At 46.2% G+C, this 576,716-nt stretch overlaps 2 protein-coding genes and 1 non-coding gene across 5 annotated transcripts; all 3 read left to right on the forward strand.

The window, feature by feature from the left end:
* The first annotated feature begins 65,959 nt into the window (after positions 1 to 65,959).
* Positions 65,960 to 427,022, forward strand: LOC129549462 (ubiquitin-conjugating enzyme E2 E2). 3 transcript variants are annotated; one of them, XM_055416768.2, is made up of 6 exons: positions 65,960 to 66,115; positions 71,518 to 71,701; positions 83,146 to 83,196; positions 341,178 to 341,310; positions 369,663 to 369,810; positions 426,664 to 427,022. In XM_055416768.2, the coding sequence occupies exons 2-6, from the start codon at positions 71,526 to 71,528 to the stop codon at positions 426,759 to 426,761; spliced, it is 606 nt and encodes a 201-aa protein (XP_055272743.1). In that variant the 5' UTR covers positions 65,960 to 66,115; positions 71,518 to 71,525; the 3' UTR covers positions 426,762 to 427,022. The 3 variants fall into 3 exon arrangements, with proteins under 3 accessions (XP_055272743.1, XP_055272737.1, XP_055272742.1); XM_055416762.2 differs by lacking the exon at positions 65,960 to 66,115 and adding an exon at positions 66,973 to 67,239; XM_055416767.2 differs by lacking the exons at positions 65,960 to 66,115; positions 71,518 to 71,701; positions 83,146 to 83,196 and adding exons at positions 158,212 to 159,770; positions 232,435 to 232,469.
* Positions 133,906 to 134,012, forward strand: LOC129549472 (U6 spliceosomal RNA). The gene has a single exon (XR_008684573.2). It is a non-coding gene; the product is annotated as a U6 spliceosomal RNA (small nuclear RNA).
* LOC148773723 (cytochrome c oxidase subunit 6C) lies at positions 362,659 to 363,028 on the forward strand. Its single transcript, XM_088832684.1, has one exon. The coding sequence runs from the start codon at positions 362,674 to 362,676 to the stop codon at positions 362,896 to 362,898; it is 225 nt and encodes a 74-aa protein (XP_088688810.1). The 5' UTR covers positions 362,659 to 362,673; the 3' UTR covers positions 362,899 to 363,028.
* Positions 427,023 to 576,716: the final 149,694 nt, after the last annotated feature.

A 576,716-nucleotide genomic window follows, 5' to 3' on the forward strand; every position in this document is an offset into this window, starting at 1 on the left:
ATTACAAATAAAAGTGGTGCTGTGTCCATTGAACCAGAAGTGAGAAGAAAGAAAGAGACTAGGGAATTTTCTGCATCAGCCTTCCAGACCTCACAGGACACCATTTGCAAATCATTTCCATCACCAGATTTGAAACGTTACTATTATGTTATAGGGAAAGGAAATGGCAACCCACTTGCCTGGTGGGCTGCAGTCCACGGGGTCGCAAAGAGTCGGGCACGACTGAGCGACTAACAGTTCAGTTCAGTTCAGTTCAGTCGCTCAGTCGTGTCCGACTCTCCGCGACCCCATGAATCACAGCACGCCAGGCCTCCCTGTCCATCACCAACTCCCGGAGCTCACTCAAACTCATGTCCACAGAGTCGGTGATGCCATCCAGCCATCTCATTCTCTGTCGTCCCCTTCTCCTTCCGCCCCCAACCTTTCCCAGCATCAGAGTCTTTTCCAGTGAGTCAACTCATCGCATGAGGTGGCCAAAGTTTTGCAGTTTCAGCTTTAGCATCAGTCTTTCCAATGAACACCCAGGATTGATCTCCTTTAGAATGGACTGGTTGGATCTCCTTGCAGTCCAAGGGACTCTCAAGAGTCTTCTCCAACACCACAGTTCAAAAGCATCGATTCTTCGGCAGTCAGCTTTCTTCACAGTCCAACTCTCACATCCATACATGACCACGGGAAAAACCATTGCTTTGACTAGACGGACCTTGGTTGGCAAAGTAATGTCTCTGCTTTTTAATATACTATCAAGGTTGGTCATAACTTTCCTTCCAAGGAATAAGCGTCTTTTAATTTCCTGGCTGCAATCAGCATCTGCAGTGATTTTGGAGCCCCCAAAAATAAAGTCTGACACTGTTTCCACTGTTTTTCCATCTATTTCCCATGAAGTGATGGGACCAGATGCCATGATCTTTGTTTGCTGAATGTTGAGCTTCAAGCCAACCTTTTCACTCTCCTCTTTCACTGTCATCAAGAGGCTTTTGAGTTCCTCTTCACTTTCTGCCATAAGGGTAGTGTCATCTGCATATCTGAGGTTATTGATATTTCTCCCGGCAATCTTGATTCCAGCTTGTGCTTCTTCCAGCCCGGCGTTCCTCATGATGTACTCTGCATATAAGTTAAATAAGCAAGGTGACAATATACAACCTTGACGTACTCCTTTTCCTATTTGGAACCAGTCTGTTGTTCCATGTACAGTTCTGACTGTTGCTTCCTGACCTGCATACAGGTTTCTCAAGAGGCAGGTCAGGTGGTCTGGTATTCCCATGTCTTTCAGAATGTTCCACAGTTTATTGTGATCGACACAGTCAAAGGCTTTGGCATAGTCAATGAAGCAGAAATAGATGTTTTTCTGAAACTCTCTTGCTTTCTCCATGATCCAGCAGATGTTGGCAATTTGATCTCTGGTGCCTCTGCCTTTTCTAAAACCTGCTTGAACATCTGGGAGTTCACGGTTCACATATTGCTAAAGCCTAGCTTGGAGAATTTTGAGCATGACTTTACTAGCGTGTGAGATGAGTGCAATTGTGAGGTAGTTTGAGCATTCTTTGGCATTGCCTTTCTTTGGGATTGGAATGAAGACTGACCTCGTCCAGTCCTGTGGCCACTGCTGAGTTTTCCAAATCTGCTGGCATATTGAGTGCAGCACTTTCACAGCATCACCTTTCAAGACTTGAAATGGCTCAACTGGAATTCCATCACCTCCACTAGCTTTGTTCGTAGTGATGCTTTCTAAGGCCCACTTGACTTCACATTCCAAGATGTCTGGCTCTAGGTCAGTGATCACGTTATCTTGGTCGTGAAGATCTTTTTTGTACAGTTCTTCTGTGTATTCTTGCCACCTCTTCTTAATATCTTCTGCTTCTGTTAGGTCCATACCATTTCTGTCCTTTATTAAGCCCATCTTTGCATGAAATGTTCCCTTGGAATCTCTAATTTTCTTGAAGAGATCTCTTGTTTTTCCTGTTCTGTTGTTTTCCTCTATTTCTTTGCATTGATCGCTGAGGAAGGCTTTCTTATCTCTCCTTGCTATTCTTTGGAACTCTGCATTCAGATGCTTATATCTTTCCTTTTCTCCTTTGCTTTTCGCCTCTCTTCTTTTCACAGCTATTTGTAAGGCCTCCTGAGACAGCCATTTCACTCTTTTGCATTTCTTTTCCATGGGGATGGTCTTGGTCCCTGTCTCCTGTACAATGGCACGAACCTCCGTCCAGAGTTCATCAGGCACTCTATCAATCAGATCTAGTCCCTTAAATCTATTTCTCACTTCCACTGTATAATCATAAGGGATTTGATTGAGGTCATATCTGAATGGTCTAGTGGTTTTCCCTACTTTCTTCAATTTCAGTCTGAATTTGGCAATAAGGAGTTCATGATCTGAGCCACAGTCAGCTCCTGGTCTTGTTTTCACTAACTGTATACAGCTTCTCCATCTTTGGTTGCAAACACACTAACACTATTACATTATATGATCTACCTGAGTGGGGACGTTCGAAACCGTCCATTTTATTCTAGTCATCTGTTCCTATATGCTTCATCAGTTCAGTTCAGTCACTCAGTCATGTCTGACTCTTTGTGACCCCATGGACTGCAGCACACCAAACCTCCCAGTCCATCAACAACTCCCAGAATTTACTCAAACTCATGTCCATTGAGTTTTTGATGCCATCCAACCATCTCATCCTCTGTCGTCCCTTTCTCCTCCTGCATTCAATCTTTCCCAGCATCAGGGTCTTTTCCAGTAAGTCAGCTCTTCGCATCAGGTGGCCAAAGTATTGGAGCTTCAGCTTCAGCATCAGTCCTTCCAATGAATCTTCAGGACTGATTTCCTTTAGGATGGACTGATTGGCTCTCCTTGCAGTCCAAGGGACTCTCAAGAGTCTTCTCCAACACCACAGTTCAAAAGCATCAATTCTTAGGTGCTCAGCTTTCTTCACCGTCCAACTCTCACATCCATACATGACCACGGGAAAAACCATAGCTTTGACTAGATGGACCTTTGTTGGCAAAGTAATGTCTCTGCTTTTTAATATGCTGTCTAGCTTGGTCATAGTTTTTCTTCCAAGGAGCAGGCATCTTTTCATTTCATGGTTGCAGTCACCGTCTGTAGTGATTTTGAAGCCCCAAAATATAAAGTCTGTCATTGTTTCCACCATTTCCCCACCTATTTCCCATGAAGTGATGGGACCGGATGCCATGATCTTAGATTTCTGAATGTTGAGCTTCAAGCCAACTTTTTCACTCTCTTTCACTTTCATCAAAAGACTCTTTAGTTCCTCTTCACTTTCTTCCATAAGGGTGGTGTCATCTGCATATCTGAGGTTATTGATATTTCTCCAGGCAATCTTGACTGCAGCTTGGGCTTCATCCAGCCCAGCGTTCCTCATGATGTACTCTGCATAGAAGTTAAATAAGCAGGGTGACAATATACAGCCTTGACGTACTCCTTTCCCGATTTGGAACCAGTCTGTTGTTCCATGTTCAGTTCCAATTGTTGCTTCTTTACCTGCATACAGGTTTCTCAAGAGGCGGGTCAGGTGGTCTGGTAGTCCCATCTCTTTAAGAATGTTCCACAGGTTGTTGTGATCCACACAGTCAAAGGCTTTGGCACAGTCAATAAAACAGAAGGAGATGTTTTTTCTGGAACTCCTTTCTTTTTTAATGATCCAGAAGTTGTTGACAATTTGATCTCTGGTTCCTCTGCCTTTTCTAAATCCAGTTTGAACATCTGGAAGTTCATGGTTCACATTCTGTTGAAGCCTGGCTTGGAGAATTTTGAGCATTACTTTCCTAGCATGAGAGATGAGTGCAACTGTGCAGTAGTTTGAGCATTCTTTGGCTCATTCATCAGTGCTCTGTTATTTTAAGTATTATAAGTCTGAAGTATGCTTTTATATCCACACAACTACTCTCTCTCTCTCTCTCTCTCTCTCTCTCACACACACACACACACACACCTTCCATCTCAATACTTTCTTGGATACTTGTATCCATTTACTTTTTCCATGTAAAGTTTTTATGAATTCATTTTCCCCCAAAGCTACCAATAATATTTCAGGAGGAATACATCAAAATTGTAAATTAATATGGGGATAATTGACATTCTAATATTGAGTCTTTCAATCAAAACTCATAATATATTTTCCATATTTCAACTCAGTTGTTCATATAACAAAGTTTACATGAGTTTTTTGGGCAGCCATGTCTTTGGGGAGGGGGTTGGCTCTGCTGAGCCTTCACTGGGGGGCACAGGCCTCTCTAGTGTCAGCACACAGCCTTAGTTTCCCCACGGCATGTGGTATGTTAGTTCCCTCACCAGAGATAGAACCCATGTTCCCTGACCAGGGATGAAACCCATGTCCCCTGCCTTAGAAAGCAGATTCTTTACCACTGCATAAATTTTATACTCCATATTATGTTTTCAACTAAGCATTTTATATCTATTTTATTACTATGATTGGAATCATTACATTTTCCATCTAGTTATTATCTAGTGAAAGGAAAAATACTGATTTTTTTTATCATTCTTTTAATGATTTTTGAAATTTTTCTGTTGATTCTTTGGGGTCAGTAATCAAATTACCATCAAAGAACAATCTGACCTACACTTCTTGTTTCTTTTTCAAATCTTTTGGCATTGACTAACTAGTCCAGACAAATGTTGAATGAAAGAGGTGCCAAGTGAGGGTCCTGCTTCTGACCCTGACTTTGATAGAAATGCCTCAGGTGGTAACTATCATATGTCATATGCACTGTGTGAAATAAGCATTCCAACATGTTGACACGAATGTCACTTTTATCCCAAGTTAGTAAGAGTCTTCAGAAACATAGATATTGACTTTTATCAAACCCTTTGCAGCATCAGTTTTTTTCTCCTTTCAACTATTAATGTGATTAATTGTTTTGATATATTTCTCATGTCAAGTCATCTCTGAATTTCTGGAAGTTATTGGTTAATTATATTAACATATGGTTATTTTAATATAATGCTATATTTTATTTGTTAGAATTATATTTAAGAATTCTGCATCTGTGTCTATAAAAGGAGTTGATGGTGTTTCAGATTTGATTCTTTGTTAGGTTTTGGTATTACTGTTAAATTAGCTTCATAAAATGATTTAGGAAGCTAAATCTAACATGATGATTTTGATAGGGTAAATTGCAAACACACTGTTCATGATCAGTAAATGATGAAAGAGTCCATTTATATCAATGAAACAAAATTTCCCTGGCAAGGTTAGACGATCAATGGCCTTACAGTTGGTGGTAAAGACTCTGAATGCAGCTTACGGTGGAGTCCACCGTAAAGATGAGTCGTGTGTGAGGCAAGTCAGAGAAGGAGAAACAGCCTATGACACCCCTCACCTGTGGAACCTAAAAAGGAATGATGAAAATGAACTTACTAAACAGAAAGAGACTCTCAGACTTAGAGAATGAACTTATAGTTGCCGGGGGGAAGGGATAGTTAGAAAATTTTGGATGGTCATGTCACACTGCTATATATAAAATGGATAACCAGCAAGGACCTACTGTCCAGCACAGGGAACTCTGCTTAGTGTTACATGGCAGCCTGGATGGGACGGGAGTTTGGGGGAGAGTGGATACACATGTGTGCATGGGTGAGCCCCTTGCCTGTTCAGCTGAAACTATCACAACATTGTTAATAAGCTATACCCCAATACAAAATAAAGAAGTTCAAGAAAGAAATGAGTACTGAATTCCAATGCTCATCTTGATACAATTTGCAGGACTAGCATGCTTGAAAGGGTCATAGTAGTATGAGGTTCAGTGAAAATATGAAAGCACAGTCATTTGTTAAGCAAAGTTAGCATGATGGAGATAAGCAAATTAAATTCCTTTCAGCAAAGATTTACTGAGTACAATTGCTTTGCCAGACACTGTCCTAAATGCTATAGGATAGCCTCAAAATTCCATTTGGGATACTTGTTAGAGGCAAGATTCCTGAGCCCCACCCCCAGACTGCCTGAACAGGAGGCGCATCAAGCTTGTTTGCTTTTTAATGGGCATCCAGATTGTTCTTACCATCCGGAAACTTTAGGGCATTCTTGCTGTAGGAGACTCACAATCAGCGGAAAGTTTCCAGCAGCCTCATCAGTCATGTGCAGAGCCCTGGTCCCTGCAGCTTGCACCTGAGCTCCAGAGACGAACGTTTCCTCCCTCCCAATGTGGGCCCGAGGGCGCAGGTCAGGAACAGCTCCCTGGAAGGACGTAGGGATCCAAGCCAGTTATAAGTAACGCAGTGGAATTTGTCTCACGATTTTACTGCAAAGCAAACTCACTCTTTGTACTTAATTGGACGTGTAAGTGGAGCGGCTTTGGGAGGCTGAGGGAGATTACAGAGGCGCAGGCCGTCCGAAGCCATCATTTGGCACCCTGACTGCTAGAGGAGTTAGGCCTGTCTCCCGAAATAGATGTGAACAAAAACAGACAGATTCTTTGCCCTGCTGAAAGAAAAGAAAAAAAAAAACAGCGCGAAAAGGGAAGGCTTCCCGGTGGGACGGTTCTGAACGGAAACAGGCAGGAGCGGGCGAGAGCGGCCGCTGGAGAGCCTCACAGGCCCGCGAGTGTTCGGAGCGGAGCAGCGGCGCCGCGGCGCAGGGCAGCGGGCGCGGGAGCCCGCGGGCGCGGCTGCGACAGCGAGGGAGGCGCCGACGGCGGAGCAGAGGGGCCGGGGCGGAGCCTGCGGCCGCGGAGTCACTGCAGAGGGCCCGCAGAGGGGCCTGAGCCTCCTCGGCAGGGACGCAGGCTGCCGGCTTTCTCTGCACGTGTGTCAGTCGCTCAGCCTGTTGGACCCTTTGCTTCCCCGCGGATTCTACCCGCCGCCGCGTGGTGCAGGGCGGCCAGCGCGCCAAGGTGCTCTGCACGTGCGGACCGCGAGCTTGACTCGCGGGAGGAGACCGGCAGCCACCTCTGGAGGCTCAGCTGCTTAACCCTAGGGGCGACCCTGAGAGCACCCAGGGGCTGAGCCATGCCGCCCAGAGGGTTCTTCTGGGACCGGAAGCGTTCCTGTCACGCGTCGAGCTGTCGGAACGCACATTCCTGACCTAGCCAGGTCCTCCTGACTGGGGAATGCTGCAGCCAGGGCCTTATGAGCATGCTCAGTCATGACTCCTGGGACCCCATGGAATGTAGCCCATCAGGCTCCTGTGTCCATGGGTTTTTTTTCCAGACAAGAATACTGGAGTGGTTTGCCATTTTCTCCTCCAGGGGATCTTCCCAAATCAGAGGTTGAATCCGCGTCTCCTCACCTCCTGCATTGGTGGAGGGATTCAGCTCCTAGCAACACGGTATTAAGGGCCCGGGGGATTCTGAGGCCACCAGAGGCTGAGAATCATGGTCCGATAGAAAGGCCAGACTGATGCTGGGTCTTCCTTTCTCTGGCTTTTCTGGGTAAGATGTGACAGAAAACCTGAATGGACTTTTCGGCAAACCCAACAGTTGCACCCTGGACTCAACCCGTGGCTGGTCCACAGATTGACCCTTCAGTTCAGTTCAGTTCAGTTCAGTCGCTCAGTCGTGTCCGACTCTTTGCGACCCCATCAGTTACAGCTCGCCAGGCCTCCCTGTCCATCACCAACTCCGGCCACATCAAATTCAGGCTGCCCTCACAGCTCAGTGGTAAATCATCGGCCTGGGTCAGGAAGATCCCCTGGAGATGGAAATGGCAACCCACTCCAGTATTCTTGCCTGGAGAATCTGATGGACAGAGGAGCCTGGCAGGCTACAGTCCATGGGATCACAAGAGTCGGACACAACTTAGCAACTAAACCACTGCCACCACGCATCAAATTCAAATGCCTCGTTGGGGTGGGTCTCGGCTTCCCCCAGCTACTGTGTCCCTTGATTATTCGACTGCAGGCCACGTGCCTTGGTCGATTCTGCATCCAGGACGGGTTAGTCCTCCCCTGGTTGTCTACGAGCCTGAGGTACTGAGGTCCCAGAATGCCTGGGGGCTGCTTCACCCACCACATGACAAGATGAGAGAAGGCACAGCTTAGAAGTCTAAAGTGAGGGTGTCAGCTAACTGTCAAAAGGCCCAGGAAGAGGAGAAAGGGCCACTGACTGGCTTTTGTAACTGATAGAGACAAGTTGGCATGGTTTTGGCCACTCCCACGCCTACAGGCGAGCCAAAGCCGCCCTCAGACAGTACGCCTCGTTCTGTCTATCGGGGTCCCCAGGGCGAGGCTCTGACAGAGCCACTTTCTCCTCTGCTGCACATCCAGTCTCAGACCCTAGAAGAGTTTTCCGCTGTCTGCTGACCCCACCACATGCGCTGACCGCTCCCCTCTCTGGGACACCAGCTCTGGTCCAGACCCTGCGATTGGTGTCCCTGCTCCCCATCCCGTAGAAATGACCTGACCGTTTCCGTCTCCCAGCCCTGGGTCCTGAATAACACGGTCAGAATGTGTGTGGCACATGCTCTTGAAGAAAAGCACTGCACAAGGGAGACAGGACGTGCTTAAGAAGGTGAACAAACAGAGAACTCACCTGAAGGCCAAGGATTTCAGAAGAATTTTCAAGCTGAGCTCGGTGGTGCTTGTCTAAAGCTGGAAGGCAACCAACAAGGACCCACTATGGCGCACAGGAAACTCTACTCAATATTCTGGAATGACCTACATGGGAAAAGAATTGAGAAAGAATGGATATATGCATAACTGATTCACTTTGCTGTTCACCGGAAACACGACATTGTACATCAACTATACTAAAAATAAAAATTTAATTTAAAAAATAAACCTGGAAGAGAAGGAGAGAGAGAAAATGAAGATGCTTAAAGGGGACATAAATATGACACTCAAATCTCCTAAGAGGCGGAGAGTGAAAGACTGTCTCCCTCGGAAGCTTTAAGGGAGAATAAAGTAGCTGACAATAATTCGGTGTTTTCTCTGAGCCATACACAGTCCCGAGTGCTTCACACATTGACTCAATGTTTCCTCATACAAACCATATGGAGTGGTTCCTATTAAAACTCCTCTTAACAGATGAGGAAACTGGGGCACAGAGAGATATAGAAACTCACCCCAAACCAGACAGCTAGCAAGAGACAGAGCCCGGATTTGAGGCCGGGCAACCTGGTTCCACACTGTGCTTCAGCCGCTCCGCAGCACTGTCCGTGAAGGGGCAGTGACGGCAGGTGCAGAGGGAGCCACGGGAAGCCCCCGGGAAACCCACTCTGATACCCCCGCTCTTCCGTGAAGAAAGAGGCGACAATTCCTAAGGGAGTGCTCTTCAGTCAAAAGTATACTGTGAGGCACAAATGTAAACCACATAGACTTTAAACTTTCTAGTCATCACATTTAAAAAATAAAAAGGACAAACAGCAAGGTCCTATTGGATAGCATAGGGATCTATATTCAATATCCTGTGATAAATCCTAATGGAAAAGAATATGAAAAAGGTGTATAATAACTGAGTCATAGCAGAAATTAACGAAACAGTGAAAATTGACTGTAATACCATAAAGTTTTTTTAAAAATAAGAAGAAACAGGTAAAAGTGTCTGAATTAAACTCAGTGTATCCAAAATATTATAATTTCAATATTATAGTCAATGTTGTAATATGTTTTCAACAAGTTGCTGAGATAGTTTACATTCCTTTTTGCATACTAACTCTTTGAAATTGACTGTGTGTTTTAAACTCAGTTTTAAAGTGGTTAATTTGGACCAGCCATATTTTAAGTACTCAAGAGCAGCATATGGCAAGTGGCTACCAACCTGGACAGGGCAGGACTAAAGAGCCGCTGGTAGGAGGAGCGACAGGAAATGAAGGATGCGGATGAAAGGTTGCTGCTGAACCACACAAGACACTGGGGATCTTGGCCTCTGGAGAAGAAGAATTCAACAGGGGCCAGAGATGAGGCTTGATGGCTCAGAGCTTTTGTGTAATAAAGTTTTATTAAGGTATAAAAGAGAGAGAGAAGGATTCTGGCACAGACATCAGAAGAGGGCAGAAAGAGGGTCTCCCCTGCTAGTCTTTAGCCGGATGTTATACAGCTACTGCTAAGTCACTTCAGTCGTGTCCGACTCTGTGTGACCCCATAGACGGAAGCCCACCAGGCTCCCCCTTCCCTGGGATTCTCCAGGCAAGAACACTGCAGTGGGTTGCCATTTCCTTCTCCAATGTGTGAAAGTGAAAAGTGAAAGTGAAGCCGCTCTGTCGTGTCCGACCCTTAGTGACCCCACGGACTGCAGCCCACCAGGCTCCTCCACCCATGGGATTTTCTAGGCAAGAGTACTGGAGTGGCTTGCCATTGCCTTCTCCGATACAGCTACTAGCAGTCTGCTAATTAAAGAAAGGAAATGTCTCAAAACTCAGAGAAAGGCACCAGGCCCCTCACCCACAAGATGCATTGTGAGATAACATTGGCAGCGGGTGAGTCATCCACGGCCATAAAAGCATTGACGAGAATCTTGAAGAGAGGCAGGTTCCCACACAAATATATAGTTTCATTAACATAGATCAGGAGAACAATGTATGAGTATACCTTACTGGTTGGTCAAGTCGGTTCTGAGCCTTTAGGCAGAACGGACTTGAAGACAGTCTGGGGTAAAGGTATAGCACATTAACATAGCTTAAGAGAAACATTTCCATAAGAAAAATGCGCTTGTTAGCTCAAGGGTTGAGAAGAGTTAAGGTGGAACCAGGTGTCATTATGAGAACACAATTTTAAGAGAAACCTCTTTTTAGATTTGTATAGAGAAGGGGAAAAAATTCACACATTGGAGAAGGAAATGGCAACCCACTCCAGTGTTCTTGCCTGGAGAATCCCAGGGACGGGGGAGCCTGGTGGGCTTCTGTCTATGGGGTCACACAGAGTCGGACACGACTGCAGTGACTTAGCAGCAGCAGCAGTTTGTTCCCTCCTGCCACTTGAGAGGTAAAAAATGTCTGACACTTGCAGCCTATTTCCTCCGTTTGGAAACCCCTGGCCTTCCTGCCTGTTACCCTCTCATGGATGCAGGTTAAGCCTTTAAGAAGAGGGCAAACTCTAGAAGACCTCTGGTTTGGATCTATCTTTGGTGGCTCAGACAGTAAAGAATCCTCCTGCAATGTAGGAGACCTGGGTTCAATCCCTGGGTTGGGAAGATCCCCTGGAGAAGGGAATGGCTACCCACTCCAGTGTTCTGGCCTGGAGAATCCCATGGACTGTAGTGCATGGGGTGGCAAAGTGTCGGACACAACTGAGAGATGTTTGCTTTCAGTTTTTCACTTTGAGTAGCTGAAAAGAAACAAATAATAGGGCTGGCCAGGAAAAGCCAGATCTCTATGGAAATATACTGACATGAATCTTCAGGAGTATTGTAACCTCTGTGTGTGTGTGTGTGTGTGAGCACACACTGGGTACAGAGTTGGCATTCATGACCCGTTGACCAGCAACCCACAAAATCTAACATCAACAAGGGCTTCACATCCCCTCTACAAAAAGGCTTAGTCTGCCTATGGTAGAACACTTTATTTTAATAATAAAATGAAATTCAATTTTTAAATTAATGTGAACTTCAGGTTGTATCTTTTCCATCCACCTCCTCTCCAGTCTGCTACCCATGACCCCTGCTCCTCATTTTGGACGCCGTGGCAAACTCACTGACTGTGGACTCGGGGGCACTGTCTTTGCTCTTTGCACACCTATACCTCTCCCTCTGCTAGGTTTATTAATAACATGAAACCGTATCCTGTGGAATGACACCAGAAGTCATTCTACTCGGGGACTTCCCTGGTGGCTCAGTGATAAAGAATCCACCTGCTAATAATGCACGAGACACGGGTTCGATCCCTGGTCCGGGAAGATCCCACGTGCCACGGAGCAACTAACCCCGGGCAACACAACTACCAATCCGGCGGGCTCCGGAGCCCGGGAGCCTCAAGCACGCACGCACCCTGAAGCCCGTGCTCTGCAACGAGAGAAACGCTGCAGGAGAAGCCAGAGCACCGCAACGAAACGGCAGCCTGCACGGCCACGTAGACGCAGCACAGAGTAAACAAGTAATTTAAAGTCATTCCGCCGAATACCTACTTCAACGTGGCATCCTTTTCTCTAGCTAATGCCCTGCCTTTATTTAAAGTCTGCCGTCTCTTTAGTAGAGAATGTTCATCAAGGACCAAAGATCCAGAGAAGTGTTTAAATGTCATTTAGATTTAGAATCACAGGGCAGTTTGCCTAGAGGCCAGATTGGAAGATAGGCGTTAGGAAAAGAAAGCAAAACGACTGAGGAGCTGTATCTCTATGAATATAGTTTAAAACTATGGAGCAATATAATAGCTGTGCTCCTGAATATTCTTCCCTAGGGTAGGTAGGGAACACAGTATCGGAGGCCTAGGCAGAATCGTCCCTTTTTCCAAGTTGGAAAATATCATCCTTTGATCAAAGAATGTAAGATCCTTTCATTTTCCCACTACAGTCAGGGTTTCCATTTCAAAGGCCACTTGCTGGTTCTGATCTGTTATCAGTCAGGCAGCCGCCTTAGTATAAGCTGCTGTCTGCTTTATCACCCGAACAGACTCGAGGATCCTGTGCGGCTCACACAGCACAGTCCACGACCGAAAGCTGGAGGTGGCGGCCGCGACAGGCAGCCTCACAACCGGAAGCTCCGAAGCCACTGGGGGAGGCGCTGCCGCCAGACGCAGGCGGACGCGGAGGGCGCCCACGTGGCTGGAGCAGCCTCTGGTCTGAGTTACTTTCACTCCTGAGAGCAGAACTGCCAAAAGGAAAATGCCGGGATGTTGTTGGCCATGAATAAATATGACGTCATGACTAGAAAGGAAGATACATTAACGAGCTCGAGTACCTAATACAGGGCAGGCACTGGGCTGTTCAGGGAAGCAGAGCTCGCCGTCATGGCTGATGAGGAAGAGAGGCTGAGGGGGGCGACACGTGCACCTCGGGTTCGCTCTGGAGAGGAGGGGCCGTCATGCAGAACCCTCCCTCACCAGCCCTAAAGCCGCAGCTTTTTCTTCTCTTTCTCTTTCCAGTTCTCTTTCTCCTGAACACGCTGCTTCCAGAGAAACAGAGAGAGGACTGGGTGTGATGGTCTGAGGACTGGTTTAGCCAGACGGCCGAGCCTGACCACACACAATCTGTTTGTTTGTTGTCGTTTTGTCCATTCTATGTACATCATAATTGCGCCTCCCTCAAAAGAAAGAAAAAGTTTCAAATACAGACGCGTGAAAACGTCTGTGACTCGTTTCCATAACGGACGTCATATTTGCCGGAAGCTGTTGCATTTGCTAAATGGCTGGCTCGCCCGACTCGGGCTACTGAGTCACTCAGCTTTGCTTCAGTGGGACCGTGACGTCATGCTCTCCCGGATTTTTTCAGGAGCCCTTGGTATTGCTTATTCATATTCATCCAGCAGTGTTAGTCAACAAAAGACAATGAGACAAAGGACAAAAAAGGCAAAAGACAGCTGGGATGGAATGACCACTGGAACTGAACCAAACGGGAACTAAGCCTTCAGGCCAGTAACAATTGTAATTTCCCAACTAGTTCTGGTTCAGATTTATTTACTCCTGCTTCCTTGTGTGATTGTTTGTGATGAATCATTTTAGTGTGGTTTCAATTATAAAAGTAATACAAGCTGTAGAACTGTGTGCTCAGTAGCTTCTCTGTGTTTAGATTCATGGGGATCCTTTCATACCTCACTCCATATGCTATACAAACATTTAGAAGAAAAACTTTCTTACTTTTTATAACAATAACATTCTACACACCCTACTCAACATTTTGTATTTTGTCACTTATCACTGTACTTTTAGGTTGTACTTTATTCTTTTAAGTGCTTACCTCATCTTCTATGATACCTCTAGCAAAATATCTTTAATTCTCTAGAGATAACCATTTAAGGTGTTTTTAAGTTGGAAGGGTTTTTTGTTTGTTTTACTATGCGTGCATCTGTGTTCAGTCTCTTGAGTTGTGTCCAATTCTTTGCAGCCTTATGGACTGTAGCCCACCAGGCTCCTGTCCATGGGGTTCTCCAGGCAAGAATACTGGAGTGGGTTGCCACGCCCTTCCCCAGGGGATCTTCCCAACCGTGGGGTCAAACCCAGGTCTCCTGCTTTGCAAGAAGATTCTTTACCTCTGATCCACCAGGTAGGCCCTGTTCTACAATAATAAATACTATTAAAACAAACTTCCTTGTACTTTTTTTACAATAAGATACAGCCCCCAAAACAGAGCAATTAGCTCTGGGCCTTTGCATATTCTCTTTGTATTATTAATATTATTAGACACAGGACTTAAGTGTACAGTGCAATTAGTTTTGACAAGAGCGTATACCACCGATGGAACCCACCTCCTAATCAAAACACAGAATGTTTCCACCCTGTCTGAAAGTTTCTCTGTGTCCCTTCCTAGTCAAACATGTCCTAATCAATCCCACCCATTCCGATCAACCATTGGTCTGATTTTGCCTGTTTCGTAATTTGCTACCAACAGATCAGAAAGTTAGATCTTTTTCTTGTTTGGCTCCTTTGGTTCAGCATAACAGTTCTGCCTGCCCTCATTCCATTTTATTATACAGATATGGCACAATATTTATTTCTTTTTTATATAATCATTTATTTTTAGTTGATGGCTACTCCATTTCTTCTAAGGGATTCCTGCCCACAGTAGTAGATATAATGGTCATCTGAGTTAAATTCACCCATTCTAGTCCATTTTAGTTCACTGATTCCTAGAATGTCGACGTTCACTCTTGCCATCTCCTGTTTGACCACTTCCAATTTGCCTTGATTCATGGACCTAACATTCCAGGTTCCTATGCAATATTGCTCTTTACAGCATTGGACCTTGCTTCTATCACCAGTCACATCCACAACTGGGTATTTGTTTCACTTCGGCTCCAACACTTCATTCTTTCTGGAGTTATTTCTCCACTGATCTCCAGTAGCATACTGGGCACCTACCGACCTGGGGAGTTCCTCATTCAATATCCTATCATTTTGCCTTTTGATACTGTTCATGGGGTTCTCAAGGCAAGCACACTGAAGTGGTTTGCCATTCCCTTCTCCAGTGGACCACATTCTATCAGACCTCTCCACCATGACCTGCCTCTTGGGTGGCCCCACACAGCATGGCTTAGTTTCATTGAGTTAGACAGGGCTGTGGTCCGTGTGATCAGATCGACCAGTTTTCTGTGATTATGATTTCAGTGTGTCTGCCCTCTGATGCCCCCTCACAATACCTACCGTCTTACTTGGGTTTCTCTTACCTTGGTTGTGGGGTGTCTCTTCACGGCTGCTCCAGCAAAGCGAAGCTGCTGCTCCCTACCTTGGACGAGCTCCTTACCTGCTCACGGCCACCCCTCCTGACCTTGAACGTGGAGTAGCTCCTCTCAGCCCTCCTGCACCCATGCAGCCACCGCCTATTGGACATGGGGCAGCTCCTCTCCGCCACGCTTCTGAGCAGTCGGTTGCGCAGCCGGCACACCCTGCTTATTTAACTTCAATGCAGAGTGCGTCATGAGGAACGCTGGGCTGGAAGAAGCACAAGCTGGAATCAAGATTGCCGGGAGAAATATCAGTAACCTCAGATATGCAGATGACACCACCTTATGGCAGAAAGTGAAGAGGAACTCAAAAGCCTCTTGATGAAAGTGAAAGAGGAGAGTGAAAAAGTTGGCTTGAAGCTCAACATTCAGAAAACAAAGATCATGGCATCTGGTCCCATCACTTCATGGAAAATAGATGAGGAAACAGTGTCAGACTTTAATTTTTTTTGGCTCCAAAATCACTGCGGATGCTGATTGCAGCCATGAAATTAAAAGACGCTTACTCCTTGGAAGGAAAGTTATGTCCAACCTAGACAGCAGAGACATTACTTTGCCAACAAAGGTCCGTCTAGTCAAGGCTATGGTTTTTCCCGTGGTCATGTATGGATGTGAGAGTTGGACGGTGAAGAAAGCTGATCGCTAAAGAATTGATGCTTTTGAACTGTGGTGTTGGAGAAGACTCTTGAGAGTCCCTTCTACTGCAAGGAGATCCAACCAGTCCATCCTAAAGGAGATCACTCCTGAGTATTCATTGGAAGAACTGATGCTAAAGCTGAAACTCCAATACTTTGGCCACCTGATGCGAAGAGCTGACTCATTTGAAAAGACCCTGATGCTGGTAAAGATTGAAGGCAGGAGGAGAAGGGGACAATGGAGGATGAGATGGTTGGATGGCATCACTGACCCAATGGACATGAGTTTGAGTGAACTCCGGGAGTTGGTGATGGACAGGGAGGCCTGGCGTGCTGCAGTCCATGGGCTCACAAAGAGTAGGATACAACTGAGCGGCTGAACTGACTGAGGTGATTGGATGAACATTTGGGGGGAAGATAAAATTATATTAATTCCTCAAACCAAATACAAGCTCCAAATGAATCTGACTCTTTGTGACCCCATAGACTGTAGCTGGCAGGCTCCTCTGTCCATGTAATTTTCCAGGCAAGAATACTGGTGTGTGTTGCCATTTCCTTTTCCAGGGCATCTTCCCCACCCAGTGATCGAACCCACGTGTCCTGCATTCCAGATGGATTCTTTACCACTGAGCCACCTGGGAATCCCCATCTATTAGACTGACAAACATTAAAAAGCTTGACAACATGATCTACTGGTTGGTGAGGCTCTGGGAATCATGAGGCGAGATCCTCCATTGCTGGTATGAATGCACAATGAAGGCAAATTCCCCGACAGAGGCAATTTTGACAATATTTAATGAAAGTATATAAGCAATTCAACTTGTAGGGATTTATCATACAATAATATGAAAAGACCACCTACACAACATTAATCAGTGCAACATTATTTGTAATTGCAAAACATCAGAAACTATATGAAAGCCCAAGCATAGAAGATTGGTTTATTATCACAACCAAGTCCTATGAAGCTGTAAAAAGAAGAATGATCTCTGTGAACTGATGCAAATTTATCTCCAGGAGATAGTAATAAGATAGAAAAAAAACTTTGAAAAGTAAAATGCAATAAAGTATAAAGGTAGGAAGAGAATTCTCCCTTTAAGAAAAGAAGAAGGGGAATTAAAATAACATACTTTTATCTGTTATCTTTAAACCTCCTTGCAAAAAATCATAGGAAGAATAAGAATGCAAAACAAGGGTAGGAGGGGGCAAGCTGAAAGGACTACAGGACAGAAAGATGCTTCTATCTTTCTATATAATTTTGAGTTTTGGAACCATGTTACTCCTCTAGATAGTCAAAAATTAAATCACCAACAATGGGAAGGGAAAAAATGTTTTAACCTAAAATTGAAAGCAGAACACAGTAATGAATCCAATTATATAATTTCAAGTGAATACCATGTTCATAGTTACTAGAGAAAGAAAAAGGAGAAAACCAATTTGAGAAACATTTGAGCAGAGCATTTTACTTCAAATAAATATGTACAAGACTTGACTCTTGTGCAAGATTGTGGAGTGGGGGAAACTGCACACAAAAGCTGAACTGTGTTTTTGCACATTTGTCATTGTCGTGGTGTGAGTGCAGTCATTCTGAAACCACCTTGGATGAACTGGAGCACTAAAGGGACAAGTGTCACCATTCCTAGGAGGCGTGGTTCTCAGTGTGGAGGGAGCAGCATCCGCGTTAGGGAATGGGGAGGGTGAGAAAGAGCCCTTTGGCGATGGATTGGATTTGGAGGCGCTGGTGAGCGTGATTTTAAAAGTATGTGTGTGTCTTTTCACGAATATGCACATATGTATCCAGGCCGAGGACGGGTATCTACTGTCAGATCAGCAGCAACATTAGATTACAAATGAAGTGCACAGTAAAAGTAGTGCACTTGAATCACCCCAAAACCAACCCCACCCCGTTCCCTGTCCGTGGAAGAGCTGTCTTCCATGGAATAGGTCCCTGGCGCCAAAAATGTCGGGGACCACTGCATGTAGGTGCACATGTGCAAGTATGTGTTTGCATATATGTACATACGTGCGTACATTTTACTAGCTTTGTCTGCAGAAAGGCCCTAGGAGCAAAGATACCTCGGTAGCAATGAACACATGGATCTGTGTTTTTTTAATACTGCTAAGTCACTTCAGTCGTGTCCGACTCTGTGACCCCATAGATGGAAGCCCACCAGGCTCCCCCGTCCCTGGGATTCTCCAGGCAAGAACACTGGAGTGGGTTGCCATTTCCTTCTCCAATGTGTGAAAGTGAAAGTGAAGTCGCTCAGTCGTGTCCGACCCTTAGCGACCCCATGGACTACAGCCTACCAGGCTCCTCCATCCATGGGATTTTCTAGGCAAGAGTACTGGAGTGACTTGCCATTGCCTTCTCCGATTTTTTTTCTTTTTTTAATACTATTCCCCACTAAAAGGAAACAGGGCTCCTGAAAAATGGTCAGTTCTGGGGCCAAGGAAGAAGAGATTCAAGATGAGCTTGGAATATCTCATAAGGACGTGCTCACAAAAATCGTGAGGCCGCGTCACAAAGCATGAGAGTCAGCTTGAAGGGGTCCCCCGGCCAAATCCGGGGTGAGTGCCAGACGTTTAAGGACAGCAATGAACTATAAACTATTGGGAGAAAAAAGGAATCTATAAGCTCTTACTATGAATAAGCACGTAAAGAAACGAGGGCGAAAGGAGAGATCTATTTACAGAATGTCAAGTGCCAACTGGTAAAGGCAGAATATTGGAGTTTTGTACATTTTGCAACCATGACAGAGAAAGTGAGTTCAAGCAAGAATCAGCAACAGATGCTCAATCTAGGAGAAAGTTCAAGGAGGGGCAGAATACTTGCATGATCTCAATGTGTTTCCCACAGATTGCTTACTAGTTGTAAGGGAAAAAAAAGAGTCACTCTACAGTGAAGACATAGGACAACATGTGACAGGGTGATGGAAATTAACATAATTAATGTGAGCAAATCAGCATCACTTATGTGATATTCCAGCCAGGAATGCATCACCTAAATCTAACTAGCAGGAAACATTAGGCGAACCCCAAAGAGAGGCTATGAAAACGTTCCAGATGAAAGGAGATTAAAGAAACATGAGCGCACAGTGCAACACCCTACCCTAGACCCGGGCCCGGAACCAGGCTGAGGAGCGAGAAGGGGGCTAAGAAGAGCCTAACTGGGTCCATAGACAAGACAAGAATCCAGAGGAAGTGCACCGTGTATTCGAGCTTTACCTGCTAAGGGGGCCATGGCGTATGCTGCTGCTGCTAAGTCGCTTCAGCCACGTCCGAGTCTGTGCAGGGCCATAGACGGCAGCCACCAGGCTCCCCTGTCCCTGGGATTCTCCAGGCAAAAGTACTGGAGTGGGGTGCTGCTGACTTCTAAATAAGCCACAAAATACATGGACTCATGTCCACATACACACGTATCCAGGGCTTCCCTGGTGGCTCCGTTGGTAGAGAATCCGCCGGCAATGCAGGAGACCCGGCTTCAGTCCCAGGGTGGGGAAGGGCCCCTGGAGAAGGAAATGGGAACCCTCTCCAGTATTCTTATCTGGAGAATCCCTTGGACGGGGAGCCTGGCGGGCTACAGTCCTTGGAGTCGCAAAGCGTCAGACACGACTCAGCAACTAAACCACCAGACGTATATACACTTGCACACACAGTCTACACACACAGAGAGGGTGCACGAGGAGCAAAGCAAACAGGGTGACGTGTGGGTAACAGGTGGCACTGGGGGAGGAAAGCTGTCATCTGACTGTCCTTACCCTTCTCTTCTTGGCTGCACTGCGTCTGCCGTGCTGAGGGCAGGCTCTCTCCAGTGCAGTGAGTGGGGCTGCTCTTGTGGTCCTTGGCTTCCCATCCCACTGGTTTCTCCTGTTGCAAAGCCCGGACTTCAGAGCACACGGGCTTCAGTACTTGTGGCGCAAGGGCTGAGCTGCTCTGCGGCACGTGGGATCCTCGTTTCGTGACCAGGGATAGAACCTATGTCCCCTGCACTGGCAAGTGGATTCTCAACCACTGGACCACCAGGGAAGTCCTACTATTCTTATTCTTTAAACTTTTCAGTACACTTAAAATTATTTCCAAATGAAAATCTTTTTTTTTTTTTAAAGAGCATGCTATCACCATAATTTGAGAAAGACAAGAACTAAACGGTTTAGGTTAGCCTCCAAGAGTGTAGGGTAGTATCTAAATAAGCCAGAAATTCATTTTAATCTAGATCTAAAAAATATCGCAGGCCAATCTTAATTAAATGACTTCACTATTTAATATTTATAAGGCCATTTGCTGATGTGGTTTTCATACAATGGCTTACAAATTATAGTATAATCAGTAGAGTAGAGGATATTTAATAAATAGTGATGACTGAGCAACATGCCATGGATTAGCTGGGCACCTTCCTGAGACCCTTGAGAGGAAAACCTGCTGAATGATCAGAAAACACAGGGATTCCTGACCAACAGCCTTTATAAATTTGAAATAGATGTTTCAGTTATATTAGTCTTAAAATTAGATCACATTTCTCTTTTGTATTTCAGAATAATGTCTTGGGACTTCCCTGGTGGTCCAGTAGGTAGGAATCTGCCTTCCCAAGCAGGGGACGGGGTTTGATCCCCGGTCAGGGGACTAGGAGCCCACGTGCCACGGAGCAGCTGGGCCTGGACGCTGTGGAGCTGGTGCAGGGCCACAGAAGGCTGCAGACTGAACCCAGAGAAACCCATGTGCCTCAGTGAAGACCTAGCACAGACAAAGTCTAAATAAAATAATATCTTAAGACCCAAAGGTAGTATCTTTCAAATTTCTCATTTTTAGTGCTTGCCGTTATCTAGATATTCATGTTGAGATTCCTAGGGAAAAGGACAGAAGTAAATATTTTGGGCCCTAGAGAAACTCAGCATTCTTTAGTTCACAGAGAGATACGGAGGCTGGCATCAGAACTTCTTTATTTCCAATATTTGCTTCCTAAGGACTAATGTAAACAGAATATAGCCTTTTGCTTTCTCTGTATTCAGACAGTTTGCATCCGCTAGCCAGCTCTGTCTTTCTCAAGGAGCTGAGGTTGGATCCCAGGGGTCGGTTCACATAAAATGACTCCAGGCTTTGTTTTTTTGCATTTGTTTTGTTTCAGTGGAACCTAATTTGTTCTAGATCTGAGATAGTGTTACTTCAAAAGTTTCCTGTTAATATACTGGAACAAGCAAGTATAATTTATGAATTATCTTCCACTTATAGCTGAATGAAATGAGCTAATTCTTTGCTTGTTTACTTAACAGGCTAAGTCTATATAGCTGTTAGTGGCTATTAGTGAATGAGATAGTACTTGTTTTTTAAAAAAATGTTTTTAATTCCACCCTGCATTTCACATGTACTGGTTTTATATAACACATTTCTGATTAGGATGGGACTTTGAAAAGCCAGCAGTTCACTTCTCATAATTGCCTGCAGAAACACAAGGAAAATTCGACATCAGTATTCTATGGTAGACATCGAATCACGTCTCACAAACGCAATGTACTTGGCTCTATTAGCCTGTGGTGATTTCAACACTGGAAGGCAGACAAGAAGCAGAGTTGGAAGCGCAGATGGAAGAAGTAAATGCAAGGAGAGAGGAAAAGAACAGGGAGGAAAAAAGAGAAGAGGAAATAGCAGAGGAAGGAGAAACAGAAGGTCAGGGGGAAAGAAGGTAGAACAGCGCGAGGATAAGAAAACAGAAGGGCTCGGAGGTAAGGAACCCGCCTGCCAACGCGGGAGACCTGGGCCTGATCCCTGGCCAGGGGAAATCCCACCCGCCAAGGAGCAGCTAGCCCGAGAGCCCCAACTGTGAGGCTGCGCTCTAGAACCCAGGCGCCCCAACTACTGAATCTGCTGCGAACTAGAGCCTGCGCTCTGCAACTGGAGACGCCCCCTACAATGAGAAGCCCCTGCAGCCCAACCAGAGAGCCGCTCCTGTGCACCCCAGCGGGAGAAAAGCCTGCCCAGCAACCCAGACCCAGCACAGCCAAAATTAACCACATAAAAATAACACATAAGTGCATAAAAATACCAAATAAATATTATATCTTCAAAAAAGAAAACAGAAGAAGATAAAACCCTAATTCAAAACGATACACGCACCCCTGTGTACACAGCAGCACAGTTCACAATGGTTAAGACTTGGAAGCGGGCCAAATGTCCATCCACCAACAGAAGGATAAAAAGGATGTGAGGGGAATGTGAACTGTGCGGCCACTGTGGAAACAGAGCAGAGGGTCCTCAGAAAACTACAGCTAGAGCTGCCATAGGATCCAGGGACCCCACTCCTGGACACACATCCAGACAAAACTATAACTTGAGAAGACACACGCACCCCTATGCTCACAGCAGCACTCTGCACAGTGGCCAAGGCACGCTGATAGATGTCCATCAACAGAGGCGTGAATAGAGAAGATGCAGTGTGTGTGTGTGTGTGTGTCCACATGCGTGTGTGTGTCCACGTGCGTGTGTGTGCACACAATGGAGTGCTACTTGGCCATAAAAAAGAATGAAATCATGCCATTCGCAGCAACATGGACAGACCCGGAGATGATCATGCTAAGTGAAGTAAGTTAAAAAGAGATACACAAATACCACACAACATCACTTACATGTGAAATCTAAAATAGAACACAAATGAACATATCTACAAAAGGAAAAGAGACTCACAGACATAGACAACAAAGTGGTGGTTCCCAAGCGGGCAGCACGGTATGGGAGGGATGGATTGCGAGTCTGGGACTCGCTGATGCAAACGGTTATATACAGAATGGACCAAGAACAACTGTGTAGCTCAGGGACCTATATTCAATAACCTGTGATAAGCCATAAAAGAACACCCCAAAAAAGAATGTGTGTATATATATAATGTACACACACACATTTGTATAACTGAATCAGTTCACTGTACGATGATTTACAACATCGTAAATCAACTACATTTCGATAAGCTTTCTTTAAAGGAAGAAAGGGAAAAGGAAAATGAGGCAGAGAAGGAAAAGTGGGAGATGAGAATTTCTCTCTTAGCTGGGTTTATTGAAAAGACCCTGAACTGGAACCTCTTTATTTACATTTTGGTCAAAGGGAATACAGGATGAGATCTGCAGGGAGAGAGAGTGGTTTCCTATTTGGCCATGGCTTCTGTTTGTCTAACACATATTTATTTTGTATAAGCTAGAACTTAGCTTGCATGAAGGTATTCCCTTATACTTGTACAAAATGTAAACTGTTTTTTTAGAGCTAGATGGTAACAGCAGTAGATGACTAGGCTGAACAGAGGCGACGCAACCTGCCTGGAATGGGTAAGAACTGGCAGCTATTAATGAAGCAGCTTTCTTCCAGTTGTCACTCGGTGCCATGCTTTGAAGCATCCTCTATGGAATGGTTTTAAACAAGCTCAGACAGAACTTGTCACCGTATCCTATAACTGTTATTGAACAGTTCTGAGCTTTGAATCAGCCGTGTATCCTCCGTATTAAAGAAAGAAAACCAATCTGTCATAGAAGTGCATGAGAGTTGACAAGACTTTTTCTAATAGCTCTATCCTGGGAATGCATATTTATGAACACTTTTTTAAACACTAGCTTGGAAAACACACACTACCATGCTCAGATTGTTTAAAATGGGAACCCCTGACCTTAACAATCATAACAGCTTACTTCGCAGCTAAACCTGTGGTTTATTCTGACCCTCAAGCAGCCTGTAATGTCCTCCATTAAAGAAAGAGGCTGTGTTTGTATTTCCTTTCAGGGTTTTAAGTTATGATTAAGTATAGACATTATTCAAAATAACTGTCTCAACTTGTCTTAATGTTTATATAATTTCTTTTCAGTATTTTAATTTATGAGTAGATACAGACATTAGTCAAAATAACTGTCTCAATGTGTCTTCTTGTTTGTAAAAACTTCCAAACTATATCAATTATTCTCTAATATTCTATCATTATGGGGTTCCTGGTGGCTCAGATGGTGAAGAATCTGCCTGCAATGCAGGAGACCCAGGTTCGATCCCTGGGTCAGGAAGATCTCCAGGAGAAGGGAATGGCTTTCCACTCAAGTATTCTTGCCTGGAGAATTCCATGGACAGAGGAGCCTGTTGGGCTACAGTTTACGGGGTCACAAAGAGTCGGACACAACTAAATGACTAACACTTTCACTTTCTAGAATAAATCCTATCTTTGTTTTTCATTTATGACAGGGTTTATTTCAGGATTCCCAATATGAGAATACACAGACATCTAGAAAAACGCTCCACTATGTTATACCCTTAACAAACGGTTATACAATTCCAAGAGTGGCTTTCACACAAAAGACAACCATCAATGTTACCACTGTCCTTGTTTATTTGCATCGCATTCACAATTACATCTACAGTCTTCTTTGTTTGCCCTCCAAATAATATTATTGCCTTTTAAACAGGGGTCATCTGGGGCTTCCCAGGTGGGTCAGTGGTAAAGAATCCACCTGCCAATGTAGGAGACGCAAGTTTGATCCCTACGTTGGGAAGATCTCTTGGAGAAGGAAATGGCAACCCACTCCAGTATTCTTCCCTGGAGAATCCCATGGACAGAGGAGCCTGGCGGGTCGCACGGGGTCACAAAGAATCAGATATGACTTTGTAACTAAACAATAACAACATCTGAGGCAAAATGATCTGAAGATAACTTTGCCATCAGTTAATTTAAGTTTCACTTCCCTGGTAGCTCAGCTGGTAAAGAATCTGCCCGCAATGCGGGAGACCCTGGTTCAGTTCCTGGCTTGGGAAGATCCTCCGGAGAAGGGATAGACTATCCACTTCAGTATTCTTGGGCTTTCCTGGTGGCTCAGATGGTAAAGCATCCACCCGCAATGCGGGAGACCTGGGTTTGATCCCTGGGTTGGGAACATCCCCTGGAGGAGGGCATGGCAACCCACTCCAGTATTCTTGCCTGGAGAATCCCGTGGACAGAGGAGCCTGGCAGGCTATGGTGCATGGGGTCACAAAGGGTCAGACATGACTGAGCAACTAAGCATACAATCTAAGGTTCACTGTAATTCATGAGTTTCTAATTATAGTACTTAAGACACTATTTCCTCCCATCTCTGCTTGTGACATTTATTTCAAATGAGACCTAAATACCAAGATTAGCTTACAAATTAAGACCAGAGTCAAATGCATTAGAACATAAAAAATAGATAAGAAACTAGAGAATTTTTAAGCTGATGAAAATGTTCAAGATAATGTACCCAACATTTTAAAAGACACCGAAGTCCAAGGATGTGAAAAGACTTTCCAAATCTTTCCAACTAGCATAGCCAGTCGGGGCCATGAAGTTAGTTGCAAGAATAAGTAGAAAGCAGGTGAGGTATACTTGATAAGAAAATTAACAAAGTCTTGGCTGAAGCTGAAGCTCCAATACTTGGGCCACCTGATGCGAAGAGTAGACTCCCTGGAAAAGACCCTGATACTGGGAAAGATTGAAGGTGGGAGGAGAATGGGACAACAGAGGATGAGATGGCTGGATGGCATCACTGATACAATGGACATGGGTTTAAACAAACTCCGGGAGATGGTGAAGGACAGGGAGGCCCGGCACGCTGCCGTCTATGGGGTCACAAAGAGCTGGACACGACTGAGTGACTGAGCGACAACAACAGCATTTCACAGTATCCCAGGGGGTAGCCTTATCCAGGGAGCACTACCCGTGAGACCTTCTGGCACCCCTGTGAGCTGTAACGCCCACTCAACTGCCAAGGCTGCTCCTTCGCCACAAGCCAGCGCCCACAGGTTTTTTTTTTTAAATTTCAGCATCACTTTGAATATATGATCTGTCCCTAAACTCCACAAGCAGCATCTACACAGAACTCCTAGAGTTAGAACTGCTAGACTCCTAAATGTTTTGTCAACAGAAAATACCAGGCTTCCATCAAACGCAAGAAGAAACTGTTTTAAGTCAGAAGTCCACTCCCTGGTGTTTTTTTAACGAGTCAGGAAGCAGAAGGGGGAGGAAGGACGTGTTGGCAAGAGCACCGCCTCTGTGACCAAGAAAAGGGAAAAACCTGCCGGTCCGCAAAGTGAAAATCCCCTCTATTTTAAGGAACACTCTCTCACTTCAGCCAATCTCTCCAAAGAGTAATTCGGGTTGGGTCATATCCTCTTGGGACAGCTAACTTTCCAAAGAATAAGCCTTTAATGCGTCGATTAAAAGGGGAAAATGTACTCTGACAGCTGAGGAGATAATCCGTTTCCAAACGGCCTGTGCGTTCTGTCCGTGCGGTGCCGGGTACAGACGGCCCGGCGCTCAGCCAGCTCCCAGCTCAGCGCGGGCAGAAGGCCTGCAGCACGGCTCTCAGCCCGGGGCCTTCCGCGGGGACTGTTCCCCCCAGCGGCCTCGCGAGGCCTCGTCGTGGTGTGTCCTGGGGCAGAGGAGTAGATCTGACGGTGCTCTGAAGACTTTGTCAGCTTTCAGGGTGAAACCATGACGGTGTGCTGAAGTCAGACTGGACCGAGACGTTCATGAGTAGTTGCTGTTTGACAGCTCACCCATCTCAAGTGCAAACGATCAAAGGCAACACTGCAAACGTCCTTATGATCCACTCTGCTGCTATTTTTTGCTACGCTTATCCTCTCCTCCATGTCTCTGAATTTATTCTACCACCTAAGACCATGGCATCTGGTCCCATCACTTCATGGAAGATAGATGGAAAAACAGTGGAAACCGTGTCAGACTTAATCTTTTTGGTCTCCAAAGTCACTGTGGATGCTGATTGCAGCCATGAAATTAAAAGACGCTTACTCCTTGGAAGGAAAGTTATGACCAACCTAGATAGTATATTAAAAAGCAGAGACATTACTGTGCCAACCAAGGTCCGTCTAGTCAAAGCTATGGTTTTTCCCGTGGTCATGTATGGATGTGAGAGTTGGACTGTGAAGAAAGCTGATCACCGAAGAATTGATGCTTTTGGACTGTGGTGTTGGAGAAGACTCTTGAGAGTCCCTTGGACTGCAAGGAGATCCAACCAGTCCATTCTAAAGGAGATCAGTCCGGGGTGTTCATTGGAGGGACTGATGCTAAAGCTGAAATTCCAATACTTTGGCCACCTCATGCAAAGAGTTGACTCACTGGAAAAGACTCTGATGCTGGGAAGGATTGGGGGCGGGAAGAGAAGGGGACGACAGAGAATGAGATGGCTGGATGGCATCACCGACTCAGTGGACATGAGTTTGAGTGAGCTCCGGGAGTTGGTGATGGACAGGGAGGCCTGGCGTGCTGTGATTCATGGGGTCACGGAGAATCGGACACGACTGAGCGACTGAACTAACTAACTAACCCTCCTTATGAAAACTCCTACTTGTTTCTTACATAATTGTGTTGTATATATTTAAAGAGTTGAACTAAAAAAAATAAACCCTCCTTTTCCCAAGAAATGAGGAAAGCAGACCTTCATTTCCATATTCCCCAAAGACAATTATAGAGAAACAAACTAACCATAACATCAAGTGGCAGACAACCCGTTTATGAAGCTCCATTGATGGCTCCATGGAGATAGAGACCCAGCTTTCCTCAAGAGCAAGGGCGATACCACTTACACACGGAATCCAAAAATAATAATACAAACGTACTTATTTATAAAACAGACTCCCAGAGATAGAAAACAAATTTATGGTTACCAAAGGGGAAAGGTTGGGGAAGGGCTGAATGAGGAGTCTGGGATTAACAAATACACACTGCTGTATATTAAACAGACAATAAGGACCTACTGCACAGCACAGGGAGCTCTACTCAGTATCCTGTAATAAGCCACCAAGCGGAAATAACCTGAAAAAGTGTGGATATATGTGTATGCATAACTGACTCACTTTGCTGTACACCTGAAACTAACTCAACATTGTACATCAGCTATACTTCAATGAAATAAATTTTAAAATAGAGCAAATGAGGAGAGGTTGAGAGTAGAACTCTACAGAGAGGAATTAAAGTTCCTTGATTAGGGCCTAACTCCCTACCAGGAGATGACTTGATTTAATTTTCTTGCACCTGGAGGAACACACACACACACACACAGAGTCCCTCTCTGCATAAAGGGGAAGCCCTTTTCCTGGCCAGAAGCCTTGGGGTCTGTCTCCCAGCAGAGCGCGACAGAGCGGGTCCCTTCTCCCCCTCTAGCAGCGGACTCCCTCTGTGCCCCTGGCCAGCACAAACCGTATCCCCTTGAGTTGGCCGTTTAATTTCCTTAATCCTCAGCTCCCGGTCTGCTCAGTGGGCTCTCGCATTCGTCCTGCCTCCTGGACTTACAGGGAGGAGCAAGGAGCAACAAGACTGGCCATGAGCACGGAGAGTGAACGCTCGGCAAACAACTTTCTCTATGATTAAAGTGGGGAGCCTGGGAGGAGAGAGGGATTGTGTTCTTCTCACAGATGGTTTTTATTTTTGAAGGGGATAGGAGTGGGGAAGAGGGGTGGTTGTAACCGTGTTGAGTTTGAGCATCTTCTAGACCAGTTGCATTTCACATGGAGAGAACTGGAAGTGTTAAGTCTGGACTCCACTGGGGGGTCAGGTCGAAAGGATAAATAAAATGAACCTGGAGCAAAATCATTATTTGGGGAATAGAACTTTTTCTGACAACTGCCACCTATGAACAGAGAAAGACAGGTGTGCTCAGGGGTCAGGTGGGAGTGCATAAGTAAAAGCTTGTGAAGATTACGAACTAAAGCTGAGGTTCTCCAAGTCTAGCATTTACCAGAATCGCCTGCAGGCCTTGCTTAAACAGACTGTGGGGTCCAACCTTGAGATTTCTGAACTGGGTCCCAGATGGAGGGCTTGAGAATTTGCATTTCGAACCAGCTCCCAGGTGACGCTGATGCTGGGCCAGAGAATCAAGGATGGAGCTGCTGGTTTTCCACAGTAGCTTTTATCATTATTCATTTATTTGGCCATGCCTTACGGCATGTGGGATCTTAGTTCCTCAACCAGGGATCAAACCTGAGCCTCCAGGGTTGAAAGCACAGAGTCTTAACTACTGGACCACCAGGAGGTCCCAGAGTAACTTTAAAGGGGGGGAAATTTAATTGTTAAGTACCTACTATGTGCCAGGAGGTTCACAGGCATCATTTAATCTCATGAGCTCAACACCCATAAGAATTGAGAGTTATCACCAAGTTTTCAGATAGAGAAATTGCAACTCTGGGAGCCAAGGGCCTTGCCCAAAGCCACCTGATGAGAGGAACAGGACACAGTCCTGATTCAGAGCTGTCAGCTTCAAAGCCTGTATCCTTTCCAAATGCGCCATGCTCTTAGCTTCTCTTTGCAAGGAAAGTCAAGAGGGTTAGAGCAAGTTTATTTGATAAGAAAAACCTTATCAAACAAAAGGAAGTTTCCAGTGAGGTTGCAATTACCACCTAGATGGTAACAACTCCAGAATCTGTCTTTCCAGGCCAGACCTAGTTCCTGAAACCTAGAGCTCAGCTGTCCACCCATCATCTGCGACTTCCTCCTCAGCTTGTCCTGAACTGAGCTGTCACTGTTCTCCTCATAGGGCCGCCCTCCCCAGTTTTCGCTTCTCAAGCCCACAGCCACTCTATCCTTGCAAACGCTCACCCACGCATCCTTTAATGCATCATTTTTGTTGGAGTGTAAGTTGCTCTACAATGCTGTGTCAGTTTCTCCTGTATAGCAGAATGGATCAGTTATATGTGCGCATATCCCGACTTTGGGGGATTTCCTTCCCGTTTAGGTCACTACAGAGCAAGTAGAGTTCCCTGTGCTGTAGAGCAGGTTCTCACTAATGTTTTACACATAGTGGTGTACATATATCAGTCCCCACCTCCCAACTCACCCAGCATCTTTCCCCTCCTTGGTGTCCACAGATTTGTTCTCTATGACTCTATTTCTGCTTTGCAAATAGGTTCATCTGTACCATTTTTCTAGATCCCACATACATGATATTTGTTAACACATGATATTTGTTTTTCTTTTTTTGACTTATTTCACCCTATATGACAGTCTCTAGGTCCATCCACGTCTCTACAAATGACCCAGTTTTGTTCCTTTTTATGGCTCAGTAATATTCCATTGCATCTATGTACCACATCTTTATCCATTCATCTGTTGATGGACAGCTAGGTTGCTTCCATGTCCTGGCTACTGTAAATAGTAATGCAACCAACATTGACGTGTATGTGTATATGTATCTTTTCATATTATGGTTTTCTCAGGGTATACTCCCAGTAGTGGAATTGCTAGGTCATATGGTGGTTCTGGGCTTCCCTAGTGACTCAGTGGTAAAGAAACCACCTGTTTGCAGGCTCGATCCCTGGGTGGGGAAGATCCCCTGGAGGAGGGCATGGCAACCCACTCCGGTAATCTTGCCTGGAGAATTCCATGGACAGAGGAGCCTGGTAGTCAGAACCACTGAGCATGCTCGCATGGTAGTTCTATTTTTAGTTTTGTTCCACACTGTTCTCCATAGTGGATGTACCAGTTTACGTTCCCACCAACAGTGTAGGCAGGTTCCCTTTTCTCCACACCCTCTCTAGCATTTATTCTTTGTAGATTTTTTGATGATGGTTCTTCTGACTAGTGTGAGGTGATACCTCAGTTCTCTAACAACCAGTCATTCAACCATACATCTTCTTGGGCTCTTTCTCACCTTTTCCACATCTAATCTGTCAGCAAATCTGATGGTGCTGTCTTTGTTTTTTTAATTCTATTTGTTTTATTGTACTTCACAGGTATTGTGTTTTTTACACATTGAAGGCTTCTGGCAACACTGCATCAAGCAAGTCTCTTTATACCATGTTCCAACGACATTTGCTCACTTTGGGTCTCTGCATCACATTTTGGTAATTCTGGCAGTATTTTTTAAATTCAATTTTTATTTTCTATTAGACAATGGTTGATTTATAGTGTTGTGTTAGTTTCAAGTGTATAACAAAGTGATTCCATTATGCATACACATATATCCATTCTTTTTCAGTTTCTTTTCCCTATAGGTTATTACAGAGTGCTGAGTGGAGTTCCCTGTGACGTACAGAAGGTCCTAGTTGGTTATCTATTTTATAGTGTTTGTATGTCAATCCCAAACCTCTACCGCCCCCACCCTGGTGGGGGCCACCAGCATCTCTGTCTCCATCCGTGCTTCTCTGGACCTCATTTTCAACTGCACAGCCGGACTAATCCTTTTCAGATATGGGTCAGATCACATCCCTTTCTGAGTGTGGCTCTTGCATAACTCCTCACTTGGCCCACAGGGGAACGCTGCTCTGACATGACGCTCGCCCGCTACCTCTCCCCTCTGTGCAGCCTCATCCCTTCCCCACTTCCCTCTCTTCCTGCCGCCCCACAACCTCCTTGCCAGGTCTGTGTTGCCCTGGGGAACTTGCACTGGCTCCTCACCCTCCCGGGAATCCCTTCCCCACATCTCCTGGGTGACTCCTTTGAGTCTGTTCAAATCTTATTTTCTCAGTTTACCTGTTTCATTGCAACCGCTCTTATTCCCAGGAATTCTGATCCTTCTTACTCTATTTTTTTCTGTTCTTTTTTCCCTACTTTCCCCCTCATCACTAAAATACTATCTAATTTACCTATTTGTTATATTTATTATTTATTCTGTGTATCCCCAGACAGACTTCAATGTAAGTTCTAGGAGAAAAAGAATCTTGGAGATTTGTCCACTGATGAATTAGAAGGGCCTGGCACTGGGCTGGTCACATAGTAGATGCTCAGCAAATATTTGTGGAATGAATGCAGTCAGAACTGAGTTCAAAGGAAATAAGAAAGTGGAAAAGAAGCAAAGTTACAACAACCATGTCAGCAAGAACAGTCTCAGAATCAGAGCTCTCAATGATGGTACGGATCCTGGTGATGTGGTCATGGCAGGCAGGGCTGCGGGTGAGGTCTGTGAAGGGCAAGGGCGGATGGGTCAGGAGAAAGGACGGATAGTGAGAAAGCTCAAGAATTAAAGCAGAAGAGCTTTTCTTACCACTGTCCTCAGAAAAGAAATAGAAAGGGAAAATTGGAAAATAATGTTTTTGAAAGTGTTCAAAGTTTCATAGTAATCTTCAAAATATGTATCGCTTCTCAAGTCAATGTTTCTTTACCTTAAAGAAGGGTGAGTAGGACCAACTTCTGTCCCAGGAACCCCTGTCATTTGCCATGAAGGGCTCTTGAACTGTTTCTATTTGGCAGACGAGCATCAGGGAGAACTTCCCAGGCAGCAACAGAAGAGGATCCATCCACTCTAAGCACAGCCCCGGGGCCTGGGAATACAGAACTCCGTGTGTGGGCAGTAACAGAAGAACAAACCAAGGGGAGAAAAGGAAATGTATTGGCTTTTGGAACATAAAAGTCCAGAGTTCTGTTAGTTTCAGATCTGGCTTGATCTAGGCCCACAGGCGATGTTATTAAGAATCTGATATTTCTAGCAGAAGGGTCTGTTTTCCTCTGGCTTGGAGTCATTTCTAGACAGGCTTTACTAAGCTAGGACCTGCAGTATTTATGTGTTACACTTTGTCAGTTTAGCCACCCCATCAGAAAGAGCCTCTTTGGCATCATTCCAAGATTCCTTCCAAGCTTGTCTCTCTTTGACCTCACTCGTGCTCCTCTCTAAACAAAGTGCCGCGGCCAGGAGATGTAGTCCTCCTTTTGTCTGGTCCCGGGTCTTGCACATGTCCACTCATGAAGCCAAAAGATGGATCACACCTTCCATGAATTGATTAAAGGGAGGAATGAGCCTCCCCCTACCAAAAAAAAAAAAAAAGGCTCTTTTAACAGAAAATGAGAAAAGGATGTTGAGTAAGCACCAAAAATCTATTAATGGCTTTTTAGGCTTTTACAGGAGAGAACCTTACTGCTTATATAACAGTGATCTCAGGAATGTGAAAGGAGCAAAGGGCAAAAACCATTTCTCTTAATTTAGAAAGTCCATATTTTTGCAAGAGAAGTTATTTTCAGTAACTGCCATGGTTGAGGACAAGTTTCTTCCTTTTTTTTTTAATAAAACAATCCTGGACTCTGCTGAGACCTGATCACCTTTTCCTTAGCAGATGCCTGATATTTCCTAGATTAAATGCTGTGGCGTGCTGTTCTCTGCTTAGTCATTTCAGTCGTGTCCATCTCTTTGCGACCCCATGGACTGTAGCCCGCCAGGCTCCTCTGTCCATGGGGATTCTCCAGGCAGGAACACTGGAGTCGATTGCCATGCCCTCCTCCAGGGTATCTTTCCAACCCAGGGATCAAGCCTCAGTCTCCTGCATTGCAGGCGGGTTCTTTACCAGCTGAGCTACCAGGGAAGCCCAGGTTCAATGCTAGGCACCAGGTACGTACAGACAGAGCCAAAACGTACCATCAGGGCCACCATGCTCCTGTCTTTCTCCACCTCCCCAGCCTTCTCTTTTGACCCCATCAAATGGCAGCATCTTGAGCCACCTGTTCTGGTCCCAGGCTCTCATAGCTGCCTGTCATCTTGTCCAATGCCACTTTCCAGAAATCTCATCCTTTCTGGGACTTCCCAAGTGGCGCTGGTGGTAAAGAATCTGCCAGTGATGCAAGAGACACAAGACATGCAGCTTCAGTCCCTGGATTGGGAAGATCCCCTTGAGGAGGTAATGGCAACCCACTCCAGTATTCTTGCCTGGGAAATTCCATGGGCAGAGAAGCCTGGTGGGCTACAGTCCAGGGGGCGGCAAAGAGTTGGACATGACTGAGCAGCTAACAATTCACTTTTATTTTTTCAAGGACCAACATTAATGAAAACGTATGCATGTCTGCGTCATGTAGTCATTTTGAGGATGACAATTGACTTTGGCTGACCTTGTCAGATGGTGGTAGATCATCATTGTTTGTCTGTACCTCCCGAGTTTGTCTGGGAGCAGGAGAAATGGATTTAGTTCTGTTCCTTTATGGGTTTTTTGGTGGTGTTTGCACAGAGTTTAGTCTTCAGTTTCTTGGTAGGAATCTACCTGATCCAGTTGTTTATCTTATAAGGGTTCAAGTAGATTTATAATGTACGTATGCAATTAACAGGGCAACTACCACACACCAATCACATCCTTATTTGAATCACATTCAAATAAGCAAAGATGCCAAAGTCAATCCTTCCTTCTAAACATAGACGGTTCCTGCTCTTGCCCTGAGACCGCCTCCAAAGACTGCGGGTAGCACGTGACCGCACGCACTGAAGGCCTCAGGCCACTGTGGTCATCACCGTGCCTTTGTGCTCAGTCGCTCAGTCGTGTCTGATCATTGTGATCCCAAGGACTGTAGCCCGCCAGGCTCCTCTGTCTGTGCGATTCTTAAGGAAAGAATACTGGAGCAGGTTGCCACTTCCTTCTCCGGGGGATCTTCCTGACCCCAGGATCGAGCCCACATCTCTTGCATCTCTTGTGTGGGCACGGGACTTCTTTACCACTGCACCACCTGGGAAGGTGGGCGAGAAGAAGTCCCCATGTTTTCTGCCCGCATCCCGGGAAGCCTCCGCTCACTTGCTCTGGGAGCGTGCCCACAGCTGAAGACCCTGCAGCCGCCCGCCCTCCGCCCTGCAGACCTGCCCCGGCGGTGGCCGGGCCTCCAGCCCGCTCCCTTCTCTGCACTCTGGCCTCACGGTCCTGCCGCCTCTCCTTTGGCTTCAGACCCCCGGCGGTTCTCAAGGGGCGCACACTGAGGGGCGGCTCTCCATTTCTAACCTCAAAACACACAATTCTGGTGACTTTTCTGGGGCAGTGGTGGAGTGGGGGTAGAGGAAAGTCTCTGTGACTCGACTGGGAGTCAGCTTTTCAAAGAGTCACTAGACAAAGTCTCAGTCAGAGAGCAAGAATCTGCTTGGAGGGGGGCGTCCCTGACGGCAGAGCCCGAGCCCTACAGGACCTAGGCCGGTGAGAGGAGCCAAGTCCTGCTCTGGTTCTAGGAAAGGATGGTTATCCTTGCGACCCCATGGACTACAGCCTGTCAGGCTCTTCTGTCCATGGGATTCTCTGGGCAGGAACACTGGAGTGGGATGCCATGCCTTCCTCCAGGGGATCTTCCCGACCCAGGGATGGAATCCGTGTCTCCTATGTCTCCTGCAGTGGCAGGTCACTAGCACCACCAGGGAAGCCCTCAGCTGTCTCCTTACTGTTTTTTACTAGGCACGGAGCCATGATTTGGCTTAGATTGTAAACTAGAGACGGTTCTGCAGTGGCAGCAGGACCCTGTGTCAACCCGACTTCAGTTCTGTTCCCGTCAAAGCGTTTGGACTCTTTTCTACCTACTGTGTCTCCGTGACGCCCTCAGCACCCTCTTCATTACTGATGCTCCCTTCTGGTCCTGGCACTGTGCAAATTCCCTCAGTTATCTCACATGATCCTCTGGGGGAAAACCTTCATCTTTCTAATCTTTCCTAAGCTCCAGTTAGATAGCATCACCGACTCAAAGAACTTGAGTCTGAGCATACTCTGGGAGACAGCGGAGGACAGGGAAGTCAGGCGTGCTGCAGTCCACGGGGTCCCAAAGAGTCGTACACCACTGAGTAACTGAACCAAAATCTTCCTTTATTCGGAGGTTCTTGATCATTCTTTGTGTGCTCCAGCTTGCTCTAAGACCCCTCCAAAGGCCAACTCTCCTCTCCCCATTTTTGAGGATATTTTTGTAGTTCTCATCGGGAAATGTATCTTAATTCTGAGTCCAGATATATGCCTTTTCCCACATCTTTTTCTGTGGATATCCAGTATTTTGGATTGTATGACACATACTTAAGATTTTTTGTTTGTTGTTTCGTATTGTACCTTCATACCTTTTTGTGTACACATGTAAAAACAAGAACTGTGGAATAATAAATAAGCAGGGGAAGAATAAAAAATGAAAATATAAGAAATAACACTTTCAGACATGAAATAAAATATTGAGTGATTTTTACAAGTTAAAAAGGGGTAAGAAGAAAAATGATAATGAGTGTAATTTTAGCAAATTTTATCACATGCAAAATGTTGTATGAATCCTACTCTATTTTTCCCTTAACCAAATTTAGGTAATAAATGCTATTTCCAAACACTAGCACCAAAATGGATATGAAATGACACTGTATGCAGATATATATATCCCCATAGAATATACATATGTATATATTCTCTATTTAGCTGTGCATTTAATATATGTATTCTCTATTTAGCTATACATATACTATATATATAGAGAGAATTTGTATAGAGGACTTATACAGAAAGAATAGGTAGTCTATATTTAACCGTGCAGAAAATATACATACTTTCTATTTAGTCTAGAAAAATCTCCCAATCTACTCCATCATTCTCACAGTCCTATCCCATGTTTGCCAATGTGCCCCCGACACACACATACTGACATAATTGTCATGGACTGTATTCAGCTAAGAAGTTTCATGCAACATTCAGTCCACCCAGGCCGCTAGAATTTCCCAGTTAGACACTTAGAATATCTGTCCTATTGATGTTCATAAAATTTTTCTTATATGCATCTGGTGAGCTACTATTTAACTGTCATCTTTTACGTACCAACTACATCATGAATTATTTTTAAACTTTAAAGTTTGTTTTTTCATATAAACTAACAAGTTGAATATGCAAACCCAAGTTGCCAGGTGTATCTATGCATCACAGTTTCTTCTGAGAAAAGTAGTTTAAGCCACATTGTTTAGTGTAGTCAATTCTCCCACATCCGTCAATTTCTTTCTTAAAACATTCTAAAGAATGAGAGGTTAAAATATTATTTCTGTGCAAATCAAAACCATGCAAAACAATGAGGTATCACATCACACCAGTCAGAACGGCCCTCATGAAAAAGTCTACAAATCACAAATGCTGGACAGGAGGTGGATAAAAGGGAGCCCTCCTACACTATTGGTGGGAAGGTAAATTGGTGCTGCCACTATGGAGAACAGTTTTAGTTTTCAAAAAACTAAAAGCGGAGACTTTCCCTGGTGATCCAGTGGTTAAAAGTCCATGCTCCCAATGCAGGGGGCCTGGGTTCTATCCCTGGCCAGGAAACTAGATCCCACATGCTGCAATTAGGACCCAGCACAGGCCAGAAAAAATTGAAGTTGCCATATGGTCCTAGAATCCCACTCCTGAGTACATATCCAGACAAAACTGTAATTCAGAAAGACACATGCACCCCTATGTTCATAGCAGCACTATTTACAATAGCCAATATGTGAAAACAACATAAATGTTCATTGATAGGTGAACACATAATAAGATGTGGCATTTATACACAACGGAATATTACTCCACCAGGAAAAAATGAAATAATGTCATTTGCAGCAACGTGGATGGATGTAGAGATTACCATACTAAGTGAAGGAAGTCAGACCGAGAAAGATAAATACCATGCAATGTCACTTATATGTAGAATCTAAAATATGACACAAATGAACTTAGCTACAAAACAGAGAGAGACTCACAGCTACAGAGAATGAACCTGTGGTTGCCAGGGGGGCGGGGGCTGGGGAGAGACGAAGCGAGAATGCGGGGCTGGCAGAGGCAAACTGGTGTCTACAGAATGGGTGAGCTTGGACCAACCGCACAGCACAAGGAGCTGTATTTGATGCCCTGTGATAAACCACGATGGAGAAGAAAAATACACCATTTCTAGATTATTTTAACCAAATGAAACACGAAGAACAAAACCTCTCTCAGAGACAGGAAACACTATTTCATCTGAGCTTCCGGAACTCTTTGCTTCTTTACACGATTTTTCATTAGTCAAGTAAGATGACCGCAAAACTCAGCTTTCAAACTCCTTGTACCATTTCAAAGGACCCATGCGGTGCGTGTTGTCTGCACCCCACAGGATCGGCCTGGAGCCCCTCCCAAGCTGAGGCCACATCCTTGTTACCTCCTGTCATTACCCCATCCTGCTTCCGTGAGCCCATCCTTCTGGGGACGCTTCCTCTAGGAATCATCCAAACCAGAATCCCATCACAGGCTCTCTGGATCTGTGCAAGTCCTGAGCACGAAATTTCTCAAAAGGAACCATTACTATCTGAATGACCTGCGTTAAACCTCAGAAACCGATGCTATCCTGCTCAGTGCTTTTTTTTTTTTTTGTATATTCAATTTACAGCCCTGTCAAATTATTTTTTAATTGAGATATAATTAACATATAACATTATATGAGCTTCAGGTGTGCACATGGTGGTTTGATATTTGTGTGGTTTGTGAAATGATCCACATGGTAAGTCTAGTCATCGCCTTACAGTTACAAGACCCTTGAGTGTGTGTTGAAAACCTTCGAGGTCTACTCTTTCAGCAGTTTTCAAATCTGCTATACAGTGTTATTATTTCTAATCATCATGTTGGACATTACATGCCCTCAACGTGCTCAGTATTTCATATATAACGGGCGATATTTATTTACTATGTAATCTGTGATGCCAATAGTATTATTAAATATCTAAGATATCAGAGAATCTTAATGTAGCAGTGACCTTCTGGAGAAAGCTCTTACTGGCATTTGCAGGAAAATGTGGATGGACCTAGAGAATATTTTGTTTAGGAAATGAAAGTGAGACAGAGAAAGACAAATATTGTATGACGTCACATATATATGAAATATATACATATATGTAACAAAACAGAATCAGACTCACAGACGCAGAGAACAAATTAGCGGGGGGAGGAGGAACGGGGGAAGGGCAAGTTAGGGGCATGGGGTTAAGAGACACAAACGACTGTGTGTAAAGTAGATAAGCAACAAGGACATATTGTACAGTACAGGAAAATACTGAATCGCCATTCTGTATACCTGAAACTAATATCATATTGTAAATCAACTAAAGTTCAATGAAAAATAAAGTAGCGAAGCTTTCACGCATACATTTCGGAGTGGGCAACTGTGGTTTGGAGAAGACTCTTGAGAGTCCTTGGACAGCAAGGAGATCCAACCAGTCCATCCTCAAGGAAATCAGTCCTGAATATTCATTGGAAGGACTAATGCTGAAGCTCCAATACTTTGGCCACCTGATGCTAAGAACTGAGTCATTGGAAAAGACCCTGATGCTGGGAAAGATTGAAGGCAAGAGGAGAAGGGGACGACAGAGGATGAGCTGGTTGGATGGCATCACCGACTCAACGGACATGAGTTTGCATAAACTCTGGGAGTTGGTGATGGACAGGGAAGCCTGGTGTGCTGCAGTCCATGGGGTTGCAAAAAGTCGGACACGACTAAAGGACTGAACTGAAGATAGAAAGGATGCGCCAATTAAGAATATTCTGCTTTGAGTGGCAATTAGACTGTATACAAGAGCAAGAATTCAGCTGCCGACAGAGGATCAAAAATAAATCTCCACAAATTTGCAGACAACAGTAATGGTTTCCTAGGCTGTTCTTCCAGTCTGTAGTAGCTTCTAGCTGTATGCTGGCTGTACAGAAATGTAGTGATGGTGTCTGGCCAAGCCAGAAAAAACAGGATGATAATTAATCACCTCAACCTGGACTGAATTTTCAATGTTGTTTTAATGGCCCAGCCTTCCTCTGAGCTATCAAATCCTTCTCCAGAAGGAAAGAAATATATGTAGCCAACTCTCAATTTTCAGCTGTAATGGAAGGACTATTCATGTCACAAATGCGTCTTGAGTTCTGGCTTTGCTGTGTGCACAGCGCTCTGCTAGGGGCCCTGCAGAGCCAGAGGAGGGAATGAGAGGGAGCGCCGAGCTGCGGCGCTTGGCTGCAGCGCGCCAGGCCGGGACCGACCCACACCCGCCTGCCGACAGTCGACCTTCTCTGAGCCCCCGCCCCCTCCAGTTCCATTCTGTCTCACACATTACCTTTCTGTTCATTTGTTTTACCCTTTCTGCCAAATTAGAGAAACGCTGCTTGGAAAGGCAGCCTGAACTCCTGCTTCTGCTTTCATTCTACGCTTCCTCTCCCCGAGACCCCAGCCTGTTCTCTTCCTCCTGTGCTCCCTGGGGACGAGGGAATAAATAGAAAGCTGTCTGGTCGAAAACGCCACCGCGGATTGTCTCACCAGGGTGAAATGTGCTACAGCCTCCATTCAGTGAAAAATCACCCACCTGCAAAAAAGGCAAACATTTCTTTTTAAAAATTATTTTATTCAAGTCTAGTTGATTTAAAATGTTGTGTTAACTTCCGTTACACAGCAAAGTGATGCTGATATATACACACACACACACACATATATTTATATTCTTTTCCATTATGATTTATCCTGAAAGTGAAGTGAAAGTGAAAGTTGTTCAGTGGTGTCTGACTCTTTGCTACCCCAGGGACTGTAGCCCTCCTGGCTCCTCTGTCCATGGAATTCTCCAGGCCAGAATACTGGAGTGGGTTGTCTTTCCCTTCTCCAGGGGATCTTCCCAACCCAAGGATTGAACTCAGGTCTCCCGCATTGCATGTAGATTCTTTACCGTCTGAGCCACCAGGGAAGCCCAAGAATACTAGAGTGGGTAGCCTATTCCTTCTCCAGGGCCTATTCTGAGCTCAGGAATTGACTATGGTCTCCTGCATTGCAGGCGGATTCTTTCCCCAGCTGAGCTTCCAGGGAAGCCTATGGTTTATCCTAGGACACTGAATATAGTACCCTGTGCTGTACAATATGTCTTGTTGTTTAACCATTTTCTGTATAGTAGTTTGCATCTACTAATCCCAAACTCCCAATACACCCCTCCTTTTCCCCTCCCCTTTCAAATACTTCTTTTTCCATCCCTGAACTTGGCAACTGTCAGAGAAGGTTCCAGCTCATTGGCAGAATGAATGAGCCTAGTAATGACCCCTTCTATTTACCTAGCATTACAGAGTTTACAAAATCCTTCCACATACATTGCTCTAATTTCCACAACAACCTTATGAAACCAGCCTGTTCCATCCGAGGAAACTAAGGCTCAGACAGGTTAAGTGTGTCCAAAGTCACCTTGAATCAAGTCTTTCAGCTCCAAGCCTTTCAATTCTTCCAGTATTGTCTCCCTTAAGCTCGTGAGAACCCTAGATTCCTGTAGGAGTTTTCCCTACCACTCCCCCGCTCAACTGCAACCACTGCCTAAACCAGCAATCCCTCAGAAAGCTGGTCTCTGGGATATTACGACACATTCCACCTCTGAACCACCATTTCTTTAAAAAATCAGACAGATAACATACGAACCATCATTATATAACCAGTACTTACATTAACTGCATACCTTTTCTTCTCCACTCGGTGGGTAATAGTCCTGAAAGACACAATATTTTACTGACCAAAATGGCCTATAGACCACTTCAGAATTGAGAAAACTGATGTAAGGCATACCTTGCTGCTGCTGCTGCTGCTAAGTCGCTTCAGTCGTGTCCGACTCTGTGTGACCCCATAGACGGAAGCCCACCAGGCTCCCCCATCCCTGGGATTCTCCAGGCAAGAATACTGGAGTGGGTTGCCATTTCCTTCTCCATTGTGTGAAAGTGAAAAGTGAAAGTGAAGTTTACTCAGTCGTGTCCGACCCTTAGCGACCCCACCGACTGCAGCCTACTAGGCTCCTCCATCCATGGGATTTTCTAGGCAACAGTACTGGAGTGGCTTGCCATTGCCTAGGATTCATAAAAGGTTTGTTTTTTTTAAAAAAAAACTCTCCAGTTAAGAGGGAGGAGAGAATTTCTTGCATAATGAGATATGTTTGGCTCTCTGAGTTTTTTGATATCTATTATTTTGGTATGTCTTCCAAGACTTAACTCTTTCATTTCTCTTATGAAAAATGAAGGGGAAGGAGATTAAAGTTTTCAGCTTGGACCTGACATTGCAATGATGTGGGCATGTGTTTTTAGGACAGAGGTTTAAAGTATTCATCCATAACGAGTTTTGTATATTGCATCAATATTCTTATACATTACTCACTGATGAACAGTGCCAAAACCTACTATTACTGATAACTATTGCGTATATCTGTTAACTCATTAGTTAGAGGATGATGATATTCTAATTCTAAGCTTCCCTTTTACAGTATACAAAAAAGGAAAAAAATCTGAAAACACACACATAAAAATGGTATGTATGAAAAATACGTGCATGTGTGCTTGCTCAGTTGGTTAGTCATGTGTGACTCTGTGACCCCTTGGACTGCAGCCCACCATGCTCCTCTGTCCATCGAATTCTCCAGGCAAGAATACTGGAGTGGGTTGCCCGTTCCTCCTCTAGGTGATCCTCCCGGCCCAGGGATCGAACCCTTGTCTCCTGCATCCCCTGCATTGTAGTTTGATTCTTTACCCAGACACAAAGACAGTAGGACATAATTCTCGTCTCAGTTTTCAACTTCACGTAGGCCAGGGGTGGCCAGCGTTTTCTGTAAACGGTCAGATGGCATGTTTTAAGCTTTACAGGACGCACAGTCACTGTTGGAACTACTCAGCTCTTTCACTGTAGCAGGAAAGCAGCCATAGACAAAATGTGAGTGAGCAGTGTCGTCCATTGTGCTCTAATGAAACCGTATTCACATACAGCGGCAACAGGCTGGATTTCACCTGTGCGTCACAGTTGGCTGGCCCCCGGGATAAGCCAAAACCTTTGCATTTTTGGACACAATTTAAAATTTTTTGACTTTTTCTAGTGGGCAATTTCAATCATATAAAAAAGTTGGAAAATCAGTGTAATGATTTGGTATCCATCACTTAGCTTCAGCAGTTATCAACTTAGGGTGAGTCTTGTTTAATCTAACTCCTTAGCCACTTCCTTTTATCTGAATTATTTTGGGCTTTGTTTGTTTGTTTGTTTTGGCCCTGCGGCACAGCTTGCAGGATTTTGGCTGTGGGCAAAACAAAGAAGCAGCAAAGCCCTCCCAAGGTCAAGAGCAGAGTAGGGTGTGACTCTGCTTTTCACGCTATGTGTATTCATACGAATGCTGTCAGCTGCGTGAAGGACGGTGTCCAGCAGTCTGGGTAAAAATTGTTTCAAGCCAGCAGCACTCCGCTAACTTCACAGTTTATGGGTATTCAAGCCCCCTTTTGGCCCCAACAATGCTTTTTTCAACTTTACATGACCATCTCAGACTCCAGCCTCTTGCGTTTGAAATACAGTAAGTGCCCCAACATACAAACACGAGAGTGTGCTCAAGTCCATTGCGTTCATAAGTCCAACAAAGTTAGCCTAGCCAACTAACACCAAATGGTTATTTTAATTAATACATAAAAAGCAAACACAAAAATAAAGACAACATTTTTAATCTTACAGTACAGTACCTTGAAAAGTACAGTAGTACCAACTACATCCAGGGCTTCCCCAGTGGCTCAGAAGTAAAGAATCCGTTTGCAATGCAGGAGACCTGGGTTCAATCCCTGGGTGGGGAAGACCTCCTGGAGAAGGAAATGACAGTCCACTCCAATATTCTTGCCTGGAGAAGTCCACGGATGGAGGAGCCTGGCAGGCTACAATCCATGGGGTTGCAAAGAGCTGGACACAACTAAGCAACCAAAGAATGATAACAAACCAGCTGCATCACCGCTGCTTTACACTTGCTTCTGGACATCCTGGTCTTGAAATAAAGATACAGCACCACTGCAGTGTTTACGATACCGTACAGTAAAGTACACAAAAGCACAGCCACCTATAGTGTATGCACACATGTGACCACATACGCCAGATCAGGGAACTTATGGGACTGGGCATGAGAGCACATGTTCGCGTCTTTGAAAGTTCACAGCTTGGCGGTTATAAGTAGGAGGCTTACTGTATATCTCGTTTCCATGCCATCTTGGTCTGGAAGAGAGGTCCTTTCCTACTTTACAGTTACTCCTACAGAGTGTTCATGAAATCAATGATCGTTTCTGGTAACTCGGGGAAAGATGAAAGAGATGTTCGCCTTACATCAGAGTTTTCACCACCTCTGTGGTCGGGAGATACAGCCATCCTGAATGATCCTTTGACTCCGTTCTGTCCCACAGAACTTCCCATGGTGATGGACATGTCCTGCTTCCTCTCTAATACAGTCATTATTACCACAGCGGGCTTTTGAGCACTTGCGCTGTGGCCAGTGTGAGTGAGAGATTGAATTTTGGAATGACTTAACTTTAATAGAAGCATTTATACTTAAAGAGCCATACGTGTCTAGTGGCCACCATATTTATATTAATTATGATTAATTCTGTAAAGCACAGCCCTCGTCCCTTCCCTGTGGAACCGTGGCGTCTGCCCGCATCCCAGACTCTCGGTCTCCCTCACTCTTCTTACGTCTTGCAGACCTTCTGTTCATTCACGCTGAGCAGTCTCTCTCTACCATGATGCCTTAGCGCCTGAACAGCCATGATCGTGCATCTCTGCTCACTGTGAGTCAACAAAATTCTCATTCTCTTTGTACCGCAGACTTGCTGCGTCCAACCTAGGGTTAATAATAATAACTATCTCATTGATTTATACTGGGAATTAAATAAGCTAATATATATAAAGCGGAAAGCATATCCCAAATAGGCCTAGCATGTGTGTGTCAGTCCCTTCAATCGTGTCCAACTCCTTGCAACCCCATGGACTGTAGCCCGCCAGGCTCCTCTACCCATGGGTTTCCCAAGCAAGAATACTGGAGTGGGTTGCTATTTCCTCCTCCAGGGGATCTTCCCAACCCACATCTTATAACTCCTGCACTGGCAGGCAGATTCTTTACCACTAGCACCACCTGGAAAGCCCAGGCCTGGCATAGGATATACCAAAGAAAGTCATTTTCGTATCTGAAACGAATCCTGACAATAAATGCTTAGAAGTAAAGTTTTCACTGGTCACATAATTGTAGGCTGCAGTAGCCAACTGGCCGTATGTAGCTATTTAAGTTAATTAAAATGAACGTTTAGTTCGTCAGTTGAACTAATCACATTTCAACTGCTCAGTGGCCACGTGCGCCTTGAGATTATCACCCGTAGCAAAGTTTCATTGGACAGTGACAAAACTTTGGCACTCCACATCCAGGAACTCAGGAGAGAACTGCCACAGTAGGTCAGAAAATCAATTCAGTTAGGGAAGACCAATCAGTAGCAGAGTGATCAATCTCTATCACTCTTGCTCCCAAATCTGTATTCCCACGTTTCATTCTTCCCTTCCACCACTTGCTCGCCCATCTCGACAGTACTAATGAAATACATTTAGTAAATATCAATAAAATACTGTTGACCTAATTTTCAATGTTATCAAGAACACGTTCTTCAGAATTTATTTGCTTCTAAGGCTTCACAGCAGAGGAGATTATGTCTTTCTTTTTATTGATACTCTGTCATATCTGGCAAAACACGGGGCATAATCCTATTCATTTTCTGCAGTCATAACATGGCTAGTCACAACAGATAACTTAATGAACATTTCTTACTCTGTCCCATTTGCTCATAGGTTGACAGAACCCAATAAGGGAGGAAAGGACCCATTGTGTGTGAGTGTGTGTGTGTGTGTTTACCCAGTGTTCAGCTCCGTGTATATCTTCTGTCATTAATTGCCGTGGACTGGAGCTTGTCTGGGCAGCTAATGAACATTCCTCCCTTAAGCTGTTATTCTATTGGGCATTTATTCCCAAGGGAAGGGAAATGTTATCATTAGTACATGATGGAAACTTTTCCAACTTACAGAAGCTTATCCTAAGAACACTCCGTATTGCTCTGAAAGCGGTTCTGAGTTTTGACTGCCAGAATACAGCTGTCTTGATCTTGGTGGGAGCACAAAGAGATGTGCTTTGTAGAGAAAAGCTCACCTGGTCCACCATCCTGAAGAGTATTTAGTTAGTGCTTGTTTTCGTTAGGAAAATAAAAGTAAGTAAATAAATATTGTTATACACTATTGCTGCTGCTGCTGCTGCTGCTGCTAAGTCACTTCAGTCGTGTCCGACTCTGTGTGACCCCATAGACGGAAGCCCACCAGGCTCCCCCGTCCCTGGGATTCTCCAGGCAAGAACACTGGAGTGGGTTGCCATTTCCTTCTCCAATGTGTGAAAGTGAAAAGTGAAAGTAAAGTCGCTCAGTCTTGTCCGACCCTTAGCGACCCCACGGACTGCAGCCTACCAGGCTGCTCCATCCACGGGATTTTCTAGGCAAGAGTACTGGAGTGGCTTGCCATTGCCTTCTCCGGTTATACACTATTAGATAATGAAAATAAAAGGAATTCACTACTGATCTTCAGAGCGAAAACTTAACCAAACATTGTGGGTGTTTTATGCACAAATGGAAAACAATCCAGATTCAAACGTAGGTGGCAGGAGTCAGACTTTGCTCTTTAGCAGGTCTGTGACCCTGGGCAAGCCACTTCTCAGAGCCATTGTTTGCAGACATCTCTAAACCCTGGAGTCCAGGCATTTCTTCTCTCTTTGGGGTTAAGAATGGCTTAGGTCCGTTTCCCCAGCAAACAGGCTTTGAGATAGATTTCCAACCACGTGTTCTACGGAAGAGTGCCCTTGAGACCACCTGTGGGGACTAAGAAGAGCAGCGAGGGGCAGAGGGAGAGACTGGGTCACGAAGAGTTGCAGCAGAGCCGTCAGCTGACAGGCCAGGAGCCAAACCCGGCTAGCTCGGAGAAGTGGTCGCGCAGGGAGGCTGGGAGTCAGGCCTGCGAACAGGCCTGCCGTGAGGGCGGGCCTTTGTTTAATGGCGGTTCCCAGAGAAGGACGGGAGCTGCCAGACCTCCCAGCCGCTGGGGACGTGGGCGTGGGGGTGACGTGGGCGTGTGGTTCCTGGAGGAGACATCTGGGCAACCTTCACTCTAGAAAGGCAAGCCCATCTCCTTTCGTAAGCCAGGGGTGGTCGTCAGTTTGTTCAGGTGTGCAGGCTGCCCTGCAGTGACCCAGGCAAGGCCATCGCGAGGATCTACAATGAACTGCTTGTGTGAGGATAGGTTCTCTAGAGAAAGACGTGACATGAAGACGTGTTTAAGTGATTTATTAGGAGGTGTTCCCAGAGATCAGGAAAGTGAGGCCAGCAGGGCTAGCAAGCAATGTCCTGCCCTGCTCACTTTGGCTCAGTTCTGCAGTAGAGCTTGGCTGAGAGTGTTAGGAGCCCTAACATCTGAGTAGCCAGGATAGGCCTGAGACCTTGCTTAGGCCTAAGTTTCAATTTCCTGGAGACAGGGTGGAGGCTAAGTTCACAGAAACTCCTCCCTAAGAAGATCCCCCTGGCGCCAAAATTAAGAAACTTCTCCCTAGAAAAATCCCACCTGCGCCAAAATTGGGCCAATCAGAAGAAAAAGGGAAATCCCCCAGAGAAAACCCTGCACGCTATAAACTGGCCAATGAGCTTCCGCGCATGCATGAACTGGCCAATGAGCTTCTGCCAGCTTGATCTTTTGAACAGAAATAGGTGCTTATGTAACCGGAGACTATAAAAACCGCTGTGACCTAGGCTCGGGGCTCTTGTCCCACTCCATTGCGTTGGAGGAGGCATGAGCCCTAGCTCGAGCTAGAAATAAACCCCATTCTTGCTTTTGCATTGCTGCAAGTGTCTTATTCTACCAGTATGGGGGGACCGGACTCAGGGCATAACAATAGTAGAGGTACTTTGTCAAAGCTGACCCCTCAGTGGGCAAGACGCTGTCATAGCTATACCCTCATACCTATCAGGGAAAACTTAAATTCTTAGGCATCCCAAATCCCGAAGTGCAGGCAAGTTGAATTTCCATAACTGGGGCTTCCCTTGTAGTTCAGTTGGTAAAGAATCTGCCTGCAATGCAGGAGACCCCGGTTCGATTCCTAGGCCAGGAAGATCCCCTGAAGAAGGGAAAGACAACCCACTCCAGTATTCTGGCCTGGAGAATTCCATGGACTATATGATGCAAGGGGTCACAAAAAGTCAGACGGGTCTGGGCGACTTTCACTGGGACAACATTTCAGCAAAGACAGTGCTGCTGGTTTTACTGGGAACGAAAGCACGCAGGTAGCTCGTGTGCATTAGCGTGGTTAGTGGATGGACGAGGCTGTGAATGGAGAACTCAGAGCCGGAAGTCTGGGTCCGGCAGCCTTTAATAAGCTCACGGGGGACTCACTCAGGCTGCAGCCGAACCTGACCGCTTCACTTCCTCATCACCGTCTATCTTTCCGTGTGGGACGGGGAAGTAATCAAACTGGCTAATCACTCCTTTCTCAGCGTGATGAAGCATTCTCTTATAAGCAAATGCTTACAAAAGAACACAGACATTCACCCTTTTCCCAAGGACAAGCAATGATTTTTTTTTGGATCATGACAATCCTAAAGTATCGATACATGAACAAAACGCAGCATCGTTGTCGTGACGAGAACCAATCCTAGTTTTATCCAACAGTTTTACAGAATACATCATCTGAAACACAGCACTTTTATTTTTTTTTTTAATTTTTAACATTTTAATATTTTTATTGGAAACACTTTAGTTATGTTGCAGGTGAAAGGGTACAGAGAAATAGAGATCTCAAGGTGAGGCTAGAGAGGGCTCTGTTCAGGGCACCGAGGAGCCTCGGGACAGCAGGGGAATGGTAATAACTTCTTGATGTAGCGGCAGTCAGGATGGGATCCAGACCCTAGGGATGAAACACAGCACTTTTAAAACCCATGGATGGTGCTATTGGAGAATGTCTCCTAAATCCACATGCTTACTGGCCCAACATTGGCAAAGTTTCTTTTTAGTCCAGCTTGTAAGTGGATGCACTGTAACTGCGTCTCCTCAACGTGATGACTTTATGAATTGCTTTCCAGAGTAATTTTAAAGAGCTTTTACCATGATACCCAATACGAGTATTTGTGGAGTCAGACTCCCAGTAATATTAATAGTAACTATTGCAGTGTTAAAAGCATTTGTCTCCTTTTAAAATTTTAGCTCGTTTCGTCAGGTGGCTCCTATCTGCATGTGAGGCTCATGTGAAAGAGAATCGTTTCAGGCTGACAGCTGACTCCCAAATAGTATTTCTTTGTTCGAAATTTTGAAATTGAGAGCGACCCTCATATTAGGAGAAACCCCATTAAGGACTTGGGCTTTAGGCAATCCCCTCTTTTATGGGCAACAATTTGAGGGTGCAACCCTCCTCTTACAATGGTAAACGAAACAAAAGGAAGCCAAGTTTGATCACACTCAAGTGTTGGCTCCCACACGCAGATATGAAGAGGGCGCAGTTAGGCAGACAAGCAGCTTTATTAGACCTGCTATAAAAAGGCATTCTTCACCTTTTTCTAGGGTCTCCTATAACTTTATTGATCCTGTCTACAAGGATGATACTGAACACATTTCTTTACAAAGGCTAAGGAAAGGGTTTATTCTCTTCCACCATTTGACCATTTTGAAGAAAGGACTTAGGTATGATACCAAGTAGCAACGTTGATGTCCCACTGAAAATGAAATGCTCTGATTATTCTCTTCATCCTCATAATTTACTTGAAAAAAAAAAAGTATCTATGTATTAAGTGTGCAATGTTCTAAGTGTCTAGATAGGAAATCTACATACTTTTCAAAACATGATTTACTAAAAAATCATAGACCACTTAAAGTAAACGCAATTTATGAAGTATTTTGCAAAGACTTTTATGAGGCCATTGGGTTAGAAATTACTGATGAACAAACTGTGGGAAGCGTAAGTATATTGACATTTGGTCAGGGACCTAGAGTTTAATAGTATTTAGGGATTTTAAAAGAAAGTCACACTCTAAATTGGAAAGTACATAGGATTACCTGTAATCTGTGACGAATTAACTTTTTGCCTTATTTTGCTAACATTCTGTTATTGGAATATTTGCTTTGTTTTGAGATAGCTTATGACTGTTTATAAATTACTATGATGCACAAAAGCCTTTAATCACTGAGATACTGCACTGGGCTCAGCAATTTGACCCTGATATAATTCAAATTTCTTATCTGCGGAAAGAAGAGACACAATGTCTTATCACCTGTGTTTTATCTGATTTTGATTGGGAATTTGAGCTATGTTTCTTATTCTGTTGAAGGCATCCTGAAACCAGACAAAGGATCTCAAGGTAAAGAACAGGAAACGGGTATTGATTTCCTTTATCCACCCAGACTTTTGTATCTTTTTGTTTTGTACTATGATGGATTAGGGGAACAGGCCAGCAAATGCTGCAGATTGGATGGACTTTGGGAAAAAAGGATTTGGGGCACACGCTAGTGAAGAAAAGAAACGCTAAAGCAGGTCTGGGTCAGTGTGATAAGTAGCGAGGTATATGTTCCTGTATCATGAGACTCCCAGCCTCCTAACCTCTCTCCCAGCGCCCTCAGCGTTCTCTCACTATGCACAAGTACACAAGGGCAAACACGTACCCTACTGAAATAGACACTGATGCTTTCCTGAATCGAAGCTTCCTTTTGGCCATTTTTGTCTTTCCTTCCACTGGAGGGACTACAGTTATCAAAATGACGCTTTCTCACAAACACAGTTACCAAAGGGGAAAGGGCTGGGGAATAGATTAGGAGTTTGGAATTAACATATACGTACACTGTGTGTGTGTGTGTACTCAGTTGTGTCCAATTCCTTGTGACCCCATGGTTCACCAGGCTCCTCTGACCATTTTTCCAGGCAAGAATACTGGAGTGGGTTGCCATTTCTTTCTCCAGGGGATCTTCCTGACCAAGGGTTCAAACCTGAGTCTCTTGTACCTCCTGCATTGGTAGGTGGATTCTTTACCACTGCACCCCCTGGAAAGCCCTATATACACACTTGTTCAGTCGTCCAGTCGTGTCTGACTCTTTGTGACCCCATGGACTGTAGCACACCAGGCCTCCCTGTCCCTCACCACCTCCTGGAGTTTGTCCAAGTTCATGTCCATTGCATCGGTGATGCTGTCCAGCCATCTCATCCTCTGTCGCCCTCTTCTCCTTCTGCCCTCAATCTTCCCCAGCATCAGGAACTTTTCCAATGAGTCGTCTGTTTGCATCAGATGACCAAACTGCTGGAGCTTCCGCTTCAGCATCAGTAACACTGCACTGTATATAAAATAACCAACAGGGACCTATTGTATAGCACAGGAAACTCTACTCAATATTCTGTAATAACCTAAATAGGAAAAGAGTTTGAAAAAGAATAGGTACATGTATATGCATAGCTGACACTTTGCTGTACACCTGAAACTAACACGGCATTGTAAATCAACTTTCGTCTAATATAAAATAAAGACTTTTTTAAAAGCTTGCAGATCACTAAAAAAAAAAAAAAAAAAAATGATGCTTCCTCATTCTCACCTGTAACCTGCCAGGTCAGTGTTTTTCAAAGTATCATCCTCAGAGAAGGTGTATCCAACCTCAAAAGGCAGATCCTACATGGGTTGAAGCACAGTCGGAAGGAGGGGCCCAGGAATCTGCATTTCATCCCAGGAGTCTTGTGCTCATTTACATTTGAAAGCCACTGCTATGGTTTGCTACACAGGATATAAATGCTAAATTAACGAAACTGAGGTACAGCCTTTCCCAGAGCTACTGGACACACTTGCAAAAAGAAAATAATTAAGTTGAGGTGGCAGGCCTGCTCCGGGACCTCTAAGCACCCCAGCCCCCACCTCCGTACCCCTGTAAGGACTTTGCATTCTTCTTTCTCAGCAGTAAATTCTTTACAACATAATTAAGCAATCAATCATGTCTGAATGTTTCCGGGCCCCTCACCCTATCCCACGCACCTTTCTGTTTCTCCCTGACCTTCTCCTTCTCATTCCCTTAAAGAGAGTAAGTTCAACAAACGGAAAAAGGAAAGACAAAATAATGCACATAGAAATGCAGCCGTAGAATGAATGACTCTCCAACAGATACCGGCGGGGCAGCTGTACAGCAGGCAGTCTCTTTTATTTATTTATTTTTATTTATTTTGAAACTGAGCGACTTGTGTGTGGGCTAGGTCACTTCAGTTATGTCCGACTTTAGACAACCCCATGGAATACAGCCCACCAGGTTCCTCTGTCCATGGGATTCTCCAGGCAAGAATACTGGAGTAGGTTGCCATTTCCTCCTCCAGGGGATCCTCCCAACCCAGAGATGGAACCCGTGTCTCCTGCGGCTCCTGCATTGCAGACAGATTCTTTACTGCTGAGCCACCGGGAAAGCCCTTTTGGCAATACACACCTGTGCAAATTTCTCCACACTCAAGATACATATGATGACCCCTCGCCCCCAAAATGTCCCTCCTGTCCCCTTTCAGTTGATTTTACCCCACTCCTGATCTTCCAGTCCCAGACAACCACTGACCTGCTTTTGACCACTACAGATAAATTTTGCCTGCTCTAGAGCTTCATAGAAGTGGACTCATACCACGAATGTTTTGTGTCTGGCTTTTTTTTTTCTCTAAATAGAATGTTTTTGATATTTATTCATGTTATTGCATGTAAAGATATTACCCTATTGAGGGACATTTCTGCTGTTTCCACTTTGGGACTATGATGAACAAAGTTGTTTTTACTGTGTATAATTCTTTCTTGGGCATATATTTGGGGAGGGGGCAGGTAAATACCTTGCTTGCTACTTGGGAGGAAAGCTGTAACAAACCTAGACAACATATTAAAAAGCAGAGACATCACTTTGCTGACAAAGGTCCATCTAGTCAAAGAAAGCTATGGTTTTTCCAGTAGTCATGTGTGGATGTGAGAGTCCCTTAAACAGCAAGGAGATCCAACCAGTCCATCCTAAAGGAGATCAGTCCTGAATATTCATTGGAAGGACTGATGCTGAAGCTGAAATTTCATTACTTTGGCCACCTGATGCAAAGGACTCATTGGAAAAGACCCTGATGAGGAAAGGGCAGCAGAAGATGAGATGGTTAGATAGCATCACCAGTCCAATGGACATGAATCTGAGCAAGCTCAGGGAGGCAGTGAGAGACAGCAAAGCCTGGCGTACTGCAGTCCGTGGGGTTGCAGAGCGTCAGACACGACTTAGTGACTGAACAACAGCAAATACTTTGGAATGGAATTACTGTGTCCTACGGTATATATGTATTTAATTTTATAAGGAGCTGCTGAACGGTTATCCTAAGTGGTTGTTTCACTGACATTCCCACCAGCAATGAATGAGCATTCTGTTTGTTCCACATCCTCATAAACTCTCTTGCAAACGTGTTCAGTTTTAGTCATTTGGATAGGTGTGTAGTGATGTCTCATGGTGATTTGATTTTGTCTTTCTCTCATGACTAATGATGATGAGCATTTTTTGTGTGCTTTTTAATTCCCATTAATGTAGTTTCTTTTCTGAAGTATCTGCTAAAGTCTTTTGCACATTTTAAATAGGTTATTTGTCTTCTTGGGCTTCCCTGGTAGCTCTTCTGGTAAATAATTCACCTGCAATGTAGGAGATCCCGGCTGACTCCTGGGTTGGGAAGATCCCCTGGAGAAGGGATAGGCTACCCACTCCAGTGTTCTCGGGATTCCCTCATGGCTCAGTTGGTAAAGAATCCACCTGCAATGCGGGAGACCTGGGTTTGATCCTTGGGTTGGGAAGGGCATGGCAACCTACTCCACTATTACTGCCTGAAGAATCTCCAAGGACAGAGGAGCCTGATGGGCTACAGTCCATGGGGTCGCAAAGAGCTTAAGGGATCAATTTTGCTGGTATGGATCAGACTGAGTGGGAAAGGCTGGAGTCTTTCTGTGTATGGGACATGGACTTTTGTCCCATTGAAGCTGCAAAGTACTGGAACCTAGGATTAACCTTTCCCTTGCTTTGTTTTGGAACAGCACAGAGATTTCGGTGGATAGGCCAGAGTCAAGCACATGTGGGCTCCAGCACTTCCTAAATGTACGGCTTTGGACAAGGTGCCAAATTAAGCTGTGACTCAGTGTTCTCTGCTGTTAAATGGGGCAATGCTCACCTCATAGTGTGCTGTGATATTTAAATGAGGTTTAGAGCACTTTGAACTGTCCCAATACAAAGTGAACCCTCAGTAAATATTGGCTGTTGTCAATCAGGGTGAAGAATCTGAGTAGCATTATTAACGTACTCACCCAACCACATTCTTTCCAGAATCCTTGTCTATACAGTGTCAGCTCTGTCCTCCAGACCTCACCTCTGTTTCTGCAACTGTTTCCTAGATAAGCAATTTCTGGAGACATTTTCCTTTTGCCTGCAGGTGATTTTCGTAAGTATCTGTAGAGAAGGAGGCAGATTGAAGGTAGGTTTTACCCGATAAGGTTTTAAATTTTATATCAATTTGTACCCATTTGCTCCTCAGAAGTCTAATTCTTTTTAGAATATTTCAACAAAGACCTGAGGTAACTGAAAGTTCAAGAGAGGGAAGAGAAACTAGACTTACCCCAGCAGGAGGCTGGCAGGAACATTTGACAATTAGATGCATTTATTTCAGGGCAGAAAATTAGTTGCCTCCAAGACAAAGAGAGGAAGTGAAACTTTAACAGCTTTTGGCTTTGAACTTCAGGAAGCCCTAAACATTCCTGATGACACATAGTAAATGGGGCAAAAAAAGAAAGAATTCTGATGTATTAGATCAATAGAATAAAAGACAAAAACCACATAATCATCTCAATAGGCACGGGAAAAGCATTTGAAAAAATCCAACATTCATTCATAACAGAAACTCTGAAACTATGAATAGGACTTCCTCAACCTGATAAAGGACGTTATAAAAACCCCACAGCTAACATCACACTTAATGCTAAAATACTGAAGGCTTTCCTTCTCAGATCACAAACAAGACAAGAATGTCTGCTTTTGCCAATGTTATTTAACCTTACTCTGGTTTCTACAGTGCAATAAAAAATTTCTTTTTAAATTAGGGACATCCAGCTTGGGGGGAAAGAGAAGAAGTAAAATTACCTTCATTCGCAGATGGCATGATCCTGTATGAAAATCCAGAACAATCCCCTCAAATTTTACCGGAACTCCTAAAGAACTTTAATAAGATTACAAGAGCAATGAGCAAAAATTAATAATATCTCTATATGCCAGCAATGAAAAATCAGAAATTGAAATTAAGAAAATGACTCCTTCACAATAAAAGCAAAGACAGCAAAATATTTAGGAACAAATTAACACAAAAATTGCAAGACTTGAACACTGAAAGCTATAAAACATCATTGAAAGAAATTAAAGAAGATTTAAGTAAATGAAGGACTCCCTGGTGGGGGTAAGCTCAGACAGTGAAGAATATGCCTGCAATGCAGGAGACTTGAGTTCAATCCCTGGAGAAGGAAATGGCAACCCACTCCAGTGTTCTTGCCTGGAGAATCCCATGGACAGAGAAGCCTGGAGGGCTCTAGTCCATGGGGTCGCAAAGAGTCAGACATGACTCTTTGACCAATAGGTTCACAAGTAAATGAAAGATGGAAGTCTGCCACCTACTCTTCTCTCTTTCCATGAACGGGGTAGTGAGGAGCTCCGTGTGTGTGTGTGTGTGTGTGTGTGTGTCTGTGTGTATCTGAGTGTGTCTGACTGTGTGTGTGTGTCTGTGTGTGTGTGAGTCCCAGCCCATGGCTATAACTTCCAACCTTTTCTCTCCTCGCCCCATCACAGACAGCTTCCCTTTGGCCAGCCCTTCAACCACTAATAACAAAATCCTCTTTTAGCCGCACAGAGCAGGCAGGTCAGAGAATGAACAGTTGCTGAGGGAGACCCTCTCCGAGCCATTTCGGTGGGAAACAGCTCTGTTCACGGGAGGCAGAAGCGTGGGCCCCCAGCACGGGAGGGAGCCGGAGGTGCCCCTGAGACCGCCCCCCGGACTTTAACGCGCGCGCCACCGCGGCCCTGCTGAGAACGCGGGTTTAGCGGTCGCGGTCAGGCGCCAGGCGCGGCCTCCCCGCAGCATGCAGGCGGCGGGGCTGCGGGCCCTCGGGGAGCAGCAGGGCCAGCAGCAGAGGCCGGGCACGGGCCCCCCGAGCCGGGGCCACGTCAGAGCCCGCGGCGGGCTGCACGGGGGAGGCCGCCGCGCGAGTGGGGCCGGCCAGATCCGTGCCGCCCGCACGCTGGGGCCGGCCACGCGGAGCCGAGCAGCGGGGTCTGCGGCGCTAGTTCTCGGGGCGTCGTGGTGGATGCAGATGAAGGGCTGCAGGGCGCCGCGCGACGCAGGGCAGCAGGCGAATCGACGCCAGCGCGAGGCGACCGCGTCTGGGCAGAGCTTGAGCGGTGCACTGGGCTCCGCGGAGAACAAAGCGGGAAAGGGGGTTCACAGCAAAGCGGCGGTGGCTCTGTCGTAGGCTGCGTCTTCCAAAGAAGGCTGCAGCAATGTCTCTAGCCCCATAAAACCTTCTGGAAATTTCCATTGTCCTATCACGATGATGGGAGGGATTGGGGGTGGGAGGAGAAGGGGACGATGGAGAGTGAGATGGCTGGATGGCATCACCGACTCTGTGGACATGAGTTTGAGTGTACTCCGGGAGTTGGTGATGGACAGGGAGGCCTGGCGTGCTGTGATTCATGGGTTCGCGGAGAGCCGGACACGACTGAGCGACTGAACTGAACTGTCACAATGTGACATTTAATCCCCTTCCCCTTGAACTTGGGTGGATTTATGAATGCATTCCATGAATACAATATGGAGAAATGACACTTTGTGACTCGAGGTTAGATTAAAAACCAACATTTAGTTTTTGTCTGGTTTTCTTTGGCTGCTTGCTTTTAGAACCAAGCCACCACGCCCCGAGGAAGCTAAGAAGCCCACGGAGACTCTCAGCGGGGAGGAACTGAGGGCCCACGCATGAGCCCTGTTGAGCTCAGAGCCAACAACCGACGCCGACTTGCCAGCCATGGGAATGACGCATCAGGAAAGCAGGTGCGCCGGCCTTTACTCAACCTGCAAGGGGCAGAGAGGATCCAACGCACCAGCCCTGCCTAAATTTCAGATTCGTGAGCAAAAGAAACGAGTTTTGTTGCTTACCAACTTTCAGAATGGTTTATTTCACAGCAGTACATTTCAGGAATAACATGAAAAGGTAAAGAAGTGAGAATCAGCCTGGTGTTTCAAAACATGACACAAATAGAGGCATGTTTATATATACAACTCAGCTATTAGAAATGAAAACAGAAAAGTATGGGAAATGTTTGGCATATTGAATTTGTGATGTGGAGGGGGAAAAGTTTCATCAACAAAGTGTTAATAGTGTTAGTGTAATACAGTTGTCTTTGCAGTCAGCCACGCTTGGATTAATTATTCATGGCTTTGCCAGAAGACGTTCTGGATGTAAGTGTATTTATCCAACAAATTTTCTTGCTGGTAAAAGCAAATTCTTGTTGAAAAGAAAATAATAATGATCTGCTATTGTGTGTACTCTGGAGATGAAGCCCAGGGTGACAATTTCAAAAGAAATCAATTTATAGTTTTTACTACTAAAGTGAAAACATGATATTAATATAATCTCAAAAAATTACAATCCTACCTGAAATCTTCTAAGGAGGCTACACCCCCACATTCTTGGGATAAAAGTACACAACTTGGACCTGTCATTTCTTTTCGTCCTTGCATTTCTAAGATAACCAACCAAGAGTCTCTGAAAGAGGTGGAATGTATCACTATTCTTTAATGCTGAGAATCTTATTTTCTATAGCCCGATGGTGGGTGGATGCTAATTGGAGAGAAAAAGATTTAGAACGTACTGAATTGATACACCAAGGTTGTTTCCTGGGCTGTGGGTGTCCCGAAGGAAAAAAAAAGTTTTTAATTCTTTTGACCCTAATCTAGTGTTTAGTCAAAAAATCAACATCCTTAAGCATCAGAAGAATTTATAGTGAGTGTAGGAGTTTGGATCAGGGATTCCTGGGATGCAAATAGCAGATGACGTGTACCTTCCTTCTGCTCTCGGCTAAGCGGCCCCTCCTGGGATACTGGGGTCAGTTCCTGAGGGCGTGTTTCCATAGGAACATAGACAAGTCAGGGTGTGTTTGGAGGGAGGGACTAAATGGTGGTGGAACATGAACCTGTGTCACACGATGAGGACTGGAGAGAAGAGGACGTTTCCTAGGGGAGGAGACAACTCACCAGGCGTGTCGTGTGCTCGCTTGCACAGTCATGTTCTACTCTTTGCGCCCCGTGGACTGTAGCCCACCAGGCTCCTGTGTCCAGGAGATTTCCCAGGCAAGAATACTGGAGCGGGTTGCCATTTCCTTCTCCAGGGGATCTTCCCGACCCAGGAACTGAACCCACGTCTCTTGCAGCTCCTGCATTGGCAGGTAAATTCTTTCCCACTGCATCACCTGGGAAGCCCACGGGCATGTTGTTGTTCAGTCCCTAAGTCGTGTCCGACTCTTTGTGACCGCGTCAACTGCAGCACACCAGGCTTCCCTGACCTTCACTGTCTCCTGGAGTTTGCTCAAACTTATGTCCATTGAGCTGGTGATGCCCTCCAACTATCTCATCCTCCATCACCTCCTTCTCCTCCTGCCCTTTATCTTTCCAAGCATCAGGGTCTTTTCCAATGAGTTCTTTACATCAGGTGGCCAAAGTAATGGGGCTTCAGCTTCAGCATCAGTCCTTCCAATGAATATTCAGGACTGATTTCCTTTAGGATGGACTGGTTGGATCTCCTTGCAGTCCAAGGGATTCTCAAGAGTCTTCTCCAGCACCACAGTTCAAAAGCACCAATTAGACCCTCAGCCTTCTTTATGGTCTAACTCTCATATTCATAATGACTACTTGGAAAAACCATAGGTTTGACTACAGGGACCTTTGTCAGCAAGGTGATACCTCTGCTTTTTAATACTGTCTAGGTTTGTCATAGCTCTTCTTCCAAGCCTCTTTTAATTTTATGGTGGCATGTTAGCCATTTTTAAATAATGAAAGGGCTTTCTTACAGGAGAGCTGGTAGCATAACTCTATAGTCTCAAAAGCATAAGAGAAAAGAATTGGGAAGCAATTTAGGGGTGAAGAGAGTAAAAACTGTCCAAAGATGAAGTTCGCTGTGGGGGAGGTAGGAAGTCCCATCTCTAGAGACATTCAAGTAATTATTTTGAAAGAATTCTAAATGAGGTAGTAATTGGATTGGACATCCTACAAAATCCTTCTGAGCAGGACCCTGTGAGGCTCCTGGGCACCGGAGCCTTTCTGTGTCCACTGTTTCTTGTTTGTAAGGAGTAGACTTCATGACCTTCCCTGAGTTCCTAAGGGCAGGTTCCAACTATAGCTAATTAGGGAAGGAAGATGAGGTGGAGATAAGGGAGGAACAGTTAAGAAACAATAGTGCAGCCTTGGACAGGGTCCTGGTTACCCTCAAGGGATACACACAACAATATCTTTGAGCTCTTTGGAAGAAAAGCTATGACCAACCTAGACAGCATATTAAAAAGCAGAGACATTACTTTGCCAACAAAGGTCCATCTAGTCCAAGCTATGGTTTTTCCAGTAGTCATGTATGAATGTGAGAGTTGGACTATAAGGAAAGCTGAATGCCAAAAAATTGATGCTTTTGAGCTGTGGTGTTGGAGAAGATGCTTGAGAGTCCCTTGGACTGCAAGGAGATCAAACCAGTCAATCCTAAAGGAGATCAGTCCAACATTCATTGGAAGGACTAATGCTGTAGCTGAAACCAATACTTCGGTCACCTGATACAAAGAGCTGATTCACTGGAAAAGACCATGATACTAGGAAAGACTGAAGGCTGGAGGAGAAGGGGTTGACAGGGGATGAGGTGGTTGGATGGCATCACCAACTCGATGGACATGAGTTTGAGCAAGCTCTGGAGGTGGTGATGGACAGGGAAGCCTGGAGTGCTGCAGTCCATGGGGTTGCAGAGTCAGGCATGACTGAACGACTGAACTGAACTGAACTTGAGCTCTTTACTAACTAAAACTAAAACCCCCAACAAAAACAAAAACAAGAGACCACCTGAGGCCAGATTAAAGGAACCAGAGAAGTTTAAAGAAGACCACTGAATGCAGGCCCTGCACACACCGTGATCCTTATCAGTAAACCCACCCTTGAACCCTTGCTGTAAAACTCCTCACCAAATCCACCTAGGTCAGGACACACAGTTTTTCAAGGGAGTAGCCCAACGTGTCCTCCTTTGCCCGGCAAAGCAATAGAACTATTCTTTTCTACTTCACTCAAAACTTTGTCTCTGAGATTCTGGTCGGTACTGTTGCAGAGAGGCTGAGTTTTCAGCATCACTATTGCCAAGAACTTTGAACTTCTTCAGAAGCCCATCCCATCCCCCCAGGGCATTACTGGGTGTATTCTCACAGGTACTCATAACAGAACCCATTCTTTCTACTTCTGGGTCCTGTCAGTGGTGACACTTCCTGACGCCTCCAAGCCTTTGAAATCCTGGTGGTAATTGACGGTTTATCCCTGACAGCTCCATGGAGGCCTCCCTGGGCCACAGCTGCCCACTTGTGCCAAGCCATCATCCCGCTGGTCCCACGTCCACTGTTCTGACAGCCCTCAACATGGCAACACCTCCCTTTCTCGTGTTCCACTGTGCAACGGTTGTCAAGCCAGGGTCCCATGATGTTGAACAGAGTTTATGGGCAAATAGCTGTTCCTGTTTTCTTCCTCTTGGACTTCACTAATAGTTTGCAGGGACTGAGTTGGGATAACCAGATGGCAACAGATTTTTGTCTGGCTTAAAACTGCCTTTCCCCAGAGGGACGTTCTCGTCATCTTTGAGCAGTATTCGAAGTCTCCAAACTCTTTTTCCTTACGGTCAAGTCTTCTCGGGTCACTGCTTGGTCCTTCATAGTCATATCTTCCCTAAGGGCTTGCTTTACCAGCAGGCACACACTGGACATTCTGAATCCTGGGTCGGGCAGATGAGACTCAAGCTGTGGCGTTGTCTTCTTCCCTTTCCCCTATCTTCCTCTATCCTCTGTGATTCCATGAGGCGTGAGAACAGAGGAAGATAAGGTAACGGGAACACACGCTTCATTCTAGGGGAAAGGAGAACTATGCGGTGTGAATGGCTTACTTAGAATTTTTTTGTTTATTTATTTATATTTTATATTGGAGTGTAATTGATTTACAATGTATTAGTTTCAGGTGTACAACAAAGTGAATCTGTTATATACACACACACAAATATCCACTCTTATTCCAGATTCTTTTCCCAAATAGGTTATTACAGAGTGTTGAGTAGAGTTCCCTGTGCTCTACAGTATGCCCTTGTTGGTTATCTAGTTTACATATAGTCGTGTATATCTATTAATCACAATCTCCCAATTTATCCCTCTACCCCATCTTTTTAAGTGAATTAAAAAAATTTCAGTGTGATGTTTATTCTACTAAATAGTGGGACTAAAAGAAGTTCTCATATAATTTAGCAGTTTCAAAGTGATTTGTCAGCCTGCATAAGATTTCACTGCAGAAAATATAGTCTATATATCAGGGGGAAAAAATACCCAGAAACTTGCAGATAGCATTTGCAAAACAATTTTTATTACTCATCCAATACTAATTATAAATTTTGAGAGATCAACTAAGACAAATTTGCATATGCTCTTTATAAAGATATTTACACACACATTTGTCTTAACTGATACCCTCTAACTTGTGGGTTAAGATATAGGGTTTTGTGAGTTTCCTTGAAAAGCTATGGATGGTGGAGAAAGAGAATGTCTGCCATTTACTTTGAACGGGCAGAGGAAGAACTCTGTTTGGCTCTTCCAACTGAACCTTCCTTACAGGTGAATACCTCAGTTTTGGTACATGTCAGAAGGAAAAACAAGCCAGTTCTTTGAATTCTTGCATATTTCTTCAGAGCATCCTTCAGTAGGTCCTTCTTTCTTATCTTTAAAAACAGGGATGCATGTACGAATCTATGTTTTTAACACTGGACTCATGCTTAAGTGTCCTGACATTCATTAACTCTGGAGCCAAAGTGCTGGCTGCAGGTCCAGCGCTGCTGTGTGGCTGAGCCGAGTGGTGTCATCCCCTGTCCTTCGGTGTTCTCATCTGCACTGTGGGGTGAGGGGGTGAAACCACCCTTACATGCTGTTTGTGAGTTAGTGTATGTAGAAAGTGCTGGAATTTTGCCTGGTACCAGTTAAGAACATGCTACATGTTAACGTTATTATTGAAGAAATTAGAGTAATGCCTATTACACCAGCAACAGAAAGAGGTCAGTTTCATTCTCTCAACCGGTATTATTGAATATATATAGCAATGATCCCCAGCCAATGAAATCCTTCTTCCCAAAGTGCTTATATGAAGAGGGGAGAGGGACAGAGGAGCAGAGGAGAAGGGGAGGACTAAAATAAGTAAAAAATATATTATTTCATATATTATTTCAGATTTATTATGATGATCTTAAAAATAAAGCAGACATATTTAAAATGGATAACCAACAATAACCTACTGTAGAGCACATGGAACTCTGCTCAGTGTTATGTGGCAGCTTTGACGGGAGGGGAGTTTGGGGGAGAATGGATACATGGATATGTATGGTTGAGTCCCTTTGCTGTTCACCTGAAACTATCACAACGTTGTTGGTTAATTGGCTATGCTCCAATACAAAATTAAAAAAATTTAAGAAGAAAAATAAAGCAGAGATAAGATAATAGATGCTGGAGGAGGAAAGAATATGATAGAGCAAACTGTAAGTCAGATGTCCTGAGGTCGGGTGATGTTTAGTGTGGTCCATATGAGCAAGGAGTCCAGAGTGGCTGGAGGGGTAAAAGAGAGGAGGAAGCCACACTTGTGAGGTTGGAGGGGTTCTGGCTGGGGTGGCAGGGGGATCCGGGGGTGGCTTATAGCCACTGTCGCCATCCTTTGGTTGGTTTAGGATAAGAAGCCACTGGAGGTTTTGAGAAGTGGAGAGAAATAACCCAACTTATAAGGTAAAGGATCACTTGGACTGTTGGGTGGGGGCTGGGGTGTTTCGGGGAGTGGATGGGGAGTAGAAAGATCAAGTCGGGGGCCGTTATTGAGAGATGCTGGTGGCTTGGACCAGGGAATTAGCTGTGGGGAGGGAGATGGCAAAGAGTGAATACTTCCAGGTGTATTTTTGAAGGCAGATGTAGACGGACGGAATCTGCCAAGGAATTGAATGTTGTGTGTAAAGGATACACAAGCTCTGAGAGGACGGGGATATTTTTCTATTTTATTCAACATCATGTCCCGATCACCTAGATAGTGCCTGGTACTCAGTATTCCTTGAACCAATGCAAAGGGTAACTGATCTGTATTACGATGCCCTACTTAATCTCAGTGAATACTATAAAGCAGCTGAAACATCCACAGCCATTTCTCCAAAGAAGACACGCAGCTGGCTACGAGGCACGTGAAATGATGGTCTACATCGAGAATTATTAGCGACATGTGGACCAAAAACCACAATGAGGGGTCATCGCACACTGGTCCTCTGGAGAAGGGAACGGCTACCCACTCCAGTATTCTTGCCTGGAGAATTCCAAGGACAGAGGAGCCTGGCAGACTATAGCCCATGGGGTTGCAAAGAGCTGGACACGACTGAGCACCTGACACACACACATACACAGCTGTGTGTAAACAGCTAGTGGGAAGCTGCTGCTTAGCATAGGAGCTCAGCTTGGTGCTCTGTGATGACCAAGAAGGATGGAACAGGAATGTCTGAACAGGGGTGGGGGGTGACCAAGAGGGATATTCAAGTGGGAGGTGTGTATACATAGAGCTGATTCACTTTGTCCTACAGCAGAAACCAATAGGACGTTGTGAAGCAACTATACCCAATTAAAAAAACCCAAACTACAGATAAATGAAGTTCTGTAGTAACTACAGTTTCAGCATTTAAGCAATGAAGCCTCTTCCTTTCTTCAAGTTAGAAGTTGTCACTGCTGCATGCCTGGCCCTCAGCTGCCAATGACCAGGACTGAAAAAGGCTTGGATAACTTTCCGTTATAGAAGAGTACTTTATTACCAAATATTCTTTATAAACAAACAGAAACCAACAGGAAATACACCTTAGAGTATAGCAAAGAGTAGCTTATTTGTAGAAAACATAGAGACCTAGGAAATGGGGATTCTGTCGTGTATCCTCACTGCTGCTGCTGCTGCTGCGGCTAAGTCGCTTCAGTCGTGTCCAACTCTGTGCGACCCCGTAGACGGCAGCCCACCAGGCTCCCTGTCCCTGGGATTCTCCAGGCAAGAACACTGGAGTGGGGTGTCATCACCTTCTCCGGTACCCTCACTAGACAACTGCAAAGCATACTGAAACACAGTCATTAAAATGAGGACACTAATAGATAGAGGTAAAATAAGTTATGTACCGCATTTCAGACAGTCTATGAAATGCCTTATATAGGTCGTATTCTAAATATTAAAAATACAATGCATTTTATGTCATCTCTTCCATTAATATACTGCAGCATGTGAGAGAGAGATGGCTGGATAATTGATGATAAGCCCAGGATACGGTGATTTCTAACCCTAAGACACATTTTAGAGTTTGAGGGTGATCAGGTTTGCTGATATCCTTGAGTGACACATAGAGTTGATATACACGAGCACACCCACATTTTGCGCCATGGTGATTCATGGAGACTAGAAGCGATCTTCAGGGATATTACAAAGTACTGGTCAATTTTTAAAGATGACGTTTGATAAAAGGATGTTCTGTTCTCTACCTATGTTCGGGGAACCTCGAGTTTCTTCTGTCCTTTGCGTCAGCCCCGCGGGGCTGTCTTCAGATCTGCTGGGCAGGACACTTGGTCCACATACACTGTTGCTTCAGGGTCTCTATTCAGATGTTTAGGGTCAGGAACAGCCATCAACCCGGAAGAGGGTCTGTGGCTAAGGTGGAGGTGGGGGAGTTGTGTGCAAGCAGAGTTTGCACAGCGGACATAGGTTTGTGCTTTTCTAAGGATTATTCGGGGGACCTAATGACTTTTGATGAAAGTGAAAGAGGAGAGTGAAAAGGTTGGCTTGAAGCTCAACATTCAGAAAACGAAGATCATGGCATCTGGTCCCATCACTTCATGGGAAATAGATGGGGAAACAGTGGAAACAGTGTCAGACTTTATTTTTTTGGGCTCCAAAATCACTTCAGATGCTGATTGCAGCCATGAAATTAAAAGACGCTTGCTCCTTGGAAGGAAAGTTATGACCAGCCTAGATAGCATATTAAAAAGCAGAGACATTATTTTGCCAACAAAGGTCCATCTAGTCAAGGCTATGGTTTTTCCCGTGGTCATGTATGGATGTGAGAGTTGGACTGTGAAGAAAGCTGATCGCCGAAGAATTGATGCTTTTGAACTGTGGTGTTGGAGAAGACTCTTGAGAGTCCCTTGGACTGCAAGGAGATCCAACCAGTCCATTCTAAGGGAGATAGATCCTGGGTATTCATTGGAAGGACTGATGCTAAAGCTGAAACTCCAATACTTTGGCCACCTCATGCGACGAGTTGACTCAGTGGAAAAGAGTCTGATGCTAGGAGGGATTGGGGGCCGACAGAGAATGAGATGGCTGGATGGCATCACCGACTCGATGGACATGAGTTTGAGTGAACTCCGGGAGTTGGTGATGGACAGGGAGGCCTGGCGTGCTGTGATTCATGGGGTCGCAAAGAGTCAGACACGACTGAGCGACTGAACTGAATGACTTCTCTGGTGGCTCAGATGGTAAAGAATCCGCCTGCAGTGCAGGGGAGCTGGGTTCGAAAATCCCCTGGAGGAGGAAATGGCAACCCGGTCCAGCACTGTTGCCTGGAGAATCCCATGGACGGAGGGGTCTGGGGGGCTACAGTCTGTGGGGTCGCAGAGTGGGACAGGGCTGAGTGACTCGCGCGCGCGCGCGCCCCGTGTCGCGGGGTCCCCCGCAGCCCGCGCCTGCCCGCCCCCCGCACGGCCCCGCAGCCGGGCCCGGGGGCGGAGGGGCCCCGCGCCGCGGAGCCGGCCGGCGGGGAGCTTGGCGCCCCGGGCGCGCCGCAGCCGCCGGGGGGGAGCTCCGAGCCGGGGCGTCGCCGGGGCGGCCGCGCAGGCGGTGAAGCGCCGCTCCTGCCTCGCCTCGGGGCGGGCCGCACCCGGCAGCGCGTCCCTCTAAGGCGCGCGCCCGTCAAGGTGCCCGCGGCCCTCCCGGCAGCGTCCCCGCCGCGTCCCGCCCGCCCCGCCGCCGTCCGCGCGCCGGGCTGGGCCGTCCCTTCGCTTTCCCTGGGCGCCCGCGGGCGCGCGCGGCGGGGGCGGGGCGGCGCGGGGCACGCGCTCTCGCGGGCTGTGCCGGGCGCGCGCGGCGGGGGCGGGGCGGCGGCGGCCCGGCGCGGCGCGCGCGCTCTCGCGGGCTCTCCCGGGCGCGCGCGCGGGCTCGCTCCCCCGCGGGCGCGCGCGCGGACGGCCGGGCGGCGGCGGCGGCTCACGGAGGCGGGGGCGCCACTTTCCAGGACTCAGGGGCGGCGACAGCGCCAGCCGCGGGCAGCGGGCTCGGCAGCCGGAGCTGGAACGGCCGGGCGCGGCGGCGGCGGCGGCGCCGGGGGTGAGTCCGGCGGGCACAGGCGTGGCCGGGCGGCCCGCGGTGCGGGGCGGGGGTGCAGGTTCGGAGGGCGGCGGGCCCGCGGGGACGCCGACGCGCGGGCCTCGCCGGCGCCCTGCCCCGCGTCCCCTCTGCGCCCCGCGCCCGGGCTGGGGCTCGATCCCGCGGCCGCGCGGACCGGCTCGCCCGGCGCCGGAGCCCGGCCCCTCCCCCCGCGGACCCCGCGCCCCGGGCTCTCGCCGCCGCCGCCCGTGCAGCGCCCCGGAGCCGCGTCTGCGGAGGGCGCGGGACGCTGTCGCGGGGAAGTGCCGGCCGGCCGCCCTCCGTCGCCGCCCGCGGGGCCGGCGGGTGTCCTCCCCGGGCCGGGGGCCGCGCGGCGTCCGCCCTGCGGCGGGCCGTGTGCTGTGCCCGCTTTGTGACGCCCGCGGCCGAGCCCGTCCGCTCGGCTCGGGCCCCCGCAGCCCCGCAGCCCGCCGCGGAGCCGCTTCCACCCCCAGCGCCCCCCGCCCTGCCTCCTCGCGCTCCGTGTTTTCACGCCCTTGCCCTTCACTATTTCTAATGAAGATAAAGCGGAGCTTCTCGGGGCTTCTCCCCCCGCCCCCCCACGACCGACCAGAAATGTCCGATCCATCTTCCCTTAAGGAAATTAAGGCCGCCTTGCAGGGATCTCGTCCTGTGCTCGGTGGCTGTTAGACCCGTTCGCATGTTGCCCAGATTCACCGTTTTGCATTGTGTATTCTTGAGCGTCTACGCAAATATTTTTTTATTTAAAAGTGCAAAAGGAAATGCTAGGGTTTACCTTAAGAGTATCTTGCCATCTCGCCTTTCAGAAAGATTTTAAATAATTCTTAGTTTTTTTTTTTTTTTTAATCTCCTATTCTTAAAAAAAGTACGTTTCTGAATAGGTGAGAATTTGTTCTGGACCTTGGGAATCTAAAAATTTGTGTTGACTCAGTGTGGATGCCCCTTGGCTCGTGAGAGTTCTGTCTGTGCGCTGATGCCAGTGATGAAGGGTTTTCATATAGTGTCATACCCCATTATAGAAAGGTGCTCACCACCACGCCATAGCACCTTTTCCTCAAATCTTGGGTGTTCCCCTATTATTTCCTGCATAAATATCCTTGCAGGTAAGTTAAAGGTAATATAAATAATTTAATTTTACATTTTAGAAAAGTTTAGAAACGCGACTGGGAAGGCAAATGGCAAGAAACAGGACAGAATTAAGCGTTTTCCTGTTGTGAAAGTTCAAAGGAACACTTGCTTCTGCAGTTTTATACTGTGAGATAATCCGGATTCACGGAGTGACTGTAGTTGTTTCTATGTTATCAATAATATTTATCACCAAATCATCTCATTTATATGGAACATGTGAGTTTATTTTCATATGTTGCTAATTTCCTGGACTGTAATTTACAATATAGAATACACAGCTAATACCCTTTTAGATAATTTTTGAGTTGAAGAAAGAACAATATTCAGACTTTTAATATAACACTTCTTTGAGGAATGTTCGATTTTACTATTTTATGTTTAGAAATTGAGTATTTGAGTGCAAAGTAAAAATCTTAATATCTTTGAAACTGTCATGGAAGAGTAGCTCCATGTTTATAACCCTGGGAGTCCAGTTTATCTTCACCCTAGATTAGATAATTGGATCCAGTTAGCTGTTTAAGAATTCATCTTAAAAGATAATTTTAAAGTGCTGATTTAGAAGATAACATTCATTTCATGTATTTATTTTTTATTTTTTTTATGTGTTCTACGGCTTGCGGGATCTTAGTTCTTTAACCAGGGATTGAACCCATACCCTCTGTGCTGGGGACACAGGAGTCCCTTGAAGATAACATTGAGAGAGTTTTAATTCAGGAAATTTTTTTAAAAAGTTGTTTCCTTTTGGCTGTGCTCAGTCTGTTTCTACAGGGGCTTCTCCCCAGTTGCCTCGAGCAGGGGTGCTCTGTGCTGGGCTTCTCTTGCGGAGGAACCCCGGCTCTAGGGTGCTCAGGCTTCAGTAGTTGGGGCGCCTGGGCCTAGTCGCTCTGCAGTATGTGGGATCTTCTGGACCAGGGACTGAACCCATGTCTCCTGCATTGGCAGGTGGGCCCTTTACCACTGAGCCACCAGGGAAGCCCAGAAAGTTTTTTCGACTCATTTGTACTTTAGAGAGACAAAACACCAGTCTTGCAGCTAATTAAAATGTGTATAGACTGTTTTTTCTTTATAAAATTAGTTGCCACCTAAGTAGTGCAGTAATTTTTCCCCACACTGTTCCTGTAATTAGACACTCAAAAACTATTAATAAAACCCACAGAACTTCCCCTTACTCTTAGTATTTGAACAGGATATGAAAACTTTGTTTCTGAAAGCTTCTTTTATAGTGGTTATTTGTGGCCTTAGGTGAATTTACCATCCGTAGGTTGATTTGGATGAAATAACGCTTCTTAGGTCAAAACTGGAAATCTTTTTTCCTTACTGTGAAACTGTAGAAATGATACATCTATTTGGGTATTTTAATAGTTCCCCAGTGAGACTGATTTTAGCCTTCTGATACTGAGGGGCAGTTTATGAAATTTGGATTTCAGACTGTGGCTCAGATTATATCATTGAGTAGTCTTTTAAGTAATTAGATATGCTCATGGCATTATTAGATATTATGTAATGACACATAAATAAGAATATTAAGATGAATATGTAGCTTTATAACTAATGTAATATACAACTGAAATTCTAGGCATCGTTTATCAAACTGAAGCTGGAGCTTCAGTAAAAAAGAATTTTCATTTAGGTTTCCATGTATTTGTCATCTAATGGATTGCGTCTAGTTTAAGACATATAAAAGGATTCCTCACTCATTTCACATATCTCAGAATATTGCCACCAGCGTCTTGCTGCATGTGAGGGCCTTTCCCTAAGAATTACTCTCTTTCTTACTGCCGTGCACAGGTGTTCTCACAGGCTCTTATGTACATACTTACAAGGGTTTCAACTCCTATTATTTTTTTACTGAAAGAAGTAAGCTGAAAAAAAAATCAGCGTTAAATCCAAAGATGAGAATTTTAAGTGAAATAAAAATGAAAAAAAAAAAGCAAGCAAGAAATACGTTAGGATTGTTCGAGCTGGATGGGGAACATACTGATATAAAACCTCAGGGTTCTGTTAAGTGACTTTAGCGCTTGTAGAAGATGTTCCAGTGGAGGAGACTGTTGTGTTCCATTTAAAGCGGAGGAAAGCCGTCGGGTTTCCCCGGCTTCAGAGCCGCCTGGGCAGACCTGTGTTTGTTTGGCGTGAAGAAAGGGAGCAGCTGCGGGTGATGGGGACTGCATCTTGTGGTGTCTTATTGACGGCACTCAGGATCTTCTGCTGGCTCCTCGCCCCCTCTGCTTCCCGCTCCCTCAGTTCTCTTTCGGGTTTGTCTTCCGTTCCGTTCATCCCCTCAGTCGTGTCCGACTCTTTGCGACCCCGTGGACTGTAGCCTACCAGGCTTCTCCATCCATGGGACTCTCCAGGCAAGAATACTGGAGTGGGTTACCGTTTCCTTCTCCAGGGGATCTTCCCGACCCAGGGATCAAACCCGGGTCTCCTGCATTGGGGGCAGGAGTTTTAACCTCTGAGCCACGGGTTTGTCTTAACCTTTCTCATTTCAACCACTTTAAGTTCTGTGTTACGAAATCACTTTGATTTAGAGCAAGCTACAAGTGAAATAGAGCGAGCTATAAGTTAAATCTTCGGTGAAGAAGAATTTTGTCAGCTCGCTCTACATTTGGACCAGTTGTAGTAATCAAACAGTGCTTTATTTGAGGAATCTTTCTTTTACATATTAAGTCTTATTTTTGATCTATCAAATACAATTTTAAGTCTTAATTTGACTAAGAGTTACCTAGCATCTTTTTCAAAAGGAATTTGTCCCCATTTATCTGTGATTCTTAAAGGTGTACTTTGCGTTGTCGATGTCACTCCTTAAAGGTAGTTCTGAGGTGCCCCGGAAGGTAGGTGTGCCAGCTCCGGTAGTTCTGAGGGGAGAGTCACATGGTGAGAGTCTGGGTGTGGGTTTTTTCTTTTTGGTTTTGGATTTGTCAGTAAACTCTAAGCTAGTTGGGTCACAGGGGATGTCCTCATGGTAATAAGACTCAGAAATCGATTATGATAGAATAAGTGTTGCCAAGAGAGAACTGGAATTTTTTTGTGCATTATCTAGATTGTAACAGCTTACCCATGTACCAAGACGCTGAGAAGATTGAGTTGGTAATCAGAGGTGCCTGTGGAGCAAAGGGACTTTGAAAGCCTTGAGGTGTGTTCCATCCAAGCCGTGGGGGGAAGACAGGCTCCTTCAGTGTCTCCGTGCAGTCTTCATTGCCTGTGAAACCTGGTTGCTTGGTGTATTGTGGGATCAGGGCTGGCACAGTCCTACGGTTCAGTTTCTATTTAGAATCAACGGAGGCCTCTGTGTTCTTCTGTTATCACAAAGGTTACTTAAAACAGTTGACTGACTTAGAGGATTTTAACCTTAGCCCAGCCGGAGGATGTATTCACGTAGTATTGGTGCCAGCGTTTGCCCTATTCCTCTGCTCCTGTGGCCATTTTTACTGACCTCTGTTACAGCACCTAGCAAGTCGTCTTACCCACCGAATCAACTTGCTTATCCTAGGACGCAAGAGCCCAGCACAGTGCTTGGTGGGGAGCGCAATTTTTTTTTTCCCCGATAACGCTTTATTGACATATAATTCACGTATTGTAAACTTGACTCTTTTAAAATGTATAGCTCAGTGGTTTTTAGAATATTTAGAGTTGTACATCACCATTATCTAATTTAAGAACGTTTTCATCACCCCAAAAGGAAACTTTGCACCTGTTAGCTTTGTACCGTTCGCATTCTTCCCTCACTCCCAGCCTCTGGCAGTCACTTACTGGCTTTTCTGTCTCTGAGCACTTGCTGATTCTGGACGGTTCGAATAAACGGAGTCGTGCAGTTTGCGGCCCTTTGTGCCCGGTGTCTCACTGAATGTCCTGTTTTCAAAGTTCATCCATGATGTGGCTTGCACGTACTGTACTCCATTCCTGTGTGTGGCTGGATGGCATTCCATTGCTTGGATATCCCACATTTGGTTTATCTGTTTGTTGTCAGCTGGTGGGTATTTGAGTTGTTTTCCTCTTTTTGGTTCTGTGAATAATGTTGCTGTGAACATATTGTGTATATATATTTGTTTTCATTTCTTTTCTCAATACATTTTGAATGGATGAAGGAAAAGTTTTGGCAACTCCCAAAGCTGTTACGTAAAGTGACCAAGTCATTCATTTTATAGTGAGTTTTCTTTGGTTCCTGTAAGATTCACTTTCTCTCTGTTCTTGAGCGACTTTTCTGCAGTTCTCCCCCAACTGAATAAATTATTTTTTTTGACTTTGTAATCCAGGATCTAAAATGTCCACTGAGGCACAAAGAGTTGACGACAGTCCAGGCACTAGTGGAGGAAGCTCCGATGGAGACCAGCGTGAAAGTGTCCAACAGGAACCAGAGAGAGAACAAGTTCAGCCCAAGAAAAAGGAAGGGAAGATATCCAGCAAAACAGCTGCTAAATTGTCTACTAGTGCTAAAAGGTACCTCAGTTATGGTAACCTCTTTGCTTTTAGTATCAATTTATGACCTGAAGTTCTGTCTTTCTCTTGCATTTAATCATTTTTCTGGGATATGGACCATGAGTTCATGGACTTTTTCTTCTTCAGGATTATTTCTTTTTCATGATTTTAATTGTATGCAGTATGAACTTTTTGGTTTTTAAAGTAAGTTAAACAGCATGGTGAAATTATAAACTGGGCATCCTTAGTGTGTGTGTACGTATTATTAGATGAATAGGAAAGTACATGTAAAGGTGTGATAGTTTGTTTTATGGTTCCTTGACCATTACTGTTTTATTGAGCAGCAGGGAATAAAAGTGGGAGTCTATTGAAATAGTTACTGGATGGTTATTTCCACTCACTGTTAGTAAAGTGAGAAATGTGGGAGTTAATCACAATAGAATGGGAAAGACCAGCGATCTCTTCAAGACAATTGGTATCTCTTCAAGATACCAAGGGAACATTTCCTGCAAAGGTGGGCACAATAAAGGACAGAAACAGTACGGACTTAACAGAAGCAGAAGATATTAAGAAGAGGTGACAAGAATACACAGAAGAACTATACAAAAAAGACCTTCAGGACCCAGATAACCACAATAGTGTGATCACTCACCTAGAGCCAGACATCCTGGAGTCCAAAGTCAAGTGGGCCTTAGGAAGCATTACTACGACAAAGCTAGTGGAGGTGATGGAATTCCAGCTGAGCTATTTCAAATCTTGAAAGGTGATGCTGTAAAAGTGCTGCACTCAATATGCCAGCAAATTTGGAAGACTCAGCAGTGGCCACAGGACTGGAAAAGGTCAGTTTTCATTCCAATCCCAAAGAAAGGCAATGCCAAAGAATGCTAAAACTACTGCACAGTTGCACTCATCTCACACTCTAGCAAAGTAATGCTCGAGATTCTCCAAGCCAGGCTTCAACAGTACGTGAACCCTGAACTTCCAGATGCTTAAGCTGGATTTAGAAAAGGCAGAGTAACCAGAGATCAAATTGCCAACATCTGCTGGATTATAGAAAAAGCAAGAGAATTCCAGAAAAACATCTGCTTCATTGACTGTGCTAAAGCCTTTGACTGTGGATCACAACAAACTGTGGAAAATTCTTAAAGAGATGGGAATACAGATCTCCTTACCTGATTCTTGAGAAATCTGTATGCAGGTCAAGAAGCAACAGTTAGAACCAGACATGGAACAACAGACTGGTTCGAAATTGGGAAAGGAGTACGTCAAGGTTGTATATTGTCACCCTGCCTATTTAACTTACATGCAGGGTACATGATGAGGAACGCTGGGCTGGAAGAAGCACAAGGTGGACTCAAGATAGCCAGGAGAAATATCAGTAACCTCAGATATGCAGATGACACCACCCTTATGGCAGAAAGTGAAAAAGAACTAAAGAGCCTCTTGATGAAAGTGAAAGAGGAGAGTGAAAACGCTGGCTTAAAACTTAACATTGAAAAAACTAAGATCATGGCTTCCGTTCCCATTACTTCATGGCAAATAGATGGGGAAACAATGGAAACAGTGACAGACTTTATTTTTGGGGGCTCCAAAATCACAGCAGATGGTGATTGCAGCCATGAAATTAAAAGATGCTTGCTCCTTGGAAGAAAAGCTATGTCCCACCTAGATAGCATATTAAAAAGCAGAGACATTACTTTGCCAGCAAAGGTCCAAGTCAAAGCTATGGTTTTTCCAGTAGTCATGTATGGATGTGAGAGTTGGACCATAAAGAAGACTGAGCACTGAAGAATTGATGATTTTGAACTCTATGGTGTTGGAGAAGACTCTTGAGGGTCCCTTGGACTGCAAGGAGATCCAGCCAGTCAAACCTAAAGTAAATCCGCCCTGAATATTCATTGGAAGGACTGATGCTGAAGCTCCAATATCTTGGCCACCTGATGGGAAGATAGAATGTCTCTTGGTAAATAATTTAAAGGTGAATTGAATCTAGTAGAGTCTTTCCTGTTCCTGTGATACATTGTCTGAGAATTTTGAGCCTTGTGGAATGTCTGATCGTTGAATGACAGCTTCATCCTTTGCTGGTGGTGTGGATGAGGGAACCCACCCCAGAGGTTGTACCCCGTGTGGGCTGGAGGACCTTGCTTCTCTCTGGGCCAGTCGGTCCACAGGTTGGGAAGACCTTTTTCAGGTCCCCTGGGGCCGTGCCTTCCTGGGGAGAGTTGTTAGAGCGACAGTGCGCCGTCCACTCTAAGGGCCTCGGGTAGCCAGGTTCCCTTTCCCGGAAGCGTGTGGCCCTGGCCTCCCTCTGCTGAAGGAGCCATGAGGCAGTCAGACAGCCTGGGACTTGCAGCCCTCGGACCTCTGTACTGGGCGGAGGAAGGGCTGCGTGTGCTCCTGCCGGCCCCGCGCAGGCCCAGGGCCTCAGCTCGCGGCCCCGCGCCTCTGCTGCCCAGTCACAGCGGAGAATGCCGGCTGCGGGGACTGCGGGGGGACTGGGGTGGCACGGAGCGGGGCTGGAGAGAGAGGACGCTTAGAGGAAGGAAGGGAGGTGGGCGTGCGTGGGCAGCAGACACTCAGCTACAGACTGTGGCCCCTTAACTGCGGGCGCCCCAGGGGCTCAGACGGTAAAGAACCCGCCTGCAGCGCGCGCGACCCGCGCCTGTGTTCCTGCCTGGAGAGCCCGTGGAGAGGGGCCCGTGGGAGAGGGGCCCGTGGGGGCGCACGGAATGGGCCCCCGCTGAGACTGAGAGGGAGGGTGCCGGCGGGGAGCGGGGAGCGCGGCCGCCGGTGGCCTGTGCTGGTCCGCCCTGCCCCGTGTCTGCCCCCGGGGGTCCTCCCGGAGGCCCGGGACCGGCGGGTGTGTGAGCGCGAGCAGTGGGTGAGGCTTTTTCAGTAAGGGTCATTCTTTCTCCTCCTACAGTGTGTACAAGGTTGAGATTACATATTCAAACCTAGTTTTCCTTTTTCCTGCTCTTTAAATTGGGGATAAAATTTATTTTTGAGTGTGTGTGTGAATAACCCGGGACAGTGTCTGATGGGCACATAACGGGAATTAGCAGTATGGCATTGGTGAAAATAAGAAGTGTCTTTTGAGTTGCTTCCTGGCTGAAAAAAATCCCTCCGTTGGCAAATTTATTCTTGCGAATCTTTCATTTTCAAACTGTGACTGATGACTTTGTTCTAGACAGTTTCTGGGTGGCTTATGGTTGAGTATCTGAGAGGGTTTAGGCATTTACTATTTTTTTGAATATAAAATGCTGCTTCACGGCAAATTTTTAGGTAAAAAACAAAAACCCAATACTAAAAAGCTGAATTCTGTTCCTTTCCTTCTCCCCAATTGAGCTGATAGTGGAAGTTAATTTTGTCCCCCATCTCTGCTTAAGCTCCTTTTCTTTCGTTAAGTAGGTGTCTGTTTTGGCTGCCCCAGGCCTTAGCTGTGTATGCGGGATCTTTGTAGTTACAGCACGCTGGTCTAGTTCCCTGACCGGGCTCTCTGCATCGGGAGCGCGGAGTCTTAGCTACCCGACCACCGGGGAAGTCCCTCTGCCTAACTTCTAACAACTCAGGGAAAATGTTGGGAATCTTGATGACAGGAACTCAACATATTTTTAATTCACCACGTGCCTAGCGTAGTATTTATTTACTGGCTGCCTTAGAACCTAGAGTTTGTTGTGAGGCTTGGATCTTCCACAGAGATTAGAATCCTGGTACTAATGTGTTCAGAAGATCAAAGTTGGAGGCAGTTTCACAATAAAATTCTAATTATTGATAATTCATTTATATGCAGATGAGACATCTTTTCCAAATAGTGTCATTTTGTGGGAGAGTTAACTCAGCAGTACAGAGCTTGCACTCTCCAGACAGAATACGGGTTAGAGTCTAGGTCCTGGCATTTAGTTGCTCTGTGATATTAGATACATAGTTTAACATTTCCACGCCTCATCTTTCTCATCGGTAAAATGGAGACAGTAATAGTCCCATCTTCACAGGGCCAGCATGAGGATGGAAAGTGATAAAGCTTTTGTTTGGCACACAGAAAGGTTTCATACATTGATGCTGTTGTTCTTAGACTTGGTGCCAGTTAAAGCCTACAATAGTATTTCACTAAGTCCAGGTGATAAATTTTAGAAAATGAAGTTTGTGTTAATGCTATGAGGACTTAGTGCTCTTTGTTAAAATAGTAAAGCTCAGATGCTGTAATTATATATACATTTTATAGTAACTCAAGAAAAGTACTTTGCACATAGGTGTTCAGTTGCATAAAATATGCTGTAATTGTAGAATGAATCATTAAGTGTAGAAATGTGTTTTCTTGGGAAAAAAAATCAGTTTTCAGGTATTATAGAAAAGTAATATTGGATACAGAAAATATTAAATTGGAATTTTATTTAAACTGGTATAAATTAGTCTGTTTCAGAATTAAGAGGGAGATTACAGTTACTTCTTGATGCATTTTTGCTCTTCTTTGGCATGACATTATTTCTTAAAAAATTGGAATTTGTTTTTAGTCTGTTCTCTTCATAATTTTATGTGATTTTATTGGATACAATGTAATAGTGTCCTAGAAATGATATTTGGTTTTAGACTCTAAATTGTTGTTAGGTTGGAAGGTTGATTTCAGTATATTTCACTGTGAAATTTTATTGTAATATATGGGCTAATGTGTTTCTTTTCCACGTGAGAATGAAGTACTCTTTATAGGTAATCTTTTGTAATTATTGTATTTTATTGATTCTGAATGTTCATTTAAAATTTTTTAATGTTCCTGAAATCAGGATGCAGCTTACAGTTGATGTGCAGAATCATTAGTTTAGGTTGTCTTAGAAATTGAGCAGTTTTTTGGAATCATAGGTGCATAGTATGTGTCACCACTCAGAATTAAACTCTGGATTTATTACTTGCAGTGGCTCTGTGTTTTCTAAGTTAATTCAGAGATTGCTTTGAGATTTAAGAAGTTTTAGTGACTAGTTGCCTGATGTTTTCTTTTGAGAATGAGTTCATTTTGGAAGGTTCTGAGGAATGCAGACCATACAGAAAGTCATCTTAAGTGGATGAAGTTTTTTTTTTTTAATAACTGTTAAGAAAATACCTTTGTGAATCCCCAAGTCCATATATTCATGTTCTACTTGGCGCTGAGTGAGGTACTGGATTTTCTTTAAGCTCGAATATGTGTTTGTGTTTGAAACATGTCGGTATATATATGGCTTCATTTTTCTGAACCATTAATCTTGTATGTTGGTATTAAAATGAGTGCCTCATGTCTTCTCCACTTCGGTTCAATTTTGGCGCCCTGGTCTTATCTCCCTTCCCCGCCCCCCACTCCTCTTTAGCAGATGACAGTCACATGTAACACTCCTACTGTTCCTGGAGCATTTAAGGTTTTAGGTGAAGTCATAGAAACTGAAATGTAGTCTGCATTTTGCTTCTGACTTGTTTCAGTAACCGTGTGCAGTTGCTGACTTATGTATCATGATAACCAAGGAAGTGGCACTGCTGGACAGAAATTGGAGATACAGACAGTTGTCTAGTGGATCTGTAAAGAAATAATTTTGTCTTAAAAGTTCTCCTAAGAGAGAGGAGAGGTTGTTCTGTTTGTTTGACTTAGAAAGATAATTGCTTGTCTTTTCACCTTAACAGCATGCAGTTACTAGCCTGTTTCCTAAATGGGAACTGATAAAATGGTCATCTTAAAGAATTCTGTGAGATTTATTAAATTCACTTTTAATAGCCTAAGATCATCATGTAAAAGGTACACTGTACGTGTGAATTACTGATCCTTTCTCATTTTTCCCCACCCTAAGCGACAGTGCCTGAAATAGCTGCCTTCCTTATTACCCCACATGTCAAGACTGAGAAACTTAATACATACCATGATCACAACTTTTGAGATAGAATTGAATTGCTGTCATTGAAAACAGCAGGACATCTTGCAGCCGTTTAAATAGCAATTCTTAGTATAATCTTTTCTGTCAAGAGAAATGCAGCCATTCTTTGTTAGCAGTGGCTCAAAATATATTGTAATGCGCTGACTCACTGCTCAAAATTGTCAAGTTTATCAGTAAATTGCTTTTTGTATTGAATAATTAGATTTAGAATGATAGAAATCTGAAGGGATTTCAAGTTCCATTATAGAATTCTGTGACAAAATTATGACATCAATTTTTTAAACCAAAAGGGACAGTCTAAGCATAAAGCAAGATGAATTATTTGAAAATCCCTAGGAAGTTCTTTTACATTAAAATTGTTTTCTTTGACACTTTAAGCACACTCTTTTGAATCCCAGTTTTTGGTTCTCTGAGTTTAAAAACAAAAGTATATGTTTGTATACACACACACACATATATACACACATATTTGGATATATGTATATCTGAATCACTTTTCTGTATACTTGAAACTAGCACAATACTGTAAATCAACTATGCTTAAATAAAAAATTTTTATAAAAGTTTTCCTGTTTCTGGTAACAAATTAAACAGTGCAGAGACATTACAAAGCAAAGTTTTCTGTTGAAATACTTTCCATCACAATTCCTTTTAGCTGACTATGGCTTGACCTTAAGTACTATACTTCTGCCTACTTTTTGAATTGTTAAATAATACCTTTTGTCTCCTTGCTGTGAATTTTGAGGATGTTCACCAGCTTGTTCACCTGCTTTCTTTTCCCTTCTCCCAGTTAATGATATTCATATTTTTAAAAAAGTATTGGAGAGATGGGATGGGGAGGGAGGTGGGAGGGGGGTTCAGGGTTGGGTACACATGTCCACCCATGGCTGATTCATGTCAGTGTATGGCAAAAACCACTACAATATTGTAAAGTAACTCGCCTCCAATTAAAATAAATTAATTAAGGAAAAGAGTATTGGTTGTCTTTCTAAATGAAATAGTATATTTAAGCCATTGTTGCTCGTTCCTTCACATTTCAGCAGTACTTGGTGGTTCCTTACTTTATAAAATTGGGATATTGTTCTTCCTTCCATCTACTCACATCCCCCCGTCACCATTCACTTTTAGTTGGTTTCTATTAGCTACACTTGGTTTTACGTCTTCATGGTTAGTAGTATTTCCGTTTTATAGTGTGTAACTACAACCTCTTACCTGTGCTTTATCGGTAATAAAAGGCCAATAAACTCTGTAGGTTTACCTGTTTAGTGCCAGACCAGACAGGGTGTTAGGATTAGATTTCCTGTAGGTCGTGTTAGGATCTCTCAGTGATCAATGCAAAGAAATAGAGGAAGACAATAGAATGGGAAAGACTAGAGATCTCTTCAAGAAAATTAGAGATACCAAGGGAATATTTCATGCAAAGATGGGCACAATAAAGGACAGAAACGGTATGGACCTAACAGAAGCAGAAGATATTAAGAAGAGGTAGCAAGAATACACAGAAGAACTATACAAAAAAGATCTTCATGACCTAGAATCATGATGGTGTGATCACTCACCTAGAGTCAAACATCCTGGAATATGAAGTCAAGTGGGCCTTAGGAAGCATCACTATGAACAAAGCTAGTGGAGGTGATGGAATTCCAGTTGAGCTATTTCAAATCCTGAAAGATGATGCTGTGAAAGTGCTGCACCCAATATGCCAGCAAATTTGGAAGACTCAGCAGTGGCCTCAGAACTGGAAAAGGTCAGTTTTCATTCCAATCCCAAAGAAAGGCAATGCCAAAGAATGCTCAAACTACCTCACAATTGGACTTATCTCACATGCTAGCAAAGTAATGCTTGAAATTCTCCAAGCCTGGCTTCAACAGTACGTGAACCATGAACTTCCAGATGTTCAAGCTGGATTTAGAAAAGACAGAGGAACCAGAGATCAAATTGCCAACATCTGCTGGACTATCGAAAAAGCAAGAGAGTTCCAGAAGAACATCTATTTCTGCTTTATTGACTATGCCAAAGCCTTTGACTTTGTGGATCACAGTAGACTACGGAAAATTCTTCAAGAGTTGGGAATACCAGACCACCTGACCTGCCTCCTGAGAAATCTGTATACAGGTCAAGAAGCAACAGTTAGAACTGGAGATGGAACAACAGACTGGTTCCACTTTGGGAAAGGAGTACATCAAGACTGTATATTGTCACCCTGCTTGTTTAACTTCTATGCAGAGTATATCACGAGAAATGCCAGGCTGGATGAAGCACAAGCTAGAATCAAGATTTCCAGCAGAAATATTAATAACCTCAGATACGCAGATGAATTCATCCTTATGGCAGAAAGCAAAGAGGAACTAAAGAATCTCTTGATGAAAGTGAAAGAGGAGAGTGAAAAAGTTGGCTTAAAACTCAACATACAGGGAGCTAAGATCATGGCATCTGGTTCCATCACTTCATGGCAAATAGATGGGGAAACAGTGGCTGACTTTATTTTTTTGGCCTCCAAAATCACTGCAGATGGTGACTACAGCCATAAAATTAAAAGATGCTTGCTCCTTGGAAGAAAAGCTATGACCAACCTAGACAGCATGTTGAAAAACAGACGTTACTTTGCCGACAAAGGTCTGTCTAGTCAAAGCTATGGTTTTTCCAGTAGTCAGGTATGGATGTGTGAGAGTTGGACTATAAAAAAACTTAGTGCTGAAGAATTGATGCTTTTGAACTGTGGTGCTGGAGAAGACTCTTGAGAGTCCCTTGGACAGTAAGGAGATCAAACCAGTCCATCCTAAAGGAAATCAGTCCTGAATATTCACTGGAAGGACTGATGCGGAAGCTGAAACTCCAGTACTTTGGCCACCTGATGCGAAGAACTGACTCATTGGAAAAGACCCTGATGATGTGAAAGATTGAAGGCAGAAGAAGGGGACGACAGAGGATGAGATGGCTGGATGGCATCACCGACTCGATGGACATGAGTTTGAGCAAGCTCTGGGAGTTGGTGATGGACAGGGAAGCCTGGCGTGCTGCCGTCCATGGGGTCCAAAGAATCGGACATGACTGAGCAACTGAACTAGGATCTTAATGCTACCCAATGAATCATAGCATTTACGGAAAATACCTCCTTTTTATCCCAATCAAGTATCTGTTACTTGATTAAAAGTATTTTATGTTTTAGTTTCATTCCTGTTCGATCTGTGATTTTTTTAAAAATTTATTTAATTGGAGGCTAATTACATTATTGTATTGGTTTTGTCACACATTGACATGAATCTGCCCTGGGTGTATATGTGTTCCCCATCTTGAACCCCCCTCCCTCCTCCCTCCCCATCCCATCCCTCTGGTTCATCCCCATACACCAGCCCCGAGCATCCTGTATCATGCATCGAACCTGGACTGGCGATTTGTTTCACATATGATAATATACATGTTTCAATGCCATTCTCCTGAATCATTCCACCCTCGCCCTCTCCCACAGAGTCCAAAAGACTGTTCTGTACATCTGTGTCTCTTTTGCTGTCTCGTATACAGGGTTATCATTATCATCTTTCTAAATTCCATATATATGCATTAGTATACTGTATTGGTGTTTTTCTTTCTGGCTCACTTCACTCTGTATAATAGGCTCCAGTTTCATCCACCTCATTAGAACTGATTCAAATGCATTCTTTTTAATGGCTGAGTAATACTCCATTGTGTATATGTACCAAAGCTTTCTTATCCATTCGTCTGCAGATGGACATCTAGGTTGCTTCCATGTCCTGGCTATTATAAACAGTGCTGTGATGGACGTTGGAGTCCATGTGTCTCTTTCAATTCTGGTTTCCTCGGTGTGTGATCTGTGGTTTTCTTACGGAGTTGTTCTCTTGTGGGATTTCTGACTGTTTTTCTCCCTTGAGTATTGTATCTTTCTTATACCCTTATGTGCACTGTGCCCTCTGGACCGCCTCTGCCTGTTGATTTACACCGTGTGCTTTGTCTTCCAATTCCTCCACCAGTGGGGACGCCCCTCCGTTCTCTCTGTCTTTGCTCCTTTTTGCACTTTCTGTACCTGTGCCCCCGCCGTCACCCTGGGGTGCGGAAGGAGTGGAAGGTGACTGTGTGTGTTCTCAGTTTACTGCCTTTAACCTGGGCTTAACCTGTTTGCTTTAAAGTGCCTGTTTTCTTTATACTTCTGTGTAAAATCCACACGGGGTGTTCTGTGTCAGATATTTGAGACTTCTCTTATTTAGTTCTGTGCCATGTGTATTTTAAGTGCACATGAACACACTATACAATCTAAGAAGTCTCAGTGGGACAGTGGAATTAATAGGTTTTTTATTTTTGGCGTTAGATTTGTTGGTCTTGGTTTATGTATCGATGTGAGAATTGGACGGTAAGAAGGCTGGATGGTAAAGAAGGCTGAACGCCGAAGAGTTGATGCTCTTTGAACTGTGGTGCTGGAGAAGACTCTTGAGAGTCCCTTGGACTGCAAGGAGATCAAACCAGTCAATCATAAAGGAAATCAATCCTGAATATTCATTGGAAGGACTGATGCTGAAGCTCCAATACTTTGGCCACCTGATGCAAAGAGCCCACTCATTGGAAAAGACCCTGATGCTGGGAAAGATTGAAGGCAGGAGGAGAAGGGGACAACAGAGGATGAGATAGTTGGATGGCATCACCGACTCAATGGACATGAGTTTGAGCAAGCTCCAGGAGATTGAGAAGGACAGGGAAGCCTGGTGTGCTGCCATCCTGGTGTCCTTTAACCAGTGAACAACAAACAACAAATATTTCATAACGTCTTCCCCACCTTGAGTCACACGACTTAGAAAAGTGATAGTTCTAGCTGTACCAGAAATTTCACTCGGGGAAGGATACTGGAGTGTGTTGCCGTTTCCTTCTCCTGGGGATTTTCCTAGCCCAGAATCAAATCCATGTCTCCTGCATCGGCAGGTGGATTCTTTATCACTGAACCACCAGGGAAGCCCATATAGGTGGTTAGGTGAAGTAAAAAATAAAAGATGAAAATAACACATGAGGGTAAAAACAGGTTTTTAAAATAAAAATTCTTTTTGTTCCCCTTTGCAGAACGCGTATGCTTAGTGTTAGCAGTGATTTGATTTTCCCTGGTAGCTCAGCTGGTATAGAATCTGCCTGCGATGCAGACGACCCTGGTTCCATTCCTGGGTTGAGAAGATCCCCTGGAGAAGGGAATGGCCACCCACTCCAGTATTCTTGTCTGGGGAATCCCATGGACAGAGGAACCTGTTGGGCTACAGTCTGTGGGGTTGCAGAGAGTTGGACACAACTGAGAAACTAAGCACAGCACAGCACAACAGTGGCTTCAGGTTTTAAGTCCTGCTGCTGGTAAGACATGGAGGCACAGATCATGGCGGGTCTCCTGACTCTTTGTAGATACACTGTGGAAGCTGTGGCAGAAATTGCTACTTTGTTGGTGCTGTGTAAGATGATTTACACAACGATAGTATTTCAAATTAAAAGCGCGCAAATAGGAAAGATTAGTGTAAAAGTGTAAAATTTAATGGAATATTAAAAGAGTAAAGACATTTTAATGTAACTTTCTTTGTCTTTATTTTTAAGAATTCAGAAGGAACTTGCGGAAATTACGTTGGACCCACCTCCCAACTGTAGGTAAGTACTTAATGGATTTTTATTTGTATCGTTTGCATAAGGTGTAATTGAACTGTTGGTCTGATGTCTCAACTGTTGTTGTTGGAGCCTGATTAATTAGCGAAAACATGGTTGTGTTTTGGACTTAGGTGACTGTGAAGACAGTGGTTGTGCTGCTCTCCATGCAGAAATGGAATCTTCACGAGTCTGTTTGTAGTGGTAGATGGAGTTGCCAAAAAAAGAGCAATGCAATAACAGTAAGATAATGGAATTATAGGGCAACACACATAGTGATCTTTTAGTGGAAGAGGTGCTGGAGTTTTAAGTGATTTCTTTCTTGATAGAGTAATACTGTGGCTAAAATATTTGCTGTTTGATAATTTATTCAGTTGTTATCTCGCTGAAAATTGATTTTTAGAAGTGCTGGAACATTAAACAGTGTTTCTTCATGGTTTACATTATTTCTTATAGTCCTGGGTTGTGGTGATTGGAGGTGGTGAGGTTAAGTTTAAAAAACTCTCTCCATTATGACCACATACCCTCAATTTTCTGGTTGGAGTTTACTGATGGGAAGTTAAAGTGCTTGCTTGGAGTTGATTAATGATGCACACAGAGGAGAAGGAGGGAAGTTAGCTTCTGCTGTATCTCGGATCTGGTACAGTAGTCGGAAGATGGCTGTTTGACTACTTGAAGACATTTGTTTGTGTTTTGATGTCAGTTCAGTGTTGGAACCAGGCCAGCGCGGAGTTTTTGTAGTTTAAATTGGTAGGGCTGTGTGTCAGAGGTGAGGGGACGCGCTTCAACATTGAGTACATTGTTGGTATGGTTTCTGATTTTACTGGACTTATTTTAAAATGAAAACAAAGATAACAGCTCTGGGTATTAATGGAGGTGAAAAATTTGTAGGTGGTTATATGGCTAATTGACAGCCATTTTTGTGTAGGAAAAATTCTAATAAGACTTAATGTTTGTAGTGAATTTATTATAGTTCTTTACACGAGAGTCACATATAGTATGTAAACTTGTAGTAATAGTGTTCAAAGAATATTTCACTCAACTAGAACAAATAATTCTTGGTTAGGAAAAGCTGTTGAGTAGTCAGGTGTTTCTGTCACATTTAGGCTGTGTTACATCAGAGCTGTTTCAGATGTCACATCTTTGTTTATGCTTTGGTGGCCAATTCGTGTAAATGGATTGATTTGTGGAAAAACTTAAGTTTGAATTAAACTTAAAGTCTCTTGTTTCATAGGGTAGTATTTGTTTTAATGTTTGAATCTTTTTTTAAAAAAACAAACAAACTGTGTTTTACCACATATTTCTGTTACCTTTTTACAAACAACTGAAATGGTAAATATGTGAACTTAGTTTATACACTTGCTTAAACTTTGAAAACAGATTATTGGCAAAATAAACTAATTGCTTTGTTTTAATGAGCTTATTTAGGGCTCATTTTTGATGACTGTAATCCATGTATAATATGCAATGATTAGAGTTTGCAGTTTTGCTATCAGATATATTATTTCCTGGTGCATTACTCTAATTTAGCTTTGACTTATTACAGGTAATAATTTAACTTAGATTAAACCAATATATTATAAATGTGCATGGAAACTGAAAATTCTGAGGAAAAAATTACATAATGGTTGTTCCTTAACTAAAATGGTTAAATCATAGTTCTGTTTAATGTAAAAAAGAAACGTTTAACTATGGAAATTTGGGGGTTTACTTTTTCATTGAGCCTTAGTTAAAGTGTACTGGTTGTGCAAGCAAAATATTTGTAATAGTTTTTCATTAAAAAAATGTAGATGTCACATATAATTAGCCCCTCAGTTTCAAGAAAGAAACCTACTCAGTTGTATTCCCCCCCAGTTTTACTGAGGTACTGACTATTATAACATAGATACCTCGTTCGGTGGATTTGCTGGCTTATGGAAACTTTGAGTGAAATCCTTTTATTCGTGTGAAGACTGGATAGCCAGATTGCTTCAGAACAAGGACTACCAGTGCAGCTTCTTTGATTGATCCCTATAGCTGATGGGCTCATCAGGCAGAGACGAAGGTCGTGCCCCCTTCATGTCTGCGGCTTCCCTGTGGCAGAGGGTCCTCTCTGCTGGGCTGCCTGGAACGTGCGGGCCCTGCCCCTCACGTCCATGGCCATGCGGTCCCCGCCCTCAAGTCAGCGCTCCCTGCGAGCCCTGCCCCCCGCGTCGACTGTGGGCCCCGCCCCTCACGTCGACGCTCCCTGCGGGCCCCGCCCCTCACGTCCAGGCCTTGCGAGCCCTTCCTCTCGTGCAGAGCCCTTTGTCTCATGCCTGTGCTGCCTGCGGGCCCCGCCCCTCACGTCGGCGGCCATGAGGTCCCCGCCCCTCACGTCGACCCTCCCTGCGGGCCCCGCCCCTCACGTCGACCCTCCCTGCGGGCCCCGCCCCTCACGTCCAGGCCTTGCGAGCCCCTCGTCTCACGCGGGTGCTCCCTGCGGCCCTGTCCCTGACGTCGGCGGCCATGAGGTCCCCGCCCCTCACATCGACGCTCCCTGCGGGCCCCGCCCCTCACGTCGGCGGCCATGCGCTTGCTAAGGGGATTACCATGGTCTTTGGATTTTTTGGTGTCAAATACTTGATTGTGGTTTACAGTAAATCTGCCCACCTATATTTCAGTGACATTGCAGTTACTATCTTCAGAAAGAGAAGTTAGAACATAATTTGTTGGTTTATTTTTGGCACAAAGTTAACGTCAGTAGTACTTCAGTTCAGTTCAGTCGCTCAGTTGTGTCCGACTCTCCGCGACCCCGTGAATCACAGCACTCCAGGCCTCCCTGTCCATCACCAACTCCCGGAGTTCATTCAAACTCATGTCCACAGAGTCGGTGATGCCATCCAGCCATCTCATTCTCCGTCGTCCCCTTCTCCTCCCGCCCCCAACCTTTCCCAGCATCAGAGTCTTTTCCAGTGAGTCAACTCGTCGCATGAGGTGGCCAAAGTGTTGGAGTTTCAGCTTTAGCATCAGTCCTTCCAATGAACACCCAGGATTGATCTCCTTTAGGATGGACTGGTTGGATCTCCTTCCAGTCCAAGGGACTCTCAAGAGTCTTCTCCAGCACCACAGTTCAAAAGCATCAATTCTTCGGCGATCAGCTTTCTTCACAGTCCTACCCTCACATCCATCCATGACCACGGGAAAGTCCTCTAGTTGATTTTTAAAAGCTCTGTGCTGCCTTCGTGTGCGTCTGAATGACTGTAATGATCTGACAGGAGTGTGGTAAACGGCACCCATCGGCCGGCGAGTCAGCCCCGCCTGGCTCGTCCCGCCCGGCTTGTCCCGCTCTGCGTGGCCTTTGCCGGGACGCCCGCCTCTCGCAGCGCTGCCCTGGGCGGGCCAGCTCCTGGCCGCCGAGGGAGAGTGCGCGGGCGCCTGGGTGAGCTCGGGCGGAGAAGGCTGTGCCCTCGGCGGGTCCCGGGACGCTGCGTGTCCGCGTCCGCGGGACGGCGCTTCAGCCTTCTTCCGAGCACTGAGGCGGCGGTGCGGCGGGTGTGTCGGGTCGGAGGTGGGCCCTGGAACTCGAGTGCGTCTCTTCTGCGATGTCCGCTAATCGACTCGGCTTCATACAGGGTCCAGCACGTGGTTGTCTTCTACTGTAGTCTTGTCGAAGGTCTTTTTTTTTCCCCCCGGGTTTGCACAAAATATTTTGATGATCAGTTATTTCTTTGTATAGGAAATATCAGCCTATACACTTTCTGGGTTTCTTTTCACTTTTTTTGTCATTGTTGTCTTTGAGGTAAAAGTGCAGTTGTTTTTTTCTTTTAGACTGGATTAAGTTAATTATTTTATAACAATTAATGTTTAAAACCAAAATCTTATGATTTCTCTAAGGAAAAAGTTTCTGTTCACCAAACTGAAGGGTCTGTAGGATCATCGGCATGGGAAAGTGTACATAATCTGGGTGAAATTTGGTTATACGTTTAGGGTGTTCTCTGTAAATGTAGAGGTGCTTGCTCAGTCTCGGTTCTGCGATGAGAACATAATTGGCCCACGACGTTTGAGGGCTCCTCCGAGGCCTCCGCAGGTGCCCCCGTGTTGGCCCCACTCTGAGTTGGAGGCCTGGCTGGCGGCTGCAGTTGCTCACCGCCTCAGTGACCTGCACACCAGCTTAGCTTGCAGACGACGTGCGGTGACTTTGAGGATTCCGCACAGTCGTCAGAAATGCAGACTCAAAATCTGTAAATGTGCTGCTGTATTCATTTCTATTCCCTCAATGCTAGTGGGAAACTGGCAGCTAGCTAGAAAATTTTCTGAATTAAAATAAAAGTTTATGTCATCCTCAGGATAACCTGTATCTCTGTATTGCACCGAAGCTAGATTGAAATTCTGTTATGATCTGATACTGCCCAAATTTATATTAGCTTTATAAGCATGGAAATGACAGAGATCCTTGCTACTTTTTAAAAGTAGAGACTGTGGTAAAATGATTCGCTTGGATTTTGATTTTTGATTTATTATTTGAGCAAATAAAAGAAAATACTTAGGATGTAGTTCAGTTATATTAGCAGTTTTTACTTTTATTGCTCTGTTTCAGTTATCTACTCGTTGAACACAGGCTCTGCTTTATTTTTAATTGTAACAGCTTTATTGAGATGTAATTTGAAGTGTAAATTTCAGTGACTTTTAATGTATTCACTGCTTTATATGTCACAATCAATTTTGCATTCAGATCACCCCAAAAGATACACCATACCTTTCAGCAATCACTTCTTCCCCATTTCCTCCCAATTTCACCACCACCCAGCCCTCGGCAACCATCGGTCTACTTCTGTCTCTATAGATTTGCCTTTGGGACATTTTGTACAAATGGAATCGTACAGTATGTAGTCTTTTGTGACTGGCTTCTTTCATGAAGCATAATGTTTGCAAGATTCATCCATGTTGTAGCATTTATCAGTACTTTATTTTTGACTCTGAATAATATTCCATCGTGTGGCTATATTACATCCTATTTATCTGTTCACTGGTTGATGGAAGTTTGGATTGTTTCCACTTTGTGGTTATTGTGAAGAAGGCTGCCATGAACATTTGTGTACAAGGTTTTGTGTGGACATTTGTTTTGATTTCTCTTGGGTATAGATAAACGTAGGAGTAGAATTGCTGGGTCAAACACTAACTGTGTTTAACCTTTTGGGGAACTGCCAGACTATATTCCAGCGTGGCTGCACCACTGTACCTACCTAGCAGCAGTGTATCAGAGTTCCGGTTTCTCCATAGCCTTAGCAACTGTCACTGTCTGTCTTTTAATGATGGCCCTCCTTGTCGGTGTGAAGTCACTGTGGTCTGGATGTTTGTCACCCTGTTGAATAACGATCTTGACGACTATCTTTTCATATGCTTATTGGACATTTTTGTATCTTGTTTAGAGAAGTGTCTGTTCATATTCTTTGACAATTTTTAAGTTGTTTTGTCTTTTGTTCTTGAGTTGTGAGTGCTGTCTGTTTGTTTTGACTGCAAGCCCCACATCAGACACATGGCTTCCAAATACTTTCTTTCATTCTGTGGATAGTGTTCTCACTTTCTCGATAGTTACTTTTAAAGCATAAAAGTTTTAACTTTTGATGAAGTCCAGTTTATTTTTTTGTTACTTTGCATACTTGCGGTTATTTCTGTAAAACCATTGCCTATTCCAAGATTAAGAAGATTTTTGCCTGCATTTTTCTAATAAGAGTTTTTTAGTTTTAGCTTTTATATTTTGCTGTCTGATCCATTTAGTATATGGTGTGAGCTACAGGTCCAACTTCATGCTTTCCTTGTAGATACCCAGTTATCTCAGCACCACCGCTACAAAGACCCATTTCCCCATTGAATTATCTTCATATCCTGTTGAAAAATCAATGGATGGTAAACGTGAAGGTTTATTTCTGAACTCTCAATATTATTCCATTGACCTATGTCTGTTGTTAGGCCCGTACCACAGTCTCGATTTTTGTTGTTTAGTTGCTAAGTCATGTATGACTCTTTGCAACCCTGTAGCCCGCCAGGCTCCTCTGTCCATGGGATTTCCCAGGCAGGATACTGGAATGGGTTGCCATTTCCTTGTCCAGGGGATCTTCCCGATTTAGACATGGAACTCGTGTCTTCTTCACTGGCAGGTGGATTCTTTACCACTGAGCCACCTGGAGCTTTGTAATAAGTTTTGAATCAGAAACTATAAGTGCTGCAATTGATTTACTTTTCATTGTTTTAACTCTTGAGTTAAGGTTCTGCCAGAATAGAGGAGACCGACTGGACACACGCCTCACCACTGGCTTCATCTTCCTGTTGACGCGAGTCACTTACTAGAGGAAGGTCTGTTTTCCAGACCCTAGTTACTGAAACAGTATGTGGGAAAAAGTGTGTGAGTTACTGTCTTTCTAAACTGTGTCACAGAACAGGAAGGCACTGAGATAGAAACTAGGGGCTGTGCCTTTATAGGTGTGATTTCTACAGAGAGCCAACAGTGAAAATCTGTTGTCACTAAGTCTTTTCCTTTTATTGGTCATTATAATAATATTTATGGAGCAGTTTGTAGCTTTTAAAGGATTTTTATGTATGATGCAGTTTAGTCTTTTTTTCTCTGTGAGGCTCCTGGAGTTAAGTAACTTTTGTTGAGGATTGCACGACTAGAAATGTTTGATTTGCATTTAAACCCAGGTTTTCTGATCATTCATCATTTAGTTTTCCAAATGTGTGAGTAGATAGAGAAATACATTAAACATTACATTTGTGGTACATGTGGTTTAGTTAAGAAAAAAAAATCAACATGCAAGGCAATTCAGTATATTGTAGGTATTATGCTTGATTTAAATTTCTGAATCCCATGAAACAATAGTTAGTTGGGACTCTGAAAAGTAATTAATTTGAGTGGTGTGATCTCTGTGACACTTTTCTGTCATGTGTGTCTGTATGGGTGTATCTGTCCGTGTCATGTTGTTATTGCCACTGAGCCAGGTAACGGATCTCTCACATTTGGATAGTTTGAAGTTCTGTGTCTGCACTTTCAATGCCAAATTGTTTTTCCCCATTCCTCAGCCTGATTCTTTGTCATGTTCCCCCACACCTCAGTATTCACTGAGGGCTTCCTGTTAGATCTGTGGTAGAAAAGCCTTCTACAACCTTCTACAACTTTCTTGTAGGTTGCAAGAAGGCAATCAGATGTAGTTCCTAATCCCGTAGAACGGTTAAAACTAACAGAGAAAACATAAAATGCTTAAAGGGCCGAGACCAGGGGACTGATGGTGCAGCTGGCGGAGACTGCCAGTATCTGTAGACTGTGGATCTTAAAAGGGATCTGCTTCCCTCTTCACTCCGTGACCCTAAAGCTGATGGCCTTGTGTATTGTTCAGTGTTAGTAGTTAGCTGCATTTTGTAGAAAGCTGAGCTCTGGTTCTGTTTTATTTTCTTACTCTTTTTTTCCACCTTGTATCTCTCATCATTTTGTACTTTTATACTGCGTAAGTTTTTTTTAAAGCCACCTCCGTCTTTTTGGAGCAAGGCAGATTATTAGTAAACAGTCTGGATAACTGAGAGGTGATGCCTTTTTGTTAGCAGAATGCTGGAATGCCTCTTCTGAGGACTCATGGTGTGCTCAGTCGTGTCCGACTCTTTGTGACCCTGTGGACTGTAGCCCGCCAGGCTCCTCTGTCCGTGGGATTCTCCAGGAAGAATACTGGAGTGGGTTGCCATGCCCTCTTCCAGGGGATCTTCCCAACCCAGGGATCGAACCCAGGTCTCCCACATAGCCGGCGGATTCTTTACCATCTGAGCCACCACGGAAGCCCAGGGAAGCAGAATGCTGGAGTGCCTCTTATGACGGAGGAGTCATTAACATGATAAAATTTAAGTATCTGCAGAGGCCCTGTGTTACCTAGGATGCTGAATTTTTACATCCATATCTCCTTTCTTTCGTGAGATGATTGAGGAATATACTCACTCCTTTGAGTTCTTGACTCCACGGCTGCAGTGTTGAGGGGTTTTGCATAGACTCTCCGAGGACAAAGGTCTTTTCGGCCGTCTGGGTTGCCGGAAGTACCCAGGACCCTGAGCGCGTGCGGGGCCGCGGGGCAGACGGCGCTGCAGCCCTGCGGAGCGCGGTCTTCCGGGACCTGCCTTTGGCAGAGCTGAGTTTCGGGAACTTCCTGCCTGTCTGTATTCTTGTTTCTGTACCTTCTTTGATACTCGCGGTGTGCTCTTTCATTACCCCCGAGAATGTATGCGTGGTTTTCTTTCCGGTTCATCTCAAAGCTGACTTCACCCGGGACACAACCAACCCGGCCGCGAGGGGCGCTTACTGCAGACGCGCGGTCCAGCTACCGTCGTTCGCTCAGTACCTTTACTATGAAGCTGGGCTTGGGGAAGACGCCACTGTCGCAATAAAACCACCGGAAAAATTCCTCCCTTTCTCACTCCAAGGTGTTGTTTTTTAGCATCTGCCTTTAACCATAGATTTTTAAAATATTTATTTCGTAGTAAGAGAAAATGTTGAGTGATAAAGTGAGTTTTGTGCCCATTATTTCTGGTTTCTGATTTTTTTCCCCCTAATCTTTGCTGCTTTAAGAACGGTATAAAAATGTCTGAGAAAACATACATTAACTGATCACAAAGGGATTACACTTTATAACAGCAGTAGAACATTTTATCACTTATTTTAGTTTGCCCGGTTTTATAACTGGTTATTATTTCAGATTTATTGCTTAAGCACTTTTGATAGAAAGTGTCATGTTACTGTCTAGCAGGTAATATTTTAGTTCCCATAGCTGTTCTGTCCTGAAAGCTATTCTTTAGTGTGCCCAAAGCGTTTTCTTTACAGTGATTATTACTGTTCATTGGCTTCAATATCTTTTATCAACTAAGCTTTATTGCAAATAGCAAGTCAGACAATATTTATTAGTATTTTTTACTTTAAGAGCAATGTAAGTTTAGATTTTAATGTTACCACTGTTAGCTTTCTGACTATGCTTTTTGTAAATGTTCATTTAGAATTGTTTACTTAGAATGTCTGTATATTTTAAGTTAGGGACTTAATAGGATCCTTTAAAGGTATAATGAATTCCATACTTGGTTGAAGTGAAGTGAAAGTCGCTCAGTTGTATCCAACTCTTTGCAACCCCATGGACTATACAGTTCATGGGATTCTCCAGGCAAGAATACTGGATTGGATAGCCTTTCCCTTCTCCAGGGGACTTTCCCAACCCAGGGATCGAACCGGGGTCTCCTGCATTGCAGGCGGATTCTTTACCAACTGAGCTGTCAGGGGAGCCCTTATTTGGGTAGAAGCATCATATTATTCTGGGCTTCCCTGGTGGCTCAGCTGTCAGAGCATCTGCCTGCAATGCAGGAGACATGGGTTTGATCCCTGGGTCAGAAAGATCCCCTGGAGGAGGGCATGGCAGCCCGCTCCAGTGTTCTTGCCTGGAGAATCCCTTGGACAGAGGAGCCTGGCGGGCTGCAGTCCATGGGTCGCAGAGAGTCAGACATGACCGAAGCGACGGAGCACACGTGCACGCTGACTCCCTTCTTCCACTCTCTGCACGTGGAGGAGGAGGCCTGGTAATGATTGCGAACCATCCGGAGGAGAAGTGGGCCCTGGAGCCCGAGCCAGGTCTCTGCCTTGCTTCCCCTCCCGTACCCCACTGCTCTCAGGTCTCCTGATGCTATAATTCCTTTGTCTGACTTATCCAGTTGGGTGAGAGTTCTTTCCCTAATGTCTGTACTTCAAATCTTTGCACTCATTTGACGTTTGGTGGACCTGTGAGGGAAGGGATACACTTGCTGTACTAGGAAGCTGGCATCTCTGGATGCTTCCAGTGTTTGTGGCGGTGTCCAGAGGTCTGTAATTTACCAGCGTTGTCTCATTTAATCTTCATGACTCTCCGGGAGGGAGGCACTAGTTTTAGGTAGTATTTTATAGGTGGGAAGACAGGCTCAGACAGGTTAAATCACTTGTTCAAGGTTACAGAGCACTACGGTGCAGAACTGAGATTTCAGGCTTTAGAGCCCAGGTGATCTGCGCTTTTGCTGTGCTGACTTCCTTTTGCAGAATAGACACAGGAGAGCTGTCTAGAACAGCACTGACCCACAGAACTTTCTGTTAGGGTGCAAGTGGTCTGTTTCTGGCATCCAGTGCAGTAGCTATTTAGCACTTGAAAGATAGCTAATCTGAGTTAATTAATTTATAATTTTACTAAAATCTAAATTTAGGTGACCATATATGACTAGGAACTACTGTGTCACATAGTACAGACTTAGAAAACTGAACACTTCTCAAGCTTAAATTTATGCTTCACTTTAATGTTCAGTTCAGTTCAGTCATTCAGTCTGACTCTCTGCGACCCCATGTATCACAGCACGCCAGGCCTCCCTGTCCATCACCAACTCCCGGAGTTCACTCAAACTCAACCTCCATCGAGTTGGTGATGCCATCCAGCCATCTCATTCTCTGTCGTCTGCTTCTCCTCCTGCCCCCAATCCCACCCAGCATCAGAGTCTTTGCCAGTGAGTCAACTCTTTGCATGAGGTGGCCAAAGTACTGGAGATTCAGCTTTAGCATCAGTCCTGTTCAGTTCAGTTCAGTTCAGTCGCTCAGTTGTGTCCGACTCTTTGCGACCCCATGAATCACAGTTAGGTGAGACTAAACTAGCAGGTCATTTTGAGTTTTTTAAAGGGTACTTACAGTTACACATTTGTCTTTCCCCACCCTTCCTACCAACCACCATTATTTTCTAAGAGCCAGTGACCCCTAACGTATTTTTTAGAGCATCACACAAAATGTCTTTAATTAAGTAAAAGACCCATATAAATATTAACATTATATAGCATGGTTAACATTTTTTATTTTATTTCTTTAACAAAGTGAAAGTGACATTGAAAGCCTTGTTTTCAGGTGAACTCATAGGATTTTGAAACAGGAAAGCGTATGGTCTGGCCTCCCTCCAGCCAGAGAAAAGTCCACACTTTGACAAGAACACACAGCTTCATGACAAAGCCCAGTCCAGCATTCGGTTCCGATAGTCGGGTGTGTTGCTGACCTCACTGACAGAATGGATATATTTTATACACTTAGAAAATGTAGATACCATTAACATAAACAAGGACAATTGGAAATCTTATCTGCAGTCAGAAAGGACATTGGAAGGGAACTGGAGTTCCTTGTCTGGTGGAGTGAGTGGCACCGTAGCTGTGTTTAACTGTTTTCAAAGCCAGAAAACGGGAGAGAGATTCACCTTACTCGTGGGGTTTCAGGGTGCAGAACTAGCACTGCTGCTTTAAATTGGAAGAAAACCGTTTCCTTCTTGATACGAAGTCTTCATCTTCGTCCAGAGCTGTCCAGAGAAATAATGGACAACTCGGGAGGCAGGTAGTGTGTGCCCCTTCTCTGGAGGAATTAAAAATGACTCCGTTTGCTTATTTCAGAGGAGTTTTCAGGCCTCACGCAAGGTAGTGCTGGGCGGTGTTTCCCAGCCACCGGACTCCGCTTCATCCTCCGCATCCGTGGGTTGTGAGTCAGTTTCTCTCTCTCCTTTGCCTTCTTGGAGCCTGTGCTTCATAATTTGTATAGTTTATTGGCCTGGCTGTTTTATTTAAAACAGCTAGTTTATTTGTTATAAGTTCTACATATGAATTGGTGAGGCTTTTATTTCTTTGTCTACTTATAACTTTCCAATATATAAGAAAAGGGATGATACCTGAGAATATTTGTGTAGCAGAACTATTTCATTGTTAATTACATGCATTAATGGGAAATTAATAATTTCCTATGTCATCTAAGGTGAAAATACAGCATTTAAGAACCATGGAATATGGATTATAGGTAGTATTTGGAATAATGTATAAAATGTTTCAGGTGATAAATTCAGGGTGAAAGTGAAGTCGCTCAGTCGTATCCGACTCTTTGTGACCCCATGGACTGTAGCCCACCAGGCTCCTCCCTCCATGGGATTCTCCAAGCAAGAGTACTGGAGTGGATTGCCATTTCCTTCTCCAGGGGATCTTGCCAACCCAGGGATCGAACCCGGTCTCCTGCATTCCAGGCAGATGCTTTACCCTCTGAGCCAATTCAGGGTAGCCTCCCCAAATATGTAAATGTGGGTGTGGTGACTGTCTAGACAAGTGGTAGCTGTCTCATTGAGTCTTTCTCCTTTTTCAATCACACACAAGCCAGATATGTCTAACTTTAAGGCAAGGGAAAATCGCTGAACAGTTCTCCCGTTTCTGAGCTCGCCAGAGGCGTGGGTCCGTGGGCTGGGCACTGATGGAGAAGGAGACCTGTGTGTGGTTTCTGACGTCCTCATTCTCCATACTGGGAGTATTCTGTTACTCCCCTATCTGCCACCCTTAGGAAGTAGGGCTTTGCCTGGAGACATGACCAAAGTCCATATAGCTTTGTAAACAGTCAACTGGGGATTCCTGACAGTGGATTCCGGAGATGGTAAACTTAGGTTGAGCAGAGTTTTACTCTTCTGTGTGGAAGGTTGTCAGATGGATGTTCAGTTGGACATATAGATGTAAATGCACCTGTTCGTCCGTGCTCAGCCCCCATGAGCTGGGAGTTCCAGCTGGGGAGTTCTGACTAGTCTGCAGAGACTGAATTTGAGTCAGCGCGCTTGTCTAGGTAGGAGGTTAGGCTTTCGTGGAAGTTTGTGTGCTTGCAGTATTGACTTCGTAAGGGGAGCAGGGTCGAGGACTGGCGTGTTGATGCCCTGTGGTCTGCTGGAGGCTTGGGAAAGGGGGTCTCCCCACACCCTGATCCCTGCAGCTTCGGATAAGTGCTTATGGAGATTAGGGAGGAGAGAGCAGACATGCACATTGCCCTGTTGTTACAGAGTAAGAATTTGTCACAGGGATAAGAATAACCTTCATGTTTGATAAAGCACCCGGCCAGAGATTAATAGGCAAGCCTTTGAATAGGCTCAGAATGGTATCGGTGCCTGAGAAACAGCAAAGTAAAATTATGTTCTTGAATGAGAGTGTGAAAGGTGCTGTTATATTCCAAAAATAGCTATTATTAGGGTAAGTGAGTAATAAGCTGAGTAGGGTGTATTTTGAAATTAATAGTCGTTTGAGTGCCTGGTCGCTCAGTCGTCTCTGACTCTCTGCGACTTGGTGGACTGGAGCCCACCAGGCTCCTCTGTCCGTGAGATTGTCCAGGCAAGAATCCGGGAGTGGGTTGCCATGTCTTCCTCCAGGAATAGTAGTTTAACACCAGACAAATGTTTTCTAAGAGCCGATTGTGTGGTTGGCACCGAGCTGGGGCTGCAGTTCATCCCAACAAGAGAAGGGGTGTTCAGCCCAGGCAGTGCTTATGCGTTGCTGGGAAGGCAGACTGGGAGGTCACTGCAGAAATCCAGGGCTGCTCGGGGAGGGAGGGGGCAGTGAGCAGATGAGACAGCAGGCAGGGGACGGAGTTTAGTGTGGGACCCGCCTGTCCTCTGGGTTTGGAAGGCTCTTCTAAGGAGGTGACATCTAACCCGAGAGCGGAAGGGGACGTGGTGTGAGTTCCCAAGGTGGGGAGGCCCCTGGCCGCGGATGGGTGCCGCTCTGGTGTCAGGGAGTGGGCAGGTCCGGCTGGCGGGGTCCCCGGTCGCTGGGGAGCCTGCCTGGGATGTGGGGGCCAAGGTGCCAGTGCAAAGTGAGGCTGGCTGGAGTCGAGCTGGTTTGGTTCTCATGAGGCTTCTGGGCTGGAGGTCAGCTGCTCGTCCCTGGGGAGGCAGGACGGGGTTCTGGACGGGCTCGACTGGGAGGCGTCTTGCAGAAGTGGTGGGGTTTGGGGTGATGGCAGAGGTGGGGATGTGGGAGGAATCTGGTCGGGATTGAGGCTGTTAGGGAGAGGGAGGCGCCTGTTCCTGGGAGGACTGCGGAGGGAGCGGGCTCGGAGGCCTCTTCTGGCCGTCTTAACTGGGAGCGGCTTAGCACTTCCAGGTGGAGACGTCAGACAGGCGGCCGGACGGAGGTGGAGTCCACGGAGAGCTGGAAATACCAGTTCAGAGTTGTCATCGTAAAGATACTTAAGTCCACAGAAGTGGAGGCATCAGTGTATGGACAGGGTGTGGGGAAAGGAGGGGACCCAAGGCGAGGCCGCCTGGAACCGGGGTTTGGAGTTGGGAGGAGGGGCCTGAAGGTGGCAGAGGAGCCAGCCCACGGGGAGTGGTGTATGGGGGCGGGGGAAGCAGGGAGCCTCGGTTCCTGGTGGTCCTGGGGGCTTCCCAGTGGTCAGGACGCCATGCGTCCATTGCCAGAGGCACGGGTTTGGTCCCGGGTCGGGGAACTAGGATCCTACATATGACTCAGCCAGAAGGAAAAAATTAAATTGATTATGAATGAAATTTTTAAGTGAATGAAAAGTGGAGGAACACTGTAATTGGGCTTCCCTGATGGCTGAGAGGTAAAGAACCCTCCTGCCGGTGCAGGAGACGCAGGAGACATGGGTTCGACTGCTGGGCCGACAAGATCCCCTGCAGAAGAAAATGGCAACCCACTCCAGTATTTTTGCCTGGAAAATTCCATGGACAGAGGCGCCTGGTGGGCTGCAGTCCGTGGGATCACAGAAGAGTCTGGCACGACTTGGTGACTAAACCGCAACAATGAAGACGGTAATTCCTTTTCCTGCCAGGAAAGTAGTAAGTGAATTAAGACCAAGTTGCATTGGGATTTCCAGAGGAATTCTTTTGTAATTTTCCAAGGCGATTCACATTACCTTTCCACGCAGACCCCATGATTGGGCTCAGGAAGGCATGCCTTTTCCCTCTGGGGTGCGAGGTCCTGTCCGTCTGAACGCAGGCCGGTCAGGCTCAGGGACCACCTAATTAGGGAGACTCTGGAGAGCTCGCGGCCCGCTTGACTGCGGACTGCCGGCAGCGGGGCCCGCCCCTGTCGTTCGTTCCTAACCGAGTGCCTTCCTCCCTGGAGAACCATTGCTGGCGGCCTGTGAGTTTGCATGGGGCTGGCTCCCACCCCTGCAGAGTGAGTGCGGTCAGCACGCCCTGGTCTTCGCTTCCGTCGCCGAGAAAGAGCCGTCAGGGCTGCTGTGCGAGGGGAGCAGCACAGGCCGCTCTTGGAGCGGGTGGCGCCGCGGTCCTCACGGGCGCTTCCTGCGGGTGTGCGGCTGGCCTGGCCCGTGGCCGCTCCTGCCCGCATCCAGGTGTGCAGGGGTCAGACGCATCCAGGTGTGCAGGGGTCAGACGCACCCAGGTGTGCAGGCGTCAGACGCGTCGGGGTGTGCAGGGGTCAGACGCGTCCAGGTGTGCAGGGGTCAGACGCGTCCAGGTGTGCAGGGGTCAGACGCACCCAGGTGTGCAGGGGTCAGACGCGTCCAGGTGTGCAGGGGTCAGACGCGTCCAGGTGTGCAGGGGTCAGACGCGTCCAGGTGTGCAGGGGTCAGACGCACCCAGGTGTGCAGGGGTCAGACGCGTCCGGGTGTGCAGGGGTCAGACGCGTCCGGGTGTGCAGGCGTCAGACGCGTCCGGGTGTGCAGGGGTCAGACGCGTCCGGGTGTGCAGGGGTCAGACGCGTCCGGGTGTGCAGGGGTCAGACGCGTCCGGGTGTGCAGGGGTCAGACGCGGCAGCAGAGCCGGCCCCGCCCCCTTTTCCTCGTCCTCTTCGCTGACTCTCTGCCCCCCGCGTGCCCGCAGCTCGCGCGGCTTTGGTCGGAGAGGCAGCGCTGCACAGCCCTTTCTGCGGCAGGGACTGCCTCGGTTTTATACAGTCATCCTCCTGGTCTCGCTCCGTGGCTTCTCTCAGTTCGCTAACCTGTCAAATGCCACGAGTCTGTGGGCACTGTGTGAGCTGTGTGTGAAGGACTCAAGGAGGCCCCGGCTCACAGGGCTCAGGAGTTGTTAGCCCTTGTGCAGTTGCCATCATTTTCAGGGTTATATGCAGTTACTGCCCTCATTTGTTTTGAGGATGGTGAAGGCATATGACATGTAATTCACTATCTTCTCAATGTGGTACACTGCATGGAAGAGGCTCTCAATATTTTTTTGCATTAGTAAATGATTAAGGCAGAGAACTGAATGTTTTGTTTTTCTCTGAAATGCTGGGCATACACATGAATGTCTTATGTGTGACCCTAGATGCTTGGTGGTCAGCATCTCTTCTATACAATGCAGTTAATAAACAGAATTGTAATGCATTTCTTAAATATTAAATATATATATATATATATTTATAATATGAACCTAATGCTTTTGAACTGTGGTGCTGGAGAAGACTCTTGAGAGTCCCTTATACTGCAAGGAGAGCCAACCACTCCATTCTAAAGGAGATCAGTCCTGGGTGTTCATTGGAAGGACTGATGCTAAAGCTGAAACTCCAATACTTTGGCCACCTCATGCGACGAGTTGACTCACTGGAAAAGACTCTGATGCTGGGAAGGACTGGGGGCGGGAGGAGAAGGGGACGACCGAGAATGAGATGGCTGGATGGCATCACTGACTCTGTGGACATGAGTTTGAGTGAACTCCGGGAGTTGGTGATGGACAGGGAGGCCTGGCGTGCTGTGATTCATGGGGTCGCAGAGAGTCGGACATGACTGAGCGACTGAACTGAACTGGACTGATGAGCGCTTCTAGGACACTAAAACGTCGTGCAAATATGAAGAGTTGTTTAATGTTAAATTGTCAGAGGCAGACCATATGTACGGTGACAGTTAAATACCAGTGACGGCTGGGATAGTCAGGGTGAACCTTAGGGGTGGGTCTGATTGTCCCCCAGAAAGCGTCAGGGGAAAGATTGTTTTTAAAAGCCAGTACCCAGGTGGGAGGGGAAATGGGTAAACCTATGGCTGATTCGTGTTGATATTTGGTAGAAACCAGCATAATACTGTAAAGCAATTATCCATCAATTGCAAAGAAATAAATTAAAAAAAAAAGCCAATACCCAGGATTGGTGACACAGTTGGGAAAAGAAGAAGTCCATTGGAAAATTGTCCAGTGTGTTTCATTGAACATGAAGTGTACTGCTTGACTGAATTTGTTGAGCAACTGGAATAACCTTTCAAATTTTCAAATTTTTTTTGTATTTCTAAAATGGGTTTTGCATTTTCCTCCCCTCTGAAACAGGATATAACGAGTTTAATATTTTCTTACTAGTTTAGGGCCTTCCTCTGCAATGCAGGGATTGGTAAAGAACTGCTGAGTTAGTGAGGTGTGTTGGGCTTTTACCTAATGCCTTTAAAGGATCTTTGGATACTATCTTTTGTTAAATTGACATATGCACCCTTTTGGAGAGCATCGTAATCCAGTAGTTCAGTGTATTCACAGAGTTGGGCAGCCTCAGCCCTTAGACTACTCCCAAAGCGTTTTCATCACCGACAGGAAACCCGAATCCCGAGAACCATCATTCCCCATCCTCCGCGCCGCCAGGCCCTGGCAACCACTGACTGACTTGGTCTGTGGCTTGTCTGCTTCGGACATTTCACCCAAATGGGATCCTGCAAGGTGTAGCCTTTTGTGTCTAGCTTCTTTCACTGACAACATTTAGTTTTAGAATTAGAAAATGCATGTCAAGTTAATTGAGTGGGGTTGCAAGGAGATTTAAGAGAGCCCGTGAGAGGAGGAAGATGAACCAGGAGGGAGAAGGATGCCGTCAGAGGACCTTCAGGTTGGCGAAGCGTCTGAGCGTGGCCCTGGGCTGAGTTGCTGGGCGATAAAGCGGAGGCGGTTCTGAAAGCCAAGCTGATACTTCCTTCCTGCTGGATGATAATTGGATTTTGAAGAAAGAAGTAAGATCCTCTTAATGTGTAGAAGTGCTAAACGAGCCCTTTGGAAAGGAGTTGGAAAACAGATTATTACTACAATCAACCTTTGATTAGTATGATTTCAGCTTTTATTCCTCTTTTAAAGTATAATTCCCACTTTTTCCCAGTTTCCATTTCTTGAGGTATATGGGGTTCTTGCTCCCTGATGCCAGTCTTATCCTTGGTTTATATGTGTGTGTGTGTGTGTGTGTGTGTGTGTATGTATATATATATATATAAATTAATGGTAGAGCAACCAGTTGAATTTTGCAAATACTGACTGGGAGAGTAGGCATCTCAGTAATTTCCCTTTATACCTTATTGCTTAATATTTAAGGTTAGCATAATTGGCTAAACATTCATGTTTTATTAATTGGTGAAAGTGAAAGTCACTCAGTTGCGTCTGACTCTTTGCTACCCCATGGACTGTAGCCCACCAGGCTCCTCTGTTCATGGAATTCTCCAGGCCAGAATACTGGAGTGGGTAGCTGTTCCTTTCTCCAGGGGATCTTCCCAACCCAGGGGTCAAACCCAGGTCTCCTGCATTTCGGGCAGATTCTTTACCAGCTGAGCCAACAGGGAAGCCCAAGAATACTGGAGTGCCCACTCCAGCCTATCCTGTCTCTCGGGGATCTTCCTGACCCAGAAATTGAACTGGGGCCCCCTGCATTGCAAGCAGATCTTTACTGGCTGAGCCATTTTTCATTTGACCTCTCCCCGTGTCAGCTAACTTAGTGATTCTTAAGGGCTTAATTTTTTGTTTTGTTTTCAAGTTGTGCAAATGCATTAGCCTTTATAACAAAAAAAAATCTCATTAGGTAAACGGCTCACTTGGGTAATGCTTGAACTATGGCAGTGTGTGTAGCTGCATAGCAATATTCTTACTTAACATCAGTACTCAGTTCTGATTGTACCATGTTACCCTTAATAAACAGGCATGGCCCAGTTGTTTTGTTTAGGGAGGAAAGCTGTTATTAAATAGTTTTGTTTCTTTGGTGCACAGTAGCGCTGTTTACGACGCCGTTACAAATCTGTGAGGCTTACTGTGTCTGTGAGAGATAGGGACAAAGCCTGAGAGGGTCTTCGGGCATTTTCACCTCTAAGCATCATACACCTGCTCAAGGGCCGAATGAAGCCTTCTGTATTGTTGAGCTGTCATTGTTTAAGCTGACTGGATAGCCTAAATATTTTCTCTGTTTGCCCACATTCACTTTTCATGTAACCTTTATTGATGGAGCATTACTTGGATATCCTAAATGAAGATTAGTACTATATGCAGAGTACATCATGAGGAACGCTGGGCTGGAAGAAGCACAAGCTGGAATCAAGATTGCTGGGAGAAATATCAATAACCTCAGATATGCAGATGACACTATCCTTATGGCAGAAAGTGAAGAGGAACTCAAAAGCCTCTTGATGAAAGTGAAAGAGGAGAGTGAAAAGGTTGGCTTGAAGCTCAACATTCAGAAAACAAAGATCATGGCATCTGGTCCCATCACTTCATGGGAAATAGATGGAAAAACAGTGGAAACAGTATCAGACTTTGTTTTTTTGGGCTCCAAAATCACTGCAGATGCTGATTGCAGCCATGAAATTAAAAGACGCTTGCTCCTTGGAAGGAAAGTTATGACCAACCTTGATAGTATATTAAAAAGCAGAGACATTACTTTGTCAACCAAGGTCCGTCTCAAGGCAATGGTTTTTCCCGTGGTCATGTATGGATGTGAGAGTTGGACTGTGAAGAGAGCTGATCGCCGAAGAATTGATGCTTTTGAGCTGTGGTGTTGGAGAAGACTCTTGAGAGTCCCTTATACTGCAAGGAGATCCAACCAGTCCATTCTAAAGGAGATCAATCCTGGATGTTCATTGGAGGGACTGATGCTGAAGCTGAAACTGCAATACTTTGGCCACCTCATGCGACGAGTTGACTCACTGGAAAAGACTCTGATGCTGGGAAAGGTTGGGGGCGGGAGGAGAAGGGGACGACAGAGAATGAGATGGCTGGATGGCATCGCCGACTCTGTGGACATGAGTTTGAGTGTACTCCGGGAGTTGGTGATGGACAGGGAGGCCTGGCGTGCTGTGATTCATGGGGTCGCTGAGAGTCGGACACGACTGAGCGACTGAACTGAACTGAACTGAACTGAATAGTGAAAGTTTATTATATTGATTAGTCAAGTTGATGTTAACAGTTAAGATTTAATCTTGTTTGAAATTTATTTTTGTTTGGCTGCTTCTAAAATAAACTCTGTCACTTAAATTTTAACCTCTGTGTCTAGCTACCTGTTCAGCGTTCCATTTGAATATTTCTTAGTTACCTTAAAAGAGGAACAGGTCCAAAACTGAACCCCTGTTTTTCCAGTCCAAGTCCAGTTCATCCACAGTCTTCATCTCAGTTAACAGCAGCTCACCATTCCAGTTAGCAGGAAGCCCTCGAGGCATCCTAGATTTCTTTCTCTCCCCGTCCACGTTCATCCTGTCCACACACTCTTTTGGGCCGCCCTGCAGGACGAATATGGTAGAGTTTGACCCCTGCCACCTCCCTCGTCATCTGGGCCGTCTTCATTTCCTGCCTGAATCCATGGCCGGGCTTCCCTCTGTCCTCCTGTTCAGTCTGTCCTTCGTACGAGAGAAAGACCCTTTTAAGGTGCGAGTCACAGCGCTTTCCTGCTGGGACTGCCACCACGGTGGCCCGCGAAGTGGAAAGTGGTCAGGTCCTGCTCCTCCCCCGACCTCCCTGCCTCTTGCCTCTTGTGCTGCTGTTGCAGGGGCTCTTCCCTGTTCTCAGACGCGCCAGGCGCCCACCCCCCCACCCCGGGTCTCTGTGAGCCTCTGTCCTTTGCCTGGATGGCTCTTCTTTCAAAAGCTGCCTGCCTGGCTCCCTGATCTTTGTTCTTTCCTCAGCTGCCACCGCACTGAGCTGCTCTGACCACTCTGCCTCAGCTCGCCCAATCTCCTTTCCTCTGTCCGACATTGACTTCTGTGATTTGCCTGTGATCCCTGCTTTCCCGTCAGTGTGTTGGTGTCCTGAAGGCCCTGATGCTTTACGCGTTCAGGAAAGTGTATGTTGCCGGCAGCAGGACATTACTGGCACCCTAGGAGCCGCCCCTGTTGACCCTTCTGTCACTCTGTTCCCCCAGTCTGATGGCCTTTAAGACTGTTTTTAGTTTATTGGATGTCGGTTCCCACGAGCAAAGTGCAGTTGCAGATGAGTAGTCCGTGCACAGAGATTTGTCCCTCAGGTGAGGTCAGAGTGACAGCTTGCTCTTACCTTGCCTTTTCTGGTATCTCAGGAGCAGTCCACAGAGCTGAGATGTCCTTTGCAACCCCAAGATTATTTTTTTGAGTTTATGGAAATGCGTTTTAAACTGTTTCTCACAGTCCTCTTTGCTTATGAATGTAAATGTCACGGGAACAACAGCCTTCACCACTTTACTAGATCTCTGTGATTTAGATGATGATAATTTTATTCTGTTGACAGTATGGAGCACTTTGCAGGTGAATATCAAGGTTAATTATCATACTGAAAAGTGAAGCAGTACATTCTACATCTTTCTGCTGAGAAAAATGGAATTGTTACCATTAAAGTGATATTAGGTTAATAAGTTGGTTAATAAAAGCAATTAAAACCTGATTTTCTTAAAACTTGCCATAAGTGTTTTACTTGAAAATAGTTATTACTGAATGGATCTATAAAAAAGATCAAATGACTGGTGAAATTTGAAAAAAAAAGAGAACTACAAGGAAAACCTTTAATGGACACTATTTTGATTTGGGTTTTTGGTGAACAAAATTATTCTTCATGTGCTGCACAAGATCCAGTAATATGAACAAACAATTTAATATTATCATTTGTTGAGCACTTACTATGAATTGGTTCTCATGCTTTATTTTTTATGCTTCCAACAGTTCTATAATGGCAGATACTACAATTTCACTTTTCTAAATATGTTTTATTCAATTTCCAAGCCTCAGTTTTCTTATCAGACCTCAAATACTGGGCTCCTTACCCTCCATCCTGTTTCCCCTCCCCCAGCTTCTACCAGATCCTTTATTTGTATTTGATACACTGAATTTCCTCTGAAGAGCAGCATATACTCATTTTGAAGTTAATGGCTTTTTTAAAGGAAATTATTTATTTAATGTTAATTTTAACATCGTTCTCTGGCTCAGCAAAAACATTAGTCTACTGTTCAGGCATAATTATTTTGGCAAGTTTATAGCATCGTTTCAAGCATTGGTTAGGCTAATTGAACATCTGAACACCTTTATGGTATTCACTTTTTTTTTGGTTCTCTATAACTGACATTTCTTTTTTTGGCCCTTAAGGCTTTTTGGAGCTTCCCAGGTGGCACTAGCAGCAAAAGAACCCGCCTGCCAATGCAGGAGACGTAAGAGAGTCGGGTTTGATCCTGGGTTGGGAGGATCCCCTGCAGTGGGAGATGGCCACCCACTCCAGTGTTCTTGCCTGGAGAATCCCATGGACAGATGGGCCTGGTGGGCCACAGTCCCTGGGGTCACAAAGAGTCGGACACAACTGAAGCGACTTAGCACAGCACGGCAAGGCTTTCTTACCAAATAGTTGTCTTCAGAATACTTAAATATAATACGATGCAGCAGATTTTCTTCCACCTAATGCCAGTGTAGAGAATATTTACGTTTTACGAAAACGATGCTGCTTCAGGATTTTTCCTCCGACTGCGTTGATGCGTTTCCATTTGCGGTTTTCAGACGCCGCTGTGTGTCTGTGGTGAGGCCTTGGCAGTGTTCCCCTCCTCCATCCAGGCTTTTTCTTGTGAACTTGTGCTGCTTTCAATCTCATTATGCTTATTAAGGGTGATTTCATAAAAAACACATACTCTCAGTTTTATATGGGAAAAAAAGTATATTGTTACAGGGAAAAATTTTAAATATGCCTAAGTTTGTTTTTTGATGTTTTGGAGACATACTTAGGAGAAACTTAAGATGAGTATGCCTTATGCAGAAACTTTAACTAAGAAAGACTAAATGATCTTTAGTAATGGATTCTCACCATATGTTGACAAGTTCATATTTGCATAATCTATCCTGATTTCAGATTCTCCTCCTTATTTTCTCTTTATTAAAGACATTTATAAATGAAAATACCCTTTGGTACTACTTATGGTCTAGTAATGCGCTTAGCCAATATTTAAGGCACTGTGGGGATACTCACAAAAAAAGATAGTGAAAGATATTGAGATCACAGTTCTATTGACATGAGAATGGAGGGTCCTAAATGAAAAAAAAAGAAACCTACAGAGTATTTGCTGTCTGGTGAAAGAGGAAATGTAACTGATAATGATAAATAGTTTGTCCATTGTTCTGTCAGCGTTTAGCTTTGTGAATACTTTATTTTCTAATACAGGTTCTCCCTTTTAACAGTCACCTGACTGTGTAGTCTGCTTCTCAGAATTAGTGTTCATTAGCCTCCTTAGGCTAATGAACACTAATTCTGAGAAGCAGCCTGGGGTCACTCAGTCGCACACAACTGAGCGACTTCACTTTCACTTTTCACTTTCATGCATTGGAGAAGGAAGTGGCAGCCCACTCCAGTGTTCTTGCCTGGAGAATCCCAGGGACGGGGGAGCCTGGTGGGCTGCCGTCTATGGGATCATGCAGAGTCGGACACGACTGAAGTGACTTAGCGGCAGCAGCAGCCTCCTTAGGGGAGAAGGCAATGGCACCCCACTCCAGTACTCTTGCTTGGAAAATCCCACGGACGGAGGAGGCTGGTGGGCTGCAGTCCATGGGGTCGCTACGAGTCAGACACGACTGAGCGACTTCACTTTCACTTTTCACTTTCATGCATTGGAGAAGGAAATGGCAACCCACTCCAGTGTTCTTGCCTGGAGAATCCCAGGGACAGGGGAGCCTGGTGGGCTGCCGTCTATGGGGTCACGCAGAGTCGGACACGACTGAAGTGACTTAGCAGCAGCAGCAGCCTCCTGAGTGAAGGTTTTTACAGTCAGGTGGAGGAGGGCCAGCTCTTTATTGCTAGTGCGCCGTCACAGTCACCATCCCAGGGTTGTTTGTCGTCGCTGAGTGCTGGGGCCGCGCCTCGCAGAGGATGCGTGAGGGTCAGCGCTTGGGCGGCTGGCCAGCGGCAATAGTGCCTTCAGTGCGTAGTTCCTCAATGTGTAAGCACATGCTTACATGTTTTGGATAAGAGGAACTAAAATGTCTGAGTTTAATTGCCGTTTCTGTTATACTGTTGCAAGGAAATAATGGAAATTTTGCTTGGAGAAATGATTGTATTGGAAAAGTGTTATGTATACTTTGATTCTGGATGTCTGAGCTCTTTTTACAAATGGGTAATGTTAGAAAGGTAATGAAATTCACTCTAAGGCACAGGTTTTTTTTTTGGGGGGGGCGATTTCTGATTTTATTGAATTAACCTAAAGAAAAATGATATATTCCAGTAACTAAATAATAATACATTTGTGACAGATAGTGTGCAGAGAATTTAGGGTTTTGTTCAGCCTATGTTTTCTGGGGAAGTCCTGATTTCAGATACTCCGCCTTATTTTCTCTTTATTAAATACATTTGTAAATGAAAATACTCTTTGGGCCTACTTATTATGGTCTAGTAATGTGCTTAGCCAGTATCCCCACAAGGCACTGTGGGGATACATGCAAAGAAAGTTAAGATAGTGAAAGATACTGAGATCACAGTTCTATTTACATGAGAATGGAGAGTCCTAAATGAAAAAATAACAACAAACCCTACAGAGTATTTGCTGTCTGGTAACAGAGGAAATATGACTGATAGTGCTAAGCAGGTTGTACATTGTTCTAAAATAGGTACAAGGGAAATACTGAGTTCTCACGTGTGAATACGCTGAATACTGTGTTCTTTCTCAGTTAATCCGCATAGCGTCTGTCTCAGGAGGGTGTCCGCACCCTGTTTGTGCTGTTGTGGAGACTGAGTCCCAGGGAGCTTACATTGTTGAAACTCACATGAAGTCAGAATTCAAATCCTAACTTTAAATCCCGTTTTCTTTCCACTAAACCATAATAAATGGCTAAAAACCCTCAGAGGACATAATTTCTTCAAACTTGAGTAGATTGGCACGGTGTTGGATGTCTTCAGTGAAATGCTCACAACTGAACTTATCAAAGAAGGAATTGGATAGGCTTTACTTGGTTCCTGAAAGTGCCAATCCAGGTTAGTAAGGGACTCTTGATATTCATAGTAATAGCCTGAGGAATTAAAGTCGTCAGAGTTAGCAAGTAGTTTTGTTCAGTAATAATATATTGCATTAGAAAGGCACTTTATAGTTCTAAAGGACACTTCCATATCTGTTAGCTGAGCACCTTGAACTTTTCATTAGATCTGCCAAATGATTGGTTTTGTTCCCTCTTGACCCTTTCTCAGGAAAGGAAGAACCATGCCTCTTTAAGTCCAGAAGCTGTCTTTGCGAATTTGCATACATAGATCGTTGGGCAGTTATGGATAAATAGATGGCTGAATGAATAAACAAAAGGACAGGACTCAAAAAGAGTAACGATGCTTCCAGTTGTTGAAAACAGACAATCAAATATATTTGGAGCATCGACTACCTGGTTATATAATCAGTTAAAAATGAGGCACCTCATTAAATCTTCTAAAACTATAGTGGCATATATTTTCCCCAAGAATTACATGAGAGGGTGTGACCACGCGCCTGGGTCATTGCCTGGCACTTAGTAGGTGTTCAGTCACTGCTGTTAAGTGAGGAGGTAACCACAGTGGAGACTTGCTAGTCTTACTCTTTTTTCCATTTTTCAAAAAGCCACTTCCCAAAGAATACCCCCACAAAAGAAAATTTTTTATATGCTGAAATATTATAAAACTAGACTAGTTTTGTTGTTGGAGAAGGAAATGGCAACCCACTCCAGTGTTCCTGCCTGGAGAATCCCAGGGACAGGGGAGCCTGGTGGGCTTCCGTCTATGGGGTCACACAGAGTCGGACACGACTGAAGTGACTTAGCAGCAGCAGTTTTGTTGTAGGGAAGGGGACCCCTTCCAGGACCTAAAACTGGGCTCTTGTCTAAACACTCGGAAATGAATTGTCTGAGGAGACACGTGTGCTGACAAAGCAAGAGATTTTATTGGGAAAGGGCACCCGGGCGGGAAGCAGGAGAGTAAGGGAACCCGGGAGAACTGCTCTGTCTCATGGCTTGCAGTCTCGCGTTTCATGGTGACGGGATTCGTTTCCGGGTTGTCTTTAGCCAGTCACTCTGACTGAGAGTCCTTCCTGCTGGCCCACGCATTGCTCAGCCAAGATGGACGCCAGAGAGAAGGCTTCTGGGAGGTGTCTCCTTTTGACCTTTCCCGAACTCTTCCGGTGGGCGGAGGCTCATGAGTTCCGTGTCCCTTCCCAGGACCTCCTGTCGTGAAGCAGCTCATGCAGATGGTGACTGTGGCGTCTGGCCAGGGCGGGCAGTGTCAGTCAGGGCGCTCCACAGTTTTACATGCTATTGTTCTGGTGGTGTATTATCTTGTTCTTTATTGTCTGATGTGTAAATCAGAACATAACCTGGTTATGTATCACTTATATCTATGGGTCTGTCATCTTTTAGGCAGAGATGTTGGGCCTGAGAGGAAGAATTCTTCCAGGGTGTTGGACAGGCATCTTCACGACAGTGAGTTGAACATAGAGGCTCCTTTGCAAAGGCACTTCCATCTCAGCTCTCTCCCAGAAATTAGCTTAGAAAACAATTCTGCTGACGTTTACTCCTCCTCCCTCCTCTCCCCCCTTTACGAAGAGAAACAGTAACTTGTGAAAAGTCACTAGTAAATTCAGTTTGGTTTTCCATTGTGCCCAAATAGCAACCCTAAAACTGTACGTTGTGAAAGTGTTAGTGTTGCGTTTTAAAAGAATAGTACTGCCGTGCACAGCGTTTGATTAACGGAAAGCTTCAGAAGAGCCCACTGCCTGTGCCAGGCAAGTGTGTTTTGTCTCCGGTTCCCAGTTCTTACAGACTTTTTCTTATTCCTCTCTATTGCAGAAGCGCAGATCATGATGCCGTGTGTGTGTGGTTAAATACGTTTTCTTCCATCAGCAGGGCAATCATTGACTGACCTGATGTGGCCTGCCCTCACACATTTCTGTAGATGATTCCATCAGGTGACGGCTTTAATGACAGGCATCTGATTCCGTTTTTAGACGTGGGAATACTCACCAGGCAGTGTGATCCGAATTAGCCCACATCCTCACTGGCGTTCCTCTCACTTTTATAGAAAGGAAAGGAATTTCCGTGGAATTTCCTTAAGACTTCAGCTTAATTTTATACTGTAATCCCTGACTTAAGGAAGGGTTAAGGGGACCAGGTGAAATTTGAAATTGTTCCTCAGAATCTGAATTCTGTCAGCTAAGTGGAATATTGAAAGTTTAGAACATTCAACACAAAAACATCTCCTGACCAGTTTGTATATGGAAACCATAAATAAATAAAAAGGTGCCACATTATATGGCTAAGTTAGAAACATTGAAGTTGTATGGCATCAGAGTTGTTGATCCTTTTAGAATTTTTAGTGCAAGCGTCATCTCCTATCATTGTGTCATATTTAACTTTTGCACATTTAAGTGTTGGTACTTAATCTCCCTTGAGGAAAAGAGCGTGCTTGCAGGACACGCGGTTCACGGAGGGGAGGCGGCGTTCTGGCCTCTGCCGCCCTGGTCACTGCGCGGGCGTCCCTCAGGGAGCGGTGAGAGCTGCCCTCTCCTTCGTCCGTCTCGGCAGGGTGAGCAGTGGCCCCAGCCGCACTCGACAACAGCGGGCTGTGCTGGCCCCCCGGAGGGCACCGCTCTGCCAGCTGGCTTACAGAGGAGGTGCTGGTGGCTCAGTCGCTGAGCCCTGTCTGACTCTCTGCTACGACTCTCTGTAGCCCACCAGGCTCCTCTGTCCAGCGGGTTCTCCAGGCAAGAATACTGGAGCGGGTTGCCATTTCCTTCTGGTTTAAGGAGGTACTCAGAGGTAATTTTTTGACTGTGTGCAATTTTTTCCGTTTAGGATGACTTTAGAATATAATTCTGGAGTAAGATGTGATTTTGCGGTAATTTTACGTGAATTAAAGATTAACTCTACCAACAGAGCTGAAGCCAAATGGAGGCATTTGAGAGCAAATGGCTTTGAAAAATCCTGGACAGTCAGTGAGATACTCATAGAGAAAAAAGTCTTTAATGTTTTCATTAAAGACTGTTTAGTATATTTTCCCTGATGCTGGGAAAGATTGAAGACAAGAGGAGAAGGGGACTACAGAGGATGAGATGGTTGGATGGCATCACAGACTCAATGGACATGAGTTTGAGCAAGGTCCGGGAATTGTTCATGGACAGGGAAGCCTGGCGTGCTACAGTCCATGGGGTCGCAAAAAGTTGGACATGACTGAGTGACTGAATTGAACTGAGTATATTTTCCAACTCCTTAAAACTTTGACCAGAGAGAAAAAGTGGGAAGCAAGAGATTGATTCAGGATAAACATAGATAAATTAGCTAAGATTAGGGATTGTAGTGACCTTAACAGTAAATGTCTACATTAAGTAAAAATCAGATCATTTAAATTAAATCTGGCTTAAGTTAAAAAGGCTTCTATAGTAACCTAAAGTTTTAAATATATGTATTCTTTTTTTAATATAAAGTATTAATTTGTTTTCAGTTTTATATTGTTTTTTCATCAACATAACATTTCTAAACCATTTCATACTTATGGCCTATATTTATAATTACATCTACAGCCTGTCATGTTAAATAAATTATAAATATATATATTCCTGAAGGATTATATAATAGCTGATAAGACACTAGTGTCAGACCCTGCCAACCCTGTCTAATCTTCACAGTTCTGAGTGGGTCAAGAGACCCCGTTGGGGAGCTTGTGTGTATTAACTTACTTACTTCTCAGCAGCTCTGTTGAGAGTGAAGATAGTTGTTATTACAAGCTTGCAGGTGAGAGCCTGCAGTGTAATCGCAGGTAGAAAGTCACACAGCTGTAAGCACATGAGCGAGGGTCCACATTCAGACTGGCCCCATTTCCTGCACTCTTAACGCATCTTCTGTGCTGATTCTTGATTGCTGCATTTCTGTATCGCTTGTAAAGGTCTCAAGTGTCCACTTCAGTGTGTGGAAAGTGCCTACTTTAGGTCTCAGTTCAGTTCAGTCCAGTCGCTCAGTCGTGTCCGACTCTCCGCGACCCCATGAATCACCGCACACATCCCTGTCCATCCCCAACTCCCGGAGTTCACTCACACTCGTGTCCGCAGAGCCGGTGATGCCGTCCAGCCGTCTCACTCTCTGTCTAGACCAGGTCTTATTGTCGTTGCTCAGTGTGTCCGACTCTCTGTGACCCCATGGGCTGCAGCACACCAGGCCTCCCTGTCCTTCACCATCTCCTGGAGCTTGCTCAAACTCATGACCATTGAATCAGAGATGCCACCAACCATCTCCTCCTCTGTCGTCCCCTTCTCCTCTCGCCTTCAATCTTTCCCAGCATCAGGGTCTTTTCCAATTAGTCGACTCTTCGTATCAGGTGGAGTTTCAGCTTCACCATTAGTCCTTCTGAAGGGTATTCAGGGTTGATCTCCCTTAAAATTGACTGGTTTGGTCTCCTTGCTCTCCAAGGGACTCTTACGAGTCTCCTCCAGCACCACGGTTTGAAGACATCAGTTCTTTGGTGCTCTGCCTTTTTTACTGTCCAGCTCTTACATCCGAGCATGACCACTGGGAAGACCACAGCCTTGACTACACCGATCTTTGTCGGCAGAGTAATGTGTTTGCTTTTCAACACACTGTCTAGGTTTGTCATCGCTTTCCTGCCAAGAAGCAGTCATCTTCTGATTCCATGTCTGCAGTCACCGTCTGCAGTGATTCTGAGCCCAGGAAGAGGAGCTCTGTCGTTGCTTCCGCCTTTTCCCCCTTTATCTGCCATGAGGTGATGGGGCCGACGCCATGGTCTTGGTTTTTTTTTAATATTTAGTTTTAAGCCGGCTCTTTCACTCTCCTCCTTCACCCTCATCAAGAGGCTCTTTAGTTCCTCTTCGCTTTCCGCCATTGGAGTGGTGTCACCCGCACATCTGAGGTTGTTGATGTTTCTTCTCCTGCCTGTCTTGATTCCAGCTTGTAACTCATCCAGCCCGGCATTTCTCATGAGGTGCTCAGTGTATAGATTAAACAGACAGGGTGACAGCAGACAGCCCTGTCATACTGCCTCTACTATTCCCTTAAACAGGGAATAGTAAATTATTTGTAAAATGAGGAATTAATTTATATTTTAAACTAACATTTTAAGCCATTACATGTATAGACAAAATCTATACATGTAAATAATATTCCTTCATATTCAGATTCCTTTGTTTTGTGGGTAAACAGAAAAGATTCTAGCCATTCTAATAATTTTTCTGGACTGTTTCTATTTTAGGAGAAACAACTCCCAAAATACATAGGGTAGGGTTACCAGCCATTTTTAGCTAGACCCGTACATTTATAGGTAAAAGTTATATCCATTGGAGGAAAATAAAGCCTGTGCTGCCAACCTCACTACTCAGATTAATTTCCACAGCTGTCATTTTAAGTGTTTTTTATAGTTTTTCAAATGCAAATTATACTGACAGGTACTCTACAGAAATGTGCTATAATCCAAGGGGGCACATGTATTATGTTTTTGATTATAGAGGCTTTTTGGTCTAATTGAGTGTTCTTTTGCAGCAAAATAAAATTAACAGTTACTCAAGTTGGAAAAAGGGAGTAAAGCCATCTGCTTTTCACTAGGCAATGTCTTGGTTGTTTAAATCTGTAAGTTGTATGTAAATACATATTTTTCTCCTGAAGAGTTGATGACTGACAAAAAAAATACCACTACCAAAGTGTCATTATAATAAAAGCGATTGTGTCTGTGAATTATACAGCAGTGTGAGTTATGGTGTGGATTATAATAAATTACTCAATAGTTCTTCACTCCCTGGTTATAGAACCCTGTGAGTAACAGAGATCCAAGATTGAAGACCGAGGAAAATGAATCCCACGCTACCATCCAGCTTGCTACTCTGCGGGCTTGGTATGTGGAAAAAGAATTTGTATGACTTAACCACACACATTAAAATTTGGTGTGCCAACAAAAACAGATTTTCTTAAACGATATGATTTATATTCCCAAGCAAGAACAGATTTGCAGCACTGTCTTGTCCTTCATTATAAAGTGTGTTCTACTTTTGTATTCATATTGATTGGATAGCCTGTAAAGACACTGGTAAGACTGTAATTATGGGTGCTAGTTTCCACATTTTGTCTCTTCGTGAGGAGTATTTGAACACTTATTGAATGTGGATGGCATGTGAATGGCTCTGAAGTAGGTTTGTGGGAGCTGGCAGAGACGACACATACTTCTTAGCCATTGGCTCAAGGGTTGACTATAAAAGAAAATGAAACGGAGAGGAAGACGTGGCTCTGACTGAAAGCATGTTGGTTGTGCTTCAGCAGCAAGAGAAATGTCATAACCTTTGATTCAGTAACTTAACATCAGGGCCCCTTGCTTACGGAAAATAATTAAAGATGAGGCCTGTGACGTGCAGCGCTGAGATGTGACAGTACACAGTGTCATGTGAAGAGGAACGGCTGCAGCCAGCCCTTCGGGTGGCTGTGCAGCCAGCAAACACAAGTGGGCAGACTGTGTCCCAGCATCAAGGATGCGTGGGAACAGGAGTAGACGGCACTGCATGTCAGCAGTGATAGGCTTATGAAACATACGTAGTGTACGTATTTGAAGGGAATAGAAGATTTCATTTCTAATTAATTAATCTGGGTTCAAGTAATGAGGTTACAGATGCTCTCCTTTCCTCCCTTCTGGCCTCTCTGAAATACTGTTATGCTAATTTAAAAAATTAAATGTAGATGTATATTTTTAAGACGGTCTAGTTCTTATTCTCGAGGAACTGCTAGTCTAGTGGGCTAGAACTACAGTAAAAGGAAACATGTTATTGGCATGAGGGAAACTCAAGTGCTCTGGGAAGACTCTTGAAATTCAGTTTTCTACATACTAGATTCTTGTAAAGTCAGATGAACCTTAAAAGTTAATATTTCTTAATGAAACAAACTGAATTTTTAAAGGCACTGAAAATGTCTAAGAATCTAAAACTGTCAATGAGATGCTGTTTCTTTTATTCACATCTTGAGGGTAGAACCATTAGTTTGCATCCTGTACTGCTGTGCTGGGAATAGCCAGCTAGGTATTTATTTAAATACATTTGTGGGACACTCATAAACTCTCCTGGGCATGTATCTGGGGGCGAGGATGAGTGAAGAACGTGGTCCCGGCCCCGTGGGAGCTTTGTGTCTGATTAGACCCCGTTCTCAGTCACATTTTATTAAAGGCTTCCACCAGTGCTTACGTCAAGAAGGACTTGAAACCACGGGAAAGAGGGAATTTTGACTGAGGGATGCAAGACTTCCCAAAGGTCATGACAGGCTGTGAGCCTTGGAGGATGATGAAAGGTCATGAAATAAGCAGTATTTTTTTCATGGATCCTTGGAAGGTGGCAGAGGATCCATGAAATAAATAAAAGGAAGGAACATGGAATAACATGAGTAAAGGCACAGAAATATCCTGGGTTTAAGGGACATCCAGGTTGCCATGTGTTTCTGGAGTTGTAAATAAGTAGGCGCGTGGGGCCAAGGAAAGGAGAGTTGGTAGCCAGTAGTTGAGAATCTGGCCCCTGCTGGTCTGTGCAGGTGACTTACTGTACAGAGGTGAAGGTGTTTCTGGTCTCAGGGAACATGTAGTCCAGTGTGGGGAACGAGAATTAACTAAGATCCAGTATATTGGTTTAAATTTGTTTGTCCAGATTTTTGGGGGCTTTATTAAAATTCCTTTCACGAAATCCTGACTCCAGACGGTGTGGTGTTTCTTGTTCTAAAGGAAACCATCAGATGTTGTAGGACTACTGGGAGAAGGGGACTCTGATTCTGCCTGGGAAGGTGGCCGGAAGACTGACCCGGGAGGACTTGCTGTAGGAGGCTGTAAGTGGGCCTGGCTTGAGGGGTGAGTGGGAGTTAGGGGGCGGGTAGGAGCGAGGGGAAGAGCAGTCTGAAAAGGCAGGTGTAGCCAGGTTGAAAAGGGATTCGGGTGACCCTGTTGGTGTCTTTAAGGCATTTTTGCACGTGCATCTTATGTCAGTAAACGTATGACCACCTTTAAAAGAAGTTTGGTGATGAGAGGGTTAAGCCAGTGCTGCCTAGGTGGTCTGTGGTCTCACATGACTTGGCCAGCTTGGACACATCTAGAGCAGTTCGTCAGGAGACAGTAAGGACAATTTAAGCGGTGGCTTTTATTTAATTTTAAAACAGCACAGTTTAAAAGGTACGAGTTTGCTGTTTATTAATGATACACTGTATGAGCAGAAAGCAAAAATTCAGGGCGGCAACTAAGGAGGGTTGAGAAATACATGTATACAAAGAGCCACAATAGGGAGAAATGGCGCTCCCGAATGATGGATGCGGTCTTGGTGGGAAGTGGTGGGTGGGTCTCGGAGCTCTCCGTCTTCTGCCCCACAGACGTGTGAGCTTCTGAGTCCTCTGCTTTCTGTTTTATCGCAGATAGGCTCTTTGTCTTCATTTTCAGCAGATTTAGCTTCTTTTAATCTGAACGGTTTTAGTGTCGCGTAAATTTCCCAGGAGCTGTGGATGGGATACTAAAGCACAGCAGCTTTTGAGAGCACTTGTTACTAAACTTACTTTGCCAGGCCAGGCTTTGAAGTTAATTCAGGAAAAGCCAGAGACACTGCCCATCCTTACCCTGTGAGGCAGCCGTGGCAGCCTTCTGTTTGTCTGCTGTGAGGAACAAAACTGGCACGGGAATCATGCCACCTGATTTTTCTTTCGTTCTTATAATTTTAGATTACTGAGTTCTGTTCGTATATGCATACTTTGAGTGTGTATGGTAAGTGAAGTGAAAGGCGCTCGAGAGTCGTGTCCGACTCTGCAACCCCATGGACTGTACAGTCCACGGAATTCTCCAGACCAGCATACTGGAGTAGGTAGGCTTTCCCTTCTCCAGGGGATCTTCCCAACCCAGGGATTGAACCCAGGTCTCCTGCATTGCAGGAGGATTTTTTACCAGCTGAGCCACAAGGGAAACCCAAGTATGGTAAATACTTAGCTAAAATGAGTAGGATTGCATTTATAATCATTTCTCATTAATATCATAATTGTTTATTTTAGCTATTTAAATATCTCATGTTGAATGCTTGGAGACTTATATTACTGTTTTTATTAGTCTTTTATTTTAAAAGATGTTCCATAACTGGATGTATGTGCCTCTGTACATTTTTATTAGTAATATACACTAAAATAACTTCTTGGACAAGAAACAAGTTATTTTAAACTGTATTCCTGAAGGATATGTTATTTTATCCAAGAGCATTTTAGTTCTTAGTTACAAACTCTGAAAAGTGAGAAAAGTATGATTCATTGAGGTTAACGTCAATTTCTTTTAAAGCAGTTAATAAACTCCTTTTGGAATTAGTGGTGTATGTAAATTCTTCATAATAATGTTATTACTGAATTAGGCCAGTGCCTGGCTGCCTGTTTTGATCTGATTTCTACTTTTAATGCACTGTATTAGATATTGCTTTAATATTTGTTTACTTAGAATCTTTATATACTTGTTCTAAGGCTTGTACATGTAAACACACATACACACACACTCAGACCCTGACACCACCCCAGAATCACTTTCTCCTTATTATGGTCCACGGCCACTTTATTCCTCCAGAGGTTGCTAGCATGGCATCTGGTCTGCTGCTGCTGCTAAGTCACTTCAGTCGTGTCCGACTCTGTGTGACCCCATAGACGGAAGCCCACCAGGCTCCCCCGTCCCTGGGATTCTCCAGGCAAGAACACTGGAGTGGGTTGCCATTTCCTTCTCCAATGTGTGAAAGTGGAAAGGGAAAGTGAAGTCGCTCAGTGGTGTCCGACCCTTAGCGACCCCACGGACTGCAGCCCACCAGGCTCCTCCATCCGTGGGATTTTCTAGGCAGGAGCACTGGAGTGACCTGCCGTTGCCTTCTCCGGGCATCTGGTCTAGCCTGAGTAATATGCAGTTTATTTCAGTTCTGCTAACACATCTGCATGTTTTGATAGAACATCAGGCACTTAAAGAAGAGTAGAAATCTATCTATCTGGCAGCTGTGAATCAAGTAGAAAGTGGCAGCAAGTTAGTTATTTCTCCGTTTCCCTCGGGTGTTAGAGCGATGGGTGTTTTTGGATGGGCCTTTCTTTCAGGTGGACGCGGCTGTGGGAGAGCTGTGGGTGAGTCCTGAGCCACGGCTCCTCTGTGTGTCTCCATCTTTCAGGAGAGGCCGGGCCAGAGCTCTCCTGGTCTCACTGTTATCTCAGTGGGATGGACGCAGTGACAGCACTGCACCCAGCTCCGGCCAAGACCCATCTTGGCGACTGTGCCCACCCAGCTCTTCTCGGTTGGCACCAAAGGCCCTGCCCCTTGCCCCGGCGGTGAGCCGGCCTGAGCCCAGCTCCGGTGCTCCCGCTCCTGTCTGCACGCCCGGCTCCTGAGGGGAGTTCTGGACGGCACAGCGCTGCTGCTGAGCTGCAAGCCTTACCCTGCTAAAGGGAAGGACAGTTTCATGTGTCAGGACTCTCTTCTGGCTTCTTGCTTTTTGTTTTTAGCTTCAAGGTACATTTGAAACCAAAATACTCAGTATCGAGTACTAAACATGTCACTGTCACTTTCATCTCTCTCTTTAATGTGGAGAAAGTATCAGTATTTTGTGAACAATGTGCAGTGTACAGACTGGCATCCACCTCATCTTTCTTCATCCTCCAGGACTGTAAGTGACAATCAGGACACCACCCCTGATAAAACGCCTTATCCTGTGTTTTTGCTTTTCTCTATTCAGCTCTGCTTCTCACATGTGTTCGGCCACTGCCATTAAAAACAAAAATCCCTTCCTAGGAGAAATGAGTGTTAGAAATGGATTTAGAAAGAAAAGCTTAATGAGAAGAGCTGACAGTACATATATAACCATGTGATTGCTCTGTAAATTATGCGTTAATTACGCTGATAAAGGAGGATGAGCCCAGCACGGTCTGGGATGGGGTGTCGGCGGGACAGGGTGGCAACTGCACCTGAGCGATTAGAGCCTGTAATGGAACGGCCTGAAGATAGGGCGGGGCTGAGGCCTGAACAGGAGGCCGGGGCGGGTGGTCGACGCCGCAGCGGGGAGCAGAGAGGACTAGGAGGAGGAAAGGGGGAGATGTCACCACAGGGCAGACTGGAACAGGGGAGGGGATGAGTCACGGCACTGGAAACGATCTTGCTGTGAGTGGGGTGCGTCGTGATAGTGAAAAGGAGAAAACCAACTTACTGATTCATGGCCTATCGGAAAAAGTCACCTATTAATGTCCTGCTTTTGAATGGCCACTTTTAAAGAACTGCCTTTCTACAGTATTTTTTTTTAAATTAATAATGACAGTAAAGCTACCAAAACCCAGATCCTTAGGTTGATTTTAACAATCACATTTCTTTTGGTGGTGGTCTTTTAAAAATGGATCTAACCTCCCGTAAGGACAAGGTATTTGCCATGATGTTTTGACTTATACGCAGTAAAAGACTTAACCTGAAATACGGAAAATCTTTGGCAACTTTAAGGTACCATTTAAATACAAGTGAAGTCTGGGGTGTTGTTTGGTACCTGCAGATTATTTTTTGACTGCGCCTCGTTTTTAGAGCAGTTTAAGCGGAGGTCTCCCTGTCCTGCCACACCGGCAGGCCGCGGCCGGGGTCCCGGGGCACAGCTGGCGAGTGGCGCCGACACGCGCTCCGAGCCCGGGGTCCGCTCCAGGGGCCTCGCCCCGGTGCTCGGGCAGGCGGGCGTGGCGCCGGGCAGGCGGGCGTGGCGCCGGACAGGCTCGTTCCGAGGCGGGCGCGGGGAGGCGGAGGCGGGCGTGCCCCGTCGCCCCCGCTGCGGAGTCCGGGCCGGCCCGCCGGCCTCCCTGCGGCGTCCCTCCCGGGGAGCTGCCCCACCGTGCGCTCGGCAGGGCCCGCCTGGGCCGGCCGCCGCCGCCCCGCTGCAGGGCCCGGCCCGCCCGCTGCAGGGCCCGGCCCGGCCTCCGCCTGCCCGCTGCAGGGCCCGGCCTCCGCCTGCCCGCTGCAGGGCCCGGCCCGGCCTCCGCCTGCCCGCTGCAGGGTCCGCCTGCCCGCTGCAGGGCCCGGCCCGGCCTCCGCCTGCCCGCTGCAGGGCCCGGCCTCCGCCTGCCCGCTGCAGGGCCCGGCCCGGCCTCCGCCTGCCCGCTGCAGGGTCCGCCCGCCCGCTGCAGGGCCCGGCCCGGCCTCCGCCTGCCCGCTGCAGGGCCCGGCCCGGCCTCCGCCTGCCCGCTGCAGGGCCCGTCCCGGCCGCCGCCTGCCCGCTGCAGGGTCCGCCTGCCCGCTGCAGGGCCTGGCCTGGCACCTGGCCCGCGGCCTCGCGTGAGAGCAGGTGTGCACTTGTGTCACGGGTCGCTCAGGTACAGACACGCTTACTGTGAGCAGAAGCTCGCTTCACTGAGCCTCCGCTCAGTAATGAATGGATTTATTTTAATTGGAGGACGACCCCCTGACACTACAGTGGTGGCCTCTGACTTAGTCCGCGTGAACTGGGCGGAGGCCAGCACGTGACCCCTGGCTCCTGGGCACTCTGCACCTACCCCCCGGCCCTGCAGCTTGTCCCGGAGCACCGGCTTTGCGGTCCTCGTCATCCGTCAAACTCCCGTCGGCTGTTACTGCACATGTGGTCATATGTATGTTTCAGGGCTCTTCTCCGGCCGTCCCGTCTCCTCCTGCTGTGTCCTAAAGTCTGGTCTTCCCATCTGTGTCTCCTTTGGTGCCCTGTTTGGACACAGGATCGTTGTACCATCTTTCTAGATCCCATATATGTGTGTTAACATGCGATATTTGTCTTTCTCTTCCTGACTTACTTCACTCCGTATAATAGGCGCTGGTTCATCCACCTCATTAGAACTGGCTCAGATGCGTTCCTTTTCATGGCTGAGTAATACTCCACGGTGTATGTGTACCACAGCTTCCTTACCCATTCATCTGCTGACGGACCTCAAGGTTGCTTCCATGTCCTGGCTATTGTTCTTAATGATGGCCATTCTGTGCAGTGTGAGATGATACCTCGTTGTAATTTTGGTTTCCATTTGACATCTGTTTTTAAAATGAGCATTGCAGTGGGCAGAGAGTTGTGAAAAGGCACTTTAGATTACGGGAAATATTTACAGCATGAATGTTATCAACCAGTACCTCCGTGGGGCTCTAGGAGTAACGGCTGGCCCACTGAAGGGCCGTCTCCTGTCTCCTGGAAGCACAAGGTTCTAGATCACTAGACCACTGTCTGCGGGGATGTGTGTGTGTGTGTGTGTATCTGTGTGTCTGTGGGGATCTGTGTGGGGGGGGAGCATCTGTGTGTCTATGGGGATCTGTGTGTGTGTGGATCTGTGTGTGTGTCTGTGTGGATCTGTGTGTGTATGTGGATCTGTGTGTGTGTGGGGATCTGTGTGTGTGGGGATCTGTGTGTGTGTCTGTGTGGATCTGTGTGTGTATGTGGATCTGTGTGTCTGGGGATCTGTGTGTGTGTGGGGGGATCTGTGTGTGTGGGGATCTGTGTGTGTGGTGTGGATCTGTGTGTGTGTGGATCTGTGTGTGTGTGTGGATCTGTGTGGGGGGGGGATCTGTGTGTGTGGGGATCTGTGTGTGTGGTGTGGATCTGTGTGTCTGGGGATCTGTGTGTGTGTGTGGGGATCTGTGTGTGGTGGGGTGGGATGGGGGGGCATGCACGCATGCATGTGCACACACTGTCTCCTTGTTGACACTTGTAAGTACGTGTGTGTGTTCACATATGATCCCAAGATCTGCTCATTTTTGTAAAGTAATATTTAAGTTATTTTGGAGACATGGTTTTCTAAGATATTAGTTTTTTCCCTTTTCTCTATATAGTGAAAATGTTGCATTGTTACTGCATTATTTCTTCTCATGAAAGGAGAGTATTATTAAAAAAAAAAAAATCACTCAAATGCCGAAATGTTTTTTTAGAGTAGAATTTGATGACCGAAGCTTATTGCATGTGTATGGTTGCATGTAGAAAAATTACCTTACATCATAGCTACCCTGTGGAAATTGCCTGTTGAATGATTTAGCATATTTGAAGAGATTCATGGTGATCCAGTTTCTTAAAGAGAAGATTTCTGTGAAAGATTTCAGAATAAAGTGGTCTAGAGAACTTTTCCAATGCAGAAATAAAATTCACTGATTTTGTTTACCTTTTTCTGCTTTATAGTATCAACAAAGTTACAGGTAGGAAATATATGGAATTAGATGGGTAGATTGCAAAATCCAACTTACGTTCATTAAAGATAATACTTGCTTTGAATTCTCTTTTCTTTCCAAAAGTACTCCCTAGATTCCTTTTGTAGAAAGAAGTTGTCAAAAGGAGAAGAGAACTGGGGCCCAGAGGGCACAGAGATTGGAGGAGAATTTAAATTTCTTTGTCGAAAGAAATTCACTGTTGCACAAAAGTAAAAAAAAAAAGGTTTTTTTAATTAAAATGTTATTCTTTCCTTGATGTTATTTGAAATAGAATTTATGTCCTTGAAAGCATCTGACTTATGAAGGTGATTTCTGCTCTATTAGTCCTGTTTTGTTGGAAACAAAACAGTTTCCGTTGCTTTGTTTAATGAATCATACATGTGGTAATCTCAGTGGGTATATTATAAAATTTGAAGACACTATTATTTAATCCACGTATTATGTATGTTTATAATGCTCTTTTTATTTTAAGAATTAGAAAACCAGCAAAAAAGATTTAGAAAGCAGTTGTAAATTATAAACCTGTACCAAACTGTTGTCTGTGCCAACAATTTCATAGTGTAGTTTTAATTTAAAAAACAATATCCCCAACTTGGTGGTTTGCCTTAACTTCTACATAGTCAGAAGCCTTTTCTAATATCATACTTTAAAAGGGACTTTCAACGATAATTTCTAAAGTTTCTGAAGTATTCTACAGCACCCTTACATTGCTTACTAGAAACCAAATACTGAGTTCCAGTAAATTGTAGCAATTAATCACATATGAAATATGATCTTTTTTTAAAAAGTCCATTCTTATATGTAATGATGAAAGAACTCACACATTTTCACGTCTTTAGAAAACCACCGGGATGGTCGTACTGTTTAAACCCTAGCGTAGTCTTAAATTCTAGTTTGTGAAGTCTTTAGTCTCAGAAAGACATAAAGCATGAAAGAGTTGTGCCGGCTTGCTTTCTGAGTGTACAGAGGACAGGATCTCCCTTCTGGTGAGTAAAGCGGGTGTGACGCAGGTGTCGCGAAACGGAGCTGTGCCTCCCGGGTCAGTGTCTCCCCTTCCGTGATGAGGATCGGGGCAGAGACAGTTGGCGTGGAGGGGCGAGGACCGTGTGGAGGGATGCAGCAGTCTGTCGGCGCCGCGCGTCCTGAGCCATCGGGGCAGCTGGGGTGTTCTGACATCTAACTGAGTCAGGTGAGCGAACCACGGCTTCCAGCTTTCCACCCGTTACTCATGTTCGTCAGGCGTTGGTTCGTGAAGTCTGATGTTTCCGAGAGCCTGACAGAAAGACACCATTTACACAGAGATCTTTCGTGTGTTTACGTTCAGCTTCTTAAGTAAACGAGTTGACATGTGGAATAGAATTTCTGAGGAGCATCTGCCAGTTACAGGGGTGGTATTGGCTTTGGGATAACTGATATTTGGCTGTTCTAACAGAAATAGGCTAACAGATCAGCTGCTTCTTGAGTCTCTCTTTGGAACATGCTAATAGGGTCATCTCAACATAATGGAGGATGCTTAGCTTTTAAAAAGTTTACAGTTGGGAAGAGGTCTTTTGTTTAAGAACTGTAATGATATGTGATATGTTGAAAAGGGTGCTTGGAACACAGCTTTGTTCAATTTTAAGTCACATAATTGCCTTAGCAAAAGACCATTTCAGTCATTTTGATTTTTATAGTATTTTGATAAAGACTTAAAAGGAACACTAGAAGACTTGACTTTATACTAATAAAGTTTCATCTAGAGATTTAGGACTCAGAATAAGTTTTTAATTATATATATATTTTTTTTTGTAAAATATATATATATAAACTACCAAAGTAGTGGTGAATTTAATCCTTTTTTATTAAAGTTTCGGTGAAACAGCATAGATCAATAATAACTTAGATAGGCTTAAACCTCCCACCTCCCTGCTTTGTTTGTTTTCTTCTTCAGTAACAAGCCTCTAGATTGGGCAAGCCAGACTACAGTTTATTTGTACATCTGTACTCCCGTCTCTGCACAGAGGATTTGCGGTGAATAATAGCAACAGCAGTAATAGCATAGTTGGCATTTACCGGTGCTTACAGATGCATGTTTCTTATGCCAGCCGTATGATGTGGGGACTACTGTCATCTGTGGTTTGTCCTTGAGAAAGTGACGCTTACAGGGATTGAGTAACTTGCCGACATTTAACATTCGGGGAGATGGAGGTAGAATGCTAACCTCGGAGACCTGACCTTTGCCTCCAGTCTCTGCAGAGTCAGTAGGGCTAGAGGAAGAAGAAGGAGACATCGAATGTTCACGAAGTCTTCAAGTCCCGCAGTTCTTGGGACTCAACCATGAATTTGACTCTAAATTTCCTACAGCAAAAGAAAAAAAAGTGGGAAGGGTGAATGGGGAATGAGAGAATACCATCTAAAATCTTTTTCTTAGGACTTAATCCTCAAATAGAGCCCCTTTGTGGGAGCCTCCAAAGGAGACTCACTGGGATCAGATGGTAGAAATGATTTCTTCATAACACCGCCTACAGTATATTGGTAATAGGTTTAATAGGATTGTGTTTTTTTTTTCTTTTAATCCCACAACAAACCATGAGGCCAGAATGCCCAAGCGTGATCGGGGCACTGAGATGCCATGTTGATATGACCGCTTCCCTGGTAGCTCACTGGTAAAGAATCTGCCTGAAATGCAGGAGACCCCGGTTCAATTCAGTTCCTAGGTTGGGAAGATCCCCTGGAGAAGGGAAAGGCTACCCACTCCCGTATTCTGGCCTGGAGAATTCCATGGACTGTATAGTCCATGGGGTCACAAAGAGTCGGACATGCCTGAGCGACTTTCACTTTCACGCATGCATGGAGGGGCTTGATCCGTTTGTAAAGTCCAGCCTCCTCCCTCAGGATGGAAGAAGAGACTTGCACACAAAGCAGCAGGTGAGGGGTTAATCTCCAGAACATACAAACAGCTCGTGCAGCGCAGCATCAAAGAAACAAACAGCCCAGTTAAAAATGGGTGGAAGATCTGAATAGACATTTCTCCAAAGAAGACACGCGTATGGCCAAAAAAGCATGAAAAGATGTTCAGCATCATTAATTATTGTGTATGTGCGTGCTCAGTCATGTCCGACTCTTTGCCACCCCATGGATTGTACCTGCCAGGCTCCTCTGTCCATAGAATTTTCCAGGCAAGAATACTGGAGTGGGTTGCCATTTCCTACTCTAGGCGATCTTCCCAATCCAGGGATCGAACCCGCGTTTCCTGCATTGGCAGATGGATTCTTTACCACTGTGCCAGGTGGGAAGCCCTAATTATTAGAGTAATACAAATCAAATTACAGTGAGGTATTGCCAGTTAGAATGACCATCATCAAAAAATCTACAAACCATAAATGCTAGAGAGGGTGTGGAGAAAAGAGAACCTTCCTTCACTATTGGTGGGAATGTAAATTGGTATAGACACTATTGTGAACAGTATGGAGACTCCTTAAAAAGCTAAAATAGAGCTATTTTGTGATTCCACTCCTGGGCATTTATCCTGAAAACAGTACAGCTTGGAAGGATGTATGCTAGCCGCATCATTTACAGTAGCTTGGACATGGAAGCAACCTAAGTATTCAGTGGCTGAGGAAAGGATCGAGGGGTGGCATGCATACACAGTGGAGTATTACTTAGCCGTAGAAAGGACGGACGGGTGCCATTTGCGGTGCCGTGGGTGGACCTGCAGGTTGTGATCCAGAGTGAGCTACGTCAGAGAGAGAGACGCCATGTAACGTTGCTTATCCGTGGAGCCCAGAGAAATGGGACAGGTGAACTTATCTGCAAGTCAGAAGTAGTCACGGACACAGAAAACAAACATCCGGCCACCAAGCGGGGGAGTGGAGGCGGCACGAATCGGGAGGGAGGAATTGACGCACACGCACTGCTGGTACTCTGGGTGAAATAGGTGGCTACTGCGGACCCGCTGCAGAGCCAGGGGACCCTGCTCAGTGCTCCGTGGTGACCTAAGTGGGAAGGAAATCTGAGACGGAAGGGACGTGTATGTGTATTACTGACTCACTTTGCTGTGCAGTAGAAAATAACACAACATTGTAAAGCACCTGGAGTTCAGTAAATTTTTTTTTTAATCTGGAATACTGAGAGGAATGAAATAGACGGCTGCATATTTGCCTCTTAATCCTGGTCTTTGTATCTACTTCAGAAATACCAAAGTATACTTTGTGTGTACTTCAAATGAGCGGATCCTGGTTAACATCTCTGTTTTGAAAATCGAGAAGTATAAACAAGAAGCATGGTGACAATTGTTCATTTTATTAAGCTTATAATTGAGTGGGTCATTATCTCAGGCCAGGGGACTGTCCTGGAAGCCAAGAAGTTGAATTTCCAGTAAGAAAGCGTTTTTCAGGTCTGTGGAGTGAGCAGAGAAGTGCCCCGTCAGAGAGGACTGAAGTGTCCACTGCGTTGCAGGGACAGGCCCTCGGTGCCGTAGCAGGGCAGCGTCAGGGGAGTAGTCAACCTCAGTGCTCTGGGCTGGGAAGGACCGCAGGGCGGGGAGCCGGCAGCTTCTTGTGTCGCCTGCACGTTAGGCGCACGCGGTCCTGGGGAGAAGGAGACCTGGGGTTGAAGGAAGAACTGTGTTTCAGGACTTGAGGAGGCCCGGGGCCGTTTACGTGCTTCGGGGAGGGGACCAGCAGGAAGGGGAGGTGAAGCTGAAACGCAGACGACGGGCTTGCACCTGTGCGTCTGGGGTGCAGCTGCCGCGGCCTGGAGGGGCTGGGGCTCAGTGCGCCCTGCATCCCGGGTGTAGGTCACGGGCCACGGTGCCTTTGGGACACATTGAAATAGAGAAATACTGACGATGCTCAGAGATGGTACTGGAGAGGGCCCGCCTGCCCAGATCAGAGCTCACCCTCCAAAGGGAGAGGATTTCGGGGCTGGGTGAGGGGCAAAGGACAGAGGGAAATGCTCGCTACCCTGCAGGAGCCTTCATTAGCGGGTCACTCTTCTGGGTGCCAAGCAGCAGTATTCCAGCAGTGGCTGAGGTGGATTGTACGCGATGCTAGAGCACTCTGTGGGCAGAAAGCCGAAAGCCTCTGTCAGTGGACGTGGTTGGAGACAAAAATCGTAGACGAAGGAACACGGCCTGTAGCTAACGTGGCCGGGGCCCAGCAGGAGGGTGGGGGTGCGTTCTTTACCCTGCTTTATACATGGACAGCATGTTTTGTCGGGCCCTGGTAGAGTCAGGAGTCATGACACAGGGCCATGGGAACCCCAGGAGCCAGGTGGGTCTCTCTGCTTCTGTATGGCTGGGGCTCCGGAAGGGCCCTCTCCAGGTGCCAGCCTGGTGGCTGCTGCTTGGCCGGCCTGGTAGCTCCCAGAAGCAGAGACTAGAGAGGCCCTTCCTGCTGGGCTCCATCTCTGCGGTCAGTACCCCTCGCTTTTTCTGCCACTTCCCCTGTGGGCAACAGGCTAGGGTACCCTTGTATCTAGTGGGCTCCCCTGCCACCGCTCTTGCACATCCAGGCGGAGGGGCGGTGGACGGGGTTGGTGCCACGAGAGGGAGCTTTCTGACCCTCACCCTGGCTGAGGCTTCCTGCGGCCCCGACTGGTTCCAGTCCCGCTCCAGCCCCAAGGTAAACACCAGGCGTAGCCTTGACAGGCGCACAGGGGAGCCCCAGGCTGGGCGTGCCCCTCGTCTGCACAGGCCTGCGGCCCGGAGTGATGTCTGCCTGGAGGAGCCGTCCTGACCCTGCCAGCCATGTGTCAGTGGACTGTCCCTGACCGGGCCGTGCGTCCTCCAACGGGGAGCGCCCTGAAGGAGCAGACGGCACCATCTCCACGCCTCTGTCACCAGCGCCTCATCGCACACGGCGGCATTCCAGAGGAGACGGGGCAGTCAGGACGGGAAACGTGCGCCTTGAGTCTCTGGAACTTGCCTTCTGATGGGCCTGCGGGGGATACGAGGGTGGGTGTCGGGGCCAGTGTGTTGCGGGGGGGCTGTGAAGTGGGGGGCGTTGTGGATCCAGGGAAGCAAAGCCAGCAGGATGCGTACATGTCTGCGTGCATACACACACAGACACAGACACACAGACACACACACACGCACAGACACACACATAGACACACATTCTCACACAGACACACACACCCTCACAGACACACACAGATACAGACATACAAACATAGACACACACACAGACACACACACACACAGACACAGACACACACATAGACACACATTCTCACATGGACACACACACCCTCACAGACACACACAGATACAGACATACAAACATAGACACACACGCAGAGACACACACACACACAGACACACACACACACACATTCTCACATGGACACACACACCCTCACAGACACACACAGATACAGACATACAAACATAGACACACACACACACACAGACACACACAGACACAGACACACATTCTCACATGGACACACACACCCTCACAGACACACACAGATACAGACATACAAACATAGACAACACACACACACAGACACACACAGACACAGACACACATTCTCACACGGACACACACCCCGTCACAGACACACACAGATACACACAGACACACACACACTTACATACACTCACACACACAGAGACACACATTCTCACACGGACACACACACCCTCACAGACACACACAGATACAGACATACAAACATAGACACACACACACAGACACAGACACACGTTCTCACATGGACACACACCCCCTCACAGATACACACAGGCACACACACTCACAAACACTCACAGACAGACACACACTCACACAGACACACACACACACACAGACACACACAGACACTCACACTCTCACGGACACACACACAGACACAGATACAGACACACACAGATACACACACACACTCACACAGACACATACACCCACACACAGACACACGCACTCACACACACAGACACAGACACACACACACACACACATACTAGTTTGTCATCAGGAATCAGCTCGCTTGCCTGATGACAGAGGCTAAGTCTCAGATTCGCGGTCCCAGCAGAGCCAAGCGATGCAGGCCTAGCCTGAGTCTGAAGGCCTGAGAACCAGGAGAGCTGAGGGTCTGAGTTTCAGTCCAAAAGCTGGTGGGCTCTGGAGCCAGAAAGAGCTGATGTTTCAGTGGAGTTGAAGGCAGAAGACTCGTGTCCTTGGTGACGCCATCAGGCAGGAGGGGTTCCCTCTTACCCCAGGAGGGCTCAGCCTTTTTATTCTGTTCAGGTTTGAATGAGAGCCACCCACGTTGGGTAAGGCAGTCTGCTTTACCAGCCAGGGCTGCAAATGTTAATATGATTCAAAAACCCCCTTGTGGGCGCACTCATAACAACATTTGAGCAAACGCCTGCCCCTCCCACCCAAGGCAAGGTGATACATAAAATTAGCTGTCACTGATGGTTTGCGTGACTAGAACAGTTTTATAGTATAAAATGCAGTGTAGTAATTCTGCAGCATCATGACAGAAGTGAATGAACTTCTGAAATTGCTAAATTAGGAATACCTTTCCCTCTTTCTGGAATTATTTACATTTGAAGTTGACATAGTACATGCTATTAAGAGTGATTGAGATATTGATAAACTTGACTATTCTTAGTGTTTAAATCATTCTTGTATAGAAATCCTGTGATGTAATGGGGAAAGTACTTTGATGAAAGAAGGGAGGTCAAATATTACATGTAGGACAGGGGTTGACCTTTTGCAGGTGTGGCAGCAGTGAGTTGCTAGGTTGCTGTGTTTTTTCTTCCTACATGTAGCGCTTATTTCTGGTCTTGGCTCGTGTTTAACATCAACTGCAGTTTGTGAATGTAAAAAACTAGTCTATTGTGTTAGCCTTTTAAGTTATAAAAGACTCATGTTGTTGAGGAAATGCCTGGATTCATTAAGAAAATGTTTTTCAATGTCCACATGTTCTTTGTATGTTTCACAATTTGTCTTTTATGACTGCAATTCTTTACTTAAAAACGATGCATTGGATATTCTTGTTGATAAGTATTCTGCATAGCTCTCATTTTTTTAATGATGCATATTGGAGAGTTAGTAAAGAAATTGAGTGGAGCTGTCTTGGCGTCCACTTTTTGAACAGTTGTAATAAGTGTTCCTAACTGCCCTCACTTATTCACTCTTACACAAATAGATGTTGATGATAACAGCTGGCTCGCATTGCGTGCTAGTCTGAACCTGGGCTTCCAGTGGGTTGTTTGATTTCATCCTCAGAATAACCTTGTGAGGCAGGTGTTGATGTTGCTGTCAGAAAGTTGGCGATGCGCGCCTCCTGTGTGCAGAGCTCTGTGCTAGGCAGGGGCTGCAGGGACTCAAGACTGACTTCCTTGGTACCCACAGGGAGGGGCTGCAGGGACTCAAGACTGACTTTCTTGGTACCCACGTTCCAGAGGAAAAGACTTGGGGGGCAGGCGGCAACAATTGCTCTCCATTTTTGAATGATCACAGTGAGAAAGGCTCTGAAAGAGACCTTGGTCTACTTTGAAAGTGTATCACATGGGGTGTGGGAAGAGGTGGTAGGGAAGAAATTTTCTTTGAAAAAACACTTCTGCAGCTAACTTGAACTGCAGAGTGGGGCAGGAGGGTTTTAGGCTGAGGAGCAGCATGCAGATGGAAGGTGCCAGAATAGATCCGCGTGACTAGGGTTCTGAGGCGTCTGGTGGAGGGGCTCAGACTGAGCCTGGCCTAGATCACACGGGGTCTTCCTGGGTTTGTGAAAGAGTTTGTTATTTTTCCTGAAAGCAGCGGGCAGCCGTTGAGTGTTTTGTTTGGAGGGGTCCCAAGAGGATTTGCTCTTTAAAAGGACACTTTGGCTGCTGTGTGGATGATGGGTTTGTAAAGTATGACATCTTCTGTTGCCTTATAAATTATCAGCAACCTTATTATCAACATCCCTATTATCAATCAGTTTGATAGATAGAGGCGCTTAAATTTCTTAAACAGAAACCAGACACTTAAAAAAGAAATCCCCAGTCACAGGACTGGGGGCGGGCGCTGAAAGGATGGCTTTCCAGAGAGGGAAGGGATGGTTCAAGGTCTAGACGTCGGAGAACTCCCATTTCCCTTTGTCATGGTGTCCAGAAGACTGAGTTTGCATTTGAAACAGAATATGTTGTCCGCGAGACCCAGATTCATTAAAAATCTGAACTGAGCTTTCAGTTCATAGTAACGCTTTCTTCTGTCCCCTCAGACCCCCACAGACCGCATGAGACAGGAAGGCACGTGAGGGGCTCACTGAAGGATCCAGAAGGCTTGGGAGGTGGGCGAGACACCACGTGGGGACTGCAAGCAGGGATGAGCCTAGTTTTGCTTTATTTTAGTTTTCCCGTTTCTTTGTTACTTACTTCACGATGCCAGTGGAAGGAAGGCGGCTGCCTGGCCTGTACGCGGGTTGGTAGTCGCAGCAGCTCCGTGACTTCAGGCGCTGGTCTCCTTGAGAAGCTCCTTCAGTACTTGCCTGCCTCCTCCCTGTTTGCCTAAGATACAGAGCGCAAGTTACAACCCAGTTCTTAGAATTGTAGTTCTGCAAAAAGCACACACTTTCTAATTTTTTTCTTTTCAATTTGTTTCAAGAAATGAACTTTTAAAATCTGAATATGAGAAAACTGTTCTGCTCTGAAGTAAGTTAAAAATAATTAACTGAAAATTTTTAGTATAAAATAATGAGAGGTTGGGCTTCCCTGGTGGTAAAGAATCTGCCTGCCAATGCAAGAGAAATGGGTTCAATCCCTGAGTCAGGAAGATTCCCCGGAGAAGGAAATGGCAATCCACTCCGGTGTCCTTGCCGGGGAAATCCTATGGACAGAGGAGCCTGGTGGGCTACAGTCCATGGGGGTCACAAGAGTTGGACAGACTTAGCGGCTGAACAGCAGCAAACAGCAGCAGCAACAAAGAGGTTACTTCCATTAGTGCCAGACTTCATTTTCCTTCTTTGAATCTTTTCATGACTCCGAAGGAAAAACAAAGTAGGAAGTTTATAAAAACACTGATGTATTTCGCGCTGCTTTCTGCCGTCTGCACGTATGAGTCTTGTGTCACAGGTGTCATAACATATGACACATATATGTGGGCCGTAACAGACTGGTCAGATGACCATGCTCCTTTTCCTTTGTGAGGTTAAACCTGAGTGTATTAAAGCTGTAAAATCGCAAGTAGGGAAAGTGGGCTGTGTTTTGAAGTAGTCTTTAATCATTGTGAAAAAAAGTAGAAAAATCTCTCAGGATATTATCGTGGGATACTATTTTACGTTGTGAGCATTTATATTTTTGTTGGTCTTTATTTCTAATCGTGACTGTGATTCGGGGATTATTTCATCATATAAACATTGATAAAAAGTTAATCATGGTATTAATACTGTAACAGAATAATTTTTTTGTATTGACCTAAAGAAGAAATAGAGAAGTTTTGTTCTTTTAAAATTCTTTTCAAAACAAAGCAAAATAAGGCTAAGCAGTTGCAGTGTCCTGGGAAAACAAAAGCTTTGGTGCACATGCTTCTGATAGTAGACACTGTGAACGTATTGTGTATGCTTCCTTAATAATGTCTGATGTTATCAAATTGATTAACTCAACATGGGGCCTAATCAGATTTAACTGTGGTTGGCAGCTGTACCCTAGAAGAATAGTAATACAGAAGGAGAATGAAATTAGCTTTTTAATCAGCTGTGTTAAATACAGAACTAAAAAATGTATCAAATGTGTTCATTATTTCACAGCAACGTGTGCAACTATTGTATTCACAACAGTAGCCTTCCCAATATCCTTCCCAATAAAATCCTGACTGATATTTTCAAAGATTGGCTACTGCCAAAAGCTGGATGTGCTAATTAGATTTTCATCTGATAATTGATAGTGTGGGTTTCAAGCATTTATGATTTCCTGTGGGCTTCAAAAGTCAACATTTGTATCCATATATTATATTTACTGTGTAAACCTCAGACTAGTCAACCCATCTAAGAACTAGAACCCAAACCACTGATGACTCTTCCTCGGAGAAACATAAATATTTCTCTGAGAAATTAGTCATTGTGAAAATAATTATTTTCCTTTTTGCTTTTAAAAATATAATCATAAAAAGTTAATAAATGATACGTAAGAAGGAGCCCTAAATTAAGGGGTTCTGGTTAATTCTGATTCTGCTGGTAACTGTAGCTTGAGCCGTGGAGTGTTTTGGACAGTGATTGAATGCTTTGTCAGGCCATTCAGGGCTCTACCATTTTGACCAGAACAGCAAAGATACCAGCTTCCTTGAAAACACTGTTTTGATGTGCTGAGATTCTCTCTTGAGAATAACAGTCATTAATTAAGCTTTAAGGACTAATTTTCAACTGTTGAGAAATAAGCATGACAAAAATAGTCTGAATTTCTAAATTGTGTAGCATGAAGTATATGCACAGAATCTTCTATTCTGCTAGGTGTGACATCCAGCTTTTAGTCAGTGTTCTAAAGCTATTGAGATAGTAAAACTGAGTCTTCAAATATTCCGCTGTCAAATGTTATCATCTGGAATTAAGGTAACAAAATAGCTGATAAGTGAGTGAAAAGATACACAGATCATGTAGGGCAATTTTCACCTCTGGGTTAGAGATCACTTTTCCAAATAAATGTGCATTAGTGCTCACTTCGGCAGCACATATACTACAGTTGGAACGACACAGAGAAGGTTAGCATGGCCCCTGCACCAGGATGACACGCAAATGCGTGAAGCGTTCCATATTTTTAGATCTAAATGTAAGACCAGAAACTATAAAAATCCTAGAGGAGAACATAGGCAAAACACTGTCCATATAAATGTACATTAAAGTGTTCTTAGATGCCTTGTATGTTAACACATGATCGTGTTAAATGCTTGTATGAGAAATACTGTATATTAAATTTCTCATGTTGCTTAAAATTTCTAACTTAATGAGTACAGTGTCACGACTAATTTTAATTCAGAGTTAAATATATTTAATTTAGGAAAAAGAAGCAATATTTGTCATTTAAAGAAGATTCAGTATCCCCAACAGGTCCCCATTGTGAGAGAACGTAAATTTTACGGGTTTGATAAGTCCCTGAATATGTTCAGTTGGATAACTTACTCAAATGTGATCGTGACTGTCATCTTGCAGGGGAGAGCGAGAGGAACAATATTTCGGGGTCAAGAGGGATTCTTTGAGGAGTTTTAATCCCCAGTCAGCAGGGGTTTATACTAAACATGTTTCACTGTCACCGTAGCTTGACTTTAATGTGTGTCTGGGACCTGTAGGCACACGGAAGCACTTGCTGAATTATATGTCTGTTTTCTAGGTGTAACTTCCGAAAGATACCAAGCGGTTGTTTAGCTGCACTAAATTATAAATAGTAATGAGATGATCAATAATAATTTATGAAATCTGAAACTAATTTAGAATAAAAGGAATGGATTTGTGGTAGAATTCAGCAATAAATTTTGCATAAATATACCATTAAAACCGTAATTGCCAAAATTCTAGCAGTATAGAACCAGACATAGCAATATTAAACATGATTTATGACTTATTGATAGTTTAAGCAGATATTCACACGTTCATTTTGTGACTTCTTTGGATCATGGAGTGATACATCATTCATTAGACTAAATTGTTACTTTTCAATGTTATTAGAATTTACATACACTTCGCCAGTCGGATCTTGGGTAAGTTTTTAAAGGTTGGAGGTAGGATAGAAACAAATTCATCATTTAATTTATTCTCTATTAAAAGCATGGTTTTAAGACAACTGCCATTTTAAAAAAAGAGTATTGTTCTTTACAGGCGATAAAGTGACGGATATGTTCTGTTCAGTCATTGAATTGTGATTTCAGGAAATGCTAACCCTCTCTCCTCAGGACCTCTTTCACCACTTGCTCACTGACGCTTAAAATCAGTTAGCAGTCAGCAGTGCGTTTCATTCACCTATTAGGAAGCCAGAAATGCAGATAAGTCTGGGAGAGAACACATATTTGAATTGTTGCTGTATTCAGACTGAAGTCATTAATACCAAATTCCTTTTCTGAGGTGGCAGTGGGATCGGATGGAGCTCCTATGGGATGGAACAGAGTGGGATAGGATGGGATCGGATGGCTCTCCTATTGGATGGAACGCAGTGGGATAGGATGGGATCGGATGGAGCTCCTATTGGATGGAATGCAGTGGGATAGGATGGAGCTCCTACAGGATGGAACGCGGTAGGATAGGATGGGATCGGATGGAGCTCCTATCAGATGGAACACAGTGGGATAGGGTGGGATCGGATGGAGCTCCTATCGGATGGAACGCAGTGGGATGGGATGGGTTAGGATGGAGCTCCTACAGGATGGAACACAGTGGGATAGGATGGGATTGGATGGAGCTCCTACAGGATGGAACGCAGTGAGATGGGATGGGTTAGGGTGGAGCTCCTACAGGATGGAACACACTGAATAGGATGGGATCGGATGGCTCTCCTATTGGATGGAACGCAGTGGGATAGGATGGGATCGGATGGAGCTCCTGTCGGATGGAACGCAGTGGGATAGGATGGGATCGGATGGAGCTCCTATCGGATGGAACGCAGTGGGATAGGGTGGGATCGGATGGAGCTCCTACAGGATGTACACAGTGGATCGGATGGGATAAGATAGAGCTCTTATCAGATGGAACGCAGTAGGATAGGGTGGGATCGGATGGAGCTCCTATCGGATGGAACGCAGTGGGATGGGATGGGTTAGGATGGAGCTCCTACAGGATGGAACACAGTGGATAGGATGGGATTGGATGGAGCTCCTGTAGGATGGAACGCAGTGGGATGGGATGGGTTAGGATGGAGCTCCTATCAGATGGGACGCAGTGGGATAGGATGGGTTAGAGTGGAGCTCCTACATGATGGAACACAATGGGATAGGATGGGATCGGATGGAACGCAGTGGGATGGGATGGGTTAGGATGGAGCTCTTAGCCGAGGGAGGCCCCGGGACCAAAGGCGTCTCCGTAACCTGTTCCACCTCGCCAGGGGCAGTCCCTGTGATTAAGTCCGTTTGTAACACGGCGCGCGGAGGTGTTTTGTTTTTTCCTTTTTTGACTCTCTTGTGCTGCACCGCGAGGGGAGTCTGTTCCAGGGAGAGTTTTGCAGTTTGCTCCAGGAATGCCGCGCCGCGCACACCCTGGCCCCCTCTCCCGTGGAGGGGCTGGGCGGGCCGGGACCCTCGGCGCGCTGCCGCTCGGGGCTCTGAGCCGCGCGGAGGGGCCAGCCGTGGGCGCGCGGCGTCTCAGGCCCTGCCTCGCTGCATCGCCTGCCCTTTCCCGTCTCGTTAGCTCCCGTCCAGTGTGGGGGTGCCGTTTCCTCGGGAAGCCGCCTGACCCACGGCAGCCCTGATGACCGGACCGTCTCCTTGGCTCGGAAGCGCAGCCCGCCCGGCGGAGCCCTCACGCACACTGCCTGGCTTGGCACCCTCGGCTTGGGCGCAGTAAATACTTGTTGAACCAAGGAGATGCAGCTTCTCTGCGTCTGCTTCTTATGCTCCTTTTCTGGTTTGACTGATTCTGTTACCTTCTCTCATTTTGCATTCAGAATTCCCGTAGAGAGCCTGGTGGATCAGTTACCATCTAGCCCGCAGTGAGCAGATTCCCACACCGGCTGTCTGCTCAGCTTCGGGTTTCTCTGCCGCTCACCCTCTGCTGGCTTGCTTTTGACTCGGGTTTGGAGTCCTGTTCTGATTGACTGTGGCTTGCGTGAATGGCTGGCCTGATCCCGCGTTTAAGCCATCAATCCCTCATGGGCAGGCAAGGATTACTGTGGTTGGCCACTGGTAGAGTGTGAATCGGGAAATGTATTTTATCTTCTAAACATGCTATTTATTTATACATTAACAAGAAACATTAGTTTTTATGGGGGATATATTATATGGAAAACATGTATTATGATGGTTGGATTTAAAACTTCTAATGAAAAATGTATTTTTGTCTAGAGGAAGAACTGAATATTTCATTTTTAAGTATATTTGCTTATATCCACTTACAGCTACTTACATCCATATTATATTGTAGGTATACCTGTATATCCACACTTAGGTAAATCTACTTATAACCATCATGTCTTCCTAATATTAAAAATTACAATTGTGGTCCATCATTTATAGAACTAAACACTTCATGAAAATAGCATCAGTTTTTCTTAAATTTTCTATAATTTATTTTTAATCATAAGAATAAATAACCAGAAAATCTTGTGAGTAGAAAACTGTTCTTTCAACTATACTTCAAAAAAATAAAATAAATTTAAGAGAAGCTGTTTCTGAAAATTCGGTTAACAGTAACATGTTTATTAAATCCCTTAGAAATCTATGAAATACAGAGTAGTTTGAATTATTTTTACTACGCCAGACTTTCAGAAGTAGGTTTACTGTTTACTAATAAAGTACTCCACTTACTGAGTACTTCCTTTATTTTAGATGTAGTGTTAATTTGGTCTTCAAAATGATCCTGGAAGCATAGAGGAATTACCTGATTTTGCAGATAAAGCTCAGGATGTGGTCACTTGTTCTCATAGCTTTGTAACCAGCAAAGAAGAAACAGCAGAGACTCAAACCCATCTCCATCTTATTCCTTTCTTCTGTGCTGCGTGAAGTATCTCCTGTCCTGTACAGATTGCTCCACTGCCGTGAATGAAATTTTTTAAAAAATATATCACTGTAGAAGCCTCTGAAAAATTACTTATTACATTGCCCCTTACAATATTTCACCCAGGGTCTTCCGTCATCCCAGTATAGCTGGCCATGGATGAATGTTCATTGTAATGAATTAAGTATGACCATTACTCACAGGCATACCTTCTAATGTAATTATGTATCAGCATCTATCCTATTGTGAGCAATTTTCTTTGCTTTTCTCCCACCATGCTTTGATATAAGCAAAAGCACACACATAAATTCATAAAATTCTCCTGTTGATAGGTGATAAATTATGGGGCTTTTTATAGGAGATAATACCCCACAGAGTTTGAAATCACTTTATCTAAGTTGTAAATAAAATTTGCTTTGTATACTTAGCAGTAATTCTGTATTTGATCATCCCAAGCCTTGTATTCTGCAGCGTGAAATTTAGAGTTTTATTCCTCCTTCAGGATTAAAATTCTATTTTTATATGCCAACACGTGATTTAAAAACTAGAGTGAAGTTAAAAAGTGGAGTCAGTGTATTGTTAAAGTAGTGAATATGAAAATAACTAGGTTCAGCTTTTATTCTTCATATTCCATAATCATTTATAGAAGCCTCAGTTTTTAAAAAATGAAATAGTGAATTAATTTGCTAATGAGCTAGGTTAGTTTGCAGGGGTGAGATTTAGATCTGTAAGGTAGTGACGTTAGTGTATTAGAATAGGCAGAACTTGGGGCTAAAATTCATGCTTTCTCATATTAAATGGTAGCCACATGATTCCAGAAGGGAGTCTAAACTGTCACGATAGTTTAAAAAAAAAGGCTGTTTTTTTGGTCATTAAAACTCTTATGTCAAGAGAATCCAATAAATGCCACCCTCCTCTGTCCACTCTTGAGAATGCGGATAATAGGGGATGGGTCCACACTGCCCCGAGGCAACCAGTATATGTTTATAATGCGGATAATAGGGGATGGGTCCACACTGCCCCGAGGCAACCAGTATGTGTTTATTTGTCTTTCTTTCTAGAAAGTTGAAGCTGTTTTTGTAGATAAAACTCAGGCTTTGGAAAGGGTCACTTGCTCTCAAAATTTGTAACTAGCAAGGGGGGAGAGCTGAGATGTGAACACACCTTCATCTTCTGCCAAAGCACCTGCTCTTTCCCCGTATCGTCTGACAAATCTTACAGATCTGCACGATTTCACGGCCTTAGACCAGTGGTTCTCCAGGTGTGGTCTCCGGACCGGCAGCATCAGTGTCCCCTGGGGCCCTGTTAGGAGGGCAGGTTATCAGGCCCCCCCCATAGCCCCTGAAACAGAAACTCGGGGTGCGGCCAGCACCCTGTTTCAGCAGGCCCTCCTGGTAAGTAGGCCAGAAGTTCAAGAATCACAGCCCAAGGTATCTTTGCAATTGGAACCCTTAAGAACACAGATAAGAGGGGCTGGGTACAGTGTAGGGTAATTTGTCCTTGGAGCAGTGTTAGGAATAAACCTGTTCTGTGACTGATTGATTGTAATTCAGGTACAGTCTGAATTAATAATACTGTATTTCAGCTCCAATTCCCAGTAAGGGAAATTTTTAAAAAGCAATCCAAATAGTAAGTTTGATCAAAATTTGGTTTACTTGGTTTGCTATTTTTTAAAAGTAGCCATTAGTCATAATGTTTCTATTTTAGACTTAACCATATTGATTGAATTAGAATTTGGGTAAGAACTACATAATATTTATGTATTATGAAGCATAAATATAAACAATTTTTTACATTAAAGAGAAGTTACAGTATTTAATTTTAATAAAATATATGTAATTTAAAAATTATGTCTTATTGGCTTTACATGTGCTAATAAAATATTTGGACATTTTATCAAGAAATTTTGTTAAAATAGCGTAAGGTGATTTCATTATTTCCCAACAAGTGCTTCAGTAAAGAATCTTTGAACTGATTGGATATTTGATGATATGAAGACATTATTATTTGTGTTTGTATGTGTAAGAGAGGAGATGATACTTTGGGTCTGTTCAGTAGGGGGCATGTTTGGTTTTAAAGATAAGGTGTAATTTCACCTGTAACTACTTCAGTATGTATCTGGGATTTGCTGTAAAATAACCGGAGTGGGGGTGATGAGGATTAATCCATGGGGGCAGGACAGAAACATGGTCAGTCGTGAACTGATCATCGTTGAAGCTGAAGACGGGGGTTATGGTCTGAATGTTCGTGTGTGTCCCCCACCTGCCTGCCAGTTCACGTGTTGAAATCCTAACGCCTGACATGAAGAATCAGGAGGAAGGGCTTCTGGGAGGGGCTTCAGTCGTGAGGGTGGAGGTGTCACGAACGGGGTTAGTGATCATGAAAGTCGGCCAGGGTCGGAACGGGGTTAGTGATCATGAATGTCCCACAGGGCCCCCACGGCCCTTCCACCCACCCCGCAGGGCATAGTCGCTGCCCAGTGACTCTGGTTCTCACCAGAATGCTGACACCCGGGTGCCTTGCTCTTGGACTTCCCAGCATCCAGAACTGTGATGAGTTAGCTTCTGTTGTTTGTAAGCCACCCAGTCTTCCTGAAGGGACTAAGGGAAGCCTGAAAGTCTGCTAGTGACCTCCTGTAATGTAAAATTGGAAAGAAAAAAGCCCAACTTTGACACTGGCTCAGCAGCCTTCCCACACAGTGAGAGTTTGTTGCTTTGATTGACTTTCTCAGAACACAGATGCTATTATAATGTTAATAGAAATTTTTTTCTGAGCAAAAAGCAGTTTTACACTTTGCCACTTCCAGGTATAATTTTTCAAATGTGATGTGTGAATAGAAATTAACCAAAGCAAATCAGGTTGAAAAATTAATAAATGCTAATAAATATGTCACTTTAAAATACCATTTGATGCTGCCATAAGTGATAAAACACAGGATCCATTTCCAGACCCGATGTTTAAAATGGCCTTTTGTGATTATGTGTACATTTCTCCCTTTATTATATATTTAAATACATACATTAGCTGAAGATGGTGTTATTTTCAGTGTTTCCTATTTAGTTTTATTAGTATTTCTTTCTAATAGAAGTACTTCCTATTAGTATTTCTTACTGTTTAGTTAAACTTACATTATTGCAGTTAAGACTTCCAGGAGATAAAACTAATACATTCTACAGGAAATCAGTCCTGAATATTCATTGGAAGGACTGATGCTGAAGCTGAAGCTCCAGTACTTTGGCCACCTGATGTGAAGAACTGTCTCATTGGAAAAGACCCTGATGCTGGGAATGATTGAAGGCAGGAGGAGAAGGGGACGACAGAGGATGAGATGGTTGGGTAGCATCAGCGTCTCAATGGACATAAGTTTGAACAAACTCCGGGAGATAGTGAAGGACAGGGAAGCCTGGCATTCCGCTGTTCATGGGGTTGCAAAGAGTCAAACACGACCTAACTGAACAACAAAGTTATGAAACTGTAAAGAAATGGCAGGTGCCACTGACATTACAATTAAAGCCTTTTATTATCGAATTGCAGTAAATTGTTTTAGTTAAAATTTCTACTTTAGGGACATAATAGTTCTCTAAAAGTGATTTTTCTTAATGTGATAAGAAGTTTTTCCTTAAGATACAATTATACTTTTTGCATAAAGATGATTGATAGACTTTAATTTCTCTTGTGTGTGTATTCAAAATTGACTAAAGAGAATTCAGTTGAAATATTTCTAAAGGAAAATTTGAGTTCACAAAAGGGTGAATGTAAAAGACATTTCAAGTCAGTTAAATTACTCGTGAAAGGTGGGTTTTAGAAAACATGCATGAGAGTTATTTGTCACAGCAAAATTCAAATATGGGTTTCCTCCGCTGAGCAGATTGGGACCTACCGGGCAGTAGCTGATGTGTCTGGTTAGGTCAGGACGTAAGTGAGAGAGTATTTAATTTAGATTGTGGGCCTGTTCTTGACTCTGTTCAGGACACGTGGGGTCCATGGCCTGGAACTGTTTCTCACATTGAAGAGCTTGTTAAAAATGCAGATTTTGTTTCCAGTAGGTCTGAAATGGGACTAAGACACTGCATTCCTGGTGATTTCAGGGCAGGTCTGAAGACTGCTCTACAGGAAAGGACAGGGTGATCATTGTTGTGATTTAGTACTGGAATCTCTGTGAAATATGGGCTTTAAAATAATTTTCTCAGGCTTGCAGAATACTGTTGGCTTACAATTGCTGCTTGCCTCTGAAGGATTTTTGCTGGTTGGATACAAATGCCCCTTGAGGTGGATACATAGTTGATCAAGCTGGGAGGCCTTTGTGAGTTAGGGAAAGATGCCTGGACTCTGCACGGCAGCCTGGAACCTGAGCCCTCACTGGCTCCCTGGACTGACTGACATGCTTTGTAGAACACAGACTTGCAGGTTAGTCTGGTGATTCTGCCTTGTTTGACCTGAGTACAAAGTTACAGAACAGTATGCAAAGCCGTGTAAAAATGATTATTACATTCTATGATAATATATGTAATTACATATTACACACCAGTGATAATAAAGTCAACTGTTCAGAAAGTATAATAAGCAAAGCAAGAAGTCTTATCTTTTCATGTGTTGTAATAGTAGGCTTTTCCTTTACCATTTTGGTATACTTGCTTTAAAAGTTAGTATTGTGGTATGCACCGCAGGTAAACCAGAATGTGGAGTACATAGTCGTATATAAGCAACATACTGCTGACCATGTTCACTCAGACAGCAGCTGCCTCCGCAGATCTGCAGTGTCGGGAGGTGATTCTCAAATAAATGGTCAGGCAAAATGAGAAAAACAAGGTAGTGTAGTGAGGCTCTAGTACTTGTGGTTATTTATGGGGCTGTTCCTCTTTGCTGTCTCTGCTGCTGGAGTCGGCCTCTTGGTGACACGGTGCTGGAAATGCAGCGGAAAGCTGCCTCAGTTCCTGGCGGTTCCTCGGTTCCTCAGTTTTTTTGGAAAAGGGAGAAACAGCTTCTCTTCCTGGAGGAGTACCGAGGCTGAGACTGGTCGCGTTTGGAATGAGAAGAAAGGGTCGCGTTGTTCACTTCGCTCGCCTCTCAGAGGCCCTCTTGCCCGTCTCCTGAGTGTCCCGAGCCCCACCAGCGCTTCGTGGCGGGCGGTCACGCAGACTCCCCTGTCCTGGGAGCAGCCCAGCCTTCCGAGCTCCTCGGAGGAGCCTGGTGGCCCAGCCCTCGCTCTGCTCTCGCTGCCTGCATAGCTCTGACGAAGCCTCAACAAAGCTCTGCAACCTGTTTGTACCTCTTCGGAGTCATATTTAAAACCGGGATAATAGTTCCCCCCTGGTGTGGTGCTTGCGTGAGCGGTGAACACCTGGCACGGTGCCAGGCACCTAATAAGCACTCAGCTGCTTTATTGTCCTCACTGTTGGGTGATTTCAGTTGTGTGGGAAGGAGCAGAACAGATGAAATAAAACAGGATTAAATACAAGTTCACATTCCTACCCCAATCCTGCTTCAGTCCCTCTATGTTTGACCTGCTTTCCAGGTAATTCCTTCATTTAAGACATTGCCCTGTGTCACGTTGAATACATTATTCTAAAGATCCTCTCGCAGTGAACTTCATCTTGAACCTGATCCAGCCCTCAGATTGATTCTGGGTTCTCACACGCATGGAAGGGCAGAGATATGAAATCGTTCCTTTTGTCTAACGCTGTATCTCTCGAGCCTAACATAGCACCTTCAGTGTGGGGTCAGACCTCAGAGTTTCATGAGATAACATAGTCTTTTTAAAAAGATTGAGAGCAAACATTTGTTCTAGGTCTGTTAGAGAGATCTTAGTGGTGAATTCACAAAAATACAAGAAATAAATCATCTGTGAGTATTCTTCCCACAGCTTGTTAAAAAAAAAAAGTCAAATGACTTTAGAAGTCATACAATAATGATTCTTTTGAATAAGAAACATAGTTTTTAGGCAGGGAGGATGCTCATAAGCGTAATCTATAAAGTAGAAGCATTTTTTTTACCTTGAATAATTTACTAGGTCACTGAATAAAAATGCTAAGAAACTAATAGTTCCACAATAATTGTGCCATGATCTTAATTCTGAGTGAGGCGTTTTCAACTGCATGTTAGTAGAAGAAAAAACTTAAATGTCCTTGGTAAGACATTATTCACAGCATAAAGAGAGGTATAAAGCAGGTCTTACTGAGTCATAATGAGTAAATCAGTGTCTGGTAAAACTAGGAAAAATACTAGTATTTAGTATATGCTTTTTCCTGATGTAATTTGTATGTGTGGTCAGCTGATTTTAAAATAGTAGACTATTTGACATAGGTTTATTGATGAGAAACTGATTTTTCAATTGGGATGATGAAATCATCCTTGATGATGAAATCAATTCCTTGATTATAATCTTACTCTACCAGATAAGAAAAGATAATCAAGAAAGACTTTTCTGATTTCCTTTGCTCTTTATCATCTGTCTGTTCAGTTCATAATATAGGGGTTTTGTTGTATCTTTTTATTTCATCATTATTTCTTCTAAAGATATTCTATTCAAGTATGTTATAGCTTAACTATAGCAAGGCAGGTAACTATTGCCTCAGTCTAAAAGGCTCTTGCTCCTTGGCAGAAAAGCTATGACCAACCTAGACAGCATATTAAAAAGCAGAGACATAGTTTGCCAACAAAGGTCTGACTAGTCAAAGCTAGGGTTTTTCTAGTAGTTACGTATGGATATGAGAGTTGGACTGTAAAGAAAATTGAGCACTAAAGAATTGATGCTTTTGAACTGTGGTGCTGGAGAAGACTCTTGAGAGTCCCTTGGACTGCAAGGAGATCCAACCAGTCCATCCTAAAAGAAATCAGTCCTGAATATTCACTGGAAGGACTGATGCTAAAGCTGAAACTCCAATACTTTGGCCACCTGATGGCAAGAACTGACTCATTGGAAAAGACCCTGATGCTGGGAAAGATTGAAGGCAGGAGGAGAAGGGGACGACAGAGGATGAGATGGTTGGATGGCATCACCGACTCAATGCACTTGGGTTTGAGCAAGCTCTGGGAGTTGGTAATGGACAGGGAGGTCTGGCGTCCATGGGGTCTCAGAGAGTCAGACAGGACTGAACAACTGAACTGAATGGACTGACAAAGCTACTCTGTGAAGTCAGCTACTCTACTGAATACAGAAACTTCCTTGTTTGCTTCTGCCTGAGACTGAGTCTAGAGCCACTTCTCACAGCTTCCTGTTCTTACTCTTTTGTACTCAGATGTATATGAATATCTGCAGTTAAAAATCATTGCATAAACCTTTTACACGTGATGTCCGTCTCTCTGTTGTTAGTGTCATCTCCCCTTTCTCTGGTCCTTTTAAAATTCACTCGCTGTGGGATGAATCCTGCAGAGCAGCTGAATCTCTTCTCACAGGCTCAGTGCCTCCTCCTTGCTGAATTCCAGTGTCTGCTTCGGCTCAGTGAGGTCATCTCCTCCCTTGATTTCTGCAGTTCTGTGCTTATCTCTGAAACATCTTTCTTGGTCCCTTTGCTGGTTTCCTTTCATGCCCCAAAGTCTTTTTCTGAAGCTGAGGTTCTAATCCTCCACTTGTATCTCTTTGAAGGCTGCAGATTCCCTCACAGAGGTCTCTGTTAGTGTTGTGAAGGAGTGAATGGTCCGCGTTAGGGCCAAGTGATGAGAAAGCAGATCCCGTCCAGCGGGAACACTGCTGTTGGCTTCCTTTCATGTGGGGAAAAAAGGAGTTTGCAGTAATCAGACCTTCCAGTTCAGGAAAGTGTGAGGACTCTAAACCTTTATATGAAATATTACAGATTTTGAATGTTGGCAGTTAGTTGAAGTTCAGGAATACCCAAGGGAGAGGGAGTTGACGTGCTATGCTGGTTGGAAAGGCTTCCATGTTGTGCTAGTGGTAAAGAACCTGCCTGCAATGCAGGAGACGTATAGAGACGTGTGTTCGATCCCTGGGTCAGGAAGATGCCTGGAGGAGGAAATGGCAACCCACTCCAGTATTCTGGCCTGGAGAACCCCGTGGACAGCAGAGCCTGGTGAGCTGCAGTCCACGGGGTCGCAGAGAGGCCGACATGACTGAGTGACTTAGGCACATGCGTGCTGGTTGGAAAGGGTGTTTGTAGCTGGCACGCTGCACAGCCCTTGGGTGTGTAGCCTACGGTATAATATGCGCCACTGGACTACTGTGAGCAGTGGTTTTAGAGAGTGCCTTCCAGCTGTATTTCACAGCAAGTGCATACCTTGTAATTTATTACATGAATATGGTTTGGGGGTGACAGAAAAGGTTGCTGGAGATGGGAAATAAATGTCCCCTGCCACAACTATTTCTTTCTACTTCTACTATTTCTTCTACTGCCCATTCTACCTCTTTTTTTTTTTTAATCCAGTAGTTCTGATTAGGTAGGAACCTACTAAATGTGTTTCTCTTTCAGATTCTCAGAGACCCTATAATCTTATCCTTACCTTACCAAACTATATTTCCCACTAGGATAGAGGGAAAGAAATATGTCACTCTTCTGCCACAAGTATTTCTTTCCTCTCTCTGTTTTTTTTTTTTTTAACCGCAGTCCAAGCAAACATGACTGTGGACCTCCAACCTGTGACCCCTGCTCTGAATCTTGGGGAGCTCATGTATTCTCATAGCTTCAAACATTTCTAAATAGAAGGTGGAAAACTTAAACTTGGGTTCCTTTTCAGGTTTTAGCTGGTGGCCTGGGAGTTGCAGTTCTTTGTCCATCTGTTGGCTGAACTTTGAAAAGGAGGCAAGCACTTGTCTAGCCCAAAATGATGGAGTCACTCAGCTCAAGAGCCTTTCTACTCTGAAAATATCCGACTCTCTGATTCTCAGTCTTTGCTGCCTGACCTCTCTCACACTCCGTCTCATGTGAAGTTTCTTTGGGACTTCTGGGCCATTTTGATACTTCAGTGTTTCTATTCTTAACCAGTTTAAAATTATCATGTCTCGAATTGAACTCGCTTTTCTTCCCAATCTAGTTCTTTTTTATTTCCTTGACCTAATCGTTTTCCTGATAATTCATACTTCTGAGAAGTTGCTGATTCATGTCCATCCATACAGCAGGCCTCTGGCCCAGGAATGCCTGAGACCCTGCAGCCTGCATTTGCTCTGTAGTATCTCCGTGACTGGCTCCTCATATCCACAACGAGCCCTCCAGCCATTCCGAGTCAACTGTCAACTGTCAACAAAACTTTGCCCATTCTACTTCTTTTTTCAAAAAATCCAGAGTGTCTGATTAGGTGGGAACCTACCAAATATGTTTCTCTTTCAGATTCTCAGAGACTATAATCTTATCCTTACCTTGGAGAAGGAAATGGCAACCCACTCCAGTACCAAACTGTATTTCCCACTAGGATAGTTACTACTACAAATTAGTGTTGTTGTTGTTCAGTTGCTAAGTCATGTCTAACTCAACGCGGTACCAAGGACTGCAGCACACCAGGCTTCCTTGTCCTTCATTATCTCCCTGCACTTGGTCAGACTCATGTCCTTCAAGTTGGTGATGCCATCCAACCATCTCATCCTCTGTCGTCCCCTTCTCCTCCCACCTTCAGTCTTTCCCAGCATCAGGGTCACTGCCATTGAGTCGGCTCTTCATATCAGGTGGCCAAAGTATTGGAGCTTCAGCATCAACATCAGTCCTTCCAATGAATATTCAGGACTCATCTCCTTTAGGATTGACTGGTTGGATCTCCTTGCAGTCCAAGGGACGCTTGAGTCTTCTCTAGCAGCACAGTTCGAAAACATAGATTCTTCGGCGCTCAGCCTTCTTTTTAGTCCAACTCTCACATCCATACAAGACCACTGGAAAAACCGTAGCTTCGAGTAGATGGACCTTTGTTGGCAGAGTGATGTCTCTGCTTTTTAATATGTCTAGGTTGGTCGTAACTTTCCTTCCAAGGAGCAAGCGTCTTTTAATTTCATGGCTGCAATCAGCATCCGCAGTGATTTTGGAGCCCAAGAAAACGAAGTCTGTCACTGTTGCCATTGTTTCCCCATCTATTTGCCATGAAGTGATGGGACTGGGTGCCATGATCTTTGTTTTTTGAATGTTGAGCTTTAAGCCAGCTTTTTCACTCTCCTCTTTCACTTTCATCAAGAGGCTCTTTAGTTCCTCTTGGCTTTCTTCTATTAGGGTGATATCATCTGCATATCTGAGGTTGTTGATATTTCTCCCAGCATTGTTGATTCCAGCTTGTGATTAAACCAGCCCTACATTCTGCTTGCATATGGGCTTCCCAGGTGGCACTAGTGGTAAAGACCCCATTTGCTAGTGCAGGAGATTTAAGAGACCTTGGTTCAATCCCTGGGTGGGCAGGGATTGAAGGGCACTGGAGATTGAATCTCCTGGATTGAATCTCCTGGAGAAGGGCAGGGCATCCCACTCAAGTATTCTTGCCTGGAGAATTCTACAGACAGAGGAGCCTGGCAGGCTATAGTCCTTAGGGTCATGAAAGAGTCAGACATTACAGAAGTGACTTAGCACACACACATGCACTCTGCACATAAGTTAAATAAGCAGGGTGACAGTATACAGCCTTGACATATTCCTTTCCCTATTTTCAACCAATCCATTTTTCCATATCTGGTTCTAACTCTTGTTTCTTGACCTGAATATAGTTTTCTGAGGAGGCAGGTAAGGTGGTCTGGTATTCCCATCTCTAAGAATCTTCCACAGTTTGTTGTGATCTATAGTCAAAGGCTTTAGCATAGTCAATGAAGCAGAAGTAGATGTTTTTGCAGAATTCCTTTTCTTTCTCTACAATCCAACAGATGTTGGCAACTTGATCTCTGGTTCTTCTGCCTTTTCTAAGTCCAGCTTGTACATCTGGAAGATCTCAGTTCATGTACTGTTAAAGCTTGAGATTTTGAGCATGACCTTGCTAGCATATGAAATGAGTGCAATTCCACAGTAGTTTGAACATTCTTTGACCGTATCCTTCTATGAGATTGCAATGAAAATTGACCTTTTCCAGTCCTGTGACCATTGCTGAGATTTCCAAATTTGCTGGCATATTGAGTGCAGCACTTTCACAGCATCATCTTTTAGGATTTTAAATAGCTCAGCTGGAATTCCATCACCTCCACTAACTTTGTTTGTAGTGATGCTTCCTAAGGTCCACTTGACTTCACACCCCAGAGTGTCTGACTCTAGGTGAGTGAACACCCCATTGTCGTTACCTGGGTCATTAAGACGTTTTTTGTATAGTTCCTCCCTTGTGTGTATTTTTGCCGCCTCTTCTTAATTTCTTGTTTATGTTAGGTCCTTGCCATTTCTGCCCTTCATTGTGTCCTTCTTTGGATGAAATGGCCCCTTGATGTCTCCCTTTTTGGGAGGTGCTTTATTACTGGTTGTGTCTTCTGTCCATGTTATTTTCTTTTCCTCTTCTAGCAACCCCCTCCCCCGCCCCAGTCTTAATAGCCCAATTTCATGCTTTCCAGAAATTTTCTCTGGGGAAGGTTTTTTTCCCTTTTATGTTGGTTTCAGAACCAGCACATTAAACACACACAGAGAGACACATTTTTAAACTCTTAACTTTTATTTGTATTGCCATCCGATAAAGAAGGAAGTGCAATTTATTTCTTATTATTAGGTACACATTTCCATATTTAATTCAGCCTCAGAAGTCATGCAGTGTGTTTCTTTCTAACTGAGAAACATTGCCCTTAGGTGACGAGGAAGGTTTGAAGTATAATCTGTATGGTAGATCCATCATCTGCATAAATGTGGGGTGATGCCTTTCCAGTGACTAGTGTAGCATTTTAAATCTACAGAATTACTGTTCTTCTCAGACTCCAGACACTGGGAATAAAATAGAAGTAAGTTAGTCAACCAGGGTCACAACAGCTTATTCCCAGAGCTGGAAGCAGAACTGAGTACCCTAGTCTGCCGCCGCCTGTGGAGGGACAGTGGCCCCTGTTGGCCCTCGAGAGCCCCGTGATGCCCCTCACGGGCATTTCCAGCCCTGCTGTTCTTGCCACATTCCGGCCAGTATGGTGGGTATGCTCTTAGTCTTACCTGATCTCCCGCCGTTGAATACAATCCTGTGAGCTGGTCTAGCCAGGGCACTGGGTTTATTGCCACCTCTACTCCGAAAGGGTCTCCTTATCTTTGTCCCTTGGCTGTGGAGCAGTATCGTTTCTACTGCTCAGCAGTTAATACTGCCCTCTCTGGAAGATTTGGCATTTTATATTGAGTGTAGGGCGTATTTGACTTCACCGTTTACTTAAGGACAAAACTGACCTTGGACACGTCAGAGATAGAACCACTTTGACATTGAGGCGAAAGGGTTGAATCTTTTCAGACACAGATACTTGGGGTCGACCTTAGAGACACAGAGGCCTGTAAAGTTTTGACACTCAAAGCCCACTGTTTGAGGCCACCTTACAAATCAGCAGTTCTAAAGTATACTTTTGTCTCAGGACGTTACAGTCATAAAAATTTTTGGATTATATCTGTCGATATTTGCTGAATTAGGAATTTAAACACATTTAAAATGCACTTAATTTTTTAAAAGAGCAATAGTAAACTCATTCTATGTTAACATAGATTTTATGAGAAATATGTTAATTTAAACATATTCTAAAGAAAAAAAAAATCCCTTGAAGAACAGCATTATTTCACATCTTTGCAAATGTCTTTAACATCTGACTTACTAGACCACAGCTGAATTCTGGTTTTGTAGTCTGTTGTGTTCTTGCCTGGAGAATCCCAGACACGGGTGAGCCTGGTGGGCTGCCGTCTATGGGGTCACACAGAGTCGGACACGACTGAAGTGACTTAGCAGCAGCAGCAGCAGCAGCAGTCTGTTGTTATATGTTGTTTCATTTGAAGGATATGAAGAAAATCCTCACACACATACATAGTTGGAAAAAGGAAGAAGGCTTTAACAGAGTGGGTATTCTTCTTTGATCATATACCAAAAGTTGAAAAACAGTGACTTTTATACATTAATTGCTGTGTAGACTCTAGCCCACAGCAGTGAACTCTTCATGCGATGCTGCTGCAGTAAAAGCCACTGATTGTCTGACACTGTGCGTGCATTTGTTCCCTTACTCACTGGTTGTATGTTGTGTGCACACACATTTAATCTCCGCTATTTTCTTGTATTTTCAACAATCCTTTTACCCATGAGTGATTTTTTGACATGAATTTTGGTCCTTTGGGCATTACTGAGACTCTTGCAGACTTTCCAAATGTTGATAATTTGATTATGTAGTATCAACAACTATCCGTTCTCTAACATCACTGCTGACCACATCACCAGTGACCACAGCAGGAGAATTGTTTAAGTATTGGCAGCAGATGTGGTTTCCAAAATTCTGATTTTTTTGCTGGGAAGGTCAAATTTTATTATTGGCGACCAGGACTTTAAGCTGATTTTCTTGATATGACAGGCTCATTCAGTTTCTTTCAGATAATACCTGCTGTATTCCCAAGTCTGAATTAACATGATTTATCAGTCAGCCATTCTTTCAAGGAAGAATGGTGCTCCATGGAAAAAGGAGCTAATCCAGGTTGCAGCTCTACTGATACACAAGTGCTTTGCTTCAATACAGCCGTCATATTAGGTATGCAGTAGAAAGTTATGCATGTTCAAGGGCAATATTTAATACTTCTGATGGTTTTTATTGCTTTAACAAGAACGAACGGAGCTGATTTGTTTTTCTTTTTTTACCTGCAGGTAGTACAGTTTGGTGCCATTGTTTAGATTTTGAGATTAGGCACCAACAGTTTACCTGCTGTTGTGTTTGCATCCTTGTTATTAACGTCAATGCAGCGAAAAAAGGCAAATGCAGTCTCAGTATCATTATGAGCTAGTTTTGACTTCATTGGCCCGCTAAAAGTGTCTCCGAGATGTTCAGAAGTCTGTGGACCACACTTTGAGAACTGCCTTTACATCTCTTGTAGGAGACAGTATTTAATGTTTTCTTTTCTTTTGACATATAAAATATAACCATTCTTTTATCTTGCTCATTTCCTTTACTTCGCTATTCTCTAAGAACACTACTGTGAAAACCTTTGTCATGTTCTAACCCTAGGGCTTTGTTACTAGTTTGTTCAAAAGCTAATACTATCATATTAGTAATTGTGCTTGGATGAGCCTTCAGAAATTAATGGTAGATGAAAACCAGAAGAGACTGAAAACAGCATTTAGAAGAACTTATACTGGAAACCCGCCTAGCCACTGAGGGAGTTAAAGTTTTAAGTATTTTTCATTTTACTGAAATAATAACGATTGAGGATCAGCTGCTTTGTGTGCCCAAGTCTAATTCCATAGCTGTCTGTTCTGTTATCCTCAGCGTGTCATTTGAGCTTTCTATGCCTCCACTCCCTTAACAGCTATTAATTCTGGGATGTATGTTGGAGAATGGAAGTGGACTTCCATGGACGGAGGCACAGTCCTTTCCTTAAACCCCCAACAATGTAAGAGTTTTTCCTTAAACCCCTTTCCACACCCCCACCCCTGGCCCAGGACATGTATTCATGTATTTTCAGAAATGAATGATGTCTGTCTGAATGTTAAATGTCTATCAGAGAAGGTAAAAATGTCCTGGTTCAGATTATAGGTATCAATAAGACTCCAATCAAAACACATCAAAGAGGTGAATAAGTCTTCTAGGTACAGTCCTTCCTTCTTTGCTGCAAATGTCCCTGTTGCTCAGCGTCTCTGATTTCTGATTTGTGGCCAGACAGGTCCGTATATACTCTCTCCACTTTGCCACTCCTGGTTGAGTTTCTTACGGCACCGCCATTCCATCTGGAAGGACAAGCAGTGAGCCAGGGGACACTGCAGAGCAAGGGCCGCCAGCCAGCCATGGACGCTGGGTTCTCAGCCCTGCTCCACTGCGCGTGCTCGTGTGTGGGAGTTCTGACTGTTTTCCATGAATCCAGATACTCTACAGATACAGGTTATTAAATTTTAAATGTTAGCTTTTAGATAGTCTTTAAACTAGATTCTATTATTAAACATTAATTCATCAAGAAAATTAAGCACGTCTTAATTATTTGACTTAACTAAGGAAAACCGACACTTTTTCAGTGCATTTGTGGGAATTCTTTTGTTTAATAAAGACGTGATAAGCATTGAAATGCCGGAAAAGCAGCTGAGAAGCAGAGAAGGTAGCAGTGGTGCTCATATTTGATTACATTTGTCCTGTAAGACATGTAACATTCTGTCCCTCTTTCCATTTTGTGAATTAAAAAAATAGTGTGCTTACAGTTCTATGTTGTGAATATCTTTTCTGAGTATATTAATAATAGTTTTTCCTCTGTATATGTAGTCTTTCTTCAAGTTGCTCCATCTTTTTTTAATGTCCAGTAGTTCTTGTCACTTGTCTGTATTATGGGCCAGGTTTCTGAAATCTGCTAAATTATTGTTAATAGTTTATGTGCTTTCCAGCTTCCCAAATGTAATGCTTTTACCTCTTTTCCCCTTACCTCCAGACTGATGTATTTATGCGTTTTTACAGGTTTTTCTCTGTCATTTTAATAGGGCTTTGTAAGGGAACAACATTGATGCGTTTGTTCTCTTTCCATCTTTACTTTGATGGAAATTTGTTTATTTAAATGAAGGAATTTATGCTGTTTTCATTTCAAACCAGAAGTTGAATTCAGCAAGCAAGTACTAAACCATCACAGTGATTTTAAAAAGTTATAACAATCATATTTTTATACTTTACAGGTTCTATAAAATCATCTTATGGCTTCTGTAATGTTGCTTATGGATTAAAATGGGTTTTTCTTAAAAGGTTACAGGAGTTTTTTAAAGATTAAAAAAAAACGGTTACAGGATTTTTTCATTGTTAGAATTATTTTTAAAACCACATTTTTATTTACAAAGTGAATTAGGGCATTCTCAGTGAATTAAATACAAATGGATATCTTAACACTCTGTACCTTAAGCCGTAAATCACAATTAGGAAAAGACTTGTAGGAGCGCAGTAGTCGTTTGGTTTTGAATCTGTTTAATTTTGCATATGTGTACACTTCTTCTGACCTACGAATCAAGTGGCTCCTTCTGGGAAGGTGAGTTTCAAGAATAAAACTCACTTGAGATTTTTTTACAGATTCCCCCAAGTACTAGTAGCCTTGGGGTGAACAGTGGCAGGTCTGTAGTGCTGGAATCAGAACTTGGTTTTGACCCTAACTCCAGGACCTATAAGCTGTATCTACTGGACAGAGCAGAACGTGGTGACGACACCTTGCCTTTAGATTACCATCAGGATTGTGTGCGTGTTTAGTCGCTCAGTCATTTGCCTTTAGATTACCGTCAGGATTGTGTGGGTGTTTAGTCGCTCAGTCGTGTCCGACTCTGCGACCTCGTGGACTGTGTAGCCCACCAGCCTCTGTCCATGGGGTTCTCCTGGCAGGAACACTAGACTGTCAGTCCCTTCTCCGGCCATCAGTACTAACGGAGGTGAGACGTGCACAGAGCCTGGAGTAAGCTGGGCGCTTCGACACTTTTTCTTCCCTTGTAAACCTGCAGACCAGCTTTTCTCTTTCAGGATGGCAGATACCAACTCTCCCATCATTTTCTCGTTGTGCATGGTCTGTTCATATTGGTGTGATCATCCCTCAGTGGAAAGAATCCATCCCATGCTATATTGTATTCAGTTAAATTAACAATAAAATTGGAAGATGATTTTATACAAGGGGGGTATTGTTTTTGCACTAATAAATATAAGGTAATGGCAATAGTTCTGCTATCATCGACAGTCATTATAAAAATTTTACCGTGCCTTGTAAAAAAAAAAATATTGAGTCTTTTTCATTTGAAGACAGAACTGTTCCTGTTGGACACATGACATCTGTTGGTCTCTCACCAACAGACTTTACCGTGGTTTGGACAGGCCATGGGAGCACTCACAGGAGGGCACACGGGGGCTCGAGGGTCTACTTCCAGGGCGGCTTGGTCACGCACGTGGGTGCCTCCACAGGTTCCTGAGTTGTCCCCAGGACTCAGTGCTGGAATTCCCTTGGACAAGCTTTCAGGAGGGCGGTGCGGGCAGGGAGAGAGGCAGCTGGGCAGAGGGAAGGGGCCGTCTGAGCGGACTGCCTCCCCTTCACGTCCTTTTCCCTGAAGCCAGTCGCTAAGCCTGGTTCGCCTGCAACAGGAGGGCCATCGTTGGACTCTAGCTTTGAAGTCGTGGACATATATTAAAATCACCACAGTCAAATATAACTTGAGACTGTAGTCGCATCTGTAACCATAATTTAGTGTTCCCTGCCTCTCGGTGGGCTGCCGTCTATGGGGTCGCACAGAGTCGGACACGACTGAAGCGACTTAGCAGCCGCAGCAGCCTCTTGGTCGCAGTTACTGCTGTCAATACCAAAACGAAACAGGAACAGTGCTGTCCCGGGCGACATGAACTGAGGCGTGGCCTCTTGTGAACACTGTTAATTTAGTGTTTTTGACTTGGGTGTCCTGTCCTTTTCTCGGATTTGAGAGCTCTATAATCTGACCCACCGAACACACGCTCAGAGCAGCCCTCTCTGCTTCCTGTCGTCTCTGCTGAGGGTTTCTCTCCCCGTCCCCTTGGTATGCGGCGGAGCCCCCTCGTAAGCGGGCCTCTCTAACGACTCACGCCGCCGTCCCGGGCTGCATTTCTCGTGTCCTGATCTCCCACCTGTCACTGCCCTGTGACTCACGGACAGACTCTTAGTGCCGGGATATTGTAGGGTTCTGAGATCTGCTCCCAGCTTCTCCACTTGTTTTTTCTTTCTTTTTTCTAAACCTACTTCATTACTCCTTTCTGCCAAATTAGAGAGATTCTACCACAGAAAGATAGTAGTAAATGTTCCCAGTATGTTTCTCATCTAGTTTTATGGGATAAAAGTCAAGTCCTACAGCTAAAGAATTCTCTGAGACCTAAATGTCGGGAGGGAGAGGGTAATGCCACGTTGACCCCTCTGTGGAGAGGCTGATGGAGGGAGAGGCCCCTTCAGGGGACGGAGGAGGGAGACAGGCCCCTTCAGCTGATGCAGAGGGGCCCTCGCTGACAGGAGGCCTGGGAGCACCACCGCAGAGTGGGGACCCGGCTGGTGATGTCAGCGCTCCCTCGGCTGGGTGGCGCGCTTCTCGGGAGGAGAGCATCGGGCTGTCCCCTGGGCGCGGACAGGACGGGGACGTGGGGACCACCAGTGACTGAGAAGGTGCGGGCCGTCCGCGGCTGCTTCTGCAGCTGTAGTCAGCTGGCTCACATCTTCTGGACTTCAGTTTGATAATCTGGGGAAGTCTGGGGAAATAAATGGATTGATTGGACTAGATTATTTCCAGCGCCTTCGGAAATATGCCTTCAGAAAGGAACTTACATGTAATTGAAACAATTGAATTTCTCTGTTTTCTTAAACAAGTTTCCCCTGTTTATTTTTTTAACTCCATAAAAACAACCTCAGAGACGTGTTTGCAACATTTACTAATATTTCCCTGTGGTTGATTCTCTATGATGTCCCCTTATTAAATGGAAGCCAATATGAAATCAGATTATGCTATTAAAACTGAAGTTGCTGTTTAGTTAACATATATTTTAAGACATATATTTATTTATTTTTATTAAAAAATAAAACCAACACCTGGAGAAGGGGCACGGTTACCCACCCCAGTCTTCTTGCCTGGAGAATCCCATGGTCAGAAAAGCCTGGCGGGCCTCAGTCATGCGGCCACAAAGACTCAGACGTGACTTAGCAACGAAGCGTGCATGCTGTGTTATAAAAAATACACTCTCATCAGGTTATAACTTGAAAATGCTTATTAAAGAGACACTTTCCAAATTCTGTGTTAATAATCTGCGTATACATTGTCTGGATAAATTAATATTTCCTTCTGTAGTTTTGAGTATTATTTTAAGATTGCATTCCATTGTCCCAGTGGTTACAAAGTATCTTCATGACAGAAAAGAACATAGGTTAATTCTGAGAAGTCACTGAACGTTAAATGGAGAGAAATTGATAGTCTGTTACTTTGTAGAAAATAAAGGAACTTCAAACCATGATTTCTTGTTTTATAACTGTAAACCAAATTGATATTACGATTAATCTAAATTGACCGTGTTAACCAAAATTGATCGCAGCCTGATTTTATGATCTTCTTGATCTTCCAGAATAAACAGGAAGGCATTGGCTGTGTCCTTTTTGGTTTTTTCCCAGCCTTAGCCCTGATGACTTTGCTGGTCTGAACTGGGCCTGGCCGTGGGGCCAGAGCTTGAGCTCTTGATGAGAAGACTTATAGGTGAGCACACCCTCCTTACGGGCTGTGCTCCTGACCCTCCTCGAGACGTGTGTGCTGACCTCGGTACTGAGCTGTGATTCCTTCCATTACAGCTGACACCTGCAGAGTGCTGACCGCAGGACAGACGCCTGCTGGGCCCTTTCCTGTGTTCGGACACAGTGGGTTCTCAGAACAGCCCTGTGACCAGAGGCGGCCCTTCCCTTCTTTGCAGAGCATCCTCCGCTGCCGAGACAGCTGGTCGGGACCCAGCTGAGGTCCCAAGCCTGGCCCGCAGACATGGCTTGCTCGGTGATGGGCTCAGAGAAAGCAGCGTCCCCGGGTTTTAGCTGCACTGCCGCGTGCCTGGTGTGGAGAATCCCTGGGCTGAGGCCTGCGGCGCGTCTGCCCCATCTGACCCGCTCCGGCCCTCACACCTCCCGGGAACCTTTTGCTCTGCCGGCACACGGCTCCCCTCTCCTCTGAGCTATTGTCTCCCCGGGGCCTGTGTTTAGTGACAGCCCCACACGGCTCTTCATGCCTTTTCAGGTGCGACTTCGCTCTAATTCTTGGCAAGTTGCAGGCTGTAATAGCTACGGTTTGGTTACAGTTTCATTAAGCTGCTCACGGTTCAGTGTAGAGATGAGCAGTAGTGCAGTCACAGAGCCGAGCCGGCAGGAAGGAGGGACCCCGCTCGCTCTCTCACCCCCGCTTCCGCGTCCCCCCAGCCGAGGCAGCCCCTCAGCCGCCTTCGGCCCTGGGGATTGGTCTGCTCCGGACGTTTCATCCAATGGGATCGCACGTGCTTTTTGCTACTGACATCTTCATGTAACAGTCCTCAAGGCTCACTGTTCAAGGAGGTCGTGTATTTGCCCTGCGTTAGGCCAGAGACTGGCAGCCTGGACTGTCCTTCCCGAGTCTGCTCAGGAGACACGGCTCCGGTCGTGTGTACGCTGTTCGGAACCAGCAGGAACTACGGTGGTTTTGGTGGGTTCTCTTCCTGCCCTAGTGTCCTGCCAGCGCTGTGTCTGCCTTCTCAGCGGGTAGCGTCTCATTCCTGGCTCTTTTAGCTTCTAGGGCTGCGGTAACCAGGCAGCATAGACGGGATGCCTGAAGAGACCGGGGGCTGTCTCACAGTTCTGAAGTCTGGAGTCCAGAACCGCGGTGTCTGCGGGGCCAGCCCACCTGAGACCACAGGCAGGGACGCTCCCCGGCCTCTCTGAGCGGGGAGTGCTGGCCGGCGCCCTCGGGATGCCTCTGCGTGCACACGCCAGTCTCCACGCCTGCCATCACTGCTGTGCATCCACCTTCTCTCTGCTTATGAGGACACCAGGCATGGTGGATTAGGGTCCACGCTGATGACCTTCTGTTTAACTTGGTTACATCTGCAAAGGCCCTGCTTCCAGATGAGGTCCCATTGCAGGTGGTTAGGACCTAAGCCCTTTGGAGGAAGAGGCCATTCTTTATATCCCAGGAGCTGGCCGCTCTCTGTGGTCAGCGTGTTTGGGGGCAGACAGGGCTGCATGTCCTGCATCTGGCTCCATGGCCAACATCAGGGCGCTGCCCATCTCTGCCGCTGGCCCAGATGCCCTCCTGGGCTCGTGGGGAGGGCCTGTGCTTCACCAACTTCCCACCCGCGGCTTCCCTGTAGGGCAGGAGGTGTGTGTGCTGGAGTATGAAGAGGTAGATGCTGACCCTGCCGTCCACTGTGAATCGCCCACAGCCTGGATCTAGTCGTGGGAACCAGGAGTGGCAGGACAGGTGCTGCCTGGTGCTACCTGCTCCTCGTGGGTCTTCTGTAGCCCAGAACCGAGGCCATGGGAGCTGCCAGTGTTTGCCAACTGTCACCTCCACTTGGCAGGGCTCTGCCACACCAGGGACCTGCATGGTCCACTTACTGGAACAGGTCTTCACAGCACAGGGTTGGGGTGGGGTCTGGCTGGAAAGCCATGGCCTTCCTCTGTTATTACCGAGCATTCATGGATTTTATTAAATAAATGCATTGCAGTTTGTGGCAAGCCTATTGATTGATCTCAAGGGACTGTGAATCCTTGACTTTGCTAGTTTTTGCTAGGTTGATAAATAGTGTGGAGGAAACGGGAGAAGGTTCTGCCAGCTCTTCACATAGCCGTACTAGAAAATCTCGCCCCTTCACTACTTTGAAAGCGGCATCTTTGACGGTGGGGTAGTGGGACACGCAGGGCTGGAGGGCAGGTGGCTGCTCTGGGAGCTGAGGCTGCAGAGGAATCATTTTAGTTAGTGCTGGTGTAAGTTTTAAACAACATCAACCTGTGAAAACTTTTACAGTCCTTTGTTAAAGAACTGAAATCATTTCTTACTTGATTTAATAGCCTCCTTTTTCTACCTGCAGAGAAAACATTTAGAAATAAATGGTTAGAACCCTCAGTAAAGTTTTGTTTCAGCGGGTGCAGCTTCGCCGGGTTGTTTGATGGGCCAAGCGTGTAGGCTGAGCCTTCGTTGCACTGGAAGCTGGAGTGTTTCCTGATGAACTCGTCATTTAGAAATAAATGGTTAGAACCCTCAGTAAAGTTTCGTTTCAGCGGGTGCAGCTTCGCTGGGTTGTCTGATGGGCCAAGCGTGTAGGCTGAGCCTTCGTCTCACTGGAAGCTGGAGTGTTTCCTGATGAACTCGTCGCACTTCTCTCTCGTGGGTATTTATTTGGTGTAAACGTCCCTCTCTGGGCTGCAGGTTTTCTTTGTCTTATTCAGTTAGTTGAGAGGACCAGCAAGATATCCTGAAAGCTTTTTAAAATCTCTGAATGTGTTTGTTGGGTTAGCATTCTTGTAGTGATTAGTTTTAACTAAGCTGAGCCCTGGTGACTCAGGGGTAAAGAATCTGCCTGCCAAGCAGGAGGCACGAGTTTGATTCCTGGGTTGGAAAGATCCCCTGGAGAAGGAAGTGGCAACCCACTCCAGTATTCTTACCTGGGAAATCCCGATGAACAAAGGAGCCTGGCAGGTTACAGTTCACAGGGTCGCAAAGATTCGACATGAGTTAGTTACTAAACAACAGTAGCAACAAAGCTAAGCTCGACACTTAAGAGATTTCTAAAATTGGAAGCTGTTGTAAATCTGGTTTTTTTTCTCTCCCAGACTGAAGTACTGGGAGATCACTCTGACACTTCATGAGTAACGAGGAGTAATCCCAAGGTACTTTTTAATGTTTTCTGTAAAGCTTTGTAGGCTTTGTGTCTTACTGTACATTTATAGGACTCTAACAGCCTCTCTGATGCTGGGAAGGATTGGGGGTGAGGAGACGGGGACGACAGAGAATGAGATGGCTGGATGGCATCACCGACTCGATGGACATGGGTTTCAGTGAACTCCGGGAGCTGGTGATAGACAGGGAGGCCTGGTGTGGTACAGTCCGTGGAGTCACAAAGAGTCAGACATGACTGAGTGACTGAACTGAACTGAACTACCATGTACTCTTCCGTAGAACAAAGTAGAATAGAACAGAGCAGAATAGAGTAGAATATGTAATACTCATTATTTTGTCGCACATTAATTTGATTCTTAGGCTTAACTAAGCCAAAGTCCTGATTTTTTTTTCCCCAGTGGAAAGCATTTCCTTGTCTTTCTCAACATTGTTGTTTCAGTAAATCATAAATAGCTGTCAATAGTTAATATAAACATAAAATCTTATCTATGTGCCTCATTTAAAATATTTTGGGATTTGCAAATCGGAAATTAAGTGAAGATTTACTAGGTCTTAAAAATTACAATTTGCTGTGTTTATTGCTGTAAAGAGACTTTCTATGTATTTTTATATTTGATCCTCATAGCCACTTGATGAAGGTTGACTGGACAACCTTTATTATTTCCATTTTATAGATGGAGAAACTGAGCTTTGAAGTTTAATTTGCCTCAATTTTATGACCTTAATAATTGACTCCATGTCACTGATCATTCATGGTAGCATTATTTCTTCCAATGACTGCAAAAGTCACTGATTTTTATTTTAGTGAATTTAAGAAGAGTAATCTGTGTTATTTGGCTTGACCCCAGAGCTCACCCAGGAGGGAGGGGTTAGCAGGTAAACCCCCTTGAAGGCCAGGACTCCTTGCCTCTTCCTTTCAGCAGACTTCTGCCCTTCTCTCAGTTTCGGCTCGGATGTCGCCTTCTCTGTGCAGCCTGCCTTTATTCAGAGGGGACAGAGTCTCGGGCTCCTCTGCACTCTGTAGCGCTGTGTGCCTGCCCCGTTCGATACAGTGGCATTTGTTGATACCATGACTGAGCCTCCTTGAAGGCAAAAACTGTGATGAACTCGTGCACTTCTCCAGGACCTCACGTGAACCATGGTGTGAAGCTCAGTCAGTGTTTTCATGTGGGTGGGACTTCCTGGCGGCCCAGTAGATAGGAGTCCGCCTGCCCGTGCTGCGGACACAGGCTCCATCCCTGGTCCGGGAGACCCCACACGCCTTGGGGCAACTAAGCCCACGCACCACAGCTGCTGAGCCCAGGCTCCAGAGCAAGAGAAGCCACCTCGATGAAGAGCCCTCCTGTCATAACCAGAGAGCAGCCCCTGCTTGCCGCACTCGAGGGAGCCTGTGTGCGACAAGGAAGACCCAGCGTAGCAAGGAACGAATAAACGTGTGCGATAAGTGGACGGGTGAGTGTGCCCGTGAAGTGTGCGTGCCCGGGGAGGGGACGGACGAGTGTGCCCGTGAAGTGTGCGTGCCCGGGGAGGGGACGGACGAGTGTGCCCGTGAAGTGTGCGTGCCCGGGGAGGGGACGGACGAGTGTGCCCGTGAAGTGTGCGTGCCCGGGGAGGGGACGGACGAGTGTGCCCGTGAAGTGTGCGTGCCCGGGGAGGGGACGGACGAGTGTGCCCGTGAAGTGTGCGTGCCCGGGGAGGGGACGGACGAGTGTGCCCGTGAAGTGTGCGTGCCCGGGGAGGGGACGGACGAGTGTGCCCGTGAAATGTGCGTGCCCGGGGAGTGGACGGACGAGTGTGCCCGTGAAGTGTGCGTGCCCGGGGAGTGGACGGATGAGTGTGCCCGTGAAGTGTGCGTGCCCGGGGAGTGGATGGACGAGTGCGCCCGTGAAGTGTGCGTGCCCGGGGAGGGGACGGACGAGTGTGCCCGTGAAGTGTGCATGCCCGGGGAGTGGACGGATGAGTGTGCCCGTGAAGTGTGCGTGCCCGGGGAGTGGACGGATGAGTGTGCCCGTGAAGTGTGCGCGCCCGGGGAGTGTGCGTGCCCGGGGAGTGGACGGATGAGTGTGCCCGTGAAGTGTGCGTGCCCGGGGAGTGGACGGATGAGTGTGCCCGTGAAGTGTGTGCGCCCGGGGAGTGTGCGTGCCCGGGGAGTGGACGGATGAGTGTGCCCGTGAAGTGTGCGCGCCCGGGGAGTGGACAGATGAGTGTGCCCGTGAAGTGTGCGCGCCCGGGGAGTGGACAGATGAGTGTGCCCGTGAAGTGTGCGCGCCCGGCGTGGCCCCCGCACCTTGACTAACCTGCAGCATTAGGTGTTTGAGTGCTCACTGCCTGGTGTTGCCTTGTGTTCTGAGGCATCAAAACCCTGAAGTCCTCAGTTTTTGCTGGTTCAGTTTATTCCTGCTGAACCGAACTCTTAGGATTAATTGGGACATAAATCAGACAGTTTCATTGTAATGTTGCCTTAGTTGAACCTGTGATTTTACTAAAAACAATAAGTATTGTTCAGGACATTTAATTTCTTACACATGAAGTTTTGTTGTTTGAAGTCTGTCATATTTGTCTAAATGTGTTTAAAAAGAAGTATCTTAGCTAAAGCCCGACTACCACACAAGTGAGTTCAAGAAAGAGCAGAGTTCCTTGTGAAACATGACGAGAATTAAAGGTGGATACATCCAGCAAGGTCTGGTTTGGGCCTGATGAAGCAGTTCGTGTTGTTTTCTGTGCTTCCCGCCTCTGCCTTCTGGCAGCAAACCAGTCCTGCTGTTGATGAGTTTCAGTACCAGCCCGTGGCAGAGGAGACGAGAATCCCGTCCTGCAGTCTTGTCACTTATTAGCAGATTCTTTACATTTCACGTGTGAAAAAGAATGAAAGTAATTAGGTTATTTGTGCCTCATCCCTATTATTTCTGCCTCCCATTATCATAGGTAACAATGAGTTATCTGTAATTGAGTAAAATTTCAAGAAAGAGAACTAGTTAAGAAATGCTTCCTCTAGATTTTTTTTTCACACTTTTCTCTTGGGAAAAGAAAAAGAAAAAAAAAGACTGAAGTGGATTCTGATGATTTTCTTGATCTATGGTGTTTTGTTAAATTGTGTTTTCTGTAATGAATAGTAAAATTGGCTCAGTTTTGAATTATAGGAAGTGGCGCATATGATAAAGGCTGTGGTTTTGTGTCTGTTCAACATTTCAAGGTGGAACTGAAATGAAACTGTAAATATTTTAACAACACCAATTGCTTCTGCCACTAACCAGGACAAGTCATAATGAAAGCTAGATCTGCTGATACAAAGTTAATGTGAAGCAGGGTCCTTATTTAATAACAGGCAAACTTTAGCAATTTTGAGCCTGCTGAGCACACATTCATTTTGTTCCCTAAGAGTACAAATATTAAAATATGTAAATATTTACATTTAATAATAAAATGTGTTTTATGTTTAGTAAATATGCATGAGACAGTAATATGTTGAAAAGCAAATTAAAACATTGAATTTGTATAATCTTTCCACAGTTTGCATACCAGTCTGATATTGGCTGAAGGAGGGAGACCAGTTCTTCAGATTATTAAACTGCCTGGACTGTACCATGCTTTGTAGAAGCTTCTTCTTGAATCTATTAAGATTTTACTGTTAGAATTTGAACATAGTTAGATCCTTTAGTAGTCTGTAGAGAACATTAAAATATATTTTATAGGATAGCCTAAATGATTTCCATTTTCATTCTTTTCTTGGATTTTTAAATCCAAAGCAATAGATTTACAAATTTAGCCTTTGTCCAAACAAGTCAGAGTATTCCACTTACTTGAGCTTTCCTGAGCAGCTGTGAAGGTCTTCTTGAGTTTATGTGTTCATTTTCCAGCGTGAAACTCAAATGCTTAGTCATGAAAGATCATGTGACTACTGTGGGAAATAATGCATTTCTGCCTCCCCCATATCAGTGCGCGAAAGTCTGACAGAGGAAGGAAGGGGATGGGGTGGCCAGGGAACCGAGTGCCCTGTTTCACGCCTCCCCTCCCGTCCTGGAGTGATTATTAATAGTGCCCGCCTCTCACTTTCAGATGTCCTGGTTTGAAGGACAAGTTGTATGGTCACACTCTGAATAACTGTATAAACATCAGGCTGAGTTCAAGCCCACTCCAAATAAAGCATTGTGAAAATTTGGGGGGGCAGTTGGAGTTGACCTCAGTGAGGGGAGGGAAAGACCAGGTATCTTAAATTGGACACTTTGTTAACCGATCAGCATCAGGTGGCAAAGGGTGGCCATCTGGCTCTCGGAAACTCCCCAGTGTCAATAAAGGTTTACAGAGATTCCTCTCTGGGTTTCACTCCTCGGTCGTTTCATAAACTGCAGCCCGAGGGGAGGGGAGGAGGCACCCTGTCCAGCCTTGCTACTGTGCTCATCTTTGGTTACAGCTCTTTTAAGCAGCTGCTAGGATGTTTATGTTTTTAAGTCAGAGAAAAGAAACATTTGAGCTGTTTCCATCGCTGGAAATCGCTTAATCTTACTAAAAATACTGATTATGAAGAGAAAGGTTATAATTGATGTCAGATAGCTTGAAAAAAGGTTGAAGTTGTGTAGTTTTGCGTTCCGAAATGTGCCGGCAGGCTTTAGTGATGTAATAGTCGACCTGCAGTGCCGAGTAATCTGCTGCCCCTCTGTTCCTCCCCCCATCGTTCATATCATTTCACTGACGAGAAACCCTTGAACCTTATAATCGAGAAATGCTTGTGTGAGCCAGGACAGATGAGACTGTTATTCTGGAATTGCTGTATCTATTCTTTAAGACAATGAAGGTATATGACTTCACCTTCTGTCTTTTCTTCCTGTTGGCACGGCAGTCATATATGCTTAGTAAAGCACTGATTCTCTCTCCTTGGCCACATGTACCAGAAAAATATACTGAGTACTTGGGCACGCCACATGCTGTAGAATTGTTAGGCAGGCATCATGTTGTGGACGGTGCTGCAGGTGGAATCAGCCCTGCCGGAATGAAAAACGAATGATCACCCAAAATAGCAGGCTGTGCTCTGGTGAAGTAAGCTGGAATTCTTGCTTTATTTCATCTCATCAACCCTGGGGTGGCTGGACAAAATTTTACAAATGAGTGAAATCGTACACAGGTCTGAAAAAAGCATGATAAGTTTCAGATAACACGTCTCTGTGCAGGTTAGGAGTTAGTATGGTCTAGGAGCTTGCGAAAAGGACATTTTCCAGGCTTCGATGTCATGAAATGTCATTTCATATTTGTTTCATCTTAGTTGTGGGGTGATAGGAATATGCTGATTTCTTATTTAACAGTGATTATTGTATATAATAATTAAGTCATCTTGTTTATTATTGTAAGCATTGAACAGTGGTCATAGTATAAATATTGAGTATATCAAGTATTTTTTTTGTGACCTAATGTGAAAAGTAATGAAGCATTTCAGAATAATTTGGTACAGTGAAAAAGAAAAAAGGCATGAAGCATGCTAGTAATCTTGACAGGCAGGTTCCTGTTGTGAGGAACGGAAGGTCAGATGACAGAATCTGTACAAGTGCCTCCTCCCTCTCTGCGTGTCTTTAAGTCTGCGTGTAGTGGACTCCTGTTTGTTACGGCTGGAGCCTCCTGGGCTCCATGGCCTTTCTGCACATGTGCTGTTGAAACCAAGACGCTCATTCTTGGTCCTTCCCTCTTGCCCAGGATCTTGTTTGCTATGTTAGGTGTTGGTTTCTCTTGAGAATGTAACAAAAGGATAATTTTTGATATATACTTTAGTGTTTAATGGTATGAAAATTAAGGTAGGAATATATAGATGGAGGTGGAGAAGGAAATGGCAACCCACTCCAGTGTTCTTGTCTGGGAAATCCCATGGACAACGGAGTCTGGCCAAGCTACAGTCCATGGGGTCGTGAGGGTCTTGGCATCTAAACCACCACATATAGATGTAAGAATTTTTTTTCTACTAGATAATAGAGCATTCTGGTTATAGCTGGAAGTCAAAATCAAGTGGACAAATATTTATGAAGCTTCTAAATATGAACGTGGCTCCCCTCTGAGAATGGGCATCAGAAATTTTGCTTTGAGTGAACAGTGGATGCATTTTTACCAGGTGTTTTGGGAGATGAAATTGCATGTTTATTTTCTCTCTGTGTTTGCCTTGAATTTGACAGTTAAAGGCAAATTCTGTGCTTATATTTTTGCCAAAGTACAAGGCACAATAGAAGGCTGAAAATTGTTATGTTGGCGGGCAAGAGGGCAGATTCTCTGCCAAATGGCTCTAAATGAGTTGATACAAGGAATTCAAATACTAGGTTTTGATGAAAGATTGTTGAGTTTACTCAATGTTGGTGTTTCCTTTGGTATGCGAGCTAATTAGACAACAACAGCTAATTGGACCAGCGGCTTAGACAGCTTGCCTCTGTTGGCACAGATGCCGGAGGGCGGTGCAGTTGGCGTTCCTGCCGGCCGGGAAGACATCCCTCAAGGCTTCACTGGTAATGTCTTCAGACCTCTCCTGGCCGCTCTCGGAGAACCTTGCCTTCAATGACCGTTGGTAACAAGGGCTGTTCCCGGAGGCCTCTGCTGCTGTCACTGTCTGTAATGTTGGTGTTATTTATACTCACCTGTCTTAATGTATTTCAGCAATCGCAAGCTCTCCCACTCCAGAAAAACAGAGAAATCCCCGATTTGGGAAGAATAAAATCGAGTACAGAGTGTTGAGTGGTAACTTGCCACAGAACAGATGATCACAGTCTTAACTGTGCATGGAAACACCCAGGACTTCTGTTAAAGGTTTGGAGTCCTGGGGCACAACCCTGTCGACTCTTGGGAGGAAGCCGTGGAAGCCAGCCTTTCCCCAGCTTACCCAGACTGGAGCCTGCCTCCTTACGTAGTCGGCAGTCAGAAAGGACTGTAAAACCAAAGCGCTTATAAACAGTTTAAAACAGATTTGGTCTGTAAGTAAGTACTTCAGAGTCAAACTTGATACCCCTCCGTCACAGTGACTTAGCCATGTTTGCTTACGTAGTTACTTCCAAGATGGAACCAGATTAGTGTCCTGGCCACAGAAAGCATATTTGCGGCCACGCCTTTTGTCTAAAGAGTTCATTTACTGTTCCTCACGAAGAATGCACAAGATTTACTGTTCACTGAACAAGGTTAGGACCACGTTGTTATACCGCTTAATTATTTTTATCCTTTTGTAATGCTGTAACACTTAGGTACTTTATTCACATAATTGATAGGTTGGTTGGCCATCATGTAATAAAGGTATGATTTTCAAAGCAGAACATGTTACCTTAAGGAAATGTTTGGCAGGTTATGTTTAGACAGTTAGTGATTTCTTTGATATCATTCACAAGCTTAAATATCTTAATGATTTTTTTAAAAAATCAATGTAATTAAGAAATTCTTTCAAAACCTGTTTAAATGATGCTTGTTTAAAGGAAAGGGTTATCTTCTGGTTTCTCTTCAAACGATAATGATAGGACTCAATAACGGTGATTACTTGGTGCCGGTTGCTCTCTTAAACTCTCATTTAATCCTTAACATTGATTTATTATGAAAAAAGTTAATGATCCCTTAAGTACATACCTTTCCATTTCATTATATTGGTTTTTTAAATTAAACTTCTTAGGTCCAGGTAACTGTAGATTCAACAACAGCCGTAAGACAAGATACTCGGAGTCCTTGGACTCTTTCCAGGTCTTTCTGTCCTCGTAACAAGGTCTTTCACAGAACAGAAGTTTTCACTTTTGACGAGGATTAGCTTATCAAGTTGTACTTTAGTGGATGATGCTTTTGGTGTCAAGTCTAAGAATTCTTTGTCTAGTCTTAGGTCACCAAGATTTGGGGGTGTAGACCCTGTGAGTTAAATTTTAAATTTAATTTCTTATTTGGGCATGATCATTTATCACAGCCAGTGAACGAATGCTGATCCATCGTTGTTGAGTCGGGCTCATGTTTTGTTCCCAGGACCTCCTCTGGATGTCCTGTCACACCCTTCCATGCTGTGTCCGCAGGCTCCTCTGCTCAGCGACGGCTCTGAGACGTCCTTTGGACGGCCTGGACAGCTTTCAGGGACGCTCTTCAGACGCTCTGCTGACTGTCTCTGAGCCGGGTCTGTCTGATGCTTCTCTCATGATTAGGCTGGGTTGTGTGGGTTTGGGTGGGACGGGCGCCGGGCTCCAGTGCCGTTTCTCGCCGTGTCCTGTCCAGGGCGCGCACGCAGCACCCCGTGGCCGCTGCTGTTCCGTCTGATCGCGGGGCTCGGGCCGAGCTCGCCAGGCGTCCCCTGCCACCCACCAGGTAATCGCGGGCAGTCTGTGCGGCTCGCCCGGAGGGCAGGGAGCTGTGGCCCACTCGCGCGTCTTCATTTGCGTTCAGTTCTGCACGCTTTCTTTTCTTCGAGACCCAGCTCGGCACATGGCTTATTTTATACCGATGTGTCATCCAAAGTTTTGGGGTTTTCCTGCTGTGCGCTGTCGATTTCTAGTTTAAGTCCATTACCGTGAAAATATACTCTGATTGCAGTTCTTTTAAATTTTCTGATTGCAGTTCTTTTAAATGTTTTGAAATTTGTTTTATGACCTAGGATGTGGCTTGTCTTGTGGCTTAGGCTCATGTAATCTGCTCTTGTTGGGTGGAGTGTTCTATGTATGTTAATTATGTGTTGCTGGTTGATGATTTGTTATGTTTTTCTATACCCTTCTTGATTTTCTTTTATTTTTAAATAAGCCAGGTTTAGGTTTTAAATGTTTGCATGAATTTTTAAAAATTCTTTAAACTAAGGTTGGGACCTATGTGGATACCCCAACGACAGAGAAATTAGAAAATGGAATATTGGTACAAAACAGCCCAGAGAGAGCCTCATTCACTGAGTCAGCCTTTTGGTCGTGAAGCAAATATTTGTTGACGACCTCACATGTGCCAGGAATCATTTAGGTGCTGGAGACATTGGTTCAGTTCAGTTGCTCAGTCATGTCCAACTCCTTGCAACCCCATACACGCCAGGCCTCCCTGTCCATCACCAACTCCTGGAGCTCACCCAATCGCGTTGGTGATGCCATCCAATTGCCTCATCCTCTGTCGTCCCCTTCTCCTCCCACCTTCAATCTTTCCCAGCATCAGGGTCTTTTCCAATGAGTCAGTTCTTCGCATCAGGTGGCCAAAGTATTGGAGTTTCAGCTTCAGCATCAGTCCTTCCAATGAAAGGACTGGTTGGATCTCCTTGCAGTCCAAGGGACTTTCAAGAATCTTCTCCAACACCACAGTTCAAAAGCATCAATTCTTCGGCACTCAGCTTTCTTTATACTCCAACTCTCACATCCGTACATGACCACTGGAAAAACCATAGCCTTGACTAGACGGACCTTTGCTGGCAAAGTAATGTCTCTGCTTTTTAATATACTGTCTAGGTTGCTAATGGACAAAACAGAAGGAAAACAAAACAAAACATGACTGGCCTGGGGTTTGCATTCTGGTGGAGGAAGAAGCAAGTGGAACATTAAATGAATTATATTGGATTCAGAAGGGAATAAATGCTGTGGAGTAAAGTCAGTCTGGGAAGGGGACAGACAGGAAGGTGCCGGTGAAGGGTGACGGGTGGTGGGGTGTGGTTTTGTTCTGACAGGGTGATGGGAGACGAGCTCTCTGATAAGTTGTCGTTTGAGCAGAGACTTTAAGACGGTAAGAGATCAGGCTGTGTTGGTTTAGTTTCCCTGGGAGAGAAGGTCTCAGGCAGAGGGTACGCTGGCAGGCTGGACGAGGAGGCCGTGTGGACAGAGCGGGGGTGGGGGTGGGGGAGCAGGTCAGAGCGGAGCAGGGGCGCCCTGAACCCCGAGAGCGTCATGAAGACGTGAGCTTTGTGTGGTGGGAAGTCACTGGAGAGTTCTGAGTGGCAGGTAACACGGTTTAGCTTTCATGTCAAGAGAAACGTTGGGTCATTTGTGTGTGTTTACTGGATCTGTTTAATAAAAGACAGTGGAGAGGTAGGAATGAAATGAATGGATTAATTTTTTCTTTTTTAAAAAGAAGAAGGCAGGCTAGATAATTTCAAAGTGTTTCTTCACTTCCCAAACCCCTTTACTTCTTTACCTTTCATAAATCTAAAGCAATCGATTTTTAATTGAAGAAGTGTGAGGGGTGCTGTGGAGTAGTTCTAAATGTGAGCCTGGTCGTGACTTTAGGGGAAGCACCCCCGGCTCCTGTTGCGCAGCGTGACGCGCCGTGGCCCAGGTCTGCGGGGCTCACTGGAGGCACAGGAGGCGTCTCAGTAAGCGCGACAGACGGGCCCGCTGCCACCACGGTGCTCAGCCCGCCCGTCTTCAGCGGCCTGCCGGGCGCGTCATGCCCCCTTGAGCTGAGTGCTGCAAACAGGGTGGTCACAGCAAGAGCAGACGCAGTCGTCAGGGCTGGTGCAGAAGAGGGGACGTGAGGCGCCGATGGCAGACTCTGACGTGACAGCACTTTCAGACGGCCAGGGCCTTGTCACAGTTCTTTCTCTGACAGGTCATTTCATTTAAGTTTCCGTGAAATAAGGACAAGAAAAGACAAGCGTGAGAAAATCGTGTCTTGTGGGTAAAGAAGGAAATCATGATTACAGTGAGTAAAGGCTACAGGAAATGTACACAGGTCGTTTTTCACGGATTCCATGAAAAGTAGACTTTGCAGAGGTTGAACGCAGAGGGTTTGTATGAGGTATGATAAAAAGCCAGTCCAGTTTGCCTCTCTAAAGAATTAAAGAATAAACACCAAGAATGGAAGAGTGCATACCTTGGGCCTTATGTGATGGTGGTCCCACAGCCTCTGTTAGAGTTTCTGAACTGTACCCTGCGGGGTCATCTGTGACCACAGGCTCCTCACGCCTTCATGAATTCTGCCTGTACATCTCTCCAGAGTTAAACACCCTTCTAGGGACCTCTGCATGTGCGTGCCTTACACTGGGTTTCAGTTTGAACCCTGCCTCTGCTGCTAAACCAAGAAGTCTTTGTGGGTATTAGCATGGAACAGATGACCTTCTCATAATCCTCCATAGACGCTCTCCATACAGCAGGGACTCTGGATGCTTTCTGATTCAACAGCTTAGGTAAGCTGTAAGTTACCTAAGTTATAGAAAGTCAGACAGCAGGACCATTAATAATAAGAATTATAATTATATTTTCTGATCCAAATGTCAAAGTAATGGGGTCTGACAGCACATCAGAATCTTTGAAAATTGAGTGACCAGAGAATTCAAGGTATAAGCTCTTTGTATCTACAGAAGAAAATACTTTTTCTCAGGTTTGAAATCCTATTCCCTAATCTGGGGGCTTCCCAGGAGGCACAGGGGTAAAAAATCTGTGTGCAGTGCCAAGAGACAGAAGAGACGCGAGTTTGATCCTGGGTTGGGAAGGTCCCCTGGAGAAGAAAATGGCAGCCTACTCCAGGATTCTTGCCTTGAGAATCCCATGGACAGAGGAGCCTAGCAGGCTACAGTCCATGGGGCCTCAAGAGTAGGATACAACTGAGCACACGCTTGCACACACGTCCTAACTCACTGTGTAAAATACTTGACCAATATGCACTGATTAGCCTATTTCGAGAAGTTATGTCTATATCGAAACTATGTGACAATGGCTCTTTTAAATGTGAAAACTCATGGATGCCTGTCTCATATTAAAAATTTTATGATACATTTAAATAAGTCTGAAAATAAGTGCAGTGGCCGAACAGATCTGGTCTAATAATATCAATTAGACAAATACATTTTATTATTTATCTACACAATAGACTCATGCTTTTAAAGAATCAGCCTTTGTGTAATCATTTTTATTTCTTTCTGTCTTCCCTATAGTTATGATTAAAGACAGTGTCAAGTAGTTTCAGAGTGGGGAGTAGCCCAAACATTCAGCCCTGACCCAGAGAGATAAATGTGTTAGTAATTCTGTGTGATTTCAGTGAACTAACTTTGTGCCAACAAGTGAGGAAAAAAATCAGTTTATTTTAAAAAGTCATATTCCATCACACTAACTTCCTTCCTAGTTTCTCCAATTCTGACAGTAATCCTAATAAAAAAAATGATGATGCTGGTGATGCTGCCACTCTGGGGCCCGGTTAAGCTATTGCTCGGACACCCTCTCTTCTGGCGGACCACTCCGCCTCACCTGCACACCGGGTTCGTGCGCTCCAGCGCCCCGTCTGCAGGAAGCCCTCTGACAGTGGAGGGCCGTGCGCATGATTTCTGTGGGTTACTGTGGTCACTTTGTCTCCACCACACGTTCTAGCGTCTCATCGTGAGGGACTGGCGACGTCCTCTGGCTGGTCTTCTGAATGCAATTCTGTTTGCCCCTGAAAATATAATGAGCTGGGTCCATTCCTTCTTCTCTTTCCCATGCCTGCATTCATAGATCCTAGTGCTGGAAATGCATACATTTGAATAGAGCCCCCATTTTGCTTTTAATGTGAATTGGGAGTCTTATTACTTTCATTTACAAAAAAAATTACCAAATGATTATCCTCCTTGTTCTTGACCTCAATGCTTTATCAGTAAGTCCCTCTAAAAAGGCCTCATTTAGAGACACAATGTTGAGGCTGTCCTTGAGGAAAGAGCAGAATCTCTCTTAATGCACTGTTACATTTTAATGTAATAAAATTCCTGATAGGGTTCGACCAGGTGTTTTCAGTATAATTGTAACAGATTTATGTGACTTTTAAAGTAGTGAGCTCTCCTATAGCTCTATAATTTTGAAAATCATGGTGACCAGAATAACACTTATTTAAATCTAACAAGAGCTGCCAAGATACTTTAAGAAATCATTCTTGTTTACAACCAGGAAAGGTCTGGAGGAGGGGGTCAGTTAATCCACTTCACAAATATGGGACCTAAAATACAGAAAGGTTAAAAGACACATAATAGACTCTCAGTTCGTGTTTGATCTTGTTCACCAAAGTGAAAGTGCTAGGTAAACTGATAGAGTCAAGATTAACGCTGGATCATTCTGACCCTTTGTTTAAAATAAGCTCCCTCAGTGAAGGAAAGCTCACATCAGGCCACAAGGCGGACACCTGCACAGCAAGTCAGGGCAGAGAGGTGCTCTCTTGCGCGCTGTGGCTTGAAAGGTAACCATCGTTTCCCTTAAGCCGTCTCTTCTGCTGCAGAATTTAGCAGTTTTGTGACTTCAGTAATAATCATGAAAATACATGCTAAACCTCATTAATATAAAGCCTAAACTGTTTGGGAAAGTTGGTTTAAATTATCTGCTGTTTATTAGAGAATTTAATCCCAAGGAGTGGGGAGGGAGCCTCCTGAGGGAGGGGGGTGTGTGTGTGTGTATGTATATATATATATAAAATTTTGACTGATTTGTGTTGACGTATGGCAGAAACTATTGTAAAGCAAAAAAAAAAAAAGAATTTAATCTCTGAAAAGACAAAATTTGTTTTTCTTTTTTTTTACTTTAATTTTCTAAAAGAAAATCAAAACACAATGCCAAAAAGATTAACAGTTAAAATTTCACCAAATGAAAAAAATACTATAGAATACACAGTTGTAAAAAGCTACATTAAGTTATTTTACAACTGCCTCAAGCAGCAAAAAGAAAAAAAAAAACCCAATGCCATAGCTAAATTATCCCTCTCTCAAAATAATGCCATTTATGTTGTAAACCATGAGCATCCCATGAAAAGACAGGAACTGCTTTTGTTAATTCATATATATATGCGTGTATCACTTTGCTATACAGCTGAAACAAACACAACACTGTAATACAGTACAATATAAAACAAAAATAAGTAACAGACCTTTGGGGCTTTACACCGAGTTAGAGTTCCTATCAGAGGGGTAACAGCACCACAGCCGCACTGGATCCTCATGAAGGAGGCACACGAATGCCTGGATTACAAGAGTTACAGGAATGAGAGCCGCTCACTTCCCAGAAACTACAGCTCACAGAAAACCAACAAAGGCACGAGATACAGACCATTCACTTATGCGTGTGTGAAACTCAAGAAAGTTCACATCACTCCTACAACATGTCGAAAGTGCCTCAGAATTCACACAGTACTAATCTTCTTGTGGTTCTGGTTAAATTATATATGCCAATTTATAACAAATGGTAAAGTAGCAATCTTAGTCTGTGATTCTTAACCCAAATTCTATGAGTGATTAATGAAAGGGCTTCTGCAGCATCCTTTAGGAAGTTACTGATGGGCAACACTTAGAAACTGAACAAATCAATTCGCAGCAATGTTGATATTGACCTAGAAGTGGGAATCATTTAAAGACAGAGGCTCCAATACTCAGGGCGAGCAGCCACAGTAGATAGATGTTCATGCCCTTGGTTTTCTTCTCTGCTGATGGCTTGTGCTGGAAAATAATGCATTCTGTCTCAAGAAGGTTACAGATAAGATGTGATGAAATGAAAATTGGCTCGTTTTGCTGTAGGTGAGGACACTCCCAAAAAGGATTGCAGATTCCACTAAATAGAAGGCAAGACTTTCTCATTCCGTTGTTTGGAATGAAAGGAGTGAGGGGGTCAGTCTTGTCGACCCTTTGCGACCCCGTGGACTGTACAGGTCATGGGGTCTGCAGGCCAGGGTGCTGGAGTGGATAGCCGTTCCCCCCCATCAGTGGTGTGTACTGCTGTCCCTGCCGGACGCGTGTTGGCTTAGTAGTAACCAGAATCAAGCCGCACTTCTGCAGCCCCGCCAACTACGATGGTGGTGTCTTAGCTGGGTTGTAGTGTATAGATTGAAGTTATATATTGATTGACCCAATTTCTTTCTTTTTAGTAGTTTATGGTGTTTGTGCTGGGTTTCCTGTAAGCAGGTTTTAATTAGCAAAGATTTCTAAGTCCCTGTTCCTGTCAAGACAGGCAGAAACCAGTCTTGGCATATAAAGTTGGCAGGCTGGCCGATAAAAAAAAGGACTATTATTGGGAATAATTTTTTTGAAGAAACTTTTACGAGGTCAGATCTTTATATTTGATGTGTAATAACAACATATGCTGATGAAAGTTTGTGGATCACAAACCAGTTAAATTCTGTTTGGAGGGTACACATATCACCCCAAATAACAGATCAGTAAATGTATCTCAGGAAACAAAAATATGAGAGAATGGATTGCTGAATGGAAAAGCTGTTAGACATTAAGGAATGATGCAGTTTTCTGAAATAGTGTTAGTATTTGCCCTGAAGTTGATCAAAACAAAATTTAACCCTGCCTGTGGAAGTGCAGTTTGGCTCTGCTAAAGATCGCGTCTGATTTCTGAAGCAGTTTCTTCCGTGTCAGCTGTGAGGTACCCATTGCATTAAGTAGCAGGGCAGGATTACAGAGCAAGCCCCGGAGTCCAGCCAGGTTATCATCCTTGTGGCTCTGTGGAATGCTGTTAGCGCGATTGGAAATAGATGGCAGAAGGCTGTCCAAACAGTCGCTGCACGGGGATCTAAACTAGGGGATCACAGCCCAGGCTGACAGAAGTGCTCTGAGGGCACGCCGAGCCCAGCCTCAGAGGGTGAGATGGCTCAGGGCGACCAGGGAATGGTTGTCTCTGGGAATGCAGTGATCAGAAATGAAGGGACTTCTTTACACCAAAGCCACTGACCACAGTGTGAACCTGAAGCACCTGCTCGCAGACAGGGATGCAACGCATGGGTAATAGTTGCAGTTCAACTCAAGGACGATTTACACAGGCATCATGGAAAGGATTAATTCAATGCTTCCTTTAAAGCAGCTCAGAAGCCATTGAAATTATCTTTCATTATCAAGGGAGCAGCAACCTTAGCTACTTATCAAAGACAGAATTTTAAATTATGTTGGTTTGGGTAAAAAAATAATAACAAATGCCCAAATGTAGTTTTTTAGTGTAGAAAATGCCCCTCCCTCCTGCAGTATAAGACACCATTCTGCACATGTTCAGTGCTTTTTCTGTGACATGAAGCCAAAATCTTTTTCATTAGAAATATTGTATTTTATTGATACGGACATGGGCTGTTTGCCTGTCCATGTGCCTTTGAGTAAATCATATTGGTATAATAATATGGAGTAATTTAGTTTAAAAGTTCTGTAGCATAAGAGTGTCACATCATGCTTGAAGAAATGAGAAAAAAAAACTGAACCAGATAAGGATCCAGAGGAAAGTATATTTTCAGATATGGCCAGCCCCCTAACTTAAAGCAAGTTATATCGCCAAATTTCTTCAAAGTAAATAACAGGAACTTGGAATGCACTTTTCCAAAGGATAATAAAAAGCAGATAGGTTCACAGACTGGCTCACAGGTGCCAATTTAACACATAAAGTACCTAAAATATACATTTACATTTAAAAACTAAGATAACCAGTATGAAAGTGTACATGCTTGCTCAGCCACTCAGGCGTGTCCAGCTCTTTTCTACCCGATGGATTGCAGCCCGCCAGGCTTCTCTGTCCATGGGATACTCCAGGCGAGAATATTGGGGTGGGTTGCCATTTCCTCTTCCAGGAGATCTCAGGGATCAAACCTGTGTCCCACTTGCTGTTGTTCAGTCGCTCAGTCGTGTCCGACTCTCTGCGACCCCAGGGATGGCAGCGTTGTCAGGCTTCTGTGTCCTTCACTGTCTCCCGGAGCTTGCTCAAACTCATGTCCATCGAGTCGGTGATGCCATCCAACCATCTCATCCTCTGTCCCCCCTTCTCCTCCTGCCTTCAGTCTTTCCCAGCATCACGGTCTTTTCCAGTGAATCAGCCCTTCCCATCAGGTGGCCAAAGTATTGGAGTTTCAGCTTCAGCATTAGTCCTTCCAGTGAATATTCAGGCTTGATTTCCTCCCTGCCCACCAGAGCAAAAACCCAGTTTTACCCACAGCCAGTCCATCCCTTTAGGAAGCTTGCAGAAACTTCTTAGCCTCATCCATCAGAGAGTGACAGAATAAAAACCATAGTCACAGAAAACTAACCAAAATGATGACATGGATCACAGCCTTGTTTAACCTAATGAGACTATGAGCCATGCCACGTGGGGCCACCCAAGATGGACAGGTCAAAATGCAGTCCACTGGAGAAGGGAATGGCAAACCACTTCAGCATTCTTGCCTTGAGAACCCCATGAGCAGCATGAAAAGGCATGTCTCCAGAGTCTCCTGCATTGGCGGGAGATTCTTTACCACTGAGCCACCAGGGCACTCCAACCACTGTGTATACATACCTTTAATTAAGCGAAGTGGAAAAAATTGAAGAAATAAGTCAATAAAATAGTCAGATATTAAATGGTCCTTTTGCAGAAAAGCTGTTTAAAAGAAGGTGGTTCTGAATCGGTAGGTTGTAAGAACAGACAGAGGGTACAGGGAGTGTCTGCCACTGAGATCACAGGCTGACATGACCCAGCAGTGAGGAAAGGCTGGTTCCTGCTAGAGCAGATACGGAGCTGTTTGAACATTTTGGACTCTATTTTGAAATTTGTATTGGAGCAGGGCAGGTGTTTTAAAAGTTATGATGAAGGGGAAATGAGAAGCCTTGATTTCTTCCTCTGCTTATCTCTTAAAAGCCAGTTGACCTCTTTGCCATTCTATATATTGATGCTCGTTGGTGATTTCAGCTACTTCTAATGTTTAATCATCATCTGTTTGCAGGACTTCCAAATCTATACTCCTAATCTATAGCTTTTCTCGTATATTTGCTAGTGTGTGTGTGTTCAACTATCTACTGAATATTTCCATATAGATGTTCCTCTGACACTTTAAATTCACTGTGTCCAAACCCCAAAATGTTACTGTACGTAAAACTCTTCAACTGCTCTTTTTTGCCTTCAGGTAAAGCATATAAAGTCTTTAACTTGAATTGCAGTACCTTTATGGTTTTCACAAGTTACCTCTTACCTCAGTTACCTCTTACCTCCTGGCACAATGAAGGGCTGACCTTCTAGCAATTTACTGGAAAAAAAAAAAACACATACCACTTCTTCTCTTGTCTGGTCCTTCGCACATGCTTTTAAAAGTGTAAACAAACTGTAGAAAAACACAATAAACTTAAAACAGCTGTTTGTTTTGAAGTGTATAGTTTCCTTGTGTTTGTAATCCTAAATGCTACTCAAGCCATGGATTTTAATTACCTATGTTCAAGGAAACCCATGTTGACCTGAAACACACTGCCTCCCAGATATTTCCCCAGCAAAGAAGAGCTCATATGATTAGCAGAGAATTGCAGATCACAGTCCACAACCATAGTGAGCCACAAGCCACCGGCAAAGTCCCCGACCAGGGAAATAAAATGCTCTTATAGAGCGAAAGACATTTAGGAGGGCTGTAATAAACAGAGCCCATGGCTTTTATTGGCTGAGCCCTTGCCTGGAAAGAACAGCAGCTTTCTCTTTCCTGCTGGGCTCTGCTGCCTTCACAGGCTGTGATTCACTATGCTCACAGTAAAGTCAGGCACTTAGGTTTTTAAAGTAGGAGTACTTGTAACACAATTTAAATTATGTTATTGTGTTACATTTTATAAGCTGTAGATAATAAAGTTGTTAATCCTGGAGAATTATCAATAAGTGTAAAATCTCTGAAGACATAGCCACTGTTTTAAAAACATGGGTTATTGTACCTCCTACAGTGTGGGGATGTAAACTGATGCAGTCACCATGGAAAACAGTCTGGAGGTCCCCCCAAAACTAAAAGTAGAGGTGCCTTCTGGTCTGACAGTACTCTTAATTCAAAAAGATTCATGTACCCTGTGTTCACAGCAGCACTGTTTACAACAGCCTGGCCGTGGAGACAACCGAAATGTCCACTGACAGAGGAGTGGATAAAGAAGATGTGTGTGTGTGTGTGTGTACATATACATACGTGTGTGCATACACGTGTTCATATACATGTGTGTACATGCGTATACATACATGCACGCGCACACATGTTTGTGTACACGGTCATATGTGTGTATGCACACAGTGTGTGTGTACATATACGTGTGTGCATATACACACGTATGTGTGCACACATGGGTGCACATGTACACACATGTACGTATAGATGCGTCTGTACACACGTGTGTACATATACGTGTGCATATGTATACGTGTGCATGCGTGTACATATGCATATGTGCACGTGCATATACACATGTGTATATGCATGTGTGTATGTGCATGTGTGTATGTGCACGTGTGTCTGCCATACACGTGTGTATACACACACGTGTGTATATGCATTTGTGTATATACGTGTGTGCGTGTGTATATACACACATGTGTTTACATATACACATCTGTGTGCATATATGGTCACACATACACACAGTGAAATATACTAAGCCATAAAAAGAATGCAGTCACACTCTTTGCAGCAACATGTGTGGACCTAGAGATGATCGTAGTGAGTGAAGTCAGTCAGACAGAGTCACGTGACGTGATACCATTGGCGTGTGGAATCTAAAGTGACACAGATGGAGCCGTCTGTAAACAGAGACAGACTCAGAGACGCAGAGAGCAGCCTTCGCTGCCAGAGGGCCGTGGGGGTGGGGGTGGGGGTGGGGGTGGAGCGGAAGTTCTGGGTTAGCAGGTGCCGACTGTCACACAGAGAAAGGAGGGAAGCGAGGCCCTGCTGAGTGACGCCTGGGGTGGCAGTGAGCGGGAGGATTATGGGGACCGGCCCACTGGCCGCGCGGGACCCTGTGGCCGGCAGCGCCCGCCGCCCTCCCACTGCCTCTTCCCTCCGCCTCCAGGTCACAGTGGCCTGAGACACTGGGAGACTGGTGTATAACAGTGTTAGCATAACCAACGAGGTACCCAAGAAAGCGCTTTTATTTCCATCTAAAAGTCAGTCACTTACTTGAAAAAGGACTTGATGAATCAGGCTCCCAAAAAGAATAAATTGGCTGTGAACTGAATTCTCATTGGAATAAAAAAGTACCAGCAGGCATTTCTAAGTGATCCTTGTAAGGTGTTGTGTTTTATAAGTAACCTGTCCCTTCCTGAACTGATCCTCCATAATTCAGAAGGGCAAGAGTTGCTCTGCTCCCAACCTTTCAGCCGGCAGGATCCTGGCAGGACAGTCCTGAGGGGCCGTGCAGAGCGTGGAAGGAGTGACTAACACAGACACACGCCCACATCCACCACCACCGTCACCACCTTTGAGATTTTTAAAATAAATAAACTCAATCCTGTGCTTGCAAAAGACCCTTTAACCTATTTTCTCTGAGACACTGTGTGTAAACTAATGGCTTATGATCATTTGCTATTTTCTGTTCGTGGACAGGAGGGTTTATCGATTCACTGAGATACTGGATAGCTTTTCTCATTTTGCTAATGGGGTATGTTTCTGCACATTTCGTTGCACGTTTACCTGGAAGGAAACGAAATCTGATCATCTGGTTTGAGTCTGCATTGTAACCTAAGCGTGAATCTATAGAGCTAGCACTGCCAATACAGTCCAGCTGTTTTAAATGCGGGAAAACAAAAGAGATCAACAGGGAGATTATCTAAGTCTTCCTTAGAAAAGAAGGATGAAATAAAGTGCGCTTGCGGTGAAGAGGGCTGGGAGCACAGGCGCCTTGCCTTCAGAGCAGCAGAAATGCTGTGTGGGCCTTCAGACGGGTCACAGGGCTGGCTTACTGAGAATGGAGACGCAGCTGAGTTCAAGCAGGTCCCAGCTTCTGCACTAGTTATGTATCACAGCTTGCTCTATCCAGCTAAGTATTGAGAGCCTGGAATTCACTTTCCCAGTTTAATTATTTTGTGTACTGTTGTTAAAGTCCCATGATTTTTCATTAAAAAAAAAAAAGCCGCAGTGTACCTGAAATACGGAACATCGTCAGCAAATCCAATTCTGAATCAAGAGAAAGAGTGCTCACAGGTGTAACTAAAAACAAAGCAAACACCCGTATGTCCGCTGTCGGCGTGCCAAGGTCCCCTTAGATCCCTGTCGCTGGCGGCGGGCGTCTGAGCACTTCCGCGCAAGTGTGCACACGCGCCTGGAGGCCGAGGCCCGGGCCGGTGCTCAGGAGGACTTCACGACGTGAAGGCGGCGCCGGCTGGGGGTCCTCACCGAGCCCGGCCTTTCCGCCGTCAGCAGGGTCCCGGCTCCGGGTCTCCCTCCGGGGTTCACAGCCGGCACACAGGGTGGAAGGGGGCTCAGGAGCCCCGATGGGCCCCGAAGGGAGGCCCGCGGCCCTCTGCCTGAAGCGACCGCGGTGACTCGGCCAGCAGAGCCTGGTCACGGAAATCTTAACAAGAGGACGTTTCGGTGGGATTTTTTTATTCCCGGTAGAGAAGTTTCGTAGTGTTATGGTTTCCTTTTCTTCATGGTACACACATTCTCTTAATATTTCTCCCTTGCATTCAAGGTGGAGTAGCAGCTTTAGCCCCGCCCTGGTTTCGCTGTCTCCTCACCCTGCAGGCCCCCGCCACACAGGCTGGCTTGGAGCTCGTCTGGCAGGACCATAGCCCCTTCTGCCCCTGGGCTCTGCACGCTTTCCTGTGGTCCCAAGTCTCCCTCACCCCTTTCAGATTTCCAGCTGAGATGCCGCCTCCTCAGCAGGCATATTTAACTGTCTGCTGGCTGTCTCTCCCCTTAGCTGAGTCGCTCAGGAGGGTAGGAACCGGGCCATTGTGTTTCGTCTCTGTACCCAGAGTTTAGCGCTGTGCCTGGGATGATGAGAACTCTATGAGTACACAGTCCTGGAGAAACAAGCGGGAATCTCTGTGCGACATTTCTTCAGGGGTGACCAGCTGCTTCATAACTATTTTAAACTCACCATGCTTTACTAACTTCCCAGGCAGATGCCCAGTCTCATGACGAAACAGTATCAAAATACTTTGGAAAGGAGCCTCTCTCCCAAAGATACAAATCCTTCCGTTCAGTTCAGTTCAGTTCAGTCGCTCAGTCGTGTCCAACTCTCCGCGACCCCATGAATCACAGCACGCCAGGCCTCCCTGTCCATCACCAACTCCCGGAGTTCACTCAAACTCATGTCCACAGAGTCGGTGATGCCATCCAGCCATCTCATTCTCGGTCGTCCCCTTCTCCTCCCGCCCCCAACCTTTCCCAGCATCAGAGTCTTTTCCAGTGAGTCAACTCGTCGCATGAGGTGGCCAAAGTATTGGAGTTTCAGCTTCAGCATCAGTCCCTCCAATGAACACCCAGGATTGATCTCCTTTAGAATGGACTGGTTGGATCTCCTTGCTGTACAAGGGACTCTCAAGAGTCTTCTTCAGCACCACAGTTCAAAAGCATCAATTCTTCGGCGATCAGCTTTCTTCACAGTCCAACTCTCACATCCATACATGACCACGGGAAAAACCATAGCCTTGACTAGACGGACCTTTGTTGGTAAAGTAATGTCTCTGCTTTTTAATATATTATCAAGGTTGGTCATAACTTTCCTTCCAAGGAGCAAGTGTCTTTTAATTTCATGGCTGCAGTCACCATCAGACAGTGATTTTGGAGCCCAGAAAAATAAAGTCTGCCATTGTTTCCACTGTTTCCCCATCTATTTCCCATGAAGTGATGGGACCAGATGCCATGATCTTTGTTTTCTGAATATTGAGCTTCAAGCCAACCTTTTCACTCTCCTCTTTCACTTTCATCAAGAGGCTTTTGAGTTCCTCTTCACTTTCTGCCATAAGGGTAGTGTCATCTGCATATCTGAGGTTATTGATATTTCTCCCAGCAATCTTGATTCCAGCTTGTGCTTCTTCCAGCCCAGAGTTCCTCATGATGTACTCTGCATATAAGTTAAATAAGCAAGGTGACAATATACAGCCTTGACGCACTCCTTTTCCTATTTGGAACCAGTCTGTTGTAGCAGCACAATTATTGCAGAAACCCTTCTGTGTGTGACAGGCAGACAGCACACGACAGAGAGTGTGCACAGACGCTAAACTGCTGCTGCTGAAGATGCAGGAAGGGGCGTCAGAGATTCGCCAAACAAGACTGGTACTGATACTCTTCTTCTGTTAAGTAAATGTTAGGTCCGTCAAACAAATAATCTTTTAAGTTAAAATATCAGTTATCCACTTTTGTTTATTAGTTCAGGTTCCAGAGCTTCAACCAAGTTGTGTCACTTCTGACTTTTTCTCCTGTCCCTATACTAATTCTCTTGCAGGGTTTTAAAATCAACACACTTTTTAAATTTAAGTGAATACATTTATTACCCATTAATAAAAAATTTGACAGCTACCTGCCAGCATCTTGCTGCCGACAGCTGACATAGTCTGACAGACGTGAGCTCGACCTGCTGCTCACTGCAGAGGAGGGTCTGGTTACATAACACTTGTGCTATTAAGGTTGCAAAGGACGAACACCTCATACTCAGCTCCAGTGCCCACATTTATATTGCGGGAGTGATCAGTACCACAGCGGGATTTTTCTGGCGCAGCACACATAGCTTTGAAACTTCAAAAATAATTTAAAAGCATTTTCAGTGAACCTTCTCTATGCAGTAGTGAAAGTAAAATGTGTATGATTTTAACGTAGACTGTGGTATCTTTTACTCCTCATTTGCGGTTAGCTTTGAGTATATTCTGCTTACTGGCTGAGTTTCCTTTTTAGACAGGTGAGTAAACGTCATGGGTTTGAGCTCACTTTGTGTTCTTATTTTAAGAAACTCGTGTGGTTTCCTGTTCTGCTTTTAAATACCTCTCAGCTGTAGCCATAAATCTCACATTATAGGAGATTAAGAAAATATCATGGGAGGAATAGCTAACTTTAAGATACCAGAAATGGATGTTGGACGTTGGTAATGACCGTGTGTGTCCTCAATAGCATGAATGTAGTTATCTGTCCAGTTGTTTCTAGGGATAAAAATGGGATTAATTACAGGTTTTCATTTGCTACAGGCATACATATAAGAGATGTGTAAAAGCTGTTGAAAACTTGATATTTCAAATATTTTTAAGATTTAAAAAATAACATGTATTAAGCTAGTGGCTAAGTGGGTGAAGAATCCACCTGCAATGCAGAAGATGTGGGTTCGATCCCGGGGTCAGGAAGTTCCCCGAGAAGGAAATGGCAACCCACTCCGGTATTCTTGCCTGGAAAATCCCGCGGACGGAGGAGTCTGGCGGGCTACAGTCCCTGGGGTCGCAAAGAGTCAGACATGACTTAGCTCCTAAACAGCAGCAAATCTACCAGGTGCTATACTAAGCACTTTATCTGTTATTTCATTTAATTGTCTCAAAACCCGAAGGGAGATAAGGAATTGAGGCTTAAAAAGTGTAAAGTAACTTGCTAGAGGTTACCCAGCTAGTGAGGTGCGCAGGTGAAATTTCACACACAACTGTTGGATCCCAGAGCCTGAGCTCTGTACACTTTCCATTTCAGATTCTAAAGACCGCCTTTCACTAGGTCCTCCCAGTATTCTGTGCCGTATCATAGAAGAGGATCCCGTAGATAAACAGGCCACGGACTGATCTAGTAGATGTGGAAACCATCCTCCTGGTTTCTTTCACATCCAGGCTTTTGCACATCTTCAAACTCTGGTCTCCTAAAGGTGGAAATAATATTGACCTCACTGTGAAAATAATCAGGCAGCAGTACCGTAAACTATCATTAATGATTGCCTAGATTTATTATAGCAAGCGAAATCATAGGGTAGCATTCTTTAGACGCAGACTGAAGCGTGCATACACAGCTACTCCTGCTTCAGCGCTCTTGCCAAAGGAAGCGATTTCATCATTCCAGGTGTGTGGGTCCCCAGGCCTCGCTGATGGAGAACAGTGCAGATCCCATCATGGTCAGGCGTTTGCTTGTCAGCTGTCCACCCTCAGAGCAGAAGGTGGGCTCAGTGCCAGCCAGCTGCATGGAATGTTTGGGTGAATCTAGTGATCGGAGAGAAGCATGGCTAACACCCAGGTCTGGAAGAGATGCTTGAGGCTGAAGCTAGTAAGAATACACGTCAAACGTCTAAAGTAAATTACGTACAGGAAAGGTCTGCAAAAGCAGCACATCTGGCTTGTGATTTGAAAGACAAGTATCTCAACACACATTGTTCGGTAGTGGCCGACCCGGAATTCATTCAGTGGAAGAAATCTACAAATTTGTGCGTTACAACAGAGGACATGCACCATGCATGCATTTATTAATAATTATACACATTCCTTTATATACTTTAATTAAAGTACCTTGGATTATGTATTCCTTATTATATCATGTTTTACTAAACAGTATATTACTGAATATTGTTTTATAAAACCCACATACACTCTATAGGCTGTTGATGGAATCTTTAGTAACAGTACTTTGACTGTATACAATTTCAGCCTACAAGTCAGCTTTGACTCTAGAGTACAGAAATAAGGAGATTGACATTGTAGTAACAGGCATAGTAAGAAGGGACGTTTCAGGATCTGGACATGTTACAGTTTAAAAAAAATTGCAGTGTGTTTGCAAATATCCAAGAGCAAAGATGTCCTAGTTACAGGTAGCTGGCCATGGTTCTTCATACAGAAGCATGCAGAGGAAAGGGAAAGACCCTTCATATTAAGGAATAGTGGCGCGAGGAGCGGTCACTAAACGCCCACTGCAGTGTAGCGGGCCTGCCTGTTAGAGTCTCTGTAGCGGAGAGGGGGCGGCCTGCTGGCGCGTGTGCAGGCCCTGCCGGCTTCTCCTGCGCCGCCGTTGTCTGGCTGGCGTGTCTTGCTGTCCACACCCTGGCACCCGGTTACGAACACGGTAAAGATCAAGTGTTCTTCACCCTTGTGCTCACTGTAGTGCCCGAACTGAGGGGACCAGCATCTCAAAACCATCAGGTGACTTTCTCTGTTTCTTGCATTAGGTAGCATTCTTACGGCAAATTAAAAAGTGATTTACTGGTTTGTAAATCAGTCTCTTGTGAGTTTGGAAAGCTCAGAGTAATTTCTCAGAGCTGATTCCCTTCGGTGAAGTGATGTAATCAGATTTCAGTGGAATGTACATGTGCCAGAAACGGACAGGGGACAGAGCCCCCATGCATTCCTGTACGTGAAACGCCTGTTTGCTTCTCCAGTGCGTATCCGTGGGGTTTCATGATCAGCCAGCCTCTTCTCTGATGCTGCGTCACATCTTGTGATGTCCAAATAGGAATGAGTGTAGATTTCTTTTTATTTTTGTCTTTTATTATTATAGAAAAACATAACTCTCCACTTCTTGAATGGATTATAATGTATATAAATATAGTAAAGGAAGAAAATCTCTTTATATAATCTAGAGATTTAAAGCAATTAGACTGACAAATGAACAAAAGTAGTAATTTTATTAGCAACCCTTAGGGGCAAGAGGCAGCAGTTTCTGTCTTGAAAGTCCCAGCAAATCTGATCTGTGTACTGTGAGTGCAGTTCACAGGATGGTTTTTTAAGTTGCAAGGCAATGGGTTTTACTCTGAAGCTACATCCTGAAAGGAGAAAAATGAACTTAGAGCCAATATTAGCAGGTGATACTTAAATTACGGGTTATGCATGCTTAATGTCGTAGACCGAGGCAAGATGGGACACCTGGAGGCCTTTAACTTTAATAATTGGAGTCAGTGAAGTAGGATTTTATAGGGGCTTCCCAGGAGGTGCTAGTGGTAAAGAACCCACTTGCCAATGCAGGAGACATAAGATACATAGGTTCAATCCCTGGGTCGAGAAGATCCCCTGGAGGAGGGTATGACAACCTGTTCCAGTGTTCTTGCCTGAGAAGTTGCATGAACAGAGGAGCCTGGTGGGTCCATGGGGTCGCAAAGACTCAGACACAACTGAAGCGACTTAGAACGTCCGCACCATAGCATGTTAACAATGGTTGGTTAGTAGTAACTCAGAAAGCAAACTATTTTCTTACTAAAGCACGTTTTACTAATTCAGATTCATACCTGTACATTTAAATGTATAGAATAATTTATAGGTGGTAATCTATCTTTTTAAAAAGATAAATAAAAAAGAATATAAAACATTTGTCAGATTTTAAACTCAATAAGTTTGAAAGACCCATGATTGCTTACCTTCGTAGTCTAAAGAACTGGGTACAAGAAAAATTAAACCATTTAATTTTATTATTAAAGATGAAAAATCCCCAGTTGAAATGTTTATGCTATTACAAAGATTTTACGCCCGCCATCTGAGTTTGACTTAACGTTTGAAGTATCAGGTGGTTATTCCACACTAATGTAGCAGCGCTGTTGGCAGCATGTCGGGATTGTGTCACAGTGATGGAAGTCCTCTTTGCAAAAAGTTTTCTGTTTTGTTTTATAGAACACTTAGTGACTATTTGCATTTACAGTGCTTTAAAACAACAGTTATCACGTTAACTTTGAAATAGTTAATGTTATTTACTTGTATTTTGGGCTTTCATTAAATAATCCCAACCTCTCCTAAGAGGTTCATACTGTTAGGACTAGAGTGAGCATATTATTTATCAGCCAAACTTTTGGGGAGTGAGAGGGAACACTGTTATTCAAACTAAATCTGCCGGGACAACCTGTAAAGCAGGTCACCCAGTGTAATAGTAGACTGTTACAATGTTATAGTACAGTACCTGCACTATTGTACACCCTGATCATCAAAGCAGTGCATCTGTGGTGAAAGGCCTTCAGAATCCCTGTTTGGGAAAACTGGACCACGCTGCTGTGAGGTCTGGGTCTCCCTCACCTCCAGGTCTCTCCAGGACTTGTTCTGGTCATTTGCACGAGGACGCGCCCAGCGTCTGGTGCCCAGCACGGGAGGGTGAAATGGGTGAACCTTGGGCCCCAGACTAGGAGAGCCGTGTGCTGGGGTTGTGTAGAGCTGTGGCGGGAACGAAGGGGCTTGGGGACCAAACAGGGAGGCCGGGCTCTCCTTCCTGGTTAAACTCCGCGGGAGCGTCTCTTATGGGATGGCCAGAATTTGAAATGCCGGTTTGGTGTTTTACTCAGTACCCACTCAGAGAAACACGGTGACCATTCATAAGATACGACTGATAAGGAATACATATCCAACACATATGAACAGCTTATACAACTCAATATCGGAAAAACAAACCACCCGATTAAAAAATGGACAGAAGAACTCAGCAGACATCTTTCTGAAGAAGAAATGCAGATGGTCAGCAGCACAGCAGCCTTAATCATGTGGGAAATGCAAATCAGAACCACAGTGAGATACCCCTTCACAGCTGCCAGAACGACCGTTATCGGAAAGAACACAAATGTCGATAAGATTGTGTCAAAACAGAAATTCTTGTGCACTGTTGCTGGGGATATAAATTGGTGCAGCCGCTGTGAGAAACAGGATTGCAGATTTCTCAACACACTAAATTCTTGTGCACTGTTGCTGGGGATATAAATTGGTGCAGCCGCTGTGAGAAACAGGATTGCAGATTTCTCAACACACTAAATTCTTGTGCACTGTTGCTGGGGATATAAATTGGTGCAGCCGCTGTGAGAAACAGGACTGCAGATTTCTCAAAACACTAAATTCTTGTGCACTGTTGCTGGGGATATAAATTGGTGCAGCCGCTATGAGAAACAGGACTGCAGATTTCTCAAAACACTAAACACAGGTGCGCCGTGTCAGTGCCAAGGTGCTGCAGCCACCTCTGACTCCGTGACCCCGTGGATATAGCCAGCCAGGCTCCTCTCTCATGGGACTCTCCCGGCAAGGATACTGGAATGGGTTTCCACTCCTCTCCAGGGGATCTTCCCGACCCAGAGATCAAACTCGGGTCTCTTACGGCTCCTGTGTTGGCATGCAAGTTCTTTACTACCAGCGCCACCTGGGAAGCCCAAGTACCAAGTAGCTCCACTGCGTACTTGGTATCCTGGACCCAGTAATTCCACTCCTGCCTATATATCCCCCCAAACAAAAACACTTAATTTAGAAAGATACATGCATTCCCAGTGTTCATAGCAGCACTGTTTATAGTAACCACATATGGAAGGAAACTGTGTCCACCAATAGGTGAATGGACATGAATGTGGTACCTGTGTATAATGGAATATTACTCAGCCACGAGAAGAGAATGAAACAATATCATTTGCAGCAGCAAGGATGAACTTGAAGGGCACTGTGTTAAGTGAAACCAGTCAGAGAGACAAACACTATATGATGTCAGTTACACGTGAAGTCTAAAATTACCACAAACCAGTGACTGCAACAACAGAAGCAGACTCAGCAGATGGAACAAACTCGTGGTTGCCCACGGGGAGAAGGGCGTGGGGAGGGGCAGTACAGGGCTGGGGACTCAGAGGGGGAGACTCAGGGATCAGAGCAGCTGTGAGCCCACACACCACACAGGGAATAGGGCCAGTGTTTTGTTGTTTTTGTTGTTCAGTGGCTCAGTCATGTCCAACTCTGCGACCCCATGGACTGCAGCACAGCAGGGCTCCCTGGCCTTCCCCAGCTCCCAGAGTTCACTCAGACTCATATGTCCATCGAGTCGGTGATGCCATCCACCATCTCATCCTCTGTCGTCCCCTTCTCCCGCCTTCAATCTTTCCCAGCATCAGGGCCTTTTCCCATGAGTCTTCTTCGTATCAGCTGGCTAAAGTATTGGAGTTTCAGCTTCAGCAACAGTCCTTTCAATGAATATTGAGGATTGATCTCCTTTAGAATGGACTGGTTTGATACCTTTGCAGTCCAAGGGACTCTCAAGAGTCTTCTTCAGCACCACAGTTCAAAAGCATCAATATTTTGGCTCTCAGGTTTCTTTATAGTGCAACTCTCACATCCATACATGACTACTGGAAAAACCATAGCCTTGACTAGACGGACCTTGGTTGGCAAAGTAATGTCTCTGCTTTTTAATATGTTGTCTAGATTAGTCTTAACTTTTCTTCCAAGGAGCAAGTGTCTTTTAATTTCATGGCTGCAGTCACCATCAGACAGTGATTTTGGAGCCCAGAAAAATAAAGTCTGCCATTGTTTCCACTGTTTCCCCATCTATTTCCCATGAAGTGATGGGACCGGATGCCATGATCTTGGTTTTTTGAATGTTGAGCTTTAAGCCAACTTTTTCACTCTCCTCTCTCACTTTCATCAAGAGGCTCTTTAGTTCCTCTTCACTTTCTGCCATAAGGGTGGTGTCATCTGCATATCTGAGGTTACTGATATTTCTCCCAGCAATCTTGATTCCAGCTTGTGCTTCCTCCAGCCCACCGTTCCTCATGATGTACTCTGCATATAAGTTAAATAAGCAGAGTGACAATATACAACCTTGACGTACTCCTTTTCCTATTTGGAACCAGTCTGTTGTTCAGTGTCCACTTCTAACTGTTGCTTCCTGACCTGCATACAGATTTCTCAAGAGGCAGGTCAGGTGGTCTGGTGGTCTGGTGTTCTCATCTCTTTAAGAATTTTCCAGAGTTTGTTGTGGTCTACACAGTCAAAGGCTTTGGCATAGTCAAGAAAGCAGAAATAGATGTTTTTTCTGAAACTATTGCTTTTTCAATGATCCAGCAGATGTTGGCAATTTGATCTCTGGTTCCTCTGCCTTTTCTAAATCCAGCTTGAATTTCTAGAAGTTCACGGTTCACATACTGTTGAAGCCTGGCTTGGAGAATTTTGAGCATTACTTTACCAGTGTGTGAGATGAGTGCAATTATGCGGTAGTTTGAGCATTCTTTGGCATTGCCTTTCTTTGGGATTGGAATGAAAACCGACCTCTTCCAGTCCTGTGGCCACTGCTGAGTTTTCTAGATTTGCTGACATATTGAGTGTAGCACTTCCACAGCATGATCTTTTAGGATTTGAAATAGCTCAACTGGAATTCCATCACCTCCACTAGCTTTGTTTGTAATGATGCTTCCTAAGGCCCACTTGACTTCGCACTCCAGGAGGTCTGGCTCTGGGTGAGTGATCACACCATTGTGATTATCTGGGTTGTGAAGATCTCTTTTGTACAGTTCTTCTGTGTATTGTTGCCACCTCTTCTTAATATCTTCTGCTTCTGTTAGGTCCATACCATTTCTGTCCTTTATTGAGCCCATATTTGCATGAAATGTTCCCTTGGTATCTCTGATTTTCTCAAAGAGATCTGTAGTCTTTCCCATTCTGTTGATTTCCTGTTTCTTAGGAAGGCTTTCTTATCCCTCTGTGCTATTCTTTGGAACTCTTCATTCAGATGGGTATATCTTTCCTTTTCTCCTTTGCCTTTCACTTTTCTTCTTTTCTCAGCTACTTGTAAGGCCTCCTCAGACTACCATTTTGCTTTTCTGCATTTCTTTTTCTTGGGGATGGTTTTGATCACCACCAGGATCCTGTACAGTGTTATGAACCTCCATCCATATTTCTTCAGGCACTCTTTCAGATATAATCTCGTGAATCTATTTGTCACTCCCACTGTATAATAGCAAGGGATTTGATTTAGGTCATATCTGAGTGGCCTAGTGGTTTTCCCTGCTTCCTTCAGTTTAAGTCTGAATTTTGCAATACGGGAAAAAAAGATTTAAAAAAATCCCAGTATTTTATAATAACTATCAGTGGAGTAAAACCTTTAAAAATTGTGACTCATTATTGTACACTTGTAACTCATGTAGTATTATACAATAACTACACTTCAATAACAAGTAAATAAAGTCAAAAAAGAAGAAAAAGAAAAGACCATTAGAGTGGTGATCACATTCTCCAGGATTCTGGAGGCAGGAGAACGGGATGTGTCTAGCATCCCTCTTCAGTTGATGCAGTTTTCCTGCTGCTGGAGATGATGTTTGAACAGGGAGGGCTGAACATTTACATGAATAAGGGGCCACAGAAGGGGCAGGTCAGGCAAGAGGGGAGGGGCCTGGGGAACACATGGTGGGGTGGCCTCGGCCAGGATGGGTGCGGGGGAGAGAGGGCGTGCTTCCGGGGGGCCGTGGGCGTGGGCAGCTGCTGGCGGACAGTGAGAGAAGCACCTCTGTGTGGACACACGGCCTGCCTTTAATCCATGCCTGTCCAATCCTCTCACATTTTAGACAGGTCTCTCATCTCAGAAAAACAGCAGCGTGAGTAGACTTGCTCTGTTTTCCCCTCCCTCGTTCCAGTGATTTTCACAGCAATGCCTCTGTGCTCCCAGGAAAAGAAAGGTCTGTAGCTTCACATTATCTTTAAATGTGCTTTTGTTGTGTGCTTATCTGCACTGCGGACGTTCAGTGTACAGACCCCATGGTGCATGCTCCATTTTTAAAATGGGGAAACCACGTAAGGAAGTTAAATGAGGAAAGAGGGAGAAACATCAAAACAGAGGGCAAATAGCAAGGTTAAATTGAGTGCCGTTAACCCCCTGCTGACACCAACTAATAGTGTAGGAGCAGCAGCAGGAGTCTGAAACACAGGTTACTGTTGGAAAATTTCAGCTCATGACAGTTATAAATGAAATATATTGGCCAGTTTTTCTTCCTAGGGTGTCCCTTTAAAGAACATTTAAAAGGTAACATCAAAGATGCTGCTTGGCATATATGCAGTAGAAATAACAAAAGCTAAAATAATATCTTAGTCTGAAGTTAGAAGTCAAGGGTGTTTTCTGCATGCCTGTAAAAAAAGTAAGGTATAATTTATGTACCACAAAATATATAAACATGAAGTTTTATTTACCCATCATATAACTTAGTGACTTTTCAGATCGGAACAAACCCATGTACACAGCAATCCGATCAATGCTCTGAACCTTATCACCACCCCCAGAAAGTTCCGTCATGCCTCTCAAAACCATGTCAATAATTATTCAGAGGTTTGGTTCTCTAGTTATTCTCAATTTACCTCCAGTTCTATATAAACGACCGTATCGGTTTCAAAATTACAGGATTGTAGTATGCGGCCTTCTCCTCTCCCCAGTGTGTTTCCAGAGCAGTTCTCTTCCATTTTTGGCCTTATTGTCTCATATTCAGCTAAGTGGAAACCAGCTCTTATTTTATGGATAAGTAGATAATTAAATAACAATGACATAGTCACCTTCCTCGAAAACTTGCTCTTTGAAGAATGTACATGATTGAGAATATCTGAGAACCAATCAATGACATTGAATGAAAAGTATAAAATATTCATAACACTGTACATAGGGTATACATATTTAACAACTTAAAACCCATCCCTTGAAAATACGTTCACAGCTGGTTGTAGGAAAAGTTCTAGTCGCACACCTCTAGTTTAATCACTAGTCCGTCTTCTTAAAACCTCTCAAGTCTCACGAGCGGCGGCGTTGAGCCCTCTTTTCTGTCCTCAGCTCTCCCTGTCCCTTTCCCTGCGGAGTCCCGCTCGGGAAGCTCGTTTGCCTGTTCGTCCTCCTCCTGGCCTTCTGCCGGAGTGCTCTCTGCCCTCTCTCCGCGTGCTCGGAGCCCCGCCGTCCCCTCTGCTTTCCTGGGGGTCCCGTCGAGCCGCGGCCGCTGCAGCGCGGGCCCCTCACCGCGCCGGCCCGGAACTGCGCGCTCTCGGCGCCGGCCTCTCGGCGCGTCCCGGGGCGCCTGTGCGTTCTCCGTTCGCCCCGTTCCTGGAAGGGCAGTGACACCCCCTGAGAAGGCTTTCTAGCCGTCATGACTTTTCTTCTGTGCCCTCTCTCTGAGCATACTTGTCTATCGAAAGGCTGCATGGAAAACACCAGGGCGCTCTTTCCTGCGTGAGGTCTGCCTCATGTCAAGCTCCGCCGGGTTTCTCTTGTCCGCGTCAGGGCCTCTCCAGGGGCCGTGGAGGCGGGGACGGGCCGGCCGTCGGTGGCTCGCTGCGGGCGGGCTCGGGACAGGCTGGGCCGCGGCGTGGGCCGGGCGGACTTAGCATGGAGTCGGGAGGGTCTGCTGGAGCACGGCGGGGGCCGAGAAAAGCCAGAAAGGGTTCCGAGGAGCTCCACGGGGTCAGAGAGAGCTCTAAAGACGCGGCATCATCAGGGTTGCTGGAGCAAAGCCACGCCAGACAGAGAAAACCCTGGCTGCTGAAAACGAAGCAGAGACTGGCCCTGTGATCCCGCCGTCCCTGGGCGTGCATCCAGACGGAACTCGAATTCAGAGGGATTCATGCTCCCCTGTGTTCACAGCAGCACTGTTTACAATCACCAAGACGTGGAGGCGGCCTCCACATCCGCTGACAGAGGAACGGATGAAGGAGATGTGGGCTGTGCGTGTGTGCACGTGTGTGGGTGCGTGTGTGTGGATGTATATTATAGAATACTACTCAGCCATCAGAAAGAATGAAGTCCTGCCATTTGCAGCAACGTGGATGAAGCTAGAGATTATCATCCTAAATGAAGTAAGTCAAAGAGAGTAAACAAATACAATACAATATCATGTATATGTGGAACCTGAAATGTGACATAAATGAACCTATTCATGAAGCAGAAACAGAATCATGGGCCTCAAGAACATACTGGTGCTTGCCAAGGGGGCTGGGAGTGGAGGAGGGAAAGATTGGGACTTTGGAATAAACAGATGCAAACTAGTGTGTACAGAATGCCTGAAAATAAACAGGGTCGTGCCATACAGCACAGGGAACTATGTTCAATATCCTGTGATAAGCCATTTGTTGTTGTTGTTGTTGAGTCAGCAACTCTTTGCCACCCCATGGACTGTAACCCGCAAGGCTTCTCTGTCCCTAGGATTCTCCAGGCAAGAATATTCGTTGGGATTGACATTTCTTTCTCCAGAGGATCTTCCTGACCTAGGAGTTAAACCGGCATCTCCTGTATTGCAAGTAGATTCTTTACCACTGAGTCACCAGGGAAGCCCATGATAAGTCAGAATGGAAAAGAACGTATGTGTGTGTGTGTATATATGGATAAATGGATGACTAAGTCACTGTGTTGTGTGGCAGAAACTAGCACAACATTGGAAATCAACTGTACTTCATTTTTAAAAAAATAAAATTCAGCAAGTATCCTTCTTTTGGTTAAAAGAAAAAGGGGGGAACAAAACATGGAATAGAGCAGCAGTGTGTTCTGATGACTGAGTTGATAGAACTTTTGAGAAAATTTCACAGCTGTAAAATAGTAATTAACATAGAGCTTATATTTTACACTTCCTACATAGGGCTGTTGGAGCTTCCCTGGTGGCTCAGATGGTAAAGCGTCTGCCTGCAATGTGGGAGACCCGGGTTCGATCCCTGGGTTGGGAAGATCTCCTGGAGAAGGAAACAGCAACCCACTCCAGTACTTTTGCCTGGAGAATCCCACGGACGGAGGAGCCTGGTAGGCTGCAGTCCATGGGGTCGCAAAGAGTCGTGTCTAAAAAGGCAACAGATATAAAATATCTGAGAGATTTGAGAGGGTTTTCTTTCCCTCATTAAACTTTGTTTTAATGGGTCTCAGAATTCTCTGACAGGTTTTTGGTCAGGTTGTTTTCATTAGAAAGTACTGATTTAAAAAACTAATAAAGCCGCCCCATACATGAACAAATGATCCACAAAACACCCTGCATTCCTCTGAAGGCTTAGTGACACACTGTAATCATGAACTACTCTTTCACTATTAAACTTAAATGGCCAGTCGGGAGAAACAGCTCTGAGACACTTCTTCTCTCACTGGTTAAGACTGGGGCACAAGTATTAGGGGTAATATTCATTTAGCCTTCCAAGCTTTGGGGGCAGACTTGGTGACCTTGACAGCTCCTGCTGCCTTCTTGTCCAGTGCCTTGATGAGACCCGTAGCAACTGTTTGTCACATGTCACGAACAGCAAAGTGGCCCAGAGGAAGATATTTAGAGAAGCTGTCAGCACATGTAGGCTTGCCAGAGACCATATCAACCAGAGCAGCGTCACCAGATTTCCAGAGTTTGGGGCCACCCTCCAGCTTCTTCCCCGAATGGCGGTCAAGCTTCTCTTTGAGCTCAGCAAACGTACAAGCAGAGTGAGCTGTGTGACAATCCAGCACAGATGCCTGGCCATGGCTGATTGTCCCTGGGTGGCTCAGGATAACTCCTGAGCCATGCAGCCAGCTGCTTCCATCGGTGGCTTCCTTTGCTGTAAACAGCCATGTTGCCTTTGCTCTGATGAACATCTCTGGCAGACAAGTTCTTGGCACTGAAGCCCATGTTGTCCCCAGAAAAGAGCTTCACTCCAAGCTTCGCGGTGCATTTTAACAGACTTTATTTCACTTACAAGGTTGATGGCAACACCATGCTGGATTTGAAAACACCGATCTCCATGGGGATAGCACCAGCCTGGCCACTAGTTTTGTGGCTGTCCTGGAGGGGCAGATGCAAGGGCTTGTCAGTGGGACATGTTGGTGGTGGGATGCAGACCAGAGCTTTAAGCAGTGTAGCCCCACCAGCGTTCCTGTCTTCACTGGTGAGTTTCCATCTCCTGAACCACAGTTTGTCCTTGACTCCAGCCTGTTGTCACCGTTCCAACCAGAAGTTGACATACATGCTGTATCAGGGTTGAAGCAGTTTTCTTCCTGTGGGTGCTGACTTCCTTTTGATTTCCTTGTTTTTCTTCTGGCTGCAGGGTGGCTGCTGGGATCCATTTTGGTAACAGTAACAGTGAGTTGTTTTATAGCCAGTGTATGAGTGTGAAGAGCATGCTCCTGGGGTCCGCGCGTTCACCTGCTTTGCATTCTGCAGTACCAGCAGCAGCAGTAAGAACAGCTCAGTCAGCCTGCCGTCCTGTGTCTGCCTTTCTGTGTCTGGAGGCATCGTGACGGTCACAGTGTCCTTGCTGGTCTTGAATTGTTGCAGGGAGACACCAGTGGTGATGCTACACTTGTTCTCAGCCCTCAGTGTGTCTGAGGCCGAAATGGACTTGAAGGAGCCCTTTCCTGTCTCCAGCAGCCTGGTTCTCTTCTCAGTGGCTCTCTCGTCGATCCCATCACATTTATAGATCCGATGGCCCGTAGTGGGAGATTTGCCCAAATCTATGTGCTCAGGGATCCCCTGGTGGCTGAGACGAAAAAGAGTCCACCTGCAATGTGAGAGACCGGTGTTCACTTCCTGGGTGGGGAAGATCCTCTGGAGAAGGAAACGGCACCCCACTCAAGTATTCTCGCCTGGAGAATCGCATGGATGGAGCCTGGCGGGCTGCAGTCCATGGGATCGCAGTCACACATGACAGAGTGACGTCACTTTCACGTGTGTCCAGTGAAGATGTTAATAGTTTTTCTTTCCCGCTTTGGCTTAGATTCAGTAGTGGTTTTTTATGACATCTGTTGTGGCACTAAACCTGTTGCAAAAAAGTAAGAGGACTTTTCACTTTTTCTTTTTTGAGAGAATTTTTTAAAGGTGATATAAAACAAATCTAAAATTGGTCTGAAATTCTCAGTGTAGATGCTTGGTTTAGGGAGTAGACGTAGATAAATATGACCACTGCTGCAATTACACTAACTAGGCTCGAATGGGGAAGGATTAGTCCTCAGGCTTCATAAAACGATCCCTGGATGCATTGAAGTGAAATGTCTCTCTTCTGTGCCTTACTTCCCAAGTAGGCAACTCGGGGGACCTTGATTGATGCCTGCCTCTAACACAAGACAGAACTTTGTTCAGAGCAGAAAACCAGACATGGTGCCTGGCTGACTTCAGTGTGGCAACTGTCATATTTCTAAGGACCTATCCCCAAAGCATGCTTAATGCCTCAGCAGGCTTGGTGGTTCATGCAGAGGGGGAAACAGCCACAGAGCCAGCCTCATGGGATGTATTATACCAACAATATGATGGTGTGTATGTGAACCAATAACTTGTGAGATTCGGACGGCTTTGAAGAGAGTAATCGCGTGGTTTCTGTTAGGAGAGAATGGAAGAAGCCAGTTCTGCGACGCACGGTGGCTGTATGTACGCAGCACATCCTTGTTTGGCTATTCATGCTGGAGAACAACAGCTTTTTAAAAAATAAAACCAACCAAGGCAATAAAGCAATACCTTCTGAAGTTTTACTCATCTGAAGAGGCATTTTTCTAGGAAGGCCATTATTCCTGGGACTACACAGTTCTGTGGACGTGGCCTACCAGGCTAATTTTTTACTCCTTCCTTATACACTGTTTGATGTTGAAGAGATTATTTTTTTAACAATAAAAACAGAATCTTTGACCAAAGGCCATGATCAAAGCTGCTCTTTGAATAAGAAATAAAATGTTCAAACAACTGAAAATTCACCGTATAAAATCCCAGATTCTGCTGTTATAAAAGACTATTAAATATCTGTATCTCCTCCTGCAGCTCATGATTATATCAAAACCAAATCCTGGTATTGTAGAGTAATGGGTTATAGAGAAATATACATTGTAAAATAATGGCAGTTCAATGGCAATCACAGGTTCCACTAAATAGACACTTTGAAAATAATAATAAGCTATTAGTAGTATTAGATTTACTTCATGAGGTCAGATAGTCTTTTTTCTTTTTGAAAAGTAGAAGTGAAGTCGCTCAGTCATGTCCGACTCTTTGCAACCCCATGGACTGTAGCCTATCAGGCTCCTCCGTCCATGGGCTTCTCCAGGCAAGAGTACCGGAGTGGGCTGTCGTTTCCTTCTCCAGGGGATCTTCCTGACCCAGGAATCGAACCCGGGTCTCCCACATTGCAGGCGGTCGCTTTACCCTCTGAGCCATGAGGTCTGTATCAGGAATCTAATTTCGCTAACTCCATAGCATTCCCTTTATCTCGACTCATGAGTCTGCCAAGATGAGTATGTGTTTGTGGACTCTGTCTCCATAACCAACGCTGAGAGAGTGCGCGAGCAGGAAACACAGCCAACGTACAGGAAAATATGGAAATGTATTTTTACAGCCTGGCCTGATCAGGTTTTTATGAATTTCATTTTATATGCACCGAGACCATATTTAAACTGTGAAGTGAATGCTTCTTGATACCAAGGGAAAACACTCGTGCAGAGCACAGACTTGAGAGCTGGGATCGCCTCGCTGCCTGCCTGAGTTTTCTGTCTCCTTCTCTGAGAAGGCAGGGTGACTGGCAGTGACCCCGGGGAGCACTGCTTCGCACAGTCCAGTGGAGCACGAGCCCCAGTAACGGCAGCCATCACCACCACTCATCTTTTTTCATAATCTCGGTGGTTTCTATGTTAGGGTTATAATTTTTACAGAGTTCTATATATAGGAATAAAGATAAAAGAGATTAAATGAAATGTTCTATTAAGTGTTAAGAAATACACTATACAGTTCCTACAGTTAAAAAAATATCTCCCCCCTCCAAAAAACACTGCATAGGCAAACAAAAGCCATCACGGAATGAAGTGACCACTTACAAAATCCAGTTCATTTCAGTCGCTTGGTCATGTCCAGCTCTTTGCAACCCCATGGACTGCAGCATCAGTCCTGTCCATCACCAAGTCCTGGAGCTTACTCAAACTCATGTTCATTGAGTCTGTGATGCCATCCAACCATCTCATCCTCTGCCGTCCCCTTCTCCTCCCGCCTTCAATCTTTCCCAGCATCAGGGGCTTTCCCAGTGAGTCAGTTCTTCGCATCAGGTGGCCAAAGTATTGGAGTTTCAGCTTCAGCATCACTCCTTCCAATGAATATTCAAGACTGATTTCCTTTGGGATTGACTGATTTGGTCTCCTTGTAGTCCATGGGACTCTCAAGAAATACCACGGTTCAAAAAAAAGAAAAAACTGCTTAGGTAAACAAGCCATCACAAAATGAAGTGACCATTCGGAAAATTAGTCCTAAAACAAACATTATTTAATACCAATGCCTGTCTATATAGACACTCATCCTATCAAAGGCTCTAGTTTCTCAGCAAATACATGGCAAGTTTAATTCGACTATAAGGTGAAACTGGAAGTTTTTCAGAAGATTTCATGAAATGAATTAAAGCCATGAAGAACTGCTGAGACCATGTTCCAAGCCACCAGGAAGCAGGAAAGCCAACAAGCACGACAACAGAATAGTTCTGCAGAGCGACCTGACTGTCAGAGGATTGAGAGAGGCCCTTAAAAAATGGTGAAACATTTTCATATTTCTTGTAAAAAATCGTGTTTATCATACTGTAAAAACCAAATATGCAGTAAAACTAATAATGTGTTATCAAACATATAAAAAAATCATGACAATAAAACAGTTTTCACTATTCTCCTAATTTAGAACACTGTTTCAGTTTGGTAGAAGTTTTCTTAACTGAGTTAAAATCAACTTATTTTTCTATTTTTTAGTTTCTAATTTTCACAATTTACTGTTTCATCCTAGTTTTCAGTGATTTCACTTTAAGAAGCCTTTTCATGGAATTATCCTCAGAAAATAAATTCCTACTCTATATGAAATAAAAGTTTGTATAAGAACTGTTAAAAATTTTAGATTACATAAAGTGATACAGATGGTTCTCTGTATTACCTTTGCTTCACACTCAAATAGGGAATTTTATGCAAAGTGGCCATGGTTATATAAAGAACATCCAGCAATATCTTCAACTTATAAAAAGAAATTTCTTCTGAGGAGTTGCTATTACTTTCTACAAAATGTATAAATCGGTCCATCTTCAGCCTGAAATAGCTTTTACGTTTTTCTCTGGCGAAGAACAGGCGAGCATGCCGTGGGAATGGCCGTGGTAAACCCCAAGCTCGCGATGTCCCCGGGTCCAGTCACACCCTCCTCGGAGCTCCCGGAGTGGAAGCATCAGCGGGAAGGCCGCTGTGAGGGCCGCGCAGGTCTTCCCCACTGTCAGGGCCGCCGAGGTCTTCCCCACTGTCAGGGCGACTGCATTCTGGTTCTGGGCTCCTCAGTGGCGCCTGGAGGGACCAGTCACGGCCTCGGGGGTGTCTGCGCGCTGCCCGCGTGTCTCTGAAGCACGCTACAGCGGACTCGGGGGACAGAGGCCACAGGGGACTCTGGGGGGACAGAGGCCACAGCGGACTCGGGGGACAGAGGCCACAGCGGACTCGGGGGACAGAGGCCACAGCGGACTCGGGGGGGACAGAGGCCACAGCGGACTCGGGGGGACAGAGGCCACAGCGGACTCGGGCGGACAGAGGCCACAGCAGACTCGGGGGGACAGAGGCCACAGCGGACTCGGGGGGGACAGAGGCCACAGCGGACTCGGGGGGGACAGAGGCCACAGCGGACTCGGGGGGACAGAGGCCACAGCGGACTCTGGGGGGACAGAGGCCACAGCGGACTCTGGGGGGACAGAGGCCACAGCGGACTCTGGGGGGACAGAGGCCACAGCGGACTCTGGGGGGATAGAGGCCACAGCGGACTCTGGGGGGATAGGCCACAGCGGACTCGGGGGACAGAGGCCACAGTGGACTCGGGGGGGATAGAGGCCACAGCGGACTCCTTTCTGTGTCCACGGCATCCCGTCCGGGCCTGGCTCAGCAGAAACGTGGTTCATCTGTCCCGGAAGGGAGGAAGGCGGCAGGGACGGGGAAGCCCTCAGACTGTCTTTCTTTAACAGAAGTCTTTCGCGTTTACAGCACTGTCTCCTTTTTCTTACCATACAAAGTGAGTTAAACATGCTTGTGAAACCTTTTTGGATGGCTGAGGGCCACAGTTTGGAACCCTGTGCTATATATATAATAAGGATGCTTTTCAGTACGATTTGGATTCCTAGGTTGATCTTTCCAGGAATTCATTACTGTGGGGCCTTTCCAGTGGGGGATGCGTCTTGTAATTTGCATGAGGGGCTGAAGACTGACAAGGAGAACCGGTTACAGGAGCCGGTAAGCGGCAGCCTTCTGCTGGAGGCCTGGATCCAGGTGGCAGGGCTGGCTCCGGGGCCGCGGACGCTGTCCTCTGTGCGCCTGAGGACTCGGGGGTTTGCTCCCACCTTCCGAGTTTAGAGAGTTCATATTTAGTTCCAGTATCTCTGTTTTACAAAAATTTCGCCTTCTAAATACATTAGAATTCCGAATTTTCAAAGTGCCTTCAGGATGCCAGTATAATATTTATAAGTAATTAAAATGCTTAATTTTGTAAAACCCCAAAACCTCTTACTGCTAAGAATTCCACAAAGATAAACGTGTCATTTTGCAATGTCCAGAGAAAAACAAAACCGAAAAGTTCCGTGTTTAAGTCTTGGTTTTTAACAGCTACAAGCGTTTATTTGTAGATCAGGGTCCATTTCAAATAGTGCTGCCATCAGGGCAGTTTCCAGAGCCCGCACGTCCCAGTTCGAGAAGTCACGAGAAGTTGTTCAGAAACTGCTCTTAAGTGACTGCAGCGGGCCGAAGGGCTGGATGGCTCTTTGTTTCCTTAGCGGCGGGGCTGGCGCCGAACGCCCGGATTCGTCCCTGAGCGGCCTGCGGGGCGAGGCGGCCCCCGCGCGCGGCCAGGTCCACGCCCGCCGGCGCCTGAGCGTCCGCGCGAGCCGGGCTGCCCGCGAGCAGGGCCGGCGCGCCCCGGAGCTGCCCCGCGTCCGCACGGCTGCGGGGATCGCGGGCAGAGGCGCGCCGGAGCCGCCTGTCCAGGGGCCGAGACGCGGCAGAGCGCGAGCTCCGGGCCGAGTGCGGGGCCGGCGGTGCACATGCTGGCGCGCGCGGGCAGGCCGGGGCGGGTCTGGCCCCTTCACCCCGGTCGCCGCGGCCCCGGCCGGCCCCCAGCGCGCGAGCGCCGCGTGGGGAGGGCGCACACCGGGGCGCATCTGCCGCCGAGCTGCGCGTCCCTGCCCAGGCCGCGGAGTGCGCGGGGCCGAGATGCCCTGTACAGTCAGCAGTGACCGACGCAGGCGAGCACTCAGGCCAGGATGGTTTGCGACACGTTCGTTTAAAGCTCAGAATGTGTTTTCCTGCTTTCCTTAGAGGCAGATATTTAGGTTATTAAAGACCTCTTTTCAGTTCCCTCGTGATATTCTGACAGGTACTTTGAAATAAAAGGGATAGATACGAGCAGAACAAAAGCGATAGTTATCAGCACGACGTGATTGTCTTTAACCATATAATTTAATAAATTACCTTGTAATTTATAGTTATAGAACAAGTCTATCAGTTTGGTTCTGACACACTCAAATTCTTAAAAGAAATCCTAAAATGCAGCTCTCATCTATTCAGCTTTTTTACAAAGGTAGTTATTGATACCTTTGATTGGACTATTCAAAACTCATTTCAACATTTCACTTAAACATGTTTGTTATACAGAATATTTTATTGCAAGAAACAGATGTTTCTACACTAATTTTATTGACAGAGCTTAATGAGTTTTATGAACTATTGTAGCCAAAATTTTTTTAAAAACTGTGTTTATTTGGCCCTGATATTTTGATTCAACAGGGAGAATAACTACAACGTTGTATATCGTATGGGCATTTTAACAGACCTTTCTGTAAAAGCAATTAGTAGCTAATTCAGAAATCTGACAAAACAACAAAAGCCTACGTGGAGCATATAGATATTTTTCCAAGTGGTTCTGCCATCAGTTTTCTCCTTCTTCTTAAAGTAGATTTCCTTTGTTTTTGAAATGTAGCAGTTTCAGAGGAGGAATTTCTACCTAAATACAGGTGATACATGTTTAGGAATCAAGAACATTAGGCAGTGTCTAGAGTCAGATCTCGGAGAAGGCAATGGCAAGCTACTCCAGTACTCTTGCCTAGAAAATCCCATGGATGGAGGAGCCTGGTAGGCTGCAGTCCGTGGGGTCGCTAGGGGTCGGACGTGACTGAGCGACTTCACTTTCTCTTTTCACTTTCACACATTGGAGAAGGAAATGGCAACCCACTCCAGTGTTCTTGCCTGGAGAATCCCAGGGACGGGGGAGCCTGGTGGGCTTCCGTCTGTGGGGTCACACAGAGTTGGACACGACTGAAGTGACTTAGCAGCAGCAGCAGCAGCAGAGTCAGATCTGAAGAGAAGGAAATGGCAACCCACTCCAGTATTCTTAGCTAGAGAATCCCATAGTCAGAGGAGCGTGGTGGGCTGCCGTCTGTGGGGTCACACAGAGTCGGACACAACTGAAGCGACTTAGCAGCAGCAGCAGCACCAGAGTCAGAACATCCCCAGAGATATAATCCCTTGGTTCCTCCAGTTCTTTTTAGTTATCTCCCCATTAAGTATATTTATTTTCTGAAAATCGTCTGTAGTGATTGAGAGAGCTCTCATGTAGTATTAATGGCTTTAATGGAAAGGCTCTGCTCTCAGCGTCCTGAAATCCTGTTTGGAATGAAACTCCACATATACAATTAAAACAGATTTAAAAAAAAAAAATCCTAAAGCCGCCTGATATAATGGCTACTGTTGGAAATTGAAAAGGAATCAGATACTTAAATATTTTCAGTGGATATGCTTATAGTCGTATCTCTGTATGTGTGTGTGTGTGTATACATAAACACACTTCTCCAGGCACTGGCATTTTCAGGACTTGGTAGATGAAAGCTGGCCCTTTAGAAGGAATAAAGTAAGTAATCAGACAGCAGGTAAGGAAAAAAGCACTTAGGCTGACAAACACCGTTACCGCATCTTGCTTCTCAGACGTCAGTATCCACACATCCAGTCTCCACTGCCCAAGCAAGGTGTACTGCTGACTGAATATTTCTCTGTTCTTGTTCCTGTCCCTTCTGGTCCGTGGAAGCATTATACCGCCCCACTCCTTGCAGTTGAGCAAGACCGAGAGACAGTTCTGGGCCAGGTGAAAGCGTTTAATGGCCATGTGAGACTGTCCACTCTCTCCGTTTCTGCTGCTGGTGGGAAGCTCCGAGCAGCCTGGTTGACTAAGCTGCTGACTTTGGAGTCAGAGCCCAGGACAGTCACTCAGGTGCAGCGTCGCTGTGTGGAGGAAGAGGTAAACCTTTGCTGTTTAAACACTGAAGTTTGGATATCGTTTGTTACACAGCATAACTTAGCCTGTCCTGAGTGATGACAGAGAGTTAATGTTTGTTTTTCTTCCAAGGGCTAGTTTCCAGAGCTGCTTGGAGTTTGTGTGCGGTTTACTGAAAGGGGAGAATCGTGTCTGGCACACATTTCAGAGTAAAGCGTCCTGATGCTGAGCAGAGGAAATCTTCGGGGGGAGTATTCCAGTGGTGAGGAGGTGAAGTCAAGGAGTACACTTGGGGTCTAGGAAGAGATGCAGTCCTCAACAAAAGGGAATTCTGAAAAAGAGTGTTCAGAGGACGTATAAAAGTGAAGGATTTGTCTGCAGTGTCAGTCTGGTGAGGATGAGGCCTCAGTCTTAACCTCACCTCTGTTGCTTGCCAAGCGGCACTGAACTGCAGGCTGGATGCGTGCAGTCCTGGGACTCGCTTCTGAATGAGCAGGAATTGTTTATCCCCGTCACAACCAGTGCCTCTTCGTTATCAGTGACACTTGTTCTGTAGCTGCCTGTCTGGCTCGAGCCCTTTTGATCACCTGACCACACTGGATATGTTCCGTCCTGCTTCCTGAACGTCCTCCTAGGTTCTGACTCACTTTTCCCTTGGTTCCAAGGACAGTCCAGAGAGTGTCTGAAAAAACTTTAAGAGATGGCAGAGTATCTAACAATAAAATTCAGAAAACCTTAGGTCATTCACATGAGAGCTAAAATTTTAAAAATACAGTTGTAGAGGGTATGTACTTATTGCATATATACTTCTTTACATGATCAGTGAGTGATAGCATGCGATTTTTAATCCTTTAAGAATAGTGCGGGGCTTCCTAGGCGGCTCAGTGGGTGAAGAATCCGCCTGCAATGCAGGGATGAAGGCAGACGTGGGTTGGATCCCCGGGAAGGGGGCATGGCAACGCACTCAAGTATTCTCGCCTGGAGAGTCCCGTGGACAGAGGAGCCTGGTGGGCCGCAGTCCATGGGGTCACATAGAGTCGGGCACGAGTGAAACAACTGAGCACACATGCCCGCACTCAAGGGTGGTGCTGTAAGAGGAATCACATTAATGATTCAGTGCAGGTCTTATACATCAGGGGTTTTAGTTTCTATGGGGGTCATGACAGTACTATTATAGTTTGACTTTTTCTAGTGTAAGTGTTACACTTTGGCCAATCCCAATCTACGGTGTGTAAGAAAAGCAGCTTTTTTTCCTAAAGTGATCTCTGTCTAGTTCTTAGCTGCCTTTCCAAATCATGGTATAAACTATTCAGCCTTGCCTTTGAAAAAGGTATCTCAGTGTTTCCTCACTTGAAATACTTTGTCTTGACTGATTAATCAGTCCATCAAAATCGCAGCTCCTCTCAGGCGTCCCCCTCCCTCCTAATCAAGAGGGCCTTTCAGGACAGGGTATCACGGCTCCTCCGGCTGCGCTTCCGGTGAGAGCGCCAACGGGGTCACGGCACCTTTGGCTGTGCTTCCGGTGAGAGCGCCGTTGGGGTCAACGGGCACCCCCGGCTGCGCTTCCGGTGAGAGCGCCGACGGGCCGGTCCTCACCGCCTCCGCCCGGGCTGTGGGAGCCGAGCAGGAAGAACAGAGGCGTGCAGTTCTGGCCACGCACAGGCGGTCTACCCTGCTGCCTTCCCCTGGCTCTGGACTCCAAGTCAGCTTTAGTCCTGTGATCCCCGCCGCACTTCAGATTCCTTATTGGAACCTGGAAACTCCCGGCTGCCTTCTCTGCACTCGCTGGGAATGTGTGGAACCCTGTGAAACCTTCCCTTTGTCCACCAGCTGGGGAAACTCCTGGGACTTCAGTCCTCTGTCCATTACCCCTGTGTCACGGCGCACACAGCACTCTCTCCCCAGCAGGGCTGCTTGAAAGGCTTGCAGTTTTCGCAAGCTCTTGCCTCAGAGAAGCAAGCATCAGCCTACAACTTCGGGGAGTAGCCTGTAGCTTTCCTGCGCGTCCTGTCTTGTCCCAGCTCTTAGTGTGGAAGCCGGGAGGATGAAGGAACTTGGTCCCTCCTCAGGTCCCTTCTCAGCACCGCAGCCCTAGGCTCATCCACTCAGAATCTCTGTATATCTACCAACATTTCCACACATCCTAGAAAAGAATGGCATTTTCTCTGCAAGGTATTTGGAATTATTACTCTATGATTATAATATAGTTAATTCTCCAAATGCTTTTTTTCTTATGTAAATAAGAAATTTGGAAGTTCTTTAAAAACCTTCTTACCACACGAAAGTCTGGCTTACAAGCTTTGGACTTAAAAAAAAAAAATCTATGTTCAAAGTTAAGCTTCCCAGTTGTAGCCGGCAATCCTGAGCAGTTAAGTTTCAGCCTCATAGGTGAATTGAGGGTAGGCCTGATGGCAGGGGTGGGGGGGTGGAGTAAAGAGAGGGGAGTGGCATGACTGAAAAAAGAAAGGGCACTGGATAACATTTAAGATGCAGCTGTATTATCCTCAGTACTAATTAGCCATCAGAGGATGGTGTCACTTCGCGGGAGTGGGGTCGCTGATTGCAGTCCTTTAGTACCTATGGTACCCACTGTGGGCTCATGTGTAACTTCGTTTCTCCTTCAGAAACCAGGTTGAGCCAGAAGTTTTCAGGAATGAACCAAGTTTTCCAGAATATAATAAGGAAATAATTGTGTTTTCTCCAAAACTGTACATAAGCCAGGTGGCACTAGTGCTAAAGAACCCGCCTGACAATGCTGGAGATGTGAGAGACTCTGGGTTCGACCCCTGGGTCGGGAAGATCCCCTGGAGGAAGACATGGAAACCCACTCCAGTGTTCTTGCCTGGAGAATTCCATGGACAGAGGAGCCTGGTGGGCTACCGTCCATAGGGTCGCAGAGAGTCGGACACGACCTGAAACGGCTTAGCACACATGCACATCCGTGACCCAGCGATAAATAAAAAGTAAAAGAAACTTGCAGAAAACAGGGGTAAATTTTTTACTTGTCTAGTGTTGAGAATAAAATTTTACTGATGCCAAAAAAAAAAAAACAAAACACCACTATACACAGGAATCCCTTAGAAGAAGTGGAGTAGTCATCATGGTCAAGAAAGAGTCTGAAATGCAGTACTTGGACGCATTCTCAAAAACAACCGAATGATCTCTGTTCGTTTCCAAGGCAAACCATTCAGTATTACAGTAATCCAAGCCTATGCCCCAACCAGTAACACGAAGAAGCCGAAGTTGAACAGTTCTATGAAGACTTACAAGACCTTTTAGAACTAACACCCCAAAAAGATGTCCTTTTCATTATAGGGGACTGGAATGCAAAAGTAGGAAGTCAAGAAACACCTAGAGTAACAGGCAAATTTGGCCTTGGAGCACGGAATGAAGCAGGGCAAAGGCTAATAGAGTTTTGCCAAGAGAACGCACTGGTCATAGCAAACACCCTCTTCCAACAACACAAGAGAAGACTCTACACATGGACATCACCAGATGGTCAACACCGAAATCAGATTGATTATATTCTTTGCAGCCAAAGATGGAGAAACTCTATACAACAGCAAGAACAAGACCAGGAGCTGGCTGTGGCTCAGATCATGAACTCTTTATTGCCAAATTCAGACTTAAATTGAAGAAAGTAGGGACCATTTCTGAATGGACCACTAGACCATTCAGATATGACCTAAATCAAATCCCTTATGATTATACAGTGGAAGTGAGAAATAGATTTAAGGGACTAGATCTGATAGATAGAGTGCCTGATGAACTCTGGACGGAGGTTCGTGACATTGTACAGGAGACAGGGACCAAGACCATCCCCATGGAAAAGAAATGCAAAAAATCCAAATGGCTGTCTGAGGAGGCCTTGCGAATAGCTGTGAAAAGAAGAGAAGTGAAAAGCAAAGAAGAAAAAGAAAGATATAAGCATCTGAATGCAGAGTTCCAAAGAATAGCAAGGAGAGATAAGAAAGCCTTCCTCAGTGATCAATGCAAAGAAATAGAGGAAAAGAACAGAATAGGAAAGACAAGAGATCTCTTCAAGAAAATTAGAGATACCAAGGGAACATTTCATGCAAAGATGGGCTCGATAAAGGACAGAAATGGTATGGGCCTAACAGAAGCAGAAGATATTAAGAAGAGGTGGCAGGAATACACAAGAAGAACTGTACAAAAAAGATCTTCACGACCAAGATAATCACGATAATGTGATCACTGACCTAGAGCCAGAGATCTTGGAATGTGAAGTCAAGTGGGCCTTAGAAAGCATCACTACAAACAAAGCTAGTGGAGGTAATGGAATTCCAGTTGAGCTACTTCAAATCCTGAAAGATGATGCTGTGAAAGTGCTGCACTCAATATGCCAGCAAATTTGGAAAACTCAGCAGTGGCCACAGGACTGGAAAAGGTCAGTTTTCATTCCAATCCCAAAGAAAGGCAATGCCAAAGAATGCTCAAACTACCACATAATTGCACTCATCTCACACGCTAGTAAAGTCATGCTCAAAATTCTCCAAGCCAGGCTTCAGCAATATGTGAACCGTGAACATCCAGATGTCCAAGCTGATTTTAGAAAAGGCAGAGGAACCAGAGATCAAAAGGCCAACATCTGCTGGATCATTGAAAAGGCATGAGAGTTCCAGCAAAACATCTGTTTCTGCTTTATTGACTACGCCAAAGCCTTTGACTGTGTGGATCACAATCAACTGTGGAAAATTCTGAAAGAAATGGGAATACCAGACCATCTGACCTGCCTCTTGAGAAACCTGTATGCAGGTCAGGAAGCAACAGTTAGAACTGGACATGGAACACAGACTGGTTCCAAATAGGAAAAGGAGTGCGTCAAGGCTGTATATTGTCACCTTGCTTATTAAACTTATATGCAGAGTACATCATGAGGAACGCTGGGCTGGAAGAAGCACAAGGTGGAATCAAGATTGCCAGGAGAAATAGCAATAACTTCAGATATGCAGATAACACCACCCTTATGGCAGAAAGTGAAGAGGAACTCAAAAGCCTCTTGATGACAGTGAAAGAGGAGAGTGAAAAGGTTGGCTTGAAGCTCAACATTCAGGAAACAAAGATCATGGCATCTGGTCCCATCACTTCATGGGAAATAGATGGAAAAACAGTGGAAACAGTGTCAGACTTTATTTTTTTGGGCTCCAAAATCACTGCGGATGCTGATTGCAGCCATGAAATTAAAAGATGCTTACTCCTTGGAAGGAAAGTTATGACCAACCTAGATAGCATATTAAAAAGCAGAGACATTACTTTGCCAACAAAGGTCCATCTAGTCAAGGCTATGGTTTTTCCCGTGGTCATGTATGGATGTGAGAGTTGGACTGTGAAGAAAGCTGATCGCCGAAGAATCGATGCTTTTGAACTGTGGTGTTGGAGAAGACTCTTGAGAGTCCCTTGGACTGCAAGGAGATCCAACCAGTCCATTCTAGAGGAGATCAATCCTGGATGTTCATTGGAGGGACTGATGCTAAAGCTGAAACTGCAATACTTTGGCCACCTCATGCGACGAGTTGACTCACTGGAAAAGACTCTGATGCTGGGAAAGGTTGGGGGCGGGAGGAGAAGGGGACGACGGAGAATGAGATGGCTGGATGGCATCACCGACTCTGTGGACATGAGTCTGAGTGAACTCCGGGAGTTGGTGATGGACAGGGAGGCCTGGCGTGCTGTGATTCATGGGGTCGCGGAGAGTCGGACACAACTGAGCGACTGAACTGAACTGATACACAGTTTAGGGGTATTATTTATGCGAGAGAAAACATTATATTAATATGAAATACAGTGTAGTCTTTAGTGAAACAGTGAATGCCTTTATGAATGTATATACTTCTGTAGTTAGAACTTCACTTGCAGTCAGTAAAAATAGTGTCTTGTCTCTGCCAGTGGGCTGCTTGCAGATCTTTAATAGCTCAATACATCTCACTGAAAGTTATGCCTTGAGAGTTGGGAAAATGTCACTTTCAACCTACGTTTGTAATGAAAGTATCTGAAAGCAAAATCTGGACTCAGTAGATTAATTATAAGGGAGAGGTACTAATCTTCTATTATTCTAGGATTTTAGCAACTCAACTGAAGGCATTTGGCAAATGTGGGACAAATTTTCACATAGCAGAGTGTTTTATTTTGGTCAAATAATTTTTGTCTAACAAAAGACAACTTTTCTTGAAATTCAACAGGCTGCCAGTTTTATTTCACTATTAATTATTAGCTTTACGATAAACATATAGTTAGAAAGTACCTTTTATGGAAAGGGAAAAACATCTATTTCTGGAAATACCTTTTATGGAAAGGGAAACCCGGAGTTAGCTAGGCGAAAAAATTATCGGGGAGTAGTAGAATGCATTCCCACAGAACGATATATGAAATCACATAGAACCGCCTTCTGTCACAGCACCTTGATCAATGCAGTCAGCAAGAGCTGAAAACCTTTAGTTGCTGCTAGCTGCTCTGGGTGGAGAGGGCAATGGCAAACCACTCCAGTACTCTTGCCTAGAAAATCCCATGGATGGAGGAGCCTGGTAGGCTGCAGTCCCTGAGGTCACTAAGGGTCGGACACGACTGAGCAACTTCATTTTCACTTTTCACTTTCACACATTGGAGAAGGAAATGGCAACCCACTCCAGTGTTCTTGCCTGGAGAATCCCAGGGACGGGGGAGCCTGGTGGGCTTCCGTCTATGGGGTCACACAGAGTCGGACACGACTGAAGTGACTTAGCAGCAGCAGCAGCAATATTGCATTACATATATGTACCATATCTTAATTCCTTTATCTGTGGTTGGATGCTTAGGTTGCTTCCATGTCTTGGCTCAATATTCTGTAATAACTTAAATGGGAAAATAAGTTGAAAAAGAATACCTCTTTATGTATAACTGAACCACTCTGCTGTACGCCTGAAAGTACCACACTGTTAAGCAACATACTCCAAAAATATTAAATAAATGTTTTAAAAATTGAAAAATAAAAATTATTGCTTTTGTAATAGTTATTGTGATCGAAATTCTGAAGTATATTTTACCTTACTATTTCTTAAGCCACATAAAGTAAATGACACATAACAAAATGATGAAGACAAAGAAATTGTTTTGGATCTACTGTTTTGAGTGCCGCTAAACTCAACACATTGTCTTCATAAACTTTTCTTATATTTTAATAACCAGTAGGAGTTTAACACAGGGCAGAGTATCCAGAAAATGAACAGCTCACAGTTAATCAAGAACACCGACGTAACCCTTCCCAGTGTGTAGCTAAGAGAGTCATTCAATTTTCTATCTGCTGCAGCCACAGTTCTACTCAGTTTGCAAAGGTCAGTTGAAATGTAGTGCACAGTTTGGGAGGGGATCTGCAAATGCAAATTAATGGCAGTTGGTAGCTCTAGTCAGAGACAGAACTAGACCAGTGCAGACAAGTGCGGCAGTGCGGCCAAACACCTGTTAAAACTTCTGTGCTTCCAGGATCTCATGAGATTGTTGTCTGCGCCCTCCAGGACTGCAGAGTGGGGGACGGTCTGCAGTTGAAATCAGAGGAAGAAAACCTCACATACGCAATGTTTTTTCCTCCCCGAACAAACTTTTCATTTTCAAAAAATTATTTCCTCATTTAATTAATTCATCGTCTCATTCATTAAACACTTATTACTGAGGTGCTAAATTCTCTTCTATATGAAATTTAACTATCCACATTCACAGGAGTGCAAGTCTGGAGAAAGACCCAGGCGTGTTAACAGCCAGTTGTAAAACAGTGTGATAAGACTACATGGTTTGGGGAGAAAGATCAAAGAGAACAACTTTTTATCTTTAAAGAGATGTCTCTGAGAAATATTTTTTAACATGCCTAAATATTTTAATATTTTATGTAAGTAACATTTAGTTAATTTGCTCAGGATCCTCTGTGAGGACTGCCTCCATACAGGACGCACAGGCTGACCTTACTCTACATTTCTTTGCACTTGATCGCTTGACTCGCCCCTCGCCCTCTCATTAACATCCGTGCTTTCTTTCACTCTCCAGTTTTCGTCCATTCGCTTATTTCTTGCAGTGGGATCCTGCAGGAAAGCCACTCAGAGAGACAGTGGGAAGTGATGGCAGGAACGGAGGTGATTATGCTCACTCGTGTTAAGACAAAATATGTTCTGAGACATTAGCTTGCTTCTCAGAGTATGCCCAGGTTTACCTTAAAGACTTAAGCACAAAGAGTTTTGTGGCTCTGAGGCTTTTTATGGGCCTTCCCTGGGGGCTCAGAAGGTAAAGAACCTGCCTCTAATGTGGGAGACTGGCGTTCCATCCCTGAGTCCAGAAGATCCGGTTTCTTAATTACAGAGAGCAGGAATTGCCCAATAGGTGACCTCAGGAAGATTTTTCTGGAATGTTCTGTGACAAGTTCTTTAAGTGTCTCTGAAGTTGAAAAGGGAGAGTAAGCTGGTGCCTCTATTGTGAAATGTCAAGGACCATTAAGAGGGAATAAAAAATCTCTGAACCAAATAAATCAAAGCCCTTCTGTTTGAAGAAAAACAGATTGAGCGTAACCTTGGTTAGACACCCCCAAATCTGCAGATTCCTGATAAATCAGAGCTGGAAACAAAGCATAAGAAAGAAAACTTGTGGAGTATTTAGCACAGTAATTATTTGCCGGTTTTGAAAGCCAGTTTTGGTTGGTATTTCTGGTTTTTAGAGCCACTGTTAAGTGTAAAAGTAAAACGATGCCATAAGCCCTATTCAAGCACCAGCGAGACAGAATGGATGACTTATGATAGCCTCGCACAGTGGCTTACTACAGCAGTGGGTTAAGGATGAATAAACCACAGCTACGCAAGCATGGAACCTCACAAACAGTAGTCAGCAACAGAATTTGGACCCAGGAGCACACACGCTGTATGATTCCAGCCACATACGGTCCCAGGCAGCCCAGATTTCCTCAGTGGCATTGGAAGTTCAGATGGTGACCGTTTGGAAGAGGCAGGGCTCGGTAACTGAAAGGGAGCCTAAGATGTTGGCAGTGTTCTGTTCATGATCTGGGGACATTCATGACCTGGGGACAGCTTATGCAGGTGTGTTCCCTTTAGGAGAGTTCTTCACATGGTATGCTTACAGTCAGGCACTTTTCTGTGTGCAAGCTGTACTTGACAAAACTACACCTACAAAGTAATGTACTTGTTCACTTCAGAAGACTTCTGGAAAAACGGAATATATGGCCTATTTAATCGTGCATCTTGCTTTTATCTTCATTTGATACTGGTCATAAGCTACTCCCATGTCATGCAATATGTTTCATTGAAGGAATTTTAATACCTTGATTACCTTAAAATATTTTTGAAAATAAGGAAATATTCATTATGTAAGTATTCATTCACACATATACAGTAGAAAGTAATGATGGGAGAAAAGTTCTCCAAAGGAGATGCTTCTCTTTATAATTTGTCCAGAAGCACCAGTTCTTTTAACTGTAAGGCTAGAGTTACTTTAGTTGTCCACAATTATGAAGTAGGGGAAGTAACATAAAATATGTTCTTGGCCTTAAAGTTTATTAAAGGAAGTTTCCCTTTCCTTTTCTGTCAAATTCACCTCATCAACTCAGGCTGATGCTAAATATTAATTTATTTTCCATAGTATTTACAATGGAAAAATATAAACATGTATTTTTTGCATCAGGAACAAGTCAGAAATCTAAAAATAAACATGAATAAATAATAAAGTTTAATATAAATAAATATATCGGTACACTACAGAATTCTCTGCGTTCTGCATCCAGAGGCATGATTTACATAATGTTAAAATTCAGTTTATGACCATGGGCTAGTTCACAAAATCTCACAGAGATTAAAATAAATGTTTATAAAGCAACAGAGAATATTATATGTAATCTAATCAGCAAAGACAAATACTCCGTAATACCTTGATTCCCCTTTCAGTCTAGAGAAATGTAAATAGTGTTACATCAACGCTTTTTCTCCCTTACAGATCTAGCCATATTTGGCATTTCAAAGTCTCTCTTGTGAACAATAAATTCTTTTTTAAAAAAACATCTAGGCAGGAAGTCAACAAATGTTTTTCCCTTTTCACTTCCCTTACTATCAGTCATTACATCTGTTTTATGGCACTGTACACACATAATTTTTTAGTCTTTAATCTTTGGTGTTTTTTTATTTTTTCTCATACTTTTACATCATCTCATTGCTTCTTTTTGAGAATTAGGATAAAGTGATATATAGCGGAATGTTGTTTACTTTTTGTAAGGAGGAAATGTGGCCAGATGTGTTTCCAAATAAATAGTTTGATCAATGATTATACTACTAAAATTATTGAGACATTTTTAGGAAAGAAGAAAGGGAAGGAAGGAAAGGGGAAACGTCATGATTGATTTGTTTGTTTTTTATCATCACGTCTCACTTGTCCACTCACGTTTCATTTCCTGCTTTTGGCCATGCCGGGTCTGTTGCCGACCTGGGCTTCCTCTGCGCTGCGCGGGGCTGCCCTCCGTTGCACAGCGCAGGCTTCCCATCGCAGAGACTCCTCTTGAGGAGCACGGGCTCCGGGTGCACGCACTTCAGTAGTTGAGGTGCACAGGCCTAGTTGTTCCATGGCTTGTGGGATCCTCCTAGACCAGGGACCGAACATGGGTCCCCTGCGTTCGCAAGTGGATTTTTATCCAGTGGACCACCAGGGACGTCCCAAAGGTCATGGTGTAGAATGTAGCGTGTGCAAGTAAGTGTGGTTGTGGGGAATATAGTTTTATAATGCTGCCTTTCATTTCTGCTTGCAGCTGTCAGCTGATTTAGGTGCTAATAAAACGTAGGATTACACCTAAACTTTTGTTGTTGTTTTCTTGCTAAGTCGTGTCCAACTTTTTTGTGACCCCATGGACTATAGCCCACCAGGCTCCTATATCCATTGTAGATCCCAGGCAAGAATACTGGAGTGGGTTGCCATTTCCTCCTCTAGGGAATCTTCCCAACACAGGGATCGAACCTGCACTTCCTGCATCTGCAGGCGGATTCTTTACGACTGAGCCACCAGGGAAACCCCATGCCTAAACTTAAGTGTGCGTAAATATTTAGCTTGTGGTTTTTTACATTGAACTTAAAGGGCACAAGTAGAAAAATGTGTGTATTACAAGTAAACTGTCAGGGTTCCTAAGTTAAATAAGACCTACACTGCTGTGCATTAGAATCTCAACAGTATAGCTCCGAATAATTACACCTCAGTTTCCTTATCCATAAAATAGGTATAGGGTTTTTACCTAAAATTATAAAGATTAAATGAGTTTATACATATCAATCACTTAAAATGGTGTAGGTCACCCAGGAAGTACTTTATAGACATTCACCATTATTTCTACAATTAATACCACGACCAATAAGATACTCTGTGGCTTCCTAGTATGCATGTGGTTCGACCACCAATATTCAATGTTACCGTATAGTGGAGAAGTGGAACCTTGAGTTGTTGGCAAGACTTAGATCCACGTATGCCACGTGAGGCCTCTGATGCTGTGAGCGTATTATTCTTGGGATCATGGTCTGTATTTCAGAGGAAGCACTCATCATTTCGTGATAAAGATACACTGACCTCTTCATTTGACCAGTCAGAAGGGTTTCGAGAGAAGCTAAGTGGGGTCTCCCTGGGTGTTCCTGGGGGTGCAGGCCGCAGCGAGAGGCGGTGTGGGGAGCAGGGGGAGGAGCACGGGGCTGCTTAGGTGCGGACGTGGGCTCCGGGCCGTGCGAAGGGTCGCGGGCCTGGGTGTGCTCTCCCCAGCCCGGCTCCCGGGTGCTCACAGGGAAACACGCGTGTCCAGGGCCCCCAGCGTGTGTTCCTCCCTGCTTTGACTCATTTGCAGGCTAAGGGAGAGCAGTAATTTCTAATGCAGGCCACAAGGGTTTTCAGGCCTCAAGATTTTGTTTCTTCTTGAAAATTCTCACCACGCGCCCATCTAGGATCATTCCTCAGAAAAGCAGTGTTTCCATGTATTGTTTTTCCTGACGTTTTGAAACATGTATTTTTAGTTTATTGTAAGGAGGATTAGTACGTCAAGGCTGTATATTGTCACCCTGCTTATTTAACTTATATGCAGAGTACATCATGAGGAACTCTGGGCTGGAAGAAGCACAAGCTGGAATCAAGATTGCCGGGAGAAATATCAATAACCTCAGATATGCAGATGACACCACCCTTACGGCAGAAAGTGAAGAGGAACTCAAAAGCCTCTTGATGAAAGTGAAAGAGGAGAGTGAAAAGGTTGGCTTGAAGCTCAACATTCAGAAAACAAAGATCATGGCATCTGGTCCCATCACTTCATGGGAAATAGATGGGGAAACAGTGGAAACAGTGTCAGACTTTATTTTTGGGGGCTCCAAAATCACTGCAGATGCTGATTGCAGCCATGAAATTAAAAGACGCTTGCTCCTTGGAAGGAAAGTTATGACCAACCTTGATAGTATATTAAAAAGCAGAGACATTACTTTCCCAACCAAGGTCCGTCTAGTCAAGGCAATGGTTTTTCCCGTGGTCATGTATGGATGTGAGAGTTGGACTGTGAAGAAAGCTGAGCGCCGAAGAATTGATGCTTTTGAACTGTGGTGTTGGAGAAGACTCTTGAGAGTCCCTTGGACTGCAAGGAGATCCAACCAGTCCATCCTAAAGGAGATCGATCCTGGGTGTTCATTGGAAGGACTGATGCTAAAGCTGAGACTCCAATACTTTGGCTACCTCATGCGAAGAGTTGACTCACTGGAAAAGACTCTGATGCTGGGAAGGATTGGGGGCGGGAGGAGAAGGGGACGACAGAGAATGAGATGGCTGGATGGCATCACCGACTCGATGGACATGAGTCTGAGTGAACTCCGGGAGTTGGTGATGGACAGGGAGGCCTGGCGTGCTGCGATTCATGGGGTCGCGGAGAGTCGGTCACTACTGAGCGACTGAACTGAACTGAAGGAGGATTAGGTGTGATTATGTACTTAATGATGACAACCTGTAATTATTTTTATGATCATCAGCTATTAAGATTTCCTATTTGTTTTTGAAGAGCATGACAGGCGTCTGCAGTTACCTTCCAAGAAGAAAAGATTACAGTTACATAGCAGATGCACATTATTTTTGTTCACTCGTCGAAAACCGGCTTATACTCGATATTTTAGCTAACAACTCAATGTAAGTAAATGTTGACAGTTTTGAACTCTGAAAACCTGATTACTAATAATAGACACAAAAAAAATCTTTTTAAGAGTAATGGCTTTTGAGAAATTCATCACAGTTCATTATTCATTGCAGTACTGTAGAAAGACTGGGGGCCCAGCAGAGCTAGGCTCACATGTAGTCTTCTATATGTTGGTTGTACAGCCCTTTGCAAGACGGTTAAGCTTGTGGGCCTCAGCTTATCCACATGTGAAATGGTAAATGACTGAAACTCACAGTATTATCCAAATAGTGAAAGATTTTGAATGTTTCCCTTCTTTTTGTTCTAACCCCTTTTCTGTAAATATTGCAGTATACCTAATTATCCTGAATAATTAAAAATGACTAAAACAGACACAAAATCACGCTGACCTCTTTGATTATTTTAACTCAAGTTGAAAATAATTTCAGAAAGCACAATTACGATATTTTCTTAACGTCGTTTAAAGATACGTGGTGATCACATAATAAAGGTATACCTGTTTCCAAGATAATACTGAAGAAGAGCTTGGGAAGACTGAAACAATCCTCCGATCCTGTAAACAGTTAGGGGCAGAGCCAAGAGAAGGCAAGTCTGTGTCAAAAGCAACGAGAACTTGTCGCCAGCAGTGTTTTATGATTAAGTCTGAAATGTGTATGTGTGCGTGTGAGCTCAGTCGTATCCGATTCGTTGTGACACCACGGATTGTAGCCCATCAGGCTTCTGTGTCCTGGCATTTTCCAGGCAATAGAATGAGCTAAATTTAACAAAACCAGCCTCAACTGTATCATCTTTTCTTCCCTATTAAATGGAAGAAAACATTTAAATTGGGGGCTCTGCGTGTCCTTTAAATTTTTTGTTTAATTTTAAAATTTTGAAGTAGGTTTTTTAAAAGTTAAGAAAAAGGTATAACGTTTCTTCACAAAGAATTCTTTTGTGCCCTTATCTCAGCTTCATCAAATGTTAATGTCTTATATAACCACAATGCAAGTATCAAAATCAGAGAAAAGTTAGCATTGATATTACTGTTACCAGTCTACAGACCTTTATTCTCATCTTGTTAATCTTCCTACTAATGCCCTTCCAGTCTTGCTTCTAATCCAGGACCCCCATTGCACCGACTCATCAGGTCGCCTTAGCCCCCTTTAATCTGCCTGGTTCCTCTGTTCTTTGGTAACCTTGACACTTTTGAAGAGTGCTGTCAGTAAATGTGTACCATGGCCCCTCGAAAGCGGTGATGTGTCCTTCTCAGCACAGCAGACCCGGGAGCACACGATCCCACGAGCCTCGTTACCGGTGAGTCTGCTTTGGCCACGTGGCAGAGGAGCGTCCGCTCCCTCTGCTGTAGACTTGCTGTGTTTCCCTCTGTCATTGGAATCTTGCTTTGTGACTGTAAATATCGTGTTTACACTCCCCGTCTTCACTAACGGCCAGTTCTTACCTGACTGTTTTGTTTCTCGGTGGTGATTTCCCATTTCCACCCTTTCTTCTACATGTTTCATTGGAGTTCTGTGGCAAGGAGGAGTTTTCTTTTCTCCATTACGTGTTTAGTTGTAGCTGGGCATCTATTTTTACTCCGTGGATTAAAAGTCATTACTATCCTTGCTTACATTGTTCCCGGTTTGGCCACTGAGAGCTCACTAAAGTCAGCTCCTCTGTCCTTTGATACACTTGCATCCTTTTGAGCAGTTTCTTACTTGGTGGCACTCAAGTCCTTCCTGGCTTATCCCATACTCCCTCCGCCTCCCCTGCCAGCCCTGAAGTCTGCCGTTTCTCCGAGGGGCCCTGCTCCCTTTGCTCATTGTCTTAGCGCTCAGAAACCAGGGCCTGTGCACTAGGCAGTGCTCACTGGTGACATGATATCACGCCTCCAGGCCCTCTCACGAGCAGGGCTAGGGGAGGTATAATGTGTATACATACATATCCCGTTTTTATATCAGTGTCCAGTTAAGCTATTGGCTTCCTCAGTTTCAGTTCAACATTACAAGGTTGATCATAGCTTCCCCTTAAATAAAGAATTATTTGGAGCTTCTTTCTCTGACAAAAGAGACTTGCTTCTTAATATCCACAATATATTTATTTGCCCACGCTTCAATGTACATAGTTGTTTCAGAATTACTAACTCACACTTTGCTGAGTTTTAATAAGAGCATAGTTGTTCAATCGCGTGGTCGTGTCAGACTCTTTGTGACCCCATGGACTGCAGCACACCAGGCTTCCCTGTCCATCACCAACTCCCGGAGCTTGCTCAAACTCATGTGCATCAAGTTGGTGATGCCATCCAACCATCTCATCCTCTGTCATCCACTTCTCCTCCTGCCCTCAATCTTTCCCAGCATCAGGTCTTTTCCAGTGAGTCAGCACTTTTCATCAGGTCGTCAAAGTATTAGAGCTTCAGCTCCAGCATCAGTCCTTCCAATGAACACCCAGGATTGATCTCCTTTAGGATGGACTGATTGGATCTCCTTGCAGTCCAAGGGACTCTCAAGAGTCTTCTCCAACACCACAGTTCAAAAGTATCAATTCTTTGGTGCTCAGCTTTCTTCTTTCTTTATGGTCTAACTTTCACATCCATACTTGACTTCATAGCTTTCACTGTATGGACTTTGGTTGGCAGAGTTATGTCTCTGCTTTTTAATATGATGTCTAGGTTTGTTTTTTAATACGATGTCTAGGTTTTGAGCATAGTTAGGAATTTTAAATGAGCATAGTTAGACTGGCACACTTTGATTCTGACATGCACAGAAGGCACGTCCAGTTATGTAGTGAACTCGTGGAAGTGCATCAAAAAGCATTGCTTCCAGTCTTTTTTTTTCTTTTCCTTCAGCTTCATTGAAACATAATTGACATTCAGCACTCAATAAGTTTAAGGTTGACTTACATATGGAAATGAAAATTATCAATAAGCAGTTTATAATAGGAATAGAAAAGAGTTTCATTTGCGCCAAATTGAGGACTCTAGCCTGGAACAGAGCCTCCTAAATGACCGTGGAGAAGAAGAGTTTTCAGCAGTTTTCTGTCTTGTCAGAACAAAGAACATCAGCACGACAGGGAGACATTCCTTCAGGATTTCCAAACTCAGTCAGTATGTACTCGGTGAGTCAGCATGGCTCAGCAGCTGGGAAGGGAGTCTTATCATCCAAGGAGGACCAATGTTGGCATCCCAGGTAAAGAGTCATTTATTCTTTATTTTTGACATAGCCGTTCTTTTCTTCTGGTGAACGTTGCCTTTTCCTTTAATAATTAAAGCAGATGTATGGTGTTGATAGGCCACCAACAGGCTGTTTCATTTAGCATAAAATTCAAGTTAACTCCTGCATAAAAGACAGAATGATTCCACGTAACTCAGTATGTGAAAGTTTCTCTTATCCCATATATCTGGAAATGATTAGCACAATAATTTTGGTGAACACCATCATCTCATATAGATATGAAATTTACTACGAATTAAAGAAATAGAAAAACAAGTTTTTCCCTTGCGGTGAGAACTCGCTTAAGATTTCCTCTCAGCAGCTTTCGTGTGCAGCGCTCAGCTATGTTAATCATGGTCATTGTGTTGTACGGTACACCCCTAGTACTTGTCTGTCTTACAGCTGAGAGTCTGTGGTGCCTTTTGACCACCCTCCACTCCCACGTGTGGAAGTCCCAAATCTGATCTCTTTTTCTATGAATTTGTCTGTTTTTAAAGTATAATTGACCTAGAGTACTGAGTTGATTCCTGGTTCACAACATAGTAATGCAGTGTTTCTGTGCATTTCAAAAGGATCACTTTGATAATTCTAGTTACAGTAAGTCACCAAACACAGATGCTCCAGTTCCTGCTGCACTGCCCACACTGTACACTTCACACCCGTGAGGCGTTCATTAGGTAACTGAAGGTTTCCGCCTCCTAATTTCCCGCATCTCTTTCTCCCCTCCCCCTCTGCAGGCCCCTCTGGTGACCACCTGTGTGTTCTATCTGTAACTCCCTTTCTGTTCTGCTGTGTTTATTTGCTTTTTAGATTCTACGTAGAAGTGAAACCATGCAATATTTGTCTTTCTCAGTCTGATTTAGCTTTAGCGTAATATCCACTAGGCCCATCTGTGTTGCTATAAATGGCAAGATTTCATTCCTTCTTGTGACTGAGTAAAAAAAAGAAATGTACTATTCCACTGTGTGTATCAACTACATCTTCTTTATCTGTTATTCTGTTGATAGGCATTTAGGCTGCGTCCATATCTTGGCTTTTGTAAACATTGCTGTGGTGTACATAGGGGTATATATATATATATATTTTTGAATCAGTGTTCTTGTTTTCTTCTGATAAATACCCAGGCGTGGAATTTCTGGATCTTACAGTAGTTCTGTTTTTAATTTTCTGAGGTACCCCATGTTGTTTTTCATAGAGACTGCACCAGTTTAGATTCCCACCAACTGTGCATGTGGGTTTACATCTCTCCACATCCTTGACAATATTTATTATTTGTTGTCTTTTTGATAACAGTCATTCTGATAGATGTTACCTGACATCCAGTTGTGGTTTTGAATTTTATTTCCCTGATAGTTCGTAACACTGAGTACCTTTTCATGTGGCTACTGGCCATCTGCACCTGTTCTTAGGGGAAAATGTCTATTTTTAATCCTGCCCAGTTAAAGAAATATTTATGTACTTGTGGCTGCTCCGGGCCTCTGTTGCTGCACAGACCGCTCTCCAGGTACGCGTGGGCTGCTCCTCGCGGCGGCTTCTCTGGCGGAACCCCGCCCCCAGGGCGCTTGGGCTCAATAGTTGTGGGGAACAGGCTTAGTTGCTCCACCTCCTGCGGGATCTTTCTGAACCAGGGGTCAAACCCGTGTCCCTGCCCTGGCAGGCAGCTTCTCAACCACGGGACACCAGGGACGGCCGTACTCTCCTGTTTTTCTCTGTTTGCCTTTTTGGTGTTGAGTTCAGTTTGGGATATATGGATACACCCTTACGTGCTGTATCATTTGCAAACATAGTATTCCATTAAGTCGATGACCTTTTCGCTTTGTTAATAATTTTGTTCACTGTGCACATTCGCTTTTACTTTTGTTTTGCTTGCCTGAAGGGATGTATTCAAAAAATATTACTAATAAGACGGATGTCAAATATCATGTTTCCTATGTTTCCTTCTAGGACTTCATGGTTTCAGGCCATACGTTTAAGTCTTGAATCTTTTTTACATTTACTTTTGGGCATGGGGTGAAAGAGTAGTTCAGCCATTTATTGAAGAGGCTGTTTTCCCCTGTTGTATACTCTTGCCTCCTTTTTCATAGATTAGTTGCCCTTGTAAGTGTGGGTTTATTTCTGAGCTCTATTCTGTCCCTTTGATCTGTGTATCTGTTTTTGTGTCAGTGCCATACTGTGTGTATTGCTGTAGCTTTGAAGTACAGTTTGAAGTCAGGGAGTGTGATTCCTTTAGCTTTGTTATTCTTTCTTAAGACTGTTTTGTCTATTCAGGGTCTTTTGTGTTTCCATGCAAATTTTAGAATTGTCTGTTGTAGTTTTGTGAAAAATGCCATTGGTATTTTGATAAGGATTGCATTGAATCTGTAGATTGCCTTGGGAAGTATGGCAATGTTACAAATAAAAATTCCTTCAGTCCATGAACATGCTATGAAAAAAATGGAAAGAGTCTGTTGTTTGTATTATTTTTGATTTCTTTCATCAGTGTTGTACAGTTTTCCAAGTCCAGGTCTTTTTATCTCCCTAGATAATTTTATTTCTGGGTATTTTATTCTTTTTGACATGATTATAAATGGGACTGTTTTCTTAATTTTTCTTGCTGATTCTTTGTTGTTAGTGTGTAGATATGCAACGGATTTCTGTGTATTAGCTTTGTATCCTGGAACTTTACAGAATTCATTGATTAGTAGGTTTTTGGAGATGTCTGGAGGATTTTCTGTGCATAGTATCATGGCATCTACAAACATTAACAGTTTTACTTCTTCCTTTCTAATTTGGATCCCTTTTGTTTCTTTCTCTTGCCTGATTGCTGGGGTCAGGACTTCCAATACTGTGTTGAATGAAAGTGGCCAGAATGGACACTCTTGTCTTGTTCCTAACTCAGGGAAATGCTTCAGCTTTTCACACTTGAGTTGTGAGTATGATACTAGCTGTGCGCTAATGGTCTGTGTTATGTTTAAGCATTTCCCTATATACCCATTTTGTGGAGAGTTTTTATCATGAGTGAATTTTGAATTTTGTACAAAGATTTTTCCTTCATCTATTGAGATGATTATATGACTTTTATTCTTCAAGTCAGTCGATTGATGTGCAGATACTGAACCACTCTGGCATCCCTGGAATAAATCCTGCTGATCACCCTTTAAATGTATTTTCATAACAAAATAATTTAATCCGTCTTTAGGAATTGGTGAAAGTTTGTGCCTTTTATTCCTATAGATCCTTAAAAAGTCAGAATCTAGTTTTGTTTCTCAGGAAGTGAGGTATGAGAAGGACTGCTTCATTGCAACTGCTGTTCATTTCTCCCTTTCTTCTCCTTTCTTTTTCTTCTGGTACAATTATTTCTCTGCAACTTGCGTTGCTTAAACATATTAGCAAACTAGTGATTTCAAAACCATAATATAAAAGCTAAACAATCTCAGTTCTTATAGAAGTAAAAAACCATATTTCTCTCCCATTTCAGAAAACGAGATGGTCTTGCTCAAGAACAGACCATGTATCATAAAAGGATGAACCAGCCTCTTGCATTAGTGACTGATGGCTGAGGATGGTGAAGTGTTTGATGTATTGAGGCATCAGGGAGGTTCACACTACCTCCTGTGTCACCAGACTTTTGAGCAGAAAGTAGCTGACTGTGCTCTCGTCCAGAAAAAAAACATTAGAAGGTCTGCTCCTGGAGACTTAAAAAACAGCACAGCGAGAAAAAAAGTATCTAGCTTTTAATCAGCACAAAATATGCTGCTGCTGCTGCTGCTAAGTCACTTCAGTCGTGTCCGACTCTGTGTGACCCCATAGACGGAAGCCCACCAGGCTCCCCCGTCCCTGGGATTCTCCAGGCAAGAACACTGGAGTGGGTTGCCATTTCCTTCTCCAATGTGTGAAAGTGGAAAGTGAAAAGTGAAAGTGAAGTCGCTCAGTCGTGTCCGACCCCTAGCGACCCCACGGACTGCAGCCCACCAGGCTCCTCCATCCATGGGATTTTCTAGGCAATAGTACTGGAGTGGCTTGCCATTGCCTTCTCCGACAAAATATGCTAGCATAGTTTATTGAATGTTTGTCATTAATTTCTTGTCTTCTTGTTTGAGACATATCCCTGTTGTTCAAAATCCACTCTAGATAATCTGAAAGAAACTCAAGCTATACTTTCTCCAGTTAATATTTTGTTTTGAAATTTTCAGTCATTAAAAAAGGATGAAATGAATATGTTGTGTGTTTTTGTGCATCCTGTGAGTACCACTGACACTCAGCTGTAGGATGTTTATATCACAGTGACTGTTGCCCCCATCGTTCGTGACGGAGAAAGGGGTCTTGAGGGCTCAGATCACATAGCAGGATAAAGAGGCTTCTCAGAAGCCTTTCTATAACCACAGAAACCAAAAACAATTTTTTAAAAATCACTACAAAAATATTAGTAAGTTTTACTGGAGTCGAGAAGATGAAGAAACTGTTCAAGGGTATTTTTTAAAAGGAAAATCATATATTGTTTTTTTACTGAAGTGGCTTGTTAGTAATGTTAGTGTATATTGTAAGCCTTGGGTAAGGCTAATAGTTGTTTCTTTTCTAAATAATAAGAAAAATCAAGTTAATGTTGCTCTTTCTGAGCGGACAAAATGCACCAGCAGCTGAAATGTTTAATTTGACAAATGACGCTGTTGGAAGAACGTGAGCTTTGCAAAGTTATAGGAAGTGAACTTGAGTCTTATAGTACATATGTTATCAGAGGCTGCTTAACCTCAGTAAGCTTTGATTTATTAATCTGTTAAACTGAGTGGTAGAACTATATCTGTATTTCTCAGAATTATTATGAGTATTAAGGGACACACTCGAGGGGTCAAGTGTAAACTCTTGTAAACTCGTGAACTCCCTCCTTACCAGACGCTGCTTGCTTCTACCATTGCTGGCTACTGTTGCTACTAATAATAAGACAGAGTTATAAATACTTACAAGTAATTTGAATACTGTTAGTCACCACTCTGACTGCTCTTATCAAGACAAATAAATTTGAGGGAAGCTTTGTGGAGAGTCTTCTTATTGTTTTCTCTCGCAGGTGAAAAAAAGAAAAGTGAATTAGGCAGGTGCTTTTATTTTGTGCCAGAAAACTTATCCTAAAACTTATCTTCTGCCTTCCCGTCGCCGATCTGTATCATCATTGTCTCTTTTTAGCCCTGAAAACTGGCAGTTCTCCAAGAAAGGTGTTTAATAAGTATGCAAGACTGGTCACTCACGCGTCAGTACCTTATTCCCTCAAGGCAGCCTTCCAAAGGGACTGGCATAAACGTCATTTCAGATGAGCTTGTTAGTAACTGAAAGAGGTTTCGGCGTGGGAGTTTAAACACATTTAAACTGAAAAAGAACTTTTTCTTTAAAAGCTCTGGAAGCTCAGGACCCTCTGCATTTGGTAGCGTTACAAGACCCCCGGGACCAGTGTGAGAGCCACTGATCTCAGAGAGCCTTCCAGGCTGTTACTGCTTAAGATTAAGGCTGAAGCTGGGATCTGTTTGGTGTTCAAGAGCAGCTCCAGCACCGAGGTAAGGGTGGGCCTTGCAGGTGGGGCAGGGAAGCAACAGGCAGGAGTCCCCGATCACACTCTGGCCTGCGTTTGTCACAAGTCTGCGCTGCGCTGAACGCTTTTATCAGCTGCGTGGGGAAGCACGCAGCTGCATTTTCCAGCGCTGGTGGCACGCACCCCTGCCGCCACTCCTCTCTGGGTTTTAGGAGCGTGGTCGCTTTGCAGTGTCCTGTTAGTCTCTGCGGCCCGGCGGAGTGAATCGGCTGTGGTGTGCACGCACCCCCGCATTTCTGGCCCCTTCCCACCGAGGCCCCGCGGAGCGCTGGGCGGAGTCCCCTTGGACTCCAGTGTGTATTCGTCACTCCTTGTCATCCCTGTTTAAAAGCGCCAGAGGAGTCTTTGGAAAGTGTGGGTTTTCTCTAAACTTTTCAAAAGTGACCTCAAGCGTTAGTGAAAAACATTTGCTTGGCGCCTAGAAGTGGCTTCCTGGGTCCCTAAGCACCACGCTTTCTGCAGTGCAAACGCCGCCTGATAAAGCTCCCGGACAGAAATACGCATATCTGCAAAGGCGCTGGCCGCCGAGAAGCGCACGGCTGAGGCTGTTCAGTGTTCGTCTGAGGCTGATGTTCCTCCTTTGCTACGTAGGTCCCATTCCCTTTCCTTTCTTTACGTGGTCTTGTTACATACAGCTTTTAGGTGGTAATGACCACGTGATTTTTATGGGGATTTCAGTGATTTACCTTTAATGACTGTCACGTATGCATTTCCTTTTCAGAAGTAACAAGATACAAATAAATAACAAGATTAATAAATAACACAAAACAGGCATTTGGACAAAAACTACCGTTAATTTCCTTTACAATGACTGCTGCTGGGAAGAATAGTTAATAGGACAAAGAATGAAAACTTGAAACTGAGCTGCAAATGGATGGAATGTGACCTTGTACACAGGTATTCCGAACTGCCTGATAATCTTCAGCTACCTCAGAAAAACTGCCAGGGGTTTTTCAAAGAAATTAAGGCTGTAGAACCTGCATTTCGTTGCCATTCTTTGCAGTCTTGATTCTTGATCATTTGTGGAGTACTATAAAACTATTGGTAAATAAGGACCAGGTCCACTGTTTAAACAGTATTTCTCAGCATTTGCCTGCTTCTGTAATTACACTGTAATTATTTTTTATTGTCGACAGTAAAATATGTAGCATGTTTCACAAGCGGAATTCTCACTGCCAGCCTCTTAAAATACTGTTGTCTGGGGGATATTCTATATGCTAATTAACGTTGTTGTCTTATACTTTTGGTCATAGAAAACCGTTATCTTTAGGACATTAAGGGAGACTAGATTTCACTAAAAGCTTTAAGGAATTATGATGGTCTATTTACTGACGTGTTCTTACTGAAATGTAAGTTACTCTTAAAACATCTGAGGAATCTTAAAGCTTTTAATGATAGTGCTTTAAAATACATGTAATATTTCATCACTTAGTGAAAAGCTACATATTAATACTCTGATATTAATAAAATATTTTATATATTAGAAAATGCAATACTTTGACTTTGTCAGCTCCTATTCTACTTAAATACTGAGCTAGTATTTTTGAAAGAACATGGAAACACACTAAGAAGGCAAACATCAGAGGTGGTATGTTATTTTCATAATTGGTTTTGATGTCTGTTGTTATTTTATTGTCCCGTATTAAACTGACTCATTACAAAACTTAGAAGAGTTTTTTGTAAAGAATTGTGTCATCTCCTTGTACAGTCATTTTGCTGGTTTCTTTATGCCATTTTGTAACACTAAACAAAGCTATCTTTATTAATCCCCTCAAATAAATCACTTCTTTCAGGAAAGCTCTTCAAGGGATACTTGCTGAATTTCTCTCCGTGTTTGTTGATGGTATTCTTTGCATTCAGCTTACTTTGAAAGCTCTTTGTATTTTAAACTCTGCTCCAGGATAAACAAAAGCAAACTTTGCTCCTTTGGAAAACCTAAGTAGTTCCTATCTGAACTTTGATTTTTTTTTTAAGTAATTGAAAACAATACACAAATTTTTATAGTTTACAGAAGTGAGACTTTCATATATATAAAGTACTGTTTTTGATTGAATTGGATGCCCAATTCATGCTTTTCAGTTTCAAGTCTTCCCAAAACATATAAGATTATTTTTCCTTTGCAAATTTAAACCAAAACTTGGAATTTTGGGGTGTGTTCCTCTGCCAGAGTGTGAGCTGGAAACTAGAGAACAAGTGAAAGAAAGAAAAGGAGCTTTTGGAGGCGTTTCTGTCAGAAGCTGTGTCTGCTGTCCCCACAGTCCGTCAGCGCTTCCCTTGATCCGTCGCAGACCTGTCAAGATTCAGCTATCCCTGCACAGAGGACTGGATCAGCATAGAACAGAATGTAAAATATTAGCGTATACCAAGAACGTGGAAATTTGCTATGTGAAAAAGTGAGAGATCTTCAGTGAGTTACATTTTAAGGACATGAAACGGCACAGAAATCTTGAACTTTCTTCAGGAGTTTTGTTGTTACTAATAATAGTAGTACTGCAATTTTAAAATTTTTTAATGTTTATGTATAAAACCAGATAAGCATGTTATTAGAACTCAAGATATTCAGCGTAACAGAAAGTTACAAATGAAATAAAAGTTATAAAATGAAAGAAGTTAGGGAAAAATCCTACAGTGTCCAGTTTGAATGGTGACAATCAATATGAGCTCATGATATTTCAGAAAGGTGTTCCTGTTCCATCCACAGAAAAGGGCAGTTCCCAGAGCAATGAGTGTGCCTGTGCCCAGATCTTGCTGTCACCTTTCCTCACTAAAAGACAGCAGAGTTCCCTGGAGAAGCTGATTCCAGGTGTAGGGAGGGAAAGTGTAAAATGAGCCTGAGATCATATGAAAAGATGCTCAGCATCACAGTTCATAATGGAAATGCAAATCAAAACCACAATCACCTTACACCTGTCAAAATGGCTATCATCGAAAAGGACACAAATAACCAATGTTGGCGAGGATGTGGAGAAAAGGGAGCCCTCTTACACTGTTGGTGGGAATGTAAATGGGTGCAGCCACTGTGGAGAACAGTATGGAGGCTCCTCAGAAAACTAATAATAGAGCTACCGTGTGACACAGCGATGCCACTCCTATGTATATATATATAAAAAAAAACCCTGCCCCACTAATTTGAAGAGATCCATGCGCCCCGATATTCATCGCGGTGGTATTTCCAATAGGCAAGGTGTGCAAGCAGCCTAAACGTCCATCCACAGGTGAACGGAGAAAGGAGACGCGGTGTGTGCATCACACGAGTGAATACTGCTCAGCCACAGAAAAGAGCAGTCTGCCGTTTGCAGCAGCACGCATGGGTTGGGGGATTAAGCCAAGTGAGAGAAGTCAGGAAGACGTGCATTATATGATACCACTGATGTGTGGGATCTGAAAAATACCGCCAACGAGTGCATGAGACAAAGAAACAAACACAGATACAGAGAACAAGCCAGAGGCTGCCGGTGGGAAGTGGGGAGGGCAGTCCGGGCGTGGGGAGCGGCAGGCACAACCCACTGGCTGTGAGGTATTCTCCAGGACATCCTGTACAAACGGGGAGCATAGCCTATGGTTTGAAACAGCTGTAAACGGAAAGTAGCCTTTAAAAACCGTATTAAAATTTTTTTTACAGAAAAGGTAGTCTGTGAGTCAGATCTGCCAAAGTTTTACAATTTTTATAAACCAAATTCCTGGCACAGGATCTGAAATACACTGAGACCTTGATAAGTACCGAAAGAATTCATTTTATTTTATTGTATTTTTCACTTCTTTACAAACTTTATAAAAAGATTAATTCTGATGTTAACTGCCCTTCCTAGCTTTGTGGCATGTGTAAATTTCTCATTTTAGTTCTTTCATGAAAATTACCCGATAAGTGTTAAAAGGGACTGGACAAGGTTCACAGCATGTCACACTTTACAAGTTGCAACTTGATCTCAAACTGTTAGTTCAGTTCAGTCGCTCAGTCGTGTCCGACTCTTTGCGACCCCATGAATCACAGCACACCAGGCCTCCCTGTCCATCACCAACTCCCGGAGTTCACTCAAACTCACGTCCATCCAGTCGGTGATGCCATCCGGCCATCTCATTCTCTGTCGGTCGTCCCCGTCTCCTCCCACCCCCAATTCTTCCTAGCATCAGACTCTTTTCCAGTGAGTCAACTCGACGCATGAGGTGGCCAAAGTATTGGAGTTCCAGCTTTAGCATCAGTCCTTCCAATGAACACCCAGGATTGATCTCCTTTAGAATGGACTGGTTGGATCTCCTTTGTTAATTAGTACTGTTTAAGTTTGGTCCTTCAATTAACTGAAGATCCACCTACTTCTCTATATCATAGGATAGCTTAGCAAATGTCTTGCAAATCTTGGTATACCACATTCTTAGAATTCTTTCAGTCCTGTTAGACTATTAAGAGAAGAAAATAAAGATCTTTTAGTAAGATTATTTAATCATTGTTCCTTTTCTCACAGGTGGGCAAAAATACATACTTTTGAAAGCTGAAGCATTTTGCTTTATTTGCTATCTACTGGCACCCTGATTTTTTCTGTAATTCTTTACATAGTACATTGGTTCCTATATAAATGTTTTCAGTCTTATGGGGATCATTTTAATTAAAATGCGTTTTTATACTGCCATGCCAGAGTCAACTAGCTGAGAACTAAAAGCCTTTTATCATAAAAGAGTCGTCGTCAGGCTGGTGGGGGTGACTTGCTTAGGCACCGAGAGGTTTTGCAGACTCTGAGCTGTGGAGGTGTCGGGGGGTCACCATACGACGAGAGGGAGCTGAGTAATAAGACAGGCGGCACAGAGGTCACCTATTCCTGATTCTGATGGGCCAGCGTGGCGTATGTGGAGGTGTCTTGCTGGTTTCAATGTTAGGCATACAGACAGCCTGCCATTCCTTCAGGGAGAGTCAGCTTGGGCTGAAAGGAGGGGAAGACACAGGCTGGCAAAGGTGAGCAATTCATCAGAAGCATCGTGGAGTATGTGTCATGTCTCAGAAAGTATCCTGTCTTGAGTCATACCAAATACTGTGTATCTGTCATAACAGTTTATTGACGCCTGCTAGGTTTTTGGCTGTGGCTGAATGGGTGTCACGGTTGAAATAATCTAATAATCATCTATTTGTGAAAGTAGTGAAAGTGTTAGCTGCTCAGTCATGTCCGACTCTGCGACCCCATGGGCTGTAGCCCACCAGTCTCCTCTGTCCATGGAGTTCTCCCAGGCCAGAATACTGGAGTGGGTTGCCATTTCCTTCTCCAGGGGATCTTCCCAACCCAGGGATCGAACCCGGGTCTCCTGCACTGCAGGCGGATGATTTCCCAACTGAGGTCCACAGGTATGGACCCTTACACATTTGCAGTGTTAGTTGACCCATTAAACTATATTTTTCTGAAGCTTAAATTTATTTCAGGACCACTCTAAGCATAGAGTTTTTCTTCTGTGAAGTTGGTGAAGCCATTTAAATTGTTTTCCTCCTACTTTTCAACTTTTCGTTTAGTACCGCTGGTCGTCATCAGCTCCAGACACTCTGGAGGGGTCTGTAAAATATTCCTTGTGGGAATGGTTTCCTCACACTCTTTGAATTCATTTTTGGAGAAATTGTTCACGTAAAAAAGATTGAGTATTACTTACTTTGTACAGGATAATATTTACTAAGAATATGGAGATTGTATTCACATGGATATGTTTTTCTTTAGTTTGTTGGTTTTTTTTTTTTTTTGGAGTATATGATTTAGCAGACTCCCAGCAAGATTATTTATTTTAATCCTATCTTTTAAAAATCTCTTTCTGGTTTATCTTTGTAGATGCTTTCTACTTTGAACATCCTTGCATTGAAAGGGTATGTAAAACTCAGATTTACTGTTACTGTGGCTTTTCATATGTTCTATATTAATAAAAATGAATGCTTTTGGCATTCATGCTTATCTATATCAATTACAAGTCATTATCACATTTTAATAAGTTAATAAGTAGTGTAAATAATACACATTTGTATTTGTATATACGAAAAAGTGAGAAGTGTGAAAATGTTAGTTGCTTAGTCGTGTCTGACTCTTTGCAACCCCACTGACTGTAGTAGTCGTGAAGGACAAGGGAGCCTGGCATGCGGCAGTCCATGGGGTCGTAAAGAGTTGGACCTGACTTAGTGACTGAACACAAACAATGGGAATATTGTATATTGTAATAACCTGGAATGGAATATAATCCGAAAAATATCTGAATCACTGTGCTATACACCTGAAAATAACACAGTATTATAAATCAACTATAATTCTTTTAAAAAATTTGGGTTATATGGGTTCCTGGGGTTACTTGTAGGACACTGGTCATTTTATTTAATTTTTATTTTTCCCTTTTTTGCCTTTTTATTTTGAAATAATTTCAGGGTTATGGGAAGTTGCAAGAGTAGGAAAAATAATTTTTAGGTACCCTTTGGTCACATTCCCCAAATGTTGAAGCTTTACCACATTTACTTAATTATTCTCTCTCTTTCTACAAACACACAGACAGGCTTGTTTTGCTTTGTTTTCTTGGCTGATCTGTTTGAAATCTAGTTGTAGATGTGGTGCCTTTTTACCTCTAAATAAGTTGACACATGTTTCCTAAAAGCCACGGTATGCGTTTCTATAATGAGAGCACGTTTGTCATCATCAGGGTGTTGCACTGACAGGCCTGCCACTGTCTGGTCTGCAGACCTTGTGCAGATGTCGTCAGGTGTCCCCGTAGGAGGCACGGTGACGCCTCCTCTGACTCACTGCTGCCCAGACACATAACACAGCTCTGACCACAAAGAAACGGCACACACAGCCCTGTGGAGGAGGTTCTGCAAGGCAACCGGTCTGCCTGTTGTATAAGTGCCACTGTTTCAGGAAGACTGAAAAACCGGCCAGATTAAGGGGACTAAAATGACAGAAAAGGAAAATAATGGCTTGTTGTCTTAGACTGGGCGGAGAAAGGGCTGTGTGTGTGTGTGTTCTATAAACTATAAATGTCATTATTGGGACAGCTATATTTTTAAATACTAGTTTCATAATAGTCTAAAATAGATTTATGATGTACATGTAAATGAAACTTTAGGAATGAGAACTTTATCTTGGCTATATTAACACATTAAGAGCTCATCAAAATTTTTATGGGATATCTACGAGGTGCTATGTCCAGGGATGATGAAAAGATTTAGAAGTATGATCACTGTCCCAAGGAGACATAAAATCTCAGCTTTTTTTTTTTTTCCAGCATATGTTTCTTTTGTACAAACAACCAAAGCACATGCCATCTTTAATTTAAAATCTCAAAATAAATTAAACTCAGGTATTCTCTACCATGTGAGCCTGTTTGCCTCCTGAGTTTGTGTAATGAAGGATGCCTCATTATTTATGAAATACGTTTGGTGCCTAGATTGTGGATAGAGTAGTAATAAGAGTTTGAGTGGCGAAGGGAAACAGCTCCACCTTAAAGAGTTTGTTATGTTTCCTGAGTTTGGATACTGTGGCTTTACTTAGAATTTAGACTGTAAGGGATGTGTGTATCACATCTTAAAATAATAAAACTGTAATAGATGGAATGAAGTGGTGATTTGTTATTTTACCTCTCCATCACTGCTGTACCCTGTACCCTTTGAATATAAGGATACTCCACAAGAATATGTGTTCCTCTCTAAAAATAATGGTCACAGAAATTTAATAACTAGGTTGTGGGAATTTCTTAGTGTCCGTTTATGCTGACTTATACGGTTCTTACTATACATATGCACATAGGTGGGATGGTTCAGCAGGTGGATTAGAGTGTGGGGTGTGGGAGGGATTAAATGCCTGATCCACACAATGACAGCACTGCAGTTGTTACAGACACGGTCTGTAACTGATGACGCGGAGACCGACGGCAGGTAGAAAGCCCTTTTTTGAACTAAGCCTTAATAATGCAGACTAGTGAATAATAGATAATATTCTGCTAACACGTAATCAGTTCCTCCAACAACTCATTTACCTAATCAATGCCTGACTCCGTGCGGACTGTGTCTGCGTGGGGCCTGGCCATGTGAACACTGGACTCTCGTGGAGTTCTCTGTGCTCAAGAAGCAGTGTTTGTGGTCTGGAGACAGGGCCTGAATGTGCCTCTGGCTCTTGCACTTACTCGCTGCTTGAACTTGGGTGAACTGTTAAACTCTTTGTGCCCCGCTCCTCCATGTGGTTAATAAAGGAGAGAAGGCGGAGAATTCTAAGAGCATCTACCTTGTGGGGTTTGTGAGGATTAAACAAACAGATGCATGAAGGGCTTGGGAAAATGCCTAGTATAATAAACGTCAGGTGTTTCTTTAATGGAAGACAGAGAGTTAGAAACAAGAACACGTGAAAGGCACCTTGGCCTGGTCTGGAGGGTCAGAAGAGGCTTTCGCGGGGATGTCCTTTGCGGCCTGAGAAGTGCAGGCTGATGGACGAGCGAAAGAGCCCCAGGCTGGGAACAGCAGGCGTTGTGGCCTGGAGGAAGCCCGTCCCGCTGCGTCCCCTGTGGCCTCGGAGAGCCTTCAGAAGGGTGGATGTAAGCAAGGAAGATCCTCATCTTAGAAGGATCATCGTGCCCACATGCTGAAAGACACACTGTTGACAATCAGTGAGACGGCAGCTGGGAGTAAGGTGGGAGAGGGGGAAAGCGGGCACATCAGAATACGTGCGGGTCATCAAATAACGTGACTCCATCTTTTCCTGGGTGTGAGGGCAAGGGAGAAGAAATGCCCGCGCAGACTCCCAAGACAGCGGAGAGGAGGGAAACGCGCGCAGGGGAGCAGAGAGCAGAGCGGAGTTCAGAGAGCAGAGGACGTTCTGCGGTAGAGACTGAGCATGTCGTATAGGGCTTGCCAATAATACTGTGAAGCTGGGAGCAGTCATTCTCATGGTGTGGTCCCTGGGCCAGCAGCATCACCTGGGCACTTGTTCAGTCGCTCAGTCACGTCCAACTCTTTGCGACCCCATGAATCACAGCACGCCAGGCCTCCCTGTCCATCACCAACTCCCGGAGTTCACTCAAACTCATGTCCATCGAGTCGGTGATGCCATCCAGCCATCTCATTCTCTGTCGTCCCCTTCTCCTCCCTCTCCCAATCCCTCGCAGCATCAGAGTCTTTTCCAGTGAGTCAACTCGTTCCATGAGGTGGCCAAAGTATTGGAGTTTCAGCTTTAGCATCAGTCCTTCCAGTGAACACCAGGATCGATCAGGCCCTACCCTGGACTGCCTGAGTCAGAAACTCTGGGTGTGAGATCCTCCAGTCTGTGTTTTAACAAGCCCTCAGATGATTCACGTGGCCCTGCTGCCTGGGAAAGTGGAGAACACCGTTCTCAGAGGCACGGTGGAGAGGTTTAGGAAAAGGGACAGTGTGTGTCAGAGCCAAGGGCTTGATTGCTTTTGTGGAATCACAGTACTCGGGGGCAGGGAGTCAGCAAACTACAGCCCGCACAGCAGAGCTAGTCCACTGCCTGTTTTGGAAGCGTCCACCACTTAAGAATGGCATCACTGGTTTCTGTGGTTGAAATGGGCTTCCCAGGTGGGGCTCGTGGTAAAGAGCCCACTTCCCAATGCCTGAGACATGGATTTGATCCCTGGCTCGGGAAGATCCCCTGGAGAAGGAGACGGCAACCCGCTCCAGTATTCTTGCCTGGAGAACCCCATGGACGGAGGAGCCTCGTGGGCTGCAGTCCGCGGGAATAAATGTGGGAAGTCGGGCTCCTCAGCACCGCCTGTTTTTTGCCGGCATAGTCGTTGTGTTTGGGAATGTCCGACCTTGCGATCTTGGTCTTTCTGCTCTGTCCAGCTCTGGGGAATGGATGGCGCATCAGTCACCAAGAACCCAAGAATACAGTCTTGGGAGAGACATGGTAGTGACAGCATCAGATTTGGAAAGTTCAGGAGACTTTTCCCCTTTACACTCATGGTGAACTTGGTATAAAATGTCTGTTTAAAGGGATGTGTGCTAAGTGAACATTTTTAGCTCACCTCTATATTTTGTCAAAATGGCATTTCCCTAGTGTTTTTTTTTTTCTTTACCAGAAGAATAAATCTTCTGAAAATTATTAGAAATGCCATTGTTTCTGCCAGGAGAATTCAAGAAATTCGGAAGGAAAAATAACGCCTTAACATTGACAATGCATCTTATTTCTGGATTTAAACCTTGAAATCAGGTCTCAGAAACACAAACTTCATAGTAAATGCTTCATTGTTAGTAGAATTATGAGAAAACTAGTAGAACATTTCTTCTTAGAAGTTATAGCTATATATGATGAACTCAGAAATAAAATGCAAACTAAAAATGTAGCAATGTAAAAGCCAATTCAAATTATTTACAAAATTATGTGCACAATTCACGGGCTTCCCAAGTATCTCAGTGGTAAAGAATCTGCCTACAGTGCAGGAGACCCGGGTTCGATCCCTGGGTCGGGAAGATCCCCTGGAGGAGGAAATGGCAAGCCACTCCAGTGTTCTTCCCTGGAGAATCCCATGGACAGAGGAGCCTGGCGGGCTACAGCCCATGGGGTCGCACAGAGTCAGACATGACTTAGTGACTAACCATCACCATTTCCATTATGAAATATATTTATTTATGTTAACATTTGCTAGTGGAAAAGTGGAAAAAGCAACCCTGTATAGACCATATGTGGGCTGTTCCTCACTTTGCTGACGTAGTTGCGTCCTCCCCTGCACCTGAGTTGAGAATTATACTCCTTCCTCCACCGCACAGCACGTTGCTTTGATTACTCCCTTCCCTTGAACCTTCTAATATATCAGAGCATGAAAACGGCAACACATTCCAGTCTGAACTATTTTCATTCCCTTGATCAAACAAAATGCTGCTGATGCGATTTTATGAAGCCCTGTTAATGTAGTTTTGCAGAGTTTCTGAGCTTTTATTTTGCAAAATAGATTTGCCAGAATACCAAAGTCAGGAAACCCTATTTCTGTTATAAAGACACGTAAACATTCCTACCGATTAGAATTCTTGGCTAATCTCTTCGCCTAATAAACCACACGTAGTCGTAAAAGAAAACAGAAAGCAGTGAAGTGAGCCTTATAACGTATAGATGAGGAAAACCAACAGGACAGTTGATGTGCCCTGTGGGTGGAGCCTGTGGCCGGCAGGCAGCTCGCTCTCGGAGTTCTTCCTGAAATCCGCAAGTGGACGCACATGTCCGTGTGAGCGTGTGTGTGTGTGTGTGTGTACTTCTGAAACCCTTCTTCCATGACCCCGTGCCTTTCAGCACCACAGTTAGGTACAAAAATTGACTTACTGTCTACTCACATAGAAAAACCAAGTCTCTATCAAATTGTATCAAGTTGGCCAAGAAGCCTGTTCTGGTTTTCCTAAATGTTCTGGAAAAACCCAAAGGAACTTTTTGGCCAATCCAGTGTTGACCTTTAAAGCCTCAGATGCCTTTTTCCGCCCTGAGGTTTCCTTCCCTCCCTGCCTGCCTTCCTCCTTCTCCCTCCTCCTGCTTCTGCTGGTACTTGGGACTCGTTCTGGGTGCAAGAGATGCAGCTGTGAACCACCGCTGCAGACTTCAGCCTGTGGTCTAATGTGGCAGGACAGGTGGCCCTCAAAGGACAGCTGAGAAAGACAAGCAGACGCGCCTTGTGCTCCGTCGGCAAGTAAAACCTGGGCTTCCTCTGGAGAAGGACTCTGTGCCCACAGAGTGCGTGGTTCGGGAGGCCCCTTGCGAGGTGATGGTGAAGCTGTGGCCTGGCGGTCTTAGAAGGAATATCACGTTAGTGTCTTTGGAGAGGACGTTCTGTTTAGAGAGGCTCGTGCAGAGCCTAAGGCAGGAACCAGGTCCTGGAAAGAAGGCCGGGTGGCTGGAAAGTGTGGTGAAAAGATGGTGCAAGGTGAGCCCATGCTGTGTAGGCTGGGGAAGGAGTATGGCTGAAGTCCTCAAAGCAAGAAGAATGATGGTAGAGACCTCTGCACAGCGACTCGTTTTACTCTGTGCCAAGGACTCTGCTTGGCGTATTTTCATGTATTATCCAATTCAATTCTCGAAATTCTATGAGATAAATACTGTTATCCTCATTTTTCAGATGAGAATGTGGAGGCTCAGAGAGAATTCACTCAAGTGTCTATGAAGTGGAAACAGAGGAGCGTTTTCTTTGCACCCTGGTCCAATGGGTTGCAAAGCCTGTGCTCTCAACTGCCCTGCCCTGGGGAATCTGTGTGTTCTTAGCTTTCCCCTCTTGTCCCCTTTATCCCTCAAAATGGTTCTCCCTCGGCCGTGCCGGTGCTGGGACGTGGCCGAGAAGCCCTTGACACTCCCCTGAAACTGGCTTCCCGCCTTCCTGTATTTTATTTCTCCCACTGTCACCCTTGGCCCCTTCCTTGGTAACATACCCTGTCTTTACTGGCAGAGAACATAAACTTAGAATAAGGTTAGGGCGTTCTGCAACAGCTCCCAAACAGTGTCAGCCCCAGGACGGCGGTCCTGCTTGGTGACCACTAGTTCTTCCAAATGAAGTGCAGCGGCGATGGGCCAAGAAACCCATTCCAGCCAGAGCGATTTTCAGGTTTTTCTAGTTTCACTCAGTGTACTCCTTAAACACGAGTAGTAGTTAAGGATCAGAATTGAGAATTGAGAAACTTTAATCCGGGAGCTGATATTTTATATTTCAAGAATACAATTAGGGACGTCCCTGGTGGTCCTGTGGATAGGAATCCACCAGCCCGTGCAGGGGACACAGGTTCAGTCCCTGACCCGGAGAGAACCCAGGTGCCGCGGAGCAGCTAAACCTGTGCGCCGCAACTTCCGAGCCTGTGCCCTGGAGCCCTGGGACCGCCAGACCAGACCCGCGCGCTGCAGCTGCTGCAGCCCACATGCCCAGAGCCCGGGCTCCACCCCACGGGAAGCCACTGCGGCCCGCATCCCGCAATGGAAAGGAGCCCCGCGCCCCGCAATGGAGGGGAGCCCAGCACCCTGCAATGGAGGGGAGCCCCCGCACCCTGCAATGGAGGGGAGCCCAGCACCCTGCAACGGAGGGGAGCCCAGCACCCCGCAGCAGAGAAGAGCCCCCTCACCCTGCAACGGAGGGGAGCCCAGCACCCTGCAACGGAGGGGAGCCCAGCACCCTGCAACGGAGGGGAGCCCCAGCACCCCACAGCAGAGAAGAGCCCCCTCACCCTGCAACAGAGGGGAGCCCCAGCACCCCGCAGCAGAGAGGAGCCCCGTGCCCCGCAACGGAGGGGAGCCCCAGCAGCGCTGAAGACACAGTGCAGCCGAAAATGAGTGGATGAATAAATAAAAACACGTCAGTTGTTTCAGCCGCAGTCATGAAGATTTGCAACCATATTATACAAACGTGTGTGTGTGTGGCTTCCTTTTATTAGATACAAAATAGAAAAAACAACTTCATCTGACTTGTGTTTAGTGTATAGCTGCAGTGTCATTCAGTTCAGTTCAGTTCAGTCGCTCAGTCGTGTCCGACTCTCCGCGACCCCATGAATCACAGCACGCCAGGCCTCCCTGTCCATCACCAACTCCCGGAGTTCACTCAAACTCATGTCCACAGAGTCGGTGATGCCACAGCCATCTCATTCTCTGTCGTCCCCTTCTCCTCCTGCCCCCAATCCTTCCCAGCATCAGAGTCTTTTCTAGTGAGTCAACTCTTCGCCAAAGGTGAAGGTGGCCAAAGTATTGGAGTTTCAGCTTTAGCATCAGCCCCTCCATTGAACACCCAGGATTGATCTCCTTTAGAATGAACTGGTTGGATCTCCTTGCAGTGTCATTAGAATTACAGTATGTGAAATAAAGTTCCTGTTCTAGTTGCTGCTGCTGCTGCTAAGTCGCTTCAGTCGTGTCCGGCTCTGTGCAGCCCCATAGACGGCAGCCCACCAGGCTCCCCCGTCCCTGGGATTCTCCAGGCAAGAACACTGGAGTGGGTTGCCATTTCCTTCTCCATCCTATTCTAGTTATGTGCTTTTAAATGGGCATCTATTAGCAGTAACACAAAGGCGTGTTTTTATTTCAGTAATTTTCCAAGATAACTCCCCTCAGATCCAGCACTAGACGCCTGGCGGCTGTGACTCCGCCGAAGGCCCAGAGGGGGCCTGCGGCCTCAAAGCGCTGCTGTTCACACCCCAGCCCGTGCCCTGGTTGAACCCGGCATCCCCGCCCTGCCTTGGGCTGGAAGGGCTGCAGGCTGCCTGGGGACTGGGGCACGGGGGCCACGGGTGCAAGTCGGAGGCTGCTTTTAGAAAGGGAGGGGCAGTGGCCGGCTGATTGGCGGGGAGGGGGTGGCTTATACTTAGAATTAATAAACAAAAACTCTTTCATAAAATGAGGCAAAGATTACAAAGCAGAACTTAATGAAAGTAAAATGAATTTAACCTCTTGAATCAATGTGATTATTTTTGTACAGTTATCACTTAACGCAGTACTTGATCTGAGCATTCAGGGAAATACCCGTAGGCAGGATTCCACAGTCATTGCAGCCATGGTCAGAAGCAGATAAAAACTGCACCTCTCAAACGTTTTCAGTTTCACTTTCCTGGAATCTAATAACATGAGTCTTGCGCTGTTCATTGCCAAGGCCTGGTTTGAAAATCCAGCCTTGTGCTTTGTTCCGTTGTTTGTCGATTGTGGACGTCAAGTGACACGACGCTGTATGGAGAAGTTTGTTGTTGTCTCTGCACACAGGTTATAGGAGTAACGCTGCAGCCATGCCGCAGGGCTCTGTCGTCAGCATGTTAAACCCTCCCAGTGACTCCGTGTGATGAGTGCCCTGGTAGAGTAGCAGTGACTAAAAATAGAACAAGCAAAAGCGCTCTTCTTGCATCAAGAAGAGACTCAACCCTCTCAATAACCAGAGAGTGGGCCGTCGGCACATCTCTCATGATCGTCTGTGGATCTTTATTTAGCCTCTCTCACCGCCATCTCCTTTTCTCTGTGGTTCTGTGCAGGGACTGGAAGCAAAGTACTACTGACCGTATCTGAGAAACCACTTCTGCCTGTAAACTCTGGATTCCCCTTCTGTGACGTTACTCAGAGAATGATGTTGGATTACACACACCGAGGCATAATACACTTGTTTCTTTATGAACTCAGTAATAGTGAGATTCTGCATGTTGAATAACATATGATGAATATCTGTGTCCGTCTATCGAACATTGCCTTTTGATGTGACTGCAGTAAGATTTGAACTGTGTGAACTATTAAACTGTTCTTCCCGCCCCTCCCTCTCCACGTAACTCTGCATTCCTCAGAAGTAAATGCCCAGATCAATGGAGTGTTTCTGTAACAGGTGAGAATTACCTTCTACCTACTCCCCATTGGATTCCCAGTTGGCACTAGTGGTAAAGAACCTGCCTGCCAAATGCAGGCGATGAAGAGACACAGATTTGAGCCCTGGGTTGGGAAGATCCCCTGGAGAAGGGAATGGCAACCCCCTCCAGTGTTCTTGCCTGGAGAATCCCGCAGACAGAGGAGCCTGGTGGGGTCGGAACGAGTCGGACGTGACTGAACGTGCACACTTACTCCCCATAACCCACAGGCTTATCGTCATCATCACATAAACTCATTGTTCCTGCATTATGCTCTGAGTCAGTTTTTCTTGTTATTTGATGAATAGATCACTTGAATGACTGTTAGAAATACAGCATTTGGAATTGAACAGGTCATGAGTGAAAACTGGCTACTGTTTCTCTCTCTTTTTATTCTGTTTTATCGGTGTGTTCGTAGCAGTCCCAGGTACCTTGTTTTGCAACAATCTTTTTGAGGTCAGCATTCTTGGCCATTTAGGAAGCAGAGTTTAACGCTCTCTGCTGAAGATAATGGCCAGCTTGAGCACTCAGGTCAGTTCAGTGAGTCGCTCAGTCGTGTCCGACTTTTTGCAGCCCCAAGGACAGCGGCATTAGCATTCCAGTATTTGTCGAACCTGTTTTGTCTGTGGTCAGGACTCCTTTGGCAATGGGCAGGGGCACTTTGCCTGTAAATTCCCATCAATTTTCTGTGCTGTCTAATCATATTAAATTGTGGATATTTTGAGTGTAAGAGAATCTGAGATACAAGTAGTTTACCACAGTCTGTTGCCCATTGTTCTATTTAGTTCAGCTACTTTGTTAGTATTAGGAAATCTGGCTTTGTATACTTTGACTCAGGTATTTAGGTATTTCTCTGATGTGAAATAAAGTGTTGATGCTGCTTATAACCTGGGTATTTTTGAGAAATATAGCAGTAGATTTCTCTATAATATCCTTAGGTTTATTTTCATTAATTTTATATATGGTAAGTCACATGGTATAGTATAACATGTTAGACAGATTTCAGTTTGAATTCCAAATCGTTTTGCTTTATAAACTTGGTCAGGTCTGCTAACTCTGAGCGTTTGCGTCTGTGTTTCAAAGCATGAGTGATGTACCTAACTCACTGAGCTGTGAGAATGAAATAGGGTTATGTGAAACGTCCGACACAGTGGCTGGTGCCTTTCTTAAAGCTCTGAAGTTCCCGCACTTGTAAGCGGCGCCTATCAGTCAGAAGTCAGGCCCTCTGACAGACAGAACTGGGTTTTCAGTCGCAGCATGTGTTACCAGCTGGTAGAAAGTCTGGGTCCTGGCAGATGGTCATGCAGAGCTCTAACATTTTCCGCTAGTTTTTCCCTGTAAAATTCTGTTAAGGACTTTTCTCAAGAATTCTAAACGTCAGTAAGAATTGGCTGAAAAGAAAGGAGAGGTGCTGAGAGACGTCCAGGCCCTCGATTCGGGGGTGTTGAGAACGGGCCGTCCAGTGAGACACAGAACGGCTGAGGAAGACGAGGGAGGTCTGCGAGGGACTGAGCTGAGCAGATGCATTGGCTCGTCCGCGTTTAGTTCGGTTTTGGCTTCGCTTAGAACATCTGTGGTTCCCAAGATGACTCGTTTTGTTGTTCTTTAGTCACTAAGTCATGTCTGACTCTTCTGCGACCACGTGGATGGGAGCCCACCAGGCTCCTCTACCCATGCGATTCTCCAGTAGGAACACTGGAGTGAGCCTCCATGCCCTCCTCCAGGGGGTCTTCCCGACCCAGGGATCAAACCCCCGTCTACAGTGGCCGGCAGATTCTTCACTGCTGAGTCATAAAAAAGAATGAATTAATACCATTTGCAGCAACATGAATGGAGCTGGGGATTATCATACTAAGTGAAGTAAGTCAGACAGAGAACGACAGTATCATATGATATTGCTTATATATGGAATCTTAAAAAAAAAGACACGAACTTATCTACAAAACAGACTCACAGACTTGGAGAATGAACTTATGGTTACCAGGGGAAAAGGGTGGGGCGGGTGGGATAAACAGATACACACTTCTCTATTTAAAATAGGTAACCAATGTGGACCTCCTGCATAGCACAGGGAATTCTGCTCAATATTCTGTAATAATGTAAATGGAAAAAGACTGAAAAAGAACAGATACATGTAGACATGTCATGCAGTCACTTTGCTGTGCACCTAAAAATAAGCAGCGTTGTTAATAGCTGTGGTCCAGCAAAAATAGAGGGTTTGATTAGCTTCCAGTTTGCTCCTCCTGCCTTCCTTCTGCTGCCTCCCTTTCCTGATCTCCAGCCGTGTTCTTCCTTCTTTGTCGCTGCGAGGCGGCGTCCTGGGAAGAACAGGTCCCACCCCAGGTGCATGTCCCGGCTCAGTCACTCACTCTTTGTCTGATCTCAGACTGATCTAGTTCATTCTCTGAGCACGTGTCCATTTCCATATCTGAAAACTGGAGAGAATCATGCCTAATTTATGAGGTTACTGGAAAAAAACGAGGAAACAGGTTTCAGGAATTCGTTTAGGAAGTAGGAGTTTTTAATATTGTTATTAGGCATCCGGTTGAAACTACCGATTAACAAGGCCTAAGAAAGCACAAATAAATGTGATGAGTTATGGGTTGCTCAGAGTGTGCCAGGTAAAGAACCCGCCTGCCAAGGCAGGAGATACAACAGATGAGGGTTCGATCCCTGGGTCAGGAAGATCCCCTGGAGGAGGAAATGGCAGTCCACTCCAGTGTTCTTGCCTGGAGAATCTCGTGGACAGAGAAGCCTGGTGGGCTACAGTCCATGGGGTCACAAAGAGCAGGACACAACTGAAGCAAGTTAGCACGCATGTGTGGGTTGCTAAATAAAGGTTTTTGGTTAAAGAGGAGGTCGAAACTAACCATTAAAATGAGTTTTCTAAAAATTATCTGTGGAGTTATCCACTAACCCTGTCTTCCGACACCGTGATAATTGAGTTGACTGTTAGAAAGACGGAATAAGGAAGCAGTTCTCCTGCCAACTTAGAGAAAATGTGCATGCCCAGAGGCAGGCTTGTCCAGCCTTATTGGAGGCAATACTTTAAAACCCAGCCAGCAGTGCTTGAGACTTCCCTGGTGATGAATTGCCTGCCAAACTCTGCCACCAAGCATTCCATTTAATTCACTTATCTCTCTTGGCATAGCTTCCTTGCAAAGCCGGCGCCCTCACAGGGGGAGAGAGGTCAGCAGGAAAGCCCATTCTAAATCTTAAAGCAATGCTACTCGTGATATTTTGAATTCACAGGCTATTTTCTCCCCAAACTCCTCAGTCATTTTGGAGACATAGTTTTCTTCAGTTTCACAAGCTAAAGATATTCTCCGCAGGATGTCATCAAGATGGCAAATTCTTTCTACTTCTTGGGAGAGCCCTGGCTGTCAGAATGGCCCCAGAAAGAGGACTTGAGCTTCGAGTATGGCTCGCCCACTCCCTCCCAGCCTCCGGGAGCCTGCAGAGCGGCCTGGCAGGCGTCCTTGGGGAGAGAAGTTAACGCCCCGGTGAGACCGAGAAGGCCTGGCCTCACACTGCGGCCCGCCTTCCCTGCGTGTCTTCTCTGTGTCTGCGACCACGACTTGGGTCTCAGTGTCCACGGATGTCCAGTTATGTCCTAACGTCTTGATGTCTTGATTAGGTGGAGGGATCTTTTTTGAAACATTTTTGTGAAAATGTTCAAACACACACCAAAGTGGGGAATTAAGACCCTAGGCACCTGAGTGACTTCCGCTCCCATCAATAGCGGCTGGACTGTTTGGCCTCTGTCTCCTACACTTCTCCCACCTTTTGTGGTTGGGGGGTGGGGTGGGGTATGTGTGTGTGTGTGTGTCTCCTACACTTCTCCCACCTTGTGTGGTTGAGGGGTGTGTGTGTGTGTCTCCTACACTTCTCCCACCTTGTGTGGTTGAGGGGTTGTGTGTGGGGGTGTGTGTGGGTGTGTCTCCTACACTTCTCCCACCTTGTGTGGTTGAGGGGTGTGTGTGTGTCTCCTACACTTCTCCCACCTTGTGTGGTTGAGGGGTTGTGTGTGTGGGTGTGTGTGTGTGTGTCTCCTACACTTCTCCCACCTTGTGTGGTTGAGGGGGGTGTGTGTGTGTGTGTGTGTGTGTGTGTCTCCTACACTTCTCCCACCTTGTGTGGTTGAGGGGTTGTGTGTGTGGGTGTGTGTGTGTGTGTCTCCTACACTTCTCCCACCTTGTGTGGTTGAGGGGTGTATGTGTGTGTCTCCTACACTTCTCCCACCTTGTGTGGTTGAGGGGTGTGTGTGTGGGTGTGTGTGTTTGTGTCTCCTACACTTCTCCCACCTTGTGTGTGTCTCCTACACTTCTCCCACCTTGTGTGGTTGAGGGGTGTGTGGGTGTGGGTGTGTGTGTGTGTGTCTCCTACACGTCTCCCACCTTATGTGGTTGAGGGGTGTGTGTGTGTGGGTGAGTGTGTGTGTGTGTCTCCTATACTTCTCCCACCTTGTGTGGTTGAGGGGTGTGTGTGTGTGTGTGTGTGTGTGTGTGTGTGTGTATGTATGTATAGTGTTTTTGAAGAAAATACCAGTCCTCGTATGATTAGACTCTGTTTTCATTTTCCCACAGAAAACCTGAAACTTTCAAGTCTTTGACCTATGCCTCCCTTCACCCCCCCTCCCCACCTTGGAAGGAATTGCCAGTAGTACAGAAACGGAAAAACTTGTTTTCCAGAGGCTTCTGATTTTATAATAATCTTGCTTCAGCTGTGCTTTATTAGAAGTTTTTAAAACCCCAGGTGGGTATGGGCAGCTTCTGAAATTAATGCAGGCATTTGTATGTGTGGGTCTTGGAGTGTTTTGTTTTTTGTTTTTCATGGTGGGGGAAATCGAGCAACACATTTCATTCAAGTTTCGAAGCAGGCTCTGGCCGGGAGATTTGAGCCTGCGTAGAAAGTGTACATGGCAAGCCACTCCAGTACTCTTGCCTAGAGAGTTGCATGGACAGGGGAGCCTGGTGGGCTGCAGTCCACGGGGTCGCTACTAGTCGGACACGACTGAGCAACTTCACTTTCACACATTGGAGAAGGAAATGGCAACCCACTCCAGTGTTCTTGCCTGGAGAATCCCAGGGACGGCGGAGCCTGGTGGGCGGCCATCTATGGGGTCGCACAGAGTCGGACACGACTGAAGTGACTTAGCAGCAGCAGCAGAAAGTGTACAGGTAAGGCCGTCACCTGATCCTGGGGCCCTGCATGAGTGGAAGGGCTCTGCAGTCTGAGCTTGATAGAGGATCTGTTAAATACACCAGCACAGCACGATGCTGTCTTCCTAAGGTCACACTGAAATAATTCTGCTTACCATTCTGTATTTAGTGAGACAGAGCCGTTAACGGAAAGACTTACAAAGAAATGCTTTCCACACATTTTTTTGGGAAAAGGATTATTTAAAGCTAAATAGGTTATATGTATGTGGCCCCAAGATCAAGTTGTCAGTCTCCTGTTGTCTGTAAGGAGATTCAGCTTGTTTCTTTTTATGCTCATGAAGTGTTTTCGAAGGAAAGCCATTTAGTATTGATTTGGGTTGGACATGTCGTTTGTCAGGAAACGGGTGCAGTTCTTTATGAGAAGCCCCGTGGCGTCGGAACCTCGCTGCCGCCGTCTGCCCTTCGCCCGCGGACGCTCAGCTCTGAGGCCTCAGCTGAGGCCGCCTCCCGGGAGCCGTATCCTCAGGGTGCGACGCGCAGAACCTCGATCAGAAGTGCACTTCTCTCCGTTGAACCCCAGAACTGGAAATCAGAAGGCGTGTGTTGATGACAGTGAAAGCTGCCCACCAAAGCAGGACTAGCAGTGTCTCCAGGCCACGGTTCACAGAGACGCCCTGAGTTTTGACAATACTGCAGTTTCGTTTTCTTTTCCTTTGAGGGTACACTAGCTGCTTGGAATACGCTTCTCAGGTTTGTGGTTTCGCTTTACCTGGATGGAGTATCAAGCATGAGCAAAGGCATAGAGTTGTGTTGGTTCATGATGATTCCCTTCAGTTCACTTCAGTTGCTCAGTCCTGTCAGACTCTTTGTGACCCCATGAACCGCAGCACACCAGGCCTCCCTGTCCATCACCAACTCCCGGAGCTCACTCATACTCATGTCCATTGAGTCAGTGATGTCATCCAGCCATCTCATCCTCTGTCGTCCCCGTCTCCTCCTGCCCTCAATCTTTCCCAGCATCAGGGTCTTTTCAAATATGTCAGCTCTTTGCATCAAGTGGCCAAAGTATTGCAGTGTCAGCTTCAACATCAGTCTTTCCAACGAACACCCAGGATTGATGTCCTTTAGGATGGACTGATTGGATCTCCTTGCAGTCCAAGGGACTCTCAAGAGTCTTCTCCAGCACCACAGTTCAAAAGCATCAATTCTTTGGCGCTCAGCTTTATAGTCCAACTCTCACATCCTTACATGACCACTGGAATAACCATAGCCTTGACTAGAGGAACCTTTGTTGGCAAAGTAATATCTCTGCTTTTTAATATGCTGTCTAGGTTGGTCATAACTTTACTTCCAAGGAGTAAGTGTGTTTTAATTTCATGGCTGCAGTCACCATCTGCAGTGATTTTGGAGCCCAGAAAAGTAAAGTCAACCAGTTTCCACTGTTTTCCCATCTATTTGCATGAAGTGAAGGGACCGGATGCCATGATCTTAGTTTTCTGAATGTTGAGCTTCAAGCCAACTTTTTCACTCCTCTCTTTGACTTTCATCAAGAGGCTTTTTAGTTCCTCTTCACTTTCTTCCATAAGGGTGGTGCCATCTGCGTATCTGAGGTTATTGATATTTCTCCCAGCAATCTTGATTCCAGCGTGTGCTTCCTCCAGCCCAGCGTTCCTTATGATGTACTCTGCATATAAGTTAAATAAGCAGGGTGACAATATACAACCTTGACATACTCCTTTTCCTATTTGGAACCAGTCTGTTGTTCCATGTCCAGTTCTCACTGTTGCTTCCTGATCTGCCTATAGGTTTCTCAAGAGGAGGTCAGGTGGTTTGGTATTCCCATTTCCTTCAGAATTTTCCATAGTTTATTGTGATCCACACAGTCAAAGGCTTTGGCATAGTAAATAAAAAGCAGAAATAGATGCTTTCCTGGAACTCTTGCTTTTTCGATGATCCAGTGGATATTGGCAATTTGATCTCTGGTGCCTCTGCCTTTTCTAAAACCTGCTTGAACATCTGGAAGTTCACGGTTCACGTATTGCTGAAACCTGGCTTGGAGAGTTTTGAGCATTACTCGCGTGTGAGATGAGTGCAGTTGTGCGGTAGTTTGAACATTCTTCATCATTGCCTTTCTTTGACAGAACGTGGTCCACTGGAGAAGGGACCACCACTTCAGTATTCTTGCCTTAAAAACCCCATGAACAGTATTAATAACACATGTGATTGTTATATATGGTTGTGCATATAACTAAAAGGTATTTACGTGTATCTAAGGCCTAGCCTCAGAGAATGCTAGGACTCCTTGTATGCTTTAGGAATGACACAATGCATGTTTTCTGCCAAACATAGAAACTCAGTTATGGTGTTTAGATTCTTTTGAATAAAGACTTCTGTTATCTGAAAACAAAAAGGGGAGATGTTGAAAACAACAGAACAATAAACAAAGATAAAGTAGACTATATACTGTTTAATTCCATGAGAAGGTAAAAGCGATATTCAAAGTTACATCTCATTTTACATCCACATTCTAATGCGATAAAGGATGCACCTGTTTCATGTTATAAAACAAATACTAAACTCTAACTGGCCAAATTGGAAGCTATTTAAGACTGGAATTTATTACATTTCCCACTGAGATTAGGTTTTTTCCCCTTGATAACATGAAGCGTTTTCTGACTCTTAATTGGCTGTTTTCTTCTATCCTCCTTTTTTCTCTCTGCCAAATGTTAGTTTAAGACAGCATCTGAGCTCTGTGGTTTGAAAAACCAAATTTGTGTAAAACTATATTAGAATATAGTAAAATCACGTTTTACTACCTTAAGAATTATTTGATACAGATCTTCTATAAATTAAAATGTCGCAAAGAAGTTAAGTGTTTGATGAAATAATATGATGTGTGTATTATATGAGAATTATATTGGCAACAGGTCACGTTGAGGGACGTTTCTGTGTTACACATTATCCAAGTCAGTTGGATCATTCATATTTTTTTCAGGTTCTTTTGATGATTGTCACAGCCTTGCTTCAGGTGAACTGAGAAATCAGACCAAATTTTGCCCTATGTGCAAACCCCTGCTATCAAGCAGACACAGAAATAATCATAGAACCTTTTTCAAGTAAAGTTCCTGCTTTGTCGTTTTAAACATGCACCGACAGCCCGAAAGCAGGAAAATATCATTCTCATGATGGGATTAGCTAACTTTCTGGTCTGATCAGGCATCAGAATCCTGTACTGAGTTGAGAAGGGTGTTTGGTGCAGGAGCAAGGTGATCATGACCATGCTTGCAGCTCAGAAGGAGTTAGACTATGGGAGTCGCCCGAGGACCCACTCCATTCAGGCAGAGATGGAGAAGCCTGGCTGCTCCTTCTGCCAGTCACATATTTTGGACACTGTTATCTCCCTGGTGGAATTTATTGCCAGCGCCCTTGGTGCACAGCGAGGAGCTCTAGTGGGAGGCGCAGGGGACACAGCGGATGGAGGAAAGACACTGGCCCAGCTGCCTCTGGGGTCAGAGTCTTGAGTAGAGCCCCTGGGCAGGCTGACCAAATACTCGCAGGGCGGTAGCTCCTGATTAGGTCCTTCACAGGTTAACTTGCATACACAGTTAATGCATGCATAGCATATGATCGTATTGATATTTTTCAGGTTTTAAATATGGTCAGTGAGTGGTCTGTGAAAAATCAGTGGGCTCAACAACTTTGCTTCACTGTCGTTTGGGATGGGATGGCACAGAAGTGCACTGCCTGTAGTCAGTGTTATTTTGTGAGCCTTTTCTTTCAGTTATAGATGCAAATTCCACTGGGTTATGATGCAGAATGTATATGTATATCCTGCTGTGAGTCACGGACAGAAATGTTTGAAATCAGCAGTTAACGTTTTAAATTACAGGTGAGATGCAACCATAGCTTCTGTCAATCCTAGATTTGTAGCAGAAGAGAACTTACTGGCTTCTTGAGGGTTATTTTAGAAACTAAAAATCTAAGCCTTTCCCTATTTTCAAAGTTAACATTACTCTTACACAGAACTGGCAGCAAAGATAGTAACTGAAAAAGAAAATAGTGTTCTTTGTTGAAAAGCACATCTTCTGCTAGGCATTCTGTCAACAACAAACTCTTTTCTGGAGGCGTTAAAATCACTGTTATGATGGATCTTTCATGTTCGCGTGTAGACAGACTCCCTGAATCTTCAGAGCAGCCACAGAAGAAGATGAGATGCGAAGGGTTCTCTCAGCAGCGGTGAGTCCCGTGCCTCACTTAGCAGGACTCACGGCCGGCCGTCACTCTGCGATGACGCTTCAATACGTTGAAATTCCCCGGCGGGAAGGACGTCAGATTAAAGGCCTGTGCCCGTCTCCCTCGTTTCCTCTTCCACAAATGGAACTTTTCGGCTGCGCCTGTCGTGACTTGGGGCTCTCCCGTCTCCGGCTGCATGGAGGTTTCCAGTGTAAAAATAGAGCTGCCCGCCCGTCACCCTCACAGTGAGCTGCTTTCCTTGTTCTGTGTGACCAGATGGTTCTCCCGCCAGATCTTCCTCCGGAAGCCGCTCGGGCCTTGCGGGGCTCAGGGAGGTGCCCCATCGGACTCGCCAGGGCAGGAGGATTCGTGTTCCGTTCTGCAGGGCGGATCCCCGCTCACCTTACGCGCAGGGTCTTGAGAGAGACCCGCGCTGGACGGCGAGGCCTTTCCTTCGCCTCGTGGTCTCTGCGCCTGCCGTAGCGTCTCACAGACAGAAGGAGCCGCATACGTAGTGGTCCGCGGACCGCAGGGGGCACTGGTTTCTCTGCCCCGTCTTCTCCGGAGGCCCACTCAGCCGGTCTGAATTGCACGGCACCCACCCCGTGGACTGGGGATGCTCTCCGTCTCCCTAGTCTTGCTCGGGGCTGCCGAGCCCTGAAGACGCAGCCTCACTCCTCAGTGAAGAGGTTTCAAAACTGGCTGTCAGACTTGCACGGATGCTGACAAAACGCTGGCTGGTAGTCTGCTGAGCCTCAACATGCCGGCACAAGGACACATGAACAGAGCACTTACGAGGCATTTAGGAGGCGACAGATGCTTGGAGGGAGAAGTCCATCATCAGTCATGAGAACAGGTAGCCCTTGTCTGCTGTAGAACTTAGGATTTTCTAACAGAAATTATGGTTTAAGTTAGGTTCAATTGCCCACTGACCGTGAGCTCATTGAGGACATGTCTGTCCATATGTATTTTTTATCCATTAATTTGATGCCTATGAATAAGATATAACTTTGCAATTAGAATGCCAGTGATATTCTAAGTACAATTTTCCTTTCATTATAAAAGAAAATGGGCCCCCTTACAGAGCCTTTGGCGATAAGAAAATCTGCACAAAGATGATGAAAGCCATTTGTGATCTCACTATCCTGAGATGGTCAATATCAACTTGTTGATATCTTTTCAAGTTTTTATTCTATTTGTGCCTGTGTATAATTTTTATAAAACTTAGATAAAATTAATTCTGTACTTTGCTTTTTTTTTCTCACTGAGCAGTTTCCCTATATCATTAAAGAAGTCTCCAAACATATGATTTGTAAAGACTTCATATTCTCCTCTCTGACAGTATTATAATTTATTTAACCACTTTTCCATTTTTAGATAAATTGTTTCCATTGAAAGTACTAAGTGTCAGTACTCACCCTGTAACCTCTGCAGCCTCCCAGTTAGTGCGTTTACTAGCAGGAGCCCAGGAAACACGTGAGGAAGTATGCGTGAGATGGATTTCCCAGAAGGAATTCCGTATCTGCTTACTGAGCCCCAGTCTTGAATACAATGAAAGAGTCTTGACCAGAAAGCTTACATATGAGTTCTTTCGGTCCTTCAAGTTCTACGATTATGAGATTTGGAGAAATCATTCTGATCGACTTCTCCACAATCAGAGCTGCATCTTGTTCTTGAGACGTGTGTGTAAAGGCCGGACAAGGCCCTTCCTGTGGGTGGTGAAGTGGAGGTGCTGGAGAAGCGTGCGGGAGACAGGCAGCTCTGAGAAGCAGGGCTGTGCCGTCCGTGGCGACCGCTCCTGCGTCTGCAGCCTGGGGACAAACCGTGCTCCTCGTTCTAACTTCCCGGACAGTGCTTTACAGTTCTCTTCACTGTCTACGCCAGAACCGCTTGCAAAGAGGCGAGAATCGTCACCAAGTGTTGAGTCGTGACATATCCGTTGATATGTATGTAGGCAACTGAGTTTAAAGCCTGCTCCTTCTATGACGTCTTCTCCCCAGACTCCCCTTCTTTCCAGGAAAGGAATGGTCTTTACATCTGCATTTGTCAGCCTTTGTTATTAGGACTACAAATGTTCCAGATGAGGTGTTGGCCAGTCGGGAACAGAGGAGAAGGATCAGAGCTGTTTTCAGACGTGGAAAAAGAAGGTCACGTGGAACCGTTACAAGCAGTAGCATCCTTGTTCCTTTCGCTTTCTTCCAAATGAGGAAGCAAGATTTTAGTTTATTAGGGAGAGATTTTCTGAAAGGTAAAACTTTTCCAAAGGGCTTGGTCTGCTTTATCATGTGTAAACTAGTAGTGTTTGAGCATCTTATAGGATTGTTCCATGGGATGTTTCTGTATTAGCTTGAAGAATAATTCTCAGATCATTTAGACAGCAATGCAACAGATGATACTTTATATATGTTTGTGGTGACATAAATTCTTATGTAATTAGGTAACCAGTTTGCTATTATAGTCTATTAAAACCTGGCCTAGGAGATGGTCTTGCTGCTGCTGCTGCTAAGTCACTTCAGTCGTGTCCGACTCTGTGTGACCCCACTGACGGCAGCCCACCAGGCTCCCCTGTCCCTGGGATTCTCCAGGCAAGAACACTGGAGTGGGTTGCCATTTCCTTCTCCAATGTGTGAAAGTGAAGTCGCTCAGTCGTGTCCGACCCTTAGCGACCCCACGGACTGCAGCCTACCAGGCTCCTCCATCCATGGGATTTTCTAGGCAAGAGTACTGGAGTGGCTTGCCATTGCCTTCTCCGGAGATGGTCTTATGCTTATCCAAAAGAGGGAAGGTAACAGGAATATATGCAGTCACAAAATTTGGCTTTGTTGGTAGGTTTGTTTACCAGTGTTGACTAAAAGACCAGGAGATTTGTTGGTCTGTGAGTCAAAACGTTAATGGCATAGTATTTGGGTATAATCTATGCATAGCCTCCTTTATCCTTTAAATCATCTCTAAATTACATATCAGTTCAGTTCAGTCGCTCAGTCGTGTCCGACTCTCCGCGACCCCATGAATCACAGCACGCCAGGCCTCCCTGTCCATCACCAACTCCCGGAGTTCACTCAAACTCATGTCCACAGAATCGGTGATGCCATCCAGCCATCTCATTCTCCGTCGTCCCCTTCTCCTCCCGCCCCCAACCTTTCCCAGCATCAGAGTCTTTTCCAGTGAGTCAGCTCGTCTCATGAGGTGGCCAAAGTACTGGAGTTTCAGCTTTAGCATCAGTCCCTCCAATGAACATCCAGGATTGATCTCCTTTAGAATGGACTGGTTGGATCTCCTTGCAGTATAAGGGACTCTCAAGAGTCTTCTCCAACACCACAGTTCAAAAGCATCGATTCTTCGGCGATCAGCTTTCTTCACAGTCCAACTCTCACATCCATACATGACCACGGGAAAAACCATTGCCTTGACTAGACGGACCTTGGTCGGCAAAGTAATGTCTCTGCTTTTTAATATACTATCAAGGTTGGTCATAACTTTCCTTCCAAGGAGCAAGCGTCTTTTAATTTCATGGCTGCAATCAGCATCTGCAGTGATTTTGGAGCCCAAAAAAACAAAGTCTGACACTGTTTCCACTGTTTTTCCATCTATTTCCCATGAAGTGATGGGACCAGATGCCATGATCTTTGTTTTCTGAATGTTGAGCTTCAAGCCAACCTTTTCACTCTCCTCTTTCACTTTCATCAAGAGGCTTTTGAGTTCCTCTTCCCTTTCTGCCATAAGGGTAGTGTCATCTGCATATCTGAGGTTATTGATATTTCTCCCGGCAATCTTGATTCCAGCTTGTGCTTCTTCCAGCCCAGCGTTCCTCATGATGTACTCTGCATATAAGTTAAATAAGCAAGGTGACAATATACAACCTTGACGTACACCTTTTCCTATTTGGAACCAGTCTGTTGTTCCATGACTGGTTCTAACTGTTGCTTCCTGACCTGCATACAGGTTTCTCAAGAGGCAGGTCAGGTGGTCTGGGATTCCCATCTCTTTCAGAATGTTCCACAGTTTATTGTGATCCACACAGTCAAAGGCTTTGGCATAGTCAATGAAGCAGAAATAGATATTTTTCTGAAACTCTCTTGCTTTCTCCATGATCCAGCGGATGTTGGCAATTTGATCTCTGGTGCCTCTGCCTTTTCTAAAACCTGCTTGAACATCTGGGAGTTCACGGTTTACATACTGCTGAAGCCTGGCTTGGAGAATTTTGAGCATGACTTTACTAGCGTGTGAGATGAGTGCAATTGTGCGGTAGTTTGAGCATTCTTTGGCATTCCCTTTCTTTGGGACTGGAATGAAGACTGACCTCTTCCAGTCCTGTGGCCACTGCTGAGTTTTCCAAATCTGCTGGCATATTGAGTGCAGCACTTTCACAGCATCATCTTTCAAGACTTGAAATAGCTCAACTGGAATTCCATCACCTCCACTAGCTTTGTTCCTAGTGATGCTTTCTAAGGCCCACTTGTACTAAATTACATATAATACCTAATATATTGCAGATTCTATGTAATCAGTGGTAAATACAATGTAAATACTATGTAAATAGTTGCTGGGCCCAACAAATTCAAGTTTTGCTCCTTGGAACTTCCTGGAATTTTTAATTCCAAATATTTTTTATCTATGGTAGGTTAACCCATGGATGCAGAACCCATGGATATGGAGGGTTACATACAGCAAACTGTATCAGCTGTTTGCTTGGAAAATACTGTTTCTAGAAGCTGGAGTTCTACCCAATGGTGGATGATTTGTCAGGAAAATACAATTTAGATTTTAGACTAGATGACATTTCAAGGTTTTTCCTATCCTGAAATTCTTGAATCGCCAAGTTCTAGGTCCCTGTTTATTAGCTATTCTGCAAATTCTCACCTGTATGTTTCACAGAGTGAATACCCGCCCCGCCCCGGCCCCCATACAGGGCAAGTGAGTTCATTCCTGTTTAAGAAAAGCCGTGTAGGAGATTCCAGGATGTGAGAGCTGGTAGGTGACTGGTAACCAACCAAGCCTGTCCAGGTGCAGCCACTGAAAGGGGCGAGAGACGCCCGGCTCCCGGCGGCGCAGACGCGAGAGACGCCCGGCTCCCGGCGGCGCAGACGCGAGAGACGCCCGGCTCCCGGCGGCGCAGACGCGAGAGACGCCCGGCTCCCGGCGGCGCAGACGCGAGAGACGCCCGGCTCCCGGCGGCGCAGACGCGAGAGACGCCCGGCTCCCGGCGGCGCAGACGCGAGAGACGCCCGGCTCCCGGCGGCGCAGACGCGAGAGACGCCCGGCTCCCGGCGGCGCAGACGCGAGAGACGCCCGGCTCCCGGCGCAACCGACCACGTGCAGAATCGTGGCTGAGAGGAGCTGCCCCGCGCCCAGGGTTAGGGCGGTGGCCGAGAGGAGCTGTACCACGTCCAGGAGGCGGTGGCTGCTTGGGCACCGGAGGGCCGAGAGGAGCTGATCCACATTCAAAGCAGGAGGGGCGGCCTTGAGGAGATACCCCTCGTCCAAGGTAAGGTACAGCGGCTGCACCTTGCTGGAGCAGCTGGGAAGAGGTACTCCACGACCAAGTGGAATATAAGAATCCAGTGTTCTGGGGAGGAAGGAACAAGATGGCGGAGGGATAAGACGGCGAGACCACTTTCTTCCCCACAAATTCATCAAAAGAACATTTGAATGCGGAGTAAAGTCCACAAAACAACTTCTGAATACTGGCAGAGGACATCAGGCTCCCAGAAAAGCAGCCATTGTCTTCTAAAGGAAAGAGAAGAAATCAAGCTCCACCCACCAGAACACTGACACATGCCTCCCTAACCAGGGAACCCGGACAAGTCACCCGTCCAACCCCACACACAGCGAAGAAACTACATAATAAAGAGAACTCCACAAACTGCAAGAAGAGGGAAAGGCCACCCCAAGCAAAGCAATATAAGCAAGATGAAGAGGCAGAGAAATACCCAGCAAGTAAAGGAACAAGATAATTGCCCACCAACACAAACAAAAGAAGAAGATATAGGGAATCTACCTGATAAAGATTTTCAAATTTTGATGGTGAAAATGATTCAAAATCTTGAAAGCAAAATGGAGTTACAGATAAATAACCTGGAGAAAAGGATTGAGAAGTTGCAAGAAAGATGTAATAAGGACTTAGAAGAAATAAAAAAGAGTCAATATACAATGAATAATGCAATAGATGAGATCAGAAACACTCTGGAGGGAACAAACAATAGAATAACAGAGGCAGAAGACAGGATTAGCGAACTAGAAGATAAAATTGTAGAAATAAATGAAACAGAGAGGAAAAAAGAAAAACGAATTAAAAGAAATGAGGACAATATTAGAGCCCTCTGGGACAATGTTAAACGCTCCAACATTCGAATCATAGGAGTCCCAGAAGAAGAAGACAAAAAGAAAGACCATGAGAGAATACTTGAGGAGATAATAGTTGAAAACTTCCCTAAAATAGGGAAAGAAATAATCACCCAAGTCCAAGAAACCCAGAGAGTCCCCAACAGGATAAACCCAAGGCGAAATACTCCAAGACACATATTAATCAAATTAACAAAGATCAAACACAAAGAACAAATATTAAAAGCAGCAAGGGAAAAGCAGCAAATAACACATAAGGGGATTCCCATAAGGATAACAGCTGATCTTTCAACAGAAACTCTTCAGGCCAGAAGGGAGTGGCAAGACATACTTAAAGTGATGAAAGAAAATACCCTACAGCCCAGATTACTATACCCAGCAAGGATCTCATTCAAATATGAAGGAGAAATCAAAAGCTTTACAGACAAGCAAAAGCTGAGGGAATTCAGCATCACCAAACCAGCTCTCCAACAAATGCTAAAGGATCTTCTCTAGACAGGAAACACAGAAAGAGTGTATAAACTTGAACCCAAAGTAATAAAGAAAATGGCTACGGGATCGTACTTATCAATAATTACCTTAAACGTAAATGGGTTGAAATTTTCAAAAAGGCTAGGAAACAATTCTCATAGCCATCAATAGTTCAGTGTTGAGTTCATGAATAGTTTTTAAAGTTTGGGACAAACTGTAGTATTTGCTATTTGAAGTGCTATTTGTAATTGGCATATTACGATGTAACATTGGTCTTCATTTCCAACTTAAAACGCCTAAAAATGCCTAACAGGTTTTTAGATTTGTGAATTTTAGTTGAAATGTATTTTACGATGTTACTAAACCTGCAGAAATATTGAAATATTTCAGAGAACTTATTCACTGTACATTTAATTTATTTTATTTATAAAAGTTATGAACTGTAGAAAGTTTTACTTGTTGGGTCAAATGCTTGTTGCTTCAAATGCTTGTTGCATTTGAAGTGCTAGTTACAAGAAAATCAAATACCTTCAATGTATGAATGCTATTAAGTTTTTAAAGGACTCTGGAGTATAAGTAAGTTTGTTTAAAGAAATTTAGTCTATTCAACCTGAATCAGCTCTGTCAAACATTAATTAAAAGCCTCATTTTAAATAAATAAATAAATAATGGTGGTGGGAGGGAGGGTTGGGAAGCTGGCTGGAGGTGGAGGTGGTGAAGTTTATAAATCTAATTAAAAATGAAGTTGCATTTCCATTTTCCAAATCCACCCATCCACCAGCGTACTGTGTCACTAGACATTATGTACGATTTTACTTTGCGACAGAAACCATTACTTTTAAAAATTCATTACAGCAAGGTGAGTTAGACTCATGATGGATGCAGCTTTAATTCTGCCATATATTATTACAGTTAAAATGTAAATGATGAAAAATATTTTGTGCTTATCAGCATTTATGTGGAAATGTGTTTTACAGTGATATATGATGTTATATTTCTATTATTGTGATGAAAAAAAAAGCAATACAAAAAGACGAAGTGTTTATTAAAACATAAAAAAAAAAAAAGAAATAAATGGTTTTGCAGCACTGAAGAGATTATAGAAAGTAAATAAGCTAGATCAGACCTGTTTTATGTAGTAATTTTATAGTTTATTTTAATTATTTCAGTTGTAAAATATTGTTATACTGTTAATTAGTTCTGATTGTTCATATTAAACTATTGTAATGCAAATAAATAAATAAATTAAATTAAAACAAGAAAAAAAAAAAAAAGAAAAGCCGTGTACACACACACACACTGATTCTGCTGCATCGGGCCTTAGTCGCAGCACTGGCATCTTCCACTGCGGTGCAGGAACTCTGGTTTTGTCACACAGGCACGCAGTTGTGGGCGGGGCTTAATCGCCTTGTGACCCCTGGGATCTTCTCTTGCCAACCTGGGATCGAACCCACATCCCCTACGTTGCAAGGTGGATTCTTAACAACCAGATCACCCAAGAAGTTGCGAGTCCGTTTCTCTTAAAGACTTGGTTTTCTCTTCTTGTCTACTTAGAGTAGATGATGAAGAGTTTGCAGTTCTTGTTTCAAAGGTCCCTTCTGTGTTAAGGAACCACAGCATTCAGTGAACACTTTAAAATCTCTGAAGCTGTCATTGTTTTGTTCTCCTGAGCACATCTAGAACAGATGAGCACACCCAGTGCTCTAACTGAAGTTTCCTGCAGTTCTCACGGCCCAGATGGGCACACTTCCTTAGCAATGCGATGTGCAGTGAACTAAAGATGACTCTAAAAATGCACAACTGGGATTGTCTCACATTTCCATTATCTTAATAGTGAGGACATGAGAATAAAGCCCTGCACTGTCATCTTTCTTTCCTCCATGTACGTAATCTGTTCTGAAGATTTAATATGGGAGTGAATGTCTATTTCTGGTCATAGCTCTTATTTTAATGTTTAGCAGTTATTTTTCTCTTATCAGGATGGCAGTTAAAATATTGCCAGCCTAGATAAGGGTTCTTGGTCTTCTTTCGCTTAACTGCTTTTTATTACTTTATAAAGACTAACACTGTAACCTGTAATAATGTTTGCGTGGCCAGTGTATTTATTTGTTTCTAAGTCACTTATTGTTAGAGGCACCAGGTGCTTTAAGCGCATATCTGAAACTGAAATAAGGGCCATTGCACTTTTGCAGAACGTGTGAAGCCTTTATAAGGTCGCTCATGACTGTTGTCAGTGAGAATGAGTGTAAACCCCACACCGCTTCTGACCTTAAGATGGGAGTGCAGCGGCCCTGGTGCTGCCCGTCTGAACGAGCAAGGACCCTCGGCCGTGTGGTTTTGCAGGGACGGCCCGCACCCTCCTTCGGCTCATGGTGCTCAGGGAGACTCCTTTTGCCCAGCTTAGTTCCTGAGTCTGGGGGTTGGCCTCTTTGAAGACTGGTGGGGAGCACTCCTGAGAACTTCGAGAATGAGTGGATATGTTAAGAGTTTCTCTTCAAGCTTTTCCTCCCTGACTCATTTGGAAAGATAAGTACTGTTTGATAATTCTGTTTAATTCAGTAGTTATTTACTGTGCCAAGCTCTACGGGAAATACCAAATTAAATAAGATGGAAATCTTCTATAGTCAACCAGAGAGGTCTAAGAAATAAATAATTTGTAATACAGTATTAATGAAAAGAGAGCAAAGACCTGCAGTTATCACATTAAGGTACAAACGACTTCCTAACTGAATCCATTTATCTACAATCAGGCAGGAAAGAAGCAGTCAGCGGACAGATCCCCTCTAATGGAGGATCGGGCAGCCTTTCTCTGTGGAGAGCAGATATTAATGGGCGTGAATACCTTTGTTCTTCCTGTGTTTGCCTTAATTAACACTGAATTTGACGGCTGCTGCTTCTCGTTTCTATGAATAAACTATGGAACATTTAATCCTATTGTTTGGATTAACGAGCATTCTTTTCACAATCTTGTGCACATTGTACCGTTAATGAAAGTTCTGCTGCTGCAGGCAGCATATTTTATTTGAGGATGAAAAAGTAAATTGAGATACTGTGTTGTGTAAGAGGTTCTTAGTGAATGAAGTATTGTGTCAGCTTGATCTCAGCTGAGGCTAAGATACTCTGATAGGTGTGAGATGGTAAAATAATGGAGAAGTTTAGGGAAGTGGTACTGATTTTTATGTAACTCAATCTGATTTATAGTTGGTGAAGTTTATTTTACCTCTATGATTTGGTAGATGTACTCAGCCAAGTAAGTAAGTATCAGCTTTCAAGGCATGTTTACTCACAAGCCTTCTAATAATAGCATCAATTCTGCTAGTATGAATGATGAACTCAAAATCAACACTTATTTCAATCTTTTTCTACTTTACTGTGTTTTTACCATTTGACTGTGGGACATTTCGGGCTTCCCTGGTGGCGCTAGTGTTAAATAACGTGCCTGCCAATGCAGGAGGCATAAGAGACGCTGGTTTGATCGCCTGGAGGAGGGCGTGGCAACCCACTCCAGTGTTCTTGCCTGGAGAAGTCCATGGACAGAGGAGCCTGGCAGGCGGTCACAAAGAGCCAGACACAACTGAAGCAACTTAGCACACACACATGCACACGGGACATTTCAGTCATATACAAAGTACAAGATTAGCACAATGAAGTCTGTCTTCCCATCACATTTGTTGACATGTGGCCACAGTGTACCCCCACCTACCCCCATCTCACTTCTCATTTAAAGCAAATCCCAGGCATCACATGATTTCCTTATACATATTCCAATATGTGACTCTGTAAGTAAGGACCTTTTTATCTTGAAACATAACTATAATACTACTGAAAAAACAGCTGTTTTCACACTCCAGTATTCTTTTCTGGAGAATTCCATGGACAGAGGACCCTGGCAGGCTATAGCCCATGGGGTTGCGAAGAGTCAGACAGGACTGGGTGACTAACACTTTCGCTTTCAGGAAGTAAGAAACGTTGGAGTCCAGCCAGGTTCCCATGACTTTAAGTAGCTCTAGGTACTTGGACAGGCCATTAAACCTTCCCCTCTCCATGCTTTCTTGTCTTTAAAAAGAGAAAGTTCAACAAGATAGTCTCTAAACGTCCATCTGTCCCTAGCATTTGTAATTGGAGAAATGAGGACGCCTCCCGTTTCTGGTCCAGCATGGACGGGGCCTGCAGGTCATCCCTGTGTGCTAACAGGTAAAAAAGAAACTGAGAAGTCAGCAGCTGTCCTTAGACCCATCAGAGGCGTGGGTCACAGGGCGGACTGCTGCCCTGAAGTTGAAGAGATGAGACGGGCAAACACAGAGAATCCCAACCGACTAGAGGAGAAACGTCTGTGGAAAGCAGCACTGGGCTAAGAAGCCCTGAACCGTGAGTGACGGATGGCCGGAGGCGCCCAGGGACGCGTCTGAGGGTTCTGAACCCCAGGGGGCCCCGTTGGAGTGGCTCCACAGTCTTGGAGCTTTCCTCCAGGAACTTGACGAGATTCTGACAGTGAACCTCTCCTGCAGGGGGAGAGGAAAGAACCATGTTGAACTAGTCCTGAGCATTCTGTTTTTTTATCACAAAGGATGTCCTCAGAGAAACTATCAGAGCCCAAACTGTTGGGGATTGATCAGAGCCTAAGAGACCCGGGGGAGGGAAGTACTCAGCCCCAGCCCACTGTGGTCATCCTGTGCTCCCTAAGTGGGGGAAACCGAGAAGCACAGAAGTGCACATTTCAGAGACAAAGGCTCACCAAAAGAATGGTTTAATTTTGAGCAGACTCTGCAAGATAATGAAGGACAAGGAGATAATGAAGGGCAGGGAAGCCTGGCATGCTGCAGTCCACGGGGTCACGAAGAGTTGGGCACAGCTGAGCAACTGAACAACCAAAATTAATCATAGGACTCGAAAACGCTTCCTCTGTTGCTGTGCCTTACCACCTCATCACACTCAGTACCTGCTTCAAGCAGCTCCCTTCACCCAGCACATCACAGCCATCTGTCAAGAAAGAGTCACCAGGCATTCCAGAAGACAAAACCATGGGCTGAAGAGACAGCAAGTAACAGAAGCGACTCCAATAGGGCAGGGTTGCTGGGATGACCAGCCTGGGAGTTTAAAGCAAAGTGTGATGAAAAGATGCACGAGCAGATGGGCATGTGAGCAGAGGATGGGAATTCTATGACGGAATCAAAAAGGAATCCCAGAGAGCAGAAACACCAGCAGACATGAAGACTGCCTTCAGTGGGCTTAGCAGGAGACTGGACATGCTGAGGGAGAGTCTCCGAGCAGGAGGATATGTCAACGAACCTTCCAAAATGAAAAAGCAAAGAGAACAAAGAGTGCAAAAACAGAACATCCAAGAAGTGTGGGGCCACTACAGAAATAGCCACAGCGCTCACAGAACGCAAATACCACTAAGGAGAGCAGAAGGGAAGAAATATGTGGAGCAGTAAAGACTGAGATTCCCCCAAGTTCATGTCAAACATGAAACTACAGACCCAGGAGCTCAGAGAACACTGGGCGGGATCAGTGCCCGAAACTGCATCTCAGCAAGTCACATTCACACCGCACACCACGGCTGTCCTGGCGTGACTTCTTATGCGGATGGTCTCAGATATGTCTGTGTGAGCAGGATGTGTGTGTATCCAACCCATCCTCTCCCCAGAGCTCCTGGCCCACCTGTACCCCCACCGACGTGACATTTTCATTTGGATGCTTTCAAACACCTCAAACTTTACCTGTGAAAGGGGTGCGATTGATGTATTCTCCGTACTTACCTGTAACTCTGTTCCTGCCCATCTTTTTCCAACTCTTAAAGGTACAGCGTTCACCCAGTACCTGAGGCCAGAGATCAGTGTTCACCTGTCACTCCCCCCCGACGCTGCGCTCCGTGGGGTCCTGTCCGTGGTGCCGCAGAATGCATCCTCTCCATAGCATCGTGGTCTCACTTGCATTCTTGCGCCCTGCCCCCGTCCAGTCTCTATGGAGTGGCATGAGCAATTCTCATAAAATAGAGGTGGGGACTTCATCTCTCTAGGGACATCCCATAAGGCTTGGATAAAATCCGACTCTGAGCTCCTCGAGGTGCCCCGAAGCCCTTATGTGGCCTGGCCTTGCGGCCCTCGCCCTCCACCTCCTCCCTGTTATCTGAGGACCTCTCCCAGTCTTTCTCAGCTGAAGGACCCGGTCCATTCTGCCTCCCTCCCACCTCCTGCTTGCTGCCTTCTCACGCTGTAGGTCTCAGCCTCAGCGGCCTGACCTGGGGGGCTTTTCTTACCACCGCGTAACTGCAGCAGCTCCCTCTCTCCGTCTGTTGCCTTCTTAGTAAGTCTCGCCTGGTCTGCTGTGTGCTTTCAGTCCGCTGCCGCGCTGGGACGCGAGCTCCCCAGGGAAGGGCTGTGTCTGCCGACCTCGCCCTTAGAGCTCCAGGTCTCCAGGAGACTTCCCTGGTGGCTCAGACGGTAAAGCGTCTGCCCGTCCGCCCGCAATGCGGGAGACCCGGGTTCAATCCCTGGGTCGGGAAGATCTCCTGGAGAAGGAAATGGGAACCCACTCCAGTATTCTTGCCTAGAAAATCCCATGGGCGGAGGAGCCTGGTGGGCTATAGTCCATGGGGTCGCAAAGAGTCAGACACGACTGAGCGACTTCTGCAGAGAGGCCGCCGCCTACCTGACAGTCCAGACGTACTTGGTGGGTGGGGGGAGGGAGGGAGGGAAGGAGTGGACCCGTGAGGGCAGCAGAGAGGTGTGGAAAGCGTGGCTAAGTCAGGAGGAAGGGAGACCAGGAAGAAAGCAGAATGGGCGGTGGGGGATCTTCTAGATGGGAGCGCGGTACAGAAAGAAGCAGAGGAATGTGTGTGGCAGGTATAACGGTGGACCCTGACATCCTCTGCACCCCAGGGACTAGTCCAAGCGACTCAGAGTTCCCCTTGTGTGGATGGGCCTGAGGGGCAGTGGGCCGAGCGAGGTCTGGGGATGTTTTCCTCACGTCCGTGAAGGAGCGGGCAGAAAGGAATGTGCCCTCTCCCTCCTTGGAGGTGGTCCTGTCCAGATCAGAGGGCCCGAGCTCCCGCAGCTGTTTTGCCCCCAGACAGGAGAGGAGGCCGTCACAGAGAAGGAAGGGACCAGAGCTAGGGCTCTGCTCTACTCACGCGTTTCTCTCCCGGATCTGCAGTAAGGTATGCAATGGATGCCCACTTTGCTCAGCTCAGCTTCGTTTAGAGGTTCTGACGGCCTCACTGAAACAGTGAAAATCTCCTTAGAGAAGGAAGCACATTCAACTGGGTACTTTGGCACCTGATGCGGAGAGCTGACTCTGGAGGAGACCCTGATGCTGGGAGAGATTGAAGGAGGAAGAGAAGGGGATGACAGAGGATGAGGTGGTTGGATGGTATCACCGACTTGATGGATGTGAGTTTGAGCAAACCCAGGGAGATGCTGAAGGATAGGGAAGCCTGGCGTGCTGCAGTCCATGGGGTCACAAAGTGTCAGACACAATCTAGCAACTGAACAACAGCAAGGAATTCATTGTGGAAAGGTTAGGTTTTGAGACTCAAGGCCTTTGAATGATAGATGGAAGTGATCTATACGGTGCTGAAGAACAAAAAGTCAGAGTGCAGACTGCCTGAACTTAATCTGTCTCCACCATTTTCTGGCCGTGTGACCTAGGGCAAGTTCTTTAACCTTTCTCTGCCTGAGCTTCTGCGTCAGTAATGCCTGCCGCATAGGGTTGTTCTGAGGATTGAACGAGTTCATCCACAGAAAGCTTGTTAGCTGTGATTCCAAGTGGTGCTGGAATTTATTTTAAAGTTAGCAGTTCACAAGCATATGTCCATAAGAACCCATTAGGAACTTTGTGAAATGCTGGGTGCCGTTGCCAGAGCGTTTTCCCCGGTGGTGTGGATTGGGCCAGCGCCTCTGACCCCTGTCCGGGCGAGTCTGCCGCAGCGCGTCACAGAGCTCTGCAGAGAAACAGTAGAAACCCGCAGACAATGGCGCTTCCAGCCGTGAAGCGAGGTCTGCTGGGAGGTTCACCTTTGGGGTATAGTTACGGGCACTGGAGGTTGCAGAAGCGAAATGAGAGCTTGCATGAGATATGGCAAAGGTGGTCTTGTCAGACTTTGGTATAAAACAGCACTTGGCGGGGTTGAGCCTGTGTCCCTCAAAGAACAAAGGTCCCACAGAAAGGACGAGAGACTGTCAGAAGGGTGAGGACATGTGCCAGGAATCCATCCTGTTCAGTACGCTGGGGGCCCCTGGGCCGTGCTCGCGGGCTCGGAGGAGATGCGGGCTGAAGGGGAGCGCCAGTCCCACCTGCCGGCCGTCGGGGGTGTGGCTGGATGCACGTTGGTTCACAGTTTCTTAGACGCTAGCATCGGCATTCCGTTGCTTCAGATTCTGTATTGCTGTAATTACTTTTTTATATTTACTGTGGTTTTGATAACTTTTCCATAGTTTATAGTTCTCTTGTTTTTATCCGTTGTTTTTTTTTTTTTTTTTAAGATTCAGTTGACTAAAGACTTTGAATTTTGTCACCTATCCTACAACATGCCTCTACACTGGATATTTTACACCTATTATTTATACCCTCACAAGAGCTTTGCAAGGTAAACACACTTCCTTTGTAGGGGAGAAAAGTGAGGCTCAAAGAGGTTACATCACCCACCTCAAGTCATGCTAAGTTAGAACTCAAACCGAGGTCTGTCCAGGAGGTCCTTGCTCCAGGAGGTTTCCCTGCTGCATTCCGTCTTGCGCCTAACACTGAAGGCCTAACTGTGCTTAATCATTTGTTTGAAATCTCTGAAGGGACTTTTCACTGAGATGCTGTCAGTCTGCTTCTTAATGACGCATAGAGCAGGTCGTGTTACTGATGAATAGTGAGGGACAAATAGGTCCTGAGGTGCCTAGTTTATCTTTTAAGGAAGAAAACTATCGTTATTTGGATATTTTAACCTTCACATCCATATATCATGTTTTCACATGAGACATTAAATCTATTTACCCCATTTTAGTGAATGATATACTTTTCGCCTCTGGATTATTGCTTCAATTTCTCCTTCCTCTCTCTGTCCTCGCAAATAAATTACTATGAGGATAAACCTATTCTTTGTGGAAGAACAGGAAAGCAAACTTCGGTTATTAAAACTGAAAAAATGCGTTTATGTCTGGGGGGGTGTGGATATCTAGTTTCTTTGGGGATGGGAAGAAAAGTAGCTGAATACTCTACAGTTTGAGAATCATCCAGAAAATGTCTAGCTGAATTCCAAATATTCAACAGATGTTTTAACATAGTAGCCAGCTTTTTTGTATCATTATAGGAATTAAATATATTGTCTAAACAGTGTGGGAAAGATGTTCAGTAGAGCCTTGTGACTTAATTGGAGAGTTTGCCTACTAGCAGAGCATGGATATATTTTTGGAACTTGTGAAGCACTGAAAAAGCAAGTTGAGAGCACCGTCCACTCTTTTGTGGCCCCACGAACTGTATGTACCCAGACTCCTCTCTAGGAGATTTTCCTGGCAGGAATACCGGCGTGGGCTGCTGTCTCCTTCACCAGAGAATCTTCCCGGCTCAGGGATCGAACCCGCATCTCTTATGTCTCCTGCACTGGACGGAGTCTTTACCACTGCACCACTGGGAAGCCCGTTAATACAACTGGGTTTTCTTTAACATTTTCAAAAGGAGACCCACTGTAATGATGCAGCTTTCCTGTCACTCTGAGCAGTTGATGGTGGCTCTGGCGCGCGACCCTGGTAAGGACAGCAGCCCGCCTAGCTTTCTGGAACCACCAGAACCCTGCGCCTGCTGGTGCTCCTGTCAAGCCGAGCAAAGAGCACACGTGTTGCTGGAGCCCGGGGGCTCACAGGACGCTGATGGCTCGGCGGCTCCTGGAAGCCGGGCGGCGGCAGGGCTGAGGCTGAGCCCGCTCGGGCTCGCCCGCGGCGGTGCTCTCAGCATCTGCAGAGTGCTCCGTCTCCCGTGAACTGCACCCAGCGCCACCGCTGCCTTTTGTTTGCTTCACGCCCCTGCCCTCCTGCGCTCAGGAGTTCACTTCCCCCAGTGTCTGAAGGGGAGGAAACCCGAGTGTGCAAGGAACGGTGGGTCAGAGAGCAAACTGGAGGAAGGAGAAGGAAATCTTGGTTTGGGTGGGGTCTTGTTTTTAAGGTACAGTGGAATATTACTCGGCCATAAGGAACTCTTTGTTCAAACAGAATTCGACCCCAGACTCTAGAACACGTCACAGCTGGACGGCTGCTGTAGGGGTGGACATGCAAAGCTGAATCCTTCCTCAGGGCCCCTCCTCCTCTGAGAAGGGCACGGGACAAAGGGCAGTCTTTAAAATAACTTACAATTTGAAAACTACTGCTCTGCAACAGTGATCCTTGCCTTTTGGCGTATATTGAGTCCAAAGAGGGGGAAGATGGATTTTACTGTCTAAGGAAGTCAGCAAGCTTTGTCTGTGAGCTCAATATGTGAAAGGTATTGAATTGCATACCTTAATAGATTTTATAATGTGAATAATCAGACTGCTGATTTATCTTTTTGCAATTTTCCTGTAAAGACTGTCCCTTTTCTTAATAAGAGATGTAGTCTCCAATTTTTGTTACTCTTCGGAAATGGTTCAAGTACAGTATAGTGTGATTACTACAGATGGATTGCAACCATTAAAAACTCTGATTTTTCTTGAGCTGTTAATTGTTTTGTCCTTTTCTTAGGTAACACATTACAGAGCTATCTTATGAGCTGCATCGTGAGGTTTAGAGATTTATCACCATTCAGATGTATCTGAGGATCGCCTCTTAAATACAAAACAGAGCTTTGAAGTGACAATAAAATAGTATAAACAGAATTTTAGTCTCTGAAAGCCACTTTATTTGCAGTAACCACTGTATAAAGAAAAACCTTCCTGTTCTCAAGTAATTTCCATTGTTTGAAGTACTAAGCCCTGCAAACAGGAGGTGAAGGGCCTGAGTTTGGTTCTAAATGATGGCATAACAGAAATACATTTATGTGATGCTTAAGCCTCAATATCTGGGAATTAAAATTAATTCAGAATATTTTCAATAAGAATGTGGCCAAATTGGCTCACATACTATAGTGCAAGCTGATAAATAATCAGAAACTTCTGATGTACAATTGATTGTTTACAGTTCTTCAAGCTGTTCATGTAAAATGATCTTTAAATCTAATACCTTAACTGAAAAGAATGTACGTAAATCCTACTAATCATGATCACTTGGAAATGTACAACTTTTCCTCCAGAAGATATAGATGAATGTTCTGCAGCTATACCCAGAAAGCAGCATTTCGGTCATCTCTGTAAAATATTCTGTTTTATCAAATGCAGTAATCATATCACAAGCACTTTCAAATTCCAAACTGTTGCATCAGGAAAACAAGCAAGAGTCTGCCTTTCTTAGTTCTGATTACCCTAATTTAGGATAAATAAGATAAATAATACCTCCTTAATTAATGCTTTAAGATGGTGGACTGAAAGGTGCCATAAACTGCCAATTGCTGTTTGTTTGAACACTCTGCGTGTTTAGTATTAAAAGGTGGAATAAATGGAAAAGCCACAATTTGTGGGAAATAGTATCAGCATTTAAACCCAAATTTCCAGAAATGATTCTCACAGTAGACTGGAGAAAGGCTTTTTTTACGTTGGGTGAGATGAGTTTAATTGTTTGAGGCTTTGTATCATATGACCGCCCATCACCAGGTGCCTGCTCTACGTTTGTGGGTGAATTACCGCCGTAAACATCTATACAACTCTAGTATGTTCCCATTTCCTGTCTGCTTCCTTTTCCCAACAAGTGTCAGAGAATAGTGCTTCCTACTATTCTGTCCCAGTTTAGTAGTAGTTTTCTCGTTTTTTAGTATTTCATATTCAATTAAAGATAACTTCAGTACTTTAAAAAGTTCCCCCACTCCTCCCTAGAGCAATGTGTTTACATGTGGATTCATTTGAGATAACAGTAACATACAGACTTATTTTCTACTTTTTTTTTTTCAGTTCCTAATGTAATTGATAAGCTCTGCATGTGGTCCTGTGAGAATAGAGATTGTTTGATTTTGTGATAAAAAGATTCTTGATTATGCTGCAGCTGGAAATTCTAAACACTCTTATTTTCAGTTTTCAATGCCTTGAGCAAGTCCTCTGTTCATGTGTGTGATGCAATGTTAATGGAAGCAAAAGTAAAAATTTATAGCAGAATACTTGTACCCGCGTGTTTTATTCCTTCAGCAAACAACTGCTGGATGTCACTTTCTCTGTGCCTGGCACCTGGATTACTGCAGCATAACAAACAAAATCTTGTTCTCAACGACTGTATCTTTTCCACCAACTGAATTGCTGTATTACTGTTTTATTTGCCCGTGAAAAACTAGTCTAGCTTCACAACAGCAGACAAGAACATCATGAGTTTATACCTGTGAAAGTCAGCTGGTTAAATCCTGTGAAGTTGGAGTCCTGTGATGCGATAAAGTTTTAGATAAATGGTGATAGAGTTCTTGATATGTTCTGGATTAATGTCAACAGTAAATGCAGATGGTTTTTGAGCATTTTTTGGCGCTATAAATTGGTTTCAATTTTTTTAAAACAAAGTGATACAGATTTGCATAGGCTGATGACATCTTATTGGCTGTAATTAACCAGAATATGTGATACCTGAATGTTGAAAACACCATGCAATATTAAGGAATCAAGAAAATGCCTTGTCTTTATGGCTTTAAAAAATTATTTGAAATACCGAGCTAAGTTGTACCCACAAACTCCTCAGCCCAAGGGGAAGGTAGACTTAACAGAGTGAGTGTAAATGAAAAATCTGACCCGTGAGTGGTTCTGTTTTATCAGTTTATAACCCTTGAGAAAAGTTAGTTGTGAGGAGTCCCCTGGAAATCCAGTGGTTAGGGCTGAGCACTTTCACTGTGGTCACCTGACTTCAATCCTTAGTTGGGAAACTAAGATCCTGCAGGTCAGCGCATTGCAGCCTAAATAAATAAATAAAAGTTAATAATGGAAACACATCATCTCTTGTATTTTTCCCAGATGTAAAATATGGGAATACATATAGACCAGCAATGGTAAAAAATTTTAAGCTACCTTGTTTTAAGTACTTCCCTTGTAGCTCAGTCGGTAAAGAATCTGCCTGCAGTGCAGGAGACCTGGGTTCAATCCCTGGGTTGGGAAGATCCCCTGGAGAAGGAAATGGCAACTCACTCCAGTATCCTTGCCTGGAAAATCTCATGGACAGAAGAGCCTGTTGGGCTGCAGTCCATGGGGTCGCAAAGAGTCGGGCACGACTGAGCAACTAACACTTACTTACCTTGTTTTGTAGGGATAAATGAGAGATTTCCTCTTTTTTTTCTCATTTGCATTTAAGATGAATCTTCACTGTTATATTTAATTATTTATAATATAGTGAAAAGCACTTCCTTTGAACATATAAAGATTCCCAGTAACCTGTAGCTAATATGCATTGTCTGAAGCTAATAGATTAGATGGAAAATACTGCTCCTGTTTGAGGAAAAGTTAATTTTTTGAGATCAGCTACTATACTTAACTACCGTGTGTGAGCGGTGGGTGTCCTGCTTATTTTTATTACAAACGCTGTCACTGTGCAGTTTACTTGTAACATGTTAACAGTAATCCATTTTAAGCCATGCTTACATATATATTGAATGTGGTAGCCAAGTAGCTGTATTAAAAGGGTACACTTAAAACGTATCTGAAAATGGCATTCAGTTGCTTACTGAGTAGCATAACCTGGATTATGGTTTATCTCAGACTTTATAATAAGTAATATTTCAGTATTAAACTAGAATTATGAAGAAGGGAAAGTTTGTATCCCACAAATGAGGCAAGTAGACATCAGCTCTACTAAACTAACCAAAATCTAAAAAGTCAGAAACCTCTCAATACGAAAGACTCTCAAAGTGACCACCCACTGTGTGTCCAAAAGGATATTTACTCATGTAAGTCTCACCTCCCTCTTTCATAGTTCTAAAATTTCATTTTAGTGTGACTATATAAGATACGTATTTCATAATTCTCCTTTTCAAATACATAAACACACAAATGTGTGTAAATTATGTAACAATTGAAAGACAGGAAACAGATGCATTGGGGTGTGTGTTGAAGCAAGTTGAGATGTGACAAAGAGAAAAAACTCTGAAGAGAAGGAAATTCCACCAGAGCGAAGCTTTATTAGCTCCGTTTTCCCCCTTGCCTCATATCTGGGGCAACCAGATTTTTCATTTGTTTAAAAATGAAGCATCTGCACACACGATGTTAGCTAGTCCAAAAGCCTTTTACCACTATCAATTGCTACATTTGCATATCAAGATTCTCACAAAGTACAATTGAACCTGCCATTTAGTATCTCGAAAGCAGTCTTGGTTTCAGGTTTACTTTTGTCATTTGCCCAAAACTTATAAATTCTCTTTGAGGTCATTTTGGTGTTGACCGGCATTGACATGCTATATACGTGTGCACTCAGTCGTGTCCGACTCTTTGCGACCCCATGGGATGTAGCCCGCCAGGCTCCTCTGTCTGTGGGATTCTCCAGGCAGGAATACTGGAGTTGGGTGGCCATCTCCTCCTCCAGGGGTCTTCCCGACCAGGGATCGAACCCACATCTCTTGCATCTCACAATCACATCCACCCTGACGTGGATTCTTTGCTTCTCTGCGTCCTGGGAAGCCCAATTGAAATGCTCTTATTTCTAATACAGCAGATTGTGTTTTAACCAAATCTGGTTGCTCTGTCATTTTTACCCGCCTATGGTTTCCAGGTCAGCTATTAATAATTGTACCTTCGATTGGTTTTAAATTAGTTGTGGTGATGCAGGAGGTGACAGGGTGGGGTGGTCTCAGACCCCGAGAATCTGGCACCGACCCCTGGATGCAGAGCTCCCAGCAGCGGCCAGGATCAACCTCCTCAATCCTCATCCACAAAAGGAAATGCTTGGCCATGAAGGTTAATGACCCGGCCTGAGGCCTGAGTCACAAGTGAGAGGCTGGTGTTGTGTTTGTTCTTTATTGGGTGTAGCTGTACAATGTGCTGTTAGTTTCAGCAAAGGATTCGGTTGTGCTGTCAGGGACTCTGGAGCCACTTAGCAGCTGCGTGACCTTGAGCAGGTCATTGAGCCTCTCTGGGCCTGAGTTTCCTTGTCTGCAAAACTGGGGTGGTGTGTGATAGAATCCCATCCTGATCGGGATGTAAATACATGTAACAGCGCCTGGCGTGTAAGAGACGGTGTCATAAGTTATTCCAAACTGGATGGTGAAGGCTGTCAGCAGAGGGGGTGCCGTATGCGCATCTAGAAGGCGCTTTGAAAATGTTGCATTTCCCAGATGTTCCGTTCCTGACAGACCTGCCTTTTCTTTTTTTTAAACCGAAGAAAAGTTAATTTACAGTGTTTTTCCAGGTATACAGCAAAATGGTTGTTTTTATATATATATGTACATATGATGTTCATATGTATTCTTTTTTAGATTCTTTTCTATTATAGGTTATTACAGGTTATTGAGTATCATTCCCTGTGCTAGGCAGTAGGATCTTGTTCACCTATTTTATATACAGTCGTGTGTGTCTGTCCATCCCAAGCTCCTAACTTGCCCTCCCCCCATCCCCTGCTGTAAGTCTGCACTTGTTCTCTGTGTCACCGAGTGGCTGCCTCGATCCGAGTGATGCCTTCACTCCTTGATGAGAAGGGGATGCCCGCCATGGGGTTGTGGGAAAGGCCGAACACACTGCAGCCGACCCGGGAGGTGGGGCGGGGGCTGCGGGAGGGGACGCTGCAGGCCCCGAAGGTCGGAGGCGAGCTGCATCCGTCTGCAGGGGGCAGCTCTGTGGTCTGTGGTCTGCGAGGGGCTGCCCCTGGTCCCCAGGAGGCTGTGATGGGCTCGTTCGGATGGTTCAGGTAAGCAGGTGCAACCTGCTCCCAGGGGCCAGGCAGGAAGACCCCTGAGCCCTTCAGGAAGGGGGCTAGAGGTCTGTGTGCCCAGGGCAGGGTGCGAGGGCAGCCCACGAGGCCTTCCTGGTTTTGCAGATGACCTTGGTCCTTGTTTTCCGGTGTCTACCGCACAGTTAAACTGGGATGGGAACCTGGAGTCTCCAGCCTACACCCGCGTTTATTCCCCTGCCGTGTGGCATTTCTTCCCCTGGCTAGAATCACATGTGATCATTTCGTTAGGAACTCAGTGCTTCCCTTTCTCTGGGCGTTTCCTATGAACTTACACACTGTAGTATTAATATCTGTTGTATTCTCACAGAAGACTAGAGCGCTCTCCTCTGGGAAAGAATTTGTAAACTGACTTTTCCTTTTAAAGGAAATTTGAGTGTAAGTGCTAACTGTATCTTGATTTCAAGTGTTCTTCTTCCCAGAGACAACTTTTTTTCTTTCAAGAATTCTACCTTCCTTTCCCGAACAAATTCCTGTTTCCCCTTACGTGTCGTTTTTGCTATTGGAGCTTTCTCACACTCGTGCAGCTGGCTTCCCCCAGGTCTGCAGCGCCCGCGTCTCCAGTCTCATCTCCCGTGTTAGACCTTTTCAGCTTCTCCTGCTCACGGTTGACGTCCACCCCATTCTTACACCGTGGGCTGAATGCTGCAAGAAATCCCTCAAAACCTAAGAGATGATTCCTGCCATTGACACTGTTAGTGTGGAGAACAAGAAATGAGGTTTGCACGCGCGTGCATGCTAGGCCACTCCAGTCATGCCCGACGCTTTGTGACCCCATGGACCATAGGCTGCCAGGGTTCTCCAGGCAAGAATGCTGGAGCGGGTTGCTGTTTCCTTCCCCAGGGGATCTTCCTGACCCAGGGATCGCAGGTCTCTTCCGTCTCCTGCCTCGGCAGGCAGGTTGTTTACCACTAGCGCCGCCTGGGAAGCCCCGAGGCTTGCAGGGTGAGAGGCGAATCAGAGTGCAGGGACGTCCTCACGGAGGTGCCCAGGGCCTGTGAGCTGCCTCTGCCCACCTGGCGGCCCTGCCTCTGCTGCGACCCCGCTCTGCCACGCGGCTCTGGCCACACTGGCCTGCCTTCTGCGTCTCGCCTTTCTAGTTTCCATGCTGTGGTTTACACGTCATGTTTCTTTACTTATTTGTCCTTTTCTGCCTGTGCTGGGTCTTCCTCGCTGCGCGGGCTTTTCCTGGTTTGCAGTGAGTCCTCAGTCTTCTCATCACGGTGGCTCTCCTGGATGCAGAGCTCGGGCTCTAGAGCAAAGGCTTGGTAGTGGGGATGCACAGGTTTAGTTGCCCTGAGGCCTGTGGGGTCTTTCCAGACCAGGGATCAAACTGGCGTCCCTGAATTGGCAGGCGGATTCCTGTCCACCGTGGATGCCCTCTCCGTGTCGTTACTCAGCCTGGAGACTCTTTCCTCCATGTCTGACTCCTCGTCTTTCGGGCCTCTTCCCAGTAAGGACACATCGCTGGACTGTGCTTTTCCTAAGCTGACCCTGTTGGCTGTTCCACGTCAAGTGGTTTCCATGTCAACCTCTTACCGCCCAGGTGATTTTTTTCCCCCAAGAGATTTCATTTCTTTGTGTTGCAGTTTGCTAATCTGTGAAATGGGGATATTTTAATGGATCAGGTTTTCGTGAGAGTTGAGAGCGTGTAAAGTGCTGATCATGAGTCGCTAGTGGAGAGGGAGTGCTCAGTAAACACAGTTTCTAATCATCTTTGTCATGAAGAGTAAAGAGGTGCCGTAGCCCTGTAACACTGCGAGAGATCAGAAGGGGAAAGTACTTGAGCCCGCATCACCGGGTCCCTTCCTCGCGAGGGCAGATTTGAGCATCCCTGTGTCTCTGCCGCGTCTCGATTGTCGCCCGAAGACGGCATGCCGACCTCCTCCTCTGCAGCTCCCAGGGTATTCCCCCACGACACTGACCTTGTATCCTCACATGTGTCTGCTCTCGTGGAAACGGGGGTCCTGCAGCTCTGCCTGCTGGCACCCTTGTGCTCTGTACTCTGGACAGGTGACCACCTTCAGTTCAGTTCAGTTCAGTTCAGTCGCTTAGTCGTGTCCGACTCTCCGCGACCCCATGAATCACAGCACGCCAGGCCTCCCTGTCCATCACCAACTCCCGTAGTACACTCAAACTCATGTCCACAGAGTCGGTGATGCCATCCAGCCATCTCATTCTCGGTCGTCCCTTCTCCTCCCGCCCCCAACCTTTCCCAGCATCAGAGTCTTTTCCAGTGAGTCAACTCGTCGCATGAGGTGGCCAAAGTATTGCAGTTTCAGCTTTAGCATCAGTCCCTCCAATGAACACCCAGGATTGATCTCCTTTAGAATGGACTGGTTGGATCTCCTTGCAGTATAAGGGACTCTCAAGAGTCTTCTCCAACACCACAGTTCAAAAGCATCGATTCACACCTGGGGCGAATTCATGTCAATGTATGGCAAAACCAACCAATATAATATTGTAAAATAAAAAAAAAAAAAAAAACAACATCGATTCTTCGGCGATCAGCTTTCTTCACAGTCCAACTCTCACATCCATACATGACCACGGGAAAAACCATTGCCTTGACTAGACGGACCTTGTTGGCAAAGTAATGTCTCTGCTTTTTAATATGCTATCTAGGTTGGTCATAACTTTCCTTCCAAGGAGCAAGCGTCTTTTAATTTCATGGCTGCAGTCAGCATCTGCAGTGATTTTTGAGCCCAAAAAAATAAAGTCTGACACTGTTTCCACTGTTTTTCCATCTATTTCCCATGAAGTGATGGGACCAGATGCCATGATCTTTGTTTTCTGAATGCTGAGCTTCAAGCCAACCTTTTCACTCTCCTCTTTGACTTTCATCAAGAGGCTTTTGAGTTCCTCTTCACTTTCTGCCATAGGGTAGTGTCATCTGCATATCTGAGGTTATTGATATTTCTCCCAGCAATCTTAATTCCAGCTTGTGCTTCTTCCAGCCCAGCGTTTCTCATGATGTACTCTGCATATAAGTTAAATAAGCAAGGTGACAATATACAACCTTGACGTACACCTTTTCCTATTTAGAACCAGTCTGTTGTTCCATGTCCAGTTCTAACTGTTCCTTCCTGACCTGCATACAGGTTTCTCAAGAGGCAGGTCAGGTGGTCTGGTATTCCCATCTCTTTCAGAATGTTCCACAGTTTATTGTGATCGACACAGTCAAAGGCTTTGGCATAGTCAATGAAGCAGAAATAGATGTTTTTCTGAAACTCTCTTGCTTTCTCCATGATCCAGCGGATGTTGGCAATTTGATCTCTGGTGCCTCTGCCTTTTCTAAAACCTACTTGAACATCTGGGAGTTCACGGTTTACATACTGCTGAAGCCTGGCTTGGAGAATTTTGAGCATGACTTTACTAGCGTGTGAGATGAGTGCAATTGTGCGGTAGTTTGAGCATTCTTTGGCATTGCCTTTCTTTGGGATTGGAATGAAGACTGACCTCTTCCAGTCCTGTGGCCACTGCTGAGTTTTCCAAATCTGCTGGCATATTGAGTGCAGCACTTTCACAGCATCATCTTTCAAGACTTGAAATAGCTCAACTGGAATTCCATCACCTCCACTAGCTTTGTTCGTAGTGATGCTTTCTAAGGCCCACTTGACTTCACATTCCAAGATGTCTGGCTCTAGGTCACTGATCACGTTATCGTGACTATCTTGGTCATGAAGATCTTTTTTGTACAGTTCTTCTGTGTATTCCTGCCATCTCTTCTTAATATCTTCTGCTTCTGTTAGGTCCATACCATTTCTGTCCTTTATCGAGCCCATCTTTGCATGAAATGTTCCCTTGGAATCTCTAATTTTCTTGAAGAGATCTCTTGTTTTTCCTATTCTGTTGTTTTCCTCTATTTCTTTGCATTGATCGCTGAGGAAGGCTTTCTTATCTCTCCTTGCTATTCTTTGGAACTCTGCATTCAGATGCTTATATCTTTCCTTTTCTCCTTTGCTTTTCGCCTCTCTTCTTTTCACAGCTATTTGTAAGGCCTCCTCAGACAGCCATTTCGCTCTTCTGCATTTCTTTTCCATGGGGATGGTCTTGGTCCCTGTCTCCTGTACAATGTCACGAACCTCCGTCCAGAGTTCATCAGGCACTCTATCAATCAGATCTAGTCCCTTAAATCTATTTCTCACTTCCACTGTATAATCATAAGGGATTTGATTGAGGTCATATCTGAATGGTCTAGTGGTTTTCCCTACTTTCTTCAATTTAAGTCTGAATTTGGCAATAAGGAGTTCATGATCTGAGCCACAGTCAGCTCCTGGTCTTGTTTTCGCTAACTGTATGCAGCTTCTCCATCTTTGGCTGCAAAGAATATAATCAATCTGATTTCGGTGTTGACCATCTGGTGATGTCCATGTGTAGAGTCTTCTCTTGTGTTGTTGGAAGAGGGTGTTTGCTATGACCAGTGTGTTCTCTTGACAAAACTCTATTAGCCTTTGCCCTGCTTCATTCTGTGCTCCAAGGCCAAATTTGCCTGTTACTCCAGGTGTTTCTTGACTTCCTACTTTTGCACCTACTCAGTCGCAATAAGGAACAGTCAGAGGGACGCTGTGACATCAGCATGATTAAAACTCCCGGCGTGGGCACGTGGATGCGGGGTGAGCGCGGTGCCTCTGAGCGCCAGTTCCTGGAGGTGGTCCAGCTGGAGCTGCGGCGGACACGCTGTTCACGGGTCTGCAGCTGGTGGTAGAGTCAGTGTAACTCAACAGATATTTGATGAGCGTTATTTCATGCAAGTCTCTGGGCCAAGATCGTGTGGGTTCTTGATCACGTCTTACTCTTTGCGACCCATGGACTGTAGCCCGCCAGCTCCTCTGTCCACGAACTCTCCAGGCAGGAATACTGGAGTGGGTTGCCACGCCCTTCTCCAGGGGATCTTCCCAACCCTGGGAGAGTGGGTTGCCACACCCTTCTCCGGGGGATCTTCCCGACCCTGGGGTCAATCCCACGTCTCTTAAGTTTCTGCACTGGCAGGCGGGCTCTTTTACCAGCTGAAAGTGACGACTGGGGGCACAGATAGACTCTATATAGGTTCCCTTAAAGCACTTAAAATGGACCCAGACAGGACTTGTGTGCAGAGAAGAGAAGGGGGGTCCAGACAAGCTCTGGAGAGAGCACGGGTAGAGGCACGGAGTGGGAAGCGCAGGAGCTCAGGCTCCTGGAGAAAAGGTCTCGTCTGGAGCGTGGGGCAGTGAGGTTGGTCCCTGCAGGGAGCAGCGGCCACAACAGGGTCCTGCCTGGAGAGTCCCCACGCACGGGGAGCCCGGTGGGCACAGCCCGTGGGGTCACAGTCAGACACGACTGACCGTGCGTGAGGGGCCCCACGTCCTGGCGAGTTTAGGGTACCAGCAATGGAGCGTGGACTTTCTCCTGTAGACGCTTAGGAGCCTGTGGAGGTGTGGGCAGAGATTGGAGTAGTGCTCAAAATTAGAGCATACATGTCTGTCTTTTCTCTGGGTTCACAGGCTCCTTGTTTGAGGAGGTTTGAGTGCAGAGGGACAGATCTCAACTTGCGTCAGGCTCTTTTAGTCCTTGTACAGTTTTGGTGCTGAGTAAATTTTACAGCACAACAGCAGATGTCAGGCAGTCATTAACCCCTGTGTCATTAATTGCTCTTTAGGTGAGTGATATTTAAAATATTCAAGCTGTCCTTTTCACTGTAGTGTATGCATCATAACCTTGATATATTGTTGAAATCTTTATGAAATTAGTTTTTGTGCATGTGGCCTATCCCACGTGTAAATGGAAAAGAGATAGTTAATGTAGTTCATAAATGGAAATATTTGGTTTCAGCTCTACTCAGAGTGAAACTAGGAAAGATTCAGAATGAACTGTCAGGTTCACCCCCAGGGCTCCACAGTTTCCAGCTGTTCTCATGAGGTTTGTATCTTCTTTGCATCCTTGTTTGAACATTCACCATACTGCACAATTGACAACTATTCTTGTCTTCATTTTAAGGCAAACATGAACGTTATTAGCTTTATCCCCAAACAGCTGAAAGTGGAAGTGAAAGCGCTGGTTGCTCAGTTACGTCCTACTCTTTGCAACCCCATGGACTGTAGCCAAGTAACTTGAGTGTCAAATTATTTTCATCAACAAGGAAATCTGATAAGAGTACAAAGTTTGGAGTAAGAACTCAGTGCCCGCCTGCCTGCTGAGTCACTTCGGCTGTGTCTGACTCTGCAGTGCTATGGACTGTGGCCCACCAGGCTCCTCTGTCCATGGGATTCACAGCAAGGAGACTGGAGTGGGTTGCATTTCCTTCTCCAGGGGATCTTTCCAACCCAGGGATTGAACCCGTGCATCTGTTATGTCTCCTGCACTGGCACGCGGGTTCTTTACCACTAGTGCCTCCTGGGAAGCTCCAGGAGCTCAGTAACACTTATAAATCGGTTGATCCAGAGAAGTGAAATATTTTCTCTTTCTTGATATTGAGTTTATGATGTTCTGCTTTCTATATGTGATTTTTGAACAGCCTGTTATATTTATAAGATCCTTCTGCAGATACTCTTGTCCCCTGTTGTACATTCCTGAAGGAAGCCATGTGTCTGAATTCCTTCATAATTGTTGTCACATGTTGTGACTTGTCAGATGCAGGGATCCAGGGACCAAAGGGAAACAGAATGTGTCTGAACCTGTGCCAGGAGAGACTGCCAGCCTGTGGGCCTCTCCCCAGGTCTGCGCCCTGGGCTAGGCCAGGGGTGCTCACGGGTCGGTGTTAGGATTCAGACAGAGCTGGGAATGAGAGGAGACTTTCAGGTGAGCCCTGGTGCTGGCAGCTGCCCAAAGTCTCTGACACCCTAGAGAGCATGAGAGGGAGTCCTGGGAGAGCTGGAGTGAATGGTACCCCCTCTCTCCAGGAGGATTCTCCCACCCCTCTGCAGGAGGATTCTCCCACCCCTCTGCAGGAGGATTCTCCCACCCCTCTGCAGGAGGATTATCCCCCTTCCTCCAGGAGGATTCTCCCCCCTCTCTCCAGGAGGATTATCCCCCTTCCTCCAGGAGGATTCTCCCCCCTCTCTCCAGGAGGATTCTCCCCCTCTCTCCAGGAGGATTCTTCCCCCTCTCCAGGAGGATTCTTCCCCCTCTCCAGGAGGATTCTCCCCCCTCTCTCCAGCAGGATTCTTCCCCCTCTCCAGGAGGATTCTTCCCCCTCTCCAGGAGGATTCTCCCCCCTCTCTCCAGCAGGATTCTTCCCCCTCTCCAGGAGGATTCTTCCCCCTCTCCAGGAGGATTCTCCCCCCTCTCTCCAGCAGGATTCTCCCCCTCTCTCCAGGAGGATTCTCCCCCTCTTTCCAGGAGGATTCTCCAGCCTGTCCTCTTAGCTACTGTCTTCACCTCTCTCCTCCAGCAGTTTGCAGCCCCCATCCCTTGACTGTCTTTAAAGAGGGAAAGACAGACTGTTATCTAATGGCATGCAGTAGGTTGACATTTAGCCAGAATGCCTCTGGCCCCGCCACCTCGCCGGGCGGGTTTGCAGCTCCAGTTCCGAGGGCCTCTCCGCGCCCAAGGCCTGCACACTCCCTGGTCTGAATAGTTTATCCGAATGAGCCACCAGCGGAGCCTGAAAAGCTCTATTCATTAACCACAGACATTCTTTTGTTTTACGTAAATATCTAACAAGATGTCAGATGAACCCACGTGATCTCCATGTTAACATCGGTACCTCAAAGTCTAAACAGACCAAGGGTTTGTATCGTGTGAACAGAAATAGTTCAGCGTCAAAAGAGAGAAGGGTGTTTCTTGACAGAAAGGAAGTGGTCACAGAGCATGCCCACCAAAGAGATCTGTCAGGGCCTTGAAATGCAGAGCCGGTGGGTCAGACCCTGAGATGAAGGATGAACAATCAGCCTGTCTCTGTTTAGGTCGATTTGTGTGCGACTGTTAAGCTTCACCTTTAGGAGCATTGTTTTCAGATACTAAATAACTATAAAGACTTGAGTTACTGACTTGGATTTTGGGGGAAGATGTCGCCTACCATTTTGTCCGCCAGTTCCTTCCCTGCTGTCCGTAGAGTTGGCACTTGATGACCCTCCAGTGGGACAGCTGGATGTTTAAGTCCCGAGGCTTGTCTCTGGTTAGACATGCCAGTGGTCTGCTGAAAGAAACCCAGGAAACTTGAAATACCTTCAACATCCTCTGCTGCTCACATTTTGGTTGGAATTCTAAAAAGAGGGTGGCCTGTGTAGAGCACTGAGCTCTGGTGTAAACCTGTCGGGGAAGCTGGGCCGGCTCTCATGCCTCTGAAGTCACCCGTCCTGACGCCGTGAAGTATCTCATGAGGGCTCAGTCCACTCTGGTGTCGGCACGCAGCCGTTGTGCTGTGGGAGGATGAGAATCGGGGGAATACCGTCCCTCCCATTAAGCCTGAGTCAGAAAACGGGGAGGAGAGCTCACTGTGGACGCTGTGCGCCAGCTCTCAGGAGGGGGCCAGAGGGTGTGTTGTGCAGAAACGCCGCTAGCATGGTCCTTTCTGTGACCAGAGCAGGCCCCACCTCTGCTGGTCGGCGTCTCTGATCCTGCCTGCTTTTTTAATGGTTTGTATTGGACTATAGCTGCTTTACGCGGCTGGGTTAGCTTCTGCCCACAGCAGTGACTCCGCTGCGTGCGTCCACACAGCCCCTCTTTGTCTGGACTCCTCCCCATTTAGGGCCCACGGAGCCCTTGAATGCAGGTCCCTGACCTGGACAGGAGGTCCTCATTTTCATGTTTCATGCTCGTGCTCAGTCAGTCGTGTCCACTCTCTGCGACCCCGTGGACTGTCTCTGTGTGGGATTCTCCAGGCAAGAATACGGGAGCGGGTAGCCATTCTCTTCTCCAGGGGATCTTCCCCACCCAGGGAACCCGGGTCTCCTGCACTGCAGGCAGATTCTTTGCCGCTGACCCTGCAGGGAAGCCCAGTGGCCTGTTTTATGCGTAGTGTCGACAGTATACGCGTGTCAGTCCCAGTCTCCCAGGCCCTCCCATCCCCCACCCCCCTTGCTGTCCATGATTTGTTCTCTATGTCTCTATTTCCACTTTGCAGATAAGGGCATCTGCACCATTTTTCCAGATTTTTAAGTTACAGTGTATTTGGTATAGCTTTGTGCCAGTGTTTTTGAAAGACAGTTGTTAACTGTATAACACTTGAGGCAATATTATGAGCTAAAAATTTTAAATGCATTTTTTAATTACCAAAAGCAGTAGCAGCAAATAAAACTCTCCAGTTGGCTCCTTTGAAACTCTTGTATGTATTTACCACTGCTATGACACTCATGTTCAAAAACATTTCATATTTCTTTAAGAACTTCAAGACTGTTTTTACAAAGCTTTGTGGTTTAAATTGAAGTTCCCCAGTGTTTGTATTGTTAGTTATAATTAAGATTTTGGTTCCTTGAGGTTTTTGTTGTTAACTGTAACTTCAGATTTAAATGTGGCCTGTGTTGCTGCTGCTGCTGCTAAGTCACTTCAGTCGTGTCCGACTCTGTGCGACCCCATAGACGGAAGCCCACCAGGCTCCCCCGTCCCTGGGATTCTCCAGGCAAGAACACTGGAGTGGGTTGCCATTTCCTTCTCCAATGTGTGAAAGTGAAAAGTGAAAGTGAAGTCGCTCAGTCGTGTCCGACCCTTAGCGACCCCACGGACTGCAGCCTACCAGGCTCCTCAATCCATGGGATTTTCTAGGCAAGAGCACTGGAGTGGGGTGCCATTGCCTTCTCCGGTGGCCTGTGTTATGCATGCTGTAAAAATAAAGACTGTCTGGAGAAAGGCAAAATCATATGATGTCACTCATATGTGGAATCTGATTTTTTTTTAATGATACAAATGAACTTCCTACAAAAGAGAAACAGACTCACAAACTTAGAAGATGAATTTATGGTTACCGAAAAGGAAATGCAGAGGGGGGCGTAAATCAGGAGCTGGAGATTAACATACAGATGCTACCACAAATAAACCAGACTGCCAGCAAGGACCTGCGCTGTGGCTCAGGGAACTCCGCTCAACATTTCGTCATAACCAGGATGAAGCCAGAATCTGAAAAAGAACGAGCGTATGTATATGCATAGCTGAGTCGCTTTGCTGTACATCTAAAACTCACACAGCATTGTAAAAGCAGAAGATAAAGCCTGTCTGGAAGTCAGAAGAATAGCATATTTCACTGAAGCCCTGGAGTGTTGTTACAGTCATTAAACGTTAATCATAGTAGGATTAGGAGTGTTGACTGAAAACGGACAGGAAATTAGAGTGAAAATTAGGCAGGGCTCCTTTTTTTTACTTTGAATTAAATAAATAAAAGAGAAGTTTAATGAGCTAAAGAAGAATACCACAACTTTTCTAAACTTTAAAAAATTAAATTCTGTGGCTGGCAGACTGTGTGGCTCCTTATAACAGAAGTTGACATTATTCCATACCTGTGGCCTTTGTGATGAAGTCTGAGTATTAAGAGGAAGATTTGTTTTCTGATCCTAGGTGTTCATAAAGGCATTTGCAGCATTTCTATGAACTCCCGAGTCCTCCTGTGTGTAAGGAGGAAAATTTCGCTGTGAAATACAGTTGTAAAGTGCCCTACCCAGGGAACTGAGCGTTCCGTTTTTCTTCTGTATCATCTCCTTATGGGAGCTTGTGTCACAAGCCTTTTATCTTTTGTTTTTTGATATCTAAGCTTTTTATAAAAACAAAAATCACTGAAAGACAGAATTTTGTAAATGGATGACTTAGCCACCAGTTCACCTCGCCTCAGCCGGGATCCCCCCAGCCTGCCCTCCGAGAGGCAGTTCGGCTTCCTGGCTTCTGGCTCCTTCCACAGTTTGCCTGGGGTGTTTCCGCACCTGCCAGAGGAAGGTGGTTTGAAGAAGACTTCCACCAACGTGCTTCTGTTGGCATGTAATTTCATTTCCTTTGATAACGCACCATATCAAAAGGTCCCTGCAGTCAGCCTCTGACATAATCCAAAAGCACCAGCTCCTTCGTGCGTGCTGGCTCAGTCACGTCCGACTCTGCGACCCCGTGGACGGTAGCCCCCCAGGCTCCTTGGTCCAGGGGATTCTCCAGGCAGGAGACTGGAGGGGGTGCCGTTTCCTCCTCCAGGGGCTCTTCCCACGGCTCCTTACATGTGGACCCTCTGGCCTGGTGGACTCCCTCCCGGGCACACGCCCTTGCCAGTTTTCCGCCCCCTCTCCGGCCAGGGCACCTCTTCTTTTCCAGTCACTGTCCTTCTCGTGGCCCTGACGGCCCCGGGTTAGGCCGGCTTCTCTTCTCACCCCGCCTCCTCCCTGATGACCCCGGCTCCGCCCGAGACCCCACGCACCAGCTCTGAGCTCAGGTGAGGCTCATCTTAGCGCAGGTACCCCAGAAAAAGAGCCTGAACCGGCAGGCCGCTTGCGGGTCCTTTGCGGGAGACCAGCACCCCAGGAGGCGGGGGCCTGGGGAGTGTGGCCAGGCGGGAGGGAGAGCTCACACACGTGTGCACGCCTGGGACTGCCCAGTCCTCTGCGATCACAGCCCAAGACATCCACCCCTGTGTCCGGAGAGGGCGTGTTGGGAGAGGAGAAAGCCCATGGCTTTTCTTAGCGGCCGGTGTTGAAAGAAGCAGCTTGTTCTTTCCCTTGGAGAGCGTGTCCCCAGGCTGTCCCCGCGCCCCAGGCTTCCTAACGACCCGAGCAGAGTGCTGTGCGCCTTGTCGGCATGGCATGTGTCCCCCGGGCGCTCTAGAGTGCTTTCCGTCTCTTGCCGCAGTTCCCAGGTGGTCAGCCGTGGAGAGGGCTGGGTCAGCCGCTGCGGAGGGTGGAGATGGTCCAGGCCCCTGCAAACTGAGTGTTTGGGGAGGTCGGGAGATTGCACATCACATGCCGGGGCAGGGCCGAAACCTGTCTGTCCCGCTGAAGGGGACAGCGCAGCACGTGAAGCTGGGCCCCGAGCCGGAGCCGCGTGCGGCCACAGCCCACGTGACAGGCACTGGTGCCCGACTGCACCGCTGTGGGCTTACCGCGGTCCGTCCGTGTTTCCCTTGCTGCTGCTGTTTTGTTCTGCAGGGTCACTGGAAGTATAGAAGGGGGTGTGATGAGGAGCCCTCGCTCCTGGGCTTTAAGGCTTTGGTGACCTTCTCATCTCTGCAGGTTGAGTTACTATGTCGAGTGGGGATAGACTTGGGGGGCAGGTTCAGAGGTTTTCTCTCAGCCCTTCTCACGCAAGTGATGCCTGTCCCCCGTGTCAGCGAACCATCTGAGGGTCTCCCGGAGGCACACGTGGAGTCAAGCAGTAAGCCCGTTGTTGCCTTGCCCCGTTGACCCTCATTCTAAGCAGACGGACACAGTGGCATTTCAGGTTCCCAGCACGGCCGCTGTGCGGAGCCCTGAGGTCACGGTTCTCATAAAGGTCTGCAGTCTCCGCAGGGCGTTCTCTTCTGCCCCACCCCCGCCCTGTCCTTGGCCTGGGGCACATCTTCCTTGGGTGTTTGTTGTCCGGCCTCTCTGACCAGGGCCGATCAGGCACTCTGCACCGTGTGCCTCTTCTCTGTAATACTTAAGTAATTGTAGTTTTGTATGAGTTCTCTGTGTTTCTCGATTAATGGCAGTCTCTTCGAAGGCCCTCACAAAGGGTCGTGACTTGCCCTGCCCTGTGCTCTGCCCTATCCCCGGCTTAGCACCTGCGTGATGTTTAGGAGGTTGATAGCTATCGGAGGGATGAGTGACTTGTTACCTGGGAGGCAGAAAGCAGAGGAGGTGAATTTCACCAGGCCTCGGGAGCCCTGTTACTCTAGCTCAGCAAGTCTAAGAAGCCCTTCCCCCGCCCCCGTATTTTAACATTTCTAACATCGGTTGCTTTGGGCCAGGTAGCTGTTGTGAATCTAGTTGTTATTGCCTGGGCAGACAAAAAAACAAACAACTTGTAAACAGTATCAGCAGCTTGGAACAAAATTACAGGGGCAGTAACAGATAAGACAAGAGAGACACTCTGTCAACAAGGCTCTCGATGACACAAAGGGCTACATTCCACAGTAAAACAGTCATCTCGGAGCTAAAAAGTGAGCACAAGTTTCGAAATCTGAACGTGAAGAATTACTTCCTGTGAGAGCCCACTCGATAAGTATGACTTCTCGATGAGAAATCACCTAGTTATGGTTTAACTTGGCAATTCTTAAATTTCTTAGTGGTTCTCAAGAGTTCATCATCATTTTACATTTGGTGAATATTATATACAGCAGTGAAAATGAAAGTTAATCGCTCAGTCGTGTCCGACTGTTTGCGACCCCAAACAGCTGTAGCCTTCCCGGCTCCTCTGTCCTTGGAATTCTCCAGGCAAGAGGACTGGTGTGTTGCCATTTCCTTCTCCAGCATACAGCAGTATGTAATATTATATACAGCGGCGTATATAATACAGATTGTATATTGTATATAGTGGTCTTCAGCCCTCTGTTAAAATGTATGGTAGCTGGCGGGAATTACGGAGGCATCTCTGTCCCCAGGCCAGCCTCGCAGCTGGATGTGGGGCTGTGAGCCCGTCTCCACCAGCTGCCTTTGGGAAGAGGAATCAGCAGGACTCTGTGTGGCAGCTTCAGCTGGCCCAGGTTTTATAAAAAATAATTTTCCCTTACAGCTCAGAACAGAACATTCTCCACAGTTGTAGATACTGCTGTCCTGTTTTTAAATGGTGTGACTTGGAAAAAAAGGTTATAGGGAAACTTGGACTAGACGGCAAGGTGAATATCATTCAGAATAATAAGTTTCTATTTTTTTTAATTTAATTTTTATTTTATATTGGACTATAGTTCATTTGGGCTTCCCAGGTGGCTCACACAGTAAAGAATCCGCCTGCAATGCTGGAGACCTGAGTTCAGTCCCTGGGTTGGAAAGATCCTCTGGAGGAGGAAATGGCAACCCGCTCCAGTATTCTTGCCTGGGGATCCCACAGACGGAGGATCCTGGCGGATACAGTCCATGGGGTCACAGAGAGACACAGCTGAGCAACTGAGCACACACGTAGCTCACTTACAGAGCGGTGTGAGTTTCCGGTGTACGGTAAAGTGAGCCACTTATACACACACATGTCTGTTCATTTCCAGACTCTTTTCCCAGGTTATTACAGAATATTGAGTAGAGTTCCCTGTGATAAGTTTCTCTTTAAAATCTTTTCAAGGCAGTTTTTTCCCCTAATGGATACGCCTATTGTGAAGTTTTGATCTGGGGATATCAGGGTGTTTCTGGGTAGACAGGAAGTCTAGCAGAATTTAATTTTGATTGCGACTGTCCGGGTCAACGACCTCATAATCTTTTGAGAATGAAGCTCTGGCTCTGAAGCTCTCCAGTCCCACTCCTGGGAACTCTGCTCCTCTCCTGAAAGGCAGGCCTGCCTTTGATGTTTACATCTTGGTATTTATCTCAGTGTTTCTGTTTGACCGTATACTCTGGGACCGCTTTTCAAACTGCTTGTGCCAAAATTTTAATTTTTACAACCTTACCTGGCCACAGCAGCTAAACCTCATTTACTCACTACAATTAAGATTTTGAGTACAATTAAAAAATAGCCTACTAAATGAGTAGTTTTTATGCAGGGCTGCCATGAGGATACTGATAAGCTAATCAGGAAGGATGTTAGTTCCTGTCGTGGGAAACAGTCAAGCTCACATGAACTACTTAGATTCTAGACTCCTTCCAACTATGGGAAAGGCATTTGTATCATGAATTGGAAAGGGTTATAGTTATATTTTGGGTTTGTAATGTATCGTCTGATGTATGTCAAATGGCCTTCCCGCTTAGGACCCCGTGTCCACCCCCGTGCTCACTGTGGGGCCCACAGAGAACGGCCCTTTTTGCACCCTGACCCCTCCTGGCCGGGTGGGAGCACAGGCGATCACAGAGCCTGGGAGGAGGCTGCGCCCCAAAGGGTGAGGAATCAGTCAGGCCGCGCCGGGGCCCGTGGGCCTGGTGGGAAAACCATGGGTTTCAGTGTACACGGCCTGTGCACTCCTCCCGGCTTCTCACAGTTCACTGCAAAATGAAATTTTCTCATCTTTTTGTTACCGACCAGGGTTCCTGGCTTCCCGAATCCATAGACATTGACTAAGAGCCAGACAGGAGCTCAGGCAAGGCCTATTGGGCCCCTGCTGCACAGGAGCAGGAGACAAGCATCAGCTTCCCATGTCACTTGGCAAGGACGGGTGGTGCCAGCTGGTTCCTTACCTGGGGCGGGGGTGGGGGTATGCCCTGGGCTCAGGCTGGAGGGTCTCTTAGGTGGTCCGCCTGCCCCTCTGGTGGTGTTGAGTGCAGGGCCCATGCACGGCACCCTTTTACTGTTCCTGGGTCTTCAAAAATGGCAATTGGGGGGTTTGGTCTTTTTGTATCTTATTGTCCGTATTTTGCTGCCGCTGCTAGTTTCTTTGTATTTTGTTGCTGGCAGAGACGTTTAGCTAGACTGCAGCAAAGGGTCCCAGGTCCCAGCCTGCCTCGGTTTCAGTGCTTTTTAGAAGTGTGATGTTATCCATTATCCAGAGAAATCTATGGTATTTTATTAAATTGGGCCTGTGACCTTACTGCCCATAAAATACACTGGCAAAAAGAGTTTGAACCAGAGAGACGTAGGGTGACTCTTCCAGTTTCAGAATGTCTGTGGGAAGATTCTGCCGTCAGGCTGCATAGTACAGCTGAAACCATGAAAACGCTTATTGCACCATAAACATTCTGTGCGTGAGGGCTTTCATGGGGGTGTTATAGCCAGCCACGTTGTGAGGTATCAACAAATTGTTACACTGATCTCCTAAAATCTGTTTGAAAGAAATGACAGGTCCTTGTTTCTTTTGACCGTTTCGTCACTGTTCAGTTCAGTTCAGTTCAGTCGCTCAGTCGTGTCCGACTCTTTGCAACCCCATGAATCACAGCACGCCAGGCCATTAACTGCTACCAAATCATAGAATGGTCAGAAGTAAATGGGTGGAATTGATATTTGCTCATTTCTAACTCTAATTTTAACATTCAGACAGCATGAGCATGAGGAGCCGTGGACATTTGAGGTTTTCTTGTGTTTGATGACATTTTCTCTCTACACCACTGCCCATGACTGATAATTAAAAAGCACTTACCCTTATTTTTTGCCTTGATTGGGAAAACCCTTGTGCGGTCCAGCGCAGTCTTCTCAGTTTGACTCGAGTCTCCGTGGTGGTCATTTCTCCTGGGAGGCCGAGTGGCAAGAGGAATGGCCACACATCACGGTCAATCAGTTCACCGAATCCAGTTTTGAATTAACTGAATGACCCAGTAAGCAGCATTTTTAATAGCTCATAGAAAGACTCAGCTCTAACAGTGAAATTTCTAACAGTGAAATTTCCCCTTTTTCACTGGCAGGAACCCCAGCTCCGTAACGGGGAAGGTCCCCCCAGGGCGCAGGCCCCGCTCGGGACCCCTCCCCTAGGCAGGCGCGTGCCCCCCGCCCGAGCACAGCCGCAGCCCCTGCTCCGTGTCTGCGTGCCCGTCTGTCTGCCCGGAGAATCGGCCAGACCCTCGTCTTTTCATCTTCAGCCTTCGGAAGCGTCTCTGCTTGCTCTCGGCAAGTTTAGCAGGACTTGTTCGGACAGGAGGCGGCCGAGGCTCAGGTCGGCTGTCAGGAGTGGAGCAGTTCTGTTCGTGGGACTTTCTGCAGCCACGGAGATGTTCCGCGCCCGCAGTGTCCAGCACAGTAAACCGCTCACCACGGGCCGCTCCCGAGGGCTTGAAGTGTCGTGCAGCTGAGCAGTGTGATTTTAACTCAGCTCTCCACGGGCGGCCAGTGGCTGCTGAAGTGGACGGTGCGTGCCTGCGTTTCGTCTGTGGGCCGGAGCTGCCCCGCCTCCGTGGCCGTTTCCGCAGAGGCAGCTCTCCGCGGCTGTGAGCTGTGCTCAGGCGCTCAGCCTGTCTGACTCTTTGCGACCGCAGGGACTGCAGCCCGCCAGGCACCTCTGTCCATGGCGTCCTCCAGGCAGGAGGACTGGATGGGTTGCCATTCCCGGCTCCAGGGGATCTTCCCGACCCAGGGATTGAAACCGGGTCTCCTGCATTGCACGCGGATTCTTTACCATCTGAGCCGCCAGGGAAGCCCCTCGAGCTAAAAGCATTTATCCCGCTACAGCTGTTCCTTTCATAATCCAGCAAAAGTTTCCTTGTATTATATTCATTATTGTAAATATGATTCTCTAATAGAAAATATTTAAGTTAAAGATTCTCATCTCAAAATGTATTCACCCATATTGCCCTTAGGTAGTTTTAATTACTTTATGATCTTGAGAAGAGGTATTCAGTCTTAAGATTATAAAGTAATTTTAATATCTGTTTAAATATCCCAGCTTTATTTTCTTCTTTACATGTTTTAATTTTCAGCTTCAATGTATATGCAGAAGTAATTGTACACATTAAACTCACTTTCCCATTTTATTATTCCTTTTTAAATGAGACTATAAAAGAGCCTACATTAGTACAGTATGTGCGGTGCTATTACCAAACATTACATTCAGCGCTCACTCTTTAAAATGCAGTGCTTAGGAGTTTCAAACTTTGCTTCTGATAGGCAGGTTATTGAAATTCCAGATTAATTAAATCTGTAGTTTTAACTCTGGAGTCAATGCCCTTCCACTATCGGGATATCATTAAAAATTGCTCACATCGTAAGATGTGAGGGAACTTATGTGTGGGGTCCAGGGGAACCTTTAAACTATCCATGCAGTTTTTCTGTAGATGTAAAATTATTCTGGATTTTTCAAAAGTTTAGTTTTTCATTGCCTGCATTGTATTTTCTTGTGCTGTTTGTTTACATGTTAACATAGCTGTGTGTGTGTCTGAAGCAAGACTCCAGGTCAGCCATGGATAGCACCTATGTCTCACAGCGTGGCGACTGCAGAGTATCCCTGAGAGACAGACGAGGCAGCGGAGGCCTGGGACGCACAGTAATTCGGCCAGGGTTACCTAGCTGGTGCGTGGCAGAACAAGAATCTGAACCCAGCAAGTCAGTGTTTATAACCAGTACACTGTGTCGCCTCGTAAGGAATCTTGATCATGAGGTAGATTTCTTTGCTGTCAAGGTAGCAAGGAGACTCTCCACTGTAAGAAATCTAAAATATAGTAATGCCCTGGCAATGAATTACCTTTACACCTTAAAAAACATAGAAGCAGGCTCGATTTGTGTTACATTGATTCAGACTTTATTCTTTATACAGTGGTTCATTATTTTTTTGAGGAGTGTGTTCATATTCTTGGCAAGAAATGTCTGTTAGTGTGGTTTTTAAGATTGATGTGTGGTTCTTTAACGTAGTGGCCAAAGATGAAAGAAGAGAGATCAGCACCTAAAGGACAGCGGGGGTGTGTGGTTGGTTATCTCAGAAAGACAAAGTTTTTATGAGACTACGTTTTTAAGGAACTTAGAGTACTTTGTGACATAGTATTCTGTTATCTCAGTGTCACTTTACCATTTTCCTATCACAGTGCTTTATCATGTCTGTTAACATTATCATTCCTATACATTAAATCATAGAGAGCTTTGTTAAAATTTAAAATGGAAACAATTGCAAATGAAACTGCAGCATTTCTTTGAGATGTTTCTGTGGGCCTTGGAAATATTTTCTTCGGCTGGAAATAGGGAAGAAAAAAGATTAAGAGTTCAGAAGTGATTGCAGGTGGAATCCAGGGGTTCATCTACTCCTTTAATGATTGTAAACGCATTGTTGGACTAACATTCAGCAGCATGGTATATCTAGCTGCTGTGTGGAGTTCAGGTCATGCACTTACTTGTCAGCACGAGGCACGATATGAAATGTTTTACAGGAACTTGAGTCGTGCACAGCTGCCGTTCTTACTAGGTCATTTCTTTTCTGTTGGTGTATACACTTTGGAGGGCTTTCCAGGTGGCGCTAGTGGTCAAGAACCCGTCTGCCAATGCAGGAGACATAAGAGACCTGGGTTCGATCCCTGAGTCCGGAAGATCCCCTGGAGGAGGGCATGGCAACCCACGCCAGTATTTTTGCCTGGGGAATCCCATGGACAGAGGAGCCTGGCGGGCTCCTAGTTCATAGGTCTCCAAGAGTCAGACACGACCGAGTGACTTAGCACGCACGCACACACTTGGGAACCAGTCGGGCAATCCTCTGTTGTCTTTTGAAAGCTATTTGGATTTGAATGTGGTGCTCTCTTGCTGAGAATGTATGTTTACCATCTCTAGTAAAGTTTTTGTGAACATGTAGAAAGTTCAGGGGAAAGGTCATGCTTGCAAAAATAAGGACATTTTAAGCTCGAGTACACACTGACCAATTAAAATCTAGGCTCAGATTATTGATTTCGAATGACGACTTAACTCGATCTAGTTGTAATCTTGCAGATTCACGTTCCCTAAAGTTGGTTGAGTTGCTGCTGCCTAATTGTGTTGGTCAGAGGTGAAGTGAAACTTTGTTTCTGACGGGAAAATGACATTTAACGCTTACATTTTTAAAGGGCAGTGTATGCTGAGAGATCTGGTAATACCAGTAAGGAGGAAAAAAAATTGGAGGACTGCAATTTATTCCAAAATGGCTGTGATTCAACAGTTAGCTAAGATAGACAAGTTGTACGCCATTGGATTCTATTCTCCACAGCACAGGGCACACCCCTTTGGTCAGATACCAACAGTATGTCCTGGATTTTCCAGAACAAGCCAGCTTAAGGGGATTCCACCCCATTTTTTTTTACCATGAATCCACTACTGCTTAGACCACCACTTCAGTGCAGTCACTCATCATGTCCGACTCTGCAACCCCATGGACTGCAGCACACCAGGCCTCCCTGTCCATCACCAACTCCCAGAGTTTACTCAAACTCATGTCCATTGAGTCAGTGATGCCATCCAACCATCTCATCCTCTGTCATCCCCTTCTCCTCCTGCCTTAAATCTTTTCCAACATCAGAGACTTTCCAATGAGTTGGTAATTTGCATCAGGTGGCCAAAGTATTGGAGTTTAGGCTTCAGCATCAGTCCTTCCAATGACTATTCAGGACTGAACTCCTTTAGGATGGATGGTTGGATCTCCCTGCAGTGCAAGGGACTCTCAGGAGTATTCTCCAACACCACAGTTCAAAAACATCAATTGTTCGGCGCTCAGCTTTCTTTATAGTCCAACTCTCACATCCATACATGACTACTGGAAAAACCATAGCGTTGACTATACAGGCCTTTGGCGGCAGTGTCTCCTTTTTAATGGGACTTAGACCATAAATCCTTTTTTTTTTTTTTTTCAAAAATAGCGTATTTTAAAAAAATGACTACTGTACAAAATAAATGATAGGTGAACTTTCGGGGAGTGTTTTGCATTCGAAAAGTAACTGAAGTGTACTTAAGACTTAGGTAGCTAAGTTTGAATCTGCTTTTCTGTAACGGGTAAGTGCCAACTCTGGGGGAGCATCCTGGCTTAATGCCTACATTTAAATGTGTCAGTTCAATCAGCCTGGTTGGGGTATTTGCTACATGTTATTAAAAATAATAAATTTTTTGTTAAAATGAATGGCGACTTTTAAATTCATCCATTTATTTTGGAAACTATATTCTTGAGCTCTCAATTTGTTTCTACTTTTCATTGTGAGCAAAAGAGAAAATATTTTGTATCTTTAACCTATTTTTTCTCAATTTATTTTTAATTAAACTATTGTGTTGGTGTGTGCCGTCCACCGACATGGATCAGTCACAGGTGTACACATGTCCCTCCCTCGTGTGCCTCCCTCCCACCTCCCACCCATCCCACCCCGCTAGGTTGTCCCAGAGCCCCGGTGTGAGTTCCCTGAGTCATACGGTAAATTCCCACTGGCTGTCTGTTTTACATATGTCTTTAACCTATTTTTAAAGAGAGGGTGTGTATAGATATGGTTTAAAGGAAGTTCAACAGAATAAATATCGTCCAAAGAAAAAAAGCCCCACGATTAAAGTGTTAGCATACTTTTTCTTTCTACATATTTACTTCTCATTTAAAAATAGTACAGATGTGAAAGTTGCTAAGGGAGTAAATCCTAAGAGTTCTTGTCACATGGAAAAAAAAATTTTGCTATTTCTTTAATTTTGTATTGTAAAAGGTGATGGATGTTCGCTAAACTTAATCATCATTTCACAGTGAATGTAAGTCACCTTGTATACAGGGCTATATGCCAATTATCTCAATAAAGCTAATAGAAAAATAATTTTTAAAAATTATACAAATATTAAATGACTAGAAAAAGTAGTTTGGGGATTTAAAAAATTCATTTATATGCCTTTCTGAGTCAGGAAGGGGAATTGTTGAAGATCCTAATAAAGTATAAATCAAGATACTGCATGTAAGTCAGTTTCAGTTCAGTCGCTCAGTCGTGTCCGACTCTCCTCGACCCCATGAATCACAGCACGCCAGGCCTCCCTGTCCATCACCAACTCCCGGAGTTCACTCAAACTCATGTCCACAGAGTCGGTGATGCCATCCAGCCATCTCATTCTCTGTCGTCCCCTTCTCCTCCCGCCCCCAACCTTTCCCAGCATCAGAGTCTTTTCCAGTGAGTCAACTCTTCGCATGAGGTGGCCAAAGTATTGCAGTTTCAGCTTCAGCATCAGTCCTTTCAATGAACACCCAGGACTGATCTCCTTTAGAATGGACTGGTTGGATCTCCTTGCAGTCCAAGGGACTCTCAAGAGTCTTCTCCAGCACCACAGTTCAAAAGCATCAATTCTTCGGCGATCAGCTTTCTTCACAGTCCAACTCTCACATCCATACATGACCACGGGAAAAACCATAGCCTTGACTAGACGGACCTTTGTTGGCAAAGTAATGTCTCTGCTTTTTAATATGCTATCTAGGTCGATGCCCATTAGCTGCTCTTAAATGTGATTGATTTTTATACTTTGCAACTGATTTTTTAAATTATAGTACTTAAATATAGTTTACTTCTTTCATACATATGTGTATTTGTTATTAATTTATATCAGATTATTAGAGCTTATTAATAGCAGATTATTAGTAAGAGCTTATTAATAGCAGATTATTAGACAGACTTATTATTTTAGAAGAACAAAAAATTCTTGGAAAAGAATTTTTATTTTGAATGGTGCTACCCATGCAAGGAGTCCCTGCTTTAAAAGCTTCGAACTGGGTTAGACCTTCAAGGACATCTCTTCTCTGAGAGTTTTCCATCTGCCTCTGATTCGATTTAAGCCTCCTGTTCCACCTTGTGTCCTCTTTAGTCTCAAAGAACTTCAAGATGGAAATTATGGGATAAATTCTCAGAAAGCCTAAGACAATAGACCTGTAGGCTCGAGGAAGCTAGCAAGCCAATTAGCAGAGTGAGCCTGACTAACGCCAGCTTCCCCGCTGTCCGGCGGGGAGACCCGTCCACCCGGGGCGCAGCCCGACCGCCTTCCCGGGTCCCTGACGGCTCCCTTCCACGCTGCATGCAGTCCGGTGTGCAGGCAGTGATGCCGCGTAAACACACCCGGAGCAGCAGCGCTTTTGAAGCTGCATGTGACCTGTGGGACAGTCTTTAAGAGGCCGATCTTCTTAAACTGTGAAAGATGCAGGCGCTGAAAGGAACCACGACCTCCTTTCGAGCCCTACAGTGTGTTTACTAGTCGAACTTAGGGTTTGATCAGATTCTCCACATTGCATGGGGCGTGTTAGAGGCATTTTTGGTCCGATGGCTTCCACTCAGCAGTGTGCTTTGCTCCTTGACGGGTGTGTCAGACATGCTCACAAGTCACTGAGGCCACCGGCGGGGACTTGACTTGGACGAGCTCACTGGGGTTGCCCTTGCTGCCCTGGGGAGGCCTGCCCCACCGAGAACAGCCGGCTGTGGGTTCTGCTCTCGTCTCCTTCTGGAAGACGACCTGGACAGATGGGCTTCCAAAGGCTTCCTGGTACGCGGCGTCAGTGGAGGGGCAGAATTGTCCACAGAGCTGAAATTTAAGCAATTCAGCTTTCTAACTGAACCATGAGCACCAACCTAGCCGCCAGTAGGAAGTGCCTTTTGTGTCTACCAAACAGGACAAGTAAGAGATCAAAAAGTAAGGTAACGTGAGTTGCCTGTAGTTTATGTACATGCTGATTTAATAACTCATTTCACCTCATCTTTTGCAAGTAGTGGTTTGAACTAGATCTCTCTTTGGATTCTGTTTTCTGCCTTAATTATTGGGGGCATTGGGGCCACACATATCGAAACTAAACACAGATCATCTCTGCTCATAAGTTACCCCTGTTATGTTTTCAAAGCCTGATTTTTTGTTTTTTAAAAGCAAATCTACCCACCAGAAGTTCCATAAAGGCCAGTCTGGGCCCCTGCGACTGTTGTTCTTGAAATGTATTTTTCAATCCTTCAGTTGCCTTGTAGCTGGTAGAATAAAATAAATTTAAAAAAAATTTTTTTTAATTTTATACTGGAGTATATGACATGCGTGCATGCTCAGTCGTGTCCGACTCTTTGCAAACCCATGGGCTCTAGCCCACCAGGCTCCTCTATCCATGGACTTCTCCAGGCAAAAATACTGGAGTGTGTTGCTGTTTCCTCCTCCAAGGGATCTTCCTGACCCAGGAATCGAACCCACGTATCATGAGTCTCCTGCATTGGCAGGCAGATTCTTTACCATTGCACCACCTGGGAGATCCTATATTGGAATACACTGACTTTATAATCCACAATACATATTTTTAAAAACCTTTACACAGCTTAATAGAAAAGCAAACAAAAAACCCAGTTAAAAAAGGAGGAGAGGCTCTGACTGGATGTTTTTCCAGGGAAGACATGCAGATGGTCGACAAGTTCGGGAAGAGATGCTGGACATCACGACCCGCAGGGAAATGCAGATCAGAACTACAGTCAAGCATCACCCCACACCTGTAAGAATGGCTGTTACCAAAAAAACAAGAAATGGCAAGTGTTGGCAAAAACGTGGAGAAAAGGGGAACCCTTATGTACTGCTGGAGGGAATGTCAATTAGTGCAGTTATTATGGAAAACAGTGTGGAGAATCCCCAAAAAATTAAAGCTAGAGCTACCATATAAGCCAGCAGTTCCACTTCTTGGGTATTTATGCAAAGGAAACAAAGTCACTATCTGGAAAATGTTTCTGCACCCCAGTGTTCAATGCAGCATTATTTTCAATACCCAAGACATGGAAACAAGAGATCATCAGGAGATGCTTTCCTTTTTTATTAATGTGGCCTACCATTGAATATTATTCAGTAATAAAAGAAGAAAATCCTGAGGTTTGTCACAATATGGATGGAACCTTGAGGGCATTATATACCAAGACAAATACCAATACTGCATGATCTCACTTACATGTGAAATCTGAAAAAAAAAAAGGGGGGGGCACAAAATGAAACTGAAACCATTGATACAGAGAAGAGTCTGATGGTTGCCAGAGGCAGCAGGTGAAACGTGTGAAGGAGGCCAAAAGCTACAAATTTCCGATTATAAAATAAGCAGCTCACAGGGATGTAATATACAGGATGGTCATTGTAGTTCACGTTACTTGATCTAGAAGTCGCTAACAGATTTTTTCACCAGTCGTCTTGTGTTGGGGGTTGACCCTCCTCTCTGGGCTGTGGGAGGGTTCAGGGCTTCCCGGTGGAGGCCACGGTCAGGATGCAGCGTCCGCCCGCAGTGGCGCGTGCCCGGCCGCGCCGGGTCAGGAGTCCCGTAAGGACGGCGGCGCGGGAGCCGCCGCACCGTGGGGAGCCCCGCGGCGCCCCCGGCCCGTGCAGAAAGTGCAGGAACGCCAGCTGCAGCCCCGGCAACCGCCTCTCCGGACGCTCTGGCGGTGCCTCGGGGCTGCGACCCCGCTGGAGCATCCAGCTCCGCAGCTCCCTTCATTAGACGTCAGGGTTTCCCCTGCTTCAGGGGAGCAGCTGCTGCACGCCCGGCGCCCTCCCGGGCCTGATCGTCTGCTAGGAGGAGCCCTCCGGTGCTGAGCCGGGTGTGAGGCGCCAGGAAGGCCTCCTTGCCGCCTTCTTCCTAGGCGTTCTCGCTTCTCTGACTGATCCGATGCAGAGAAAGAGATGAGTGTTTCCCAGATACAAGCATTCTTCTTCCTCTGATCATTTTATAACTGGAATCCAAATCTGTGTTCCAGCTTCTTGTCTCTTCCCTCACAATCACCCAGTGGTCTTTTCCTTGCTCCAATAACACAGTTATGTCTGGCTTAGAAGGGGAATGGCCCAGTGAGGCCAACTTTCTACAGTCCTCCATCACAGCACAGTCCTTCCTTCTGAAGAGAGTCAAGAACTCTGTCTGCACAAATAGCTCGATGACCACATCCCTGAATGTTGTTGTTCCACCGGCCTTGGTTTTAGACCTGCACAAGCTGTGCTCAGCGTTCCTTTACCAGAAAAAAAACAGAGTCCAGGGAACCCAGACTGACCAGTGATGGGCCCGGGTTTGCACCGTCATTTCCATGGCAACCCACTGGTTTCTCACCTTGGATGGATGCCAGTCGCAAGCTGTTGGCATCAAGGAGCTGGGAAAAACCCAAGCTGAAAGTCACCTGCTCCACTGCTGGAGGTGCCGTTTGTGGTCATCAGAATGAATTTTTTTTTTCTTTCATAAGCAGTCTTCTCATTGACAAAGCAGATGTGGCTAAGAACGATGAGAAATAGTGCCAGCAAAACTTGTTTTGCACGTAGTTGAATTCCACGCAAAATTAGCTCAATTGTCAGTAAAGTCTGCCTAACTGATAAATTTTAGTTCTTCCTGTGCTTCTGATCTTGAGAGAATGCATGGTAAAGAACCATAACATATTTACAAATACAGATGTGATTATGAAGCAACAAAGAAATGAACCAAAATAGGAGAAGGGAAGAAAAATGCAAATGTTCTTTTACAGTAGGGGAGCCACACAAACAGCCCAAGACTCTGCAGGAGCCTTTCTGCGGCCCTGAGGTCTGCCGCACAGACTCCGCACTGGAGCAGCGTCCACGCCTCAGGCCACTGTAGGCTGTAGGGGCCATTCCTGGGGAAGGGCAGGCCCTCATAGAGAGGGATTTTGCCTCTGGACTGTGAAGAAGGCTGATCGCCGAAGAATTGATGCTTTTGAACTATGGTGTTGGAGAAGACTCTTCAGAGTCCCTTGTACTGCAAGGAGATCCAACCAGTCCATTCCAGGGGAGATCAATCCTGGGTGTTCATTGGAAGGACTGATGCTAAAGCTGAAACTGCAATACTTTGGCCACCTCATGCGACGAGTTGACTCACTGGAAAAGACTCTGATGCTGGGAAAGGTTGGGGGCGGGAGGAGATGGGGACGACAGAGAATGAGACGGCTGGATGGCATCACCGACTCTGTGGACATGAGTTTGAGTGAACTCCGGGAGTTGGTGATGGACAGGGAGGCCTGGCATGCTGTGATTCATGGGGTCACGGAGAGTCGGACCCGAATGAGCGACTGAACTGAACTGAACTGAATCCCATGTTCCTCAGAACTTCTCTGATCTGGGAAGGAAATGGCAACCCACTCCAGTATTCTTGCCTGGAGAATTCCATGGACGGAGGAGCCTGGTGGGCTGCAGTCCATGGGGTCGCAAGAGTCAGACACGACTGAGTGACTTTCACTTTCACTCTCTGTCCCATATTCCTCGGAACATCTGTGACCTGGGAAAACCACAGACCAGAGTGAAGCCCCCTTCTCTCAGCATCCTTTCTACATAATGAATCAGAAGATTTTGTTAGTTTTAAGTGTTTCCAAGGAAAGGAAAAAGCTATTAAATTTATTTTGTGCTGAACAATTTTATTCTGTATAGCTGAAAGGTTCCCAGCTGGTTCCTAAGCTGGCTGTTGCGTTCACAGCTGTGCCGGGCAGCCTCACCCAGCAGCGGACACTTGATGAGTCTTTTTAGGATTTGGACCAGATGTGATTGGTGGACTTTGAGGCATTGAGCTCCCTTTTGTAAGTCCTTCAACACATGGTTGGAGTTGGTGTGCCAGCCAGAGATACGAGGTAAAGCACTTCAGAAAATGCAAGAACTGCATTCAGAAGACCTGGGTTCAAATATCTGCTGAACCACAAACCACCTCAATGACCTGCTGGTCACCGGGTTTTTTTTGGCCCTGACATGCAAGTTGCATGTGCCATGCAGGATGCTTTTTGCAGGGGCGGCTCAGCTTGGTGCTCAGACTGTTATCCTGGCTCTCCACCTCTGTTTCCTGTATCTGCATCTCTAAAGCAGTTGTGGTACCTACAGCATAAGTTCCATAAAAGGCTCTCAAAATCTGTGTGATTTCTGGTGTGTAAATCCCAGGTGGCGCAGTGGTAAAGAACCTGCCGGCCAGTGCAGAAGACAGGAGACGCAGGTTCGATCCCTGGGTCAGGAAGGTCCTCTGGAGGAGGAAGTGGCAGCCCACTCCAGTACACTTGCCTGGAGAATCCCATGGATGGAGGAGCCTACAGTCTATGGGGTCACGAAGAGTGGAACATGACTGAGCAACAGAGCATGCACACTCAAGCCTCCTAGAGCTTCTTCTTCCTATTTTTATTACTGTTATTAGGGTTAATGAGATGTTGGGCAGCATGCTATAAACTTTATGATATATAATCAGAGGGGATTAAATAAGTAGATAAATATAATGTGAGGAGGATGATGATAATATAAAGGTGTTTGGTAGTTACAGAAAGGAGAGTTTTTTTTTTTTCCATCTAGGCTATCATGGAGTGTTCTTAGAAGTAGTGGTTTTTGAGCTTGGCCTTAAAGGACCATGAAAATGTGGGCAGCCTGGGCTGTAGGCTCTGACGATGGTGAAGGGCATTCAAGGAGAAGCAAATACCTGAAAAAAAAAAACAATGCTTTATCACCAAGTTACCACCTTGATTTCAAGGAATCGATACATTCATGTGTCTGTTGGCCGTGTACTGTGTCTGCGTGAACATAGCCTGTTTTAGGTGCAGGAAATTCTTACAGGATTTTGTTGTTCACAAAATGTTTTAATTTCCACAGAAAATTACTAAGATAGGTTTTTCTTAGTAAGGAGAAAACGGACGCTGTCACAGCAGTGATTGGTAGAAGGGGGAAACCAGTTGTTTAAGCGCCAAAGGTCATGTCTGTCCACAGCCATACTTCCTCTGTTAGTCTCAGTGGAAACAGTTAAGGCCATCAACCACCGAGTTGGCCCAACATTGCTTTCTTAAAATGCGTGCCATGTTCAGAAGGGCTGGAGAAACGATGTGGATGACCCCTGAGCTGTAACTGGAGCCCCAAACCCGCAAGTGGCTGCTGACCAAGCTGTAAGGCAGCCACAAAGCCGGTGTCCTTTTGTTGCTTTCGTTTTTGTTGGGGTGCGGTTGCTTTGCGATGTTATGCATCCCCCTTTGCTGGGTCTCTTTCCCACTTAGGTCACTGCAGAGCATCGAGTAGAGTCCCCGGAGCTGCACAGTGGAGTGGGTTCTCAGTAGTTGGCTGTTTGATACGTAGTTTCAATGATGTGTGTGTGTCAGACCCAGCCTCCCGGTTCATTCCACCCTCTGCCTTTCCCTCCTGGTGTCCACACATTTGCCCTGTACATCTGTGTCTTCTTTCTGCTTTGTAAATAAGATTGTCTGTACCAATTCTGTTCAGATTACACATATAAATGCATTAATATACGGTATTTGTCTTCTTTCTGACTTGACTTTACTCTGTATGAAGATGTGTACAGATATACAATGGACTATTACTCAACCAGAGAAAGTAACGAAATTGGGTCATTTGTAGAGACATGGACCAACCTAACGCAAGTGTTCTGGTTAACTCTGTGTGAGATATTTGCCCTGATTCGCCATAATTAGCTGAAGTATGCTAGGTAGTTATGATTCAGATATGATTGTCTTTATTAAATTGAAACTGACCAATCAATGAATATCAAGTCTTAAGCTGTGCTTCAGTGTCTTCTTGATACAAAGATATTTATAAAAATGAGAAGTAAAAAATTATACACTGACATTCCGTTCCGTTCCGTCGCTCAGTCGTGTCCGACTCTTTGCGACCCTGTGGACTGTAGCCTACCAGGCTTCTCCGTCCATGGGATTCTCCAGGAAATCATAAATTGATAATAGTCAAATAATTAAAATAGTCATCTATTCAGACCATAATACTCTGAACAATGGTATTGCTTACCATTTGTATTATTTCCTTTTAAAAGGATTTTTAATGTGGATAAAATGGCATGACTTGCATTTATTATTTTTTTAGCTGACATAATAAGCTACAAAAGATTGTGTTCTTTCCATCAAATCTCTGAGACAGATATTTCTAGTATTAAAAGTATACATCATATTTCCATGAATATGCTATTGCATATTTGTTACATTTTAAGTATGAAGTGAACACACTTCTCCTTGAAATGTCTTGATTACATTGCATATTCTGAAAGCTCACAATACTCCAATAAGACTGTTACTTCAAGAGGAAAATGACTATATAATGTGACATTTATATTAAATGTGATTTTCATCTACTATATAGGGTTTTCTGAAATTATAATAAACTGTAATTTCATCCAGTTCTGGTTGCATTGTAAGCTTGAGGAGTGAACTGATTTGTCATAAATACCCCACTATGGGATGTATTTGGAATACAGTGTAACATATTTTTCATTTCTAATAATACAAGATTAGGATCATTCAGTATGAAATATTATATCATTGTACAGCATAATTCAGAAGTGTCTCCCTGTTGCTCCCACTGTATTGTGTTGATTTTAACTGGATGTCTTCATTGTCTTAACATTTTCTCTACTTAATAGGCTGCTTATTCTTCATACTGTTAAGAATTGTGTGTGAATATATGCCTTTGTACCAAATGTGTATCAATAACTTCTGTTAGCATTTTGGAGAAGGAGTAATACTTTCAACTGGCTTCAAACTCAACATTCAAAAAACAAAGATCATGGCATCCGGTCCCATCTAATTCTCCTTATGTGGTAGCAAATGCCAGAGATGATTAGGTTTACTTTAAAAGACCAATGAGTCGCCACCTGTTCTCTGACAGTTTTTGTTCTGTCCACACAGGTGTGTGATGCTCTGTGATTAAAAAAAAAAAAAAAAAAACAACCTCAGCTTCTCACAGCTCGTGTCTGCTGTGCAGGAGTTTCTGCACCCCAGCTCAGGAGACTAACCGTCCAGCCGCACCCCTGGGTGCTAGGTCCACACCGGTCTAGGCAGGCAGCGGAAATGGAGACAGGACAGTGGTTTGGTGATCCCTGGGCCCTTCTAGGTTAGGGAAAGAAGGAGACCAGTTCTCAGCCAGATAGCAACGTGGACAATTGCTGTCTATGGGGGAGGTTCCCTATGCACACCTAGAAAGGGCTCAATAAATGTTGCATTCACTAAATGTTCCATTCCCGAAGAGGCTGCCTTTTATTTTCTTTTTTTAAAATAATGGAAGTTTGCCTTATTGGACACATTCTGTTTTATGTTTTAATTGGAGTGTAATTGCTTTAGGGCTTCATATTTGAAGGCTCACAGCAGTCCTGCGATGGAGATAATGTTCTCATCTCCACCGAAGGAGCTGAGACAGAACTTCTGAAAGAATAGGTAACATAGCTGGTGAACGGCAGAACTGAGACAGAACTGAGATCTGTGTGATTCCAGAACCCAGGTTGCTCTGACCCCCTGCAACAGGGCATCCGAATCACACGGAAGACACTGCCCTTCATCCCGGGTTCGACCCCGCCCCCGAAAGTCAGCACGGTCCAAAAGACCTGTTGTCCTGAAGTTATTTGAGAACTGGTGATACCGTGCTTTGCCCCGCAGCAGGACCCACGAGATTTTGCTGGTTAGGGGCGCCTGACAGTAAGATGAAAATGATGACTCTGGCTCCCCCGGGGCTTCCCAGGTGGTGCAGTAAGTGGTACCTGCCGATGCAGGAGATGCAGCTTTCATCCTTGGGTCAGGAAGATGCCCTGGAGGAGGGAATGGCACCCTACCCAGTGTTCTTGCCTGGAGAATCCCAGGGACAGAGGGCAGAGTCTGGCGGTCTACAGTCCACGGGGTCGCAGAGAGTCGGACACGACTGAGCACACACATACACACGCGCTGGCCCCTCAGAGACCACTGGTGCTGATGCAGTGGCCAAACTGGAAATCGTTTGGTGAACAGCAGTGAGCTTCACTCTTTCTGCCCCCCAGGTCATGCCTCTGGAGCTCTCTCTGCCCTTCGCATCCCCAAATCCTAGTCCCCCTTCAGCTTTCTGGCTCTAACACAAAAGCTCTTTTGAGCAGTAGCTATCAAAGGGGAAATGTACTCATTTAACCATAACTGGGAGTTACATAGCAGCCTCAATGTTTTACAAAATCTCTGGTTTAATCAGTTTTCTCATCTCAGTGCGTGAGTATGCATTTGTGCGTATAGGTTCACGCTGTTTAGAGTTCGGTGAATTTTCACAATTTACAGTGATAGAGGAGTACTTTAACCTATCCCCTTATCAGGAAAACACCTATTAACTGACCTCCTGAAGTATGGTGCTTTACCAGATATGGAGGTGTGCAGAATGATTAGTTTTTAAATGTATAATCACCTATGTTAATTTTAAAGTATTTCTATTCAGTTCAGTCGCTCAGTCGTGTCCAACTGTTTGCGACCCCATGAATCACAGCACGCCAGGCCTCCCTGTCCATCACCAACTCCCGGAGTTCACTCAAACTCATGCCCATCGAGTCGGTGATTCCGTCCAGCCATCTCATTCTCTGTCGTCCCCTTCTCCTCCCGCCCCCAATCCTTCCCAGCATCAGAGTCTTTTCCAGTGAAAACTATTTAACGAGTACATCAAAGCCATGACTTTATGATTTTTAAATTGAAGTGAAACTAGGTGTTTTTTTGAAAGGGCGTAAATAATGGGTGTTTTGCTCTTTTATTTTGAATTTGTTTATTTTGGGTCGTGCTGGGTCTTCCTTGAGGCGCAGGCACTCCTCCAGCTGTGTCCAGCGGAGGCCCCTGGAGCCGTGCTGGGTGGGCTTCTCAGGTGCTGCTCTCTTGTGGGCGGGGCTTCTCAGGGTGCTGCTCTTGTGGGCGGGGCTTCTCAGGGTGCTGCCCTCTTGGGGGCGGGGCTGGCAGGGGCGCAGGCTTCAGCTCTTTCCACCCAGGGGTTGTTAAGTGCGGTTTCTGGTCTCTAGAGAAAAGGCTCAGTAGTTGGGAGGCACAGACTTAGCTGCTCCCTGACATGTGGGATCTTCCTAGATCAGGGATTGAACCCGTATCTCCTGCATTGGCAGGCGGATACTTTACATTGAGCCACCATGGAAGCCTGGTATTTTGCTTAAAAAAAAAAAAAAGTTAAAGTTTTAGAGGAGGAATACTAGAGTTAGTACCTGAGTAGACAGGTGCGCATATAAATGACGTCAGCAAAGCACTGGCCCATGACGTACACAATTATCTAGTTTTCTCCAGCAGCGCCTCCTGTGTAATGAAGTCTTGGTGATCCCCACCTTGTGGCAGCCTCTCAGGGAAACGCTGGATTGTTTCTTCTTTGCCTTCTAGTAAACTCTTGGCAGGATTTTTGGTCTTGCTTCAAAATCACAGTTAACTTCTGAGTCTTCTTTCCTTATTTTTCTTATCAATCTATTATTTGCTAGCTCTTTCACGATGGGCGAGGCTCCATAGGGTTTATTGCTCTGATGTGTTTGCAAAATGAATGCAACACAGCAATTATTTTTCTTCGTAATTAAAATGAGATCTTCCGGTGGAGAAGTCTGAGATAAAACTTCAAAGCAGTTTTCCCCTGAAAAAATCAGATCGCCACTGAAGTCAGCTACGAGGGATAATGAGTGCTCTGTTAGACCCGAAGTGTGTGCTCCGCTGGGATTTCACGGGAACTGTTGGTCATGGAATAGACTGCATTCCACGTGCTTACAGTGTTTGAATTTGGCCTGCATGGGAAACCTCTGGCTTCAAGGTTTTCTTTCCTCAGCGTTTGATCTTTTAAGTGTGCTTTCCCCTTTGTGGTGTTACGGTTGAAAATGATTTGAAAGCCTAAGATTTGTGCTTTGGTGAAGCGTTTGTTTGTTTGATCTGTTGGTTTTCGTGGCGAAATAGCGGCCAGGAGCAGCATGGGGTTTGGGGCCTGGCGCGCGTGGCTCTGATGCCTGAGCCCGCATTTGCTTTTCCAGTGGCTTTGGGCGACATGCCTCGGTTCCCCCAACTGGAAATGGGCCAAACCCGCCTCCTTAAAGGAGCTGCGGCGCGGGTGGGTGTGGGAGCTGCAGAGGGACAGAGTAGGTAGATGGTAACGGTGGGTTTTCTTCTTCATCACTCGCAGTGACTCCCTAGATCACAGCCCCAGAGCCCTGATACTCCAGGCCTCGCTGCGCTTCCCAGCCACGTTCTCCCCACCGACTTGTGCAGAGGCTCCCTGGCTCCACGCGGACATGCTGACCCCCAGCTCACTGCCGTGCCCTCCCCAGCCCGGGCCTCTGCCTTCCTTCTTCCCCGACCTTTTCATCGGCCCTGTGAGACATTTGCCCTTGAATGTCACTTTACTGTTTATCTGGATTTCTATCCGATAGAGTACAGTACAGCAGTTATGTTTCCCTCCAGTTCCTCTGCTCAGGTCTTACTTTCTCCAGCCAGATTACAAGTACTCAAAGGCAAGAAGCACCATATCCCATATTTTTCCCATATTACCCACAATTATCTGGCTTAATGCCAAAGTGATGACGATGATGGTGGTGCTGGTGGTGGTAAAGAAAGAGGACATTAAATCAGACCCACTGAGAAAATGAAAAATCGTAGAATAAAACAAGGGCGTGACGCGTTCTGATCCATTTACTCTGCGGACGGTTATGCTGCACTGAACGTCTACCGTCGTGCTTTCTCTGCTCATAGGAGTCACTTGGAAATGCGTGGCCCTCCGCTTCACTGGGGGCGGTGCCTCACACCCAGTAATGGAAACGAGACAGAGAAGAGCAAATGCACTGTGCTGAGGTCAAAGGACCTGGACCCAAATTTCATTGCCGTCGCTGCACGACCTTGGGTGGTTCCCTGAACATTAGTGTGAAACTGAGGGGATCAAGGGGAGCGGGGAACCAAACACTGCTGAAACAGGGATGCAGACGGGCCGGAAGGCTGAAAGTCTTGGGTCTGCAGCTGCCCCGCTGCCCGTGTGTTCTCATGTGTGTTCTCGGTAAAGTCATCCGTGTCCTGATCGCCTGGCTCTGAGCTGAGCCCTGTGAGATCCAAGGCACAGGGCTGTTAGGGTTACATCGCAACGCGTGCATATTGATGCCTGGTGTCTTGTGGGCAGGTACTAAATGTTGTGTTTATCTTTTTTTAACATTTTTATTTTCTATTGAAGTAGACTTGATTAACAATGTGCTGGCATGTTACAGCAGAGTGACTCAGTTGCACATAAATGTGTTTATTTTTAAACAAACCTCTGTGGATATACGTTGCCTCAGTTATAAAATGATGGACTTCAGTTAGCGAATCACCAAAACCCCTTTGAGTTTTAATTTCTTACGTCAGGAACCTCAGAGAGAAGATCAAAGGTTAAGAATATTATTTTTTAAAAGCTCATTAGGAATCTAATCTAATCTAATCTAATCTGTGGGGTCACACAGAGTCGGACACGACTGAAGTGACTTAGCAGCAGCAGCAGCAGGAATCTTTACTCTGCCTAATAGAAGCAGTTGCAGGAAAACCAAAAAGAAAACAGATACAGCTGAACTAGAATGGACGTTACCGTGTGGCTTCACGTTTGTCATCTTGCTGATGGGGCCCTGTGGTGTCTCCCCCTTGAGTTTTGGAGATCCATTCTGCCCCCTAAGAACTGCTGTATTTGCATTCTGTGTGTTAGTCTCTCAATTATGTCCAACTCTTTATGACCCCACGGGCTGTAGCCTGCCAGGCTCCTTTGTCCATGGAATGCTCCAGGAGTGTGTTGCTGTTCCCTTCTCCAGAGGATCTTCCCAACCCAGGGATCGAACCCAGGTCTCCTGCACTGTAGGCAGATTCTTTACTGTCTGAGCCACCAGGGAAGCCCATATGTGCACTCTTAGGATGGTCGAGTACCTCGGTAATAATTTAAAGCAGAGTTGAGCCCATCAAGTTGATGGGCACTTCCTGGCCAAAGAAGAGCTGTATTTTATCATTCGTGTGTCAACTTTGACTTCTCCTTCATATTACACATGATTAAACAAGCTCTGAGAGAACGTAGCATCGATTCACTTCCTTTTTCAGTGAGAGATTCTGCCGACTGAAGGCACACACGTAAACCACTGACAATCTGTGTGTTTTCACTTAGGCGCTCTATTTCTAAAATAAACACAACGTTACAGTCTTCTTTTTCACAAATTTTCTGCTCACTCAGTCCTTCAGTACTGTCCGATTCTGACAGGTTTCTGGGCTTACAGTGCCTGGTTTTACCGAGCTGGCATGTTGCTCAGTAGGCAAATGCTACAAGGCCCAGGTACTGCCCACCTGAGTCTTCTGATTAAAGAAGCTGGTACCCGTCAGGCAGGTTGGTGAACTTAAGCACATTACAGTAACAAGAGGCTTCCTGGGAAGGCCACGTCTCACCAGTCATCCATGTGGAGGTCCCAGCTAGTGGACTGGACCCCTCCAGGAGATCCAGTGCGGGCCTTGCAGGTCTCTGGCTGAATGACTCCCCTGCAGCTGGTTCTGTTCCCTGGCGTGTCAGACTGCAGCCTGGCACCGTGGCGCTGCCCTCCTTACCCCTGGGGGTTATGCTACGAGGGATACGAAGGTCGCTCTGCCTCCAGAAGGGTGACAGGCCCTGATCTCTCTGGTCTGGGGGTGGCAGACAGGTCCAGGGGTCTAGTTTCACAGGTATATGGTGTCCTGTGGTATACGCCAGGTACTTGCCTTTCCCAGGAGGCATCACGTCTTCCTCCACAAATACTGGTTATAGGGTTTGGTTTTTATTTTTTCTGAAGTTGTACAGGAGACTTTAATTTTAAGTAGATAAGACCGAGTAGAAAAAAATCAGACTTGGTTAATGATTTCTGAGATGCATGTGTCACTTTAAATTTTCACATTTGTTCTAAGTAGTTGCACAACATAAGCACATTTGATACCATAGTTGATCTTCAGGCAGCAGTAGTAGACTGGGGAAAATAAGACCAGTAAAAACTGTTAACAGAAGCATAAAAGAATTTGATAAATATAGACCTTCTCCACGAGCTCTTGAAAAACAGGAGGGATTATTAAAAGATATTTTTGCTTCAACTCTGGATGTGGTTCTTGGCTCAATTTATCTCTGCAAAGACTAAATCTGTTTTATGAGTCGATTCACTTCACTTTTGCTTTAAGTACTGATTTTAAATGGTGATTCCTGAACAGTGATGTTCAGATAGTTTTAACTGCGTAATTCTTTCTTCAAACAAAATATTTCATGGAAGTCCAGTATCTATTCCGGATCCCTGTGTTTGAAGTGGGGTGAAGAAAGGAAAACAGAGGTGTGTGTACACACACATGCATACATACCTACATCGCCCACGCTTCGCAGAACTGCAGTTCAGAGATCACTGGTGTTTTACTTCCTATGACTAATAGCCTCGATTCATAGTATTCTTAAGCAGACCTTGAGCAATAATTAGTTAAAATTGAGAAAATACAAACTTCAGGGGAAAGATCCCTAGAAGACGGTGGCAGCAGTGGCACTGTTCACAAACCTCCCAAAAGGGCAGAACTAGAACACAAAGCCCCACCCTTCAGAGAGCAGCCACGTCAAGCCAGTGACCCCCAAACCCCCGTGCCAGCTAGGCAAGGACAGACTGCGGACACCTGCGAGGTCCACGCAGGGTCAGCAACCGTGTGGAGGCAAGCACAGGGAAGGAGGCGGACACAGATAGTCTGAGAAGAGGAGTCCCCGCAGCCTGCCGAGGAGTCCACCGAGCCGGCGGGGTGGCCATGAGATTGGGTGTGTGGAAACGATGCTGTGTGATGATGCTAAAGCAGCCAGAGCCTTCTGAACTCTTCAGTCAAGCAAACCAACGCCCTCTCCCAAGATAGGTCCTCTCACTGAGAAAAGCAGTCCCAGTTGAGCAGGACGGGACAGTATGGGAGAAGACAGAAAAAGTCCAGGTAAAAAGCAGCTGATGACAATATAGACAGTCCCACGGAGTGGAAGGCTGCTTTTTAAAAAATCACTTTGTGAAAACAACAAAAGATAAAGTTCAAGAATCGTGAAGTTGGAAAAACTATCCTAGTCTCTCCCTTTCAAAGTACAGGAGAACTTATTTCATGAAAAGCAAAACAAAACAAAAAAGCCCCGAAAAACCAAGCAACATAAAATTCAGCAAAGTTTTTATTAGGGAAAACAAGTAGCAGAGTAACATCCCTGTCATGAAAACATGCCCCCCACAAAGCCTATAGATAGTAGATGAAAACCATAAACCATTGTTTTGAAACAAGGTTTAAAAATGTTTTGAATGATAGAGGGTGAGAAAGAAAATATAAATCAGAATTAGATCAGAATTGGGTGATTGGAGAAGAATCCTGGAATATGTTTAAGGTACTCAAGGGTGGAAAACATAAGCCACCAGTTTTCTGGTGAACTTAACCCTTTCCAGTTGAGCTTAACCTGCAAGTGTGATGAGCGCAGACGAAGAGCTACACGCAGTGTGAGAAGTGAGCCACTGCTCATGTGAGTCCTTGCTGAGGAATCAGTAGAAAATGAGCTTCAGACAACTCCCTCCAAAACTAAACAGCCAGGCAGCTCAGAGAAGCAGCGAAATTCCCCCAGAACTTGCATCGTGGCCTCGTGACTGAGTCCATCCCCTGACATGGAGAGGCAGAAATGCAAGGTCCCTCCAGGCCCCATCCTCCACGCAGTCTTCCCTGACTGGCTGGCCGGGTGCAAAGATTCAGCAAAGTGTTCTTGGACACTAGTAGAAATCCCATTACTGTTATTCCAGACAGCTCAAAGTAGCATCTGTGCTTTGCTACTTCAAGATGGCAATAATTATTAGGTTTACTAGATTAAATTAAAAGTTGTCATTTAATTGATTGAGGAAATGCATCTGCAACAATTTTAATACTTTGGTAACTATTATAATTAATAATTATAGAATATATAATGAAATATAATAATTATAAATAATTCAGTATAATCTGTGTCCTTGATAATACTATGCATTTTATGTTGTGCATTTAAAAACATTATTCTGAGAAGAGGTCCATAGGCTTTACTAACCTGCTGGATGAGTCGTGAGCAAAGAAGAGGTTCAGAACTCCTGAGTGAAATGGAAGGAGACACGGGTCTCTAAATTCATAGGAGCCTTCTTGCCACTCTGTCACCACACAGTGAAAATGACTTCAGCACGGAATATACTTCTGTTTAAGTGAAAACGATATAAACAAAAAAAGACAGCATGGAAGAAAGTCCTTACGGGATTTCATCCGAATGCTCTTGTAAAAAAAGCATTCGTTTTTCGGAGAGTGAGCAGCTCTCCGCTCTTCACAGTCCGTTTGCATGGTCTTTTCTGATCATCCCCAGCGGTCAAAAGAATCTCCAGCCTGTCTGCTTTGCAGCTGGGCCTCCAGACCAGACGCACCCTCTGTTACCTGCCTGAGCCGCAGGGCTGTGCTGGTTCTTACTGTAAAGTGCAACTCAGAAGTTTGGGATCAGCAGCTGCTTGGGATGGGATAGGTGAACTATTACTGTCAGGTAAGACAGACAGTCAGCAGGGTCCTTCCGTATGGCGCAGGAAGCACTATTCAGTGTCTTGTGATAATGGAGGAGTATTCTATAATGGATGCTGAAGCTGAAGCCCCAATAATTTGGCCAACTGATGACTCACTAGAAAAGACCCCGTTGCTGGGAAAGACTGAAGGCGGGAGGAGAAGGCGCCGACAGAGGATGAGATGGCTGGATGGCATCACCGACATGATGGCCGTGAGTCTGAGTAAACTCCAGGAGTTGGTGATGGACAGGGAGGCCTGGCGTGCTGCAGTCCATGGGGTCGCAAAGAGTCTGACTCAACTGAGTGACTGAACAACAGCAAATTATGTAACGGAACAGAGGCTGGGAAAGAATTTATATGTGGCATTACTAAATCACTTCGCGGTACGCCTGCAGCTAACACAACATTGTAAATCAACTATACTCCAAGTTTTTAAAAAAGCAAATTCGATTCAAAGTATGCTTCTCCAAGGGCACTGTGTGGATATCAGACACCCGCAGATATGTTTTAGTATACTTTTAATTGTCTTCTATCACAAGAAAGCCTCGTGAGATGAAGACAGAATTTTCATTACGGACTTGATTGCGAGGGGGGCTTCCGAGGGACTCTCAGCCACCGTCCGCACCCTTGTGAGTGTGCGCTGAGGACCACGTGTGGTCAGCTTCACCGGTGGTTGCGCAGCACAGGTGCCCGACGAGGCTCGGCCGCGCAGACGCGCGTGACGTCAGGACGAGGCTCGGCCGCGCAGACGCGCGTGACGTCAGGACGAGGCTCGGCCACGCCGCCCGCGCGTGACGTCAGGACAAGACTGAGCGGCGCCGCCCGCGTGTGACGTCAGGACTGTGTTCCCCTGGCCGCAGACTCCCCGCCGCACCCTTCTTTCCTCCTTCCCTCACGTCCGGGTGGGATTGCCTTCAGCCCTTCTGCAAAACTTCCTGGGAAAACTTTCCCAGTTCACTAGCTTTTTTTCTTCTCGAGCTCAGGAAAAGATTTTCCCTATCCTTTCTTAAAGCTGTTTATTTCTTTTCTTTCCCTCATGTATTTGGTTACTGTGACTTTGAATGAATTAAAATGAATCAATGAGAAATAAAAACAAATGACCTTTATTAGACAAATACATTTGCACTTAAATATTGCCTGAAAACAGGTGATTAAACTTTAGAAGACCCAAGTTTATCTGTTGACAAATTATGAATATAAAACATTCTCTTACCGTCTTTTGTTTCTAGATGTAATGCCTAAAATTCCAATTAGCATAATTGTTAACTGTTCTACCGCTGATAAAGGTAACTTTTCAATCTTCCTCTGATACTTAGAAGTTGAGAAATACAGAATTTTTCCTTACTTTTTAATTTAATTTTTATTTTATCTGGAAATATAATTGATTTTTTACAGTGTTGTGTTAATTTCAGTTATGACATCTTTCGTGTGCATGCTAAGTCGCTTCAGTCATGTCCGAGTCTTTGTGACTGCATGGACTGTAGCCCACCAGGCTCCTCTGTCCACGGAATACTCCAGGCAAGAACACTGGAGTGGGCTACCATGCCCTCCTCCAGAGGGCCCTCCTCCAGAGCATCCTCCCGACCCAGGGATCGAACCTGCATCTCTTATGTCTGCTGCACTGACACACAGGTTCTTTACCACTAGTGCCACCATACACATATATCTGACCTTTTTCAGATTCTTTTCCCACTTAGGTTATTACAGAATACTAAGCAGAGTTTCCTGTGCTGTATAGTAGGTCCTTACTGTTTCTCTCTTTTGTGTATAGTAATGTGTACCACACAGGATTCTATGTTCGTGAAGCTGACAGTCTGAGAGAAGAGGGTGGTACGTGGAACCCCTTTGACCCCCAGACCGTGTGTTCTCTGAGCGCTCTCCTGCAGCGTCTTGACGGCCCTTCCCCGGCAGAGTGCCCCCGGGCGCCCGCTCAGCGTCCTCTGTTTGGCCCGTTTCTGCTCCATGTCAGCGTCCGGTGCCTCCTTCCCGGGAGGTCCCCTCCTACGAACGGCTGCAGGAGTCCTCTTCCTTCGCTTCCGCCCTTTCCCCCGTCCCTGGGGTGGCTGTGTTCCCAGCCCCTGGTTGCTGCTTGGCTCCGAGCCGATGCTCTCCAGGCCCTCTTGCTGTTTCTGTGGCAGTGTCAGAGAGGCCACTCCGACCGAGCAGAGCCGCAGGCAGGCCTCTCTGCGCTCGGGGTGTTTCTCTTCTCCCCACTCCTACTGTGTGGGAGAAAGCGCGGCGGGGAGGGTTTTGTCTCTGAACCAGCTTTCTTTGTTTCTCATTTATTTATTTCTAACTGGAGAATAATCGCTTTACAGTGCTGTGATGGTTTCTGCCTGCTCACCATGAATCAGCCACAGGTACACACGTGTCCCGCCCCCGTGAACCCGCGGCCCACCCCTCGAGGCTGTCCCAGAGCACTGGGTTGAGCCCCCGCGTCCCAGCAAATCCCCGCTGGCTGTCTCCCTTGCGCATGGCGATGGTGAGCGCTTCCTTGTCACCCTCTCCGCTGCTCCCGCCCTCTCCCTCCCGCACCGGGTCCACAAGCCTGTTCTCCGTGTCTGTCTCCATCGCTGCCCTGCACTCAGGAACGTCTGCACCGTCTTTCTAGAGCCCGTATCTATGTGTTCATAAATGATATTTCTTCTTCTCTTTCTGACTTACTTCACTCTTACTTCACAGGCTCTGGGTTCAGCCTGATTGGAGTTTTTAACAACACTCTTAGGAAGAGGGTCCCGTTCTCTTTTCAGCCCTTCCTTAACGTCTCTCTCTTGGTCTGCACGGGTAATAACTTTATTAGGAATAGGTTGCACAGTGCACTTGAATAAAATGCAGTTCTTAAAGTTTTAATCAATAAGTCAAAGTGTCAGTCAGTTAGGGTTTATGGAGAAGCAGGAGCCTGCCAGGAGATGAGAGTGGGCTTTTCTAGGAGTTCATTGTTTAGGGTGATTAACCATGAAGCAGAAGCTGACCTCACTTGTTTCAGGCTGTATTTCTAAGGGAGACACACACCTCTCTTTGAAATCCGGAGCCAAGTTTACAGACATATTAGCAAGTCTTTCCTTTTTTCCTGACGTTTGACTGTTCTAGTAAAAGGAAGAACATGTTTTTTGCTGTTTATTCTAAGAGAAATACACTAATATGTGATAATATCGTAACTATTTAAACGTAGACCTTTCACCTTCACTGAAATTAGTTTAACCACCATACAAGGCCATTTGGGTGGAAACCTGAGCGTTACAGGGGAGCCTGTGAATACTCATAATATGTCTACAAGTTGAGCCTTTTTCAAGAGAAGACTTAAAAGCCTGAATTGATCTGTCATCCGCAATCTAAATAAGGTTCTAAGTTTAAGAACAGAGGAGTCACTGAGTCTCTGGTAACTTATTGGGCTTTGGAAATGGACCACTGCAAACCCAAGAAAAAGCAGGGGAGCCCAAGAGCTCCTGTTCACTGTGAGTCATCAGCTGTCCTCTCAGTGTTTGGAGCTCACCTTCCCTTTCCACATTGTTTTCAGCATTGCCTAAATAACCCAACCAGCAAAGATGCTTTGTAAAGTAGATCTCCCGTATCCAGCATAGTTTCGTCAACATTGATTTCCTTTTCTCTGCGTTCTTGTCGCTGCTGTTTTTGAAATTTAGAAAACAGTACTGGTGTTTTCACAGCTTGGTATTTTTATTTAGCTTTTATATGTATGTATACATATAGTGTATATAGTACAGTTGGTGTACAACGTGTTAGTTTCAGGCATGCGCCAAAGTGATTCAGTGAGACGTGTGCATGCATCCATTTCATTTCAGATTCTTTTCCCACTTAGATGGTAGTGGTGCAGTCGCTCAGTCCTGTCCCAATTCTTGCGACCCCATGGATGGTAACCCACCAGGCTCCTCTGTCCATGGGATTCTCCAGGCAAGAAGACTGGAGTGGGTTGCCATGCCCTCCTCCAGGGGATCTTCCCGACCCAGGGATTGAACGTGGGTCTCTTGCATTGCAAGCAAATTCTTTACCATCAGAGCCACCAGGGACGCTTACAGGGTCCCCTGTGCTATACAGTTGGTCCTTGCTGATTGTCTGTTTTATATATGGTGGTATGTATATGTTAATACCAAGCTCCTAATTTGTCGCTCCCTTCCCCTTTAGTTGCCATAAGTTTGTTTTATATGTCTGTGAATCTGTTTCTATTTTGTAATTAAGTTTGTATTATATTTTAAGATTCTACATATAAATGACATCATATGATATTTGTCTTTTGCTTCACTTAGTATATTTTCTTAACACTGATAGAGGGTATAGACATTAAATATAATTATTATGCTAGATACCTTAAGATTTATGAAATTGGCAGTAGAACATCACTGCAAAATATTTACCCACTGTTTAAATGTGATGACTCTAAATGGTTTGATTTTCCATTCTGTGTCCAGTGTTTAATAAACTATTATTTGATACTTCCATCCTGCATATTATAAAAGCTGTTATATGAGTTGCTGCTACCCACATGATACTAAAAGTTACATGAATAATCAAGTTGGAAATGTTACAGGAATGACTAATGAATCCCAGAGTTTAGTGTTTTCATTGCAACATTGATTTGTCTCTGGAAATTTAATTCCTTTTTGTTTCTTTTACTAAAAACATTCACTGTCTTTATCTTAAGGTTATTCTGCTGAACTAAACACATGTAATCATTTAAAAAACTGCAGTTTTTAAAATCACATTGTGAATACTTAGCATGCCCTGGTCATAAACAGTATAATTGTGTTTTCAGTGAATAAATTTTTAGCCTAAAATAAAAACAGTTCTCACATGAATTAGGAGAGTTTCTCTGGATATTTTGCAAATCTTTAGCCAGCTGTGAACTTACAACTCAATCATATTACGCTTCACAGAAGCAGTTCATTATGTGTAATGTATTTTTAGGAGCTTTTATATGATTCATTTTGGTTTGGAAAAAACTGTAACTTAGAGACATAGATACCTACATATCACAGATACCTAAACGTTCCATATATGTCTTTTAGGTTTTGTTTTGTTTCGAATCATCAGGAATCACTACCTTCACCAAACCTGTTTCGTTCACCAATATTTCTCACCACCTGCCAAGTGATATATTTACTTGTTTGCTCACTGTTATCTTCACCAGGGACTTCCCTGGTGGCTCAGACGGTAAAGTGTTTGTCTACAACGCGGGAGACCTGGGTTCGAGCCCTGGGTTGGGAAGATGCCCTGGAGAAGGCAGTGGTACCCCACTCCAGTACTATTGCCTGGAAAATCCCACGGACAGAGGAACATTGTAGGCTACAGTCTGTGGGGTCTCAAAAGAGTTGGACATGACTGAGCGACTTCTCTTTCACTTTCATCTTCCCCTCAGAATACAGATTTCATGAAATCGAGGCCTTTAGATTTGTTCAGTGCTAAATGTATTACCTGACCCAACTGAGCGACTGAAGTGAACTGAAATGTATTACCTAGAACAGTACCAGACACAAAGAAGGAGTTCAGAATAAATTTGTTGAATAACTGCTGCTGCTGCTAAGTCACTTCAGTCGTGTCCGACTCTGTGTGACCCCATAGACTGCACCCACCAGGCTCCGCCTTCCCTGGGATTCTCCAGGCAAGAACACTGGAGTGGGTTGCCATTTCCTTCTCCAATGTGTGAAAGCGAAAAGTGAAAGTGAAGTCACTCAGCTGTGTCCGATCCTTAGCAACCCCACGGACTGCAGTTGAATAAAAGAACCAATAAATTCATTTTGTTTTACATTATTTTTCTTTTAACATGTTTTGAACATTTATTTATGTTATTAAAGAGTAAAATACGTTTTTAAAAACAAAGCCGTGGTCCATTAAAGCAGTCAAATACAAATCAGATCCAGTGGAGCTGTTTTCGTCACTCCACGTTATGTAACTCTCGGTCCCTTGCTGTCTCTCCTCCTCCCTCACGCGTGCGGGTCTGGGGGCAGGTGTGGGCCGAGTGGTCGGCGCACAGGCATCCTGCATGGCCTGGTGCTGGCGGCTCCGCTCTTCTGCAGGTCTCTCTGCAGCTTTATCATTCTTACAGATTCCTTTCTGAACGGATCTCCTTCATATCTTCATGGACAGACATCTGACTGGCAAGTGTACTTGGGAAAGAAGATACTGTGGGACTGCAGGACCAAAAAGTGCCTTGCATAGCCGTCCATAGTCACAATGGAGCCGTTCATTCCCTCTGCTTTTTACAGAAGGTTACAGGAATGGTCATTGGGACGTTTGGTTTGGAGTGTGATAGGCCCTACAGGATCAAGTGATCATGGACCAAATCTGAACTGGTTCTGGGGTTTTTATGTCCTTTCTCTTGAGTATTCAACTGACATGTTTGCTTTGGGTGAAACCTTGAATGATGGTCTTTGGGTGAAGGGGGAGGTGAGTTTGGGGAGGTATTTTAAGTTCCTAAGATAGCCATGATCTGAGCACTGCAAAGTAGCTATCGGCATCCCAGTTCACTTTTCTTTTACTAATATATTCATTTTCACTGAGCTGAGTAAAATTGTAAATTCTGTTGCACAGACTTGAGGGGCTAGGGAGCCAAGGGTCAAGCAAACTGAATTTGGACATTTTAACTTGAATGTGTATAAAGACAGGTCCAGTTGAAATCTCCCCACCCTCACATCTCCCCACACTCCCCCCAAATCAAATAATTTAAAACTGTATTGATTTTATAAATAATATTTGTGAGCACCATCATATTGCCAGTAACATTAGTAAAACTAGGATGCAGCTAATGTAACACATATGACAGTATTTGGGGAGAATCTCACTGTAGAGAAATGAGTTAATGATGCCACTGAAATTGTCAACATACTCACGATGAGCATCTGCACAGAGAAATAGAGAACAAACTGATGGGGGAGGGCAAGTGGGAGGGTAAGACAGACTCCAGGATATATCCTACAGCACGGGGAACACGGCCGGTGCTTTATAATAGCTAAATGGACTGCAGCCTTTAAAATTGTACACAGAATTAAAGACGAGGGGAACACAGATGCTGCAAGCGCAGAAGTAGTACTTCTGTTCTCCTGGGTGACAAGCTGATCTTGACTAAAATTGCAAATCCAGGTCCATTCTCATTTCATCATCCTTTTACCTACTACGTGCAGGGAATCATCTTTAAGTTAGAGGTTCAGAAAATCAGAGAAGATTCAAAGAACCAAGAGGCATAAAAATGGAAACTAAATGCCACTGTAAAAGCCATGAAATTGCTTAGTACCGAAGGAAAGATCACATCTTCCTAACCTTCCAGTAATGGGAAATGTTACTATCAAAAGGGCAGCGATATGGTCTTATTTTTGTTTGCTTAATGATTTCTGCTGAGATTTTGATTTCTTCTGCTTCATTTTTGAATAGTTTTTGTTGTTATCTTATTTTTGGCTGCGCTGGGTCTTTGCTGCTGTGCATGGCTTTCTCAAGTTGCAGTTGCTGAGGGCTCCCCTTCCCCGCAGGGCGCGGGTTCTCCTCGCGCTGGCTTCTCTTGTTCGGAGCGCAGGCTCGGCACGCAGGCTTCAGTAGCTGCGTCGCACGGGCTTCGTTGCTCCGCGGCTTATGGGATCTTCCCAGCCTGGGGATCAAACCCATGTCCCTTGCATTAGCAGGCAGATTCTTATCCACTGCACCACCAGGGAGGTCCAATATGGTCTTATAAACAGAAGTAGAGGGAAAAACCTTAAATTTAGCAAAATTAAGCTCAAGAGAACTTTGTAGTTTAAAAAAATTAAACAATGACTTTAAAGTCAGTAATAGAAGGAAGCTGCCCTCTTTAATTTAGGCAGATGTCCTGCCCTTTGTTGGAAGTCTAGAACGCTATTCAGGTAAATAGGGTACTGTTTGGTTTGAATATGATATTAGATACTAACAGCATTTTAGCAAGTCTATAAAATATCAGTGACTGTTTTGTGGTCCTGACATATAAATATGACAGTAGATTTGGACTTGGGTTCCCAAAGGGAAATTAAATCCATCAAAAGCAAAGAAGAATCCCAGCTGGCAGAAGCAGCACTTGACAGATTCAAATAAGACAGGGTTTTTGTGTAATATATTCTGTTCTGAACCTTTGTTTCAGCTTTAACATTTCTATTTCTTTAAACGCGATTCCAGCCAGTCCACCTGCATCAAACGAATAATAGCTTTTCATAAGTAGTAACGTTTTTTTTCCTGCACGTAGATAATTGGAGCAGCCCATCTTTAGGAGCAGTGTTTTTTCTCTAGACTCAGGCCCCTCTTACTTTTTTTCATGGGAGTTAATTACTGGGTGCTTTCGGAGCTTTGCTTTTATATACGACGTATACTGTAGGCACACTGTGTCCTTAGCATTTGTTTCCGTTTATAAAGAATACAATTAGCCTTTTTCATGTTTAGTTCAGTCACAATTAAAGCTCCCCTAAAGGTTCGGGATTGGTCTTTCCAAGGCTGAGAAGGTGTTTTTAATTATTCATTTCCCGGTTTGTTTCTTACAGCAGCCTCAGCTGTGCTTATCATTCAAAGGTTAATGCAGACTGAGAAGTGGGTAAATTAAATCGGCGCAGCAGCCGGTGGCCCTCAGTGCCAGCAGCCCCTGGAAGATGGGGGTGGGCAGAGAAAGTTACTTCTCCCACTGCAGCGCTGCCACAATCAGGGCCCCGAGGCCCCTCCCAGGCAGCCCACGTTGCCAGGAACTATTACGGGGTCCTGCAGATTGGCGGTTCTGAAGTAGCACATCTTCATTAAAATCCGTGTTTGTCTTGTGTACAGAGAGAGGAGGCAGTGGCCGAAATCAGAAGGATGATCACAGCTTCTGTTGAATATGGATGTAGATGCCGTGACTAGTGAACTTTGAATAAGGGTGAACCAGCGAGCTGGGAAAGATGGTTTAGATGGTCTTATCTGCAAGACAGAGATCGAGACACGGGGTCGAGAACAGATGTGGACGCCGAGCGGGGAAGGAGGGCGGGGGAACTGGGAGGTCGGGATTGACGTCCTCACACCATTGATCCTGCGTACGAAACAGGCAACTAGTGAGAACCTCCTGAGCAGCACAAGGAACTCCACGCAAGACAGAGATCGAGACACGGGGTCAAGAACAGACGTGGACGCTGAGCGGGGAAGGAGGGCGGGGGAACTGGGAGGTCGGGATTGACGTCCCCACACCATTGATCCTGCGTACGAAACAGGCAACTAGTGAGAACCTCCTGAGCAGCACAAGGAACCCCGCTCAGTGCTCCGTGATGACCTCAATGGGAAGGGAATCCACAAAAGCGGGAGATACCTGTGCGTGTATAGCTGACTCACCTTGCTGTGCAGCAGAAACTAACCCAACATTGTAAAGCAACTACACCCCGATAAAAATTCACTTTAAAAAAAGAGTAAATCGGCAAACTGAGTGTTGGAAGTCACTTGTGTAAATGTTTTACAAGGGCTGACGGCAGAATCGCCCATGAAAATGAGGGCATTCTGGACTGACCTCAGACAGCTGAGCAGTGTGGACCTGTCGTAACCTGACCCCAGGAGCCAAACAGGGAGCAAAGTGTTTCCAGACCTTCTCATTTGCTTCCCTTTGAAGAATGTGTGTTCTTTTCAGCTACAGAATCAGAATTTTATAGGCTCCTAAGGATGCCTGATCGCCCTAAGGGCTCAGATGACATAGGGGTGAGGTTTTGTGAGCGCACTGAATGTCGAAGAGGAGCTTGAGTCTCCTCCTGCTGCTGCTCCATGCTCCCTCCTCCACCAGGCTGTCGCGTGTGGACTGACCTCTTAAATTCACTGGAGGTGACAATACCAAGTGAAGTACATCAGAGAAAGACAAATACCATGTGTTATCACTCATACATGGACTCTAACTTTTTTTTAAGGATACAAATGAACTTTTTTTACAAAACAGAAACAGACTCACACACACTTAGAAAGCAACTGTGTGGTCACCAAAGCGGGGAGGTAAGGGAAGCGGTAAACGAGGTTGGAATTTACACACACGTATAAAATAGATAACCAGCGGGCACCTACTGTGTGGCAGAGGGAACTCTGCTTAATATCCCAAAAAAGAATAGGTACTGATATATGTTTAGCTGAACCACTTTGCTGTACGCCTGAAACCAGCACACCATTGTAAATCAACTATATGCAGATAAACCCTTATTCAAAGTTCACTAGTCACTAGTCATTGTAAATCAACTATATGCAACTATGTCCAGCTGGGGACGCGCCTGTGCCAGGAGCCCCCGGAGCCCACTCAGGCCCCCGTCTCCTCTTTACGGAGCGGGTACGACAGGTGGGCCCTGTCACTCTCCTGTCTTTACTCCGGGGACCGCAGCCTCCTCTGTCTTCTCATCGTTACTAGATGGGATGAAAGGAAAGGAGGACAGATGATGAAATCTGTACAGGTCACTGAAAGTCTGAATTCTTTTTTAAAGCACAAGCTTTCTTTCATGAAAGCCATTGTAGAGTAGTCAGAAATCCAGGTTTATGAGATTTAACGGGTTTAAGGAGGAAAGAAGTAGGTGGAATCATCTCCGTTGAGGCTCATCATCCCATCACACAAACTTGTGGCGACAGTTAAAAGAAGAAGGTGCTTCTGAAAGGCTTTGTGAACTCCCTAAAGCCGTCCAGAGGGAAAGAGTGTTAAATCCTAACTAAATATTGCTGTAGGAAGATTGTTACCTAAGGTGCTAAGTGTTTGTCGGAGGTTGGGATTTACACATTTTTGTGGGCGTAATGGCTCTTCTGCTTTCATCGGTCCTCGTCTGTCCGTGTGGCCAGTTCCCATCCCTCCCGCAGAAGTGGGGGGAGCTCTGCTGGGGCCTTTCAGTTCATCACCAGGGCCGCCACCCCTTCATTTCTCCCTTGTTCAGTCTGCGCTGAGCCCGGCTGTCAGAGCTCTGGGTGGGAAGGAGAAGAGCTTTTGAATGAGGCCATCCAGGGTGTGGACTTCCCTGGTGGCCCAGTTGGTAAAGCGTCAGCCTGCAATGCGGGAAACCTGAATTTGATCCTGGGTCGGGAAGATCCCCTGGAGAAGGAAACGGCACCCCACTCCAGTACTCTTGCCTAGAGAATCCCATGGGTGGAGGAGCCTGGTGAGCTACAGTCCATGGGGTCGCAAAGTGTTGGACACAACTGAGCGACTTCATTTCCTTTCTTTCATCCAGGGTGTGAGACTCAGTTCCAGCATTTACTGTGCAACCTTGGACAAGCCCCTGATCTCCTCTGAGCCTGACTTTCAGTTAAGAGTAAGTTCACAGAGTGGCCGTGATTTGAAGGAATTTATGTTGAGGGTAATAGTTGCCACCCGCGCTTTACCAGGAGCTGTACTTGACCCTTGCTGTGTATTTAGTCCTCAGGACAGCCCCACAGGTAGATGGCGTTCCCTCCTGTAGAGCGGTGTGGAACAGGCCTGCACGGCCTCTGGGGTACGGAGAGTGTGCTCTGTGGGGGGTTTCGTTGTGTGGTCCCCACTCAGAAGCTTTGTCGGTGTCAGCCTCTGATGTCCACACTGCCCACCCACAGCTCTTTTCCTAACGTAGGTTCTGTTCAGTGGACCTGCGTGCTGCTGCTGCCCTCAGAGGTGAAGTGAAGGTCACTCAGTCGTATCCGACTTTCTGTGATCCCATGGGCTATACAGTCCACGGAATCCTCCAGGCCAGATCACTGCAGTGGGCAGCCTTTCCCTTCTCCAGGGGATCTTCCCAACCCAGGGAACGAACCCAGGTCTCTCGCATTGCAGGCAGATTTTTCACCAGCTGAGCCGCCAGGGCAGCTGCTCTCTGGACCTTGAGACCCTCGGTGGCTCCATAACCTGTGACAGTGGCTCTCAGCCCCCGTGCTCGTTCAGTTCTCATTGAGTTGGCCTTGGGTGGGGCCCAGGCTTTTGTTTGTAAGCTCCAGAATCAGTTCAAACTTGTCTTTAAAGCACTACTGCTGCTGCTGCTAAGTCGCTTCAGTCGTGTCCGACTCTGTGCGACCCCATAGACAGCAGCCGACCAGGCTCCTCCGTCCCTGGGATTCTCCAGGCAAGAGCACTGGAGTGGCTGCCATCGCCTTCTCCCTTCAAAGCACTAGACTCCCGTTATTCCCATCCCCTCTTTAGTAACTCTGTGTGTGTGCTCAGTCACCGTCGTGTCTGACTCTCTGTGGCCCCATGGACCGCAGCCCCCAGGCTCCTCTGACCATGGGATTCTCCGGCGAGAATACTGGAGGGGCTGCCACGTCCTTCTCCAAGGGATCTTCCCCACCCAGGGATCAAACCCACATCTCTTGCATCTCCTGCCTTGGCAGGCGGACTCTTTACCCCTTCACCACCTGGGAAGCCCGTGTGTGGAGTTTCTTGGTTGAATCTCCAGAGAGGGCAGAGAGATCAGTGATGGAAGCCTGCAACTCCCGGGAGCGTCAGGTTAGAAAACCCCCAGACCCCACGTGCTGTCACAGCCCTTGAGGCCCTGCACAGCCTCGGCTGGGCCAGTGTGTTTGCTGTGCTCCCAATAGGGAGCCCGCTTTCCCCTCCCTGCTTTTTACCCGCTCCCTCCGCCTCACTTGTCTGGTCCCGGCCTGGCCCGTGGAAACCGACTTTCTCTTTCGCACAGTGCGTGGCAGAGGGGAACTCAGGCCTGGCTCTGCCCCCCTGAAGCCGTCTCCTGCACCGCTGTGCTGTCTTAATAGCCCAGTGTTCTGTCCGGGTGTGTGTTATTTTTCAACAAACACTTCTCAAGTCTCTGTGTGTCTTTGCCGTGAGTCTTTTATTCATTTTTATTTTTGGCATTGCCGGGCCTTCGCTGCTGCACACAGGGTTTCTCTAGTTGCAGTGGGTGGGGGCTCCGCTCTAGTTGTGATGCTCAAGTTAAGTTCCTCATTGTGAGCCTCTCCTACGGTGGTTTCGCTCTTGCGGAGCACAGGCTCCAGCTTGTGCAGGCTTCAGGAGTTGCAACTCCCTGGCTGAAGGTCACAGAGTCAGTAGTTGTAGCTCACGGGCTTAGCTTCTCCACAGACAGCATGTGGGGTCTTCCCGGCCCAGGGATCGAACCCGTGTCTCCTGCATTGAGCCACCAGGGAAGCCTGCCATTAGCGTTTTGGTTGATTTGTTTCCTCTCCTCTGGGCTAACCTTGGCTTCCAGGCAGCGGGTGAAAGAAAATGGTGGCGGTGGGTCTTAGGGCACCTGGCAGCGTCAGGGATTCAAAGGAAAGCACACAGGTTGCAGGGTGTCACAGCCAGCTTCTGTTTTTGGAGTAAATTAGGCAGCTCCACGAAGCAGTTGTTGCTCACCATTCTCCTTCGGAAGAAACAAAGATGGTCTCAGCCAATGAGAAATGTGTCCAGCATATAGGAGGTATCTAACCTACTTGAGAAACAAAATTGCCTTGATAGTAACTCTGTATGCAAATAAACACATAAATCTTAGTTCCCCTAAGAATCATTAACTGTCCTCAAGTTCTGCCTGGTCTTAAGGTTCAAATAGAACTTTTACTTCGGGATCATTTAAATGTCAAAAAACCCTAAAGCTGCTATTGAGACAATTCCAGGGAGTCTTGCATCCCGTCACCTTCAGTGGTGACGTTTTGGAGAATTGCAGTGTTTTGAGAAGGATTTGGCTCCCTGAAAACTGCACCCGGGCAGCAGTGGCTTGTCTGCTTGTCACAGGTTTGTTTAACCTGCAGATAAGATCGGGAGGCACATTAGAGTTCTCCAGCCTTCCTGTCTGACTCTTGGGGGTGGGGTGGAGATCTTACCTAATAAACACGCAGTACGTGCCTCCTGGGCTAGCTCCTAAATTGTTCTCACAGTGCTGATAAGACAGGCTAATTCTGGAGGTCTGGGGACCTTGAGAGCTCTCATTTCTCACACAGACTGGAGAAAATGCATAGGAATTGGGGTGGGGGAGGCAAAAGCAGGGTGGCAAGAAATGGTAGTTTCCCTAAAGAAATGAAGAGAGTCCTCGAGGATCACTCTTTCTCCTTTGAAAAATTTAAAGAGAGAGAGAGAATGTGGTAGCTGAAATAAAAATGGCTGTTTACCAGACCTCTGGCTCTACCCTGAAACCTGCCCGCGATGCGAAGTACAAGAAAGTCCAGGGCTTGCCTGGTGGTCCAGGGGTTAGGAATCCACCTCGCGGTGCAGGGGACAGCGGTTCCATCCCTGGTCCAGGAAGATCCCACATGCTGTGGGGCAGCTGAGCGCGTGCACCACGATACTGAACCCACGGGCTGCAGCTCCTGACTCCAGAGCCTCCAGAGCCTGTGCTCCATCCGCAGCAGGAGAGGCCGCCGCAGGGAGAAGCCTGCACAGCACAGCGGGAGAACGCCCCGCCACAGGCAGGAAGTACCGACAGAAATCAACCTCTTAAAGAAGAAAAACCCGGATGTCGGGCTTGCTCTCTGGTCTCCTGTCTTGAGCAGAGCAGTTCATGGGCGCAGTGACCACGTGGCTTTTCCGGTCGAGTCTGGTGTCTGACGGGCCACGGTGGTGAGGTGGGAAGAGCTCTCGCTGGGGTCAGAGGCTCACTGTTCGTGTCTAGGCGTGGGCTGCGGCAAAGCACTCCACTTTGCTGACCCTTCCTTTTATCACCTTTCAAATGAAGGCTTTGAAACTGAGGTGGTCCCTAGTGGGAGATGAGCTTCTTCATTTTTCAAATTATTTTGTCCCCTCACCCACCCCCTTAGCGATGCTAAGAATCGCTGCTGCAATGGGTCATGTCTTCTGCATCGAAAAAGACTCAAGAAGATTGAGACTAACTCCATCACCCTATTGCTAGAGTCCTCTCAGCTCAGGTAGGATGAAAAATTCTATAATTCAGTATTTTAAGTACTGCTGATTGATTTTATGCCTAACTGACTCAGTCGGTGGAATTCCAGCCCCGTTCTAGTACTCACTTCTGTGTGATGAAAACGTTGATCTATTGATAGATGGTTTCCAAAGTCTTCATGATTCTAACCTTATTTCTAACAACCTAGATATATAAAATAAGATGCGGTTCTTTTTGACTCTGTAATGTATCTTTGTGCTTACAAGTGAATGCATCTTACGGAAATTAGCTTGAATGGAAAGTAAGAATATAGGGAGAACACAGTTTTTTCTCTGAGCTCTTCCTTCCTGTTTCCCAGTTTCTCTGCTTTTACCTCCTATTTCATAGTTATGTCTCTTAAAATTATGTCTGTTGCAAAGCTGGGCACTCAGTGTAATAGAGAAATAAACGCACACACACACTCCTGAGTGTGCCTTCTTTGGTAACTTCTAGGAGGTTAGTTTTTGACTTAGCACACTATCTTGCTAGCTCCTGCATGCACTGGGAAATGCTATGATTCTTAAGCAGTAATTATTTTGCACTGTTAACAAAAGATCCAAGGTAGATGCGTAGTGACGTCTAAGATTTGGTAAAAAGATAAGTTAGAGGCGCTGTCCTGGTGGCTCCATGGTAAAGAATCTGCCTGCCAACGTAGGAATTGTTGTTCAGTCGCTCAGTCATGTCCAGTGCTTTGCGACCCCATGGACTGCAGCATGCCAGGCCTCGCTGTCTGTCACCATCCCCTGGAGCTTGCTCAAACTCATATCCATTGAATCAGTGATGCCACCCAACCATCTCATCCTCTCTTGCCCCCTTCTCCTCCTGCCTTCAATTTTTCCCAGCATCAGGGTCTTTTCTAATGAGTTAGCTCTTAGCATCATGTGGTCAAGTGTTCAAGTTTCAGCTTCAGCATCAGTCCTTCCAATGAATATTCAGGGTTGATTTCCTTTAGGATGGACTGGTTTGATCTCCTTGCAGTCCAAGGGACCCTCAAGAGTCTTCTGCAACACCACAGTTTGAAAGCATCGATGCAGGATACATGGTTTCATCACTGGGTCGGGAAGATCCCCTGGAGCAGGAAACGGCAACCCACTCCAGTATTCTTGCGTGGGAAAACCCATTGACAGAGGAGCCTGGAGGGCTTCCAGTCCATGGGGTCACCAACTAAACTACAGCAACTGTAGTCAAATGAATTTCTTCCCATGTTTGCATCCCAATCTGAAAAGTGTGACTGAGGATAAAGATCCTTCCCATTTTTTTTTTTTATTTTTATTTTTTTTTCCAGAGAAAACTTCCATTTCCAATAATATTGAGCTTTTCAATCAATTCATAAACATGGCTTTTCTCTTCATACATTTATTATCTTGTAGTTATCTACAGATAACTTGCATATCTTACATTAGATTTGTTCATAGGTATTTAATGTTGGAAATTATGATAAAAGTTATTACTTTAATTTTATTTCTCTTATAAAAATTGCTTTTGGAATATTGACCTTGTAAAAGGCACCTTGCTAAATTCATCTAGTCTAATATTTGTAGATATTTAGGGATTTTTCCCAAATAAAATTGGGCCATCTAGAAATAATAGTTGATACATTTTCTTTTTTACATTAAAAAATTTTTAAATTGTTTTCAGCCATGCCATGCAGCATATGCAATCTTAGCTCTCTGATCAGGGATGGAGTCCATGTCCCCTGCAGTGAAAGCACAGAGTCCTAACCACTGGACCACCAGAGAAGTCCTTGATACATTTTCTGATCTTATTTAACTGGCTGGGTACCAGTCATATGTTGTATAGAGTTGACAATAGACTTCCATCTCTCAATCCTAAGAATAAAACTTTTAAGAACAATTTTTGTTGTAATTTTAAGAGTAATTTTTGTTGTAGTTATTTTGTAATTATTTTATCACAGTGAAAGTTTCCTTCTATTCCTAGCTTAGCAAGTGTCTTTCTTAGGATTGAGTACTGAGTTTAATTAAACATATTTATTAAACATATTCAATGTATCTGCTTATGTGGTAGTATATTCTTTCAGTTCTATTACTGTGGTAAATTATGTGGCTTTTTGAAATTTAACCCAAAATGCATGCAGAATATAGAATTCATCTACACATAATATACTTTCTTTACACATGACTTAGTTTCATTTGCAGATATTTAGTTGAGGATTTTTACATCTATACTCATGTGACTTACTAGACAGTAGTTGTTCTTACTTTAATGCACTTGTAAAGTTTCATGATCAGGAAGGTTCATTAATTAAAATAGGAATGTCTCCTCTTTCCCTATGCTCTGTGAGAATTTGTGTATTATTAGAGTTATTACTTTCTTAAGCTTCTCAAAATTTACCTATGAAGTTATCTGAGCCTGAAATGTATGCTTTCTCTTTCTTTTATTTTTTTTTATTTCTAAAAAAGAATTTTATTAAAAAAGCACAAATGCAAAGAAATGAACAGAGGAAAATTTATGCGTCGAACCTGGACTGGTCACTTATGATAATATATATGCTACAATTCCATTCTCCCCAATCATTCCACCTTCACCCTCTCCCACAGAGTCCCAAAGACTGTTCTAAATGCCTATGTCTCTTTTGCAGTCTCTTATACAGGGTTCAGGTTACCATTTTTCTAAATTCCATATATATGCGTTAATATACGGTATTGATGTTTTTCTTTCTGGCTTACTTCACTCTGTATAATTGGCTCCAGTTTCATCCACCTCATTAAAACTGATTCAAATGCATTCTTTTTGATGGCTGAGAAATACTCCATTGTGTATATGTACCATAGCTTTCCTATCCATTCATCTGCAGATGGACATCTAGGTTGCTTCCATGTCCTGGCTATTATAAACAGTGCTGCAATGAACATTGGAGTACATGTGTCTCTTTCAATTCTGGTTTCCTCGGTGTGTATGCCCAGGAGTGCGATCGCTGGATCATATGGCAGTTCTATTTCCAGTTTTCTGAGGAATCTCCACACTGTTCTCCATAGTGGCTGTACTAGTTTGCATTCCCACTAACAGTGTAAGAGGGTTCCCTTCTCTCCACACCCTCTTCCCGTTTTTTAAAGCACTCGTTCACAAAAAGTAACAGTTCATTTTCTAGGGATACGTTGAGAATAAGCCCCAGACTCTTATGAGCTGGAAAGAAACTGTGAAATAGTAACGGGAGGAAACTGTTCAGCTCTGCTTGGAGTTTAGAATACACAGTGGATCTTTTCTTTTCTTTCTTCATTGTCTTTCCTTGTAGGATTTCACCCTTTTGCCTGATTCCTTTTTTTTAATTTCTTGTTTTATGTGTGAGTGTAGTTGATTCACAGCGTTGTTAGGTTCGGGTGTACAGCAGAGTGATTTGGCTGTATGTATCCAGTACTGACATTCTGACTCCCTAAGCTCTTACGGTGGTGTTGATGATACTGGTCTTGTAGGAAAAATGACTGAACAAAAACAGGGACCCTCGGGAGTCTGTGAGAGACTTTCGCTGTTGGGCCTCGAGAGCTGCCATCCTGGCTTATCTTCTCAGCACCCTCTCAGCAAGCAGGGATGCCCCTTCACCATCAGAGAAAGTTCTTTCCTCTGATCCAGATAATGTTGTTTCTTAACTCTTCTTCTTTGCCCAGTATTAAAGACCCCATAAACAACTTTTTATAATGCCATGTTTGCATAGAACGTTACTTCTGCCTTTCGGGGTAAAGAAGATGCCTTGGAGGAGAAGGCATTTAAGACCTAAAGGACAAACAGGATGGTCAGAGCTGCAGATCGTCTTCTTGAAAAGCTCCCGAAAGAGCCCAGACCCCATGGAGTTTCTGCAGGTGGTTCCCGTACGGTTGGAAGATGGAGTTGGAGGAGAGGGAAGTTCAGAGAATGAGGTCAGAGAGGTCAGCTAGAGCCAGATCTTTATGGAAGACTTCGCGTGTGCCTGAGGAATTGAGAAGCCAGAGAAACAGGGAAACACGATCCCTTTTAACAGGTCTTCTGGAGATTGTCTGTTCTTCCCTTTAGTGGGAGGATGGGAGGAAAGCAAGGCTGGAGGTGGGGAAATCACAGAGGATGCTGCTGCCACCGTGAAAGTGACAGAGGACACAGCCAGGAGACAGGTCAGAAAGATGCTAGGAAGTAGGACTCAACAGGCTCTGCAGAACTTAGAGGCGAAGGAAGAAGCCAGGCCTCCCTGTCCATCACCAACTCCTGGAGCCTACTCAAACTCATGTCCATTGAATCGGTGATGCCATCCTACCATCTCATCCTCTGTCGTCCCCTTCTCCTCCCGCCTTCAATCTTTCCCAGCATCAGGGTCTTTTTCAATGAGTCAGGTCTTTGCATCAGGTGGCCAAAGTATTGGAGTTTCAGCTTCAGCATCTTTCCTTCCAATGAATGTTCAGGACTGATTTCTTTTAGGATGGACTGGTTGGATCTCCTTGCTGTCCCAGGGACTCTCAAGATAGCAAGAATTAATACATTGTAAATCAAGTACACAATAAAGTAAAGCTTGGTCCAGGCTGACAGTCAGGTTTCTGATCAGGGTAAAGATCCCATCGGTGTTTGGCAGGTCGATTATCAAAGGTGGACGATGAGACCAGCATGTGGGAGGTGAGGTAACAAGGCTGTGGAGGGTAAAGCCCCGAAGGAGGCAGAGTGAGGAGGAGGAGGATCGTTATTTGTACAGGGTCTCAGCCTGTTTTCTAGTCCTTGGGTCTTGAAACCATTGTTAGAAAACCACCAGGGAGTCAACCTTTCGAGTGAGTTGGTGCACTTCTGTACCACCCACAGGCGGGACTGCAACCTCAGTAGCAGCCCACATTTGGAGGCTTACTATTTGGGCCCTTCTCAGCCCATTTCCCAAGCTCTGTGAGTGCAGTTCTACTGAAATTTTACATTTCAGGTTGGTGCCGTAATGGCCCCATCTTACAGATGAGCAAACTAAGGCATAGAGAGATGACATATTTGCCCAGGGTCAAGTAGGTGTCCTGGCTTCCTCAATGGCTCAGCGAGTAAAGAATCCACCTGTAATGCATAGCACACAGGAGACGTGGGTTCCATCCCTGGGTCGGGAAGATCCCCTGGAGAAGGAAATGGCACCCCCTCCAGTGTTCCTGACTGGAGAATCCCATGGATGGAGGAGCCTGGCGGCTGCAGTCCCTGAAGTCGCACAGAGTCGGCCGTGACTGAGAGACTGAGCACAACAGGTGCTCATGCAGTGGCGGGGCTGAGATGCAGACAGACCGTCCGGCTGGGAGCCTGCCCCCCAGCATCAGGCTGCTCTGTGCTACAGGCGTCTCCAGGCACCAGCCTCTGTCTGACCTGTTTACAGAAGGAAGGGATCATTAAAAGCATAAAACACTCTGCAGCATCTGATGCTCACTTTTCTGATCCTGCCGAAGTGTATAAAAGCCCGTTCTTCCACTTCGTATGGGTCCTGATGTATTAAAGCCTTCCTGTCACTGTGGGGCTGCGCTGTGCGTGTGTGTGACCACCAGCCACGGGGACCTGTTCAGATTTAAATTCACTGAAACCGAGCAAGGTTCCAGATGCGCTTCCTCATTCTCTCTGGCCTCATTTCAAGTGCCAAGTGGCCACGTGTCGCTGATGGTTCTGACCCCGGCTCAGGATGAAAACTCGAACATTCCCACCATCATAGAAAGTAGATTCAAGGCAGTTCTGTCGAATAGAAATATAATATGAAGCACGTGTGTAATTTAAAATTTTCTAGTAGCCACATTTAAAAAAGTAAAAAGAGGTCGGTGAAATTAATTTTAACGTATCTTGGCCCAGTATACTCCGAATATTATTTCAGTATGTAATGAGTAATAAGTAATGATGTAGTTCACTTTCTTTTGCATCGTCACCAAAGTTTGGTATTTAATTTTCACAACACATCTTCTTTTTTACTGGCATTATAAAACTTTTTTTTTGCACTGTAAATTCTTTCTTCCTTTATTTTTGTTGAGGTACAGCTGACTTACAGTATTATATAAATTTCAGATGTATAACAGCAATTCACAATTTATAAAGGATATCCTCTGTTGATAGTTATTATAAAATATTGGCTATATTTTCTGTGCTCTACAATATATTCTTTTTAAGTTGTTTTCATTTTAAATTCAGTTTTTAAAGGTTGCTTTCCATTCACAGTTATTACAATATTACGAGACATTGGCTTGTGTTCCCCATGTTGTACTGTAACCTTTGAGCCTGTCTTGCACCACGTAGTTTGCACCTCCCACTCTCCCACCCCTGCATTGCCCCCGACCGCTGGTACGACTGGTTTGTTCTCCGTATCTGTGAGTCTGCTTCTGTTTTGTGATATTGGCCATTGTGTAGTATTTTTTAGATTCCACATATATGTGAGACCTGCAGCGCTCCCCTCCCTGACTTAATTCACTAGTGTAATGCCCTCGAAGTCCTTCCCTGTTGCTGCAAACGGCATCGCCTGACTCGCTTTTACGGCTGAGTGATGTCCACCGTGAACTGCGTCTTCTTACCCATTCAGCTGTTGGGGGACAGTTAGCTGCTCCCGTTTTCCTGGCAGTTGTAAATATGATACTGTGACTCGTGGGGTGCGTGCATCTTTTTGAACTAGTGTTTTTGGTTTCTTTCAGCTATATACCCAGCAGTAGAATTGCTGGACGGAAGGGTCGTTCTAGTTTTTGAGAAATCTCCATGCACTGTTTTTCCACAGTGGCTGCGCTGCACACAACAGCGTACGGCTATTCCCTTTCCTCTGCTTCGTCGCCTACATTTGCTACCTGTGTTCCCTCTGAGGATGGCCATCCTGACCGGTGTGAGATGCTACCTCATCACGGCTTTCACTCGCATTTCCTGGGGAGGGGTGTTGAGCATCCTTTCATGACAGTACATCTTACCTTGAACCAGCTACAGTTCAAGTCCTCGATGGCTGCATGGCCACCATATTGTCCAGCACCATTCTGGACACTCACGTGAGGGTTTCTCAACTGGAGTGTGTTAAAATGATCTTGGGACAGAGGACTGTGCAGTTCCTGGACCTCTGCTACAAGCTTTGGGATTATAAGTGGTGCAGATAGACCATTTCTAAGGTGATGGAGGTGGCCAGATTGCCAAGACTCAATCTGTGTATTAAGGAAAGAATATTAGTGTTAAATGCATTTTAAACCACCCATCTCAAGCTCTTGATTCATCCTTCTTCCTCCCCAACGTTTCTTCTCAGGGTTTGCATATGCACACTACACAAGGCAGATAATCAACAGAAACCTACTGTGTGGCACAGTGAGCTCTGTTCAGCCTTCTGTGATAGCCCATATGGGAAAGAATCTGAAAAAGAATGAACATGTGCATATGTGTAACTGGATCACTTCGCTGTGTACCTGAAACTAACAGAACATTGTAAATCAACTATGCTGCAAGGAAATCTTTACAATATGAAAGCTAAAAGTAAAGCACCAATCTGTCTTTCAGATAGTTTGTCACTGCTAGTGTTTTCTCAAAAAGGCACATTTTGGCAACATGAACCAACTCAGAGTGATACTGTTAACGGAGTTGTTTAATCCACTGTTAATGACTTCAAAGAAGCAATAAATTTTGGAGTTCTGACTGAGAGCCGGATAAAACTTGGATCAGGCATAAATGGAATATACATTGTCTACAGACTCTGTCCACTTTCTGAAGTACCTCCTGCCCTCTGCTTTCAAAGTCCTTCTTTGGAGGCACAGTTTGGTGACTCCTTAATTAGCTTACGTTATATAACTAACTGATGACCATCTCGGAAAATTAAAATGTCTCAAAGGGACTCATAAATTGCATCTTCGGGTTTGGGAACTGTGTCTCTGCTCCTTGTTTGCTAGCTGTGTGTGCTCCTCTTTGCATTTTTTTTTATTAAATTTCTTCACTTACTTTGAAGTAATGTTATAAATACAAACCTATAATTTACTCGACTTTTAAGTCCTTGCTTCTAATAAACTTATCTGTTTGTGTTGGGTCTGAGAAAGTGTGAGTCGCCCAATCGTGTTTGACTCTCTGCAACCCGCCAGGCTCCTCTGTCCATAGGATTCTCCAGGCCAGAATACTGGAGTGGGTTGCCATTCCCTCCGCCAGGGGACCTTCCCAACCCAGGCATCGAACCCTCGTCTCTTGCATTTCTGACAGATCTTTATAGTCTGAGCCACCCGGGAAGCCCATATTTTTAAAATTTAATTTCTTCATCTCCCTTGAAGGAATGTTGTAACTACAAACCTATAATTTACTCTACTTTTAAGCCCTTCCTTCTAATAAACTTATCTGTTCGTTTTGGGTCTAATTATAACGCGGGACATAACTGTGTGTATTATTTATCTGAATGAGTGAGCTTGTCTGGCAGCAAGATGCTGTTGTTGGCAAAGTTTCACTGTCACTGACCTGAATATTCTGTCTGCGCCTCACTGTCCACTTCAGGAGAGAAGCCCAGTGGTCAGATGGGGCGGGAAGGCTGGGCCCCAGTCCTTTGAGTTTTATTTCAGTACTTGGCAATGAACTTGGCTAACTGTGATTTTGTTTTTTGTATTTAAATAAGAGAAATCAAAGCCTCGAAATAAAATTAAACCCTCCTTCAGATCTGTTTCCTCCCATCACCTGGTCCAACACTCCCACGTTCCTTGCACAGCTACCGTCTTGAATTTAGGTATGTTTTTCCAGTTCATTTCTTGAAAGGCGCTGACACAAGATATGTATCCATAAATGATACAAAATGTTGTTTTATGTCTCTAGTTCCTAGAGTAGGACCACACAGTACCTGCAACTTCCTGTTCTCACGTGGCACCTTGGTCAGCTTTTTCTGCATCCTTAATATGAAAAATTGATGCAGATCTAAGAATATATTAATGTCTAATACCTAAGTAACTTATGAAACCTAGTAGTAAAACAGATAGCTCCTGAATGCATCTCACATCCTGAGAAGGAGGGCGTCACCAGAACCCCTGAAGCTCCTCCCGAATTCTGCTTTCCACCCTCAAATTCTACCCCAGAGACGCCTCTCTGGAATATATAGTGTCTGTCCGTTCCCAGTTTCCTTTCTTGTTTGTTTTTGTACTTTGTAGAAAGTGTTATATGGTGCATATTCCTTTTATACTTGCCTTTTGTATTCATTAGAATATTCTTAAGGTTTCTCAGCGTTAGTGTATAGATTTTCATTGCTGTGTAGTATTCCTTTGGGTGAATTTACACCTTCTTCTACCAGTGGGCATTTGTGTCACTGCACAATTTTGCTGTTTCATAACCTACTTAGGCAAGTATATTCTGGACACAAGAATTTCGTCTATTTTATATGATCGCAGTTTATGGCTTGCCTTGTCACTCTCTTTAGTCCAACTGTAAAGCTTTTGACTTTTGCATTTAAGTGCTTAATCCATCTGCAACAGAGGTTTATATGTTTGCATGCCACATCACGTCAGTCGTGTCCGACTCTCTGCGACCCCATGGACTGTAGCCCACCAGGCTCCTCTGTGCGTAGAATTCTCCAGGCAAGATACTGGAGTGGGTTGCCTTGCCCTCTCTAGGGGGTCTTCGCGACCCCGTGATCGAACCCATGTCTCTTTAAGTCTCCTATGTTCGCAGGCAGGATCTTTACCACTCGTGCCACCTGGTAAGGTAGGAATTCAGTTTCTCTGTTGTCCAAAGACAAAACGGTTTTCTCAGCCCCATCAGTTCCAACATATATCAGATTTTCATTTGTGCGTAGAAAAGTTTGAGGAGTTTCACTGAGGTCCTAAAAGCATCCTAGAATCAATGTGTCAAGTTCTGTTTTTTAAAAATCTGTTGGACTTTTATTCGAATTACATTGAATCAAGGAAAAATTGACATCCCCAGGGTCCTGGGTCTTACCTATAAACTTGGTGTCTTCATTTATTTAATTTCCTTCATTTCCTTAATTTATTTAATTTCCTTCAATGTGTTTTATAGCTTTCTCCATAAAAATCTTATTTTCCCTGAACTCTATTCATAGATTCCTTGTGTTTTTAATACTATTGTAAAAAATATTTTAAAATGCATTTTCTAATTTTGTTGGTGTGTTGAAGTGCAATTGATTTCTGTCTGTTGATCTTATATCCTGCTACTATGTTAAACTTTTATTAAGTGTAATAAATCGTACGTAGATTTGGGTAGCTTTCTTCTGTGTACATAGATACCATAAATGCCAACTATTTTATTTCTTCCATCCCAGTCCATAAATACTTTGCTTTTCAACTTATGTCTCTCATGCCTTGATGGATATGAGCTCTCATACAGTAATGATTGGAAATGGATTAAGTGGGCATCTGTGTCTTGAGCCTCGATTTTTAAAGCATGTACTTCTAATATTTTACCATTGAATATACAGTTGCTATGAGGTTTTTGGTATATGCTTTTTATCAAGTTAAAGAAGTTTCTTACTATTCTGAATTTGCTAGGAGTGTTTTCACGAATAGCTACCATTAAATTTATTGAGTGCTTTTTTCTTCACCTGTTGTGATTGTCATTTTTTTCTACTTTAATGTGTTATAAGTAAATTACAGTAATAATTTGCTGTTATTAAACTATCCATGCATTCGCAGAATAATCCCAAATTGGTTAAGATGCCTGCTTTTTTGGCATTGTTTCATCTGTCACCACAGAAAACTACACCATGATTATTGACTGTTTTTCCCACTCTGTCCGTTTCATACCCGTGACTCATTTATTTTGTCACTGCAGGCTTGTCCCGCTTAATCACCCGCCCATTTCTCTCATCTACCTACACTTCCTCCCGTTTGGCGACCACCTGTCTGCTCTCTGTATCTGCGAGTCTGTTCTGTCTCCGCACGTGTGTTCTCTGGTTTTGTTTCTGAGATGCCGCGTGTCGGTGAGATCCTGGGGCATTCGTCCTTCTGAGTCTGACTTGTTTGATTCAGCGTTGTGCCCGCGAGGTCATCCCTGCTGTCCCCAACAGCGAGATTGCTGGTTTTATGGCTCAGTAATGTTATACACACACACACACACACACACACACATATACACACATTCCACATCTTCTTCTATATTTAATACATACATTTCATTTTATATAATATACAACAGTATTATATGTGTGCTGTGTACTAAGTCGCTTCAGTCGTGTCCAACTCTTTGTGACCCCATGGACTATACCCTGCCAGGCTCCTCTGTCCATGGAATTCTCCAGGCAAGCATACTGGAGTGGGTTACCATGCCTTCTTCCAGGAGATCTTCCTGACCTAGGGATCGAACCCACGTCTCTTAGGTCTCATGCATTGCAGGCAGGTTCTTTACCAATAGCACCACCTGGGAAGTCCCATATATTATTATTTGTATATACGCACATCTTCTGGGTATGTATCCAAAGAAATGAAAACAGTAATTTGAAAAGGATATGCATCCCAGTGTTCACTGCAGCATTGCCTACAATGGCCAACATACAAAAGCAATGTATACATATGTATATATGTGTCATAGATGAAGTGAAGTGAAATGTTAGTCGCTCAGTCATGTCTGACTCTGTGACCCCATGGACTGTAGCCTACCAGGCTCATCTGTCCATGGAATTGTCCAGGCAGGAATACTGGAATGGAGAGCCATTCCTTTCTCCAGGGCATTTTTCCCAACCCAAGGACCAAACCTGGGTCTTCCGCATTGCAGGCAGGTTCTTTACAGCCTGAGCCACCAGGGAAACCCACGTCATAGATACAATGCAATGCATATATACGTATGTCACAGAAATAATGCATGTATATATATAAAATACGATGCCACATGTTCTTTACCCATCCGTCTAGTGACGGGCACTTAGGTTGCTTTTGTGTCTTGGCCATTGTATGCAACGCTGCAGTAAACATTGGGATGCATATTCTTTTCAAATTACTGTTTTCATTTCTTTGGATACATCCCCAGAAGTGAAATTGTTGGGTTGTACGGCAGTTCTACTTTCAGTTTTCTGAGGAGTCTCCACACTGTTTTCCACAGCGGCAGCACCCATGTACGCTCCCACCAAGAGTGCAGAAGGTTCCCTTTCTCTCTTCACATCCTTGTCACCACTTGTTGGCTGCTGTCCTTCTGATGACTGCCACACTGACAAGTGGGAGATGATACCCCACTGTGGTTCTGATTTGCATTTTGTGATCAGCGATGTCGAGTCGCTTTTCATGTGCTTGTCGGCCCCGGGATCTCTTCTTTGGAGAAATGTTTGTTTAGGTCCCCTGCCCACTTTTTAATAGGTTGTTTGTTTTTTTATGTTGAGATGTATGAGTTCTTCGTGTTCTCTGGATATTATCCCCTTAATGAATTTGTCATTTGCAAATACCTTCTCCCATTCAATAGGCTGCCTTTTCATTCAAAGGTAGTTTCCTTCACTTGCGAAAGCTGTTTTAGTTTGATATAGTCCTATTTGTCCCTTTTTGCTTTTGTTCCCCTAGCCTGAAAGACACATCCCCCAAAATGTTGCTGAGACAGACGTCAAAGAGTGTAGTGCTTTTCTTCTCGGATTTTTATGGGTTTAGGGCTTACATTTAAGTCTTTAACCCATTGTGAGTTTAATGGTACATGTGGTGTGAGAAAGTCCAGTTTGATTCTTGCATGTAGCTGTCCAGTTTTTCCAACACCATTTATTGAAGAGGCTGTCTGTTCCCTATTGTACTGATGTATTCTTCCTCCACTGTCATACATAATGACACATGCTTTTTCGGTCTCCTGCTCAACAATGAAACTGTTGTAGATACTAACTAATTTCACAGTATGAAAGAAGACAAATCTTTGTTGACGATAAAACCTTCTCAAGCACCTTATCAGTATTGCCCACTTTGCTTCAGGGTATGAGGGGATTTCTGGCTGATGTACTATGAGGTTGGTGTGGCAGGAAGAACACTGGAGGGCTTAGTTATAATCTCGCTTTGCCTTCTGTTACTCTGGAAGAATGGGGACAGTTCAGTTGACTCGTGAGGGTCTTCTTATCGTCCGTGAGTTTCTCTGCAGCTGGGGAACACAGGTTTGCTGCTAGTAGCCGCGTGGCTTCCCTCGCTTGGCTGTTATTCCAGCAGCAGCATCTGACAAACTCTTACTTACCGAGTACCAAGAACAAGGCAGAACCTGTTCCTCGGAGAACTTCCAGAGAGGGATGGAAAAGCAAACAGTTTCAAAGCATAGGTATAAAACAAAATGATGCATCCTGTCTTCTACAGACCACCGTAGCGGGATGCTGGAGGCATTAGCTGGGAGTTTTCGGGTGGAGCAAGAAAAGAAGATTCAGATGTGATATTTGAGCCGAGTCTTATGAATGATGACCATTTCCTGGTCTCCATCAACCTCATTGGTGCTGTTAGTTAACAAAAGGATTAGACTTTTTTTTTTTTTCTCTAGCATTCCTTCTAGCTTTGAAAATTTGTCTCTTTGACCCTATACCACCCTTTCAGGGTCTCAGAAATAATTTTATGCTTTATTAAACATTTTGCTCCAGTAAAAATTAATTGAACTCCTGCTTATGGCCTGTGGTCCTTTGAATTTTTTGTTTCATAGGTTTAATTAAGGTTATGAATGGCAAAACGGAACTTCTTGGTTCTGTATTATTTAGTAATACCAACATATTTCGTTTATGGAATACTGATGATATTGACAAGTGAATCCTTATTTGGAATTAACCTGTTAACTTTGGTGTGTTTTCTATGGAATGGCTCAATTTATTGTTATCATAAATAGATATTTTTACAGTTCCAAGCTTTGTATCATCTCTAAGCACGTTTCATTTGTATGTCTTATTTCAGTGCTGGACCCAAAGGAGACAACATTTATGAATGGAGGTCAACTATATTGGGACCCCCAGGATCTGTCTATGAAGGAGGGGTGTTCTTTCTTGACATAACCTTTTCACCTGACTATCCGTTTAAACCCCCCAAGGTCAGTATGACGTATTCATCCATTTTTAGCTATATGTATTATCGCTTATTTATATATATAAATATACATATACATATTCTTCAGTATGCACACCTAGGGATGCATGTCTGTTCTGTTAGCATAGACAGCTCCCCAGGACTGATTGTGTGTAAATGGAAAAATTATTGTTTATTCCCTCACCCTACCTTTGACGCACACTTCGTTGTTCCTTCTCGTCCTTTCTCGTAGCGCCTTTTTTGGTGGTGTATGTTTTAAGGTAACATAAGACAGCCTGTTAACGGATGGAAGTAGGAGACAGGGTGGGCTGGTGCCAGCCCGGGAGCCAGATCTGGGTGCAGCCTGGGTCAAGGGAGCCCATCCAGGAGCCGGCCTGGGCGCCAGCCATGAGCCCCAAGCCGTGGTGCCTCCGCAGCTCCGCTGCCCACGGGAAGTATACACACATCAGAGGAAGGTGTGTGCACACACATTAGACACAGAGACTGAACAGTCGTGTCAGGAAAACTCGGTAAAGGAGAATGTGTATTTGTCCATCAGTAAAAATGATGGGCTGCTGAAAAGTCGTGCGTAAACGACTAAAGAAAGTCTGCGAGTCCAGCGTTGTCAGGACGTGGCTGATGAAATTCACTTAGGATGCGATCATTTCCTTTAAGCATTCTTCACATTGCTTTCTACTGCATGTAAGTCAAACGTGTGATGACTTTCAGTCCGTTCCCTTTCTGAAGATGTTTTGTCTTAGACTGGAGCACAGCTGGTCGACAGTGTGTTGGTTTCGGGTGTGCAGCAAGGTGATTCAGGTATCCACATACTTGTGTCTACTCGTTTGCAAATTCTTGTCCCATATCGGTTATCACGAAATATAGAGCAGAGTTCCGTGTGCTGTAGAGTAGGTCCTTGTTGGTTATCTATTCTAAGCATAGCAGTCATTCTCCACTTTGGAAACGAAAAGACCCAGAGAACGTTGACTCTCTCTGTTGGCCACCAAGACAGAATTCTCGTTTGACCCGGCTTCAATTCTGAACGTTGTGGGTTGGAGTGAACACTTTCAAAAGCAAAGCTCGGCCTAGACCTTCACTGTGACGTCCCAGCCCCCTTTTATTTTTCTTCTCTTCCTTCCTTTCCACTGAGACTTGGCTGTTATTTTGGTATCAAAGCGAGAAGTAATGACTATCGTTTTACCAAATAGGAGAGCCACGCACAGAGAAACTAGGTAACTTGCCCAGTGTATCCTATTGTCAGGACTGAAGCCAGGACGTCACACAGGACAGCTTATCCAGGATGCCAGAGCCGGCAGCCCCGGCCCCCCAGGGCTGCGTTTGGTCAGTTTCCAGTGGTGAGGCCACAGTACAGCTGACCTTTCTTTCCTCCTTTTAATGGGCGGGGACCATGCGGCCTTCTCTTCTCCTCTGCACAGCCCCCGAGTCATCCGCCTACCTGTTGCTCTGCTAGGGCTGTGAGGGCCTGTCCCCGGCAGTCCCTTCAGCAACAGAGATGCTGACGGGCCGGGGAGCCGGGGCTCGGACGAGGCAGTTGCGCTGCTCGGGAGCCTGGCACAGTCTGTTTCATGGAACATACATCTCAGAAAAAGCACGGGCGTTTCCAGCTTCTGCAGGACAGCAGTGTGTCGATTAAACAAAGCAAGGAGGGAAAGCGGGTAGGTCGACAGTTCCATTTCTGAAAAGGCTCCCTGATGGGCTCGGAGGATGGGCCAAAACCAACAGGATGGAATGGAAAGAGCGCAGTGGGGAGCATGTCATTGAAAATCAGAGCGAGGTCCTGATATGGGACAGGAAATGGAGACTTGCTCTGTTTCCATATAAATAATAATGTGTGGGCCGCTGACTGTGGGAACTGCAGGGTCCTGAGACCTTAAGCTGATACTCTTAGGAGCACAGTCTCTGGAACTCTGAGCCCGTCGTGCAATGTCTGCAACGCCTCATTCACTTCTGAGCTTTTCGTTTTTAGGAGGGCACGCAGGAGTATGCTGGGGAGGGAAAGAGTTAGCATTCTGCAGTTTTCACCACTGGCTCAAGCTCTGTAGTGGGCAGCCGCGGGCCAAGTCGTCCCTCCTCCAAACACCCTAGAAAGACTGGGATGTTCCCTTTCACAGAGGAGAGAACTTACATGAAGCTTAGAGAGGTTTTCTAATAATAAGCAACCAGGAATCTACTGAACTTGGCCTCCGGGGACCATGTGCTTTCCACTGAATTATACATGGTTACCCTGGAGATGTTTACTAGGAAAAATAGGTCCTGGGAGGAATGTGATAGCTGCCCTTTGATGTCCATGGCGTGGGTTGGGTTAGACTGGCTTCTGGGTGACTGGATGGGACAAAAATAGAAGGGGCGGGCATCAGTCACAGGGAAGCAGATTTCGATTCCCTGGGGGGAAGACCGGACCCATCGCAGGACAGCCTGCTTCTGAATAGCCCTACATCTGAGAAAGGGCTTCCCTTTCCTGGGAGTGTTCAAAGCAAACAGCTGAACTGGAACCTGTCAAGATTGCCAGAAAAAAATATTAAATCCCTCCAGCGGATAAATCTGCTTAGACAATCCATGAGGACAAAGGAAAATCAAACTGTGGGTATTAAATCATCATTTAAGTGCACATGTACTAGAAACCTGTAGGAAGTTTTAAAAGAAATTGTCACCAGCTAATCTGTCAGTTTTATAAGTCAGATTTTGTGGACAGAACTATGACTTGAAGGGGGAAAGTTGGCGCCTGTCTTGAAAGCTTTTCACTAGACAGACTGACTTACTAATAATTTGGAAGTATCATGCCCGTCCTTTCAAGTCTCTTGTTGCTCTAAATAGTCCATATCTGGGGTTGTCTTGTTTTAGGTGGCCCTAATGGATGGAGGAGCCTGGTAGGTCGCTAAGGGTCGGACACAACTGAGCGACTTCACTTTCACTTTTCACTTTCACAGATTGGAGAAGGAAATGGCAACCCACTCCAGTGTTCTTGCCTGGAGAATCCCAGGGATGGGGGAGCCTGGTGGGCTTCCGTCTATGGGGTCACACAGAGTCGGACACGACTGAAGTGACTTAGCAGCAGCAGCAGTGGTAAAGAACCCGCCTGCCAGTGCAGGAGACATAAGAGACGAGGGTTCGATCCCTGGGTCAAGAAGATCCCCTGGAGGGGGGCTTGGCAACCCACTCCAGTCTTCTTGCTGGAGAATCCCATGGACAGGGGAGCCTGGCGGGCTGTAGTCATCTGGATTGCGGGAAGTCAGACAGGACTGACGAGACTTAGCGCGCGTGCACACACTGGTTTGTATTTCTCTGTTGCCGTCACCCTTTGCTCTTTTTCCAACAGCCTTAGGCACACACTTGGGTTTGTGTAACATTTTCTGATACCCTCAAGAGTGAGCCAGGGTAGCTGCAGCTGTCAGAGAGGATGGTGAGACAGAGCAGAGGCTCGCGAGTAACTCTGATGCCTCTCTGCGAGCATGCCAAGTCACCTGTGTCGTGGACGACCCCATGACCCTGTGGACTGTCGCCCGCCAGGCGCCTCTGTCCAGGGGACTCCCCAGGCAAGAATACCGGAGTGGGTTAACTGGCTCTCTGTTGTCAGATCAGTTCAGTTCAGTTCAGTCGCTCAGTCGTGTCCGACTCTCCGCGACCCCATGAATCACAGCACGCCAGGCCTCCCTGTCCATCACCAACTCCCGGAGTTCACTCAAACTCATGTCCACAGAGTCGGTGATGCCATCCAGCCATCTCATTCTCCGTCGTCCCCTTCTCCTCCCGCCCCCAACCTTTCCCAGCATCAGAGTCTTTTCCAGTGAGTCAACTCGTCGCATGAGGTGCCCAAAGTATTGCAGTTTCAGCTTTAGCATCAGTTCCTCCAATGAACATGCAGGATTGATCTCCTTTAGAATGGACTGGTTGGATCTCCTTGCAGTATAAGGGACTCTCGAGAGTCTTCTGCAAAAGAGCGAAATGGCTGTCTGAGGAGGCCTTACAAATAGCTGTTGTCAGATAGCTACCGTAAAATGAACCTTTATGCCTGTAGCATGACAGATCCCTGAGATGCCTTTTCCCAAACTCTCAGACTGGGCATCCTTACTGGGAACTTTTAAATAGGTCAGTGCTCAGCTTTGTCACTTAAAGGTCACGGGGTGACGTGCATGTACCTTCTTGCCGTAGGAACTTTTGGGGAATAGAGCTTCATCAGTTTGAACATCCCACATTCTAGTACTTAATTTTTCACACTTTCAGATGAGTCGTTCCAATCATTTCTTCCAGAATTCCCCAATATTCTAATAAGGCGAGCAAAACAAATGTTCAATGAAGTACGTAATGTTATTACACTTCATATTCTAGTTTTACTTGGAGAAGGAAATGGCAACCCACTGCAGTATTCTTGCCTGGGAAATCCCATTGACAGAGGAGCCTGGTGGGCTTCAGACAGTCCATGGAGTCGCAAAAGAGTCAGACATGACCTTGCGACTAAACAGCAAACATGACTAGTTTTAAATCAGTCAAGTACTGGTTGTACTTTCAAATGCTGTATCTCAGTACAGTCTTTAGTATGTTGATTTTCTTTAATCAGTATGTTTATGCCTCTCTTCCTGAATCTTCGGCAAGTCTGTTTGCATGACACTAGTCGTATCTACGGAGAAGGCACTGGCAAGCCACTCCAGTCCTCTTGCCTAGAAAATCCCATGGATGGAGCAGCCTGGTAGGCTGCAGTCCATGGGGTCGCTAAGGGTCGGACGCGACTGAGCGACTTCACTTTCACACATTGGAGAAGGAAATGGCAACCCACTCCTGTGTTCTTGCCTGGAGAATCCCAGGGACGGGGGAGCCTGGTGGGCTGCCGTCTATGGGGTCACACAGAGTCGGACACGACTGAAGTGACTTAGCAGCAGCAGCAGCAGCAGCAGTCATATCTAATGCCAAGTCTTTAGTTGAATACTTCACCACCAGTGATAGGATTATTTCTCTGAAAAAAATACCTGCTTAGTGGAACTATATCTACGAATAGTGTATATATAGTCAAAAAAAAAAGTACAATAAATCACTAGTATGTCTCAGTCTTTTAATAACTGTGTTTTTCAGTATAGACATATATTTTAATGTTATAATTCAGATATCTACTTATTTGTAAAGTAGGAACTGTTTTATATCTTATTGGAGATTACATTTTTAATATTCATGTCATAGATAATTTTACTCTGCTCAAAACCAGCACTTTTTAAATAGTGTAATGTGTAAGTGTCTTAATGTGTAGTTGAAAATCTCAGAAGCAAAATAACAGAATATGTTTTATTCATGTGTCATTCTTTTTTGCTGAAAAGCCTTTGAAAAGATTGCAACACACTGTGTCTGGTGGCTCCTGTCTTAGAGAGGCTGATGACACACACCCGGAGGATAAGGAATCTTACCAGCTTTAACAGATCTGTGTTTTATGGTAGAAACACACAGACACAGCCTGTTCATAATTTGGCTTTTTCTGTCTCTCTGTGGACCTGGATGTTTTATTTTTGAAAAAATAAGTGGGCCTTCCATACAGAGTGGCCGACAGGAGGCGCAGACATGCCGGTTTTCTTCTATCGCTAGTGTCTCGGGCACCTATCCTCCAGGGAGAGGTACGTCTGATGCTCGTCTCTTAGGAAAGCACTGTTTTCTTGGGAAGGGCAGCACAGTATCTTTTTCGTGGGTATTTTCCGAAAAGGAATGATAAAATTTGTACCTAGCATGTTTAAAAAAAATAGAAAAACTACAGGCATATATATCTGTGTGAGAAAAAAACTTCAATACTAATAGTATCTAAAAATTTAATATAGTTTGTTCTTCCATTACAAATTGCCTCAAATACATTTTTAAATAAATCTTAACTTAGAGATCATTTCAGAGTGTCTTGTATGTTTTATGGTTTGATTTTGTTTTTGTAAAATTAACTATGGTTTGCTGACTTTTCTCAGCTAATAGGAAAGGTATTCACTGCTTTCATACAATGAAATAGATCATTTAGGTCCATCAGGTTTTCAGCATTTTCATTTTATTATCCTCATTATATTAAAATTTCAACCTTAAATTGTAGGTCAAGGCTAATCGTGAATAACAGTAGCTAACTAGTTGCCCAGGAAGCAACGATGCCCAGCATTTGAAAGCCAGAAAGCAATCTGTAACTAAAGCCCATTATAGTTTTATTTTAACCAGGGTGTTGTTCTTTCTTGTTTTCATTGTCATTGCTGCTCTGCTCAAGGAAGAAAGTTGACAAGCATCTCCCAGCATCTTCAGAGGATGCTGTGGTTCACTGTGTAAAACCACTCTGTGATCTTAGAGAGAACACCCAGTTGTCTTGGAGTGCCATGCAAGCGCTCATTTGTTTTGTTTTTTTTTTACATAATTTTTAGAGATGTTTTATTGCAATATAATATACATGCACAAACAACGCAAATTATAGGTGCAGAAACTGATAAATATTCACGAAGAACAGCATTTGTGCAACTGTAACCCCAATCAAGAAACTGACCACCGCCAGCAAGTCAGAAGTCCCCCACTAGCCACCTCCTACTCACTGCTCCCCCAGCTGCGGCACTAGTTACTACAGATAGTAACTAACTTCTTCATTTAGTTTCTCTAAGCCTTGTTGTTTTTTTTAAAAGAAATATGTCCTTTTATTTATATTTTCAAGTGATTGGCATAAAGATTGTAATACCATCTTCTTGTTTCAATGTGTAGACCTTTTTACCTTTTACAATTTCCGACACTAGAATTGCTCTTTTCCCTCTGTCTTTTGATCAGCATTACTAGGAATTTCAGTGGAGCTTTCAGGAAAGCAAAGCTGTTCATTTCTCCTTTTGTGTGTTTATGTTCATTCCTCTGTGCGCTCTACTTTCCCTTTCATGATCTTTTCCTTTTTGAAAGGATTTAATTTGTATCTCTTTTTCTAAGTTCTTCAAATGGATAGATTGTTGATTTTTTTTTAATTGGAGACTAATTCCTTTACAATATTGTGGTGGTTTTTGCTATACATGGACATGAATCAGCCACGGGTGTCTTTTAAGCTATTTTCAGCAATATACCAATATATATTTAAGACTATATCCCCAGTAAGCATGGTCTTTTCTGTATCCTGCATGTTTTGGTATATCCTATTTTTATTATTCAGTTTACTGACTTTTAAATTTCCACTGTGATTTCTCTTCTTACCTGTGTTTATTCGGAGGATTTTCTAAATGCACCTGTTTTTGACTGACCTGAGTTCCTACGTTCATGCCGAGGCCAGCCATGGGTCAGGACCTTGCACCTGGATTGTACTGCCTGTCTGACACGTGCGGTTAAGCACCCAGCAGTCAGCTCCCACAGCAAGTTTGTCAGTACACACCCTGCTCATTCCTGCCCAGTCCATTCCCCCAGGGCCCACCCAATGAATGGAAACCGACTTTTCTAGTTGCTAAAGCAAAAAAGCTTGCTGTCCTCCTTGACTCTTCCCACACAGCCTAGCCAGATCCAGTCTCACCAGCTCAAAATAAATGTTCAGAAGAAACCCAGACTCCTCCTATCGAGGAACACACTTTCCAGTGGCCCTCCAGCTGCAGCCGCCACCAACTGCTCCCCTGCCTGGATTGCTGGGGAGGCTCCCGTCTGATTTCTCTGCTCTGGCCCCATCCTTCCTGCGGTGCCTGCCTGGGTACCAAACGGTCCTTTTGTAATGAAAGTCAGAAGATGTCCATTCTCCGCCTAAAACCTTCCCATGATTCTCACCTCACCAGATAAAAGCACACCGAGCCTTCCAGAATCACACTGAAGTCACCAGCTGTCTCTCTTGACTCAGATACTCCAAGCGGGCCCCTTCCATGGAGCTGTGACGTTTGCCCTCCCTTCCGCCTGCCTTGTCCGCCCAGAAATCCTCATGGTCCACTCCCTTCCTCCCTGCAGGCGTCTGCTCACGGGTCACCTTTCCAGGGGAGTCTCGAGTGACCACTCCCGGAGCACCTTAGCTCTTGAGCACCCCACCACCAAACTTGACTTTTCTCCATAGCACTTCTCCCCCTGGCATCCTGCATTTCTCTGAGTGGGTTATGCTTCCCTTTCTCTAGTTAGCGTATAAGCTCCATGGACACAGGGACAGCTCTATATTTCTGTCGCTTCCCTGGTGGCTCAGACGATAAAGAATCCACCTGCAATAAGGGAGACCTGGGTTGGATTCCTGGGTCAGGAAGATCCCCTGGAGAAGGGAAAGACTACCCACTCCAGTATTCTGGGGTTTCCCTGGTGGCTTAGCTGGTAAAGAATCCGCCAGGGAGACCTGGGTTTGATCCTTGGGTTGGGAAGATCCCCTGGAGGAGGGCATGGCAACCCCCTCCAGTTTTCTTGCCTGGAGAATCCCATGGACAGAGGAGCCTGGCGGGCTATGGTCCATGGGGCCACAAAGAGTCAGAAATGACTGAGCAGCTAAGCACAGCACACAGCTGTATTCCCAGCATCTCGAACAATGCCTGGTGATTCAATGGGCATACAGTAAAAATGTGTGCCTAATTTAATCCCTGCAGCTTTGCCACAGAGACAGCATTCACCCCGGGGTCCCATTCCCTGCTCTTCAGCGGTCAGAACGCTACGTCCCTTGGAGACCATGTGTGCACAGGTCATGCAGGAGGTGACAGCAGAGCTGGAGTTCAAACCCAGCTCCAGACTGAACTTTCCCCAATTACAGAGAGATATTAGTTGCCTAAATCCTTGCAAGGAGGAACACATGCTCTTCACACTCTGGTAAAAATTCGTTATATTAGATCATCCTCTAAATCGGGTTTTGGGAGGGAGATGAAAGAGGTGCTACAAGGAGGAAAGGGTTCTGGGGAGAGGTTTTGAGCGCCCAGTTTCGGCTTCGCCAAAGGCACCTGAGGCTCTCCGCCAGTGAATTCCTAACCAGCAGACCCTGAAGTAATAATTCTGTGTTGAACACTAAATACTGATCTCTGAATTTTGCTAGCCCTAAGCTAAAGGAGCAGAGAAGGCAATGGCAAGCCACTCCAGTACTCTTGCCTAGAAAATCCCATGGACGGAGGAGCCTGGTAGGCTGCAGTCCGTGGGGTCGCTACTAGTCGGACATGATTGAGCGACTTCACTTTCACTTTTCACTTTCACACATTGGAGAAGGAAATGGCAACCCACTCCAGTGTTCTTGCCTGGAGAATCCCAGGGACGGGGGAACCTGGTGGGCTTCCGTCTATGGGGTCACACAGAGTTGGACACGACTGAAGTGACTTAGCAGCAGCAGCAAGCTAAAGGAGAAGTCGTCTGCTGGATGTAGAAGAAACATACCTCAACATAATAAAGGCCGTATACCACAGGCCCACAGGTAATATTATACTCAATGGAGAGAAACTGAGAGTCTCCTTTATAATCGTGTACAAGGCAGTAAAGTGGCAGGATACAAAATCAACACATAGAAATCAATTGTATTCCTTTACACTAATGATGAAGCATCTGAAAAAGAAATAAAGCCATCCCATTCACAATACCATCAAAAACAATTAAATAACTGGAATGAATTTATCCAAGGAATGAAAGATCAGTACAATGAAAACCACAAAATCTGCTGAAACAAACTGTAGAAGACAAACAATTGGAAAGACATCTCGTGTTTGTGGATCAGAAGAATTAATATTGATAAAATGACCATACTACCCAAAGACTACAGATTCAGTGCAGTCCGCATTGAAATGTCAAAGACATTCTTAACACAAATAGGAAAAACAATCCTAAAATTTGGGCAGAACCATGAAAGATCCTTAATAGTCAAGAAAGAACAAAACTGGAGGCCTCGTGCTCCTGGACTTCCAACTATACTAAAAAGTCATAGCAATAAAAATACGTACTAGTACAAAATAGGCACATCTACTAGCAGAACGGACTAGAGATCGCAGAACTGTATGGTCAACTGACATTTCAACAAGGGACCCAAGAAGACCCAATTGGGAAAGGAAAACCTCTTCAGCTAATGGTGCTGGGAAAACTAGAAACTCACACGGAACAAGGAAATTAGACCCCTATCTCACACCACTCAGAAAAATCAACTCAAAATGGATCAAAGACTTAAACATAAGACCTGATACCCTAAAACTTGAGAGTCCCTTGGACTGCAAGGAGATCCAACCAGTCCATCCTAAAGGAAATCAACCCTGAATATTCATTGGAAAGGCTGAAGCTGAAGCTCCAATGCTTCGGCCACCTGATGCAAAGAACTGACTCATTGGAAAACACCCTGATGCTGAGAAAGATTGAAGGCAGGAGGAGAAGGGGATGACAGAGGATGAGATGGTTGGATGGCATCACCGACTCAGTGGACATGAATTCAAGCAAACTTTGGGAGGTAGTGAAGGACAAGGAAGCCTGGCCTGCTGCCGTCCATGGGATCGCGGAGTCAGGCATGACTCAGCAACTGAACTATAACAACCCTCGAACTTGTAGGAAGCAACAGGGAAGAAGCTCTTCCTTGCTGGTTTTGGCAATAATTTGGGAGGCACGACACCAAAACCACAAACAACAACGAAAATAAAAAATGGCACCACATCAAATTTGCAAGACAGCCTACCAAATGAAAGACAGTCTCTGCAAAGCATATGTTGGCAAGAGGTTAATATCTAAAATGTATAAAGTGAAAGTGAAAATGTTAGTTGCTCGGTTGTGTCTGACTCGTTGTGAGCCTACGGACTGTAGCCCACCAGGCTCCTCTGTCTGTGGAATTCTCCAGGCAAGAGTCCTGGAGTGGATAGCCGTTCTCCAGGGGATCTTCCCAACCTGAGGATTGGACCCAGGTCTCCTGTGTTGCAGGCAGATTCTTTATTGATGTTCAGTCAGTTCAGTAACAACAACAACAAAAAAAAATGATAGAAAAATGGCAGAAGAACTCAACAGACATTTCTCCAAAGAAGACATACCGTGGCCCGCAGGCACATGGAAAGATGCTCAACCTCTTCCAGCATCAGGGACATGGACATCGAAACCACAGGGAGCTGTCACCTCACGCCGTCAGAATGGCTGTCACGAAAAAGACACGACGACGAGTGCCGGTGAGGGTGTGGTGGAAAGAGACCGACCCTGTTGGTCGAAATGAAGGCGAGTCCGACTACTGTGGAGGCGCCTCAGAAAACTAAAAACGGGCCCGACTACTATGGAGGCGCCTCAGAAAACTAAAAACGGGCCCGACTACTGTGAAGGCGCCTCAGAAACTAAAAACGGGCCCGACTACTGTGGAGGCGCCTCAGAAAACTAAAAACGGGCCCGACTACTGTGAAGGCGCCTCAGAAACTAAAAACGGGCCCGACTACTGTGGAGGCGCCTCAGAAAACTAAAAACGGGTTTACTTGCCATAGGCTCTCACAATTCCACTTCTGAGTATATACCGAAAGGAAGTGAAAACAGCAATTCAGCAAGGTGTATGCAGCCTCATCTTTATCGAAGCACTGTTCACAGTTACCAGGATACAGATACAACCCAGGTGCCCATGAGCAGATGAGTGGATAACAAAGATATGATACATATACACAACGGAATATTTTTCAGCCGTGAGAAAACAAATATCCTCCCATGTGTGATAACATGGATGGGCCTTGCGTACATTATCCAAAGTGAGATGAGTCAGGCAAAGACAAGTGCTGTATGATGGTAGTACTGCTGCGTGGAACCTAAAAAACTAAATGTGTAAAAAACAGAAAGGTGTGATTACCAGAGGATGGAGGGGAGGGTAAGGGTGACGGTGTTTAAAGGTGCAAACTTGTAATGAGCACTAAATAAGCCATAGAAATCTAATGCATCTATATGATGAATGTGAACAGCAGTATTGTACTATACTTACATAGCTGATAATTACTTCATCAGCAGTCGTGTTGCTAAGTCACTTCAGTCGTGTCCGACTCTGTGTGACCCCATAGACGGCAGCCCACCAGGCTCCCCTGTCCCTGGGATTCTCCAGGCAAGAACACTGGAGTGGGTTGCCATTTCCTTCTCCAATGCGTGAAAGTGAAGTCGCTCAGTCGTGTCCGACCCTCAGCGACCCCACGGACTACAGCCCACCAGCCTCCTCCGTCCATGGGATTTTCTAGGCAAGAGTACTGGAGTGGCTTGCCATTGCCTTCTCTGCAGTCATGTTACAGAACACTAATCAAAGTAGCACTTGGCACACTCTAAACTCACGCAGTATTGCACACCAAATTTATTCAGATAGGTGAAGAGATGGGAGGACGGATTAATGGATAGGTCCACGGATAGATAGACACACATGTACAGATACATAGGTATGTAGGGTAGGTAGGTAGGTAGATAAATTGACTACCTTTCTACATGGAGACCCTGACCCTGGCCTGGCTAGTCTTGAGACTGCTCTTTTCCAGTGAGTCACTTCTTCACATCAGGTGACCAAAGTACTGGAGCTTCAGCATCGATCCTTCCAATGGATATTCAGGACTGATTTCCTTTAGGATGGACTAAGTATCTCTTTGCAGTCCAAGGGACTAGTTTTCATTAGATAAAAGGAAAATGTAAAGAATCCCTTATAATAACATGAAACATTCCTTCAGTAAAACTAAATAGTTCCTGAATGCTCACCAGGAAGGCCAGCAGAGCTATGCTAATAGCCTTGCAGTGCCATACGAAGTCACTCAGTTGTGTCCGATTGCGACCCCCTAAACTGTAGCCTGCCAGGCTCCTCTGTCCGTGGGATTCTCCAGGCAAGAAGACTGGAGTGGGTTGCCATGCCCTCCTCCAGGGGATCTTCCTGACCCAGGGATCGAACCCAGGATGTCTCCTACATTGTCAGGCAGATAATTTACAACAAGTGGCAGTTCTCAGTATTCTTTTCGGGGGTGAGGAGGTAAGGGGACAAGCATATTCCATCTTTCTGAGGTGCCTCAACCCAAAGATCACTAAAGTACCACCTCTTGGAGCAGGAGGTTGGGGTTAGTAGATGTGATCTGTTCTGTATAGAACTGACCAGCCGCATGCCTTACTGTAGAGCACGGGGAACTGTATTCAGTTCACTGTGATAACCCATAATGGAAAAGATTATAAGAACATACATGTATGCTTCTGTAACTGAATCACTTTACTATACAGCAGTAATTAACACATTAGAAATCAACTGTACCTCAATTTAAAAATTAAAAAAAAAAAGAATGGTTGCCCTTGGAGTCTTTCCCCAGCTGTCGCAGGAGGACTCCGGGGCAGCCGAGGCGGCCGTGGTTTTCCAGCCGCTTCGGGCAGCTAAGGCTGGGTGTCCGCCCCTCTCCTGGGCGCCCGCTCCAGGCGGCGGTGCGGGCTACCCACCGCCCCCCACGGCCCCTCTTCTCTGCTGGGTGGCCTGTATCTTGATTCAATCTCCCTCGCTGTTCGTCATAGGACACCCGTTTTGTGAGCTGGAAATAAGCCCGCCTCACCGACTGTAGCGCATCGGTTCCTCGAGGGGCCAGTTTGCAGGCCCGGGGTGAGGCCGCCCTGTCCCCAGCGCCCCGTCCCTCCTGGCGCGCCTGCGGCCAGAGCCGCGGAGAGGCCAGCTCCTGCCCTGCGGACACCGGCCTCCGCGCCTGCCAGCGGCCTCTCCACCTCCCGAGTCAGCTCAGCTCCCCGGGACAGCGCAGCCGCTGCCCACCGATGCTTGACGAGTGCCCACTGCCGTATTCTGAATGGGGAAGCTCCAGTGCTGCAAAAATTAGATAAATCTAAATGCCAGTTGTCAAGTCGTACTAAAGTATTGTTTGTTTCCCTTTTGTTGGCAGACTTGGTTTTTCTCGCCTTCAGTAATCTCACAGCGGTGGCAGGTCATTTTACAGAATAAGAACAACCATCATAATAACGAATATCACATTTCTTGGCTTTGCTAAAAGCACTTTACCTGAATTCCCACTCTATCAGAACTTGACCTGAAAAAGCTATTGAATCCCAGTGTCATTAACTTTTCTGTCTAAAGTCAAACTGTTGAGATCTAGAATTCGTAGATAAACTTCTTTATCCTCTTCCTGGTTTTTTCTTGTGTGTGTGTATTTGTATTGCTTGGTTTTCCATCCTCCTTATAAATTCTTCACTTACAATTGGAACTGCTTCAACTAGAAGCACTTGAGTTCCTCTGAACCTGAAACTCAGCTTATTTTTAAATTGAGAGTAATAGTAACACCATCCTCACAGGGTGATTATGAAGATCAAATTATGTAATCAGGGCACATTGGTTACAGTGGAGCCTGGCCCATTGTTGGCATCTTGTAATTTATGATTCTAGGTGATTCTAGATAGCATTTTCTATGACATACACGCCATGCTTTTAATTTTATGGTACAAACATAGGGAACCATTACCCCCACCCCCACCCCAGAACACTCGCAGACTTTGGAAACTTCTGTGGTATTTATGAACACTCTGCTGCTTTCAGAGGAAAGTGTCTGTCATGTAGCACTCGCTGAACACTCAGGCATTCAGCCAACTCTATAATTGCTGTTAATTCACTGTATCATTAACAGAATTAGTCATTGTTTCAGTTTAGACTGTGTTCAAATACAGTTTACTTCTAGACTGTGTGCTATATGAAAAATCAAATTGTCACTTCCAGCTAGCGATGATGAATACTTTGTTTTCGGTTGCATGTATGTTGAATTATTAATCTCTTAAGATAAATAACTGGCATTTCCTGTGTCTGCAAACATAAAATGTATTACTTTTTTTCCAAGGGATAAAAGAAGTCTGTATATCACTTTCATTTTACACTTAGCAAATGTGTAAATAGGCTACATCTTACAGAGTTGCCTCTGGTAAAGTGAGACCTATAAAAAATGTAAACCAAACACAAAGGGTGGCATGCTCCTTACATTTGTGTTTATGTCACTGTCTTTAATTGAGCAGCAACTGTCATGTGGTCGGTCAACTATTACACACTCTACGTGGACTCCATTAAGTATCTCAGCTGTTATGTTTGCAGTTAATTGTCATTATGTATGAGACACTCCTGCAGTTATAAAGCAGAAATGAATCATCTTGTCTTAGAAGTGTGGGATCGTTGGACATTTGTTAAATGATGTCTTCTCTGTGCAGTACCAATTAATAAATAACTGTTGTTGGATCAACATTGCCCCACATAACGGTTTTAAGCTCAGTCCCCAGGAAGGGCTGGTCCACTCTCTGATTTGGGAGGTGGGGGGTGATGCCCCTCGTGGGACGCTTTCAGTGGACCCCCGGTATCGTGTGTGTGCTCGATGCATGAGAAGGTGGGAATGTGTAAGTGGTGTTTGGGGCACAAGTTCCTGTTCAGATACTGGAGCATCTTCACTTCCCTCTCAACTGTTTGAGATTCAGTAGTTTTTGAATCCATATATGACTATATGACTGGAAAATTTGTCCAAGCCATGAAAACCCATTTGTAGGAAACTCAAGTGGCCAGCTTTTTTAAAACTTTCCTGTTTGAAAGGACTGTATTTCTTTTTTTCAATGCCCTTTTTAAATGAATTTTATTTAATTAATTTAAGTCATTTATTTTAATTAGAGGCTAATTGCCTTACAATATTGTGGTGGTTTTTGCCATATATTGACATGAATCCGCCATGGGCATACATGTGTCCCCCCTCCTGAACCCTCCTCCCACCTCCCACCTCCCTCCCCTCCCCATCCCACTGGTTTGTCCCAGAGCACCAGCTTTGAGTGCCGTGCTTCATGCATCAAACTTGCACTGGTCATCGAATTTACACGTTTCAATGCTGTTTTCTCATATCGTCCCACCCTCGCCGTCTCCCACAGAGTCCAAAAGTCTGTTCTTTACACCTGTGTCTCTTTTGCTGTCTTGCACACAGGGTCATCATTCCAGTCTTTCTAGATGCCATATATATGTATTAATATACTGTTTTGGTATTTCTCTTTCTGACTTAATTCATTCTGTATAATAGGCTTTTGTTTCATTCACCTCATTAGAACTGACTCAAATGTGTTCTTTTTATAGCTGAGTAATATTCCATTGTGTATATGTACCACAATTTCCTTATCCATTCATCTGCCAATGGACATCTAAAGCTATGCAAAGCAAGCCTTCAGACAGTTAAGTTGTACTTCTAGGAGTGTCCTGCTGCTAGTGTATTGTTGAATTTCTGTATTTTCCTTTTTAAAAAAACTGATTTGAGCTCTAAAACCTCTGTTTGAACATAAGTTGACCAAGAGGTAACTTTCCTGCCTTATATGTTGGTATATGTAATACTGGATGAATGCAAAACTAGAAAGTCAAGAGTAACAGGCAAGTTTGGCCTTGGAGTACAAAATGAAGCAGGGAAAAGGCTCACAGAGTTTTGCCAAGAGAATGACTGGTCATAGCAAACACCCAACAACACAAGAGATGACTCTACACATGGACACGCCAGATAGTCAGTACCCAAATCAGACTGATTATATTCTTTGCAGCCAAAGATGGAGAAACTCTATACAGTCAGCAAAAACAAAATCTGATGACTGTGGCTCAGGTAATCGGCTCTTTATTGCAAAATTCATACTTAAATGGAAAAAAGTAGGGAAAAACACTAGGCCATTCAGGTATGACCTACTACAAATCCCTTATGATTATACAGTGGAAGTGATGAATAGACTCAAGGGATTTGATCTGGTAAATAGGGTACCTGAGAACTACGGATGGAGGTTTGTAACACTGGACAGGAGGCAGAGACCAAAACCAGCCCAAGGAAAAAGAAGTGCAAGCAGGTGAAGTGGTTGTCTGGGGAGACTGCCCACATAGCTGAGAAAAGGAGAGGCGAAGGCAAGGGGGAATGGGAACGTTACACGAACTGAATGCAGAGTTCCAGAGAACAGCAGGGAGCGGGAAGAAGGCCTTCAGTACCGATGCAAAGAAATAGAGAAAACAGAGTGGGGAAGACTAGCGATCTCTTCAAGCAACTGGAGACATCGGGGGAGCATTTCATGAAGGATGGGCACGGTGAAGGACAGGAACGGCAAGGACCTAACTGGAGCAGAGCCGAGTAAGAAGAGGTGGCAAAAATACACAGGACTGAACAAAAAGTTCTCAGTGACCTGGATAGCCACGACGGTGTGGTCACTCACTTAGGGCCAGACGTCCTGGAGTATGAAGTCAAGTGGTCCTTAAGGGCATCACTGTGTACAAAATTGGTGGAGGTGACGGAATTCCAGCTGAGCTATTTAAAATTCTAAAAGGTGGTGCTGTTAAAGTGCTGCACTCAGTATGTGAGCAAATTTCGAAAACTCAGCAGTGGCCACAGGACTGGAAAAGGTCAGTTTTTTCACTCCAATCCCAAAGAAGGGCAATGCCAAAGAACGTGCAAACTGCTGTGCAGTTGTACTCATTTCACATGCTAGTAAGGCTATGCTCAAAATCCTTCAAACTGGGCTTCAGCAAGTATGTGAACTGAGAACTTCCAGATGTATAAGCTGGGTTTAGAAAAGGCAGAGAAACCAGAGATCAAATTGCCAACATTTGTTGGATCATAGAGAATGCAAGGAAATACCAGAAAAACATCTACTTCTGCTTCATTGACTACACGAACACCTTTGATTGTGCGGATCACAACAAACTGTGGAAAACTCTTAAAGAGATGGGAATACCAGACCACTTTACCTGCCTCCCGATAAATCTGTATGCAGGTCAAGAAGCAACCGTTAGAAGCAGCATGGAACAATGGACTGGTTCCACATTGGAAAAGGAGTATTCAAAGCTATGTATTGTCACCCTGCTTGTTTAACTTCTTTGGAGAATACATCATACAAAATGCTGGGCTGGATGAATCACAAGCTGAAATCAAGATTGCTGAGAGAAATATCAACAGCCTCGGATATTTAGACAAAACCACTCTAATGGCAGAAAGTGAAGAGAATCTAAGAGCCTCTTGATGAAAGTGAAAGAGGAGAGTGAAAAAGCTGGCTTAAAGCTCAACATTCAGAAAACTAAGATCATGGCATCCGGCCCCATCCCTTCGTGGCAAATAGATGGGGCAACAGTGGAGGCGGTGACAGATTTTGTTTTCTTAGGCTCCGAAATCATTGTGGATGGTGACTGCAGCCATAAAATGAAAAGACGCTTACTCCTTGGAAGAAAAGCTGTAACAAACCTAGACAGGTATTAAAAAGCAAAGACATCACTTTGCCAACAAAGGTTCTTACAGTCAAAGCTATGTTTATTCCAACAGTCATGAACGGATGTGAGTGCTGGACCATAAAGAAGGCTGAGCACTGAAGGATTGATGCTTTTGAATCGTGGGAGCTGGAGGAGACTTTTGAGAGTCCTTGGGACTGCACGGAAATCAAACCAGTTGATTCTAATGGAAATCAACCCTGATTATTCATTGGAAGGACTCTTGCCAAAGCTGAAGCTCCAGTACTTTGACCACTCGATGTGAAGAGCTGACTCACCGGAAAAGACCCTGATGCTGGGCAAGGTTGAGGGCAGGAGGAGAAGGGAACGACAGAGGATGAGATGGTTGGATGGCATCACCAACTCAATGGACATGAGTCTGAGCAAACTCTGGGAGATACTGGAGGAGAAAAGAGCCTGGAGTGTCATAGCCCATGAGGTCCAAGACTCGGACATGACTTAGTGACTAAACAACGGTAACAACAATATTGGGTTGACCGAAAACTTTGTTCAGGTTCAGGAAATGCCAGTTTAACTTCGTGGGTAACCCGACACAGTCTTCTCTCAAACTAGTGTTGTCTTCGTAAGCCCTTGAAGAAGCAAACGCAAACCACTCCATCAGCCCAGGCACATGAGATTTCTGCGGAAAAATCCTGTACCCTGAGAAAGAGCTCACACTCAGCGACTCTGTCTACACTGAGACACAATCCTGCCACAAAGGAGGATCCGCTGGAAACCATTACGGAAGCTTGAGACAGCAGAACGGGTCAAAAGAGACACGGTCACTGTTTCGGGAATACAGGTGGGAAAGGAAGCACAGTGAGAGAGAAAGCCACTAGCAGAAAAGAACACGCACGTGCGAAGAACCAAACTGAGCCTGAGGCAGCGTGTGTTCCGGAAATGTCCTGTGCACACTCATATTTACCAGAAGGAGTCTAACGACTGGTCCCTAGTCCCGTCTTCGCGGGCATCCTGTCTTGCCGGAGGCGGGAGTGATCGATCGCTGTGTGGTTGGAATGGGCCCTGGGAACTGAGCAGGGAGCCCCAACTTGCTGAGCAGGACAGGGGAAGGGGTCTAGTCGTGTATGTTTCCACGTCTACACTTACAAGGAACTGAGAAGGACTTTCTTAAACTTCAGTGTCCATGCTATGAAGTTTCTTTTTTTTTTTTTTTTTAATCATTTAAATTGTACTTGAAGCTCTCAGAAAGTTGCTCGGGTCCACAAGCAAATGGAACATGCTCTGGGGTCATCGTCACGCACCACGGTTTCCAGTTAACGTTTCATTTGCATCCTCTTACTGCCACTTAGTCAAGGTGGGATCTGTTTCCGGGTTCTTGCTTAAACTGTGGGAGGGGTTCTCTTTTGTGTCGCTGATGTTTGTTACTTCAGTCTTAAGGACGCGCGCTCCCCCTCACTTACAGTGGGTTTTTGCGGGTTTGGTTTTGCCGCCGACACTCTGGTCTTAGGGTATGGTCATTGTCGGGACAGCACTCTTGAGTCGGTTTTTGAGGGGAGAGCACTAGAGATGTCAAGGAGGGTGGTACAACCGACATTTGTTAATGTAACAGGCTGTTCAGATGAACACTTTCACCGTGAGCCTCTGGCCAACACCCACCTGAATGATGCTGACCCTGCTATGTTTGGACCTTCTTCATATGGTTCACTGATTTATGGCACAGAGGCTCCAAATATTTCCTCTCTGGGTCTCCATGGAAAAGTCTTTTTAGGAGGAATGTGCTTCTCACTGATCTCAGACTTCCTCAGTAAAATCACAGTGCCATTTATCTCCTGATCAAAAAAATGTTTGAAAAATGGAAGCTAAAAATAGAGGTTATTCCTGAAATCTTATTTGAATTGATCCTTTTTACTGTCATAATCAGCTTTCCAGCTCTGAAGAATTTGTTTGCTTTACAGTAGTTTTCTAAATTATGTGTAGAATCTGCTGGTCAGAAATATTGGGTTGGCCAAAAAGTTTGGTCAGGTTTTTTTGTTTGCTGCTTCCCAGGTGGCTCAGTGAGTAAAGAATCCACCTGCAGTGCAGGAGACGCAGGTTCGACCCTTGGGTCAGGAAGATCCCCTGGTGGAGGGCATGGCGACCCACTCCAGTGCTCTTGCCTGGAGCACCCATGGACAGAGGGGACTGGAGGGGGTCAAAAAGAGCAGACCTGACTGAAGCAACTGAGCGCGCGCGCACACACACGGAAACCTGAATTAACTCTTTGGCCAAACCAACACCTTCTTGAAATGCTTTCTTCACCTCTCGCCCTGTTCAGAACAGCTGTCCGTCTGTGCATGGACTGTTGTCTCTGCTCTGGAGCCCGTGGTGGGAGAGAGACCACATGTTTAAAGTTCAGGAGGTGGAAGATTATTGCACAAACACATGATGCTGCGATGCTCCTGAGATCCTGGAGGGGTGCAGAGCTCAGACAGCTCCTCCTGCTGCCGGGGGCCGGGCCTGGGCTGAGGACTCGCCTTCAACCGCAGTCATCACAGAGGATAACCAAGGGGATAGCTGGTTATTTCCCTATTTTTCACATGAGGAAACTGAACCCCAGAGATGCTACATTGACCTGTAGGATTCCAGCCCGAGTCCTCACGCCCAAAACCATATATTCTTTCAAAATTGTTTTGCAGTGTTGAGTAGAATACTACTCAGCGGTAAAAACAACCGACTCCTGATATATCCAGTAACTTAGATGGGCCTCAAGAGCATTATGCTGAAAAGACCCCGCTTCAGAACGTGGCACCCTGTGTGATTCCGCTCATAGCATGTTCTTGAAGTGACAGATTTGTGGAGATGAGGGGCAGAGTCGTCTTGTTGAGAATTCAGAAGGGAGGAAAGTGGGGTCACTGTGGACATTGAAGGGTCTCACAAAGGACGTCTGTGATGGACTGTTTGTTCTGTGTCTTGACCGTGGTGGCAGCCACACAAATCTACAGGTGATAAAGCCCACAGAAACACATTTCCATGAGTGCGTGTAATGCTGGGATGCCTGGGAGAGGTCAGTGACGGGGTCAGGGTCAGTTTCCTGTGATTTGACACTGTCGTTAGGCGAGATGTTACTCCTGGGGGGGACGTAGGGAGGAGGTATGTGATCTGTCTGTATTGTTTCTTAAAACTGCCTGTGAATCTGTCGTTGCCTCAGAATTAAGTTTAAAAAATAATAAAAGAGGCGTTGAGGCTGATCAGGAGAGTGTGGACTTTAGGTCAACAAAGTTTTAAAATTCCGGGTCCATTTCTCCATCCTGAAAGGACGTTGCGGTTGAGCCGTCGAGAAGAAAAACTACCATGTCCACTGCTTTGGCAAAACCTCAGATGCGTGGCCTCCTGGCCAAACGTCTGCGATTTCATATTGTTGGAGCATTCATGGTCTCCCTGGGGTTTGCAACTTTCTATAAGTTTGCTGTAGCTGAACAAAGAAAGAAGGCATATGCAGATTTCTACAGAAATTATGATTCCATGAAAGATTTTGAGGAGATGAGGAAGGCTGGTATCTTTCAGAGTGCAAAGTGATTTGGAATACAAAGAATTTCTTTGGGTTGAGTTCCATGGAAGTTTGTTACTTTCCTGTGTTCCTGAACTATGAAACTATGACTATCTGGGGTGAGAAATAGTCTCTCAATAAATAAACAATTAACAAATACTGTGGACAAAAAAATAAAATAAAATAAAGTAAAATTCCGGCTCCACCACTCACCAGCTATGCGGCCGTGAGTCAGTTCTTTAACCTCTGTCCCTGCCTCTTTTTTTTTAACCACAGTGAGTTTAATTTTGTCATCTCATAAATAGGAAACATGTTTTGTTAAAAAATTAATAAAAGGTTTTCTTTCCATAAACCCTTCGGATTTACTCTCTTAACCTGCACGTGTAACATACAGCCGTTCTTTATGTCTGTCATGTTCAATGTCAGATCCTTGTTGCTGCGGTTCAGTTGCTAAGACGTGTCCTATTCTTGGCGACCCCAGGACTGCAGCAGGCCAGGCTTCCCTGCCCTTCACTGCTTGTTTATCTTATAACTGTGTATCTTTTAACTGCCTTCATCCTGTCCCCTCTCTGCCCACAAATCTGATCTTCCTCTGAGCTTGGTTCTGAAGTAGAATTGGCCTTCAACACTGTTAGTTCCTAAGACACGACGTAGTGAGTCGATACTTCTGTGCAGTTCAGAACGATCACCACGCTTAGCCCAGTGACAGTGCGTCACCCTCCGAGGATGCTGCCGAGCGATTGACGGTATTCCCCCCTCTCTGCGCTTCACACCCGTGACGCGGTTACTTTGTAACTGCGAGTTTGGCCTCTTGGTCTCTCTTGCCCCTCCCCGCCAGCCTCCCTGTGGCAGCCACCTGTTCCACCTGTGACTGTTTCTGCTCGGTTTTTTCACTTGTTTTGTTTTTCAGATTCCACGTGTAAGGAACATCGTACAGGATTTGTCTTTCTCTGTCTGACTGACGTCACGTAGCATCAAACCCTCCAGGTCCTTTTGTGTTGCTGCAGATGGCAAGATTTCAGGCTTTTTTATGGCTGAGTGCTATTTGAGCAAACTCTGAGAGATGGTGAAGGACAGGGAAGCCTGGCGTGCTGCAGCCCACGGGGTTGCAAGAGCTGGACACGACTGAGCGACTGAACAACAGTATTCCATCGTGTGTGTGTACACGACATCTTTATCCATTCACTTCTTGATGGAGAGTTTCACTGCTTCCATGTCTCGACTGTTCTAACACTTTCATGAGCTCACGGGTACATGCGTCTTTTCAAGTTAGTGTTTTCATCTTCTTCGGACAATACCCAGGAGTGGAGTTGCTGGGTCGTGTGATAAGCATGTAAATTAGTGCAGCAGCAATGCCAAACAGTATAAGGATTCCTCAGTTTCTTTATTTAAAAAAGGTTTTTTAAATTTTATTCAGAGAGCACTGACATAGAACATGGCGTTCGTTTCAGGTGTATGGCGCAGTGATTTGATATATGATCATATTTTTAGTAAGTATCACAGTAAGTTTAGTTAGCATCTGTCATCTCTCACCGTTTATTTTTACAGTGAGCACAGTAATAATACTTCCCTCCTTTAGTTGTTTTGATGATTAACTGGCCCAGAGTAGTCCATAATATCTGATAGGGTTTTCTTTCTAATTGATTTACAGTGTTGTGTTAGTTTCAGGTCTACAGCAAAGCGATTCCATTATACGCACACATATATCCATTTAAGGGCTTCCCTGGTGGCTCAGAGGTTAAAGCGTCTGCCTCCCATGCGGGAGACCCGGGTTCGATCCCTGGGTCGGGAAGATCCCCTGGAGAAGGAAATGGTAACCCACTGCAGTATTCTTGCCTGGAGAATCCCATGGACAGAGAAGCCTGGTAGGCTGCAGTCCACGGGGTCGCAAAGAGTCGGACACGACTGAGCGACTGAACGGAACGGAACGGAATAACCCCATATAAGTTAATATTGAGTAGAGTTCCTTGTACTATAGGGTAGGAGTTGGGATTAACGTTTACCCACCTTGATACAAAAAATAGGCAACCAACGAGGATCTACTATACAGCACAGGAAACTCGACTCAGATGGGTTTTTAAAATACTGTGTTACATACAAAAGCCACTCATCATTTACACTGGATCATAGAAATACTGTCTTTTCATCTACCCTTAAAGGGCCAGGTACTCTCACGTCTCTGCAGATTTTGACATCACAGGTATTCTTTATTAACTTCTGCCCACTTCTTCCTACTTTCATGGGACTTACTCCATTCTTTTTTCTTCCTTAGTTGTTTCCTTAGCTCATTAATGTCTTTCTTCCTTTTTAATATGTGCACTTAAAACTGTAGATTTCTCTTTTACAACTATCTTAGCCGAATCACAGATTCTGGTATTGATAAGCCAGCATTTTTATTGTCACTCAGTTATAATCATAGCTGATTTTTTTTTCTTTGATCCAAGACTTATTTGAAAATAGGTTTTTTTAGTTTGCAGTCCTATGATGGGAGATCTTTATGGTCTTAGTAATCTTTTGAAGTTTATTAAGCTTTCTTTGTGGCTCAGCATGTGATCAGTTTTTAATAAATATTTCTTATGTGCTTATAAGTGAAATCATACAGAATGTCCCTTTCTGAAACTCGATCTTTTTTCACTCAGCATAATTCTCTTGCAGTCGATCTAAGTTGTTGTGTGTGGTTGTTTTTATTGTTGAGTAGTAAGTATTCCGTGAGGGCTTCCCACATGGCTCAGTGGTAAAGAACCCACCTTCAGTGCAGGAGACACTAGAGAGTCGGGTTCAATCCCTGGGTCAGGAGGATCCCCTGGAGGAGGGCATGGCAGCCCACTCCGGTATTCACGCCTGGAGAATCTCATGGACAGAGGAGCCTGGTGGGCTACAGTCCACAGGGTCACAAAGAGTCAGACATGACTGAGTGACTAAAGAACAGCAACAGTATTCCGTGATGTGGACGCACCAGTTTGTTTAACTGTTAACCCACTGAAGGACAAATGGATTCTTTCTCGTTTTTAGTTATTAAAAATGAAGCTGCTATGAACATTTCTGTATGCTTGTGTGAGCATAGTTTTTATTTCTTTGGGATGAACGTCCAAGAGCGCAATTGCTGAGATGTCTGGTGAGCTCGTATTCAGCTTCATAAGAAGCTGCCAGCCTTCCTTCCAGAGCAGCTGCGCCATTTGACATTCGTGCCAGCAGTGACCCGCTTTCTCTGCACGCATCTCGCTGACATTTAGCGAATCACCATGCTTTACTGTACCATCCACAGGGTGTAGTGCTGCCTCCCCGAGCCTTTCGGTTGCATTTCCTTAGTTGCTAATGACGCTGAACGCTTTTTCCTGTGATTATTTGTTGGGAATGGAATTTCATTTTCATTCAGTCCCTTGGTTTTATTAATTTGGTTTTCCATATTTTCAGCATCCTTGCTACGTTTTGGTCTTGTTGACCAAACGTGCTTCAGTGAAAATGTCCCTCTGTGACTATAGATGTATCACTTTCTCTGCATAATTCTGCCAACTTGTGCTTTTTGTATTTTGCGCTGTGTTAGGTGGAGCACACTCAGAATTGTTCCGTTTTCCTGATGAATTATTCATTTCTTCATAATGCACTTGTTCCCTTTTTTCATTTTTGCCCTAAATATATATTTGTATGCTTTTCCTTAATCATATATTTGATCTGATAGTGATGGAGTCATTTAAGCCCCTTTTTAGTTGGTGTTTGCATAGCCTGTGTGCTCAGAATTGAGCATTCTCAGGGGAGGCACTTTTCTTCCAGTTTCAGTGCCGGTAACTCCATCTCCAGGTTTTCTCCAGCACACAGCACGTGTCTTAGCTCTCTCTCTCCCATAAGGCATTATCTTTTCAGCTTCAGACATTTGCTAAACAGCCAATCTGATGTTTTGGACCCTGGAAGCCCTGCTGGAGTGAGTGATGGCACCTACAAAGACCTGCAGTGTGTATTTCTTGGTTCAGAGTCATTTTGAACTTAGGGTGCCAGAAGGACTGGTCTTGAGAACACCAAGATTTTTAAAAAATATTTCAGCTTATAAATTTGAGACCATTTATTAACACGATGTTAATAAATAGCATTCAAATCTCATTGTTGCTTACATAAGACTTTTGTAAAACAGAATTCTATCAGTTATAAAACTGATAAGTTTTCCAACTGAAGTTCTTTAAAAATGTTTCTAAGCATGTTTCAAAATTATGCCTAAGCAAAGTACAGCGGTAATCTAGCTATTACAGGTAGGCTGCACTCACAGTACATTCAGAACACAGAAGTTGAGGAGGAAGATGTGTGTATACTGTAACTAGTATAGCCTGTCCATAAACTAAGTGCATTATTTACATACGTGCTCTAGTTCATGGTTTTAAATTGTAACATAGAATAATATTCGTTTCCTTTTTGTAGTATTGCCATGTTTGTTTTAAATTTTCTGAATGTACAAAATCCTTCAAATAATTGGAATCTAAGAAAAATCTCCTTTAAGGTTTTTACTTGTGAACATTTCCTTCTTTGAACTTTTTTTAGAGCCTTGAGTTAGTTTTCCCCTTACAAGCATTCCTGCTGTTGTACCAAAAATAAACGCAATCCCCAGAACATTCGTTAAATGATTAGACTTTCGTTAAACGATTAGAATTCATCAGAAGCAGAATGTCATGACCTTGCCACTGGAGTTTAGTCCTCTGTGCCCAGCATGACAAGTTCTGAAATAAAGATTTTGTTTATTGATTACTCCTTGTGTGCCAAAGGAACAATTAAGTATCTGTTGCTGTTTAGTTGCTAAGTCGTGTCTGACTCTTTGTGACCCCGTGGACGCCAGCACGCCAGGCTCCTTTGTCCTCCACCATCTCGGACTTGCTCAGATTCATGTGCACTGAGTCAGTGATGCTGACTAACCATCCATCCTCTGCCACCCCTTCTCCTTTTGCCTTTTAATCTTTACCAGCATCAAGGTCTTTTCCAGTGAATTGGCTCTAAGCATCAGGTGACCAAAGTATTGGAGTTTCAGCTTCAGCATCAGTCCTTCCAATGAATATTCAGGGTTGATTTCCTTTAGGACTAACTGGTTTGATCCCCTTGCAGTCCAAGGGACTCTCAAGAGTCTTCTCCAACATCACAGTTCAAAAGCATCGATTCTTTGGCATTCAGCCTTCTTTGTGGTCCTCCTCTCATATCCATACATTACTTCTAATACACTGTCTAGGGTGGTCATAACTTTCCTTTCAAAGAGCAAGTGTCTTTTAATGTCACGGCTGCAGTCACCATCTGCACTGATTTTGGAGCCCAAGAAAATAAAGTCTCTCACTGTTTCTATTGTTTCCCGATCTACTTGCCATGAAGTGATGGGACCAGATGCCATGAGTTAGTTTTTTGAATGTTGAGTTTTAAGCCAACTTTTTCACTCTTCTCTTTCAGCCTCATCAAGAAGCTCTTTAGTTCCTCTGCTGTTAGAGTGGTGTCATCTGCATAGCTGAGATTATTGATATTTCTCCCGGCAATTGTGATTCCAGCTTGTGAATCATCCAGCCTGGCATTTCGCATGACATACACTGCATATAAGTTAAATAAGCAGGGTGTCACACTTCTTTCCCAATTTTGAACCAGTCAATTGTCCCATATCTGGTTCTAATTGTTGCTTCTTGACCCGCATACATGTTTCTCAGAAGACAGGTAAGATGGTCTGGTATTCCCTTCTCTTTAAAAATTTTCCACAGTTTGTTGTGATCCACACAGTCAGAATCTTTAGAGTAGTCAGTGAAGCCGAAATAGATGTTTTCCTGGAATTCCCTTGCTTTCTCCATGATCCAGCCAATGACCCTTGGATTATTTTGTCTAGTAAAAGGTGTGTCTATGAGTCAGGGTGGCCATCATCAAGTAGTCTCCAAGCAATAGATGCTTAAGAGGATGTGGAGGAAAGGAGCCCTCCTACACTGTTGGCAGAAATGCAGTTTGATCCAACCACTGTGGAGAATACAATGGAGGTTCTTAAAGAGGGATCCCACTCCTGAGTATGTATCTGGAGAAAACCATAATATGAAAACATTCATGCACCCCAGTGTTCATAACAGCACTGTTTACAATAGCCTGGACATGGAGGCAACCTCAGTGTCTAGTGTGTGTGTATGTGTGTGTGCGTGCTCAGTTGTGTCCAACTGTTTGCAACCCCATGGACTACTGCCCACCAGAATCCTCTGTCCATGGAATTTTCCGGGCAAGAATAATCAAACAGGTTGCTGTTTCCTTTGCCAAAATGCCCAGAGAAATAGATAAAGAAGATGTGGTATATACACACACAATGGAATATTTTTCAGCCGTATAAAAGAATGAAATAATGCCATGTGCAGCTATATAGATGGATGTAGAGATTATCATAGTAAATGAAATAAGTCAAAGACATATCAGATGATATCACTTATATGTAGAATCTAGAAAAACCGGTACAAATGAACTTATTTATAAAACAGAAGTAGATTTACAGACATAGAAAAAAACTTATGGCCACCAAAGTGGATAGAGGGTGAGGGGAAGGATAAATTAGGAGATTGAAACTAACTTACACAAGCTCACCAACAAGGATCTGCTGTACAGCACAGGGAACTCAGTACTCTGTGACAGCCTGTATGAGTAAAGACCCTGAAAGAGAATGAATGCTCGGATACGTATCACTGAATGACTTGGCTTACACCTGAAACCAACACAACATTATAAATCAACTGTACCCCCAACGAAACTTTTAAAGTTGAAGATAAGTCAGTGGCGTGTCTGTTTACGTCAGCTCTGCACTGTCTTCCAGGTGACCTTCCGCACCAGGATCTACCACTGTAACATCAACAGCCAAGGCGTGATCTGCCTGGACATCTTGAAGGACAACTGGAGTCCAGCCCTCACCATCTCCAAAGTGCTCCTGTCCATCTGCTCCCTCCTGACAGACTGCAACCCCGGTAAGACCCCCGGCCAGCGGAGGGCTGGGGCTGCGCCAGGCTGCCACGTCAGCCCGCGGCTCTCTGCCACCAGGACCACCACTGACACGGCCACTTCTATTATTATTGATTTTAAATTTCCAACATTTGTAACTCCCTTCTTTTTCAGTTCAGTTCAGTCATTAGTCTTTTTAAAACCTGTTATTTGCCAAAAAGGAGAAAGCACAGTGTGTAATCAGAGTGAGTGAAAAATCATTTTAGATGGGGAGGTGCATGTAAAGGATGCCTTACATTCTGCTGCCAAATCATAATAGGAATTCAAATTGAATAGCCTAATCTTTAATTAGATGCCCACCAGAAGATGCTCGTTTGAGAGATGAGGACTATTAAAATCCGACAGCCCCTCAGGCAGCACCACAGAGAGGTCACCGTTTGGCATTTTCATAACCGTGCATCCTTACCAGCCGTTAGGGCTGAAAAGCTCTTGAGCTCGGAAACACCGAGAAAGGCAGCAGGGAAACGCAGCTTCCCAGGGACACTGAGAGGAGCCGTGGCCAAGCCCTGGGCCTGCTGGTGTGCTTCCTGCCAGGAGTTCCTCCTCCAGGGGTCTTCTGGGTGTGCGAGTACACAGCTTTGAATGGCCACTTCTAGCTGAAAGACAAGCCAACTGCCAATAGTTTACATATTTGGGGATTTGGGGGGGAAATAACAGAAGTCCAAAGGCTTTTCATTGGGGTTTTCATCGATGTTCTCAGTGAGAAGTTCTTCTTTCGGTGTTTAATTAATACTCTAAGATTTTTTGAGATTCCATCATCCATGTTCAGGAAATGAACTCACTAGATAAGCAAAGTTTCAGACAAGAGAGAAATGCCAAGTGGGAACTCGGGTCTCTCTTAGGACCTGGGCTGGTTAATAAAACATGTAGAAATTGTCATCTTTTCCATCTTTGTATGTCTGTTGTGTTTCAGTAGTCAAAACTTATTTTTAATGAAGACATTTAAAAACATTTAGCTAAATTGTGATATATGTGAACTATATATAACAAATCAATGTTCTTAACACCAAGAAACTAAAATATAAGTGTGCAAGATTATAAAATGTTTTTTAGTTAATTTATACCAAATGCCAGATTGTGTAGTTCATCCGTGATGCACTAATTTAAGACTGAACATATACTTTGTTCTTTCAATCTCACTATTCCTGTTTCAATCCCATTTGTTGTTATGATGGTGTGTAACCTCATTTGGAGGTTGTGTCATCAAAACACTTTTCTTGTGTGTGATATTTCCTTTGGGAAATGTTGCACCACGGGACTACAATCTGCCTCCCCACTTCCCAGAAAGTAATTCTGGGCTTTGCTGATACTTGGAGGGCAGTGTTCTTTAGATAAAAAAATTATTTTGAGAGGTAAGTCACTTACTTAAAAAACTTCTGGTGTCAAGTTATTATGCTGTACACCTTAAACTCAGTTTTGTGTGTCAGTTACATCTCAGGGGAAAAAAGAAAGCAAAATAAATTTTTGAGACTCTACCATCTATGAGGCAGTTTTGACCACAAGGCAAATTTCTTATACATGGAATAAGCTGTCAGATCACACTTAGGACACTTGGTGCCAAGAGACAGCCTTACCCTAGTGGGAACCAAGTTAATGGAAATGGACCCGTCACCCTGACTGTTCTCCTGCGTTCCAGAACAACCTTCTCTCAGCAACCGAAAGGTTTCTGTTCCATAAATTAGTTTCCTTTTTCTGTGTCGCAGGAAATTACAGATATATTCCGCAAAAAAAAACTATATATATATATATATATGCTGCTGCTGCTGCTAAGTCACTTCAGTCATGTCCGACTCTGTGTGACCCCATAGACGGAAGCCCACCAGGCTCCCCCGTCCCCGGGATTCTCCAGGCAAGAACACTGGAGTGGGTTGCCATTTCCTTCTCCAATGTGTGAAAGTGAAAAGTGAAAGTGAAGTCGCTCAGTCGTGTCCGACCCTTAGCGACCCCATGGACTATAGCCTACCAGGCTCCTCCATCCATGGGATTTTCTACACACATATAAAAATCATCCTTGGTGGAAACAAAATCAAATAAACAAATAGATTTTGAAGATCATGCTATGAATATTAAGAAAAAGCCTAAAGCTAACAATGTTCCTTAAGTTTCACCTACTACAGATGGCTTGTCTGGTATCATAATAGAATCCTATCTGTAAAATACATGGTAACAAACTAAATATTCATCCTTTAACTCATAAAAAAGATTTCTAATTGGTACATCATTATATGTATGTTTATGTTCACACTTCTAGAGTCTTAAAAAGAAGTTACCCAAAACAAGTAAAAATGTCCATTGTTTTTGTTCAGTGGGTTTATTTCACATTGTTTTCTGGTACCCTTCCCTCCATTCTCTGTCAATTTTTCTCTCTAGATTTATGTTGAACTTCAATCTGGCCTATTTTCCTGTGATTACAAATGTAGGTTTACTAGAGTATGAATAAAGACTTTCCTGCACTGAATCTGTGCAGCTGTTTTCACACCAGAAATGCTGTCAGCTCAGAAGTAGGTTTTGCATAAAGATACAGGTTTAACCAACTTTGTGAGGGCTGTCACTCTTGTTCCTACATAATCTGGGGCGGGGGGTCTTCTTTTTTCATACTTTTCTCTTAATTTATATTTATCTCTTCCAAGAATTTGGCCCATTCAAAGCAAATGTTTCAGGGTAAGGCTACACATCCTGTCCTGCTTGACAGTGAGAGTCAGCAAATATAGATTTCAAAACCAGCTCCACTGTTTATTACTGGTGTGACCTTGTACCAGCCATTTAACTTTGCTCAGCTTCCCTTTCTTGTATAAAACAGAGGTTATCCTCAGCTGAGTCACAGGATTCCTGTGAGTTTAAAAGGAGATGATGTATGGGAACCCGTTATAAACAGCACTGGGTTGCTGCCGATGTTGTTTCCCAGAGTATTTAGGACTCCAGATGTACATACATTAGATGGGATCGTGCCCAGGAGGCTGCATTTAGCCGAGAGAAGGGAGAATTGAAGACTCTCTCGCCCGCCACCTCCTCGGCAACTGACACGTTGGGATTTTTCATCCGAAGAAAGCCTAGTCCCGAATTCCTGTGTCCATAAACGGAACGCTGTGTGATAGGAGTGCTGAGACCCCTTGTCTCTTGGGAAGGATCGCTCAGGGGGCAGCGTCCAACAGCGCGCAGGCCGTCGAGGGAGCCCCGGGCTGTGGTGGGGGTCTCCCTGCAGGCCTCCGCAGGCTGGCCACGCTTCGCAGGGGGCCCCTGCTTGCCCAGGCAGGGCTGGCCCCCGGCGGATGGCCATGACCGCTGCCGGGGACAGAGATCCTCAGCGATGGAGGCCAAGAAGCACGAAGGTCCGCAGTCCCAGTGTGGGGGGCTCGGTTTCCATCCCTGACGAGGAACAGCTCCTCTGCTGCGACTAAAGATCCCTCATGCTGCAGCTAAGACCAGTGCAGCCGAAATAAATAAGTACGTGTTTTTGATAAAAACAAAGGTCAGCACCAGCCTCCCGGCTCCCCTGAGGGCGGTCCTGCTCAGTGAGCAAGGGGTCATCCAGGAGTCGCTGAAGTTTGCAGTTCTAAACATATTTCCATTTTTTCAGGGAACGCTCCTATTTGTAGACACTGTCTTCTCAAGCATATGTAACATTCACGCTCTCTTCTACTTAATTTCATCTTTTAATGTTTGTTTTTGCTGTTTTGTGGCTTTTTTCAAACGCTCGGCTGTTTTAGCATATTCTTTATATGAAATCTATTTGTTATTTAAAATCTGCCTGTGTAATGGTCTTCAGGCCTATAAATATTAATAGCGGGTGCTTTCCCTCACACAAAATAACTATCCTGAGGACACTGGCAATTATGAAATAAAAAACGGACAACGGTTTCCTGTCCCAGGGGCTTTATTCACAGAGTACTGTCCAGTAATGTCTTCTTCATAAGTCTTCTCATCATCGGGCATCGTTTGGTTAACCTCAGTTCTCCTTTCTGCTCCGCTCCTGTTGCTTCTGAAAGGGTTATGAACTTGTTTGATTCTTCCGTTGTTGCTGTTGTTTTTCCCTAAGTGCTGAAATGGGAGATGCTGGCATTTCATAATATGGGGAAATTTTGGAAAGACAGCTTGGTGGCTATAAACTTTTTTGGGCCACACTCTCAGTTCATTTGTACCTAAGCCTCTATTTCTGTGGCATGTTCTTACTAGAACCATCCAGGCCTCTTGTTGCTCTAAATTTCTGCTTAGCTGCTAAGCTTTCTCCTTGATTCCGACTGTGAGCATCAGATCACTGACCCCTCTCTGCCTCAGTCTTCTTGTCTGTAAAATAGGCTTAATGATAGTGCCTGCCTCAGGAGATGTCATGAGATTCTTGTCCTCTGATGGAGTTGTTTGCTTCATAATGTGATTTTGATGCTGCATTGTGAAAAAAATTCCCCCCAAGATATATGGCTCTTAGGAGATAATCAGAAATTGGAAAACAGAGTATTTGATACTGAGGAATTGTTGCCAGAAATTTTTAGGCATAAGAAAATGAAATGGTGATTATGAATTTCTATACATGCTTTCCTTTTAAAGATTCATACTGAGTTCTTTGCAAATGCACCCTGTATTTCATCTGCGGTCACCTGCTTCAGACTATAGGCTGCCTGTGGAGAGCCTGGACAGCAGGGCCCCGCATCCATAACCAGCCATGACGTCCTCGTCCTCCACTTCTCCAGCAGGCAGAGCTGCCCCGGCCAGGCCTCTAAAGGTGCTCTGCGGGCACCCACAAACGTCACACTCACCCCCTCCCCCATCACCTCCCAAATAAGAATCTGGGGTTGGTTACTCCCAGTCTTTGATTTATGCAGATCTTTATTAGAACAACAAGTAGATCTAAGAACGGCAGCTGATTAACCCTCTGTCCTAACACAGTGAGGAAGCTGAGGGTGTGCACAGCTGCAGCGTCGTTGGTGGGAGCTCTGGTCCTTTCAGATGGATTCAGTGGAGGCAGGAACCTCTCCCTGTGGCCTGTCCATGGTGTTCAAAAGCACCCCTTCCCCAGCATGTCTGCGCTTGGTTTCAGATCTCTCACACACTGTTTAAACAACAAATACAATCCTTATCCACCAGTTGGCTCAGATATCTTAACTTTGATCGTTACTAATCGCTTGTCTTTGACCTGGTTACGGTTCATAGTAAATGGTATTGCTATTAAATATTTAAAAATTTTAGTTGCTAGTGACTGCTCAGTGGTGGGGACCATAAAACAGGATTAATTATTTTTACACAGAGATGTTTATGTGATTATTTACACTAAGGTGGTGAGCTCTTAGACTGATGAAAGCTACATAAATGGAATTTAAGAGGATTCCATTGCTTACGAAAGCAACACAAACCTTTCTACTCCTGCACTTGAGAACTGGAAGACAATAATTTATTTCACTGAAATTTAGAGAAAACTGCAAAAGTGATAACTACCTATTTTCAAAGCAGGCTATCTTAGCAGGAATGTCAAAAAGAAACATTGATTTTTCTAAAACAGACATTACAGATAGCTGTGTAGACATCAGATTTCTTCTGATGCCTTTGACTTTTTATTCAAATGAGAAACTTAAAAAGTAGACAGACATGGTGCAACATACAGCTAACTTCAAGCTATTTTCTTTGTGAAAATTTGGCTTCCCTTTGAGAATATGACATGCTGAATTCCAAGTCATTCTAATCAGGACTTCCAAATATGGATATAGATAGTCTATAATTTGCAGTCATTTATCTTCTCAGACACCTTATACAAGAAAAACAAAGCTGTAGCTGTATGTAGTTAAATCAGTCTACCTGGTATTTTAAATACCAGGAGAGTAAATAAAATCCACAAAATGTACTGTGTGCAGGGCCTTGGTTCTGGCTCAGGAGTCGCTGCTGCCTCCTGGGGACCCTGCTCCCGTGGCGCCCATAGGCTTACTCAGGTCAGATTGGAAACATGCTGTGTAGGGTGTGGAGGCTCTAGAAAAACTGAGGCTTCATTGAAAAGGATGAAAAAAATCAGGGAATATGCATCCTTAAAGAAAATAGTTGTGTGAATTAAGGAAGTTTCACAGAAATTATCCCATATCATCATAAATTAGACTTAAAAAAACAGAAAATAGCAATTCTGAGATATTCACCTTGATCTATATATTTATAAATGTGACATTTAAGTGCTATTAAAAGGATTGTTTCCCTACTTTGTCATTCTGTAGAAAGGCAGCCTTTATAGTTGTCTTACAAGGTATTTTGGTATTTAGTAATGAAACTGAAAGATCTAGTTGGGTGTAGCATTTTGTCCAAGAATGATTTTCGAGGAAATACAGAACAACAGAGGAGAGTTTAAATTACCTAACCGTGGGTCTAGACTTCGGATTGCCATGCCGTGAAACAAGTGAAAAGGATTCGTCTTTGGGGCAGAGTTGGCAGGAAAGGCCTGGGGGCTTCAACCTGTAGGTGAGAGGCGAAGGCACAGCGTGCTCACCTGCCTTGAGTGTTTCCCCTTGGTGTAAGCGAGTGTTTATCTAACACAGCCATCTCTTTGCTGTCTTCCCTGAACAGCCAAAGTGCCTAGGTTAAAAAGAACATTAGCTGTTCATTATTTTTTGATAGATCATTGTCCAAAAATGCTAACCTTCCAAAGCTTTGTTGCTTTCCTAGTTAAATCCATTGCCTTAGTAGGTCTGGTTCTTTTAAAATGGCAAAAACTAGACTTTACCGTATTTGTTGATACATGGGAAGCGCTGAACTTAATGTGCGGGAGTGAAGTTTCACCTTCACAGCTTAAGCAAAGGGCGCGCGGGGAAGCTGCTGCCGCTGGTAGCGATAAGACCACATCCTTATGTTTGCCATCGGCTGCTTCTCTGGCCTCCGCTCCCTTTTCTGACCAGGAGGAGCTGCTCTCCGCGTTCCTAAAGCGGGGGCGGCCCGGGGGCTGTCCAGTCCGCTCTCTTCTCAACCATTATGAGGTCACCCCTCATCCTCTGTAAGGAGTCCGATTGGTGTGTCCTCGGACAGCGTGTCCAGTGAAAGTCTCATCATTCCTGTGCAGTTAAGGTTAGCCTGATTAACAGGCTCTTTTAATGAATTGTGGAAATTTTACATGAGTGAAGACCCAAGCCTTCTAAGCACACATGGAAACATTGGCAAATGTTTAGACTGAGCACCCTGGAGACTCTGCTTTATCAAGGAAAGGAGTGAAAGTGGGGTTTTCATTCAGAAAAATAGAGAAGATGATTATAACAAGCCCTAATGTATCCCTCACCTAATCTAGATTCAAAACGTACCTTTATATTGGGATTGGGATATCTTTACAGGTTTGCAAGTACGTTTTTAGACAGGCTGACTGGTCTCAGATAGTACTGCTTTCTACAATTCATTTTCATGGTAACCCTTTTTAAAAGAAATGGAAACCGTCAGCTTCAGCACAGGTTTTGGCTCATAAATAGGATTAATACTCCTTTCTGAAGGGTGCAATGTGTGTCGCACCCTTCAGAAACGAATGTGGAAGGTAGGCCACTGAATAAAGTCTTGTTTTATAAGGAGAAATGAAGATAAGCTATTGAAGTGACACCCGTTTCAAACTGTTAACGCTACCCTATTAATATGGAAATGTTATAGTTCTGAAAAATTTAATAAAAATCCTCTAATTGTCCAGAAATTCAGTTGTGTAGACAAAACATTAGGTGATTTAACATTTTGCCTTTTTAATGTGAGTATTTGGGATTGTGTTCCCTTGGGAAAATATCGCAGTTAAGCAAGTCTGAGGACGTCACGGAGCCCCACCGTGTCTCACCCCCTCACAGCTCAGGAGTCGTCCGTCCTTCCCCTTGCTCTCTGCTTTCAGGATTTATTGACTTTCTGGCCGCGTTAAGTGTTCGTTACAGCACTCGCATCCTCACTGATCTGCAGGGTCTGTCCTTGAGGTGCGCGGGCTCTCTGGTTGCGGCTTGCAGGCCCCATCCCTCCGACGCATGCAGGGTCATAGATCCATGACCAGGGACCACAAGGCAGATCCTTGCCCACTGTGCCACGCGGGAAGTCCCAACTTCTCCTTCCCTTCTAACTCACCTTCCAGTCAAGATCTGACCCAGGCAAGGGGCGGTCAGTTACAGCACATGCAGTATTCTTATTTTAAAAAGAAGATGCTTCTAAAATTTTAGACTAATTATTCCTTCCCAACAGCAATAAGGTCTTTCTCTTTTTCTCCTGTGTCTGTTTGTCCTTTAAGAGATCCTGGAGCCCTCTGCTTACTGTGGGTGTTGAATTTCTGGTTTGTGTCATGTTAGTGAGGACTTTGAACGCGAAGCCGTATAGCAGCTCCTTTAAACCACAGGCATATGTCTTTCAATGACAGGTGTGTTCCTGGCGGAAAATAACAAATCACCATATTTTAGGTGTATTTGAAGAACCTTCTGCTGGAGAGCATTCCATGAAGAAACCAAGTGAAGCATTTTTAAACTTGAATAATGAATGTCCCCATTTGTTTTTTTTTTTAAGTGCAAGAGTTTTTTCCCCCTAATTCAACACTGCCTTTCCTATGAGGTGAAGTGAAGTGAAAGTCTCTGAGTCTTATCCGACTCTTTGCGACCCCATGGACTATACACTCCATGGGATTCTCCAGGCAAGAATTCTGGAGTGGGTATAGCCTTTCCCTTCTCCAGGGGATCTTCCCAACCCAGGGATCGAACCCAAGTCTCCTGCATTGCAGGCGGATTCTTTACCAACTGAGCTGTCAGGAAAGCTCCCCTATCACCCCAAATGAGTCATAATGTTTGCGATACGCAGGTGCCTGGGCCCGCTGAAGGCAGCCTGCCGCCGTGTGCCTGCGGGCAGGAGAGCAGGCGGGCCCTTGTGGGATGACGTCACGTCGGTGGAAAGCCCCTCCATCGTCCCAGACCCCAGCCCCTGACTTCTGTGCAGACCAGCTTCCATGGTGGAAACGCATTCATCCACACTCTAATTCAGATCCACGAGAAAAATTCTCATAACGGAGAGGTCTTTTTTTTAAGCAGACAGTCCCTTTTGTTGGCCGCACTGGGCCTTGGTTGCTGCGCACGGGCTTCCTCTCGTTGTGGCTCGTGGGGCTTCTCTTCATCACGATGGGGGACTTCTCGTGGCAGAGATTTCTCTCTTGCAGAGCCCAGGCTCTCAGCCTCTGGGCTTGTGGGATCCTCCCAGACCAGAGATTGAACCCATATCCCTTGCTTTGGCATGTGGATTCTTATCCACCGTGCCACCAGGGAAGTCCAAGGAAATGTCTTTATATTGAGCTTTGGATGCCAGCATTAGGTTTTTAGAAGAAAAATGCTAGAAAACAGCACCCAGCTACAGTGTATGAACAAATAACCCTGCTTCTCTGGGACAAAGACACTCAAGAGTGCCAGCCACGCTGGTCTTCTGTGGAAGGATACATTTCTTCTGTGTTATCTAGGGAAAGGTCACATAAGGCTGGTGTATTAACCCTAGCCCTGACCTCAGCCTTGTCCAGAATAATTCTGTGTCTGCAGAGAATGCATCTTTTCAGTGGGGTCACATTCCAAATCCCATGGCTAGCTTAGACTTGGGGTTGATCACATCTGAGCTACTAGGGAAGGATAAAAAGACGCTACAGAGATCAAGAAGAGATGGAAAGAATACATGGAAGAACTGTATGGAAAAAGATCATAATAAACCAGATTACTACAGTGGTGCGGTTAGTCACCCAGAGCCAGACATCCTGGAGTGCAAAGTCAAGTGGGCGTTAAGAAGCAATGCTGTTAATAAAGCTAGTGGATGTGATCAAATTCCAGCAGAACTATTCAAATCCTTAAAGGATGATGCCGTCAAGGTTTTGCATTCATTATGTCAGCAAATCTGGGAGACCCAACAGTGGCTGCAGGACTGGAAAAGGTCAATCCTCATCCCAGTTCCCAAGAACGGTGGTACTAAAGACTGTGCTAACCATCGGACTGTTGCACTCATCTCCCGTGCTAAGAAGGTCATACTTAGAATCTTACATGCTAGTCTTCAGTATGCAAACCAAGAACTTCCAGATGTCCAAGCTGGGTTTAGAAAAGGAAGAGGAACTAGAGATCAAATTACCAACATTTGCTGGATCATAGAGAAAGCTAGGGCATTTCAGAAAAACATCTCCCTCTGCTTCATCGACTACACTAACGCCTTTGACTCTGTGCATCGTGGCCAGCTGTGGAGAGCTTTTAGAGAGATGGGAACACCAGACCGTCTCACCTGTCTCCTGAGAACCCTGTGTGTGGGTCAGGAAGCAACAGTCAGGACCCAGGATGGAACAACTGATGGGTCCAAGATCGAGAGGAGAGTAAGCAGGGCTGTGTGCTGTCACCCTGCCTGTTTAGCCTGTCCGCTGAGCACGTCATGAGAAATGCTGGGCTGGGTGAGCGACACGCTGGAATCAAAACAGGCGGGAGAAACAGCAACAGCCTCAGATGTGCGGGTGACACCACTCCAATGGCAGAAAGCGAAGAGGAACTAAAGAGCCTCTCGATGAGGGTGAAGGAGCAGAGTGAAAGAGCTGGCTTAAAACTAAACATTAAAAAAAACCTAAAAACTAAAATCATGGCATCGGCCCCATCACTTCATGGCAGATAGAAGGGAAGAGGTGGAAGCAGTGACAGAACTCCTCTTCCTGGGCTCAGAATCACTGCAAGACGGTGACTGCAGCCATGGGATCAGGAGATGATTGCTTCTTAGCAGGAAAACTACGACAAACCTAGACAGTGTTGAAAAGCAGACGCATTACTCTGCCAACAGAGGTTCATGTAGTCAAGGCTGTGGTCTTCCCAGTGGTCACGTACGGATGTGAGAGCTGGACCATAAAGAAGGCAGAGCGCCGAAGAACAGATGCCTTCAAACCGTGGTGCTGGAGGAGACTCCTGAGGGTCCCTTGGAGAGCAAGGAGGCCAAACCAGTCAATTTTAAGGGAGATCAACCCTGAATATTCACTGGAAGGACTGATGCTGAAGCTGAAGCTCCAGTATTTTGATCATCTGATCCTAAGTGCTGCCTCATTGGAAAAGTCCCTGATGCTGAGAAAGACTGAGGGCAGAAGAGGGTGTCAGAGGATGAGATGGCTGGACGGCATCACCGATGCAATGGACATGAACTTAGGCAAACTCCAGGAGATGCTGAGGGACAGGGAGGCCTGGCGTGCTGCAGTCCACGGGGTCACAAAGGGTCTGACACGGCTGGGCAACTGAACAACAGCAGCAATCACACCTGAGTTCAGAATAGCCTGTGTCCAATCTGGTAAACGTTTTTAAGTGAAAGATGGCTGTTCGTGGGAGGGTTTGTTTGCTTGTCTGTCCAGTCCTCTTGAAAGCTGATTTAAAGGCACAGTTGTTGTAGCTAGGTAAAGAAGTCTGGCTTATATGCAGAAGGTGCCTTTGGGGAACTCATTGGGCCATGTGTGTCTTCGCAGTGTGGATGAGGATGCCTTAGGTAAAGAGGGAAAGGCTCTACGTGTATAAACTCCTGCATGGTGTATCTGGAGTGGCTTTTTCTTCTTTCACATAGAATTATCTTTATTGTGTTTTCTTATAAAAATAAGACATACTTACTAAAGTTTTCTTAAATGGACTGTCATTTAAGGAGAAGTATTTAATTTCCGTCTGAGGCTCTGCAAACTTCAGTTCAGTGGTGGTGGCGGTGGTGGTGGTTTAGTCGCCAAGTCATGTCCGACTCTCTGTGACCCCATGGACTGTAGCCCGCCAGGCTCCTCTGTCCATGGAATTCTCCAGGCTAGAACACTGGAGTGGGTAGCCATTTCCTTCTCCAGGGGGTCTTCCCGACCCAGGGATCGAACCCAGGTCTGCACTGCAGGCAGACGCTTTACCATCTGAGTTATAAGGGAAGATTCAGTTCAGTAGGACTCAGCAAAGTATATTTGTTCTTCAGGTTTGTCTCATCTGGTATAAATTTAGACTCACTGAGCTCAACTCTTAGCCCTGGCTTTGACCTACTTCTGAACATTCCTTGCGCCTATTTTCTTGCCCCTTAATATAAATCTAGATGTGATCAGCAATTGCTACCAGTTTTTGTTATCAAGTCTATTGTTGTCTATAATAAAAACCTCTTAACTGATTTGTTTAGAAGTCGATCTCATTAAAAAGCTGCTGTATATATTAACTTTTGATGGAAATTCTCTTTGTTTTACTTTTTGGAAAATGTCACGCAGGGGTTTTCCTTTTTAGAAATCAGCATTCATCTGTTTTTCCTTAGAGAAGCATGTGGTAGATGGTGGAGTGGTCGGGACGAGTGCTTGTCCATTTCTACATGCTACCCAGACTGAAGTCTTCCTCCACTGAAATCAGTTAATGGATTTATTTCTCAGTGTAAAATTTAGTAAATTTCCTGTATTTGAGGTGTGCTTCTCCCCCTACATTATCTTCAAATCTCTGACGTTTGATGTTCTTTTGAATATTGGCTAAAGCTGTTGAAATTCCTGTCCCATCCTTGTCAGTGAAAGGCTCTGAAAACACAAATGAGAAATTGAAAAGTGAAGCCGACCCTTAATATAGACAAACACCATCTTCACTCACATGGAGATGTGGCTTTCACTTGGAACTCTATCCAACCAGTGATTCAAAGACTGCCTTTCCCTTACTTGAGAAATTTCTGAAGAAGCAAGAACATTTAGGCTAGACTTCGATGAACTTTTTCTCTATTATTTCGGTTTTAAAACGTTTCATCTGTTTACTGCCTCTTCTCTTTGGCTGGCTGGGTCTCGGCCGCCGTGCAGCTGCTCTCCAGCTGCGAGAAGCAGCGCTGCCCTCTGGTTGAGGGGCACGGGCTTCAGTATTTGTGGCGCCCATGGGCCCAGTTGCTCTGCCACACATGGGATCTTCCCAGACCAGGGATCCAGCCCATGTTCCCTGCATTGGCAGACGGATTCCCTACCACTGGACCAGCAGGGAGGTCCTCTTTAATTATTTCTTAAATTAAGATCCTTTAAAGAGAAAGACTGCGGTGATGAAAAAGGACTCGTTAATGCCCCTCAGTTCAGAGTAAAGCGAGTTTCGTTTTCAATGACAGGGAAAGAATTATGCAAGACTTGTATCTTTTAGGTCAAAGGTCTTTCCTGTTCCCCTAGATAACCTCTCCTAGCGGGTGTTTTGTTTTGTCTTTAAAGTTTAGGGCTGGTAATGAGTGTCTCACTCTTTACATGAGTCCTCGTTTCTTCTGTGGGCACGTCTTTATTTTCACTCTGGTCCTGAGGTAGTTGAGCACTAATTTAATGCTCGGGCACAGTCGCTGCATTAACCCTTGTGATGGGCACACAGGCTCAGGATCCCGCTGCTCTTCTTCACCTCTGTCCGCGCACTTTATCATGACTTACTGTGTTTCTGTGGTAATTATTTTATTGAGCATAACTATTTTATTGCAAATCATTTGACTCTTTTGGCAGATGAGGCATATAGTAAGAGATTTCCCTCGTGGTGGGTCCAAGGGGAACATTTCGTAATGACCCAGCATTCTCTGCCTGGGTTTATTTACAGCTCTGTCAGGAGAGACATCACTGTGTCAGGCTTTGCTCAGCAGTTTCGTTCCAACAAGCCGTGTTTTTCCTGTCTGTTGTCCAGCTATCCCGTGGTCTCCAGGTCTACACACACACGGAAAGGTTCCCGCTGTTATTCCCAGGCAGAGATTTGCTCTGGGTATCTTTTCTACACTTAGAATATGTCTTAATGGAAATGATGAGATTGTTAAATAACTGAAAATAGTCTGTGTAATTCTCTTAGATTTTCACTCTATGACACTTTTGAAACTCCAAGTTCTATTTCTTGGTTGATTAATTTCTTTTGTAATTCAGACATCCCTCCCCAACTCTGTCCATATCTGTAATGTCGTGGTTTGTTAATACTCATCGGTAGATGGAATCATTCTAATGATATTTATTGTCAGAAACACCTGTACCTGCTTTTCAAAAGACATAGCGTGGATTTTGCTGCTGCTGTTTAGTTGCTAAGTCGTGTCTTAACTCTCTATGACCCCGTGGACTGTAGGCCTCCAGGCTCCTCTGTCCATGGGATGCTCCAGGCAAGAATACTGGAGTGTGTTGCCATGCCCTCCTCCAGGGGATCTTCCAAACCCAGGGATTGAACCTGCGTCCTGCATTGCCAGGCGGATTCTTTACCGTTGAGCCACCTGGGAAGTGGATTTTACTTTATGTAAATGGATTTACTTTATGGATTTCACTTTATGTAAATTTTAAAAGTGAATACGTTTTTAAAACAGGATGGCTCAGCAGATAAAGAATCCGCCTGCCGGTGTAGGAAACACGGGTTTGATCCCTGGGTTGGGAAGATCCCCTGGAGGAGGGCATGGCAACCCACTCCAGTATTCTTGCCTGGAGAATCCCGTGGACAGGGGAGCCTGGCGGGCTACAGTCCATGGAATAGCACAGAGTAGGACACGACTGAAGTGACTCAGCACAGCACAGCATGAAACACCCTCCAGGATGTTGACTTACACACACAGCCACCTCGGAAGGACCCTCAGCCTGAGGCGGTGGCCCCCCAATCGGCCGATCACTCTTCTCCCCATCCAAGTCCGCGCATGGCTGTCACGGCCCCCTTTCAGCTGAGCGTTCAGGGAGGACCACCTTCTGAGAGCGCTGACCTCGCCCTGGCAGCCATGGGAGGCCCCTCTGATCTGACCATCTGTGAACACTCTGTGCCCAGGGCATTTGTTGACGAAGCAGCTCTATGAGAAAATCTGAGGGAAGAGTGGTCGTCTCTGGAGGGGAGCCCTGGACTTGCTCCTCCTCCTGCAGATAGGGAACAGCCGATCCTGCGAGAGCCACACTGTGTCACTGCCTGGCCACAGCAGCCTGTCCATCGCTGCCTTCGGAAGACCACCCTACCCCCCCAACCCCCCTTCCCGGAGTCCTGATGGGAAAGCAGTCACAAGGAAGTTAGCGAACCACAGCCGAGGTTACCCACAAGGCAGTGTAATGCACATTGCCTTCTGAAAAAGACATGGCTAGAATTTCAGGAGCCCTTCCTAGCTCATCTCTGACCTGCCGCCGTGCGCCCTGGGGCTCTGCTGCGCTTCACCCCCTCTGCTTTGTTGTTAAAAAAGAGACCCTCTGCACAAAGCCCACCTTGCCTCAGGCTCTGATTCGCCTTCTCCCTCATGCCCGAAGGGTCTCCCTGTCCTCCAGAGGCCTCACCGAGCTGGTCACAGGGACAGTTCTGTAGGGCAGAGCTTCGGTGGATGCATCTGTCTCTGGCGATTCCACCAGGACTCTTCTCTTTTATCTGTATTTCCAGCCTCCTGGTTTTTCGCTGAGTCTTCTCTTTTTCTTTCTTTTTTACCCTTACTGTCTGCCTGCTGCTCTTCCTCTCTTTTTTTCCGATCCAAGTATAGTAAATTTACGGTGTTTGTTTCAGGTGTATGACAAAGCGATTCAGATTTTTGTAAATTATACTTCCTTTAAAGTTATTGCAAAATACTGGTTCTATTTCCTGTGCTGTACTGACTCTCCTTGTAGCTTATCTGTTGGACTTCCCTGGTGGCTCAGTTGGTAAAGAATCTGCCTGCAGTGCAGGAGACCCCGATTCAATTTCTGGGTCGGGAAGATCCCCTTTAGAAGGGTTAGCCTACCCACTCCTGTATTCTTGGGCTTCCCTGGTGGCTCAGTTGGTAAAGAATCCACCTGCAATGCAGGAAACCCCTGTTCAACTTCTGTGTCAGGAAGATCCCCTTTAGAAGGGTTAGGCTACCCACTCCAGTATTCTTGGGCTTCCCTGGTGGCTCAGATGGTAAAGAGTACACCTGCACTGAGGGAGACCTGGGTTCAGTCCCCGGTTGGGAAGATCCCCTGGAAAAGGGAAAGGCTAGCCACTCCAGTGTTCTGGCCTGGAGAATCCCATGGACAGAGGAGCCTGGGGGCTGCAGTCCACGGGGTCGCAGAGTCAGACACGACTGAGCGACGAAGCGCAGCGCAGCTTGGCTGTTACACGCGTAGCACTCTGGGTCTCTTCGTCTCCTTCCCTTTGCTTGTCTGCCCTCAACGCCTCTGCTGGTAATCACTCCACGTCTGGGAGGCAGCTTCTGTCTTGTTATATTCATCTGTTTGTTTCTTTAGATTCCATGTGTACAGATGAACACACACAGCGTTTGCTTTTCTCTCTGCTGACGTGCTCTGCTGACTGTGGGACTCTCTAGGCCCATACGTGTTACTGCAGATGGCAGAATTTCATTCTTTTTGTGGCTGAGCTGCATTCCGTGTGTATATAGAGATATCATCTTCTTCAATCTGCTGATGGCCACTTAGCTTGCTTCCATATCTTGCCAACTGTAAATAATGCTCTTATAAACACAGGGGTGCATGTATCTTTTTGAAGTGGTGTTTTCCTTTTCTTCTAATATATACCTGAGAGTGGAATTGCTGGATCATGTGGTAGTTATATTTTTAATTTTTTGAGAAATCTTCATACTGTTTCCAGTAGCGGTTGCACCAGTTTACATTCCCACCAACAGTGAATTAAGGTCTCCTCTTCCCCACATCTTTGCTGACATTTATCGTTTGTGGTCTTTTTGATGGTGGCCATTCTGACAGGTGTGAGCTGATATCTCATGGTTTTGATTTTTATTTCCCTGATAATGAGTGATGTTGCAAGTGTCTTTTCATACGCATGTTGACTATCTGTATGGCCTCTTTGAAACAAATGTCTATTCAGGTCTTCTGCCCTTTGTTTTTTTAATTGGGTTGTTTGCTTTTCTGGTGTAGAATTGTGTGAAATCTGTATATTTTAGATGTTAACCCATCACCAGACATATCATTTGCAAGTATCTTCTCCCATTTAGTAGGCTGTCTTTTCATTTTGTTGATGGTTTCCTTTGCTGCACAAACGCTTTTGAGTTTAATTAGGCCTCATTTGTTTATTTTCGCTCTTATTTCCCTTGCTTGAGGAGACAGATCCAAAAAAATATTGTTAAGACATACGTCAGAGAGTGGATTCCTATGTTTTCTTCTAGGAGTTGTGTGGTTTCAGGCCTTACGTGTAGGCTTTAAATCCCCGTTGAGCTTATTTTGTATGTTCTGTGAGACGATGCTCCAGGCGCGTTCTTTCACACACAGACGTCCAGTTTTCCCAGCACCATTGTTGAAGGCACTGTCGTCTCCCCACGCTGTTCCTTAACTGTTTTTACCCTTTCTTTCATTCTTTCACCCAGCAAAATGTTTTTTAAAAAAAAAGAAGGAAAAATTTTAAAAGAAGGAAATATAAACTATCTTTTTGATTTATTTTTACTCTGCAAGAGCTTTATTTATTATTCTCTCTATAACCAGATGACTTAGCCTGTAGCGTCTGTTGGCCGGGGACAACCTTGGAATATTCCATTTTGCTGCACGTGCCAAGCGGTGACTCTTGTTCTTCGGGCGTGCCAAGGCAGGAGTGGCCCGCCAGCTCTCAAGAGGGGGCTGGTGTCAGCGCTGACACTGTGGCTGAGCACGGAGAGCTGCGCCAGAGCTGGCGCTGTTCTCAGCCAGGACCTCCCTTCTTAATGCCGGGGCCTCTTTCTGCAGCTAACCAGCTTCTTTTCCTAATCTAGTTTGGAAAATACGTTAAAGGCGAAGCGCTGTGTTCTGTAAGTGCCACTGCTGAAGCAGTGTCAGGCACGCAGCGCAATGATCTCAGTTTGATGTCCTTGTCCTGTGTGTGGGTGGCGGCGTTTTTCTGTATTGCATTTGTTTAGGTATTTATTTTGGCCGTGCTGAGTCCTCGTAGCTGCGCCCGGGCCCTCTCCCGTCACGCCGGGCAGGGCCTCCTCTGCGGCTGCAGTCTCCGCGTCCTCAGGGTGGCGGCTGCGCGTTGCAGAGCTCAGGCCCTGGGCGAGTGGGCTCGGTTGCTGTGGTGCACAGGCTTAGTTGCTCCAAGGCAGGTGGAATCTTCCCAGACCAGGGATCAAACCCGCGTCCCCTGCGTTGGCAGGCAGGATGTCAGCCACTGTGCCACCAGGGAAGTCCTGCGTGGCAGGACTGCGATGAAGACGCTGGAGTCAGTGCCCCGTGTAGGATGGTTTCTGTTGTTCGGCTCTTAGCTGTTGCCCTGGTCTTCGCTGTGTTCCTGCCTGACTTCTCTAAGATCGCGAGTCTGACTCATAGTCACGTGCCTTCACATGCATCTTTCCCGCTGGCCTCCTCGCTAGGCTCACCAGTGCCAGGCAGACCACGGCCACAGCGAAGGTTGTGTGTCCACGTTAAATGAAGTATCAGGTCAAGGGACCCGATCACACGGAGCCTGGCGATGTCAGGAAAGCCAGCGGGTTCTGTTGGCCGCCCCCCATTCACTGGACCAGCCGGTGTCTTAACTGGTAAGACCGTGTTTCTGACCCACCTTCCCCTCGCTGTAAAGACACGGGGCCTCTGCATCTGTAACCAGTCGAAGATGGTGAGTATCGTTGTACGGAATGTGTTAAACTGAAGCCCCATGGGCCCATGCTAGCTCTGCAAGGTATGATAACCTTCGAGATGTCAGAAGCAAATTTCGGTCTCTCACATAAGATCTTTAAATGGCTTCCAGTTCTGTGCATTTGGAGTTTCACATGTGATGGAACCCACTTTCTAGAAGGAAAACTAAAAGGAAGAATGAATTGTATGTCAAGCTTGACTTAATGACTTCAGTTTGCTTTAGTCTCCCGTCTTTATTAGATTATTCAAATATTCAGTGCTATCCTCTGCCAAAAATCTGCCTCTTGATTCCCAGAACCCATAAGGCACAAACTGCGTGCCCTCCTGAAACCCCATGCAATCAAAGAACTCCCCAAGAAATTTTGCCTATTTCAAGTTGAAGCCTTTATTAATCTTTCCTGCCACCCTTGAGTTCCTTTGCTCTTGTGTGTGGGTACGTTCAGTTGTATCCAACTCTGTGCGACCCCACGGACTGTAGCCCACCAGGCTCCTCTGTGCATGGGATTCTCCAGGCCAGAATGCTGGAGAGGGTTGCCATGCCCTCCTCCAGGGATCTTCCCGACCCAGGGTTGGAACCCACGCCTCTTGCATCCATCTCTTGCACTGGCTGGTGGATTCTTTACCACCAGGAAGCCCAAATGTAAGTCAGGTCTAAAGACAGCTTAAAACCTGTCAGAACATTATATTGGATGGCAGACTCCTGAGGATCAGAGGTTATGTCCAGTTAAGGTAAGACTAAAACCTACCTAATTTGTAATGAGGTTTGAGTAAATTTAATTACTGAACTATATAACCTTTATCATCCAGTCTGTTTGTAATGTTTTTAAAATACGTCAGAGTTGACTTCTGCTTCTGTCCATGAAGAAATAATGGAAACCAGATTTATACTCCTACCTTAAACAACCAGAAAACTAGACAGTAGACGACAGTCAGTGAAACAAGTGAAGTGAAGCCCACAGCTGCTCCCAGTTACTGCCTAGAGGAGTGTCTAGGCTGCCCAACAGGGAGGGAGAATCCAGAGAGAGCCCAGCTGTCTCCCTGAGTGGAGGAGACGGCGATGGGGTTTGGAGACCGGGATGTCTTGTTTTGTGGGGCAGAGACCCAGGGAAGAGGGGCTGCACAGAGAGGAAGCTCCAGAGACTGAAAAGGGATTTGAATCTGTGCATATATTAGTATCGGAAGCCACCTGGCGTTGGGGGAGAGCCTCCATAGAGCAGTAGACAGTAATCCTGAGCTCACAGAAGGCTCCTGTGAGCGGGAAGACCTCACAATACACAGGAGGCCATGCAGTCCTCAGAAGATGTCTCATAACAGTAAGGGTAAATGAGCTTTGTGCCAAAGACTGCTCTGGACCTGGCCTAATGAAGTTTAATAAAAGCAAGCTCAAAAGGATCAAACTTTGCCTAAATAAATACATACTAGAACAAAGTATAGCATTCTTTAGGAAAACACAACAAATTCCACCACCCAACAATGTAAAATGAACAGCAATGTACATCCAATAAAGGAAGACTGGGCTTTTTAAAAGCAGGAAAGCAGAACCCATAAATCAGTAGGAAAACTAATTCGTAGACGCTAACCCAGAAATGACAGAGATGATGGAAGTAAGTAGGCAGGAACGGTACCAACACCTGTTATAAGTGAACTCTGTGCCTAAGAAAGTGGAGGAAAACAACATTAAAAAGATGCAAACGGGGAAATTCCCTGGTGGTCCAGTGGCTAAGTTGCTTTCCTTCCAATGCAGGGGGCGCAGGTTCCATCCCTGATCAGGGAACTAGACCCACATGCCATGCAACCAAACAAAAAGATGCAAATGAAACTTGTAGAGATAGAAAATATGGTATCTGACATTTAAAAAGTACCTTGGATGGAATAACAGCATATTAGATAGAGTAGAAGAAAAGATCAGTGAAATTGAACATAGCAATAGAAGCTGTGGGATTGCACCGAGTCGGACACGACTGAAGTGACTTAGCAGTAGAAGCTACTCACAATAAAGCAAGGGAAGTAAACAACCCAAAAGAAATAAAATGACTAGAGCTTCAGGGAGCTATGGGACAACAGGAAGCTGTCTAACGTACTTGTAATTGGAGTCCCAGGAAAAGGAGTCAGGAAAGAAAAAATATTTGAAAGAAATAATGGAGGCATTTCCACTTCTACTAACAGGGACAGGATTTGCCCTCCCACCTAAAACAACCAAACAGATTTCACTACACAAAAATTTTAAAATTCTATGTGGCAAAAACGCCATAAATGGTTGCCAGATACCAATCCTGCAACATATTATGGGCAGAGAGGTACTATTCCTAGTATAGGAAGAATTACAAATCAACAAGTAGAACAACCAATGACTCAGTAGGAAAAATGGAAAAATAACCTAAGCAAGCAACTCATTTCAGTTCAGTTCAGTCGCTCAGTCGTGTCCAACTCTTTGCAACCCCATGGACTGCAGCACGCCAGGCCTCCCTGTCCATCCCCAACTCCTGGACTTTACTCAAACTCATGTCCATCAAGTCGGTGATGCCATCCAACCATCTCATCCTCTGTTGTCCCCTTCTCCTCCGGCCTTCAGTCTTTCCCAGCCTCAGGGTCTTTTCAAACGAGTCAGTTCTTCGCATCAGGTGGCCAAAATAAGCAATTCAAACTCTAATAAATACTGACCAAAATGAGATTTCTCTTTAACCACTGGATTGACAAAAATAAAAGATTAATAACATCCTATATAGGGAGTGCATAGGGAAAAACACATTTATACATTGCCTGTAGTACTGTAGATTGGCACAGCATTTTTCAAGGACAATCTGGAGGCACCTGTGAAAATGTAAAATGCTCCTAAACACTGAGCAGCAGTCTCACTGCACTGAATGCATCCTGTATAAATACTCAGAGGTCCTCACTGATACACACACAAGGCACACGCCGCAGCATTTGAGGTTGTACGCAAAACTCTGGAAAAGTTCTTAACATGCGTCATTACAGAATGGTTAAATAGAGGCTTAAAGCAGTCATAAAAGAGGAGAATCCACGATGTGATGTACTGTGATTGTTTTTTAAAAGCTGGCCTTACACACACATAAACACCCCCAGACATACATATTTGGCTATACATACATTGGAAAATGTGGACATACACATGCCAGACTGTTAAAAAGAACATGTGCTTTGAGGTTAGAATTTGAAGGTATAAGTGGAGAGGATTTACTTTTACATTTGTTTGTTTGAATTTTTAAGTAAATAATTTAAAATTTTATATATCTAAAATATTTTTAAATAAGCATTGGTAAATTAAAATGAGAAAGCTGAAATTAAATTTTAGTTGACAGAGTCTTTTCAGTTAGTTTCTGAAGCATTATTGTAATTTTTAAATAATACTTTCAAATGTTTTCAGCTCTTTTCTTCTTGGTATGTAAACACTTAAGAATTGACTAGCATGCATGTCTTTTGCCTAGTTAAAATCAAAATATTACCTGTTAAACTGGTCAGAAATTTATGTTGGCTATAGTAGAAATGTGCAAATATTCAGACACAGTAAGCTGTGATTACTCTGTAAACACTCTCTGTACCCTTCGTAGTTTTAAAACACCCGTCTCTTTCCATTCACTCCAGTCCCTGACGATTCATTCCTAAAATTATGAGGTTCCCTCTTTGTCTTGAGGAACCAGCTTCTTTTCATAAATAATTGGTGATGCGTCTGTAGACTGCTCACCTGTGCTTGGAGAGGGTTAGAAGCTCTTCAGGAAAGAAGAAGACTAACGCAGTTCAGAATTTCAGAATTAAAAGAGAATCGTTTCCACTTTCCTCAAGAGGTCTTGCTACTCTTGGCATCAGCAAGGTGACTCCTCGGGCCGCCTCTTGAGAACGGGAAGCGTTGGGACAACATCACCCTCCCTCTTCTGGGCATCAGGAGAAACTAACCTTCTGTTCCCACTCGTGGTCTTCCTCATAGATAATTAGAATGCTTTTGCAGTTTTCCTTTTCTACTTTCAAAATGCAGGTTACATATTTCCTTTAACCTGCCATCCCAGTGGCATGCACTGCCATCATAGAATCAACTACAAGAAAGGACGGAAAATGTTTTTCACACCAAGATGGAAATTTTTAAACAACTTTGAGGTTTTCTTCTTAAATGTTCTCTATTCTAACGTTCTTTAAGCAGTTATAGAGGTGGTAGGTGCCATGCAGTTTAAATCACCAGATCGGCGATGGCATTATGACCCTCATGCCCTCGTCTGCCCCCTGAAAATCTGTGCACAGATTTTCTATATGCGGCCCAAGAGATAAAATTTAGACTTCATGCCTGAATTATGCACCCACGTGACTAGAGTTGTCTTTTCACCTGCCACTGTTTGACCGACTCCACTCCCAGTGAAAATAAATCTTTTTATGGTGGGAAGAAACTTAGACCAGGGTCTGGGTAATCTTACTTAGTACCAAGGTGTGAAGGCTTCACGTGGTGAGTTTCTGAACCAAAGCTGATCCTTAGGGATCTCCCAGGGTCATCCCTGGACCCAACAGGGAAAAGAAATGTCCTCCAGATTGTCCCAGGGGAAGCCAGGAAACATTGCCCTTCGAGAGTCAGCCTACAAAATGAGAAAAGATATCTGCAAATTGTATGACTGAGAAGGGATTAATATTCAACAAATACTGAATACAAATAGCTCATAGAACTAAACAGCAAAATACAAACAACCCGATTAAAAAATGGGCAGAAGACCTGAATAAACATTTTTACAAAAAGGACAATCAGATGGCCAAGAGGCACAGGAGACTATGCTCAGCATCAGTAATCGTCAGAGAAATGCAAATCAGAGCCCCAGTGAGGTGCACTCACACCTGTCAGAATGGCTGTCATCAGGAGGTCTACAAATAGCAAACTGGCAAGGGTGGGAAAGAAAGGGACCCCTCATGCACTGTTGGTGGGACTGTAATTTCGTGTCTCTTCAGTGGAAAACAATATGGAGATTTCTCAGAAAACTGAAAATAGAGCTGCTGTATAACCAGCGATTCCACTCCTGGGTGGTGGTGGTGGTCAGTCGCTAAGTCGTGTCCAATTCTGTGCAACCCCACGGACGGCAGCGCACCAGGCCTCCCTGTCCTTCACCGTCTCCCGGAGTTCACTCAAACTCACGTCCATCGAGTCGGTGATGCCCTCCAACCACCTCATCCTCTGTCGTCCCCTTCTCCTCCTGCCCTCAATCTTTCCCAGCATCAGGGTCTTTTCCAAAGAGTTGGTTTCTTTTCCACTTCTGGAAGAAAAGAGTGTTCCTGAAAAAAAAAAAAAAAAACCACCATTTGGAAAGATACACGCACCCCCAGAGTTCATAGCAGCACTGTTTACAGTTGCCAAGATAAGGAAGCAGCCTGCGTGACTGCCTCATGTAATGCTCTTAACCACTCTGGGGTGGGCACTCCTGGTCCCTTTTGCCTTTTGCATATGAAGACATGGCTCCGAGAGGCTGTGGGCTTGTCCCGGGCAGGCCGGAACTGGGGCTCCCGCCGGCCCTGCGGCCGCGCCATGGTCTCCGGGTGACGCCGCTGAGACGCGGCTTCTCCGCGCGGACACCACGCGGGTGCCCCACGCCTGGTCACTTGGTCGTCCAGCAACGCGTCCCAAGCTCCGGTTCTGGCCCCAGGCCAGAGCAGGCAGAAGCGGGTAGTTAAAACACTTGGGCTCGAGGCCCTGCCCTTAAGGACACGCAAGCCCGAGACCCAGACGGTGGGGACCCAGGCCTGTGATCCGGAGGCTGGGAGCAGCTCTTGCGTTCCCAGCCGTGTGCCCCGGGAGCCCACCCCGCCAGGGTGCCCCGCGGGCAGAAGCCTCTCCCACCTGCCGCTGCTGTGCCGGGTACGCAGCGTGCTTTCAGGGGCCCCGAGGGCCGCCTTCAGCCTTTCTGCTGCGGTGTCTGCCCCCCAGGCTGGGAAGGAGCCTCACACCGCTGACTCGGGGTGGGGCGGGGAGGCCTGCAGTGACTGAGCCCCTTCTCCGACCTCAGCCCCCGCAGCAGGCTGCGTCCTTGACAGCCAAACATGTTAGACCCGAGAGGAGAGCTTCTGCGGCTCATCCCTGCCCGTCTGTGTCCCCCAGACAAAGGGCCCCTGTCTCCTCACCGCCCCCCAATCCAGAGGACCCCCTCGATCTGTACAGAGATGGTGAGGAGGAGGAGGAGAACTCAGTGTGGGCAAGATGCCAGAAGCTAGGCGGAGACTGCTGCTGCTGCTGCGTCACTTCAGTCGTGTCCGACTCTGTGTGACCCCACAGACGGAAGCCCACCAGGCTCCCCCGTCCCTGGGATTCTCCAGGCAAGAACACTGGAGTGGGTTGCCATTTCCTTCTCCTAGTCACTATCAAACAGGACGTTGTCGCAGGGTCTGGCCTGCGTCACAGGAGCCCTCTGCAGCACACTCACACGCATGCCACAACGGGGGCCCAGCACACTCGAACTCTCCGGGCCCACGATTTTCATCACGGGCTCAGGACTGGCCAGCTTGGAGTGAGGCAGAGGACATCAGAACCTCCCACAGGAGCAATCTGTTCTGTGCAGCGTCCATGTTTTTCTCAGACCACCATCCGCCAGTCCTGACCTCTGCTGAGTCCGAGGTTCCAGTATCTTTCCCAAGGCCCCTCCAGCTACAGGACCCCTGCTCTTGGCGCTGTAACAGCGCTCTGCAAGCCTCTGTGTCAACAGGTGCCCGGGGCTCAGCCATGTTTTCAAAGCATTCTTTATCTACCCCACTCTTAACAGTATTCCTTGACGTGCACCCCTTCACACAAACTATTTGCACAGATTTCCTTTTTATTTTTTCTGTCTTTTTTTTTTTTTTTTTGGCTGCATCTGGTCTTAGCTGAGGCACTCAGGCTCTTCACTGTGTGCAGGCTTCTCTAGTTGCAGCCCCCAGCCATCTTGCTCCACAGCAACTTAGCTGCTCACTCAGGCATATGGGATCTTAGTTCCCAACCATGGAACAGCCCCCTGTCCCCTGCATTGCAAGGTGGATTCTTAACCATTGGACCACCAGGGAAGTCCCTCACACAAATTTCCGAATGTAAAATAACGTTCCTGTTCACTTTTAGTCATTTTAAATTGGCCTAGTAGTAAATAGCCATTGCAGTTATTACCAGTTACTCTAATTTTAGAAAACCCTCGATTGAGCATGTTTATTTTTAGTGTCTAAAGTTGGAAAGGTCTGTGCTGGGCACTGCAGGGGGTTCTGTTGGGGCTAAGATCACAGCCGCAGGAATGTTCTTCCAACCACTTAGACTGAAATAGAGGGTGGGTCAGAAATCCAGGAAGTACAGAAATAGCATACCGCACTGTTGGACTGGGAGAGGGTATGGCTGAAGAGATGGGGTGCCTGGGGAGGACTGTCTTATGGGCCTCAGACAAGGAAATGTGGGGATGAGGATGTGAGAAGGATGACTGACCAGGGGACTTGCGTGTTGGGAGAGGATGCTGGAGATGGGAAAGATGGCTTGCTGTCACTGACCCCCCAACACAGGAAGAGCAGCCTCTAAGAGTGTGCCATGGACTGAGCTCTGTTCCCCCAAAACTCACGTGCAGAAGCCCTAACTCCTTACATGACAGTATTTGTGGATAGGGTTTATAAGGAGGTAATTAAGGCTAAATGAAGTCATAAGGGTGGGGCCTAATCCAGTAGGATTAGTGTCCTTGTAGGAAGAGACATCAGAGATCTGGTTCCTCCTCTCGCTGCCCCGTGAGGACCCAAGGAAGGAGGCTGTCCACACGCCAGGAGGACACACCCGACACACTCACTGGAAACTGGACTGGACCTTCAGCCTCCAGAGCTATGAGAACTCAATTTCTGTTGTGGAAGTCACCCCATCGTTAGTATTTTGTACAGGACGTTCACAAAGCCCCTGCCAGAATGTTGGTAAGAGTACTCTGCATCATGTGCCGGCTCCCAGGGGGCCTTGCAGCTTGACTGGAGGAGATTCCCTCAATTTTCTGAAGACGCAGCAGTGTCCAGTGGCCTCAAAGGAGGATCTGGTGTTTGTTTTCTTTCAAATGTTAGACTTTCCTCCTCCTATTCTGACTCATCATGGGATGCCCTGCTGTAGGAAACGCTGATGGTGAACATCTGTTTAACTAAGTTCAGATGTCACGGCTATCGAGCACGCGGTCTAAATGAGGAAGGTCACCAAGGAGAGGTTTGAGGTTTGGATGTATCTGCATTTCCAAGGACTTGATTGTCAAGAAGCAGCACGGAGAACTTGCACTCTCGTGGACGATCCCACTCTGCAGCTCAGTGCCTGCCCGACCAGGAGCTTGGGTTCTCATCCGTATGCAAAGAGCCTGGATCGCTGTTTCTTCTTTACCATAACTTCTTTACAAATCGCACTCTCGCACTTTAAGAACATAAGGTTCTGTGGCATCTCCATCAGCTGACCTCACCTCCCCGTCAGTTCTTACCACATGAATGCGAGCACCGTCTGGAATGCTCTCCAGCTCCACTCCAGGCCTTGAACATGCAGCTGAGGCCCTCAGACATCCAGGAAATCACTGAGCTCTCGCTTGGCTAAAACTTCAGAAGCCTTCTTTCCTCCATTTCGTCACACTTTAGTGAAACAAAACGCTTTGTCAAGAAGCAGTGGTTTTCTTTCTGGTCCTTACTCTCCTTTTAGGGAGGACCCTGGAAGGGAAAGAAAGGGAGTACATGGAGCCTGATAATTGTAGACAGAAAGAAAAGCAGCGATATTATGACCGTATTTATAACGTTACAAAGAAGAGAAAGGAAAACTGCCCAGAAGTGTGACTTGTGGGCATGGAGTAAAGCAGTTTCCCATAACAGATCAGTGTCTAGAGTTCTGCAGTTTCTTGGAAGAATACTTCAGTATGCTGGAGGCTGTAACCCTGGAGCCTTTGTTTTGGTTAGCGATCTTTAATCTCCCATTTACATGTATAAACTGACATAGCTCTTAAAGTGAATCATGCATTCACCATTCAGAATTTGACAGTTGTTTCTGAAGCAGTTGGTTCAGTTTTCTAAATGCCTCTGTTCTCTTCCTTTTTTAAAAAAAATACCAATTGTTGACAATAGTCCTTTGGATTTTTTTTGCTTTCTCAAAGCTGTACCATATAAAACAACACTACCTCTAAAATAAACATGGAAAGAAAACAGATTAGAATTGTTGATACTGTGTCAGGGTTTAAGAACCAACTGATTGCAGATTTAAGATGAAACCAGTATTACGTACATGCATTGTTTACAAGAAATGAAAGATTCACCCTTAAAATATGTATTGCACACTTACTGTTCAGAATGTTATCCTTTATCCCATTCAAATGGCTTAAACCATGTATATCTCCAGCATCCAGCCTTCTTCTACCCCAAGACTCCTACACAATTTTAAAACAAATGCTAACGTTCTATGATTCTGAAACAGCACGAACAGAATCAGTATGTTCTGTAAAAGTTTTCCTTTCTTTGCCTATCAGTTATGTAGTCCATACAGCTGATGAGATTCAGCTTCTAATCATTCACTGTTTTCCAAAGATAAAGAACGGAACAGGCCTCATCCATAGCTTTTTTCAAAGGTAAGTTTTCAGTCTCTACTAGCAAGTTACTCTCACTGTATTTCTCTTATCCTCTTGTCTGCAAACAAGGCGTAAGCAGACTTCCTTGGAGTTTGTAGGGATCTGACAAATTCCATTAGAAAGTCAATCTAGCTTTTTGTTTCTCTTGACATCACCATAGTAGGTCAGCCTGTCTCTGAGAAGAACCTGTCAAAATGGCTGTCTTACTGCATTTCTCATTGTTATTCTCCGGGGTGATATCCCTTGAAGGTCATATTATAGAAGGTCTTATCAAAGGAGTGTCGACAATAGTAACCGAGCAAGAGTTGGTTCCACCTAATGAGATATGTCCTCCAAATGATGCCCTGACAAAACCCAGTTGCCTCAATACTTCGCCGTGACTTTAGGCCCATCTAAATGACACGAGTTTGAGTGAACTCCAGAGTTGGTGATGGACAGGGAGGCCTGGCGTGCTGTGATTCATGGGGTCGTGGAGAGTCGGACACGACTGAGCGACTGAACTGAACTGAACTGACTGAAAACAAACCGTGTCAGAGCTGTGCGTTCATCCTCCGCCCTGCAGAGCACGCTGCCCCAACAGCGTTTATTCTCTCAGCCTGGGGTGAAAGGCCAGATAAATGCAGGTATGCAAACAGCATTTTGCTTTGTTATTGCGGCTTCTCTGCCTCACGCTTTTACGCCCCTACGCAGACCTATCTATGAATATGTATTTTCAGTTTTCATGCCTGGGTCTCAGGCTTACTTAAAGGCAAGTCTGGTCAGTGAGTCCAGACTGTGAGATGTGGACCATCCTGAAATCAAACTGCCTCAGATAAGAGACAGTTCAGGGTACCAGCTCATCAGCAGCTTCTCCCTGAAGTGGATTCATTGTGTTTAACTTACAGACCCTCATCCTTCATCTGACTTGGAAGGTAGTGTCATGGATGAGGGGGTGGCTGCCCCCACTTGTGGGACCTGACACTGTTTCCCAGCAGCCGTCAGCTGGATATTGCCTGTCCGGGATGGACATATTTTGCCTGTTTCAGCACTTCTGGCCGCTAAAGCCTGCTCATCTACATGTTACTATTGACTAGTTCAAGTGCTAAAACCAAATTTTTATAAACACCTCCATTCCCATGGTAAGTGAAGTACCACTTCCTAAGAACTTCGAATGGCATCAGTCAAATAAACCATCTGGAGTCAGAGCACACGCATCATGTGATGACTTGGGCTGACCCTCTTACAACTCCACAGACTTTAGTTCTGACATTAAACACAACCAGCTAACGAAAGTATTTATGTCATTCCTAGGGAAACATTGATTTTTAGTTTGGTTTGTAACTTGATTATAGATTGATGGTGTACTTACTAGTGCAACCCTGCACCTTCTAAGGAATCCATGTGCGTTTGATTAAGCATTTAACATCACTCCCAGGGGCGGGCAGAGTCCCAAAGAGCCGGTGGATGTGGAAGGCATGGAACATCTGTGTCCCTGCCCTGTGACCAGCCTTCACCATGACCTGCCAGCCCCACACTGGATTACCTGGAGGCCTCTCTGTCAGATATCAGGTACCAGAGACTTGAACTCAGTACAAATGAGAATTAAATTACTGGGCTAATTTTCATTTCCGATTTTAAACAAAATTGTAATAAGAGATAATCCTGTTTGCCTAACACCAGCTGTCTGTCCTGCCATGAGGCGGTTATATGTCCTTCCCTTTTTTTTTTTTTTTGGACAATGTTGAATTAAGGACACAAGTATCTACTTGTCACTCTAATAAGAATTTTAAAGCCTGTTAAAATAGCGCAAGTTGCCACCACAGTGGCTTGGCACCATGGACCTTAGAAATAACCTCTAATTCAGCCCAATGCCAGTGCTTATTAATTCTTTGGTTATCTTTCAGGGGATAGTTCTCCAGGATTATTTTGATTTATTCCTGGTTTTTTAGGATTATCCTAGACTGAGTAATTTAAGTATGCGAAGCCCTGTAGGTACCTGCTGGGCCTGATTTGCAAGTGAAAATACAGTTATTGTTCACGCAGATAAGTGGCTTTGTTCTCACTCGAGGCCAAGGCAGTTCAGTCTCAGGATCCCTTCCCCCCACCCCACCCTCACACAGACACAGACACACACACACACACACATCCACACACACACCTTCACACACACACACACACATCCACACACACACATAGACGCACACACACCCTCACACACACACACACACACACACATCCACACACACACACATCCACACACATCCACACACACATCCTTACACACACACACTCACCCCTCATATCTCTTAATAAAGAACGGGATGTCTCCTGGTGTGCTGAGCACTTCATATTATTTACCTCTAGTGATTTCCTCTTTGAAGCTCTTTATGTTTTATCTGGAAAAATAAACATTTTTGAAGAACTCAGTAAATTTTAAACTGATAATTTAGGAATACATGCAAGAATCCTCACTAGATGTACTCTGTAAGGGAAATGTTGGTAAGTAGATGAAATTAAAAGGAACATCCATTCTACTCATTTTATTTGCTACAAATAGTCACTGAGGTATATTTTCCACAGGGCTGTATGTTTTGTTTGGTTTTCTAAACCTCAGTAAGACAGTATGGTATATGTCAGTGCCCAGAATTTGTTTATTGGGGAAAAATTTAAGAAGTCTAAAGAGTTGATTGTGGAGAAGGCAATGGCAAGCCACTCCAGTACTCTTGCCTAAAAAATCCCATGGACGGAAGATCCTGGTAGGCTGCAGTCCATGGGGTCGCTACGAGTCAGACATGACTGAGCGACTTCACTTTCACTTTTCACTTTCACACATTGGAGAAGGAAATGGCAACCCACTCCAGTGTTCTTGCCTGGAGAATCCCAGGGACGGGGGAGCCTGGTGGGCTTCCGTCTATGGGGTCACACAGAGTCGGACACGACTGAAGTGACTTAGCAGCAGCAGCAGCAACGAGTTGATTGAATCTTAAAATTGTATATTTTAAAAAATAATCATTCTTGAAAACAATCACAGTGTGTGTATATGAGTGTACTAAGTTGCTTCAGTAGTGTCCGATTCTGTGCAACCCCATGGACTGTAGCCCACCAGACTCCTCTGTCCATGGATTCTCCAGGCAGGAATACTGGAGTGGGTTGCCATGCCCTCCTCCAGGAGGTCTTCCCAACCCAGGGACTGAACCCACATCTCTTATGTCTCCTGCATTGACAGGCAGGTTCTTTACCACCTGGGAAGTATGTGAAGAGTAGTTATTTAAACTGATTTGCAAGTGAAATTGTAATTGTTCAGGCACATGTGAGTGCATCCTCATTTAGGGGCAGTGGGTCTATTCACTGCTTACCCCCCCAAAAAAACAGCTCTAGATGCGTAATCTCTATGCAAATCTCGTCAGCATATTTACACTGGAAACAAATGTAGCCAATTATAGAAAAATGGTGGAACTGATAGACACATTCATTACCTCTTTCAGGGCAATGGGATAAATTAAACTTCATAAAACTGCTGTAAAAATAACTATTTTAGAATTTAAGTACAGTTGTGTAATTTACTTCTGGTTACCAGATTCCATTTTAACAGCAAAATTTAGCTTCCAAAAAAAAGACTCCCAATGAGGCGCTGCATCTGAGAACCTGGAGCCATGCCCCCACAAGCATTTAAAGATCAGGCCCTCATGTGGCCCGTTTCACGCTGCGTCAAGAGGGCCCCTTCTGAACTTCCCTGGTGGTCCTACGGTTAAGATGACGCGCTTCCCCTGGAGAGGGCTCAGGTTTGGTCCCTGGTCCGGGAGATTCTGCATGCCATGAGGTGCAATCAAAAAGGAAAAAAAAAAGAGTGGCCTTTCTAGTTCCAAAAGTACCCCCAACGGTTTAAGCCATCTTGATTAAATACAGTGGTGGGTTAAGGCCCCTGAGAGTGGGGTTCCTGCCAGCCTCCAGCTCCGCCAAGTAGAGAGCAGTGTCCCCCGCCTATCAAAGGATCTGCTGGGTCAGAGCAGGAAGCCAGCTTTCTCCAACCCATTCCCTTCGTTTTAATGACATATCTGGGAGGGAGAATTCAAGTACTATCATAGGAATGATCCCCTGGAGTAGGAAATGGGAACCCACTGCGGTGGGTTCTTGCCTGGAGAATCCCATGGACAAAGGAGCCTGTGGGGCCACAAAGCGTCGGACGTGACTGAGCAACTGAGCACGCACACCACACGCGTGCTCACGCACATTAGTGTCATTCGCAATGTCAGGCTTCAGTCAGTTCAGTTCAGTCGCTCAGTCGTGTCCGACTCTCCGCGACCCCATGTATCGCAGCACTCCAGGCCTCCCTGTCCATCACCAACTCCCGGAGTTCACTCAAACTCATGTCCACAGAGTCAGTGATGCCATCCAGCCATCTCATCCTCTGTCATCCCCTTCTCCTCCCGCCCCCAATCCCTTCCAGAATCAGACTCTTCCAGTGAGTCAACTCGTCGCATTAGGTGGCCAAAGTACTGGAGTTTCAGCTTTAGCATCAGTCCTTCCAATGAACACACAGGATTGATCTCCCTTAGAATGGACTGGTTGGATCTCCTTGCAGTCCAAGGGACTCTCAAGAGTCTTCTCCAACACCACAGTTCAAAAGCATCAATTCTTCAGTGCTCAGCTTTCTTCACAGTCCAACTCTCACATCCATACATGACCACGGGAAAAACCAGAGCCTTGACTAGATGGACCTTGGTTGGCAAAGTAATGTCTCTGCTTTTTAATATGCTGTCTAGGTTGGTCATAACTTTCCTTCCAAGGAGTAAGCGTCTTTTAATTTCATGGCTGCAATCAGCATCTGCAGTGATTTTGGAGCCCCAAAAAATAAAGTCTGACACTGTTTCCACTGTTTCCCCATCTATTTCCCATGAAGTGATGAGACCAGATGTAGGTCAGATTTTTATGAGTAATGACTTGTGGAGGCAGCTCCACGAGGAGTCATGGTCAGAATCAGGCTTGTGAGAAGCAAGGACAGAGACGCGGCTGGACTCACACCTGCACTGCGCCCCTTCCAGCGGCAGAGTGCAGGTTGGCTTTCAGCTCTGTGACGTGAAGAAGCCCACATTCCTCTCGGTCCAAGCCGAATTATGCACCGACTCCCTTGTTCCAGTATTTGTGTCAGTTTCGTTTCTTTGGGCTGAATGTGGTCTCCAGGGTTCTCTTTAAAAAGGCACAGACCTCTGGAAAAGAGGGCCCATCCGGTGCCAGTCACATTGAGATCTGATATGTGATCATTTCCTCTGGGAGACGAAGATCTGCGAGTGTCAGAAAGGGAAAGTGAATACGGCAGGGAGTCAGCCAAATGGAGAGGAGGCAGCCAGATCAAGGGGCATTTTCCCTGCTTTGCAGAGTTGCACTGCAGTTAGCTAGAGGCCCAGTTCTGTGGGTTTGTTTTTGTGTGGTTTTTTTTTTACTTTTTTTTGAACTGTAGTTGATTTACAGTGTTGTGCTGATTTCCACTCTACAGCAAAGTAAGTTACACATGTATATGTGTATTTTATATAAAGATATATATAGGGAGAGGTGGGAATACCAGACCACCTTACCTGTCTCCTGAGAAACCTATATGCAGGTTAAGAACTGACAATGAGATCCTTACATGGAACAACGGACTGGTTCAGACTCAAGAAAGGAGTAAGACAAGGCTGAATATTGCCACCCTGTTTGTTAACTTATATGCAGAGTACATTGTGTGAAACTCTGGGTTGGATGAAGCACAAGCGATTGCCAGGAGAAATATCAGCAACCTCAGATATGCAGATGATACCACTCTGATGGCAGAAAGGGAAGAGGAACTAAAGAGCCTCCTGATGAGGATGAAAGAGGAGAGTGAAAAAGCTGACGTAAAGCTCAGCATTCAGAAACTAAGATCATGGCATCTGGTCCCCCCACCCTGATGCTGGGAAAGACTGAAGGCAAAGGGCGAAGCGGGTGACAGAGGATCTCTGAGATGATTAGATAGCATCATGGACCCAATGAACATGAGAACATGAGTTTGAGCAAACGGCAGGAGACAGTGAAGGACGGGAGAGCCTGGCATGCTGCGGTCCATGAGGTACAAAGAGTGGGCCACAGCTTAGTGACCGAACACACACACAGAAGCTTTGTGTTCCTTCCATCATGGTGTGTCACCGGATACTGAGTGTCGCTCCCTGTGCTGTGCGGTAGGACCACGTCTGTCTGTCTGCGTATAAAGGCTCACATCTGCTGACCCCAGCCCCCCACTCCCTTCTTCTCAACCCCCTCCCCCTGGCGACCACCAGTCTGTTCTTTCTGTGCGTGAGTCTTTCTCTGTGTTTTGTACACAGGTTCGTTTGTGTCCGTTTTAGATTTGCGTGTGAGTAATGTCGTATGAGAGATAAGAAAGCCTTCCTCAGAGATCAATGCAAAGAAATAGAGGAAAACAACAGAATAGGAAAAACAAGAGAGCTCTTCAAGAAAATTAGAGATTCCAAGGGAACATTTCATGCAAAGATGGGCTCGATAAAGGACAGAAATGGTATGGACCTAACAGAAGCAGAAGATATTAAAAAGAGGTGGCAGGAATACACAGAAGAACTGTACAAAAAAGATCTTCACGACCAAGATAGTCACGATAACGTGATCACTGACCTAGAGCCAGACATCTTGGAATGTGAAGTCAAGTGGGCCTTAGAAAGCATCACTACGAACAAAGCTAGTGGAGGTGATGGAATTCCAGTTGAGCTATTTCAAGTCTTGAAAGATGATGCTGTGAAAGTGCTGCACTCAATATGCCAGCAGATTTGGAAAACTCAGCAGTGGCCACAGGACTGGAAGAGGTCAGTCTTCATTCCAATCCCAAAGAAAGGCAATGCCAAAGAATGCTCAAACTACCGCACAATTGCACTCATCTCACACGCTAGTAAAGTCATGCTCAAAATTCTCCAAGCCAGGCTTCAGCAGTATATAAACCGTGAACTCCCAGATGTTCAAGCAGGTTTTAGAAAAGGCAGAGGCACCAGAGATCAAATTGCCAACATCCGCTGGATCATGGAGAAAGCAAGAGAGTTTCAGAAAAGCATCTATTTCTGCTTCATTGACTATGCCAAAGCCTTTGACTGTGTGGATCACAATAAACTGTGGAACATTCTGAAAGAGATGGGAATCCCAGACCACCTGACCTGCCTCTTGAGAAACCTGTATGCAGGTCAGGAAGCAACTGTTAGAACTGGACATGGAACAACAGACTGGTTCCAAATAGGAAAAGGTGTACGTCAAGGTTGTATATTGTCACCTTGCTTATTTAACTTATATGCAGAGTACATCATGAGGAACGCTGGGCTGGAAGAAGCACAAGCTGGAATCAAGATTGCCGGGAGAAATATCAATAACCTCAGATATGCAGATGACACTACCCTTATGGCAGAAAGTGAAGAGGAACTCAAAAGCCTCTTGATGAAAGTGAAAGAGGAGAGTGAAAAGGTTGGCTTGAAGCTCAACATTCAGAAAACAAAGATCATGGCATCTGGTCCCATCACTTCATGGGAAATAGATGGAAAAACAGTGGAAACAGTGTCAGACTTTATTTTTTTGGGCTCCAAAATCACTACAGATGCTGATTGCAGCCATGAAATTAAAAGACGCTTGCTCCTTGGAAGGAAAGTTGTGACCAACCTTGATAGTATATTAAAAAGCAGAGACATTACTTTGCCAACCAAGGTCCGTCTAGTCAAGGCAATGGTTTTTCCCGTGGTCATGTATGGATGTGAGAGTTGGACTGTGAAGAAGGCTGACCGCCGAAGAATCGATGCTTTTGAACTGTGGTGTTGGAGAAGACTCTTGAGAGTCCCTTATACTGCAAGGAGATCCAACCAGTCCATTCTGGAGGAGATCAATCCTGGATGTTCATTGGAGGGACTGATGCTAAAGCTGAAACTGCAATACTTTGGCCACCTCATGCGACGAGTTGACTCACTGGAAAAGACTCTGATGCTGGGAAAGGTTGGGGGCGGGAGGAGAAGGGGACGACGGAGAATGAGATGGCTGGATGGCATCACCGACTCTGTGGACATGAGTTTGAGTGAACTCCGGGAGTTGGTGATGGACAGGGAGGCCTGGCGTGCTGTGATTCATGGGGTCGCGGAGAGTCGGACACGACTGAGCGACTGAACTGAACTGAACTGAACTGAATGTCGTATGGCGTTCGTCTTTCTCTTTCTTCCTTACTGCACTTAGTATGACCTCTCTAAGTCTACCCATGTTGCTGCAGATGGCGTTATTTCACTTTTGTGTGGCTGGGTAGTATTCCGTTGTATATATGGACCATGTCTTTATCCACTCCTGTCGATGGACATTTAGGTGTGTTCCTTGTCTTGGCTGCTATGAGTAGTGCTGCTATGAACAGGGATGCGTCTTTTGGATTCAATATGTCTGGATATATGCCCAGAAGTGGGATTTCTGGATCCTATGGTAGTTCTTAGAGAAGGAAATGGCACCCCACTCCAGTATTCTTGCCTAGATACTCCCATGGACCAAGGAGCCTGATGGGCTACAGTCCATGGGGTCGCAAACAGTCAGACACGACTGAGTGACTAACCATTTTCACATTTTCATTTTCAGGATAGTTCTGTTTTTAGCTCTTTGAGGAAACTCCACACTGTTTCCACAGTGGGGGTACCACCTTCGTCCTCGCCAGCAGTGTAAGAGGATTCCTTTTTCTCCACAACTGAGAGAGGCCCAGTTCTGCATTACTGCACCCTCCCAAAGAGTGAGGGAGACACAGACCTTTGCTGCACATCTCTGTCCCAAAGTAGGCCTGGACTTTTCTTACAGCGAGAGCAGCTGGCCGCCATCCTGAGAAGGGTTAGAGTCAGAAAGGTCAGCGTGTTACAGTGGCCAGTGCAGCAAGGCTTGTTCAGGGTCACCCAAGGCCTACTTAGGGGAGCAACAAGCAGAGGGCTGGGCTTTTTGCCCTGGGGGGTGAGAGGGGTCATCTGGCTCCAGAGAAGTTGACTTAACTCTGTGAGGGTTTAAAATCCAGATTAGATCCCACAATGAGCATATGGAACCCCTCTCCCATATGGGATAAGGTGGTTCCCCTAAATCAGCATTATTTTGGAGGGTTTAACATGTGTGCGGTTGCTTTTCTTCCTTCCTCTCTGTTTTAAGAGCCCCCTTCCTGAGACCTGTCGTCTTCATCCTCAGAGACCAGTGTCCCTAAGGAAGACTAGAGTGACGATGACAATGTTGTTGTCAGGAGTCCCTGCTTACGAGGCTCCTCGAGCAGCAACTCCTGACAGCTAAAGGGGAGGGCAGAACATCAGAGCAGCCCCTGTTGAAGATAAAATATGATTAAGACATAGAAAAATAATTTAATGGGTAAAAAACATCTGGGACATCAGGTTATTGACCAAAAAGAATCTTTTTGCACAGTTGGCCTTGCCCCTGGGGAATCTCATGGCAGGGGAGAAGGGACAGTGGGAAACAGAGGGTTTGAAAAGAGGGGCCTTTTAGGACCAAGTTTATGTCTCTGCAGACTAAAGCTTACTTCATTTGGGACAGGAAAGACTGAAAATGGGGATTTCAAGGGCGTTTTGATGGTGCAGGTAGGAGATGACAGAGGCCATGAAGAGGTGGAGGAGAGCCAGAGCCAGCAGATGTTTGGGATCAGAATCCCCAGGACTTGGTTTCCTCGCCACTAAACCAGCATCACTGGTAGCTGTGTGCACCTGGCTGTGCCTGGTCTCCCACAGATTCCCAGGGCAGGCTTGGTGTGCAAGAAGAACACCACTCCAAGATCAGTGAATATTATTTAGTTCACGGTCCGCAGAGGATCAATCCGCCTGTCAGCCATCCCCCATTTGGTGCTAGTAGAAAAACGGAAAACAAGATTCACAATTTACTACCTATGACGTGTTAAAATTTGTTTGACATGGTTCTTTATCTATATAAGAAGGATACGGTAAGAGTTTGAATCCTGGAAGTCAGTCTGCCCACTTGGCTGAAGCAGAAGTAGGAGAGGAGCTGTATATATAGATGAAGTTTGGTCTAATGGTATAACATGTTGCCCAAAGGGTTAAAACAAAGGAGGTTCAAGTTCAGGAAAGATGCCAATAAAATAGAGAACAACTGAATACGGACTAAATACGTGCATAATCACTCAGTCGTGTCTGACTCTGTGCGACCCCATGGCCTGCAGCCCACCAGGCCCCTCTGTCCATGGTTCTCCAGGCAGGAACACTGGAGTGGGTTGCCATGCCCTCCTCCAGGGAATCTTCCCGACTCATGGATCAAACGTAAGGCTCCTGCACTGCAGGTGGATTCTTTACCGTCTGAGCCACCAGGGAATCCCAATCCAGAGTACATTACAAAGCTACAGTAATCAAAACAGAATGGTACTGTCACAAAAACAGACACACGGATCAATGGAATTGAATAGAGAGTCCAAAAATAAACTCACACACTTATGATCAATTAATCTACAACAAAGGATGAAGAATATACAATGGAGAAAAGACAGTCTCTTCAATAAGTGGTGCTGGGAAAACTGGACAGTTACATGTAAAAGAATTAAATTAGAACATTATTTTAACACTATATACAAAATAAGCTCAAAATTGGTTAAGGATCTAAATGTAAAACAGGAAACCATAAAACTCCTAAAAGAAAAGGTAGAACAGTCTCTGAGATAAATTATAGTTAATATAGTTATATTTTTAGGGGGATCTGTCTTCTAAAGCAAAGAAAATAAATGCACAAATAAATAAATTGGACCTAATTACACGTAAAGACTTTTGCACAGTGAAGGAAACCATCAACAAAGTGGAAAGACAGTCTGTTGAATGGGAGAAAATATTTGCAAATGATATGATCTTTAAGGGGGTAATATCCAAAATAAACAGCTAATACAATTCAGTATAAAAATAACTCGATTAAAAATGGGCAGAAGAACGAATAAATGGTAAGTGTAGTTGGGATGCGGAAGATAGAAGGACCTCACTTAACAGCCATCAGGACAGTGGTGGTTTGAGGCAGGAATTATTAATGAACGCTAAAGCAGGTGAGTGGAGGCTTGTTGAAGTACAGTTCAGTTCAGTTCAGTCACTCAGTCGTGTCTGACTCTTTGTGACCCCATGAACCGTAGTGCGCCAGGCCTCCCTGTCCATCACCAACTCCCGGAGTCCACCCAAACCCATGTCCATAAAGTCAGTGATGCCATCCAACCATCTTATCCTCTGTCGTCCCCTTCTCCTCCTGCCCTCAATCGTTCCCAGCTTCAGGGTCTTTTCAAATGAGTCAACTCTTCACATCAGGTGGCCAAAGTATTGGAGTTTCAGCTTCAACATCAGTCCTTCCAATGAACACCTAGGATCTCCTTTAGGATGGACTGGTTGGCTCTTCTTGCAGTCCAAGGGACTCTCAAGAGTCTTCTCCAACACCACAGTTCAAAAGCATCAATTCTTCAGCGATCAGCTTTCTTCACGGTCCAACTCTCACATCCATACATGACCATGGGAAAAACCATAACCTTGACTAGATGGACCTTTGTTGACAAAGTAACGTCTCTGCTTTTTAATATTCTGTCTAGGTTGCTCATAACTTTCCTTCCAAGAAGTAGCCGTCTTTTAATTTCATGGCTGCAGTCACCATCCGCAGTGATTTTGGAGCCCAGAAAAATAAAGTCTGCCACTGTTTCCATTGTTTCCCCATCTATTTGCCATTGTTGAAGTACAGGATATTGGTTAATTTGTAATAGCTTGCTATAAAATATTTATCAGTCACAAAGATAAATGTGGTGACTCTAGAGTGGAGAAACCTGGCAGAAAGCAATTTGGCCAGGTGACCAAAGGTTGGCTCGAGTGACATTAGGTACCTCACCATGGAACACGGACAAGAGAAGCCAAGTCCATGCTATTTCTGCAAAAAAAATATAGATGCTCTGGGTCTGGTCATATGGAGACATTGGATGAACCCAGATTGTGAGACATCCTGTGGGATGAAAGTCTCGCCATCCTGTCGGATTCAGGAAAGACTGTGAAGTATGGAGGAGCTCGGGAGGCTTGGCTGAGCACGTGGTGCCGACCCCGAGTGCAGACCCCAGAGCGAGACGGTGTCACTGCTCAGAAGGCAGCAGCTGCATGCGGCCTGCACACGGTGGTCTGGCCACCCTGGGCTCTGTTGAAGGGGTTTGTGTCTGTTTAGGGGATATACATGCTGATCTCAGAAAAAGAAAAAATGAACAAGAATTCTTTTTAAAAATGGGCAGAAGACCTAAATATAGACATTTTTCCAAAGAAGACACATACAGATGGTCAACAGACACATGAAAAGATGCTCAACATCAGTAATCATCAGAGAAATGCAAATCAAAACCAAAATGAGATGTTATTTCATCATCAAAAAATGGCTATCGAAAAAACACACAAACAGCTAACACGTGGGAGGCTGTGGAGAAAAGGGAAGCTTCGCACTGCGATGGTGGGGTGTGAGTTGGTGCAGCCACTGCGGAGAAGTGGAATGAAGGCTTCTCAGAGGAATTAAACACAGGGCCGTCGAGTGAGCCAGAAAGTCCACTCTAGGAAGAGCCTGAGAGAATGAAGACGCTAATCCCAGAAGATACGTGCCCCCAGTGTTCACAGCAGCATCATATGCAATTGTCGAGATATGGAAGCCATCCACATGTCCTTCAGCAGACGAATGGATGATGTGAGATACTCATACCGTGGAACACACAAAAAGGATGACACTTTTGGCATTTGCAAGAACATGAATGGACCTTGGACTGCAAGGAGATCCAACCAGTCCATCCTAAAGGAGATCAGTCCTGGGTGTTCATTGGAAGGACTGATGCTAAAGCTGAAACTCCAATACTTTGGCCACCTCATGCGACGAATTGACTCACTGGAAAAGACCCTGATGCTGGGAAGGATTGTGGGCGGGACGAGAAGGGGACGACAGAGAATGAGATGGCTGGATGGCATCACCGACTCTGTGGACATGAATTTGAGTGAACTCTGGGAGTTGGTGATGGACAAGGAGGCCTGGCGTGCTGTGATTCATGGGGTCGCGGAGAGTCGGACACGACTGAGCAACTGAACTGAACTGAAGGGTATTATACGCAGTGAAATAAGACATAGAAAGTCAGATAGTGTATGATATACTTATATGTGGAATCTTAAAAAAAGATACAACAAATCAATGAAAGTAACAAAAAAAGAAACAGACTCACAGGTACAGAGAACCCTTGGGGAGAAGGAAGAAGGGAAGCGGAAGTTGGGGGATTAAAAGATACAAGCTACTGCGTATACAGTAAGCTACAGAGTATGTTGTACAACACAGGGAATATAGTCAATACTTTATAATAATTATAAACGAGGGTAACCTTTAAAAATTGCACTGTAATAACTAATTAGAGTATAGAGCTCCATGGCCAACACTAGCAAGGGGGTACTCTGCCCACCCCCTTCTGATGTCTACGTCAGAAGCTTTCTTTATCTCCTTTATACGTTAATAAAACTTTATTACACACACACACAAAAAAAAAAATTGTGAATCACTATGTTGTACACTGAGACATGTATAATATTGTACATCAGCCAGGGCTCAGTTTTAAAAAAGAAGAATGAAACCTTCAGAAAGAGATAACAGGGAGTCTTGAAGTCAAGCAAGAGGTCATTTATAGGAAGTCGATCATACTGTATGCTTTAGACCGAAAGAAGAGATAGCTAAATGTTAAATCACAAAAGGAGGTTTACACCAGGGCTGCCCAGATGCTTCCTAACTCACATGAGTGACTTGGAGCCTCTGATCCCAGAGGGATAAAGTCATTCGGGCTCAAGTGTGGGAAGGAGGAAAGATGTCTATCAGAAATCAGATCCCTCCATCCTGCCCGGTGGGACTGCTCATTAACTCGCTCATTAACCAGACACATATGAACGGTCATCCTGAGTACCCCCAGACCATCTGCTGTCTTTGTGACTAAGACCTCAAGAGGCCCTGCCTACCCCAAGGAGGAGATGGAGCAAGACCTCAGCCCACACCTCCAGGGAGAGGCACTGCCCAGGGCGGGAACATCCACGTGACTCACCGGGCTGTCTTGGCTCCACACGGCCAGCCCTCAGTGACAGGCAGAGGTATCCAGTCCACCGAAACCACTGACATTCTGGTCCAGCTTTGGCACTGAGCGGGGTTGTTTCTGCCTGTGGACTCCAGCCCAGATTTCCCGGTGCGGTGCAGACTGGGTGTGTGTGATGTGACCAGGGCCCCTGCCGTATTCACACCCTCTCTCCAACCATCTCCTGTCCTGCTCTGTGCGCTGAACAGCAGTGAGGACAGAAAAGACGGTTTGAGAGGGAAATTGATGCATTAGAGTACAGTTTTTAGTGGGTGGACAACATTTGAGAACTGTGGGATGGAAAAGTACTTTTGTAGGTCGAAGAAAAGGTGTGTGTTACAAATACATCTCCTTAAGAATACTGTTGTCATTTTTGCTTCCATCAGGGTTAGAAGTAGAGGGAGGACAGGATTGGGATAATCCTTGGTCCCTTGGAGACGCAGACCATGAGAAAAATACTCCGGTTGGAGAGGATTTATCTTCCATAGTTGGCAGGAATACATGTTTGTAGAGAACAGCATGTATATATATATATATATTTAAACTGGACACCTGGTAGGTGTCCAATGGGTGTAAGCTAATCTGTCTTTAAAATCTAGCATCCTCAGATACCAACAAGTGTTGGTGATGATGAGAACTGGACCCGTCACCCTTTCCCTGTGGCAATGTGAATCCTCTTCAGACAACATTTTGGCAGTTTGGCTAGTGGTTAAGCGTAGAGTTACCACATGGCCAGGTGCTTCCACCGCTGGGTATCTATCCAAGAGAAATGAAACCAGGTTTATGCAAAACCTGTGCACAAATGTTCACAGCAAGACCATTCACAGTGCCCCAAAAGTGTGTGCCATCCACGCGTCCGTCAGCTAGTGAATGGGTAAATATAATACAGTGTACTCATACAGTGGAATAGTATCTAGCAGTAAAAAAGAATGAAGCAGTGATACATGCTTTGTGAAAGAAGCCGGTCGCAAAAAGACCACGTGTTGGATGATTCCATTTATGTGAAACGTCCAGGGTAGGCAAGTACGTAGAGACAGAAAGGAGTGTTCGCCCTCGGGCTGGAGGATTTAGGGGTGCAGGATGTAAAGACACCTTTGGGAAATGACAGTGTTCTACAGTGGACTGTGGTGGTGCCTCTGTGAATGTATAACAGCCACCAAAGTGCGCACGTACAGTGGCCGGATTACATGGTGTGTGAGTTACATCTCAGTAAAAAGCTGCTTTTTAAAACATTTAGCTTTGACATCTGAGCATCTCGGCCTCCTTCCTATTTGCTGCAGCCACAGCTTTTCTGCAGAGGTGGGAAAGTGACATGAGTCTCCAGCGTCTTAAGGCCAGCACTGTAAGGATATTTTCTGAGAGTTCATTAGGAATTATTGCTTAACTAAGCCTGGAATTGCAATCCAATAGCTTCTCCGTAGGAATGGACCATCTGTGCTGCTCGGTGGATGAGCTTATGCTAACAGACGCTTTCTATTTCAAAACACACATTGATTTAGGGTCCATGGCCCTGCTGTGTGGCCTGAGAGAACAAGTTTTGATATATTGAAAAATACTTTATCAGCAGTATACTTCAGGTTGTAGCGGTGTATTTGTTGAGCCGTCTCAACTCAGGGGGCATTAATAGGGAATGGCTTTAATTTTCTGCAGTCACTGCCTTAGGCCAAATTTTGTTGAATTTTGCTTTTTCATCTCTTAACAGTATTTAGCAGCATTCGGGTCACTTCCAATTAGCAGACGATCAGTCTGGTCCATCTTTAAAGTCTCGTCTCCTGCTGATTTAAATCTGATTCCATTTCCCCTCCGTGAGGATGAAGCAGGTCTGGTTCTGACTCCTCCTCTCTCCCTTCCCAAGGCCTGACTCCTAGGCTGTAGGGCAGATAGAGGGTGAGCACAGGTCTGTTTACTTAAGCCCACAGTTCTTTGACAGCAGCCTCTTGCCGTCCACACCTTCGGATGACATGTGTCAAAATGCTGCTTCTCGTGGGTCCTGGGAGATCTCAGTTCCCAGTCACCTGGTGTGAAAACTGGCCCCACCCTGGCCCAGCTTCCCCGGCCAAGCCCTTCCCCACTGACACTGGGGACTTTTTAAAATGGTTGGGGGCGGAAGTGGAGTGATGTCACATGCTTGAGTACATACCTGTTTATTATATACTCACTAATGTGAAGTGAACACAATTTGCAGATAGTAAAAAATACTCTATAGTGAAAGACCTCCAAAGACCTCCAGGGATTTTTTACAGCATGCGTGTGTGCTCAGTCACGACCGGGGTCTTTTGCAACCCCTGGACTGTAGCCCACCAGGCTTCACTGTCTATGGAATTCTCCAGGCAAGAACATGGGAGTGGGTGGCCACTTCCTTCTCCAGGGGATGTTCCCAACCCAGGGATAGATCAAAACCTCATCTCTTACTCTCCTGAATTGACAGGTGAATTCTTTACCAATGTACCACCTGGGAGTCCCTGATTTTTGCAGCTGTAACTGACATCATGGCATCTGGTCACATCACTTCATGGGAAATAGATGGGGAAACAGTGGAAACAGTGTCAGACTTTATTTTGGGGGGCTCCAAAATCACTGCAGATGCTGATTGCAGCCATGAAATTAAAAGACGCTTACTCCTTGGAAGGAAAGTTATGACCAACCTAGATAGCATATTAAAAAGCAGAGACATTACCTTGCCAACCAAGGTCCGTCTAGTCAAGGCTATGGTTTTTCCCATGGTCATGTATGGATATGAGAGTTGGACTGTGAAGAAAGCTGATCACCGAAGAATTGATGCTTTTGAACTGTGGTGCTGGAGAAGACTCTCGAGAGTCCCTTGGACTGCAAGGAGATCCAACCAGTCCATTCTAAAGGAGATCAATCCTGGGTGTTCATTGGAGGGACTGATGCTAAAGCTGAAACTGCAATACTTTGGCCACCTCATGCGACGAGTTGACTCACTGGAAAAGACTCTGATGCTGGGAAGGATTGGGGGCGGGAGGAGACGGGGATGACAGAGAATGAGATGGCTGGATGGCATCACCGACTGGATGGACATGAGTTTGAGTGAACTCCGGGAGTTGGTAATAGACAGGGAGGCCTGGAGTGCTGTGATTCATGGGGTCGCGGAGAGTCAGACACGACTGAGCGACTGAACTGAACTGAACTGAAGTATTGATTACCCTGATAAGTCATTTAATTGTAACTTTATATCATTTAATTTTCGAGAATAGCTATTTCAGTTTCTAAAAGTTTAAAAATTGGCTGGCCAGCCGGCTCCAGAATCCCACCGCCCTCGCACAAAGCATCCTCCGAAGAGCCTCTGGGCTCTGGACCCCTCTTCCTGGGGGTGCCCCCCTGATCAGATGCAGGGATGCTGGAGACTCCACCTCGGTGCTCCCGGGGGCGCTCCTCACATCCCCCGGCTGAGGTAAACCCCCAGCCAGGGATGGCACTTCAGAGCCTCCTGCTCACGGGCGCCCCAGCTTCACTGGTGGCACCTTTCTCAGCTGGTGGTACCGGACCGGACACGAGGTCCCGTGCCCGACAGAGTCAGACACACCGAACAGCAAACGCTCGAGTTGGGAGCAGAGACAGATCTACTGCAGGACCATGCAGGGAGAACGGTGGCTCATGCCCCCAAACCCGGAGCTCCCGGAAGGGGTGCAGCAAAGCATAACAGGCCGGGGGAGGGAGGGGCAGGCTGATTGTTGCAGACTTCTTGGTATCAGAGTCCTTGGTTCTCACAGCTGTCCACATCGGTGAGGTCCCCGTGTCCCTACAAACCTCCCACATGACAGGTGATATTCTCTGTCATGAATGTAGCCTTTTATCCCTGTGTGAATGGAAGTGTTACCCCGTCAAGATCAGAGCCTTGAGAATGGGCTCTGCCTCAGGCTCTGCGCAACATTCCAAACTCAAACACTAGCAATAGAATAATACAAAAAGAACAGATGTAGTATGGAGTCGGATTTGTTCTTCCCTATTGCAGTGGCTTTGAGAGGGAAAAGCCTTCTTCTCCCTGTTTGGTGGTGGGAGGAGGGGATACAGGGGTGCTGACCTCCGCACCCTGCACTGCACTCCCGGCAGGTTAGCACCCCGCAGGCCCCCTCCTCCCCTCTCACAGGCCCCCTTCTCTCCTGCAGACCCCCTTCTCCTCTCCCACAGACCCCCTTCTCCTCTCCCACACCATCTGGTAGACGTATGGGCCCTGCAGAGTCCACTTCTCTTCCCTAAGCATGTCCTGAGGAAGACACAGATGTCTCTGTCGGAGCTGGGAAACTTGGATCCTCTTTCAGGATCACTGGGTATTAATTTTGGGGTAATAACATATCTTGCTAGAATTGTATGCTGCTTTGTGGGGCATTCTCAAAGTTGAATCTAGTTGGATCACAGCCACCACTTGGTTCACATCATAGCCATGATGATTTTCTCCCTCAATTACTTTATGAGCCCTGCCCCACCACACACACGATACAGATACATGTATAGACATATCTGTAGATTTATACGTGCAGATAGAGAGATGCGCTCCCCTGGGGACTCTGTGGTAAACAATCTGCCTGCCGATGCAAGAGATGCAGGTTCCATGCCTGAGTCGGGAAGATCCTCTGGAGAAGGGAATAGCAACCCACTCCAGTATTCTTGCCTGGGAAATCCCATGGACAGGGGAGCCTGGCGGGCTACAGTCCATAGGGTCACAAAGAGTCAGACACGACTTGGCAAGTAAATAGCAGCAACAAATATATCTATATGTGTGTATCTATGTATAATCTTCCAAGGAACTTAACAACCTTCTGGTCTGAGTTAGACCTGTAATTAATAGTCTGGTTTTCCCACATTCTAAAATATGAAAACTTTGACTTTGCCCTACTCACTTGATGCTTAATTAGTAGACCCTGAGGAATTCAGATAGTCCTAAATCTTGATAACATTCTTCAAAGAGACCTGAAATTCCTGTACCCCCAGGGGAAATAGCTTTAATTGCTCCAAGTCTTAACCTCAAGATTATAGTTCTCCAAATGAAAGGCAAGTGAAGGAAAGAAATGAGCAAGGCTGGGAAGCTATCCTGCCAGGTATCAAGCATACTATTAAAGTATAACAAGAAAAACAGGAGTAAATAAAGCAAGAGGCAGATTAATTGGATGAAGGAATATCAAGCACAGAAGCAGGCCCGGACACTTATGGGAATTGTGTGTGTGATAAAACCAGCGTTGCACAAACAGCTACTATGTAAATGCAGGAGAATATTTCTAGAATACTGGAGTGAGTGGAGAAAGCCTGTCCGTATGCATGGTATCACGCTAAAAGATATTAAAGAAAGATTGACTTATTTAAGTACCGAAAAACTTTAAAGTTGTACTGACAAGAGACATTTAAACTGGGTCAAAGGACAAATGATCTGGAGAAAATATTTCCTTCACATATAATATATAAATAGTATTTTCCTTAGAGGTACACCGAACTTACTTTGGCTGAATGGTAAGTAACCCATGCTAAAAATCAATGAACAGCTTAAGCCAAGGGTGAATGTTCCCCCCTTAAAATGATCTTCTGAGAAAGAAGAATAAATATGAAATTTTATCTTAAGAATCTAAGTAGTGTTATTATTGAAAATTGGAGGGGATTCCCCAGTGGTCGGATGGTTAGGACTCTGTGCTTCCACTGCTGGAGGCCCGTGTCAGGGAACCATGATCCCACAAGCCTCATGACATGGCCAAAAGAGATTTTGTTTTAATTCATAGAAAATTAGATATGTTTTTAAAGTTTGTTGTGACGATGTCACTATGTCATTTCTCAGCACTCCCAGGTGCTAGGCGACTCTTCTGCACGTGTACAAGACTTCGATGTTTTCGCCTGATGAAAAACATGGATTTCTTCTTCTGTCTATTCCAGTGTGATTACTGTTAGTGGGGATTTCGCTGTCAGATCAATATGCTTTCCTTTTTCTCTGACAGTCACACAAAGGTGGAGACCTAAAGATCTGGCTGACGGTGGTCGCCGTGCAGCGTCTTTGAAGTCCCCCCACAAACTGAAACCGTGTGCAGCATGTTTAAAGCCAGTGTCCCCTGAACATTTGAGAAGCCCCCAGAAGATCTTTGCCCTCACACTTTTATTTCTAATTGCTTACCTTCACTTCCTGCTTCCCACAGTCCCTAGACGTGCGGCTTCCTCTGCCGGCAGCCGCTGGTTGTTGCCGAGCCTCTACTCCCGGTGTCGGAGTCTGCAGGGCGCCACCATCGTGCGGCCTCTTCTGTGCCAGACTTTTCCGTATGCTCACTGCTCATGCATCTCACTGTGGACATTTGTACTGAGGACATGTGAGGATAATTCCAGATCTTTTCCTCGTACGTCACATGGTTTGTCTTTGAAAGAGATTTTCAGTCCCAAGTTACATTCATCATGCTTACCAATATTCTAACTACCAGTAGTCAGATATTAGCAATAAGCCCAAATGATGGTTTTGTGTACTAAGTATGATGGTAACTTGATCTTTGATCTCCACAGTTTCAGTAAATCTCAAAATAACATCAAAAGAGGCATTTGTCGGTTCAATCTTCCAAAAACTAAAGCAGTTTTGACTTTTGAATACTGAAGCCAAAGCTGACCTTAAGGGCATGCTTAATATTTATAATATATAAAATATGCCTTCATATTAGTGGAGAAAAAATGGAAAAAAAACATGAATAAGCACATCACAGGAGAAGAAATGCAAATGGTGAACAAACATGAGAACAGGTTAAAAGCTCAGTAGATATTAAGTTAGATCAAGATACAATAATGACAGAATTTTTGTTTGTTACCTTGACCAAAAAAAAAATATTGAAGATTGGTAATGCAGTGTTGGTGAGAATATACAGAAACAGAGTAAATTGTACATTCTTTTATTGAAGGACCTCTCAGTAGTATTCACCAAAAGTTTAAAATCTGTACTCTCTGGTCCAATGTTGTCACCTAGAAGAATCTACCCTCCAGAATGACTCTAATGTGTGCTCAAAATATGTATACAAGATGGTAAAAGTCCTGATAGCAAAAAACCAAGTCTAGTCTCAGTGTGCATCAGGAGGGGATAGAAAAATAAATGCTGAATAACTGTGCAAGGAATACCCCGTAGTTACTAAAAATAATCAGCTCAACCTATGTGTACTGTCGTAGATTGGCCCAGAGGAGATTGCAAGCTGCAGAACTGTGTGATTCCCACTGGGTTTAAATATGAGTAAAGAAAAAAGTCTAGAGCAATGAGCATCCAACCAGTAACAGTGGTCACCTTGAGATGGGAAAGATACAGAGATGGAGGGGAATTGAAGGGAAGAAGATTGTATTCTTTACATCATGCATGTTTCTTTATTACTTGAATTTATTAAAATGAGCATGTTACTTTTTAATTTCATAAAAGATTTAAATAAATCCAGGCTAGACCAAACCATGGAACAAAAGCCCCCTGAGAGACACAAAAATGAGCTAGTCCTCATTGTAATGCTGGCCTACAGAAAGGCTCCAGTGACTTGGTGAGTAGTAGCTGAAAGAATAAATGTTCATCCTGGGGATCGTGGAACAGCTGGAGGAGCAGCGGTTTGTAGCCTGCAAGAATCCAAGAAATGGCAAAGCACAAACCACAAATTTCAATAACAAAGTTTAAAAAAACAACAACCAGGGCTTCCCTGGTGGCTCAGTGGTAAATAATCCATCTGCCAGTGCAGGGGACATGGGTTCTATCCCTCGTCTAGGAAGATTCCACCTGCCAAGGAACAGCTAAGTCCATGCACCATAAGTGCTGAGCCGTGCTCCAGAGCCCGCACACGGCCACGAAGGGCGGCCCCTGCTCGCCGCAACTAGAGACACCCCCGAGCAGCGATGAAGACCCAGTCCAGGGAAAAGACATGACTGCATACTAAAATCAAAACAGCCAGGAGAAAAATGAAAGGAAAGCTGCTGGACTCCCCTCCAGGGCCCCTTTCCTGACTTGCTAATCATGTGTGGAGAAGAACGTTCTGTGATGAACCAGCATGTAAGGCTAGTGAGACAGAGGGGACACCCACCTTATGGAGTTGACTGTCTTTCTGGCTGTTATCTTTCTGTATTCCTTCCATTCATACATCCTCACAGAAATACGGTGTTAAAAAGCGGGAAGCGGTGACAGAGGAGTGGGGCAGAGTCCCATGAGGGCAGGAGTCTGCTTAGCATACCTCCCTAGGACCTGGAACATAGTAGGGCCTCAGCAGTGACAGCTGACTGGAGCACATGTGTGGGTTGCCCTCCAGTGGGAATTGTGGGTCTTTGCTACACAAGCAGCTGAAAGGTAGTGTTCTCAGTGCAGTGATAGAGAGATGGACAGACCAAACGGGAATGGGGCACAGAAGCCTGCTGTGAAGCCCTCGACACTTCCCTGAGCAGGCTCTGTCTGAGCTACAATTTGAGGCATTCCCAGAAGCCCGCCAGGCAGAGGAAGACAGAGAAGCTAAGGTACGGAGAACCATGAGCGAGCGGGGCCTATTGGAGAAGCCGTGAGTCGGCCGATTGCAGGTTAAAGCGTGGGATGGAGAGGCAGGAAAGATTAGGTCTAGATCACGATGTTCTCAGGAGCCGTGCTAAGGGCCTTGCTGGTTTGGGTTTGGTTTTTGTTTAATTTGTTTTACTGAAGTATAGTTGACTTGCAGTGTTCTGTTAATGACTGCTGTATAGCGAAGGGACTCGGTTGTACGTGCACATTCTTTCATATTCTTTTACTTTGAGGTTTAGCACAGGACATGGAATATAGCTCCCCACACTGCCCAGCAGGACCTTGTTCACTGTCCATTCTCTCTGCAGGACTTTGCAGCTGCTGACCCCAGCTTCCCATCCTCCCCCTCCCCCTGGGCATCCGCAGGTCTGTTCTCGACGTCTGTGAGTCCGTTTCAAATCATTAAGTTTATTTGTGTCATATTTCAGATTCCGTGTGTAAGGGATGTCATACAGTATTTGTCTGACTCATCTCACTAAACATAATCCCGTCCGTGCCCATCACGTTGCTGCAGATTGCAAAATTTCATTATTCTGTATGATTAAGTAGTATTCCACAATATATATGTACCACATCTTCTTTATTCAGTGGACATCTAGGTTGTTTCCAGGTCTTGAGTTTTCTGAGTATTGCTGCTATAAACATTGGGGTGCATGGATCTTTTTGAATTATAGTTTTGTCCAGACAGATTCCCAGGAGTGAGACTGCTGGATCACGTGGTAGCTCTATTTTTAGTTTTTTGAGGAACCTCTGCACCATTTACATTCCTACCAGCAATGTAGGAGGGTTCCCTTTTCTCCACTCCCTCTCCAGCATGTTTATTTTTGCCACACTGCGCTGTGTTGAATGTGGGATCTTAGTTCTCCCACAAGGGATTGAACCCAGACCCATGGGCAGTGAAAACATCGAGTCCTAACACTGGACCACTCCAGCATTTATTGTTTATAGATGTTTTTCAACAGTGGCTATTCTGGCTGGTGTGAGGTGGTACCACACTTTGGATTTTATCTGAAGAGTGTCTTCAAGAAGATAATCCTATTTATATTTTTTAAAGATGCACACGAATATTCATTTGTTGTCTGCATTTTGAAAACAATAGCAGAAATTGTGTACGTGCCTGACAATAATTCAGCCCATTGCCTTCTTATAACAGCTGTAGGGCAGGTCCTGCCACTGCCTTCATCTTGCAGTGGAGGAAACCAAGGCACCAAGTCCCTTGTCTGACCTGGTTGCCGGTATGGGTGGAACCCAGATACAGAGGCCGGCAGCCTCGACCCAGAGCCAACCCCTTCTTCCGTTATCCTGGGCTGCTTTCCTTTGTTTCTTTAAGGACATACATGTTTTCTTAAGAAAAGGAAGTCAAAAACACTTCTTCCCGAGGTTTCTCCTGTGCCACCTACACCACGAGAGAATGATTCTTGGCCTCGCCGGTGGAGCCCCTCTGCAGCTCAGCCGTCCGCCCGTCCTCCGCTCCTCCCCATCAGCTGCTTCTCGCCCCCTTCGGTCTCCACGTGTGTACAGATTTATTTTTGGTTGTGCTGGTCTTCATGGCTGTCGCGGGATTTCTCCAGTTGCGGCGAGGGGAGGGGAGTCCAGTCGTGCTGCCGGGGTTCTCTCCCAGTGGCCTCGCTGGCCGTGGCCCGCGGGTTCTGGATGCACCGCTTCAGCAGTTGCAGCTCGTGGGCCCGGCGGTTGTGGCCCACGGGCTTGGTTGCTCCAGGGCAGGTTCGACCTCCCCAGACCAGGAGTCAAGCCCCGTCCCCGAGTTGGGGAGCGGGTTCAGCCGCCCAGCCCGCGGGAGGCCGCCGCCTCTAGTCTGCACCCCGGTCCCCCCGCTCTCCTGGACGGACTGTGAAGCCCCCCGGTGTCCGCGGTTCCTCGCAGAGCGGGGCCTTCAGACAGGGTCCCGGGGGTCCCTGCGCCTTTCCCTTCCCGCAGCGCAGGAGCGCCTCGCCGGCCCCCAGAAAGGGGCTGGGTTGCGCGCTCAGCCCCGCGCCGGCCCGCGCCTGCACCAGCCGCCCTGCGCCCGCCGCCGGGACGCGCAGGCCAGCCCCGGAGCTGGAGGAGAATCAGAGGGAAGGCGCGCTCCCATCGCGAGGGGCTTTCTGACTTGGGCCTCCACTCAGGCTGCGTTTCATTGCTTGCATCGTGCCCGCAAACAAAAAGCGATGGCGTGATTTTTACACACAGGCGGGGTGTGGCGGTGTAGGATCCGGCCCTGCTCCCACCGCCGTGCTTTTCCATTCACCACACCGCGAATCCTGTATGGGGACCCGCTCACACACACCACACTGCCAGCTGGGAGCATCAAGTGCTTACCATCACCTCCCCCTGTGCTGTGAGCCGAGCAAGTGTGAACAAGCTCCTCTTTTCAGAAATTCAAATAGTGACTGAAGGAGCGCAGACAATGCGGGAGACTGAAATTTCACTCACTCATTCACGGATGAACTTTGTGGGTTTTCTTTAGTAAAGAGGAAGACGGACAGATGGTCATTGCAGAGATTGACAGAGACTTTGGAAAGCAGTAACAGTCTAGCAGCCAAAATGATGGGGAGCTTTTCCTTCTATTGTAGAAAGGAATTGATAGAGAAATAAAGCTGAGTAATTTATGTTTGGAGACTGTTATTTCACCCCTGGTGTAGCTCTGTCCATGAAATATGAAACCTTACAGCAAGAGTCAACCTTCCTTCAGGTCATGATTATAAATATACTGTAGAAGAAGTATCTTACTCCTCCAAATTCACTGCAGCAGTCATTGGACACACATTTATTGCCTAGTTTCCTTTGCTTACTTGTAGTCTTAACTGTCTTCTATTCAGCAAAATATTTTAGCATTGAACTATTTGATAACACATGATTTTAAAATTTCATTTTATACTTTTATTCCTTCATTAATACTTTAAAGATTTGCATAAATTTACAAAGATGCACGCACAATAATATTCTTCACAGCATTGTTTATTAAACAACAAAAACAGTGGAAAGAACCCATATATCTCTAAACAGGAAATTGATTATTAATTCAGATTAATATTTTAAGTGTTGCGGACTCCCCCGGTGGCTCAATAATTAAGAATCAGCCTGCCAATGGAGGAGACACATGGGTTCGATCCCTGGTCTGGGAGGATCCACATGCTACTGAGCAAGTAAGCCCGTGCACCACAACCCCTGAGCCTGCGCTGTAGAGCCCAGGGGCCACGACTGCCGAGCCCAGTGCCAGAACCTGTGCTCGGCAACAAGAGAAGCTTGTTCTCTTCGCCGCTGCTCCCTGCAACTGGAGAAAGTCCGCACACAGCAGTGAAGACCCAGTGAAGCCAAACATAAAGGAATTAATTAATGCCTTTTAAAATTTTATAAAACTTAAATAAAAAATAAGATGATGCACAGGGAATATAATAATTTTGTATGGAGTATAATCTATAAAAATATTAAATTACTATGTTGTACACCTGAACCTAATATAGTAATATTGACATGTCAGTTACACTTGAATTTATAAAAATGATGAGGTAGGATGTAATTCCGGATACAGAAAGTTATTAACGATATGATGAGTTTTTTTAAAGGTTGCAAAAGCAGACTGACCTTTTTATTTTTTCCTTGTGTGTTTAGAAGAGACGTCTGGAAAGATGTAGGTCAAATTACCAGTGCTGCTATCAGTGAATCTGCAGCCAGTTTTTACTTATGACTTTCTGTCTTATGTATTGTGTGAGGTGGCTTTGTAAATTATTATTGTTTTTATATTTAGCATGTATAATTTTTCAGATGGAAAAATATTTCTCTTTTAAAAACTGAGCTTGAAAAGGTGAAAGGAACTCTGAAAGGAATTTACTGCTATTTATTTAAGCATACAAAAAGAAGTTGCACAGTGCACGTTAGTGAGGTCTCCTCCTCCTCGGCCCCTGCTGAAATAGTCTGAATGCTTTTTCCCCACCCCTAAGCTTCCTGTTCCTCGTCCTTTACCTGTCTCCCTCTCCCTTTGTGATGGAACAGCGGACTCTTGTTCCCCGTTAGCCCACCCTCCATGAGGGTACATTAGAACATTAACATCACTGTTTGTTATTCTGACTTAAGCCAGTCCCTTACCTTGACCGGTTGAGTTAGGAAGCTCAGATGGCTCTTTAGCGTGTGTCTCTCACGTTGGGTGTATTTAACCAAACAGCCGGCTGACTGATACAGACCTAAGCTCTGTCCAGGATGCCCAAGTTCTTTGCCTTCCCAAAACTGGAACTAGATGATTTGTTTCAAAGATACAGAAATGGGACTCAGACCTCTCTTTGGCCCTTTTTAGACTCTTAATAAAGTCATTACTTTAGTCTGAACTGAAAGACAGCATTTTTTGAGAAGATATCTTGCCAATCCCAGATATTCTGTGTCTACATTTGGTAATGCTGGTCTAAATCATCTTGAACCCTGGCTGGGCTGGTTGAGGTGACAAGTTTCACCCTTTGGGCAGGTGAAAGTCAAGAGTCACAAAGAGCAGGTGGAGAGGCAGACATTCGTAACAGACCTGTGACTGGTCATCTGTTAACGGTTTGTGATAACTGGTCTCTGGCTAGAATAATTTTAACAAGCTTCGTGCAAACCCAAGAAAACTTAAGGGAAGTTCGTGAAAACTTAAGCAAAGTCTCGAGACTTCCCTGGAGGCCCAGTGGTTAGGACTGTGCTTCCATTTCAGGGGACACGGGTTCAGTCCCTGGTGGGGGAACTAACACCCCACAACTCACTAGGTGAGGCCCCAAGGAAAAAGCAACCCCCTAAAAATGGTATATTAGTAATGTTGCTGCTGCTGCTAAGTCACTTCAGTCGTGTCCGACTCTGTGTGACCCCATAGACGGCAGCCCACCAGACTCCCCCGTCCCTGGGATTCTCCAGGCAAGAACACTGGAGTGGGTTGCCATTTCCTTCTCCAATGTGTGAAAGTGAAAAGTGAAAGTGAAGTCGCTCAGTCGTGTCCAACTAGTAACGACCCCATGGACTGCAGCCTACCAGGCTCCTCTGTCCATGGGATTTTCTAGGCAAGAGTGCTGGAGTGGCTTGCCATTGCCTTCTCTGCAATGTTAGAACTGTAACAAAATTTTTAAAAGAGCAAGGGTTTGTTGGGAGGACTTTCAGACACTGTTATCATCAACCTCCGCAGATTCTGAAAAGGTGGTGCTTCTGTTACACTCTGATTATTGAGCAGCTGTGACGTTGGAAGCCTTACTCGGGATTTTCCCCAAGTTACGAGGTGGTATCAGACTGCAGGCACACTGCCATCTTCTTTGCTTATTTTTTTTTTTTTGTATTTATTACTAACTTTTGCTCATTTTTTCCCCCTTTTCTCTTTTGGTTCTTTCTTATCCACTTGCTCTAATACACACAAATTCTCAGCACCAAAAATACAGGAACTAAAACTGGAAGGGAAATTAAAGAGTGGAGGGAAACCAGTGCCTTCCGGGATCTCCAGAAACCTAAAGGACGTTTTTTTAGTTGCTCTGAATGGTCTTCATTAGCCCTGGATCCTGTCTGGGTGGAGGAGGGTCCCGGGAGCCTGCAGGGAGAAGGGAAGCTCCAGCTCCAGGCCTGGCACCCCCCTCCTTAGGCTGAGTTTCCTCCCGTGGCAGCTCCAATATGTTCAAGTTTGAGGATGTGGTTAAGTCAGTGAGTGTTAGCTGTGAGTAACCTCCATCGCTAGTTTTGTAACAGAGAACCCAATGACTTTGATCAGGGCTTCCCTGGTGGCTCAGGCCTTAAAGAATTCACCTGCCCATGCAGGAGACACAGGAGACACAAGTTCGATCCCTGGGTCAGGAACATCCCCTGGAGGAGGAAATGGCAACACACTCCAGTGTTCTTGCCTGGAGAATCCCATGGACAGGGGAGCCTTGTGGGTTACAGTCCATGAGGTTGCAAAGAGTGGGACACGGCTGAGCCACTCTCTCTCTCTCACACACCCGGCTTGGTAATTCCCAAATACAGAGGTGCTGTGTCACCCACTCGCGAACTTGGTGCTCCCACCCCCCCGCCAAGCAGTATCCAGGGTGGAGACCAGGCTCCCCCCACTCGCCTCTTCTCGGGGAACGGAACGCCCCCTGAAAGCCAGGGGTCCGGCGGCAGGTGTCTGCCTGCTGGGGGCCGGGGAGCCTTGTGAGGAGGCGGCGGGGCTACTGCGAGGCGGTCCCGGGCGGGTGGCCCTGCTCCGGGCAGGACACGGCCTCTGGCCTTTCCGCCCGCGCCCCGACACCCCGTGTCCCCGGCTCCGGGGGGCCGAGCGCTGGCCCGACTGACCTGCCTCTGCTTCCTTTGCAGCTGACCCGCTGGTCGGCAGCATCGCCACACAGTACATGACCAACAGGGCGGAGCACGACCGGATGGCCAGACAGTGGACCAAGCGGTACGCCACATAGCGCCGGCGGCAGCCCAGCGCGCAGGGCCCGCGCTGCCCGCCGGTGTGCTACCTTTGGAACCGGCTTGCGACGGAGCGTCATCCATCCCCACTCCTGTTCCTTTGCTCCCCACCCCTTCCTGTTTTATTCCCTTTTTAATTTCCATTAACTTGAAAGATCTGGTCTTTTTTTTTTTTTAAATCCCCCCCTCCACGTGGATGGGAACTTTGGTTTTCAGTGCAAACAATGTCCAATCTGTAATAATAAGAGCTTTCTTACCAAGCTTCGTATTCCTGTGTGGTTTTGTTCCTAATTGTCCATTTTCTTTTGATCCTTCTTCCTTTTCTGTGATCTTCGGGAAGACATGAATTCAGAATTCTATCTCGTTTCTACTTCCATGTAATGCTTAGGGTTAATTTTTTTGTACTGAAGTCTTTATCGGTGGGTGCATGCTACTGGGAACCAGATTTTGTACAAACGCTTCAATCACAATCACTGTGCATTACTGAAGACTCTGTTTATCACTAGCCTTCTGTCCCCACACCGAAGGCTGCTGGATTGAACAAAATAATATGTATTTTGATTTACTTCAAGTGCTTGTAAATTTCTTAGGGACCTGCCACTTTTGACTGTGGATCAGTTGATGTACACTTGTATTATTAAAGCACTCAATAAATCACTGTGGCTGATAAATGCACTTCTGATAACCCCGCATTTGCTTTGTATCCTGGTGACCAACAGAGCGCTCCGTGCAGCGAGGCTTGTCTAATTCAATTACAGGTTCAAGTGTGTTTTTTCATCTCAAACCAGGGAGGTCCCTGTGCAGTTGAGTTGCCAGCTGTGGAGGTTCCCCAGCTGCCAGTGGCCTGGCAATTGTACGGCTGTCTCAGGTCACTCTCGTTTTGCGTACTGGCTGGACGTCACTTTCGCATGGACATCTTTTACGTTACCACCTTCTTGAGGCCGCAGTTCGAATATGTGACTCCAAAAATAGGCTTCTAGTGAAGTTGAGGTCTGGGCTGATCGTTGGGTTAAACCGCTTTTGGCTTTCTTTCTCTCTGCTTTTTCGTCTTAAGATGCTTACAGTGATTGCCCTTGGTTTGGAGTTTGTTTTTCCTCCATAGTTTTAGCAGAAGCAGCAAACCCAGCTCATATCAGTCGTGGTCAGCACGTTCAGTGACAAGGTTTGTCTGTCTGGCTTTGACCTTCAGGCTTTTTTAAGTTTGCAGTGACAGGAGGCAGAGGAAACTTGTGTGCAGTGCGGCTTGAAAACCACACTGCCGTGCTTTTTAATATTCAGGTTTCTTTGTGTTGACAAAGCCTGTTGGAAACTCCTGCTTCAGCTAATTATAGTTACAAGCCCACCTTACAGCTCAGTCTCATTTAAGGAACCTCGTTACTGCTAAACAGTAGGATTTACAAGTGTAAGTTATTTACCTCTATTAATATTTCTGAGCTTCAGTTTTAATAACTTCATCAGAAACATTTTAAAATCTGATTCAAAAGATGTACTTTCTGTTGCTTTTTAGCAATTCGAAAGAAATCCTAAAGAAAATAATGTTTAAATACTGTAACTGAGACTTTGAAATCAGTGTACTTAAGATTTTAACCACTTTACCATTCATTTTATTTAAATACAGTTTTCAGCTTACAGAACACCATACAGTTTCTGTTGCAACTATTCAACTCTAGCCAGCATAACCACAGACAGTGTGTATGAATGGGCACAGCTGTGTTCCAATAAAGCTTTATTGACCAGAGCAGTTGGTAGTCAGATTTGGCCCACAAGTTGTAGCCTGTCCCTGCCTGTTACAGACCACCATAGACGGTGTGAAAAGAATCAGATAACTGTGTGTTTTAACATTTCTCTCCTTAAAATAATACAAACTTAATTAATATAATACAAGACATTTTAAGAAGTTACCCAGACTGTTTTATTGCCTGCAGTCTTTCTCACCATAAGGTTTTTATGTTGACTTTAATACTTTAGATGAAAAAATTCAACCCTAAAAGCATTAAATTCATTTTCATATGAAATTTTATTAAACTGATTTTTTGTTACTTTTAACTGATTAAACCAGTCTAATGATATTAATAGTGACTTTTATAGACAATATTTAAATTCAGTTTGCCTTTCTTCTTTTGAAGCATCAGCTGCGTGGAATGCACATTTTGATGGTCGCTCCAGTGTAGTACATCTACGTCTCCTATCTGTCTGTACTTTAGAGCATTTTAAAATGTGTATTTTTTGGGAGAAATAGATTACAACAGTTCTAGTAGGAAATCCTATCAGTCACAAATACATGTTTGCTATTCCATGAGGCATTTTCAGGTATTATGTCAATTTGATATGAAGAGTTTATAAAATTCCTTTCCTCAGTGTTATGAACCTCAAGTACTTAATGACAAACAAATGTACCTTCCCTTCAAACGCTGAAAGCTGGACAAACTCCAGAGAGACCAAGAAACTCTTAGTTGAGCCTGGTAAGTCTAGATTTCAGGTAACATGGTAATTTTACCTGAAATCTATAATCACAGCAGGCAATACAATTTTAATAAGTTTTCAGTACTGTTTGTAAAATAAGATTTGGGAGTAGTTTAATAGTCAGAAAGCTAAGTAGTTTTGCTAGTAATTATGGAGGTAATATTGACCTTGTACCCTAATATTGTTTAACTTTCCAAACCAGTTATTGCTAGTTGTCGTATTTTGTAGCTTTGTTAAATGTTGGCAGAGCCTTGACTGAAGCAGGACCGTTGGGCATTGAGAAAGTAGTTTGAAATGATACTTATTGATCTTAAATCATTCAGAAGGCTGTGGCCTTAATTTATCCTAAAATTGCAAATAAATAAAGCATTGCTCATTTCTTCTTCTACAAGAATCTACAAGAATTGAAGATAACAAATGCAGTAGTCAATCTTTTCTTCTTATAATGAGAGTGTAAACCTAGAAGTTTACCCTAGAATACTGATTTGGGAATTAGGGAGAAAGGAAGTTTTTATTCAGAATGTACTATATGCCAGGCCATATGTTACCTAATAAAACCTCAGCCCAGCTTTGTAGGGTGCAGGTGGCTATCATAATCTGAACATTTGTAACCCCCAAAATTCATGAGTTGAAATCATAAGCCCCAAGGCGATGGTATTATGAGGTGGGGTTTTTTAAGAGGAGATTAGGTCAAAAGGGTGGGGCCCTTGTGATTGGGATTAGTGCTCTTATAAAAGAGACCCAGGACAGCTCCCAAACCCCATTCCATCACGTGAGGACACAGTGAGATGCTGCAGTCTGCAGCCAGGAAGAGGGCCTCCACTGGAACCCAACCCCTGTATAGCAGCCTGAACAGAGTCAGACCGTGGCCCCACGTCACACACAGCTGACAAAGTACCACAGTGCGATTCTCACCCAAGCTGGACAGCGGAGCCCCTCCTGTCAACCACAGAGCCCAACACGCCTGTCTTCTAATGACAAGTCGTACTGGAGGCATAAACTGGCCTCATTCAGGCTTACAGTCTGTACAGCTTGGGACGGTGGGGTGCCGTCTTCAGGAAGTGGGAGAAGTTGTTGAAGGAGATGTGGACCTGGTGTCGGATGAGAAACCAAAACGCACTTCCAGTCTTGGAGGGACTGCTTTATGAACGCCCAGCCCTGGGGAGCCGTCACTTGAAACAGCCTCCAGTTTCTCTGCATCTCAGCCCTGCAGTGAGAACACTATTTGGTGTTAGCAGGCATGGCAGTTTTTAACGTCTCTACACTTCGTGTTTTAAAAAGCGATATGTTCGTGAAGAACAGACTTGTGGCTGCCAAGGGGAAAGGGGTTGAGGGAGGCAGGGGAGGAGGTTGGGGCTAGCAGATGTAAGCTTTAACTAGGATGGAGGGACAAGAAGGTCCTACTGCGCGCTGCAGAGAACTACCTTCAATATCCTGTGATAAACCATAACGCAAAAGAATATTTTAAAAAGAATGTACACATGTTCTACACGTGTGTACACATGTGTACTACATGTGCAGAACTGAATTACTGTGCTGTACAGCAGAAACTGGGCTTTCCTGGTGGCTCAGCAGTAAAGAATCTGCATTCAGTGTGGGAGACGGCCCACAATGCAGGAGACGCAGGTTCCGTCCTTGGGTTGGGAGGATCCCCTGGAGAAGGAAATGGCAAGCCACTCCAGTATCCTTGCCTGGAAAATCCCACAGACAGAGGGCTACAGTCCATGCGGTCACGAGAGTTGGACACGACTGAACGACTCCACCACCACACCACAGCAGAAATTCACACAACATGTAAAGCAGCTGTGTTTTGCTTAAACTATCAATGAAGCAATAACAGCAGTCCATACTTTATGCAGTTCTTTTTTAAAAAGAAATATGTTTATAATTAATACAGAAAGCTTTCTTCACAGTCCAACTCTCACATCCATACTTGACCACTGGAAAAACCATAACCTTGACTAGATGGACCTTTGTTGGCAAACTAATGTCACTTTTTTTTAATATGCTATCTAGGTTGCCTCATGTGAAGACTTGACTCATTGGAAAAGACCCTGATGCTGGGAGGGATTGGGGGCAGGAGGAGAAGGGAACGACAGAGGATGAAATGGCTGGATGGTATCACCGACTCGATGGACATGAGTTTGAGTGAACTCCGGGAGTTGGTGATAGACAGGGAGGCCTGGCGTGCTGTGATTCATGGGGTCGCAAAGAGTCGGACGCAACTGAGCGACTGAACTGAATACAGAAAGCAGTTGAAATTGTAGAAAATAGCCCTACGAGAGGATTCTGACCTACACATGTAAACACGTCCCCTCTGTAAGGTCGCAGGTCTATGGCATGGACCTTCCGGGGTGGCCAGCACCTCCCACATGCAGGTTCTCCCTGGGGAGCTCCCGGTCCCCTGGGCCTGGGACATTCCATCTCTTCGTTCACGCTCAAATTTCCCCAGGAGCCTGACAATGAGTGCTAGGGTGGCAGGCTTACCCCAGTTTGGCTAGGACTTCCCCTTTAAAACAGAAAGGCCCATGTCTCAGGGACGCCCTTGGTCCGGGACCCACAGGAGCTTTTGTGCCAGGACTGAATTTAAGCATAAAGTCTTAGTATTACACAGGGCTGGTTGCTTCCACAGAATACTCTATTTGAGGAAGCCACGTTTTACTCAATGTACAGAGATCCTGTTAGAAAAGCTGCGCCCTCAATAGAAGCAAACTGGATATCCATCGACCGGTGAATGAATAAAGAAGCTGTGGGACATGTGATGGGATGTTACTCAGCTGTAAAAAAAGGAACATGTTTGACTTGGTTGTAATGAGATGGATGAACCTGGAGCCTATTATACAAAATGAAGTAAGTGAGACAGAGAAAAACAAGTATTAATGCATACATATGAAATCTAGAAAGTGCTGCTGATCCTATTTGCAGGGCAGCAAAGAAGACACGGGCATAAAGCACAGACGTGGGGGCACCACGGGGGAAGAAGAGTGTGGGATGCGTGGAAGGGAGGCTCGAGAGGGAGGGGACACATGCAGACCTGTGGCTGATAGGCGTTTGCTGCGTGGCAGACACCAGCACGGTACTGTGACGTGGTCGTCCTCCGGTGAAAGCAAAACTTTAAAGAAAGATGTGCCCTCCGTGGCTGCAGCCCTCCTGTCTGTTCCACTCTGCCATTCACATCCGGCCACCTTCAGCCCCTGCTCTGGAAACAAATGAGTAATTGAAGCCAACTGCGACCTTTCCTTACATCTTCAAACCTGGCTTCAAGTGCGTTTGTCTTCCTACGAGGAGGCTTACCCCTAATGAGTCGTCTGAAACATAATATGCCTTTCAATAGGATTTTTTTAAAGGGAAATTCCTGAATTTTAAAAGATCTCTCATATAGGGGCCCACACAGGAGAACGGAGGCGATAATGTGACCTCCTATCTTTTTTCTTTTTTCCATGAGTGGGTTTTTTAAACGTTTTCTTGGAGTGTGGTTGGTTTCAGATGTAGTGTTAGTTTCAGGCGCACAACACAGTGAGTCAGTTACACAAACACGTGTAACCATTCCTTCTCAGACGCTTTTCCCATATAGGTCATTACAGAGTCCTGAGGGGGTCCCTGTGCTGTAGGTCCTTACTAGTGATGTGCTTTACACACAGTAACGTCTGTGCCGATCCCTACCTCCCAATTCACGCCTCCCTCACCGCCATCCCCCTCTTGGTTACCGGAGCTTTGTTTTCTACATATGTGACTCTCTGTTTTGTCAGTAAGTTCATTTGTACCATTTTTTTTAGATTCCACATATAAGCGACATCATAGGATGTTTGTCTTTCTCTGACTCCACTTAAGATGATCATCTCGAGGTCCATCCATGTTGCTGCGGCGGCATTATTTCATTCTTCTTTATGCCTGCTACTGAACATAGCACCCAGTGAGCCCAACCAGAGAATTCAGGCAGCTGTGGAGCCCAGCCTACTTGCTAAAGTGGGAGTTCTCAAGCATATGGTAGCATTTCTTATCTGTAGATGACAAAAAAAAAATCTTGGCCTTCTGATTGGGGGTAAAATTCTTTTAGAAGTAGTAGTTGTGAAAGGCTTGAGATTCTAGAAGGCTGTGAAAATTCTGCGCCTTTGGACAACGTAGATTTCTGTAGCGGAACATTTAGGGCTTCTGTTTCTCCTTCACAAGCTCATTTTAATTCTGTTTGATAGATAAAAAGGGTGATGTCTCATCCTCATCATTGTCATTTTCATCTCCATGATGACCCCTCCTTCAGCACGGGGTGTGGACACCCTGTGTGAATATATGCATTTGACGTATAATCTCGCTCAGCCATTCCTATATTCTCCCAAGATGTGTATTATTCTCATCACATAGATGTGAAACCAACCAAGGATTCCAGTAGGCCCAGACTCCCGTAACTGCTCAGCAGCAGCGCTGGGTCTCAAACCCAGATCTGTATGGCTGTGAAAACCAGGTGTGGAAACCCCAGAGGCACCATCTCCCAGCCTGAGGAAATGTGGTGGCCCTCACTGCAGACTTCCCGGTTAGTGAAGAAAGAAATTGCCGTGTTCACACAACCAGAACCCTGAAAACTTGTGTTCAATGGACCTCAGGTCAAGAAAAATATTATATGTGGCTCCACCGGGTCTGAGAGAGCCTCGGGGGAAAACAAGGGTGACAAAGCAGGAGGAAGTGAGGGGGACCCTCCAGTTGTCTGGAGAGCACAGAGCCAGACAGCCACCTGTTCAGACACCAGGCCGGCCACCCAGTCAGACACCCAGGGAGCCACCAAGCCAGCCACCTGGTCAACCAGCCACACAGTCAGACAGCCAGGGAGCCTCCAAGCCAGCCACCTGGTCAACCACCAGGCCAGCCGCCCAGTCAGACACCAGGCCAGCCAGCTGGTCCCCCAGCCACAGACCTAACCAACAGCCAGTCCCAGGGTCTCCAGCCCCCATGCCAGCCACAGGGTCAGACACAGACCCCACCCCGGAGCCGGCCATCAGCTGCTCTACAGCCCTTCTCTGCCTTCCAGCGGCAGGTTTCTGCTTGTTACTTTCTTGCCTTTTTTTCCACCACCCACCCCAATCCCCATGGGACAATTTCTAGTCATTTTCTTGCTGAATTCAGTAGAAAAATAATGTTCATTCACTTCACGGCCAATTTGGCCAGAACACATCTCTATTCCATGAAATAACGCGTCGACACGTTCACGGTTCAGAATCGCGGGCGCACCCCCTCACATCCGGTTGTGTGTCAGGCCGGATGAAATTAAAACGTCACCCTCCTTTTCTTCTGTGGATTCCATCGAGTTCCCTCATCAGGCAGCACTGGCGCTCTTAGCAGAAATGCCAGGCTTCAGAGTAAAGACCTGGCCCATCCAGCCTCCTGAAGCCGCGCAGGCCCAAACCAGGGCAGAGAGGAGCGGGAGTAGAGTGTGTGTGTGTCCCCCTCTCTCACACACACACACACACACATGCACACTCACACAATCCGGCTCCCTCTCTGCTGCCTGCCTGAACCCACTCCCTCAGGCCCCCCCGCTGACCCCAGAGCCAACAGCATCTCCTGGCAGCCCCTCTCACACCCCCAGAGTCCCCCACGCTGTAAGCTCACTCCCAAACCTCCCTTCCCTCTCGGCTCACCCTCCGAAGGTGTCCGCGCCCCGATGTTTCCCGCCCTGTGGTCTCGCCTTCTCCCTCCTGGGAGGATCTCCTTGCTCATCTCCCGTGCTTCCTGATGACCTTGACATCCGTCACCCGGCGTCTCTTGCAAACACCAGCTCCGCATCTCCACCTGCCCCCCACGGGCACAGCAGACTGTGTCTAAAGTTGAACTCGTGCACCCTCTGCCTGTGTCCCATCCCTAAACCGTGTCCAGATGCAGAACCCGCAGAGATGCAAGACCAAGTGCATTCCGCCAGGAGCCAGTCGCCCAACACCAGGTACCGTTCTGTCCCCCGAACGGGGCAGCCACGTGACTAGCTCCAGCCGGGGGGCGGGATGCGGTGAGCTGGGCCCCGGGCAGGCACACGGCCTCCCTCCCGCCACGTGCCCGTCTACCCGCTGAAAGGAAAACACCCGCCTTGTCCCTCTCCTGCATTCTTAACCCAGAAATAGGAAAGGGTTCAAACTGAATTACCGGCAGGAGACACAAGAGACTCCGGTTCAGTGCCTAGTCTGGGAAGATTCCATATCCCGCAGCAACTGAGCTCCTACCCCACAACTGCTGCGCGCGAGTGCCGCAGTTACTGAAGCCCACGGGCCCTCGAGCGGTGCTCCGCCACAAGGAGGGGCCCCTGCGACGGGAAGCCCCTCGCATGGCGACTAGAGAGCAGCCACCGCTGGCTGCCACTAGAGAAAGCCCGTGTGCGGCAACGGAGACCCAGGGCAGCCTAAATCAAGCAAATAAAAAATTTTAATATTTTTTCAAAAACTGAATTAAAAGAAACTGCACCGGATTCTAACACAACATTACAAATCAGCTACACTCCAATAAAACATTTTCAATGTAAAAAAGAGGAAGAGAAAAAGTCAAATAGGGACAGAGTAGAATCCTGGCTCAGTGGAGATTGGCAGGTTTTCCCAAAATGATCAATTCTGGTGAAATTTGTTTCAGGTATTTCACAGGTGCTTCTGTTTAAAGCTCACCCCACCTATCTCCAGCAGGACATGAGAAGCCGAAACAGCCGCTGCTCTCCAGGAAGAGGGTCAGGATATTATAGGTTGGAACTGGGAAGAAAGCTTTTTACCAGCTTCCTTTAGCATCGTGTGAATTTTAACCATATGCAACTGCCGTACTTTCAGAAAATAAAAGCTACCACCCAAACAACACAAAATTCTCTCCAGCAGGCACTCGGAGGGCAGTTAGGTGAACCATCTTCACCCAAAGAACACCTTGCCTTTGGATAATAATAGCACACATGAGCTCATAAAGATGCTGGAAACACCGGTGTGGCCTTGTCACCCACAAAGATGGAGCCCAGATGTGGTGCAGAGCTCTTTTTTATATATATATATATATCGAAGCGTAATTGATTTACAAATTGTGTTAGTTTTAGGTGGTTTGTGGGGGAGGTATTCTGTGTTTTTTGTTTTTTTTTGCAAACCTCGTTTCTGACTGATTTTAGGATGACAAGAAGTGGGCGCTGGCTCGGGCGCTGGCTCGGGCCCTGGAGGCTCTAGGCCACCAAAGGGCTAACTGAACTCAAGTGAGCAGATGGGTTCCGGCCCTGCCCCAGCACGGACTGGCCCTCACCTCTCTGTGGCTCCTTTTCCTCTTCTACAAAGTGTGACTTGTAAGGCTGCTCAGATGCTCTGATCTGTGGTCCTGTGTGGACGCAGGGCCGGCTCCCCCGCAGCCCCAGCAGACACAGCTTCTGCCCCCACCGCCCAGAGAGCCTGAAACGCTTACATGGAGACTGCCTTCCTGCTCGGATTTTGGGGTTATTTGTTCAAATGCCTGCCAGCCCGCATCCAGGTTAGACAATGTGTTTTCCACAGGGCGTTTCTAGTCAGAGGGGTTAGACAGGAAAATGATTCAGGGTAATTTGTGGACAGCACTGATTTGAATAGTTGTGTGTTTCTGTTTATTATGTTGGTGTATTCTGCGTATTCCGTTTACCATTAACATCCTCATGCTATGTGATCCTGGCTCTCCATTTATGGTATAGAGTATCATGGTCTTGATAAAAATAAATAAATCAGAGGCAATAGCAAATAGAAGTATAGGTGCAAAAAAAAAAAAAAAAAGAAGTATAGGTGCAGGCTATTCAGGAGAGCCATCACAGAGGAGGCCTTAAACATGACTGGAGTTCGGGACTTCCATGGCAGTCCAGCAGTTAAGATTCTGGGCTTCCACTGTTCAATCCCTGGTTGGGGAACTAACCACATGCCAAAAAGTTTTTAAAAAAGAGAGAAAGAAGGGAAGGAAGGAAAGATGAACGAGGACTTCCCTCTGCCAGTGCAGGAGACGCGGGTTCAGTCCCCTGCCCCAGGAAGGTCCCACACGCCACAGAGCAGCTGAGCCCTAGGCCCGTGGTTACCAGAGCCCGGGATCCAGGGCCTGTTCCCAGTGCCTACGACAACAGCCGCAGGAGTGAGAAGCTGGAGCATCGCACGGAAGAGCCAGCCCCACCGTCCACAGCCAGAGGGAGCCTGCTCGCAGTCTAGAGGGCCCAGCGCAGCCAAAAATCAGTAAACAAAATACATTTTAAAAAGGGAGAAGCAATGACTGCAGTAGAGGAACACGATACGCTGAATCCTGTCCTCCCAAAATTCAGGTGTGCAAGTCCCAAACCCTGCGGAACCTCATTTGGGAATGAGGTTCTTGCCGACGAGCTTTGTGAGGTCGTGCTGGGGTCACCCAGGGTGACTGGCGGCCCCTCAGGAGGCCCTGCGGGCTCAGATGGCCTGGAGCGAGGAGCAGGGAGGCGGGGGCGCCTGGGACGGGAGCAGGCGGCGCGGGTCAGAATAACGGGGCGCAGGGCCACTCTAGGGGCATCTCCCTGGAGGATCAGGGGGGCTGGGTCAGAATAACGGGGCACGGGGCTGCTCTCGGGGCATCCCTGTGGCCCCAGCACAGGTTCCCACGCTCAGGCCGCAACGCCACGGGCCGAGAGGTCTGAACAGGTGACATTCAGAGCCTGAGCAGGTGAAGCTCGCTGAGACCCCCTTCCTGGAGGCTGGTGTGGGACGCCTGAACTGGCTGCTCTAGAACCTTCTCTTGTATGTTTTTGGTTTTAGATTCCACATGTAAGCAACAGTATTGTATGATATTTGTCTTCCTCCGTCTCATTGGCTTTACTTAGTCTGATAATTTCTTACAAATGAACTTATTTAGGAAACAGAAATAGACCTACAGACAGAGAAAACAAACTCAGGGCTACCAAAGAGGGAAGTGGGGGAGAAATAAATTGGGAGATCGGGGTTAACAGACACACACACTGTGTATGCCTGTGGCTGATTCATGCTGATGTATAGTAAAAACCATCACAATATTGCAAACTAATTATCCTCCAATTAAAATAGATAAATTAATTTTTAAAAAATAAATAAAATAGACAAACAGCAAGGTCCTACTGTATAGCACAGGAAATTCTACTCAATATTATGTAAAACCTATAATGAAGTAACATATATACCTACATATATATATATATTCTTTTTTGGATTCTTTTCCATTAAATTTTTTAAAAAATAATAGCATATATAATCAGATCTTTATACTTTTGCAAAAATTATTAGTTTTAAAGAGAGTCTTTTATACATGTTATTTTGTTGTCAAAATGTGATAATATGAATATTATTACTGCACACAAATTCTTAAAAATGATGAATGCTTAATTACAATGATCTTGGTAATGTATCTGGTCTCCACAATTGTAACTTGATTGTTGATCATCAAATGAAACCAATAAATTTCTAAAAATAAAGATGACACTGTTGTTTAAAAAAGAAAAAAGAGTTTTCTCTTGCCTCCGCTAACTCTGCTAGGAGTCATCGCCTGCTAGAGGATCATGGAAGGCTTCCTGGTCCTTGAGACACGAAAGAAATGGAAACGAGTCTATTCCATGGAGAAAGACAACTGTGAACAAAGATGCTAGGTGAGGCCAGCCAGAGCTAGCACCCCCAAACTTCAGGTTCACATGGACCGGAACCAGCAGGAGGGTTCTGTCCACAGCAGACTTAGCAGCGGTTGGATTGCTGGCAGCAGAACCCACTGGAAACTGCCGGAGATGGCAGGGCCTGAGCTCAGCTGTGCTGAGATGCGAGGGACCCCCGGGAGCCCAGGAGAGCCTCTGAGGATGAGGGGATGGCCTGGAGGTAAGGTCTTGGCACAGCAGGCATGGGGACGGCCTGCCACGATGGACCTCAAAGTGCTCCAGGAAGCAGAATCACTCACCCATTCGTGACTGAGAGCTCTGCGGGCATTAGTCCATCCAACATTCACAAGTCCTTATGGGCTGAGGACGGTTTTTACCCCTGGTTTATAGGAAAAGTGAGGCTAAGAAAGGTTCATTAGCTCGCCCTGCATCCTACTGCTGGGACTTGTAGAGCTGGAATTGAACCCAGGCCCTCCAACCCCAAAGCCCATAGAACTTTCAAAGACATATTTAATAACAATTTAATGTCAGAGACTCTTGAATTCTTTTTTTCACACTTCTTTCAAACTTTCTAAACATGCCATAAAAATGCACAGATCTTGGATGTTGATTTTGATGACTTTTGACAGTTACGTCCATCTGTGTAACCACCTCCCAAAAGAAGATATAAAACATTTCATTCGTCCCTGAACATTCCTTTCTGCCTCTTTCCTGTCAGTTCCCCTCCCGACCCCTGGGGACACATCCTGATTTCTACCTCTGCAGTTCGCCTGCTGTCAAGTCCGTCCCAAGCGAGTGCCTAATCTGCTGCGTCTGGCTTCTCTCAGCACGTTCGGGGGGATTCATCTGTGTTATTGCGAGTATCAGTAATTCAAGCACTGTTTACCTCTGAGCGCCTGATCAGCAGGTAAGTACTGTGTTGGTAGACTTTTGAGAGTATCCGTGGACTGTCCCTCTTGGCTTTCTCAGAAGCTGACCTGCATCCTAGTCCATGTATCTGAGAGGAAGTTAGCGTCGCCTGCAGAAGGAAATCCAGAAGGCCCAAGGTAACTGCTTTCCCTCGGGCACAGCTTTTGAATTAACTGGCCACATTGTGGCTCTCAGACCACACTTTGGACAACAGCTTCTTGGTGGCCGTGGTGTTGTTTCCAATGCACTAACCTTTTATCCAAAGGCACACTGAGTAAAATATGCTGAGGTCTGGGACGTTTTGACCTCCAAGCAGACGAAACACACCAGCCTCTTGGTCAACACGGCAGCACTGTCTGAGTTACCAGAGAAGCCCTTACTTGTGTGTACTTATTTTAATTGTTCCGTTGACAGTTTTCTGCCTGTGGAAACAGTTGACGTATCTTGGATACATCATAATTTTTTTCCCACTAAGACTGGTGAGAAAAAAAATTTTTCTTGAATGACTTTGCCCTTAGTAGCAAATTCTCAGGGATGGCTTCGTTGGTTCAGCAGGGACCTGTGGCTTTAGATTTCAAAACTGGGATCTGCAGACAAAGAGCTTGAATTGTCTATCCCATTAAGCTCCTGTGGTCTGTCCGTGAGCGGGGACTTTTGTAAAAGCATTGTAGGCAGAAAGCACCGGTGAAGAACAGCGGCTCCTTCCCCTCCCAGAGGCGGGAAGGCAGGGAGGAGAGGAGAGAGACCTAAGATGAGCAGAAGCCTCGGTGACCCCTCCAGGCCAGGGCTTGCCACTTGCGGGGGCCCCGGCCAACGACCAGCGTTCTTGGCCTCCTTAGATAATAGGGAAAAAAATTTTTTTCTTTTTTTTCTTTTGTTTCATTGGACTTTTTTCCCCCCTGGGAGTCAGCAGAAATTGATCACGGCCAAAGTCAGAATTCAGGCAAGGCTTTACTGGGGGCCCCTGCTCAGCAGGAGGGAGGGAGAACAAGCAACAGGTGCCCTTGTTCACGCACTCCCCGGGGAGCAGAAAGGGAGCTGGGTCCTTGTGTGGGTGAGGGTGGGGGGTGTCCCAGGCTCAGGCTGGAGGGTGTCTTAGGGTCCACCGGCCCCTTTGGTTGGTGGTGCTGAGTGCAGGGGGCATGCACAGTACCCTGCTTTTGCTCCTGGCTCTTCGGAAGCAGCAGTTGGGTTTTTGGTCTTTTCAGACCTTGTCGTCCATAATTTGCCCCAACTGTACATGCACACAGTTATTTTCAGTCCTTTACCGTTTCTTTGTAGTCTGTCGCTGGAGTAGAGGTGTGTCCAGGTACAAGCACTGCACCCAGGGGTCCCAGGGCCCAGACAGAGCTTCCCAGCCGGCTTGGGTTTGGGGTGGCTGTGTGGCCTCTGTGAGTGTACTGAGAACTGTTGGGTTAAACACTGAGCGCAGCAGCGGGCCCCTGTCAGGTGCTGAGTCCATGCGCTCGACCACTGTTGTTACTCACCGCTGCCCTTGCTGGCATTATTGTTTCGCGGGCACAGCAGACGAGCGGGCAGCGTGTGCCGAGGCCGGGAGGAAACCCGACCACCGCCGGCGCGGAGGCCGACCCCGCAGGCCCGGGCCGCGGCCCTCCGCTGCGGCCAGCCGGCTCCGATGATGAAGGGCTTCTAGAGAAAGCGCCTTCGGGCTGGGGGCTCGCTGGGCCCCTAAGCGTGGGTAAGCCCCTCTCGCCGCCAGGCGCCGTTTTCTGGGCTGCGGATGCCCGCGTCCGTCTCGCTGGGTGCGTGCCCGGGGCTCCCGGCGGCAGGCCTGCTTCGGTCCTGCTGGAATCCCGGGTGAGTGGGTGGTCTTCCCCTGAGAAGGGGGAGCGGGGTTGGAGGCCAGGCGGTGAGTGTGAAACTTCCTACCAGTGCAGTGGGCGGGGGACGCAGGGCGGGTTCCGGCAGGTTTGTCGCCTGCTTCTGTTTGTTGGCATATCGGGATCCGAACCTCGCGATCTGACTTCGCTGGAGAAGGCCAAGCCGAGCCGATGAGCTGGGGTGAGGAGGGGGCAACAAGGAGCAGCTGATCAATAGGGGAACCCCTGCCCCTCCTCGCACCCCGTGGCGGACCCAAAGCCGGTGTGGACGTGAGGTCCAGGGGGCAGGTGCAGCGTCTCTGGAGCAGAAAGGCCCTAGACACAGGGGGCCTAGTCGGGGGCCCTGCTGTGTCCCCCCAAGGAAGAGCCTAGAGGGGCCCCTTGGAGAGCCGACGCCAAGCTGGCTGCCTCTGCTCAGAGGGAGAGGCAAGGAGGACAGCAGCTTTCTGCTCCAGAAATGTTTAAGAAAATCATCCTTGGGAATTCCCTGGTGGTCCAGTGCCAGTGACCCAGGGCTTTCAATGCCCCGGCCCAGGTTCAATCCCTGGTCAGGGAGCTAAGACCCTGCGAGGAGCGCGGTGCAGCCAACAACAAAAAAAGAAAGAAAAAGTTATCTTTGCAATAATTGTTGATGTTATTGTTCAGTCACTAAGTCATATCCAACTTTTTGCGACCCCATGGACTGCAGCACACCAGGCCTTCCTGTCCATCATCAACTCCTGGAGCTTACTCAAACTCATGTCTATCAAGTCGGTGATGCCATCCAACCATCTCATCCTCTGTCGTCCCCTTCTCCTCCAGCCTCCAATCTTTCCCAGCATCAGGGTCTTTTCCAATGCGTCAGCTCTTCGCATCAGGTGGCCAAAGGATTGGAGCTACAGTATCAGTCCTTCCAATGAATATTCAGGGTTGATTTCCTTTAGGATTGACTGGCTTGATCTCCTTGCAATGATTATGTTCTGTTAAAAAAAAGAGAGAGGGAGGAGGGAGGGAAGCCTTAACATGGCTCATGTTGTGGAAATGAGCTCATACTTAGCTTATTTAAAACTTCAGAGAAAACTTCTCAAGCAGAAATTTAACATTTTCTTCCTAAAGGTTTCTGGCTTCAGAATATGATATGCAGCTTTCATTGTCCAAACAACTCTCTCCTAAGACTGACAGGTCATTACCTCCTTCCCAGGAAGGGAGTTTATCTCATTTCAAGCTCTCACAAATGAAAAGAAACAGGGCCCTAACCTTTTTATGGCGGGAGTGAGAATGTTTTGTGTAGGTAATTTGACCACAAGCTAGAATTTTCCAGGTGATTTTATATCATCCCTGTAAACTTTTATTGAATTAAGATAATAGTGCTTTGAATTTATATGTCACATATTTTTAGAGGGAGCAAAGCACACTCATATATATCCCCTTGATTTTTAAAAAATCCCTGAGAAAGACTTCAAAAACAAACCTACGGTTGCCAAAGGGGAAAGGATAAATTAGGAGTTTCGGACTAACATCCTCACATTACCATATATAAAATAGATAAGCAACAGAGACCTACCATAGGGCACAGGGAACCCTTCTCAATATTCTGTAATGACCTATATGGGAAAAGAATCTGAAAAAAGAGTGGATATATGTGTAACTGAAGCACTTTGCTGTACATCTGAAAGTAATACAACTTTGCAAATCAACTGTACTCCAGTATCAAATAAAAAATTCATTTACAAAATTCCTGTGAAGAAAGATCTATCAAGCTCTGTCATTCTTATAAAACAAAATCTACATTTTCAATATTTTTGCCTTTTTCTTTAGTCCAAGATATGTTTGAGCCCTGTAAGAAATTCTTTTCTTCACAAAAGAATTCCCTCATAACTGCTAGAAACACTTTAATTTTACTCTATGATACTGCTTTAAAACTTCTATATGGCTTCATGAATTCTGACTTTGAAGTTGCAACTTCTGAAATCTTACTTTCTCTTTTTAAACATCAGTCTCAAAAATAATCTTTTTCCACATTTAAAAGATCAGAGGAACTGTTTAAACCCATCTTTAAGACAGGAACATGATTGAATGTCAATCCCCCATTTTCACAGATGCCTCAAACTATAAAAGAAACTCCTTGCCTTTTCATTATGAAGAAGAATTTATTGGAAGAAGTGACTATTCCAGTTGCTCTAGGGATCAATTTAGAAAGTTATAACATTTTCCCGGCTTGTGGGTTTTGCCAGAGGAGGGAAAAAAATATTAATAGAAGTTTCCACTGTCAGAATCATCGAAGACTCTGGGGTGGGGGGTGTGACTTTGAGTGCAAATGTGTTCATCAAGAGAAAGCTTTCTAAAAATTAAGGTTTAATTCACATGCAATAAAACTCACCTTCTTAAAGTATACATTCAGTGGGTTTTAGTATGAAGTTGTGCAACTATTACCACTAATTCCAGAACATTCCACAATTCAAAAAAGAGGCCCCTCACCCCTTAGCTGTTACTGCCCATCCACCCTCACCCCCAGACCCTGACAGTCACAAATCTGCTTCCTGCCTCTAAGAATTCCTGTGTTACCGGCATTGCATACAAGTGGACTCACACCCCGTGGCCTTTTCTCTCCGCTTCTTTCATTTAGCAGGTCCCCGTGGGAGCTTGTATCCATATGTATCCATCCGTTTGGTTTTATGCGAGCAGTCATTGTGTGGATAGACATATTTTGTTTATCTGTCCGTCAGTTGATAGCTATGTGGCTCGCTCCACTTTGAGTCTACTGTGAGTAATACTGCTAGGAGCATTCAGGTACAAGTGTTTGTGTGGATGTATATTTTCAATTATATCTCATTGTGTAGGTCATCAAAGAAGGTTTGCAAGATAGGATGTCACTATTTTTCCCCGGAGACCAAACATCCGCTACTTGATTGACGCCCTGCCGGCAACTTATTTCTAAACCCGCCACGTGAGCAGCGCGCGATGCGTCCTCCGCGGGGTCGCGATGTGAGTGATGAGCGGACAGTGAGGCCTGGCTCTTAGGGCTGTCCTCTCGGGGACTCCTCCTCTGCGCCCCTCTCAGCTCAGCCCCAACACGGCCCATGAGCCGCCTGCCGACGGCGGGGCCGCCACCGCGCGGCCCGGCCTCCTGAGCCGGTGAGGCCTCGCACCCGCGGCCCCTGCTTGCAGCCCGCCGCGGCCAATGGCCTCCTGCTCCCCGGGGGCTGCAGGGACGAAGCCGAGCTCGAGCCCCCAGTCGAGTTCACCCACACCGAGGCGGGAGTTGGGCTTCCGAGCTCTGGGCTTGTGCTGTTCACTCTCCCCTTCCCCTGCCCCCCAACCTTCCGGAACCTCCAAGACTCCTACTCCTCCCTGGAGATGGGCTAATCTTCAGCCCCCAGCGGGGCCGTCTACATTCTTTTCCAACAGGGTGAACCTTGACTAATCCGATAGATGGGGAAAAGCAGAAACAGTGGCAGATGTTATTTTGTTGGGCTCCAGAATCCTTGGCCATGGTGACTGCAACCATGAAATTAAACATGCTTGCTCTTTGGAAAAATAACTATGACCAACCTAGACAAAGTATTAGAAAGCAAAGACATCACTTGGCCAACAAGGTCCCTATAGTCAACCCTGTAGGAAAAGCCCCTATGGTATGGTTTTTCTAGTAGTCACGTATGGATATGAGAGTTAGACCATAAAGAAGGCTGAGTGCTGAAGAATTAATGCTTTCAGACTGTAGTGTTGGAGAAGACTCTTGAGAGTCTCTTGAATAACAAGAAGATCCAACCAATTCATTGGTGTTCATTGGAAGGACTGATCCTGAAGCTGAAACGCCAATACCTCAGCCAGCTGATATGAAGAGTTGACTCATTTGAAAAGACCCTGATGCTGAGAAAGATTGAAGGATGAGCTGGTTGGATGGCATCACCGACTCAATGGATATGAGTTTGAGCAAACTTTGGGAGTTGGTGATGGACAGGGAAGCCTGGCGTGCTGCAGTCCATGGGGTCGCAAAGAGTTGGACACGACTGAGTGACTGAACAGCAGCAACACAATGAACTTGGCTCTTGAGCCCTTGTTTCTGCTGAAGGTGGAAAACCTAATCTTGCCAGTTCAAAACAACTGGTTGCTTTCAGCATCAAAGCCCTGCCCTCCTGGAATAACTGCTCCTCGGGTGGCCGAAGTGATAGGCGGCTGCCCCAGAGTGTGCCCCTGTCCCCCCAGCCTCTGCATGGCCTCTGTGACCACAGCTGGGCCACCAGGAGCGGCTCGAGAGGTGCACCCGGGACCACTCGGCGCTCTCCAGCAAGGTTCTCCTGGACGGCTGGCGTCCCCGGCCACAGCCTGGAGAGGCAAGCCGTTGCTGCTTTGCTCTCCAGTCCCCTGACCTGTCCAAGGTGTCCACACCACCACCTGTGTTTCGGGGCTCACTCCAAGTCAGGATCCCAGAACGCTGGGGGACGTGTCAGGGACCCCGCCTCCAAACTCAGGTCCTGTCCTCTGCACACTGCCCCCTCTCCCGAGGCGGGGAGGCAGTTTTCCATCACCGTTCCTCCTGGATGCCTGACACAGAGCATGGTTCCGGACATGCGCTCTCTGAACCAGCCCGAGCAGTACCCGACGCCAGAGGCAGGTGCCCCGGAGGCCAGACCCAGGCGCTGGGGGCTGCTCTGCTTCCAGTGTCCCGGGCCCCCCGCCTCCAGCTCCTGACAGTAGAAACCAGGCCTGGGGCATTCCCTGGGGGTCCAGAGACGAGGACTTTGTCTCTCACAGCTGAAGGCGGGGCTTTAACCCCTGGTCAGGGAGCTAAGATGCAACAAGACACATAGCCAAAAACAACAGCCAAAAAAAACAAGTCTGGGGTTCAAATGCACTTTTCTTCCTTAAGAACTAGGCTTTCAAAACTTATTTCCACTTTATGTAGTTAAAGCTGAGAGCCAGCTCAAAACTGCACTTTATTTCAGCATCTTCATGAGAGGTGGTGGGCCACAGCCAACTGCACGTATGGAAAGGGTTCAGTTCAGTCGCTCAGTCGTGTCCGACTCTCCGCGACCCCGTGAATCACAGCGCGCCAGGCCTCCCTGTCCATCACCAACTCCCGGAGACCACTCAAACCCACGTCCACAGAGTCGGTGATGCCATCCAGCCATCTCATTCTCCGTCGTCCCCTTCTCCTCCCGCCCCCAACCTTTCCTAGCATCAGAGTCTTTTCCAGTGAGTCAACTCGTCGCATGAGGTGGCCAAAGTATTGCAGTTTCAGCTTTAGCATCAGTCCTTCCAATGAACACCCAGGACTGATCTCCTTTAGAATGGACTGGTTGGATCTCCTTGCAGTATAAGGGACTCTCAAGAGTCTTCTCCAACACCACAGTTCAAAAGCATCAATTCTTCGGCGATCAGCCTTCTTCACAGTCCAACTCTCACATCCATACATGACCACGGGAAAAACCATAGCCTTGACTAGACGGACCTTGGTTGGCAAAGTAATGTCTCTGCTTTTTAATATACTATCAAGGTTGGTCATAACTTTCCTTCCAAGGAGTAAGCGTCTTTTAATTTCATGGCTGCAATCAGCATCTGCAGTGATTTTGGAGCCCCCAAAAATAAAGTCTGACACTGTTTCCACTGTTCCCCATCTATTTCCCATGAAGTGATGGGACCAGATGCCATGATCTTTGTTTTCTGAATGTTGAGCTTCAAGCCAACCTTTTCACTCTCCTCTTTCACTTTCATCAAGAGGCTTTTGAGTTCCTCTTCACTTTCTGCCATAAGGGTAGTGTCATCTGCATATCTGAGGTTATTGATATTTCTCCCGGCAATCTTGCTTCCAGCTTGTGCTTCTTCCAGCCCAGCGTTCCTCATGATGTACTCTGCATATAAGTTAAATAAGCAAGGTGACAATATACAACCTTGACGTACTCCTTTCCCTATTTGGAACCAGTCTGTTGTTCCATGTCCAGTTCTGACTGTTGCTTCCTGACCAGCATACAGGTTTCTCAACAGGCAGGTCAGGTGGTCTGGTATTCCCATCTCTTTCAGAATATTCCACAGTTTATTGTGATCCACACAGTCAAAGGCTTTGGCATAGTCAATGAAGCAGAAATAGATGTTTTTCTGGAACTCTCTTGCTTTCTCCATGATCCAGCGGATGTTGGCAATTGATCTCTGGTGCCTCTGCCTTTTCTAAAACCTGCTTGAACATCTGGGAGTTCACAGTTCACATATTGCTGAAGCCTGGCTTGGAGAATTTTGAGCATGACTTTACTAGCGTGTGAGATGAGTGCAATTGTGCGGTAGTTTGAGCATTCTTTGGCATTGCCTTTCTTTGGGATTGGAATGAAGACTGACCTTTTCCAGTCCTGTGGCCACTGCTGAGTTTTCCAAATTTGCTGGAATATTGAGTGTAGCACTTTCACAGCATCATCTTTCAAGATTTGAAATAGCTCAACTAGAATTCCATCACCTCCACTAGCTTTGTTTGTAGTGATGCTTTCTAAGGCCCACTTGACTGCACATTCCAAGATGTCTGGCTCTAGGTCAGTGATCACGTTATCGTGACTATCTTGGTCATGAAGATCTTTTTTGTACAGTTCTTCTGTGTATTCCTGCCACCTCTTCTTAATATCTTCTGCTTCGTTAGGTCCATACCATTTCTGTCCTTTATCGAGCCCATCTTTGCATGAAATGTTCCCTTGGAATCTCTAATTTTCTTGAAGAGATCTCTTGTCTTTCCCATTCTGTTGTTTTCCTCTATTTCTTCGCATTGATCACTGAGGAAGGCTTTCTTATCTCTCCTCGCTATTCTTTGGAACTCTGCATTCAGATGCTTATATCTTTCCTTTTCTCCTTTGCTTTTTGCTTCTCTTCTTTTCACAGCTATTTGTAAGGCCTCCTCAGACAGCCATTTCGCTTTTTTGCATTTCTTTTCCATAGGGATGGTCTTGGTCCCTGTCTCCTGTACAATGTCACGAACCTCCATCCAGAGTTCATCAGGCACTCTATCTATCAGATCTAGTCCCTTAAATCTATTTCTTACTTCCACTGTATAATCATAAGGGATTTGATTTAGGTCATATCTGAATGGTCTAGTCGTTTTCCCTACTTTCTTCAATTTCAGTCTGAATTTCGCAATAAGGAGTTCATGATCTGAGCCACAGTCAGCTCCTAGTCTTGTTTTTGCTAACTGTATACAGCTTCTCCATCTTTGGCTGCAAAGAATATCATCAATCTGATTTCGGTGTTGACCATCTGGTGATGTCCATGTGTAGAGTCTTCTCTTGTGTTGTTGGAAGAGGGTGTTTGCCATGACCAGTGCGTTCTCTTGGCAAAACTCTATTAGCCTTTGCCCTGCTTCATTCTGTGCTCCAAGGCCAAATTTGCCTGTTACTCCAGGTGTTTCTTGACTTCCTGCATGGAAAGTGTAGCAAAATTTGATAAATTTTGACTTATGTAAGCATCCAGGGAACGGCAACCCACTCCAGTGTTCTTGCCTGGAGAATCCCAGGGACAGAGGAGCCTGGTAGGCTGCTCTCTATGGGGTCGAACAGAGTCGGACACGACTGAAGTGACTTAGCAGCAGAGCAAGCATCCAGGAAACCAGCTCCCCAATCAAGATGATAAAACCACCCTGCGTCACTCTGAGAAGTTTCCTGTCATCAGGAGTTTTGCTTCTAGGTTTGATAGGTTTCTCTTTCTGTCCTGGACGACCCTCAGCCCGTCTCCGTGGTGGGAGAGAGAGGAGCTGCCTGGAGAGAAAAATCCCACTGGGTGATGATGCCAGCTTTGTCTCAGAACAGAGTCCCTCTGCACTGGAATCTCGGAAGGAGGCCTGGCTTCTGAGCCCCAGAGAACAGGACAGGCACTCTCCTGACTCCGGGGTCCGGTACAGTAAGGAATCCATGACCTTACGACCAGCGGGATGTATCTCAGCAGAGAGTGCCCGGGAGAGAACTGCAGGGGGCCAGCCTGTTGATACTGAAAGCTGGTGCCAGGGCTGGGCCTGTGAGCAGAGCCCGCAGGGTGGACGTGGATGGGCTGGGGACCAGCCTGTTGATACTGAAAGCTGGTGCCAGGGCTGGGCCTGTGCGCAGAGCCCCCAGGGTGGATGTGGATGGGCTGGGCGGGCTGCAGATAGGACCGCAGCCGCGCTTCGGGGGCTCCCGGAGGCCGTGAGGCCCGGGACCGCCGCCCAGGTCTTCCTCACCATGTCCTTGATGGTGAACAGCTTCCCGTCTTCTCTCACGCCACTATTTAGCTCTCTCTGTGCCCATGAGGTTTTTAATATTTCTCTCTGTTCAGGCTGTGGGCTTGTGAGCCCCATACCCTCAGTTTGGTGTGTAATGTATGTCACGGTCATTTTTATTTTTAAAATTTATTTATTATGTTTATTTTTGGCCACACCCAGCTCCAACCAGGGATCAAACCTGTGCTCCATGCCTCGGAAAAATGGAGGCTTAATTGCTGCACCACAAGGGAAGTCCCTGGCACAGTTGTTTATTTCATGTCATGAAATTTACTCAGCTCTGACTCCACCCTGACTTTCTCCAGAATGCAGACATTCAGTCTCAGGCTCAAGGGACGCTGTTCTATCTTACAGTTCCCAGGAATCTAACGATACTGTTTTGAAGACAGTTTCTTTCCATGTGGAAAGTGCTCCCATAACTCTGCATTGACTCTTTTTTTTTTCTTTTTTCCTGCTTCATGTGCAGTTAAAATGTCCAAGAGAAGCTATTCCAACTGACTTCACTGGGTGTGAGGATATGAGTTTATGGAAGTTCTTAAGGAACTTTTTGCTTTCCTGATAAAAGGATTAGATGCAAGCAGACAGCCCTTATTTCTTCACTGCTTCTTCTAGTCTTGGCTGTGGATGGGATGGCAGGAGCCCTGGCCGCCTTTTTGCAACCATGATGGAAAGCCCAAGGAAATCTCAGAGTTACACACTGTGCTAGTCTCAGTTCAGTTCAGTTCAGTTGCTCAGTCGTGTCCAACTCTGCGACCCCATGAATCACAGCACGCCAGGCCTCCCTGTCCACCACCAACTCCCGGAGTTCACTAGGTCTGTCAAAAAGCAGGTGCCTGGTGGCTCAGACAGTGAAGTGTCTGCCTACAATGTGGGAGATCCAGGTTTAATCCCTGGGTTGGGAAGATCTCCTGGAGAAAGAAATGGCAACCCACTCCAGTATTCTTGCCTGGAAAATCCCATGGACGGAGGAACCTGGTGGGCTGCAGTCCATGGGGTCGCAAAGAGTCGGACACGACTGAGCGACTTCACTTACTTAAATGGGATTAAACACACAAGGATTTCATTAGGGGAAATGCCTGCACGAGAGAAGTAGGACGGGATCTGAAGAAGACAGGGAGAGACGTCAGGATTTGATTGCGTCTGACCTCAAACGAAGACGAGATGGAGAGGGGGCTGTACTGTCAGGCGAGCGTGTGCTCCTCGGTTCTGTCTCGTCACAACGAAGATTTGGAGTGACGGACATTAAAGCCCTCGGTGCCTCACAGCTCCCAGGTCTTGGACAGACTGTGTTATAGCTCTTAGACAAATCAGTGTCACAGCTCTATTTTATTTAGAAGATAGCAGGAGACTCCATCCTCGAAGTGTGAGGGCATGCCAACCCAAAGATGCGAAGAGCAGAGAGTGGGGGAGCGCGCCAGCATGCGGGGTGGGGAGAGCCCTTTGGCTCCTCCTCTTATAAGTTTTCCCTCCCCCGGGCCTGCCCTATGCAAACTGGGCTCAGCCAGGAGTGCTGTTTGTTCTACCTGCAGTCCTCACTCTGGTCCTCGGACCTTCCCTTAACCTTCCTTTGTTCTCTTTTCGCGGGCTTTTCCCTTCCTTGTCTTTCAGCCACCGCCATTTTGGACTCCTGTTTCCTATTCTAACTACCTAAGATCTAAAGAGAGTCCAGTGACGCCATCAGGGAGGCTTCAGACCAAAGCTGGCCGTCAGGGGGGACCCAGGTCTCCTAGGAGGGGTCTGTGCTGGCACCTGTGCTGCTCCATCACTGGCAGGGAGCTGCCCATCGCTTAGGCACCAACATTGCGATGAATCTTTAAATGCAACAGACGGAGCCCTTAGTCTGTCATGCTCCCTGCAGCTGCAGGACCAGAAGGCGTATTCCTGCAGCCACAACAGCAGTCTTTGCATTACTGAACCATCGCCCCCAACTAACTTCCTCTGGAACGTTGGCTATCAGAGAAAATAAGTCCCTACACGTCTGTAGATGCATTGGCTCATTTTCTATAACTGGCCTCACTGCATGTGTTCCTGACAGACACACCCCTCACCGCCCCATGAAGCCCGCCCCCCACTGCTGCAGGGCTTCTCTCTTCCCTCCTTCCTCCCCCGACCCTCGCCTCTCCCCTCCCCTATCCTGCTTTCATTGTCTCCTAAAGAGCAGCTTAACTCTGTCTCCTTCACATTTGAACTCCTGCCAGCGCCCAGCCCTCAAGGTCCCACTCTCAACCCCAAGTTGAAAGGCCTTATCAAGTTGTTTTTCCAGACCAGCACCATTCCCCGCCCCCAAGAGAATTCTGGAGCCAGGTGGTAAGATCGAGATTCCAGCTCACTGGATCCTTGCAAGCACACGCACGTGGCCACTGCAGCTGTTCTCAAGGGCAGGGTACTCAGCGTCCCCCGACATGTACAAACTACTCAAGAATGGGGACTCTATCTTTCCATGTATAATTCAGTTTTGTTACAAATCATTTAAAAATATAGAAAATTATCCAAAATAACACTCACCAAAAAACCATGTAGGTTTAACAAATGGTAACACGATTGAATCTTGTTTTGAGAAATAAATTATTACAGCTGATAATAATGACAATAATTTCAACACTTATAGAGTGTTAAATATGTGCCAGGCTATGTACTAAGTACTTCATATGTATCAACCCCTTTAAATCTCATAAAATCTGTAAAGTATGTATTACTATTGTCCCGCTTCATAGACAAAGAACCTGGGCACAGAGGTGGTACGTTACTATTAAGTGAGACTTCCCTGGCAGTCTAGTGGTTAAAACCCCACCTACCAATGCAGGAGGCCCAGGTTCAAACCCTGGTTGGGGAACTAAGTTCCCAAATGCCACAGACTACTGCCAAAAAAAAAATTTTTTTTTAAAGAAATATATAAATACATGAGCCAAAACGTAAGCCCAGGCAGGCTAGACTAGATGCAGTTTTGGAATCATATTCAATGTATTATTATGCTTCAGTTCAGTTCAGTCGCTCAGTCGTGTCCAACTCTCCGCGACCCCATGAATCACAGCACACCAGGCCTCCCTGTCCATCACCAACTCCTGGAGTTCACTCAAACTCACGTCCACAGAGTCGGTGATGCCATCCAGCCATCTCATTCTCTGTCGTCCCCTTCTCCTCCCACCCCCAACCTTTCCCAGTACCCAACAAATATTTGTTGGAAGAATGAATAAAGCTCATTAATTTAGTGAGTCAATAAATCCATGACTGACTTGCAGTGCTGGGAGAGTCAAGCTTGAGGAGGTGATCAATTTTTTTGTGAGACCACCCAAGCCATAAGAATCGTACATTGTCTATTGAAATGCAGTTAGCTTGGGTCCCAGATGGTTTCTGTCTCCCTCATCTGGCGGCTTCCTGCAGGGAGACCTGTCCCTCTTGTATTAGCTGTTGCCACCGGATGACTCATCCCAGCATTAGGTGGCTCACAGCAAGGCTCCCCGTTCTCTCTCCAGGCTGCTGGCTGCCCTGGCTCAGCTGGGGACGCGGGCCCCTGCTCCGCCCCCCGGAGCCTCGGATGGGTCCCTGGAGGACGGGGAGCCGGGTCAGTGGGCTTCTGCTCGTCAGCACCGCAGGCTGTGGCTGAGGCGCTGTCAGCCGGCGCTTCCTTACATCGTGAGGCTGGGTCCCAAGGGCGAGCGACTCAGAGAGTTAGACAGAACCGTGTGACCTTTGATGACCTTGGAAGTCACGTGGTATCACTTCCACCTCATTCTCCGGGGCAGGGCAATTCCCGGGGTCAGCCTGGGTTCAAGGGAAGGGAAGGCAGATGCTCGCCCTTGGTGGGGCAGGTCGCCGTCACAGTGTCAGGAGAGCAGGCAGGAGGCAAGACAATGAACCGTGAGGCCGGGAAACGTACACTGTACGGGTTTTCTTTCCACTGGAGAAGAACCTTTGATTCCTAGCTTCAACTGCATCCCATTAAAAATGAATGAGAATATACAAGTCTTCAGTCCCTTGGATGTGTAACATGCAACACAATTGATAAAATCAATAATATGGTGATAACTTCATATGGCGAAGATGGTTATTAGGCTTTCCATGGTGGTCATTTCACAGTGTATGCAAAGGTCAGCATTGTGTAGCAGAATGTGGTAATAAAAATAAATAAATTGTCATGGGGAAAAAATTTAATAAAATACATGAGAGTGGACTTAATCAGTGTGTCCACTATTAAAGCAGGAAGAGCAAAACCGACCATACGTGTCAACTCCTGTACAACTAGTTCCATGCTCTTTTCTTTCCCTGTTCAAACGCTGTCAGACCTTAAGCCACTGAACACGCAGGCAGCTGAAGTCCTCGCCAGTCTCATTTTCCATCCTTCCAGAGTGTTTTTCTCTCCAGTGATGTGGTCAGCTCCTCCCCTCGCTTCTCTTTGTCTCGTGAACCCAAGTCCAAGGTCGCGAGGCTGCAGGTCTTGGTGCCAGCCCCACCCACGTCTCATCAGTGAGCCTGACTCAGAGGATCCGACGCAGATCAGGGCGCTGCACATCCCTCATCCGCACGCGAAGAGCGGCTGCCTGGCTGGGCCGCGCTGCCAGGATGGAGCAGAGGTAGCCCACACCTCGAAGAAGGAAAGGCGACAAGCCTATCTGCCAGTTACTCTCCGTGTCCTGATAGAGAATATCTGCTTCCCAGAATGCAGCAGGAAAACGTAATAAAGTGGAAACGCCTCTGGACGAGGAGGCTGTGCATCTTCACTCAGAAGGAGAAGGGCAGATCGGTTTGCACGCTCACAGCACTTGAGCGGCGGTAAGTGGAGTAAACCCTTCATGTTTTCTTCATTTGCAACCAGAGAAAGTGCTAAGTGTGCTGAGTTGGAGATGATCTGCTCAGGTTCTCAGTGCCCTGAGTATATGAAACACCCAGGCTCGGGGCAACGCTGCCTTATCTGGAACTGTTCCTATACTGAACGCGGGAGAAGGCAGTGTCTAGACAGCATCACTGCTTCTCGTTCTGCAGGCAAGTCAGCCTTTCTTTGTCCTGTGACCACTCAGTTTCCACTGTCACTGCTTAAACAGCTTTGTGGCTTGGCCACATTTTTCCTAAGGAATGAGTTATTTAAGCACTCTAATGTAATCATCTCAAGATGATCTTCCTTCATCGATTTAATAAAGAAAATTAAAGTGTGTTTTCTTTTTGTTAATATCCTCAACTGCCATCTGCTTTCAACGTGGATCTAATCAGACACTGGAGAGTATGAGAAACGGATCATGTTGACAAAGGAGTCTCTCTCTTTTTTAAAAAGTGTGTGAATAAAATTTTGAAATACCCATGAGAGGGGGAAAAAAAATATATGACAGACCTTTTAGTTGAAAGAGATTTTATTTCATAGCAAGATCTGGTCATGTAAAACGATTCTTCCAAATATAGACCCCTGGCTTCCTGGTAACTGTGTTATTTTTAAGACAAATAAGGTATTTTCTGATCGTTTATTGTTTTCCAGAAACCCTTCAAAGTCCGGTTTTCAGTCCTACGACTGTGTCTGGGTATTGACACAGACACGCCCACACCACTGCTGGTAGCTGTTGCCGTTGTTTGCTGGATGGTCGGTTGGTTTAATGACCAGACGGAAATGATCCTGCAAAGTCTACCTTCCAGCTATGTCAGTCTTTCATGGACTTGCTCAGTTTTCTGCCACCTTGCTCTACCTTTTTGGCCTGGGCCCCCAAGAAGTCACTTCTGCTGTATATAAGCTAGTTATTGGTCAAAGCTGTGCTTGACTTACTAGTATGCTCAGTATTCTTTAATAACTGTGAGATGTCAATGAAATCTTACTGAAGAAACAGGAACCTGCCTAAAGTTGCAAAAATACAGTTGCAATCTTGGTCTCTTAGCATACGTTACTTTAAATAATTATTCAAGTTCTAGAAACTGCCTTTCATATTTCAAACTTTAAATTGAAAACAAATATGAAATCTGCCATTTACTGAGCCAGTACTGGATACCTAGATGGATGGATGGCTGATGGATGGAAACTGAAAGATTTATTCCATTGGTGTACAGTGCTTTGTTATTATGGGAGATTAAATAGAGAGAATGAAAAACAAAGCAAGAACAAAAGCTGTGCTTGATCCCCCAGGGCTGGTCAGGTTTTGACCCGGTACAGTGGTCTGTGTGTGGCTGGGAGTTGCTGTTAGTTTGGGGGTCCCTTAGAGTCCTATGACTGCTTCTCTCTGATGGCCCCCAGGGGCAGGAGGCACACGTTGGGCATCACACAGTCTCCAGCCTGCCGGGGCCACTGGGCTCGTGTTTCTGAGCCTGGCTCCTGGGAGCTGCCCTTGTGTCACGGGACTCCACTGTCAGTCCGTGTTCAGTTGGGGGTTGTGGCTAAGCCCCTCGAGTCCCTGGGTCTGTCTGAGACCAGGGGGATGCTTTCAGGTCCACTCACATCCTGCTGTCAATGCCCACCCCTACCCTGGCCCCCAGGGCTTGGAGAGCACACATAGAGTTGACTGGGATCCCAGGAGATCTCCAGGGAGGCCTCCGCCTGCTTCTGTTAAACTCCGATCCGTGTGGCTGCTTTTTGACTTACCTTCAATGGCAAGCCACTCCAGTACTCTTGCCTAGAAAATCCCATGGATGGAGGAGCCTGGTAGGCTGCAGTCCGTGGGGTCGCTAAGGGTCGGACACGACTGAGTGACTTCACTTTCACTTTTCACTTTCACACATTGGAGAAGGAAGTGGCAACCCACTCCAGTGCTCTTGCCTGGAGAATCCCAGGGACGGGGGAGCCTGGTGGGCTTCCGTCTATGGGGTCACACAGAGTCGGACACGACTGAAGTGACTTAGCAGCAGTAGCAGCAGCCTCTCCACTTCCTCCAAGACCCCCGTGGGTGACGACACCCTTATGCGTGGAGCTCTGTGCTCCACTCCGGGTCAAGCGGTCCTCCCAGTAGAGTCCTCCAGGACCACCCCCACCATGGGTGATGACACGCTTACCCGTGGAGCTCTCCACTCCAGTCCGGGTTAAGCGGTCCTTCCAGTAGGGCTTTTGTGCTCTGTGTCTGTAAGCTTACCTTCCCCACTCCCTTCACCCCTCCTCCACCCTTGAGCGGATGCTCTGCACCACTGCTCAGGCCTGGGGTCAGAGGCCCACTTTTCCCAGAGTAATAACCCCCACTCTTGACAACTGTATGGGCTTCTCAGGTGACTCAGATGGTAAAGGATCTGTCTGCCAATGCAGGAGACGCGGGTTCGATCCCTGGGTCAGGAAGATCCCCTGGAGGAGGGCATGGCAACCCCCTCCAGTATTCCTGCCTGGAGAATCCCATGGACAGAGGAGCCTGGGGGCTGCCGTCCTTGGGGTCTCACAGAGTCGGACACGACCAAGTGTGAACACACGTTACAACCACATGCTGGGGGGCCGGCCCTGGCAGCCCTGGTCTTCTTGGCTTCTTCCTTGCAGCAGGGAGCCTCTGCCCAGTTAGCCCATAAGCTAGGCTGGGGTGGGGTGACAGGGACCCCAAGTTTTCTCCAGAGACTGTGAGGAGGCAGATGGGGAGAGGGACTCTGGCACTCTTGGCTGTCCTGGCTAGAGGAGGGCTCCCCTCCTGCAACAAAGTCCGCAGCCTCAGCCTGGGAGTGGGGCCCACCCACAGCAGAGGGTCCCGGGAGACCCGCCCCACTACAGAGCTGTGGGTGCAGGCCAGGAAGTAGGTACACTCCAAATGCCACGAACGTTCACTGTTCTTAAGGTTTTCTTGAATGACTTCGTTTTCATTTGTTGCCCACATTTTGAGCAGTCTCTAGAGACTCTAAGTGATTGCTTTTTTTGGTAATTTTCACCAGTTAAATTCTGCTTTGCTGGAGAGAGGGTCTGCTGACGCCTTCTTCCTTCATTTGGGAAGTCCCGTTCTTCGCTGATTCTTTCTTTACCTCTGTCTTGAATGGAGCAATGAGCCCTTGACCACTCCATCTGGGAAGCTGTGAGATGAGAAAGGATGGGAAACAGTGACATGCGGACGGTGCCTGAAAACAGTGCCTTACAAACGCCGGCTGCGTCTTCAGATTTCAAATGATTCATGTATTTTTGCTTCCTCCCCTTCAAAGTTATCAAACAGAATGTGTGCAGCTCATTTTCATTGTATACCAGGAATATAAGACACACCGCATTTTCAAATTGAAAGGAGATGTCAAACAAACGAAGACATAACTCCCGGGAGAACAGAACTTGCTCTTGTAGTTTTCCAATTTTTGTGCAAAATAGGAAACGGTAGTCAAACAACAAGTGATGTCTTTAAAATGGTATTTTAAAATTGAGTGCTGTTTCTGGGGATCACAAATTATTCATAACTCAGCAGGGTCATAGCAAGCTTCATGTTCTCAAAGGAATGCATTTTCTTTCCCAATACACAGGCCCAGTAGACAAAGAGCTAAATTAAGACTTTCCCTCCTATTAGCAACAATGTCAAAGTTTTGGCTTGAGAAAGAATACAATTTCAAATGAAAAGCACTCAAATATAACATTTTTAAATAGATAATTTTATACTTAAACAGTTATCATGTTAAAAGAACTAATTGTATTTCATTTTCTCCAGGGAAAAATAAAACCACCATATTTAATAACTCACGCCATGCTTGTGCCGCTGGGATGGGAGAGTTTGAGTCTGATAAGTTGTGAATTATTTTTTTAAATATCAATGTAACTCTAATGGTGTACTAATAAATTTCCATTCACAGAGCTTCCAATCTTTTATTCATACCCTGTGTAGGAGCGTGGTGTGTAGCTGTGACTAAAGCTTATTGAAGGTAATTGTGATAGCTTTGCCCATTTCCATGGCTGTATGCGTCTCAGCCACAGGTGACTGGGCAGCTGTCCCTTAATGCCTGGTAGCATCCTGTAAACCTTTCAGAAGCAATTGTCCCGTGGAAAGCCATAGCATGCTAAGATTGTAACCCCCAGGGAAACTGAAACAGGAAAATCAAGCGATTTTTCCCAAAGCCCAGGGTCAATAACTGCTAGCATGAGCGTGCTCAGTCGCTTCAGTCGTGTCCAACTCTCTGCGTCCCATGGACTATAGCCCACCAGGCTCCTCCATCCATGGGATTCCCCAGGCAAGAATACCGAAGTAGGTTGCGATGTCCTCCTCCAGCAGATCTTCCCGACCCAGGGGTCAAACCCACATCTCCTGCGTCTCCTGAATTGCAGGCAGATTGTTTACTGCTGAGCCACAAGGGAAGCCCAATAACTGGTAGAGATGAAACTAAAATCCAGGTCCCTCAATTTCCTCCGGTGGCTTCTCCCCGCATTAAGACACGTTATGTCCTGAAATGATAAAAAGAAGGCAAGCAGACATCCCGTAATGGTAACATTGGTTTTTGACTTTTCAGCTGACAGGGTTTTTCTAAGCTGTCTCCTAGCACAGTGCTTTGAAGTAGCGGTGCTTGTCTCAGAGTGTTGACGGCCTCACTGTCTTTACCGGTCTGCCCAGCATCGCACTGCTGGGGGCAGGGGGCCCAGAGTCGGAACCCAGACCCGCCACCCACAAGAGTGATTCAGACCCAGAGTGGGACCCAGTGCACACTGAAGACCAATGTGCCACAGGCGCCACATGGATGCACCAGACAAGCCCTCGCCCTCAGGCATGCAACACCTGCCCAGCCCCCACACTCCTTCCCATCATGCTGTATCCACACCACACACACCTGGCTCGAAACTGCCACCAAGACTCTCCCAGCCTTGGTCAAAGTCTGCCAACATTTTACCTTGGAGTGAGTTATTCAATCTCTCCGTGCCTTGGTTTTCACTTTTAAAAAAGTTAAACATTCTCAACCTATGATCCAGCAATCCCACTCCCAGGCATATATCCAGAAAAAAAACAAAAACATAATTTTAAAAGATATATGCACCCCAATATTCATAGCAGCACTATTTACACTAGCCAAAACATGGAAGCTCCCTAAATGTCCTTTGGCAGACGAATGGATAAAGAAGACACGGTACATGTGTATAGATACAGTGAAATATGACTCAGCCATTAAAAGTGAAACAATGCCGTTTGTAGCAGTTGTTTGTCCACCCGGGACCGCTGTGGGTGGACCTGGAGGTTATGGAACTAAGTGAAGTCAGAAAAAGGCAAATATGCCATCGCATATATGGGGAATCTAAAAATTGATACAAATGAACTTATGAATCAGAAACAGACTCACAGGCTCTGCAAACAAAGGTATGCTTACTACAGGGGAAAGATCGGTGAGGGAAGGGATACATTCGGGGATTGAGATGGACACACACACTCTACTACACAGAAAATAGAGAACCAACAAGGACCTACTTTCTGTCCAGCACATGGAACTCTGCTCAGTGTCCTGTAGTAACCTAAAGGGAAAAGAGTCTGAGCAAGGATATAGGGGCATGCATAACTGAACCAGCTGTCACCTGAAACTAACGCAAGACTGTAAATCAATGACACTTCAATATAAAAATTTTTTTAATGTTTTAAGTTAAAACCAAAGCTCTCCCAGCTACAATAATGAGCAGCAAAGCCCAGCTGATTACATCACAAATACGAAACACTAACGAGCAACAGTGGCCTGTGGCACTTTGAGCAACACTCTCTGCACAATGATCCCCTTGTTCTCCGCTGGACTAAGTCCACAGTGAGTCTAGTCTCACCAGGATGTCTCAGTCTCTGAGTAGCTTGTATCTTCTCTATGACAAATAACTCTCATATCGTATCTACACATGGTTGGATCGCGTCACCTACCCAATGGACATGAGTTTGGGTAAACTCCGGGAGTTGGTGACAGACAGGGAGGCCTGGCGTGCTGCAGTCCATGGGGTCGCAAAGAGTCGGACACAACTGAGCGACTGAACTGAACTGAACACACAACCCCGTATGCGTTGAGAACAAAGGCTTTGAGGGCAAGAAAAGACATGACTGCCGGGAATTTCTGCAATTCAATCACCTCTCCTTTATATGAAGGAAATTAGTTCATTTCCTAACATTGAACAGAGCACAGTGGTCAAAACAGTGCTAAAATTATAGAAAGAACAGGGAAGGGTTGTCTCTGAGAAGGAGGGTTTCAGTAATGTTACATGAAAAACCACTCCCAGGGCTCCCCTGGTGGCCCTGCCCATGCAAGAGAAACAGGTTCGATCCCTGGTCCGGGAAGATCCCTTAGTTGCCACGGGGCAACTAAGGCCCTGAGCTGAAACTACTGAGCCTGCGCTCTAGAGCTGGGGATCCCCAGCGACAGAAGCCCATGCTCCTGGAGCCCATGCTCTGCAACAAGAGAAGCCGGCACAGCGAGAGGCCCACGCACCACAGCGAGAGAGGAGCCCCGCAGCAACGAAGACCCAGTACAGCCAAAAAACTGCAGAACTTAATGGCTTCAAACAAGCACGCTTTATCATTTCTCATAAAGCGGTGCCTCAGCAGGGTCCTGTGGGTGACTGTCCTCTGTTGGCTGCAGCTATCGGCCGGGGGCATACTTGTTCTCCTCCACAGCCTCTCACGGGGCCCCCGCGGATGCGGGCAGGCCTCTTAGGGAAAAGCTGGCGAGGCCTCACCCCACTTCAGGCTGTGGGTCAAAGCACGTTTCCGGAGTCAACTCAGATGAAAGAGGGGACCAGGAGTCCCCAGCCCTCAATGGCGGACGCGATGAGCTCATTCAGAAAGGGGAGCGGTCACAGGGTGGCTGTCTTTGGAGCCTCCCTCCCACAAAGGGATTTAGGAAATGGGAACCTGTGACCTCTGTTTACAAACTCCAGACCTGCAGACGGGGTAGCAGAGGAGGGAGAGCCTGTGGAATTGTCAGAAGGCTCCAGAAGCTCTGAAGACTGCAGCTCGGTGCTTCTAGTTTACTGAGGGAGTGACCTGCTCTAAGGTCTTCTGGAAATTCAACAGGACGGCACCACCATATTCCCACCCCCGTCACCCCTGGGGAGGGACTGAAACTGAAACAGGGCTAAGGGACGTAGAGAAGGTCAGCGATGGAGCGGTGTCCCTTTCAAATTCATATGTTCACGTCCAAAACCCAGTACCCCAGAAGGTGTCAGAAAGGCTAACACCGGAAAGCCTGTTAGGTCCCAAGAACAAATGTTGGTGAGGATGTGCTGAAAAGGAAACCCTTATACACTGCTGGTGAGAATGCAAACTGATACAGCCCTCGTGGAAAATAATACGGAGTTCTTCCTCAAAAAGATAAAATTAGAACTACCCTATGATCTAGCAATTCCACTCCTGGGTGTATATCTGAAGAACGTGGAACACTAATTTGAAAAGATACAAGCACGTCAAGGTTCACAGCAGCATTATTTACAATAGCCAGGACATGCAAGGAACCCACATCCACCCAGCAGCAGAGGCAGGGATAAAGAAGGTATGGTACACACATATGGACTACACACGTATGGAGTACATGTGTATGGAGTACACATATGCAGTGCACATGTATGGAGTACACACATATGGAGTGCACACGCATGGAGTACACACGTGTGGAGTACACACATGTGGAGTACACACGCATGGAACACACACGCATGGAGTACACACATGTGGAGTACACACGCATGGAACACACACGGAGTACACACATGTTGAGTACACTCATATGGAGTACACACACACGGAGTACATGCATATGGAGTACACGGGTATGGAGTACACACATATGGAGTACACACACATGGAGCACACATGGAGTACACACGTATGGAGTACATGCCTATGGAGTACACATGTATGGAATACACACACATGGAGTACACACACATATGGAGTTCTCCTCACCCACTGAAACAGCAACGTGTTGCCACCTGCAGCAACATGGATGGATTCAGAGGGGATCATGCTTAGTGAAGTAAGGCATGCAGGGAAAGACAGATACTGGACAATAGATTCCACAGGCGAGCGAGTGAAACAAGAAAGAAATAGACTCAGATAGACAGAGCAAACTAGTGGCTGGCTCCCAGGAGGGGAGGGAAGGGGCAGGGGCAAGATCGAGGGAGGAGAGTCAGAGGAACAGCTGCTGTGCATAAAAGAGAGAAGCAGTGAGGGGATATCTACAGCACAGGGAATAGTCAGCCTTTTGAAATAGCTTTAAAGGGAGTATAATCGACACAAATATCGAATCACTGTGCTGTGTATCTGAAACTACACACTGTAAGTCAACTGTATTTCAATGTAAAAAAAAAAGAAGGTCCCAGTCCAGTGGGAGTGAATAATAATAATATCCACTGTGAATAATAGTAATATTCCTAATAAGGGAGTAATGAAGTTAAAGGAGGCTGTGGGTGGGCCCTGACCCACGGCCGGTGTCCTGAGCGGGGGTTGAGGCCGCGCGGGGGACGCGGGAGCCCTGCACAGAGGGGCGACCGCGGGGAGAGGCAGCAGAAGGGGAACCACGGCCAGCTAGGAGAAAGCGGCTCTGGGACAACACACTTGTGCTGTTTAAGCCACAAGGACAGTGCTGTTTTGTCAGGGCAGTCGGGCCTGCGGGAGGGGCCCCGGGGAGTCAGGGGAAGGCCTCCAGCCAGGAGCGCTGCTGGAGGCCCCAGGGCGGGTATGGACGCCGACGAGGCCTGGGTCCTGAGACTCAGATGGGGTCGCACACGGGAGACGCGGCCCAGCCTCGTGGAGCCCTCTCTGTTCCTACAGAAACTGGAATTAGATGCCAGCACTGAAAACAGGGGATTTTACTCTGTGATCACCTTGGCCCAGTGGTAAAGAATCTTCCTGCTAACGTAGGAGACACAAGAAACATGGGTTTGATCCCTGGGTCGGGAAGACCCCCTGGAGGAGGGCATGGCAGCCCACTCCAGTATTATTGCCTGGAGAATCCCATGGACAGAGGAACCTGGTGGGCTGCAGTCCGTAGAGTCACAAAGAGTCAGACAGACAAAGCATGCACGCATTTCGTTCTCACATGTTTGGGAAGAGAATCCGAAAGAGAATAGATAAACTACACGCATTACTGAGCCGCTCCGCTGCACACCTGAAACACAGCAGTGTAAATCAATAGACTCCAAACATTCAAAGCAGTGTTCAGTGCTCATCAACAAGCCCTCCCCCAAAAAGAGGATTTCCAACTTCCCTTGGGAAATCAGGAGAACTGGTCTCCCTGGCCCCGTGTTAGAAGGGCCTTGGTTCCCACCTGAATCCCAGTCATGGAAGCTGAGTTCTGTGAATTACAGGTGGGAAGAGAAATGAGCACATTCTGTCAGATGACGGTACTTTGGAATTTGGGGATCGGAAGTTTTCATGGTAATTTATGTCTTGTCATTACCATAGTTCAGTTCAGTTCAGTCACTCAGTCGTGTCTGACTCTTTGCGACCCCATGGACTGCAGCACGGCAGGCCTCCCTGTCCATCACCGTTTCTCGGAGCTCGCTCAAACTCATGTCCATCGAGTCGGTGATACCATCCAGCCACCTCATCCCCAGTCGTCCCCTTCTCCTCCCGCCTTCAGTCTTTCCCAGCATCGGGGTCTTCTCCAGCGATTACAGGGTCGTTACTGTAAAAAGAGTGCGATTCACCTGCTCGACTCTTCCTCGTGATTACAGTGGAGGAAGTTAGATAATTGCCGTATCCAAAAGATGCGGAAGCTTGCAATGCTCCAGGTAGGGCTTTTAAAGAGTTTTCATAATCTTAAACTGAGTTTTCATAGGTGTTTCTATTTCTGGAAGACATTGGAAATAGCTTTAAGTGTACGTGTGTGTTCAAATTGCTTCTCACTTGACGCTCTCAGATATGCTTCGGCAGCTTGTAAATTCCTGCTTCGGTGTAATGAACACTCTTGTTATAATTTGCACATCAAACAAGAGGACCCAGTTCCTCTAGCTTGGGGAGACTGGTTGAATTTCTAGGCTTTTGAGAAACCCACAACAATCCCGGCTGTTAATGTTCTTTCTACAGAATGTCTCAGGCAGAATTAGAGACAGTTAGGGCTCGGATGGGCTTCTCAGGTGGGCTCATGGTCAAGAACCCACCTGCCAATGCAAGGGACATAAGAGACTCAGGTTCAATCCCTGGGTCAGGAAGCTCCCCTGAAGGAGGAAATGGCAACCCACACCAGTATTCTTGCCTGGAAAATCCTACGGACAGAGGAGCCTGGAGGGCTACAGTCCACGGGTGCCAAAGAGTCAGGCACAACCGAAGCGACTCAGCACATACGCGGGGCTCAGATAGGATTTGCTTTTCTTCCTTCCCAGGCACTTGGTGGGTTTGTGAGCGAATCGCCTGGCACCTGGCTTACGTAGGCGCTCAGAGAGTCTGAAGCTGCTCTTCACCGGGCACTGGGTGTTCCATCTCCACTTGGGACAACCAGTTCTACAACAGGGGGGTCCCTGGTGGTTCACAGCAGACTCCCAATGGCACGAAGGCACAGCCGCTGACTGGGACGGCTCCCCAGGGCCTCTGTCCCTTCCTGTCCCCATCCTTCTCTCGCAGTGACCCCCGCTGCACCCACCCTGCCTCCACAGAAGCCCCACCCTGCAGCCCTTCAGGGGTTCCCGGGGGACTCTCTCGCGCCTCCCTGGACCCACCCTCGCCCATAGGAAGCCTCGGACAGCAGGGCCATCCCTGCCAGGCCCGTCAGGGTGGGGGGTGTCCCCAATCCAGCCTGGCCCGTGGAAGGCTGTGCCTCAGCCACCCGCTGGCCAGGCCTGCAGCAAGCACAGCCTCCCACCCTGACCAGCCGAGGTTCCTGGCCTCCTTCATCAGGAGAAAGAGGTCAGACACCAGATGAGAAACCTAGGCCAGGCTTTCTTGGGGCCCCGCCGCACAGCAGGCACTGAGCACGAGTACCAGGCTCCCCGGCCCACTCCCTGGGGGTGCGAGCTGGTCCCCCAGATGTGGTGACGGCAGGGGTGGATCCAGGGGCCAGACGGATGGCTGAGGGGGCCAGTGAGAGTCGCTCAGTCATGTCCGACTCTTTGCGACCCCATGGACTGTAGCCCGCCAGGCTCCTCCGTCCTTGGAATGCTCCAGGCAAGAACACTAGAAAGGGTTGCTATTCCCTTCTCCGGGGCATCTTCCCGACCCAGGGATGGAACTGCACTGCAGGTGGATTCTTTACCATCTGAGCCAGCAGGGAAGCCCCCTCAATGGCAATACCCCTGAAGTAGGAGAAGCCACACCACGGCTCAACCCGGAGACGGTGTGAACTAGGCGGGCATCTGCTGGCATCAGGGCTGGCATCACTGCTCTTCTGAGGGTCACCTTCGTGGCCTAGGGCTGTCACGGCGGCTGTGGCTGCAGTGCTTGTGGTCGGGATGGGGGAGGTGGGACGCAGTGTTTCCATCGATGATGCACAGATCTTCCCAGCAGCCCGGCCACTGCCCCCTCTCACATTTCAGTGACTAGAGCTGAGGACGTGGCCACCCTCCCTCCCGGGAGCGGGCCCAGCCCGCGCTGCTCGGTCAGATGTGAATAAGGAAACCAGGAGGAGCGGTGCTCTGGCCGGCATCTCGGGACCCAGCGGGGCCGCTTGGGAGTGGAGTCAGCACTGCAGACGGTGGCACAGAGTCAGACGCGGTCCTTCAGCTCACCGCCGAGCACCCGCAGCCGCACAGAAGCCCGTGCCTCACCGTCTGCAGACTCCGGGCACGGGAGGTCAGCAACTCTCTTACGCTCAGTCAACTGGGTTGGATGTTCTGCTACGCTGAACGTCTCCAAGGGCTCCTAACGCGATGCTCCTTCTAGAGACGAGGCTGATATCCGAAAGGAGGAAGGAACCTGCCCGAGGTCGCGGAGCTGACGCGGCAGAGCTGGGCTCGGGACCAAAGTCTGACTCTTGGCTCCACACCCTGCAGTTAATCCAGCTTTTCACTGCCGTCGCTGATCCACACACTTCTGATGTAAGAACCGCTCAGACATGCCGAACTTACTCAAAAACTTGTCTTTGACTTTTCGGGCTCCCTCCGTGAGTTCAGAACTGGGCCATTTCCTGTGGAACCGGGTTCTCTAGAACATCAGTAGGACTTGCACAAATCACACTCAAGTCAAATTCGCAGATTTATTACTAGCTTTCAGGGTGACATCAGTTTTTTCTTTTTTTTTTAATAGGCAGTAATGATGCCTGGATATAAAACAAAGATATGCTGGGTAGTGAGTTCCAATGTTATCTTATCTCAGTGGATAAATGCACCTACCTGTGGGAAGGGTGTGGGTGGGGAGTGGCTGCTGAACATCCGTGAATTCTCATACTGTGAATAAAAGGATGTGGATGCAGCAGTATAATCAACAAAAGTCTAAGACCTCCTTCTCAAACAGCTTATGGCCCAAGACCTGGATGGTATCGGGAGAGCAGCTGTCCTAGCCTCCCACCCACTGTGGCAGGAGCCCTTCCAACACCCCAGGACTGGCCCCTCGGAAACATTCCGGGTGAGGACGGCCTTCCCCATCCTTCCGGTCTGAAAGCTTCTGATGTTGTACTGATTGCACGTTTTGTTATAAATAATGTCAGTCTTCTTCAGAACATAATGGATAGCAGCTTGTCAAAAGACTGCTGCTGGGTCACTTCAGTCATGTCTGACTCTGTGAGACCCCATAGACAGAAGCCCACCAGGCTCCCCTGTCCCTGGGATTCTCCAGGCAAGAACACTGGAGTGGGTTGCCATTTCCAGATGGTAGCAAATGTGGGAAAGCCTTTGTCACGTCTACTCCCAAGAAGATGCCACGATGAGCCACCAGGAGGTGACCCCCACCAACCAGGTGACCAATCCTGTACTGCTTCACAGACAGTTAACTTGAGATAGAAATGGATACACAACCTGTCTATGAACTGGATGTAGCAGAGGAGTTACTTTGGGCTTCCCAGGTAGCTCAGCTAGTGAAGAATCTTCCTGCAATGCAGGAGACCTGGGTTCAATTCCTGGGTCAGGAAGTTCCCCTGGAGAAGGGATAGACTAGGCTACCCACTCCAGTGTTCTTGGGCTTCCCTGGTAACTTGGATGATAAAGAATCCGCTGGCAATGCAGGAGACCTGGGTTTAATCCCAGGGTTGGGAAGATCCCCTGGAGAAGGGAAAGGCTACCCACTCCAATATTCTGGCCTGGAGAATCCCACCGACAGAGGAGCCTGGTGGGCTACAGTCCATGGGGTTAAGAAGAGTCAGACACGACTGAGCGACGAAGCACAGCACACAAGGAGTTACTTCAAGGTGTTGTTTGACTCAAAGGTGACCTTTGAGAGGGAAGGACGGCCTTCTAAAACTTTACCTGTGTTATTTACCAAAGCACAGGTGGGTTTGGTGTTCAGAGCTCGCTCACAGAGCAGCAGCCTCCAGCCACGCTCTCCCTGTCTCTAAAGATGCTCTCTAGAGGCAAGCACTTTCAAATCTTAGCTGTTTCTTCTGCTGTTTGTACTTCTATTTCTCATCCTGAGTTGATATTGTTATCTCTTGATTTTTCCTTTTTTTGGGGGAGGGGGTGGGGGGGAATCACACAAAACTGAGTAGTTTAATTGCATGCCAGAAGAAAGTCAGGACTACTGGATAAGAATACACAAAACTATGCAGCGGCCCACAAGGAAAAATTTACAGTGTCTGGAACCCCATCAACAATTAGGAAGCTTGCAAAAGAAAACAAGCTTCCTGTTTTGCCCAACAAGGACAGACAACCTATAATAAAGAGAAAAACCATGAGCTTTCCATCTTAGACGTCATCTAGTTTTTTTCCCTCGTGCAGAAAAGGCGGGTTAAGGGTGCACACACCTCCCCACCCCACCTGCTGTCACCCCCAGCCCTCACACCCAGACACGCCCTCTCCTGGCTTCCTGACTTGGCAACCTCACAAGCTTTGGCCGAGTCCACGTGGAGTATTTACACTTTGAGGACGATGTAGATCTTGTTCACAGCTGAGCCGAGCCACGGAATTCAGAAGGAATAATTCAAGGCTATGGTTTTTCCCGTGGTCATGTATGGATGTGAGAGTTGGACTGTGCAGAAAGCTGATCGCCGAAGAATTGATGCTTTTGAACTGTGGTGCTGGAGAAGACTCTTGAGAGTCCCTTGGACTGCAAGGAGATCCAACCAGTCCATTCTAAAGGAGCTCAATCCTGGGTGTTCATTGGAAGGACTGATGCTAAAGCTGAAACTCCAATACTTTGGCCACCTCATGCGAAGAGTTGACTCACTGGAAAAGACTCTGATGCTGGGAGAGATTGGGGGCAGGAGGAGACGGGGACGACAGAGAACGAGATGGCTGGATGGCATCACCGACTCTATGGACATGGGTTTGAGTGAACTCCGGGAGTTGGTGATGGACAGGGAGGCCTGGTGTGCTGTGATTCATGGGGTCGCGGAGAGTGGGACACGACTGAGCGACTGAACTGAACTGAAAGAGGTGCGGGCTGACCTCGGGCGCAGGCCGGGTGCGCAGGGCTCCCTGGAATGTTCCCGCGGGGCAGGGCCGCCCCTGTCTGCCAGATCCAGACCAGGCGTGCTCCGGGGAGGCAGGTGGGGTTTCCTTCCTGACGGCGGGGGGAGCTGGCGGGTCCGCGAGAAGCCGAACAAAGAGCAGCAGCGGAGGGGAACCGGGGCTGCGCACCGACGCCCCGGCGCCCGCAGAGCCCGCCCGGGAGCGAGAGTTCCGCCTCCCCCGGGCTCCGGGCTCCGGCCTCCGCAGACAGAGGACCCTGTGGGGCGCTCCCCGCGCCCTTCAGCGACTCCGCGGCCTCCGTGCGCTCTCGGCCGTGGCCGCGGCGGCAGGAGCAGGGCCCTGCCCTCCCGCCCCCTCCGGAGGTCCCGGGAGCCCCGGCCGAGCACCTCTCCTCGGGGGTCCCTGGGGGAGCCGGGCGGTCCCGGGAGCCCTGACATGGAGTCACGCCTGCGGGGAAGGGGCCTATGCCTGTCTGCCTTCACTTGGATTAAAGGGTCAGGGGGGTCTGTTTTTAAAATAAACGGACCTGAACTTATTTACAAAACAGACTCACAAAGAAAGTGAATGTACGGTTACCAAACAGGGAATGGGGGTGGGGAGACGCCTTAGGAGCTTGGGATTAAGAGATACCCTTTACCATGCATAGACTAGAAAAGCAGGGGCCTACTGCATAGCACAGGGGACTATAGTCAATGTCTTGCAATAAACTACAATGGAACAGACTCTGGAAGAGTGTATATATGTGGAACTAACGCAGCACTGTAAATCAGCTGTACTTCAACTTAAAAAATAAAAATACCGTAGGGTATCACTTACATGTGGAATCTAAAATAGGACACAAACAGACTCACAGATGAGAGAGTAGACGGACGGTTGCCGAGGGGGAGGTGGATTGAAAGTTTGGGGTGAGCAGACGCAAACTGTTTACAGAGAGTGTTACACTGTTATACAGAGAAACAGCAAGGGCCCACTGTACAGCACAGGGGTGCTGTTGTTCAGCTGTCCAGTCGTGCTCAACTCTTTGCGACCCCATGGACTGCAGGGTCCACGCCAGGCTTCCCTGTCCATCACTGTCTCCTGGAGCTTGCTCAGACTCATGTCCACTGAGTCAGTGATGCCATCCAGGGAACTATATTCAAAGTCCTGAGATAAGCCATAATGGCTGCTAAGTTGCTAAGTCACTTTAGTCGTGTCCGACTCTGTGCAACCCCAGAGACGGCAGCCCACTAGGCTCCCCCATCCCTGGGATTCTCCAGGCAAGAACACTGGAGTGGATTGCCATTTCCTTCTCCAATGCATGAAAGTGAAAAGTGAAAGTGAAGTCGCTCAGTCCTGTCCGACTCTTAGCGACCCCATGGACTGCAGCCCACCAGGCTCCTTCGCCCATGGGATTTTCCAGGAAAGAGAACTGGAGTGGGGTGCCATTGCCTAAGCCATAATGGAAAAGAATATTAAAAAGAATGTATATATGTGTGTGTGCGTGTATGCATAACTGAGTTACTTTGCTGTACAGCAGAAACTAACAACATTGTAAATCAACTGTAAGTCAATAAAAAATCTTTTTAATGTTGCTATAAGAAATTAGGAATTCACATCCAAACGTAAGTTCCTCTAGCGTCTACCAAGTACAGTGCACTAACTCTTTAAGAAGTCCTCACTTACTAACCCTCTGCGTATGTGTTTGTACCACAGGATGCAGTCTCTGTGCCAATCATTTTTATTTCTGTCCTAAGAAATTCTCCGTACTGTTCCTAAGTTTTAGTCTGCAGTCTCTTGATGGGAAAATAGAAATATCTAGGGATTTAATTATAACTTCTAGTCCAAGAGTTATTTTTCAGGATGTATAGGGAGGAGTTGGACCCAGGAAAACCTCACTGCCTTTTTTTCCTTTTCTATTAATGGAGCTGTTCAAATTACCTAAAAAACAAAAACCCAAAAAACAAGCACCTGAGTGTCCCTGTACATTTTCAAACGCTCAGCTTCAGTTTCTAATCAACAAAAGTCCTCCGCCTCTGAAACTCACAGTTACTTTTCTAAGCAGCTTCCTTCGAGCGGTTCCCTTTTAGCGGCTTTCTTTTCTGGGTCTCTAAACCTGTGAAGATTCAGTTATGCAAAGGAGGTTACAAGTGCCGTCTTCAAAGGAGGGGAAGCCAGAAGTGGATGTGAAAAAAGCCACGTGGGCCGTGGGGACTGTTTCTTGAGAAAGCAGACCTTCCTCTTGTCTTCATGAGAGATGAGTAGACCTCGCCCCAGTCATGACGGGTCAGATTTAGGGCTCGCCCTTGGCACTCAACTGGGCTCAACTGAAACTCAGCCAGCGGCAGAGGTGATGAAAGAATCCATCTGACATGCGATTTTAGGCTACGTGGTAATAAGAGCTCACAAGAGGATTTTGTGGCCTGCAAAGGGGCTTTTACAAACGTTGAAAATTCAGGTTCTTGGAACAACTGCGCAGTGACAAGAACAGTGGGGAATATTTGCTGAGTGCTGACTGCGCCTTCCCTGGTTAACTCGTTTGACCTGCACGATTGGTTCAGTATTGGCATCCGCTCCAATCACCTCTAAAGAAGCGGGCGGGGGCTTCGCTCCTGGCTCAGTGGTAAACAATCCCCTGCCAATTCAGGAGGCGCGGGTTCAATCCCTGGGTTAAGAAGATCCCTTGGAACAGGACAGGGCAACCCACTCCAGGCTTCTTGCCTGGAGAATCCTGTGGGCAGAGGAGCCTGGCGGGCTACAGTCCACAGGGTCGCAAAGTCGAACAGGACTGAGCACAATGAGCCTAATCACCGCAGAGAAGAAGATAGCGGTCACGTGACTGGCACGGGGCTGCGCTGGGACTTGAACCCCAGCCTCCAGGTCCCAGGGTCTGTGTTTTTAACCACTGTCCCACTATCGGCAATCCTCCTCCTTTCCCACCCCAGGAAGGCGTCCGGCTCATTTTACAGTTCAAAACAGAGACCCACAGCTTAGCTTATACAAGTCCACAGGGCTAGCAAGGGGGCAGAAAAGAGTTAAAACTCTCGGGTCTAGCTCCAAGTCTGGTGAACCGCACATCAGACCACCTTCCCCCATCACCTCGCTTACCAGGCAAAGCTGGCGGACTCATTTGTCTTTCCGACAGACCGGGACTCAAGGGCATTCACCGGAGGCACAGAAATGAAGGGGTCTCCAAAAAAACCCCATCATCAAAATGAATAATAGCTATGCATTATTTTTAATCAAAATTAATATAAAATTTGATGCAAATTTACAAAATTAATTCTAAAAATGATTATCAGGGCATCAAAAATTTAAATAAAAATCATCTCAGTCCAGCCCCAAATGCCTTTTCAAGACTTTCCCCCAATTCTGGCAATTCTTAGTTATTCAATTCCTTCATGCCTTGCTCTTGAAGAAAGACTTGAAAATCGTAATATGTGAATCATTTATTCCAGGGGTATTTACGTTTAATCCCTCGGGCGTGAAGGAATTTGATTCAGTGAGAATTGCCAGGATTGCGGAAAGGACTTAAAAAGGAATTGGGACAAGACCTAGCTTTATCTTTTCTTTAAATATTTGATTTTGTGTTCCCCATGGATTTCTGTATTAATTTTGATGTTTAAAAATATTATTTGAGGGGCTTCCCTGGGAGTCTAGTGGCTAAGAATCTGCCTAACAGTGCAGGAGACATGGGTTTGATCCCAGGTCCAGGGAGAAGCCAAGGAGCAGCTAAGCCCATGAGCCCCAGGGCCCGGGACCACCCCTCTGAGCCCGTGCTCCAGGAGCCCGCACTCTGCACCAGAGAAGCCAATGCAGTGAAAGGCCTGCACACCCCAGCTGGAGAGTAGCCCCCACTCCCTGCAAACAGAGAAAGCCTGAGTGCAACAGTGAAGACCCAGCACAGCCAGAACTGAAAATAAAATTCAAAAAGTGTAATATTTGATTACTGAGTCTTGGGCAACAGGTTAAGTTTCGTTTGCATTTAGTACAGGACCGGGAATCCAGTGAAGATGAGGTGTTTTCAAAACCAGAGGAATAACCTTAATATGAAGCTGCAAACGGTGCCGCTGCAGGGTGGTGGGACCCTGGGGCAGGCGCCCACGGTTTGCTGCCCTCTCTGACTGGGTCCCGGAGAGGGCGCAACGCCCTTGAATGACACTCTGAACACAAGAGAACTCAGAGCAGCTCCGTGCGTTGCTCAAGGCCAAACAGGAAGCAGGCTGGGAGCCAGGATCTGAGTCTGAGTCTCTCTTCATGGTGCAGGCGGGGCAATGGTCTGTCTGCAGTGAAACGGGCCAACAGGCGAGAGAGCATGGCGGTGCTGAACAGGTTTTCAACGTGGCTCAAAATCCCATGTTACAGCTTTTCAGTGGGAAGAAACCCAAAACAGACAAGTGCTTCGGAAGTAAATAGCACCTAAAAGAATTTTGAAGCAGCCCCTTAACATCATTTTTTTTTTACTTTATTGAGGTCCATATTCAAGTGTGAAATTTGGTCAGTTTGGACCGAAGCAGGCACCTGTGGAATCACTCCCACACTAAGATAACATTTCCATCCCCAAAGTTTCCTTGTGCCCATTTGTAACCCATCCATCCACCCAGCCCTGACTCCAGGCAGCTGCTGACCTGCTTTATGTCTCTGTGGACTTGTTTGCATTTTCTAGTGTTTTAAATAAGTAAATTCATACAGTATGAATGACTTTTTCTTTGGATCTTTTTCCTCAACACAGTTGCTTTGAGATTTAGCCATGCTGTCACAAGTATCAACAGTTCCTGCCTTTTTCTTGCTGAGTAATATTCCGTTGTATGGATGTACAATTGCTTATGAAGTCACCTGATGTTTGCTTTCAGTATCTTATATTTTTATGTACATAAATGTATATATATTTTAGATACTTGAACCGGATTTAAAATTACATGCTCTTTTAAACAGAAGAAGACTCACAGACTTAGAGAATGAACTTATGGTTGCTGTAGGGAAGAATGGGGGATGAGACAGAGTTTGGGATGGACATGTACACAGTGCTATATTTAAGATGGATAACCAACAAGGACCTACTGTGCAGGACAGGGAACTCTGCTCAGTGTTACGTGGGGCGGGAATTTGGGGGAGAATGGCCGCCTGAGTCCCTTCTCTGTTCTCCTGAAACAATCACAGCATGGGAAGGAGGTTTTAGAGGGAGGGGATGTATGTGTCCCAGTGGCTGACTCATGCTGCTGTGTGACAGAAATCAGCACAATATTGTAAAGCAATTATCCTTCAGTTAAAAATAAATAAATTTTAAAATGTGCTATAAGGCATTTGCTTAAAAAAAACAACCTATCACAACATTGTTTGTTAATTGGCTATACCCCAATACAAAATTAAAAGTTTAAAAAAATAATAGATAAAATAAAAAAACATAATAGGATAAATAACATAGGAGTAAAAGAAAACAATTACATGTTCTCCCTGAACTCCTAATCACCCTGTTATAGCACGGCAAAGCTATGTGTCTCCAAGAACACAAGCAATGTACTTCCCAGCCTCTTTGCACATGGGTACACAGGGCCCTATGGCCACTCTGAGCCGATGTGGTGTGGGCAGAGGAGATGAGACATATTCCCCCATGGAGGCAGCAAGCTGCCTCTGTGCAAGTTCCAGCCTCTGCCTCCTCCTTCTGCAGGGGGAGGGGAGGCCGTGATTAGCTGGTAGAACCATGGACCAGGTGGGCCCCTCAGTCAGCAGGTGGAAGCAGCGGCTTTGACGTGCCATTAACTTCACATGCTGGAGAAATAACCTCTCCTTAAGCTGGGCCTGTTTGTTACTATAGCACAAGCTTAGCCTTTCCTGACTAACACACTTCAGTTCAGCAAACCCTTGCTTTACAAACACAAGGAGACTGTGCTGGTGAAGTTTCTACCAAGGCTGAATGGAGTCCAACTAACGAAGCTTTTACTATAATTATCTAAGGATGCAGTCCATGGGTGTCGCAAAAGAATCAGGCATGACTGAGCTGAGCGACTAAACAACAAAAAAGAAATCTACTAACATTTACCATCACAGACCTCTTTTCCCTTTGGTGCGTGGGACGGAAATGTAAGTGTTCTGAAGAGTGGGGGGAAGCAATAAAGAAAAGGAAAAAAAATGTGTGACTATCACACGCCTGCAACTCGGCTACATTAGCTTATAATTTTCACAACTCCAAGGAGATACTGATAGTCTTATTCGTCAAAGGAAAAAAACAGAGACCCAAGAGGTTCCTAGGATACACAGCTGGTAAGCAGCAGTTTCAGAATTAAAATCGGCGTCTGCCTAACTCCCCGCTGCCTCTTTGCTTGCCCTGTCAGATTGGGAAATGCGAAGGAGGTGCGACAAAGCCCCTCCCGGCACCCACCCCCCCCCCTCCATGTGCCAAGTCCAGTTAGCGATGGTCCAAGCTGGACGCTCAGGCAGAAGGCTCTGGAGACTTGGCCGCGGCAGCCAATGCCCACCCAGCCTGGGCCAAGTACAGAGTGAGGAGGTGCAGACAGGGCAGGGCGGGGAGCTGGGGCCCCAGGCCCAAACCGCCTCTGTCCCGGGGGCTCTGTGGCCACAGGCAGAGTCAGCCAGGATGTCGGAGCCGGAGTCCCAGGTCCAAGCAGGCACATTCAGCACTAGGCGGACGGAAACCCGGAGGTGCCGGCCAAGCCTGGGCTTGTCCCAGGCTCTCTGGCCTCGGCCTGAGTGACATTTGCAGGCAGGCGTGTTGTTGTCACCGAAGGAGGTCATGCTCTCCGTGTTCTTCCCTTTCCTAAGTGCACCTCTTGCAGACCTCAGGACTCCCAGCTGTTCGCATAAGAAAGCACCTGTGAGAAGCCTACCAGCTCAGGATCCTCTAGACGGAGGATCACTCATCCTAACTCCTGTTCTCTGAAGACTCTCATCTCCTGGTGCAACAGCTCTCACAGGAGTACCGGCCTAGGGGGGCCCAGGCTGGGGGGGCTCCCACGGGCCCTGAGGGTTTGCCTATTTCTGCAGAGGGCACACCCTCAGAGGTGGGGTGGGATCATTCCTTTTTCTCAGCCCCACGAAGGCCCCACCTCCTCTGCTCTGAGGGCTAGGGGTGGGGGCCCCCAGCCCAAGGTAGAGGAGTTGAGTTAAACCCGTCACAGCAGTTGAATATCTTGCATTTATGGACATCAAGCCACAACTACATTACATACGTGGATGAAGTAGCTATCTTAGAAGATTGGAAGAGTCCCACCTTTTATATTTTATCACTTGATATTCCAGGAAGGAGTGTGCTCATGATAACTTTGAATATTTCTTTCCCCATTCTTCTTTTTTTTTCCCCAAAAGCATTGGATATGATCAAAAAGATAGATGCAACAAAGATGCACTCTTTAAGTCAAGTTTCATCTTCTTGAACAATAAATAAAATGTAGGGGGTTTTGTTGTATTTTAATAGAACTCTGCCAAGAGCCGGGAGTGGGGAAAGGTGTTCGTCCTTAGCAATCATTGTTTTCTCAGGGAGAAAAGACCTAAAAATACGACTGTTTGGGCTTCCCTGGTGACTCAGTGGTAAAGAATCTGCCTGCCAGTGCAGAAGAAACTGGTTCGATCTCCAGTCGGGGAAGATCCCACATGCTGCAGAGCTGCTACCAAGCCTGTGCTCTGGAGCCCGCGAACCCCAACTGCTAACCTGTGTGCTCCAGCCCACGAGTTATGACTCCAGAGCCCGCGTGCCTAAAGCCTGTGTCCCGCAACAAGAGGAACCACCACGGTGAGACACCCAGCACCGCAACTAGAGAACAACCCCTGCTCGCTGCAGCCAGAGAAAGCCTGGGCAGCAGCCAAGACCCAGCTTAGCCTACAGTCAATACATAAAGAAATTAATTAAAGAAAGAAATCATTGGCCAATGACCAACGTATCAAAGCATGAAATACTTGAGTAAGGCTGTGATTATTTGTGTGCAGTTTCTCAACCACACTGCTTGCACCCTGATGGGCTCCTGTTCACTGCCTGTCACTCCAGCCTCCATGGTTCTTCTGAGCTCTCCAAGTATATCCACGTCCTTAATAACAAGTATTGGATCTGTTATACACCTGAATCCTGGGCTACGATCAGGTGACTGGATCCCTGGGACCTTCAGAGGAAAGTGCTTCGTGTAAATAGAGACACAGCAGAAGGAGCGCACCTGTTGGGCTGCAGGCTGGATCTCACTCACAGCCCCAGGAGCGGAGAGCCATCGGGCGCTCTGGGATGCCGCTGTGGATGGTGGGATGTCCTTGGATTCACCCTGCCTCACTGGAAGTCAGCATAAAAGGATTGTAAGCGGGAACTGGTGGCATTTTAAGAAGCTCTGAAGTCAAATAAATTACAGAATAATTTTATTCGAGCTATTTTAAAAACCCTGGTCACAAATTCCTAGGGGTAAAGAAATGTGACTTTAGGCTGAGACTCAGTTGCAATTTGGAAAAGAAGAGGAAAAAGAAACCAGGTGAAGCCATTTGCTGACTACAGACAGCAGGAATTGGAGCTCTGAGTGTCTGGGATGATTATCGTTCATTACTGCATGAGCTTGTGAGGGTCACGCCTGTCTGGCACAGAAGCCGAGAAGGGCTTTTAGGCACTGGGTCCTCACTTTCTTTTCTCCTCTCCAATAAATTTTTTTAATAATTTAAAATCTTCTAACTATTCTAAATCCCTCCAGGCAAACCTCAAACTTAAACTTCATGGCTCACTTTCAAAGTTCCATATTTCTACATGAGATTTTTTAATACAATTTTTAACAATAAACGGTAAAAGCACCACCTAGAAGAAACAAACAAACGTTGGCATTTGTCATCAAATAATTAAAAGCAACAGAATAAATATTAAAGATAAAATGAAAGCCTCCAGACTTCCCTGGTGGCACAGTGGATAAGAATCTGCCTGACAATGTAGGGCATGGGTTCGATCCCTGGCCCGGGAAGATCCCACACGCCCGGAGCAACTAAGCCCATGTGCCACAACTACTGAGCTGGCGCTCTGCAACAAGGAGCCACTGCAAGAAGAAGCCAGTGCACCTTACCAGAGAACAGCTCCCACTCGGGGCAAATGGAGAAAGCCCTTGCCCAGCAAGGAAGACCCATCACAGCCAAAAGTTAATTAATCAAAATTATGTGAAGGTTGCTCAGTCGTGTCCGACTCTTTGCGACCCCATGGGTCATACAGTCCATGGAATTCTCCAGGCCAGAATACTGGAGTGGGTAGCCTTTCCCTTCGTGAAGGGATCTTCCCAACCCAGGGACAGAACCCAGGTCTCCCACATTGCAGGCGCATTCTTTCCCAGCTGAGCCACCAGGGAAGCCCGATTAAAAAGCAAAAATGTTACTAAGAAATGAAAGCGCCTCCGCAAGGCGTGCACGATCGCGGACCTGGCGCGCCCTCCCCGTTCTGGCCCGGTTCCAACGCTGCATTTTCCAGACTTCAGTTGGATTCAGCTTCTCTGGCCCAGCGGTTCTGCCAAGCCCTAGGCAGGTTTACACTCCCTCCAGCCCTGCCTGAACACGCCTGCCTTCCCACCTGCTTTCACTTGGTTTTGTCAGACCTTCTCATCTCCACTAACCCAATGGGACGTCTTGGGGTTTTAGCCCTCGTTTCCCTGCTGATCAGAGCCTGGACCCACACTCACCTGGGGTGCTGGCCACCCTGATGGCTCCTTACATGCTGTTCATCCCTGGCCTTTGCTGTTTTTCTACTGTGTTGTGTCCTCTTGTGTATTTATGGTTCTTTGCATATTCTTAATATAACTCTTCGTGTTTTTATTTGTTGCAAAAAATCTCCTAGCCTGCCATCAGCCTTTTCACACTTTGTCATGATGTCTGTTCTAGTACAGCTGTTTCTCATGTCGATGAACTGAGCTGTATCCACTTCTTTATTCGAGCTCTGCTTTTTGTGTGTCATCTCTAAGAAACCCTTGCCCGTCCATCCCTAAGGTTATGCAAATGTTTTCAAGGTTTGTTTTCCACATACACGTTTTCTGTCCCATCGGTGTGGGTGAGATGAAGATCGAGCTTTGTTTTATTTTTTCCATTGGGGTAGCCAGCTGTTTCTATGTTTTTGGTTTGTAGGGACAGTGCTATCTTATCTCAAACCCCTAACATATTTAGGATAGCTTCTGGGGCTTCCCTGGTGGCTCAGACGGTAAAGACTGCCTGTAACGCAGGAGACCAGGCTTTGATCCCTGGGTGGGGAAGATCCCCTGAAGAAGGGAATGGCAGCCCACTCCAGTATTCTCACATGAAGAATTCCATGGTCAGAGGAGCCTGGTGGGCTACAGTCCATGGGGTCTCAAAGAGTCAGACACGACGGAGCGACTAACACTTTCTTTTTCTGGGCTCTTTCCTTAGTACCTTTTTTTTTTTTTTGGTATCTTCCTCCTACTTTTTCTATCCAGTTAATCTGCATGGCTGTCGGGATATAGTCAGTCTATGGAGTGGTTATTTGATTCAGTTGAAATTTACATGAGGGAGTTCTCCGGAAACCTGGTGGTTAGAACATGGCACTCACTGCAGTGGCCCCTGGATCAATCCCTGGTTGTGGAACTAACATCCCATAGACCTCACGGTGTGGCCAAAAAAAAAAAAAATTGTACATGGAAAGCTGAGCACCGAAGAATTGATGCTTTTGAACTGTGGTGTTGGGGAAGACTCTTGAGAGTCCCTTGGACTGCAAGGAGATCCAACCAATCCATCCTAAAGGAGCTCAATCCTGGGTGTTCATTGGAAGGACTGATACTGAAGCTGAAGCTCTGATACTTTGGCCACCTCATGCGAAGAACTGACTAACTGGAAAAGACCCTGATGCTGGGAAAGATCAGGATGGAGGAGAAACAGGGGACAGGGCAGGAGGAGAAGGGGACGACAGAGGATGAGATGGTTGGATGGCATCACCAACTCAATGGACATGAATTTGGGTAACTCTGGGAATTGGTGAAGGACAGGGAGGCCTGGCATGCTGCAGTCCATGGGGTCGCAAAGAGTCGGACACAACTGAGCAACTGAACTGAACTGAAATGTCAAATAAAATAGATTGGGAGTGGAGGGAGTGGGGGCTGGAGGAAAGAGCTCAAGTTAGCCGCATGGCTAAAACGTGCCAGGTGCACTGATGGCCTCACAGCCTCTTCTCAGCAGCACTTCAGAATGGGTTCTATTTGTACTCATTGTTCTGATGAGGAAACGAGACTGAGGGGAGTCCATAAGCTGCTGAGTCACCATGAGCGAGCAGCAGAACCGGGGCTGAACCGTCGGCCCGTCTGTCTCCAGAGACCTGCTCCTCTCTCCTTGGTCACAGAGACGACGGAAGATGCAGCTGGACTGCGCCATCTCAGGAGAAGTCCCGTCACCGTCAGAACTCAGGGTCAGGACAGCCCATCCCTGTGGACCAGGCGACTCACTCACAAGATCTGGATACCTGATACCATCCCTGCCGGGGAGGAAAGATGGCTCTGCAACTGCAGGCAGGAAGCCTGAGCAGCAGAGAGGGCACCCTTCTCCCACTCACTCTGCTGTAAGATGTACGGCAGGGCGCTGGGGGCCTGTACGCCTTCACGCGCATCCAAGAAAAGAGACGGCATCTGGCCCTTCCCCACCCGGGTAGACCCAGCCTGATGGAGGTGCTTGGCCGCAGACTCAGCTCCGAGCCCCTCCCTGGTGCCCTGTGCAGCCACGGGCGGGAACACGAAGTGGCCTGACGCCAAGACCTGTTCTGTTCCTCCTCCATCCTGTTCATCATCTGAGACGAGCACCTCCCTGATTTTTCTGGTTCCAGGCCACTTGGTTGAGACCAAAGATTCCAAAGGCCCAAGCACTTCAACCTCCCAATGGAGTAGCAAGGAACTCTTATTCACCCAATGATGTGTCTTATTTAGCTGTTGTTAAGTCATGTGAGTTGTGTCCAGCTCTTTGCGACCCTGTGGGCTGTAGGCTCCTCCTCACCAGGCTCCTCTGTCTATGGGATTCTCCAGGCAAGAATACAGGAGTGGGTTTCGATGCTCTCCTCCAGGGGATCTTCCCCAGCCAGGGATTGAACTCACATCTCTTACGTCTCCTGCATTGTCAGGAGGGTTCTTTACTGCTAGCGCCACCTGGGAAGCCCTGTATTTAGCTGTGAAGTGAAGGGAAGTCGCTCAGTTGTGTCCGACTCTTTGCGACCCCGTGGACTGTAGCCTACCAGGCTTCTCCGTCCATGGGATTCTCCAGGCAAGAATACTGGAGTGGGTTACCATTTCCTTCTCCAGGGGATCTTCCCAACCCAGGGATTGAACCTGGGTCTCCCACATTGGAGGCAGATGCTTTAACCTCTGAGCCACCAGGGAAGCCCAGCTATGGCTAATTCATATTGAAACCATAACACGCGTTAGGTCATAAAATCTCTGTTAGGAAAAAAATAAGTCAAAGTAGTGGCCAAAGGTTGTCACAGCCAGACCTCTGAGAACTGAGAGAGTTCTCTGCTCAAGTATAAATTACTCGTAAGTGGGTCTGAGAGGTACATAGAAATCAAAGCCAATGAAAGGAGCTGAATTTTTGGATTAGCTCACAACTGCTAGAGATCTCACTCTGGGAAAGTTTCTTCCCCTGAAAAGAGTTTTTTTTTAATTGACATTATAATATTATATTATACATAACATTATATCATATATAACATTATATAACTGAATCACTTTGCTGTATAGCTGAAACTAGCACATTATAAATCAACTAAACTCTAATATAAAACAAAAAAAAATTTAAGACAAAAAAAATCCACCTTCTATTAGCTTCAGGTGTGCAGCTAAAGATTTAGTATTTGTGTGTCTTGAGAAATGATCATCACTGTTCAGTTACCGTCCGTCAGCAATAGAAAGGTTACAAATTTCTGTGTGTGTGATGAGGACTTTTAGGAGTTCCTCCCTTAGCAGCAAAAGCTACTTCCTTAAAAGAAAAGTCAGACTGTATTTCATTTCTCAATCCCCAGTAGAATTCCTACTTTGGGATCATGCAGGCACTTTTGTTACCAGCTGCATCCCTGAGCAATTCCCCGCTCTTTCTACAGGTAGACGAGGCTCGCAACTGAGACCACGTGAGAGTCGCTTACCTAGGCTCACGACTGCAGACACAACTCCGAGATGACGGCAGCCCCTGGCGTGTGTTGAAGCAGATAATCTGAATGCAAACTGCAGAGGCCTGTGAGCGCCAGAACCGAATTACCCTGGAAAGCACAACAACGCAGCACCAGAAAATATGACAAACTGGAAGGAGTGAGGACCAATGGCTTTTTCTGAAGTTATAGGCGTGAAAGAAAATGCAGCCTGTGTGTCCCCTTCACCGGCGGCTCAGCTGGTCCAGAGTCCACCTGCAAGGCAGGAGACCTGGGTTCCATCCCTGGGCTGGAGAAGGGAAAGGCTGCCCACTCCAGTATTCTTGGGCTTCCCTGGCGGTTCAGCTGGTACAGAGTCCACCTGCAACGCGGGAGATCTAGGTTCCATCCCTGGGTTGGGAAGATCCCCTGGAGAAGGGATAGGCTGCCCACTCCAGTGTTCTGGCCTGGAGAATCCCATGGACTGTATAGTCCCTGGGGTCGCAAAGAGTCCAACACAACTGAGCAACTTTCATTTCACTTTCATGTGTCCCAGATCCAGAGATTGTTCTCAAAAGACCATGTTTAAAAGCTGAACGTAACAAAGAACAAAGTGATGTCTTTTGGGGAAAAGTGGGAACCAGTCGCTGGCTGTTCTGCATTCATGACACTTCCTGGCGAGCAGTCATTGGCTCAGACTTGGTCTGACATCTGCTGCCCTGTTCGTTTTTTACCGGGACTCTTGTCAGCCTCCTTAGTTAATTTCTTCAGTTCAGTACCTGTCTTCTAGGCGATGCTTTAATGAAAATGACAGAAAGATGATGAACTTTGCTTTAGCCTTGAGTCAAAAAGCGAAGATTTCATTTGCTTTTAGGAAAGGGAGCCCTCCTCTGCCTTTGCCAAGGTCCCCCAGGACGGTCCCCATGGTGACCGGGGGAAGCCTGCAGCCCCTGGGGCCAGTGACGCAGATACTGCATAGCACTGGCTTCATCCCACCATCGCCCCCGCGCGGGCTGAGTACCAGGGATTTCTTGCTCGGCAATGAAAAGCCCCCTTCCTGGTTCTCCGTTTGCTGCTGCTGGTTTTTCTCCTGTTGCCTTTTCCAACTCGGTCTGCATTCCAGCTGTGTCCCTAACGATCCTCCTTCCAAACTTGAAGGGACTTGGCCCTTGTCACTGTTGGCCACCAGAGTGCTAGAATCAAGCTTGTGAAAGCTGCCTCTCTGGAGAATCGCGGGGTCTCATCCCACAGGCAATGCTCTGCACTTTTTGGATCAGATTTCGTCTGTTTGTTTTGACGGTGCGGCTTGTGGGATCTTAGTCCCCCAACCAGGGATTGAACCCAGGGCACCTCAGTGAAAACACAGCGTCTTAACTACTGGACTGCCAGGGAATTCCCCCAACTGGCTTTACAGAAGAGCCTGGAGTTAGTTCCCAGCAATGAGTGCTGACATTTGGCATTTCTGTTCGCCAGAGAAAGAGAGAGGAGAAAAGATTTCCTTTTCCCTTGCCCCTTCCCCTGAACCCCTGACTCACCAAAAATAAAAAAGAAATAAAATCTAATTTGTCTTGACTCATGTGGGCAGCTGGCAATTTTACTATTTTGGCTGAAGAAATGTTCCCATTACATAGTACACAGGCCAAATAAGGAAATGATCCAACTTGCCGAGTTCACTCACTCACTTTGTTGGCAAGCCTTATCTGATACGGAACAATAGAATTTCAACATTGGAAGAGATTTGAAAAGTCTCAGAGTCCAAGTATCCAATGACATTCCAATATCCTCCAGGCACCAGAGGCTCCAATACCTGGTTTAACATCAGGGTAACTAAAGGCACTTGATCAAAATGACTGTCACTTGGCCTCAGTGCCTCGGGATTCTGATTCTGTAGGCCTGGGGTGGACCTGTTTATTTTGGTTAACACCCAGGGGATTTTAGGTGCAGCAACTCCGCAGGACAGGATTCCAGAACCGCCTGGTAGGCCGGGGAACTCGGGCAGGTGTCAAAGCTTTTCTGAGTCTCCTCCAGCTCCTGACCCTCTCTGCTTTTCCAAACTAGCCAAATTTGGGCAGGGCTGACTGTTGAAAATTCTTCCTCCATCTCAGGGGAAGCATTTCTTTTCCAGCTTCTTCCAGCTGATTCTACTCCTGCTACCAAGTCTAAACCCATTCTACCTACCTTACAACAGACCAATAAATCGGGAGGCGAGGTGCTGGGACAATAGCAGCTCTATGTGGAAAGCCAGAATCTGAAAAGATGGTGGACTACTATCCCAAAGAACCTAGTACCTGAGTCAGACTTCAGGCTTCTTTTACACTAAAAGGGTAGCTGGTTGTTGCAAACTTCTCTGTATTGGAATCCTTTGTTCTTGCAGCTATTCATGTATGTCAGGTCACGATGTTCCTGTAAACCTCCAGCAAGACAAATGTTCTTCTCTGTTCTGCAATTTTGTATCTCTTTATGAAGGGAAAAGTGCTGTCCCTTTAAAGGTCAAAGTCTTGAGAATGGGCTCTCCTGGCTATTTCAGGCTCCAGGCAATACTCTTAACTCATAGCAAAGGTAATAGAATACAAAGGTTTAAGAGAAACAGATCCAATATGGAGTCAAATTCCTTCTTCCCTAGGGTGGACCTAACTTCAGACTTTCCAATTCAATACACCTAAATTCCACCCCAGTGCTTCCTCTCTCAGCTGGAGGTTGTGGCGTGGCCTTTAGCCTTTGGAAGTCTCCACTTAGTCGTCTGTGGGGTGGGGATGAGACAACCCGGCTCACAGCGGGGTGTGGGGGCCCCAGTGCAGAGCTGGCCACATGGCAATCTCCTTTCAGCTCCTAGTTTGTGCATCTTTCTCTCAGAGTGCAGTGGTTTAAAAGCACTAATAGAAATGTCCTGTGAGCTACAAATGTCATTTTTCACGCATGTGATTTTAAACTTTCTAGTAATCACATTAAAAGAGCAAACAGGAACAGTCACATTCGTTTTTATAATATATTCTATTTAAAACAACCTAAATGTCCATTGACAGATGAATGGATAAGTGGATAAATCCTGGTAGTCCGGTGCAAAGGATGCAGGTTCGAGCCCTGGTCTGGGAAGATCCTACAAGCTGCAGAACAACTAAGCCCATGCACCGCAGCTACTGAGCTCGTGTGACCAGAGCCCGTGGTCTGCAGCGAGAGACGCCACCGCTCCCCACAACCAGAGAAAGCCTGCATGCAGCAACGAAGACCCCGCGCAGCCAAAGACAAACAAACAAAAATGTTTGAAAAGAGGGTGTGGCGACTTGTACAATGGCATATTACTCAGCCATAAAAAAGAGTGAAATAATGTCATTTGCAGCAACATGGACTTAAGAGATTGTCTTACCAAGGGAGCAAGTCAGAAAGAGAAAAACAAATACCATATGACATCATTTATATGTGGAATCTAAAATAGGACACGAATGTATCTGCGAAACAGACTCACAGACTCAGAGGACAGACCTGTGGTTGCCAAGGTCGGGGGTGGGGGGTGGATTGGAGTCTGGGATTAGCAGATGCAAACTATTACACATGGAATGGACGGACAACAAGGTCCTACTGTCTAGCACAGGGAACTATCTTCCGTTCCTACGATAACCGTAATGAAAAAGAATATATATATATAACCGAGTCACTTTACTATACAGCAGAAAGTAATACAACAGTGTAAATCAACTAGACTCTAATAAAAAAAAATTTTTAAAGAACTGGGAGACACTGGTTCTTGCCCTCAAGGATTTTGAATCCATTTAGGATATATACCCACGGAGCTATAAAATCAAGCCAGAATTATTACATACATACAACCTAACTACATTGAGGAGACCGGTGACGCTAGACTCCCTCCTGCAGCTGTTTGCACCGCTGTGTAGAAAACCCACCGCCGTCACCGATGCTCACAGAGGGAGAATGTGAATCCCTCGAAGCGGCTGGGCTGGTGCAGGGTCCACAGAGCTGTGTGCTAAGAGGGAAGAGGTGATGGGGAGAATGTGCCCACATCTCATACCCCCACCCCTACCCAAGACAGGCGCAGAGCACAAATCTCCCCAGGGGCGTTAGACTCTGAGGGGCGGGGGATGGGCCACGGACTGAGCTGGTCACATCTAGCCCAGCGGTCCTCAAAGGCTTCTGATCATTAGACTCACTTGGAAACTTTCTAGACATCCTGAATCCATTAAACTGAAATCTCCAGGGGTGGGATCTAGGCTTCAGGAATTATTTTTCTTCTAGTTTCATTGAGATATAATTGACATACAGCAATGTATGCATTTAAGGTGTATGAACAGTGAATTACTTACATACATCATGAAATGATGACCACAGTCAGTTTAGTGAACGTCATCTCCCATAAATACAACATCAAATAAATGGAAAAAATGTTTTTCCTTGTGATCAGAGCTCTTGCGGTTGGCTCTCATCGTGGCTGTCATATATAACACGCAGTCATGTTAATTATATTTATCTCTTTGTGCGTCACACCCTTAGTGCTTCTTTATCTTGTAACTGGGGGTATGTATGTGTTGACGGACATCCTCCCACTGCCCCTCCTCCACCCCTCCCTCGGACAACCACAAGTCTGATGCTTGTTTTGAAGTATAACTGACCTGCAACACTAAGTCAGCTCCTTTTCCACAACTGGGTGACTTGATATTTCTACACATTTTAAAATGATCACCATGATCAGTCTAGTTACATGTCATCATACAAAGACACTGCATAGTTATTGACTATATTCCCCACGCTCTACGTTTCCTTCCTGTGACCATCAGCTTGTGGCTGGAATTTTACACCTCTTGGTCTCCCTCACCTATTTCTTTTCTCTCCTCTCCTACCCCCGTCTCCCGTCTGGCAAACACCTGTTTGCCCTCCGTGTGTATAGCTCTGTTTCCGTTTTGTGATGTGTGTTCATTTGTTTTTTAGATTCCATGTATATGGAAAATTATGCAGTGTTTTCTTTCTCTGCTTGACTTATCTCTCTTAGCATAATACTCTCCAGGTGCAACCGTGTTGTCGTGGATGGCAAGGTTTTAGTATTTTCATGACTGAATAATATTAGGCTTCAGGATACTCTAAACCCCCCCCCAGGGGATTCCAGTGCTGCGGGAGTTGAGGACCGGTGATCTTAAGAAGTGCTTCTCAGACTTTAACATGTGTACAAAGAATCTAGCAGTCCTAAAATGCAGATCCTGATTCTGCAGGTCTTGGGAGGGCTTTCCAAGTGGCACTAGAGGTAAATAACCTACCTGTCAACCCAGGAGACATAGGAGACGCAGGTCCAACCCCTGGGTCAGGAAGATCCCCTGGAGGAGGGCACGGCAGCCCACTCCAGTATCCTTGCCTGGAGAATCCCATGGACGGAGGAGCCTGGCGGGCTGCAGTCTGTGGGGTCACACAGAGTTGGACACAACTGAGCAACTTTGCACACACGCACAGGCTGGGGCTAAAAGTCTGCATTTTTACATGGTGCCTATTCTGCCGGTCTGATTTGAAGGGGCCAAGACATCCTGCTTATCAAGGGGTCATGCAAGGCTCTCTGGGGCTCGGAGCCTGGAAGTTTCCTTCTGGCTGGGAGGGCCAGTCTCAGGCAGAGGACAGGAGTGTGTTTCAACAGGAAACACCCATTTCTTGTCCCCACAGAGACTCTCCCCTTCCCTACCCCAGAAAAGCCGTGTGTTTGGGAAAGTGGTTGCCTGTGAACGGTGGAAGCTGCAAAGGCGACCAGCAGCAGGTTCTGAGCTGAGACTAGGTCTGGAATCCAGGCTTAGGCCACCCTGGAATGTCTATGAGATTCTAACATGAAGGGCAGCTTTCTGGAAACATCTACTGATTTATCTGAGCAACTAAACAGCTAAATGTAAAAATGCACCCCAGCAGTTACCCACTGAGGCTATGCAGATAACAGACATTAGGATGTGAAAATTGACTGGATAAGTAGAACCAGGTGGGTTTTGAAACATCCTGAAGTGCCAACTTCAACAGAGGCTCCTGGGCATGGGGCAGAGGAGTAACGGACAAACCCAAAGCAGCGAAAACACCCAACAGCTACTCTGGGGGGAAAAGAAACACATAAGGTCCCCTTTCTTCTCTCCGGTTACCCTGTGACTATATGTGGGTGTGTGTGTGTGTGTTAATCACTCCGTCGTGTCCGACTCTCCGCGACCCCATGGACTGCAGCCCTCCAGGCTCCTCAATCCATGGGATTCTCCAGGCAAGAACACTGGAGTGGGTTGCCATTTCCTTTTCCATGTCACTATATGCCAGACCCTCAGCTCACGTGTCCAAGCAACTGGGCAGGCTCCCCAGGGAAAGCCAAATGCCTCATTCAATTTCTCCCTGGTTCCCCTGAATATCAGCCCCCCTGCCTTCAAGACTTTGGGCGCTTTAGGATTAGAACACGGCCACTGGCTCCTGACCTGGTCGACCACTAGCCCTCCCTGCGGGCAGCCCTCTCTTGCTGCGTCAGACCCTGGGCACAGACACCACAGCCCAGGTCCCTTCTCCCAGCCCTGCCGACGTGAGGCAGGGGCTGGCTTTCCATGAAGCGGCGGTGGGTGACCTTGACCCACAGAGCTTGCTTCCCACTCTCTGCCCCACAGCTGTCTCCGCCTGATTTATTTGTAGCATCTTCCTCATCGTTGATGTTGCTGTTGCTTTGGGTGGCAATCATCTGAATCCCACCCCCAACTTTGGGGGCAGTCCCTCTCCCCCAGAACGTGTTCACTTCTCATCACAGGCAGAACAGGGTTCCCTTCTGCCCCATCCATGTGTTGTCAACACGTGGCTCAGTTTGCCACACACAGTGTTCCCAGACAAGACTTTGAATCCGGAGCTGGGAGACCGAGAAGCAGAGAGAGGGAAATATCGTTTCAAAAAGTCCCTTTTCTGCCTAAGTCACTCAGGGCCAGTTCCCACGGTGGCCAGGGTCAAGATGTCCATGGTGGTACCCATCCCTCAGGGGCGCAGTCCCGGAGCCCACGCGGTGGGGAAGTCTACACCTTCTGTGCTTCCTCGCCCCGGGGTTGCCCACCGCCCAGCTCTCCTGGGACCCGGGGGTTTTCCAGGATGTGGGAGTTTGAGACTAAATCTGGGATGTGCCAGGCAAAGCTGGATGGTCGGTCAGCCTACCATGAGCCTGTGGACGTCGAAGAGTTTTGGCGTCCAGTTAGCTGTAAGTAACAGGATTCATGAAGAAGTAGGTCCTGGTGAGAAGCCGAATCCCAGGAAGGCCCTCCGCAGAGAGGGCCTGAAATCAAAGGGAACGTTCAGTGATGAGAGTGACTCATTCCAAGTGTGCTGGTGTGGGCAGAGGAGGATTCACCAGGAGGCCGTCCAGGCAGGCTGCCCTTTCTCATCCACAAGATCCTGGCCACCACAGCCCGGGTCCCTCCTGACGTTGTAAGGCAGAGGCCGGCTTTCCATGTAGCTGTAGCAGGTGACCTTGAGCCACAGAGCCTGCTTCCGGCTCTCTGCCCCACAGCTGCTTATTCCTGATTTATACACAGTATCACCTTCGAAGGGGGCCTCCTCTGGCTCTGGAGGTCCCTGAGAGGGCTTCGGTCAGTATCTGCAGGATTGTATGTTTTCCAGTTCTACAAAAGCAACAGTGTTTTAACCAGCAGGTTAAGATGCCTATCTCTTTCCTTTCTGACTTCCCTCCTGTGAAAAGGCGAGGCTTGGAGGGTCTAACGGTGTTTTTGGAAATGCTGCTAAGAGGACATAAAGCCTAGACTACGGCTCATCTGGGCCCAGGGGGCTGGGCCTGCGAAGAGCTGCTGCGGCTTCCTCAGACCATCAAGCTGCCACTGGCTGAGCTGCTACGGGAAGCGCGAGTCCTAACCTCGAACGCTTTACCCGATGTCCACAAAAGGGGCTTCTCTTTTCTTTCAGCCACACCACACAGCATGCGGGACCCCGGTTCCCGGACCAGGGACCGAACCCGCACCCCTTGCTTTGGTAGCATGGAGTCTTGACCCCCGGACCGCCAGGGAAGCCCGGAAAGGTGCTCTTCCGACACACAGGGAAGCAGTGTTGGACTAACCACAGCTTCAAAGCCTGCAAGTGGGTTAACAGAAAACTCTGAAAATGGTGGGGACTGCTTTGAGAAGACGAGAGCGCGTCACTCAGGAGAGAACCGGAGCCATAAGCTGCTTCTCTCCGCACAAAGAGCAGCTGCGGGGAGCAGACCCGACCCCGTCTCAGACGCTTTCGTTTCAGCTCAGGTTGGTTGACCTTGAAACTGCCTTTAGTTGGGAGAGGTGGCAGGTTTGGGAGCTGGAGAGTCTAATGGGGGTTTAAGTGTGAGATAAAAGTTTAAGGAGGAATTATATCAGTACAGAAATCGACTCACAGACATAGAAAACAAATTTATCAAAGGGGAAAAGTGCAGGGAAGGGGATAAACTCATAGTGTGGGATTAACAATAAACGGACTGCTGCATACAGAATAGACACACAAGATCTACTCAGTATCTAGAATGGGTATCTATAATCTATAACCTATAATGGGAAAGAGTCTGAAGAAGAACATGTAAATGTGTAATTGAATCACTTTGCTGTACAGCAAAATTTAAAACAACATTGTAAGTCAACTATACGTCAATAAATAAAATAAACTACTGTGTCTCAATTGTTGTCCATAGGCTGGCTAAACAACAAGGTTCTCCTGTGCAGCACAGGGAGCCATATTTCATATCTGGTGATAAACCTTAATGGAAAAGAATATGAAAGAGAACGCATGTATAAATATGTATAGCTGAATTATTTTGCTATGCATCAGAAAATAACATTGTAGATTAACTGTACTTCAATAAAGTAAAATTAAGAAATAAACTATATATGTGTGTGTATTTATATACAGCTGAATCACTAGTGGCTCTCACAGAGCTGCAAATTAACTCTACGTCAATTTTTAAGAGGTGTTAGAGAAGGCAATGGCAAGCCACTCCAGTACTCTTGCCTAGAAAATCCCATGGATGGAGGAGCCTGATAGGCTGCAGTCCGTGGGGTCGCTAAGGGTCGGACATGACTGAGCGACTTCACTTTCACTTTTCACTTTCACACATTGGAGAAGGAAATGGCAACCCACTCCAGTGTTCTTGCCTGGAGAATCCCAGGGACGGGGGAGCCTGGTGGGCTTCCGTCTATGGGGTCACACAGAGTCGGACACGACTGAAGTGACTTAGCAGCAGCAGCAGCAGCAGAGTATGATGCCAGAAATTGTATAAGACAGAGAGGATGGGCTGGTGAAGACGGTGCGGTTCCCCTCCCCCATCTCCCCTGCCGCCAGATGGGATCGGGCTTCTCCACCATGCCTGGTTCACCCTGGCATTGCACATAGCACATTTTGGGGTTTTGCCCCTGGGAACTCATCAGAGACAAGGTCTTCCTGATGATGTTGTATCAGCAGCACCCAGCAAAGAGCCTGGACCCCAAAGTAGGCTCTCCAGAAGTGTTTGCTGCACTTCATCCAAACATCATGCAGGATCTATGACCGTCCCAACACCCAGGACCCTGCCACCAACCAAAGGGAAATAACGAGCTGTGTCCGTACATCCTATGGACTATTACTCAGCTGGTAAAAGGAATGGATTTGAATCACTAGTAGTGAGGTGGATGAACCTAGAGTCTGCCATAGAGTGGAGTCAGTCAAGAAGAGAAAAAACAAATGTCATTTATTAACCTTCACTCCATCTTCCTGCGCTTTAAGGAAATAATTTGAGGCTTGGAGGGCTGTCAGGAGGGCTCTTTCTCAGCAGTCACTGCCTGAGGAGGCCCGGGCCGAGCAGACTGTCAGGTGTGTTTGCTTATCCGCCATGAGTGTGTTTTTGGTTAAGGATAGTTGACTTACAAAGTTGTGTCAGTTTCTGGTGTACAGCAAAGTGATTCGGTTATATACAAATACATACATATACATATACATACTCTTCATATTCTTTCTCAGTACAGTTTATCACAGGATATTGAACATAGTTCCCTGTGCTGTGCAACAGGAGGTTTTGGTTATTCATTCTTTGTACGTGATAGTTTGCATCTGCTAACCCCAAACTCCCAGTTCACACTCGATTCACGTTTCCCTCTCTCTGTCCCAGGACTCATCCAGGACACCATGTCCCCTGCTGCTGCCCCAGCTCCTCAGGCTTCTCTTGGCTGTGACAGCTTCTCAGGCTTTCTTTGATGTTCATGACCTTGACGGTTTTGAGGGGTGTCAGTCGGGTGTTCTAGAAGTGCCCTTTGATTGGGACTCGTCTGATGCTTTTCCCAATCGGACGTGGGTTATGGGTCTGGGGCGTGGAGACGGCAGGGGTGAGGGGCTGCTCTTATCTCGTCATATCAAAGGACGCGGCATCAGCCCGGCATCCTTGTCACCGTGACACCTGGCTTAGGTTCTGTTTGCTGCCTGTCTCCCCTGTCATTATACTTTCCTCCCCTTTCCACACTGTACTTTTTGGAAGGAAGTCACTCTGTGCAACCCACACTTCAGGAGTAGAGCCATGCTCGTCACCTTGAGGGCAGAGCATTGACATCGAATATCCAGGCCCCTTCTGCATGATTCAGTTCAGTTCAGTTCAGTTCAGTCGCTCAGTCGTGTCCGACTCTCTGCGACCCCATGAATCACAGCACGCCAGGCCTCCCTGTCCATCACCAACTCCCGGAGTTCACTCAAACTCATGTCCACAGAGTCGGTGATGCCATCCAGCCATCTCATTCTCGGTCGTCCCCTTCTCCCCCCGCCCCCAACCTTTCCCAGCATCAGAGTCTTTTCCAGTGAGTCAACTCGTCGCATGAGGTGGCCCAAGTATTGCAGTTTCAGCTTCAGCATCAGTCCCTCCAATGAACACCCAGGATCGATCTCCCTTAGAATGGACTGGTTGGATCTCCTTGCGGTACAAGGGACTCTCAAGAGTCTTCTCCAACACCACAGTTCAAAAGCATCAATTCTTCGGCGATCAGCTTTCTTCACAGTCCAACTCTCACATCCATACATGACCACGGGAAAAACCATAGCCTTGACTAGGCGGACCTTTGTTGGCAAAGTAATGACAGAGTCATCTATTCTCTCCGGTTTATTTCCATATTCAGTCATTCATAGCAGGACAGACTCATGGCTACTTACTTTATATTTTGGATTACAGTCAAATATTAGTCTTGGGGTGGTTATTATTTGTTTGGGGGTTTGCAGGGCTGTTGTCGGTGTTTGCTCAAATCCTGGCAGGTCTGGCTCTGGGGAAATTCTCCAGTTGTCTGTGTCCCTTTGACGTGCTCTCATCCTTGTGGGATTGCTTGTTGTTTCAACACTTCCTTACTTTCTGGCATCCAAGGTGCTCCGGGCTCATCTTGTATATTTCCTGCTCCAGGCCTAGAATCTGCCATTTCTCCAGGGGCTCTGGTTCCTTTTGGAATGTTATTAGAAACCAATATCTGGGCATCGGGTGTGCTTGTTCCTGCTGGGGTGTCTTTGCTTCTAGACACTCTCAGCTGACAGAGGAAGGAAATGTATGCGTACTAACCTTCGTATATGGTCATACTTCTAACTGTTTCTATACGTGACTGGCTGTGTGTACTAAGCTAAGCACGAGTCCACACTGATGTCTCCAGCTCTAACTCACTACCCCAGGGGCCATCCCGGACTCTCACCTCACAGTCTCATCCTCCATCCACCATCCTTTTAAAAAAAAATTGTTTTAATTTATTGGGCTTTGCCGGATATTAGTTACTGCACACAGGATCACATGGGATCGAGGTCCCTAACGAGGGATCAGACGCAGGCCCTCTGCATTTGGGAGTGTGGAGTCCTAGTCACTGGACCTCAAAAGTCCCCATCCACCACCTTTTTATGGAATTGTTCAATTCCATTGTACCTACACTTCAAGTCAGAATGGTTAACCTGTACCCCGCAGGAAGCTGTCTCACCTAGAGGACAGTGTTTATAGAAGTTTCTTCTGCCTTTCATCCTACAGATCCCACCATTTCCAACGTTACTTAGGTCAGCACTTGTCCTTACCCCTTCAGCGAACTTCTGCATATATTTGTAATAGTTTGTTTTGTCACATTCTGAGTTCCATCCTGGCATTTTTCACAACCTCCTAAATGATTTTTTTTTTTTGAGTTGGCTCCATCCATTAAGGTTCGCTATTTGTGCTGTAAAGTTCTGTGGGTCATGGCAGATGCATGGCACCATGGGTGCACCACAGCATTTTACACATTGGGTTCACTTCCCTAAAAACCCCCTGGGCCCCAAACATTTCATCCTCCTCCCCTCCCCTTGACCCCTGGCAACCTCTGATCTTTTCACGGTCTCTATTTTTGCCTTTTCCAGAATTTCATATAATTGGAACCATTATGTACCCTTTTCAAACTGGCTTCTTTCACTTAGCAATATGTATTTGAGATTCATCCCTGCCTTTCTGCAGCTTGAGACCTCATTTCTTTTTATCACTGAATAATATTCCACTGTATATGGATGTCCCACAGCTCATGTGTCCATTTACCTATTGAAAGACATCTTGGTTATTTCCACTTCTTGGAAATTATGAATAAAATGTCTAGAAACATTCACATGCAGGCTGGTGTGTGGATGTAAGTGTTTATATCAGTTGAGTGAATACCTAGAAGCATGACTGCTGATCATACAGCAGTGCTTAGCTTTGCAAGAAACTGTCACTGTCTTTTCCAAGGTGACTAGACCATTTTGCATTCCCACCAGTAATGAATGAGCAGGAGACACAGAGATGCAGCTTCCATCACTGGATCAGGAAGATTCCCTGGAGGAGGGCATGGCAACCCACTCCAGTGTTCTCATCTGGAGAATCCCACGGACAGAGGAGCCTGTCGGACTATAGTCGGTAGAGTCACAAAGAGTCGGACACGACGGCTGTGACAAATCCTTCCCGGAAACTGGTATTGTTACTTTTTGGATCTTAGTCATTCTAAGATCCAAAGTGTAGTAGATAACTCAATGTTTTACTTGGAATGATTTTTTGAATGTGGCACTCTCTGCCCCCAAAATTGAGATAGCTTATTAAACTATATGGCGGTAGGATAGAAAAATCAGAAACCAAATTGATTGGCGTGAAGAGAAAATGAGTATTGCCAAAGAACTGGACTGGTTTATTACTGCCTTTGACTAAACTCAGCTTTATGTTGCAACCAGTTTCCTTTCCACTTGAATAGAAAGCAAACAAGTTTACTTGGAGGGATAGAATGTTTCTGGCTCCAAATCCGAGTGGAAATTTATCTTGTGAACTTTGAACTAATAGGCCTTGGATGTCATAAAAGACGGTGCTGTCAACCAGCTTTACAGCCACTGCAACGTGCTTCCAGCTGAAGTTCTTACATCCGCCTTCCAGGGAGGTCGCCCTCCTCAGCCGCCTCCTCCCTGAGTAATGGTTTGCCGCAACGTATGACTCAGATCATCAGCGTGTTTTTTCCTGAAGACTCTTAGAACAACAGACATGATGACCCAGGTGTGTTAAACCCTGATAAACACATGTGAGTTGAATGAAGATGGTGGAGAAACCACCCACCTCGACAACATGGGGCTGGTCTGTCAGATTTCTGCCAGCGGTTCCCGAATCCGTGATGATTCTCTCTAGAGACCAGGATGAGGATAAAGCCAGGTTCGCTGCAACCCCAGAAGCCTTCACTCTCTTCCAGCTCTACCTCGGGATTTCTCACTTTTCTCCCAGCTCTTCTTCGGGGAAGAGCCTGACTTTTAGGCATTTTCTTTTTTTTAATTTTATTGATTTCCATGTCTTGGCTACTGTGAATAGTGCTGCTGTGAACGTTGGGGTGCGTGGACCTTTTTAAACTACAGTTTTCTCCTGATATGTGCCCAGGAGTGGGGTTGCTGGACCGTTTGGTAATTCCATTTTTGGTTTCTTGAGGAGCATCTCAGCAGCTGCACCGCTTATAGTGCCCCCAGCAGTGAAGGAGGGCTCCCTGTCCTCCACACCATCTCCAGTCAATGCATTTTCATAAAATGTATTGGTGTCCATCCACTGGAGGACGCACCCAAACGGAGAGCTCTTCACTGGAGTTTTACTGTGGGGTGGCTGTGTGTGCACGAAGGATTGCTGAGCGATTCGTGCTCACCTGACATGCACGGAGAGGAGCCAGGGGGTTGGGATGAATACGTACAACGAAGCTTAACTCCTTTCCCTGGAGGTAAAGGAGCAAAAAGTGTCTTGAAAATATTTCAAGTTAATTTTCCACGGTCACAGTGAAGTCAGAGAAGTGGAAGGAAGCGCAGTTGTCTGACCACCCGTGTGTGTCTCAGCCGTGAGACAGAGAGAAACGGGACTAAGCATGCTACACGCTCTCTTTTCATAAATCCGCTTTGCAGAGCGCACTGTCCAAACAGAAAAGAAAAAAGCACGAAGACCGTCAGTAGCTATTTAGACAGAAAGACAACAATGCTCTTTCTAGAGTGTTCATTGACGCCAATTTGCTGTGAAGCCTTCCAACGCTAATGAGGTATTGAGTGCGTTTGGATGAGGGAAGAAACTGGTCTCTGGTTTGCTCTGCAACACAGTTGGCAAGGAGAAGTGCACAGCTTACATTTTAGTAGCAGCTTTCATTCAGAGCCCTGTGGACATATGATTAGATTTGTGAAGGACGTGAGTACCTTGCTTGCTTGGCTGGGAACTTAACAGCAGCTGTGATGTGTAACTTCTCTGGATTGAGTTCATCCAGTGATCTTTCCTGATGTTTGTAGAGAGCCCTTCATGTCATTTAGATGCTTGGACATTTTATTTTCAACAGGACTGTCATGGCTTTCAAAGGCAGTCCTTATCTGGGAAGGGTTTCAAACCTGGAGCTTTTCAGATAACCCACTATCCACGATTTAAGCCAGAAATCAACAGCTAACCTGTATCAGGGACTTCCCTGGTGGTCCAGTGGTTAAGACAGTGCTTCCAATGCAGGAGACATGGGTTCAATCCTTGGTTCGGGAACTAAAATCCCACATGCTGAACAGCTGGGCCAGAAACTAAAGTTAAAAATAAAATGATAATTAATCTATATGAAACCCATATTTAGCCAGGATGGAATTATATGTTATATAACATATAGATCATGGGATGTAGGACTCTTGGTCTTATGGAACCAGGAGAATCTTTAAAATTGATATATTATTTTTAAAAATCTTTACTGAATTTATTTCAGTATTGCTTCTAAGTTTTGGTTTTTTGGCCTCGAGGTCACAAATCCATTCATGTTTCCAACCCCTGCATTGGAAGGTGAAGTCTTAACCATTGGACTGCCACAGTTAGTCCAGATAGAAGTTATTGATACATCGCACCAAGCCAGATTCTTCCGTTCCCCTTTATTGTGGGTGGCAGGACAGTTTGAGGAGTCCCAGATTTGTTCAACCTGAGTGGGCTTGAAAAGACAATTCTATGAGCTTAAAAAAAGCGTCACACCAATTTCCCAGTATTCTCAAGCCATGTATAGAGGATTATTGTCTAAGCTGATATCGTTTTTTAAAAAATATGTATTTATTTGTGGCTTCATCGCTGTGTGTGGGCTTTCTCCATGATGGCGGGGCGTTGGGGGGCTACTCTCCGGCAGCGGGACGCAGGCTCCTCGGCTCAGTGGCGTCTCTCGTTGCAGAGCATGGGCTCTGGGCGTCAGTAGTTGGGGCGTGCGGGCCTAGCCCCTCCTCAGCACGTCAGATCTTCCCGGACCAGGGATCAAACCTCCACTGGCAGGCAGAGTCTCAACGACTGGACCGCCAGGGAAGGCCATCAGCTGATACACCTTCCTGTGTAAAATCCCCAGTTGTGTGGGTACCCACTACCTAATCCAAGCATTGGGAGGTTAGACACGCTCCAACTTCCTGTTAGTCCTTTAAAATGTAGCTAGAAATATAGGTTGTTAAATGACAGATTTAACCAGGTAAAAATAAGAATGGACAGCACATCCGAAAACACACAGGAAAATCCTTTCTCATGCATGAGCGCATCTACACCCAGAGTTGTCTGTAACTACAGGGCTGACAACAGTCATAAATGAATTTCAAGTGGAAACACGCAGTGTTTTGCATTTAACCATCTTGAAATAGTTGAACAAATGGGAGAAACATAGGAAAACATGCTAAACTCTTGCATTGGCATGCAGGAGTGGATAGAGGCAGAAGCAAATGCACTCCCAGGTCAAGCACAAAAGTGCGATGCAGCCTGGTCTAAGGAAGTGGGGATGAGGGTGAACCTGAAAGTGAGAGTCTGCCGGAAGCATCCAGGTGAAAACTCCACCTCCTGATGGTGGTCCCTGCAGAGCGGGGCTGGCTCGGCAGCCACCGGGCGAGACCTCGGGGATGGAGACAGAGGCAGCAAGTCAAATGTCAAGCGCTGTGTTCACGTCCCAGTCCCACCACTTCCTCTCTGAGGGACCAGGTTACTTCTCCAAGTTCCAGTTTCCTCGCTGTAAATCAGAGCTAGTGAGCATGTTTGATACATGCTCAGGCTCTAAGTCACGTCCAACTCCTTGCAGCCCTCATGGACGGTAGCCCCCCAGGCTCCTCTGTCCATGGAATTTTCCAGGCAAGAATCCTGGAGTGGGTAGCCTATCCCTTCTCCAGGGGCTCTTCCTGACCCAGGGATCGAACCCAGGTCTCCTGCATTGCAGGCCGATTCTTTACCAACTGAGCCACCAGGGAAGCCCATCTCCCTAACTACAGGATACAATTTTACCTAAGAAATTGATACACTGTCTTGTGTGTTAAATCGTGTACACCCAAAAGAAATGTTCAACTCTTAACCCCTAAGGCCTGTGAATGTGACCTTATTTGGAAGTGCAATCTTTGCAGATGCCATCAGACTGAGATGCTGGCTAGAGTGGACCCTAATCCCCTTTGACTGGTATCCTGGTAAGTAGAGGAGGAGAGGCACGGACGCCACATGATGAGAGAGCAGTGATGTGAACACGAGCCAAGAACGCTGGCAGCAGTTTCAGAAGCTGAGAGGATAGCGTGCATCAGAGTCTGCTCTAGAGCCTTCATGGCAGGCATGGCCCTGTCCACACCTTGATGTTGGACTTCTAGCCTCAAGAACGGTGAGAGAATAAATTAATGTTGTTTAAAGCCATGCAGTGTGTGGTTCTTCGGGTTATCAGCTATGGGAAGCAAATGCATACTCTATTAAAATTATCATCCAGACATAAAGAACAGACTTATGGACATGGGGAGAGGGGAGGAGAGGGTGATGTATGGAAAGAGTAACATGGAAACTTACATTACCGTATGTAAAATAGATACCCAGTGGGGATTTGCTGTATGGCTCAAGAAACTCAAACAGGTGCTCTGTATCAACCTAGAGGGTGGGATGGGGAGGAAGACGGGAGGGAGGTTCAAGAGGGAGGGGATACGTGTACACCTGTGGCTGATTCGTGTTGAGGTCTGACAGAAAACAGCACAATTCTGTAAAACAAGTATCCTTCACTTAAAAAATAAATTTTAAAAAGATTATTGTCCAGAGAGAGATCTTAAGGAATTTTTTTCAGGTGACTATGGGTTGATGGGTAAGTCCAAAATCTGTAGGACTGGAAACTCAGGTGGGCTGGCAGGATGTTTTTTAATCATTTATCCACCTGCCCAGATGGTAGCTGCAGGCTCTCATTCCCTGATCAGGAGTCAAGCCCGGACCCCGTGCACTGGGAGCCCAAAGTCCTAGCCACTGCACCTCTAGGGAAGTCCCTCAGGCAGTATCCCTATGTCGCAGTCTTGAGGAAGAATTCTTTATTCTCCAAGAAACCTCAGGTATTGCTCTAGAGGCCTTCAACTGATTGGGTGAGGCCCACCCACAGGGGGAAGGGTCATCTGCTTCACACAAGGCTGCTGAGAGCCAGGGTCAATCCTGTCCGCAAGAGGCATCTAGGCTAGAGCTTGGCCAAACGTCAGGGCCCAAGAGCAGAGCCAAGCTGTCTTGCAAAATCAACCACCGCCACACTACACACACACACATACGCACACACACACACACTCCACATGCCCTGTCCGCCTGGACTTTCTCCGTCTCTGGCTCTTTCTAGTCTCTTTGCCTGCAAGACCTTCCCCTTTCTAGTCACCTGGAGTCTCAGGTTAAGACTCACCCCTGGAAAAACCTGCTCTGATTCTTCTGACCTGGTTAGGACCCCCTGGTATGTCCCTACCCGGCTTGCCACATTTTTCTTTCCCATCTTCTGTGTGCTTAAAACAAACAGCACACACGTGAACCTGCGTAACGAACCGCAGCCTGTCTCCTCTGTTGGGCTGGAAGCCCCTCCTGGAGCCCCCAGCGTTCCCCTGGTGTCAGGCATCCAGTAGGTGCTCATGAAAACCCTGTGGTCCCTCCAGCGGATCTAAAGGCCTAGAAGGGTTCCCAGGGAGCCTGCTGCACAGCCAAGGAGTCAGAGGCCCATGGCGGTTAGAAAATCTCGCTGGGATCAAAGGACAGAACTCAGACCCAGGTCTCCTGATGCCAAGTCAGATACGTGGCTCCCTGTACCCGCGGTTTCCAGTTTCCAGGCAGAACCCACAGGTCTCATTCGGAGTTGCCTGACTGTATCCTGCTTTACTGAGAAAGTCAGAGGGCCTCTCTGACCCCCAGTTCAAATTTGCAAATGAAATCCATGTGAAAGGGAGCTTCTCCTCCCTGGTTAATTCGGAAGGGCCAGTGGTTGAAGGTGGGTAGTAGGAATGTGAGTCCACACCGCCACCTCTTCTGTCTGCCTCTTTGGTGAGAAACGTTTAAGAACTGTTCATAAGGAAACCAAGGACGCATTAAAAACTTAGGAGTGCCAAACCCTGTTCTGTATTCTGAGTACATCTTCTTACCTGAGTTTCACCTACCCTGTGCTAGTTTAAGCCTCATCCTAGACATGGGGAAACTGAACCTCGGAGGGTTTATGTAACTGAGCCGAGTCTCACAGCCAGATGGCGGCGGGTCTAGGATTTCAGCAGTCAGGATCCAGCCGTGTTCATGAACTCTCTGCCTTAGTTAGAGGAGATGGGACTTGAGTGGAGGGAAAGCAGTGCCGTCCCAGGAAACAAAGTGTGAGCCACAGGGCAAGTCATAGATGCAATTCTAACTTTTCTAGTAGCAACATTTAAAAAAATTTTTATTTTGTATAGACTTTAAAATTAAGTTTTTATTTTCGGCTGTGCTGGGTCTTCATTGCTGCACGTGGGCTTTCTCCAGCTGTGGCGAGCAGACTAGTTGTGGTGTGTGGGCTTCTCACTGCAGAGGTTCCTCTTGCCGCCGAGCACGGGCTCTGGGCACGTGGGTTCAGGAGTTGTGGCATCCAGGCTTAGCTGCCCTGCGGCAGGTGGGATCTTCCCAGACACACGCCTTTGTCCCCTGCCCTGGTAGGCGGACACTTAGCCACTGGGCCACCAGGGAAGTCCCTCAGTTTCTATTTTCTGTTGGAGTATAATTGGCTTACAATGTTGAGTTGGTTTCAGGTGTATGGCAAAGTGACTCAGTTTTACATCTACATATATCCATTCTTTTTCAAATTCTTTCCTCATTTAGGTCATTACAGAGTGTTGAGCAGAGTTCCCTGTGCTATACTGTAGGTCCTTGTTGGTTAACCATTTTAAATACAGCAGTGTGTATATGTCAATCCCAAACTCCTAATTTATTCCTCCCCTACCTTTCCCCTTTGGTAACCATCCATTTGTTTTCTAAGTCTTGAGGCTATTTCTATTTTGTAAATAAGTTCATTTGTACCAATCTTCTAGATTCCACACATAAGTGATGTCATATGATATTTGTCTTTCTCTGACTTTCTTCACTTAGTATGAAAGTCTCTAGGTCCATCCACGTTAGTAGCGACCTTTCGGGGGAAAAAAAAAGAAAACTAAAGCTATTCTTAATAATTATCTTATTTAATCCAGTATACCCAAAATTTTGTCATTTCAACATGTATCAAGGTAAATAATTATTAGAGACTTTACATGTCTTTTCACATGAAGTTTTTGAAATCTGGCGAGTATTTTATACATCTCAGTTTAGGTCATCCATATTTCAAGTGTTCAATCATACTTGTGTCTGGTATCTACTGGATGGTGTGTGTGTGTGTGTGTGCGTGCTTAGTCACTCAGCCGTGTCTGACTCTTTGAGGCCCCATGGACTGCAGCCCGCCAGGCTCCTCTGTCCATGGGATTCTCCAGGCAAGAATCCTGGACTGCGTTGCCATTTCCTTCTCCAGAGGATCTTCCCGACCCAGGGATCGAACCCGTGTCTCCTGCATTGCAGGCAGATTCTTCACCACTGCTTCACCTGGGAAGCCCACCAGAGTGGTATAGATCAAGACTAAAGACTCTCTCTGTCTCTCTTAGTCACCCAAAGAGCCAGGCTGCACTTCCTTACTGCCTGGAAAGACCTCCACCGTGCAATCCAGAGCCTCCTTTAGGTGCCAGGCAGTCATGGCGTGCCTGAGCCCCCCCAACTCAGCCTTGGGGGGAGAGGGAGGGTTACCACTAGCCTCACCAGCTTCAGACGCCTTCTTCCCCGAGGACGAACACCCGGATTCCGCAGTCTTGTTGTGTAGATCCGGATCTAAGTTTGCCCGGGGCTGGGCAACCAGTTCCGTGGGTTCACCCTGAGCCTCTTTGCCTGGAGTGGGTCCAGCCTGCTGAGTCAGGGCAGGACGATGAGTAATCCAGGAGCTCCGGAACAGTTGTCTTCCCGGCCAGCCTTTGAATCACCCGATCCGCCCTGGGAGCAGATCACGCTGGGGAAATCGGTTCTGCCCAACCAACCAGGGCTCCCCGCCAGCGTGTCTCATCTGGTCCCTCTTTTCCTTCTTGGCTCCCGGACAGCCAGGCGCTTGGCAAAGGGAGCTGGAGTTTTCTGGAATCGTTTCTGCAGGGAATTTGGCAGAAGCGAATCAGCTGCACCACGTGGCTCCCATTCTCTCAAGGTTTAGTTCATCGGGTCATGGTTTTTTTCCCTCTCTTTTCTCTTTCATTTGCAAAAAGCTCTGACCATTAAAACAGAGGATAACTCAGGAAGCTGCAGAGCACTTTAAGCAGAATGAAAAATCCAAAGAAGATTCTGGTTATGGTGTGTGGTCAGCTTCTCCCTAAACTGAAGCTGGTCTCTCCACCTGAATCCTGGCCCAGAAAATTCTACCATCTCTGCTTCCAGACCCCTCTGCCCAAGGTATTGGCAGAAACTTGGATACACTGGGGCACGATGTGTAATTCTTGGGAGAGAAAGTACTCCAATACTGCTGCTCCTGTCCGACTCTGTGTGACCGCATAGACGGAAGCCCACCAGGCTCCCCCGTCCCTGGGATTCTCCAGGCAAGAACACTGGAGTGGGTTGCCATTTCCTTCTCCAATGTGTGAAAGTGAAAAGTGAAAGTGGTCGTTCAGTCGTGTCCGACCCTTAGCGACCCCACGGACTGCAGCCTACCAGGCTCCTCCATCCATGGGATTTTCTAGGCAAGAGTACTGGAGTGGCTTGCCATTGCCTTCTCCAACTCCAATACTAGAGGGACTCTAATGTGGAAAACAAAACACAACAATGGAGTTCATTAGCATCACATGGCTAATGAAACCTCTACTCCGGGGGCTCCTCCTTGATTTAAATCAGAGGGAACAGCTCCCACTGAGCGACCCCAGACCAGTGTCTCTGAGCTTCTCCCTTGGCTCTGGGAGGAGGAACCTCTGAGCCTGGGAAGGGCTGCCTGCTCACAAGACCCAGGTGGGCTTACCTCCCCGCCTGCCCTCACCTCTGCCCCCACTGCTGTTCAGTTCAGTCGTTCACTGGTGTCCAACTCATTGTGACCCCATGGACTGCAGCACGCCAGGCCTCCCTGTCCATCACCAATTCATGGAGTTTACCCAAATTCATGTCCATTGAGTCTGTGATGCCATCCAATCATCTCATTCTGTCATCCCCTTCTCCTCCTGCCTGAAAGACCCAGCATCAGGGTTTTACAAATGAGTCAGCTCTTTGCATCAGGTGGCCAAAGTATTGGAGTTTCGGCTTCAACATCAGTCCTTCCAATGGATATTCAGGACTCACTGCTGTATCCAGACCTTAACGCTTCAGGTTCACACTGGACTGGGCTGGGTGTTTTCCCCACAGCCTTTTAGTGAGTCTGGGCTTTTTTTAAATGTACTGTTCTTTTTATTGAAGTATTGTCAGTTTACAAGCTTGTGTTAGTTTCAGGTGTATAGCAAAGGGATTCGGTTATACGTTTACACATATCCATTCTTTTCTAGATTCTTTTCCCATATGGGCATATAGGTTATTAGGAGATACTGAGCATAGTTCCCTGTGCTATACGTAGATCCTGTTGATTACCTACTTTGCATTTAATAGCGTGCGTGTATTAATCCCAAACTCCTAATTATCCCTCCTCCTCCCTTCACCTTTGGTAACCCTAAGTTTGTTTCCTACATCTGTGACTCTATTTCTGTTTTGTAAATAAGTTCGTTTGTATCTTTATTTTTTAGATTCCATGTATAAGTGATATAACATGACACACGTCTTTCTCTGTCTGATTTGCTCCCCTTGGTATGGCATTCCCTAGATCTACCCAGGTGGCTGCAAATGGAATTATTCATTCTTTCTATGGCTGAGTAGTGTCCCACTGTATATACGGGCCACACCTGCCTTATCCATTCATCTGTCAGTGGACATTTAGGTTGCTCCCATGTCTTGACTAGTGTAAACAGTGCTTCTCTGACCATTTGGGTGCATGGATCTAAATTGAAAACTACCATGTGACCCAGCAACCCCACTCCTGCACATACATCCAGAGAAAAGCATAACTGGAAAGATACATGAGCCTGGACTTTTTGGCCCAAGCTCCCCCAGCCTGACGCTGGGAAGGGCATTTCCTACCTCACCCGGCCATTATTCCCTGTCTGTGAACTTGACACCTCCCAGACGTCCTGCACCCTTAGAAACCACCTCTCTGGGCAGGCATAAGAATCCCCATTATACAAATGAAGACCCTGAGATTCCAAGAGGTTAAGCGAGATCTCTGAGGTTGAACCTATGTGAGAGGCCGTCCTGAGGCTCCAGTCCAGACCCTCCTTGCCCCAGCGCCCCAGGTCAGGCATTTCCGTCCTCACCACCCACCCTGGCCCCGAAAGATGAGGACACTGCTGCTTCCATGGACAGCGGGGACCCCAGAAGCAGCTTTGTGACCGGTTACATTTTGCAAAGATGGACAACTATCTAAGTATAACCCAGAGGTTCTGTGTGGGTGGAAGGGGTCTGCTCTGTGGGAGCTGTTCATTCCACACACAAACCCTGACTTAAGCTGAGGAGCTCTGGGGGCCAGTTTAGGAGCCGGGCAATATTGCACATATCTGACCGACTCCGCTCCCAAACCCTCTGAAGGTGTGGGGAGGGCGCAAAGGACCCACTGCCCAGCGGCGGCGTCTCACGACCTGACTGCAGGTCACAGCCCTGCTCCCTCCAGTGCCTGGGGACCTGACCGTGGGCCTCGCCACAGCACCCCTCCCAAGCATGGCAGCCTGCTTCCCTCCCAACCAGGGCTCCAAGAAGCAGAGGCGCGGGTGGAGAGGGAGCCGGAAACCTTGTAACCGCATCTCAAAGTGGGTCCTGCATGTTGTTTCCTGGAAGCCCGCGCACCACAGCCAGAGAGTAGCCCCTGCTCGACGCAACTAGAGAAAAGCCTGCTGGCAGCCTGCTGGCAGGCCCACAGAGCCAAAAATAAATACACAAACTCAAATAAATCATATTTCAAGATAGAGCGTTCCTGAGACCGGTAGCACATAAAATTTCTCTGCGTGCATGCTGTTACTTCAGTCGTGTCCGACTCTTTGAGACCCCGTGGACTGCAGCCCGCCAGGCTCGTCCGTCCACGGGATTCTCCAGGCAGGAATACTGGAGCGGGCTGCCATACCCTCCTCCAGGGGATCTTCCCGACCCAGGGATTGAATCTGAGTCTCTTATCCAAGGCTCTGCTCTGACAGGTGAGTTCTTTACCACCAGCGCCACCTGGGAAGCCCATAAAATCTCCCCTGCTGCTGCTGCTGCTAAGTTGCTTCAGTCGTGTCCGACTCTGTGACTCCATAGATGGAAGCCCACCAGGCTCCGCCATCCCAGGGATTCTCCAGGCAAGAACACTGGAGTGGGTTGCCATTTCCTTCTCCAACGTGTGAAAGTGAAGTCTCTCAGTCGTGTCCGACTAGTAGCGACCCCATGGACTGCAGCCCACCAGGCTCCTCTGTCCATGCGATTTTCCAGACAAGAGTACTGGAGTGGCTTGCCATTGCCTTCTCCCATAAAATCTCTGCTGCTGCTGCTGCTAAGTCACTTCAGTCGTGTCCGACTCTGTGTGACCCCATAGACGGAAGCCCACCAGGCTCCCCCGTCCCTGGAATTCTCCAGGCAAGAACACTGGAGTGGGTTGCCATTTCCTTCTCCATTGTGTGAAAGTGAAAAGTGAAAGTAAAGTCGCTCAGTCGTGTCCGACCCCTAGCGACCCCACGGACTGTAGCCTACCAGGCTCCTCCATCCATGGGATTTTCTAGGCAAGAGTACTGGAGTGGCTTGCCATTGCCTTCTCCGCATAAAATCTCTAGTAGATCTCAAAAAACTCTACTGGCCTCCAAACGCCCCCCTCTGTCATCCAAAATGCCACCAGAAGGCACTTGCTTTAATGTAAAATCAAGTGGCCCCTTGCTTGGACCCTCCCGTTGCTCCGCTGCTCTCAGCCCCCGAGGCCGGCGGCTCCCCCGCGGGCCTCATTAACCGCCACACCGCGTTTCCGCCACGTGGTGGGGCCCGAACCTGGCTCGCCCCCTGGGTCTCAGGCCAGCTCCCTCTGGACTCGACACAGTGCAGAGAGGAACGCCCCAGGTCAGGGCCTGGGCCCCCACTCGCCTGACCATCTAGTCACTGCAGCCACTCAGAGAGGGCTTCAAAGGCAAGAAGGAAGAGGAAGGAAGAGAGAAACGGGCCGTCCGGGGGCGGGCTGTGAAATTCACTAAGGCAGAGAACAGCGCTTCCTCCGGCCAGTCTGTTCTGGGTCTTCAGGAGGGCGTTTCTTTCTCTGCAAAACACCCCACAACAGACAGTGGCTCTGGCTGGGGTCCCGGGTCCTCCTGAAGGGCCATCAGAAAGTGACGGGATGAATCGGCACACTTGTTTAGCCAAACGCATCCTTTCTGTCTGGTGACTGTCAAAAGACCCCGTGTTAATTCAAAAATAACAGCCTCTCATGAAAACCGAGCATGCAGGAACCCCACTACCGGGGCGGGGGGAAGACTCCTGAAGCCCGATGTCTGGGGACTGTGTCTTCAGAAGCAGCCTCTCCGCCGGGGCGGAGCGGGATCGGAAGAGAGGCTAAGCGAACAATGTTCCCGGCTCCCCGCACCCCCCAGCCCCCACCCAGACCTTCCCAGCCCCGCCCCTCCTTTCCATCCGCCCTCTGTCTCCTCCGCTGGCCCGCCTTCCCTCTCCCCTCTGCGGGCGGCTTTGCAGTGTTTCTCGCCAAAACCTTTTTTTCCAAATACTTTTTTTTTTTAATTATTTATTGATTTATTTTTGGCTGTGCTGTCTTCATTGCAGCTCGGGCTTTTCTCCGGTTGCTGTGCGGGCTTCTCATTGGGGGTGGGGGGCGCTTCTCTTCCTTGCCCCGGGCTCTAGGATGAGCAGGCCTCAGTAGCTGTGGCACGCAGGCCCTCGAGCACAGGCTCAGGAGCTGTGGCCCAGGGGTTTAGTTGCTCCTCCTGGCTTATGGGATCTTCTCAGACCGGGGAGTGAACCCGTGTCCCCTGCGTTGGCAGGTGGATTCTTTGCCACCACCCTTCTTGGTAAAATTGTAGGCGGAGCCTTAGCCCTGCTTTTTGCATCTGATCACAAGTCCTGCGTGGAGGATCGCCGTCCGGGACACACCCCGGTCCTGGTGGGGTCAGCGGCCTTAGGCCTGTTTTCCTGGCCTGGCCGCTCATGATGAAAGTATCTCCTTCTTGCCTTCCCCCATGTCCTCAGCTCTGGCAAGCAAATGAGATGGCCGTGGAATCCCCTCGAGTATACCTTTTTTAAATAAGCAGCCAATCATCTGACAAGTGTGGTTTTAACTACCATTAGTAGTGAGTGACTTGATACTTTGATGAACCCCAGTGCATCCGTGTTTTCTAAGCCAGAGAGCTCTTCAACTTGCACGTGCTTCTGAGACACCTTTGTGCTTTAATCTGTGCTTTGGGGAAGATGTTCAGGGGTCTGTTGGGGAGAGACATACCTTTAAAAAACACATTTTTGTGTGTGTGTGATTTTAGTGAAAGTTGAATAAATGGTGTGCTTCCTTATTGCAGAGCACAGGGTAGAACAGGGCACTCAGGATGAGGTTTTTTGAAATTCTTTACTTTTTGGCTGCGCGGGGTCTTCGCTGCTGTGCGAGCTTTTCTCTAGTTGCGGCGCAAGGGCTTCATGTTGCGGTGGCTTCTCTGGGTGTGGCGCTCCGGCTCTGGGGAGCGCGGGCTTTGGTAATTGCTCACACGGGCTTAGGTGCCCCTTGGCGTATGGAGTCTTCCTGGACTGGGGATTGAACCCAAGTCCCCTGCGCTGGCAGGCAGATTCTCCACCACTGAGACACAGAGAGGTCCAGTGTGAGTTGGTTAATAAGACAAACAAGGCATTGGAAGTAGACAGGGGTGGCGTGGGTGGAATGGCGTGGGGGCTCACCGCCATCTGTGTGTTCCCGTCAACTGCAGGGTAAAGCCCAACACACAGTAGGCACTCCATAAATGTTTATGGGACTGAACTGCTGGTCTGATGGCTGAGTCCATGGAGCCAATGTAGAAAGAAATTGCCCCGCTCTGAAAACTCCCTTTGGATTTTAGCCCAAACTCTATTTCAGCAAATACTGTTAGGATCAGAGATACATTTACTCACAGGAAAAAATAAAATGGAAAGTCAGTCTTTTTTCTCCATTGTGTTAAAAAAAAAGAGTTTTTTAAATCATCCTCTGCCATTTCTCATCCATCAGACTTACATTAACATGATATGTTGCTGTGAAAATGCTTCCCTTAAACACATCAAATGGATTAATGCTGGCACTTTATCAGGTACAATTTCTGTTTCCATAAAACATCTTTAGACACATAAAACCTACTTCAATGAGAAGTAGAAAAGCCTCCTCAACCGTCATCCCGTCGGCTCCATGGGGGAAGCTGACATTTCCAGAGGTGCCGGCGTTACCCTCTGCCGCCGGGGCTGCTGCTCCCGAGGGGCCTGCTCCTCCCTGGGGACCCTCCTCCTCGAGAGTGACCGCAGCCGACTAAGCAGATCAGGTGGGGGACAGGAGGGAGTCAGAAGAGGAGGCAGAGGCTGAGCCTGTCCGGCTCAGGGCAAAGAGCTTGGAAGCTCGTCCGGGCTCTGACCTTGGAGTCAGGGAAGACGGAGGGCAGAGCTAACTTGGGGTCGCCACGCTGGCCCTAGAAGTGCAGCCCCGCGCGCCTGTGCGAGCCGTCATTTCCCAGGACGCTTTCTCCCTCCCCAGCCATTCCTCATCCTTGTCTCCGATGCACCAGGAGCACACGAGGCTCGTGACTCTCCCATCGTGTGGTCGTGGGACCAAAAACAGCCCCGGGGAACTGACTGGAAATACCCTTCCTCCATCCTCCCGTCGAAGACCAACGACTAGCAATCTGGGGCCGGCACACAAGCCCTTCAGAGGATTCAGATGCGAGCCCGCATCTGAGAACCACTGCGTCTGGCAAGCCCTGGGGAGGGAGGCTGCTCGCGCCCCCTTTCAGCGAGCAAGGATTCCCAGGAGTCCTCCAGATTCCCTCCGCATGGTCCTCACCCGCTGAGGACTCAGCTCGGGAGGTACAGCCCCACCGGTCCTCACGGTGACACAGAAAAGCTTTGTGGAGTGCCTGCTGTGCACAGTGCCCCTGTGCCCTGTTTCTGCCCCCTCCAAACAGTCCTGTCGGGCTGATGTTCCTCCACTGTTATGACCCAATTCTGTGCCCCCCAAATTCATATGATGAAGCCCTCACCCCTGTACTCCAGAAAGGGACTGTGTTTGGAGATGGGCCTTTAAAGAGTTAACTGAGGCCTCTGGGGTGGCCCTAGTGCCGTCTGACCGGTGTCCTTCTTAGACGAGGAGCTGAGGACACAGAGAAACGCCAGGGGCGTGCGGAGTGGGGAACCCCTGAGGGGAAGGCGCTGTTCAATCCAGGGATCAGACCTGAGGCTCCTGCACTGCCGGGCGGATTCCTCACCACTGAGCCACCTGGGAAACCCACAATGTGAGAATTACACCTTAATAAGTCTGTGATTTTAAAAAAAAAGCATAGTAGGGCACAGTGTGCCCCCGTTTGCTCCTAGAGAGCACGCATACAAACCCAAAGATGTGTCTCGCTGCGCATCTGGACGGACTCCAAGGAACTGATGACACTCTGGCGGGGGGCGGGGCAGGGGAGGTTAGGAGGGAGAGGGGGTCTTCTCACTGTAATCTATGAATACACTTGATTTTTTAAAATTGTGTTCCTGTATTTCCTACTCAATCAATGAGGATAAGTGTTTGGCAAAGCAGAGGAAGGGAAAAGGGGAGAACAGAGGGTTTCTTGAATGATAATACGTGGGTTGGGAAGATCCCCTGGAGAAGGAAATGGCAACCCACTTCAGTAATCTTGCCCGGGAAATCCCATGGACAGAGGAGCCCTACAGTCCGTGGGGTCGAAAAGAGTCGGACACGACTTAGTGACTGACACACGCATGCAATGAAGTCCTGCAGGAACCGTCTCCAGATAAAACAGGCTGAGGACTTTAAAAAGTAAAACCATCTCAAGCACTCCTAACGCCCCTAGCTGAAAGGTGACTTACTACATCTCTGCCGTATTTGCTCCGAGACTGTCCCTGCAAGGCGGCAGGTGGTCCTGGCAGGGCAGTGACTTAACACCATAGGCAGCATCCTCTGTCCCGGGAACCAGCGATGGGGGCTCCCTGACAGTCACGGAAATCCTGCCAGGTCACAAAAGAAGGTCCCTTGAAAACTAACTGCCTCTCACCAGTCCTTACCCCCAGGACCATAAAAGGGTGTTTGATTACAAAGCAGGTGGAAAAGCTTCAGAATGAAGGGTCAGGCATTCCACGGCGCGTTTCACTTCTCTGCAGAAGAACTGCTAGGTTCCATTGCGGGTGGTCTGCTCTCAGGGCAACTTACACCCCCTATAGCGAGCCGTTATACTCTAATACAAAACTTTTTGAGAAAGCAATGTCTCCACAAATGTACATAATTATGCCCATTTTATGGATAAGGAAGTCGAGGCTCAGGCAGGCTGACTTGGCTGGAGTCACAGTGGTAAGGCCGGATTCATACTTAAGATTCTCTCTGGAACCTCTGTTTTAATAAATTAGTGTATAATTGCTTTACAGTGTAGTGTTAACTTCTGCCACACAACAACTCCAATGTATGTGATGACCATACATACACACCCCGGCCTGCTTGAGCTTCCCTCCCACCTCCCCATCCCACCCCTCTGAGCTTTGGCCTCAGTTTTTCTCACTGTATCTTGCTGTCCAGATTGCCTTATCAAGGATAATGCTGGATGTCTCCTGCTCCGTAGACACACGGACGGGATTAGCCTGTGACGGCTGGTTTACCTACCGTCTTAGGCTATTTTGCGCCATAGTCTGAAAAACCACTATAGACTGGTGCTCACAAATGCAGCACTCTGCCCCGACGCCCGCAGTCACGCTCCTGTGGCCTATGAAATGCTTCCATTCCACCCCAGTGGTTACCAAAGTCTTAAGTCCTCCCAGAAAGATCTCAGAAGTTCAAGTTCCATCTAACTTAGGTCCAGGGGAGGTTTAAGTTTATGCAGAGGAGGCTCCTCTGCAGCTGTGACGGCATGAAATCAAACAAGTCATGTGCTTTCGAAATACGATCGTGGATCAGGCACAGGGTGGACTTTCCTGCCAGGCTCAGGCTGGGCCCTCGCGGCTCGCGGGGCCTTGCACCCACAGGCAAGAGGAGGGAGGCCGTCCCTCCAGCTCCCCTCAATTCTCCCAGGTTGTCACCGGAATCACCCTCCACAGTCCATTCTGAGCAAAGAGGCTCTTTCTAGCAGCACCTCCAAGCTCTCCCAGCCTCCACCTGTGACCCACTTCCACATTTCAGGGGGTTGTTACGGCAGCATCCCGCTTCTCCTTTCCAATGTCTTACTCCATTCAGGCTGCTAAAACCAAACACCATAGACTAGGAAGCTTATAAACAGAAATGCATTTCTCACAGTGCTTAAGGCCGGGAAATTCAAGGTCAAGGTGCTGGCAGACTGTGTCTGGTGAAAAGCCTGCTTCTCAGTTCATAGATGGCTGTCTTTTCACTAGCTCCTCACATGACGGGTGGTGAGAACGCTGCTGGGGACCTCTTTGATGAGGGCGCTGATCCCACTCACAGGTGCCCTGCGCTCACAACGTCATCACCTCCCAAAAGTCCCACCTCCTAATACCATCACACTGGAGGTTAGGGTCCAGCATAGGAATTTGTGGATACACAGACATTGGGTCTAGAACACCTAGGTATGGTGACAAAGAGTCTCTTGATGGTGGTAACGTCTGCTGGAGACTTGTGCCAATCAGAGACTGAAAAGTCAGAGGCCCACAGATCTGGTAACACCGCTCTGTCCACAACCTTCCACACAATCTATGTTCACTTCATTTGCTCCCTGCCCAGGACCGTCCATCAGCCCCACTTCCCTTCTGTTAATCCGAGAAACTTCTTCATGTCACTATTGGTTACGTAAGTCCACTTTGAAGCCTTATCATACTTTCCATATGGTTTTTCATTGTTAGTGACACAAGTTTGTTTGAGAAGTGACCAGCTAGAAAAAGTTGTTGTCAAAAATCAATTCTATTATTTCACTAATATTTTGTGGGTTATTACATCCAATAGTCACACTTGACACACCTACTTCCGATTTTCATGAAACGCTGTCTATGATTCACTCTTCTGCAGAAGCAAAGGAGCATTCTCCAACACTGTGTGAATTTCATGTTCACTTTCCCTATCAGAATCAATCACTAAGGTTTTTTGTCTTTTTCTTGTTCTAATATCCACATCATCTGAACAGGAACTATATTCTGAAGAACTATAGTCTTCTGAGACACTAATATATAGGTCACTCGGATAATCAGAGGAAGTAGCTGCATAAAATTCACAAAAAATAATCTCCTTTACTCAACATTTCACAATGCATCAGTTTTGAAATTTTTACATTTATAATATACACAAGTTTGGAGCAAAAACCTAATAGAGCAGAATGTGAGTGATAATGACAATCATAAGTTATATAATGAACCCTTGAACAGTTTTAAGCTCTAACAGGTTCATATGGTGATTTTAATTGTATCACTGTTTGAGAGCGTACTGATAGTCTCCAGTTAATAATGGTCAGTAACGTGTTAGAGAAACAACAGATGGGCTTTCACAGGACACGTGCCCATCATAGGAGCTCACAGGGAAGTTCAAGGGTGGAAAGTCAACCCAACCTAACCCACCATATTCCCTCTCCCAGAACTTGAAATGTGAGTGGAGACACCCAGGATTGCAAAGTGGAATTGTGAGAGAAGGACTAAAAAGTCCTATGGGAGTCACCATTCTCACCCTTGCTGAGACTTTTTCCTTGACTCTTACAAAAGCTACCCCTCTTTTGTAATTTAAGCAAGTCAGAAGGGATTTCTGTTGCTTGCATCCAACAGACTCCTGAATAATATAGAAAGCCATACTCTAGTGGTCAAGCAAACAGAAAAAGAAATCAATATATAATTACAAAATGTGACATGCAGTGACAGAAAGAAGATAAGCTTGGAGAGACTGACAGGGAGACCAGTTGCAGAGGGGGAGGTCAGGGAGAAGACACTTTGGGGAGACTATCCTTAAGCTGAAACCTTAAAGACGAAGTCAGCCGTTTGACAAGTGGAAGGGCACGCTGAGGGAAAGTGTGTGCAAGAGCTGCGAGCAGGGAGGCGAGCCCCAGGAGGGGTGGGCTGGGTGCAGAGAGATGAGGCTTATTCCCTGACTCGAGTCCAGAGCAGTTTTCTCTCTCTTGGTTAAAGTGAGTGCCCATAGTTTTTGCCTCTTGAAAATCAGCATACTACATCTTAGCATTCAGGTGTGTGTGCGTGTGCATTGTGTGTATTGGACCCACTCCCCAGTGGCTCAGCTGGTAAAGAATCCGTCTGCAATGTGGGAGACCTGGGTTTGATCCCCATGGTTGGGAAGATCCCCTGGAGAAGGGAAAGGCTACCCACTCCAGTATTCTGGCCTGGAGAAAAGTCAGTCCATGGGGTCTCAAAGAGTCGGACACAACTTGGCAACTTTCCCTTTCTCTCGGGAACAGGCAGCTTTATTCTCCATAGCATATGACTTTAGCACCTGCCTACAAGAACCTCTGCTGGACCAGGAGCTTGATTTCTTCATGCTTCACCTGGGTACAGCAGATCACAGAAGATGCGTCCAGGTTTGGCAGATCCTCTCCAGTCGGGCACATGGTGGATGTGCATGCGGTGGACGGTGGAGGAAGGTGGAGACGAACGCAGGTGTTGCCTGGAGAGCGCTGTCATGCCTGTGGCCTCTGCCCTCCCCACACCGCTCCAGTGACTGGAGGCGCACGCTGGTTACCCTCTGCTGCCCAACAGGTGCCCACAAGCCAAGCAGACCACCACAGTGCCCACTCACCCGCTGACGGGGCCGCAGGCCAGAAGCGGGCTGTGGTGTGGCCGTGTTTTGCTACGGATGTCACGAGGTCAAATCTGGGCACTAGCTGAGGCTCTGCTTCTCAGCTGGGCCTTGGGTCCCCTTCTAAGCGCCCTGCTTGTCAGCAGAACCCGTTTTCTCATGGCTGCGGGACCACGGTCCCCATTCTCCCACTTCCCTCCATCAGCAGCTCACAGGATGGACGTTTGCTTTCTTCTAAGCCAGCAGAGTATGTCTGAATGGCATCCCCTTCTGCTACCAATTGGAGAAGACGCTCTGCATTTAAAGAAGCCGGTGTGACTAGGTGAGGACCACAGGGACAGTCTCTCCGTCTTGACGCATTACTGACCGGAGATGTTTCAGTGTGTTTCCAGGCACTGAAACAACTAACATCGCCACGCAAGGTTGTTAGAGCTTAAAATCCAGCAAAGGTTCATCGTGCCGCTTAGGGTCGTTGTCACCATTCACGTTTTGTCGGTTAAGCTTTCGTTCCAACCATGTGCAGCTTCATGAAATTTTCAGTGAAGAATTTTTTTGGTGAATTTTACGCGGATACTTTCTCTGATGATCCGAGCCACATATATACTCGTGTCTCAGAAGATGATAGCTCTTCAGAATATAGTTGTGATTCAGATGCTGCTAAGTCACTTCAGTCGTGTCCGACTCTGTGCGACCCCATAGACGGAAGCCCACCAGGCTCCCCCGTCCCTGGGATTCTCCAGGCAAGAACACTGGAGTGGGTTGCCATTTCCTTCTCCAATGTGTGAAAGTGAAAAGTGAAAGTGAAGTCGCTCAGTCATGTCTGACTCTTAGCGACCCCATGGACTGCAGCCTACCAGGATCTTCCGTCCATGGGATTTTCTAGGCAAGAGTACTGGAGTGGCTTGTCATTGCCTTCTCCGTGATTCAGATGATGTGAATATTATACCAACAAAAAGACCAAAAAAAAAAATCCTTAGTGACTGGTTCTGACAGGGAAAGTAAAAATGAAACTCATGGTGCTGGAGATTGCACCTTAGCTTCTGCAGAAGACTGGATTGAAGACAACATTTCACAAAAATTAGCAGACTTCACAGTCATGTCAGGTGTTACTATTGAATGTAAGAACCTATAGAGTGTTAGGGAGATAACAGAGTTGAATTTTGGACAGTGAAAATAAGAATCTCCAGCCACAGGTGCTGGTTTCTGCAAAAATCCCCCGGTCAGTCACAAGTTAAAAATCAGCTGATTTGGACTTCCCTGGGGGTTCAGTGGTAAAGACTCTGCCTGTCAATACAGTAGACCCAGGTTCAATCTCTGATCCCAGAGGATCCCACATGATCCAGAGCACTGTGGAGCCTGTGCCTCGGAGCCTGTGCGCTACAACTACTGCAGCCTGAGCTCCTGGAGGCCCATGCTCTGCAATCAGCCACCATAATGAGAAGCCCACGCTCTGCAGCTGGAGAGCAGCCTCCCCTCACTCCAGCTAGAAAAAAGGCCACACAGCAATGAAGACCCAGCACAGCCAAATACACACATACTTCAAAAATAAAATCAACTGATTAGTTACTTCAATTACATCCACAATATCCCTGTGCCACGGAAAGTGACTCCAGGGGGTGGATACCGTGGCCATCCTAGGAGGCTGCCTGCCTCAGGATGCTGTTGCTGTTTGCCAGTTCCTGGAGTCACTGCACAGTGCCCTGATGGAAGAAGCCAGCCCCCATGAGTCTGCAGCTAAAAGTCCTCTCCTTCCCTCTCCCCCTACTTATGACTCATTGTATTAATAGTTTCCCGCAGCTGCTGTAACAAGTTGATCACAAACTTTGTGGCTTAACACAACAGACATGCACCTTCCTGCAGTTCTAGAGGCCAGATATCTGCACTCAAGGAGTCAGCACAGAGCCTCCTACAGAGGCTCCGTGGTCCAGGTGCTTCTTGGCTTGTGGCTGCATCACTCCAAGCTCTGCCTCTGTCTTCGCATCATTTCATCTCCCTGTGGGTCTGGGTCAGCACTCCTGGGTTTTTGCCTCTCTGTTATAAAGACATGTAGGGTCCACCTGGATAATGCAGGACAGTAGCTTTAAGATTTAACCCAATCACATCTTTAGCTGTACGGCTGGCCCTCTGTACGAGCGGGTTCTGCATCCGTGGGCAGATTAGGAATCAGAGGATACAGAAGGCGGGCTGTCCTGCTAAGGCATTTTGTATAAGGGGCTCGAGCATCAGCGGATTTTGAAAACCACACTGGGGGCGCAGAGCATCTTGGAACCAGTATCCCACGGATGCTGAGGGAGGGCTACAGAAGGCAGTTTTCACTTTTCTTTTTGCCACTTAGGGTGCTATTTGCAGGTTCTGGGGACTGGCACATGGACGTATCTTTAGGAGACCATTTTTCAACCCATTGCCTACATGCCTCCTTCCTGTGACCCGGGCACCAGGGGATTGTCAGATGGCAGGTATTTGTGACTTTTCACCAGTGACTCACTCTGAGACACTGAAAGTGAATTGTTCTTGTCTTTGACATGAAGAAACTAAAACATCCATTTAGTCCATATTCATGTCTACAATTTCCTGATCTTGTAGGCAGTTCCAAAGATGAGTCACCTCAGTTTCCAGAACTCTCTCCCTCTGGAGGCTGCTTGAATCTCCATCACACCCCGTGTGGACCAGATGGGAATCTGAGATCAAACATCTGCAAAGACCATGCAAGGTCTTCACCGGGTTCCTACACACCACGGTGGGGAGAGGCGGGACCTTAGGGCTGGTCCCTTCTGCTTTTGAGGGTCTTTTTGAAATGCAAAACCAGAGTGAGCTACAGGTTTCTCCTACCTTTTTTCCCCCTTTTGAAACTTTTCTGTCTCAACTGTGTATGATGGTTTAATAAAAAAGCTATTTCTTAAGAATAAAGAAATCCCTAAAATTCAAATGATTCATACAGATTACTTTTCAACTCATTTTACAATGTGTGATTTGTAAGTGCTCTTAAGATGTGATGATCTCTGGTTAAATCTGGGATCTGAATATCCTTATTACCACCTGGAAAGTGTCTGAAGCAGAACTCTAAGAATAATGAGAGAAATGAGTCCATGTTTATTAATCATCAGGTCCCACAAAAGGAACAAAGTCCCTTTGTAAAAGATCGTTGCAGGGAATTCTGAAAAGGACAGGACATTAAATGAAATGAGGGCAGGGTGGTCTTAGAAAAAAATATTCTCCCTCAATAAAACTGCCTGTTAATTCTCCTGACAGTATCGTTTTCAATGCATATTTCCATGCAGTCATTTTCAATGCATATTTATTTTTATTACAGACTTTAAAATATTGTTTGAGAAATATATCATACAAAAAGAGTGTCTATAATATATATGTACAGCTTAAGATTAATAATAAAATGAACATAAAGCTTTTTTTTTCAAAGCAGTCTGCTTAGAAAGGCTCAATATCACTGGGGTATGAAACACTTGACATTCTATTGTGGAAATGCCAACACACAAATTATACTTGTTCGTGTTTTATTGCTGTAGCTCTGTGTTTCCCCCGTATAATGCTGTGCAAACATTTTATCAGAAATGGTGGAGGGAAGAAATCCCCACTGTTAAGCACAGCCGAGTAAGTGAGTCGGTTGCCGAGATTACAGCTTCTGCAGTTGGATGGTTAGGTTGTTTTCTATATTCATCAAGGGGCGAGAATAACATATTTAGGGTGGTTATAAAGAAGCAGAGTGGAAGTTAAAAAGGCAATATGCCATAATCTTTTTGCCTCCCTGGTTTCTTCATATGAAGCCCACTGTGAAAATACTACACTGGCACAGCCCTCGGACAGGCTGAGATTTTAGCATGGTCCAGGAGCCACGGGATCTGATGCATCTGGACTGGGCGGGTCACACACGGAGGCCCCAGAGGGGGTTTGGTTACATCAGCCTTGGCTACTTTCTCACGCCTCCTGTCCCTGGGTTTCTTCCCCCATCGCGTGGACAGGATAATGAGATAAGCCTACCTTCGCTGTGAGGATCAAGCGAGTTAACGCCAAGTAAAGCCCCTGACGGCGGATGTGGGGCCTTGGTGAAAGCTGATTGGCTGTATTCACGCTAATGCGGAATCCCAAGCCAGCTCCTCCCCTGCCCCCCTGACTCCTCCGTTCCCTCCCCTGAACTCCAGCCTCAAACTTTCCCTTGACCGCTGACTTGACCGCTTTGTCCCTTTCCATCAACTGGCCAACGACACTCCCACCTCCTTGCCCTGTTGTCAACAAAAGCCTCCTCCTCCCTAGACCTGAATAGACATTTCTAAACATCACCTAGACATCTGAATAGACAGATGGCCACACATGACAAGATGTTCAACATCGCTAGTTATTAGTGAAATGAAAACCCAAACTTCAATGAGATGTCACCTCACACCAGTCAGAACGGCCATCATCAAAAAATTCACAAGCAACAAATGCTGGAGAGGGTGTGGAGAGAAGGGAACCCTCCTACCCTGTTGGTGGGAATGTAAATTTTTATGGCCACTTTGGAGAACAATATGGAGTTTCCTTTAAAAACTAAAAACAGAGCTACCACATGACCCCACAATCCCGCTTCTGGGCATATAACCAGAGAAAAACATAATTCCAAAGGATACATGCACCCGAGTGTTCATTGCAGCACTGTTTACAACAGCCAAGACATGCGAACTAGCTAAGAGTCCATCAACAGAAGAATGGATAAAGATGTGGTACGTGTATACAATGGAATATTACTCAGCCACTAAAAAGAATAAAACAGTGCCATTTGCAGCAACGTGGATGGACCTCGAGAGTGTCATAGTGAAAAAAAAAGTGAAGTCGCTCAGTCGTGACTCTTAGTGACCCAATGGATTGCAGCCTACCAGGCTCCTCCATCCATGGGATTTTCCAGGCAAGAGTACTGGAGTGGGGTGCCATTGCCTTCTCCCGAGAGTGTCATGCTGAGGGAAATAAGTCAGAGAGAGAAATAACCTAAGACATCCCCTGTATGTGGAATCTAAAAAGAAATGATACAAATGAACTTACAAAGCAGAGACTTGCAGACTTAGAAGACCAACTTATGGTTGCCAGGGGAGAAAGGATTAGTTAGGGAGTTTGGGAAGGTCATGGACATACCGCTAACTTCTCACACCTCCTGTCCCTGGGTTTCTCCCTCATCATGTGGGCAGGATAATGAGATAAATCTACCTTTGTTATGAGGGTAAAGTGAGTTAACACAAGTAAAGCCACTGATGGCGGATGGGGCCTTGGTAAGTGCTATATTCAAAATGGATAACCAATAAGGACCTACTGTATAGCACATGGAACTCTACTCAGTGTTATGTGTCAGCCTGCATGGGAGGGGACTTTGGGGAAAATGGATACACATATATGTGGAAAGAAACCAAAAAAAATGCCTCCTCCTCCCTTTGACAGTTACATCACCCGCCTTATTTCCTTGGCCTGTATCACTGTCTGAACTTAACATACTTATTTGTGTCCTTGCTAATGGTTTGTCCCCCACCAGTTTGTCCCAGTTTACCCAGGACTTACCCAGTTTGGTTTTTTTAAGTTTTGGGGTTTTTTTTTTCTTTAATGTGGACCATTTTTAAAGTGTTTATTGAATCTGTTACAATATCGCTGCTGTTTTTACGTCTTGGTTTTTTGGCCACAAGGCATGTGGAACCCCAGCTCCTCCGAGAAGGATCGAACCCACACGCCCTGCATCGGAAGGGGACGTCTTGACCACTGAACCACCAGGGGAGTCCCAAGCCTTGAGCAGTTTTAGCTGCAGATTCCACATCCGGGGACCGAGCCCCACATCCGGGGACGGAGCCCCACATCCGGGGACCGAGCCCCACATCCGGGGACCGAGCCCCACATCCGGGGACGGAGCCCCACATCCGGGATGCCCAGGGAGGGCAGGCACTGCTTCCCCCGGTTTTCCCATACTGAGCAGTGCCCGGCACACGCGCAGGCGGCCCCTTGGCGAGTCTTTGCCGGGTGAGTGAGGGAGTCGCTGAGCCCCCGGGTGAGGGAGCGGCAGAAGAGCGCCCTGATTCCAAAGCCTCCGGCTCCCCGCTTGGCGACGACAGGCCTGGAGTCCGGCTTCTGATCTCGCCACACACGCCGACCACAGCGCGTCCGTCCCCGAAGACGCTTAAGCTCTGAGACCACTGCCTGCCTCCTGGCAGCATCAAGGACGTCGACGCTCCTGGCTCCATAGCTCCTGAGACGCCTCCGAGGCCAGCAGCTGTTTTGCACCTGACATCAACACACGCAAGTGTCTGGAGGGCCTGGGCGATCCAGGCCAGGAGGAGGTTCTGGAAGCTGACGTGGCGTCGCGCGTCAGTTCCTCACGGCCGGAGAGGTCAGTGTCAGAGTCAGACGTGGCCCGCCGGACTCTGAACTATCCCCAGCCTCCGAGTTGAGATCCGGGGAGCGCTTGTGAAGAAGGACCGCTGACCCTCGAACAGCAACTTGAGCTGAGCAGGTCCACTGACAGCTGGATTTTTGTCACTAAATACGGTCCATGGCTGGTTCCTTTCGCAGATGTGGAAGCTCGCACACGCGCGTCAACTGTAAAATTATACCTGGATTGTCAGCTCTGAAGGGTCATTATTGCATTATTCAAGGGTCAACTGTATTCCCAAACAAGAACAAAAGAAGCTGTAAAGAACTGTCCTAAGGAGAAGAAAACAGAGGCTACTGGAAACTTAAAAATGAGTGCAGAGAATATTGCAAAATTGGGTTTCTCTCTCTATGATGATTAGGAAGCCGTTGCCTTTGGCTTTCTGGTTAGAGATGCAAATTCAGATGGAATTCATCCAGTATCTAAGGGAACTACGCTAGGATGACTTGGTAAATACCTCATCCAACTAGAAGCGAATACATATCTGCGTGACTATGACATTTGTACTTCGTTTTCTCCATCTATTAAGTCGCAATGGATATCTCTACCCAGACTTCCTCATGAAGATATTAGTTATCATGTGATGATCAGCCCGATCCTATGGGTTGAGTGAAACAGCCCTCTCTCAGGGAATGTGTTAAGTGGGTTGGGCCATTCCAGTTGAGCGAATAAATCAATTTCAGTTGACAGATTGGTTTCCTGCTGCTCCAAAAGTTTTTGCAACAGGGAGAATTTACTTTCTCTTTATCAACAGAGACAGTCAAAGCTCAGAGCTTACTTTCTTCTAAAGAAACAATCTAAAGAATCATGGTGACTAACATTGGTAAACATGAGATCCATCCTTTAACCTAGCAGGGTAAACTATTTTAGAATCCAGCCTTTCGGGACTTCTCTGGTGGTCCACTGGTTCAGAATCCCCCTTCCAAAGCAGGGGACACTGGTTCCATCCCTGGTAGGAGAATTAAGATCCCACATGCCTTGGGGAGATTGAGCCCTTGCCCTGCCAAAAATATTTTTTTTTAATTTAGCTACTTAATATGAGGGGAAGGTGTTAGGTGTTAGGCTGAGCATGGTGGGACAGAGACCCCAAATGCATCCGAAGTCCAGCGGGGGACACAAACCAGAGCGACTGCTCCTCTGAGGAAATGCTTCTGAGGCTTTGATTCCTTGTCTTGCATTAAAACCAGACTTCTCGCTCCTCTCCCTGCAAACCCCGTGCTTTGAGGTCACCCTCCCTTCTCCCCTTTGCTTGTCTTGGTGCCTAGACACTCCTGACCTCCCAGAGGCCATTCCTGAAGCCCAGCTCAAGGCTGTCTCCTCCACAAGGCCCCCCTCCAGGCATTCCCAGCTGAGGAGCATCTCTCCACACCCCCTCCTCCAGTGGTCGCTGCCACCATGCAGGTTCTTGAAGTCTCTTCTTGCATCATAGCATATTCATGGGTCTCCTTTCCTTCCAAAGAGCACTAGACCCCATGTCTCGTTAATTGTTGGACTGCCCGGAGCCTGACACAGGGAATGAGCACCCGTGAGGGTGCTGTAATTATTCGCTAGATTGAATCCCAAGTGGGAGAGCAGCTTGGAAATCTACAAGCCACCCGGCAGCAGGAGCCTGCGTCCAGAGGAAGCAGGACCCCGGTGCTGACAGCGGTCAGGGCAGGTTTCAGAGGTTAGGTCAGCCCTGGGCCTCAGATGAGTGGGCTGTGGTTCACAGCAGAACTATTCTGCCCCAAACACACGTGATCGACATCGTCTGCGTGATGTCATTCATCTAGAGATGCAGAATCTTCGCTGGCTAGGGTTCCTCTCGTGGGCATCCACCTTTGGGCTGGGCCTAGGCAAGCTTGGTGCCTGAGTCCTGCGGAGTGCTCAGACGCAGGGCCTGGGCCAGCTTTGTCTCAGGGGAAAGGGGAGCCCGGAATGAAAGCCAACAGCTCCACAGCGATGCATCTGATCACGAGAAATCACAGGCGGAAGAGCCTCCCATCTCCATGGAAAAACTGACACCTTTTCCAGCCAGCTGTGTGAGTGCAGGAGAGACGGGGAAATTTGTAATAATTTGCAAGTTTGCCCAGAGGATGGAGTTGTGTCATTTTTCCTGCAGCAGTCTGTGCTGCTTGCTGAGAGAGTGGAATTTCTCCCTGGGTTGAGCTGGCGATAACTCACGGACTGTGCAAAGACCGAGAACAGGGGCTTGTGCAAATCTGCTAAAGAGAGAGCCAAAAGCGGAGGTGGACGGAGTCCCTGGCTGCCTGCGGCAGCTCCTCCCTTACTTCCCCGGATCCCTTTCCTCTCTCTGCTTCACCCGGCCCCCTGACTTCACTGGCCGCCTGCCCTCTGGCCTGACCTCTTGACAGCCATCCTTGGGCAGTTCCTTCCTGGGCCCTGGACTGCAGCCTTGTCTTCCACACCCAGAGTGCCTTTCTTTGCAGGCACCTTGGAGACAAATGGGGCCATAACCTGGGAGATGCACCCCGAGCCCAGCAAAAGGGAGGCAGGTGCCACGTTGCTGAGAGGGGTGCTCTCTGCGTTTCCAACAGGCTCTGGAGCTAGGAAATCCAGAGCCCCCTGTGCACCCCCAAGTGTAAAGCGGTCAAATGATAAAGGTGGAAGAGACTCCCCCGGCCACCGGCACGCCTGTCCTTAACATTTCAGTCACCTTCTCTGACCCAGTCCTCCAGGTAGAGTGAATCTCAGAAGACTTAGCACCTGCCCTGTGAATAGACTTACTGCCTGATGCCGAGTCCAAGAGGTGATTTCTGCATCCATCTCTCTCACTCTCTAGCTCAGGCCCATTTTTTTTTTTTTACCATAATTTTACTTATTTACCTTTTTTTGGTTGTGATGGGTCTTTGTTGCCTTGCAGAGGCTTTTCTTTAGTTGTGGCAAGCAGGGGCTACTCCTGGTTGTGACGTGTGGTCTTCCCCCTGTGCTGGCTTCTCTTACTGTGGAGTATAGGTTCTGGGCCATGGCCTTCAGTAGTTGCGGTCTCTGGTCTCTAGAGCTCAAGCTCAACAGCTGTGATTCACGGGCTTAGTGGCCCCATGGCATGTGGGGTCTTCCTGGACCAGGAGTTGAATCCATGTCCCCTGCATTGGCAGGTGAATGCTTATACACTGGACCACCAGGGAAGTCCCCAGGTCCACGTTTACATGCAGGCGTTGTCTGTGTAGACCGACTCTTGCAAATCTGCCAGAATTGGGTTCCCAGGCAAAATACAGGAGGCCCAGTTAAATGTGTCATTTAAATAAATATTGAATCATTTTTGGTATAAGTCTTTCCCAAATACTGCCTGGGAGGTAGCTATACTTAAAAAAAGATTGGATGTTTATCTGAAATTTAAAATGATTTGGGCCCTGTGTCTTTCTTTGGTACCTCTGGTCGCCTTAGCCAAGCAGGCCTTGAGCCTCTCTCTGACTCTCAACCATGAGGCACCAGCTATGCATCTCAGCAGTGCCCATGTCTAAGGCCTGGTAGACCAGTTAGCTGAAACCACCAAACGGCTACTCAACCAATGATTTCAGAATTCAGTGCCTTAAAACAGCATTCCTTTCTCCTTGTGGATCTGTGGACCCAAGGGGGACTTCCCTGGTAGCTCAGACGGTAAAGTGTCTGCCTACAATGAGGGAGACCTGGGTTCGATCCCTGGGTCAGGAAGATCCCCTAGAGGAGAGAATGGCAGCCCACTCCAGTATTCTTGCCTGGAGAATCCCATGGACAGAGGAGCCTGATGGGCTACAGTCCATGGGGTCGCACAGAGTCGGGCCCATGGGGATCAGCTGCTCCAGGTGTCTCATTCCCTCCTCGAGACCCGTGAGCCAACCCAGGCAGGTCAGTGGAGGCTCCAGAGAGCAAAGCCAGAGACACAAGACCGTCAAGCCCTGGGTCACATCACAAGCTAACATTCTGTCAGTGACCTCAGGTCACATGACCAAACACACTCACAGGATAGGGAAATGTAAATGGTGTGGATCCAACAGAGGGTGAAGAGTTGGGCCAAACACTCTCTCCTATGAGAAGAGGCCCAGCGGGAAGGCATGCATGCCAAGTTGCTCAGTCGTGTCCAACTCTGTGCGACCCCATGTACTGTAGCCCACCAGGCTCCTCTGTCCCCGGGATTCTCCAGACAAGAATACTGGAGTGGGCTGCCATTCCCTCCTCCAGGGGATCTTCCCGACCTGGGGATCGAGCCCATGTCTCTTGTGTCTCTTGCATTGGCAGGCAGGTTCTTTGCCACTAGCGCCACCTGAGCTCTGACCCCACTTTGCCACTTAGCAGCCAGGAGACCTGGGAAAAGTCTCTCTGAACCACTGTTTCCTTATTCCTGAAATAGAGCTTTGGCAAAGGTTTAGAGTGACTTGACTAAGGGACCACTAAATGGTCACCATATCATTATGGTCTAGAACAGCAGTAATATAAGTACCACAGGCTAACCAATTGTGCCACTAGCCATTAAAAAGAATGAAATTATGCCATTGGCAGCAACATGGGTGGATCTGGAGATTATCATACTAAGTGAAGTAAGTCAGACAAGGGCAAATTTCACATGACCTCACTTATATGCCTGCCTGCCTGCTACCTGCCTGCTAAGTCACTTCAGTCGTGTCCGACTCTTGCGACCCCACAGATGGCAGCCCACCGGGCTCCCCCGTCCCTGAGATTCTCTAGGCAAGAACTCTGGAGTGGGGTGCCATTTCCTTCTCCAGTGCGTGAAAATGAAAAGTGAAAGTGAAGTCACTCAGTCGTGTCTGACCCTCAGCGACCCCATGGACTGCAGCCTTCCAGGCTCCTCCATCCATGGGATTTTCCAGGCAAGTGTACTGGAGTGGGGTGCCATTGCCTTCTCCCACTTAATATGCAGGATCTTAAAATGATACAAATGAGCTTATACACAAAACAGAAACAGAGTCACAGATGTAGAAAACAGACTTATGGTTACTAAAGGGGAAATGGGGGGAGGGATCGATTGGGAATTTGGAGTTAACATGCACACATTACTAAATATAATAATAAACAAGGACCTGCTGTATAGCACAGGGAGCTCTGCTCGGTATTCGATAAGAACCTAAATGGGAAAAGAATTTGAAAAAGAATAGATACATGTGTATGTATAACTGAACCATATTGCCGCACACCTGAAATTAACACAAGTCTGTAAATCAACCATACTCCAACATGAATATAAAGTAACAATTAAGAAGAAGAGAGCAGCGGTCTTCGAGGGAGGCCGTGGTGCAGCCGCGACTGCCAGGGTCCAGCTCCTAACGCCCGAACTGCTGATTCTCCCCGGGGCTTCCGGCGGGGTGTGCAGAGGACTGGGGAGCGGCTTCAGCAGTGCAGCGGGCAGGGCCCTGGGCCTGTTCTGAGCTGCCCCTTGGACTCTGAGCTCCACCCTGCAGCCTGCCCCCCACGGCAGGAACAGCAGATGGACAGGTTCGGCCCCTGCTGCAAGCCACCCCTCCCTGCGGCAAAGGCAAGGCTGAGGAGCTCTCAGCTGCAGCTGCCTCTGAAACCTCTAGTGAGGGGTCTGCTCTGAGGGGCTGACACCATCTCTGAGTTCTGGCTCAGGGCTCAACTCTAGTGCAGCTGAGTCTGTGGGGCCTTAGTTCCCCAACCAGGGATTGCGTCGAACCCACGCCCCCTGCAGTGGGAGCTCGGAATCTTTACCACTGAACTGCCAGGGAAGTCCCTGGACTTTTCTGCTTACCGGCTGTGCCTTGGAGAAGTGACCTAGTGCCTCCACTATAAAACAAGCATAGTCACAGAAGCTACCTTCTGGACAGCTCTTTGCAGGATTAAAAGCGGTAATACAGTGCAGTCCTGTTAAGGAGAAGGTCTGCCCCGTTGTATGCCCTCCATGAATGTTGGGCGGGGAGACCCTGTGAGGTCCTTGCTGTGATTGTCACTATCATTGGTATCACCTCCTAGACTTGTTTCACGGTTGGGACAGATTAACTTCTCTCCCTGAAGATTTGGTTCCTTTTAAGTTTCCTTCTGCTTCCTGCATATTGTCTTCTCTGAATCCCTTGTTTCTCTTTGCTCTCTCTTTGTCCCCTTCTGTCTGTGGTCTGGGTGTCTGTGTGCAGACTGGAAAGTGAGACAGGAAGGCGGTGAGGGGTGCCAGCCTTCAAAACAGTACCCAGCGACGGGCACCCCTGGCATTGGTGCCTCCTACTAGGTCCCTCCCAAAGTGACTAGAGCAGCCTGGGTCACCAACGTGATGCAGCAGAAATGATGCAGTGTGACTTCCAGGGCTAAGTCAGGAGAGACATGGCAGCTTGCTGTCTGGTACACTCACTGCCATGCTTGCTGTCTGGTACACTCACTGCCATGCTGTGCAGAGACTCGGGCAGCCCGTGGGAAGTCTGCGGAGAAGAGCCAAGGCCTCTTTCCAACAGATACCACGGAAGGGAGCTGTCTGCGAGGGGGCACCTCCAGCTCCCATCAGCAGTCTGACCTCATGAGCAAACTTCAGCCGGAACACACAGCTAAGCCCTTCCAGAATTCTTGGTGGCTAGGTAATAATCATCAACTTTTGTTCTAGGTCACTGCATCGCCAGGCAACTTATTACACGGCCAAACGTCACTAACCCAGAAAGGGTAGTTGGCTGACTGGGTAGAGGAGGTAATCTGGGTGTCCAACTGCTCACCAACTAAACTTTCAATCAACCATGGGGGTAGCCACACTCCGCACAGCAGGATTTAGAGGTCCTTGACCCTCAGATCCTGAGACTTTATAGAGTTCTGCCAAGCCAACATGCCCCTCGTTTGTAAGAAGTAGGTTTCAGTTTCCCAGTTCTGCAGAAGTAGTTATCATTTTTCCTTGTGCTTTTCCAAAATTTCATTGTCGTGGCTCATCTCTGCCATCTCCTCTCTTGTCTTCTTTGGCCTTGTGGGCTGTTTTTAATTTGCTGTCATTTAGCAGAGTGTGGGAGAGGGCAGAGTTCAGGTGCGTGTCCCATCTGCCACATTTGGTCCAAGTCAGAGGCAGTCTTCCAGCATCTGAAAACAGCCGTGGCTGCTGGAGGGCTCGGCTCGGCCCTTCCATCCTTGGAAGGTCGGTGCTGTGGGCAGGTAGAGCTGAGAAGGGCTTGGAAGGCCCAGCACACCTCCGAGTGCTGCAGGCAGGTGTGGCCTGGGGAAGGGGAGGAGGCGGAGGAGGCCTACCCCAGCCCTTGCAGGTGCAGGATGGTGAAAGGAAAGGCCTGGAAGATGGCAGGAATGAAGTCACGTAATCAGACATGGGTCCAAACTCAGAATGGAGGGCAGAGCCTGTGGAATGAGGGTTTTCATGGGACAATCCTCAGAGCAGCTCTGTCCTCAGGACACCTGATAGGAGGCCCGTGGCTTCAGACAGCATCATCCTCTCCTTGACAGAGATGAGGAAGAAACATCAGCTGTATGTGCTTTAAGGAGTATAATGTTCAGAAGGAGTGAGAGAGCAGACATCCTTGCCTTGTTCCTTTTCTTCAGTTCTTTTTTCAGCTGTGCTGGGTCTTCACTGCCGTGCCAAGGGCCCCTCTGGCTGCAGCGTTTTTATAGCTGTTTCTTTCAAGTTGAGGAAGTTCTCCTCTGTTGCTCATTTATTGAGAGTTTCATTGTGAATTTCGCCAAATGCTTTTTCTGTATCTTTTTGATCATGTTGATGTGATGGGTGACATTTACTGATTTTCTGTTGTTGAACCAGCCTTGGTTACCTGGGATAAGCTCCACTTTGTCATGGTATGTAATTCTTGGGTGCAATCGTTGATACAATTTACTAATATTTGTTGGGGATTTTTATGTCTGTGCATAAGAAACATTGATCTATAGTCTTCTTTTTCTCTGTCTTTGTCTGTTTTTGGAATTATGATAATATTGGCCTCCCAGAGTGAGTTAGTATTAACTCAAAGTATTACCTCTAATTTGATCTTCTGGAAAAAAATAGTAGAGAATTGTTATAATTTATTTTCTTATATGTTTGGTAGAAATCATCAGAGAACTATCTGGGCCTGATGCTTTCTGTTTTGAAAGCAAACAGAATCGTTGATTCAATTTCTTTAATAAATATAGGTCTATTCAGGTTGTCTATTTCTTCTTGTGTGAGTTTTGGCAAGTTGCCTCTTTCAAGGAACTGACTGGTTTCATCCAGGTTATCTAATTTGCCAGCATAGAGTTGTTCATACTATTCTCTTTTTAATGTCTATGAGATCTGTAGTGATGTTTCATTTCTCATATTACTAATTTGTATCCTTTCTCTCTTTCTTTGTTAGCCTGATTAGAAACTTATTGATTTTTTTTTTTATCTTTTCAAAGAAACAGCTTCTGGCTTCATTGATATTCTCTATTGATTTCCTTTTTTTTTTTATTTAATTGATTTCTGCTCTAATTTTTGTTATTTCTTTTCTTCGGCTAACTTCAGATTTAACTTGCCTTTCTTCTTCTGGTTTCCTAAAACAGAAGCTTAGATAATGGATTTTAAATCTTCTTCTTTTCTAATATATGCATTCAATGCTATAAATTTTCTTCTAAGCACGGCTTTTGCTGGATTCCACAAAATTTGATAAGTTGTATTTTCATTTTCATTTGGTTCAAAATACTTTGAAATTTCTCTTGAGATCACTTCTTTGACCTACATGTCATTTAGAAGTGTGTTGTTTAATCTCTAAACATTGGGGAATTTTCCAGCAATTTTTCTGTTACTGATCTCTAGTTTAATTCCACTGTGGTCTGAGAGCAAACATTGTATGGCTTCCCTTCTTTTAAACTTGTCAAGGTGCATTTTCAGTGCAAAACGTGGTGGATATTGGTGTATGTTCCAAGTGAACTTTGGGGAAAAATGTGTATTCTGCGGTCGTTGGATGAAGTAGTCAGGAAGTAGAGATGTGTGTGAGTGTGTGTCTGTGTGTCCCTGGGGACTGTGGTCCAGATAGGGGATGTGTGTGTGAGTGTGTGTGTGTGTGTACGTGTTTGTGTGTGAGTGTGTGTGTGTGTGTGTGTCCCTGGGGACTGTGGTCCAGATAGGGGATGTGTGTGTGTATGTGTGTGTGTGTGAGTGTGTGTGTGTGTGTGTCCCTGGGGACTGTGGTCCAGATAGGGGATGTGTGTGTGTATGTGTGTGTGTGTGTATGTGTGTGTGTGAGTGTGTGTGTGTGTGCACGCTCAGTTGCTCAGTCGTGTCCAACTCGAGACCCCATGGTCTGTAGCCCAGCAGGCTCCTCTGTCCATGGGATTTACCTGCAAGAATACTGGAGTGGGTTGCCATTTCCTCCTCCAGGGGAATCTTCCCGACCCAGGGATCAAAGTCATGTCTCCTGCATTGGCAGGCAAATTCTTTACCACTGAGCCACCTGGGAAGCCCATACGTGTCAATGTATCCAGTTAATTAACGGTGCTGTTGAGTTGATATATTTTAAATTTTACAAAGAGAATATATTCATGTATTTCATGTCTTATTCCTGTAAAGTACCAGTGCAATCAAACAAAAATAACAAATGACATTTTTGAAAGGCAGTAATGCGCTGGGCAGAATGTGTTTGTTGGGAACGACTTTGTGATCATTGGCACTCAGTCTGCCAGTCTTGCCAGTGGTGACGACCCAAGACCTCAGACCCACCACACTGACCAGAGCTGGGGGTGAGGGGGAGTGCCCAGGGGTGGGCTTGGGCTCGGGCTCAGTCTAAGAACTGCTCCCAAACACGAGCTGCTGTGACTGATGGCCGAAGTCCAGCCAAGCCTATTCATCTGTGATCATAACAAGAGTCATGACATTTATGTTCACACTCCAGGCTCGTTCATAGGATTAAGCAATTGAAGGCATACATCATATTTGCCTTGTACTTTGGATCAGATGCTAAGCATGCCAGCTCACAGAACCGAAGGGACCTACCTGCAGAAAGGCAGACATCACAGACAAAATCGCATTTCCAGCCTTCTCTTAGGCAACTGTCATTGAATGTGCAACATTTCTTTGAGGTATTTAACTTGTTATTGCTCCTCCTTTCCTAATGGACATGAGCTGCAAGAAATCTCAAGTTCAACAGGAAACCATATCAACCAAAAACTGTCTAGTAAATAAATAGGGAGAGCTGAATGTACATAACCTAACACTGATGCAAGGGGCTCTACCCAGTGTTCGGTCAAAGTTCTTTCCTCTGTCCCTTCCTTTATGTGCCTCTGGGGGCTCAGCAGTAAAGCATCTGCATGCAGTGGGGGAGACCCTAGTTCAGTCCCTGGTTGAAAAGATCCCCTGGAGAAGGGCATGGCAACCCACTCCAGTTTTCTTGCCTGGAGAATTAATTCCACAGACAGAGGAGCCTGCTGGGCTATAGTCCATGGGGCTGCAAAGAGTGGGACATGACTGAGCGACTAACACACATTCTTCAAATGGAAGAAATCCACTTAGAAGGAAGGTCTCAGTGGCCTACAAAAGTAGAGAGCCAGGTGCGGCCCAAGTCAGAGGCACTGCTTTCCCAGTGTTGACACCGTCATCTGATGGTATCATTGTTCATCTGATTGTATCAAAATTAGTTCCCAGATACCAACCACAGAGAAACTTGACTTTTATCAATGCAGCAAACATGAGAAGTTAACTTTAAAATAAGCGGTGCAGAGGAAAAAGGTGTAGGCATATACGTTTCCACAGATCTCTAAAGAATCGTGATGAAATTTCCATGGTCTTACTCAGAGGTGGTTAGAAGTACAGTGAATTAGATAAGACTTCTTTCTCTTTTTTTTAAGTCTTTTTTGAATTTGTTACAATATTGCTCCCGTTTTATGTTTTGGTTTTTGGCCACAATGCATGTGGGATCTTAGCTTCTAACCAGCTATCTGACCCTCTGAATTGGAAGGCAAAGTCTTAACTACTGGACCACCAGGGACAGCCCCAGACAAGATTTCTTAATCATTAATTTTTTAAGTTGGAATCGTCTAGAATACTCTTAAACCCTTTCAGCCCTACATGAGACTGGTTGTGAGAGAAAGAGTAAGTGATTGCTGCATGTGAGTATATGCGACTTTTGGAAAATATGTTAGTTTACTGTCGAGACAATGATGTCATGGGTAAAAACAAAGCCATCAAAAAATGCAATTTACATACTTTTTTGGTAATACACTCATGGTTCACAGAGAACAAAAATGTTTCATAAGTCAACCATGTGTTGTATACAAATGACAGTATTTGGAGGAATAATGACTTTTATTATAGTTCTATGACACTTCTCAGCAAATAAATTTCTCCAATCGCTCCTAAATCAAAGAACTTTCAACTTCTGTATTCAAAAGCAATTTCCTTATTTCCTTACTAATTCTGCCAACCATTCAACTGTTTTAAGAGAAAAGTTCGGACTTATATGTAATTGTGCTAGAGATGACCAGCATTTTTAGAAATGTTTCATATGAGATAGAGTTGTTTAGTGAACCTACATATAAGTTAGAAAATATAATTTTCCTTTGAAATTGCTTTCCAAAGCCTAGAGAAAATTAATGTGCATAATGACACCTTCCAATGAGCCAAAAATTTACAGTCTTTCCAAACACATTTGCCTGGTTCTTAAACATAACTAGTTAAGGGTCGGGGACTAAAGTAGGAGTTTGAGATTAACGTATACACAATATGATCTATAAAATAGATGATTAACAAGGACCTACTATATACCACTGGAACTATATTCAATACTCTGTAATAATCTGTAAAGGAAAATAATATGAAAAAATATATATGTATATTATTTTTGTTGTTCAGTCTCTCAGTCATGTCCAACTCTCTGCGAATGCATGGACGCAGCACACCAGGCCTCCTTGTCCTCCACCATCTCCCGGAGTTTGCTCAAAACTCATGTCCACTGAGCCGGTGATGCCATCCAACCATCCTGTCCTGTTGCCCCTTCCCGTGCCCTCAATCTTTCCCAGCATCAGGGTCTTTTCCAGTGAGTCACCTCTTTAAATCAGGTGGCTGAAGTATTGGAGCTTCAGCTTCAGCATCAGTCCTTCCAGTGAATATTCAGGGGTGATTTCCTTTAAGATTGATTGGTTGGATCTCCTTGTTACCCAAGAAATAGATATATATACACATATGAAATGAAAGTCGCTCAGTCGTGTCCGACTCTTTTCAACCCCATGGACTATATAGTCCACAGAATTCTCCAGGTAAGAATACCAGAGTGGATAGCCTTTCCCTTCTCCAGGGGATCTTCCCAACCCAGGGATCAAACCCGGGTCTCCCCCATTGCAGGCAGATTCTTTGCCAGCTGAGCCACAAGGGAAGCCCATATATTACATATAAATGTATATAAAATAGACTCCTTTGCTGAAACTAATAACATTGTAAATCAACTATACTCCAATAAAAAAGTTTAAAAAAAAATTAAGTCAGCCACAAAACAAAAACCTGTAACTAGTTAACTTTTATTTCTCCTCTCATTCCTGTGGCTTCATTCCTCCTCTCCTTCCAAGGTGCTTCCTTGGGGCCGCCGAAGATCAGAGTTTACATTTACATTCTTAAATTCATTGGAAGGACTGATGCTGAAGCTGAAACTCCAATACTTTGGCCACCTAATGGGAAGAGCCAACTCATTAGAAAAGACCCTGATGCTGGGAAAGATTGAGGGCAGGAGGAGAAGGGGACGACAGAGGATGAGATGATTGGATGGCATTACCGACTCAATGGACATGAGATTGAGTAAACTCTGGGAGTTGGTGATGGACAAGGAGGCCTGGCGTGCTGCAGTCCATGGGGTCCAAAGAGTCGGACTGAACTGAGTGAACGACAAAAGTCCCTACATGTATCCGGATCTACATGAGAAAGTTACAGGATTCCAAATTTTACTTCTGGTGGTGCCACAGTGCTTCTCTGGGGAGAAGTGTTGCTTTTCCTGGTGTCCTCCTACAAGCGCAAATATGCCTGAGAGCAGGTCCTCCCACCCCGCTGGCCTCCATGAATTCTAGGATGAAGAATGGACAGGCCAAGGCTGTTCCATGGATGACTAACGGTGAAAGAGAGAGGAAAGGGAAACCTCGTCTTCTTGATCCATGAGGATTAGGTTTAGCTACATGAAACAAACAGAAAAAAATATGAATGGCTTAGACATGCTAGAAGCCTATTTCTTTCTTCCACAAAGGCAGTCATTCAAGGCTGGTGGGAGATAGACTCCATATGCATTCTGGAACTGCAGCCCTGCACCTGGCTTCCATCGTCAGGGTTGCCTCCGGGTCCCAGACAGGCTGCCGGAAGAAGAGAAGTAAATGCAAAAGGAGACTCCGCCCCGCGAGTCAGTTCCCTTTCGACCGCCTTCTGGGAAGTCCCACAGAATGCATCACATTGCCAGAGGCAAATCACAAGAACACAGCTGACAAATCGGGACTCCACTCTTGGTCACAATGCGCCCAGTTAAAAATAGGGGCAAACAAAGAGGAAGTGAGGGGCGAGCGGAGCAGGAATGCTGGGGGCGGCAGTCAGCCCGTCTCTGCATTTGGCAAGATGTGAAGGTCACGACTGGCCTTGCAAGATCTGGGCTGACGTTGTTCTGGGCTCTCTCAAGAAGGCTCGCTTCCTTTAGGCTTCTCCTGGGTGGGGGACCATCCTAAGGACTGGAAGAGCCCAGTCCTGGCAAGTGCGGTTATTTGTCCAGAAGAGTCAGACGTCAAGTCCCACCATATCCTTCCCCCTGGTAGCTCAGCTGGGAAAGAATCTGCCTGCTGTTACAGGAGACTGGGGTTTGATTCCTGGGTCGGGAAGATCCCCTGGAGAAAGGAATAACTACCTACTACAGTATTCTCGCCTAGAGAATTCCATGGACAGAGGAGCCTGGTGGGCTACAGTCTATGAGGTTACAAAGAGTCGGACACAAGTAAACGAGAAAGCATGCATGTCAGGGTGGGAAAAAAAGACAAATGTGCAGAGATCCACTGAGCGTGCTGCACGCAGCCCACAGGGATGCAGTAGTAACCCCGGGGTGGGGTCCAGGAGGTGGGACGCCGTTCCCCAAGTGGCTGTCCGCTGGGAAGGCAGCTCAGGACATTGATACAGACGTGGCTTTCTTCCAGCCCCTGGCAGACTAGCACGGGCTCCTGTCGTGACGACCACAGGAGTTCCACCCAGCCGAGTGTCCGCCTTGCTGGAGAAGACCCTCAGCACACACGCCTCCGGGTCGCACTGCCAGCTCTCCGTAAGCATGTCTATTCTGTCTGGGGAGAGCTGGGGGTGGGGGTCGTCCTGCTGATACGGGCAAGTCCATCGAGACAGAGGGCTTACACCTTGGTAGGTTTTTATTTTCTTTTAAAACAATGTTTAGGGGCCTTCCCTGGGGGTCCAGTGGTTAAGAGTCCACCCACCAGGGCAGGGGACACGGGTTCAGTGCCCGGCCTGGGAAGACCCCACACGCTGCAGGACATCGGAGCCCCAGCGCCACAACCAGGGAGGCCGCGGCTGCAGTCCCCGAAGCCTGCGTGCCCGAGAGCTGCGCTGGCACCAAGATCGGCCGCCACGCGGAGCAGCCTGCGGCCCCCGCGACGCAGAGTGGCCCCCGCTCACCACAAGTGGTGACAGCCCATGCGCAGCAGCAAGGACCCAGTGTGGCCAGAAAGAGAGAAAATGGCGTTTTAAAAATAAAATGGTGCTCGAGGTGAGTGGATGAAGAAGGCACGGCACACACACACAGGAGCTGCTCGTGCGCTCACTCGCTCAGCCGTGTCCTGCTCGTTTCGACCCCATGGGCGGCAGCCCGCCAGGCTCCTCTGTCCATGGAGTTCTCCAGGCAAGGACACCGGAGTGGGTTTCCACTTCCTCCTGCAGGAGATCTTCCTGACCCGGGGATCGAAACTGGGTCTCCTAGATTGCAGGTGGATTCTTTACCATCCGAGGCACCAGGGAAGCCCATGCAATGCAGTACTAGTGAGCCTTAAAAAAAGAACCAAACTTTGCCCCTTGAAGCAACTTGGGTGGACTCAGAGGACATCATGCTAAGTGAAGTCAGTCAGACAGAAACAGGCAAATACTGTGTGATCTCACTGGTATGTGGAACCTACAATAGACAACAAAACAGTGAAAGCAAAAAAGAAGCAGGCGCAGAGCCACCAAGAGTGAACTAGAGGCTTCCAGCGAGCAGAGGGAAGGCATGCGCTGCCCGGGGAGGAGGCGCTCACCGTGCTCAGCGGCGGCGAGGTGCTCTCTGCATCGCCGCCACCTGCCCGGTCCCACATCCGACACTCGCCTCACCGTTTCTCTGTCTTCAGTCCGAAGGGAACCCCCTTCCAGCTCACCCCACGGTCTTCCTGGCCTTTCCTCGGCTTAGCCGAGCATTACTTTATAAACCCTCATTCTGATCTTTGTTTCGTGTTTACAGAAGCGGGTTCCTTTTATTCCTTTCCCCAGACAGGCCTAATCCCTTTGGAATTCGAGCTTTTAAAGAGCAGCTCCTTGGTTATGGAAAGGCAGCCCGCCACCCTGCTGCAGAGAGGGTCCGCGGCTGGCCCAGGGTGCGGAGGACACATGCCTCCCCCGGGGCAAAGGCGCCCTGGGTCCCCCTTCCCCCACCTTCCCTCCTATTTCTGGACGGGTGGGCACCAAGGGCAATCCAGAAAAAGAGGAGGGAGGGGTATGGGGTGCCAGGGGACGGAGAGACGGAAGCGGGTGGCCCACCCTGGACCCTGAGACCTGACCGCACCCTGCTGGAGGATCATCACCAAGGGAGGGGACGCAGTGCCACCGCCCCAGTCACCCAGCTGCCAGAAAGGGGGCAGACAGCTGGGTGTGGCTGCCACAAGAGGGAGCCACTGCTGCCCGGGGCCCTGCCAGGGCGGCCCCATGCAGGGACCAAGGGCGGCGGAGGGGCCTGAGGATGCCTCTCCCTCCCTCCTGCAGCTGCGGTCCCGAGGGTGCTCCCTGATAAACAGCTGTTCACGAACCCTCTGAGTTCACTTCCCGGGGAGACCGAGCTGGGAAGCAGAGACTGTTGGCACAGCAGGTGAGCGCCCCAACGCCCGAGAAGACAGCGCGCCACGCTGTGCTTTCAGGGCCAGTGAGGACGTCAGCGGGACACGTGGAGTTGCTGCACACGGCATCAGCGCTCACGGCTCCATGTCCATCGTGCAGAGACTAAAAGTCCTGAGAGGTATTTACTCTGCTCCCCCATTTTACACTCGAGGCAACCAAGGACCAGGGAGGACAGAATCCTCACCCAGGGTGCCGCGACCCATGGCCAAGCGGGGGCTGACCCCAGAGACTCCTGGCAGAGTCTGTGCTCCCACACCAGGCGCTTCCTCGGCCCCTGCCCACGGCCTAGGTCTTCCTGCGGGGCTAGGGGAGGCAGTCTGGTCTGGGTCCCGCCAGGGGGCAGGAAAGCAATAAATAAGGGTAGGAAGATGAGACAAAGGAAGTGCAGAGCTTGAATAGAAATGGCAAATCCCAAAAGACATTCTTTTTGTTGTTAGTTAAAAGCATGTCTCTTGGAGGTCCCTCCTGGGCCACTGGTTACGAATCCACCTGACAATGCAGGGAACACCGGTTTGATCCCAGGTCTGGGAAGATCCCACACGCCCTGGAGCAACTAAGCCCATGTGCCCCAGCTCCTGAAGCCTGTGCCCCAGAGCCCAGGAACCCCAGCTGCTGAAGCCTGCGACCCAGAGCCCGAGCTCTGCAACGAGAGACGCGGATAGGAAACCTGAGCCCCGCAACCAGAGGGCAGCCCCACTCCAGGCGACCAACACGCATGCACAGCACCAAAGACCCAGCACAACCAGAAATAAGGAAATCAACTACTTTTTAAAATCGCGTGACTCTGGTAGAAATATAAAATGAGCGAATACCAGACCTCTGTTTAACTGATTGTTAGTTTTCTAGGGTTAGTGTGACAAATTACCACTTAGCAGATGGTTTAAGTTCTGGGGGCCAGGAGGCTCCACCTGCCCCCACACCCAGCCTCTAAAGGAGAGCCTTCCTCCCAGTATCCCCGCCTGTCCTCCGCAACACCACTCATCACTGGATTTCTTTCTTTTTCTTTTTTTGCTGCTACAGGCCACACGCGGACTCTCAAGCTCCTCAACCAGGGACTGAAACTGCACCCCTGCAGTAGAAGCTCGGAGTCTTCGCCCCTGTGCGGCCAGGGAAAGCCCGTCATCACTGGATTGAAGGCTCACGTGAGGAACCCAGGGTCGTGGTCTGTGTGTGGGCTGGAAAAGAATTTCCAGGCCTGAGGCAGAATGAGAGGAGAACAGAGTTTATCAGAGCGGGAGACACTGTTAGAACAGCAGGCAGCCTCAGGGAGAGTCAACGCTTTGGGTGGGGGGGGGGCGGTGGAGCCAATTTCTTTTATAGCCGCAAGACAAAGAAGACTCCCGCTGGAAGGGTGGCATTAGGTGATGGGCTAGGGGGCTATCGGGTGGGTCACAGGGTGGGTATTTTTACCTAATATGGGGTCGGGGGGCTCATGGCAATGGTTGCTACGGAGTTTGGTCAGGGCCAGAGATGACCTTGGGACAGGGCCTTGCGCTTGCCACCATTCAATCCACGAAGCCTGTTAATGACGGAGCCAGCAGGAGAGTGAAACTCTTTCTAAGGAAAATTTGAGAAACAGAGGTTTACCTAGCCAGTTAGCAAAGGTGCATGAAAGAACTTGGCTAACTTAGAGATGAACCGAGTGGTTCCTGTCTCACGGGGCAATAAAACTGGAACCTTAGGGGTTGTCTTTTCCCACGGACGGAAATCTATTTGGACAAACATCTTCAAGTTAGCATGTGACTCACAGGTTCAATAGTGAATGGAAAATCAAGTAAAGTTCACCCTTAAACCATCATTATCCAATAGAATTTTCTCCAGTGACGGCATATTCCATATCTGGCTGTCCAGCCCAGTAGCCACATGGGCTACTTGAAATGCTGCTACTGTGGCTGAGAAACTGAATTTTGAATTCTAGTGGATTGTAATTAAGGTTTAAATAGAAAGCCTTCGGTGGCAATGGGGCGGTACAGCCCTAAAGAATTCAATAACCCCTCACAGGACCTCTAGACAATGGACCATTGAAAGGATACACCTTATCATTTATATATAGAATCTAAAACCATGGTACAAACAGCTTATGTTTCTCCTCAATACTCTGCAATTACCTACATGGGAAAAGAATCTTAAAAAGTATATATAAATCTGACTCATTTTGCTGTACACTTGAAACTTACACAATATTGTAAATTCACTATATTCCAATGGGCTTCCCAGGTGGCTCAGTGTGTAAAGAATCCGCTTGCAATGCAGGAGACGTGAGTTCGATCCCTGGTCCCTGGGCTTGGAAGATCCCCTGGATGAGGGCATGGCAACCCACTCTAGTACTCTTGCCTGGAGAATCCCACAGACAGAGGAGCCTGGCGGGCTGCAGTCTGTAGAGTCACAGAGAGTCAGACACAACTGAAGCAACTGAGCACGCATGCACTATAATACAATAAAAGTTAATTTAAAAAAAAATAAAATAAAAGTTAATTTTTAAATAAAGGATATACTGTTGGCTTTTTTTCCAAATTGGTATCATCTTTCCTACAACGTTAAATGGCAGAATCAGACCAGGCCAACCGCAGGCGGGGTGGGACTTGGGCAGCACTGGCCGTGGAGTGTCCATGGAGTCAGAAGAGCACTTTTATTTGGTTCTGATCAGTCGTTGTCCTGTTGCCAGAACTGAAGAACGTTCAGGGAGGGGCCAGACTCGTGGGTCTTTACGCAAAATCTCTCAGTGTCTCTTGGTATTCAGAGAGTAGCCAGTAGGTGGCCTCTGCCTTGGGGAAACCAGCCCACATTCATTACCCTCTCATAATGTGCTTTATTTTCAGTTGCCTTTGTTAAAATGCTGTCCAGCTCCAAGCTTCACACATGTTGGACTCCCTTCCCCTGCACCCCAAGTGGTGCAATTCATTTGAGCTCAACAAACATTTATTGAGCACCTACTGTCTACAAGGACTGGCCAAAAAGCAGGAAAATTGAACCAAAGAATTCCCTGAAAAGAGATGAAAAGTGTGAAAGAAAAGTTAGGAACGTGGAAGATACTGTCGTGTGTTTCCCACATCCACCTGAACATGTTTTCAGAAAGAGGACGGAGTGGATAAATGGGATAAAATATTTCAAAAGACAATAGAAGAAAAATGTCCAAAGTTAATGAAACACGTGAGTTCTCTGAACAACAGTGCCCCGAAGACCAAAATAGGAGAAAGAAAAGACGCCACGTGTTTAGTGGAGACATTGTGGTGAGATTTCAGAATACCAGGGACAAAGCCTTGATTTCCCTGAGGAAAAAGGAAAAAGCAGATGGTCTTTTTTTAATAAAAATAAAAGACTGTACCGCGGGTGGGGGGAAGGAGTGTCACCTTGACCTCACACTTCTCATCAATAACAGCTGACGGGAGAAGACAATGGAGCTGCATCTTTTAAATTCTAATGGAAAAAGCTTATGAACATCGATTTCAAGTGAAAATATTCTCATAGGGAAAAGATGGGCTTCCCAGGTGGCACAGTGGTAAAGAACCCACCAGCCAATGCAGGAGACGCAGGAGACACAGATTCGATCCCTGGGTTGGGAATATCCCCTGGAGGAGGGAATGGCCACCCACTCTAGTATTCCTGCCTGGAGAATCCCATGGGCAGAAGAACCTGGTGGGCTACAGTCCATGGGGGTCACATAGAGATGGACACACTGAAGCGACTCCACATGCAGGCATGTAAGAAAAGATGGAGGCATTTCAGACAAGTGAGAACTCAGAAAATATACTATTCACAGGACCCGTTTGAAAGGATCACTGGAGATTGTACTCTACAAAACAACAAAAATGAATTTAGGAAGAGCGAGACTCTAGAGAAATAATCAGAAGCTAAAGAGAAAATAACTGTTAAAGTGTCGTGTTAAGAAAAACAAGTATTCATAAGGAGTTCCATCTATTTTTAAAAAATATTTATTTATTTGGCTACATCCAGTCTTATTTGGCATGTAGGGTCTAGTTCCCAGACCAGGGATTGAACCCAGGCCCCCTGCACTGGGAGTATGGAGTCTTAGCCACTGGGCCACCAGGGAAGTCCCCAGGAGTCCCATCTATTGAACACATTTAACTTGTGTCACAAATAGGAACTTTGCTTACCATCATCTTCAAAGAGTCAGGCCTGCAAACCTTTCTGTAGCATCTTAAGGAACCTCGCTGGAAACTGGTGCATGCGGAGAGACAGGTCCACCGCAGTCAAGAGGGTCACTGGGCTGATACGAGGTGTAACCTCAGGGTCCCGCCGGAGCCCCAGGCCCGGGGGTTTGTCCACTCGGCCCAGCAGGCTTCGTCCACTGCAAGGCCATCCTGCATAACACAGCCTCACTGGTCCATACTCTGTCTTCTGAAACCACAGATTTTCTTATTTTCTAAAATAAGAGTGTTTGACTCAGAATGAATTTGTATAATTTGCCCTTCTGGTCTTTCTATTAGAGCGCTTAAATGACTCCACGGAAACCTGCCAAAAGCTTTCAAACCTTTAGCATCGAGTGGGAAGTGAAATTGAATAACAAACGAGCTGGAGTGAGGGGGGAAAGTCTTGTTTGAAAAGAGAGGATGCAGCTGCTTTTGAACCTTTTGGTTCATTCCCCCCCACCCCTCCCCCATTTATAACACCTCTTTTAAGAAGTTTAAAACTGTTTGCTTTTCTCCCTGGATCTGAGCCTCAGCCAGGGCCGGCAGGAGGGTGGCCGGCTTTGTGTCCACGGGTGAAGACAGCGGAGTTTTTGTTTCCGTATCAGGATCTTCAGTGTCCCCTTCTCCTGAGGGATTAGAGATAGTTAATTACTTTCTGTGAAAGAGGGAGCCTCAGGCCTGCGGGCTGGCAGGTTGGCTAAAAATAGCAGCTGTAGGTTATTTTTAAAACCCTCAAGGAGGGATCCGTGACCATGAGTCACGTTTATCTCTGGAGTTTGCCTGCTGAGGGAAAACCACAGTGGCCACGTCTGCAGGACAGACAGTTCACCCCAGCTCACCTAGCAGGAAATGGAGAAGAACGTGAATGCGTGGAAATTGAAGACCCACTTTAGTGGAGAACAAACATTCCATTTCCAAAGGATGTGCGCTATTTTCGCAGCGCTGGCTCTTAACTGGGGTTTGCCATGCTTCTGTACAACTCTTTCTACTGTTTTTCTTTTTTTTTCCTTCCCCAGTACTGTTCGTAATCTATTCTCTGAGGAGGAATTCCGTGGCATGTGAGGTATCTGTCTTCTCTGAGATGTCCATTTCACTTGCTTACAGAACATTAAAAAGAAATTTTAAGGGATAAATGCATTAATCTACAGCTACTTATGATTAGGCTGTTAGGGCTAAAGTGGAATTCATTATCTGTGAGACATCTTTCATACTCCCAAGGCACTTTAAAATAATGAAAACATATAAAATAATATCTAAGTAATTAAAGTAATGGCAAATAAAAGCGTAGCATTATACGGAATTGGGATAATCCATCTCTTTTTATAAGCCCTTTGTGACATTGCTATTAATTTTTAAGTAACAAAATGTTGCTCTTGAACCCAAAATGGACTATTAACTAATGCGTGTACTATTAATTGCTTTGCAAATGCAAAGTGCTACATTCTAGTTTGTAAAAATAAGCCTTGGAGGTTATCTAATAAAATCTGTACACAGGGCCCACTTCTGAATCATCTATGCCTCGAAGGAGACTCCCCATGGCGAAGCCTTAAAAATAACTTCATCAGACCCTGTGGCTCTTCTCAGAGCTGATCCGTGAGTGCTGGGAAACCTGAGGATGCAGCTACTAATTCACCTGTCCCCTTTCAGCTGAGACAAGGACGCTTCTTCTTTTTTTTTTAAGGACGCTTCTTAAAGCAGTGTCACCTTCTTTCTCTGTCCCCAGACCAGCTGCTCTCCACAGTCATGACGTCTCTAGATGCTCCAGGGTCCCAGGGAGTATGCCCGATGGCCTAATTTTTCTCTGCTCACTGGGGTGGGGTTGACGCAGCACATCCTGAACTGCCCGGTCCCAGGGGCCTCGTGAGTTCTCCCGGGACCGCGTTCAATGGCCCCATGGATGCCTGCCACCCCTCAGAGGCAGGGTTCCGGGGGGCACTCACTCTTGGGCTTGGCCTCTGACAGCCCAGCTTCCTGCCCTGACGTATCCCGGCTGGCTTCTCCAGCCCCCGAGTTACAAGGAGGATCCGCTGGAAATAACTAGCAACGGGCAGCAAGAAAGGATCATCACGTCAAAGCGGGTCCTGGGCCCCCTTTTCCTGACTCCCTATACCACCAGTCCCCTGCAAGGAACTGGCCTGTTTCTTGACAACTGGAACTGCTCTAGCGGGCTCCCCAGTTTGTGAAACAAGCCGTGTGTCACACAGTGAACTACTTCTTACCAGCTCTGCTATATACCCTTTCGAGGGAAAACACATGCTGGATGCGTAGAAAATCACAAAAATTTCTAAATGTCCCAGGTTACCTCTTTTCCTCTTTATATTAAAGGTTCTGAGAATTCCTGCAAGAGAGAAAAACAGCTGTTTAAATTTGTTTCAAGCACCCTTCAATCATAGAGCCCCTCCTTGAGGGGGGAGGGGGGCATCTGTTCATATCTTAGGAAACAGGGGTTCTGAGGAAGCCGAGAGGGAGGGTCTCGGGCTCCGGTTTGATGGTTTGGTGTGGAAGATGGGGCTGGAAGCCTCAGGAGTAAGGGGTCCCTGCACTCGACTTACCCTGTTCCTGGGTCTGCAGAGTGAGCAGGGAGCATGGTACACGCAAGGGTCCTGTGGCTCATCCCTTCTCTCCTTCCCTAGCGACCACCCTCCCTTGGTGGGTGCCTGGGAAAAGGGATCTTGGTTTACCAGTGTGCCAGTCCCAAGCTGGCACTCTCCATCCTGCTGCTGGAGAATAAACTGAAGGGGTATTTGAGGAGAACTCAGGGTAGCAGTCTCAGGCCGGAAATTTGCTCTCTTAAATAGGTCAGAAACACCAAAGGCAAGAATCAAACAGTGGGGTCCCTGAGCAGTGCCACCCACTCAGCTGGTTCAGAGGCTGAGAACAAACAGACAAGAAAGGCCCATCAGTCCTGCAAACCCCACACCTGTCAGTCATTGTGATAAGGCTCGGGCTTTTGACTCTGCAGCAGAGTTTACTGACTTCAGTTAATTCCAGCTTCAAGTAAACCTTGGATGTTGATACTGATTAATTGTCAGCCTAATCTTTATTCAAATACATCAGTACGTTTAAGGCCAACTTAAAAAGGCAAATATTTGCCCCTTGTGCAAAAGTAACCAGCTTTTAAATAACAGACTTTGCTGGAATCACTAGCAACCATTCTTTATCCTTTTCTCTCACGTTCCGAGCCGAGCAATCTGGCGTAGCAAACTATATTTACCAAGTAATTAATTTGTTTCCCCTTAAAAAAAATAAATAAATCCAAACATGTATCATTTGGCTGTCTTCCCAGATGAAAGCAAAGATACTTGGTATCTGAGTTATATTTAGTCGCTCAGTTTTAGTTTGGGGTTGATTCTGTCCCACTGTGGTTTATATTTAAGTAGATGCAGACAACTGTGATCTTGCTGACCCAGCTACCTAAGGAACGCAAGTGAATGCTGTGCTGCTCACAGGCCTTGAAGGACTGGAGTCGGAGCACATTTTCACTCACTCACTCACTTGCTTTTCAGTGGACAATTCCGGGACCTCTCCTCTGGAGAGTGGGCGATCCACTGGAATTTCCTATCCTCCAGGTAATAAAACTGTCACCAAGTTCACAAAAAATGGTCAGGAGCGCTTATTAGATGCAGATTCATGATGCTTCGGATGACCCCTCCCCACGTGGGGCTCCCCGAGTATGGCTCCCTCCCCCGCTCCATCCCTTCCTCCCCTGAACCGCCCCTCCGGTCCCCTCAGGCAGCAAGGGTACAGTCCTCTGGGATTCAGGGTTTCCCATATAAGGTACCAGACCCTGGTTTACTTCGTCTGAAATTCACCAACGATACAGGCAAAGATGCAGACGCAATCCCAGCTTCCTGGGTGCCCAGCCCCTGGAGCAGAAGGAAATCAGTTAGTTTCAGCACGTGGGAGCGGGGGAGCCTTTCTGAGGGGTCCTCTTTACCCCGTCCTAGTTCGGGCTTCCCTGTCCCCATCCCACCCCTCCAGCACCAGCTCCTGGCCCTCAGCGGAGGGCGGTGCCCCAGAGCAGGAGCAAAGGTCAGTTCCCTGCCTCACCTCCTGGAGCCAGCGAAATGTCTGTAGGAGTGACTTGTTTCAGCTGATCCTTGAGGAAAGGAAATTCTTGCAGCTGGAAAGAGCAGAGATCTGGGGGCGGGGAAGCTGGGGCGAGAAGCCGCCTGCTAGCCTCCTAGCAGAAGCCTGAAGAGGCCTATGAGACCAGAGCGGGGTGGGCGCCGGCTTCCCTGGGGTCAGACTTGGGGAGGTCCTCCAGCATGTCTCTGAGTTTCATGCCCCTGAAATGTCACAGACACGGCAGATTGAGCTTCCCCTGCCCAGCACAGGACCCGGGTCACTGGGGGTACAGCTCTGTGCCCTGGGGGTCACCCGAGGGAGACGGCCCCTGGAAGCCCCCACTGTGCCTTGCAGGCTGCCTGTGGCCCTCAGGAAGGCCAAAACTGTTTCAAGTTCAGGTTCCAGCACTCTAGGGAGAGTGGAAACTTAAAATCAGAGATTAGTGAAGCTTCTATAAATTGGGGCTTCCCCAGTGGCTCAAATGGTAAAGAATCTACCTGCAATGCGGGAGACCAGGGTTCTATCTCTGGATTGGGGAAGATCCCCTGGAGGAGGGAATGGCTACCCACTCCAGTGTTCTTGCCTGGAGAATTCCATGGATGCGGAGACTGGCAGACTCTACTCCATGATGTAGCAAAGAGTCGGACACAACTGAGCAGCCGACACACTTTGACTTTATGAAGTGAGCTGAGTTTGTTTTCCACCAGTTACCAGCTGAGGTTGCATCCCCAGCTGCAGCTGGAGGTGAGGGGACGGGGCCTTGCTCGCTGCCCTCGGAGTACACGCCGGTCCCATCAGCCCAGGTGCAGAGGCCCCTACCCTCTTCTCACCACCCCCTCCCCTTCCTCCCTACCCATCACTCCAGACCGGGGAAGCCCCAGTCTCCTGAGGACCCCAGGCCACCTTCCCCAAGGCCAGGAGCCGCCGGCTCACAGGGTCAGGGTGCACCAAAATCCGGGGCTTCGGACAGAGGCCGGCCAGTCTGATGCCAAGGCCTTCACATCAAGAGCCGTGAGGAGGACTAGAGGGGAGGACCACATTGCTGAGCCTGGCCACGCTGTCTGGATGTGCGTAGTCATGGTGATAGCTGGAGGGGAAGAAAGGCAGATGGCAGAGTTTTGTGGCTCTGCCGATCACCCAGATTCCTAATCTTTTGTTTGTTTTTTCAAGTTTCCAGTGGCAGCAAATTGAGGGTGGTTCGGACAAAAGATGCTGCAGCCCTCAAGCCCAGAGCCACTGCTGTTGCCCCCGCCCCCCGACTGTGCACCCTGAGGGGATTCATGATGGAGAGAAACAAGATTCTGGCCCTGAGAGCTAAGGTGCGTATCAAAGAGTGATTTCAGTGAGCCCAGACTCTTGCATCTTTCCACAGCTAGAAAGGCTCTGACTTCATTAACTTGGGTTATCTGGTTTTCTTTAACAGAAATCTTTTGTAATCAGTCCTAAAGGAAATCAACCCTGAATATTCATTGGAAGGACTGATGCCGAAGCTGAAGCTCCAATAATTTGGCCACCTGCTGTGAAGAGCCAACTCCTTGGAAAAGACCCTGATGCTAGGAAAGATTGAAGACAAAAGGAGAAGGGAGAGGCAGACGCTGAGATGGTTGGATGGCATGGTCGACTCGATGGACGTGAGTTTGAACAAACTCCGGGAGACGGTGAAGGACAGGGAAGCCTGGTGTGCTGCAGTCCATGTTGTTGCAAAGAGTTGGACACGACTTAGCGACTGAACAACAGCAAAATCTTTTGATATTGATTACCTGATTTTTGTTGCAAAAGCTTGTATATGTCCTAGCTCCTCCCTTACCCCTTCAGAGCAGTGATTCAGTGCCATCTGAGAGGCCATTTCCTGGGCTTAAACCCTCACAAAGTCCATGGAATAAAACATAATTCTCAACTTCTGGTGTATTTTTTTCAGTTGATAGTAAGAAGAAAGGCTCAGTTTGTCCCGCCTTTGAACACATGACCCACCCTAGCCTACAACATCGATAAGAATTAAGCATATACAACCCCCCCGATAAAACTGCAGAGTTACAGAGGTGAAGCTCCATTTTTTTAAAAAAAATGAGAAACTGAACCTTCAATTAATACTATAGTTTCACCAACCCTGACGGCTCAGTTAGTAAAGAATCTGCCTGCAATGCAGGTGACCCCGGTTTGATTCCTGGTCAGGAAGATCTGCTGGAGAAGGGAAAGGCTGCCCACTCCAGTGTTCTGGCCTGGAGAATTCCATGGACTGTATAGTCCATGTGGTCGTAAAGAGCCGGACACGACCGAGTGACTTTCACTTCACCTCTTCACTAAAATCCAGTTCTCAACAGACAGATTTTGGTAGACTGCTTTTCTTTGGAGAGAAAAGAATGCTTTAAAACTCAGAGGTCTTAAATGTAAGCTTTCAGAAACAGGAACCCGGAAGGAGACAACAAACGTTAATGGACACCAAGGGGGAAAGCGGGGAGGAGGAACTGGGAGATTGGGATTGACAGACACGTGCGACTCTGTATAAAGAACCTCCTGCACAGCACAGGGACCTCTACTCAGTACTCAGCAGTGACCTAAATTGGAAGGAAATCCCAGAAAAAAGGAGAAATATGTATGTGTATAGCTGATTCACTTTGCTGTATAGCAGAAAATAACGCAACATTGTAAAGCCACTATAATCCAATTAAAAAAAAATTTAAGCCCTTGTCTGCCTCATCTCTTATCTCTGTCCGATAGCCACCAACCGTTAAAAGACCAAAGCCAAGAAATGAAGACAAATGAGGTAAAAATGGTGAGATCTGGTGCAACTCTGCCGTGAACTGTCGAGTTGCCCATCTCCTCGCCTTCGCAGGAGTTTGTCCGGCAGGTCCTAGCTTGGATACCTGTCCTCTCATTTCCTTTTCTTACACCAGCTTTCTCTTATCTCAGCCAGGTCCCACTTGCCTCAAGTCATTTAAAGTTGGGAAACTTTCTTTCCACTCTCAATAGCCCACCTAAGGAATAACAAACTGTTTACCTTTGAAGCCGGAGATAAGCCACATAACTAATTCAGGTTATTAGCCAAATAACTAATTTTAGCCTTTCCTTCGCTGGAAGATTCAAGAACTGCTGAAACACCAGGAAATAAGTGACTGAACAGAGTTTCCCTCCTCACAGCCTGCTGGCTGGGGAAGGGGCCCGCAGGCAGCAGGAACCCTGGGGAGCAGAGTGGACCTATGGGCCATGGGCCGCTGGGCAGGTGCAGGGGGTCGGGGAGGCTTAGCCTTCCAGTCAAATCTGGTCTGGGTTTCATCTCCCCACGCTCCATCAGTCATTAGAAATGACAATTAGTGGGACTCCCGTGGTGGTTCAGTGGATGAGAATCTGCCCGCCAATGCAGGGGACACGGGTTTGATCCCTGGTCCCGGAAGTTCCCAGCGAAGAGTGGCCTCTGCTCACCACAAGGAGAGAAAGCCTGGCCCAACAACGAAGACCCACTGCAGCCAAATAATTTTTAAAAAATGACAGAGTCTTCCAGAAAATATTTCCCTGCTCCCCTCCCCCTCCTGCCCTCCCTGCCTGCCTGCCTTCCTTCCTTCCCTCCTCCCAAGCAGCAGGGTCGGACATTTCCAGACTGCCAGCCACCCCAGCAGTTTTACACTGGAATACCAGGGACCTGAGAGTGGATGTGGAATTGCCAGTGTTTCTGCCAAGACGTGGAACTCTGGACCCACAGTGAATTCCAGAAGGAAAGCACAGCTCAAAGTTGGCATAATTTGTCTCTGTTGGGAACTATTGTTACTAAACGTTTTTAAACACCTAGAATGTTTGCTCTGTCTCCATTTGAAAGCTGAACTTTGTCTCTTTCAATGTGGTCCCTGAAGAATGAGCAGAGTGAAACTACTTTTTCAATAAGCAGTTTCTTTCTTTTTTAAAAGTTCTTGCTCCCTGTCCATGAGCAAGAACTTTAAATATAAATTTCTTCACAGGACATAAGTTGAAAGGTTTAAAACCTAAGTAAGTCAGAAAATGCAGAAGTAATAACGCATGTAAGAAGCATTTGGAGATTTTGTTCTAGATGTACCAAGTGGAATAATAAGAGATTTGCTTTACTGTAGAATATAGAAAAGCCCATATTTTGCTCAAGAAAAACCCTTATTTTGATTTCCAGGTATCTGCTTTGATTTCCACCCTAGCATTTTATTATCAGCACCTGTAACTTTGAAAACGTGTTCGAATGATCTTTTTTGCTTAAATCAAATACATTTTTTCACTAGAGCTTTGATATAAGAAAAAAGTACGCAATCCTGTCCAGTTTTAGAAGGTGAAGCAATGTTAGTGAGTGATTTATACTCTGCACGCCTTTTACCCAAATAACATTAAAACCAGGAACTATAAGATACTTGCCTGCTGAAGTAAAAGGGAAATGTGGGTGGTATTTGCCTGTCAAAGCCAACTAATAGCATTGGAATGAGGGTCTCGGACACACAGCGCTGGAAACGCGGCCACAGCCAGGCAGAACCAGAAATTAGGTCCTCCCACCCCCCACCCCCAGCCCGTTCCATTCGGCTCTCTGCCTCGCCTCTCTGTCCTTATTTGTTACGAAATGCTGCATCTGGAAAACACAGAGAAGGTTTGCAAGCTGGGTAAACATACAAAACCCAGTTAAGGAAGAAAGGAAAGAAAATAATGCCATTTTCAGCAACATGAATGGACCTAGAGATGAGCATACTTAGTGAAGTAAGCCAGACACAGAAAGACAAATATATATCACTTTTAGGTGGGATCTAAACAAATGGTACTAATGAACTTATTTACAAGACAGAAACAGACTCACAGACACAGAAAACAAACTTACGGTTAACACAGGGGAAAGGGGAGGAGGGATAATTAGGAGTTTGGGATGAACAGATACACTACTGCATGTAAAATGACAATCAATGTGGTCCCTGAAGAGGGAGCAGAGTGAAACTACTTTTTCAATAGGCAGTTTCTTTGAAAAAAAAAAAAAAGGACCTGCAGTATATCACAGGGAGCTCCGCTGAGAATTTGGTAATAATTTACAAGGAAAAAGAATCTGAAAAATAATATATATATATTTATTTTGTACACTGAAACTAACATGATGTTGTAAGTCAACTATACTCCAATAAAAAAATAAACACAATTTTTAAAAAGAAGGAAGTGTCAACTGAAAAGCTGCAGAATATGAGAGTTGTGAGTTAAGCTTCACTGGGGGCAAAGGAGGACTGCAGCCTGGGAGACAGCACCTCAGAGAGCTCTGAACGTCTGCTCCAAAGAGCCTGTAGGGAAGGTCGGTATATAACACTTCAGTGAAGGGGGAGTTCCATGCAATCAAGAGCTTACTTTCCTGTCTTCCTACTCACGAAGAGCTGATGTCACCAAGAAGGGATTTAGTGCTTTTCTAGGTATGAAGAGATGCAAGGCCTGGGATCATGAAGTCCGTTCCTGAAAATATCTAAGATCTAAAGACCTGTCCCCCCAGTTTCCCTGGAGCACAGGGTGCCCCACTGTCCACCCTGACTTCCCCTCAGAGGGTGTCGAAGGTCGGCAGCTCAGCAGCTCAGGGTTCAAGCTCAGCAGAGGCAGATGGCAAATGCGCTTGACAAGCTCCAGTTTGTGGCTGACAGAAGGGAGAAAGGCCCCGGACAGCAGAGCAGAAAACACTCAGCATCAGAGTCAAGGAGCCCCTGAGAATCCTCGCCCGGCCTTTCAGCTGCGTGGCCCGGGCAGGCCCGGAACTGCTTTGAGTGCTAGCTCCCCGCTGTGGAAAATGGAGGTAGCATTATTTACCCGGCTAGGTTCATGGCGGAGCCTGGTCGGCTGCCGTCTATGGGGTCGCACAGAGTCGGACACGACTGAAGCGACTTAGCAGCAGCAGCAGGTTCATAGTGAAAAGTCCAATGAGACAATGTATATAAAACACGCAGTTGTTGCTCAATCAATGGTTTTTCCTCATTAGCTCACGGAAGTTACGGTTTAATCGCTGAATAAGCTGTCACTTTTCAAGGGTAATTTTTGCTTTCACGTTTTTATAAGACTCTGTGATGCGTGAACTCAAAAAAGAAAGCGCCACGGGAATTTCCCACCTGGTGGCAGACCAGTTGAGAAAGACATGCTTGAGACAGAGAGTTTAACTGGCTACAACACAAAGATAACTCTTCGGCCTTTTCAAAGAGATCCACCCTGAATCCAGGGCTGTCTGAGTAACCGAGGGTCTCCTGGCTCCTCTGTCTCGGTGGGCGGCATCATCTGTGCCGTCACCAGGCAGGCGGTGGCCTGGGCCCTGGCACATGCGGATGAGGTCCCCCTGGGGTAAATGCCACACTTTCCTTCTAACATCCTCCAGGGGGAGCTGAGGGGACTGGGGGTCCACATCCACCCAGGACCATGCCACGCTACCCCTGTGTAGTCCCTGAATCATTACTAATAGAAGCTCCCTTTCCACTTTGAAAATTATCCCAAGGAGGATGATAAATGGTATAGTGAACTGGATCAGAGTCATGTATACATGATAAGGACCATAAGTAACGAAAGGGAAAACGATCACGCACACGAGTTCATAGACTCCAGGACGCTTAGCCCGCATCAATGTTAAGATCCACCAACACGCCATGCACCGTTGAGAAAGAAAAAGCCCACTGTATTCAACTGCAAGGGCTGCCGTCACCAGGAACCACAGGCCGGGTGGCTTAAACAGCAGCCCTACTGTCTCCCAGTCCTGACGCTGGAGGTTCAAGATCAAGGTGTCCGCGGGGCTCTTACTTCTGAAGGCCTCTCTCCTTGTTCGCAGATGGCTGACTTCTCCCTGTGCCTTCACAAGCTTGGCCCTTCCTATGTGTCTGTCTGAATCTCCTCTTCTTACAAGAAGCATCAGTCATATTGGAGCAAGACCCACCCTGAAGGCTTTACTTTTAACTTTGTCACTTCTTTTTTTTTTAAGTCTCTTTATTATTTATTTGGTTTTCTGCTCTGATGTGTACAGATGTGACTTTTTAACATATGGTACAAGCATTACCCCATCCACTTATCTGTTCTTTTGCTTTTTGGCCAGACTGCATGTGGAATCCTATTTTCCCAACCAGGTCTCAGACCCATACCCCCTGCATTTGCAAGCTTGGAATCTTAACCACTGGACCACCGGGGAAGTTCCAACTTCATTACCTCTTTAAAGACCTTACCTACAAATACAGACATATTGTTTTTTAATGAAGTCGATTTATCATGTGTTAATTTCTTCTGCACGGTAAGGTGACTCAGTTATCTATATATCCTTTTCCACTATGGTGGATATTGGTGGATATTTATCCCAGTATATTGAGCATAGTTCCCTGTGCTATACTGAAGGACCCTGTTGTTTATCCATTCTACGTATAATAGTTTGTGTCTGCTAACCCCAAACTCCTCCCCCCACACCTTAGGAATACAAATACAGACATATTCCGAGGTGCTGGGGGTTAGGGCTTAAACAGAAGAACTGTGTGGGACATAACTTAGCCCATAACAAACACCAACTAAACTCCAGCATGCCGTGGGTCTCCAGTACTCTCGCCTAGAAAATCCCATGGATGGAGGAGCCTGGTAGGCTGCAGTCCGTGGGGTTACTAAGGGTCGGACACGACTGAGCGACTTCACTTTCACTTTTCACTTTCACACATTGGAGAAGGAAATGGCAACCCACTCCAGTGTTCTTGCCTGGAGAATCCCAGGGACAGGGGAGCCTGGTGGGCTTCCGTCTATGGGGTCGCACAGAGTCGGACACGACTGAAGTGACTTAGCAGCAGCAGCAGCAGTAGCATCAGAGATGGAAAAGGCAATGGCAAGCCACTCCGGTACTCTTGCCTGGAAAATCCCATGGATGGAGGAGCCTGGTGGGCTGCAGTCCGTGGGGTCGCTAAGGGTCAGACATGACTGAGCGACTTCACTTTCACTTTTCACTTTCACACATTGGAGAAGGAAATGGCAACCCACTCCAGTGTTCTTGCCTGGAGAATCCCAGGGACGGGGGAGCCTGGTGGGCTTCCGTCTATGGGGTCGCACAGAGTCGGACACGACTGAAGTGACTTAGCAGCAGCAGCAGCATCAGAGATGTTAAAACATAAACTGCAGTGTATGTCAGAGCTGCATGGGTTGCAAGGGGAAGAGCGGCTTCAGTCTGCAAGCCTTGCTGACGGCGAGCATCACCTCCTCCTTTGAAACCGTCGCTTTCCCCAGCAGCCTCCTGAGGGACCTGGGAGAGGAAGGGAGAGCAAGCCACCCAGATTGCGATCTTGATTGCTTCCCCTCCATGGAGCCTCACTTCCTGCTGATTCTTCTTGTGTCACTGGGCCCATGACGGCCCCTTCCTCTCTCGCCACCCACGCCCACATCAGCCCTTCCATGGACCGGTCTGCCCACACCCACCCACTTTGGCCTCCTAATCCACCCTGACACAGGCCCCCATCTGCAGCATGACTTGCAAAACTGCAGGCCTGGTCACACCACGCCCCAGGTAGAAAGCCATCGCTGGGCCTTCATTCCTGAAGAATGAAAAAAGGATGCTTAGATGTATTAATTATGAGGGCTTCCCAGGTGGCGCTAGTGGTAAAGAACATGTCTGCCAGTGAAGGAGACGTAAGAGACACAGGTTCTATTCCTGGGTCCAGGAGATCCCCTGGAGGAGGGCTTGGCAACCCACTCCAGTATTCTTGCCTGGAGAATCCCACAGACAGAGGAGCCTGGTGGGCTACAGTCTTTAAGATCGCAAAGAGTCAGACATGACTGAAGCGACTGAGCATGCACGCACGCACGCATCAATATATGTACGACTGAAGCACTTTGCTGTTTACCTGACGCTATCACAATGCTGTTAACCATGTGTACCCCAGGGACTTCCCTGGTGGCCCAGTGGCTAAGACTCCACGCTCCCAGTCAGGGGACCTGGGTTCAGTCCCTGGTCAGGAAACTAGATCCCGCATGTCACAGCTATGATGAATATGATCCCCACATGCTGCAGCTAAGACCCGGTGCAGCCAAAGAAATAAATATTCTGGTTAAAAACCCTATAATCCAATATAATTTTTTTTTAATTTTTAAATAAATAAATGTAATTATTGCATGTTATTTATGTCTGACTTTCCTACCAGCAGTCATCCAAACACTCAAGCCGGTAATGTTCTCCATCAGCCATCCTGGCCAAGAAAGGACTCCTTTCTCCTTGGCTCCCCCAGAAAGAATGAAAGATGTTTCCCCATCCACTTCACCTTCATCCCTGCAGAGAAGGTAACCAGCCTTTGAACCTGGAACTCTGACTTCCCCGAGCCCCAGAGGAAAAACACAGCCTTTTTCTGTGTTTTCTGTGGGAAAAAGGGAAGCTGTTTGGTGCAATGGCCTCCCCCTGTGTTTTCTGAGGTTGAGACCACAAGTTGAAATTGGAGGCCCAGGAAATCCTTATTTGGCCTTGAAGAATTTAATACGAATTTTAAACATGCGTTGCAGTGTTCAAACAGTGGGCGATTTCTTATGAAAATCTAAATTTCTGGGTTCTCTTGGAAAATACAAAGATGGAGCATCTCTGGTCCCCTCCGTTCACACAGCAAAACGGGCAAAGTCCAAGTCTCGTGGTCCCCTTTAGACAGGTCACATGCTCCCCGGTCTGCCGCAGTCCCCCCACTCCCTAAGGTCTCATACTGCAAATAGACAGGTTAGGGGGTCCCCAGGGAAAGAGAACTAGGCATGGGTTTCTTGACCGAAGAGAAGCCATTTTGGCCTAGGCCTGGTCACAGGGCTTATCCCTTAACGGCTCTCTGTAATTAATGATCTTAAAGGAACAAAGGAATGAAGGAACAGAGAAGTGTCAGCCCAACGACAGTGCAGTGACAAAGTGATACCTTGAGGAAGGTGTTATTATTATTATTATTATATCAAACGTAATAGTACCTTTGAGTTCTGCAGGAACTAAGGCGCCACCCAAGAGGAGGATGGGTGATGATGTTGACCCTGGTGACATCAATCAACTAAAACTTGGAGTCTGTCGACCTTTGCCCCAGTTCTATGCTGGATTCTCCTCTGCTCAAGCCCATTCATGAATATGCACGTACTCATAGTTTAAAACTTCCCCAATTTTGTTGTTCCTGGAGACACTGTTTTGGGAAAGGTCCCTGGTGTTCTCCTTACTCTGCAAGTAATAAATCCTTCCTTCTCCCTATCTTTGGCTTGGTTCTGTCTTTTGGCTCCGCACTCACCAAGACACACATCCAGTTTGGGGGTAACAATGCCACTTGCTACTTTCATTTATGTACGGGCCAGTTTTGGTGAGGGTCTGCATTTTCATACCATGCTTAGGCCCACTAAGGGGATTAATCTGAAATATTTGAGGCAAAGGAGATGGTGGAGCTTCAAGAGTGGAAGAGAGCATGGTGGCTCTGCAGGCCTTAGAACCTGGGCCTGTTCTAACACCCCTTCCTGAGGGGCAGGACCAGGCATACAGATGGTCAGGCAGGTGCCTGGGAGGACTGAGCTGTACCTGACTGCACCTTGAGAATGTCGGCGAAGTCCCCATCGCTGAGCTTGGTCCGGAAAGTGTGGAGCCACCCTCAGAGCTGCCTGCAGAAATACCCACCTTCAAACAGACATGAGCAAAGCTCTCTAAGGCCCAGATTTTGGGCTTCCCAGGTGGCGCTAGTGGTAAAGGACTTGCCTGCCCATGCAGGAGACATAAGAGACACGGGTTCCATCCCTGGGTCAGGAAGATCCTCTGGAGGAGGAAATGCAACCCACTCCAGTATCTTGCCCGGGAAATCCCATGGACAGAGGAGCCTGGCAGGCTAAAGTCCATGGGGTTGCAAAGAGTCAAACACAACTGAACGACTGAGCATGCACGCAAGAAAGAAATGCATCAGGAATTGCATCAAACAGAAGCCTGGCATACTTCTGTTGCAGGAAGAAAATGGGGCAGGAGGAGATCACATCCCAGTCGTAGGAGAGCCCCTGGGAGGGGAGGCCACGCAAGGGTCCTTGGCTTCCTGCAGGAAGGAAGGCAAGAGCAGGCGGAAGTGGAGTGAAAGCAGATTCGTCCAGGGAGACACACCCCCATAGACTCGGTGCAGGCCATTTCAGAAAGCCAGAGGCCCCACTGCATGGGGTGGTTAGCTTTTATGGACTCGGTAAATTTCATCGGGTACTGAGTGGGAAGATTATCCCAACTATTTGGGAGAAGGGGTGGGGTTTCCGGGAATTGGGCCACCACCCCTTTTTGGCCTTTCCTGGTTGGCCTCAGACTGCACTGGTGCCTCTGGGTGTGTCCCTCAGATGCTGATGTGTTTCAGTGAGCGTGTAATGAGGCTCAGGGTCCACTGGAAGTTGAATCTTTGGCCATCTTGGGCCGGGTCAATTCTAAGCGGTTTGTTAGGTCCTCAACGGCTGCTCATTCTTATAAAGGTTGTGCCCTGCCCCTTCCCTCGTGTCTCACCTCTGCCTAAGCATAAGGCCCACAGTTCTTGTATAACTAACTGGGAGTGGAGGGCATCACTTTACAACTCCAGAAAGGGCCACAGCCTATGGACTAACTCCCCCTGTGGTTGGTACTACATATATAGTAACCCTGGCTGGGGACAGCAGGCGTGCACATGTGTGTCCTCTCAAAAATGGCCGATTTGGACTCTTCACCAACTTTGATGGTGGGGGCCAGAACGTGAACTCAGTTTAAAAAAGTGCAACACATCTTGGTCATCATGTGTGGTTTAGCAATCAAATTCTATCACAAAAAAAGAAATACTTTTCACAGAAAGCACGGTTTAGTTCTATGTTCCTCCAAGGTGTTTTGCAAAATAAATGTGGTGACTCTGGCTAAGGGTCTCAGCATTGGGTTTCTCTCCCGGTAAAATGTAAATTTCCCATTTTCGTGGGTGACCAATCCTGGGTAAAATTGGCTTATGCTACCCAAACTCACTTGAGGCTCACACGTTCTACAAGGAAGAATCTAATCAGTAAGTGAGTTTCCACTTATAGAGTCCAGCCTATGTGTAATATTTTGAAGAGGGAGTTTGAACAAAGCTCTCTGCCATTAACTCCCTGTCCAGAGCCTTAACATTTTGAGTCGCTTTGATCAGAAATTTCATTTCTAAGAAAATCATCATGAAATGTGAGCCAAGATTCATGGGCTGTTGTAATATTAATTATAGCAGCAATAAAAGAGAACAACCTAAATGTTCAACCACTGGGGAGTGATGAAATCCACTGGAGCACATTTATAGGATGGGCTACCAGGCAGCCTCTGAAAATAGTGTGTTCAGGGTATTGAAATGAGGGCGTGGTCGCCATAAATGTAAGAGCTCCGAACACTTTCAGATATGTTGACACTGGAACATGTGTGGCTATTGTTAGAAATAGTCACTCTCCTTTTCCTTGACTGTGGGTCAGCTGTGAGGTGTGTTTTGACCACAGGGGTGCAAGTAAATGAGATGCTGGAGGGGATTCAAAAGCACTGGCAGGGTTTGGGTGGCTCTCTTGAGCCAAGGCCTTTGCCTGAGAACAACCTAGGTGAGCCCCCTGGTTCTAGAAAAGGATGGCAGATGTGTGCAACCGAAGCAGACCTTCCTTCCAGCTGACCACAGCCTGGTTCAACCCACCCACAGCAAACCCACAGATCCCGGAACAACGTACGGTATATCTACTGATGGGAGCTTCGCTATCCAGCCCTTTTCTGACATCGTTGGCTAATAGAGGAAGAAGGTCTGCTCCGATTCAAGAAAGATCTTTTCTCCAAAGATCCAGCATTGAAGGGAATTCCTTAGTGGACCAATGGTTAGGACTCACTGCCTTCACTCACAGGGCCTGAGTGTGATCCCTGCTCGGGGAACTAAGATCCCACAAAATGCATGGCCAAAAAAAACCCAATCAAGTGAAAAGAAAATTTAATTTCAAAGATACAGCATTTGGGACTTCGCTGGTGGTCCAGTGGTTAAGACTTTACCTTCCAGTGCAGGGCTTCCAGGTTGATGCCTGGTCAGGGAGCTCAGATCCCATGCTTAATGGCCAAAAAAACCAAAACCTAAAACAGAGACAATCCTGTAACAAATTCAGTAAAGATTTTAAAAACAGGGACTTCCTTGGTGGTCCAGAATCTGCCAACCAGTGTAGGGGACATGAATTCAGTCCCCGGTTTGGGACGATCGATCCCACATGCATCTGATCAACTCAGCCCAAGCGCCACGACCATAGAGCTTGTGCTCTAGAACCCTGCACCACGATGAGGAGTCCACGCACCGCAGCTACAGCATAGTCCCCACGCTCTGCAAGTCGGGGAAGCCCGCACTCAGCAGTGAAGACCCCAGAGCAGCCAAACATAAATAAATAAATAAATAATTTAAAAATGGCCCACATTAAAAAAAAAAAAACTTAGGAAAAAAAAAGATACAGCATTTGAAAACTTGTGCAAACAGTCCTTGACTTTTGCCTTCACACGCGGGTTTGATCCTCACTGAGTCCTCCCAGGTTCAAGAGGAGGGACCGAACTCCATTTCTCAATAGGAAGAACATCCAGGTCACACTGTAAGAAGAGTATGTAGGATTGAAGATATTTTATGGCCTTTCGGGGAAACGTGACCCACTGTATGAAAGTCTCAGAGCACTGCTTTATAAGCACTACCAGTGTGTCAATTATTTCCCTTCAGTTCGCGTTTACGGAACACCTCTGATGCACCAGCTGCTGTGCTGGGAAGGTAATATCACAGGGGTGGTCCCTGTGTTAGGGGCTAACCAAAGAAAAGATGCAGGCTCAGACCCGTTGGAAGAGCTCCCCTAGAAACAGCCCAGCCCAAGAGAATCCGAAAATATCCCTGGCTGCCTCTAGAAGTATTTCGCTGCGGTTGTGTCCGTTGCGATGGAAGCTTTCGTGGCAGCTTCTCCAAGTGCCGAACGAGGAGGCCAGAGCTCTCAAAGGGCTTAGAGTCCAATTGCATTTCACTCAAGCCGTTCCTATAGCTTTAATGCGAAGCAGGTGCCAGGGCTGTTAAAGAGGAGCTAAAGGCACCTGGTTCGGCGGTACGGCAGCTCGGAACTCAGATGGGCTCTTGGCACAGAGCTTGGTCGTGCATCACTCACCTCCCCTGGGAGGTTTACAGAAATGCAAGATCTCAAGCCCCACTCCTAAAGTGCTGAGTCAGAATCCGTCTATTTTTAAAACGTATTTATTTATTTAAAAGTTGCTCTGGCTGCCCTGGGTCTTCGTGGCTGCACGGGTTTCCTCCAGTTGGAGAGAGTGAGGGCTGCTCTCCAGTCGAGCCTGGGCTTCTCCGTGGGGCGGCTTCTCTCGTTGCCGAGCACGGGCTCAGTAATTATGGTGCGTGGGCTTAGTTGCCCCGAGCGTCCTGTGGGATCTTCCTGGACCACGGATCAAACCCGTGTCCCTTGTACTGGCAGGCGGATTCCTAGCCACTGGACCACCAGGGAAATCCAGAATCTGCATTTTTTAAAAATAACTTTTCATGTAGTAAAAATACACATCTAAAGTCTTCCCTCTTGGCGATTTCTGAGACTATAATTGAGACCTCCCTGGTGGTCCAGTGGTCAGGACTCCCCGCTTCCACATGGTCAGTTGATGGGAACTGAGATTCCCACGTGCCTCGAGGCCAAATAACAGAACAGTTCAGTGAGATGAAGCCCTTTTACACTGCTGTGCAGCTGTCACCACCACCGTCTCCAGAACCCTGTTCATCTTGCAAAACTGACTCTGCCCTCGTTAAATACTGACTCCCCGTTCCTGCCTGCCCAGCCCCTGGCAACTGCCATTCTCCTTCTGTCGTGATGAGTTAGACACCCAGGGGCCCCAGAGAGAGAAGCACACACTATTTGTCTTTTGATGACATCAGGTCTTCAAGGCTCGTCCACATTGCAGAAGAACCTGCCGGCTCTCCTACGACTGACTAGGCTGAGACGTGGAGGACAGCGTGTCCAGGGCAGGCCTGTGGAAACTCAGGCCTTCTCTGCTCCCCCCGCAGCCCCCTCTGCGGTCACCTCCAGGGCCACATGTGCCAAAGCCATCATGGATTCTCGTGAGCGACCGCACAGGCTCTCCCATCTGCCGACATCTAAACAGCTAGACTGGCCTCTGGGATAACGTGAACATCACTCCCACTGCAGCAGGGCAGGGATGTGTCTGTGGCTGGACTGCTGTTGGGGTTCACACTTGCTGAACTGTACACACTTACACAGTGCTGTCCGTGGTTCCAAGTAGTTATCAAGCTTCAGCATCTTTAAGGAGTTGGGGAGGAAAAAAAGCTTCAACAGCTTTAACTTCCATAGTGATTCTAGGAATAGGAGCTAGTATGATCCTCATTTAACTGATGAGGAAACTGAGGCACAGATGGATAAAGTCCCATGGTCATAGGGCTGGTAAACGGTCCCCTCCCTCCCCCATACTCCCCTCCCTCCCCCATACTCCCCCTCCCTCCCCCATACTCTCCCCTCCCCCATACTCCCCCTCCCTCCCCCATACTCCCCTCCCTCCCCCATACTCCCCCTCCCTCCCCCATACTCTCCCCTCCCCCATACTCCCCCTCCCTCCCCCATACTCCCTCCCCCTCCCCCATACTCTCCTCCCCTCCCCCATACTCTCCTCCCCTCCCCCATACTCCCCTCCCTCCCCCATACTCCCCTCCCTCCCCCATACTCTCCCCTCCCCCATACTCCCCTTCCCCTCCCCCTTACTCCCCCTCCCTCCCCCATACTCTCCTCCCCTCCCCCATACTCCCTCCCCCCTCCCCATACTCCCCTCCCTCCCCCATACTCTCCCCTCCCCCATACTCCCCTTCCCCTCCCCCATACTCTCCCCTCCCCCATACTCCCTCACCCCTCCCCCATACTCTCTCCCCTCCCCCATACTCTCCCCTCCCCCATACTCCCCTTCCCCTCCCCCATACTCCCTCTCCCCTCCCCCATACTCTCTCCCCTCCCCCATACTCTCCCCTCCCCTATACTCCCCATCCCCCATATTCACCCTCTCACCCGCTCCTCACTAAACTCAGTTGCTCTCTTGGCTTCCAAGCAGATAAACCCCAAATTCACGTCACTCCCTGGGATCCTTCTTCCTGTTTCCAGATCATATCTAATTGCTTCCTGGCATCTCTGTGAAAATGTCTCACCAGGATTTCAAATGCAGGAGAGGCGGGTTCGATCCCTGGGTTGGGAAGATCCCCTGCAGGGGAAATGGTAACCCACTCCAGTATCCTTGCCTGGAGAATCCCATGGTCAGAGAAGCCTGGAGGGCTACAGTCCATGGGGTCGCAGAGAGTCAGACTTGACTTAGTGACTAAACCACTACACTGCAGACCCAGTGCCCTGCAACTTCAGCACAGTTTTCCACAAGATATCCTGCATGGAGTCCAACCCTTTGAAGAGTTAGGAAATTAACCCGATACGTTGCTCCCATGTAAGCCTCAAGCCCCACTCAAGTCTTAACAACTAACCAGAAAACGTCCTTTTCCCAGCAGAGGGGCCCAATTCAGAATCACCCACGCGGAGGCGTGCTGCCTCTCCTGGCTGCTTCATTCCGGAGCAGCTCATTTTTTCCCTTGTTTTTTATGCCCTTGACACTTTTGAAGATGACGGTACAGACTTGTATAGAATGTCGCTCCTTTTGGGTTTGCTTCAAGGTTTCCCCTGGACTAGACTTAGGAAGGAAGAGCGCCTCTTTGACGGGAATATTGAGAAAGCGATGCTGTGTTCTCTGCGTCCTGCCTTGTGGGGTGTGATCTCAGTTTGCCCCAGTGCTGGTGATGTTCTTTTGCTTTGCTTGTTTGTTTCACTGGAGTATCACTGCTTTACAATGTTATGTTAGCCTCTGCTGTAAGACACCACCAATCAACGGTAAGTATACATTTACCCCCCCCCCCCCGCTCTTGAGTCTCCCTCCCACCTCCTGCATCTAGGTCATCACAGAGCGCTGAGTCCAGCGCCCTGCCTTGTACAGCAGCTTCCCACTAGCTCCCAATTTTATACAAGCCATATGCCAGCCTTTCGGTGCTTTGATGGTGTTTACCAGGCTCCTCAAAAGTGATTCTCTCCTCTTCCATCAGTATTCTGTGGACACCACTGAAACCATGTAAATACTTCATTTCTCATCAAACTTTCAATTGAGTCACTTATTTATTTGCATCAGTCGGGACTTGTGGTCTCCTATTTTATTCACTGTGATGTATAACGTTGCTATCGTGGCTTTACTGCCCTCTCTCATCCCACACTAATCACCTGTATAAAGAAGTTTTTAGCCGCATCTCTGGCCGTGGAGCCCCGTGTTTATCAAAGCCATGTGCTTCATGCCTACACGGGATATGGTTGTTATTTGAGAATTTGTTGCCCAAGCGCCTACAGTTATGACTTGCTTATGAAGCAAAAGTTGTCGTAAGGTGAAACTCGGTGCTCATGGACCATAACACAAGTCTCTCCCTGTTTCACACCAGCGGCCGCCCCCACCCATCACATCGACACTTGTGTGGTTTGTAGCAACATCCAAAATTACAATTCACATTCAATGCAAATCAGTTCATCAGGAGAAACTGCAAATCTTGTAGAGTCTCGGGGTTTCCTGAAGTCGCTGAAAGTCACTTGGCAGGACTGTGAACGACCACCATGCCTGAGGCCACTTAACCATCACCAGAGAAAACCCAGAAATAAGACAAGATAGCAGAAATAACAAGGAGTCAGGACAGACCCTAAAAATTGACCAGGCCTTCAAATATTTTTGTGTGTGCCGGGGGGAGGGAAGTACTCCTCTTTATGAATGTGACATGCCAGTCAAAACTGAAGTAAAGAAGAATATAGCTTTATCAGAGAAAAGGTTGTTCTCAGAATGAGTACACGGCTGAGACTATACTCTCCATTCTGTTAGAGGGTAAAGCTGTTTTCATCCTTTTGTGTTTTGTTTAATTTTTTTTTTTTTTTGGCTCTACCACTTGGCTTGCAGGATCTCGGTTTCCCGATGAGGGATTCGTGAGTGAAAGCTTGGCATCCTAACCACTGGACCACGAAGGAATTACCTCTTTTCTTTGGCAAGATAAAATGCCAATCAAGTCTTTTCCTTTCTCTTCACTGTAAAGCCTCGGTCCCTTGCTTGAGTGGTCCCTTAATGCTCTGTCCCAGTTCTCTGGCCCTTGACCCCTCCTGCACACTCCTCAGGGGACTCAGACTCACCCAGAGTGCGAGTCTCTGCCCCCACAATGCTTCTGGCATGTGTCACCCAGCCAAGTGAAGTGAAAGTCGCTCAGTCATGTCCAACTCTTTATGACCCCATGGACAGTAGCCCACCAATCTTCTCTGTTCATGGACTTCTCCAGGCAAGAATACTACAATGGGTCACCGTGTCCTCCAGGGGATCTTCCCGATCCAGGAATCAAACCTGGGTCTCGTGCATTGCAGGCAGACTCTTTACCACCCGAGCCACCAGGGAAGCCCTCCCAACTCCAAATCTCCTCTTTCTCGCTCCATGACCTCCCCAGCCCCCAGGCTTGTGTTTTCACTTTCTGGTCTCAGTTTCTTCCTTCAGCCAAAGAAGAAAATATCTTCAAAAGAAGGAAATGACTTCTTTCAAAGGGGTTATTACAGTCAAATGAGTTCACAGATCTAACAGCAGTCGCCAACTTGTATTGAAACTTTATTGCACGTCTGACCATGAGCTAAGAACTTCACGTGCATGTGTGTGCATGCTCAGTCACTAAATCACATCAGACGCCTTTTTTCCAACCCCACGGACCGCAGCCCACCAGGCTCCTCTGTCCATGGGATTCTCTAAGCAAGAGTGCTGGAGAGGGTTGCCATTTCCTTCTATAAGGGAATCTTCCTGACCCAGGGATAGAACCTGTGTCTAATGCGTTGGCAGGTGCATTATTTTCTGCTGAGTCACTTGAGAAAGCTTTCAAGAGTCTCACATGGATTAGTGCAATGAACTTTCTCTGAAACTGTGAGATCAGAGGCCATATCCTCTTGGAGGTTATAAATAAGCAAATGGAGGCTCCAGGAGGGTAATTTATTGAGGTTTCCTCACTGAAAGAGTGAAGATCTGAGTCCAGTAGCTCAAGTTCTGAACTGCAAGGCTTTACCCTCTGTATAAAAGGGTTCTAGACTCTGGTTGCCAAGGGGTGGTGGTGGGAGAGGAAGGGCTGGGAGTCTGGAATAAGCAGGTGCATACTATCGAATATCAAGAATGCATGAACAACAAGGTCCTACTGGATAGTACCGGGAACCGTATTCAATCTCCTGGAATAAACTACAACAGAAAAGCATATGAAGGAGAATATTTACGTGCATAACTGAGTCACTGTGCTTTCCAGCAGAGATTAACCATTGAAAGTCAACTATGCGTCAATAAAAGAAATAATTAAAAAAATTTTAATGTCCTGGGGGTCCAGTGGTTAGGACTCCGTGCTCTCACTGCCGAAGACCTGGGTTCTACCCCTGGTCAGGGAACTAGGATCCTGCAAACCTCACAGCACGGCCAAAAAGAAGCGGGGAGGCCCTAAGAACTGAACGAAGCTCCCTGAGTATAGGCATCACGGTCAGCATGGTTATCACGCTTCCCTGTGTATGATTTGATCCCCGAAGACGTCGAATGATAAATATCATGCTTCTTTGTGTGTGTGACGGCTTGTTTAGCCCCCAAAATACTCCACTACTGGCACCCAATGGCACCCATAGGCATTGTTCAACCTCACCCAGAACCATGACCCTAATCCATCAGCCTTGGAAGATCCGTTTGGCTGTGAGTAGTAGCAGAAGCAGACCAGCTCAACCCGAAGGACATTGCACACAGTCCCCAGTCCCGCCCAGAGCAGCTCCTCGGGGTCTAATCTTGGCCACTGTGCCCTGGCTTTCCCAGGTCTGAGATGGGTGGGACCAGGCAGAGGGACCCAAAAGGAAGTTTGGTTTCTGTCAGATAACAGAGTCATCAAGATCCTTGTGGAGCTCTGTACTGGCACTAGAATTTGCTACCGTCACATGCAAACAGGCATGTTAAATGCCCACCTATGAGATCTGTATGAACCCATCTGCCCCTCAGGGGCTCCTGGGGCCAGCAGGGGAAGTTGGGGTGTCAGCGCGGTGTCCCGCCCTCCCCTACAGATACCCCTGTTTCATGGTCCTCCGTCTGCCCAGCCAGCGAGTGTCCGACCCCACCGTACGGAAGTCTCATTGCTCTGCTTTGCATTTTCCCTCTTTGAGACCCAGCTTTGCAGCGTCCCGTTGGTGAGTGGGTGCTAATTTGCCTAACAGGCAGAAAGGTGGGGTTGTGTGTCATCACTGCAGAGGCGGAGGGAAGTGACAACCCGAGGACGCCCTGGAGCTGCGGGACCTGACACATCTGAGGGACGGAGGCCAGCAGGGAGAAGAAAGACTTGCTTCTGTTGATACCGGCTCTGGAAGGCTGGGAGGAAAGCAGAGACCCCCAAAGTCCCAGACCTCCTCCCAATAGGGACTTTGGGTGGGAGGGGGGAGTGTCGGGAAGGGTCCTCCTGTCCCACAGGGCCTCCCTGGTGGCTCAGACAGTAAGGAATCCGCCTGCAATGCAGGAGACCCAGGTTTGATCCCTGGGTCCGGAAGGTCCCCTGGGGGAGGGCATGGCAACCCACTTCAGCATTCTTGCCTGGGAAATCCCATGGGCAGAGGAGCCGGGGGGCTACAGTCCATGGGGTCCCAGAAAGTCAGACGAGAATGGGCCACTGACACTTCCACTTTCATTTTCTTGTCCCCCTGAGGAGGCTGAGACCTAGAAAAGCATCAGCATGAGAACAGGAAGGCCTAGATGCTTTAAGGACAGAGCCAGCAACCAAACCAGGTCTGGCCCGCTCTCCAGCACACCCCCACCACGGGTTAACCTCACACACTCAAGGCTGAACAAACCTGAAGCTGTAAAATGATTACTGTGTATGGCCTCGTGCAGAAGCCATAGCTTAAGCCTGTCAGACAAGAACTCTCAGGGGAGAGGATCTCTTCTAAGATGGCTTGGCTGGTTGTCAGGACATCTGCCTACCCAACGGGGCTGCCAAATACAGTTGCTCAGGGGTTGCACTGTGCAAGAGTGTCCTGCTGAGGAGGCAAGGGGGCTGATATCCGGCTTTATCGCCGCTCACTCAACCTTGTGTCCTGGGCCTGGAGTGGCTTTCCGCCCAAAGGAAGTTGGGTGCCATCAGTCCCCTAAATGGTGGGCGCACCAAGCTGCATTAGCCTGGAGGGGGTGCCCAGCTCTGGTTCACAAGGGCTCCCATGTGGGGTGGCTACAGCCCTCTGCAGCCATTCCACCTTCTTCTGAAAGGTTTTTTCTCTGCAGAAACCCCAACCTAAATTCAGTCCTCTGGTTTCACGGAGCGGACTTCATTCCCATCTCCAGGAATGGACCAGGGACTCAAAGCTGTGATCAGTTTAAGGTTGGGCGCCTCACTCAATGCATTCCAGAATCATTGCTGGAAGTCTTGGTAGGGCTTTCCCAGTGGCTCAGTAGATAAGAATCCACCTGCTAATGCATGGAACGTGGGTTTGATCCCTGATCCGGGAAAATTCTACATACCGAGGAGCAACTAAGCATGGGCAGCACCGCTACTGGAGTCCGTGCCCCAGAGCCCAGAGCCCCAACAAAAGACGCCACTGCCGTGAGAACCCCACACACCGCACCTAGAGACGGGCCCCACTCATCAAAACTAGAGAAAAGCCCTCGCAGTAATGAAGACCCAACACGGGGAATAAATAAATAAATAAAATTTAAAAATAAATAGTATTTTAAAATTTTAATAAATCTTTTTAAAAAAGGAAGTATCCCAGGCAACCGTTTCATTGGAGTTGTTCTTCTTGGCATAGTCAAGGGAAGAGAGAAAGTGAATGGCACTGTTTGACGCTTCAGAATCAATTGTGTCTGGCCAGATTCGCTCTGTTAAACGTCCCAGGTCTAGGAACCAACTCCCTTCTCTGCTTAGGCTGGGTTGTACAGCATCCTGTCTCTGGCAGAGTCCCGACCACTGGAGCCACCGACGAAGTTTCACCTTCCAGGGAGGCTCCTGTCGCCTCCTCCACTGGGTCGGTCAAGCCTGAGCCAGCAATCATAGGCACCCCGCCCGCCCAGCTTGTTAGGAAGACTGGGCAGTGGGCACGCGTCAGCTCACACCTGTCACTCGGCCCTTCCTCTCCTGGTTCTGGGAGAGGCGGCTGCACTGACCTCTCACGTCACTAACAGGACTGTCAAGCAAAGGCCCGAATTTGAAATTCCATTTAAGCTCTTTCTGCAGAGCTGGATAACCAAACGAGACAGCCGTGGAAAATATATGACTTTCATTTGACGTGGAAAGCAGAGCTGTCTAATTGCTTTTGTCCACTGGTGTATAAAGATTGAGACCAGATGTGTTAAAAAAAATAAATAAAAGGATGGCAGTGAGCAGGGGAAAAGAAGAGAGAGAGAGAAGGTTTCTGCTGGCTGTTGCTGAGAGCAGTGCAGCCCGATTTCCCGTCTCTTTCTGGGTCTGCGTCTCTCCCTCTCTAAGGCAAGGGCCACGCAGAAGTCTTCCAACCGCTTCTAAGTTTTCAGAGCCTCGTTGATCTTGCTTTTCACAGAAGATAAAATTGTGACACTGGCCTGAAAAACTTTATTTTCGCTTTTCTCAATTCAAAGGGACGCCCGTGGGAGGGAAGAGCTGCGCCGAGGTCGGCCGCTGCCCGGCTCCGGGGCGGCCCCGCCGAGCGCGGGGGAGGAGCGGTCCCCGCCCAGGGCTCAGCGCCAGGAGTACAGGCTTCACGTGTGGCTCCACGGGAACGGTGAGATGGTGATCGCCTTTAAATAGAACCACCCAGGGCTCAGCTTCTGGGTTTCATTTTGCAGAAGAGCCCTTAAATCTGCTTCCACATTTTTTTTTTAACCTCTCCGGTTATTTTTAGCACCCGCAGCCACAGAGCCCAGCAGGCCCGCTGAGGCCCTAATGACGTCCTGAGTTGGACGGGTGGAGTTCATATCCTTCGCCAAAGATGCATTTGAAACATTAAAAAAAAAAAAAAAGTGCAGACTCCAGAGAGAGGTGATGGAGACCCAGGGTGCACAGCCCTGCTGCTTCTGTGTCTGGTGAAGGCAGCCCATCAAAAATGGAGTTCATTTAATCATTACCTTGTTATTTCCAAAATTAATTATTTTCCGGCAAATGACTGTGTGGGGGGTATTGGGAAAAGAGAAGCCTTCCTAAGTGTCATTTCCTGAAGGTCACCATGAACCTCGCCTGGGAGGAAGGAGAGGCAGACTCCGCCATAAAACCTCAGGGGGCTCCCCCAGCCCCTTCCCGGGCGGTCAACCTGTCGCTTGCCTGGCAAAGGTGCCCCTTCCCATTTCTGCAACTGACGCTGTGTAGTTTCATCTCCAAACATAAACAGGGATCTCAGAGCTCCCAGGGGTCCTTCCTGTGCTCTGCTACAGTCCCCCACCGTTAATCCTTGGCTGGGGGAGGATAAATAACTTTGATTAATTTCCTTCACATGATTTCCAGGCATCCAACCCTCAGTGATCATACCGGAAGAGAAAGAAAAGATGGAGGGAAAGAGGCTGAGGTTCCCAAGGCTTGTGCTGGGGCCGGCGGAGCCCCCACTTCCAGAAGGGCCCGTCCTCCACCCCCACTCCCCTCCACAGGCCTATGATCGTGCCAGAGCGGAGTGCTGCAGAATTCAGGCGTCTTTTCTAACACGGCACCCTTGTGCACGCATGCTACTTCACTTCAGTCCTGTCCGACTCTTTGCGACCCCATGGACTGTAGGCCCTCAGGCTCCTCTGTCCATGGGACTCTCCCGGCAAGAAGACTGGAGGGGGTCGCCGTGCCCTCCAGAGGGTCTTCCCGACTCAGTGATCAAACCCGCATTTCCTGCGTCTCCTGCATTGGCAGGCAGGTTCTTTACCGCCAGCACCACCTGGGAAGCCCACGGCACTAACTTAATGCCAACCTGATTTCCAAAGGGAGTGACTAATGTGTGGCATTAATGAAAACAGTTGTTACTGAAAAAAAGGTGATGGGATGCTGAAAAGAAGGCGGCGGGCTTGTCTGCCTCCGACCTTGGCAGCCAGGTGACCTCGGGCAGGTCACTTAGCAGCTCTAAGCCTCTGTGTCCTTGATGGCTCCGTGGGGTTGGGGCAGGGCTGGGGACTCCTGTGCAGTTTTGTTGCAAAACTTCAATGAGAAACGAGAGGGATGATGAATCAGTGGGAGTGCCGTTCTGATTACATCATTACCAGAGCCTCCCAGGATTCAGGCGGACGTCTCCCCCAAAACATGTCTCCCTATAAAAAGGAGTTTGGCACTTCAATGAATGGAGCTTAGCCCCAGGTACAGTGTGGAACCCAGGATTCCACCGTGTTCTCCTCCAAGGGCCCGTGTAAGAGCTGTCTACCCAAATACCATGCCCCACCCTCCTAAGGAGATGCTCTCCACCCCCTCGAGCAGCAGGCCTGGGGGACCCTTTCAGAGTCACGTGTTTCTGCCATCCCCGCCCCACAGGACCCCAGGTGACCGGTCCAAGGAAAAGCACCTGAGCCAAGATCAGCCTGTCCCTGGCAGGCCAGCGCCTGTCAACACCTGGGAATCTTAAGGGGAAACTGGAAGGCCCCGGGTGAAGCAGGGGATCCAAAGCTGAGGGTCGGGAAGCTGGTGGGGGGGAGGGGCGGTGCGGGGAGCACGGTGGGAACTGGGAGCATCCGGAGGAAGAAGCCTGCGCGAGCGGTCCTTGGGCCCCTTCCCCGCGCTGGTCCCCGGCCACGGAGCGCCCTTCTCCCGGGGCAGAGACGGGAGCACACCCCACGCCTGGGGCAGTGGCTGACCTGGGCTCCGGGGAAGACAGGGCCGCCTCTTAACACCTGGAAACTGTGAACACAACCTTATTTGTGATGGATTAATAATTTAAGGAACTTGCCAGTAACATCACCTTGGATCATATGGGTGGGCCCTAAATCCAGTGACAAGTGTCTTTCCAGGAGACAAAAAAGAAGACATACAGAGAGACACACGTGGGAAGGCGAGGCCTGGAATTCTGCCCCCAGGAGACGGACCGCCTGGAGCACCTCCCCCTCCCAAGCTGGGGGGCAGGCGTGAGAGACGCCGCCCTTGAGCCCCTGGAGGTGGGCAGTGCTGCCCACATGCCCATTTCTGACTTCTAGCCTCTCGAACTGAGAAAACACATTTCTGTCATTTCTGTTTCCTTTGTCATTGAGTTTTATTTTTTAATTTAATTTTTATTTAAGGTTGGACTAGAGTTGATATAAGTGAATCATATATATATATATATCACTTAGCCATACACCTGAAACTAACACATTATAAATGAACTATACTCCAACATAAAATGAAAATTAAATTAAAAAATAAAACTCAATGATTAAAAAAAGAAACAGAAATGTGTTCTCTCAGTTCTAGAGGCTAGCAAGCCCCGGGAGCTGCTGATGGACAGGGAGGCCTGGCATGCTGCGGTCCACGGGGTCACAACAAGTCGGACGGGACTGAACAACAGCAAAATCCTCTTTTTCTTCAGGTTCTTTTCCCATGCAGACCATCAGAGAATCCTGAATAGAGCTCCCTGTGCTATCTATGGGTCCTTGTTGATCACCTGCTTCATGCATAGCAGTGTGTGTACGTTAATCCCAAAGTCCTTATTGAGCCTCCCCACCCCATCACATTGCCCCTGCGGTAACACATCTCCGATGTTTTAAGTCACCACGTTTGCAGTGATCTGCACCAGAGGTCACAGGAAACTAATACATCTTACGAACCAAAACCATCTGACTACAACTGATGGGTCAGAACTCAGGGAAGGTTTCTCTTTGAGGAGCCATGCCCTGAACACCTCCTTAGTTTTCATCCCTAAATTTTGTGTCCTGCTGCAGCTACAAGAAGAGAACAGAAATGCTCCCATTCACTGAGCACGCACTAGGTACCAGGAAACATAATGCGTTTTATCCCTAACCCTCACCGAAAGCCTTTTTCTTTAACCCTGCCCTCATGCCATTCCCGTTTTATAGGTAAGGAGATGGAGGTTTGGAGAAGAGAGGGAACCAGGGCTGGAAGCCAGAGGAAGCCCTCCAGCCCCAAGGCCGGGCGTGTTCTCCGCTCCCGCCCCCTGGGGCAGAGGAGGAGAGGGAGAAAGGGAGAGGCCCCCCTGGGCCGCGCTGACTCATCAGATCGGGTACGCCTGCCGGCGTCCTGGCAGCTGGAGAGAAGTTGGTCTGAACCGTCCCTCTTCTCCTTCCTGGCTGAGGGACCTCGGGCCACCACCCACCCTCTTAGAGCCTCCGTCCCCTCCTGAGCGATGGGATTAGAAAGCTCCTCAGTCTGGCGTTAGGATTAAGGCAGAACTCTGTTCAGCAGGGTGCAGAGGTCCAGCAAGGCTTGTGTGAGCAGGCAGAAAGCCTCAGGGCCCAGGCTGCTCTGAGAGGCGTGCAGTCTCTCTCTGGGATTTCCCCCTTTGCCTTTAAAACTGTGCGTTTCAAGTATTGCTTAGCAGAGTCCTCTGAGCCGAAGACTCACAGGGAGGCTTGGTACAAATGCCCATTCCAGGGCCTCACCCTGGGTGCACTGGATTAACCTCTACTCCCAGGTAGCCTAGGAATCTGAATTCTTTCATAAGCGATCCCAGATGGTTGTTCAAATCAAAAAAGTTAGGAATCTCTGCACTAAGGCAGCACTTTTTTTTTTAATTTTTAATTTTATAATGGCGTATAGTTGATTCACCCCTGGAGAAGGAAATGGCAACCCACTCCAGTATTCCTGCCTGGGAAATACCATGGGCAGAGGAGCCTGGTGGGCTGCAGACCATGGGGGTGGCAAAGAGTCAGACGCGAGTTAGGGACTAACAGATAGTTGACTCACAGTGATGTGTTAGTTTCAGAGTACAGCCAGGTGATTCAGCTATACATATACATATACACATTCTTTTTCAGAATCTTCTCCCGTGTGGGTCATTGCAGAGTCTTGGGCAGAGGTCCCTGTGCTATGCAAGAGAGCCTTGCTGATTATCTGTTTTACATATGTGTTGCTGTTCAGTTGCTAAGTCATGTCTGATGTAGTGGGTGCAGAAGGAGCACTTCTTAAGCTCTGAGTGAACGTGTTAGTTGCTCAGTCATATCTGACTTTTTGCGACCCCATGGACTGTAGCCTGACAGGCTCCTCTGTCCATGGACCACTCCAGGCAAGAATCCTGGAGTGGGTTCCCATCTCCTCCTCCAGGGGATCTCTCTGACCCAGGGATCGAACCTGGGTTTCCTGCACTGCAGACCAACTTTTTATTGTCTGTCTGCCCAGGGAAGGCCCTTAATCTCTGGTAAACTTGCCAAATACCTTCAGATCTTGTTGAAATGCAGATTCTGGTTCCTCCAACTGGGGGGACCTGACAGTCTGCGTTTCTCACAAGCTCCCGGGGGATCCGCGTGGGGCTGGTTAGGGAGCCACAGGCTGAGCTGCAAGAGGAATGACCGACCAGGATGTGGATGGAATTTACAGGCATTAGTCATAATCCTCAAGGTCTATCAGTGCCTTCCAGGCCTTGCAGGACCCACACTGTCTGCTTTAAGTATCGGAGCAGTCATGGGGGGAACTTTACCCTCTTTCTACCCACGAGGGTCCCAGCAGCCCGACACCCAGGCAGCTTTCTGCAGGGGAAACAGCAGTGCCCACGGATGCCCATGGATGAAAGTCCAGCGTCGGCGCAAGCTCACTCTGCCCGCGTGCGCCCGCGGGGTGGTAGTGAACCTCCCCCCAGACAGTGGGGCACACTGTGCGCCCTCTGCGTTTCCCGGGCTGGGTTTCTGGTCCTGGAAGTGCTGGGGTAGCACTTTCAGACTGTGTCACCCCTGACAGAAGTTTCCACTCCGGAATCTCCCCTCGAGCTGCCCCACCTGATGCTCTCAGCCTCCCAGTCTCCACGCCTGTCTGCTCGGTAGGGTTAAGCGCTTGGCCCTTCCCACTTTCCGGAACTGAGGTTTCCTTTCCCCTCTGCCTGGGTGCACACACTAATTTTTTTTTTTTAATTTTTTACTTTGAAATAATTTCAAGCTCTGAGAAGAATTGTAAGACCAGTACCCATAGTAAACCGCAGCCCCTTTGAAAACAGGCTTTGGCAGCTCCTTTAAAAAGTTAAGCCTCCGTATACCATCGGACCCAGCAGTTCTGTTCCTAGATATATTCCGCAAGTGAAAACAGGGACTTGAACACGTAGCAGCATTATTCACAGTAGCCAAAGGGGGAAACAATACAAGCATCCATTAATGGACAAGTGGATAAACAAAAGTTGGTCTCTATGTACAGCGGATATTAGTCAGCCAAGACAAGCACTGACGTTCTGATAAACGCTGCCGTGGGAATGAACCTCGAAGACACAATAGTAAGAAAGTAAAAAAAAAAAAAAGAAACCAGACATATAAATCCACATATTGTATGATTCCACTTGGAGGATCTCCAGAATAGGTAGATTTATAAATGTAGAAAATATATACCAGTGACGCAGGGAAGATGGGAAGGGACATGGACTGCTTCATGGGTAGCGGGGGTGTTTTGGTTGTTGTTGCTGTTGATTGGATTTTTGGCCACACAACCTGCCATGTGGGAACTTAGTTCCCTGACCAGGGGCCAAACCCAGAACCCGGCAGCGGAGTCTCAGAGTTTCGACCGCTGGATGACAGAGAAGTCCTGGAGGTTTTCTTTGGAGATGATGAAAGTGACTTGCAACTAGAGCGAGGTGGTGGGTGCACACACCTGTGACTCTAGTAAATGTCCTTGAATTGTACACTGTTACACGGGCAACTTTATGTTGTGGGAATTTCACCGTGATTTTTAAAAATTGTGCTAAAATGTATGGGATTCTATTTTTTTCTTTCTCTGAATCATTTATGCCAACTAAATAGTTCAGCATGTATCCCCTAAGAACAAAGACAGCTTACATAGCTCCAGTAAAATTATCAAGTTCAGAAAATTTAATATTATGCCATACTAATACCTAAGCTATAGTCCACAATCAAATTTTGCCAATTTCCCAATGATGTCATTTACAGCAATTTTTCTCCCAGTTCTGGATCCAGGATTACATAATGCATGAGTTGTCAAGTCTCTTTGCTCTCCTTTAATCTGGAACACTCTCTCAACCTTCAAGTCTTTTTCAAAAATTATTTCTTTTTATTAAAGTATAAATTTACTTTTCATTGAAGTATAAATTTACAATTCTGTGTTAGCTTCAGGTGTATAGCAAAAGGGTTCAGTAATAACATATATATATATATACTTTCTCAGATTCTTTTCTATAGGTTATTATCAGGTTAGTGCAAAAGTAGTTAGGGTTTTGCACTGTTAAACTTTGCTGTTTGATATTGGATTACATTCTTAAATAAATGTGGTTATGTTATACATCATTTTAATGTGCATTTCTCAATTCATTTTTTTTTTGCTAATGACTTATTACTAGCTATTTATTTTAGACTAGGGAAATGATGCTAGACAAAAAGCAAATTGAGAGATATTCTCACTTGAGTTCAAAATGGCTCGCAAAGCAGTGGAGACAACTTGCAACATCAACACACTTTGCCCAGGAGCTGCTAACAAATGTACAGTGCGGTTGTGGTTCAAGAAGTTCTGCAAAGGAGACGAGAGCCTTGAGGACTAGCAGGGCAGTGACTGCCATGGGAAGCTGACAGTGACCAACTGAAAGGACCATCGAAGCTGACATTCTTGCAGCCACACAAGGAGTCGCTGGAGGGCTCAGTGCTGGCCTTCCCACAGTCATTCAGCGTTTGAAGCAAATCGGAAAGGCGGAAAGGCTCGGGAAGTGGCTGCCTCCTCAGCTGACCACAAGTCCAAAAATCCTCCTTTTGCAGTGTCATCCTCTTATTCTACAAAACAACTACAAACCATTTTTCGATCGGATTGTGATGTGCAACGAAAAGTGTTTACACAACAGCTGGCGATGGCTGGACTGAGAAGCTGCAAAGCACTTCCAAAGCCAAACATGCACCAAAATAAGGTCCTGGTCATTGTTCGGTGGTCACCTGCCGGTCTGACCCACTACAGCTTTCTGAATCCTGGTGAAACCATTACCTCTGAGGAGTACGCTCAGCAAATTGGTGAGATGCACCAGAAACCGCAGTGCCTACAGCTGGCAATGGTCCTTGGAGAGGGCCCGATTCTCTCCATCCAGCACTCACCGCACCTGGAACAAACTGGCCCACAGTCTTGCCTCGTCCACCATATTCACCTGAACTCTCGTAGGGACTCCCACAGCGGTCCGGGGGTCAGGACCCCAGAATCGCTGCTCGGGGAACTAAGATCCCACAGGCCACACAGTGCAGGGGACAGGGCGGGGGGGACCAGAAATAATCACATAGAAATTATTGTAGGTGTGAAACTTTTAAGGCACATTGTGTTCTCTTTCTATGTGAGAGACACGTGTGTGGGCAAAACCTGTGAAAAATGAAAGCTCATCTCTCCACACTTCCATCCCCTCACCAGAACTCATACAGGTCCTCCGAGGCCCAGTCAGGGAGCAAGGGCATTTTTCCTTACCCTCGACTCCCAGTATACAAATAGGGACTGTTCCGACTGGCCTCCCCAGCTCCACCTCTGACCTAGGATGCTCTAAGCCTCTACGCTCCCAGTATGAGGGTCCCGGGTTCGACCCCTGGTCAGGGAACTGGATCCCACATGCCGCAGGTAAAGAGACCACATGCGGCAGCTAAGACCTGGCAAAGCCAAAGAAATAAACATTTGAAAATAAAAAGCAGTCACCACCTTCAAGGTTCTCCCAGCAAAGGAGACACTGCTGGTTAGCTCTGATCACACACTTGCTAGGCCACACGTGGTCCCTTTGTCTGTCAAATGAAGCTGCCTGTGCAGGCCTTTCCAACCTCGCAGTACCTGACGCCAGAAGCCAGGCAGCCAGAGGGCATGGAGTCCTGAGGTCACACCCAGGCCCGGGCTCACTGTAGCGGCAGCAGCAAGGCTGTCTCTGTTCCCAGAGAGCCTTCCGGTGGCCTTGGACTGGCAGAAGCTGGGGCTGTGCCCTCCGTACGGAAGATGGGCAGAAAGTCTGGGCAGTCTGTGGGCTTGGCACACAGCCCCAAAGGACACACAGATGTCTTTGTGGTGGATGCCAAGGCCAAACCATGCCATGGAGAGCCATGTGATGGCTTTTAGAAAAAAAAAAAACAACACAAGGCATCTTTCCTTTCAAATGAAAACCCGTGTTTCAGAACCCCTAGGGAGTAAGCAGCCAACAACACGGAATCATTATCCTCTGTCCCTCTGGGACTGGGGGTGAGCTTGCAAGGTTCCCAAGGAACGCATGTGACTTTTTTCTCTAAG

The sequence above is a fragment of the Moschus berezovskii genome, chromosome 26 (genome assembly GCF_049115385.1).
Source record: "Moschus berezovskii isolate FMDL1 chromosome 26, NW_MosBer_1.0, whole genome shotgun sequence".
NCBI classification, from domain to species: Eukaryota; Metazoa; Chordata; class Mammalia; order Artiodactyla; family Moschidae; genus Moschus; species Moschus berezovskii.

Bases quoted from the DNA above. Each gene is read 5' to 3' on its own strand.
- LOC148773723 (XM_088832684.1), top strand. From the start codon at position 362,674: ATGTCCACTGCTTTGGCAAAACCTCAGATGCGTGGCCTCCTGGCCAAA.
- LOC129549462 (XM_055416762.2), top strand. From the start codon at position 67,110: ATGCCAGTGATGAAGGGTTTTCATATAGTGTCATACCCCATTATAGAA. The intron at 71,702-83,145 runs GTACCTCAGTTA...TTTATTTTTAAG, and splicing joins TTGTCTACTAGTGCTAAAAG to AATTCAGAAGGAACTTGCGG. The intron at 83,197-341,177 runs GTAAGTACTTAA...GTCTTATTTCAG, and splicing joins GACCCACCTCCCAACTGTAG to TGCTGGACCCAAAGGAGACA.